The 565915-nt window shown below is 39.9% G+C and overlaps 60 protein-coding genes, 18 long non-coding RNA genes and 6 other non-coding genes across 134 annotated transcripts in view; 47 read left to right on the top strand and 37 right to left on the bottom strand.

Moving 5' to 3' along the window:
• The window catches only part of LOC135348063 (serine/threonine-protein kinase WNK1-like), a 16160-nt gene extending 8729 nt beyond the window's left edge, over positions 1-7431 (bottom strand). The window contains exons 1-4 of the mRNA XM_064546206.1: positions 5705-7431; positions 5400-5610; positions 3752-3886; positions 3438-3614 (exon numbers count right to left, since the gene is read on the bottom strand). Of these exons, the coding sequence (XP_064402276.1) occupies positions 3438-3614; positions 3752-3886; positions 5400-5610; positions 5705-6585 (1404 nt within the window). The 5' untranslated portion in view covers positions 6586-7431. The remainder of the gene's footprint in view (positions 1-3437; positions 3615-3751; positions 3887-5399; positions 5611-5704) is intronic.
• The window catches only part of LOC135348066 (histone acetyltransferase KAT2B-like), a 62335-nt gene extending 19761 nt beyond the window's left edge, over positions 1-42574 (bottom strand). The window contains exon 1 of the mRNA XM_064546213.1: positions 42565-42574. The gene's annotated coding sequence lies outside the window, so the exon portion shown is untranslated. The remainder of the gene's footprint in view (positions 1-42564) is intronic.
• Positions 9570-10561, top strand: LOC135348088 (uncharacterized). Its single transcript, XR_010398654.1, has 2 exons — positions 9570-9727; positions 9908-10561. It is a non-coding gene; the product is annotated as an uncharacterized LOC135348088 (long non-coding RNA).
• LOC135348061 (uncharacterized) lies at positions 12779-25696 on the bottom strand. Its single transcript, XM_064546205.1, has 14 exons — positions 25681-25696; positions 25472-25595; positions 23064-24798; positions 22257-22467; positions 20279-20410; positions 19916-20092; positions 17335-18322; positions 17196-17232; positions 16891-16961; positions 15523-15627; positions 14556-14741; positions 14277-14335; positions 13555-13650; positions 12779-13397 (listed from the first exon to the last, which is right to left on the bottom strand). The coding sequence occupies exons 3-14, from the start codon at positions 23942-23944 to the stop codon at positions 12972-12974; spliced, it is 3369 nt and encodes a 1122-aa protein (XP_064402275.1). The 5' UTR covers positions 23945-24798; positions 25472-25595; positions 25681-25696; the 3' UTR covers positions 12779-12971.
• LOC135348077 (galactosylgalactosylxylosylprotein 3-beta-glucuronosyltransferase sqv-8-like) lies at positions 25716-28623 on the bottom strand. 2 transcript variants are annotated; one of them, XM_064546237.1, is made up of 6 exons: positions 28322-28623; positions 26921-27378; positions 26700-26821; positions 26450-26642; positions 26134-26252; positions 25716-25734 (listed from the first exon to the last, which is right to left on the bottom strand). In XM_064546237.1, exons 1-5 carry the CDS (start codon positions 28458-28460, stop codon positions 26172-26174), a joined length of 993 nt encoding a protein of 330 aa, XP_064402307.1. In that variant the 5' UTR covers positions 28461-28623; the 3' UTR covers positions 25716-25734; positions 26134-26171. The 2 variants fall into 2 exon arrangements, with proteins under 2 accessions (XP_064402307.1, XP_064402306.1); XM_064546236.1 differs by lacking the exon at positions 25716-25734 and having other exon boundaries at positions 25912-26252.
• LOC135348073 (galactosylgalactosylxylosylprotein 3-beta-glucuronosyltransferase 2-like) lies at positions 28761-31710 on the top strand. Of its 2 annotated transcripts, XM_064546225.1 has the most exons (5): positions 28762-29272; positions 29990-30453; positions 30523-30644; positions 31201-31393; positions 31525-31710. In XM_064546225.1, the coding sequence occupies exons 1-5, from the start codon at positions 29044-29046 to the stop codon at positions 31606-31608; spliced, it is 1092 nt and encodes a 363-aa protein (XP_064402295.1). In that variant the 5' UTR covers positions 28762-29043; the 3' UTR covers positions 31609-31710. The 2 variants fall into 2 exon arrangements, with proteins under 2 accessions (XP_064402296.1, XP_064402295.1); XM_064546226.1 differs by lacking the exon at positions 31201-31393 and having other exon boundaries at positions 28761-29272.
• Positions 31598-34647, bottom strand: LOC135348067 (CWF19-like protein 2). The gene is made up of 2 exons (XM_064546214.1): positions 34088-34647; positions 31598-33553 (listed from the first exon to the last, which is right to left on the bottom strand). Exons 1-2 carry the CDS (start codon positions 34580-34582, stop codon positions 31688-31690), a joined length of 2361 nt encoding a protein of 786 aa, XP_064402284.1. The 5' UTR covers positions 34583-34647; the 3' UTR covers positions 31598-31687.
• LOC135348076 (N-acetylglucosamine-1-phosphotransferase subunit gamma-like) lies at positions 34688-38755 on the top strand. Its single transcript, XM_064546235.1, has 12 exons — positions 34688-34852; positions 35422-35503; positions 35558-35604; positions 35752-35806; positions 36053-36136; positions 36602-36695; positions 36869-36983; positions 37400-37482; positions 37616-37706; positions 37795-37844; positions 38002-38161; positions 38564-38755. Exons 1-12 carry the CDS (start codon positions 34774-34776, stop codon positions 38629-38631), a joined length of 1008 nt encoding a protein of 335 aa, XP_064402305.1. The 5' UTR covers positions 34688-34773; the 3' UTR covers positions 38632-38755.
• LOC135348065 (calpain-7-like) lies at positions 39096-54425 on the top strand. 2 transcript variants are annotated; one of them, XM_064546211.1, is made up of 23 exons: positions 39096-39415; positions 39528-39574; positions 39959-40075; positions 41351-41558; positions 41713-41896; positions 42151-42373; positions 42843-42928; positions 43552-43645; positions 43879-43989; positions 44219-44254; positions 44381-44483; positions 44744-44853; positions 44949-44999; positions 45263-45356; positions 45467-45566; positions 45865-45908; positions 46104-46195; positions 46398-46473; positions 46741-46880; positions 52173-52235; positions 52410-52510; positions 53130-53207; positions 54235-54425. In XM_064546211.1, exons 1-23 carry the CDS (start codon positions 39166-39168, stop codon positions 54389-54391), a joined length of 2565 nt encoding a protein of 854 aa, XP_064402281.1. In that variant the 5' UTR covers positions 39096-39165; the 3' UTR covers positions 54392-54425. The 2 variants fall into 2 exon arrangements, with proteins under 2 accessions (XP_064402281.1, XP_064402282.1); XM_064546212.1 differs by lacking the exon at positions 39959-40075.
• On the bottom strand, positions 48006-51731 carry LOC135348069 (uncharacterized). The gene is made up of 9 exons (XM_064546219.1): positions 51434-51731; positions 51004-51357; positions 50250-50820; positions 50006-50152; positions 49710-49844; positions 49455-49550; positions 49146-49256; positions 48672-48791; positions 48006-48335 (listed from the first exon to the last, which is right to left on the bottom strand). The coding sequence occupies exons 1-9, from the start codon at positions 51506-51508 to the stop codon at positions 48118-48120; spliced, it is 1827 nt and encodes a 608-aa protein (XP_064402289.1). The 5' UTR covers positions 51509-51731; the 3' UTR covers positions 48006-48117.
• A 152-nt stretch (positions 54426-54577) lies between the features above and the next one.
• On the top strand, positions 54578-67979 carry LOC135348059 (uncharacterized). The gene is made up of 2 exons (XM_064546203.1): positions 54578-54735; positions 63641-67979. Exon 2 carries the CDS (start codon positions 63658-63660, stop codon positions 67756-67758), a length of 4101 nt encoding a protein of 1366 aa, XP_064402273.1. The 5' UTR covers positions 54578-54735; positions 63641-63657; the 3' UTR covers positions 67759-67979.
• A 287-nt stretch (positions 67980-68266) lies between these two features.
• LOC135348060 (uncharacterized) lies at positions 68267-73111 on the top strand. The gene has a single exon (XM_064546204.1). It carries the CDS (start codon positions 68873-68875, stop codon positions 72605-72607), a length of 3735 nt encoding a protein of 1244 aa, XP_064402274.1. The 5' UTR covers positions 68267-68872; the 3' UTR covers positions 72608-73111.
• Positions 73112-73236: 125 nt separating this feature from the next.
• Positions 73237-82250, bottom strand: LOC135348064 (centlein-like). Of its 4 annotated transcripts, XR_010398646.1 has the most exons (26): positions 82114-82250; positions 81765-81853; positions 81169-81253; positions 81067-81110; positions 80890-80983; positions 80694-80757; positions 80430-80557; positions 80288-80382; positions 79840-79987; positions 79434-79549; positions 78914-79048; positions 78316-78416; positions 78100-78173; positions 77843-77910; positions 77062-77668; positions 76630-76761; positions 76327-76464; positions 75908-76005; positions 75584-75692; positions 75425-75484; positions 75004-75099; positions 74660-74833; positions 74267-74449; positions 73741-73812; positions 73598-73675; positions 73237-73400 (listed from the first exon to the last, which is right to left on the bottom strand). XR_010398646.1 is itself a non-coding variant. In XM_064546207.1 (25 exons), exons 1-25 carry the CDS (start codon positions 82183-82185, stop codon positions 73350-73352), a joined length of 3033 nt encoding a protein of 1010 aa, XP_064402277.1. In that variant the 5' UTR covers positions 82186-82250; the 3' UTR covers positions 73237-73349. The 4 variants fall into 4 exon arrangements, 3 of the variants coding, with proteins under 3 accessions (XP_064402277.1, XP_064402278.1, XP_064402279.1); XM_064546207.1 differs by lacking the exon at positions 73598-73675; XM_064546208.1 differs by lacking the exon at positions 73598-73675 and having other exon boundaries at positions 78914-79045.
• A 139-nt stretch (positions 82251-82389) lies between these two features.
• On the top strand, positions 82390-98799 carry LOC135348083 (uncharacterized). Of its 4 annotated transcripts, XR_010398652.1 has the most exons (9): positions 82390-82532; positions 88479-88677; positions 88843-88977; positions 90611-90694; positions 90969-91158; positions 92525-92682; positions 93217-93309; positions 97174-97962; positions 98380-98799. XR_010398652.1 is itself a non-coding variant. In XM_064546250.1 (8 exons), exons 5-8 carry the CDS (start codon positions 91004-91006, stop codon positions 98598-98600), a joined length of 627 nt encoding a protein of 208 aa, XP_064402320.1. In that variant the 5' UTR covers positions 82390-82532; positions 88479-88677; positions 88843-88977; positions 90611-90694; positions 90969-91003; the 3' UTR covers positions 98601-98799. The 4 variants fall into 4 exon arrangements, 2 of the variants coding, with proteins under 2 accessions (XP_064402320.1, XP_064402321.1); XR_010398653.1 differs by lacking the exons at positions 97174-97962; positions 98380-98799 and adding an exon at positions 94679-95884; XM_064546250.1 differs by lacking the exon at positions 97174-97962.
• Positions 96983-101288, bottom strand: LOC135348090 (uncharacterized). Its single transcript, XR_010398657.1, has 4 exons — positions 101149-101288; positions 97588-99069; positions 97185-97531; positions 96983-97119 (listed from the first exon to the last, which is right to left on the bottom strand). It is a non-coding gene; the product is annotated as an uncharacterized LOC135348090 (long non-coding RNA).
• On the top strand, positions 101192-134775 carry LOC135348078 (uncharacterized). 10 transcript variants are annotated; one of them, XR_010398649.1, is made up of 9 exons: positions 101382-101585; positions 104811-105009; positions 105184-105323; positions 126665-126748; positions 127023-127212; positions 128579-128736; positions 129271-129363; positions 133140-133947; positions 134355-134775. XR_010398649.1 is itself a non-coding variant. In XM_064546239.1 (9 exons), exons 3-9 carry the CDS (start codon positions 104966-104968, stop codon positions 134573-134575), a joined length of 930 nt encoding a protein of 309 aa, XP_064402309.1. In that variant the 5' UTR covers positions 101592-102026; positions 102081-102189; positions 104811-104965; the 3' UTR covers positions 134576-134775. The 10 variants fall into 10 exon arrangements, 7 of the variants coding, with proteins under 7 accessions (XP_064402308.1, XP_064402313.1, XP_064402314.1 ...); XM_064546239.1 differs by lacking the exons at positions 101382-101585; positions 133140-133947 and adding exons at positions 101592-102026; positions 102081-102189; XM_064546238.1 differs by lacking the exon at positions 133140-133947 and having other exon boundaries at positions 101192-101585.
• LOC135348086 (MORN repeat-containing protein 2-like) lies at positions 108401-167383 on the bottom strand. Of its 3 annotated transcripts, none has more exons than XM_064546258.1 (7): positions 167244-167365; positions 111070-111108; positions 110937-110987; positions 109922-110041; positions 109733-109767; positions 109455-109543; positions 108401-108661 (listed from the first exon to the last, which is right to left on the bottom strand). In XM_064546258.1, the coding sequence occupies exons 1-7, from the start codon at positions 167248-167250 to the stop codon at positions 108562-108564; spliced, it is 441 nt and encodes a 146-aa protein (XP_064402328.1). In that variant the 5' UTR covers positions 167251-167365; the 3' UTR covers positions 108401-108561. The 3 variants fall into 3 exon arrangements, with proteins under 3 accessions (XP_064402328.1, XP_064402326.1, XP_064402327.1); XM_064546256.1 differs by having other exon boundaries at positions 108412-108661; positions 109677-109767; XM_064546257.1 differs by lacking the exons at positions 108401-108661; positions 109455-109543; positions 109733-109767; ... (1 more) ...; positions 110937-110987; positions 111070-111108 and adding exons at positions 163402-163619; positions 164386-164474; positions 164664-164698; ... (1 more) ...; positions 165321-165371; positions 165452-165490 and having other exon boundaries at positions 167244-167383.
• On the bottom strand, positions 111115-118583 carry LOC135348070 (centlein-like). Of its 3 annotated transcripts, none has more exons than XM_064546220.1 (15): positions 118161-118582; positions 117812-117900; positions 117214-117298; positions 117112-117155; positions 116525-116618; positions 116329-116392; positions 116065-116192; positions 115923-116017; positions 115478-115625; positions 115078-115193; positions 114562-114696; positions 113948-114048; positions 113720-113793; positions 113461-113528; positions 111115-113286 (listed from the first exon to the last, which is right to left on the bottom strand). In XM_064546220.1, exons 1-15 carry the CDS (start codon positions 118230-118232, stop codon positions 113016-113018), a joined length of 1584 nt encoding a protein of 527 aa, XP_064402290.1. In that variant the 5' UTR covers positions 118233-118582; the 3' UTR covers positions 111115-113015. The 3 variants fall into 3 exon arrangements, 2 of the variants coding, with proteins under 2 accessions (XP_064402290.1, XP_064402291.1); XM_064546221.1 differs by having other exon boundaries at positions 116065-116189; XR_010398647.1 differs by lacking the exons at positions 111115-113286; positions 113461-113528 and having other exon boundaries at positions 113948-114082; positions 118161-118583.
• On the bottom strand, positions 132876-137267 carry LOC135348089 (uncharacterized). Of its 2 annotated transcripts, XR_010398656.1 has the most exons (5): positions 137127-137267; positions 133554-135045; positions 133268-133497; positions 133151-133213; positions 132876-133085 (listed from the first exon to the last, which is right to left on the bottom strand). It is a non-coding gene; the product is annotated as an uncharacterized LOC135348089 (long non-coding RNA). The 2 variants fall into 2 exon arrangements; XR_010398655.1 differs by having other exon boundaries at positions 133151-133497.
• LOC135348075 (uncharacterized) lies at positions 137142-152994 on the top strand. 7 transcript variants are annotated; one of them, XM_064546229.1, is made up of 15 exons: positions 137554-137988; positions 138043-138151; positions 140773-140971; positions 141146-141285; positions 141863-141946; positions 142117-142315; positions 142538-142692; positions 142991-143086; positions 146340-146532; positions 146719-146845; positions 147891-147974; positions 148198-148393; positions 149830-149987; positions 151080-151166; positions 152549-152994. In XM_064546229.1, exons 3-10 carry the CDS (start codon positions 140928-140930, stop codon positions 146786-146788), a joined length of 981 nt encoding a protein of 326 aa, XP_064402299.1. In that variant the 5' UTR covers positions 137554-137988; positions 138043-138151; positions 140773-140927; the 3' UTR covers positions 146789-146845; positions 147891-147974; positions 148198-148393; positions 149830-149987; positions 151080-151166; positions 152549-152994. The 7 variants fall into 7 exon arrangements, with proteins under 7 accessions (XP_064402300.1, XP_064402298.1, XP_064402302.1 ...); XM_064546230.1 differs by lacking the exons at positions 137554-137988; positions 138043-138151 and adding an exon at positions 137142-137547 and having other exon boundaries at positions 142132-142315; XM_064546228.1 differs by lacking the exons at positions 137554-137988; positions 138043-138151 and adding an exon at positions 137144-137547.
• Positions 153034-154116, bottom strand: LOC135348087 (centlein-like). The gene is made up of 3 exons (XM_064546259.1): positions 153832-154116; positions 153500-153588; positions 153034-153297 (listed from the first exon to the last, which is right to left on the bottom strand). The coding sequence occupies exons 1-3, from the start codon at positions 153910-153912 to the stop codon at positions 153198-153200; spliced, it is 270 nt and encodes an 89-aa protein (XP_064402329.1). The 5' UTR covers positions 153913-154116; the 3' UTR covers positions 153034-153197.
• Positions 154266-163203, top strand: LOC135348072 (uncharacterized). Its single transcript, XM_064546224.1, has 8 exons — positions 154266-154400; positions 158615-158798; positions 158968-159110; positions 159632-159721; positions 159875-160070; positions 161348-161502; positions 161928-162011; positions 162829-163203. The coding sequence occupies exons 1-8, from the start codon at positions 154325-154327 to the stop codon at positions 163032-163034; spliced, it is 1134 nt and encodes a 377-aa protein (XP_064402294.1). The 5' UTR covers positions 154266-154324; the 3' UTR covers positions 163035-163203.
• Positions 167384-168491, top strand: LOC135348081 (indole-3-glycerol phosphate synthase-like). Its single transcript, XM_064546248.1, has one exon. The coding sequence runs from the start codon at positions 167428-167430 to the stop codon at positions 168178-168180; it is 753 nt and encodes a 250-aa protein (XP_064402318.1). The 5' UTR covers positions 167384-167427; the 3' UTR covers positions 168181-168491.
• On the bottom strand, positions 168439-175578 carry LOC135348068 (lanosterol synthase-like). 3 transcript variants are annotated; one of them, XM_064546215.1, is made up of 24 exons: positions 175440-175578; positions 175062-175257; positions 174535-174673; positions 174078-174186; positions 173393-173611; positions 173225-173282; positions 172893-172970; positions 172612-172720; positions 172259-172377; positions 172009-172106; positions 171884-171911; positions 171771-171827; positions 171507-171578; positions 171375-171425; positions 171075-171172; positions 170582-170633; positions 170204-170406; positions 169907-169972; positions 169774-169854; positions 169509-169593; positions 169039-169124; positions 168903-168939; positions 168748-168789; positions 168439-168654 (listed from the first exon to the last, which is right to left on the bottom strand). In XM_064546215.1, exons 2-24 carry the CDS (start codon positions 175248-175250, stop codon positions 168526-168528), a joined length of 2205 nt encoding a protein of 734 aa, XP_064402285.1. In that variant the 5' UTR covers positions 175251-175257; positions 175440-175578; the 3' UTR covers positions 168439-168525. The 3 variants fall into 3 exon arrangements, with proteins under 3 accessions (XP_064402285.1, XP_064402286.1, XP_064402287.1); XM_064546216.1 differs by having other exon boundaries at positions 175350-175488; XM_064546217.1 differs by lacking the exon at positions 175440-175578 and adding an exon at positions 174736-174807 and having other exon boundaries at positions 175062-175078.
• On the top strand, positions 175557-180636 carry LOC135348071 (lanosterol 14-alpha demethylase-like). 2 transcript variants are annotated; one of them, XM_064546222.1, is made up of 14 exons: positions 175557-175708; positions 176697-176849; positions 177037-177135; positions 177346-177522; positions 177652-177778; positions 178020-178076; positions 178273-178390; positions 178626-178751; positions 178974-179103; positions 179316-179381; positions 179569-179664; positions 179901-180010; positions 180122-180177; positions 180240-180636. In XM_064546222.1, the coding sequence occupies exons 1-14, from the start codon at positions 175706-175708 to the stop codon at positions 180416-180418; spliced, it is 1497 nt and encodes a 498-aa protein (XP_064402292.1). In that variant the 5' UTR covers positions 175557-175705; the 3' UTR covers positions 180419-180636. The 2 variants fall into 2 exon arrangements, with proteins under 2 accessions (XP_064402292.1, XP_064402293.1); XM_064546223.1 differs by having other exon boundaries at positions 175599-175697.
• A 794-nt stretch (positions 180637-181430) lies between these two features.
• On the top strand, positions 181431-182546 carry LOC135348231 (quinone oxidoreductase 2-like). The gene has a single exon (XM_064546434.1). It carries the CDS (start codon positions 181559-181561, stop codon positions 182444-182446), a length of 888 nt encoding a protein of 295 aa, XP_064402504.1. The 5' UTR covers positions 181431-181558; the 3' UTR covers positions 182447-182546.
• Positions 182547-188903: 6357 nt separating this feature from the next.
• On the bottom strand, positions 188904-194447 carry LOC135348085 (uncharacterized). Of its 2 annotated transcripts, none has more exons than XM_064546254.1 (7): positions 194269-194447; positions 191992-192080; positions 191723-191864; positions 191057-191168; positions 190218-190286; positions 189348-189394; positions 188904-189148 (listed from the first exon to the last, which is right to left on the bottom strand). In XM_064546254.1, exons 1-7 carry the CDS (start codon positions 194327-194329, stop codon positions 189096-189098), a joined length of 573 nt encoding a protein of 190 aa, XP_064402324.1. In that variant the 5' UTR covers positions 194330-194447; the 3' UTR covers positions 188904-189095. The 2 variants fall into 2 exon arrangements, with proteins under 2 accessions (XP_064402324.1, XP_064402325.1); XM_064546255.1 differs by having other exon boundaries at positions 188904-189162; positions 189350-189394.
• A 49-nt stretch (positions 194448-194496) lies between these two features.
• Positions 194497-199790, top strand: LOC135348080 (proteasome activator complex subunit 3-like). 2 transcript variants are annotated; one of them, XM_064546246.1, is made up of 12 exons: positions 194497-194660; positions 195706-195738; positions 195821-195883; positions 196022-196114; positions 196792-196852; positions 197375-197421; positions 197589-197654; positions 197764-197832; positions 198114-198181; positions 198331-198385; positions 199257-199343; positions 199623-199790. In XM_064546246.1, exons 1-12 carry the CDS (start codon positions 194616-194618, stop codon positions 199701-199703), a joined length of 768 nt encoding a protein of 255 aa, XP_064402316.1. In that variant the 5' UTR covers positions 194497-194615; the 3' UTR covers positions 199704-199790. The 2 variants fall into 2 exon arrangements, with proteins under 2 accessions (XP_064402316.1, XP_064402317.1); XM_064546247.1 differs by lacking the exon at positions 195706-195738 and having other exon boundaries at positions 194499-194660.
• Positions 199779-206196, bottom strand: LOC135348084 (proteasome subunit beta type-3-like). Its single transcript, XM_064546253.1, has 6 exons — positions 206055-206196; positions 205448-205632; positions 203155-203262; positions 201800-201977; positions 201157-201251; positions 199779-199929 (listed from the first exon to the last, which is right to left on the bottom strand). The coding sequence occupies exons 1-6, from the start codon at positions 206055-206057 to the stop codon at positions 199881-199883; spliced, it is 618 nt and encodes a 205-aa protein (XP_064402323.1). The 5' UTR covers positions 206058-206196; the 3' UTR covers positions 199779-199880.
• Positions 206197-206269: 73 nt separating this feature from the next.
• Positions 206270-218732, top strand: LOC135348056 (rho GTPase-activating protein 12-like). Of its 2 annotated transcripts, none has more exons than XM_064546199.1 (16): positions 206270-206410; positions 206606-207607; positions 211340-211519; positions 212593-212769; positions 213237-213335; positions 213581-213688; positions 214041-214093; positions 215019-215196; positions 215452-215550; positions 215795-215915; positions 216429-216494; positions 216688-216768; positions 217001-217177; positions 217488-217628; positions 217843-217948; positions 218459-218732. In XM_064546199.1, the coding sequence occupies exons 2-16, from the start codon at positions 206666-206668 to the stop codon at positions 218631-218633; spliced, it is 2703 nt and encodes a 900-aa protein (XP_064402269.1). In that variant the 5' UTR covers positions 206270-206410; positions 206606-206665; the 3' UTR covers positions 218634-218732. The 2 variants fall into 2 exon arrangements, with proteins under 2 accessions (XP_064402269.1, XP_064402267.1); XM_064546197.1 differs by having other exon boundaries at positions 206270-206425.
• Positions 218733-219760: 1028 nt separating this feature from the next.
• Positions 219761-224370, top strand: LOC135348058 (protein SPMIP7-like). The gene is made up of 9 exons (XM_064546202.1): positions 219761-219842; positions 219908-220473; positions 220666-220843; positions 221168-221306; positions 221918-221991; positions 222047-222082; positions 222703-222804; positions 222859-222966; positions 224118-224370. The coding sequence occupies exons 2-9, from the start codon at positions 219918-219920 to the stop codon at positions 224227-224229; spliced, it is 1305 nt and encodes a 434-aa protein (XP_064402272.1). The 5' UTR covers positions 219761-219842; positions 219908-219917; the 3' UTR covers positions 224230-224370.
• Positions 224371-224763: 393 nt separating this feature from the next.
• LOC135348057 (E3 ubiquitin-protein ligase Zswim2-like) lies at positions 224764-229300 on the top strand. Of its 2 annotated transcripts, none has more exons than XM_064546201.1 (8): positions 224764-225051; positions 225890-226460; positions 226640-226735; positions 226966-227208; positions 227321-227613; positions 227739-227885; positions 228001-228361; positions 229178-229300. In XM_064546201.1, the coding sequence occupies exons 1-8, from the start codon at positions 224825-224827 to the stop codon at positions 229277-229279; spliced, it is 2040 nt and encodes a 679-aa protein (XP_064402271.1). In that variant the 5' UTR covers positions 224764-224824; the 3' UTR covers positions 229280-229300. The 2 variants fall into 2 exon arrangements, with proteins under 2 accessions (XP_064402271.1, XP_064402270.1); XM_064546200.1 differs by having other exon boundaries at positions 226628-226735.
• Positions 229301-233165: 3865 nt separating this feature from the next.
• Positions 233166-234500, bottom strand: LOC135348054 (uncharacterized). Its single transcript, XM_064546196.1, has one exon. It carries the CDS (start codon positions 234154-234156, stop codon positions 233242-233244), a length of 915 nt encoding a protein of 304 aa, XP_064402266.1. The 5' UTR covers positions 234157-234500; the 3' UTR covers positions 233166-233241.
• A 397-nt stretch (positions 234501-234897) lies between these two features.
• On the bottom strand, positions 234898-240256 carry LOC135348053 (solute carrier family 15 member 4-like). Its single transcript, XM_064546195.1, has 4 exons — positions 239475-240256; positions 239055-239123; positions 237249-238773; positions 234898-236927 (listed from the first exon to the last, which is right to left on the bottom strand). Exons 3-4 carry the CDS (start codon positions 237342-237344, stop codon positions 235785-235787), a joined length of 1239 nt encoding a protein of 412 aa, XP_064402265.1. The 5' UTR covers positions 237345-238773; positions 239055-239123; positions 239475-240256; the 3' UTR covers positions 234898-235784.
• A 142-nt stretch (positions 240257-240398) lies between these two features.
• On the bottom strand, positions 240399-246491 carry LOC135348051 (uncharacterized). Its single transcript, XM_064546189.1, has 5 exons — positions 246329-246491; positions 244423-244620; positions 244176-244334; positions 243783-244058; positions 240399-243605 (listed from the first exon to the last, which is right to left on the bottom strand). Exons 1-5 carry the CDS (start codon positions 246489-246491, stop codon positions 241558-241560), a joined length of 2844 nt encoding a protein of 947 aa, XP_064402259.1. The 3' UTR covers positions 240399-241557.
• Positions 246492-246759: 268 nt separating this feature from the next.
• LOC135348055 (uncharacterized) lies at positions 246760-247266 on the top strand. The gene is made up of 3 exons (XR_010398645.1): positions 246760-246902; positions 247066-247177; positions 247237-247266. It is a non-coding gene; the product is annotated as an uncharacterized LOC135348055 (long non-coding RNA).
• A 1863-nt stretch (positions 247267-249129) lies between these two features.
• On the top strand, positions 249130-255804 carry LOC135348052 (solute carrier family 15 member 4-like). 4 transcript variants are annotated; one of them, XM_064546193.1, is made up of 3 exons: positions 249130-249492; positions 249862-249955; positions 250735-255804. In XM_064546193.1, exon 3 carries the CDS (start codon positions 254148-254150, stop codon positions 255738-255740), a length of 1593 nt encoding a protein of 530 aa, XP_064402263.1. In that variant the 5' UTR covers positions 249130-249492; positions 249862-249955; positions 250735-254147; the 3' UTR covers positions 255741-255804. The 4 variants fall into 3 exon arrangements, with proteins under 4 accessions (XP_064402263.1, XP_064402261.1, XP_064402264.1 ...); XM_064546191.1 differs by having other exon boundaries at positions 249862-255804; XM_064546192.1 differs by having other exon boundaries at positions 249130-249955.
• A 12448-nt stretch (positions 255805-268252) lies between these two features.
• On the bottom strand, positions 268253-271993 carry LOC135348050 (uncharacterized). The gene has a single exon (XM_064546188.1). It carries the CDS (start codon positions 271991-271993, stop codon positions 268253-268255), a length of 3741 nt encoding a protein of 1246 aa, XP_064402258.1.
• Positions 271994-272843: 850 nt separating this feature from the next.
• LOC135348049 (uncharacterized) lies at positions 272844-277180 on the top strand. Its single transcript, XM_064546187.1, has one exon. It carries the CDS (start codon positions 273103-273105, stop codon positions 277036-277038), a length of 3936 nt encoding a protein of 1311 aa, XP_064402257.1. The 5' UTR covers positions 272844-273102; the 3' UTR covers positions 277039-277180.
• Positions 277181-280011: 2831 nt separating this feature from the next.
• Positions 280012-283687, bottom strand: LOC135348047 (sorcin-like). Its single transcript, XM_064546186.1, has 4 exons — positions 283479-283687; positions 281859-282041; positions 280446-280638; positions 280012-280323 (listed from the first exon to the last, which is right to left on the bottom strand). The coding sequence occupies exons 1-4, from the start codon at positions 283548-283550 to the stop codon at positions 280238-280240; spliced, it is 534 nt and encodes a 177-aa protein (XP_064402256.1). The 5' UTR covers positions 283551-283687; the 3' UTR covers positions 280012-280237.
• Positions 283648-285826, top strand: LOC135348046 (zinc chaperone YciC-like). Its single transcript, XM_064546185.1, has 2 exons — positions 283648-283785; positions 284234-285826. The coding sequence occupies exon 2, from the start codon at positions 284248-284250 to the stop codon at positions 285766-285768; it is 1521 nt and encodes a 506-aa protein (XP_064402255.1). The 5' UTR covers positions 283648-283785; positions 284234-284247; the 3' UTR covers positions 285769-285826.
• A 40-nt stretch (positions 285827-285866) lies between these two features.
• On the top strand, positions 285867-308998 carry LOC135348045 (tyrosine-protein phosphatase non-receptor type 4-like). The gene is made up of 25 exons (XM_064546184.1): positions 285867-286160; positions 287922-288023; positions 289654-289696; positions 292039-292162; positions 292684-292736; positions 294123-294294; positions 294498-294623; positions 295883-296044; positions 296282-296428; positions 296525-296565; positions 296932-297055; positions 297231-297360; positions 297531-297581; positions 297913-297999; positions 298205-298261; positions 298435-298562; positions 298931-299093; positions 299305-299395; positions 299848-299993; positions 300490-300681; positions 306973-307027; positions 307676-307769; positions 307885-308020; positions 308490-308535; positions 308773-308998. The coding sequence occupies exons 1-25, from the start codon at positions 286008-286010 to the stop codon at positions 308850-308852; spliced, it is 2703 nt and encodes a 900-aa protein (XP_064402254.1). The 5' UTR covers positions 285867-286007; the 3' UTR covers positions 308853-308998.
• Positions 308999-309545: 547 nt separating this feature from the next.
• LOC135348031 (ras-like GTP-binding protein rhoA) lies at positions 309546-310451 on the bottom strand. The gene has a single exon (XM_064546181.1). The coding sequence runs from the start codon at positions 310374-310376 to the stop codon at positions 309771-309773; it is 606 nt and encodes a 201-aa protein (XP_064402251.1). The 5' UTR covers positions 310377-310451; the 3' UTR covers positions 309546-309770.
• A 174-nt stretch (positions 310452-310625) lies between these two features.
• Positions 310626-328614, top strand: LOC135348028 (uncharacterized). Its single transcript, XM_064546177.1, has 16 exons — positions 310626-310842; positions 312394-312498; positions 313292-313334; positions 313648-313720; positions 314183-314280; positions 319642-319715; positions 319899-319945; positions 320714-320951; positions 321048-321139; positions 321494-321528; positions 322199-322842; positions 323011-323306; positions 323480-324377; positions 324641-324724; positions 324943-326397; positions 327827-328614. Exons 1-16 carry the CDS (start codon positions 310741-310743, stop codon positions 328550-328552), a joined length of 5010 nt encoding a protein of 1669 aa, XP_064402247.1. The 5' UTR covers positions 310626-310740; the 3' UTR covers positions 328553-328614.
• Positions 328615-337292: 8678 nt separating this feature from the next.
• Positions 337293-342094, top strand: LOC135348030 (uncharacterized). 2 transcript variants are annotated; one of them, XM_064546180.1, is made up of 8 exons: positions 337293-338235; positions 338314-340318; positions 340381-340437; positions 340489-340548; positions 340757-340789; positions 340845-340898; positions 341029-341079; positions 341826-342094. In XM_064546180.1, exons 2-8 carry the CDS (start codon positions 338335-338337, stop codon positions 341990-341992), a joined length of 2406 nt encoding a protein of 801 aa, XP_064402250.1. In that variant the 5' UTR covers positions 337293-338235; positions 338314-338334; the 3' UTR covers positions 341993-342094. The 2 variants fall into 2 exon arrangements, 1 of the variants encoding a protein (XP_064402250.1); XR_010398628.1 differs by lacking the exon at positions 341826-342094 and adding an exon at positions 341230-341286 and having other exon boundaries at positions 337294-338235; positions 341029-341170.
• Positions 341709-342198, bottom strand: LOC135348032 (uncharacterized). Its single transcript, XR_010398629.1, has 2 exons — positions 342058-342198; positions 341709-341947 (listed from the first exon to the last, which is right to left on the bottom strand). It is a non-coding gene; the product is annotated as an uncharacterized LOC135348032 (long non-coding RNA).
• Positions 342199-343569: 1371 nt separating this feature from the next.
• Positions 343570-349018, top strand: LOC135348029 (uncharacterized). Its single transcript, XM_064546179.1, has 6 exons — positions 343570-344079; positions 344248-344543; positions 344736-345633; positions 345896-345979; positions 346198-347652; positions 348192-349018. Exons 1-6 carry the CDS (start codon positions 343717-343719, stop codon positions 348912-348914), a joined length of 3819 nt encoding a protein of 1272 aa, XP_064402249.1. The 5' UTR covers positions 343570-343716; the 3' UTR covers positions 348915-349018.
• A 3307-nt stretch (positions 349019-352325) lies between these two features.
• On the top strand, positions 352326-353327 carry LOC135348106 (uncharacterized). The gene is made up of 3 exons (XR_010398664.1): positions 352326-352635; positions 352872-352942; positions 352994-353327. It is a non-coding gene; the product is annotated as an uncharacterized LOC135348106 (long non-coding RNA).
• A 1174-nt stretch (positions 353328-354501) lies between these two features.
• Positions 354502-358677, top strand: LOC135348107 (uncharacterized). Its single transcript, XR_010398665.1, has 2 exons — positions 354502-354575; positions 358074-358677. It is a non-coding gene; the product is annotated as an uncharacterized LOC135348107 (long non-coding RNA).
• LOC135348105 (uncharacterized) lies at positions 355084-356653 on the bottom strand. The gene is made up of 12 exons (XR_010398663.1): positions 356390-356653; positions 356156-356208; positions 356049-356106; positions 355956-355989; positions 355855-355905; positions 355718-355801; positions 355651-355667; positions 355558-355599; positions 355460-355505; positions 355347-355411; positions 355254-355298; positions 355084-355193 (listed from the first exon to the last, which is right to left on the bottom strand). It is a non-coding gene; the product is annotated as an uncharacterized LOC135348105 (long non-coding RNA).
• A 10497-nt stretch (positions 358678-369174) lies between the features above and the next one.
• LOC135347659 (uncharacterized) lies at positions 369175-407570 on the bottom strand. Its single transcript, XR_010398504.1, has 3 exons — positions 407468-407570; positions 407382-407421; positions 369175-369687 (listed from the first exon to the last, which is right to left on the bottom strand). It is a non-coding gene; the product is annotated as an uncharacterized LOC135347659 (long non-coding RNA).
• On the top strand, positions 370405-372808 carry LOC135347661 (uncharacterized). Its single transcript, XR_010398506.1, has 4 exons — positions 370405-370678; positions 370879-370977; positions 371183-371281; positions 372175-372808. It is a non-coding gene; the product is annotated as an uncharacterized LOC135347661 (long non-coding RNA).
• On the bottom strand, positions 372954-394498 carry LOC135347669 (uncharacterized). Its single transcript, XR_010398514.1, has 2 exons — positions 392090-394498; positions 372954-373276 (listed from the first exon to the last, which is right to left on the bottom strand). It is a non-coding gene; the product is annotated as an uncharacterized LOC135347669 (long non-coding RNA).
• On the bottom strand, positions 373513-379531 carry LOC135347583 (uncharacterized). The gene has a single exon (XM_064545612.1). The coding sequence runs from the start codon at positions 379115-379117 to the stop codon at positions 375179-375181; it is 3939 nt and encodes a 1312-aa protein (XP_064401682.1). The 5' UTR covers positions 379118-379531; the 3' UTR covers positions 373513-375178.
• On the top strand, positions 382384-383742 carry LOC135347656 (uncharacterized). Of its 4 annotated transcripts, none has more exons than XR_010398500.1 (4): positions 382384-382525; positions 382787-383189; positions 383300-383434; positions 383602-383742. It is a non-coding gene; the product is annotated as an uncharacterized LOC135347656 (long non-coding RNA). The 4 variants fall into 4 exon arrangements; XR_010398499.1 differs by having other exon boundaries at positions 382386-382525; positions 382603-383189; XR_010398497.1 differs by having other exon boundaries at positions 382390-382531.
• LOC135347600 (uncharacterized) lies at positions 383026-385419 on the bottom strand. The gene is made up of 7 exons (XM_064545632.1): positions 384532-385419; positions 384184-384479; positions 383907-384131; positions 383605-383850; positions 383474-383550; positions 383220-383416; positions 383026-383167 (listed from the first exon to the last, which is right to left on the bottom strand). Exons 1-7 carry the CDS (start codon positions 385417-385419, stop codon positions 383114-383116), a joined length of 1983 nt encoding a protein of 660 aa, XP_064401702.1. The 3' UTR covers positions 383026-383113.
• Positions 386883-389749, top strand: LOC135347605 (uncharacterized). The gene is made up of 14 exons (XM_064545639.1): positions 386883-387297; positions 387347-387489; positions 387546-387652; positions 387716-387819; positions 387874-387986; positions 388045-388118; positions 388172-388281; positions 388332-388430; positions 388477-388569; positions 388624-388724; positions 388776-388928; positions 388979-389098; positions 389232-389389; positions 389445-389749. The coding sequence occupies exons 1-14, from the start codon at positions 387054-387056 to the stop codon at positions 389566-389568; spliced, it is 1743 nt and encodes a 580-aa protein (XP_064401709.1). The 5' UTR covers positions 386883-387053; the 3' UTR covers positions 389569-389749.
• LOC135347644 (uncharacterized) lies at positions 389553-390669 on the bottom strand. Its single transcript, XM_064545683.1, has 5 exons — positions 390533-390669; positions 390323-390482; positions 389972-390270; positions 389871-389920; positions 389553-389756 (listed from the first exon to the last, which is right to left on the bottom strand). Exons 1-5 carry the CDS (start codon positions 390575-390577, stop codon positions 389678-389680), a joined length of 633 nt encoding a protein of 210 aa, XP_064401753.1. The 5' UTR covers positions 390578-390669; the 3' UTR covers positions 389553-389677.
• LOC135347624 (protein starmaker-like) lies at positions 397217-401084 on the bottom strand. The gene is made up of 3 exons (XM_064545661.1): positions 400899-401084; positions 400735-400803; positions 397217-400660 (listed from the first exon to the last, which is right to left on the bottom strand). The coding sequence occupies exon 3, from the start codon at positions 399675-399677 to the stop codon at positions 398376-398378; it is 1302 nt and encodes a 433-aa protein (XP_064401731.1). The 5' UTR covers positions 399678-400660; positions 400735-400803; positions 400899-401084; the 3' UTR covers positions 397217-398375.
• LOC135347663 (uncharacterized) lies at positions 401378-403819 on the top strand. The gene is made up of 4 exons (XR_010398507.1): positions 401378-401472; positions 402230-402387; positions 402556-402699; positions 403737-403819. It is a non-coding gene; the product is annotated as an uncharacterized LOC135347663 (long non-coding RNA).
• LOC135347658 (uncharacterized) lies at positions 404154-416837 on the top strand. Its single transcript, XR_010398503.1, has 15 exons — positions 404154-405183; positions 405307-405392; positions 407492-407564; positions 407991-408145; positions 408336-408402; positions 408694-408806; positions 408987-409118; positions 409197-409258; positions 409727-409785; positions 409979-410010; positions 410406-410538; positions 411684-411772; positions 411989-413854; positions 414239-415084; positions 416131-416837. It is a non-coding gene; the product is annotated as an uncharacterized LOC135347658 (long non-coding RNA).
• On the bottom strand, positions 405347-407375 carry LOC135347649 (uncharacterized). 2 transcript variants are annotated; one of them, XR_010398494.1, is made up of 5 exons: positions 406884-407375; positions 406657-406802; positions 406346-406469; positions 406176-406292; positions 405347-405961 (listed from the first exon to the last, which is right to left on the bottom strand). XR_010398494.1 is itself a non-coding variant. In XM_064545687.1 (3 exons), exons 1-3 carry the CDS (start codon positions 406497-406499, stop codon positions 405858-405860), a joined length of 375 nt encoding a protein of 124 aa, XP_064401757.1. In that variant the 5' UTR covers positions 406500-406504; the 3' UTR covers positions 405347-405857. The 2 variants fall into 2 exon arrangements, 1 of the variants encoding a protein (XP_064401757.1); XM_064545687.1 differs by lacking the exons at positions 406657-406802; positions 406884-407375 and having other exon boundaries at positions 406346-406504.
• On the bottom strand, positions 414137-415020 carry LOC135347670 (uncharacterized). The gene is made up of 2 exons (XR_010398515.1): positions 414891-415020; positions 414137-414388 (listed from the first exon to the last, which is right to left on the bottom strand). It is a non-coding gene; the product is annotated as an uncharacterized LOC135347670 (long non-coding RNA).
• On the bottom strand, positions 416835-420866 carry LOC135347664 (uncharacterized). The gene is made up of 3 exons (XR_010398508.1): positions 420477-420866; positions 417536-419682; positions 416835-417194 (listed from the first exon to the last, which is right to left on the bottom strand). It is a non-coding gene; the product is annotated as an uncharacterized LOC135347664 (long non-coding RNA).
• A 1594-nt stretch (positions 420867-422460) lies between these two features.
• LOC135347651 (large ribosomal subunit protein eL43-like) lies at positions 422461-426358 on the bottom strand. The gene is made up of 4 exons (XM_064545689.1): positions 426220-426358; positions 425987-426115; positions 423694-423776; positions 422461-422611 (listed from the first exon to the last, which is right to left on the bottom strand). The coding sequence occupies exons 1-4, from the start codon at positions 426220-426222 to the stop codon at positions 422548-422550; spliced, it is 279 nt and encodes a 92-aa protein (XP_064401759.1). The 5' UTR covers positions 426223-426358; the 3' UTR covers positions 422461-422547.
• On the top strand, positions 426346-429914 carry LOC135347618 (uncharacterized). Its single transcript, XM_064545655.1, has 3 exons — positions 426346-426521; positions 428096-428150; positions 428724-429914. Exons 1-3 carry the CDS (start codon positions 426346-426348, stop codon positions 429894-429896), a joined length of 1404 nt encoding a protein of 467 aa, XP_064401725.1. The 3' UTR covers positions 429897-429914.
• On the bottom strand, positions 427702-437848 carry LOC135347590 (NLR family CARD domain-containing protein 3-like). Its single transcript, XM_064545620.1, has 2 exons — positions 437309-437848; positions 427702-436311 (listed from the first exon to the last, which is right to left on the bottom strand). Exons 1-2 carry the CDS (start codon positions 437619-437621, stop codon positions 433754-433756), a joined length of 2871 nt encoding a protein of 956 aa, XP_064401690.1. The 5' UTR covers positions 437622-437848; the 3' UTR covers positions 427702-433753.
• A 2140-nt stretch (positions 437849-439988) lies between these two features.
• LOC135348247 (U2 spliceosomal RNA) lies at positions 439989-440165 on the top strand. The gene has a single exon (XR_010398702.1). It is a non-coding gene; the product is annotated as a U2 spliceosomal RNA (small nuclear RNA).
• A 1535-nt stretch (positions 440166-441700) lies between these two features.
• Positions 441701-444155, bottom strand: LOC135347620 (NACHT, LRR and PYD domains-containing protein 6-like). Its single transcript, XM_064545657.1, has one exon. The coding sequence runs from the start codon at positions 444128-444130 to the stop codon at positions 442733-442735; it is 1398 nt and encodes a 465-aa protein (XP_064401727.1). The 5' UTR covers positions 444131-444155; the 3' UTR covers positions 441701-442732.
• Positions 444156-444748: 593 nt separating this feature from the next.
• On the bottom strand, positions 444749-450159 carry LOC135347643 (uncharacterized). Its single transcript, XM_064545682.1, has 3 exons — positions 449803-450159; positions 448423-448704; positions 444749-447022 (listed from the first exon to the last, which is right to left on the bottom strand). Exons 1-3 carry the CDS (start codon positions 449960-449962, stop codon positions 446823-446825), a joined length of 642 nt encoding a protein of 213 aa, XP_064401752.1. The 5' UTR covers positions 449963-450159; the 3' UTR covers positions 444749-446822.
• A 2653-nt stretch (positions 450160-452812) lies between these two features.
• LOC135348245 (U2 spliceosomal RNA) lies at positions 452813-453000 on the top strand. Its single transcript, XR_010398700.1, has one exon. It is a non-coding gene; the product is annotated as a U2 spliceosomal RNA (small nuclear RNA).
• Positions 453001-453223: 223 nt separating this feature from the next.
• On the top strand, positions 453224-479829 carry LOC135347650 (uncharacterized). Its single transcript, XM_064545688.1, has 10 exons — positions 453224-453258; positions 453498-453603; positions 454311-454411; positions 454549-454608; positions 463099-463189; positions 468991-469046; positions 469794-469888; positions 474057-474210; positions 479044-479113; positions 479422-479829. Exons 5-10 carry the CDS (start codon positions 463183-463185, stop codon positions 479544-479546), a joined length of 507 nt encoding a protein of 168 aa, XP_064401758.1. The 5' UTR covers positions 453224-453258; positions 453498-453603; positions 454311-454411; positions 454549-454608; positions 463099-463182; the 3' UTR covers positions 479547-479829.
• Positions 479830-482162: 2333 nt separating this feature from the next.
• LOC135347629 (cytoplasmic 60S subunit biogenesis factor ZNF622-like) lies at positions 482163-483562 on the bottom strand. Its single transcript, XM_064545665.1, has one exon. The coding sequence runs from the start codon at positions 483378-483380 to the stop codon at positions 482268-482270; it is 1113 nt and encodes a 370-aa protein (XP_064401735.1). The 5' UTR covers positions 483381-483562; the 3' UTR covers positions 482163-482267.
• A 37-nt stretch (positions 483563-483599) lies between these two features.
• Positions 483600-491296, top strand: LOC135347595 (pre-rRNA 2'-O-ribose RNA methyltransferase FTSJ3-like). The gene is made up of 9 exons (XM_064545626.1): positions 483600-483997; positions 485382-485552; positions 485743-485979; positions 486192-486568; positions 487478-487656; positions 487841-488014; positions 488564-488787; positions 489648-489846; positions 490589-491296. Exons 1-9 carry the CDS (start codon positions 483698-483700, stop codon positions 491221-491223), a joined length of 2496 nt encoding a protein of 831 aa, XP_064401696.1. The 5' UTR covers positions 483600-483697; the 3' UTR covers positions 491224-491296.
• Trnag-gcc (transfer RNA glycine (anticodon GCC)) lies at positions 484615-484685 on the top strand. Its single transcript has one exon. It is a non-coding gene; the product is annotated as a tRNA-Gly (tRNA).
• Positions 485256-485326, top strand: Trnag-gcc (transfer RNA glycine (anticodon GCC)). The gene has a single exon. It is a non-coding gene; the product is annotated as a tRNA-Gly (tRNA).
• Trnag-gcc (transfer RNA glycine (anticodon GCC)) lies at positions 486682-486752 on the top strand. Its single transcript has one exon. It is a non-coding gene; the product is annotated as a tRNA-Gly (tRNA).
• Positions 488144-488293, top strand: LOC135348239 (small nucleolar RNA SNORD15). The gene has a single exon (XR_010398694.1). It is a non-coding gene; the product is annotated as a small nucleolar RNA SNORD15 (small nucleolar RNA).
• Positions 491297-491343: 47 nt separating the features above from the next.
• On the top strand, positions 491344-505557 carry LOC135347602 (probable sodium-coupled neutral amino acid transporter 6). 4 transcript variants are annotated; one of them, XM_064545634.1, is made up of 12 exons: positions 491356-491492; positions 491660-491713; positions 491829-491898; positions 491999-492195; positions 493287-493412; positions 493549-493623; positions 494131-494291; positions 494624-494924; positions 495038-495180; positions 495431-495686; positions 495882-495959; positions 496609-497004. In XM_064545634.1, exons 1-12 carry the CDS (start codon positions 491463-491465, stop codon positions 496942-496944), a joined length of 1827 nt encoding a protein of 608 aa, XP_064401704.1. In that variant the 5' UTR covers positions 491356-491462; the 3' UTR covers positions 496945-497004. The 4 variants fall into 4 exon arrangements, with proteins under 4 accessions (XP_064401706.1, XP_064401704.1, XP_064401707.1 ...); XM_064545637.1 differs by lacking the exon at positions 496609-497004 and adding an exon at positions 505217-505557 and having other exon boundaries at positions 491357-491492; XM_064545635.1 differs by having other exon boundaries at positions 491420-491492; positions 491597-491713.
• A 5538-nt stretch (positions 505558-511095) lies between these two features.
• Positions 511096-512841, top strand: LOC135347604 (uncharacterized). Its single transcript, XM_064545638.1, has one exon. The coding sequence runs from the start codon at positions 511096-511098 to the stop codon at positions 512839-512841; it is 1746 nt and encodes a 581-aa protein (XP_064401708.1).
• Positions 512842-517482: 4641 nt separating this feature from the next.
• LOC135347648 (uncharacterized) lies at positions 517483-531539 on the top strand. 4 transcript variants are annotated; one of them, XR_010398491.1, is made up of 6 exons: positions 517483-520938; positions 521042-521184; positions 521435-521776; positions 521876-521953; positions 526025-526079; positions 531216-531539. XR_010398491.1 is itself a non-coding variant. In XM_064545686.1 (6 exons), the coding sequence occupies exons 2-6, from the start codon at positions 521129-521131 to the stop codon at positions 531227-531229; spliced, it is 459 nt and encodes a 152-aa protein (XP_064401756.1). In that variant the 5' UTR covers positions 517483-520938; positions 521042-521128; the 3' UTR covers positions 531230-531539. The 4 variants fall into 4 exon arrangements, 1 of the variants encoding a protein (XP_064401756.1); XM_064545686.1 differs by having other exon boundaries at positions 521435-521690; XR_010398492.1 differs by lacking the exons at positions 526025-526079; positions 531216-531539 and adding an exon at positions 522204-522590.
• Positions 531540-534032: 2493 nt separating this feature from the next.
• On the top strand, positions 534033-542692 carry LOC135347660 (uncharacterized). The gene is made up of 5 exons (XR_010398505.1): positions 534033-540969; positions 541073-541215; positions 541466-541722; positions 541908-541985; positions 542630-542692. It is a non-coding gene; the product is annotated as an uncharacterized LOC135347660 (long non-coding RNA).
• Positions 542693-546459: 3767 nt separating this feature from the next.
• LOC135347667 (uncharacterized) lies at positions 546460-552190 on the top strand. Its single transcript, XR_010398511.1, has 3 exons — positions 546460-546679; positions 546737-550253; positions 550405-552190. It is a non-coding gene; the product is annotated as an uncharacterized LOC135347667 (long non-coding RNA).
• Positions 552191-558319: 6129 nt separating this feature from the next.
• LOC135347585 (uncharacterized) lies at positions 558320-562745 on the top strand. Its single transcript, XM_064545613.1, has one exon. It carries the CDS (start codon positions 558491-558493, stop codon positions 562319-562321), a length of 3831 nt encoding a protein of 1276 aa, XP_064401683.1. The 5' UTR covers positions 558320-558490; the 3' UTR covers positions 562322-562745.
• Positions 562746-565915: the final 3170 nt, after the last annotated feature.

Below are 565915 nucleotides of genomic sequence, written 5' to 3'. Positions count from 1 at the left end.
TCTTCTCTATGCCAGCCTAGCAGTTAGAATGTCTCTTAAAGCAGCTCCTGTACACCGTATAGCGGGTAAGTTCCGCGGGGTAAAAAATTCGTTCAACTCAAGAAACGGTGGTTTTCGTGAGTAAAAATTTTGTTTAGTCTCGTTGCCTGCACTGCATTCCTACATTCCGGTAAGCCACGCCTACGTTAAAACTTCGTGGAGGTCAGCTTGCCCACAAAAATTACCCCGCTATACAGTATACTTTCCTCAACCAAGTAAAATTGCCTCATATCCTTCTGCAAGCACACGGCAGAATTTCGAATAACTATGTAGTCAGACTACACTCTAGACTAGAAACCACTGCCATTCACTCTGCATGGGCTCTGGGGACTGGCAAGCTGCCGTGTTGAGAATTGCCCCGTTGGAATGCAATTAGAACAAATGTGTAATGAGTCAGTGATATTGATTCAGCCTCGAGAACAGACCGCCGTGCAGTGATGTACTCGAGGCCGATAATATTTTGTGCAGTAATAGTTAGCGCGTGGGCGGTGGCACATAAGTATTTGTGACGTTTGCATTCTTGTAGGAGCGTGACATTCTTGCAGTGGCGGATCCAGGAAAAATGAAAGGGGGGTTCCAAACTACGAGCGCGCAGCGCGAAATTTTTTGGGGTTATGCCCACTTCCGGTCACACATGACTAGGGAAAATCCCGTACTCAGCCAGGGGAAATCCCATAATAGACTTGCGTAGAGCTAGCTAGCTAGTAGCCTCGATCTCAGGCCGATCCGTCTCCAATTGAACGCTAGGTCGCCTCCTCGGCCTGGTATTGATTGTATCTGGGCGTGACCGGAAACTGGTAAGTATCAAGAGGAATGCTATGTACTGTAAAATCTTCAGTTCATCACAGTTGGCTAAAAATACAGTGATATAATGATATAATGACACTAGAAATTAATACTCTGTAGAGTGCACAGCAGTACTGCGTCCATAATAAATGCAGATGTTTAGAAGCGAAGATCTCGAACAAGAGCTTCCAGAAAGATACTGCGTTGGATATGCCTGTTAAGCCTTCAGGTGGCATAACAAAGATTGTGTGTTCACAGTGCATCAAGAGACAGTAGAATCCTGACATCACTGGTCAGGATAGCAACCACAAGTGTTGAAAGAGCCATTCCACGTCAGTAGTTTTAGTGCAGGAGTTCTATAAGATCGGCCCCTTGGGAAGGACACGAGTGGCACTGGGGCATCCTCTTTCAATGAGTTCGCACCCATCAGCTAGGAGGAGTACGACAGGGGTTGGAGGGGAAGGTTCCATTTTGCTCCTGTATACAAATTAGTATGAACTTAAATTCACCATTCCACTATACATTTTGTAACTCACAGTTATGGTCCACACAAAACTAGCCTCGATCCCTATGGTCCACACAAAACTAGCCTCGATCCCAGGCCGCACTTCCTTGAAGGCCGGTGAAGGAGGCTAACACAACACCAGTGCCAGTGCCGTAATGTCATATCTTGATCCAGATACCAAGGATTGGGCTATAGGCTATAGTGTACAATTTCCAATTATGAAAGGGTATTATTGATTTATATCGCTCACCTTGACAATACATCCCAGGCCCAGCCACTTGTGCACACCCCGAGCATAGCATACAAAAGATCGATGGCCAGAGTCTGAGGATAGACTCTACCAAGTGTATCTGGCAATCAATGGTCTAATCAAGCGCTTGTATTTATAAATTGTGTAGTCGATCAATCAAAGGTAGCCAACTGATAGCAGAAACTTGAGAACCTAGGTATGTTCTTTCACAAGAGTGATGCTCCTTCTTCCTTTGCACAAGACAGCTCCTCACACTCTAGCTAAGCCTATATCTATGACAAACTAAACTTGCAAAGAATATACCTATGACACAGAGTTCTTTGTGATAAATAGCTAGCTGGTAGCTGTAGTAAAGCCACAATAGCTAGACTGAAAGGGTGATCCGTGGCACCCTCGACTCTATGTTTTCATTCATCACTTTGATGACATTTTGTTTCATGCAAGACATTTCAAACACCATTACTGTATTTTCACTGCATATATGATTGAGGTGCCAATTTATGAGCTATATTTTCCCTTGTAGTTTCCCTTGTAGCCCTGAGGTGCCAATTTATGACAGGTAAACCCCCACTAGACTACATGGCAAAAGTGTACTAGTAGTAGGTATGTAGACCGATGTATGCATGGGAAAGTTATAAGAGTGCATGCCATGTAGGAGGCGCTAGAGAATGTGCTATATAAAAAAAATGCATAGACTTTTAGGCTATACATTGTAATTGATACAAGTGGGGTAAGGACCATGGACTTAAAATTGTTATCTTAGTGGATGTACGTAACTAGAGTAGAGATCATGGTGCAATCGTGCATGTATGTAATGCAGAGAAAATCAGCATAGAAGGCTAGCTATAATGACTATATAGACTTAACCCTCGCACGTACTACATACCCCATGTACTAAGAAAATCATAGGAGGCCATATTGATGACTATGAATTTAACCCTTTTACCCTGACACTATACACATCTTGCTAAGAAATGTGGGTGAGCAGAAATCTGCCCGTGAATTGGGCGAGATAGCAGAGATTGATATTTTAGCCGAGAATCAATCAGCAGGTAAACATTGCCTGAGAATATGCACTAAGTGTAATCTTAGAAAACAATATTTTCAGGGGAAGCATGCATCCCCTTAGATAGCTGCATGTGTACACAATACAGTTAATTTGTCAGTTAAAGCATTGCCTGAGAATAAATCAAGTGCGATCCCAAAAAGCTTAGAAAAAAATTTCCTGGGGGAGAATGCCCTAGATAGTAGTTGGGCGCGTGGCCCGAACATCTGTTAGGACGGGAGGCCGGGTTTCAAGCTGATGTCAAGATTTGTCTTTGCTGCAACTATAGTTGCAGCCCAATCAGATCACGTACAGTATTTCTAATGTGGTCGGTGTCATGTCCCGTTGCGCAGTCGCTCAGAATAATTCATAGTTGCATGTTATCATCGTGTTACATAATCAGCAAGACAAATCCTGACATTAGCTTGAAACCCGATCTCCTGCCGTGTACACAATAGAGTTAATAGGTATTGCTTGATCAACCTGAGAATGCACCAGGTGCTGCATATAATCTCAGACAACATAAAAACACTAATTTCCTGGAAGAGCATGATTCCTCTAGGTGGCCGTGTGCAGCTCACCCCCCTTTGTTTCGAAATACATTTACATACCCCTTTTCTCACAATTTCTAGATAAAATCCTGGCATATAATTATACTGAAAAGATGTACACCGCTTAGAACACCCTAAATTAAGGTCCACGAGAAGCATGGTTGAGTGACTGCTCCAATTGAGGTGCATAGTAACAGTTGCCATCCGGCCCATTATTGGATACAGGTATACTCACATTCAATATAGTTATAATACACTCACAGAAGTAACAGTAGATAGCCTCAATGGAGAAGATGGAAGATGGCTGCCGATTAACTTTGACCGAGGACTAACAGAATCAAAGGTGACAAGGAATGAATATCTTGATGTATCTTCGCTTTCAGACTTTGATACGGAGGTCACTGTCTGAAGATGTATTTCCCCAACAGTTTTAGAAGGCTGCATGATCGAGATAGATTGTATAGTTAGTCATGTGCACAGCAAGTATAATTATTTGAGCAAATCACACGGTAATGAATACGTGGTCTGAAGAATCCGACCCAGATATTAATAATCATTCCTGCATAATTACTAACCCTGTTTGACTTGTAGTACTTGAGACGTTCATTTTGGATCTTGAAAACATATTGTTTCCATTCCTCCTTTGACTGCTTAAATGCCCCAAATCCACCTTTTTTTCGATAGACATCAAGAACTCCAGGCTCACCATTCTGTTAATTTAAATAGCAGTGCACATACGTAAAATGACAGTAGGCACAGATATAATTATATTAGCACCAAAAATCATATTTGAATGCTACTATAGCATCACAGATAATAAATATGTCTATTTTAACAAAAATAATTCACCCTACCAATTCGAGTGCTTATTCACGATCATTATACAGATTGTTGCGTCTTTGAAAGAATTCACAGTATTGCATAGTGAAGCCAAGCACATCAAAGCTGGGAGTATAACTCACCACAGTCTATAATATTTGCACTGTGGTCTAGCCCCACGCAACAAGCATCATTACTCTTGCAATATGCCAGATATTACCTTGGTAATAATTAGAGGTCTCGCCTACGTCCTAGCTCGAACCACTAATTACTAATGAGAAAATTTGGCGGCACGTTTGCACTCCAATAATTATGGATAACTCGGAACGCATTTACCAGGAACATATAATCTGTACTGGAGTGTCTAATTTTATAAACAGTAGAGTCAGACTTCGTGAGACCTTTAGGAATTAAGTATGAGAGACTAGAGTAGACTACTGCTGTAATAATATATCTACTAGTCAAGTGGGTCTGTTCTGAACTCAGGAAAAAAACTGAGTTAAATTTATATCTAGATCCGCCCAGCTAGTGATTGCCCACATTCATTTTCACTTGTCTACCGTCACACGACTTAGCAAGGCAGGCTCTCCTTTTTCTTTGTCTCTTCCTTCTTTCTTTCTTTCTTTCTTCCTCCAATTTGTCCCATAAATTATTTTATCTTTTATTGAACTGTTGTGACAAAGAACAGAAAAATGGAGAGGCTGCAAAGGAGGCTAGCATAGTGTGCAGTGGCCTCGTTCCCAGACCGAATTTTCTATTGCATAGGTATAGTGGACATTTATAGTAAACGTTGTCAATGAATATTAAATTAATTTCAGAGAAAGAGTTATGTACCTACATGTATATGGTAACATTGTAGTGTTCGTGGCTTACTAGGACCTCATGAAAAGAAGAGGAAATTGTATTCTGTCTCAGGATCTCACACACGTGGGATTGAATGCACATGCGTGGAAAAAGGAATGTATCAGCAACTAGGTTAAAGTTCGCAATGGCAGCTGCACTTGGTTGCAGCTCTTTTCTGGCTTTTGTAGCTAACAAAAAGCTAGTGCTTTAGTGCAATGCTAACTCATAAGTTGAATACAAACTTTGTGCAGAACAGATGATGCTATAAAAGATTGATTCTGAGAGACTGCAACAGCCTTCACTGTGAGTCAAATTAGCCATAACTCGAGAACAAAGCTTTGTTTTGCAAATTCACGAATCAAAATCCAAGATAACGTGGCTAAAAATCTATAGAAGCTGTTAGTTTTCGTCGCATTGCAACCGTTGAGCAGTTACGGCTGGAATACACACACATGCAGTCAGCTTTACCGTATCCCACATGCAGCTATGTCTCGGGGCATAAAAACGGCCTGGAACCGAGGCTAGTCTGCAGTAACAGGTAACATGCTGAAATTAACTTACCCGCAAAGCATGTGCACGCCCAGTGAATTCCGTGGTGTACTGTGAGCTTGCTCGAGCAAGAGAATTGCCAGGTAAATGCCTTGATAGCTCACCCGCACCCTGGGCTAGCTCAACGAGATCAAGCTTGCAAGCTCCATCCAGTGTTGAATAAGGATCTTCTACAGAACAAGCTTGGTCTTCCAAGATATTCAAAACTTCTTTGGTAGTAGGTCTGTATAGAGATGACAGTCCATTTAATATAGGTCACATGTACAGTTATGCACTGTACATCACTATACACTTCCATAATTATGGGACATGTATACCTTTTGTTAGGAAGGTTGTGAAGGCAGCCGGTGACCATTTTACAAAAAGGATGGTCCTCTCTGGCAAGATCCTTTTGATTGTAAAGTTTCCTAAGGTACACTTCACGACGTTTGACTTCACTGTTGCCTTCAACTTTCTCAGTAATTATATCAGTGTAAGTGGCTGGAAGGATTTCATCTGGAAAAACTTCAATGGCTACATATAGAGACAGGTGCCCAAATGAGAAAATATCGAGAGATGAATCATACACAGGCTTAGCTCCCGAGGCTTCTGGTGGCATATACAAGGCAGTTCCAGGCATTTTGCTCAGAGTATTCATCAACTGTTTGGAGTCGGTCATAAGCGCATTGCCCAAATCTGCTATCTTTGCCTGGAGTGACGATTTGTTCAAGAGAACGTTTCGAGATGTAAGGTCTCGGTGAATGATAACTGGATCACGAGTGTGCAAAAAAAGAAGCCCACGAGTGATATCCAGTAAGATTCGATATTTCAATGATAGGGGAATATGACCTTGTCGTGCCTGAAGGAAGTAATCCAGACTCATATCCATTAACTCCATCACAAGAACAGGATGGTCAGTGTCATCGAGAAAGCAAATCCCATTAAACTGGACAATATTTGGATGCTTAACTGCAGCCATCAAGCGGCATTCATCAGAAAACTTCTTGATTATGCTCTTAACACCGAGAACATCAATTCCGAGGAGAATATCATGGATCTGTTTCCCAGCATATCTTGTACCAGCCATCTCTAGCTCTATTACTTTTCCAAATGCACCTTTTCCAAGTACCCTACGAGTTGAAACTATTTCCTTTAGATCGTGCATCTCAAGGTCAGGATTCTCTAGGTACATCGCCTTTACGCTTGCTGTTCCTGCCATTTTGTATTTGTGACTCTTGTCAGTGCCCCGATATAAATAACAATGCCTCCGGAGTTAAGTTTTTTATAGTGGTAATTTTTGGCAAATACAGTACGCATGCGCATAACAACATAAGGAAACAAAAAACAGATGCAGCATGCATCATGCTAGCCTCGACTCCAGCCCCTTGAATAGTGCGCCTTTCTCAGCGGCCTGGAATCGAGGCTAGCATCATGCTAGCCTCGAGACCAGGCCGATTAAAATACCGTAATTTTTGTGGGGCAAAATATTCGTGGTTTTCGTGGTTGGAGGTCTGACCACGAATATTTTACCCACGAATGAAGCGACCTTGCCTACCTTTACCTGCAGTGCAAGCTCCAACCACGAAAATATTACCCACGAAATGTCTCAATATTGCTGAACCACGAATATTTTGTCCCCCGAAAATTACCGCGGTATATACCTTACTTATTTTAATCGGCGTAGTCTCGAGGCTAGCATCATGCCAGCTAAGTCCCGAAAATCAAACCCGAAAACTTTCATTCCGCAAGTTTATACCCTCGATAAGTTTCCACCATTTTTTATAATTATATGCGTCCATTTTCTGGACTGCCCAGCCCCCTTTTATACTGCGCATGCTCGTTTAAAACAGCTAATAGCCATTTGTGAAATTGGACACACCCTTTAATTATTCCTGTGGATGTATTGCGCATGCGCGCTCATTCCCCATGTGTGAGAGAAAATAATATCCCAGATCCAGATCTCGAGATCCTCCTGGCAGAATCATCTTTGTCTTGAGGGCCTGGTAAGCCACAAAACACTACCACACAACAATATAGATAACAATATGCATGTACACAGGTCTTTTCTTCTTAGATATTATATACACTGAACTACACTAACAGATCCTGGAAGAATAAATTTTCTTCTTTCTTGACTGGTAAGCCACATAATACAATAAATAACAACAATAGATGCATGTAAATAAGTCTTTTTTTCTCAGTGACTTTATTATAGATAAGCTAACTTTAATATGAAATTCATTATAGATAACACTCTATATAATACTTTAGAGCGAAAGCAAAAACATGGCGAGAGGCATTAGCACAGCGCCAGCTAACCTCGATTCCAAGCCGCTGAGAAAGGCGGCCTGGTATACACTGTTTATGCATGCGCCAGAATTACCCAGAATCTTTTTTTTTAATATTAACAACACCTTTATGGTGGAAGCAAGTAAATAATAATAAATAATAAAATAATAAAACAAAGAACAGTGTATGTAAAATAGTGTGTACATGCATGAGGTGAACAGTTAGTTTGTTAGTTTTTACAAGCTGGCCTCTGCTATAACCAGGTCCACAGGTGACATCTTATAGCGTGGCCTCTTGATGAACGAGCGCCACGTATGCATTGACTGGCGGACCTGAGCAGGCTGAAAGAGAGGGAGCATCTCAGCCAGTGCAGGGTGGTGCTGTAGGGTTGGTCCCATTTATCTGCTAGCAGGGAGGCCAGTCGTTTGTAGAAGTTTGTAGCTTGTTTTGAAAGGCCGCCAGTCGCAGACATCACAATGGGGACGAAAGTAGCATGCTCCACTTCTCTCACCCTTTGTCCGTATGCACGGATCTTTTCCCTCTCGTGCTTCCTGAAGCATTGGTCTAGGGTTGTGTTGCGATTTGAGGGAGCAAAAGGGTTGAAGACTCTGACGTCCATCAGGGTTCTCTCCCGTCTGCCTCCCCAGAGACCACTGGCAGCAACATCAAGCCTAGCACCTATGGTGGTATTTGCGCTTCTCCCGGACATGGTCTCTGTGGTGATCTCAGCTCCTGAAGCTCTGGTTCAATTTGCACATCATTGCATACTTCAGTTAAGAGTCTCGCTGTTAAATCTCTTATTTACGATTACCCAGAATTGCAGTATATTTATCAGTATTCTTATTCCGCATTAGTTTGTAAAACATTGATATCCGTTTCATTTATAATGATGTCATTGAAAAAAGAAATCTAGTTCAAGTTGTGTAATAGCTGCTACCTTCTCTTCTGCTCTCGCGTACGCGTTATCCTGTGTTGGAAAACCAGGTCTAGTCTTGAAAGACAAGCAGCTGGAGGCGTTGAAGTGTTTGTACGCTAGTGTTTATGTCGGTACCGTACCGACCGGCTATGGCAAGTCCCAGAGCAAGTCCATCTGCTTTCCAGACACTCCCTTTCTTGATTGATGTGAAGCTTGACAGGACCAGTGCACCTCTCTCTGAAAGAAGTGTTGTGATGGTGATTTCTCCTTTTGTTTCTCTGAGTGAAGCCATCTTCAAAGTGTTGGTGTGTCTGTTCGACGTTCAGTGCCATTCTCTCTGGAAGGAAGTATTGTTGTGACATTTGCCGAAAATTGGTCACAGAGTAAGTACGTGGTATCTGATCCGAGAACTGTGTGGCCTGAATGTGTTTACAATCCGAGGGACTTGTTGCTTGAGTGTGTATCCGGACTTGTTGCTTGAGTGTGTATTAATGGATAGTGCTTTCAATGGTAAATCTATTGTGTAAATCAATAAATAGTCCTCACATTATGTTATGTCACAGCCACTGTACTTATCCACATTTATTTTTTACCCACAGGTTTAACTAATTTCTTATGAGATTAACTTGTCGCCTGAGTGTGTATCCGATCTGAGCCTCAAGTTAATGAATAAATCTACAGAGCTAATGTTTTACTTAGCTGTCTCTGTCTACAGTATATACAGAGAGGTAGCCTCTCCTTTTTCTTTTTTCTGTTCTTTATCACAATAAGATAAAATACTGTTTTAACGTTCAATGAGATAAAATACGGTAAATAATTAATTAATTAATTGTCCACCCACGCGCCAACAGTAAATACCAGGCCCACTATTCAAGGGGCTGGAGTCGAGGCTATTCAGAGGCGGATCTAGACATTAGAAAAGGGTGGTTCCTAAAAGCAATTGGTAAAAGGATAACGAGCCTGAAGGGTGAGAGTTAAGCCGCGCGCAGCGCGAAAAATTGACCACGCCCACTTCCGGTGTAACCTCCGCCCATTTCCTGTCACCTGAGTGCTAGGCCAAGGGGCTAGGGAGGTCTATTATAGTACCATAGTAGATGTAACATTATGTCTAGATAGCTATGGCTCCAGTGCAGTGATAGTAAGATCAAGAAGTTAAGTAAGTGTGTGAGTGAGTAAATGAGTAATTTTTATACAAGAGCTTAGAGTATTTAATAATTGATTGTAAAAAACACATATTATAAAGACATTCAATCATCAGGTAGCATAAAAGGGAGTTTCATTCTCCTTGGGTGTAGCTGGCTGTATGATACTACTAGTTTTTTTATATTTTCTGCAGACAAAAGCTGGTTGCATCGGTGGTACCCAGTCTTGCAATGAACCGTTGCCGTCTTTGTCCAATATCGAAATGGAGTCAAAACAAATCTACCAAGCGTTTGACCACCAACCTGATATGGTGAGAAAAGTACACAGGCACGACAATACACTCCATCAGAACATTGACTGTAATGCATCCACGGGTATGATCTCAGCCATTCTGGTTTGAACCGACGGAAATTGCTTGAAGGACATGGTCTGGTGCGTGGATAGCTCTCTGGATCAGTATTGGGATTGGTAGTCAAGATTCGATACTTGTGATCTCTTGTTAAACTCTTAATATCTACCCCTGAGTTAAGGAGTTTCCCAATGTCGCAATCATCACTTGAGGTAGCACCACCTAAGCCACACCGGATAATGCAGTCACCCTCCTCCATATCAAGTTCACTGTCTGAATCTTCAGTGTCACTGGGGACGTCAGTAGGGGGAGACGAGTCAGCAGGGCTGACAATAGCATCCTGTGACTCCTGTGACTCTGAACCTACAATTGAAGTTGTTTTTATTTATAAGTTTTGTTGTTTATTTATCATAATTTATATGATTTGGATTTTTATTTATGTGAAACCGTACCTGCTTTACTCTTTTTGAAGAATGTTGAAATTGGCACTTGACTTGGTCTCTTCCTGTTACTCATTGTTGTATAATAAGTTGAACATAATTACCACAATCAAAGCTGCATGACCACTGGACACACATGCATGGATGTGGGTTTATCTCCATCTTGTATCCAATTAATTACTGCTTACTATGCAGTTTTTGCAACGCGATCAGTTGAGAAAGAGTAAAGAAGCTGCCACTGCTTTTAGCTAAGTTCTGTTCCTTCTAGAGTGGACTACATGCAGGTATTGACATTACTACATAAGTAGAATAGGTAAAACATGACTGTAAATGACTGTAGATTGCTAAAAATCAATTTTAATATTTTGAGCAAAAGGGGGGTTCCTTTGCTCCCTTGGATCTCCCCCTGGATCCGCCTCTGCTATTCAAGGGGCTGGAGTCGAGGCTAAGCGCCAGCTTGAACACTAGTTAATTATAGCTATAGTGTTGTAGTGCAGAGCTAACTAGACAAAAATAGAGTAGCAACCTTCCAAATGCGGACAGGAAGAAGCTAAGATCAAGCTTCAAAAACAAGGCTAGATGAACATCTCATAGCTAAGTACTAGGATCAAGCTGGGGAAGAGTAAGAGTTATAGTCGGGCGCCGCCGCCCTCTACCGTTGCCCGGAAGGAGGTCGGGAATCAAGCCTATCCACAGTTTTGTTCTGTTGTTGGAAATCCAACAATTCCACCAGCTCCAATCAGATTGCAGTATCTCAAGGGGATTGATCACACCCACTCAACTGTACCACGTGTGAATTTTGCGATTGACTGAGAGGCGAGGCCAACACCCACTTTAATAAATGATATTCATCGCTATTGGTTAGCACCCACATAGAATGAATGATATTCATGATACTATTGCGTAACAGGCTAGAACAAAACTGTGGATAGGCTTGATTCCAGACCTCCTTCAAGGAGCTCAGGTATATTAAGGACTGGGACCTTCAATTATTGCTGAATCAGCTAAAACGCAGCCACGCCCACGATTTTTAATATGTTTTGTGTGTAAAAATTTTGTGCAGCTACTTATCTTTTTTAGTTCTAAAAACGGTGTTCTAAACCTTCCTTTTAGCTCTTAATTCTTAGTGTAGTAGGTAGTTCAAAGGCTTAAGCAGACATATCCGCTGGGAGAGAGCATCATGTTCTATTTAGAGTAAGTTATTAGCCTATAAAAATAAAAATGTCACTTATTGTCAGATGTAAGACTAAGTTTTGTGCAAAATCTCACCTTTGGCCAAAGAAGTGGCTCTCTCCCAGCAGATATGTCTGCTTAAGCCTTTGAACTACCTACTACACTAAGAATTAAGAGCTAAAAGGAAGGTTTAGAACACCGTTTTTAGAACTAAAAAAGATCAGTAGCTGCACAAAATTTTTACACACAAAACATATTAAAAATCGTGGGCGTGGCTGCGTTTTAGCTGATTCAGCAATAATTGAAGGTCCCAGTCCTTAATATACCTGAGAGGGCGGCGGCGCTCGACTATAAGAGTTACTGCATTCTTGAGATACACAACATAGCCTACCTCTAGAGTGGCTGTCAGAGCTAAAGAAGCCAGCATAGCTAAGGCAGTTTTGCACATTTTAATTTCCCCAGCTAGAAACATAATCATGACAACCTACTCTATCTTTTAAGGGCCTAACCAAGTACTCTTACCTCGTGTAAGCCCACCGCATTTGTTGCTAAAGATAATTATTGGAGAATAGTTCCAGCAGCCAAGTAGACTGGCGGTGACAGCCGCCCGAGCGCGTGTAACGAGGGGCTGTCGCCGCCAGTCTAGCAGCCAAGTACCTTGGACACGTGACTTCACTTGCAATGAATAACATTAATAAACATTATGAATCTCATTAACACTACATCATCTACATTAAAATAATGTTGACAATGAATAAAATTAATGTTATCAGTGCCTGACCCAGGCCTTAAGTATGTACCCGGTATAAGAAAGTGCCTCAATCAGAAATCAGTGCACACAAAACTATAATAATTATGATCCATCTTTTATTAATTAATATAATTATACCCACACCACAAGCATGCTGATCCAGCTGAAAGTTCCAAAACCGCCTCCTGTGAAGATCATCGATGAACAGATGAGTCTCACGATCAGTGGTCATGATTAAGCGATATCTTGTATAGATTGATCGAAGCTATACCACCACCGTCATATGGAATAATCGATGAGGGATGATAAAGCAGAATTTGTACACACAATTAACAAAGTCAAATGTTATAGCAAAGTCAAATGTATGGTATTAATTAACACAATAATTAGTGAACAGACTTATTATAGCTAGCTAGCTAGACTGTACAGTCATGCATAATGTCCTGGGTATATATGATAATTGACAGTCAATTAAGATTCTACTATACAGTACATGTATATAGATCTATATGCAGTAATGCTGGGTTCTTTTCAGCTAACAAGCCTATTGGAATGTTACAAGATGTTGAAGAACAGTGGAGATAAGTAAAAAACTTGGTCGCTTAGCAGCCTCTTTTTGCCAGCATGATCTCATGATTCTTTTGACTTCATCAGGATACTCACAAGGAACAACTAATCTCAACCCTGTTGTCACTCTTGCAGCACATTCAAGATTAGTGACAACCTTTGCGTACGGCACTTCCGATGGGTGAATTAGCTCCCACAGCAACACACCGTAACTCCACACATCTGTGGCTGTAGAAAATTCTCTACGAAGCAAACTCTCTGGAGCCATCCATCGAACTGGCACAGGTCCTAGCTGTTTCGACACATAAATGGAATCATCCTTCGGAATTTCTCTAAGAAGGCCAAAATCTGAAATTTTACATGTCTCATTCGATCCGACAATGATGTTCCTTGCGGCAATGTCCTATAATGTCATGAATAATTATAATGTTTAATACTAGAAATAATTATATTATACATTAAACTCTAGCCTATATCTTTAATTATTATATAGACAACAGCGCAATTAAGCTGAATCAAAATAATAATGCTGTCACATGCACTCTATAAATGACGCTTACCCTGTGTACTAAACCAATCTTTGCGATGTAGTCCATTCCAGTCGCTACATCTAGCATGTACTTCACCAGTGTTGACACAGGACAGTTGGGGTTTTTCTGGCAATAAAAATTGTGTACACAAGATCATCTACATTGACAAGTGCAATACTTGTCTAGCGTAGGATGTTACCATAAATGCACTAGCTTTAAAACCAAATGTCGAGCCCCATGCAGGCCATTATAATAATTATATAACTTTGACAAACTTTGCATTTAAATAGTTTACTCGCTTACTACATGCAATCATAGTTTTTGTGCAATTATCATGCAACATTGCTTATATAGAATCAATCTCAGAGCATGCCACAAAAAAATTTCTCTGAGGGAGGATCCCCATGCAGACCCTCTTCCCAAAATCTTGGCTAGGCCACTGACAACAGTGTAATAAAAGTCATATAGTCCCTTTCATGTTCTTGCTTTACTACACGGTCATGTATCCTCGAGGCATTATATTTTGGTAAGGGTCGTTGTGGTATATAAAACACGAGAATCCTCAGGGCTATTCCCTCAGGCTTGTGCCTGTATATTGCAACACTTGGTCTCTTGATATATAAATGCTCAAAATTTTCAATTGTATCCACCAACCAGAGACCTGGCCATTATATTATACCGTGTTTAACGGCTATGCATGCAAAATACTGTATAATTATATACATTGTATGTATAATTACTGCGAGTATTACCTTCAGAAAACTCTTCAGGTCACCATTTTCTAGATACTCTAAAATGATCCAAGGGGAATCTGTGCACAAAGAACGTGTGATCCATCATCGTCAGTTGCTGTCTTAAAACGTATTGCGAATATACATAACATTGATTTTGGTAGGCAAATCAGCTTAACAGATATAATCATCATTTTTAGGAACTACGAAAAGCAACTGTATTAACAGCTAGGATGCGGACTATCCACTATTCATATACTATATCAACTATCAATAATTATAACCCCTATCATTATATACCTTGTTGCACAATACCATACAGCTTGATGATATTTGGGTGGACAAATTGTGACATGATCCCCATTTCTTTCAGAAAATCATCATGAGCCTTTTGATCTGTGTACTTCTTGATTGTCTTCACAGCCACAATCAGATTTTGACCAGTTCCTCTTGTGTACTCGGCTTTGTACACTTTACCATAGTGACCTGTTATCAGAATTGTTGCGCAGTGGATGAAGTATTATTTAGAACACACCAAGCCAAAATTAAGCTGTGTGCCAATCTAGTGCACCATATTAAAACACGTAATTTTGGCTAGGTGTGTTCTAATGGTAAATGCTGTCACGTGATCTCTAGCCTTGCGTACAGCCTATATACTATTTGTACAGCTTGACATGTTAAAGTACCTGGGTATATTATTACATCTGGCTTGGAAAGTACCGAGGAACTGAGACTGAGAGGCTATAGGCTACTATGGTAGTCTCCATAGGTGCCAATTAACTTCCCCAGCATCCATTAATGTTTCATATAATGTTATTGCTATTTTAGATAAGCCGATTGGCTGGAGAAGATCATGTGATCAGCATTATAACTATACCTAGATCAGAGGAGGAGGTACGATATCCGCGAGTTGGGAAGTGTTTGAGGCCCACATGCATTCGTTATTTTATCCAGGTCAAAGTTTAATTGCGTGTTACCTGCCAAACACAAGCACTGCGTATAGCTTCCAAGAGTCTGATTCGTGCACAGTTTGATCTAGCTATAGGTTATAGCTATTAGCTTAATCAACCCCTCAGAATCTTCAGGAGGGATGCCTAGATGCCATGAGTATCACTTCGTTTGATGTTCTATTGAACTATTACCTGGATATAATAAGGAATGTGGGGCTCAAGACTCACGGATGTCGTACCTCCTTTGTACCTAGATGGTATACGTAGGGCTTATTATAAGAAAACAGAGTATATAAGTTACATACATACAAACTAACCTTTGCCAATCTGTATCAAGTTTTGGATTTTTGACCTAGGAATGAACAGTTGTTTTTGCTGCAATACTTGAAGAGACTCATCTTCTTGCAACAATGTTGTGGTTGCTGCATGGGCATAAAAGAGCCTAAGTTGGTTCGCTAATTTTAAATCAGATGCACACTTTGGCCAAGCCAACTTAATTACATGTTTCATGGGTATCTTTCCGCATGTGAAAATCTAAAAACACGCCCACCATTATAAGGCTTATTTAATTGTTACCACAACTTACTGAGTGTAACAATTTCTCCAGGAGGCAGAAACTATATCTATAACGAGTCGTGCAAGCTGCGCTGTGCTAATGCCTCTAGCTCACTATATTTTGCTTTTGCTTAGAAGAAATACACATAAAACATATAAGAAACACTAAGAAACAGGGCTGACTCACAGGAAGAGTGTTATAGAAGATCAGAGGTAATTAGTTTGCTTTGTATGTTATTATATGAACCATGCACACAGTCATAATTATTATAAGAGAAGTTTAATGGAAACAGAAGTCTATCGGATAGCGTGATGATTGATCACATGCATGAAGCTAGCTTTGCAGCTCTTTTTCTGACTCTTGTAGCTAACAAACAGCTAGCGCTTTAGTGCATGGCTAAACTCATATATGCAAACAGATGATGCTATGAAATATTCTGAAGAGACTGCAACAGCCTTCACTGTGAGTCAAACTAGCCATGCATAACTCGAGAAAGAAGCTTTAGTTTACAAATCCACAAATCAAAACCCAAGAGAACGTGGCTAGAAGCCTATAGAAGCTGTTAGTAGAATGGCATCTAGCAATGCAACGTCTCTGCGTAAATGTAGATTGTAGAAGTGCAAGTGCAGATGAGGATAAGCACTCGTTTCTCATGCTTGATCTGACGACTGTCTTGATTCTTTCCAGGCTACTATTTCAGTGAAATAATACCAGTCTACATTGATTGACTTATGACCTCTTGATTGAACTATAAATTTACTGCCTTACTGCCATGTGAATGGGCATGTTCTGAATTACTCATGCAACTCAATGAAATCATTAATTTAAAACTATTTCATAGTGCTAATACCGTATATATTTTCGTGTAGGATTGCTAACGAAATCCGTGAATATTCAAGTTGTAAAAAAGACGGCCTATAATTATTATTTGGCACATGCAGGCTTTCAATATACTGGTAGTCAATTCAAAATACGTACGCCCTTTTTCAAACAATAATTTTATTATAGCTTGTAAAAGCAGACAGAACGTCATTGACAGGGTCTAAATTAGTCAATTCGTTCAAACAGCTTATATTTGCTATATTAAGTTTTCCCGTTAATACAGTATATTGATCGGATACGAGCTCACCTTTTGCCCATTCTGGTCTAGGCTCATACTCAGGGTCGTCAGAATCTGCATCATCTGAATCCACCATCAACCTAGTTATCAATGTTGTATCAATCTTGCATGTATAATGCTTGGGTGACAGACTATAACAATTATCTGACTGATAAACAGTAGAGTCTGCTGGAAGACCGCATTTGTATCTCAGTGGAGATTGTAGTGCTAACTAAACAGAACCATTATGTATACCATCACTGTGGCTATAATTATGAAAGAACAACTTTACCTAATTACTCTGCGTTATAATTAATAATATGCGTTTCACTCACATTTTCATTTCCATGTATTGGTTGGGAAGTTCAGAATCTGTCGAACAAATTGTAATTATGAGAGGATTTGTTGTATACGCCATACGTCAATTGTAGTATGATTACTATAGCAGGAAGTATTCATGCATGGTTTGTTTACCTTGTGCGTCAGCTTCTAAATGAGGAGGGTGTTGTGATACTTTCAATTTACGGGGCTTTGGAACTGGGGGCTTTGGCCGTTCTGAAGTATTCTCAGTTGCACTACTTTTTTCAACTTCATCGTAAATGTTTTCATAACCAGAAGATGGTGGCAGATTTTCAGTCACAGTTTGTGGCTGGAAGGATGACAATGAAGCTAGATCCACAGGTGTGCTTTGACTCTTTTCAAAAATTTTTCCGAGTGTCTCATACATGTCAGCGAGAGTTTGTAATTGGTCAGCACCAAACTGAACTGGTTCCAAACTAGAAGAAAGATTCTCTTCAGACAGTACACTAGAACCTGGTTTAGGTGAACGAGGTGGCGGGGGAAGATTACGCTGAAATGGCATTGTCGGAAAAACCTGACAGCCTGGAATCGGAATTTGAGCATAACTTGAGCGTTGAGCTGGAAGTGGTGGTGCAAGAACGCTGATGCATTGTTGTGGTGGAAGAGGAACTCGAGTGTCTAGTTGAGCCAGAAGAGGTGAAGAAGAAATGTGACTACCAAGTTGGGTAGGTTGTGGTGTTGCAATAGGCTGAACGAAAAATGGTGGAATATCCTCATATAAAAAATCATCATCGGAATGCAAAGAAACAGGAACATCATCATAAAGAGAGTAATCAGTTTCATTGCCTATGCTTGGATCATCTTGGACGTTCTGTTTTGGACAAGAAGGCTGCTGGCAAGTGGTTTCCATTTCACGATGATCAGCTACCTCAACACACTCATACCCGTCTTCTTCTGAAACAGCGGTTTGCTTTGGCAGTACATCCTGAATAGCATCTTCAGCTAGAGCCGTACTACTGGACTCATAAATGTCAACCTGTTCATATCCGGAAGAATCCACTCCGTCAGATGAACCGTTGCAAATCTTTTGTTGCTGATCCGTACTGATATATGTAGAAACACATCCTGGTTGAATAGCTTCCATCCAATTGAAACGCTCCACCTATTGTATGAACACAGATACTAATTAATTTTGTGAGAGATGACTTGGGTATTGGATTAAAAGAAAACATGCAAATAATAATTATCGTGTAAGCCACCGATTCTGGTATTTTGGTTTTTTTCTCAAGGACAGCGGTACAAAACATGCATCTAAGCTACAGTATATGTACCTAGAGACTAGTAATTAAGGCTCTATTCCAGTCCGAACTCACGGCCAACAAAAAGCTTCTTTGGCTGAGTGACAATAATAATGTGAATAGCCAGGAAGGACACTTTGCACAGAGAGGGGACACTTTACTCTAGAGTATTGTAAAGCCGCCCTCAGCTTGAGGGCGGCTTTACAATACTTCGGAGGCTCAGGAATATCATAAACTGTTGGTAGGTCACTATTTAGTTGCCATCTAGTTAGCCTGATAGCTATAGCAAGCGCTGTAATACAGTAGACTCTCGTAATCCGGTCACCCTTGGGACAGTGCAGCTTGGCTGGAATAGCGAGGTGGCTGTATTTCAGAAAATAGCCGCGGCTAAATAAAATCCTTGTTGTGTGGAGGCTATATCCATGCTAGCCTCCTTCACTGGCCTCCCCTGAAGAGAAGGCCTGCTACTGACTGCTTGCACATGCGCAACAATATTGGATATTTGTTCCCGTAAAATTTCCTATAATAATTTATACTGAATTTATCACAAAAATATCCTGACAAAGTATTGAAAATCATACACAGAGCTATTTAGCTAGCTAGCTAGCTATGGAGACAGAGCTATAGTTTTGTTGTACAGCTATGTACAGCTATTTTCTTTCTGATAGAGTCAGTAGCAGTATAGTACGTATAGTAGACTTTCACCAAAGTTAGTATTAGATGGGCGTGGCCTGTCCATTAGCATGCTGTAAACGCAGTGCTATGGCATCCAGGTGAGTAGACTCAGATGTCACACACAAACAAACCAATGCGCCACGGGTTGATTCCAAACAGCTTATTTTCTGGTGGAGCATGCCCTTAGAAAGCCGTGTACAAACTAACATGCATTTAAAGTATTGCCTGAACAACCTGAGAATGCATGCGCATAAAACACTAAATTTCCTGGTGGAGAATGCCCCAGATCTCCCCAAGTATGTGGCTGTGTGCATACAGCCCCCTCATCCCCCCCCCCCGTTTTCGAAATAAACCGGGCGACGACCCAACTTCTAATTTTCCCCTATTCTCAAAATGTGATGTAATTATTTGTATCACAAACATTGATTATAGGCATTATATTGAGCACCCTAAATTAGGCAGGGTTTCATCTAGTGGGGGGGGGGGGGGAGCAGGGGTGAACCTTCCCCCCCCAAAATGTTGTAGAATATAATGACATCATCACATTAGTATGTGCAATAATTATGTAACTAGATCTACAAGCATGTAATGGAGGCGTGGTCAACAAATGTAGGAGTGGCCAACCATTTTTCCAAACCTTCCCCCCCAAACTTTTAATCCTAGATGAAATCCTGTTAGGGTTTTAGGGTTACTTCAGGTGACCGTGTTGTAACAAATTTGTGTTGTTGCCATCCAGCAGCCGTTATGATACATGTGTTCATTATTATAATTATTATACTCACAGCAGTAACAGTAGATAGCTGCAATGGAGAAGATGGAAGGTGACTGCCGATTAACTTGGACCGAGTACTGCCAGAATCAAAAGTGACAAGGAATGAATATCTCGAAGCATCTTTGCTTTCAGACTTTGATACGGAGGTCACTGTCTGAAGATGTATTTCCCCAGCAGTTTTAGAAGGCTGCATCATGCACCGGGGAATAAATAGTATTTTTAATCATGTGCACAGCATGCATGCATGTACAGTATACCAATTATTAATTGGGAGTCAATTGCACGGTACTTACAACATAATCAATAAATATGCGATCTGAAGAATCCGACTCAGATATTATAAGTATTTATAAGTGAGTGAATAATTACTAACCCTGTTTGACTTGTAGTACTTGAGACGTTCATTTTGGATCTTGAAAACATATTGTTTCCATTCCATTGACTGCCCAAACGTCCCAAATCTACCTTTCTTTTGATAGACATCAAGAACTCCAGGCTCACCATTCTGTTGATTAAAAAAGAACAGGATTATAGCAGTGCATGTATATGTAAAATGACAGGTCAAGTACGTACAATGACGTGCAGACCAATCACATTGAATCAAGGACGAAACACATTTACAGTTACATATACTAGACCACACTGCGTAATCCAAGTAGTATACTGGCAAGTAACACATTAAATACTAAACCGGCAGTGTGCTAGCTGTGCAAAAAGAAAATGGTGCAAATAACAATTTTCGTAAGTTTGTAAATGGAAGCATGTACGTGTCTAGCCTCAATCCCAGGCCGCACTTCCTTAAAAAACCTTTGCGAATGAGCCAAATAAGCAGAAAATTTGACCCTTTGTGATCTAACTATTGGGTTCTGGCAAGAATCGTGTGTATTTACTAGCTGGGTTTTAAAAGTTCGATGCTCGCAAAACATTCTAGTAATACGGTATAATATAGTAGCTTTATGTATGTTATGTACACTGTAGGTTTGACACATCCACCGAAGCATCAGCACCCGTGGTGCTTTTATCTATTCAGGTCGAGAGTCATATTTCCTACAAACATATGCAAATATAATTATGGGAATATCAGGACGCAATGGGTGGTCAGGGATACATAAATAGAATTATAGGCTACGTGGGATATTCTATCTGGAATCAGTAAATGAGAAACATTGCAGGATAAAAGAATACATGGTCACTGGCAGACTTGCAGGCCATTTCTTCTTAATATTCAAGACAAGATGAATAAAGAAATTCACTCTACCAAACACAGGTTGAGTGCTTATTCATGACCAGATGTGTCTAAATACACATTGTTGCGTGTTTGAGCATCAAAGAAATCGATATCACAGCGCCGTATATTTCGATGCACAGTTATAGGACTACGCAAAAAATCAGTACAATGAAAGCACCGCAGGTGCTGATGCCTCGGTGGAGATGCCAAAGCTATATACATAACAAAAAGTTAAATAGCTTTTATACACATGATAAACATTTTAATTTTGCTGCATGCAAACTCAAAGAGTGGGTAATGATTGACCATGATTGTTGTTAAAAACGATCAATACCAAACAAGTCTAAAATTAATGGCATCAGCATGAGCCTTGCAGCTCTCTTCTCACTCTTGCAGCTACCAATAGCTAGCGTTCTAGTGCAGAGCTAAGTACTAAGTAGAAGCAATACTCGGTAAACAAGTTTGGCTACGTGCTCTTCTGAAAAGGCTGCAATGGCATTCCAAGTAAGCAAAACTAGGCATAACTCGAGAACGAAGCATTGATTTGCAAATCCATGAATTATTATCCAAAAAAACATGACTAGAAGCCTATAGAAACTCTTACTTGCACTTCATTGATCCTTGAGCAGCTGTAGCAGTCTACACACACACACACACCCACACACACACACACACACACACACACACACACACACACACACACACACACACACACACTCAAACACGCTACCGTATACCCCGCTTGCGCATGCGCACCGAGGCATAATTATTATGGCAGTTTTGGGTGCTTATGTCCGCGAACAACTAATTACTACTGAGCCGTAATCATCATATATCTGGCATGTTAGCACTCCAGTTCATGCAATAACTAATACTTGTATGTGTGACTATCTGTATGAGGCAGTGTTTATAGGCTCCATTGATTAGCAGCACCCAGGAGCCTGGCATGCGATGACAAGAGACAATCTCAAATAGCATACCAGTATATGTGGCCAGCCCATGCATGCATAGTGTGCAGTATGAGTAACTGGTAACTATCATGCAATGGAACCTCCATTAACGACCACGTTCCCCACCGTTTTATGGAGATTCCACTATAGTATCATTGCTAAAATTAACTTACCCGCAAAGCATGTGCACGCCCAGAGAATTCCATGGTGTACTGTGAGCTTGATTGAGCAAGAGAATTGCCAGGTAAATGCCTTGATAGCTCACCCGCACCCTGGGCTAGCTCGATGAGATCAAGCTTGCAAGCACCATCCAGTGATGAATAAGGATCTTCTAGAGAACCAGCTTCATCTTCCAAGATACACAAAATTTCTTTGGCAGTAGGTCTGTATAGAAATGATAGTGCAGGTCACAGATATGGCTTAATATTGTACATTAATTGAAAGTAATAGATAATAACAAGAGTTCATGCACTCCTGATAATAATTATAGCTTTGCACTGTATACCGTATAGCGCGAAATTTTCGAGGCACTTATATTTCGTGGATTAGCCTCTAAAAGCTATTTCGTTGCACAATGTTCGCGGAATGACTGCTTACCGGAAGCCACGCCTTTAAATCTATGCATGTTATAGCAGGTAATTCAATTTTCGTGGACTTAATTTTCGTGTAGGATTCTAACCCACGAAATCCGCGAAAATTAAGCCCCTCGAAAATTTCGCGCTATACGGTATATATAATATACATAATTACACCATGCACTTCTATAACACGCAGGGTTCTATCCAGGGGAAAGATTCTCCCCTAAATAGCTTCACCCTTCCCTATATAGTCTTAAATTTAAAACACTTTCAAAGCATTCAAATTGCATTCTGAGAAGCTAGAAGAAAGGATTCCCAGGGAGGACCCCCCGGACCTCCCTATACTTGTACTTCATCTTCCCCCCCAACCATTAATCCTAGATAGAACCCTGGCATGCATACCTTTTGTTAGGAAGGTTGTGAAGGCAGCCTGTGACCATTTTGCAAAAAGGATGGTCTTCTCCGGCAAGATCTTTTCGATTATAAAGTATGTTAAGGTACTCTTCACGGCGTTTTACTTCACTGTTGCCTTCAACTTTCTCAGTAAACGTATCAGTGTAAGTGGCTGGAAGGAGGTCATCTGGAAAAACTTCAGTGGCTACATATAGAGACAGGTGCCCAAATGAGAAAATATCGAGAGATGAATCGTACATAGGCTTAGTACCCGAGGCTTCTGGTGGCATGTACAAGGCAGTTCCAGGCATTTTGCTCAGAGTATTCATCAACTGTTTGGAGTCGGTCATAAGCGCATTGCCCAAATCTGCTATCTTTGCCTGGAGTGATGCTTTGTTCAAGAGAACGTTTCGAGATGTAAGGTCTCGGTGAATGATAACTGGATCACGAGTGTGCAGAAAAAGGAGTCCACGAGTGATATCTAGTAAGATTCTATATTTCAAAGATAGGGGAATATGACCTTGTCGTGCTTCAAGGAAGTGATCCAGACTCATATCCATTAACTCCATCACAAGAACAGGATGGTCGGTGTCATTGAGAAAGCAAATCCCATTAAACTGGACAACATTTGGATGTTTAACTGCAGCCATCAAGCGGCATTCATCAGAAAACTTTTTGATTATACTCTTAACACCAAGAACATCAATTCCGAGGAGAATATCATGAATCTGTTTCCCAGCATATCTTGTACCCGCCATCTCTAGTTCCATTACTTTTCCAAATGCACCTTTTCCAAGCATCCTACCAGTTGAGACTATTTCATTCAGATCGTGCACCTGAAGGTCAGGATTCTCTAGGTACATCGCCTTTACACTTGCTGATCCTGCCATTTTGTATTTCACTATTTGTGACTTTTGTCAGTGTCTCGAGTGTAAATAACAATGCCTCCAGAGTATAGTGTTTGCGATAAACAGTAAGTAAGATCTACATGTATAAACAATCTGTTGCAAATGCAGTACGCATGCGCATAACAACATGAACGGAAGCTGGAAACGGAAGCTGGAAACGGAAAAGGATCCGGAAACAGAAGTACGTAACAATGACCATGAATTAAGTGAACTGAGACATACTGATGTCACATAAACTTTTATATACTGCCCCAAATTCAGCCTACCGTATATATTATAGCAGGTTATTTTCGTACGGTGGACATTTTCAGTCGTATTTTTCGTATCAGTTAGTGTTCAATGTCACTATCCTGAGCTGTATGTATGTAGATCTAGTTCGTACGCACATTTTTGTTTACCGATGAAACTTACCTGCTATACGGTATTATGCTTGTTGAAGCCCATTATAACCCACATTGACGTCGATCATCAATAATCTTTTTTCACAGTAATTTATAACCATATAGCGGGTTATTTTCGTTGGTGCAAATTTTTGGCTAATTTTCATACAGCTCAGGATGAATCTATTGCGGTAGATTTATTTTCGTATGATGCTCTTCATTACAAATCTACGAAAATTTCCACCTTACGAAAATAATTTGCTATACGGGTTTACTTACTGAAGATTCAACATGACGTTCTAAATGTAAAGGAGGAAACATTCAGAAGCAGCAGAGGAATGCACCAAACTGGCCAAAGTTGCAATTGCAATCATCATAGAAGTAGATGAGAGCATCTTCTGGCTTCAGACTAGTCTTTTTGACAACGCAATAGAGCACAGCTTCAGGGGAGACAAACTATAAAATTAATACGGGAAAACTAGTGAACAAACTAGTTTTACGGTATAATTTTACAAAGGTTTACTAACAGGTAGAACACATTTCCCACATTCTGCGGCACACAGTTGCGCATGTGCACTATCACCTCATGTGAATGACGTTATAACGAATTGGAGTTGCTGATATGCTCTTCGCAGATTTCTTGTTTCCACACTTTTTGGTGTTTCCCCCCGGCAACTTTTTACATCACACATTTTTTGACTTGTATCGGTAATGCATAGGTTCATATAAGTATAGAGGAGTGGTGCATGTGTACAGCTTGGATCTTACTGCTAGCACTTGACAGATACCGTATATAGCACAACCTTTTTGTGAGATGCTTCTCGTTTTTCGAGGGCAGAGCAGTTGAAAATTATTTCACATGCAAAATTAAGCTTCTGGTGAGTGCAGTTTCCTGGAAGATAACCTTAACTGGAAACAAAAGCAGGGATTTTGCACATTTTGTTTCCGCATGCTTCCTCATAATTATATGCGTCCTTCTACAAAATACTAATTTACTCTGTAAAAGTTGCTGTAAATAGCTCGTGTAATTATGTTCTAAATTAGATCTAAAGAGCTATATAATTATGGCAGTTTCAATCAGGGTATTAAATTTGATAGGAGCACTAGCTTTGCAATATAATTATAGCACCTCAGTGGGAATCACAAAATTGAAAAAGACATCCTTCCTTCTGACAGGAGCTGAGAGCTGAGAGGCCGTTATATGAGAGCGAGGTTTTCTTATACAAGATGGGCATGGCCTGGCCACAAGAGTGCTGCAAGGATAAATTTCAAGCCTATCAAACATTCATTCTGCTGCAGAAAATCATGCAGCACCAATCAGATTGCAGAGTCCCTTACATAATGTACGTTTTGGATTTCCAGCTCCAATTATGGCTTTATGATCAGAGCATTCTGCAGTTAGAGGCGTGGCAACAGAACGAATGCTATATAGCAAAATGTATCTGTCTGTAATTGTTTCTGGTTCCTAACCACACCCAATAGTTCTGCAGTGGATTCTCGTTAATCTGGCCATAACTAAGATTATAGGTGGTTTAAGCATAATTATTGGTTCTCGTATCTGTATATAAATTACAATAGAGCCCTGAAGTCATAAATAATTAATTAACAATGTTTTCACATTATTTTTAAGTCCAGTAGAAAAACCAGGAGGATACTGGCCACTAGGGATGGGTACTAGATGTTATTGTAATACAATTCTTGCATATAAATATATCTTTAATTATGGTATATAATACTATACAAGTTGAAGTTTCGGTACTGTGCAATTTTATGCATCAGGTGCATGATTACCTCAGGAAGACTGGGCCATAGTTCTACGTATGCATAGACTACTTTGTTATGAGGTCGTGTTTCCAAATGTTTGTTTCATTCTTCAAGTCTATCTTTGTCTTTATGTGCCACACAAAAGCCTGAAATGAACCAAAAGCTGTTAATTTAGAATCTATTGGAGAAGTAAACATATCGAATGCTTTTACGTACATTACCATATAAATTCATTTCACAATGACAAACCATTATTCGTAATAGTTATATTGTAATGCATGTAACTTTGAATATAAATATACAATTATGACTGTAGCGGTACAGTTAGGATATTTACATGTACCTGTCTTCGAGACCCTTTACATTCCACTCTGGGGTCATCTCTTCCACTGGAGAAATTTTCTAGAAATCTTGTCTCTTGCCACCCCCCCTCCGCCTTCACACGGGAGTGAGGGTTGTAACCAAACAGAGCTTCACGGTACTCCAGTAACAGCTGAACATTGACAGCAAAGCCACCCATGTCAATGGGGAACTTCCTAACATGTCATTAACAGAACTGAGCATAGATCAGCAATGAAGAATACTATGATCACCTTTCTGGAGCAAATAAAACATGCCATTCCACAATCTGGTTGTCGATACAAATTGGCCCTTCGAAGTGCAGAAATCCAGCATATGCAACAGGCCACAATCCAATGAACTTTACACTACGAATCTATATATTAATGAAAGGTATACATTTTGTTGTATACGTGACATACAATTACTAAACAAAATTTTTTATGATTCTCCTGAAGTTAATTTGCATACCTACCTCATCAAACAAACTCAGAGCATACTTGTTATCATCATCCATGAAGTAAAATGATCCATTACATTTACCGAAACTATGACAATTTTCTCGAATCCAAATGAGGCCAGCATTCCTCTGTGCAACACCTCTACCAGCAGGACTAGTCCATTCACCGATATTCCTAGCTATCAAGTGCACAGTCTGAGCAGTACAACGACGGAGCAAATCAGAAATAGTGTCACTCTTAAGGTATCCATCTTCAATGACGATCCACACAAGGTTTGGCACAAGCTGGAGTGTTTGACACAAGCTAGTTATGTCTACAACTTGAGTGCTCCTCTTATAGGTTGGTGTTATAGTGAATATCCAAGGAATGTTGCTGTGCATCACAGCTTGAGTCATAGTATCAACAGATGAGGATGTGCTTGAGCTATCGTTCAAATAATTTTCACAATCTACACTCAGTGTCTGAGTGACTCCTATGATATTCACGTGGGTTATGATTATAGATTATAGATGAGTGGTGTTAATTTAGCATCATAGATTAAAGAGGAGAGGGATTGGAAATGGAAGCTAGTACATGTAGCGTCACGTAACATTTTATTGAATTTGCACCATGGCACCAGAGAGCTTTTGATTGTTACTGCAAGATATTCAGAGCCCCCGTTATCATGCCCCGGCCTTAATGGTGAGCATCATTTGAAAATACATTTTTGACTTTTGTGAAGATAGCTAGACTAATAAGAGGTACAAAAAACGTTCTTTTGTCACGATGAGATTTGTATCTACCTAGAGTGCTACCTAGAGTGCTTCTAATAATTGTACTGCATGTGCAACTCACGGTGTACTGTGTCCCATATAATTTTTATGGTCTCAAGTTTCAGTTGGAAGTGCGTGGTTTTTGGCGCTGAGCTCTGACCACGAATAGTTTACCCGCGAATAAAGGGACCTTGCCTACCGTTACCTGCAGTGCAAGAAGCAACTAATCCACAAAGTGACTAAAATTAATATTGCTCAACCCGATGTTTTGCTCCCCTGAAAATTACCCACATAGCCTCAATTAAACCCAGGCGTAACGCAGATATAATTTGAGGTAACTTCCGTTTCCAATCCCTCTCCTCCCTAATCTATGCTGGCATAAACACTAAATAACTAAATACAATACCGTAAAACCTCGATTTAAAGCGACACTTTTAAATAATTACATTTTGCAAAAGTAGAGTTTTAATGTACACAAAAAAATGGTGCTATATGGGCGAAATGTCCAAGTGTCGCTTATTTAGAGGGTCGCCTTAAATAGAGGTTTTACGATAACCCAAAGTTATAGAGTGGCAATACAAAAGGTGTATACATACATGTATGCCAGAGGTCGGTAACATTATTAATTATCATCATAGGCCACCTGCTAAAATATGAACGTACTTATAATTTCTTGGTTAGCTTGAACATGTCTGACAGATGAGTCCTCATACGACATTAAGTAGACATAGACAAGACTAAACACTGAAATAATGAAGATGCACACGATAAGGATGTTGGTGAGACGTCCAGTTGATGACATCTTATCATGTCACAGGTCAAGCTGTGTCGCAACACAGAGCTAGAGGAGGTCATGCACAACCTGTTTTAATGGTGCAACTGCTCACCCACCAACTGCTAGCTAGCTTGGTGCCGCTTAAAAACGAATATAATAGCAAACTATCATAATTTATTATCATATCAGGTGATGGTCGTAAAATTAAAAATTCCAAAAATAATTTGGTGATTTTTTATTTTACGACCCTCACCATTAATTCTAACAAAATTCTTCGATGGGGATTTTAGGCCATGCAAAGTCAATTTGTAGTTTCTCAGGCTATTATTCCTAAATAGCAAGCGGATTGAGGCATTTGATAAATATTAATGATAATGATATTCATAGAATTTTAATTGAAACCACACCCCTAACTTCCTCAATAAGCGGAAGTGCATAATTTTTACTTATTAATTTTAGTCATAATTATATTCATGACCAAAAAACCATACAAATTTATCCTTTTCTTTTCTTTTAGTGCCTTTAATTTGAGGTCACGTGATATTTAACTTTCTTGTAAAGCAGTCAATTTCCAAGCGGGAGGGCCTGAGAAACTACAAATTGACTTTGCATGGCCTTAAGATACGCTTTTCTTTGTCAACGGCACCGATGGTTTTACTTAGGAGGATGCATAATTCTACTCTTAGTGACTGTTGCAGTTGTAGGGCTAATCATTGCTGAAAAATCGTTTCAAGTAGAAAGTTTAGGCCCAATTAGTCTAAGTGGGCCTAAAGTGACAGAAAATTCACTCCAACAGGTGAACAATCTGGCACCAAATATTCAAGTAAAGGCATCCAAGAGTGAGTTGTTCCTGAGATTAGTTGATTATCAAACCTCTCTAAACACTGTGAGTGAGTTGTTCCTGAGATTAGTTGATTATCAAACCTCTCTAAACACTGTGAGTTAAAAGTCCATAGCCACACGTACAGTACACGTTTCAAGTTCCAGTTGTTTGTGTTGCTGAGCCATGCAGTGAATATGTACGTTGATGGTTATAATAATTTATAGTGTTTGACTAGCTGGGAACATGTTTTGTGGTAACTCCGTCTGTCCAATTTCTCCAATGAGCGCCAAATAAATTGGTGGCACTTTAATAATGCGGCCTGGAATCAAGGCTATGGTGGTCCCATTACAGCCTTATTGTGGAACACTCCACGTTTTAACGCTAAGTGCCAAACTACAATGTAAAATGACTGGGTGTGCCTCTGGAAAATTTTTGTTGGTCTGTACTATTAAGAATACTCATGAACTATGTACCGGCTGTATAGCGGGAAATTTTCGTATTCGCGTTTAATTCTAGAAAACCACACCCACCAATAGCTTTGCATGTGAAATACTGGTGCCTGGGAGTTTATCCTGGTTTTAATTCCTCGGAAAACCGACATTTCCCCCCACAAACAAATCCCTTATACGGTACCCGAAATCCTGCTTGATCATGGAGTTCTTTTTTCCTTGATAAAATGTGCGGCTTGAGCCCGAGTATGGAACATTTGTTGATATATTGATTTTTTTCTCAGAATGTGTTTACAATCAGAAAACGCCTACACCTCCTATAAAAGCATTAAAAGTTGTTGTGAAGAATGAACCACCTCCAACAATTTTTGCAATTACTCATACCAGAAAGAGACTTACCCAGTTACTAGATCTGACGAGTTTGTGTCAATCACTAATGAATGTTGAAAACATGGAATGGATCGTTGTTGAAAATACGTTCAAGAAGACTGCTCTTGTCAGTGATTTATTGAACTCTTGTAAAGTCAACTCTGTCCACCTTTTATCTACCAAGTATAGCATGCTTACAAAGACAAATGGCACTGACACCAACATTCCTTCTGAGAAAATTGGTTTGCAACGTGGTGCTAAAGAAAAGAATACGGGCTTGGAGTGGATAAGGAAGTGGTGTCAGAAACCTGAGAACTGCAGCGGACTCGTGTATTTTCTTGATGATGAGAGCAAGTATGATCTGAGGTTGTTTAAGGAGGTAATAAATTAAACCACAACTTGTGTCCTTAAAGTAGTGTTTCAACGTTACTCTTCATACTGTTTACAGATGCGGAAGATACAACATGTTGGTGTGTGGCCTGTTGGTTTTGCTGGACAATCAAAGTTTCAAGGGCCTGTCTGTAAAAATGGGTCTAGTGTTGAATGGCACACCCTTCATGCAACTACAATGTAAGTACTACTATATACACTATAAATTATGGAATGCTAACTTAATTACTAACGGGCTGTCTTTCTGCTGTTTTATCCATTAAGTACACTAGCTGTACGTTAAGTAACAAGCGCAAAAGTTACTATGAGCAGTGTTGTAGAACTTGCAAAATGTGGAAATAAGTGAAAGAGGGCCAGAAAACAGCTAGTGCACAAAAATCAAGCAATTCGGTATTAATACTTTTATAGTCAGTTCGTGGTCTTCTCCACCTGTCTTTTCAGCCTATCTTCAAATGACAAGAAACGTACGTACTACATCTAAAGTCTATTTGTGTGAGGTTGATCCTCATAATGTTGTCATAATTATAGGTAGTTAGATTTTTAAAAAGAATAAATTTTTCTGCTCCTTTGGCTCATTTGCAAAGATTTTTTCATCCGCAAAATATTCTAGTAATACTGTGTGGTCAAATTGTAAGAAAGCTATAATTGAAATTCTTTCATCCAACAATTCCCCGTATAGATGGTACATAATACTTAATTTTGTCAGATGCTAACCACCTTTTGTATGCTTTTGCAGACCTTTTCCGATCAGCAGCCTTGGTTTTGCTGTGAATTTGCACTGTCTGATTGACCACCCTAAAGTTCTATATGGTTATGCTCCCAGTTCACGTATCAAATCTTTAGCTGGCTTCGAAGAGTCTGATTTTTTAAGTAACTTCTTAACAGACTGTCTGGATCCTAGACTGGAGTGCCGAGGATCAGATAAAGAGGTTAATACAAGTTTTCCCGCATGCTATGCATCTTTATACCGGCCCACTTGTGTCAGTCAGTATAATATTTTGTGTGAATTTGTAGTGATATAATTATATGCCATATATATATTTTTTATAATTACATGCAGGTATATGTTTGGCAAGTGAAGTCGCAGATTCACCCATTTCTTCGCAAGCATAAGTATCGCTGGAAATACAAACTGAGAACTTGAACAATTATTTTGTTGACACGAATCGTTACATTTTATTTTTTTACAGTTATATAGTGTTTATAGTATACATAAAATTTAATCAGTTCTTCTTGAGCTTTTGTGTCCAGTCATACGGTTTCCACCATTCAGATAGTTTCAAAACCTTTCTCTTCTGAGTTTCAAAGGAGTCGAGTGGTGGCTTCAACCATAGCCGAGGTTCCAGATCCATCATTCCCCCTATCACCTCCTTGGCAAAGTAAGAGGGAAAGCTGTCTTGATCTTCAATGATGTGTGCAAACCCACCGTCAAGACCAAACTCCACAAAGAAGTATGGTAGACCAATAGGCAAAGAGCCCCGAATACCTTTTCGTTTTGTGTCTATGAGTTTCTTGTTTATCGACCATTCTTCGTCGCTTTCCATGATGGCCTTCTTGAAATACATAGGGGCCAGATCACCTTGCTCTCTCGGTAAAGGGATACACTCTAGATATGCATGGGTCCTCTTATTAGCACTCATATAGCTCTCAGTGAACACAACATCACAGCCATGCCCATTAAACATACGAGTGAGACCCTTTTGAAACACCTTGATCTCATCCCACACATTTTCATCGAGCAGTATCATTGATGTGTGGTGCTCCATTGGGATCAACAGGCAGTGACCATCGATCAGGGATTGTGTGGCGGGAACAGCAAGATAGACACTGATGCCTACTGCAACCAAGAGGCTTTTGCTGAAGTTGTCGTTTCCAAAGCACAGCTTACAATTATCCATAGTCTCTGCTATCTTTTTGCTCTGAGTCATTGCTCGCATGAAATCCTTGCCTTCATTTTGTCTGGGGTCATACGAAACAGCCACTTTGGAAGCATGCTTTTCGTCGATTGTGTCATCTTTGTTAGAAGATGAAACAAATTTGGATGCCATGCCTGCAATGGCCAATTGAGTGTCCCTTGTTGATATTTTTCTTTCTTGTTCCATTAGTTCTCGTATGCTGTAACTATCACCGTCATCAGCGTACTTTTTACTTTTGCTTTTTTTGGCTGGAGGTGCACTGTATCTTTGTATTCTCTCACTGCTTGGCATATCCAGTGGTCTCACTCTGCCAAATCTGTCAGTAGACACCAGTGGAATGGCTCTCACTTGAGATTCAGGCTGATCCTCTTGTTTCTTGGTTGACGATTTTCGATTTTGTTGATATTTTTTCAGCTCGTGCAGCCTTTCCAACTTCTTTTTCAAGGTTTCGACTTTCGCCAAATCACCTAGCATTTCAGCTTTTATGACTTTAGCACCAAGGGTATTCAGTTCAGCGTCAATATCTTCCGGTTTTCTGTCAATAGTGTCTTGGACAGTTTTCTCTGCAGTCGTTTTCGGACTGCTTGGTTCACCTCTGGCGCCTTGGTTCAACATGGGAAGTTGGGTATCATCTCTCTGTGGTGTAGTTTGCTTGTGCCAGTTGGTTGATTTATAAGAGTCTTTTCTCTCTGCAACATTTGATGAATGATCTGGCTGATTTTCACCTGGAAGAAGAAATCCTTGGTAATTTGAGGGACTGTGACTCTCTGGTGTATGTATTCGTTTACTGGGATCACGGGAAAAGTGTCGATCTCTTTTCGGCAGCAAGTGTTTACTGGTTCGTGGTGGCTCAGCATACAGATATTCATGCTTCCTTGAGCTTCGAGCTTTGTCAGGATTTTTGGGATCGATCCCAGCAGCACGCAGCAGCGAGTACAGCTTGTCTAGGGAACCCCATCTAACAATAGCTATTTCTTCCAGTTCTTTTCCTTCGCTCTCCGCTTGCTCTAACGCTCTCTTGTACGCTCTCAACATCCAGCTACGTCCACCATCTCCAGTTCGTCGAGATTGCTTGTCCTCCTGTTTCTTCTCCGGTAGTCCAGTGCCCCCATCCTGCCAGTATGGGTTTATCTCACGGGGGTGCTGACCAGGGTTATCAAGAGAGACCTTTACCTGCATGAAAATTAAGCACGAGCATACTGTCTGTACACCTTACAGCTATATAATGTGTGTATTCGTAAAGAGAGTACGACTTCTGTACAAGTGAGAACCAATGATTATAGTAGCTATACACAAAATGGGTAGGAACTCTTGGTAGGATCAACAAAGTGTTACTTCTAATAGTATTACCGTATATCTTCTAATTTATCGGACACTTCTAATTACCCCGGACACTCTTGGGCAATTTTCATTGTTCTAATACAACGGACACTCCAGTGCCAGACAATACTCTGAAAAGTTGACTAGACGGCAAGTAAGACTTAGAGTGCTGCAGTTGAGTAGCTAGTTTTAGATAGCTAGTGCAACTATTCAATCGCACACTGTTCTAGCTAGCTCGTATGCAGCTGCTTGTTTGTTATAATTATTCCGGACACTTCGCATGCTCTATAAAAATCTGTTCCAGACAATTTCCAAAATATTTATTTTTTGCTGTCCGATAAATTAGAAGATATACGGTATGGCGAAAATAAGCTGGAGAGCACTTACTGCCTCATTTGATTTCTGCTCTTTCACTTGAGATGATTTTCTCAGGTCCTCGATTGCAAGTAAGCTTTTGTGAGATGATTCCATTGGTGCTGTCATCCAGGTCTCTCGCTGAAGGGTTCCATCCTTGCCAGCCTTGTTAGTTTTTAGGGTAGGATCCGATTGACTATCTGAATCCCGACCTTTCTCGACCCAAACATCACCCTCTGACTCTGATGAACTGGCATGATGATCCATGTGTTTCGAATGTTTCTTCTTTTTATTGTCTTTCTTGTGTTTCTTCCTTGTGTGTGAAGTGGTGTCATCACTGAATCTGCTCATCAAACCAGGAGCCATCCATTCATCCTCACCCGTCTGTTCACGAAGTTCTTTTCTTCTCGTCCTTTGCTCGTGGTCAGTTTTGGCTTGCTTCAAGATATCACTACGAGCAATTTTTTTCTCTTGCTTCTTCAATGCTTTAGCAGCACTAATATCTCGAGCTGATACAAAGCTAGCCATGAGATGAACAGGAGGGTTTTTTAATTGTAAAACGAGAATGTAGGTGAGCACTACTTAGAGACTAGAAACCACGCCTTTCTAACTAACAAAGGCGTGGTCTTTGTATGTGCTGGCTCTGCAGTGTCTGATTTATATTGTGGGTGGTGCTGACTAGACTGTACTGTGCTGTGTTGTGTTGGTGGTTATCTGGTATGGTAGGAGACAAACCCTATTGTCTGAATGTGATGTTGCAGATACCGAAAGCTGTTCTTTGCTGTTTTGCAATATCAAGTACGTACGTGACGATGTAAAGTACCGTAAGACCTCGATTTAAGGCGATCCTCCAAATATGCGACACCCAGGAGCTTCAGCAATTTTCTGGCCTCTAAAAGTAGTGACAGCTGCATTGACAATTAATTAATGTCGCGTTCTAAATAGAGGTAAATGTAGCCACTCCCTAGCCTCGATTGTAGCCCACTGGAAAATCAGTGTTTTAAGCGGCCTGAAATCGAGGCAAATAGACTCTGTAAAGTTACCTCCAATTAGATGCGACCCTCTAAATATGCGACACCAGGACTGCAATATAATTTGTCAACCTCCAAAAGTAGCGAACCTAATTATTAAAAAGTGTCGCTTTAAATCGAGGTATTACAGTAATACTTATAGTTCTCTTCTTCTCTATTTCTAGTAGTCTCACACCAGCCCTGATTTACGCTAGGTTGGGGAAAAAGTCATTTTTGAATCGGGGCTGGGCTACTATTTAGTAGTTTGGACAGGCCCTTCATAGATATAATTATGTACTATTTTAATAATTGCCATGAAGTGTTTGCTGCACACAATTTTTTTCGTATAACATGTAGGTATAATTGCAGCTGGCAGCGAAAATGTTAAGATCAAAATTGTGGAGCCACCCTCGTCTACTCATTTCCAGTCATTTTCTAAGTATGGATTATAAAATGTACATTATGTGTCTGAGTAACTCATTCTCGCTTGCAGCTCAGCTAAAAAGCTATCTTTAAGAATAGATCCAGCTCCACTTTCAGGTGAGTGAAGGTCTCACTATCCCAAGAAAATGGAATGGTTTACATAATTCATTGATTCTCTAGTTCATAGTTGTTCACTTTCCCCCACTCACCCCCCCCTCATCACCAGACTTGTACACACACACACACACACATACACACACTTAGGCCCTGATCACTTTCAGAAGCTAAATGGAGAGTGTTTCAAGGGAAAAGAGAAAGGGTACGTATAGGTAATCCGTATGAAGGTACAGAGATTTTGACCCATGAATCAAAATTTGATCACGATTCATTTATACAATGTCATGTACTTTTGCTACGAAATTCACATTAATTTGCAAACATGCATTAATGTATTTGGCCTAGCTACCGCGGCCGTATATATAGCGAGTAATTTCCAGGGGGCAAGTGGGTTCTCCAACATTTAGTTCAATCTGTGGTAGATCAATATGAATGCTTATAACTTCAGGTACGAATACACTGTGTGTCCATTTCAAAATGTCACTCAAAAGGAAGAGCGATCCAGCTGGAACAGCTTTCATGGTGTTTTGGGGTAAGACATAACAATAAAACAAAACAATGTCAAATGCTTGTTTAGAAAAAGTTTCCTGTCTATATATAATTTTATAGTGTCTTTTTCCTAATCATAGCGCCCAAAATTTTTCACAGTTAGCGCACAAATAATAATATTGGAGTGGACTTAGCGTTAGAATATAAGCCGTTTCACGAATTTAGAATAGATTAATTGTACGTACATGCATGTACATGTATATAGCCTCGATTCAGGCCTCGCTGTAATTTCTTTTCTAATAACCTAAGCACCAGAAAAATAATTGTGTACTTGCCGCTCAATTAGAGCAAAATTATTGGACTAGTCCCTTCTAGTAGGGTGGGCACTGTAATTAAAAATAGACCGGTATAGTTACATATAAAAATTATAATTTATATTATACATAATTATGTAATTATTATTGTGTACACGTATCTCACACTCTTGATATTTCCCCCATCTACTCAGAGTGTGGCATGAGTGGATTATTGAGAACGACACACTGATAGGAATGCATTTCACCGTGGGAGAAAGGTGTGGCCTTTCAGACAGAGAATCTAAGGTGAGTTCAAACAAATCACATTTCGATGGATATATACATGTAGTTTAGACATACACTGTGTTACAGCTTACAACCACATGTTACATAATGTTTAATCATGTGCAATGTACACTAAACGACGAAGGAGGCACTTTGTTCAGTTACTGTCCTCCTGCCATGTAATTACTTTGTAGGTAATGCTGAACTGCAGTACTCGTACTAAGCTACACAGCATGTCAGAGCCGAGTACCTGTGTGTACACCATTTGGATGGACACACCACTGGCTTGTCTTAGGGGAGCCATGCAAGGTACATTGTATATCTCTCTTTCTCTCTCTCACTCTCCCTCTTTCTCTCCCTCCCCCTCCCCTCTCCCCTCTCCCTCCCTCCCCCTCTTCTTCCCTCTCCCTCCCTCTCTCCCCTCCCTCTCCCTCCGTCTTTCTCCCTCTCCCTCCCTCTCTCCCCTCCCTCTCCCTCCGTCTTTCTCCCTCTCCCTCTTTCCATAATAGATGATGTATGCAGCAAAGTAGTTTTCTGTAGTCGTTATAATGATTTTTAAATTATAGAAACTCAATGACATCCACAAATGCGAACTGTGTGAATTTCTGTGATTCAGGAAAGCCTTTAACAGACTGTACACATACAGTCACTGTGTCACCAGAAGTAACCCTACGCATGACAAACTGCACTCACTATCTGTAGTACTTCCATGTGCATGTACGTAGTTTATCATTTCCTGACCGATGATCAACTTAAGGCTTGGAACACTTTTGACGACGAATACATACGGGAGGAGATTACATTTCAAGTAAGTGTGTTATGCTCTCAGAAGTGTCATAAAGTGTCAGTATAGCAGTGCAACAATAATTATGTTGTTGTTGTTCAATTTCAGACCATGCAGTCATGGTCTATATGATTCATGTGTGAAATGCCCATTATAGGGTCTCACTAAGCAAAGGAAAAAGATTTTAATGGAGGCAGGCTTACTGAGACCACATACTAAGCCTTCAGAGGAGAAGGCTACGACCAACGGTAAGAGTACCAGTACATGCAAATTTTAATGCGTAATTATGTAGAAAAAGCTTAGGATGTAAATGCATTTGAACATACTCTTCTCCAGACAATGCTCTACAACCAAAGGCTGTATCTTCTGACGCCAGCTGTGACAAGGTAAGATTACAAGCATAACTAGCATTTAGGGAGGGACAATCATATTTTTGTCGTGTGTTCATATGCTATACCAGCCACAACCCAGGGGCTAAGAAAATATGCACACTATAATTTATTTTTTGCAAGTTGATGGTCTCCCTCATTATCTTTCCTTCAGGAGAAAGAGAAGCTACAAATTGAGTTGAATATGATTCAAAGCAAAGTTAACTTACTAGTTAAAGGCTATCCTGCTATTGCAACCATACTAGGATTCGTATCGAGCAATGAAACTCAAGCTGGAAATGACCATACCCCCCAGACCGAGTATCCTACCCATGGTAACCTACAACTCAATCAACACATCTGTTTTACACGCGTAATGCATGTAGTAATGTATAATAATTATTATGGTACTCATGCAGATACACTAACACTTAAACAGTATATAATACTGTCAGTCTACATGTAGCTAGCTTGGGCCTTGATGCCGTGCGTTCATGCTTTGCACCAGTGTAAAAACATGATGAATGTGTGTTGTCTCAGCACAAAAGCAATAAGTAGTGCAATATTAAATAATTATGGATCTGTGTTACGTATCTCAATAATTTTCACCCGAGTATGATGTTACATGTACTGCGCATGGTAGTCGCACGGCAGTGTTAATATTCATATTGTACTTTAATTGTTACATAGTCATGGATGCCTAATTACTAAATGATAGATATTTTGCTCACTCACAGAAATGAACTCGACTGTACCTACTTCAATGAATATCTCAACACAGGCAGAAACTACAAAATTACTCTAGGTAGGCAGCTAGTGTATCTGACTGCATTAAATATGATTGCTATATCTTCATCATCAGACTATATTAATTTTTGTTGGTAAAAATATACATGTATGGGACAATGGTTAAAGTTAAAGTAAAAATGTTACATGTACATAAGGCATTTTTATGCCTCGGTTGATTGTGGTTGGAGGTACTGAAATAACCGAGAATGCAATAAAAGTCGTCCCGGAAACAGCCTTTGACTACCCAGCCAGAGGCCAATTAAATTTCTACGCGCTAACTCCTCTCACCCAGTAACTATGGGAACAAGGACGTATTGTGAATCCACTATCGATAGTAAATAAATTATCAAACGCAATCGCCTGAAGATCAACTACAAACACTCCCTTGTAGAACATGTAGAACTTGACCTTAGCTGATATTCTAGTTGTTGCGGTCGAGTGGGCAGTACCTTACATTTTGTACAACCCCTTCTGCATTTCCTGTCAACAGTAAATGTTTGCTGACTCATCAGTCAGTAAGAAAAATAGAAGTTGAGTCCTAGATCCTGAGATGGAGCCTCCCTCTCCTTACGCTGAGCAGCGCTATAAAGATGGACTGGAGTGTGCAAGGAGAGCCACTCAGTTTGATCAAGCTGGACAATACAGTGCAGCCTTCTCCTTCTACAGTGAGGCAGTAGAGGCTTTGAACCAGGCTTGTGCCATTGCTCCAATGTTCAATCCTGTAAAGCCTAGAGTGCTTGAGTACGCTAAGAGAGCTCAGCAATTGTCTGTGTACCTTAATACTCCAACACGTACACAAGGTGAATAAATTATATTAGTATTGTAGCTACATTTTATAGCTAGCTGTCAAGACTAGATTCTTCTATCATGTGTCTTTTATTCATTTTCCACTCTTTATGATTATACATACAGTTGCACCATCAGCGCATGTAGCAAACCCACACATCGAAAGGAATAAGGTGATTGTTAGATAGCAGTCAAAGATAAAGATGGGACACGGTTACCGATACCGAGGCCCCCTTCTAATTTTGCGCCACTTGGACGTTCATAATTATAATAATTTTTAATTTAAGCGGCGCCTTATTTCAAGGAAGTAGAGTAACTTGCTTGTGATTGCAGAATACAACAGTGTTCATAAGTTAGAAAAGGGGTGAATTTCATGCACGTATACATAATCATGTACTGTTGAACAATAATTATGTGAAGTTACATGTGTATCATTATGTGAAGTTACTAATTACGTGCTTGTGTGTAGTAGAGTATCAACTGTGACCTAAAAGGAATTTGTTCTGGCGGGGGATTTACTGTATTAAATCTATGTATGCTGTTGTATCTTCCATCAGAGAGATATGCATCAGGTGGAATACCTGCTGGAAGTGGCCATGAGGGACGAGAAAAAGGGCTTTGTCAAGAAAGCAATTGACATGTACACTTGTGCAGTAGAGCTCGCCTTGAAAGTGGTGTGTATACACGTAAATGTTGTAACTATCGTCAGGAGTTGAACTCCTGCTATCGTATAGTGGATAATTTTCGTGCAGTAAAAAAAATTCATTAAACTTGACCAGCGATGATTTTTGTTAGTGAAAAATTCATGTATTGCATGTTGACCTCAACCTGTCCGCGAAAATTACCCACTATACGGTATTGTACATGTAGCTGTCTGTGATACATGTACTAAGTATGTCCTATATATATAGTGTATTTATTAACTCGAGTTGCATGTGGCCTAGAGTTATAGTAGCGCTTGTCTGTCTACCGTACGGGTAGAAAATTTCGAGGGTGTAAATTTTCGTGCAATTCAATATTCTGTCTAATTTGGAAAATTTCGCGGGTAGTAAATTTCGTGGAGTTAGGGTGTGTCACTATCTCGCATGCGTAAACAAAGCCTTTCGCGGGTTTTAATTTTCGTGTTCTGCAGCCACCCACGAAAAACGCGAAATTAAAAACACCTCGAAATTTTCTACCCGTACGGTATCCTATCTGAGTCTGCTCACAATTGCACACGTCAAATTTAATAGACACGTACACTATAGAGTCAGTGAATACTTAGTTTCTTTGCTGATTTTATTGTGATCTGCAGTATGCTGTTCCCAAAGCGTTGCTCTAGCTGTGGAGGGTCATATCAAGAAACTAAATACAAATTCTAGTCTATTGGCTGCTAGCTGCTGCCTGTGAGAGAAGAGGAGAGGGGCTGTTACACACACACAGCATACAAACACAAGTGCTCTCTTTTAGTAACTGCTTCTTCACTTCTTTCCTATATTATGGTTACTACCTCGCATGTAATGCTATACAACGTTTGGTACAAAAAGTCATATAAGTAACTTTTTGCCCCCTAAAGGAGGAATGTTGTTGTGACCCTATTTTAGATTTCTGAGTTGCTGTAGTTTCATCGCTTTCATTCTTAACACCTCGCAAAGTGAAATTTGTTGGTCTTCCCAATCCAATCTGACTTTTTGTTTTTGTAGCAAAGCTTCACATAAACTCAATGTTAGCAAGAGTAGATACTTTTGCTGTTAGTTTATCATCACCTACACCTAGGATTTAGCACTAAATGCTTTCAGTTTTAACTCAATTACACCTTGACCAGCATGTCTGTGTTTCCTACAATCCCAATCCCAGTATGTATTCGGAAACACTGACATAAAGAATCACGACCATACAATGTGTTTGTAAATGCTATCGCTGCTGTTTATGTTTGTGGCTACTGGAAAACACTCTTGACAAATCTGCAGCAAAAGACACTAACGAATGATGAAGACAGACAGAATATCAAGACACTTACAATGAATGCCCTTGAGCAAATAGAGCACTTGAAAACACTTCCACCACCTTCGAAAACCGTTGACATTGATGACCTGGTTAGTCAGTTGGAGAATCTGGCTCCTCCCACAAAAACTCTAGGGCATAGCACCCCTGGATCGAGCAGAAGCTTACCACGAGGTGATCTATAGATTAACCATGTAGTGTGTATAATTATGTTTTGTTGGTGTGCAATGTTACGGCATGCTGTATATATAATCGATTTACCATCGAGTTTCATGTGTATATGATTACCACGAGTTCACAGTCATTAGATCACTCTGTATCATTGTAGGTCCTCTGACTAGTTTTCTGGATGCTGACACTGACCTTACCACACCCCCAAAGTTCGACGCATTCAGTAGTCGCACCTCACCAACCCCGCCCAGTCGACACCCACCTTCTCACGCCACCCTCAGGCACGGGGGAAAACCTGGTAAGGGGTCCAAGTTCACTGAGAAGGAGATCAAAGTGCTCAGGTACAGAAAATCAATTACAGTGCTAGATCGACTAGCGTATTAAGTGTGTTTGTCACACATCAGCGACTAGATATTTTGTCAAAACTTTCGTTACTTAGTAATTAAATGTTACATTGTATAAGTACCAGTAATTTTAATAACCTACTAACTCTCTCTTTGAAAACATGTATGTGCATATAGTATTTGTATAGAGCTAAATTGTGATTGTCTAGCTATTTCAATTCACTCGCCAACACCCACATACCCCATTTTAGAGCGACCTCCAGTATCAATGGTGTGACCTACTTTCCCTTGAGTGACATGGACCTAACTGACCTAAGGCGTATAACTCCATTGCCTCAAGATTTTGAGGACCCCTGTGGCCTAATACGACTGTCAGATAAGCAGAGATCCAGACTCAAGGCCTGGGTGAGGCCCTACGAGATATGTGACAACCCCATGATGGTGCACCTCATCTCAAGCTTCGCTATCAAACAGGTCTTACAGTGTAGCTACATGTACGTGTGCACAGTACATGTGTGCCCGGTCAATCTACCAGTTTAACAAAGTATACCAGTGTACATGTACATGTGAATAACGTAAGGGTCTCTCACACTTGCTTGTTTCCAAGCATTTTGGTGCTTTCCCCGGAAAATAATTGCATTGTGTAAATGTGTCGTTCAGGAATCTCTATCTTCTACTACATACATGTATCAATATTTTTCGCTTATACAGTGTACTTAACGTGTTTCAAGGTATATTCACCTGTTGTACTGGCATTATACATGTAGTTCCGATTCAATACACCCCCATTTAATGTTTGTATGTCTGCATGCTGATTGCCTTAATTACAACATGTGATGTATATTGCTTTCGTTTAGCTACATGTTCATAAGTATGTCATCTTTACATCACTGTTCGTGCATGTATTATTGCTCCCATGCACTTCCCTTACTTTCCTGCCCAGACTCTAATAGCAGACTGCTCCTTTGTTGCCTCCCTCACTGTCAGTGCTGACTATGAAAGGAAGTTCAAGACACGGCTCGTCACAAGGTACTAGGCCTGTGCCAAATATTGCCAAATATTCCGGAATAATTTTTTGAATATTAAATAGGCAGTCATTAATTTTGAATAATAGGCACTGTGAAAACAGGTTAATTATATTCATTGAGTTGCACATGCGCAGTAGCTCAGAATACGCCCACATTTTACATGATTTTACATGGCAGTAAACCTCAATTTTTATGATGTTAGTCCAATCAATGTTGAGACCACATTTTTTTTGTGCTAAAGTTTGTTATTTCACTGCTGAAATTGACTTAAACCCATTTTTTTGTGCTATATATTTTATAGGTGTTTTATTTCGCTGCGATGTATGTTAAATAATTTGAATAATAGGTGACATCAATTTAGGTGATGAAGTTGAATAATAGGCTGATCAAGTGTGAATAAATAATTTGAATAATAGGTGAAAAAATTTGAATATTTGGAATAGGCCTACCAGGTACATGTACAGTGTACATCCATAATGTATAATGTTTATAGCATCCAAATCCATACAAAATAATAATTCGTTTTACATTGTGCTACGCGTACATCAATTTTATGTACACTGTACATGTAAATAATGCTTTCCATGCTTTTTAACGACATTTCTGCATACATGTATATCCCAGGCTCATCCATCCTCAAAACAGAAATGGTGAACCCATCATGAACCCCAACGGAAAGTACCTGGTATCATTCAACCTTAACGGCTGCAGAAGAAAGGTTAGTAGACACAGCACCACTTTTCAATTAAAGTCCCCTTGTTACGTACATAAAAGTCAGCCTTATAAGTTATACGTGCTACTTAAAATTGTTTTATGTATAATATTCATATATACATGCAGTGCTTGCGTATCAGTGTGTCTAATGATAGAGTAGTAGTATGAAAAACAGTGTACCGTCAATATGATTGCATGTGTTTGTACGCATCAGTCAACCGTTCCCCGTTTGTGCAGGTAGAGATAGACGATCGTCTACCCATCAGTAACAGTGGTGAGCTGCTATGCTCCTACTCCAACAACAGTGACGAGTTCTGGGTCAGCCTCATTGAAAAGGCCTATATGAAGGTACAGATGCTCATCCACTGTAGCACTGAAGTATTAACATCGATAATGACCTCGAAAAAATTAACCTACATGTATACCAATTTATGACATCACGATCCTTGCCTGGTCGGAAAAGTTAGCAATTTTTTCGGCTGATTTGGCTCAATCGCATTTAAGGTTATTCAATTTCAAAACGTTTTCGTTTTCTGTGTTGTTGTGCCGCTTTTAAATTCCTTCCTCTCTATCCCAGGTGATGGGAGGCTATGACTTTCCTGGATCCAGCTCAGTAAGTATTCTTGCATCCATATCACTGTGCATGTTCCTCTGCTTGACTTGAGCAACATCTTATCTGGTATTAGTATCTACAGCACTGTAACTTTGCAATAACATTAACACTCTCCATCATTCACAGAACATTGATCTGCATGCTCTGACTGGGTGGATCCCAGAGAGGGCTGGGCTCAAGGAGACTAACAATGAATTGTTTGACAAAATGGAGCAGTCACTCAGGAAAGGTACGCAAATGATTATGATCAACTCTGAACTAGCTAGATTACATACAAGATTGGCTAGTTTCGTAATGTAGCACCAGCCTATAAATTACAATAATCGGACAACCTTATTACAATCTAGCTGCATTCAACTCGGTATACATGATTTCAGCTTTGTCCTAACTCAGTACGTACATACAAAAGCACACGCTTGTATAATTGAAAGCCTAATCAATTCTTGCAGCTAGGGAATTAAAATATCATGCATATACTCTTCTCTATAGGCAATGCATTGCTGACAGTGGCCACAGGGGAACTATCTGAAGCTCAAGCTGAGAGGGCGGGGCTTGTCGCCACTCATGCTTACGCAATCCTCAATGTCGTGCAATACAAAGTAAGTTTATTGCTATCCTTAAGTGCCTAATATTTATTTTCTTTGCTACCTACCTGTCCATGCATTTAGTGTTTTGAAATTACCATTCTATTCAGGGGCTAAAGCTGCTTCAGTTGAAGAACCCCTGGAGTCACAAAAGATGGAAGGTATACTCACTAGCCTCTATATGCACATGTACATGTATGTAAAGATAAAATGTTGAGCATGCAGTATACAGTGTACATGTATCACTGTAGGTGGTATTTTTCTTAGCTGTGATTTACATATATACGTGTGCAACGGCGCAAATTATTTTGTACATGTACATGTACTTGTCATTTGTATTTATGACAAAAAGGATTTTCTCATACTGTTTGTACATTGTTCTTGCAAGTGTCTGCCAATGATGCTGTGGATGTACACTATGCAGGGTAACTACTCTGAGCATGACCAGACGCACTGGACTCCTGAGCTGAGGAGAGCACTCAAGTTTGACCAGACACAAGCCTTGGAGGTCGATAATGGTAAGATAATTATGATGACTTATAATACTAGACTCGTACATAGTTCGTATATAATTACATGTGTACGTATATCCCATAGCAATTATGTTAATTATGTTAACCCCATGTAGGTGTGTTTTGGATCGACTGGGCCTCACTCTGCAAGTTCTTTGATGTGGCCTACCTCAATTGGAAGCCAGAGCTGTTTGCTCATAAGTCCACCATACATGAGTGAGTGTAACCAGTTCTTGTCTGGTTCACGGGAGCTAGCATTGCTTTTACAATCTCCCATCAGTACGGTTATTTGTTGGTGTTTCATTAGAAAAGATGCTACAATTTACATAACGACTCTTGAGATTTCGTTTCAACATATTGTCCCCAAACTGAACGTACATGTACGTGTACTCAGAAATAGTAAACTATTGATAAAGAACAGCCAATAACAATCCATAATTTATATTTCGTCCTTTAGTATTATATATACCACTTTTGACCAAAATCATATTTATTCTTCTACTTTGTTTGACAGTGTTTGGAAGCCGAATGCAGCAGAGAAGGACTGGTATGACATCAGTAAGTAGGCGTGTTTGTACATGTGTGTAGTACCTAATAACCAGGCAGCTAATTGGTTCCTGCTTGTGAAGTTGAATCACCTTGAAAGAAGCCTGCATGTTGACGCTTATGGCCATTGGATACACGTGTATAGTTATACATGACAATTATGCTAAAATACATGTATATAAGATTTGTATCGCTGCTTATGTACAGGCAACAATCCACAGTACACCCTGAGGGTGAACAATGGTGGTGAGGGTGTGGCCACAGTCTGGGTACTGCTCTCCAGACACATCACTGCCAAGGTTTGTACTCTTGTACACTGTACTGTAGTTTAGTACAATTGCATACGTGCCTAGGCTACATGAATGTCATGTAAGTTAATTATTACGTCCTGTATGCATCCTAGCTCATTTGCTGCGTTTACACTGAATCTCGGTATATTAGTGTTTCCAGTGGTACACTGTATAGGTCTGGTATTAGCTGACTGCTTTTATTTCTGTGCAGAATGACTTTGCCCACAATGAGAAGTTCATCACACTGCACATTGCAAAGAGTGACGGGAAGAGGATATTCTATCCTGGTACGTACATGTACGCAGTCATGTATGTGAATGTGTCATCCTAATTTCCCCGTCTCTGTGTTATTGCAATATTCTCTTGCTGGTTTAATATCAGTCCTCACAATTTGTGTACATGTATATATACAAGTATATTAACATGTACACCTGCATGTTAAACTAGTAAATGTCCCATGCAAGTAGAGTGATTATTTTAGTACATGAACATAATTATATGTAGTCGGTTTGTATCCAGACATTGTGTAGGCACATTTTGCTGTTAACTCATAGAAAAATTCCATGTGACGGGAATAAAGATCAACACGCCACACTATCTGGCCAAACTGGAGAATGTTCCACGAGGCGCCTCTTCCTACACTGTCATTGTGTCGCAGCTGGAGAGCCTCAGCACTATCTACTACACTCTCAGAGTGAGTATTATATGGTACCCCATGCTTAAATACCGATCTCATATGCATGTATACTTGTAGTCTATGCATTTTCCAAGTAATTGTCTATAGGATATATTAAACAAATCTTTCAGTTTGTGATCATGTTAAAACCATAATTATAATTATCTCATAAGAGGGCACTCGCATCTACACATTGCCTGCATGTATAAATAATTGGCACAGAGTGTGTAAAGGCAGTAATTCTAATTTGGTTTTGTGGGCAAACATTCATATAGCTTAATGTAATTTAGCTACGATTCCTGGCTCATTATCTAGCATGCTATAAAACATGACTCGCTTAACTTGATTGTCATATCCATAAAACCTGTGTAGTGTCATATGTTTTGACAGCAAACATGCATAATTATGTTTGTAGTAGGCCATTGATGTCAAAGCAAACTAATCAATAAATTGTTCATGATTGATTATTATGCACATAGACAGTGTATGAAGCTAATGTGCCGCCTTTGTGTACTATTGCATAGTACGTACCCTGAAGAGGGAATGTGGAAAATATATATCGTAGAAACCAATTATTATCGTATGCACCGATGTGGTCAATAGCAGAGCTCTATGCACTCATCTATGCATGGTCATTTTTGAGCCGATCCAGCACCCAACCGAATGTCACTGTGACGATCAATGGCTCCACTGCTAAGCTAGCTAAGTTAGCAGCTTGGAAAGCGAGCGACTGCAGGAGCGATAGGCAAGCAAGCAGTCTTAAACATTCACAAAATTGACCAGGAAACTGGAACAAATCCACCTCATTGAAGTCGAATTTTCTCAGGTTGATGACACAGGTAACAGAGTCCTTCCAGATTGATACACCATGCAGCTATAATTATACCGTATAGCGGGTATATATCGAGAGTATAAATGTTCGCTGATTAAACATGTACCGCGAACATTTTATACCCACGAATTTAATATCGCACGCATGCTGCAAAAGTGCTGCTCTTCCGAAAAATTAAATATAATCGAGTACGCGCTAACAATCAAGTTTCTACAGTAGATGTACATGCATGTACCAATTTATCGGTAGTCACCTGTACACATGTATCTATGTGGTTACATTAGAAACATTGCCATGTATCTCTTGTCTCCGATATAATTATATTTATTATGTACAAACCCTACTGTGCAAAGCTTGGAAATGTTGTAATTTTGTGGTTAAGCGCAATAATTATACTCCTATGACAATGACAATAATTATTATTTATATGAGGCACTCATTGTCCTGAAGTGTTGATAAGTAGGTACCAGTAGCACCCACAAAAGAGAAGGTCTTATCATCGTTATCTGTGATGTCCTCTGATGATCGGTAGAGGGGATTTTGAAACTCCCGCTCCATCTCACAATCGTCCCCACCATGATTTGTTGTATGAAGGATGGGCTCAGCATATATCTGATCATCACTGCCACTCAAATCAGTCTCTGTATGTGCAAAGAAGTACATTGATTCGAACAAAACTCTTTACTACCCCATGAAACAGACATACCTAACTTCACGTCTCAGTTAGGACAAGAGTTTAGTGTTTACTATATATAACAGCCCCTTCATGCCATTACGCACATGGTATCATAATTGTGATATCGTACCCCAAGGCGTTTAATGTTTGCAATTTTCGCGAATTGACCTCTAACCTTAAAAATTATGCCCGCGAGTCACAATTATACGATATAAACGTGTACCATAATAATGACTTAGTTATTTATTTATGATTCAAGAGATTCATGCATTAAGATCAGGTGAAGTGTGCATGTACTTACGTGATAAAAGAGTGATTCCAGTGGTGATGGAAATATTTGACCTGCTTGTGTAGCTGTTTCTAGCTGGGAGTTGACCACCATCTGGTGCCCCATGGACTGTGTTGTCCCGTCCATTAGTATCTGATCAATAAAATAATTATGGCTGACATACAGTCTATATATTCAGTTGAATTTCATGTAGTACCGTATTACTATAATATTTTGCGTAATGAGCCAAATCAGCTTCAATCAAACTATTGCTTTCTAGCAGGGATCGTATGTCATTATAACCAGTACCAGCATAGGTTTTGCGAAGTAATCAACACTCGCAAAATTTGCTATGTTTGATGCTCGCAAAACATTCGATATACAGCATAGGCCCACATATAGTTATACCTATGTATTAGTGATGCTATGTGAAATGGTTTTAGTAAACTCGAATTATCCAAAACAGGCACTAAATCACATGACTTCCATGTGTCTCAGGGCGCATACCTGATTGTATGCTGATTCCAGTGGCAATCGAAGTGTTTGATCGGCTTGCATAGCTGTTCCTAGCAGGGAGGTGGGGTGCCCCATAGACTGGGTTGTCCCGTCCATTGTTATCTAAATCAGATAAACATATTAACTACTGTAGCTGCCGGTATGGCGAGTCTTTAATGATACATGTATATGTACATGCATGCATGTATGCTCAATCAGTCATGTTGCTAGTGAAGTGACCATGCCAGTATAAGTAGAACCTTAAACAGAACGTCTCCTACTCTGCTCTGCTCTACTGACTACCCATAAACCAAGGCTTACATGATCGTAGACTGATGGCAGTACAGATGGAACTGTTGGTGTAACTTCTGCGCTGGTCAGTCCAAGGTGCTCCATGCATGGGCATGTCCCTTGTATCTATATACATGAGCATGTGCCAGCAGACTTAGTATAGAGATAAAAAATTATAATATTACTATTATACATACAATTATGTCTCCAAAATCAAATAGCTATCTTTATTATACCATGATTTTTTCCCTTCAAATGCCACGTGAACTATAGAGGCGTACTTACATGACTGTAGGCTGACTCCTGTGTGTGTAGAATTACTGAGGCTATTGGTGGAACTAGCTCGGACATAGCGCTGTGGAGTCATGGGTGTTGTATGCACTGTGTTGTCTTGTCCGTACGCATGGTAGTCATCTAGATCTGTATCAATTACTGATTCACATATCAAAATAACCACAACTTTGCTATAATTATTACAAATATAGGCGTATACGTTAACGTACACAAAGGGCATGTACCTAACGTACACACTTACTTTTTACTTTCTACATTCAGGCTAGAAATAAGCTCTTTGCTCTTACTTGAAGGTGTTATTTCCTTTTTGTCTTTCTGTCGCTTAAGCAAATATGCCACTGCAGCAGCAGAGATAAAAATTAGAATAATAAACATCACACCGCCAATGATTCCTCCTGCTAGCTCTGGTACAAACAGGTCTCCTACAAGCAATTCTGAGTGGGAACGAAGTCTTTAGTCAAAATTAATGTGTAATCTACCTAGGAGAATAAATAAGTTGTACTGTATCACTACTAGCTGCTGAGAGTTTACCTGGTGTTGTGATTTGTGAAGCACACAACTGTCCTGTATACCCTGGGTTGCAGAAACAACTGAATGTGTCAAGCCCATCCACACACTCTCCCCTACCGGTGCAGTTGACTCCTACACATTCATCAATTTCAGTTTCACAAAGTTGACCGGTGTACCCAGAATCACAGACACAAACATATGAACTTGTTTCTTCGTGACACTTCCCTCTGTTGGTACAGTTGACGCCAAAGCAGTATTCTACGTTCTCACAATACTGTCCCGAGTAGCCTCCTCTGCATTGGCACCGAAAATTGTCCTCTTCGTTGATGCATACTCCATTGTTTTGACACAGTACACTCTGGGCTGCACATTCGTCATAGTTCTGGCAGGAGTCCCCATAGAAGAACTGCTGGCAGAGTATCCTGTAGCTTAAAAGTATTCTTGCTAGGTTAAATCTCCCAGAGTAGCGTAACATACTGCTATCTGGTGACCCAGCCACTAGTGATGGTGAAATGTCAACAGCAAATGTGTCTATGAGGTCATCGCCATTATCTTGGTCATAGTCAATTGCTTGGATGTATAGTTGAACTCCCTGCAAGAGCATGTCCATAATTATAGAATTTGCTCACTGTTTGCTGTTAGCTTGCTTTACTTATACACTTCACAAAAACCACCCACCACCCACTCGGACCCAACTCAGATTTTTTTGTTAGTTAGTGTAGTCATTACATAGATCTAACATACATGTACCCACCAGCTGCACATGCACACACACCTGCCATAGACGCTCCACTCCTTGTAGATTGAGTGGGTTTTCCAAGCCCAGCACACTCGAACTTGAAAAATCAGTGTCCCTATTATAGTCCTCTTCTTCTGGAGTCTCGCTAGTTATTTCCCCTCCTAGGGTGCAGCCCAGTGTCTCGGGTGGAGTGGCATAGTCTCGCAGACAATATCTAAAGTAGTTGTCACATCTTTTCGATTCACTGCATACACCTGTTACGTCAAATCCGTCACAACAGCCAAATGGTCCTTGTAGTGGATTGGCTAGACTACACTCTGCACATCTGTTCAAAGGATTCTCGTATGAGTTGACTCTCAGCTGAACCAAGTATGACCCATGAGCACATACCTATACAAGCATACTTATTAGACTATTATTTACACGTGTACTATATACTATATGAGAATACTGTGTGTGTACTCACTGAGAGAAATGCAAGGAGTATCGTCAGCCTTGTATGATTCATTTTGTTAGTCTTGCATTCACAACGTATATACATGTAGCAGCATTCTGTGAGTTCTGCTGTGCCTTTTATACCCCATGTTTAGTAGCGGTCTAATTCTCTTGGCAGCTTTAATGTGTGTTTGTGCTGCTATGACTGTTAATTCAAGGATTAACATGGCTTCTCTCCTTTTGGGATGTTTCTGTGTTTGTGTATTGTAGCACTGTTTACATACAATACTGTTGAGTAAAAATTGGTTCGTATACACAAACGATTTAACATTTGCTAATCACCTTCTCATACTGAGCTGTCACATGTTATAATATCTTTAGGTTTCAGTAGTAATTGTCCTATTGTTCCTTCTTACAATTGACTCATCTTTACCTCAACCCCCCCCCCACACACACACACACACACACACACACACACACACACACACACACACACACACACAGTGTTACTTTATGGAGTACGTCACTGTAGTAAATGACGACTTCATGTGTACTTATACTTTAATGGTGTTTTGTAAACCTTCGGCCCTTGACCATAATTACACCTATATTCATTAATTACCATATAATTATGTACTCTTACGCATGTACATGTAAAAAAGTTGTTCTCCTATTCCCTTTTCAATACAGTACGTGTATTAAAATGGGAATAATGGGAATAATGGAATAATTAAAACATCGTGTGATTGTGAGATCTTTTGTTTTTGCAGGTGTACTCAACATGTGACTTCACTGTCTCACCAGTCTCGATACCCTATGAATTTCATCAACAGGTACAAATGTACATGGTATACCTACATGTACATGTATACTAGATTACTGTCCATTAATGCAGAATATACATACGCATATCTTCTGGCTACAATACGTAAGAGTAACTTAATTTACGAAAGTTACTGTAACATTACTCTGTTTGCTGTGTCGATTACACTCTCATTCACTCCCAGATAAGCGGACAGTGGTTTAGTGGTCAGAGTGCTTCACCACAGTTTAGAATTACCACCACCTCTTACACTTCAAGAGTAATGATCAAACTACGTGCTCCAAAGTAAGTCAACGATATACCTTTTGCATGCGTACTTTGTAGTCACATACAGAATGGTTGGCCAGCTAGCTTTGTAATCGAGATTTCATTGTACAAGCTTGCTCCAGGAGCCTCCAAACTTATTTGTTTTACGTACAGTATTAGTTTTTGTTAGAATTGCTCAGGGTCGGATCTACAGGGTAGCAAAAGGTGCTCAAGCACCTCCCTGAGCTTGGAGAATTTAATTTTCTCTCATTCATTGGCTGATTGACCCCTGAGCTTGGAGAATTTAATTATCTATGGTGTGTCTCACTCATTGGCTGATTGAAGTCCCTCTTGGATTCTGAGTAGCTGTAGACCTACCTAATACAGTTAGTCTTTTTAAAGCGTGCTACAAGCTTGACTAGCACTGTAGCTGCAGTGTAGTGCCGACTCAGCGAAGTATTTACTTGCAAACCACACCTACTATTGCACACGTGCAATTACACACCGGAAATGATGCAGAAGTGGACATGGTCGCATTGTTTTTGGCATACGCTTGTGCTCCCATTTCGCTTCTGCATCTACCTACTAGTTTTTCTGTAGATCCGCCCCTATTGCGAATACAATAATTTAATTTGACAGTAATAATGTATTTTAACAGGGAGCTGTACGGCCGTTTGGAGCTGTCTTGTGAAGCGCAAGATGCGAAGTTCAGTCCAATAGACACAGGATCATTCAGGTTAGACATTGCATTAAGCCAAGAAAATATAAAATAGTAGGTTACATCAGGTACTCCTGGTTACATCCAGAGGAGGTCCAACATGCGTGTACGAATCACTACAAGTACAGTGCATTGATGTCATTGCTATCACATGATAACTTCCAGGCCAATGCACCAGCAGCACTTGTAGTGAGTTCTTGCACACATATCGGACCTCCTCTGGGTTACTGTGCAGTATGGCAGTTCATAGATAGAGTAGAAGAGGGATTGGAAACGGAAGTGATTCACGTGATGTTTTACAATGAAGTCTACGTAGTGGCTCTGGGACCATCCGTGTATCTCCTCATAACTCCCGCAAAAGCCCGGGAAACTTATTGTGTCCAAAGCATACATCTCAGAGCTACCCCCATTACTGAATCACATGCCCCCTGATAGTAGGTATCAATTGGAAACAAAGAAAATATAATCTCGATTGTCGTGAAGTAGCTAGAGGTACACATAACTAAATAGTGTCCTGTGTCTCAAATGGGCTCAAGTATTAGAGAAAGTTGATATTTAGCAGCAGAACTGCTCGTGGACTTCTTACAGAGAGCAGAACAATTCTCATGAATTATTCATGTTTAGCCCTCGTGTTAAAAAGTAAGCCTCGATTAAAACCGCGGAGATACACGGATGGTACTTCGAGGGTACTTCCGTTTCCAATCCCCTTCTACTCTATCTATGGGCAGTTATAGAAGTGCACTAAAACAGCTGGTAGGACACAAAGAGTGAACACATTCCTGGTTAGATCTAGTAACCATAGTAGTACACAGACAACACCCATTTACTGTGTGCAGAACAATGCCTTATTGTGGTATTGAGAGTATACTCTATTAATTATGATTGTTGTTATTGTGACAATCTGTACAAATAGTGTGGTGAGTAAAATCAGGAGATTTTCAAGTGCTCCTTGCATGGTAAAGTGAATCTTCAGATAATGCAAGCTATTCTATTTTCTGTTATTGTCATTAATTTTGATTACATAATTACACCCTCTTTTCCACAGGTTTGGGCTCAGTGTTCTCGAGGCTCAAGGACTACCAAAAGCATTATACAGTCTCTTGTGTATTAGCTACAGTGGAAACAAACTCCCACCTTCTAAACCCGTACCCTTCATCGTCGATGTATTTTGTGATAATGTTTTCAGCTTAAATGCTGCTTAATAATTATTCTTTATTACAGTGTTATTAACAATGAGCGTGCTTTACCGAGGGCAATAAACTGTTAAGCTATTAAAAATAGAAAAGGGTATTGTGAAACAGTACCAATTATGTGGCAGCTAACGAGTACCTCTTTAATACTAATTAAAGAGTGTCCTTGCAGACTGGTATAAGCAAGAGTTCATAGCTTGCGCATGCGCAAGGGTACGCTCTAGTATAAATGCAGTGAGTCCAGTCCCAACAATCAGTGGTAGATCCACACGTACATGTAGACGGTGGACTGGACGGCCAGCATGTGCAGTGTTGGAGCTGAGCAATAAATATCTATTGCTGAAAGTTGACAGAAGGTGAGGTCGAGTTTCATTAGGTGTTTTCATTCATCTACTGCGTATAAGGTTCTAACTACTATGCAATGCTGCTTTTGCAGTTGCATTGGTACATGCATAACATGATAAGACTAAGAGCACCAAAGTGCTTGTTGTAGGCCGGCTTGTATATATAGCTATGTTCCGTGAGTACCGTATAAAGACCTCGATTTAAAGCGGCACTTTTTAATAATTACGAAACCAGAGGTCGCTTCTTTTAGAGGTTAAAAAATTATATTGATTGAAGTCCTGCATGGTGTCGCATGTTCAGAGGGTTAGAGGTATAACTCTATATTTTTTATACAGAATCCTCTTGCCGCCTCGATTTCAGGCCGCTTAATTAAAAACACTGATTTTCCAGTGGGCTACAATCGAGGTTAGGGAGTGGCTACATTCACCTCTGATCTATTTAGAACACGACATTAAAAAATAATTGTCAATGCAGCTGTCGCTATTTTTAGAGGTCAGAAAATTGCCAGGGTGTCGCATATTTGGAGGGTCGCCTTAAATCTAAATTGAGGTATTACGGTACCGTAAAACCTCGATTTAAGGCGACACTTTTAAATACGTTTTGCAAAAGTAAGAGTTTTAATGTACACAAAAAAATTAATTTATATGGTGCTATAATTATGGGCGAAATGTCCAAGTGTCGCATATTTAGAGGGTCGCCAGAGGTTTTACGGTAGTCTAATTGTAAATACACTTTGAAGAATCAAGAATTGGATATAGATCATACTACATGTATAAGTCTCGTTCCTGGCCCAACTTTCTCCATTGTAATGTTGAAAAGAAGCAGGCCTTGTACTATAGCTGCTTGTGGGATTTTTGTGATATACCGGTACCACATGCACCTACGAGGAGGATACGCACCCATATATTCTCCGCTACCGTGGTTACTCCGAGGGGTATATAACCACGGTAGCGGATTGCATGAAATGAGCCTAGTATGATCACGATCATTCAAGCTCTCTGGGATAGTTAAGGCCCAGGTCTGGCTGTAAATACCAAAATTTAACACTATGTTCATATATATTATACTGCTGTATTATTTGCAATATACAGTGTAAGCTTATACATGCTGCATCAAAATGATCCAAAATGAAGCTCAATGTTTTCTTTTTCCTAATTAAATTATGCTAATTAGCCCCAAAAATGGTGATGACGTCATGGCACTTTGAACTACAAATGCGGTCATGAAGATCAAGGCTAGATGAACATATCATTGCTAGGTACTAGTATATCCAGCGGGGAAGAGTAGGAGTTACTGTATTCTTGAGATACACATAGCTAAGGCAGTTTTACACATATTGACTTCCCCCGCTGGAAATAATTATAATCATGACAATCTACTCTATCTTTTGAGGGCCTAAACAACTATAGTCTTACTTTGTGCAAGTCTACCGTATTTGTTGCTAAAGATTCTGTACAATAGTTCCAGCAGCTAGCTAGCTAGAACCGTAATTGATGTAATCAATTATAGCGCCACCATAATTTAAGCGCCACGTCAGCATCAGCATAATTTTTTAGGTCCTAAAAAAGCGCCAACCGTTGTTGGAATTATTTTTTCTGGCGCTTATAAAAAGGCTTATTTGAGACATCAAGACAATCATCCTGCATCTTTGACTTCCTTCACTTCTAAACAGTTGTCTAACCCATAGCTACAGTCAATGAATATTGTTCACAAGTCATTCAGCTCTCAACGGTGCAGCTAGCAAGTGAAACTGAGCTAGACCACGCCCATTTTCTCTACAAATTCTATACTAGCTGTTGAATATAAGCGCCACCATAATTTAGGCGCCAGCTTGGGTTGAACGTAATTTCGTGTGCTCTAAAGATGCGCCACTTAGAAGTGGATAATTTTTTCTGGCGCTGTAATTACATCAATTACGGTAGTCTACCTTGACACGTGACATCAATTGCAATGATTATGAATCTCATTAACACTACATAATCTTATATAATCTACATTCCATGGAACCATGGAACCTGTCGGGATACGCCACTTATATATCTGACCATAGATAAACGAAAGAAAGGGATAGGCAACGCCCAGCACTTCCGTTGAATGAGGCGAGTTGCTAAAAAGGGGCGTGTAATGAGCAAAAAGGGGTGTGTGCACTCAAAATGTCAGTAAAGATATGTAGTATTATAGCAAACTGTGCTCTTGAGGAGACACCAGGTACACTTAGACATAGGCAAGAGTTCATTAGGAAGAGTACGCAACTCCAATAGACTGTGCATAAAAAGTATTCCTCCATTCCTACGTCACAGATACTGCATGGCTGTTGTAACCGCAACAAGTAGGAAAGGCAATGAATAAAATTACTAACTATATGTTATTCATTGCCTTTCCTACTGGCAGTTGTACATTAGTGATAATTATCACAATCATCACTATGTTATTCATTGCAAATTTGATTTCACAGTTTATACAACAGCATGTGGTTATAGGCGGGTTGTGTGCCGAGGGTTGAAGCATAGATAGTAGAGGTAGGGGATTGGAAACACAGGCAATTAGCACTATTTCACACGGACCGTCCTTGCTACAACCTCAATTATAGCCGCGACCATGGATGCAACTTGAAGTGCTGAGCTTGCAATAAACTTTTTGTGCACTAATGGCAGTTTATGCTAAACTAAAAGCTTAAAGCAAGCTTATGATCATGCATAGACAACAATGAACAATCAATATAAGGTATAAGCATGGTCTAAACATAATTATACATGAATTATCAATGTTCTTTCAGTGATTTCTCAGTCCAAGTTCTTGCCACACATCGACACTGTGGTGACAAAATCAGAGCATGAATAGTGATTTTCAAAATCTAATGCATTGGAAGCAATAATATGGACATTGATCTTTAATATTGCCGAGTCTCGAATATAAACTCAGCTTAGTTATGGAGATGCTACCCCGCAAAGATGGCTAGTGGAAATCAACAAATCGGTCAATAACTCAAGAAGTATTATATCCCCACTTCCAATATACAGCTGAAGCAATAAAATAACATCATGTACTACTACTGTAACCATTCATTTACAATAGATGCAATTCATATGTCAGTTCTTACCCCACAAATAAAAAGAAGAAGCTAAGTGTTGTAAAATCTTCAAATTTTGTGTGCTACCAAGAGTGAACATGACTTCTAGCTAGTAATAATGTTTCATTTTGTATCTAGCCATGCCTCAAGACAAATTTTAGGGCTATTCATACATTTACTTACCTAGTATCCTCTCATTTGCTTCTTTTCAAAAGCTTCTCTTGACCTCAAAACCAGTAAAATCACACCTCAAGATGTCATAGGTTGCAACGCGCACGGTCCCAGATGCCTTACATTGCAAGCATAAGCTCACGTGATCCCGTTTCCAATCCCCTTCCTCTACTATCTATGGTTGAAGAAACGCCTACTATGGTTTTAAGTGGAGTTGCGTACTCTTCCTAATGAACTCTTGACATAGGCTATTAATCTTTTAGAGCTACTATATTATGCAAAGTGATGAGAAAGTGAGCTCCAAAGGGGGTGTCATGCAGTACACTCTACAAACCATAACAGGTCTGTTCCCAAGTCCTTCAAATGCCATCTCTTCGATCACACAATACAGATAAAGATACTTGTGTTCCACTTTCTAATACCTAAACTGTGTCTTAGAGCACTTCAAACTAGATGACCATGTACAGTAAGAGCAGGAGAGGTACGCAAACTTTCTGGACTTCGGACAAACGTTTCATGGTGCTGCTACTACTTCACTGCATTGAGAGCTGGAAAATATGCTTTGTTCCATGCAGTTATAAACACACTTTAATTTTGTGAAACGTACATGTTATAAAATTATTTCATATTGGAGATAGAGGTATACATAAACTGACAAATTGGTGTTTTTTCACACAAATCAAGCTGAATAAAAGAAAGCTCGGCACTAACATAGCAGCTGTAGCTATCAGTAGTGCTGGGTGTATGTGTGCATGATGCCTGATTGCTTTGAATTTCTCTTTTAGGCCCCCCACGAGAAAAATAAGCAGATATAGGGATCACTGTGTACTTTCTTGAGCGCAACTCGCCTCCAACCAGAGGGTGTGATGTCACACACTGCATTTACCTAGTATCACGTGGGGCGTTGCCTATCCCTTTCTTTCGTTTATCTATGATCTGACTTAAACCACGTACGTGACCGCAGCTAGGCCTTGACAAATTATGCTCTTTTTTTGCCTATTACTATTCAAAAAGTCAGCCTCCTATTATTCCAGTTTGGTTATTTACCCATTATTTTTTTCTTTACGAAACTCTATCGGGTTACTACTGTTAATTTAGTTGTGGCTGACGAGGGTCTGAAGGAAGCTTATTGTGTCAGATCCCCCGGGAGTTAAGATGCTTGATGGTTGGTAAACTTTTCAGAGTCATGCCTCATGTGTTGAAGCAGTCAAACACATGCAGTGTTTGCATGGATTCTTCTGCGTCTCTATGGCCGAGATGTAGCTACAAACATGCTTGTAGCTCTGAAATCTTTGATGTACTCAATATCCAGATGCCTGAATTTTTGAAGCTGCCATTATACTGTTCGGTACTACAGCTGTACGGCTACATGGGTAAGAATTTGGAACGGCACCTTTAAAATGTGGGCTATTGACTTGAGTGGGTTAGAGGGCCCAGGATTACTAGTTGGCACGAGATTCATTACATACCATAGTAGCCTCGATCCCAGGTCGAGTTTTCGCTTTTATAACGGTTAGGCGAACATGTAAATAGGCCTGGTACTGGTTGTCTGCTGCGTTAAATTTTCATTGTGTTTGTGGTCGGTAAAAATATTCAATAACCGAAATTTGTACACAGAAAATGCACAGAGTGAGTACACAAAAGATGCACATAGAGAGCTGCTTCACAAGGGCCTGTGGAGTTGCCAGTTGTGCTGCAGCATGATTACAATGACCCAGGGCAACTTCAGGATGATTGAATGCCTTCAAATTACGTTTCAAAAAGATTTAGCAGGCTGCTAGACTTCTCTGATTCTAGGCCCCAACTCGTAACTCAGGTAAATTTTGCTTGAGAAAACGTAGATTCTCTTGATGCCTCTGAGCTACCCAGTAACGCTTGAATGAGCAGGTTATACTCCAGTCCTGTGAGTATAGGACAAGAAACCAAAGACGGTTAAACCCTTACCTCAAACTGTCCAGTCTCGTCCGTTAGTATAGCCAAGAGGAGCACTATTGGGATAGCTGGATATTAGCCATTGCTCTTGTACAAGAAGTAGACATTCTAAATACGTGTAGATCTATACATATTAAGTTTCTCGTATTAAACAGGTTATAGTGTCATTGTCGACAGTTAATGATGGCAGCACCAAGTTCTCTAGCTTACACTCTTCACTTGATCCACCATATTAATGGTGAAACTATATAGTCTACCTAGATCTTGCCAAACATGAACAAGACTTGATAGCATAGGGCCCACACAAAAATATCTGACCTTAACAAGCTTAACAAAGCTTTATACCTCTTCCCTTGTTGTTCAGTCTTCAGAATAATGTTTTCTAGTCTTCAGGGAAGAGAGAAGCTTCAGCTAAGAGCCATTCCAATCGATTCCAATAATGATAAAACGGGAACTGACTTCTAGTTACACGATAGTACACGAATATAAGTGTCACGAAAGTGAACGAGAATATCCATTCGTCAGAATCTGACAAACGACTGACACATGCGCAGACAACTAGTACCAGGCCTAATAAAAGCGAAAACTTGGCCTGGGGTCGAGGCTAATACCATAGTAGTTTAACAGGTTGATCAGTTCAGTGGCGGTTATCACGATAGAACGCAGTAACATACATCCTAGCTCTAAGCTATTATTTTCACCTCGATGAAATTTGAGTGTAACGTACCCTATTATCAAACACCTTCGGAGGACATTTCAGGCCATTATACAGAAGCAGCCTTTGTGTTGAGGGGTTGCTTTTGTACTAACGATGACTTTTTTCATTATTAAAATACCGTTGTTGGTTCTGGGCTGATGTGATTGAAAGTGAATGTTTCCATTGATCCAGGTTGTACTACTGCATGTAAGTGCATGAAATAGTCCACTATAGCTCGTCAATGTTTGAAGCATTCTGTTGAATGGCAAGCCAGGCTGGTAATAAATGTCAGTGGACAAATTAAATGCCACAGATACCATAAAATGTACGTCTTATTTTCGAGGGGAGCAAACGTTTGTCAAAGGCATAGTCAGTAGTCTGTGAGATAAGCAGAATTCAATCACAGAAAGTAGTATATCTATAACAAGCAGTCTAAAAAGAGTTATCAGAAAAGGTTGGTTTATGGCTTACCAGGACCTCAACAAAGATTCTGCCAGGATCTTGGGGTTCAAAATGGACTGTCTTACACTGGTATTAAGTATTAGATCTAGTAATAAGGGGTGTGTCTGCAAGTTCAATATAATGACTACTTTAATATAGCTTCTTTAGCAGCTCGATCCTTCTGACTTTCAAAAAGCTAGCGCTTTAGTTGCAAGGCTAACTCATAAGTTGAATAGAAAGTTTGTGCAAACAGATGATGCTACGAAAGATTCTGAAGAGACTGCAACAGCCTTCAATGCGAGTCAAACTAGCCATAACTCGAGAAAGAAGCTTTAGTTTGCTAATCCACGAATCAAAATCCAAGAGAATATGGCTAGAAGCCTATAGAAGCTGTTAGTTTTCGTCGCATTGTAATCGTTAAGCAGTTACAGATAGAACAGACACACACACAGTCAGCTTTACCGTATCCCTCGTGCGGCTACGCCTCAAGGCATAATAACATTATATAGAACATAACGTAACATTATCATACTCTTCTATTTTTCAGCGAAAGCAAAACATGGTGAGAGGCATTATAGCACAGTGCAGCTTGCAGCAGACTAGTTATAGAAGTAGATCGATCTACATGCATGCACAGCTAAGATAAACATCCAGATTAATTAGTGGCGTAGCCAGGATTTTGGGACGGGCAGGGCTCAAATTGGTTGAGCATTAGGCGCTGGATTTCATCTAAAACAAAGGGTCATCACTTTTCCTCAGCAGTAAGCATGCACATCGATCAGATGGCCCTCCTCACATTTCAAGTAAACTGCGGGGTAACACAGATTGCGGTACCACGAAGTAGCCTCATTTCCAATCCCTCTTCACAGCATCATAAGTTTCTAAACATAAATTATGATAGCACTAGAGTCAGAAAAACATCTGCAAAAGCTGTACACCAGAGGAGGATCGTCAAGGTCAATCATAAAGCTCTATGATTAATACCTTTTGACCCTGACAATCCTCCTCTGGTTGTATACCGCATGCCAGAAGCAGCAACCATTGTGAACTTTAACCTTAATTGGAATCTCCCCCTAATTATATAGCCATCAAGCACTTTTGACCAAAGCAAAATCATGCCTCGAGGCATTCATGGACATGCAAGAAGACATTAATGGCAAGCTCAAATTTTGCTAATGCAAGCTCTAAATAGCTACATGCAATGCATGCATCACTTTCTCCATGTATCTCTTGATTACAAGGCATTATAGTATACTTTTTGTATACATATGTAGCTCTGTCTGTTTTTGCTAAATCGTCGTGCTAAATTGTTGGAAATTTTATGCTGTCTGCAGTGGCGTAGGCAGAGGGAGGATAACGGGGCTAAAGCCCCCCCCGAAAGTATACTTTCTGTATACATATGTAGCCCTGTCTGTTTTTCTAAGTCGTCGTGCTAAAACAAAATTTCATGCTGTCTGCAGAGGGGGGCTGACGGGGCTAGAGCCCCCCCCCCCCTGTGCTCCATCAACTCCAACTTACAATAACATGTAGTGTGATCTATTCTTATTCCTTTATGGGACTGACCACTTCATATTTGCTTCCTCCGGCTCTGTCAAGGCTGTGTTCTACACAAAGAATAAATAATTGTAGTCGCAAGACTAGAACCCGTAGAGTAGTGTCTGTGAAGGCGAGCAGCGTTGTCAGCTAGAGGTGGTGCTGTATAGTTGGTTATAGAAGACCAGTTAAAAAACCCCAAAACCAAAACTGTGTCTTGTGTCTTGGGTGAGATCAAGGGGGGCCTTTTTTCTGCCAGCCAATCTAAAGTAATTATTACCAATCCATGTCAATAAGAGAAAGTGTTATGAAAGCTAACAGTATGGCTATTAAAAGTATAAAATCAAGACAAAAACAGCTGTAAGAGGCAGCTTCCCTCGAAATGTCCTCGAATAACAGCATGAGGCACTGCATATAATTAACAGAATGGTCGTCTCTATGTTTGAGTAGCTGCATGGGTTAATATTATCGCCTCCACTAATTAAGATCAAAACGCAAATTACAGTACGTGATCTGCTGTCGTTTCTTCCTTTCCTTTCTAGCCATAGTATAGATCTAGCTCAAAAAAAGCGTTTGCAAATCTATGAATCCATATCCATAAAAATGTTGCTAGAAGCTGTTAGTTTGCAACCGTTGAGCAGTTACAACTGGAATACACAGACAGACACACAGTCAGATGTACCGTATTCCTCGTGCAGCTACTTACTCGGAAGACTGCTTAATTAATATTAATCTTTCACTGTTTTTCTTTACATCGTCTTAACGTTATTCAGCCAGTTCGATTACGAGGCATAGTATTCTTTGGTTTAGTTTCTGCATAGCTCTGTCTGTTTTTGCTAGGTTGTTTGAAGTGTCATGTTGTCTGAAATTCCATAACCCCTACCGACTTATAAATTATTGTGACGGATTCACATTCGCTTGTTTCCACGCTTTTGTGCTTCTTGACCAATCCCAGCAGTGTAAATTGTAACAACAATTATTATTGCCAATAAAAACAATAATTTTATAGTATACGTATCCATGTATTGTTCTATTATTGTACGTATGATGACACACCCTATTCTACTTGTAGCTTGAACCCCTGTCACTATGAAGAGACTTAACCAGTGGATAAAGCCTCTGGTGCTCCTTTTATGTGTATGCTGTACAGCTGCAATTCAAGCCGTGTTTCATATCAAGCCAGAAAACAGCACCTCAACATGCCCTGAACCATGCCTGACTCTGAATGAATTTGCTAAAACCGATACATCATCATTCGAATCTGTTTCTCTTGTGTTTCTACCTGGAGAGCACGCTTTGACTTCCTCATTAGTAGTGGAAAACAAGATCAACAATAGTCTTGAAGCACCTTCTAATGTTATCATTCAATGCTATTCTAGGGGTAGCCTCCATTTTCTCAATTTGATCAATTTGAAGCTCAAATACATCTCTTTTCAAGCCTGCTCAAGTCAATATATTTCTGGGATTACCCTCATGAATGTTACTTCAGCTTCACTGCATGGACTAAATATTTCTGGTAGTTTAGGAGGTGCCATGCTCGTAACAACCAGTTCTGTTCACTTTGTGGACACCATCTTTTCAACAAATCAAGGTTATGAAACGTACAGCATTCTGAAAGCTTCATTCTCTGAGCTATTTTTCTCTAGTGACTGTGTTTTCGAAGGTAATTCAGGATCACTTGGCGGATTCTATGCTATAAAAAGCAATTTAACCTTTTATGGAAATACAAATTTCACAGGAAACTTTGGTAATGAAGGTAATTTCTTAGGAGAAAGTGCATTGACGATCACGGAGTCTACAATGTACAACTTTGGCAACATCAAATTTTTATACAATCTGAATCCCCAGCCACTAGCAATTAATTCCAGTGTTCTAATTTCTAATGGATCTTTTGAGCTTATCGGCAACGAAGCTGGTCCTCCACTGCATGTTCCTGGACTGCCTGATGTTATCCAACTGGAAGTTACAATTTTCATCACAAATTCTGTAGTCTCCTTCACTTCATTAATATTTGCTCGAAATCAAGGCTCTGCCTACTTCTTTAACTCTCCATTTACAGTCACCGAACAATTGTTCGCTTATGATAACTTGCTCATTCAAAATTATTCACATTCTACATTTACTATGCAGGGTAGTAGTGTGAATTGGACTGGTTTAGTAATGTTCTATAATAATCAAGCAAAGGACGCACCCAATGCTACTGTTGGAATTCAGTCAGTCTATCAAACTATTACTATTAATGGTGATGTCAGCTTTGTGAACAATCATGCCGATTATAGTGCTGGGTTTTTCATGGGAAGTACAGTCCTCATGCTGAATGGCACTCTATCCATAAAGAACAACTCCGCTTTAGTAGCAGCTGCTGGATTAACTTTGCTAGCGAGCAGTATGCGTGTTAATGGACTAGTACACATTTCTGGGAACTCTGCATCGTCAGATCAGTCTGCTGTACTCGTCTCTCAACATAGCACAATTAATGTGTTGGGAGCATTCGAATTTCTGGACAACGAAGCATTAAATCGAGCATTTTGTATTTTAATTGCATCCAGTAGCTGCACTTTTAACGGGACAACTACCATGGCGGGTAGTGTTGGCCATCGGCCACCGCATTACTTGAAAAATTCTAATGTTACTTTTGCCGGGTACACTAGAATAACCGACAACATCGTTAGTAACGATTATGGAGCTGGCCTTGGAATGTCCCAAAGCACTTTGACGCTGATGGACAACTATCTGTTTGAGAACAATCAGGCACCTGATGATGATGGTGGAGCAATCTATTCGATCGACAGCACTATCATTTTTGCTGGAAATGGAAACTTTACTAGGAACACAGCAAAACATGGTGGTGCTCTTCATTTATTCTACAGATCAAAACTTATAATAACACCCAATTCTTTAACTGTATTCAATAAAAACATTGCATTGACTGGTTCATCAATCCATGTTGAGGAAGTTATTAGTTTTATCAACTGCACGAACGATATTAGGTTACGAAATGTTTATGCAGAACCACCAACGTGTTTCTTTGATATTGAACTCACTGACACTGTGGCACTGAAGTTTGGTGATAATGAAGCTCAAGACGGAGGTCCAGCATTGTATGGAGGAATGCTCAATAGGTGTACTCCTATAACACAACATAACCAAAGTGTTTTGAAAACATTTGAAAACATATCCGACTTTGGTGATTCAGAAATATATTCCGCTGCATCTTCTGATCCATATCGGCTGTGCTTCTGTAATAAAGATGGAAACCCTGTTTGTGACGTCCAAACACTAAACTTGACAAGTAGGAGGGGAGAAGAATTTTCTGTGAGTGTTTCCGTTCGTAATGAGCTTGACGTTGGTGTAGTTGCACTAGTCAGAAGCTATCTAGTGTCAGGTTTCAACAATACAAACAAGGTACTTGGAAACGAAGGAATTCTCCAGAAAGTGAATTACAGTTGTACAAAATTGAAGTTTAGAGTTTCATCTCCTAACAACGCAGAGCAGCTAACCATGTATGCAGAGGGACCTTGTCGAGATGTGGGGAATACATCAAAGAGTATCATGGTTCAGTTTTCGGAGTGTCCCATTGGATTCGTTTTTGATGTTAATACTTGTGCATGTGATTCGCATTTGCGGCCGTACACATCCAGTTGCAACATTGATACTGGTGGAATAGAAAGATCAACAAATTTTTGGGTTGGACTTAGATACAATGATAGTGGAAATTTCACAGGGTTGAAGTTTTTTCCTAATTGTCCATTTGATTACTGTTTGTTTCCTTCTGCTCCTGTCATTATGACATCACCAGACACACAATGTAATTATAATCGGTCTGGAATTTTGTGTGGGTCATGTGGAACGGACAAAAGTCTTCTTTTAGGTAGCTCAATTTGTTCCGAGTGCTCAGATTACTACCTCTTCCTGTTGATCCCTTTCGCACTAATGGGAATTCTGCTTGTTACTTGTCTGTTTCTTCTCAATCTAACTGTTCAAACTGGTGCAATACATGGACTGATATTCTATGCGAATATCGTGGCTGTAAACAAAGCTGTCATGGTACCATCTGGTACTTTTAAAGGATTGTCCATTTTTTTGGCATGGCTAAATCTTGATTTTGGAATCGAAATATGTTTCTTCAATGGTATGAATCAGTATGCGAAGACCTGGCTACAGTTTGTATTTCCTGGGTATCTCCTTTTTCTAGTTCTTTTGATCATCGTTGTTTGTAAACTTTCAATTCCAGCATCTGAAAAGTTGGCAAAACTTGGTGACCCTGTCTTTGTGCTGGCTACTGTAATCTTGCTGTCCTACACAAAAATTGTACGCACTATTCTAGCAGGTCTTTCATTTGCCAGCATTGAATTGTCTAATGACTTGCAATCTGCTATGGTTTGGCTTTTTGATGGCAACTTGGTTTATGCTCAAGGAAACCATGCCATTCTATTGGCTTTTTCTCTTGCAGTTCTGATTGTTTTCGTTTTTCCGTACACCACAATGCTTACATTTGCACAGTTTGTGACAGAGTCCTGCTGTATTTCTCGAAGATCGCTCTACAAAACCTGTTATGAATTATTCAAACGATACCACACACCTTACAAGCCAAATCATCGATATTGGCCGGGGTTGTTTTTGATAATACGTATTATTATTCTGGTAACCTTTGCAGTGAATTTTCTTGGAAACCCGAGTACAAATCTGTTAGCTATTTCAACAGTCTGTATCTGTACAGGATCTTATACTTGGATTGTCGGAGGTGTTTACGAACTGAAGCTCTTGAAAAATGCGAGTGAGGAAAAACGATACGTTAATTTTATTAACAACTGGCTTTTGGACACACTAGAATCACTTTTTTTACTGAATCTGGGGATATTTACTGCTGCCACTTACCATATTCGGGCTACTACCAACAGTGTTGAAGATCAAGCAATCTTAGCGGATATCTCACTGGCTTTCACGTTTGTGTTGTTTCTACTGATAGTCGGCATACTTATGTACCTTCGTTTTGTTGAGTACAGTCAATATCGCAAGAATCTTGCAAATGGCGACGACGAAAATGAAGAAGAAACTAGGCGTTTGCTCGATGTTTCGGCAAATTACGGTGCGGCAAAGCCAAATCCAACTGTTCAAGTGATTCCTCCACCTAGGGAGAAATTTGCCGATTTCAGCCAGCTAAGGGAGCCGCTGTTGGACAATCAGTAGCTTTGATGAAATGAACATGTAGAATAGTGCTGAAAAAATATGTAGCCTGTAGGACATTGCTTGTAGAATATTAATTGCTTAATTATTGTGTGAATGCCTGTTTGAGCTAGCTGGTTCTAATTGCCGTATCCTTGTAGTTTATAGAATGCTGAATGATTTGTGACCATAATGTCAAGAATGTGTAATTAATAATCACTGTTTGTATGAACGTATATACAAAACGTTGGGCCAACCTGTTCATGCATGGCTATATGGTCATGCTTTGTATTGAAGTGATGTGTTTCGATTCAATATGTAAAATATTTATTGATTGTTATCCGGGTGCACACACTCTTATAGGCTATCAATCAACACTGCTGTTCATACTCTAATGGTATAATTATATATAATCTACGTCATCATCCCCTAACATAATTAATTTTAATGACCCAGTTCCATTAGATGGCCTGGCTAAAAATATACCTTGGTTGTTTTCAGTACACTTACTTAATTAGGGTTGCTCACGACATGTTCATTAGCCAACCTTTAATAGTTCCAATCATTGAACAGATAAAAATAACAACACCTGTTTGCAAAATGCCTTGATGCAGAATACATTACAATTTAGTCTCACGATACCAGACGGTTCTCATTAGCAATCTCTCTCTCACACACTATGAGACCAACTGGTGTCACGAGGGTAGGTATATATGGAGTGTAGAGCCGGAATATATTTGCCACGGCACCTGCACAAGCTCAGTGATTCATCAAGACTTACTGGCAATCGTGATCTCAAGCAACTTTCACCACTCTATACAAAACATATAATCATAATAATATAATTATACAGATTAGCTAATTCCGGCAAGTGTCGCTCAAGTGCATTAAAAGCACTTCCAGTGCGACATGCATGCAAGAATTATATATTCTGATTACATGTACCCTATAGGCTATAGTAAGGTACAATCCGTCTCAAAACTACAATCAAAAGCATCCACAATTTCAAGCAATGTACAATGTACACAATGAAAGTAAATGCTAGTTCTAAAAGTAACCAACAACAGTGCGACAAATATTAATAAGCGTTTACGTTCACGCATAATTATAGACAAAAGCAGTATCAAAGAGTATTACAATGGAAACTTGTTACCTGAGTCTGCTGTCTCTACTAGTATGTGCAGTTTGTCAAGGGGTGGCAGAAAAAAGGGACAAGCAAATTTGTGTTGTTACGGACAAAAACTCAACAAATCCATCGTGTCACACCTTGAGATACTACATGAGAAACAGCTCATTTTTCTTCACAAGTAACTCTACATTCCTATTTGAGCCAGGTGAACACTTAACCAATTTCAACTCTTCGCTAGTGATTCAGAATGTTTCAGGACTTGTGCTTAGAGGACAGAATGCTACTATACAGTGCAACAAATACCAAAACTACTTCAAGTTTAACAATGTTTCAGAGCTCTCTATTCATGGGCTAAAATTCTGTGAATGTGGTCAGAAATCCACAAACTGGACAATTGGCTATTCAACTCTCATGGTTTCAAACAGCACAAATTTGAACATATCTGAGGTAACTATTTCTAAATCAGAATATCAAGGAATACTGGTTAGTAATGTGCTTGGTTTGACTTCAATAGTAAATTCATGCATCGTAGAGAGCCGCACGAATCGGTACAAAAAGCTCGACAAATACCCAGCAAATGCCATATATTACAGTAATTGTGGCAACAACAACTCGTCATTGATTGTTTTAGATACTACACTCGAGCTAAACGAGAATTCTAAAACTGGCAAGCATGATAGGATAAATCATCAAGCAATTGACTATCCATTTGCAGCAGGTTTGACGGTAGTGATTAAGTGTTCGAATGTAGCTGTCATTTTGGACAATATAACTGCTGACGGGAACATTGGAGGGGATGGTGGTAATCTTGCCATTGTGTTTCACACATCCGAGTTATTCATATCGCATCACGTTGTAATAAATAACTCTCATATATCCAACGGTACAGGTATTGAAGGTGGTGGTCTCTTTGTGTCCATTGTTGAACCACAGGTTCAGCGAAATGAAACTCCGATTTTGGAAAACAATCATACCATTCTCTCAATCATAAACACAGAGTTTACAAACAATACTGCTTTGTATCTGGGTGGTGCAGTTGGGATACGTCAGAAAGGGTCCAATACGTCAATATTCACTGGTAACATTAGAATAGAGAATTGCAATTTTACAAGCAACTCTCTAAAAAAAGGAGGATACGGTGGTACAGCTATTAACTATTTGAACTTCATCGTCACTCAAGTTGATCAGCACATTAGTCCACAATTTAGGGCATTTGTAACTAACTGTACTTTTCGTTGGAATCACGTCCAAAAAAACTCGAGAATGTCAGCTGGAAGTTCAGTGATATTTGTGAAGACAAACCCATATTTTAGACTACAAGATGTTGTGATCGATTCTAATTTTGCATCAGCCATTCTTGGTTTGCAAAGCAACATTGTTTTAGGAGGAAATGTTACTCTAACCAATAACAGAGCTCAGAGCGGAGGGGGAATACTTCTTTGCCAGAATGCTGTCTTGTACTTGGAAGATGGCGTGAATGTACTGATTTCTGGCAACCATGCTCATTATGCTGGTGGGGGGATTGCAGTTGAATCTATCTGTTTGGAATCAAAACCTATATGTTTCTTTCAATTTGTTTCACCTGAGCCGAGACAATATACTGATATAAAGATTTATTTGCATGATAATCAAGCACATCATGCTGGAGACAATCTATACGGTGGATCTGTGGAATATTGCTATTTGATAGAAAGCTCAACTCACGGCCTCCTAGCTAATCACAGTTTGCCTGTGTTTCAAGAAATCTTCGAAATATACCCTGAAGGGGCTGGTTTGCCTTATGTGACCTCTCCACCTGATCATGTGTGCATTTGCATCGATAATGTTCCTGACTGTAACAGAACTGAATACATTTTCCCCGAGCCGGTTTACCCTGGTCAACCGTTCAATTTGACAGTCATTCTTGCTGGTCAGTTGGATGGATCTATTCCAGGTATTATTTCAGCAAACCTGGAGAATTTTAACCGAAAGAAAGTTTCCCTTCTAAGAGACTACCAAGTTCAAAAACTAAACAGCTCCAATTGCACCACAGTGAAGTATGAGATTTACTCGAGCGAAACTGAAACTAATGTTACCTTGAGACTTGTTGCAGCACAGCAAGGAGACATCAGTGTAACTGAATATTTACGTCAATATAGAGAGCTTAAGGTAAAGGTACTGATTTCGAAGTGCCCGAAAGGTTTTAACCTTTCAGAAGGAGAAAATGGCTTCACTTGTAGTTGCGAAAAATTGTTCACGCAAGCTAAAATACACTGCTATATAAAACACCAGACACTCGAGGTCCCTCGAAACACTTGGATAGGTTACTTCAATGATTCTAGTACATTTGTTCCCCAGGAAACATATGTAGTAGTCAATTACTGTCCACAAGAATTTTGTAAACAAAAAACCATGAATATTACCACAACACTAATTGACTTTGACCAGCGGGATCAATGCCAGGAAAACCGACAGGGAATTATGTGTGGAGAATGCTCAGAAAATTATAGTGTAAATTTAGGAGGAAGTCACTGTAAGCGATGCTCAAATCATTGGTTGTGGACAATTCTTCTCTATGGTCTAAGTGGCATTTTTCTTGTTTTCCTACTCATGCTAGTTGATGTCACAGTGGCAGACGGAACGATAAATGGGCTCATCTTTTACGCAAATATTATTCAAGCGAATTATGAAGATATATTTACCTCACAAGTTAGCAAGTATTCGTTTACAAAACCTTTGAAAGTGTTCGTTGGCTGGCTCAGTTTTGCAAATGGTGTGGAGAAATGCTTTTTCAATGGAATGACCGAGTATCACAAAGCCTGGATCCAGTTTGCTTTTCCAGCCTATATTTGGATAATACTGGGTGCTATTACACTATTAAGCAGACGATATGCCATTGCAGTGCGGATAATTGGAAAGAATACAGTGAAAGTGTTTGCTACTCTTATTTTGCTTTCATATTCTAATTTAATCCTTGCCATCATGGATGGAATTGATAGCACGCTTATTGATGCGTCTAACAATAAGCAGTACCAAGTCTGGTCGAAAAATGGCAATATCCAGTTCCTCCACGGAATACACATACCTCTGTTTGTGTTCTGTGTATGTCTATTAATTGTCTGTGTGCCATTCACGCTATCGCTTTTGTTCATACAGATTCTCGAACGATACTCTCATCTGCGAATATTTTGGTTTGTCCGTAAGTTGAAACCTCTGTTTGATGCTTATACAGGACCATATGTCGACAATGCCCGATTTTGGACTGGATTTTTACTGCTGATTCGAATAGGTATCTTTTTTGCAGCAAAACGCAGAGGAAAACTACACGATGACGCAAACTTGACCATTACCATAGCTCTACTATTTGTTGTCCTTTGTACATCATTCTTGCTTCGTAATGGTATCTACAAGAGAGGGATGGTTCAAATCCTTGAAGCATCATTATTACTCAACCTTTCCTTCGTCTTTATTGTATCTGAATACCTACATGTCCATCAGAAGAAAAAGGCTGTTATTATCCCAATTCTCATAGGAATCGCATTTGCAACTTTTTTTCTCGTTGTCATATATCACATATTGAAAAAGATTTATTCGATATCTTGTGTTCAGATATGTCTGGGCACACTAAAGGAAAGAGTGACAAGACAATGGCCATATGAACGTCTAATCGGGTCACAGAAAAACTCATCTGCCACAACCTTCACACCCACAATTAATGAATTTACTGAAGATCGTGAGCCGTTGCTAGCAAAAGCTAACAAGTAGTTTATTTACGTGTACACTGTATGTCTAACCCACTTTCAGTTTATATACCTCTTTTGCTTACGTTAATTATCCATCCATTTCCCATTTGACATTTATTTTTATTATCAGAACACAATCAGTTTCAGTTTTACATGAATTCACTGCCATAATATATAATAATTTATGGTCTTTAGATCTAGGTGTCAGAATGGCTTTAGGCTTCTTACAAAATTGGGCATTCACAAAATCAGCTATCACTGGGCAGATAATTATGACTCTAGATCTGATAATACTACACTGTCACTTCTTTCTGTCCTCAAAGCACTAACAATAATTATCATCCCCTATGGACTGTAACACTAACAGAGTCGCGATATTTGTATATTAACTTTGTCTAGATTTATCTTTATGTATACGCATACTGCATATTTTTTCAATTGCTGTTTTTCAGGGCTGCACTTTGTCGATATTGACTATAATTATTGATAGTCGTAACAGTAGTTATTATGGAAACACTCACGCTCATCTCATAATGTTTGTTTTTTACACATACGAACCATATAGGCTGCGTTATTCATTTTTCATGCAAGTTGAAACCATAAAACACTTTGTTGATAGCATCATAATTATGCATAATTTGTGTTTAACGGTTAACCAATGAAAACGTTGTTTTTTATACATACAAAACACACACGTACTTTGCCTGAAACATCGTAATATAATTTGTTGATGATACATGATTATGAACATATTCAGTTTCAAATTAACAAAGCTTTGTCATTATCTGTGAAGTTAGTTCTCTCGTAAATGGAGGCTACATGGAGATAAGGTGAAACGTATGCATTAGAAAGCTATAATTATAATTAAAACAACAATTTATTGTGCTACTGTATATACGTACAGCCCTTTGGTATTTATAACCCTGAATTGTGGCCGGGTCTCTATAAATAGCTTCTGAAGTCATACTAATTTTTAGTAGCAACAGTTTTGATAAGCAAAATAATATCTAACCACAAAAAGGTTGGTGGTGTTGGTGGGGCAGTGAGTGCATCGATCGAACCTACTGTAGTCCGTTTCCTAACGTTCATACTATCATGGGATTGTAAAGATTTACATTGTAAGTGGTCCATGCACATGTCTATAATTACACATACCTTAAAATCAGCAGTTGCTTGTAAGATACTCAAAAAAAGGGAAGTTTTCCCGTTTCCATCCAAGTTGGGTTTCTATAATTATGTATGTATAATTATATCGATCAAGACATGCACCCACGCACACATGCAGTCAAATCGTGGCTGTACACTGTATAGCGGGTACTTTTCAAGGGCTAATATTTTCCTGGATTTCAACCAAGCCACAACATTTTAAACCGTGAACATGCATGTTCAATACATAAAAAACTGGCTAAATATTAAAATTATGCGAAATATTGACCCTCAAAAATTACCTGTCATGTGATAAAAAAAATATATTTTTGTGACGTACAGTGATGCAAGTTAATGCTTTTAAATATTTTACGCAGAGGCTGCACTGTTGTAACGCTTGCTTACACATGTATGACAATGCAAAGGTATTCATAATTATTACGATAGTTTGTAGTATAGACTATAAACTTATTGGAAGAGTGTTTTGACAGATCATTGCACAATTAGCACATTGTACTTTTATAATTATATGTACCTGGCTGTGAGTATGCAGCGTGTCACAGAACAGGTCATCAATGTCCTCATCAGACAGCCTGAGGGCAGCCTGGGCTATTTGTCTGACACGAGCTGAGGGACCACTACCTAACATTGGTACATGCAGTTCAGATGCGGCCTCTTTCTGTTTTGAATACTTGGCTTCAAGTTCATCAGCCAGCATCTGGGAAGGAAGAGTGAGTGCTTCTTGGAACAGCTTTAAATGAATGTGCGTACAAATCATATTCTCCTACATACATACATGTACAACACTACAAAAGGAACTTGGAACGAAGCTACATTGACTTTTGTTTATAAGAACCATGTACATGTACAAATGTGTATAATTATTATTTGTACAAATTTTTTAACATAGATTTAAAAACACACTTACCTGGATAGCCAGCTTGAATTCATTAACAACTTCCTTGGTCGCTTGGAGTTCACACTTCACTGTCACCACCTTCTCCCTAGCAACGTCAAGATCACGTTGAGCAGAGCGAAGGCATTCATTGGCAGCTTTGAGCTTCCTCTCTCCTTGGTCTCTGCTAGTAACCATCTGCTGAATCTGTGAAGTGCATGAAGCCAGTTAACGAACGAATCATAATTATGCTATTCATCATTATTGCATGTATTCCAAGATGGATATACCCTTTTAGAAGCCTGGTCTCGATATCATTACAGCTCTGAATATATAGAGAAACCCAAGCCACAATAACAGTACAATACGTGTCTTACACTTCCATCCAGTTCCTCTTGACACCTCTCGAGCAATGATACCAGCTTGTCCTTGTCCAACGCTTGTTGGGAGAGTTGAGCTCGTAACAGCTGCATCTGTAAATCAACATTGTATGCCTTCATTAAATGTACTCTAGAAGCAAACTGTCCCTTCACAACGTACGCCATTAGTGTAGCAGTACATTGTACATGTAGAACTTTTTATGCAATGTCTGTATCGCATGAGGCGTTTATGTATATACATGTGTTAATGCCTAGCAAACCGTGGGTGATTATTATGGACGATTAATTAAGCCCCATTTACACGAGAAACCTATAATTATATTCGTATTCGTGTAAACGGGCCTGATCCAGACTCGACCCACATTAGGTTTCGTGTAAAAGGGGCTTTGAGTTACTTTCACCATTAGTATAAACACACCTTTTGCTTGTCTTGTGAAACCAGTTTGGTTACTTTGTCTAACTCTTGAGTAAGACTTCCCTATGTAACAAAAAGCAATTCATGTATGACTATTAAGATGTAATGCTAGAACGAGCAATACAGTCAATGCACCACAAACAACATGGCAATTATCCTCACTATTTTATCTTCTTTGGCAGTATTGCTGCTTTGAGCCAGTTTCAGTTTCCTCTGGTGGTCTTCAATTAGCTGCCTCTTTTGCCTCAAGTCTCTGTCTGTCTTCTCCTGACTGTGAGAGAGAGATGAGTAACTGCTGTAATGTATCCATGTACGTCACGTGTATCATGACAACTTCATCCATATTGCAAAAAATATGATATATGACTTCGTACATGTATGTCAATTGTCCCCATAGGGATTCATGTCAATTGAAGGGAAGCTGCATGGGCACATTATAACCTTAGTTCTACACATGTAAGACCAAAAGTCTATGTTTTAACCTACGTTTTCTTGGCCTGTGCAATGGCATAGTCCTTTGATTGAAGGGCTTGTTGTAGAAACTGTGAGGAGCTTCTCAACTCAGAATGCTTATCCTGCAGTTCCTAAGAAAAATATATGTACGTATTTGACATTCGCATATAAAGTAAAAGAATACGTGCACACTCCTGATGTATCTCAGTAGGCCAGGTTCTACAAAATTCATGTACTATGTGTACAGCTGTACATGTTGTACATGTATTTTCATCACACTCTTTAAGGTCACACACAAGTAGTAGTCCAATGAATTAAGCGTATAGCTAAGGGATTTATACTGTAAATAGAATTCTTAGGCTAACAAAAATAAGCCAAGCCCCACACCACACCTACATGCGTGTAGCAAAATTAATAGCAGAATACTCTAGACGGAGTGTTAAATTCTGTACCTTCTTTTCTTTTTCAAGGCTTTTTATGTGCCCCTCTACTTGCCCCATAGACATTGTGCTTGATGATTCCAGGAGCCTCACTTTATCTTCAAGCTTCTTAATACTCAGTTTCCCTTCATTTCTCTCACTTTCAGCAACCTATACATTGTAAAAGATTTACTTATCAATAATTATGATTGTAGAATCTCAATACGTATAATCATGCGTGCGCCATGATTCTTGTACATGTATTCTATGTTATGAAAATGACGTTTTCACAGGGAAATGAAATCAACACTAGACAATGGTGTTAAGAGTATGAACCTTAAGGGAGACCCTGTATCCTTGAATTTTCTGTCCCATCTCCCGGATCTCTTCTTTGCACCTCTCTCTCATACTGGTCTGTTCTCTCAGTGACTGAATTAGGGACGTCCTAGCCAGGCTCTCATCAGCCAGCTAGAATAATTACAGCAATTTTATAACGTTAATTTTGTATAGTATAGCCATGCATGCACATACAGCCGACAACAATCGAACAGTTGTACGAAAGTGATCGTATTTCAAGTTATTTGCATTTCAGCACTGGTTCAGTAGAATGTCAAATGGATGGTACTCAACAATTACAAAACTCAACATTTAAACAAAACACCAGTTCGTATTGAGTCAGACATTACAATTAATTTATGGAAATAGATTGTTGATTTCTTCATAATAATGCTCTGTACATACATTTACATACGAATACGTAGATAATACCTTATTCAGGACACTCTGCAGTCTTTGCTCTAGCCTCTTAACCTTGCTCTGCGCAGCACATTTGTGAGGACCCAGATCTCTTGTCTGAGTGGAGGAAGTCTGCACATCACGACACACACCCCTCCTCTCTTTTTGTGTCCTGCCACTGGCAGTTTGGTGAGGTGTAGTAACTGTCAACACGTATGGTGTTGTGCTATTTGTTGATCTCTCGGAGTCCTTCGCAATCCACTGAGGCTGCTTGTGCTGCTGTGGCAATGTGTCACCGTCTGAATGGGATCTTTGATGATGGGAACTTAGTTTCTTTTGGTGCATGGGTCTAGATCGAGTCGGTGAAGAAGTGTTTAACAGGGGCTTAGATTGAGAATGGGAGGGTTGTATAACTTTTGACTGTGGTGTGGGGAATGAAAGCTTAGTTTTTGAAGAAGGTTGGTATTTGGTAGGTGACTGATTGCAGTCAGTTGAGGGGGAGTGTAGAGCTGCTTCAGTCATAGTAGCTTTGCACAATCCTTTGATGTTCTTCCGTGAGAGCTCGTGTTGCATTTGTATAATGGTGGATTCTAAAGCAATCCTCTCCTGATAGAACACAGCACACTGCTTCTCCAGAACACTAGTGACAGGAGAAAAAGCAAAACTGATATAGAATACATGTACAGTGTACGTACATGAACAAGTAGCCCTTTCATTGCTGTATACAAGTGTAAGAGCAGTTGGCATTTATTAGGTGTACAATGAAGACAGCTATGTAGGCTATTATATGCACATGCACATGTACGTCGCATACATGTTTTTTGTTAAAAGCTGCTTCTTTTCTGTTTCCAGGCAATCCACACAGTGCTGTAGCTCATCAACCTATACAAGTATAAGTAGCAGCATTTCATACGCAATGATTATAAAAATGATGGTGGGTGCATAAAAATATGTATGCACCCACATGACCTGATGGTCTATGTACACAAAACAGTAATTATTAGCAAGCAGGTGATAAGCTGTATATACACTAGTACGTGTACATGTACGTACAATGTACTACATACGTACCTGTTGTTCTTGAAGAGTGAAACTCTCAACAGAGCCTTCAAGCATTGCAATTGCTGCAACCTTCCTCTCAAGATCTACATGTACATGTACAGTCAATCATAAAATTATTTATTTGCACATAAAACTATACATGTACGTAGCACATTCTTCAAATTCAAAAGCACACTATGTGATATAATTATTGTACGTACTGTACATGTATACTTATCACATCACCATCTTTCTCGTGTTGCAGACAGGCTCTCAACTCAAAGATGGTGGTCTGGTTCCGGGAGCATTTTGTCAGTAAAACGTCTCTCTCCTCCTCAAGCAGAACTCTTATATGCAGTGAAGTGAAAGTTACCCTCCTTATAAATAACAACTTTTCAAGTTACAATGGGAACTTTTAGTGAATGTTAGTATCAGAAGGAACATAATAATTATAATTATTACGATGTTTCAATATAATGTACATGTCTCTACAAAGGTGGCTACAACTTTAATCTTTAATCACAGCGGCTCCGCCAAAACTACATAATTATACCAAGGGCGTATGAAGAGAAGAGGGCATGCAACTCACAATGTATACTGTGTATGCGTCATATTATTGATGAGTCAGCAGGATATGCTACATGTATATTTAGCCATGATTTAGCCACCGCCCACTAGGGAATAAAGAGTATAAAGTGCACTGCAATACTATTTTTAGACATAAACCCCCGCCCATTTGTAATAGGATAGATTGTAGTTGCATGCCCTCTTCTCTTCATGCGCCCTTGATTATACATTGTACCATTTAATGACACAGTATGGCATTAAACTCTCAAACACTCACAGGTCATGTTCCATTTGCTGACAGAGCGACTTGTACTGTGTTAACTCATTCCATACTAGTCGACTGTCTTCATGCTTGAGAGCACTCTCAGAGTGTCTCCGTCTACGTTCAGTTCTACGCACATCTCTAGGACTGCTGGGGAGATATCAATAATTAAAGGTACAGATTGTTTGTTGAGTCAGGCCAGTTAATAAATGGCAGCCCAAAACTACATTAGTATATAATGCTTCGTACCATCAACACATTAATCGACAAAATTCACTAATTTTAGTCCCTCAAAAATTACCTTCCCACGATACATTTTTGCATACGTACATGTACAATGTACAATGTATGTGTAATGGTTCAGGTGTACATGTACACTTGATTTAAACTCACAGCTTATACGGACAGTAAATATATGTACACCTACATGTACATCTAACTCCTTCAAGGTGTAAATTTAGCGCATGAGCCTATAGATAGCCTTACAATATGTATTATAACATTGTCACGATGTACATGTATGTATAATACTTGCCTTTTGGTTTCATAGGTTTTAATCTGCTCCACAGCCAGGTTGTAGTTTGTCTTTAGCCACTTCATTCGCTCCAAACGTTTATCATGCGAGCAACGAAGGCACTGCAGCTCTTCCGCCTTTACATAGGGAGTGTGTGGGGGAGGGGGAGGAGTTGTCTTAATGAATCAACTTGTGAATCGGATAACATATTTGACACTGTGTAAAAAGTAGGAGCAAGGCAAATGCTATTTGGTAGATGTAAATATTTTCCCTTGGTGTGGCTCAAAGCACCGTACGTAGGCAGTTAATCCAACTCTGAAACACCAGAATTCTTCCATATACATGTACAGTGTCTGCTTACGTACAATGCATTGTCCATAATTAATGATCTAAACTCAAATGTAAGTACTAGCTAGCTAGCACTCACCTTTACTTTCAACTGAGACTTTGCCTCAAAGAGCTCAACCTCTGTTCTCTCAAGCATCACCACCACTTTGTCATCACACACCTCTGATTTCCTTTGGCTCTTCTCCTCCTCACGGTGAGTGCTCCTCAGTTTTTGAAGCTCCTTCTGGCTGCAGATGTACACAAGATTCTGTCCGACCAAAATTATACTCACAAAATGATTATTATGTCTGCATGTAGAGCATCGAATAGGGAGTCTAAAATTATACTGCACTCTCTGCAGTGTGTGCACATGTACATGTATAAGCACAAGCGACCCGAGGCCACCTCAATAATAATAATTATGAAGGACAGGATTGTTGCTCCACACTTGGAGGCTCTACCGTACAAGCCTGCTAATAACATAGAATACGTTAAGTTGTGTGTATATATCATACATGTAATGTACGTATGTAAAAACGTACTAGTACCTTAGTTTGAGCTTCTCCTTTTGCTCTCGATTAATATTATTTGTTTTAGAAAGTTCATTTTGCACATGCTTGTATCTGTTTTCATTCACAGACAACTGCACAATAATTATTAAAGCACTGCAAGCCAGTAACTCAAACTCACAGCAGAAGATAAAGTGGCCACCCTCTGCTCTGACTCAGCCAGCTCTGCCTCCACTGCTCTCACTCTCTTGGCCAGCATTGAGTCTTCTCCAGACAGTTTTTCCTCTGTGTTGTGCAAACAATCTGCTGCTGTATAAGGGTCAACTCTCAAAAGTTCAGTCACTCAGTAATCGATAATTATAACGAGCCGAAAAATATCACTATGAGCGGTTTCCTCACAGTAGTGTTGTACATGTACAATACAATAACTATTATAACGATGTACCGTCTTGTTCAGACTTCTCCAGAGTGGAACATTTCTTCCTCAGAGCGACATTTACTGCCATCATCTGTACACAACAATAATCATGGTAAAGGTGACATGTACATTAGTAAATTGTACAAAAACATGTACGTATCCCGTTCTACTGTAGTTGTGAATTATCAAGCACAACAAATCACATGACACGGAGTATCAACACCTCTCTATTGGACGCCAGTTGTTGTTGTACAGCTGCCTGCAGACTTTTAACTTCTTCTAGAGCTGAGACATACTTTGACTCAGCCGCTTGTAGTCTGTGGAATAATGGATGTAGCAAATACGATAATTATGTAGTTCGATGGCGTACTAAAAGTATGCAATGTACACATGTACTTACTGCGATGAGACATGAGTTTCCTTCTGAACACTGTCCTCTATACTCTGTTAGAACACCACAGACATCAGTACAGTACATGCATGTATATGTGTCAAGAAGCACCTTTCTCAGAGATGAAATTTCCTCATCCTTTCCTGACATTAACAGAACAATTTCTTTGCCTTCTTGTTCTCGCTTTAACTTTTCTCTGCAAAGAAAACAGTACGTACGTAGCTGCCAGCAAATTTAAGCTTGTCTTCATGGCATGCAGTACTATTTATACAACAACTGACAGAAAGAGATGTCTTTCACGTCCAACGAGGTTGAAATAAAGGTAAAAAAGTGTTGTAATTCATAAAACGTGCAGGCCAATTGGCCATTATAAATTTAAGAAGTCGCCCTTCAAATTTGGTTCGAGGGAGGTTGAAGTCCTTGTGTCGTGTATTTAGAGAGTTGAATCTAATTGAAGGTTGGTCGACGTTAATACTCTACTAGCCTCGATTCCAGGCTGCTTAATATTGTTTCAAATGGCCTAGAATCGAGGCTAGGTGGCTATATTTTAACCACTATTTACGATGGGACATAAAAAAAGTGGCAACGCAGTAGTCACTGCATTTAGAGATCAGAAAATTGTCTAGGGTACCTGTTGTTAAATACGGTGAGAGCTAGTATAATAATTATGCTTGTGAGTCATCTCATCAGGAATTACGTGCACGTACCTTGTGGTGACCATATCAACAGCTGCAGTCAGATCAGGAGACTCCTTTTGCAACTGTTTCCATAGCGACCACACGAATTCTTTGTCGGCCTGAATCAAGACAATTCAAATAAAGTGCATGCACGTATCGAATCAAAACGGTAGTACTGAGCAGTATCTTATATAAACTTCCAGAAGTTGGGTGAGAGACTAGACGTAAATGGATTCATTTTAAGATATCAACCGACAAAGCATGTCATGTTAAGCTTCGAATAGGTCATCTTCATCATGATTAGAGGGATTAGAGGGATATATAATGCTGACACACCCCCAATCAAACAACAGACATGCACACAACACTTTTGGTGAACCTTGCAGTGGGCCAACTCTTCACACAAGCGGTGGTGGTCTAATTTTAGTGCTTGCACATCTTCACAATCCATCCCAACCACTTGTACTGTACGGTTACGGGTATAGTACAGTCTGGTAATATAAGTGTACTCCTTGATCCTAGATTCACTGTTCACATCACTGCCATGCCATAGCTATAGATAGTGGAGGCCATGCCATCCTTGCCTTCTGCATCTATGAAGGGGCGTAGCGTTATTTTGAAGAAGGTGTGTTCTCCCTGCACTGGACATCAACAAAATTAAAAGCCGGTGAAACTGAAATTAACAGAACGCAGAACTAGAACATATCTATGACTAGAACATGACAAGTGTGAACATATTGGAGATCGTTGCAATCCTTCTTCTTCTCATAAACCACTCCAATACACTACTATGTAAAGGTCAGTTGTTTCTTTTACTTCTAGCTTCTTAGAATGCAAATTCAATCCCATTATATTAATATATATTTATTAAATTAATGATTTTTTTACTAGATGTCAGATGTATGGTACATGGTAGACCTTCTCTAGTTTTTTGAATTTAATGTGCAAACTAGATCTAGTTGTACCCAGGCCCAAACTAGTTGGGCGGATTTCAACCAACTGCGTAGGGTTGGGCACCACTCCAATCTGGGTTTTGTTCCAGAGGAGGTCGGACATCACTTGAACTTTCACTAATTATAACCTTTTAATGACATTCCAGGCCAAATTGCTTTTCGTTTTTGCTGACTCAGCAGTAGAACATGACTAGATCTAGGCGGATCTAGCTAGTATGGCTATTATGTGCTGATAGGGTTAGGTCCAGTAACCATCATAGACACCAAACACAACTAGCTGTCAACAGATTCAGCGACAAAAACCGTGCAGAAATATTGTCTCATAAATCAGTCGCCCTCTATAACATATACTTGTGATTAGGCCGCCCAACTTTTAGAGGGCGGCTAAAATAGAGACTAGCAGAAGTACAGTAGACGCTACTGCTAAGTCAGCAAAAACGAAAAGCAATTTGGCCTGGAATGTGATTAAAAGGTCATAATTAGTGAAAGTTCAAGTGATGTCCGACCTCGTCTGGTTTTGTTCCACTGGTATTTAGCTTTAGGGTGTGGCTAAGCATAAAATGAGTAATCCCAAGTGCTAGTGGGCGGTAACCTCAAAGCTCAGTTAGAATGCTGCTACAAGAGTCACTTTTGCATGCCACTAGCTCTAACCATAGATAGAGTAAAGAGGGATTGGAAACGGAAGTGATTCACGTGATGTTTTACAATGAAGTCTACGTAGTGGCTCTGGACCATCCGTGTATCTCCTCATAACTCCCACAAAAGCCCGGGAAACTTATTGTGCAAAGCATACATCTCAGAGCTACCCCCATTACTGAATCACATGCCCCCTGATAGTAGGTATCAATTGGAAACAAAGAAAATATAATCTCGATTGTCGTGAAGTAGCTAGAGGTACACAGAGCGCTTTTTCATGCTTGTGTTCCTATAGTACCTTTGATATAGCTAAGGCTTTGTAACTAAATAGTGTCCTGTGTCCCAAATGGCCTCAAGTATTAGAGAAAGTTGATGTTTAGCAGCAGAACTGCTCGTGGACTTTTTACAGAGAACAAAACAATTCTCATGAATTATTCATGTTTAGCCCTCGTGTTAAGATACACGGATGGTATTTCGAGGGTACTTCCGTTTCCAATCTCTCTTTACTCTATCTATGCTCTAACTGACCTAGTGTGTTCCTGGATCAAGCTGGCTTGTCTACTATTGTTGCATTTTGATTTGACTAAAGAGAATTACTAGTTACTGACTCGTTCATTAATGAGCCACGCCTTCAGCACTTGAACTCTGCAATCTGATTGGGCTGCAACATTTCTGCAGTGGAACAAAACCCAGATTGGAGTGGTGCCCAACCCCACGCAGTTGGTTGGACTCCGCCCAACTAGGCCCAAACCACTTGCAACGCTGGCTCTTGTAAAGTCACGAACAATTTAGCATACGTAACCAGCAAATGATTCATGGCGTTAGACTTTCATAAAAGGCATGCCCTAATTAATGCACGGTGTTCAAGTATTTGTTAACACCCTTCGCTTCATTTTCTAGAAACGCCCTTAGTTATACAATTTAATGCAGTTTTTGCAGTTTTATCTGCGGCCGTTATTCGAAAACAAGCCACTTGCAATTAATTACCGTATACATATGTAGCTGGTTATTTTCAAGGTTTTCGAGGATTGACCCAGAAACACAATGTACCTCAAAAATCGGTATACATCGGTATTACTGTAGGGGTGTGGTCATTTGAATCGGCTATCCTCGAAAACATTTTGTTTGGGCAATTCGCGAAAATTTAGTGCCTTGAAGATAACTCGCTATACGGTACTTGTCCGGACGTGATCGCTATGAATAGCACAGCTTCACTGCTCGAGTTCCAGTGCACTAATAGTACATAATAGTTCAATAATAGTGCTATTAATCACTCGTATTTAGATTTGATGGCTGCATGTACTATATAATTATGACTGTTGAGTGCAGCTATGAAATACAGAAGCCAAAAACCGAGAACTGTCAATTATGATCCTCAGGATTGGGACTCTACACTAGGTTAGCTGTAGCACATACATTGTAAGTGCAAGCTCGGACTAAACTCCTTTTTTGGGATATGCCTGTTAGGTAAAACAGAAAAACACTAAAAAAGAAATACCGTATCTACAGGTGTTTTGCATATTTAGTCACTGTAATAATACATATCCAGTGGCGTAGACAGAGGGGGGCTGACGGGGCTAGAGCCCCCCCCCCTTTTGTGCTCCATCAACTCCAACTCAGCTTGAATCTCCGTAATCTGTCAATCTATTCTGCACTGCACTGCACTGCATGCATAGTTACTAGAATTCAATGGCTTTAAAATGTGGGCAGGGCCATGTAATGCGCATGCTGACTGTTGAGGAAAGGTGATGACCTTTTTTTAGGTAAAATGTCATGTTATTCAGCACCTGCTCAACCGATTTGAGCCCTGCCCTTCCCAAAATCCTGGCTACGCCACTGATATCTACACCATTATCACACTAGCTGTTTGAAAGTACCACAGAGACTAACAGCACCAGTAACTTTTAAGAATGTTACATTTCCCTTTTAGTGTGAGGTCCGCCGGTTCACACTAAAAGAGAAGAGAGTAGCTTTACAGTTTTGTTACTGTACATCTCTGTAGTACTTTCAAACAATGTAATGGTGATTATAGACTGATTCAATAAAGTACAGTATCTGAGCAGTAATGCAAGATTTAGCTACTGTATTACTAGAATGTGAAAAACCTTTGCAAATGAGCCAAATCAGCAGAAAAGTTGACCCTTTGCGATCTAACTATTGTATTCTGGCAAGGATCGTGTGTATTTAATATGTTTTGCGGATTTTATTGTTGTGAATTGATCAACCCTCGCAAAGTTTGCATATGGTAATCTGCTCCTGGTGATACACCGGGATAGTACATATAAGTTATCAACCCGAGGCGCGTGGTCACTACGAGAGTAGTCATTGTGTTTGTTCGTTAATCCGAGGCCATGTCCCGGCCAGCGGGTTATAGTAGTCGTCTGGTCTGTCTGTCTGTCTGTTTATAATTTCTGAGCCTGCTCACATGGATGCCACAGCGCTGCGTTTACAGCATGGATAGCTTTCACACAACAAGTTCAATAGTGGCAGACTTTGAATTAAAGCTTCGTTGTCAAATAAAATTGAACTTGCACGTTGTCTGCATAGCTAGCTACACGCGGCCTTTATTCGGGGCAATTATCACAATTATGGTTTTGTTTTGGAAAGCTTTTTTTGCTGACTCTAGGACTCCAGGAGCCATACATGATACTTCTAAGACTCCAGACTTCTTTGCTGTGATCCTAGTCCACAGTGCATGTCTCATGTACCTCCAAAACTCTGTTCTCAAAATAATGTTCATGTTCTCAAATGCTTTGGCATGCCTCCAGTGTTTATTGGTCCTGAGTTGCTGTGCTAGACAGCTCAGTCATATACACTGCATTTATTATTTATTGTGTATTGTATATCACTCTTTATTACAAGACCCACAAAAACATATGTAACGTGAAAAATTGCTAGGATTGGCCAGAGGAAACACCAAAAGCGTAGAAACAAGAAAGCGGGTGAGAGCATAACTCCAATTTGTTCCCGAGCCTATCATACAAAAGAATAGCTCTAGAAACTAGCTGTGCAGTCAGTTTTCAGATGTGATCCTTCCCTGGTGAGATATAAACATAGGAGAAAATATGTGGAAAATGCATGCTAAAAGCTACAGCAGTAGATCTAGTGCCAATCCTATTGGCTTTAACAATAATTATCATGTCACCAGCCAAAGTTTGCACCTCTAGTTTGTTTGAGTCTGCTTTGGATATCATAGCACTGCGTTTACAGTATGAATATATAGCCTTCACATAATAATTAAGTTATTATGCCTCGAGGCGTAGCCGCACAAGGGATACGGTAAAGCTGACTGTGTGTAGACTCGCAAGCCGTCACTGTTGCAAGCGAACAGTAGACTGGTCAAACTCCGTGTAGAGACTCGTGTAAGGTTTGCCACGATATTTGTGGCAACTAACCGCATGCGGTTACCGCAAGATCGTTGATAGTGACGTATCACTAGAAAACTCTACGTAGCACAGCAGTATAGTGACGTCACGAAAACCGCAGCCACTTAGAATCTTATCTGATATGCTGACTGTGCAACATGAGTCTCTACACGGAGTTTGACCAGTCTACTGTTCGCCTGCAACAGTGACGGCTTGCGAGTCTAGACTGTGTGTGTGTGTGTCTGTGTGTGTATTCCAGCAACTGCTCAACGGTTGCAATGCGACGAAAACTAACAGCTTCTATAGGCTTCTAGCCACGTTCTCTTGGATTTTGATTCGTGGATTAGCAAACTAAAGCTTCTTTCTCGAGTTATGGCTAGTTTGACTCACATTGAAGGCTGTTGCAGTCTCTTCAGAATCTTTCATAGCATCATCTGTCTGCATAAACTTTCTATTCAACATATGAGTTAGCCTTGCACTAAAGCGCTAGCTTTTTGTTAGCTACAATACTCAGAAAATATCTGTTAAAACAGCTAGCTAGCTAGCAGTAGCCATTATTTTTGATCTCTTTGGACATACCCTTTAATTATTCCTGTGGATGTAATGCGCATGCGCGCTCATTCCCCATGTGAGAAATAATATCCAAGATCCAGATCTAGATCCTGGCAGAATCATCTTTGTCTTGAGGGCCTGGTAAGTCACAAAACACTATCATATAACAATATAGATAACAATATGCATGTACACAGATCTTTTCTTCTTAGATATTATATACACTGAACTGGATAATTTTCTTCTTTCTTGAGGTCCTGGTAAGCCACATAATACAATAAATAATAACAACAATAGATGCATATAAATAAGTCTTTTCTTCTCAGTGACTTTATATAGATAAGCTACCTTTAATATAAAATTCATTATAGAAACTAATATAACACTATAATACTTTTGAGCGAAAGCAAAAACATGGCGAGAGGCATTAGCACAGCGCCAGCTTGAACACTAGTTAGTTTAGTAGTGATAGATTTTGATGTTAAAGCTTTGTAAAACTAAGAAACTTGCATGAACTTGCACGTTGGATGGTAGATGGGCGTTGCTAGCTACACGCAGCCTTTATTTGAGGCACGTATTTACAGCTGAAGTCATCCTACTAAGGAATAATCAGAGGAACAATGATGGATAAGGTTACTAAGTCCTAACTCTTTTATTGCTTGTTACTTGCTGCTTAGCCAGCTTTCATGCGTACATTTATTGTAGATTGTCAACAGCCGAGGGTTATAGCACTAATCAGTGCTCTATAGTTATGTGTGGTACCCACCAGCAAATTGGATCTTGTTATAATATGCCATGTATGCCCATTATTAAACTTCATTTCCGTTATTTCTTTTTTAGTGTCTTTCTCTTTTTAATGGTGGCCTAACATGCGCCTCTCTGAAGTGTTATTTGTTAGCCTTGTTATCACATTACTACGGTACATTAGTGATGTACGTCATTCTACTACCAGCACATAGATACCTTATGGCCATAAATTGGATCTAAAAAATATAGAAGTTGTAGGTCCAAGCCTCATATATTTTGAGGGTTGCATCTATTTGGAGGCCAGGCCGCTTAAAGGTATGTATTTTCAAGCCTCTATTCTACAGGGTGGCTACGTTTTTACCTCAGTTTAGGATGCAACTATTTGAGACCGTGTAGTGCCCATACTAGTGGACTAGACGGTGCTGCATTTTGGTGGTGTACGTACCGGTATATTACATCTCAACACTGTACTACTGATGTTATTTTTGTAGAAAAAGCTACCCCATCAGTAGGGGACTTGTGCCTGGAGCAGAATAAAACTTTACAAGGGGACGTGCCTCTATTGCTGGTGTACTACACAGACAGCCTTGATCAGCCACCTAAATGGGGAACCATATGTGATGATCAGGTTGATGGAACAGCTCTTACCACCATGTGCCAACAACTTGGATATGATGATACGAAATATCGGTAATATTATTATGTTGTAATGAGAATTAAACTTTCAAACTTATAGCTTGATAGTGGGGGGAGGTATACACTTGTACGTATGGCTGTTTAATAATGTGAAGTGTTTTCAATTAAATTGTCACTTGTTTGTGCGGCAAATTATACATATTTTCCTATGCACTTTAGGTATATCTGGGGGTATAATGATGTTGATCCCTGGTTCTCTGAGGTGACTTGTGGCAGCCAAACAACTCAAAATATTCTGAGATGCCCCTTCATCCGAGCAAATAATCCCAACTGTTCTAAAATCTACTTACACTGGTAATAATTACACTGTGGTAATGATTGTTTCTTCATTGCACCAGGAGTGTATGAAGAGGAGTATCCAACTGTAGCAGTTGTAGTGTAAACCAAATTCCGGTATGAGTATGTCATACCACGCCAGTGTAGTGGTTAAAATGATATCAGCATACACGCACATGGTCTGTTGTGGTTTGTACCTCCAGCCAACATTTAATTTTATTCATGGCTAACAGTTTACACAACTACAAGTGTTAGTGACGGAATCAGTCTGGGATGTAGAATGGAATGTGCGTGTGAGTCGCATACTCCTCTTCATACACTCCTGATTGCACATAATATTATTATGTCAATTATTGAGTGAAAGAGCTCTAGGTCAACGTTAGTAAGGGTTGAGGAACACTATTACCTACATGTATACTGCATGTATAGTGGGTTATTTTCGAGGCACAAAATGTTTGAGGTTTTCGCGGATTTACCTCAAATCTAGTGCCTTCAAAATTTGGGAATTCCTTTTTACTTTTCGGTATTGAAAGACCTCTATCCTCAAAAATAAAATCTTTAGTTTGAGCTATCCGCGAAAATTTAGTGCCTCAAACTAAAGAAAGAAGAAAATTGATTCTTCTAGGATCTGTAGTTCAGTGTATAGAGATCAATTTCACAAATGGCTACTGCTAGCTAGCTGTTTTAACAGATATTTTCTGAGTATTGTAGCTAACAAAAAGCTAGCGCTTTAGTGCAAGGCTAACTCATATGTTGAATAGAAAGTTTGTGCGGACAGATGATGCTATGAAAGATTCTGAAGAGACTGCAACAGCCTTCAATGTGAGTCAAACTAGCCATAACTCGAGAAGGAAGCTTTAGTTTGCTAATCCACGAATCAAAATCCAAGAGAACGTGGCTAGAAGCCTATAGAAGCTGTTAGTTTTCGTCGCATTGCAACCGTTGAGCAGTTACTGCTGGAATACACACACACACAGTCAGTTTTACCGCAGAGGAGGTCGGACATCACTTGAAATTTCACTAATTATTATGACCTTTTAATGACATTCCAGGCCAAATTGCTTTGCTGACTCAGCAGTAACTGCTACTGCACTTCAGCTAGTTTCATATTTTAGCCGCCCTCTAAAAGTTGGGCGGCCTAATCACGAGTCTATGTTATATAGAGGGCGACTAATTTATGAGATAATGTTTTTGCACGCTTTCTGTCGCTGAATCTGTTGACAAATAGTTGTGTTTGGTGTCTGTGATGGTTACTGGACCGCCATTCTAGCTAGATCCAGTCGTGTTCTATTGCTGAGTCAGCAAAAACGAAAAGCAATTTGGCCTGGAATGTCATTAAAAGGTCATAATTAGTGAAAGTTCAAGTGATGTCCGACCTCCTCTGGCTTTATCGTATCCCTCGTGCGGCTACGCCTCGAGGCATAATAGTAATATACACAGGCCACTATTCGGGTCCTAGCCTTTACTAGCTCCTACATGTAACGTGTAGCATATTGTATGTGAATCTCTTCTGTATGGCTTTGTGAACTTCAAAGATTGGAATGTACGTGTATTACGGCTTGCCTATTCACAAATAATTATTGTGGGGAGGTGATAAAGTTATATCTGTGCCTGCATGCTTACTGTACGTGTACATTCATGCACATGTTAGGATCTGATGAAAGCTGGAACAAGGTGCCAAATGAAGGTTACATTGGACAAGTGCTGCTACTACATCCCAAGAATACTGCTCCAGGTATAAAGGGTTATGTAGTTATCCAAGCTAGGACTCCTCCCATTAACAACTTAATTGCCTCTTTTATGTCTGTCAAAAACCCAATGGCATATTCAACTAGCCTCGATTCCAGGTCGCTCTCAATTGACAAAGACGAGAGGGGCTGGGATCGAGGCTAATATTCAACCAGACTCTTCTTAGGGAACTGTTACAGTATCATACTTGAAAGGCCTGCAATAGTAAAATAATGACATATGGTTTTAACAACTTCACAGGACAGTTTTTCTCAATGTAGGTCATCAAGTTTCGTTTGGACTGGTGCTCATTTACATGTACCGTAATGGCTATAGTTCGTGGGGTATTATTACTCAGGACCCAACACAACCATTCACACTCAATGCTGCTAACTCAGTATGCAGGCAGATGGGGTACACTGAAGCTGACCATATCACCACTGCAAAGAATTCAAACTCTCACTATGATCCGTAAGTTGTCTGTTTGTGTTTAGTAGTATAGTACATGCATGAAGTGGTGTATAGTATAGTGTAACCATAGATAGAGTAGAGAGGGATTGGAAACGGAAGTGATTCACGTGATGTTTTACAATGAAGTCTACGTAGTGGCTCTGTACGTGACCATCCGTGTATCTCTTTATAACTCCCGCAAAAGCCCGGGAAACTTATTGTGTCCAATGCATACATCTCAGAGCTACCCCCATTACTGAATCACATGCCCCCTGATATAATATACAGTACTTTTCAAGTCGGTTGAAGTTGAATGTTGAAGTGAGTACTCACACCACTAAACCACAAAGCTGATACAACTGTAGGTGGCTGTCACAGCCTGTCAGTGTGATGATGCCCATGCATGATAATAATGTGTGGGTGTTCATCTAGATGCATATTCAAATGACTTGAGGTGCAGAGTGTTGCTACACTACTTAAGCAAACCAAGTAAGAGAATTAATGTACATTGGCAAAAGTACTGTAAAAGAATAGAGCATTTGTTCGGGAGAAGTGGAGATGTCGAGCCAAAGTAGCAAATTAAAGGCATGGTCCTCATCCTATGTTGAATCCGTAACAGTGCTACAGATACTCTTTGAAAATCTAAGCACTTACTTAGGAGAAGTTCAAGCAAAGATACACATACATTTGTACATAATTATGAAGCTTGTGGGTATCTGAAGATCATAATCATGATCAGCTTTGTTTTGTGGTTTAGTGGTGTGAGTACTCACTTCAACATTCAACTTTGAATGATTCAACCTACTTGAAAAGTACTGTAGTAGGTATCAATTGGAAACGAAGAAAATATAATCTCGATTGTCGTGAAGTAGCTAGAGGTACACAGAGCGTTTTTCATGCTTGTGTTCCTATAGAACCTATGATATAGCTAAGGCTGTGTAACTAAATAGAGTCCTGTGTCCCAAATGGCCTCGAGTATGAGATGAAAGTTGATGTTTAGCAGCAGAACTGCTCATGAACTTCTTACAGAGAGCAAAACAATTCTCATGAATTATTCATGTTAGCCCTCGTGTTAAAAAGTAAGCCTCGATTAAACCGCGGAGATACACGGATGGCAGTACTTCGAGGGTACTTCCGTTTCCAATCCCTCTCTATACTCTATCTATGGTGTAACTTAATTGGAGTAAGCAATGATCCACCTGTACAGTGCATGTTTAAATCTTCGATGTGTAGCCCAAGTTTTGGAGGAGCTAGCTGTTGTTGCTTAACTCCAATTAACACAGGACCAAACTATAATTACTTTCTGAAACATTAGTTACTAGTGATTTCCCCTCCCGTCTCTACTTATATGTATGCATGCACGTACATCTTGCACACACGTACACAGCACAAGTCTCCAACACAACGCTTGGCTTCGCAGCATCCACACGAGCGATTGTATGGTTACTTCTGAGCCTTGTTTCAGCTGTTGTTTCAGCTGGCCTACTACTCCCTTGTGTAGCGTAGATACTTGTTTGTTTGAGGACGGTATCGTTTTGAAATGCTGTAAGTTAGTTATCTTAATAGCCTCAATCAAAGTCATTGTTTGGGATTTGTTTTTCTGCGTTTCTGCCACAAAATTACTTTGCAAAATGGATTCAGCAAACCACAAGTACATGTAGACTACATGTTCCTATAGCTAACTTGGAGTAATTAATTAGGCTATATATACCCTGTGAAGCATCTGATCACTTGTATTTGGTGTTTGTTTATATTTCACTCATGCATGTATTTATATATCGTGATTGTTACAGTGCATGTACTTCAAGTGATTATTATGAAGGGTATTATTTTTTCATACTACCCGGTAATTCTGTATCATTGTTACCGTATAGCGGGTTATTTTCGTAGATTTCGTTGAAGAGCATATATCATACAAACACACTTCTACCGCAATAGATTCAACACAGTGATTCTGAGCTGTACGAAAATTAATAATACGATGGGTCGTTCGTACAAAAATGTTCACCAACGAAAACTACCCGCTATACGGTACCATTAATTTTACATTATTGCATTGCTCTGATACATGTACTACAGTGTTTGATAAAAGCAAAGAGGACTCGCCTATTTATTCGGAAGGAAACGAAGAGTTGTGTCAGATCACAGGTTATAGGCAACCTATCTGTACAGGTGAGCAATAGTGGACTGACAGAGATCCATTATTGTCATTTTTTCCCTGTTCAAAATCATGTAATTATTATGCCTCGGTGCCCATGCGCAAGCGATGTATATGGTTGTGTACGTCTGTCTGTGTAGACTGCTACAGCTGCTCAAGGATCAATAAAGTACAAGTAAGAGTTTTTATAAGCTTTTAGTCATGGATTAATTTACAAAATTAAGGTTACGGTCAACCGTTTGCTCATTAATTATTCATGAGCTAGATCTAGTGATCTTTTCCAGCTAGAATGAGCTGGAAGTCCAGCTGAAACGCAGTAGTCATTTCATGGCTCGAATAGACATTTTTACTATAAAGCTTAGGTACAGTCTACTGTAGCTTCACTATATGCAGGGCGTGTAGAAGAGATATTTTGAAAAAAGGCTACTGAAAGCTCACAAGAGGCTGTTTTCCTTGGCTCTGGCTGCCATTTTAAGTGGAGTTAGTCTACATATTATTATTTTGTGAGAGTTTGTTGGCCTGGAAAGAAAAAAACGCTTCTACACGCCCTCCAGAATGGTAAGAAGCATCATATAAGACCAAGAACACAGAGCTAGAAATGTTTTTGGAAGCTTAAAATGACTACTAGTTTTGTGTTGTTTCTAGTAACTTGATGATCGCTCAGAGCTTCCACTGAAAGATGTTTGAAGATTGATACTTGTCATACAGATTGATACAACGATATATTTATCATGTATGTGCTTCAAACTTCTCTCATGGCATTTATAGTTTCACAAAAATCATTATAAGAAAATCATGAATATTCATGAGCAAACTGTTTACCGTAACCTTAATAATGCTTGGTTCTCGAGTTTAATATGCCTAGTTACTTGGAATGCCATTGCAGCTTGCAGCTTTTTCAGAAAAGTGCGTAGAAAAACTTGTCCATGGAGTGTTGCTACTCTACTTAGTGTTAGCTGTACACTAGAACGCTAACTATTGGTAGCTGCAAGAGTGAGAAGAGAGCTACAATGCTTTAACTGCTAATGCTCTAGCTGCTGATGCAGCAGCCATTAATTTTAGACTTGGACTTTCTGGTATTTTAACAACAATCATATCGATCATATCCTACTTTTTGAGTTTCCTGCAATTAATGAAAAATGTTCATCATGATTATTGTGTGTTATGTGTAAGCTATAATTATAGCTAGTAGCTTCTTATGTTATGTAGCTTTGACACCTCCACCGAGGTATCAGCACCCGTGGTGTTTTCATTCCATATATACAGTAGCTATAACTCGAGGCATAATTATCATGATAATTATACACATGCAGTCATAATTGTGATTATTGGACTCTTTATAATAATAATAATAATGATATTATCCTATGGATACTAATGCAGGCACTCGTGCAGTTACTGGCACAGACTCGTGATAATCATCAGTATCCATGGGATAATGCATTTATTGCTTAGCAACCAAAATGCATTGAATCTGCACATGCGCTGCATGCGGTTGCTTTGTCAACCAGAAGGATGTGTAGCAACAAAATTGAGTTCTCCCAGTTGAAGACGAGTTTAAGAGAAAGAAAACGGCTAAAAGACAAAGAAATAAGACTCTAGAACACCAGGAGAGCTTGCAGAAGGCTACTAAAAGATTTTGTAGAGAACAGACAAGAAAAAAGACAAGAAAAACGTTGACAACCAGCAACCCGTTTTGAAAATGGATAGTTCTGAAGGATAAACAACATGTGCTTGCTTTCTATCATGCTCCAGTGTATCAGAAGAGGAAACATGGACCGCTATAGCAAAAGAAAAGTGACAACCGTTTTGAAGAAAAAACGACTTACAAAAGCCTGAACAAGCTTAAATGCATGGTGGTGCAGTACACTTCTACATGTGCAATATTCCGCTCAAAGCACTCATTCCCTAGCCTCTACACAGGCTCTCCTTTTTCTTTTCTCTGTTCCTGGCCTTATCACAATCATTCAATAAGATAAAATACTGTATTAATCGTTCAATGAGATAAAATACGATATTAATTGGAGGAATAAAGAAAGAAATAGACGTAGAGTTAGGAAAAAGGAGAGCCTGTATCGGGAAGTCGTGCGAAGGTACATGTAGAAGGGTAAAAATGAGCGTGGGCATGCAGTGCTGGAGATGTTGGACTGCCCACGTAGAGATCTATGACTAATAAAACCATAGATTAGAGGTGATCTATGATAAAACTTTGCTAGCAGCAAGCTGGACATGGACTTGGAACTGGAAGTTTGCCAGCACTAGCTAGCTATACCTTAGGCTTAGCTAGATCTACTAGACTACTAGTCTAGATTGTGTGTTTAGACAATCACCACCTTATGTTTCTTGTGTCTTTCTAAATGCTAGATCTAGTCATTATAATCATCTAGTAAGAAGCCACTAGATCTGGCCACGCTGGTTCCCTGATCTGACTTGCAGCACAGCTAGTCTCGAATACCAGCCGGTTCTCATTGTAAGTGTGGGCGGGAGAGAACCGTCTGGTGACTCTGGGCAGAACGTTCTGTCAGTCAGGAATGTAATCATCCTGGTATTCGAGACTAGCTTGGTGGTTGTCTCAGTACAGTCTGAATGCGTGGGAGAATACCTTACGTCACGATTGTGGGCTACATATCGCCCACGTTCATAAAAATCCTTGTGGATCACACGATTTCCCAAACCAGGCCTTACTTTTCTTAATTGTACGCACATTTCTTTCTTTGCTGCCTCATTTTGTCTTCTACCTCGATTTATATGGATGAACAATGACAACAGCAAGAAAAAGTAAGGCCTGGGAACGAGGCTACTCATTCCCAACACTGATGCCTGTTGTTAAATATGACTGCTAAACTGAACACTGACAACCTCATGACCCTCAGCCTCACTGCAAAAGAGCATCAGAGAGCATCAGAAAACATGAAAAGAGACTGATAAACATTGCATTGCATGATCACAAGTGTGTAAATTATTGTTTTTCTTGTTCTCTCACTGCTGAAAACGTTTCATATTCTAATTAAGAATCACTTCCTAGTGAATAACAAGTGTGCAATTATACTTCCGGATGCATGTGCGATATGGAAAAATATCTGCACACTTGATGATGAGTCGCTTCCTGTGCAATTTGAATGTAAAATGCTGATGTCAGCACTTATTAAAAAGCAATAATACGTATAAGTATAACCATAACTCTGTCTGTGCAGGTACCCCTACCCCAGGTACCCCAGGCACCCCAGGCACCCCAACCCCAAGCCCTCCTGATTATGAGGCGATCACAATTAGTGTCTTGGCTTTTGTCAGTGGAGCATTACTTTTGATCACAATTGTAGTGATACCATGCTGTTGCATAATTTACCGTAAATATAAAGTAGCACTTCGTGTAGTGGTAAATCCCGATCAGCAGCCATTAGTCCCTAATAACCTTAATTAGAATTAAACTATCACCACTTGTTTTTAATGTCATCTGTGTTAAAACTGAACTTATGGACTCATGGTATTCACCAATGACTTTTGTTGATTTTTTGCTGATTAGTACTGTACACATAATTATAGTCGGACTCTAAATTGGTAGTGATTTGTGCTGTTTTTCACATACATGCGTACCTAATAATAAGTTAATACGATGTCCAATGTCTATGCACCTTCACATCTCATTGATCAGCTGCAGTATAATTATAGCTATATAATTATATATGACCACCAACTAATTATAGAAATACGATTTGCCCTTAACAACTAGTGGCCTGGTTACGTACGTACTGCATGTTTGATCAGCATGCACACATCATTAAAATAATCATAAAAACATAACTACGTCCCTCGCTTTGTCCATCCTGTGATGCATAATTACAATTTTTCATGTACACTGGTACACTGGTATACTGCAGGTCAGACTCACCGGCACAATAAGCTCACTACCATTAAGATGAGAAGGGGAGCCTTGTCCCTCGCTTCGTCCATCCTGTGATGCATATACAAACTTCATGACAACAATTATTACGCTGGTACTGCATACCACCATAAGCTCACTCTCATTAAGAGTGGACAGTTTGGACTTGGAGCCTTGTCCCTCGCTTCGTCCGTCCTGTGATGCATAGATCTATATATAATTATGCAACTTTCAACTATAAATTATTACGCTGGTACTGCATCAGATTCACTCAACCATAAGCTCACTCTCGGCATTAAGAGTGGGCAGTTTGGAGCTGATTTTGGGAGAGCTTTGTCATCACTTTGCTGTTCAGCCTGTATACAAATTTTCATGACTTAATAATTATTATTATTATGCTGGTTAAACTCACCTTAATCTCTTTAGGAATCGTCTATAATCTGCACACAGAGCTGCTATGAGGAGGATTCTCATAGAGAGAGAGATGTAAATAGCAGCTGAGCCTGCAACCGCAGCCTCGATAATCGGCCTGGTCTCGAGGCTACTGCAACCTCAATAATAATCTACGGCGAAGTATACGAATTATTTATATACATTTACGGGTATCTCATTAACATTCCACAAGATTTCAGAGATTCCAAGAGATTTCAGAGATTCCAAGGGATTCCAGAGATTCCACAAGATTTCAAGATTCCAAGTGAGATTTCAAGATTTCAGTTGAGATTCCAAAAATTTTGTACGAGATTCCTGGCCGTTGCGGACCCCTCGATGACAACAGCAAGAAAAAGTAAGGCCTGGGAACGAGGCTATTCATTCCCAATACTGAAGCCTCTTGTTAATATGACTGCTAAACTGAACACTGACAACCTCATGACCCTCAGCCTCACTGCAAAATTTAGAGCATCAGAGAGCATCAGAAAACATGAAAAGAGACTGATAAACATTACATTGCATGATCACAAGTGTGTAAATTATTGTTTTTCTTGTTCTCTCACTGCTGAAAACGTTTCATTCCAATTAAGAATCACTTCCTAGTGAATAACAAGTGTGCAATTATACTTCTGGATGTATGCGATATGGAAAAATATCTGCACACTTGATAATGAGTCGCTTCCTGTGCAATTTGAATGTAAAACGCTGATGTCAGCACTTATTAAAAAGCAATAATACGTATCAGTATAACCATAACTCTCTGTCTGTGCAGGTACCCCTACCCCAGGCACCCCAGGCAGCCCAGGCACCCCAAGCCCTCCTGATTATGAGGCGATCACAATTGTCTTGGCTATTGTCAGTGGAGCATTACTTTTGATCACAATTGTAGTGATACTATGCTGTTACAAAATTTACCGTAAACATAAATTAGCACTTCGTGTAGAGGTAAATCCCGATCAGCAGCCGTTAGTCGCTAATAACCTTAATAATTAGAATTAAACTGTCACCACTTGTTTTTAATGTCATCTGTGTTAAACTGAACTTTTATGGACTCATGGTATTCACCAATGACTTTTGTTGATTTTGCTGATTAGTACTGTACACATTATAGTCGGACTCTAAATTGGTAGTGATTTGTGCTGTTTTTCACATACATGCATACGTAATAATAATTAATACGGTGTCCAATGTCTATGCACCTTCGCATCTCATTGATCAGCTGCAGTATAATTATAGCTATATAAATGACATACGATTTGCCCTTAACAACTAGTGGCCTGGTTACGTACGTACGTACTGCATGTTTGATCAGCACACATCATTAAAATAATCATAAAAACATAACTACGTGTCAAAATTGAACATGACAGTTTTAGATTTAGTTATAGTTTTAGAGTCCATAGAACGCTCTCCAATCCAGGTTCTCTCTGCACTGTCATTAAATTCACCATTGCCACTAATCCTACAAAAGGATAGCACATTATGGCTGAATTAATACAGAGTAACACACCCAAGTTTAAGCCTTTGAATCACACTTTTAGGATATATCACACCTATACGAGGAGGATATACAGGGTGCTTATCTCCGAGTAGGTGTGGTATATCTGACTTATACTACAGGTCGCAGCTCTATAAAAGGACCTCCAGAGTCCTAATAACACTCCAATGCACAAGCGAGACTATATATACTGGATATTGCAGCCATCAAAGAGCTATAGTTAACGTTACGGTAAACAGTTTGCCCCGGTTTTAATTTTCGCGTTACTGCTCTGCCCTCGAAAAACACAAAATTTCCCACTCTACAGTATTGCTGACTGTGCGAATACGAGTCTCTACACAGAGTTTGACAAGTCTACTGTTCGCCATGCAGCAGTGACGGCTTGCGAGTCTATATCGCAACAGATCTAGCTAGATCTACTAATTTACGACTGTCACTAAATACACAAACCTACGTGCCGATCATTACATTCATTGCAACAAAAGACATTAATTTAAATTAACGTCATATAAGCCAAGCAAAATTTAATGCTGAGCGAGGATTGCACCTTGTGTACCCAGAGGAGGAGCAATTAGATGTGATTGATGATGATTGGACAGAAAACTCAGTGTTTGTAGAGTCCTATGACTAATAAAACAACAAGCAGCAATTGCAAGATCACTTCTATGTAGCTAGCCTGTTAGTTCTCAGGTATAAGGTCACTGCATGCATTGAGCATCAACGTAGCTACACATATTTTGCTGACTTGACAATATTCGTAGCACGTGATTGTTATGTAATAGTAATTGCCCTACATGTCGAGTCAACAAATATATGTAGCTACGTTGATGTTCAATGCAGTGACCTTATACCTGAGAACTAACAGGCTATCTGTAGCTACATAGAAGTAGTCTTGCAATTGCTGCCTGTTGTTTTTATTAGCCATAGGACTCTACAAACGCTGAGTTTTCTGTATCTGAACGTATTTTGAACGTATTTGCTGACTCAGCAAAAATTGCCAATTAATTTCCAATTACTGCTCCTGCATGTCGTACCTCCTCTGATGTGTACATGTAGTGCGTACGTATGGCGTACGTTAAACCAGAGATACAAAAGAAAGGGGATTGGAAACGACCGCCCACGCCCTATGTAAAAGGACTGACATCCAGTGAAGCACTCCGTGTAATTATTGCGCTCGCAAATAATTACATGGAGGACTGCGCTACGGTTTTGTATCCCTGGTTTCTAGCTCTCCTATCCACTAGAGATCACTCAGGGCCTGGGAGATACTTGAGAGAAGTAAGCTTATACCACTGACAAGCTCTAAGTCCGTTGTCTTTACTCTGTTTCCAATTTTTTTGATTGAATTACTCTATGTCAACTTTTCTCTGTCCCTCCTGTGAAGTCAAAACAGCAAAGGACATTGTTTGACTTGGTTATTATGTATCTAAGTGCTACATAGAATGGCTTCATGCTATAAATAAGCTGTACTGTTCATAAACGTTTGCAGTATAGTCCTTCAAACTGCTTTAGTATACTTTTAGACACACCACGGGCCTGTCCCTCCTATGACTTCATAGTAAAGGCTATTTCTTCTTGCATAGCATTTATTTGTCTAGTAATAGTGGCTGCATGGCTTAGTCGACTTTTTAGAGCTAAATTCTCTTTACTTTTTAGAAAAATCAACATTAAAAATGATCAATTTCACTGTTTCTATGTACAGCACATTGTAGAGCAGTCAAGACAGGTAGTGAGCATGCTGACTATAAATATAATCCTTTGTAGTTTTAGCCATGCCCTATAACGCGGAATGCTTCACGCAAAAATTTCGTACAAATTTCGTTTCCAATCCCCTTTCTTTTGTATGTCTGGTTAACCCCTCTGATAACAAACGGCTGGTCTCGAGGCTGCCTAGCCTGAACTCGAACATCAATACCGTATATCTTCTAATTTATCGGACACTTCTAATTACCCGGACACTCTTTTGGGCAATTTTTGTTGTTCTAATACAACGGACACTCCAGTACTTTAATATTACATTTGTTCTAAATATCCGGACAATACCTTGAAAAGTTGAGTTACCATTCATAGACGTACTAGACGGCAAGTAAGACTTGGAGTGCTGCAGTTAGATAGCTTTGAGTAGCTAGTTTTAGATAGTTAGTGCAACTATTCAGTCGTACCTTGTTCTATTAAACTTAGCTAGCTCGCATGCAGCTGCTTGCTTGTTCTAATTATTCCGGACACTTCGCATGCTCTATAAAAATCTGTTCCAATTATACCCGGACAATTTCCAAAATAATTATTTTTTGCTGTCCGATAAATTAGAAGATATACGGTAGCCTCCTTCTCAAGGCCTAAACAATTAGCGGCCTGGAATCGAGGCTAGAACATCAACAAAGTCAGAGTGTCATTACAAATTGAACATGACGCGACGAGTGTATTGGAGATCATTACAATCTTTCTACTTCTCATAAACCACTCAAATACACTTTGTGAAGGTGAGTTGTTATTTTAACTTTTCAGAATGCAATATTTGGGGTGAGCGAAGCGAGTCCCTTCCGATCCTAGTAATGAACGTTGCTATTTTGTGTGTCGATGTGTACTAGTTGGGCGGAGTCCAACCAACGCTCAACTAGATGTGTACGTACGTGTACGTGTGTGTCTGTCTGTCTGTCTGTCGGGTTTCAAAAAAGCTTTCGACAAAGTTATGGTTTACTGAAATCCACTGCACGATCTTTGTTTTTTGTACTCGTGACCTTTTACCAACTTTCACGTGAAAGCTGCGCATGGCCACAAGAGCTAGCTACACTTGTACTCAGCAACGAAGACTAGACAAGACACACAGAGACTCTTGAGACCACAGGCAAGCCTACAGCAGGTCAGAGGAGCTCAGATGGGGACCTTCTGAGCCTGAGATCACACAGGCACGCCTGCAGGAGGTCACAGCAACTTATTTGCAAGGATAGGTCACAGATCACTACTTGTGTATACAGATAATTAATGAACCAAGCTAGCTCAACAGGACAGCACAGAGACCAGACACTACAGCAGGTCAGAGCAGCTCAGGTGGAGACTGTTGAGGTCACACAGGTACCCTCACAGGTCAGAGCAGCTTACTTCACAGTACATGATAATTATGTTGTCCAGCAAGAAACAGTATTGTGATAATAATCTCCTTCCCCCTAACCTTGCTCCTCCTGTTAGTTTGTACAGACACACCTTTCCCCATGCTGTGTAAAATGTTGGGCATATTGATACGTTTTATAGATACAATACGTTTGATCAGTCTAATCTATCTCATTGTTGGATGCAACTTCAGTGTTAGAGCAGTTCAGGAAAGCCTACCTTGTTAGATAAGGTGGAATCTATCATCCTGCATGCTGATTTCTGGGCTGGAGCTATCACCATAGTAAAGCAGGCAACAGCCTAAAAATATTTCGTCAGTGCAACTGCATGGGCAAGACTCATTTGCAATTACACACTGCGACTCAAACGCTTTCTTGGAAATCATATAACCCAGATACACAATTCGCGCACGCTCACCCCAAACATGCTGTGCATGCTCCTAGTTATAGTAAGATGGTAGATCCTAAACCTAGACGGGCGTCGCCGCCCTTGACCGTTGTACGGAAGGAGGACGGGACCCAAGCTTATCTACAGTTTTGTTTTCCACCGGCTCCAATCAGATTGCAGTATTTGATCACACCCACTTAACTTTACCACGTGCGAATTTTGCACACGCTGAGAGGCGTGGCCAACACAAGTGATATTCATCGCTATTGGCTAACACCTGCTTAAAAATAATAATGCTATTGCGTAACAGCCAGAACAAAACTATAGATAGGCTTGGTTCCCATCCTCCTTCAGGGAGTGCGGTGACGCCCGTCTAGGTAGATTCTTGGGTACCGGGTACGTTCTCACTAGTTTTGAATTTAATTTGCAGACTGGTGGGGAAAGCTTCCCCCTGCCCCCCCCCCCCCTGAAAACGAATCTAGCTATCAGTATCACATTTTTTACTCTAGCTACATTTGCAAAGCTGGCTCTTACTTGCTATTATTATAAAGGCCACACCACTTATGTTTCACAGATTTTCTGGGTCATACATGTATTTTTGCATAATGCCAAAAAATAAAAGTGACTTTTTGTGGTGTCTTAATTATGACTCTCATAACGATATTCATCAATTTATTGACCTGCCACCCTGGTCTGTTTTTGAGGATTAAAAGTCTTTGAAACATAGGATAAATTTGGTGTGGCCTAAGTCACGAACGCTCAATTTAGCGTGCTTAACCAGAAAATGATTTGTGGGCGTTAGACTTCCATATTCACTGCACAAGTTCCAGTGCACTAATAGTACGTACATCATACGCCCCATAATTATTGCAATATACACATCTACACCACTATCACACTATTTCACAGTAGTACCACAGAGACCAACAGCATCTGTAACAACCTGTATAGCTACATAGATTCACACTAAAAAATAAATATTTTCCTGGAGGTATTCTGCAGGTATGGTAGTGGTGTTATTTTACTACCAGAGTCTACATGCTATAAAACTTCGATTTAGGTGGTTAATTGAAGTCCAGGTCTCACCTATTTGCATCTAGTGGAGGCCTAGCCTCGATTCCAGGCCGCGAAGAGAAAGGCGGCCTGGTATACTTTTTTTTTTTTTTTTTTGAGCAACAACAGCCTTTATGGCCAAACGAGTGGGTGAAGTAAGTACAAACGAGTAGAGAGTTATACATGAAGCACAAGTTAGTAAATCTAAGTAACTTAACAAAAATAATAATATAAATTATGGGTAAAATTCGAGAAGAATAGTTAGTAGATCTAGGTATGCCCATCCTGCACAGGTATACTTTGTATGCGCATGCGCGAAATAATTGACAGCAATTTCATCATACAAATTGTAAAAAATGGATGAAATTACAAAAAGGAAGAATACGTATGACCATGTGGTTAGGTAAAATATTCATAACCACAATGGTAGCGTTCAGAGACACTAGAATAATTATGCTGCAGCAGTGTTGCTTCTTCTAGCTCTGTTTATCAAAAGAGGCAGTTCAAGAAGGCCTCGATCCCAGACATGCCAGCTAGAAAGAGTAGTGGACTCTTTAATACATCAGTAGATCCTGAGTGAATAACTTCCTGAGTGTCGAGTTAAAGCTTATTAAAAGCTTCCAGGAGTGATCATTAGCTTCTTTATCTTCAGCAATGACTTCTTGTCGAACATAAAGGCAAGATTTGGTAGCAGAAGACTTGCCTGGTTCATATTACCACAGCCTCATCAGGGGACCCACAGGAACACATCATGCCTTTCCTATATCATCTGTAGCCTTACAGTGTAGGGTGTCGTTAAGTAGAGACTTGGCTTGATACAATAAAGGGTGTAAGGATTCTATCATCTTTCTTCTATGTAGACTACAACTTCAGAATACAAAATAGTATACGGTTTATTTTACTGACAGTATCCACAAATACACGGATTACCCCCTTTTTGGGGTAATGTACGCGCATGCGCATACAATGTATACCAGGCCGCTTAGGTACGTATTTTCAAGCGGATTGGAATCGAGTCTACTGTACAGGGCGGCTACGTTTTGACCTTCATGCAGTTTAGTGTGCATCTATTATTTTGAGACCGTGTATATAATTATAGTGCTCCTACTAGTGTGTACGTACATCTCAGCACTGTACTACTGGTGTTATTTTTGCAGAAAAAGCGAACCCATCAATAGGGGACTTATGCCTAGACCGGAATAACAGTTTTCAAGGGACGCCTCTATTGCTGGTGTACTACATAGGCAACCTTCAGCCAGCTAAATGGGGGACCATATGTGATGATGAGGCTGATAAAGCAACTGTTACCACCATGTGCCAACAACTTGGATATGATGTGGAATATTCTAGTATAAAGTAAGATGATCATGTTGCAATGACTTTCTCATAATTATTTATTTTAAAGTTATATCCATTATACGGTGTATGTGTCACTGTGTGTGTAGTGGGGGGGGAGGGCATATAATTATTTATGGCTATTTAATGAAAAGTTGTCACTTGTTTGTGCAGAAATTTTCCTATGCACTTTAGGGTACACTGGGATAAGAATGGTATTGACCCCTGGTTCACCAAGGTGATGTGTGACAGCAAAAAAACAAATATTCTGAGATGCAACACCATCCCACCAAATCCAAATGAACTCGGCTGTTCTAAACTCTACTTACACTGTGGTAATGATTGTTTCAATGCACATGTACATGTATACTGGTACCAATTACTCAGTGAAAGAGCTCTAGCTCAACATAGTTATGCCAAAGGGCCGAGGAACACTATCATAGACAGTGGGTTATTTTGGCACAACATTTTTGCAGTTTTATCTCAAACCTCGAAAATCATTGTTTACTTCCAAAGACCTCTCTACTGTAAGTGCATGTAGTTATTTGAACCTCTATCCTCAAAAACAATATCTGTGAAATGTTTAGTTTTAGCAATTCGCAAAAATTTGGTGCCTCGAAAATAAATTACCCGCTATACGGTATATACCGTATAGCGGGTAATTTTCGTGGGGCAAAACATTTGTGGTTGAAGGTCTGGCCATGAATATTTACCCACGAATGAAGCGACCTTGCCTACCTTTACCTGCAGTGCAAGCAGCAACCAAGAAAGTATTATCCACGAAATATTGCTTACAATACTGAACTTCAAAGATTGATGTATGTGTATATGTGCCTTGAATGTATTGCGGGTAGGTAATAAAGTTATATCTGTGCCTGCATGCTTACTGACATTCATGCACATGTTAGGACCTGATGAAAGCTGGAACAAGGTGCCAAATGAAGGTTACATTGGACAAGTGTTACTACTACATCCCGAGAATACTGCTCCAGGTATAAGAGCTAGTTATTAACCAGTATGGTATCCAAACTAGGACTCCTCCCGTTAAATACTTACCTCTTATGTCTGTTAAAAATCGCATATTAATTTATGAACCCTTTTTGGGGAACAGTAACAAATTGAAAGGCGTACAACAATGACCTACATGTATGTGTTTACAGGACAGCTCGCTGCAGGTTATCAAGTTTCCTTTGGACTGGTACTCATATACATGCACGATACGTGGGGTGTTATTGCTCAGAACAAAACACAACCATTCACACGCAATGCTGCTGACTCAGTATGCAGGCAGATGGGGTACACTGAAGCAAACCCTAACCATATCACCACAGCAAAGAATTCAAACACTTCTTATCCTCAGTAAGTATTGTAGTGCGACTTAATTTGAGTGCGATAATCCATACCCTGTACAATGCATGTTGATGTGTAGCCCAAGTTTTGGAGGAGCTAGTTGTTGTTGCTCTTAACCCAATTAATACAGGGTCAAACCATAGCATTAATTGAAACATGCATTAATGATAATGTAGTGATTTCCCCTCATAACCACCCTACTTATACATGTACGTGTATGCACACCTTGCACACACACACAGCGCAAATCTCTACCACAATGCTTGGCTTACCAGCAACAACACGAGAGATTGTATAGACTCTTCTGAGCCTTGTTTCAGCTGTTGTTTCACCAAGCCTACTCACCAGTGTAGCGTAGATACTTGTTTGTTTGAGGAAGGTATCGTTTTGCAATGCTGTAAGTTAATTATCTTAATAGCCTCAATCAGAGACATTGTTTAGGATTTGTTTTGTGCTGTGTTTCTACCACAAGTACAAATACATGTTCAGACATGCATGTACGTAAAGCTAACTTGGGCTGACCATGTAATATTGAGTACTTGTATATACCGTTACAATCATGACATACATGCTTGAGTATAAAAACAAACACAAAATTAATACGAGTGATTATTATGAAGGCTGCTCGGTAAGCTAATTAATTGTCATGCTAGCTATAATACCCAGTAGTTCACATCTAACCATTTTCTATACAAATAATTTTATATTGCTCTGATATACTACAGTTTTTGATCTAAACAAGGAGGATATGAAATATTATTCAAAAGGAGACAAAGAGTTGTGTCAGATCTCAGATTATCGGAAACCTAACAGTTGTGCAGGTGAGCTGACAGATCAATATTGTATCAGTATTGTATCAGTAGTCATTCACTCCATACAACAATGGTCATATGTAAATAATTATTTGCACGAAGCAAAGTGATGACTTTGTACATAATAATAATTATATGTCACTCTTATGTATACATGTTCAATGTACACATACCGGTACATGTACACATGTAGCTGCTCTCTGTGCATAATTAGTAGTATGGCTAAGAGTGCAATATGGGATTAATAGCACGAGTAACAAGGCGTGGCCGAGTGCTATTAACCTTGCCAGTGCTTATTATGAGTGCTATTAATCCCTTATTGCATGAGTAGCCATGCTATTGATTGTTAATCGTTTGTGATGCAGGACATTTTTAGCTGCAGTTTCAGTAAAAAATTAGCCGCGGCCGTTATTCGAACGTTCGGTCGTCAAGGCAGTAATAATATTGCACATCGTTAATGACGATGTGCAATTACTGCCTTGACGACGTGCAATTACTGATACGTGATTAATCACTGTACGAATCACAGTGAATAATAGGACAACATGCGATTATGCATGTAACACTATTATTATGAATAAGGTTCGTAACGTAATGATCATGACCATCATTAACATACATAATAAATTATAATAATTATTGTGATTATAGTGGACTGACTGCTTATGATAAGGTAACCGTAATTATAACACTCTGTTTGTGCAGGCCCTCCTTATGAGTCGATCACATTTTCCTTGGTTGGTGTCAGTAGTGTACTATTACTGATCATCATAACTGCGATACTCGTGGTGTTGGTGTACTGTTGTTGCTATAAACGTCGTCGTCCAATGGGAAATCCTGAACAGCAGCCATTACTCCCTAATAACCTTGACCAACGTCAAAACTGAACTGACACTTACTTGTTTTCATGTCATTTGTGTTTATATAATTATACCTATACGCATGCATAATCTAGTTAGTTTTCTTTTATATATGGACTCATGTACGAGCATAATCATGACTTTTGTATATAATTTTGATCTGTATCAAATTTAATTTTGCTGGGTTAAACTCAAGGACTATACTGTTCTCAACAAAATCATCACCATTATTACCAGTCGGACTATAATGTATCTGTGCATGGTAAGAGAATTTGTGCTGTTTTCACATGCATGCATCCTCATAATTCTGTACGGTGTGACTGTCCATGTATATAATTATACCCTTCGCATCTTATTCGGTATTATACTAGCCATGCATGACCATGCAGCAACTTGGGTATATAGAAATATGATTTGCCCATATTTTATAAACAGTGGCCTGGTTTACTGCAGAGCATGTTTGCTAAGATCTGCAATAAGCACACACCATTAAAATCATTAATAATTGTAATCAACAGTTACGTGACAAAGTTAATTTACTGACATAATTATTATGACAGCTTTAAATTTAGTAGAGTCTTAGAGTCCATAGAACACTCTCCAATCCAGGTTCTCCCTGCACTGTCCTTAAATTCACCATTGCCACTAATTCTACAAAATGATATATAGCATCATAATTATGGCTGAATTAATACAGAGGAACAACACTCCAAATTGGATATACCACACCTATACGAGGAGGATATACAGGGTGCTTATCTTCCGAGTAGGTGTGGTATATCTGACTTATACCACGTTACCGCAGCTCTATAAAAGGACCTCTCCTACTGGCTAGCAACACTCAATGCACGGTGCATACCGCAAAAAGAATGAGACTAGCCGGATTTTGCAACCGTCAAAAAGCTAATTAAGCAACACAACTTCTTCTACAGATGCTCTAGGTCCAAGCATTGTGTTTGACGTCCCTCGCCGCAGTTGCAAGTTCTTCTCGTCAGACTGTAGCCACCTTGTTGTAGAGCAGCTTCCGTGGTTCTGCCGTCGCTTTAGAGTCTTAGTACCGTCAAGCATGGCTCATTTCTGTTTACTTACTTTTCTTGGACAATTAATGAAAAAACTAGAAAAACACCTCGAAGTCTGTGCATGCCCTGGGGCTGTATGTTATCTTGCAGCTGTTGACCAATGAAATAAATTAGGTGGTGACGTACGTACATGTAAGTATGATAGATTTTGTTGACGGGTTATTAATTTTGTGCACACTCCAATTGCTCTTGGGATGGACTGGCCTTTGCACTTTATATGCTGGGGGTTCGTTGCAACATGTACAGACGATTTTTTTATACAACACTTTTCGTGGCATGTTATTAATTATTATAGCTTGCATAGGTGCATAGCAGATACTTTAAAATTAATACCGTCCACTGCGACTATGAGTCTATGACTGTACCTGTTGCTGGTGAATTGTCCAGTGAACATAGATCCATCCGGCCACTGAAATACACCACTGCCATGGTACTCATTCTCAATAAATGTGCCCTATAGTTGTACGTGTGTGTGTGTAAATCAGCGTACACTAACAGTTAATCAAATCAGTATCAGTATCAGTATGCCAGAATCTCATAGGAACCACAGATGTTGTTATTAATTTATCATGAATGCATTTCGTTACAAATTTCCTGCACTGCGCAGTGTCTTCCTGTAGCTACAGTGAGTAGTATTGTACACCTTGTATGTGCAGTCATTGGGATGAATCAGCTCACCTGAAGAAACAGAGAGAATGACCAGAGACGACAGCACTAATTGATACTTTATCAGTAATCATAATTATCTTGAGCAAGTATCATATAAGCATCATGTTAGTACACATAACATGTAGACCGTTGCACTTTCATGCACTTCAATATCGTATTGTACCAGTTCCATTCATTTTGTCTTTGCTCCAGGTTCCCTTGTACACTAGTCCACTGGCAAAGCTGTGTGTACCCTCACCATTCCTTTCGATCACACCATTGCCATAGTCAACATACTCTCCAACTGGGGAAATGAAGTGTATATGAGGTACTCATCCTCTAGTCTATATACTTGTAGCAGTACGTCACAAGGTATAACAACGGAAAAGCCGAAATTTCATGCTAAAGATAGTGCTGGTTGACATAGAAACTCGAAAAAGCTACCAACGTACATAATTATGCAGTTGGAACAGCATGAACCTACGTAGTACTAGAAACTAATTATTTCGATTGAATGACTGATATATGTATGCTCTTAGAGTTAGATTCCCATTCATCAAGTGATTGTGATTCTACATTTCAACACATCCCATAGCCACGAGACCAGGCCGATTAAAATACGGCCTGGTCTCTATTGCATGGGTGATAGTGCACATGCGCGAACTGAGTTACCCAGAATCGGGTAACTCGTATACTTTATAGTAAACCTTTGTAAAATTATACCGTAAACTAGTTTGTTACTAGTTTCTTTCCGTATTAATTTTAACAAATACTTGTCTCCTGTGAAATTGTGGCTTATGCTCTCTATTGCGTTGTCGAGAAGGCTTGCTAGCTAGCTGTGGCCCTCTATGGTGTTGTCGAGAAGGCTTGCACACTAGTCTAAAGCCAGAAGAAGCTCTCATTTGTACAGAAACCAAGTTCAAAACATCACACGACCATCCAACCATTATAGAGGTAGATGAGAGCCTCTTCTGGTTTCAGACTAGTGTGCAAGCCTTCTCGACAATACCATAGAGGGCCACAGCTAGCTAGCTAGGCTACATACAAAGCTTCATATACCTAGTAGATAGTACATGGGCGCGTATGGACCACGCCTATGATTAATTACACATGCAATAAAAAAGATTATATTCCAGGCCGAATTTAATCGGCCTGGATTCGAGGCTACACGTCCCACAACAATTACATCATCCTTTTACCGTATTTTTCACCATCAGGGAATATATAACTGTCCGTCAGCTTCTTAGTGCCTGCATGTACACAGTCATGTAATTGTGTAATTGTTAGCAACTAGCGTTACCGTACACAATGACGGCACACAAATGACCTCACCTCCAGCTTTCGATTCACGCTGCTTAGCCCGAGACTTTCCTATTAACAAGATACGGTAAAAATGTATATAATTATAATATGTATAATTATACCGTAATGATATTTAAGAAAATACTTAGGTCAACTGTTTTATAGTCCAATCAGTGTAGCTTTTTGGTCATGGTTGCTATATCAACTATAATGACATACGGAAATTTTTGTGAGGTGCAAAATTTAGCGTTTTTCGAGGGCAGACAGCGCGAAAATTAAAACTGGGATTAAACTCCCACGCACTCGTATTTCACATGGAAACCTATTGGTGGGTGTGGTTCCTGGCATTGAAACGCGAATATTAGAACCCCCCACGAACATTTCTGCTATAATTATGGTACATAGTAGAATGCATGAAGTACTATACATTCAATAAGTATATAGTCTGCTCAGATCTGCTATACAATGTGTTCGAGGCTCCCGGTCCTCCCGTGGTCGCGCCATCAAGACCATCCCACCAATGGATTTGACTTATGCTTTTTGTATAATTTTTGTTTTTGTTTTTCTTGTAAGTAATCTTGCTCTTCAGCTTCAAAAAAGTCTAAAACTAGATGGTCTGCTATTCCGCATGCTATGCAAATTGATTGTAAGCATAATTATTATAAATTATATTGTGTGCCGCTTTAAGACCCACTTCCTTGGAAGTTGCAAGCTGAGTATTAAGAATGAGCTAGACTACACAGATCTAATCTACAATGATCACTGGTATTCAAGCAAGAAAAGGGGGTGCACATTTTCGCTATTTGGCTATTTGGATCCAGAGCCCTCAGCAAACATTTTCGTGGGTTCTAATATTCGCGGTTCAATGCCAGGAAACCACACCCACCAATAGCTTTGCATGTGAAATACCAGTGCGCAGGAGTTTATCTCGGTTTTAATTTTCGCGTTACTGCTCTGCCCTTGAAAACGTGAAAATTTCCCGCTATATGGATTACTGTACTTATTCAATTTAAAGCGACCCTCCAAATATGCGACACCCTCGATCTTTCCCAATTTTCTGACCTCTAAAAGTAGCGACTGCGACGTTCACAATTATTTTTTTATGTCGCATCCTAAATAGAGGTCAAACCTCAGCCTCGATTTCTAGGCCGCAAAAAACAATGTAATTTAAGCGGCCTATAATCGAGTAACCTCCAGTTTATAGATGTGACCCTCTAAATATGCGACACCAGGACTTCAACATAATTTTTCAACCTCCAAAAGAAACGACATCTGGCTTTGTAAAAGTGTCGCTTTAAATCGAATAAGTGCGGTACTGTGCAAACACAAGTCTCTACACGGAGTTTGACAAGTCTACTGTTCGCCGTGCAACAGTGAAGGCTTGCTAGTCTATACCGCAACAGATCTAGCTAGATATACTAATTTACGACTCCATAGCATACGCACCTGGCATAATAGCTGTCTGTAGGAAAATCATAGATACTATAAATTACATATAGTATCTATGGGAAAATGGACAATTTTCTTGAGAATTGTTTCTAAAAAGAAAGAAGAAATAAAGGGGATATGTGTACCATACCAAGAGAGAACTAACTCAAATTCTTTCTTGAAAGCTCTCCAAAAACCAGGACTATCTGTGATCGGTGAGATCAAGAGAAAGTCACCCTCTAAAGGAGATATTAACGTCAATCTGAATGCTCTCTCACTTGCCAAGGAATATGAATCTGGAGGTGCAGCAGCTATTTCTGTTCTTACTGATGAAGAAGGATTTGGAGGAACTATTGAAGACCTTGTAACTGTTAAGAAAGGAATAGAAATTCCAGTTCTTCAGGAGGAGTTTATTAGGCCACTGTTAGTTGCATACTTGTTTCAGATGAGAATACTAGCTCGACCCCGATGAGGGAGGGAGTCCTTCATTACCCATTATCCCATTATTTGATGACTTCATATCCACTGACGAAAATACATAATATAAATTACCGTAAACAGGGGCTTAGATTGAGAATGGGAGGGTTGTATAACTTTTGACTGTGTGTGGGGAATGAAAGCTTAGTTTTTGAAGAAGGTTGGTATTTGGTAGGTGACTGATTGCAGTCAATTGAGGGGGAGTGTAGAGCTGCTTCAGTCATAGTAGCTTTGCACAATCCTTTGATGTTCTTCCGTGAGAGCTCGTGTTGCATTTGTATAATGGTGGATTCTAGAGCAATCCTCTCCTGATAGAACACAGCACACTGCTTCTCCAGAACACTAGTGACAGGAAAAAAAGCAAAACTGATATAGAATACATGTACAGTGTACGTACATGAACAAGTAGCCCTTTCATTGCTGTATACAAGTGTAAGAGCAGTTGGCATTTATTAGGTGTACAATGAAGACAGCTATGTAGGCTATTATATGCACATGCACATGTACGTCGCATACATGTTTTTTGTTAAAAGCTGCTTCTTTTCTGTTTCCAGGCAATCCACACAGTGCTGTAGCTCATCAACCTATACAAGTATAAGTAGCAGCATTTCATACGCAATGATTATAAAAATGATGGGGTGGGTGCATAAAAATATGTATGCACCCACATGACCTGATGGTCTATGTACACAAAACAGTAATTATTAGCAAGCAGGTGATAAGCTGTATATACACTAGTACGTGTACATGTACGTACAATGTACTACATACGTACCTGTTGTTCTTGAAGAGTGAAACTCTCAACAGAGCCTTCAAGCATTGCAATTGCTGCAACCTTCCTCTCAAGATCTACATGTACAGTCAATCATGAAATTATTTATTTGCACATAAAACTATACATGTACGTAGCACATTCAAATTCAAAAGCACACACATGTACAGTATGTGATATAATTATTGTACGTACTGTACATGTACTGTACATGTATATTTATCACATCACCATCTTTCTCGTGTTGCAGACAGGCTCTCAAGTCAAAGATGGTGGTCTGGTTCCGGGAGCATTTTGTCAGTAAAACGTCTCTCTCCTCCTTAAGCAGAACTCTTATATGCATGCAGTGAAGTGAAAGTTACCTTCCTATAAATGACAACTTTTCAAGTTACAATAGGAACTTTTAGTAAATGTTAGTATCAGAAGGAACATATAATTATTACGATGTTTCAATATACATGTACATGTCTCTACAAAGGTGGCTACAACTTTAATCTTTAATCAAAGCGGCTCCGCCAAAACTACATAATTATACCAAGGGTGTATGAAGAGAAGAGGGCATGCAACTCACAATGTATACTGTGTATGCGTCGTATTATTGATGAGTCAGCAGGATATGCTATATTTAGACATGATTTAGCCACCGCCCACTAGGGAATAAAGAGTATAAAGTGCACTGCAATACTATTTTTAGACATAACCCCCGCCCATTTGTACATAAACCGCCACCCATTTGTAATAGGATAGATTGTAGTTGCATGCATGCCCTCTTCTCTTCATACGCCCTTGATTATACATTGTACCATTTAATGACACAGTGTGGCATTAAACTCTCAAGCACTCACAGGTCATGTTCCATTTGCTGACAGAGCGACTTGTACTGTGTTAACTCATTCCATACTAGTCGACTGTCTTTATGCTTGAGAGCACTCTCAGAGTGTCTCCGTCTACGTCCAGTTCTACGCACATCTCTAGGACCACTGGGGAGATCTCAATAATTAAAGATACAGATTGTTTGTTGAGTCAGGCCAGTTAATAAATGGCAGCCCAAAATTAGTATATAATGCTTCGTACCATCAACACATTAATCGACAAAATTCACTAATTTTAGTCCCTCAAAAATTACCTTCCCACGGTACATTTTTCCATATGTACATGTACAATGTATGTGTAATGGTTCAGGTGTACACTTGATTTAAACTCACAGCTTATACAGACAGTAAATACACCTACATGTATATCTAACTCCCTCAAGGTGTAAATTTAGCTCATGAGCCTATAGATAGCCTTACAATACGTAAAACTTTACATTAAAAAAAATTATATCATTGTCACGATGTACATGTATGTATAATACTTGCCTTTTGGTTTCATAGGTTTTAATCTGCTCCACGGCCAGGTTGTAGTTTGTCTTTAGCCACTTCATTCGCTCCAAACGTTTATCATGGGAGCAACGAAGGCACTGCAGCTCTTCCGCCTTTACATAGGGAGTGTGTGTGTGGGGGAGGGAAGGAGTTGTCTTCATGAATCAACTTGTGAATCAGATAACACATTTGACACTGTGTAAAAAATAGGAGCAAGGCAAATGCTATTTGGTAGATGTAAATATTTTCCCTTGGTGTGGCCCAAAGCACCGTACGTAGGCAGTCAATCCAACTCTGAATTCTTCCATATACATGTACAGTGTCTGCTTACGTACAATGCATTGTCCATAATTAATGATCTAAACTCAAATGTAAGTACTAGCTAGCTAGCACTCACCTTTACTTTCAATTGAGACTTTGTCTCAAAGAGCTCAACCTCTGTTCTCTCAAGCATCATCACCACTTTGTCATCACGCACCTCTGATTTCCTTTGGCTCTTCTCCTCCTCACAGTGAGTGCTCCTCAGTTTTTGAAGCTCCTTCTGGCTGCAGATGTACACAAGATTCTGTCCGACCAAAATTATACTCACAAAATAATTATTATGTCTGTAGAGCATCGAATAGGGAGTCTAAAATTATACAGTGGTCTAGATACACTCTCTGCAGTGTGTACATGTACACGGCCCGAGGCCACCTCAATAATAATTATGAAGGACAGGATTGTTGCTCCACACTTGGAGGCTCTACCGTACAAACCTGCTAATAACATGGAATACGTTAAGTTGTGTGTATATATCATACATGTAATGTACGTACAATGTGTATGTAAAAACGTATTAGTACCTTAGTTTGAGCTTCTCCTTTTGCTCTCGATTAATATTATTTGTTTTAGAAAGTTCATTTTGCACATGCTTGTATCTGTTTTCATTCACAGACAACTGCACAATAATTATTAAAGCACTGCAAGCCAGTAACTCAAACTCACAGCAGAAGATAAAGTGGCCACCCTCTGCTCTGACTCAGCCAGCTCTGCCTCCACTGCTCTCACTCTCTTGGCCAGCATTGAGTCTTCTCCAGACAGTTTTTCCTCTGTGTTGTGCAAACAATCTGCTGCTGTATAAGGGTCAACTCTCAAAAGTTCAGTCACTCAGTAATCGATAATTATAACGAGCCGAAAAATATCACTATGAGCGGTTTCCTCACAGTAGTGTTGTACATGTACAATACAATAACTATTATAACGATGTACCGTCTTGTTCAGACTTCTCCAGAGTGGAACATTTCTTCCTCAGAGCGACATTTACTGCCATCATCTGTACACAACAATAATCATGGTGAAGGTGACATGTACATTAGTAAATTGTACAAACACATGTATGTATCCCGTTCTACTGTAGTTGTGAATTATGAAGCACATCAAATCACATGACACGGAGTATCAACACCTCTCTATTGGACGCCAGTTGTTGTTGTACAGCTGCCTGCAGACTTTTAACTTCTTCTAGAGCTGAGACATACTTTGACTCAGCCGCTTGTAGTCTGTGGAATAATGGATACGATATGTGACAGGCTCTGGGAAAACAGACCAATTGGAGCAGATATTGGCATTGAGCAATAGCCAGATTTATAGACTACAGTGTATAATCTCATAATTTTTTTTCTTGGATTATAGTTATCTATAGTCTTTCTACTACCTCTCTGCAAAATCTGATGCTCTGAATCCAATTCTTTCCACCAAAGCGCTTTGTCTAAGCAGCCACCATTACCTTACTTTTCCCAATTTAGCAATCTTTGAGTGGGCGTTTCTCAATACTGCTGTTTTACAACTTAGAGTTTCCAACGCGCATAACTCAGGCATGGAACGAGGTATGTGCAAACTAAACACATCAATGCGTAGGCAATTCTTTGCTCTATCATCTGGTATATAGATCGCAAAAATTATAGCTTGCGCCAATTGGTCTGTTTTCCCAGAGCCTGTCACATATATAGTTCGATGGCGTACTAAAAGTATGCAATGTACACATGTACTTACTGCGATGAGACATGAGTTTCCTTCTGAACACTGTCCTCTATACTCTGTTAGAACACCACAGACATCAGTACAGTACATGCATGTATATGTGTCAAGAAGCACCTTTCTCAGAGATGAAATTTCCTCATCCTTTCCTGACATTAACAGAACAATTTCTTTGCCTTCTTGTTCTCGCTTTAACTTTTCTCTGCAAAGAAAACAGTACGTACGTAGCTGCCAGCAAATTTAAGCTTGTCTTCATGGCATGCAGTACTATTTATACAACAACTGACAGAAAGAGATGTCTTTCACGTCCAACGAGGTTGAAATAAAGGTAAAAAAGTGTTGTAATTCATAAAACGTGCAGGCCAATTGGCCATTATAAATTTAAGAAGTCGCCCTTCAAATTTGGTTCGAGGGAGGTTGAAGTCCTTGTGTCGTGTATTTAGAGAGTTGAATCTAATTGAAGGTTGGTCGACGTTAATACTCTACTAGCCTCGATTCCAGGCTGCTTAATATTGTTTCAAATGGCCTAGAATCGAGGCTAGGTGGCTATATTTTAACCACTATTTACGATGGGACATAAAAAAAAAGTGGCAACGCAGTAGTCACTGCATTTAGAGATCAGAAAATTGTCTAGGGTACCTGTTGTTAAATACGGTGAGAGCTAGTATAATAATTATGCTTGTGAGTCATCTCATCAGGAATTACGTGCACGTACCTTGTGGTGACCATATCAACAGCTGCAGTCAGATCAGGAGACTTCTTTTGCAACTGTTTCCATAGCGACCACACGAATTCTTTGTCGGCCTGAATCAAGACAATTCAAATAAAGTGCATGCACGTATCGAATCAAAACGGTAGTACTGAGCAGTATCTTATATAAACTTCCAGAAGTTGGGTGAGAGACTAGACGTAAATGGATTCATTTTAAGATATCAACCGACAAAGCATGTCATGTTAAGCTTCGAAGAGGTCATCTTCATCATGATTAGAGGGATTAGAGGGATATATAATGCTGACACACCCCCAATCAAACAACAGACATGCACACAACACTTTTGGTGAACCTTGCAGTGGGCCAACTCTTCACACAAGCGGTGGTGGTCTAATTTTAGTGCTTGCACATCTTCACAATCCATCCCAACCACTTGTACTGTACGGTTACGGGTATAGTACAGTCTGGTAATATAAGTGTACTCCTTGATCCTAGATTCACTGTTCACATCACTGCCATGCCATAGCTATAGATAGTGCTAGTGGAGGCCATGCCATCCTTGCCTTCTGCATCTATGAAGGGGTGTAGCGTTATTTTGAAGAAGGTGTGTTCTCCCTGCACTGGACATCAACAAAATTAAAAGCCGGTGAAACTGAAATTAACAGAACGCAGAACTAGAACATATCTATGACTAGAACATGACAAGTGTGCATGTGAACATATTGGAGATCGTTGCAATCCTTCTTCTTCTCATAAACCACTCCAATACACTACTATGTAAAGGTCAGTTGTTTCTTTTACTTCTAGCTTCTTAGAATGCAAATTCAATCCCATTATATTAATATATTTATTAAATGAATGATTTTTTTACTAGATGTCAGATGTATGGTACATGGTAGACCTTCTCTAGTTTTGAATTTAATGTGCAAACTAGATCTAGTTGTACCCAGGCCCAAACTAGTTGGGCGGATTTCAACCAACTGCGTAGGGTTGGGCACCACTCCAATCTGGGTTTTGTTCCAGAGGAGGTCGGACATCACTTGAACTTTCACTAATTATAACCTTTTAATGACATTCCAGGCCAAATTGCTTTTCGTTTTTGCTGACTCAGCAGTAGAACATGACTAGATATAGGCGGATCTAGCTAGTATGGCTATTATGTGCTGATAGGGTTAGGTCCAGTAACCATCATAGACACCAAACACAACTAGCTGTCAACAGATTCAGCGACAAAAACCGTGCAGAAATATTGTCTCATAAATCAGTCGCCCTCTATAACATATACTTGTGATTAGGCCGCCCAACTTTTAGAGGGCGGCTAAAATAGAGACTAGCAGAAGTACAGTAGACGCTACTGCTAAGTCAGCAAAAACGAAAAGCAATTTGGCCTGGAATGTGATTAAAAGGTCATAATTAGTGAAAGTTCAAGTGATGTCCGACCTCCTCTGGTTTTGTTCCACTGGTACTTAGCTTTAGGGTGTGGCTAAGCATGAAATGATTAATCCCAAGTGCTAGTGGGCGGTAACCTCAAAGCTCAGTTAGAATGCTGCTACAAGAGTCACTTTTGCATGCCACTAGCTCTAACCATAGATAGAGTAAAGAGGGATTGGAAACGGAAGTGATTCACGTGATGTTTTACAATGAAGTCTACGTAGTGGCTCTGGACCATCCGTGTATCTCCTCATAACTCCCACAAAAGCCCGGGAAACTTATTGTGCAAAGCATACATCTCAGAGCTACCCCCATTACTGAATCACATGCCCCCTGATAGTAGGTATCAATTGGAAACAAAGAAAATATAATCTCGATTGTCGTGAAGTAGCTAGAGGTACACAGAGCGCTTTTTCATGCTTGTGTTCCTATAGTACCTTTGATATAGCTAAGGCTTTGTAACTAAATAGTGTCCTGTGTCCCAAATGGCCTCAAGTATTAGAGAAAGTTGATGTTTAGCAGCAGAACTGCTCGTGGACTTTTTACAGAGAACAAAACAATTCTCATGAATTATTCATGTTTAGCCCTCGTGTTAAGATACACGGATGGTATTTCGAGCGTACTTCCGTTTCCAATCTCTCTTTACTCTATCTATGCTCTAACTGACCTGGTGTGTTCCTGGATCAAGCTGGCTTGTCTACTATTGTTGCATTTTGATTTGACTAAAGAGAATTACTAGTTACTGACTCGTTCATTAATGAGCCACGCCTTCAGCACTTGAACTCTGCAATCTGATTGGGCTGCAACATTTCTGCAGTGGAACAAAACCCAGATTGGAGTGGTGCCCAACCCCACGCAGTTGGTTGGACTCCGCCCAACTAGGCCCAAACCACTTGCAACGCTGGCTCTTGTAAAGTCACGAACAATTTAGCATGCGTAACCAGCAAATGATTCATGGCGTTAGACTTTCATAAAGGCATGCCCTAATTAATGCAGGGTGTTCAAGTATTTGTTAACACCCTTCGCTTCATTTTCTAGAAACGCCCTTAGTTATACAATTTAATGCAGTTTTTGCAGTTTTATCTGCGGCCGTTATTCGAAAACAAGCCACTTGCAATTAATTACCGTATACATATGTAGCTGGTTATTTTCAAGGTTTTCGAGGATTGACCCAGAAACACAATGTACCTCAAAAATCGGTATACATCGGTATTACTGTAGGGGTGTGGTCATTTGAACCGGCTATCCTCGAAAACATTTTGTTTGGGCAATTCGCGAAAATTTAGTGCCTTGAAGATAACTCGCTATACGGTACTTGTCCGGACGTGATCGCTATGAATAGCACAGCTTCACTGCTCGAGTTCCAGTGCACTAATAGTACATAATAGTTCAATAATAGTGCTATTAATCACTCGTATTTAGATTTGATGGCTGCATGTACTATATAATTATGACTGTTGAGTGCAGCTATGAAATACAGAAGCCAAAAACCGAGAACTGTCAATTATGATCCTCAGGATTGGGACTCTACACTAGGCTAGCTGTAGCACATACATTGTAAGTGCAAGCTCGGACTAAACTCCTTTTTTGGGATATGCCTGTTAGGTAAAACAGAAAAACACTAAAAAAGAAATACCGTATCTACAGGTGTTTTGCATATTTAGTCACTGTAATAATACATATCCAGTGGCGTAGACAGAGGGGGGCTGACGGGGCTAGAGCCCCCCCCCCTTTTGTGCTCCATCAACTCCAACTCAGCTTGAATCTCCGTAATCTGTCAATCTATTCTGCACTGCACTGCACTGCATGCATAGTTACTAGAATTCAATGGCTTTAAAATGTGGGCAGGGCCATGTAATGCGCATGCTGACTGTTGAGGAAAGGTGATGACCTTTTTTTAGGTAAAATGTCATGTTATTCAGCACCTGCTCAACCGATTTGAGCCCTGCCCTTCCCAAAATCCTGGCTACGCCACTGATATCTACACCATTATCACACTAGCTGTTTGAAAGTACCACAGAGACTAACAGCACCAGTAACTTTTAAGAATGTTACATTTCCCTTTTAGTGTGAGGTCCGCCGGTTCACACTAAAAGAGAAGAGAGTAGCTTTACAGTTTTGTTACTGTACATCTCTGTAGTACTTTCAAACAATGTAATGGTGATTATAGACTGATTCAATAAAGTACAGTATCTGAGCAGTAATGCAAGATTTAGCTACTGTATTACTAGAATGTGAAAAACCTTTGCAAATGAGCCAAATCAGCAGAAAAGTTGACCCTTTGCGATCTAACTATTGTATTCTGGCAAGGATCGTGTGTATTTAATATGTTTTGCGGATTTTATTGTTGTGAATTGATCAACCCTCGCAAAGTTTGCATATGGTAATCTGCTCCTGGTGATACACCGGGATAGTACATATAAGTTATCAACCCGAGGCGCGTGGTCACTACGAGAGTAGTCGTTGTGTTTGTTCGTTAATCCGAGGCCATGTCCCGGCCAGCGGGTTATAGTAGTCGTCTGGTCTGTCTGTCTGTCTGTTTATAATTTCTGAGCCTGCTCACATGGATGCCACAGCGCTGCGTTTACAGCATGGATAGCTTTCACACAACAAGTTCAATAGTGGCAGACTTTGAATTAAAGCTTCGTTGTCAAATAAAATTGAACTTGCACGTTGTCTGCATAGCTAGCTACACGCGGCCTTTATTCGGGGCAATTATCACAATTATGGTTTTGTTTTGGAAAGCTTTTTTTGCTGACTCTAGGACTCCAGGAGCCATACATGATACTTCTAAGACTCCAGACTTCTTTGCTGTGATCCTAGTCCACAGTGCATGTCTCATGTACCTCCAAAACTCTGTTCTCAAAATAATGTTCATGTTCTCAAATGCTTTGGCATGCCTCCAGTGTTTATTGGTCCTGAGTTGCTGTGCTAGACAGCTCAGTCATATACACTGCATTTATTATTTATTGTGTATTGTATATCACTCTTTATTACAAGACCCACAAAAACATATGTAACGTGAAAAATTGCTAGGATTGGCCAGAGGAAACACCAAAAGCGTAGAAACAAGAAAGCGGGTGAGAGCATAACTCCAATTTGTTCCCGAGCCTATCATACAAAAGAATAGCTCTAGAAACTAGCTGTGCAGTCAGTTTTCAGATGTGATCCTTCCCTGGTGAGATATAAACATAGGAGAAAATATGTGGAAAATGCATGCTAAAAGCTACAGCAGTAGATCTAGTGCCAATCCTATTGGCTTTAACAATAATTATCATGTCACCAGCCAAAGTTTGCACCTCTAGTTTGTTTGAGTCTGCTTTGGATATCATAGCACTGCGTTTACAGTATGAATATATAGCCTTCACATAATAATTAAGTTATTATGCCTCGAGGCGTAGCCGCACAAGGGATACGGTAAAGCTGACTGTGTGTAGACTCGCAAGCCGTCACTGTTGCAAGCGAACAGTAGACTGGTCAAACTCCGTGTAGAGACTCGTGTAAGGTTTGCCACGATATTTGTGGCAACTAACCGCATGCGGTTACCGCAAGATCGTTGATAGTGACGTATCACTAGAAAACTCTACGTAGCACAGCAGTATAGTGACGTCACGAAAACCGCAGCCACTTAGAATCTTATCTGATATGCTGACTGTGCAACATGAGTCTCTACACGGAGTTTGACCAGTCTACTGTTCGCCTGCAACAGTGACGGCTTGCGAGTCTAGACTGTGTGTGTGTGTGTCTGTGTGTGTATTCCAGCAACTGCTCAACGGTTGCAATGCGACGAAAACTAACAGCTTCTATAGGCTTCTAGCCACGTTCTCTTGGATTTTGATTCGTGGATTAGCAAACTAAAGCTTCTTTCTCGAGTTATGGCTAGTTTGACTCACATTGAAGGCTGTTGCAGTCTCTTCAGAATCTTTCATAGCATCATCTGTCTGCATAAACTTTCTATTCAACATATGAGTTAGCCTTGCACTAAAGCGCTAGCTTTTTGTTAGCTACAATACTCAGAAAATATCTGTTAAAACAGCTAGCTAGCTAGCAGTAGCCATTATTTTTGATCTCTTTGGACATACCCTTTAATTATTCCTGTGGATGTAATGCGCATGCGCGCTCATTCCCCATGTGAGAAATAATATCCAAGATCCAGATCTAGATCCTGGCAGAATCATCTTTGTCTTGAGGGCCTGGTAAGTCACAAAACACTATCATATAACAATATAGATAACAATATGCATGTACACAGATCTTTTCTTCTTAGATATTATATACACTGAACTGGATAATTTTCTTCTTTCTTGAGGTCCTGGTAAGCCACATAATACAATAAATAATAACAACAATAGATGCATATAAATAAGTCTTTTCTTCTCAGTGACTTTATATAGATAAGCTACCTTTAATATAAAATTCATTATAGAAACTAATATAACACTATAATACTTTTGAGCGAAAGCAAAAACATGGCGAGAGGCATTAGCACAGCGCCAGCTTGAACACTAGTTAGTTTAGTAGTGATAGATTTTGATGTTAAAGCTTTGTAAAACTAAGAAACTTGCATGAACTTGCACGTTGGATGGTAGATGGGCGTTGCTAGCTACACGCAGCCTTTATTTGAGGCACGTATTTACAGCTGAAGTCATCCTACTAAGGAATAATCAGAGGAACAATGATGGATAAGGTTACTAAGTCCTAACTCTTTTATTGCTTGTTACTTGCTGCTTAGCCAGCTTTCATGCGTACATTTATTGTAGATTGTCAACAGCCGAGGGTTATAGCACTAATCAGTGCTCTATAGTTATGTGTGGTACCCACCAGCAAATTGGATCTTGTTATAATATGCCATGTATGCCCATTATTAAACTTCATTTCCGTTATTTCTTTTTTAGTGTCTTTCTCTTTTTAATGGTGGCCTAACATGCGCCTCTCTGAAGTGTTATTTGTTAGCCTTGTTATCACATTACTACGGTACATTAGTGATGTACGTCATTCTACTACCAGCACATAGATACCTTATGGCCATAAATTGGATCTAAAAAATATAGAAGTTGTAGGTCCAAGCCTCATATATTTTGAGGGTTGCATCTATTTGGAGGCCAGGCCGCTTAAAGGTATGTATTTTCAAGCCTCTATTCTACAGGGTGGCTACGTTTTTACCTCAGTTTAGGATGCAACTATTTGAGACCGTGTAGTGCCCATACTAGTGGACTAGACGGTGCTGCATTTTGGTGGTGTACGTACCGGTATATTACATCTCAACACTGTACTACTGATGTTATTTTTGTAGAAAAAGCTACCCCATCAGTAGGGGACTTGTGCCTGGAGCAGAATAAAACTTTACAAGGGGACGTGCCTCTATTGCTGGTGTACTACACAGACAGCCTTGATCAGCCACCTAAATGGGGAACCATATGTGATGATCAGGTTGATGGAACAGCTCTTACCACCATGTGCCAACAACTTGGATATGATGATACGAAATATCGGTAATATTATTATGTTGTAATGAGAATTAAACTTTCAAACTTATAGCTTGATAGTGGGGGGAGGTATACACTTGTACGTATGGCTGTTTAATAATGTGAAGTGTTTTCAATTAAATTGTCACTTGTTTGTGCGGCAAATTATACATATTTTCCTATGCACTTTAGGTATATCTGGGGGTATAATGATGTTGATCCCTGGTTCTCTGAGGTGACTTGTGGCAGCCAAACAACTCAAAATATTCTGAGATGCCCCTTCATCCGAGCAAATAATCCCAACTGTTCTAAAATCTACTTACACTGGTAATAATTACACTGTGGTAATGATTGTTTCTTCATTGCACCAGGAGTGTATGAAGAGGAGTATCCAACTGTAGCAGTTGTAGTGTAAACCAAATTCCGGTATGAGTATGTCATACCACGCCAGTGTAGTGGTTAAAATGATATCAGCATACACGCACATGGTCTGTTGTGGTTTGTACCTCCAGCCAACATTTAATTTTATTCATGGCTAACAGTTTACACAACTACAAGTGTTAGTGACGGAATCAGTCTGGGATGTAGAATGGAATGTGCGTGTGAGTCGCATACTCCTCTTCATACACTCCTGATTGCACATAATATTATTATGTCAATTATTGAGTGAAAGAGCTCTAGGTCAACGTTAGTAAGGGTTGAGGAACACTATTACCTACATGTATACTGCATGTATAGTGGGTTATTTTCGAGGCACAAAATGTTTGAGGTTTTCGCGGATTTACCTCAAATCTAGTGCCTTCAAAATTTGGGAATTCCTTTTTACTTTTCGGTATTGAAAGACCTCTATCCTCAAAAATAAAATCTTTAGTTTGAGCTATCCGCGAAAATTTAGTGCCTCAAACTAAAGAAAGAAGAAAATTGATTCTTCTAGGATCTGTAGTTCAGTGTATAGAGATCAATTTCACAAATGGCTACTGCTAGCTAGCTGTTTTAACAGATATTTTCTGAGTATTGTAGCTAACAAAAAGCTAGCGCTTTAGTGCAAGGCTAACTCATATGTTGAATAGAAAGTTTGTGCGGACAGATGATGCTATGAAAGATTCTGAAGAGACTGCAACAGCCTTCAATGTGAGTCAAACTAGCCATAACTCGAGAAGGAAGCTTTAGTTTGCTAATCCACGAATCAAAATCCAAGAGAACGTGGCTAGAAGCCTATAGAAGCTGTTAGTTTTCGTCGCATTGCAACCGTTGAGCAGTTACTGCTGGAATACACACACACACAGTCAGTTTTACCGCAGAGGAGGTCGGACATCACTTGAAATTTCACTAATTATTATGACCTTTTAATGACATTCCAGGCCAAATTGCTTTGCTGACTCAGCAGTAACTGCTACTGCACTTCAGCTAGTTTCATATTTTAGCCGCCCTCTAAAAGTTGGGCGGCCTAATCACGAGTCTATGTTATATAGAGGGCGACTAATTTATGAGATAATGTTTTTGCACGCTTTCTGTCGCTGAATCTGTTGACAAATAGTTGTGTTTGGTGTCTGTGATGGTTACTGGACCGCCATTCTAGCTAGATCCAGTCGTGTTCTATTGCTGAGTCAGCAAAAACGAAAAGCAATTTGGCCTGGAATGTCATTAAAAGGTCATAATTAGTGAAAGTTCAAGTGATGTCCGACCTCCTCTGGCTTTATCGTATCCCTCGTGCGGCTACGCCTCGAGGCATAATAGTAATATACACAGGCCACTATTCGGGTCCTAGCCTTTACTAGCTCCTACATGTAACGTGTAGCATATTGTATGTGAATCTCTTCTGTATGGCTTTGTGAACTTCAAAGATTGGAATGTACGTGTATTACGGCTTGCCTATTCACAAATAATTATTGTGGGGAGGTGATAAAGTTATATCTGTGCCTGCATGCTTACTGTACGTGTACATTCATGCACATGTTAGGATCTGATGAAAGCTGGAACAAGGTGCCAAATGAAGGTTACATTGGACAAGTGCTGCTACTACATCCCAAGAATACTGCTCCAGGTATAAAGGGTTATGTAGTTATCCAAGCTAGGACTCCTCCCATTAACAACTTAATTGCCTCTTTTATGTCTGTCAAAAACCCAATGGCATATTCAACTAGCCTCGATTCCAGGTCGCTCTCAATTGACAAAGACGAGAGGGGCTGGGATCGAGGCTAATATTCAACCAGACTCTTCTTAGGGAACTGTTACAGTATCATACTTGAAAGGCCTGCAATAGTAAAATAATGACATATGGTTTTAACAACTTCACAGGACAGTTTTTCTCAATGTAGGTCATCAAGTTTCGTTTGGACTGGTGCTCATTTACATGTACCGTAATGGCTATAGTTCGTGGGGTATTATTACTCAGGACCCAACACAACCATTCACACTCAATGCTGCTAACTCAGTATGCAGGCAGATGGGGTACACTGAAGCTGACCATATCACCACTGCAAAGAATTCAAACTCTCACTATGATCCGTAAGTTGTCTGTTTGTGTTTAGTAGTATAGTACATGCATGAAGTGGTGTATAGTATAGTGTAACCATAGATAGAGTAGAGAGGGATTGGAAACGGAAGTGATTCACGTGATGTTTTACAATGAAGTCTACGTAGTGGCTCTGTACGTGACCATCCGTGTATCTCTTTATAACTCCCGCAAAAGCCCGGGAAACTTATTGTGTCCAATGCATACATCTCAGAGCTACCCCCATTACTGAATCACATGCCCCCTGATATAATATACAGTACTTTTCAAGTCGGTTGAAGTTGAATGTTGAAGTGAGTACTCACACCACTAAACCACAAAGCTGATACAACTGTAGGTGGCTGTCACAGCCTGTCAGTGTGATGATGCCCATGCATGATAATAATGTGTGGGTGTTCATCTAGATGCATATTCAAATGACTTGAGGTGCAGAGTGTTGCTACACTACTTAAGCAAACCAAGTAAGAGAATTAATGTACATTGGCAAAAGTACTGTAAAAGAATAGAGCATTTGTTCGGGAGAAGTGGAGATGTCGAGCCAAAGTAGCAAATTAAAGGCATGGTCCTCATCCTATGTTGAATCCGTAACAGTGCTACAGATACTCTTTGAAAATCTAAGCACTTACTTAGGAGAAGTTCAAGCAAAGATACACATACATTTGTACATAATTATGAAGCTTGTGGGTATCTGAAGATCATAATCATGATCAGCTTTGTTTTGTGGTTTAGTGGTGTGAGTACTCACTTCAACATTCAACTTTGAATGATTCAACCTACTTGAAAAGTACTGTAGTAGGTATCAATTGGAAACGAAGAAAATATAATCTCGATTGTCGTGAAGTAGCTAGAGGTACACAGAGCGTTTTTCATGCTTGTGTTCCTATAGAACCTATGATATAGCTAAGGCTGTGTAACTAAATAGAGTCCTGTGTCCCAAATGGCCTCGAGTATGAGATGAAAGTTGATGTTTAGCAGCAGAACTGCTCATGAACTTCTTACAGAGAGCAAAACAATTCTCATGAATTATTCATGTTAGCCCTCGTGTTAAAAAGTAAGCCTCGATTAAACCGCGGAGATACACGGATGGCAGTACTTCGAGGGTACTTCCGTTTCCAATCCCTCTCTATACTCTATCTATGGTGTAACTTAATTGGAGTAAGCAATGATCCACCTGTACAGTGCATGTTTAAATCTTCGATGTGTAGCCCAAGTTTTGGAGGAGCTAGCTGTTGTTGCTTAACTCCAATTAACACAGGACCAAACTATAATTACTTTCTGAAACATTAGTTACTAGTGATTTCCCCTCCCGTCTCTACTTATATGTATGCATGCACGTACATCTTGCACACACGTACACAGCACAAGTCTCCAACACAACGCTTGGCTTCGCAGCATCCACACGAGCGATTGTATGGTTACTTCTGAGCCTTGTTTCAGCTGTTGTTTCAGCTGGCCTACTACTCCCTTGTGTAGCGTAGATACTTGTTTGTTTGAGGACGGTATCGTTTTGAAATGCTGTAAGTTAGTTATCTTAATAGCCTCAATCAAAGTCATTGTTCGGGATTTGTTTTTCTGTGTTTCTGCCACAAAATTACTTTGCAAAATGGATTCAGCAAACCACAAGTACATGTAGACTACATGTTCCTATAGCTAACTTGGAGTAATTAATTAGGCTATATATACCCTGTGAAGCATCTGATCACTTGTATTTGGTGTTTGTTTATATTTCACTCATGCATGTATTTATATATCGTGATTGTTACAGTGCATGTACTTCAAGTGATTATTATGAAGGGTATTATTTTTTCATACTACCCGGTAATTCTGTATCATTGTTACCGTATAGCGGGTTATTTTCGTAGATTTCGTTGAAGAGCATATATCATACAAACACACTTCTACCGCAATAGATTCAACACAGTGATTCTGAGCTGTACGAAAATTAATAATACGATGGGTCGTTCGTACAAAAATGTTCACCAACGAAAACTACCCGCTATACGGTACCATTAATTTTACATTATTGCATTGCTCTGATACATGTACTACAGTGTTTGATAAAAGCAAAGAGGACTCGCCTATTTATTCGGAAGGAAACGAAGAGTTGTGTCAGATCACAGGTTATAGGCAACCTATCTGTACAGGTGAGCAATAGTGGACTGACAGAGATCCATATTGTCATTTTTTCCCTGTTCAAAATCATGTAATTATTATGCCTCGGTGCCCATGCGCAAGCGATGTATATGGTTGTGTACGTCTGTCTGTGTAGACTGCTACAGCTGCTCAAGGATCAATAAAGTACAAGTAAGAGTTTTTATAAGCTTTTAGTCATGGATTAATTTACAAAATTAAGGTTACGGTCAACCGTTTGCTCATTAATTATTCATGAGCTAGATCTAGTGATCTTTTCCAGCTAGAATGAGCTGGAAGTCCAGCTGAAACGCAGTAGTCATTTCATGGCTCGAATAGACATTTTTACTATAAAGCTTAGGTACAGTCTACTGTAGCTTCACTATATGCAGGGCGTGTAGAAGAGATATTTTGAAAAAAGGCTACTGAAAGCTCACAAGAGGCTGTTTTCCTTGGCTCTGGCTGCCATTTTAAGTGGAGTTAGTCTACATATTATTATTTTGTGAGAGTTTGTTGGCCTGGAAAGAAAAAAACGCTTCTACACGCCCTCCAGAATGGTAAGAAGCATCATATAAGACCAAGAACACAGAGCTAGAAATGTTTTTGGAAGCTTAAAATGACTACTAGTTTTGTGTTGTTTCTAGTAACTTGATGATCGCTCAGAGCTTCCACTGAAAGATGTTTGAAGATTGATACTTGTCATACAGATTGATACAACGATATATTTATCATGTATGTGCTTCAAACTTCTCTCATGGCATTTATAGTTTCACAAAAATCATTATAAGAAAATCATGAATATTCATGAGCAAACTGTTTACCGTAACCTTAATAATGCTTGGTTCTCGAGTTTAATATGCCTAGTTACTTGGAATGCCATTGCAGCTTGCAGCTTTTTCAGAAAAGTGCGTAGAAAAACTTGTCCATGGAGTGTTGCTACTCTACTTAGTGTTAGCTGTACACTAGAACGCTAATTAACTATTGGTAGCTGCAAGAGTGAGAAGAGAGCTACAATGCTTTAACTGCTAATGCTCTAGCTGCTGATGCAGCAGCCATTAATTTTAGACTTGGACTTTCTGGTATTTTAACAACAATCATATCGATCATATCCTACTTTTTGAGTTTCCTGCAATTAATGAAAAATGTTCATCATGATTATTGTGTGTTATGTGTAAGCTATAATTATAGCTAGTAGCTTCTTATGTTATGTAGCTTTGACACCTCCACCGAGGTATCAGCACCCGTGGTGTTTTCATTCCATATATACAGTAGCTATAACTCGAGGCATAATTATCATGATAATTATACACATGCAGTCATAATTGTGATTATTGGACTCTTTATAATAATAATAATAATGATATTATCCTATGGATACTAATGCAGGCACTCGTGCAGTTACTGGCACAGACTCGTGATAATCATCAGTATCCATGGGATAATGCATTTATTGCTTAGCAACCAAAATGCATTGAATCTGCACATGCGCTGCATGCGGTTGCTTTGTCAACCAGAAGGATGTGTAGCAACAAAATTGAGTTCTCCCAGTTGAAGACGAGTTTAAGAGAAAGAAAACGGCTAAAAGACAAAGAAATAAGACTCTAGAACACCAGGAGAGCTTGCAGAAGGCTACTAAAAGATTTTGTAGAGAACAGACAAGAAAAAAGACAAGAAAAACGTTGACAACCAGCAACCCGTTTTGAAAATGGATAGTTCTGAAGGATAAACAACATGTGCTTGCTTTCTATCATGCTCCAGTGTATCAGAAGAGGAAACATGGACCGCTATAGCAAAAGAAAAGTGACAACCGTTTTGAAGAAAAAACGACTTACAAAAGCCTGAACAGGCTTAAATGCATGGTGGTGCAGTACACTTCTACATGTGCAATATTCCGCTCAAAGCACTCATTCCCTAGCCTCTACACAGGCTCTCCTTTTTCTTTTCTCTGTTCCTGGCCTTATCACAATCATTCAATAAGATAAAATACTGTATTAATCGTTCAATGAGATAAAATACGGTATTAATTGGAGGAATAAAGAAAGAAATAGACGTAGAGTTAGGAAAAAGGAGAGCCTGTATCGGGAAGTCGTGCAAAGGTACATGTAGAAGGGTAAAAATGAGCGTGGGCATGCAGTGCTGGAGATGTTGGACTGCCCACGTAGAGATCTATGACTAATAAAACCATAGATTAGAGGTGATCTATGATAAAACTTTGCTAGCAGCAAGCTGGACATGGACTTGGAACTGGAAGTTTGCCAGCACTAGCTAGCTATACCTTAGGCTTAGCTAGATCTACTAGACTACTAGTCTAGATTGTGTGTTTAGACAATCACCACCTTATGTTTCTTGTGTCTTTCTAAATGCTAGATCTAGTCATTATATCATCTAGTAAGAAGCCACTAGATCTGGCCACGCTGGTTCCCTGATCTGACTTGCAGCACAGCTAGTCTCGAATACCAGCCGGTTCTCATTGTAAGTGTGGGCGGGAGAGAACCGTCTGGTGACTCTGGGCAGAACGTTCTGTCAGTCAGGAATGTAATCATCCTGGTATTCGAGACTAGCTTGGTGGTTGTCTCAGTACAGTCTGAATGCGTGGGAGAATACCTTACGTCACGATTGTGGGCTACATATCGCCCACGTTCATAAAAATCCTTGTGGATCACGCGATTTCCCAAACCAGGCCTTACTTTTCTTAATTGTACGCACATTTCTTTCTTTGCTGCCTCATTTTGTCTTCTACCTCGATTTATATGGATGAACAATGACAACAGCAAGAAAAAGTAAGGCCTGGGAACGAGGCTACTCATTCCCAACACTGATGCCTGTTGTTAAATATGACTGCTAAACTGAACACTGACAACCTCATGACCCTCAGCCTCACTGCAAAAGAGCATCAGAGAGCATCAGAACACATGAAAAGAGACTGATAAACATTGCATTGCATGATCACAAGTGTGTAAATTATTGTTTTTCTTGTTCTCTCACTGCTGAAAACGTTTCATATTCTAATTAAGAATCACTTCCTAGTGAATAACAAGTGTGCAATTATACTTCCGGATGCATGTGCGATATGGAAAAATATCTGCACACTTGATGATGAGTCGCTTCCTGTGCAATTTGAATGTAAAATGCTGATGTCAGCACTTATTAAAAAGCAATAATACGTATAAGTATAACCATAACTCTGTCTGTGCAGGTACCCCTACCCCAGGTACCCCAGGCACCCCAACCCCAAGCCCTCCTGATTATGAGGCGATCACAATTAGTGTCTTGGCTTTTGTCAGTGGAGCATTACTTTTGATCACAATTGTAGTGATACCATGCTGTTGCATAATTTACCGTAAATATAAAGTAGCACTTCGTGTAGTGGTAAATCCCGATCAGCAGCCATTAGTCCCTAATAACCTTAATTAGAATTAAACTATCACCACTTGTTTTTAATGTCATCTGTGTTAAAACTGAACTTATGGACTCATGGTATTCACCAATGACTTTTGTTGATTTTTTGCTGATTAGTACTGTACACATAATTATAGTCGGACTCTAAATTGGTAGTGATTTGTGCTGTTTTTCACATACATGCGTACCTAATAATAAGTTAATACGATGTCCAATGTCTATGCACCTTCACATCTCATTGATCGGCCTGGTTACGTACGTACTGCATGTTTGATCAGCATGCACACATCATTAAAATAATCATAAAAACATAACTACGTCCCTCGCTTTGTCCATCCTGTGATGCATAATTACAATTTTTCATGTACACTGGTACACTGGTATACTGCAGGTCAGACTCACCGGCACAATAAGCTCACTACCATTAAGATGAGAAGGGGAGCCTTGTCCCTCGCTTCGTCCATCCTGTGATGCATATACAAACTTCATGACAACAATTATTACGCTGGTACTGCATACCACCATAAGCTCACTCTCATTAAGAGTGGACAGTTTGGACTTGGAGCCTTGTCCCTCGCTTCGTCCGTCCTGTGATGCATAGATCTATATATAATTATGCAACTTTCAACTATAAATTATTACGCTGGTACTGCATCAGATTCACTCAACCATAAGCTCACTCTCGGCATTAAGAGTGGGCAGTTTGGAGCTGATTTTGGGAGAGCTTTGTCATCACTTTGCTGTTCAGCCTGTATACAAATTTTCATGACTTAATAATAATTATTATTATGCTGGTTAAACTCACCTTAATCTCTTTAGGAATCGTCTATAATCTGCACACAGAGCTGCTATGAGGAGGATTCTCATAGAGAGAGAGATGTAAATAGCAGCTGAGCCTGCAACCGCAGCCTCGATAATCGGCCTGGTCTCGAGGCTACTGCAACCTCAATAATAATCTACGGCGAAGTATACGAATTATTTATATACATTTACGGGTATCTCATTAACATTCCACAAGATTTCAGAGATTCCAAGAGATTTCAGAGATTCCAAGGGATTCCAGAGATTCCACAAGATTCCAAAGATTCCACAAGATTTCAAGATTCCAAGTGAGATTTCAAGATTTCAGTTGAGATTCCAAAAATTTTATACGAGATTCCTGGCCGTTGCGGACCCCTCGATGACAACAGCAAGAAAAAGTAAGGCCTGGGAACGAGGCTATTCATTCCCAATACTGATGCCTCTTGTTAATATGACTGCTAAACTGAACACTGACAACCTCATGACCCTCAGCCTCACTGCAAAATTTAGAGCATCAGAAAACATGAAAAGAGACTGATAAACATTGCATTGCATGATCACAAGTGTGTAAATTATTGTTTTTCTTGTTCTCTCACTGCTGAAAACGTTTCATTCCAATTAAGAATCACTTCCTAGTGAATAACAAGTGTGCAATTATACTTCTGGATGTATGCGATATGGAAAAATATCTGCACACTTGATAATGAGTCGCTTCCTGTGCAATTTGAATGTAAAACGCTGATGTCAGCACTTATTAAAAAGCAATAATACGTATCAGTATAACCATAACTCTCTGTCTGTGCAGGTACCCCTACCCCAGGCACCCCAGGCAGCCCAGGCACCCCAAGCCCTCCTGATTATGAGGCGATCACAATTGTCTTGGCTATTGTCAGTGGAGCATTACTTTTGATCACAATTGTAGTGATACTATGCTGTTACAAAATTTACCGTAAACATAAATTAGCACTTCGTGTAGAGGTAAATCCCGATCAGCAGCCGTTAGTCGCTAATAACCTTAATAATTAGAATTAAACTGTCACCACTTGTTTTTAATGTCATCTGTGTTAAAACTGAACTTTTATGGACTCATGGTATTCACCAATGACTTTTGTTGATTTTGCTGATTAGTACTGTACACATTATAGTCGGACTCTAAATTGGTAGTGATTTGTGCTGTTTTTCACATACATGCATACGTAATAATAATTAATACGGTGTCCAATGTCTATGCACCTTCGCATCTCATTGATCAGCTGCAGTATAATTATAGCTATATAAATGACATACGATTTGCCCTTAACAACTAGTGGCCTGGTTACATACGTACGTACTGCATGTTTGATCAGCACACATCATTAAAATAATCATAAAAACATAACTACGTGTCAAAATTGAACATGACAGTTTTAGATTTAGTTATAGTTTTAGAGTCCATAGAACGCTCTCCAATCCAGGTTCTCCCTGCACTGTCATTAAATTCACCATTGCCACTAATCCTACAAAAGGATAGCACATTATGGCTGAATTAATACAGAGTAACACACCCAAGTTTAAGCCTTTGAATCACACTTTTAGGATATATCACACCTATACGAGGAGGATATACAGGGTGCTTATCTCCGAGTAGGTGTGGTATATCTGACTTATACTACAGGTCGCAGCTCTATAAAAGGACCTCCAGAGTCCTAATAACACTCCAATGCACAAGCGAGACTATATATACTGGATATTGCAGCCATCAAAGAGCTATAGTTAACGTTACGGTAAACAGTTTGCCCCGGTTTTAATTTTCGCGTTACTGCTCTGCCCTCGAAAAACACAAAATTTCCCACTCTACAGTATTGCTGACTGTGCGAATACGAGTCTCTACACAGAGTTTGACAAGTCTACTGTTCGCCATGCAGCAGTGACGGCTTGCGAGTCTATATCGCAACAGATCTAGCTAGATCTACTAATTTACGACTGTCACTAAATACACAAACCTACGTGCCGATCATTACATTCATTGCAACAAAAGACATTAATTTAAATTAACGTCATATAAGCCAAGCAAAATTTAATGCTGAGCGAGGATTGCACCTTGTGTACCCAGAGGAGGTACGACATGCAGGAGCAATTAGATGTGATTGATGATGATTGGACAGAAAACTCAGTGTTTGTAGAGTCCTATGACTAATAAAACAACAAGCAGCAATTGCAAGATCACTTCTATGTAGCTAGCCTGTTAGTTCTCAGGTACAAGGTCACTGCATGCATTGAGCATCAACGTAGCTACACATATTTTGCTGACTTGACAATATTCGTAGCACGTGATTGTTATGTAATAGTAATTGCCCTACATGTCGAGTCAACAAATATATGTAGCTACGTTGATGTTCAATGCAGTGACCTTATACCTGAGAACTAACAGGCTATCTGTAGCTACATAGAAGTAGTCTTGCAATTGCTGCCTGTTGTTTTTATTAGCCATAGGACTCTACAAACGCTGAGTTTTCTGTATCTGAACGTATTTTGAACGTATTTGCTGACTCAGCAAAAATTGCCAATTAATTTCCAATTACTGCTCCTGCATGTCGTACCTCCTCTGATGTGTACATGTAGTGCGTACGTTAAACCAGAGATACAAAAGAAAGGGGATTGGAAACGACCGCCCACGCCCTATGTAAAAGGACTGACATCCGGTGAAGCACTCCGTGTAATTATTGCGCTCGCAAATAATTACATGGAGGACTGCGCTACGGTTTTGTATCCCTGGTTTCTAGCTCTCCTATCCACTAGAGATCACTCAGGGCCTGGGAGATACTTGAGAGAAGTAAGCTTATACCACTGACAAGCTCTAAGTCCGTTGTCTTTACTCTGTTTCCAATTTTTTTGATTGAATTACTCTATGTCAACTTTTCTCTGTCCCTCCTGTGAAGTCAAAACAGCAAAGGACATTGTTTGACTTGGTTATTATGTATCTAAGTGCTACATAGAATGGCTTCATGCTATAAATAAGCTGTACTGTTCATAAACGTTTGCAGTATAGTCCTTCAAACTGCTTTAGTATACTTTTAGACACACCACGGGCCTGTCCCTCCTACGACTTCATAGTAAAGGCTATTTCTTCTTGCATAGCATTTATTTGTCTAGTAATAGTGGCTGCATGGCTTAGTCGACTTTTTAGAGCTAAATTCTCTTTACTTTTTAGAAAAATCAACATTAAAAATGATCAATTTCACTGTTTCTATGTACAGCACATTGTAGAGCAGTCAAGACAGGTAGTGAGCATGCTGACTATAAATATAATCCTTTGTAGTTTTAGCCATGCCCTATAACGCGGAATGCTTCACGCAAAAATTTCGTAAAAATTTCGTTTCCAATCCCCTTTCTTTTGTATGTCTGGTTAACCCCTCTGATAACAAACGGCTGGTCTCGAGGCTGCCTAGCCTGAACTCGAACATCAATACCGTATATCTTCTAATTTATCGGACACTTCTAATTACCCGGACACTCTTTTGGGCAATTTTTGTTGTTCTAATACAACGGACACTCCAGTACTTTAATATTACATTTGTTCTAAATATCCGGACAATACCTTGAAAAGTTGAGTTACCATTCATAGACGGCAAGTAAGACTTGGAGTGCTGCAGTTAGATAGCTTTGAGTAGCTTTGAGTAGCTAGTTTTAGATAGTTAGTGCAAATATTCAGTCGTACCTTGTTCTATTAAACTTAGCTAGCTCGCATGCAGCTGCTTGCTTGTTCTAATTATTCCGGACACTTCGCATTCCAATTATACCCGGACAATTTCCAAAATAATTATTTTTTGCTGTCCGATAAATTAGAAGATATACGGTAGCCTCCTTCTCAAGGCCTAAACAATTAGCGGCCTGGAATCGAGGCTAGAACATCAACAAAGTCAGAGTGTCATTACAAATTGAACATGACGCGACGAGTGTATTGGAGATCATTACAATCTTTCTACTTCTCATAAACCACTCAAATACACTTTGTGAAGGTGAGTTGTTATTTTAACTTTTCAGAATGCAATATTTGGGGTGAGCGAAGCGAGTCCCTTCCGATCCTAGTAATGAACGTTGCTATTTTGTGTGTCGATGTGTACTAGTTGGGCGGAGTCCAACCAACGCTCAACTAGATGTGTACGTACGTGTACGTGTGTGTCTGTCTGTCTGTCTGTCGGGTTTCAAAAAAGCTTTCGACAAAGTTATGGTTTACTGAAATCCACTGCACGATCTTTGTTTTTTGTACTCGTGACCTTTTACCAACTTTCACGTGAAAGCTGCGCATGGCCACAAGAGCTAGCTACACTTGTACTCAGCAACGAAGACTAGACAAGACACACAGAGACTCTTGAGACCACAGGCAAGCCTACAGCAGGTCAGAGGAGCTCAGATGGGGACCTTCTGAGCCTGAGATCACACAGGCACGCCTGCAGGAGGTCACAGCAACTTATTTGCAAGGATAGGTCACAGATCACTACTTGTGTATACAGATAATTAATGAACCAAGCTAGCTCAACAGGACAGCACAGAGACCAGACACTACAGCAGGTCAGAGCAGCTCAGGTGGAGACTGTTGAGGTCACACAGGTACCCTCACAGGTCAGAGCAGCTTACTTCACAGTACATGATAATTATGTTGTCCAGCAAGAAACAGTATTGTGATAATAATCTCCTTCCCCCTAACCTTGCTCCTCCTGTTAGTTTGTACAGACACACCTTTCCCCATGCTGTGTAAAATGTTGGGCATATTGATACGTTTTATAGATACAATACGTTTGATCAGTCTAATCTATCTCATTGTTGGATGCAACTTCAGTGTTAGAGCAGTTCAGGAAAGCCTACCTTGTTAGATAAGGTGGAATCTATCATCCTGCATGCTGATTTCTGGGCTGGAGCTATCACCATAGTAAAGCAGGCAACAGCCTAAAAATATTTCGTCAGTGCAACTGCATGGGCAAGACTCATTTGCAATTACACACTGCGACTCAAACGCTTTCTTGGAAATCATATAACCCAGATACACAATTCGCGCACGCTCACCCCAAACATGCTGTGCATGCTCCTAGTTATAGTAAGATGGTAGATCCTAAACCTAGACGGGCGTCGCCGCCCTTGACCGTTGTACGGAAGGAGGACGGGACCCAAGCTTATCTACAGTTTTGTTTTCCACCGGCTCCAATCAGATTGCAGTATTTGATCACACCCACTTAACTTTACCACGTGCGAATTTTGCACACGCTGAGAGGCGTGGCCAACACAAGTGATATTCATCGCTATTGGCTAACACCTGCTTAAAAATAATAATGCTATTGCGTAACAGCCAGAACAAAACTATAGATAGGCTTGGTTCCCATCCTCCTTCAGGGAGTGCGGTGACGCCCGTCTAGGTAGATTCTTGGGTACCGGGTACGTTCTCACTAGTTTTGAATTTAATTTGCAGACTGGTGGGGAAAGCTTCCCCCTGCCCCCCCCCCCCCCTGAAAACGAATCTAGCTATCAGTATCACATTTTTTACTCTAGCTACATTTGCAAAGCTGGCTCTTACTTGCTATTATTATAAAGGCCACACCACTTATGTTTCACAGATTTTCTGGGTCATACATGTATTTTTGCATAATGCCAAAAAATAAAAGTGACTTTTTGTGGTGTCTTAATTATGACTCTCATAACGATATTCATCAATTTATTGACCTGCCACCCTGGTCTGTTTTTGAGGATTAAAAGTCTTTGAAACATAGGATAAATTTGGTGTGGCCTAAGTCACGAACGCTCAATTTAGCGTGCTTAACCAGAAAATGATTTGTGGGCGTTAGACTTCCATATTCACTGCACAAGTTCCAGTGCACTAATAGTACGTACATCATACGCCCCATAATTATTGCAATATACACATCTACACCACTATCACACTATTTCACAGTAGTACCACAGAGACCAACAGCATCTGTAACAACCTGTATAGCTACATAGATTCACACTAAAAAATAAATGTTTTCCTGGAGGTATTCTGCAGGTATGGTAGTGGTGTTATTTTACTACCAGAGTCTACATGCTATAAAACTTCGATTTAGGTGGTTAATTGAAGTCCAGGTCTCACCTATTTGCATCTAGTGGAGGCCTAGCCTCGATTCCAGGCCGCGAAGAGAAAGGCGGCCTGGTATACTTTTTTTTTTTTTTTTTGAGCAACAACAGCCTTTATGGCCAAACGAGTGGGTGAAGTAAGTACAAACGAGTAGAGAGTTATACATGAAGCACAAGTTAGTAAATCTAAGTAACTTAACAAAAATAATAATATAAATTATGGGTAAAATTCGAGAAGAATAGTTAGTAGATCTAGGTATGCCCATCCTGCACAGGTATACTTTGTATGCGCATGCGCGAAATAATTGACAGCAATTTCATCATACAAATTGTAAAAAATGGATGAAATTACAAAAAGGAAGAATACGTATGACCATGTGGTTAGGTAAAATATTCATAACCACAATGGTAGCGTTCAGAGACACTAGAATAATTATGCTGCAGCAGTGTTGCTTCTTCTAGCTCTGTTTATCAAAAGAGGCAGTTCAAGAAGGCCTCGATCCCAGACATGCCAGCTAGAAAGAGTAGTGGACTCTTTAATACATCAGTAGATCCTGAGTGAATAACTTCCTGAGTGTCGAGTTAAAGCTTATTAAAAGCTTCCAGGAGTGATCATTAGCTTCTTTATCTTCAGCAATGACTTCTTGTCGAACATAAAGGCAAGATTTGGTAGCAGAAGACTTGCCTGGTTCATATTACCACAGCCTCATCAGGGGACCCACAGGAACACATCATGCCTTTCCTATATCATCTGTAGCCCTACAGTGTAGGGTGTCGTTAAGTAGAGACTTGGCTTGATACAATAAAGGGTGTAAGGATTCTATCATCTTTCTTCTATGTAGACTACAACTTCAGAATACAAAATAGTATACGGTTTATTTTACTGACAGTATCCACAAATACACGGATTACCCCCTTTTTGGGGTAATGTACGCGCATGCGCATACAATGTATACCAGGCCGCTTAGGTACGTATTTTCAAGCGGATTGGAATCGAGTCTACTGTACAGGGTGGCTACGTTTTGACCTTCATGCAGTTTAGTGTGCATCTATTATTTTGAGACCGTGTATATAATTATAGTGCTCCTACTAGTGTGTACGTACATCTCAGCACTGTACTACTGGTGTTATTTTTGCAGAAAAAGCGAACCCATCAATAGGGGACTTATGCCTAGACCGGAATAACAGTTTGCAAGGGACGCCTCTATTGCTGGTGTACTACATAGGCAACCTTCAGCCAGCTAAATGGGGGACCATATGTGATGATGAGGCTGATAAAGCAACTGTTACCACCATGTGCCAACAACTTGGATATGATGTGGAATATTCTAGTATAAAGTAAGATGATCATGTTGCAATGACTTTCTCATAATTATTTATTTTAAAGTTATATCCATTATACGGTGTATGTGTCACTGTGTGTGTAGTGGGGGGGGAGGGCATATAATTATTTATGGCTATTTAATGAAAAGTTGTCACTTGTTTGTGCAGAAATTTTCCTATGCACTTTAGGGTACACTGGGATAAGAATGGTATTGACCCCTGGTTCACCAAGGTGATGTGTGACAGCAAAAAAACAAATATTCTGAGATGCAACACCAACCCACCAAATCCAAATGAACTCGGCTGTTCTAAACTCTACTTACACTGTGGTAATGATTGTTTCAATGCACATGTACATGTATACTGGTACCAATTACTCAGTGAAAGAGCTCTAGCTCAACATAGTTATGCCAAAGGGCCGAGGAACACTATCATAGACAGTGGGTTATTTTGGCACAACATTTTTGCAGTTTTATCTCGAACCTCGAAAATCATTGTTTACTTCCAAAAGACCTCTCTACTGTAAGTGCATGTAGTTATTTGAACCTCTATCCTCAAAAACAATATCTGTGAAATGTTTAGTGTGAGCAATTCGCAAAAATTTGGTGCCTCGAAAATAAATTACATACCGTATAGCGGGTAATTTTTGTGGGGCAAAACATTCGTGGTTGAAGGTCTGGCCACGAATATTTACCCACGAATGAAGCGACCTTGCCTATCTTTACCTGCAGTGCAAGCAGCAACCAAGAAAGTATTATCCACGAAATGACTAAATATTGCTTACAATACTGAACTTCAAAGATTGAAATTTACAATGTACGTGTATATGTGCCTTGAATGTATTGCGGGTAGGTAATAAAGTTATATCTGTGCCTGCATGCTTACTGACATTCATCCACATGTTAGGACCTGATGAAAGCTGGAACAAGGTGCCAAATGAAGGTTACATTGGACAAGTGTTACTACTACATCCCGAGAATACTGCTCCAGGTATAAGAGCTAGTTATATAACCAGTATGGTATCCAAACTAGGACTCCTCCCATTAAATACTTACCTCTTATGTCTGTCAAAAATCGCATATTAATTTATGAACCCTTTTTGGGGAACAGTAACAAACTTGAAAGGCGTACAACAATGACCTACATGTATGTGTTTACAGGACAGCTCGCTGCAGGTTATCAAGTTTCCTTTGGACTGGTACTCATATACATGCACGATACGTGGGGTGTTATTGCTCAGAACAAAACACAACCATTCACACGCAATGCTGCTGACTCAGTATGTAGGCAGATGGGGTACACTGAAGCAAACCCTAACCATATCACCACTGCAAAGAATTCGAACACTTCTTATCCTCAGTAAGTATTGTAGTACTACTTAATTTGAGTGCGATAATCCATACCCTGTACAATGCATGTTGATGTGTAGCCCAAGTTTTGGAGGAGCTAGTTGTTGTTGCTTAACACAGGGTCAAACCATAGCGTTAATTGAAACATGCATTAATGATAATGTAGTGATTTCCCCTCCCAACCACCCTACTTATACATGTACGTGTATGCACACCTTGCACACACACACAGCGCAAATCTCTACCACAATGCTTGGCTTACCAGCAACAACACGAGAGATTGTATAGACTCTTCTGAGCCTTGTTTCAGCTGTTGTTTCACCAAGCCTACTCACCAGTGTAGCGTAAATACTTGCTTGTTTGAGGACGGTATTGTTTTGCAATGCTGTAAGTTAATTATCTTAATAGCCTCAATCAGAGACATTATTTAGGATTTGTTTTGTGCTGTTTCTACCACAAGTACATATACATGTTCACACATGCACGTACCTAAAGCTAACATAGGCCGACCGCACAATCATGACATACATACATGAGTATAAAAACAAACACCAAATTAATACGAGTGATTATTATGAAGGCTGCTCACAGGGTAAGCTAATTAATTGTCATTCTACCCGGTAATTCAATCTGTATCTAACTATTTTCTATACAACTAATTTTATATTGCTCTGATATACTACAGTTTTTGATCTAAACAAGGAGGATTTGGGTCATTATTCGGAAGGAGACAAAGAGTTGTGTCAGATCTCAGATTATAGGAAACCTAACAGTTGTGCAGGTGAGCTAACAGAGATCAAGTTATGATAACGTACATCATTACACATGTATTGACCTTATACAGTATCACTCCATACAACAATGGTCATACGTAAATAAATATTCGTACAAAGCAAAAATAATGATGACTTTGTACATAATAATCTTGTATACATGTTCGATGTACACATATCCCGGTACATGTACACATGTAGCTCTTTGGGCATAATTATACATGTATGTATGAGTAAGGTTCGTAACGTATTTATCATGACATACATAATAAGTCATAATAATGATTGTGAATTAGTAGACTGCTTATGAAAACCATAACACTCTGTCTGTGCAGGTACCCTAGGCCCTCCTTATAAGTGGATCACATATAGCTTGACTGGTATACTATTACTGGTCATCATAATCGTGATAGGCGTAGTTTTGGTGTGCTGTTGTTGTTATTATTGCCGTAAACGATGTCGTCCTGAGGGAAATCCTGATGAACGGCAACAATTACACAACCATGACGAACGTCAGAACTGAACTGACACTACATATATATACTTGTTTTAATGTCATCTGTGTTTGTACCCATGCATACTTAGTTTTCTTATGGTCTTGTGTACGTTTGGACTTGTGTACATTCATCAACATAAATCACGACTTTTATATATACAGCAGTTGCATTGACGTCATCGCATTATGTCCTAAAAAATTTTTGAGGACAACCTCCCGAAAATTTACATGGCGGCTGCACAGAACTCTCAGATTAGCTTTGCTCTCTTAGCAGAGAAAGCGAGTTAATAGCTATAGACATCAAGGGACCCCTACCTGAACTGCTGCAGAGGCTCTAATTAAAATTATGTGTCTATGTCTGCCTTTGTATTGGTCAGCAGCTAGATGGGCGTGGCCCGTCTCCAAAAAGGGAGACGGGTTGCAGCCCTATCTAGCATTCGTTCTTGCTGCAGAAAAACATGCAGCACCAATCAGATTGCAGACTGCCTACATTACGTAAGCAGTTTGCATTCAGGAACAACAGAAGGTTGACACCTGGGTAGAAGAACTGAAAAGCCTCTCTTCAATAGCCACCACCCAACCTCACAGTGCTTTCGCTGCTTTCACACATGGTTTCACTAGTAAATGGACATATTTGGCTCGAACCACTCCAGGCATTGCTAACCTCCTTAAGCCACTAGAAGAAACAATAAGGACAGTCTTTTTGCCAAAATTGACTGGACAGAATGCCTTTGGTGATCTGGAAAGACAGATAATGGCACTCCCAGCCCGCCATGGGGGACTTGGTATAGCAAACCCGTGTGAAACAAGCCCTGGTCAGTTCACGATGAGCATGTCAATCTCAGCACCACTAGTCAGCCTGATACTTGACCAATCCGATATATACGAATCTACAATGAAGCAAGAGCAAGCCAGACTGAGGAACAATGCCAAAAAATTCCGCCGACAGATGGAAGCCAGGACAGCAAGTGAGCTAAATGAAGAACTACCAAACAATTTGAAAAAAATGGTTGGAATATGCTCAGAGAAAGGTACCTCAAGCTGGATAACAGCGCTGCCTATTGCAGAGCATGGTTTCATGCTACACAAGGGAGCCTTCAGAGATGCTCTTTGCCTCAGGTACGGCTGGTGGCCTCAGAACCTACCCTCTCACTGTGTCTGTGGACTTCACTTCACAGTAGAGCATGCACTCAGCTGCTCTAGGGGAGGATTTCCAACAATAAGACATAATGAAATACGCAACATCACAGCAAATCTTATGAGCGAAGTATGTCCAGATGTGGGTATTGAACCAACCTTACAGCCTGTGACGGAAGAGCAGTTCCAACTTAGGACAACCAACCGCGAGGATGGGGCTCGCCTTGATGTTGTGGCCCAGAGCTTCTGGAGCAACGATAGACAGAGTGCATTTTTTGATGTCAGGGTCTTCAACCCGTACGCACCTACCTATCGCCGCTCCACCATGGCCCAGAGCTACAGAAGAAACGAGATGGAGAAGAAGAGAGCTTATGAACAGCGTGTAAGAGAAGTCGAACATGGATCGTTTACGCCTTTGGTTTTCTCTGCTGCTGGAGGTATGGGTCCGGCTGCAGATATTGTCTACAAGAAACTAGCTTCAATGCTGGCAGAGAAACAGGACAAAACATACAGCACAACTCTGAATTGGATGAGGTGTAGGCTAAATTTCTCCCTCATAAAATCAGAGATTATGTGCATCAGAGGCTCTAGGAAGTCATTCACCACCACCACACCATGGAAGGCCTTAGACACTGGCACTATTGACCTAGCAACTCAAGAAGGCCGGGTGCTATCGGTCTGAAACATGTGTTTTCACCCAGGAACTTTATAAAATTATGTCACATGTTTTTGTTGTTTTTTCTTGGTTTGTTTTTTTGTTTTGTCTTTTGTCTTTTGTCTTCTCACTTGCAATAAGTATTATTAACAATAATTATCATGTCCTCTAGTTTGTTTGAGTCTGCTTTGGATATCATAGCACTGCGTTTACAGCATGAATATATAGCCTTCACATAATAAAACTAAGAAACTTGCATGAACTTGCACATTGGATGGTAGATGGGCGTTGCTAGCTACACGCAGCCTTTATTCGAGGCACGTATTTACAGCTGAAGTCATCCCCTACCAAGGATCAAGGAATAATCAGAGGAACAATGATGGAATAAGGTCACTAAGTCCTAACTCTTTTATTGCTTGTTACTTGCTGCTCAGCCAGTTTTCATACCTACATTTATTGTAGATTGTCAACAGCCGAGGGTTATAGCACTAATCAGTGCTCTAGTTATGTGTGGTACCCCCACCAGCAAATTGGATCTTGTTATAATATGCCATGCCCATTATTAAACTTCATTTCCGGTATTTCTTTTTTAGTGTCTTTCTCTTTTTAATGGTGGCCTAACATGCGCCTCTCTGAAGTGTTATTTTTTAGCCCTGTTATCACCTTACTACGACAGTAGTGATGTACGTCATTCTACTACCAGCACATAGATACCTCATGGCCATAAAATAGATCTAAAAAATATAGGAGTTCGTTTTAGGTCCAAGTCTCATATATTTTGAGGGTTGGAGGCTTAAGGTATGTATTTTCAAACTTCTATTCTACAGGGTGGCTACGTTTTTACCTCAGTTTAGGATGCAACTATTTGAGACCGTGTATAGTGCCCCTAGTGGACTAGACGGTGCTGCATTTTGGTGGTGTACGTACCGGTATATTACATCTCAGCACTGTACTACTGGTGTTATTTTTGCAGGAGAAGTGAACCCATCATTAGGGGACTTATGCCTAGACCGGGATAAAAGTTTGCAAGGGGTGCCTCTATTGCTGGTGTACTCCAGAGGCCCTGATCTGCGAGCTAAATGGGGGACCATATGTGATGATCAGGTTGATCGAACAACTCTTACCACCATGTGCCAACAACTTGGATATGATAATGGGAAATATCAGTAAGATTATCATGTTGTAATGAGAATTAAACTTTTAAACTTTCTCATAATAATGTTATTAGCCATATGTACAGTGTATACCCCCCCCCCCCCCCCCCCCCACTATCTAATTTCATGTACGTGAAGTGTTTTCAAGTTGTTACTTGTTTGTGTGGCAAATTATACATATTTTCCTATGCACTTTAGGGAAGTCTGGGGGTATAGTGATGTTGATCCCTGGTTCTCCGAGGTGACTTGTGGCAGCCAAATAACCTGAGATGCCCCTTCGTCCAACCAAATAATCGCAACTGTTCTAAAATCTACTTAGACTGTGGTAATGATTGTTTCTTCATTGCACATGTGTACTAGCTGTACTGTGAAAGAGCTCTAGGTCAACATTAGTTAGATCATGTAAGCTAGGGCTGAGGAACACGTACTATATAACCTACATGTATACTGCATGTATAGCGGGTTATTTTCGAAGCACAAAATGTTCGAGGTTTTCGCGGATTCACCTCAAATCGCGAAAATTTTGTACCTTGAAAATTTGGGAATTCCTTTTTACTTTTCGGTATTGAAAGACTTCTATCCTCGAAAATAAAATCTTTAGTTGAGCTATCCGCGCTCAAACTTTACGAATAAATATTATTTCGATCGCCATATGTAATATCAAGAGTTTATTAGGAAGAGTACGCAACTCCAATGACTATATAGACACAGGAGGCATTCTGTCTGACCTACGTCACAAATACTCACTATTGTAACCATAGCCACTTCAGGTACAAGGCGTTTGTATATCGAAATTTAAGTTAGCCATTGCCTACTGGCATAGTTTTAAAATGACAAAGGTCAAGTACTACCGACCTCCTCTAGATCTGTGAGGTGGAATCATGTGACAGTTTAATTGCATTCTTGCAAATCTGATTGCATGGAGATGTTAAGTTTTGACATCTGAACCAAGAAAAGTGACTCGACCCTCTCCCTGGCACATGTGCAAGGGAGTGGTCTGGGGCCAGACTAGAAACCATCAATGATAATCATTACTAATTGTCATTGCAAATTTCCTAATCACAGTTTATACAACAGCATGTGGTTGTGACGTAGGTTGGACAGAATGCCTACTACGGTTTTAAGTGGAGTTGCATACTCCTCCTAATGAACTCTTGGTAATAATAATCTACACAGGCCACTATTCAAGTCCTAGCTCCTACGTGTAACGTGTAGCATATTGTATGTTAATCTCTTCTGTATGACTTTGTGAACTTTAAAGATTGGAATGTACGTGTATCTATACAGCTTGCGTATTCACAAATAATTATTGTGTGCAGGTGATAAACTTATATCTGTGCCTGCATGCTTACTGTATGTGTACATGTTAGGACCTGATGACAGCTGGAACAAGGTGCCAAATGAAGGTTACATTGGACAAGTGTTACTCTTACATCCCGAGAATACTGCTCCAGGTATGAAGGTTATGTAAACATTCAAAAGTATGGTATCCAAGCTAGGACTCCTCCCGTTAACAACTTAATTTCCACTTTTATGTCTGTCAAAAACCCAATCGCATATTCAACCAGACTCTTTTTGGGGATCTGTTATGACAGTAACAGTATCAAACTTGAAAGGCCTGCAATAGTAATGACGTATGTGTTTGAACGACTTTACAGGACAGTTTTCTCAATGCAGGTCATCAAGTTTCGTTTGGACTAGTGCTCATATACATGCACCTCAATGGCTATAATTCGTGGGGTGTTATTACTCAGGACAAAACACAACCATTCACACGCAATGCTGCTGACTCAGTATGCAGGCAGATGGGGTACACTGAAGCTGACCCTAAAAATATCACCACTGCAAAGAATTCCAACTCTCACTACGATCCGTAAGTTGTCTGTTTGTGTTTACATGTATGAAGTGGTATAGTTGGGGCGAGCCCTGAAGCGAGTCCCATAGTTTCGAGTACTGTAAAGAAAAGCTCAGCGACTGGATATCCGCCTGTCGCTTGAAGCTTTTTAGCATGACGATCGCTCCATTTGCACGCTTTTTAGCGTGACAATCTGTTTGTCTCGTAGTTCAAAGCTTTTTAGCGTGACGATCACTGCAAGACATTAATTTTATTTCTACTCGAACTCACTGGATGAAACTGATACAGCTAGCTAGCTCAACAACTAAGGCAGTAAGGCAATGGCGTTGGGATATCAAACACACCATCTGCTGGCAAGACTAAGGGAAGTTTGACAACAAAAAGGAGCTAATGAGACAAAAGCTCAGCTCGTCTGTCGTCTGTCTGAAGAGGAAGAGAGAACAGTTAGAGAGACCTTTACGAAACAGTAAGACAACAACTGCCATTCCCTACGCCATATCAAAGACACCATCTGCTGGCAAGGCTAAGGGAAGTTTAACAACAAGTAGGAGCTATGAGACAGAAGCTCGTCTGTCGTCAAAAGGTTAGAATTGTAGAGAAAAAGAGAATTGCAGTTAGAGATATCTTTAGGAAACGAAGGAAACAGCAACTCACTACTACTTCTTTGTCTTCGCTAAGACTAGGCTCGCTCCACACAATGCTTCCAGCATCCCCTAGTATAGTGATACCTCGGTGTACATGCGCAAGCGAGGTATACGGTAGTGTGTCTGTCGGTCTGTCTGTCTGTGTAGACTGCTACAGCTGCTCAAGGATCAATGAACAGTAAGTAAGAGTTTCTATAGGCTTCTAGTAACGTTTTCTTGGATTTTAATTCGTGGATTTGCAAAATAATGCTCCGTTCTCGAGTTATGCCTATTTTTGCTTACTTGGAATGCCATTTCAGCCTTTTCAGAAGAGTGCATAGCCAAATTTGTCTATGCAGTGTTGCTACTCTACTTAGTAGTTAGCTTTGCACTAGAACGCTAGCTATTGGTAGCTGCGAGAGTGAGAAGAGCTAGAGCTGCAAGGCTCTGCTGATGCAGCCATTCATTTTAGACTTGAAGTTTTGGCATCGATCGTTTTTAACAAATCATGGTCGATTATTACCCACTCGTTAAGAATCTACGATTTTGCATGCAGCACACTTTATAAAAATGTTCAATGATAATAAAAGCTATTGCTATATTAGCTTGTAGCTTTGACACCTCCACCCGCGGTGCTTTCATTGGAGTAAGCAATGATCCACCTGTACAGTGCATGTTTAAATCTTCGATGTGTAAGCCCAAGTTTTGGAGGAGCTAGCTGTTGTTGCTTAACTCCAATTGTAATTCCTACTTCTGAAACATTAGTTACTAGTGATTTCCCCTCCCGTCTCTACTTATATATGTATGCACGTACACCTTGCACACACACAGCACAAGTCTCCAACACAACGCTTGGCTTAGCAGCATCAACACGAGAGATTGTATGGACTCTTCTGAGCCTTGTTTCAGCTGTTGTTTCACCAAGCCTACTACTCCCTTGTGTAGCGTAGATACTTGTTTGTTTGAGGACGGTATCGTTTTGAAATGCTGTAAGTTAGTTATCTTAATAGCCTCAATCAAAGTCATTGTTCGGGATTTGTTTTTCTGTGTTTTTGCCACAAAATTACTTTGTAAAATGGATTTAGCAAACCACAAGTACATGTACATGTTCCTATACCCTGTGTAGCCTCCTTCACCGGCCTTCATAGAAAAGAAGGCCTGCTATCGACTGCTTTGCGCATGCGCAAAACTGTTGGATATTTTTCCCCGTAAAATTTCCTATAATACTGAATTCATCAGAGAAAATATCCTAAAAGTCATACACAGAGCTATATAGCTAGCTAGCTAGCTAGAGACAGAGCTGTGTAGGTTATTTGTTGTACAGCTATTTTCTTCTGATAGAACAGTAGCAGTAGTATAGTAGACTTTCACCAAAGTTAGTGTTAATGGGCGTGGCCTGTCCATATATAGGCTCTTGTCAGCTTTCACTCCGTTCAGACGATCGTCATCCACACTGTTGCAGGCTGTGAGTCTTTTGTTAACATAGCAGGCTAAGGGTAGCTATCAGAGAATGCTATCCGATGGGCTAGAAACCTTCAATCAAACTATCCACCTCCGTTCGTTGTAATGTCATTATTTTACTGAGCATATACGATGTTATCCAAAGCCCCCAGATATCGGGGGGATATTAGCGCATGCGCAAGCAGTCGATACCAGGCCCACTTCCCTGAGTGAAGTGCGGCCTGGGATCGAGGCTATACGCTATGAAGCATCCTTCATAATAATCACTTGTGTATTTGGTGTTTGTTTATTTTACTCATGTACATGTATATGTCGTGATTGTTACAGTACATGTACTTCAAGTGATTATTATGAAGGGTATTTTTTCATACTACCCGTTGGTAATTTTGTATCATTGTTACCGTATAGCGGGTTATTTTCGTAGATTTCGTTGAAGAGCATCAATACAATAATTAAACTACGAAATTATTTCTACCGCAATAGATTCAACGCAGTGATCCTGAGCTGTACAAAAATTAATAATACGATGGGTCGTTTGTACGAAAATTTGCACCTACGAAAATTACCCGCTATACAGTACCATTTACTAATTTTGCATTGCTCTGATACATGTACTACAGTGTTTGATAAAAACAAAAAGGACTTGCCTGAAGGAAACAATGAGTCGTGTCGGATCTCAGATTATACGAAACCTATCAGTTGTACAGGTGAGCAATAGTGGACTGACAGAGATCCATATTGAATCGAAAGTTATTTTGCCCTCTTCAAAATCACATATGCCTTGGTGCGCATGCGCAAGCGAGGTATACAGTTGTGTGTGTGTGTGTGTTTACATCTGTCTGTGCAAACTGCTACAGCTGCTCAAGGATCAATAAAGTACAAGTAAGAGTTTTTAGTCATGGATTTTATATTGTGGAATTTACAAAATAATGCTTGCATGGTTCTCGAGTTTAATATGCCTAGGAATGCCATTGCAGCCTTTTCAGAAAAGTGTGTAGAAAAACGTGTCCATGGAGTTGTTGCTACTCTACATGTACTTATTAGTTAGCTATGCACTAGAACGCTATCTATTGGTAGCTGCAAGAGTGAGAAGAGAACTGCAAGGCTCTGCTGATGCAGCCATTTATTTTAGACTTGAACTTTTGGCATCAATCGTTTTTAACAACAATCATGTCGATCATTTCCCTAGCCTCGAAGAGAAAGGTTGCCTGGTATACCTTGTATGCGCATGCGCGAAAAAATTGACAGCAATTTCATCATACAAATTGTAAAAAACAGACAAAGTTGAAGAATACGTACGACTATGTGGTTAGTGGTAAAAGCTTATTAAAAGCTTTCAGGAGTGATCATTAGCTTCTTTATCTTCAGCAATGACTTCTTGTCGAATATAAAGGCAAGATTTGGTAGCAGAAGACTTGCCTGGTCCATATTACCACAGCCTCATCAGGGGACCCACAGGAACACATCATGCCTTTCCTATGACATCTGTAGCCTTACAGTGTAGGGTGTCGTTAAGTAGAGACTTGGCTTGATACAATAAAGGGCGTAAAAACTCAGTCATCTTTGCACAATACTTTTATGTAGCGGACTACAACTTCAGAATACAAAATAGTATACTGTTTATTTTACTGACAGTATTCACAAACCTTTTTTGGGGTAATATACGCGTATGCGCATACAAGGTATACAAGGCCGCCTTTCTCTTCGCGGCCTGGAATCGAGGCTATCATTTCCCATGCAAAAATGTTTATCATGATAGTTATAAATTAATGTGTGTCATAATTATGTGTAAGCTAATTATAGCTAGTAGCTTTTATGTTATGTAGCTTTGACACCTCCACCGAGGCATCAGCACCTGCGGTGCTTTCATTCAGTAAGCTATAACTCGAGAACAAAGCAATTGTTATTCAAGAAAACGTTACTATAGAAGCTCTTACTTGCACTTCATTGATCAGAGCAGTTGTAGCAGCCTAGACACACACGCATCACACACACACTATCGTATTACCTCGCTTGCGCATGCGCAAACCGAGGGTCAAATTGTGATTATTGGAATACCTATTATAACCATAACACTCTGTCTGTTCAGGTACCCCTACCCCAGGCACCCCAGGCACTCCAGGCCCTCCTAATTATGAGGCGACCATAATTTCCTTGGCTAGTGTCAGTGCAGTATTACTTTTGATCATAATAGTGATACTAGGAGTGTGCTGTTATTGCCGTAAAAAATTTATACCTGCTGTAGCGGTAAATCCCGATCAGCAGCCATTAGTCCAGGCTAATAACCATGACGAACATCAGAACTAACTGATACCACTTGTTTTAATGTAACCTAAAACGAACTTTTATGGACTCGTACGTGGTATTTACAACATGATTATGACTTTTGTACAGTTGGTGTTGAACTAAAATCATTGCCATTAGTAACTGTATAGCCATGCAGTCGGACTCTAAATAAATATTGGTAGTGATTTGTGCTGTTTTTCACATGCATGCATACTCTCAGGAGTATACACTATAATAATAATAAATTAATACGGTGTCCAATGTCCATGCACCCTACGTCTCATTCGGCATGAAATATAATTATAGCTATGATCACCAACTTGAAATACCATTTGCCCTAACAACTAGTGGCTTGGTTTACTGCAGGTTTGATCTGCAATAAGCACACACCATTAAAATCATAAAATTAATCCAACACATAACTACATGTCAAAAGTTTATATGATTGACAATTATGACAGTTTTAGATTTAGTAGAGTCTTAGAGTCCATAGAACACTCTCCAATCCAGGTTCTCCCTACACTGTCCTTAAATTCACCATTGACACTAATCCTACAAAAGGATAGCATATATTTTAACCACCATTTACGATGTGACATAAAAAAAAAAGTGGCAACGCAGTATATAGTCACTGCATTTAGAGATCAGAAAATTGTCTAGGTCTAGGGTCTACCTGTTGTTAAATAGTTTACAGTGAGAGCTAGTATAATAATTATGCTTGTGAGTCATCTCATCAGGAATTACGTGTACGTACCTTGTGGTGACCATATCAACAGCTGCAGTCATATCAGGAGACTCCTTTTGCAACTGTTTCCATAGCGACCACACGAATTCTTTGTCAGCCTGAATCAAGACAATTCAAATAAAGTGCATGCATGTATCGAATCAAAACGGGAGCACTGAGCAGTATATCTATATAAACTTCCAGAAGTTGGGAGACGTAAATGGATTCATTTTAAGATATCAACCGACAAAGCTAAGATTCGAAGAGGACATCCTCATCATGATTAGAGGGATTAGAGGGATATATAATGCTGACACACCCTCAAAAAAACGACAGACGTGCACACAACACTTTTGGTGAACCTTGCAGTGAGCCAACTCTTCACACAAGCGGTGGTGGTCTAATTTTAGTGCTTGCACATCATATTCCCCTGAACAATCCATGAATTACCCAACCACTTGTACACGGTTACGGTAGTCTGATCAGAGATAAAGTAAGGAAATTACTGATAAGTGTACTTGACTCCTAGATTCACGGTTCACATCACTGCCTAGCCTCGATTCCAGGCCGCTCTTGCTCGAAGTAATAATTAGGTCTTGTGAAGGAGGCTAATCACTGCCTAGCCTCCTTCCCAGGCTGATCCGTCTCCACTCTTCGAGGAAGTGCGGCCTGGGATCGAGGCTACTCTTCGAGGAAGTGCGGCCTGGTATCGAGGCTACTCTTCGAGGAAGTGCGGCCTGGAATCGAGGCTAATTGAATTACTGCCATAATTGCCTTCTGTATTCAATGAAGGGGCGTGGCCTTATTTTGAAGAAGGTGTGGACATCAACAAAATTAAAAGCTGGTGAAAACAAAATGACAAGTGTGAACATATTGGAGATCGTTGCAATCCTTCTTCTTCTCATAAACCACTCCAATCCACTATGTAAAGGTCAGTTGTTTCTTTACTTCTAGTTTTTAGAATGCAATTTTAATCCCATTAATTAATATTAATTAATTAATGTATTACATGTCGATGTCGCGTCGATGCATAGTACTATGCAGGGACGTTTCTAGAAATTGAAGCAGGGGGTGCTCAAGAGTAGAGAAAAAAAATGGGGCCGCGCGCTATTTACACCCCCACATTTATTGCGGCGCGTCTTTTACATGCATAGCGTGATAATAAGAGTATCAAGACATAATTATGAGTCAGTTATCTTGTAGGATCTCCATGCACTATTCTCGTACCCCTAGCAAACTGGTCAATCACTGCAATGGGGATGTCCAGTCAGTCTAGTGTTAGTCATTGCTTCTCAGTATCTCTCAGTACGTGGAGCAAGAGGTGACTGGGAGAGTGCAGAGGATCTTGTATCTTGATCAACTATTATGCATTACATAACAACATTGGAATGGCAATGCTGATTGCGCACATACGTACCTCTGGAGCTGCACAGTTAGCTAGCTAGCTACTGAGTGATAGGATTATTAACCCGAGGCGCGTGGGCGGCCACGGGTTATAGTAGTCTGTCTGTTTGTCTGTTTGTTTGTTTGTTTGTTTGTAACGAGTATATCTACTCACCTGGATGCCATAGCACTGCGTTTGCAGCATAGGTAGTCTTCACACAACAATATCTTGGTTTAAATAGTGGCAGATTTTGATGTTAAAGCTTCTTTGTCGAGTAAAAGCGAGCAAAAGCTAAGAAGCTTAAACTTGCCACGTGGCCTTGAGTCAAGGTACGGGATCACTTCAGCTGAAAATACGTAGTCAAGGCTTGATTATGTATTTTCAGCTGAAGTGATCCCGTACCAGGAACAATTGTCAAGAAAGTAGAATTGTGACTGGTTGTTGACTGACTCTGGATCCTATACGTACTCCAGCCTGGAAGGAGCCATACTTCTCTTAGTCTAGAAGACTCCAGGCTTCTTTGCTGTGATCCCAGTCCATAGTGCATGTCTCATGCATGTACGTTGTTAGTTTAGTTTTATTGCTCTTGAGTTGCTGTGCTCTGCTATTCATACATGCTACATGCACTGCATTATCACTTTTCTGGTTTCTTTATTATCAACCGAGGGTTTGCACTTTAGTGCTCTAGGTTTCATGGTTGTCTGGGAGGACAGGGGGGTGCTCAAGCCCCCAAAGCCCCCCATTGTACACGCCACTGCTATGCATCGACATCTAATACATTCAAGACAATTGTTATTTGTTAATATCCTTCGCTTCATTTTCTAGAAACGCCCCTAGTTATGCAATTTAATGCAGTTTTTGCTGCGGCTGTTATTCGAAAACAAGCCACTTGCAACGTATACATGTAGCTGGTTATTTTCGAGGGTTTCGAGGATTGACCCAGAAACAATTTAATTATGCATGCAATTTACTGCAGTTTTGCTGCAGTTTTTCTGCGGCCATTATTCGAAAACAAGCCACTTGCAATTAATTACCGTATAGCTGGTTATTTTCGAGGTTGACGCAGAAACACAAAAAATTGGTTTACATCGGTATCACTATAGAGGTGTGGTCATTTGAACCGGCTATCCTTGAAAATGTTTTGTTTGGGCAATCTGCGAAAATTTAGTGTCTCGAAAATAACCCACTATACGGTACTTGTCCAGATGTGATCGCTATTAATAGCACACCTTCACTGCTCGAGTTCCAGTGCACTAATAGTACATAATACAATAGTATAATCAATAATAGTGCTATTAATCACTCGTATTTAGATTTGATGGCTGCATGTACTATATAATTATGACTGTTGAGTGCAGCTATGAAATACAGAAGCCAAAAACCGAGAACTATCAATTATATGATCCTCAGGATTTGGACTCTACACTAGGTTAGCTGTAGCACATACATTGTAAGCGCAAGCTGCAAGCTCGTACTGAATTTCTTTTTTGGGATGTGCCTGTTGGCCACTAAAAGAAAAACACTAAAAGAGAAATACCGGAAATCTACAGGTGTTTTGCATATTCAGACACAGTAATATATACATCTACACCACTATCACACTGTTACAGTAGTACCACAGAGACCAACAGCATCAGTAACCCAATCTGTACTGCTACATTTTTCTTTACTGTGAATCTACCAACGTACCTCACACTAAAAAATAATTATATGTTACACTAGAGGTGTTCAGCATGTTCAGCACTGTTACGTGTTATACATGTACACATCTACACACTATTTGAAAGTACCACACAGACCAGCAGTACCAGTAACTCCTGAGGAATGCTACGTTTCTCTTTTAGTGTGAGGTCCGCAGGTTCACACTAAAAGAGAAACGTAGCTTTACAGATTATTACTGTCTCTGTAGTACTTTCAAACAATGTAATAATGTATAGACCATGCATGTCATAAAACAATAATGCAACCTCTAGCCATAATAATAATTATGCCTCGGTGCGCATGCGCAAGCGAGGTATACGGTTGTGTGTCTGTGTAGACTGCTACAGCTGCTCAAGGATGAATCAAGTGCAAGTAAGAGTTTCTATAGGCTTCTAGTCATGTTTACTTGGATTTTAATTCGTGGATTTGCAAAATAATACCTCGTTCTCGAGTTATGCCTAGTTTTGCTTACTTGGAATGCCATTGCAGCCTTTTCAGAAGAGCACGTAGCCAAACTTGTTTACCTACTCTACTTACATGTAGTAGTTAGCTCTGCACTAGAACGCTAGCTATTGGTAGCTGCAAGAGTGAGAAGAGAGCTGCAAGGCTCTGCAGACGGCAGCCATTATAAATTTTAGACTGGAACTTTTGGCATCTATCGTTTTTAACAACAATCATAGTCGATCATTACCCACTCTTTGAGTTTGCATGCATGATCGATTGGGACTGAATAAAAGCTGTTTTATGTTATGTAGCTTTGGCATCTCCACCGAGGCATCAGTACCTGCGGTGCTTTCATTATTATAGCCTTATTACAGTACGTTCAACATTGAATGTTCATCTAGCTCATTGCATGATTGATCTATATACATAGTTATTTAATGTTTAGCCCTGTAATCATCATAAGAGTCTACATGCCATAAAACTTCGATTTAGGTAGTTATTATACCCGATGCCATGCAGTGGCCAGCAGGTATAGTAGTCATTTGGACTTGTTTGTCTGTTTGTAATTTGTGAGTCTGCTTACCTGGATGCCATAATAATATAACACGTACTGCGTGGGATAGCCTTAATTCACACAACAAGTTATTAGTTTTAACAATGGAAATGTTGATGTTAAAGAGCTTTAACTGTCAAACAAAACGAGCAAAAGCTAAGAAGCTTGAATTTGCAAGTTGGCAGCTAGCTAACTACATGCGGCCTTTATTCGAGGTACTATACATATTTACAGCTGAAGTGATCTCGTACCAGGAACAATGGAATTGGGTCACTACAATAGACAGCTAGAATTGTGACTGGTTTGTTGTCTAGAGTCAGCTAACTAACAGAGCTGTTAGCTGATTCTGGGGTCTATACTCCAGGAGCCATACTTCTCTAAGACTCCAGTCCACAGTACTATATATGTACCACTAAAACTCTATTCTCAAATGTTTCAGTATGCGTTTAGTTTTGTTGCTCCTGTGAGTTGCTGTGCTAGACAGCTCAGTCATACATCATTACACACTGCATTATAATTATCACTCTGGTTTCTTTATAATCATGTCACCAGCCGAGGGTTTGCACTTTAGTGCTCTAGTTGAAGTGCAGGTCTCGCTTATTTGGAGAGTTGCATCTATTAGGAGGCCAGGCCGTTTAGGCACGTATTTCAAGCAGCCTGGAATCGAGCCTACTGTACAGGGTGACTACGTTTTAACCTCATGCAATTTTGGATGCAACTACCGTACAGCGGCAAATTTTCGTGAGGTGCAAAATTTCGCGTTTTTCGAGGGCGGACAGAAGACGCGAAAATTAAAACTGGAATAAACTCCCACGCACCGGTATTTCACATGCAAAGCTATTATAGTAGGTGTGGTTTCCTGACATCGAAACGGGAATATTAGAACCCACAAAAAATTCTGCTGAGAGCTCTGGAGCCAAATGGCGAAAATTTCCCGCTATACGATATTTGAGAACGTGCATATATAGTGCCCTACTGGTGGGCCAGACGGCCTGCATTTTGGTGTGGCCTTGGTGTACGTACATTACATCTCAGCACTGTACTACTGGTGTTATTTTTGCAGATAAAGCGAACCCATCATTAGGGGACTTGTGCCTAGAGCAGGGTTCAAAAGGGATAGTGCAGGTGTACTACGCAGACAACTTTAATTCAGTTGGATGGGGAACCATGTGTGATGATTTGGTTGATCAATCAGCCCTTGACACCATGTGCAAACAACTTGGATACGATACATCACCGGCTAGTATGTAAGTAAGGTAATCATGTTGCAGCTCCTAATGTTTATATACTACAGCTTGATCTTGAAGCTGGATCCTATAGACAGTATGCGTGTATAGTGGTGTATGGCTGTTGAAAAGTGTTGAAGTTGTCACTGGTTTGTAAAAAATTATACGTATTATTTCCTTCGCACTTTAGGGGAGAGCATTATAATGATATCAACCCCTGGTTTACCCAAGTGATGTGTCATAACAAAACTACTCAAAATATTCTGAGATGCGGCTTCATCTCACCAGATCCAATTAAGGATCTCAACTGTTCTAAAATCTACTTACAGTGTGGTAAGTTTTCTTCAATGAACATGTACATGTACTCAAACTGGTACAAACCAAGTGAGACAGTTACAATTAATGTACATGTATGTACATACATCTACATGTATGTAGTTAGATCCTGAGGAACACTATAATTATTAATCCTAGATACCGAATATATATATATATAATATCACTTCTTTAAGAGTGGCCATGCAGCGTGTCATACAGGATTTTGAAGTTGAGGGGGGAATAAGAAAAGTAACTAAAGGTCAATTGTTATTTCAATACCCTGTTAGTATGTAAAATTGCCAGCTATGGACACTCAGAATCCCCCTTTCCCCCTGATGACACCCTGGTGGCTATTAAGAGGGGTTCCTATGTGTATTGTACATGTATGTGAATGTTTTTGTACGACTTACTGATTTTCAAAGATTGGATGTACAATGTACGTGTATATATGTGGCTTGTATGTTCACAAATCAGCAGGTGATAGGTTATATATCTGTGCCTGCATGCTTACTGTACGTATACATAATTATACATAGAACTAGAAAATGATGACAGCTGGAACAAGGTGCCAAATGAAGGTTATATTGGACAAGTGTTACTCCTACATCCAGAGAATACTGCTCCAGGTATAAAGGTTATGTAACACATTCAAAAGTATGGTATCCAAGCTAGGACTCCTCCCGTTAACAACTTGCCTATTTTATGCCTCATCGCATATTCATCCATTGTACCCTTTTTTGTTATTGAACGACTTTATATAACGGTCTTTTTCACTGCAGGTTATCAAGTTTCGTTTGGACTGGTGCTCATATACATGCAAGTTAATGGTGATGAATCGTGGGGTGTTATTACTCAGGACCAAACAAAACCATTCACACGCAATGCTGCTGACTCAGTATGCAGACAGATGGGATACACTGAAGCTGACCCTAAAAATATCACCACTGTAAAGAATTCGAATACTCATTATAGTCTGTAAGTTGTCTGTTTGAGTGTGTAGTAAGTGAAGTGGTATAATTATGTTTAAATTGTTGATGTGTGTATATAGTGCAAGTTTTGGAGGAACTAGCACTGTTGTGTCACTGTAGATGCATGTGCAGCATTTTTTACAGTGCTTATAGGCAACGCAAACTATCAGGCCCGCCCGATTCGATTTTGACCCCACTTTTCTCCTTTTTGCAAAGGATTGGCTGCCAAATAAATTTTTAACGACCTTTGCCATTTTTTTATGCACGTTTTTTGACCTTTTTTATGCATGCAATTAATTAGGATTCATTTTCGCATTTGGCCAAGTTCAAACGCTGTTATAACAGGAAACGAAATTAATGGAGGTTGCAGTGGCAGATCCACAAGGGTCATGTGCCCCCCTTTTCTGGCTCACGAAGTGGGTGTGGCTTAGCAGCAATCAATTATTGCAGCATGCAGAATAGCGGACGATCTCTAGTTCTAGACTTTTGAAGCTGAAGAGCAAGATTTCATCCATTTCTGCTATCTCTTGCTACTATATGTATGTCATACTGTCATCAATCAATCCGTGATCAGAAAAGTTACACTGATTGGGCTTTAAAAAAACTGTTGACTTTTTTTAGAACTGCCCCCCCTTTTCAAAATTCCTGGATCCGCCCCTGGGTTGGACTGGACACTCACTGGTAAAATTAAAAGTTACACTGTAATTGATGATCACGTGTTGACAATCAGTAAATAATTTGTAAGAGTTATTCCCTTAATCTTGTGATAAAATAACCCCTTCATGCGCTGCTGCAACTTTTAGCTACTGCGCACCCACAGAAAAATCGTGCATACAGTCTCTAAAGGGGGTGACCTCATACAAATCGTTATTTGGTCATGTCCAACTGACCTCTGGCCATTAAAAAGTAGGAGCACCGTACTGTAGAGCAAAATTAATGTATAGATCAGCTATGTCATCATCTAAGTATATGCTCTTTGTATGCGTTAAATTCTTCTGGTTTTGACACTGACGTAATGACAATTAACATTTCATTGTGGAATGACCTCTACACTAAAGTGCTCAGACGGACATTCTAAGTGCGGTTTTGTTCCCAGAATTAAAAGGTGGCCTGCTAGCTAGAAAAGTGTTTAGTTAAAGTAGGTTCAAGGTTCAAATATTTCCAGTATGCTATAAATAAAGAAGACAATCATTATAATTTTTTGATTTGTGTCCAACCTCCTCTACTTCAGAAATATAACTAATCTAGCATGATTTTCCATACATGCACACCTTGCACACACAGCACAAATGTGCAAGAAACTGCTTGGCTTACCAGCACCAATGCGAGAGATTGTGTAGACTCTTCTGAGCCTTGTTTCAGCTGTTGTTTCACCAGGCCTACTCAACCGTGTAGCAGAGATACTTGTAAATATGAAGACAGTCTCGTTTTGCAATGCTGTAAGTTAATAGGTAACCTCGATCAAAGTCATTATGTTCAGGATTTGTTTTGTGCTGTATTTCTACCACAATTCTTTGCAAATGGCTTTAGCAAACAAGTACGTGTACATGCATGTATACCGAGCTATGGCTGACCGTGGATAGTACATAGCAAACAAATACGTACATGCATGTTACCGAGCTAAGGCTGACTATGTAAGAAGTGTGTACTATACTGTACAATCACGACATACATGTATGAGTATTACTTGAATGCTTCTTTAAATTATGAACTGCCACAGAGCTTCCGATGATTAAAAAATACAAATAGTACGAAGGCTGCTACAGGAGGGTAAGGTAGCCAAGCTACCCGGTAATTTTGTATGATTATTACCATTTGGTAATTTCTATACAACCCTTCATTTTGAATTGCTCTTATACTACAGTGTTTGATCTACACAAAAATAATTCAGAAGGAACCGAAGAGTCGTGTCAGATCTCGGATTACAGGAAACCTAACAGTTGTACAGGTGAGCAACAGTGGACTGACAGAGATCAATATTGAATGTTGAATCAGAAGTTATTTATTTTGTACAACAATGGTCATACATATATAATATGACTTTGTACGTATAATTATGATACTCTTCAGTGTACAATATAATAGTTAGACACTGTTTAGGAAGTTTCTACATGATTTAGAAGCCCAAAGGGCGGGAAAGGGCTGGTTGTAGTATCCCGAACGCAGTGAGGGTTCTACTAGCCCTGAGGACTTCTAAATCATGTGGAAACTTCCTAAACAGTGTCTAAGCATTTTAGATCATAGCAACCATGAGTATTTAGCCAATCAGATTTGAATGTTCTTATCTAATCTTTGCTACATGATTTTCTAAGTGAAGTACATGATTTTCTATTGAAGTACATGATCTTCTATTGAAGTACATGATTTTCTAAATTGGATAGAACATTTCCTCTAACCAATCAGATTGCAGTATTTATGACAAACATGATCTAAGTACATATAGCTACTCTTTTGTGTATAATCGTATGATGTGCTATTAGTGACTGGAGTGTACAGCAATTAATCCCGTATCACATCCAGTCATGGACATTGTGCGATTACCTGTCAAGTAATTGCACGCTGTCAATGACGACGTATTGTTTTTGAATAACACCGCGGCTGATAAAACTGCAGAGAACTTCATCACACGATTAGAAATCAATAGAGTAACGTGATATTTATCATGACCGTGCATCATTAATTATTTTACATGTACGGTGTATATTTATACAGTGATTATTGGAATCCTTATAATTATAACCATAACTCTCCGCATGTCTGTGCAGATACCCCAGGCACCACAGGCCCTCCTTATGAGTCGATCACATTTTCCTTGGTTGGTGTCAGTAGTGTACTATTACTGATCATCGTAATCGCGATACTCGTAGTGTTGGTGTACTGTTGTTGTCGACGTTGTTGTCGACGTCATCCAAGGGGAAATCCTGAACAGCAGCGATTACTCCCTAATAATCTTGACGAACGTCAGAACTGACCTAACATGTCACTACTTGTTTTAATGTCATCTGTGTTTATATAATAATTATTATACCCTTGCATAATTATAGTTTAGTTTAATTTTATTTTATGGACTCTGGTGCGTATTCATCGATCAACATGATCATGACTTTTGTATTTCAATAACATTATATTATGCTAGCTGGGGTGAGGTTACCGTACTTATTGAGCCAGTCGGACTACCATACTTATTTGAACGAAGCATGATTTAAGGCGACACTTAAAAATAATTACGAAACCAACGGTCGTTACTTTAAAAATTATGTTGAAGTCCTGGTGTCGCATATTTAGAGGGTTGCATCTAATTTGGAGGTTACTCTATATCCTCGTTATATACAGGCCACTTAAATATAATTATATAGACAGGTACAAAATATGTACGGTATCAGTGGAGTAGGTGACACACCAAAAATAATAATTTTAATTACCTGTTAAAGGTTTACATGATTGTACATAAATCAATTATGACAGTTTTAGATTTAGTAGAGTCTTAGAGTCCATAGAACACTCTCCAATCCAGGTTCTCCCTGCACTGTCCTTAAATTCACCATTGCCACTAATCCTACAAAAGGATAGCACATTATGGCTGAATTAATACAGAGTAACACACCAAATTTTAAGCCTTTAAAACGAACTTTTAGGATATACCACACCTATACGAGGAGGATATACAGGGTGCTTATCTCCGAGTAGGTGTGGTATATCTGACTTATACCATGTGACCGCAGCTCTATAAAAGGACCTCTCCTAGCAACACTCAATGCACGATGCATACCGCAAAAAAACGACTAGCCGGATTTTGTAGCCGTCAAAAAGCTAATTAAGCAACACAACTTCTTCTACAGATGCTCTAGGTCCAAGCATTGTGTTTGACGTCCCTTGCTGCAGTTGCAAGCTCTTCTCGTCAGAATGTATCTAAACCACCCATTGGCCTATGGAGGCCTTAGCCACCTTGTTATAGAGCAGCTTCCGTGGTTCTGCCGTCGCTTTAGAGTCTTAGTACCGTCAAGCATGGCTCATTTCTGTTTACTTACTTTTCTTGGGCAATTAATGATGAAAACACCTTGAAATCTGTGCATGCCCTGGGGCTGTATGTTATCCTACAGCTGTTAACCAATTAGGTGGTGACGTACGTACATGTAAGTATGATAGATTTTGTTGACGGGTTATTAATTTTGTGCACACCCCAATTGTTCTTGGGCATGGCCTTTGCACTTTATATGCTGGGGGTTCGTTGCAACATGTACAGATGATTTGTTATACAACACTTTTCATGGAATGTTATTAGCTTGCATAGGTGCACAGCAGAGATTATCGTCCCACTGTACCTGTTGCTGGTGAATTGTCCAGTGAACATAGATCCATCTGGCCACTGAAATACACCACTGCCATGGTACTCATTCTCAACAAATGTGCCCTATATAGTTGTATAAATCAGCGTACACTAACAGTCAAATCAGTATCAGTATGCCAGAATCTCATAGGAACCACAGATGTTGTTATTAATTTAATGGGTTGATCATGCGGGAGTGCATTTCGTTACAAATTTCCTGCACTGTGCAGTGTCTAGATCTTCCTTGTAGCTACAGTGAGTAGTATTGTACACCTTGTATGTGCAGTCATTGGGATGAATCAGCTCACCTGAAGAAACAGAGAGAATGACTAGTTGAAACAGAGACGACAGCATTAATTGATACTTTGTTAGTAATCATATAAAATTATCTTGAGCAAGTATCATAAGCATCATGTTAGTACACATAACATGTACACCGTTGCACTTTCATGCACTTCAATCAGTAATATTGTATTGTACCAGTTCCATTCATTTTGTCTTTGCTCCAGGTTCCCTTGTACACTAGTCCACTGGAAAAGCTGTGTGTACCCTCACCGTTCCTCTCAATCACACCATTGCCGTAGTCAACATACTCTCCAACTGGGGAAATGAAGTGTATAGGAGGTACTCATCCTCTAGTCTATATACTTGTAGCAGTCACAAGGTATAACAACGGAAAAGCCAGAGTAGTTTCATGCTAAAGATAGTGCTGGTTGACCTATTGATTGTAGAAACTCGAAAAAGCTATATACCAACGTACATAAGTATGCAGTTGGAACAGCATGAACCTACGTAGTACTAGAGACTATATTATTTCGATTGAATGACTGATACATGTATGCTCTTAGAGTTAGATTCCTATTCACCAAGTGATTGCATGTGATTCTGCATTTCAACACACATCCCACAACAATTACATCATCCTCTTACCGTATTTTTCACCATCAGGGAATATATAACTGTCCGTCAGCTTCTTAGTGCCTGCACGTACAGTCATGTAATTGTGTAATTGTTAGCAACTAGCGTTACCATACACAATGACGGCACACAAATGACCTCACCTCCAGCTTTTGATTCATGCTGCTTGGCCTGAGACTTTCCTGTTAACAAGATACGGTAAAAATGTATAATTATAATAATTATGTATGTATATACCATAATTATATGATTAATTTATGAAGTGTTAGGGACAGAAACATTTTTACTAAAAAAAGGTCAACAAAGCCCAATCAGTGTAGCTTTCTGGTCATGGTTGCTATATCAACTAGTGTTCAAGCTGGCGCTGTGCTAATGCCTCTCGCCATGTTTTTGCTTTCGCTCAAAAGTATTAGAGTGTTATCTATAATGAATTTTATATTAAAGTTAGCTTATCTATATAAAGTCACTGAGAAGAAAAGACTTATTTACATGCATCTATTGTAAGTTATTATTTTTTGTATTATGTGGCTTACCAGGACATCAAGAAAGAAGAAAATTGATTCTTCCAGGATCTGTAGTTCAGTGTATATAATATCTAAGAAGAAAAGACCTGTGTACATGCATATTGTTATCTATATTGTTATATGGTAGTGTTTTGTGGCTTACCAGGCCCTCAAGACAAAGATGATTCTGCCAGGAGGATCTGGATCTGGATCTTGGATATTATTTTCTCACACATGGGGAATGAGCGCGCATGCGCATTACATCCACAGGAATAATTAAAGGGTGTGTCCAAAGAGATCAATTTTACAAATGGCTACTGTACTGCTAGCTAGCTGTTTTAACAGATATTTTCTGAGTATTGTAGCTAACAAAAAGCTAGCGCTTTAGTGCAAGGCTAACTCATATGTTGAATAGAAAGTTTGTGCGGACAGATGATGCTATGAAAGATTCTGAAGAGACTGCAACAGCCTTCAATGTGAGTCAAACTAGCCATAACTCGAGAAAGAAGCTTTAGTTTGCTAATCCACGAATCAAAATCCAAGAGAACGTGGCTAGAAGCCTATAGAAGCTGTTAGTTTTCGTCGCATTGTAACCGTTGAGCAGTTATAGCTGGAATACACACACACACACACAGACAGACACACACACAGTCAGCTTTACCGTATCCCTCGTGCGGCTACGCCTCGAGGCATAACTATAATGACATACGGGAAATTTTTGTGAGGTGCAAAATTTAGCGTTTTTCGAGGGCAGACAGTTAGCGCGAAAATTAAAATTAAACTCCCACGCACTCGCATTTCACATGGAAACCTACTGGTGGGTGTGGTTCCTGGCATTGAAATGCGAACATTTCTGCTATAAAAAGTATGGTACATAGTAGAATGCATGAAGTCATCTTGCTCTTCAGCTTCAAAAAAGTCAACAACTAGATGGTCTGCTATTCCGCATGCTATGTAAATTGATTGTAAGCATAATTTTTATATATCCTGTGATGTGTGCCGCTTTAAACCATACTTCCTTGGAAGTTGCAAGCTGAGTATTAAGATGAGCTAGACTACACAGATCTAATCTACAATGATCACTGGTATTCTAGCAAGAAAAGGGGGTGAACATTTTCGCTATTTGGATCCAGAGCCCTCAGCAAACATTTTCGTGGGTTCTAATATTTGTGGTTCAATGCCAGGAAACCACACCAACTAATAGCTTTGCATGTGAAAATACCAGTGCGCGGGAGTTTATCCCGGTTTTAATTTTCGCGTTACTGCTCTGCCCTTGAAAACGCAAAAATTTCCTGCTATAAATTATGGTATGCTGATTACTGTGCAAACACGAGTCTCTACACGGAGTTTGACAAGTCTACTGTTTGCCGCGCAACAGTGACGGCTTGCGAGTCTATATCGCTACTAATTTACGACTCCATAGCATACGTACCTGGCATAATAGCTGTCTGTAGATCTACTGTACTGTGTGACTGACACTGCTCTGTTCCAAAGTACGTAGGTACGTGTCGTAAGAAAGCTGGCCTGTGGTACGGTACGGTGTCTATGACAACACACCCTAGGCCCTACCTCTTTTTTAGAGTAGGTGACCTTTACCAATAATTTTTCGATGGAAAATGGACAATTTTCTTGAGAAGATCATTTCTAGAAAGAAAGAAGAAATAAAGGGGATATGTGTGCCATACCAAGAGAAAACTAACTCAAATTCTTTCTTGAAAGCTCTCCAAAAACCAGGACTATCTGTGATCGGTGAGATCAAGAGAAAGTCACCCTCTAAAGGAGATATCAACGTCAATCTGAATGCTCTCTCACTTGCCAAGGAATATGAATCTGGAGGTGCAGCAGCTATTTCTGTTCTCACTGATGAAGAAGGATTTGGAGGAACTATTGAAGACCTTGTAACTATTAAAAAAGGAGTAGAAATTCCAGTTCTTCAGAAAGAGTTTATTATCGATCCAGTACAGATTTCACAAGCTGTAGCCATTGGAGCAGATGCAGTATTGCTTATTGTACGAGTACTCGGGGACAGATTGAAGGAATTTATAGAATTGTGTTACAAGCAAGGAATGGATGCACTAGTCGAGGTGCATAACCAACAAGAAATTGAATTGGCCATGACTGCTGGAGCAAAGATAATTGGTATCAACAATCGTGACTTAAAAAGTTTTAAAGTGGATTTAGCAACTTCGGAACAATCAGTTAACAGCATCCCTCGTGAGTGTGTGCGAGTGGCGGAGTCAGGTGTGAGGAGTGTGGCAGATGCTCGACGGATGTATGAGGCGGGGTTTGATGCAGTGCTAGTAGGAGAGGCTCTAGTCACAAGTGCTGACCCGAGGATTATGATCAGAGAAATGATCGGTGATACTTGATATTCTTTCTATACCTACCTACCTGTTGCAGTTTACATTCTTATTTCACTAGCTTTTTCATCTTCAATTATTGTGTCTATCAATTATAATGCTATGAATATATAATTATGGTACAGACATAATAATTGTACGTACATGTGTATATATAAGCTATTTATTACACATAGCCGAGAATTCATGCACAGTAACATAATTTTTCAACAACTTTTTTTGTGCCCACTGCGCGCTTTTTCACTACTGTATATACTGTAATAAAAGTCATGTGTAGTATAATATACAATAATATGCAGTTAAAACATTGGATGAAAATACAGGTTACCAATAAATGGCACACTATAGAAAGAGTTATATTTCACTGCAGTCAATGTCCGGATAGAGACGTGAAAAGCGTCCCAGGGTCCAGATGGGAAACACATTTCGGTAGCTGGTGTACGTTATGGCACATGTCTTGTTGAACACACCTTTCACTCCTTCCTGATAGAAGGGGCATAGAGTATGAGAGATACAAACAAAATTATTATAATAGTTGATAGATCCAATATATTTGTGTGCCGAGTATAAACGTACCTGTTTCCAGTCCCCATTAGAGAGCTGTCGGCTCATTACCACCTATTATTATAGAGAGGGTTTGACACACACAAAAGTATGTACCATCATGCGTGTTACACATCTTAGCTGAACTAATACTAAAGCAGTACAAGCTTTTATTCCATTCCACTAACCTTGATGCCTTTGGCTATGACACTGGGGTCAGGATATCTGAAAAGATGTACCAGAGTCATAATAATAGTTATAGTGAACAAGCACTCTCACAGAAGTCTAATTTTTAAAAACTGTATGAGTGTTGAGCCTACTTACCTGACAGCCATGAGTCCAAGTAGAGCCCAGCAGGTGTTGACTACCTCAGAGGACTCTGTCTCCACATACACCCGCTGCTCACATGACTGGGAAAATTAGTGCAATGATGTTTCTTCGCCCAGATAGTTCTCTATAGTTACACTATTAGACTCAGAATGCTACATGATTGTTCATCTGGGGGCCATCCCCACAAATAATGGTGGCCATCCCCACAAATAATGGTGGCCATTACTTTAAATTTAGGGAAGATAATTTATATTGACATGTATGTAACAACGTTTCAGGAATCCTATACATACGTATGTACGTAAACTGTACATTATAATAAGTGTGATAATTATAAATATTACTGTGTGCATGGAGCCTTAATCTCTCTTAGGCGACCCGGCACGGAAAGTGCTAATTAAATCACTCTTTAGATCAGATTCACAGTTAACTCAGTTAAAAGTGACATTTAACCATCAACTCACACTGAAGTCCTCTCCCCAGCCTCCATCACTTTTCTGCTTGGACAAAAGAAAGTCACAAGCTTTCTTCACTTCATCTCCAGCAGTCCTACAAAATGATAGTACATACTTTATAAAAATGTGACGGCATAGAGTACGAAATACCCAGGGCGTAGCATGGTCAATACATGTGGTAACAATAATTATGTAATACATGCATGTACATACCCCCACACATACGCCAGATCTACCACATCCAGATCTCCTACCAAACTGATGACACACTCACCCCAAATCATATCTCCTTCCCATGCAAGCAAGTGCTTCCAGTCCGAACCATGTACCGTAGGTGAAGCAAACCCCCCAGCATCTGCAGAGCGTGCATGTAGTACACATGTATGCATTTTGTGCAATAAACTTACCCCTCCCATGAGCCGTCTGGTTTCTGAATGCTGAGAACATAGCGCAGCCCTCTCCTTAGGCACAAACTGTATTGAAATGCATGTAAGGCACAAATACAGAGTATGTATGTAATTACGATTATTTTGTACAAATTATAGGCATCAAAAATAGTACAAAACTTATTATCTGTAATAATTGCTGCAGTATATGAACGAAAAAGCGGCCTAAGTAACAAGTTGACGTATTATGGACAGAACGGTATTGAGTAGTCCCAGCAAAAAAGAAGTAGTTTTGGAGAACAATAAAATTAGACCCACTCAATCTCCTGTGTCCTGTGAGTTGGAAACTGGTCTGAGAAGTGTTTAAGAGCTTGCACGACAGCTGACGTGCACTCCACATATGTGTAGTCCACCATGATGTCCCCAAACACCTCTGCAGGGTTGAGTAACTCCACCACTGCCCCTGCTCGTTTAGTCTCGTATGAGGAGTAGCCACCATTGCTGTTCTGCATGCTCAGCAACTATATACATATTGAAAATGAGTCCAATTAACGGTACAGTTATGTGCCATAATGTACATGTACCAAAAGTGATCTTTATAGGCAAAGATAATAATTATTTGAAAACAGTAAAGAAAAAATGTGAGTATATATGACTGTGCATGTACTTTGAAGCAGTTGGGACAAATGCACTCACCACATTGACACAATCAAAGAGTCTATCATCTTCTATAGAATCTCCCAGGTAGCTGAATGAGATGACAGGTCGTACAGTATAAGACACACAGAGTATGCGTAAATAATTAAAAGCTTGTCAATGAAGAGAAAAATTATAGCGTACAAAAATACGTACTATGTGCTACATGTGCCTTGGTAGTAATCATGGCATTGCCTGAGCATCATCAATATTTAAGAGCTGACTGCCTAAATAATAGAAATGCAATCTTCAAACCTCCGTGTAATGAGTGGATAGAAAGGGGGAGAGAGTGGGGGATCGTGGGGAATAAAGGTGAAAGAGTGCTTGATAGTGGGGGGGGGAGGTAGTAGAAAAGAAAGGAATGTCTGCAACTATTGTAAGATAATTATTCCGCTACTATAATTATGCCAAAATCAAATTTTCAGTAAAGACTATGCAAAATAGTGACTCGATTCATCACAATTAGCTGCTGATAATCTTAAATAAGACTAACCTGCACTTCTCCTGCAGTAGCATGACTGACTTGAGACCTTCGGCTGTGCAGTCGGACACATGCCAGCCACACTCAACTGTACTGAATGGAAATGCCCCCTGTATACAAGCAAAGTATGCATGATCTCGTGTGTGTGTATCTTGTCAGGCATACCTACAGTAGCGCCAGCTAGTAAACACCTAGCATGCATATTAAGTTATACGTACATGCATACTTAATATAGGATTGAAAAGACATAATGTCTTGCAGGTGTACGCTGATTTGATTCTTAACGCCATCTATGCATGCCCATAAACTCACTTTGTTCATGTGCCTGTAGTATTTCTTGTAGTCGGGAGGGTTGTCGGGAATCTGCATACCAATAATTATATTGAATGTACGTTATGGAAATAGCACCAAGTTATATGTAGGCAGAAATCTGTAGTACCATACCTGAGTGCCTTTAAGGAACCGAAACACTGCCTTCATATTCTCAGAGAAGTCATCATCCTCATACGCACTTGCCTGGAACACAGTTATTCAAGCTGATGCAACAAGTACATGTATAATATATACCCGATATGTAGATTACATTTGCCTAAGACAAACAATAATGCGTCTATTTCTTGTGCTAGCCTCCTACACAGCCTTTTTCTTCAACCAATAAGGATCCAAAGTGGGCGTGGGGACGAGTTGTGTATAATAGAAAAAACTTACTTCAATAAATGCTTGAGTTGCGAACGCACTGTCCCATAGTTGAGATCCATTTGTTCCCTATGGGTGGGGTTAATTATATATACCTACACAGCTGATACTGCACAAGTACGTACCTGCATTTTCATGCCATCCAATCCAATCCTGCAGAAAAGAGCAATGATAAGCGCTGGCACTATAACTGTACATGCTGGTCAGGTGTATATAATTACGTACATGTATCTCTTTACGATTGGCTCACCATAGGTAGTCAGGTACTCTGCTGGCATGCTCCTTGAACCTGGCCGAGTCAGGACCGTCAGCATGCCATCGCACTAGCATCTGAATCACTTTGGAGATCTGCATTAATTTAAGTGGCCACACACTAAATGATATTGAAAGTTTAGTGTTACAGTAATCGAATGATGGCAGAATTCATTTCCGACCTTAGATAATAAGCTGAACGGATAGATTCTTGTATTATTCTATATATACAGGTTGCATGAACTCACTGGCCCAATGCTGATGCAATTGGTAAACTGGTCGTCTCCTTTGATCTGCTTCAGACATTCACTGGTTGCCCACGACCGTAGGTAGCCAATGGAAAACCGTTCGTAAAGGTTGGCCACACCTAGAGAAAGCATGTGGAGAGGAAGCTGAAGTAAAAACCATACTACCAAACACTAGGTAGGCTACTACATGTTTCAATACCACGTGCATGCATCTAAAAACTAGTGCATACGTGATCGAGCACAAACTTGTTTTTATGGTTGTAAAGTGAATACAGTGTATATAATTATAAACTCGTGAAGTGAATGGTCCATGTAACTAGAACATCACAGTTGTCGGATTCAACCATGCTCACCCAGAGTGAAGTCTAGAGTTTTGCTATGGGGAGAGAAGATGTCGCCTGGGGCAATGTTGCCCCTCTGGGCAGGCCAGTTAATGCTGTCGTACGGAGTAGTGTACAGCTCCTGCAAAACAAGTATCAGTTGCATGCATGTAGTGATCAGCAAGTTAAGTTAGTAGCTTATACTGACACAAAGGTACGTACGGACTGGTACAGGTACAATCAATTTTGTTTAGAATTCACGAGGATCGCCTATCAATAAATGACTGGACGCTCCAGAAGATGGATATACCCACCTCTCTCAGCTCCTGTATTAATCTGGTGGGCTCAGCTCTTATCCTGTGAGCATAGCAGTAGCCCATGGGCAGGTACACCTGGAAAGCCAAGAATACAGTCGCATAATTAATGTCTTAATCCCCTAATGTCTACTACAAGAGCACACCAGTAAATAAGGTAAAGTAAGCCTTATATGGGTATGGTAAATACACCTTCTTCTTGAAGGGTATTGTTCAGTATATACATGCATGCATGATGTTACGTACAATTATAGTGGTGTGCATAATTATAAGTACATGTATGTATACATTATGTATGTAGCGCGCTGTCGGATACAAACAAATACCATTACCTGGCGACAGTGACACCACCAGTTCGAAGGGTGGATGGGAATAAAAGTGGGCAGTAACCTGTAATTATTAGAGAACAATATTAAGTTGGTTGTCAAAGAATAATTTAACTTGCAAGTACGTACGTATACCTACAGCATAATAATTATAGAGAATTATAGTCTACTCACCAGAGCTCTGGTAGAAGAGAATTGACACCGTCCCAGTGGTAGACGTTAAGAACAGAGAGCCAGAATTTCCCCCAGGAGGGAATACTCACAGCACCACCCAGTGTGTGGAGGAGGGAGCGAGCCCTGACTACATCCGGGTCATCTCTACTCACTCCCAAAAGTCGCAGAGTGACGTAGTTCAAAACAGTACCAAACACAGTAGATTTGCCACAAATGTGTCTGTTGGTGGACGAACGTAATTATAATAATTATCATTGAGAATTGGAACTTGACATTACTATACTCTCCACCACTCTCATATATAATCCCCCACACTCTCTCCCATCATCCCCCATCATCCCCCACCATCCCCCCTTTTCCCTCGTGCACTATCGCTCACTATTCACCACTATCTCCACCATTCTTACTCAAAAGCATGTACGTACAATAGCGGCCACATTTCCCTGACATTTTCCTGATATTACACTATTTTTTAGTTCAGTACCTTTCCTTATTAAAATCTGCCTGGGAATATACATGTGCTGCAGACAGCTGAACAATAGCATGATGGCCATGCATGTAATTACAGAAAACAGGCTTCTTTCTGGCAAAGTAAATCACACTGTCATGACATGTACATGTACAAGTCTATATGTACGTAATTAAGATGCATCAAAATTAATGTGTAAATAGTGCAGACACTCACAGCCCCCATCCTCCGTCTTCCCTCTGCACGTTCCTTAGATAGCGGACCATCTCTGATCGCTGGGCCTCACTGAAAGGTGTGTCAGTCATGTGACATACTATCACCAACCCTGTAGTCGTGAGACAGGGAAAAACAGCAATTCGCATGTGGACATCAAAACTATAATATTATTATATCAAGCAACACTAAAAAAAAAAGGTCAATTAACAGCTCAATATGTCAGTAACTTTTCCAGTATCGCAATACCCATATAATCGGAAAACTTGAAGGAGTGTTATACTTTGCGAATAAAGTATTTAAACAAAATTAATAGGCGTTTCTTAATTTGGCGTCGGAGCCTATAACTATGTCAATGACGTTCCACTGCCACTTAGCTTTAGTATTGGCATTGGCGGTGCCAAATTTTCCCGTTATACGGTACTTTACGTAACACTGACAGTTCTCTTGCCAGGCTCACCTGCCATCAGAAACAGTGGTCCACCATAGTCTCCCGTCCAGTGACCATCCTCTGCTTGGAGCTTGGAGTAAAACAACATCCCATTCTTTGCTGCCTCCTTGGGTGTACAGGCTTTGGGCAGCATAGGTGCCAGCATGGACTACGTAGATATATATATGCATATAATGAGCAAAGATTTCACACAGCATTCCAATAGTACACCTTGGACTTAGGGTAGTAGAAAAATTGAAAGCCAAGTAACGATTTTATCAGCCGTGATTAATACCTGCAGTGCTGCTTAATGTGGGAGGTGAGTGGATAAATTTTTATTATGAGTCCAAATGCGTCAAACAGTAATTGATAACTTTTTATCCTGTGAGTGAAAGATGTTTTAATATGAAGCCAATAATTATCATCAGAGGATAACCTCTACTTCAATACTCCACATTTAATACACATCTGCACATCTGCACATCCCCTGTTCCCTCTCCCAATGGAACAGTTCCCTCCAGTGCATCTTATCCTAGTATTTATACACAGCTACTCACAGTGTCTAGTCCAAGTGCATGTTTCTCGATGAAGTTCGCCTCCCTCTTGAACACGCCTTCTTCATCATAGACCCATGTTTGTCTCCCTCTCACACTGCTCAATCTCCACTTGGTCAGGTCTGTGGTCGGACCCACAGGGCGAACGAGGCTGGTCACATGACCATTCACCGTTGGCATATGTCTAGACATCTGACGTCTGCAGAATCAGGCAGTAGTCATTATATACAGTGATTTTCACAAGAGGAATCTGCTATAAAGTCAGCATAGACTCCTAGTAAAAACACTCACAATTAGCAAGCAAACCACTTGACCACAACAAAGCCAAAATAGATCTACACGTGTCTAACTGCTATTCTAACTGTGTATAGATCAATGTACCTGCTTGCTGGCACGCATAGGCACGAGCATTACACGAACCACTGGCCACCAGATCATCTATAGGGCCACCAACATGACCAAGGTGGTCTGCAACTGGCATCCCTCAGGTGATGGAAGTCGGATGACCTCAAGAATGACCTAGCCCCTCCCCCCTTTTGTTTAATTGCAAGCCTGAAAAAACTGGTCAGCCCATAGATATAATTATAGAGTAAAGATCTATGATCAGCCAGAAGTAGAAGAGCTGTTTTTCTGTACAAGGTGCATTTATGGTGAGTTAGCGTACACACAATCTTTAAAGATGGGGGTGTGTGCTCATCTTAGCTGTGCAAGTTGTGTGCATGTGGTACATGGTAGCTTGACAAAGCAAATTACGTGGTTCTCAGGCACTAGGCGCGGCCCGCCTGTTTTACACCCCTTGCTCTTTTTTTTATTGCGATGGGCTGTAAAAATTGTCAAACAAAACCACTTGCATTTACGACTTTGACCTTTTTTTTCTTTTTTTCATGACCTTTTTTACAGCAAATTTGTGACCTTTTTCAATGCTGAATGCCTATCAAACAAAACAAAGCGTATTTATTCCCAGCATCAAAATTAATTGACAAAATTACTTCGTCTTCTAACACTGAATGTTTTAATACCAGAGATCGATAGATTGAAATTTGGCCGAATAATTTGTGGTTCATGACTATTAATTCGTGGCACACATTGAAAATTAAGTATTGTTTTAATATAAAATTATTACAGTGGAACCTCCTTTAATGACCATGTATATGCTATGTATAACGTAACGGGCCACGAAATCAGGTCCCAGATTATACACATAGAATTCGAAGTAAAGGAACGTCTCAGGAATGGCCACCTCTCTACTATACGTACATCGAGCAGCTTTCTAGCTAGTCCACAAATCAACTTTAGCAATTGAGATAACCTATCAGAACGGACAGCCACACTCTGAATCAGTAAAAAATATTGCTGAGATATAGGTCTACGACACAATGTAGCTTGTCCCTACTACATGTACAGCCTGTACCGTATACATTGTGTAGCTACATTGTAGAAATAATTATACGTGAGCATCAAATTATGCGTTTGGCCAGGCTTCAAAAACATGCGATATGTATGTGATAATTTTTTTCCGCGATTTCAATGAGATTGTACAGGCCTTGACTAAACGCCGATTGTGCGATACCGTGACAGCTAGTATCACTGCTCGCATAAAATTTCTAGCACTGCGGTATACCATGTTAATATTCCCAGGTAGCGATGAGTGTATTTAGCAGTGTGCTGGAAGTGGTGTCGGCGGTGGCAGTGGTGCACTCCACCACAGTTGCTGTGATGGTGGTGGTCAGCATGCTCTTCCTTTACCGACGACTCGTAGGTGGGGGAATACCCACTCCTAAACAGGGAGAGGTGAGCTCAATGTGCAATTTTTGGGAAAAGTATGTGTCCTTAGCAAATCTGCTGATACCCATTATACCATTAAAAATAGTCAGTATTCAGACTTTATATGTCAATCCAAGGGAGTAAAGTCTAAAAATAAGTCTAAAAAAAACTGATTTAAGTCAGCCCTCCCCAAAACAATGTTGCATCTCTGCAGAAGTACCCTCCCCACATATCCTCGTGCCTTCCATTCCTGGGTCACGCTGTCGAGTTCGGCAAGAACCCCATCGAGTTTCTGCTCAGTGCAAGAGAGAAGGTGTGTGCCAAAATTAATAACTGAATAACTAAAGCTACATACTGCTTATTAAAATTAGGCATGCAAGAATTCATAGATAGAGCAGGAAGGGGATTGGAAACTTCGTAGCTTTAATTATAATAATCACAAATTACCAGTGGTAACATTGGTTGTGATTTGTACCAATTCTCTTGCCCCTCACCTTTGAACTACTCACACACACACACACAGTACGGCAATGTGTTCAGCTTTACAATGGTGGGAAAGACATTCACTTACCTGATTGGTTCCGACAGCTCCGCCCTGCTCTTTAACTCCAAAGACCAGGACCTCAATGCAGCTGAAGTGTATGGCAAGCTGGTCACACCCGTGTTTGGCAAGGGTGTGGCTTACGATGTGTCCAATGATGTGAGTTGAATTATACGTGGGTTTGTATTTTGCTCATAGCTTGGCATTAATTACTGACCAGTGCTATCAGTAACATTATTATTGCTTATAGTATCGGTACCACCTTCTCACATACCGATCGATGAACAGGTGTTCCTAGAGCAAAAGAAGATGCTCAAGACTGGTCTCTCAGTGGCTCACTTCCGACGCTACGTCCCACTCATTGAGAAGGAGACCATTGACTACTTCGAGAGATGGGGTGACAGCGGGGTGAAAGGTGAGTGGCACTATAATTATTGTGCTTGTGTACCTCTGTACATTACACATTTGCACAGTAAATTAAGTGGTGAATAGAGAACAGAAAACTTTCTTGAGGTGCACGATTGTACAGTCATGACTTGTGTAGTTCCTGCCACATAGCTGGGATACCCTATTGTAAATATGACAACCGTACATGTACGTATACTTATATAGATCTACATGTAGTTACATGTACTTTGTACTACACACCACTGTAGACCTCTTCCAAGCATTATCAGAGCTAATTATCCTGACTGCCAGCCGCTGTCTCCATGGTGAGTTGCCATGCAGTTTATTTCTGTGAGCACAAAATCATGACATAATCTTTCCTCTATCACTCTGGTCCTCCCCCCCCCCCCCCCCCCCATTACATTGTAGTTTTAAAAGCTATCGTTCCTCCTTTTGATAATTTTTAGGTTCGTGTTTGTGTTTGTGTTCGTGTTCGAGTTCGCCACTTATTTCTCTCTCCAGGCCGTGAGATAAGGGAGTGTTTGGATGAACATGTTGCCCAGCTGTATTCTGATTTGGACGGAGGGTTTAGTCACCTGGCCTGGCTACTCCCAGGATGGCTGCCACTGCCGTCATTCAGGTGAGACTAGGCATCGATCCTAGCAAAAGTATTATCAGTTTGAATATCAGTTTGACGCAAATATTAGTACGGGATTTAGATCATGCTTTACCTTTAGTGTCCAATTCTATACTCGTTTAAATTTTCAAGCCCACAACAAATTAAATAAACTCACTATTAGATCATTAAATGATAAATGAAGCGTAACAACAGAAATAGTAGTGTGCGATTGCTATACGCTTGATACTGTTTGCAGGAAACGAGACCATGCTCGGCTGGAGATGTATAAGATATTTGGTGATGTAATCCAAAGGCGTCGTGAGAGCTCACAGGGGGACCATGAGGATGACGTGCTCGATACTCTTCTGCACACTACTTACAAGTAAGCTGTCTATATACTAATTACCTGTCAATGAGAGCACATGCTATGACGTACTCACGCTTTACTACGTAGCCTATGAAGCTGTTGATTTTTGTAGTTTCCTACTGGTCTTGTAACAAATGTCGGTATGGTCACCAATTTGACATATAAACCTGCCACTGTCATTATAATTTATAGATTGGTAAACGCTGTTGATGCACTAGCTTATTTCCCCACACACAGAGATGGCCGCACTCTTAAGGATCATGAGATAATAGGCATGTTGATAGGGTTTCTGTTGGCAGGACAACACACCTCCTCCACCACCAGTGCATGGGTAGGCTTCTATCTTGCCAGACACAAGCAGCTGCAGGTGAACAGTTCTCTACGTACGATTTGTCTAGGGATTTCAATTTATTGTGTCCCGTAGCTAACTTACGTTTTGGCATGCATTCAACGGTATCAAAATGGTATAATTATACGCTTCTCTCTTTTAAGTTGTTCTCCTTGTAATAATTATTCTGCCCTATTTCGTGCTCTTGAATATTGTTACGTACGTATTTTGAGTGTTTTACTTTCACACAGAATGCTGCCTACCAGGAGCAGTTGAAGGTCTGTGGTGAGGATTTGCCTCCATTGAATTATGACGAGGTTAGATCTACTCACAAATTTTTTTTAGCTATCTTGCATAATTATATTAGTGTGCAGATACACTAGTTTTAGTTAGATACCAACTGTTAGGCCACAATGTTTGCATGTGACATACGGACGTCCAGCTTCTTATGTCCCAAACATTCCCAGTTAATAGACCTGTACACTAATCATGTTTTATTAACAGGTTGAGGAACTTGCCTTCCTGGAGCGTTGCTTGAAGGAGACCCTGAGGCTTCGCCCACCTATCATGACCATGATGAGGATGGTGAAGTCCACTCAGGTACATATGTAACATGAGATCGATTGTACGTTTTTTTTTTAGTTGAAATTCCTGTACTATTATATTGCATTAATTTCATGTACCTGTTACTGCTGAAGCCACAGCCACATAGTACAGGAATTTTAAGTTTGTAGCACGCCCATGACAAAATCCATGCAAATCTGGCTCTTATTGTGTTGCCAAGTGTTGGTGATTGATCACCAATGACGATATTGCTGCTTGTCGTAACTGTACAGACTATTGGCAAGTTTACGATACCTCCTGGTCACCAAGTGTGTGTCTCACCAACTGTCAACCAGAGCCTCATGGAGGTCTGGACCAACCCGCAAGATTTTAATCCTGACCGGTAGGTTGTACCTTGTACGCTATTGCAAATGTGTACCTCTACCAGTCATGATAAATTACTGTATGGATTGTATATAATAATACTAAAGAAATAACGGAAATGTTTTCTTAGATTTTTAGAACAGACTTCATCTGATGAAAAGTTCTCCTTTGTTCCATTTGGAGCAGGTACGTCCCTGTAAACATAACAGGTAGCTTATCCTATGGCTCATATTACACTCACCTAACAGGTCGACATCGCTGTGTGGGAGAGAGTTTTGCGCTCATTCAGATCAAAACCATCTGGTCTGTTCTCCTGCGCAAGTACGAGTTTGATTTGGTGGATGGTCACTTTCCACCAGTCAACTACACCACTATGATACACACCCCCACCAAGCCTCTCATTCGATACAGGAGAAGGGGCATGTGAAACAAGGACTTATTGTAATGCCACAACTGTTTAGCTGTTTGGTTTTATTGCATGTGTGAGCTTGAGCTTATACATTATATTTATATTGTACGTAACACGATGGCTATGTGGACTGACAGTACATGGTATGGTTCATTTTGGAATATTTATATGGTCTTAAATTGATTGTAATTATTAACATTAATCATGCGTGTAGTAACTGACATGCATAATAATTATATTATACCCCAGTACCCCATACATGCACATGGTATTCTTCTGAAGTGTCAATGCATGGGCATCTTTAAATAGCGCTAAATTTTTGAGGCATTTATATTTCGTGGAATGGCCTCTAAAAGCATTTCGTTGTATAATGTTCGTGGAATAACTGCTACCGGAAGCCACGCCTTTAATTTTTGCACATTATAGCGGATAACAATTTTTGTGGACTTAATTTTTCGTGTAGGATTGGTAACCCACGAAATCAGCGAAAATTAAGCCCCTCGAAAATTTCACGCTAATGTTATACGATATTACATAATTATTACAGGCAGGTTGGTCAGTATACGAGTGGTTGGTCAGTATACGAGTGCATGCAATATTATAATTATAATATAATTATTGTAGGTTATACACGAAATGGTGCATGGATAATTGGCATCATTCTAGGGCTATAATTATAGTGTGAACCAGGAGTGCATGTAGACTCGCTGGCCAGTCCCATCATCACTTCTTGAGGCCAATCCTCAAGAAGTGATGATGGGACTGGCCAGCGAGTCTAGAGTGCATGCACTCCTGTGTGAACAGATAGCGGAGAGTCATGTGGCCATTATTAATTAATGTAGCTTGCATGAGCTAGTGACGATGGGATGTAGTTTACACTGTGCTTTGGTTTACACTGTGGGAATAATAGGCAATAGGTAAACTTCTCGCATTTATTCCAGTTGTAAAGACTACAAGTCTTGTGGCGCTTGTGCGTGTATAAATTAGCTAGTGCAGTCATAGCCTCGAATCCAGGCCGATTAAAAAACGTCCTGGAATCATAGTAGCCTCGATCCCAGGCAGGCCTTGTGAAGGAGGCTAAGTCATTAGCTTTTCAGTTGAGTCCTCTATATATCTATATCTAGCTCTTACTAGCTACCAGCGCAGCATATCTAAAGAATGTCTATAAAGCCTGTCGTTTTTGTGATTGGAGCTTCAGGATCTGTGGGTGCTGCTACGATTAAGAACTTAACGGAAAATTATGCTCACAAGGTTGAAATTCGAGCTGGAGTGCGGAACCCTGACTCAGAAAAAGCTGGAAAGTTGAAGTCTCTTTCAAATGTGACTGTAGTACAGGCTACCATGGGGGCAAGCAACCTAGTTAGCATTTTTCAAGGAGTAAGCACTCTTTACATCGTTACACCTACTGCAAAAAATAGAGTAGAACTGACTACCTCAACTGCTCTGTCGGCAAAGGAAGCAGGTGTCAAACATGTCGCAGTAGTGTCTACCCTAACAGCCAAGCTACCAGACACTTCATTTGGTAGCCAGTATACTAAAATTGAACGCCACATCTCAGAGCTGGGTTTAGTGTATACGGTTCTTCGGCTCCCAATGTTTATGGATGGATACGCGCATTATAAACAATCTGTGAAACACGGAGTCCTTACCCGGGTAATTGATCTGGATACACCCTGCCATGCCACTACTGTTGCTGATATCGGAAAAGCTTCAGCTGCTATTCTGGCTAATCCTGAATTATACCAGAACAAAACGATCGCTATTTTGGGCGATCGAAATACCTCAAATGAGTTCATAAGTATCCTATCAGAAGTTCTTCAAAAAGAAATTAAGTATGAACGAATTCCTTTTGAGGATGAGTTGAAGAAGATGAAATCGGTTGGAGTGCCAGAATGGATAGCCGAGGGTCTAACAGAGGTCGCAATGAAGATGGAATCTACAACTGTGTATTCAGAAGGTGATCTTGGCAAATTCAAACAAATAACTGGTGACGACCCGACCACACTAAGAAAATGGATTGAGGACAATTTACATGTATTTAATTAGCAACACATTTGGTTTCACATGGTAGTCTAGTCTAGTCTATATGACGTACCATTATTTCTATACGCGATAATTGTTAAACTATATATTGTCTTTAGTGGTATACATTGATTTTAATAATACGAGTAATGCGTTTGGCATGCACATGAATCAAGCCACAACAGCCCATGTGGTGAAGCTATCAGATTACACGAGAAGCATAGTTGAGTATCGTATATATATAGCGCGAACTTTTCGAGGGGCTTAATTTGGGTTAGCAATCCTATATAGAGGCCATTCCACGAAATATACTCTATGGTTTACAATTGTTCATCAGTTCTTTAATCTTTATAGCCTCCTTCGGATTGAGTTCTCTATCAGGTACTCATGGTTCTCCTAGGATCGAGGCTAGTTATTATGGTGAGCCTTTTGTTTCAAAATGGCGATACAAAATACCATGTGTTGGTGTCCCAAACTGGAAGGATAAATCGACTCGATGTGTTTTATCAACTCAATATCTAGTGACTTCATCTGGTAGGGATCGACTAGATGTGTTTTGGTAGGGATCAACTCGATGTGTTTTATCAACTCGACTTCTTCTGCCAGGATCGACTCCATCGATCAGGATTAGCCTCGATTCCAGGCCCCTGGGATTTTCTACGCAGAACGAAGGCTCAGACAAGACACAGAGACTCGGCACTCCTACAGTAGCTCAGGTGGAGACCTTCCAGGCACGCCTGCAGGAGGTCACAGCAGCTTACTTGCTATGTTTCAAGGCATGTCACGATAATCAGCTAATTAGAGCTAAAGGTTAATTGTGTCCTCCCTCCTCTGGAGTCGATCCCTATCAGATGAAGTCGATAATCGAGTTGATAAAACACATCGAGTCGATCCCTAACAGATGAAATCGATAAAATAAAATCAAGTCGATTTATCCTTCCGGTTTGGGGCACCAACACATGGTATATTGTAATTGTATCGCCATTTTGAAACAAAAGGCTCACTATAAGTTCTATGCTAGCCTCGAGACCAGGCCGGTATTTTAATCGGCCTGGATTCGAGGCTAGTTCTATGCCTGATATGTAGGGCTCAGAGGACGCCAGGGTCAATAGGGTCACGTTTAATGAAGGAATAAACATTCTTGTTCTGGGTTCTTGACCTTTGCTGCATATATTATAAAGAGGATCAAGCTATTGGTGGTGTATAAACTCAGGGGCGCGAGGGTAAACTCAGTTTTACATGTAAAGCATAGGGCCACATGGTGTTTTAATTAGTGACCTTTTGACCCTGGCATTCTTCCTCTGTGTAGGCCTGAGACTAATAGATGCGGTGGAGCATTGAGCATTATGCCAGCCTAATGGGCAAAAATATTAGCACATTAGGCAATTTTTACCAAATTTTGGTAGAAAGTATGATTTCGCACTATAATGCTAATACTGAGTATATAGGTATGGAAGGTGCTAGTAGTACTACTAGATCAGTTAACTCGCCAGTATAGTTCCTTAGAAGATTATTTAGAAGCGTCTGTAATGTTGTAGTATAATTCTCGTTGGTGATTTTTATTGAGTAAGGTTTAAGAATTAGGTACAATGCATGAGACTAGGCAAAATTTTGAGCATAATTGGGCAAGGCTTACTGATATGCCAGTATAAACCACGGCATGTAAACCATTCGTGGCTTGCGCAAAGTAATTAACAATTTATTTTTATTGGGGCGAGTCCCTTAAAAAAAGCCCCGTTTACACGATACCTAATCTGGGTCAGATTTTTGGTAGTGGGCTGCATTTGCGCAAACATTGGCTGATAGGAAGCTACAGGCTTACTCTAGAAACACCCCCCCCCCCGAACATGTACAACACCTCAGAATTAGCCCTTTGTGTTTACTCAAGCTAAACCGCTTCTGACACAATCTGAACCACCTCCAAAGGTGGGTTGGCTAATCCGGATTAGAACCCGGATAAGGGCCGTTTACACGAACACGGTTAGGTTTAATCTGGATTTCAACCCGGATTAAAGGCCTTGTGTAAATGGGGCTTATAACCGATAGCTACAGTCAATGAATGTTGTTCACAAGCATCTAGCAAGTGAAACTGAGTTAGACCACGCCCATTTTCTCTATCAGACTAGCTGTAGAATATAAGCGCCAGCTGGGCTGAATGCAATTTTTTGTGTTCTAAAAGATGCACCACTCAGAAGTGGAATTAATTTTTCTGGCGCTGTAATTACATCAATTACGGTATACATGTGTACAATTTCATGTAACATGACTAATGTAGCATTTAAATTGTTATGCTAGATCTGATTCCAATTCGTATAGATTCAAACGTTGCGAAAAAAAATGACCATCTTCATCAAACTCAATCATAATTTGCTGTATTTTTGTGTCGTTGACCAACCAGTTAGCAACCCATTTCATAGGAGAATTGGTACCCAGTGCCTTTGGGCAACTGATGGAAATGCCATCTGGATAATGAAATGAAGTATTACCTTCCCAACCCCATTTGAATTGAGATTGCTCAGGATCGGAAACCTTTTGAGGTGAGCTCTCCGGCTCCGTTGTGGTGTATGTTTCTTTCCAGTTGCCTCTAAAATCTCGCTCAGGAACTTGCTTGGTTTCTGTAGACCACTGTTGACTCGGAAAGCCTGTCAAATCTTCTCGAATGGTTGCTGTTCGCACTAGATCACCATTATTGTAAACAACGATTGCACTGAGTCGCAAACGTTCGTTTACAAATAATATCTCAGCGCAAGTCACCTCTAAATCAGGTGAGACTTTGACTGATTGGAACACACTGACAGCATGACCAGTTTCGAACACCCAGAAAACACTACCATCGTGAAAATTACCTTGGATTCCATCAGGTGCATTAGCATCGTATCTTGAGGGCCACGTTTTCTCCACAATATTGTCCGAAGAATAGAAGTACCGATTTGTTTGAAGCATCTCGGTCTGCTCGGGATTTGTCTTGAAATTCCTATGGCTCCTGTACGACTCTGTTACCTCTCCTTGAGGTGAGTACTTTGTCCAGAGCCCATGCCAATCTTTGCAGTGATAGGACAACATTCGTTTCCAGTTCTGCTCAGCCATCGACATCATCATGTACTTATAAAAAGTTACGGTGGCCGCGCCCAGAGAGTTCACGATTGACCTTCGCTAGTGGACAGAGTACGATTGACCTTCGCACGCTAGTAGAGAGAGTTGTGACCTTCGCTTCGCTAGTAGGGAGTTGACTTTCGCTAGTGGACAGTACACACATACCTAATACGATCATAGATACTATAAATTTATAGTATCTGTGGTACGATCATAGATTGAATCCGACTAGAACTCGGACTAGAAAAACATTTGCAATGTGAAAAATTGCTAGGATTGGCCAGTGGAGCCACCAAAAAGCGTGGAAACAAGAAATCAGACGAGAGCATAACTCTAATCCGTTACAACGTCATTCATATGCATGTACCGGTAGTTGTCCATGTTTTCCCGGCCAATCCATGCAATTTTTACTGGTGGGTGCATTATGACCGATCTATATATATACTTATATATAATATAATTATCCATTTTGGAATGTGTGGGCATAATTATTAGTAAAACCAGTATAATGAAAGCACCGCGGGTGCTGATGCCTCGGTGGAGGTGCCAAAGCTACATAACATAAAACTACTAATAGCTAGCTTTTATACACACATTGATTATGATGAATTTTGCTGCATGCAATCAACCGAATAGTAGGTAATGATCAACCATGATTGTAAAAACGATCGATGCAAAAAGTCAAGTCTAAAAACGATCGATGCAAAAATTCAAGTCTAAAATTAATGGCTGCAAGGCCTTGCTGACGCACGGCCTTGCAGCTCTCTGCTCACTCTTGCAGCTACAAATAGCTAGCGTTCTAGTGCAGAGCTAACAACTAAGTAGAGTAGTAACACTCAGTGAACAAGTTTTGCTACGGACTTTTCTGAAAAGGCTGCAATGGCATTCCAAGTAAGCAAAACTAGGCATAACTCGAGAACGAAGCATTAATTTGCAAATCCACGATTTAAAATAAAAGTAAACATGACTAGAAGCCTATAGAAATTCTTACTTGCACTTGATTCATCCTTGAGCAGCTGTAGCGGTCTACACACACACACACTGTCACACAGACACACAAACATACTACCGTATACCTCGCTTGTGCATGCGCACCGAGGCATAATCGTATGATTTGTGATGAATTGATGTTCCTAATACATGCAGTGTTGAGCACAGGTATACACATGCACAGTCCATCCGACATGCAGTACTGGTAATTTGAGCACAGACAGTATAGTATATAAAAAAGCAAAAAGTGTGTATCTAATACTGAGAAGAAAAGACTTGTGTACATGTATCTATTGTTATCTAGTCTCATTTGTTTTGTGGCTTACATGCAGGTACGTATACCAGGACCCCAAGAAAAAGAAGTTGATTCATGCTGTTTAACGCCAGTTAAACCATAGATAGTAGAGGCCATTTTTAAGGCAATCAGTATACCCCTTTCTTGTGAAACAATCAAAGCACATTGCAAATTATTTACCTCTTCTATAACACTCTAAATACTTTTGAGTGAAAACAAAAACATGGCGAGAGGCATTGGCAAGCGTGCGCTTGCAACACTCGTTTCATACAGTTCTAAAAATCGGTTAATGTTTACAGTCTATCTTAAAACAGTCGATCTTTTATATAAACAGCAGTCGGAGTAAATGTTATAAAAAGAGTCGACCTTTTATACGAATACGATTTAATTTCATTAATGGTAAACTGGAGAGTGTAGCCTGTAGGGCTAGGGAGGGGTTGGGCTGCACAGAGCAGGCTGGAACCAATTGACCTTAATTAGTTTACTCATTGGGTTTCTCCAGCCTGCTTTATGCAGCACCCTCGACTCCGGCTACCTCCGTTTACCCCAAATCATATTAGTAAAGATCGACTTACCACAAAACACTTAATACTCTATAATCGCACCATCCATCTCCGAATATTTTCTATTTGAACGCTAGGTCGATAACATTGGGCTGCATGGTGCGAGACTAGATATATCTGGAGGAGGGAGCTTTAGTCTGAACTTTTTTGCACACCTGGAATGGCAGAGCAGAACTGGAAGAGACTGGTTTATTATCACTGCAAAGATTGGCATGGGCTATGGACAAAGTATTCACCTCAAGGAGAAGTAACAGAGTCTTACAGGAGCCAAAGGAATTTCAAGACGACAAATTCCGAGCAGACTGAGATGTTTCAAACAAATCGGTACTTCTATTCTGAAGACAATATTGTGGAGAAAACATGGACCTCAAGATACGATGCTAGTTCACCTTATGGAATCCAAGGCAGGGATAGGGTTTTCAAGGTCTTCGAAACTGGTCATGCTGTGTACCAATCAACCAAAGCTTTCCCCGATATAGAGATGCCTTGTGCTGAAATTTTTTTTATTCACGAAAATTTGCGACTTGCTGCCATCATTGTTTACAATAGCAGTGATTTAGTGCGAATGTCAATCATTCGAGAAGATTCGACAGGCTTTCCGAGTCAACAGTGGTCTACTGAAACCAAGCAAGTTCTTAAGCGAGATTTTAGAGGCAACTGGAAAGAAACATACACCACAACGGAGCCGGAGAGCTCGCATCAAAAGGCTTCCGCGCCTGAGCAATCTCAATTCAAATGGGGTTGGGAAGGTAATACTTCATTTTATTATCCTGATGGCATTTCCATCAGTTGCCCAAAAACACTGGGTACCAATTCTCCTGTTAAATGGGTTGTTAACTGGTTGGTGAACGATACAAAAATGCAGCAAGTAATGGTTGAGTTTGATAAAGATGGTCACGGTGTTTCACGACGTCTGGATCTATACGAATTGATCTAGCATGACAATTTAGATACTGTTATATAAGTTATGTCATTGTTATCAGGAGTGCATGAATACATGCTATTGTTGTATTATTATTACTGACTGATCGAAGTATAAAACGAGTGTCACAACTATTTCAACATTTTATATACCGTATAGCGCGAACTTTTCGAGGCACACTTATATTTCATGGATTGGCCTCTAAAAGCCATTTCGTTGCACAATGTTCGCGGAATGACTGCTTACCGGAAGCCACGCCTTTAAATATTTGCATAATAGCAGGTAGCAGGTAATTCTAATTAAAGAACAATTTTCGTAGACTTAATTTTCGTGTAGAATTCTTAACCCACAAAATCAGCGAAAATTAAGCCCCTCGAAAATTTCGTGCTATAAAAATTATGGTATACGTTATTTTATGGGTATTACGGTATACATGTAAGTGTAGGTTACTTTCTAACAGTAACAGTTGTTCTTGGTGACAGTAGGTCAAACCATTAAGAACAGCTATAAAACTCAAGGTGTTTCTTTGATGACCTATGATGCTTAATAGCTATTGACGATTGTGTGTGTGTCAGCAGAAAATTATTCATAACAACATTGTACATTGAAGTATGCAAGTTCACATAATTGAATGGGTTTTTTTTAACACAGCTTGAACAACTACATGTACTGGTACGGTTAGAGACAAAGCTAGCCAGTCATAATAATAAATTATGCTAAAGTTAGAAAACACATGGAACGTATGGAATAAGCTTGTATAGCAAGCTAATGAAGTAAGCTACTGTACTTGTATATAAAAACACACGCAGTTTAAGAATCAAGTCGCTTGTAATGGCCATCTTGAGAATTGTCAGTGTCCAGGCCTCATGGTAGATCAGTAATGGAACATGGACGAGAGAGAAAGTGACGATTCCAGTAACAAGGCATTGTGGTGAGAAATATAGCATGCCACATAAATAATTATTATAAGGGATATACATAATTATACACCCAGGAAAAAACATGCCAATTAAGATTATACCAAACCTTATCAGTGAGATAACAACACCATACTACACTCACCATATTTACGACGAATCTCGTCAGTTTTGGCTTTTCTCTCTTGCCGCCTGAGAGCAAGAAACACAATATTTCAACACAAGTTTGTTGGTTCTTACATGTACATATTACTGTACAGGTAGCAGCTACATGATATAAAATAGGACTTAACATTACATGCTTGAATGGTGGCATTGTTCAGATTGATTTCAGGCATTCACTTGTGACTACATGTAAAACACTACACACGTACATGGTTTAAACACTAAGCCAGCCATGTAAAAACATGTATTGATTTGTATGCCTCGGTGCACATGCGCAAGCGAGGTATACGGTAGTGTGTTTGTGTGTGTGTCTGTGTAAACAGTCTGTCCGTCCGTGTGCGTAGACTGCTACAGCTGCTCAAGGATCAATGGAGTTCAACTAAGAGTTTCTATAGGCTTCTAGACATGTTTTCTCGAAAATAATGCTTCGTTCTCGAGTTATGCCATTGCAGCCTTTTCAGAAGAGCACGTAGAAAACTTGTCCTTAAGAGTGTTGCTACCATACTTATAGTTAGCTCTGCACTACAACGCTAGCATTGGTAGCTGCAACAGTGAAGAAAGAGCCGCAAGGCTGATGCAGCCATTAATTTTAGACTTGAACTTTTGGCATCGATTGTTTCTAACAAAAATCATAGTTGACGATTACCCACTCCTTGAGTTTCTCTGCAGCACAATTAATGCAAAAATGTTCATCATGATATAATGATGTGCTTTATGTTATGTAGCTATGTTATATAGCTTTGACACCTCCACTGAGGCATCAGCACCTGTGGTGCTATTCAGCTTTCAAGATCAGGAATTAACTACTACATGTTACAATTATACATGTACATGTAGCTACATTGTGTACCTATCAGTAGCTCTATTCCTGATTCCCTCCTTCTCTTCCACGTAACGGTGGTCCTCAATCATCCTAGCCCTATAGTAAAACATGTTTTTCATACACATTGTCTAGCCTTGATTCCAGGCCGCACTGAAGATGGGCCTGGTATCGACTGTTTGCGCATGCGCTACCTATTCCCCAGAAACTGGATAACATCATATAATGCTCAGTAAAACAATGACGTCACAACAAACGGAAGTGGATTGAAGAAAGTAGATAGAAGTTCGATTGTGAAGGTTTCTAGCCTATCTGATAGCATTTCTAATAGCTAGCCTTAGCCTGCTACGTTAACAAAAGACTCACAGCCTGCAACAGTGTGGATGACAATAGCCTATATGGACAGGCCACGCCCATCTGCTACTAACCTTGTGTAGACTCTATCAGAAAGAAATAGCTGCTGCAACCAAACGTACAGCTCTGTCTCTAGCTAGCTAGCTATATAGCTCTGTGTATGACTTTAATATTTGTATTCTTTGTCTGTATACTTATTCAGGACATTTTTCTGGTAAATTTCTGTTTAATGGGAAACTTTACGGGGAAATTGTCCAATAATTTTGCACATGCACTAGCAGTCAGTAGCAGGCCTCCTTGTTGAGGCCTTGTGAAGGAGGCTAACACATTGTCATGCTGCAAAGCTGTATGAAGATGTACATGCACGTACGTACATTACTAAGCTCCAAAAAATAAGAGAATAAATTATTTAGTAACTATGATCAGTCTAGTGTACACAAGTACTCTACTCTACATGCTCACTGGATATGACCACTGTACCCACGCAGGTTTCATGTACATGTACATGTACATACCTCTTTCTCCTCTGAGCACACCAAATGCAGCAACAACAGCAGACGCAAGTGATCATGACCACAATCAGCAAAAGCATTAGACCAATCAATACTGCAATGATCAGGGCAGTCACTGCAACACAAAAGGGAAAACGTAATGTTTAACTTGTGAGGTTCAGTAGCACAAAATTGGAAATACAGTACGATGGACCGTATATCTTCTAATTTATCAGACACTTTTAATTACCCCGGACACTATTATGCGCAATTTTCGTTGTTCTAATACAACGGACACTCCAGTGCTTTAATATTACATTTGTTCTAAATATCAGGACACTACCTTGAAAAGTTGATTTACATTCATAGACGGCAAGTAAGACTTAGAGTGCTACAGTTAGATAGCTTTGAGTAGCTAGTTTTAGATAGCTAGTGCAACTATTTAGTCGCACACTTTTCTATTAAACTTAGCTAGCTCGCATGCAGCTGCTAATTATTCCGGACACTTCGCATGCTCTATAAAAATCTGTTCCATTTATACCCGGACAATTTCCAAAATAATTATTTTTTGCTGTCCGATAAAATTAATTAGAAGATATACGGTATTGAATTTTTACATGCATGAGACTAGTTTATGAAGGCACCATGACAGACTGTATGTAGAATCCAAAAGTTTCATTTACTACTCACATGCGCAAGTGCCAACATTGTACTCCAGATTGGGACAGGGGAGGCCATTAAAGGGGAACACAGTGTTCTCAGTGAAGGGCTGACACTGCTGATTGGCTGCACAGTAAAAGCAGACAGTCTCGAGAGCCGGGTTGGTGGGACTCTATGGATGATGATAGTAGATGAAGATAAACTACACACAGTGAAGCTGTTTGATATCACACGTCATACACAACAGTGCTACAGTAGAACTTCGATTATCCGGATTATTACATGTACTTGCAACTCACAGGTTGTCTAGCACTGATACAACGTTCGCAATCAGAACCGTTGTTTCGTCCACAAAAGGTGACAGGATCAATAGACGGCATAACAGTTGCTGTAAGATAAATCATCGGTACAGTAACGCATGCAAACACACCAAATGCACATACAACTTGTACATGTAAGCTTGTACACAGGCCTTGAATGAAGGAAAGGAGGCCTGCTACTGACTGTTTGCGTATGCGCAAATTATTGGATATTTTCCCTCACAAACTACAGAAAAATATCCTGAATGAATATACAGACATAATTATACCCCTATTTTCTTTTTGATAGAGTCTATACATGTACATTTTGTAGACTTTCCCCAAGGTTTTGTATTATGTGGGTGTGGCCTGTCCATATAGGCCAGTTTCACTCCAGAGGAGGTTGGACGCGCGTCATTTACCGTCAGGTTTTATCACGTGCGCTCATAAGAATCTAATTAAAATGGCGGATTAGGCACCATTAGGCACCTCGATGCTCCACTGTTTTGTAGACTGTACAGAGACACTGCAAGTAGCCAGAAGTGGTCTAGGAGCATTCCCACCGCCCTCTCACCTTCCCTACACTGCTGAAAAGATTCCAAGATGGATCTAGACTAGTATTTAGATTTTTTGGACACTTTTCCAATTTTTGTTTAACAGGATTATGATCTATATGAGCAGAGGAGGTCAGAGCACCATTGATCTGTTTCTCTTTAGCGTTCTCTAGCTCCTACTTGCACTGATAAGCTTTTACATTCTTACCTTTGACCTCAAAGGAATTCTATAAAGGTTTATAATTATCACATGACTGAAGGCATCATGATGATGCGTGTCCAACCTCCTCTGGTTTCACTCCATCCAGATGATTGTCATCTACATTGTTAAGTGGCTGAATGCAATCAGATGAGCTAGATTTCAATCGAATTTCTATCTACAGTAGAACCTCGATTATCCGGCCCTCGATTATCCGGAACCTCGATTATCCGGCTTGGCAGTTTTCTTTTTAATCAGATTACATAATTCAGAAAATGGGCGTGTCCCTCAAATGCGCATGCGCGTTGCAGCTGTTACCATGGAGACATGCCTGCTTTTCTTTTGTGCATGCACAGACAACATGTGGCACTGCTGTTCATCAATAAAGTGGGTGGATCAAGGCGTGGTTTATCTATTCGATTATCCGGCAAATTCACTTATCCGGCCTGCTTCTGGAACGAAGGTGTCCGGATAATCGAGGTTCTACTGTACTTCCTTCCATCCACGATCCACTTTCGTTTGTTGTGACGTCATTGTTTTACTGAACATAATCATGCGTTGTTATCCTGCGTGCGTTAACCAGTATCTGGCTAATGATTAGCGCATGAGCAACCAGGCCCATCTCTGAGAGGAAGTGGGCGTGGGGTTGACGCTGATAAGCTTGTCGCTCAACAGTGACAGCTGTCACGTCAATAAACAGTACATTGTTGAGACCCACACAAAATAATGGCCAACAATAACAGCTTCTTTATGTGTCAATAGCAAAGCAATTAACACCAATAACGTCAGCCAAATACACAAATTCCTTTACAAGACAGTTGGTAGCTATAGACACCCTACCTTCATTGCCTATTCAAAAGGGCACGCTCAATGGTCATACAAGTAGACAATTAAGGTAACAGGATAGAGTGTGACTGGTTTGTGTGGGAGGGTGGGAAATATTATCCCTTGATCTTAGTAATTACAATAATTATATTATATTATACTGCACACCAGAGGAAGTACGACAACATCACGTGTGTGGACAATGGAATAACAATAGTGGATCATTTCTGGGTCATAAATTGCACAAGAGGCATACAAGGACTTAAGTACCATAAGAGTGACTATGATTGGTTTAGCTAGTCCTATTACGAAGAGCCTTAACCCAACAAAAAAGATAAACAAAAGGGATCGAGTTTCCATTAACATTTACAGTGATTACGCTATCTCCATGATACTTAACCACGCCCTTCATACCTTTAAACGTACACCGTAACTACTTGTTTGTTTCAACCAAAATGATTTTAGTGCATAGGCGTATAGGTGTGTAGCTACATCAAACTGTGCCTAAAGTGGCATGTACGTACATGACTGTAGTTACCACCAGAAACATGAACATGTACATATACACTACTATCCACTTTACAATGCATAATTATTGTAGGGAGTATGTACTTCGACAGTATACACATCGCCACAGTAGAGACAAATCATTATTTTAATTAAAGAGAACTCGTAGCTAGTTTTATTATAGTGACTCACTGCTCTGAGCAAACGCTCCCACAGCTAAGCAAGCGAGTACAGCGATCTTGACACACCACATTTTGTCAGCCGAGAGTCTAGTCTAGTCCACACTGTCTACGTCTAGGGCACCGCGGTAAGGTGACGGTTGTCTTATGAACTAACTTCACAGGATCAAGTTGGAAAGAAACAAACTTCAATGACATCATAGATATAGGGCATGTGACTGCTCACACCCAGATATGCGCATCAAATGGGAAATTGGTCACCCACGTGTGCATGATAACAATACAAATTCTATAAACTCTGTGTATGCTTCTACCGAGTAGTAAACAGAGCTGAGAGATTGTTACTTCACCGTGTCTACCATGGAGTATTATGAAGTATTTCACAACATTGAGGAGAATGAAGAGGTAACTTTTGTCTTTTGTAGTGTACCCTATACTGATATAATTACAGTGCCAGAAAAAATTAATTCCACTTCTAAGTGGTGCATCTTTTAGAACCCCCAAAATGGTGTACAGCCCAGCTAGCGCCTAAATTATAGTGGTGCATATAGAGTATAGACATTTTAGAGAAAATGAGCGTGGTCTAGCTCAGTTTCTTGCTAGCTGAGCTGCATCGTTGAGAGCTACCGTCTTTCTCTTCTAATTACAGTGCCACTCTATAAATAGAAGCGCCAAGTGCCAAGTTCACGAAATAATTATTTTACTCCAATTGAGCGCCAAGGCTGAATTATTTTTACTGGCGCTTAAGTAATAGTTATAACGCGGCCTTTAATAGAGGCTCTACATGTACATAAAAACTTATCTATTATAGCGTCGTGGAAACAGCTACTAGTACTCTACACAGTGGTGTAGGAGCAGGGGGGGGGGCAGCCCAGGCAAATGCCTGACCAATATTTCTAGCTTGTCTTTATAGATGTAGTCTACCAGTAGTCTCTTGTCTACGTTTAGCTAAATTCTATGATTCTGCTTTTATAGTAGCTACTACAAAAACTGGCACTATTTAGAATCTGATGACATCACAATCTATGATTGAGTTCAAAGTTCATAGTAATAACAAGGGCGTCTTCGCCCCCTTTTTTGCCTGACCAATGCAAAATTGCTTTCTACGCCTCTGCTACATTCTATTGCTAAGCACCAAACTGGTTTTATTTGTGCGCCACTGGAAAATCATAATTTATTTTTAGTGGCGCTGTAATTAGAAGAAAGACAAGATTCGTGAACAACATTCAGTGACTATGGGCTAGACAACTATTCAGACGTGTGAAGGAAATCAAAGATATAGCCAGAAAAAAATAATTACAGCAACGGTAAGCGCTTTTTTTAGACCCTCAACAATTAATACTGATGTTGACGTGGCGCTTAAAATTATGGTGGTGCTGTAATTATACATCAATTACGGGAAATTTTTATCGTGTGTCACTGACTTGTACTATACTATGTGAACACACAGATAAAAAAGTACAAGCAAGATCTTACCAAACAGGTAGATTTTGTGTTATTTCTGAACTCTCATGGACTGGTTTTAAATCAAGCCATCGTAATGTTCTGCTGCGTTCATTTTTCAGGTAGAGAAGCTTGTAGTTGAAGTCTTTCCTAGACAGATGGTGGAACTCGGCCAGCTCTTAGAGGTTCGGTTTGCTCATTAGAATTATTTGTTTCTCTGTGCACTGCATGTACATGCAAGGCAGATGTTAGGGAGATCTTATAAATAGATGTCATCATGTACATGCATGCACCATTATAATTGGTTCTCTATTTCCCATTAGACTGAGAGGTTCAATGTGACTGATCTGTCAGTCTTCCATTCTGATCTGAGAATACCCTCACCTGCTGACATCAACGGATCACCACCAGATAATGTGAGTACCCTGTGCATAATGTACGAATAGTACGAGGAAGTTCTTCCTAACAATAATGAAAGCTAGTGCTTTGGTGGAAAGCTGCCCATAATCATAAAGCTACATGTAAGCACATAATAATGCAATACAAGAATGTTGCAAAATAGTGGGAAATGGTCGACCATGATCGTTACCAAAAGTTTAAAGTCCATAATTATTGGCCTGCTGCGCAGGATCTCCTGAAACAGTGCAGCTTGATCTCCTCCCTTATTCTTGCAGCTACCTATAGCTAGCGTTCTAGTGCAGCTAACTTCTAAGTAAAATAGCTAAAATTTGCTATGCTCAAATCTAAAAGACTGCAATCGCCTTAAAAGTGAGCAAAACTAACCATAACTTAAGATGAAGCTTTATTATTTACGAGTCAAAAATCCAAAAGAAAACGTGGCTAGAAGCCTATAAAAGCTGTCACCTGCACCTACATTAGTTTACCTGTCGCGCAGATAGAGCAGGCTATACAAACACACTACCGTATATCTTGCTTGCGCTCTAAAGATTATAAATAACAATCATCATTCATGCACGTACTATCTGTTATTTCGTTGCTTTCTCTCTCACAGGATATTATTTATCTACTCATCCTTTTGCAAAATACATTGCTAGTAATCTTAATGTAGTTTGGTCATGTGTATGTTGTGCAGCCGCCAGCGAAAAGAAAACGAACAGTCTCAGACACCTTGAATGATACTGCAACACCAGTAGGTAAGTTTAAACAGGGTGTCACACAGGATTTTGAAGTAGAGGGGGGAAGTAAAGGCACACGCAGGGGTAGAATGGCTAGTGTTGAAAACAAAGAAGTTTAGATCCAGAAATTTTGAAAGGGAGGGTCTAAAAGTCATACATAAAATAATGTCAACTGTTTTTTTTTTAGAGACCCTGACAATTATTGCCGGCCCAGAGAATTTCCTGTAAAAATGTGTTAATTAAGTGGTCTTGGGTGTATTCTGGTGAATTTTGAGGTTTTCTAGGCATTCTCTCATACGACTAGTACCTGAATGCTAATTTTAGGGGGGGGGGGGTTGTAGCCAGAGGGAAGATATCCCCCTTTCCCCCTGTATGACACCCTGAGTTATGCTATACAGTATAATATATACACGTGTCACTATGTAGTCTAATGCATGGTGGTACATATAAATGTATTGCATTTCTTGTTAAATGTTTATAGTAATCAAACTGCACGCCTTCATATTCAATGTTTTTGTTTATTTTGTGTCTCATTCTCAGGAACCAAGCAAGCACCTCTATTCAAAGGGTATGTCCCTTCCAATCCAGTGAGTTCTAATATAGATTTCCCATAAATTTGCATTTTCTGGAAACTGATTAAAAACTGCATAATTATCCTTCTGCTTCACATCACCAGTTTGTGTATACACAACTTTGTTCTATCATAGTAGTACCGTTTCGTACTTGAAATAGTATTGTCAGAATTTTTATGTAGAAACTTGTGGAGATTGTCGACTGCCTGAAGCCGAAAATTATTGATACGATGAACAGATGCAACACAGTGAGTGTTGAATCCCCATGCACATGTTAGATGCATGACTGCATGTGCAAATGCATTAAATTTTGTTGAGATTCTTGCTGTACATGTAGCTGTTTATTTTCACATTCAGATTAAAGTATGGATTCAATTGAGAATACCTAAAATCGAGGATGGCAACAACTTTGGTGTTAGTATTCAGGTTAGCACAGCACCACCACAATCCAGAACGTGTGTTCAATAGCAATTGTTTGAACTCCGGTAATTGAGTCCATTTACATGTAGATTAAACTTATAAGAGATGACTGCACGGGACTACTAAAAGCCAATACACAACTAAGTTAGCATCTATCGTGAAGAAGGAGGAGTGATGGCTCATCTTTGTACTCTATACACTGTATTTGCTTTTCTAAATGTCGCTGCTATATACGTCCCTATAAAACAATTATGCATTATACATAATTATCTATACTATTCTTGCAGGAGGACATCCTTGCTGAAGTTAGTAAGGCAGAAGCAGATTCAGCCAAGTTCATGGAACAGATTTCTAGGTAAAGCCACATTGTCTTGAAAAGTATGTTTACTTGTATATACACTAGCTAGCATTATAGCATATTTTTTATTTACTGTTAACAGTACGCTCTGCACATTGATACATGCAATCCCATGCATGCATTTGCTCATTGTATATGCATTTCAGATACTTCAGTGTTAGAGCAAAACTTGTCTCAAAAGCTGCCAAGTACCCACATTTGGTGAGTCACTAAAAAAACTAAAAGTGCTGTTGTATTGAGAGGAATAAGAGTACTGCATAATAATTATATTATGTTTTTCTGTTGAATGTTGACAAACATACATTGCTCGATTAAATGAAACAAAACAAAACTTACGCTTTTACCGTATTCTGTAAGATGTGAGAAAAATTAATGGATATACAGTAGACTCTCGCTATTCCGGCTCTCTGAAGTACGGCCACCTCGATATACCGGCCATTTGGTTTGGCACGGAATGCTACCTCTATGTTTACTGCACAAAACTCACCCTGAAGTACGGCCACTCGCTATTCCGTTTACCGGCCAGTGCTGGCTGTCCCAAATAACGTTTTCAATGTAATTTTATATGTGTATTACGGCCGGATATGATGTTTTGGGTGTGGTTTAGTAAATAAAATTGGATTACACTTAAATAGAGAGCACACTTAAATAGAGAGCAGAATGATTCATTATCTTTCATTATCCTCGAGACAAGAACTGCAAATCAGTGATTAGATTCGAGGTAAGGTCGTTTTTAAGCCGCGGCTAATTATCTGAAGTACGGCCACCTCGCTATTCCGGCCAAGCTGCATGGTCCCAAGGGTGGCCGGATTAACGAGAGTCTACTGTACATGTAGCATATAATCGATGGCTATTTGCCACCAGCCAGCAGGAGAGACGAATTAGCAAGCTACCAGGCTCAACAGGTGGCTGGCAGCCAGCAGCTTTCAACCTAAAACAGTGGCCAAATTATATACACATAAGCTCTGTAATTATTTGCATGCCCTCAATTAATGTTTAAGTATTATCTCTACTGTACACATATTTTTCTTGTGTACTTCTAATTTGTACGTGCATGTGGTTGCTACTGTAGGATGACTATCGTCGAGGGATCAATGAGTACGACGAGAAAGTGTTCCTAAGTTTCAAGATAATGTTGATGGAATTGAGGAACATTTATGTAAGTTATAATTCTCTCTGCATTACCATACAAGATCGTCGTACTTAATTGTATGCAGGCAATCTTAGCTGCATGCTATTAATTATCTACAAAGCTTCATGCATATACACTGATCTGTGTATAATTTTAGGTATATATATATGTACTGGCATGGGAACACATGTACGTGTAAGGTCAGCAATAATCATTTATACTATCAGGAGCAGATGAGGGAAATAAAATATAATTATGTTGCTATTATATATAATTATTATACTAGCCGCCCTTAAATTGGTACAGGCTATTCTCTATGATGTCATAATCAAGAACTTTGAAAAGATCAAGCAGCCACGCAGCTCCCACGCCAACTCTCTCTACTGAGGCATGAAACTGTTCCTTAGATTGCACTATAAGTCTTAGTTTTCGCATGACATCATTATTGCTTAATGCATCAGCTATCATTGAAAAGCTAATTATACAGAGGGAATGGTATAATAATATTATAGAATAACAGAATGGTACATGTATGAATACTAAGTTAGTGCACAGACGATGATTTCAGTCCATTCTAGCTTTCAGATCCCTTGTTGTTACTTTGTCTTTCTCTCTGTGTGTCAAACAAGAATGCACGTGTACGCACGCTATATATTAACAATCATGCTTTTACGTTACATAATTATACGCACATAATAATTATATATAGTGGAATGTCAAAAAGGAGTATCACAATTACAGTTATAAACACTTATCTTACTTTACAGTCTTGTATATTTATTTACATGTACGATTGACCTGTGAATACTCAATGCGTTGAAATGCAGATTGTACCATATAGCGTGAAATTTTCGAGACCTTATATTGCGTGGAATTGCCTCTAATTGCATAATGTTTGTGGATTGACTGCTTACCAGAGGCCATGCCTTTAATTTCTACACGTTATAGCAAAAGAACAATTTTCTAACCTACGAAAACAGCGAAAATTAAGCCCTCGAAAATTTCGGGGTATATGGTATGTTTGTAACATTCCAGCATTGACTATTAGTCACAAATGTGCACAGTACTTTGCAGCTTCAACACAATGCTAGTCTCGATTCCAGGTAGGCCTGTACCAAATATTCCGCGATCTTTTTTAGAATTTGAATAGGTACTGTGAAAATAGCTATAGTTTAATGAGTTGCACATACGTAGTAAGCTCAGAACACGCCCACGTTCACATGGCAGAAAATCCAATGTTGAAAATTATCTTTTGTGCTAAGGTGTGTTATTTCGCTGCTGAAATTGACTTAATTTTTTGGGTGCTACAGTAGACTCTCGCTATTCCGGCTCCCTGAAGTACGGCCACTCGCTATTCCGTTTACCGGCCAGTGCTGGCTGTCCCAAACAAGGTTTTCAATGTAATTTTATACGTAATTACGGCCGGATATGACGTTTTGGGTGTGGTTTAGCAAAAATAGAGAACAGAATGATTCATTATCCTACATATCCTCGAGACAAGAACCGCAAAAGTAGTCATTAGATTCAAGGTAAGGTCGTTTTTAAGCCGCGGCTAATTCCTGAGCTACAGCCACCTTGCTATTTCGGCCAAGCTGCATGGTCCCAAGGGTGACCGGATTAACGAGAGTCTACTGTATATTATTTATGTAAGCTTTACTTCGCTGCTGTGTACATAGTAATTTATGATTACTAGGTGTCATCAATTTGAATAACAGACTGATGAAGTGAGAATAAATAATAGGTGAAAAAATTTGAACATTTGGCACAGACCACAAGAGCTGGAAGGCTCAGAAACATACATACATGTAGACTGCTTGCACGTACTTCATGTACAACTCACATAATATGGACAACTGCCCCCCATCCACTTAGTGCGTCCCTGTCTACTGCATTGAGGAGAGACTGGGAGATGGTCTCAAACAAGTCATCAGGCTCCTGGTAGATGGAGAAAGCTTATACGTAACATGTACGAAAAACATGTATACATACGTGTATATATAACACGTACAGCATACAATTGGAAAATGCGTACACAGTACATGTGGTATTTCAATGCCACACAGACAGAATGGTGCTCAAAAATTCAATTTTTGAAGTACATGCATGTATAGGGCTTTCGGGAGCAATGTTTGACTTGCCAGTATCTTTAGTTTGAATCAACCAATTTTAAAACTAGAAGATGCATTATATACATGTGCACCTATTAGGTTATAATACTTAAATCAAAGGATGCTGACTATAATTATAATAGCCAAAATCTATTGTGATAAAAAAAACTATTACATGGATAGGAGTGCCACAAGCAGTTTATTGGTTCGTAAATAAAAGCAATATTTTGAATTTTTGTATGGAGGGTGGGCTCAGGTCTCAAAAGGTCCCATTATATTGGCACTGCATAGATCTCAGAGCTCAAAAGGCTATTGGTATTGAAGCGAGTCGCAAGAGATAAAACGTTAATTGCAACTAACTGGCAGGGTACTCACCAGGTCTGGGTTCCACAGTGACTCACACATACCATACAGCTGCTCAGTGCACGTCCCTCCCACCACAAAGTCTTTGGTCTCCATGGGACAACCAATCAGATCCATTGTAGCTATGTACGGCTCGTTTGTGAGAGGGTCCAGACCAGCCACTATTGGCTCCACAAAGTAAGGCCCAAACCTGTATAGAGAAAATGTGCAAAAGTACATGTACAGTTATTAAATGCGCTCATAATAGTTTAGCTGTACATGTATGCAATGCAGGGTTTCATTCATACAGAGGGGTGGGAGCCCTGGGATTTCCCCCTGGAAACATGAAAAATTAATGGTGTCATACCAAATTGTACAAATGGTACAGTTCAAAAGTTCAGACAGCTAGGAGATTATAATTATATATCAGATACACAAAATGCATATATTTTTATGATATCCTTTAAAATTTTACCTTACAACATAAGCAGTGCATGTACATAGTGGGACCATAGGCTCTGTACACACACTAGAGGTCAATTTTAGTAGCTGCTTAAATTTTTTTTCAGGCGAGGTGAAGGCAGTAAGAACTATACTAACAGTTTTAAGCACAAAAACCTCCAAATTGCACCTTAGACAATCGTTCTGCCAAATTTTATCCGGGGCCCCCCCCGGACCCCCAAATTTTCAACGGTCGTCATTTCCCCCCTGGCTAAAAATCCTGTATTAAAAACCAACCAAAAATGAAAGCACCGCAGGTGCTGATGCCTCGGTGGAGATGCCAAAGCTACATAACATAAAGCTATTAGTAACTGCAAAGAGTGGGTAATGATCGACCATGATTATTGTTAAAAACGATCGATGCCAAAAGTTCAAGTCTAAAATTAATGGCTGCCATCTGCAGAGCCTTGCAGCTCTTTTCTCACTCTTGCAGCTACCAATAGCTAGCGTTCTAGTGCAGAGCTAACTACTAAGTAGAGTAGTAACACTCGGTAAGCAAGTTTGGCTACGTGCTCTTCTGAAAAGGCTGCAATGGCATTCCAAGTAAGCAAAACTAGGCATAACTCGAGAACGAAGCATTATTTGCAAATCCACGAATTAAAATCCAAGAAAACATGACTAGAAGCTTATAGAAACTCTTACTTGCACTTGATTCATCCTTGAGCAGCTGTAGCAGTCTACACACACAGACAGACAGACAGACAGACACACACACACACATACTACCGTATACCTCGCTTGCGCATGCGCACCGAGGCATAACTATTAGGTGCGTGCACAGAGTATAGTTGGTCTCGCCTGACAATTACATGTAGAACTCTATGAACGCTCGGAATAAATCCACCAGTACAACATGAACATAAAAGCCTACATTGTACAAAACTAACCGTCTGGTATAAAGTGTGTTGGAGACCATGTGCATGAAGGTCCTTGGTTTCATCTGACGATTCTCCCTCAACTGGTACATGTTCAGGCTGAACTTCAATTTGTTTGCCCTGAGAAAAACATGGTAGCAAAAGTATACATCAATGTTGGGAAAGTACAAATTGTGTACATGCACAACACATAAATAATAATGGGTACTAGTCAAAACTGATGGAGTTGAGGTACATGTACATGTATTACTAAACAAACTAGAGCACTAAAGTGCAAACCCTCGGCTGGTGACATGATTAAAAAGAAACCAGAAATATAATGCAGTGAATATAGTGATGTTGTTATCATGTATGACTTGCACAGCAACTCAGGAGCAATAAAACTAAACCAGACTGGAGGCATGCTGAAACATTTGAGAACAGGTAGTGGTACTATAGATATATGCACTGTGGATTAGGATCACAGTAAAGAAGCCTGGAGTCTCAGAGAAGTATGGCTCCAGGTTCTGCATGGAGTAGGATCCCAGTCAGCAGCAGGCGCTATAATTCAAGCTTCTACTTTAGTGACCCTGTTCCATTGTTCCTGGTATATACAGCTTTCTACTTTAGTGACCCTGTTCCATCGTTTTTGGTTCTGAAAAGTATATACAGATTTCAAATGCGAGATTCTTTCGATGCCAAATTATGAAAACACCTGTAAGTCGCAAACGAAAGACTTGCAAGAGAGAGAGCTTGATTATATGACTATACTATTGTATAGTCATATAATCATGCTCTCTCTCTTGCACAAACGATTGTCTCTCTCTCGATTGTCTCTCTCTTGCAAGTTCTCCTTGGATTGAAGAGAAGGCCTGCTACTGACTGCTTGCGCATGCGCAAATTATTCCCGTAAAATTTCCCATAAAACAGAATTTTTAATATTCATGATATCAGTGTACATGCACGTACACAGAGCTATACAGCTACATGTAGCTAGCTAGAGACACTAATCTAGCAGCAATTCACTCTGCAGCTTTTCTTTCTTGCTAGTGTCAGCTTTCACTCTGTTCAAATAATGGGTCCTCCACACTATGAGTCTTTTGTTAGCATAGCTAAGGCCAGGCAGCTATCAACATGCTATCAGATAGGGCTAGAAACATTCAATACCGTATAGCGGGTAATTTTCGTGGGGTAAAATATTCGTTATTTTCGTGAGCAAGCTGACCTCCACGAAATGTTAACGTAGGCGTGGCTTATCGGAACGTAGGAATGCCGTGCAGCCACGAGACTAAACGAAATTTTTTACTCACAAAAACCACCTTTTCTCGAGTTGAACGAATTTTTTACCCCACGAAACTTACCCGCTATATGGTAGAACAACTGTACGTACAATGGAGTGAGTAGTCTCAATCCCAGGCCGCACTACATGATGTTTGGCTTATTAGGTGACTCATACGACACAACAATTAATCATGTTCAGAGACTTGATGACACTCGATCGAACTACATCGGTAACAGTTGCAGTGAGGCAAACATAATAGGGACACCAAACGGAACAGGCTAGTTTTGATGTCTCCTTCATTGGCGAGGTACTTCTTGGTAACCCCTGAGTTACAACTAAGAATAGCAGCAGAAACACCACGACTCTGGAGACAGGAGACCTGACCAACCATCAAGACACAAGGTGGGACACCACTACTCAGCTTCAGGAATCCTATCACGTTTGCGGTTAATAAAACCGGTAGAAGCTTGTAACAAAGTCAAAGGACTGTACGGAACCACACACATTTCCTTGACCCTCTGTCTGTCTCCATTGCTATTATCGAACTGACAACGATAATCATAAGGGAATAGTTCCTTACTGTTATGCATACGTGTACTTCGCCATAACACGTCATTATCTGATAACAGAAAAATGGCCCTTTGGGATCGCGTTCTGGCAAGGATCGTGGGTAATAGATTACCCAGAAGACGTTGGACACGACGATCACATGCACCACTTTTTGAGATGCATGCGCTAACCTCACCCCAGTATCTGGGGGCTTTGGATAACAACGTTTATGGTCAGTAAAAACAAGGACATGTACATTTTGTAGTAACTGATTTAATAAAGGCATCACTCTAAACATAGCCCCAGAACTGACAGTCTAGGCTCTAACTCGTCAAAATGTGTCTCGAAGCTGTTGATCTTTGTAATTTGAATGTGGCCACCACTCTAAAATAAAGCGCCATATAAAGCTCATAATTTGTTCACCAAAGAACTTTTTTTTTTTGGAGCCTTTATACAAAATAATTACACAGTGCCTGTGGTGGCATTCTCACTTACACTGTCTGTACATCAGTAGCCAGGCCTGGCAGCCCAACAAATAGTTTGTCGTTCATCTGAAAGATCTTCTTGAAGTTGAAGGACACAGTTTGAGCTTGTACACCGAGCCTCTTGTCCGCTGCTATGGCAACGCAATCCTTTCCTATCATGGCCACTATGGCCGCCCCATTGTACTCCATGATAGACTGCAAGGGGTGTACAATAATAATCATGGTATAGAGCCCCAAAAATAATTTTTCATTTTCCAGTGACACAGCTTGAAAAAACTATAATTCCTGTTTGTTGAGGGTAAAGTAATAGATAAGCTGTTCCACGAGGAATACAAAATGTACGTTTAGCCTTGATTTCAGGCCGTGGTAATACTTGGTGTTGACTGAAGCACTTCTGTAACAGGGTGCAGGCGGCACTGTATAAAGACAGTAGACCTTTCTTCTTATTAGACGGAGAAAAACTATTTATTGTGTACTTCGAGTTGCATGCTTTTAATGTCTTCCATTCAATTTTCTAATAAATCTATGCATGCAGGGATGAATGACACTATAACAAAGAACTGGTAACTCCTGGTAACTCTTTTTTATGCATACCAAAAATACTTCTACACACTTACCATTATGGAATTTTCTTAGGCTACAAAATGTGCCACTAATGAGCTGAAAACCTGTTCAGATGCTTGCTCTGGCTGCACTGTATGTACTGGTGGCTGAAAATGTACAGTTGCAAATTTCTCTATACACGCAGCATGCTTTTCGTTCAATTAGATCTACATGTAGGGGCCTAAGAACAATTAATAGAAACTCCGCCCCCATAATTGCCAAATTCGTTTTGCAAGAGCAGGATCGGAAGAGCAAACCAAGAGCAAACACTTGGCATTAAGTTTAGCCACCTAGTTTGCTAGGCGGTGTATAACGTAACTGCTTGTATATCTCTACAGTCTCCAGAGCTGTCTCTTGTGTCATTAAAGCAGTAAGCAACGTAAAGGTGCTATTCAAACTGTTCACTTTAAAATTTATAATTAATTTTATTATGTTGTTCAGTTTTCTAGCTACATTGTAGCTAGGTAATTAGTTTAGTCCAGTTCTCTTTACCAGCTACATTTGGCTGAGGGTACCAATTACCTGTGTATATTAAAACATCATGTAAATGTGTATTCTTCTACAGAGCTAGAGTACTAGATTGAGTGCATTCAAACCCGGTGTAGTGCAGTATTAAACTTCAAGAATGGCAGTCCGGGCCATGTACAACTACACATACGAGTATGAGGGCTGTAAAATATCCTTCAAGAAAGACGAGGAGTTCCAGCTGTTGGCAAAATCCAATAAAGATTGGTGGCAAGTAAGACGATGGAGCGGTGAGGGGTGTGCTCAAGACATCTACGTGCCTGCCGTTTACGTCAAAGAGGTCAAGAGTGAACCTAAGAAGAGGGAGAATCTCTATCAAAACATTTCAGATGTCCGTAAACAAATTACGCACCTTTCCACTCAGGAAAAGTCCAATGGTGATCTGGGAAGTAAAAGTACGGCTCCCACAGTTTTACCCAAGGTTGTTGCCAATAATCCATCTGAGCCTGTTATATCCCCCTCGCATAAAAGACCACCTCTGGTTGCTAAGAGATCATTCGATAAGTTTTCGGAAGAAAGACCTAACCACGTAGATTTGAGTAAAACTGCACCTTTGTCTGTTCTCGAACGATTGAGTCGTCAATCCTCATACAGAAAGGCAGCAGAAATACCTCCAGCACCATCTACTAGCTCTAAACCGAGAAGTAAAAGCACAGCTAATGATCTAAATTCACCTAAAGATTTGCCTTCACCACAAGAAAGCGGCCCTGTCTTTAAAATCCCTCCTCCCACAAAACCGAAAGGTCAAAAACCCGTCCGAGAACGCCCTCAATCAATGGTTGTGACAAGTCCTACAAACGAATCGCCACCTGAGCTAGCAGAGCCTCAAGTGAGAGTGAATGCTGTTGCTTCTGCGTTAGAAGCTGCCTTTGCTGCTCGACAATTGAGCAAAGAGTCGGATGGTGTATTGCGTAGTTCTTCAGGACCCAGGCATCGTCCTGTGCATACGGAGACGAGCAAACCGGCAGACATCCCAGCTAAATCTCTCAATCTACACAAGACGCCATCACCAAAGTCTGAGGTGTCCAATCTATCTTCCATGGTGAGTGTTTTTGTTTATATGGGTGTGAGTTACAAGTGTCTGTGTATTCAACTTAATGGCTTCTGTTATTGCTATTGAGCCTATACTGTGTATTGTTGTTTATGCTGAAGTTTGTTTTTAGTGCTGAAAATGGTACAATTATGTAGATATCTTTGGTAATTTATTTTTTAGCCAGTCATGCATAGAATTCAACCGACGTACTCCTGGTATTAATTGATACAAATAGCTGCATATTGCCAGGTATGCTCTACATCAAGATGATAATAGCATTGCTAGCTAGTGCGATTATGTACGTGGATGCCTATACAGTGCGTACACTCATCACCGAGCAGAATACACAAACCTTAATTACCAGTATATTGTTTTCTGCAGCTGTTGTAACGTTACAATAATGCCCATAAAGGGCCTAGTTTACCAAGTGGGCAGTATTGTCTGGGTGGGCAGCACATTGTGCCTCTAGATATGTATACGTATGTGTATTGTCAATTTAGATTGGGTTGTACTTTCAATCACAATTCTTTTGTAGGAACCATGTTTTGTACTGCGAACACAGATTGTGTATCTGTAGCTACAGTGCTTTTTATGTTGGATGTAAGACAATTAAATGTGTATTAAACCTGTCTGTATGGGCCAACAGCAAAATAGTAGTCTCAATAGAAAGTTTGTCTCTGTAGGGAGGTCAAATCAATAGGATTGTTGAAGCAAGTAGTGAGTGGTCTCAAAACAAAGGTTGTCTTTTGTATGCAAGTGGTCATAATTCTGTAGCAGGTTTCACTCTACTGATTCCGTCAAGGTTCGCTTTCCACTTATGTTGTTGATTTATCTTTTACCAGCTGTCACAATAAAATGTTATTTTTGTTGGCCTTTCAGTTCCAGTGTTCCAGTAATGGCTCGGCCATAGTCTTAAGGTTGAGCTACATTTTGTACATACATGTACACTGTACACTATACAATAATATATGTAGCACGCTTACAGTTGGTTGCCAGAGTGCTTTCCTACTACATTTGTATACTGTAAGTAACTTAAGTAATGGCTGAACATGTGCATTGATTATTATAATTATAGACATTCTGTCTAGTGTATTTTCCCCTATTTTTACCTAAAAATACTTACACAATTTTTTCTTTTCTGTATAATTTGTATGTAATTATAATGTACGTACAATACAATTAGTTACTTGTAGTGTGTTGTACAGGGTATGTGTTGTGGTATTTGGCTGTTCATTGTACACGTCACAAGTTCCCTTTCAAACAGCTTGTAGTATTAGTTCTTTGGTTGTGCTCAATATGGTCCTCACTGTAATGTGATATCCTTATTAAATGTCAGGCTATACTAGCTGACTGTGGAGGCGGAAATTCAACATGTTGTCTTATTTTCAGTTGCCAAAACACAGTTCTCATTCTTAGTAAACACCATGCATATATAATCATTAATATGTAAGTGGGGATATTCTTTACATTATATTTCTACATCTCTACTTAAAAATGTGCTGATATATTTTGCGTACGTACAGTGTAGGACCACTTGTGCTGTTGTAATAATTATCACTCGATCTACACCTACAATGACATGTACATGTAGCTTGACCTCCCCCAAGGATCCAATTTACATGTGCGATAGAATTCCCTGCATTGTTGCCAAAAGTCTGTATACCTTTAACCAGAATGTAATTGTAAGCAGTGGGCAGGTTGCTGTTGATACACCTTATATTTCACGTTGAGCCAGGTTTTTGAATGTATATTCTCATGTGCAAAATACTAGTGCGTAGTGCAATTACTTGTGCTGTATGTACATGTACATGCTTGTGTAATTGTAGGTACATGTACATGTACTGTACCTCAACATTTAGAGGTTGCCAATAATTTTTTTAGCATTTGCGTATGTGTGAATATGGTAGATGCATAATAGTTACGCTACAGTATGCAATTCTCTGTGTATTAATTTCCTCTGGAGAGTTGTTGTTGTGGCTGTCAACTAATATGTGCAATGGATAACAGTGAGATCTCCTGTGTGGGGACCTTGAGGCTCTGTAATGGCCACAAGTGGGTGTACTGGTTTAACCCACAATGCCATTCCACTTTATTCATTACCTGGAACACCTACGATGTACTGCACTGTGATTTATATTCATGCCTAATTAAAATGTATTGGATTTTCGAGTACATTTAAGTGACTGTTTGTTTGTACTGGGATGGTTGAACTCGACTACAGGTTTATTGTGACAATTATTACTTGTACACAAAATGTACACTAAATGTCTGTCAGTGTGTGGTATGTCCCTTGCTCATATTAGTTATCTATAGCCTTATAGCCATCTATGTGGGAGCCATACATGTACATGTAGTAACAATGGCTGGTAGCCAGCACCAGTCATGATGAACCAATTAGAGCAACTGCCCGTACTTCCTGGCACTGATATACATGTACATCACCTACCCTTGATTATTACTAATACACCATTGATATCACAAACACCCTACATCTGTGTATCCCCCACACCATAAACTGTTGCTTTATAGTCTGTTTTCACACATGGTATTCATCCCCAGGTATTTAGTGGTCAAGCACTTTAGGCACTTTAGGCAGTGCATACATGTACATGTACATGTACATCATTTGCATCAATGTGCTTTATTGATAATTAATTTTGTTGTCTGTGTGTGCTCACTGCTCAGACACGTACCTGTAGTGTGTGTATGTGTGTGTTTGTTTGTGTGCATGTGTTTATGTGTGTGTTTGCTTGCATGTATGATACTGCTTCTTAGGAATCATTATTTTCTTTGAACCAAAGTGTGATAAGTCATTTGTTGGCCATGTTCTGAAGCTGTTGAACCACTTGCAGTTGATTCTTGGTGTGTACATGTAACCTTTACATGTACAAACACCCTACATACTGTGTATCCCCCACACCATAAACTGTTGTTTTATAGTCTGTTTTCACACATGGTATTCATCCCCAGGTATTTAGTGGTCAAGCACTTTAGGCACTTTAGGCAGTGCATACATGTACATGTACATCAATGCATTAATTTTGTCGTCTGTGTGTGCTCACTGCTCAGACACGTACCAAGTTGATCCTGTAGTGTGTGTATGTGTGTGTTTGTTTGTGTGCATGTGTTTATGTGTATGTTAATTTGCTTGCATGTATGATACTGCTTCTTAGGAATCATTATTTTCTTTGAACCAAAGTGTGATAAGTCATTTGTTGGCCATGTTCTGAAGCTGTTGAACCACTTGCAGTTGATTCTTGGTGTGTACATGTAACCTTTACATGTACAGTGTATGCCTGACTTGTAAGTGTATGCCTGACTTGTAAGTGCTGTAGGATTAGGTTTAAGAGTTGCTGTTGGCAATTCGTTAAATGTTCGGCCCAAACTACAGTAGGTTACTGTGAAGAAGTTGCTTATGTGCAAACAGTATGACATTGTACAGTTTGCATTAAAGAGTTTGTAGTGTGCACACGAGGCTTCCTTGTTTATTTAGCCTCTACCAGTTTCTAAATGCTACTTCACTGTGTATTGCAGCTGTGAAGTTGAGGTTAGTCAAAGAAGTCTGTGTGTTGTCTTCACTTTCAGCTGTTCTTAATTGGTTGCCCGTGTAATCACCCATACAGTAACCGAACGTTCTTTGCCGCGATAAACTTGCACAGTACATGTACACTGTACCTAGTGAACAGTTTCCCATACCCCCCCCCCCCACACACACACACACACACACACACACACTCACAGTCTAACGGAACGGAGGAGCGCTCCTCACCGGTGTCACCCTCCCTGCCACCTGATTGGACGGAGCACAAGACGAGCAGTAGCCACCTCTACTATTACAATACCTCCACGGGTCAGTCTTCATGGACACGCCCATCTGAGACTGCTGACAGCACAGCAGAGAATACCAAATCACAGTTGGAGGTATGTACACACTGTCATTATCTCACAAGCATAATAAGTAATGTGTACAAGTTCACTGTATCTGTTTATTATTAATTATGTATACACATGATTGAACCGAGCCTTATGTAAACTGATATGTAAACAGAATCAGACCTCATTATTCATTTATGCATAATGAAATAATAATGATAATACTGTAGTGCTAGATACAAACTATACGAGTGCCTACCATATCGCATAATGTTTGTATCGCACAATGGCCTTTTTTGAGACCTGTACAATCTCCATTAGAACTGCAGCGTTAAATCGAGGAAATAAGATTAATTGCATAAATAATAATGTTTTCGTGGCCTTATAATGACCAAAAACACAATATTTTATGCTCGCATATAATAATGACGAGCAGTGCTGCCTTGTATTGCCAACTATTCATCAACTCCCGAGTAGTCGTGTTGTATTCACAATACTTCCTGTGTTTTATCTAGTGAACCCATACAACCACATTCCTTAGCCAGTGTGTTTATCCACCATCAGAACCGGCTTAGTTTTCAGTTTATTGTGTCTACAACACAGGCTCTGTTGGGCAACAACACCTGTATTACAATATATAGCTGTGTAACTTGACTACCAATTCAGTGGAATTGTTGGTACCATTAACTGCATGATACCAGGCCTTGTCATCCCACATGATGCAAGTACATTCTACCGGTATGTTAGAATGTGTAGGAAAGCAATGCGGAAATATTGGGGATGGGTATATTTTGTAGCAGCCATAAAATTATAGTTACTTAATTATTATAATTGTACACTGTTACAGTATTATAAAGGCTTCTTGTCTGCTGCTCATTGGGAAACTCAGAGCAGAAGTACCACTCTTACCTACATGTACTCCTCCTTTCTTGCACTGAAGTATGACAATCCAGTGTATGCATTAATTGGATGGTAATCAAATTCATGCATATTTGTATTGAGAACAGACTTACTGTAATAGTCCGTACAAGGTTCTACGAGTTTGTAATCCAAATCTGTCTTACCTCAATGCTAGTACAATTATGTGTATATAACCACCCCCCTCTCCCTACACTCTACAGAAGCGTCCTCCTCGTGGGTGGACTCGTCAAATCAACCCGATTACAAGTACACCCATTTACACCAACTCCCGGACTGGTGAGAGGTGGTCAGTAGCCAGCGATGGAGCAGGCAACTTCTATTACTACAATATGACTAACCCCTCCCTCACTGTGGGGGAGCTGCCTGCTGTGGCAGAGGTAGGCTAGGGTACACATGACTACGTACCTGTACCTGTACATGCACTGTGCAGTACTAGACTAAGGTACTGCATGTGTTACACGTAGTTTGTTTATGGGAAGCAAATCTGGGCTAGCATGGTGAATGAATTAGTGACACTGCTTCTCTTATATATATTGTACGTGTACATTTGCATACCAGTACACTGTCAGTGTTTCACACAGGATTTTTAGCTTGGAGGGGGAAACGTTTAATTCAGGGGGGTCTGGGGGTTGTTTGCCGGAAAAAATTTTACAGTGTAGGTGCAATTTGGGTTTTTTGTGTGTTTCGGACCATACGATACTTTTTTTAATGACGTAGAAAATCCTACTTTTTGATAACATCATCAGACTTATAGGGGGGATACCAGGGTACCCTCCTCTCTAGATTGTATATTGTATAATGATGCGTTTCTACTGGAGTATTGTATGTACCTGCTCATTTCCAGGCTCCTGTCACTGAAAGTGCTCATGCCACACCCACTAGAGCCCCTTTCCCTCAGGAAAACATTTACGACACCCTAGCCCCTATCGCCGGGGAACCAGAGGTGAGTTTTACAATCATGCATCCTGTTGGCGTACGTGCAATCAGAGTTTATAAAACTGATGCTGTGGAAAGGTTCAAACCCTAGAAATGGGTACAATGTGTACTATTGGGTAATTTCTGTGGACTTTGAAGCATACACCTGTACATCAGGAGTGCATGAATACATGTACATGTATAGTAATAATTATAACAACACATACTGTATAGTATGATCCTCTAGTATGATCCTCTTCCCTAACTACACAGAATCAACCTCGTGCCCCTGTGGAAGAGATCAAGCCGATGCCTCCAGCTCCTGTTTTCCCAGTAGCCTCTCATCTCGGAGTGTTTGCCAACTCTCTCTCAGGCTCAATGGTGAGCATGCATGCATTAGTGTCGAGATACAACAATGTACAGTACGTAGCTGCAAGTGGATACATACCCTACGGGTAGAAAATTTCGAGGTGTTTTTAATTTCGCGTTTTTCGTGGGTGGCTGCAGAACACGAAAATTAAAACCCGCAAAGGCTTTGTTTACGCATGCGAGATAGTGACACACCCTAACTCCACGAAATTTACTACCCACGAAATTTTCCAAATAAGACAGAATATTGAATTGCACGAAAATTTACACCCTCGAAATTTTCTACCCGTACGGTACACGTCTATCCTTGTAAAAAGTTGTAGCAAATTCACAAATTCAATGATTTTGTACTCTTGTTTTACAGAACAAGCATGGCTATGTACACAGAAAGAAGGTGCATGACTCACAGGGAAAAAAGTGAGCAAATTACATCATACATGTAGATAGAAGAACGAAACCTTTCTTTCTTCTATCTATGATTTCATCATGTGTGTGGACTTGCTGTACCTGTAGCTTGTATGCCTAGGTGTACGGATGCGCAAGCGAGGTGTATATTTTAGTGTGCCTGTCTGTCGGTATGTGTAGACTGTTACAGCTGCTTGATAAATGAAATGCAAGTAAGAGTTTTTATAGGCTTTAAGTCACGTTTTCTTGGATTGCAATTGTGGTGGATTTACAAATATGGCTAGTTTTGCTTACATGTACTTTGAAGGCTGTTGCAGACTCTTCAGACTCTTGCGTAGCAAAATCTGATATTATAACGTAGCTATTCTACTTAGTAGTTAGCTCTGCACTAGAACTCGCTTAAGAGTGAGAAAAGAGCTGCAAAGCCATTAGTTTGTAGCCATTAATAATTATGGACTTTGAACTTTCAGGATCCTTTTTAGCCATGGTTGATCCCATTCTCTGCAGGTGTAGTGTATATAACTGTTTAATAGTGTACATGTACATGTGTGTATTGATAGTACTGCAGTAGCTTCATTGCCATAAACCTTTGGCGACTCCACCGAGGTATCAGCAACCTGCACCCAGGGTTTATTTCAGTGCTGGTTAGCGGGTAATTTCCACCTGCTTGGAGCAAGTAAATTTCCTACCTGCACCTTGTCGATCACCCGCTTGATATTGCAAAATCCTGAAACCTGGCGACGATGCTTTCATTTTCTAGTATGCAAGTATTGCTCCTACATGTGTCATGTGTGTGCAGCATGCTATACTGTTACAGTTGTTGTACGTACATGTACATGTACATGTAGTAGTAATCATTGTTTACAGTGCAGATTGAGGAACAGTAATTATAATCTTTTTTACTGTACACCACTAAGTTTTGCTGATTCTCACACAGGTGTAAGAGCAATTGGCAGAAGTTGTACGTGATGCTACAGAGCCCTGAGTTGTTGTTCTATTCTGACCACAAGTCCAGGGAGTTATCAGGAGCAAAACCCTTGTCCACATTCTCCCTCCTTCATGCTACCATCCGCCCCTGCGCCAAGGAAAAAGACAAGAAAAAGAATGCCTTTCAGGTACTTTCACACTAGCTGGGTCGAGGTGTTATTCTTATCCAGATCTACATGTATATTATAAGTCTGCATGTGCAGTAGCTTGAGCGAGCATTGTGTGTACAGCACATCCGTGCACATACTGTCTTTACGTGTACATGTAGGTGCGTGTTTCATGCTGCTATTCGTGGAAAGTAATTGCTCTGTTCTCTTCTCTGAACGTTGTCTTAACAGTCGTTATACATGCCCCACACCCCGTACTTATATATACACATGTAGGTGAGCTCACCGTTTGGAGAGCAGTTCTTGCTACAAGCCGACTCTATGCCCATCATGAACAACTGGTACACTACCATCCAAGCCACCATAGACAGTACTGTAAGTACCTGTGTGCTTGTATACTTTACAGATTTGTGTTTTTTAACTGTGAGCACTAGACCCAGGGGCCCTTTTAGTGCAGTGTACATTACATCAACATCTGCCACTGTATTTAATTTATATCGGAAGAGCTTCATTTTGTGTATAAAAGATGTTCACACTAAGGGTAATCTTTGATCAGCTTAGAATTGCATTTATACTGTGCTATATTCTAACTATCTGTTGGTCACTCACCACCCCTCAGAATCAGGAGTACAAAGATCATCCTGAGCGGTTCAAGGACTCCCTGCCAGAGGACGACGGGGAGCACTCTCCCAAACTCAAGAAGGGCAGAAGAGCTTTAGGCAGGTCCACCAGTAATGCAGGTGGGTATATACGTAGAGTGTCTGTATGTACCGTATAGTGTGTACAGATATTTCAAGGGTATAAAATTAATGTTCACGGTTTTCGCTGATCAAGCATGTACTACGAAAATTTATACTCACGAATTTAATATTGCATGCTGCAGAAAGGCTGCTATGCTGCAGAAAGGCTGCTATTCCGCAAACGTTAAATCCGTTTCTAACGGTCATTCTGCGAAGTTTATACCATCAAAATATACCTGCTAATGCGGTATATATACATGTAATCTGTACACTTTATGTGTAATGTACATGTACATGTATGTACACATTCAGCTAGTATACATGTATTTGGTCAAATTGTGTTTCAGACTTGATCTGGCCCTTATTCGAGACCAGGTCACATTGCTTACGTATACATGTACATGTACGGACTGTGGTTTTAGTTGTACACAACAATTAGGGATTCAGTATCACTACTTTACCTTCACTTCCTGGTACACAACTCCTTTAAGAGCACACGTACACCATTTGCAGAAGAGCTTGTTGATGATGAGAATGACCCAATGTTCATGGATGATATTACCCCAGAAGACAAATCAGGTACAGAGTACAGTCATGTACATGTGTATGTGATGAGCACTGTAGATGTACAAGTCATGTATATTGCGTATGCCATGGTAATATTGTGTGCTTCATTTTTTATTACCTATAGTGTGCATGAACCATGCACTGTACTGCTTGTGAGTCACACGTTAAAAGGATGTGCTTGACTTGGCTTCTCATTTCTGTGTAGTTCGTGTGCGCACGCGGCTAAAGAAACTGATGGCCAAGAGGCCACATGCTGAACAGCTCAGAAAGAAAGGAATTCTCGAGGGTAAGCAAACCACTCAGATGGTAGCCGAGTACATTTAAACTAAGCCAGGGCAGTGATGAATATCCTACATGTACCTACCCCCTTGTTGAGTGGTATAATTAATTGCCCTTTGTTTTAGTACACACATACTCGTACATGTGTATGATCGACTAGTTATTAGACAGACACTCCGTAATCTGAAACTGTGTATCGTAGTTTTCCAGAATAATTTAAATACTAATTTAAACCACAGACCCAGTGTTTGGATGTGAGCTGGAGACGCTGTGTGAGCGAGAGGGGAGCAATGTCCCACGGTTCCTGGTCCGGTTCATGGAGCACATTGAAAAGGAGGGCCTTGATGTTGTCGGTATATACAGACTCTCCGGGAACGCTGCCTCGGTCACCAAACTCAGATACCAAGTCGATCAAGGTATGGTCATGAGTTTATATAATAGTGTTAGCAAGTACAAGTACGCACATGTATTAATAAGTATGATCAGTATCTGCAACAAGCCTGTACTCGAAACATGTACATGGACAGTGCATTCGTCGGTCTCAACTTATTGTTTGTCAGTGTGTATGAATGTTACTGTCAAATATATGAAATTGTACGTACATGTACAATGCTCACAAGTATGTTCTATCCAAAAGATTATGATAGTGATGTGCGTTTATTAGAATTAAGTACACGTACCACTGTAGTAATTATGCTAAACACTGTCACTGTGGCCCCTCACCAGGAGAGGACAATCTCATCCACCTGGACGATCAGGAGTGGGCTGACATAAACATTGTGACCGGGTGTCTCAAACTCTATCTCAGAGAGTTGCCTGATCCTATCATTCCCTTCAGAATGTTCAGGAGCTTCATAGACTCTGCAAGTACGTTTAGTGTATTATGTGCTTCCATTGTGAGCGTATAATGTGCACCACAGTTTATGGTTTACTGTTATTATTTTGACCAATATTATGAACCCTTGTAGTTTAAGCCACCCTTTGAACATTTTCGGTTGCACTGCCACTCTGTGACATGTATATACATGTAGGGCTGCATGTAAGCAATTTTACTTCATTCTCACAACTTGTCTTTATCCAGGAGCATCGTCTCAAGCAGAGCGAGTACAGAATATTGTAGCAAGAGTGATGGACTTACCAAAACCCAACTACTGCACACTAAAGGCACTGATACAACACTTTAAAAAGTAGGGGCAGTTGTTTTGGTACATGATTGTAACCAAGACATATAATTTTAACATGTATCTGCAGAGCCACTTACTGCTATACATGTACATGTAGTTCATAAAACTTACCGTACGTTGTGAACCTACATGTACATGTACACTGTATTTCAATTTCCTTGTTGTATTTTCCCCTAGCCTTACATTGTACACGTAGTTTCATTCTCACAAAATAATAGTGTGATGCGTATACCGTAGGGCTAAGTCCATTCCACCTGTAGCTGCTTTGTAGCATGCAATTAGGGTGGGCGTAATCTCCAATAATTATGTGTATTCAGTATACCAAGTTTGTATATTGGAATACTGAATGTATAGTTTTCAGATTTAGAGTTCAATGGATACGGACAAAATAATATTATTGGGTACATGTAATAATGTGTAGGGTGAATATCCAGGAAACCAAACCAGTGTTTACGTTCTACTTGCGTACTATGTAGATTGTACTGTCAGTAACTGATCATTCTCTCTTCACAGAGTGGTGGAGCATGGACATGTCAACAAGATGCAGGCTTCCAATGTAGCCATAGTATTCGGACCGACATTAATGAGAGCAGAAATGGACTCAATGGAAATGGCCATACTAATGCCAGTACAGAATGGAATTGTTGAGATAATGATTAACAATTATGAGTCTGTTTTTCGGAAGTAAACTATGTACAGTTTGTGTCAGTAGTTTATTGCAGCGCTTGTGTTTGTATGAATGTTTAATGTTTACTATGTTACATGTAGTGCTCTCATCTTCAAGAAATGTGTGTTGATATTAGGCCCTGGCAAATTATGCCAGCATAATTTGGGGCATAATAGGTTAAGCCATTATGCTGGCATAATTGAGGCATAATAGGTTAAAATTGTGAATTTGGTCAGTTTCGTGCAAATCCAATGGTTCCTAGTCTCGCGAGCAGACGTGGGAGGGAGGGAACGTCTGGTAACTATTGCAGCAATTCCGTGGACCCCTGCCAGAATGTTGGCAGTGCCAATCAGATTTGTCCACGTCATAGTGGGTGGTAACACCCCGTATATTTTCCTATTATAGCATAAAATGAACGTGAAAAGAAGGATTATTGACTCTAGCAAAGGTTAATTTTAGTGTTGAACCATACCTGGCTGCGAAGGAGCTCGATTACAAGGAGCTCAGACCAAGCAAGAGCTAGCTAGCTGCGAATGAAAATATTTGTCTACATGTGAATTTGGTTAATTAACAAATATCTTGCACGTGACTACATTCCTCAGTGCCATGGAATTGCTGCAATAGTTACAAGTCTGCTCGCGAGACTAAATGGTTCCCTGCTGCTGCTGAACGTGTTTTTTTCTAAAAGCCTTCTTTACATCTATGTTGAATCCTCAGTTTTGTTACAAATGTACAATACAACAAGAGTTTGGTTACGAAGTAGACCTACGTATACTGCTTAAACATCACCATCACTATAAATTGTTACTGCAATATGTGAAAGGCCTAGGATTGGCCAGAAAAAGCACAAAAACAAACAGTACATGTGAACATAGATACGGTATCTATGATGTGAATGACGTTGTATAACAGATTGGAGTTAATGCACTCGCCGAATTTCGCGCTTTTCCTGGCAATTCTAGCAACGTTCACATTGCAAATGTTTTGCAGTTCGATAGTACATTCTTTTGACAAGCATGCATAGTATAGGCTGAATTTGAGGCAGTACTCAAAAGCATAGTACTGTAATTATAGGCAGAAAAAGAGCATACCAGGGCCTATTGGCCTATTGCGCATGCTCACAATGTTTCTCTCTACTTCGAGGGCGTTCTGGTGTTGCTTAGCTACGTATAGTTGCCGCTAGCTGCCCGCCATGTTGCCTAGTAGCTCTCTTTGCATTGTTTGATAGAGGTAAGCTCCACGATGTATATAAGTATTTATAGCTATGGATTAAAATCTACACTGTGTTCATAAAGGTTGGGAACAATGGTTGACGCTGCACCACGACCACGTCCAACCTTTGAGACTTTCCTTCAATCTGACTCAACAAAAGATGGCCTATCGTACTCTGAGCACCAGAGGTTACTGAGGTCTAAGAATATTGCACTGCTTCAAGAACAAAAGGAGAGATCTCACGAACTAGGCTACAAGAAACCGAACAGTTCGCTCATGCTGTCAGGACCAGTCAGTCGAAAGATTTTCCAATTGAAAACTAAAGACCCGGCAACTTTAAAAACCAGTCAAACAAAACAAAATAATTTAAACCTGGATGCAAGAAGCAAAACAAAGTTATCACCAGGGAATCAATTACCAAAGGTTGATGGTTTAGATAAGTCGTGTGTCCAGTTTGCTCAGGAGGACGAATCCAATACCCAGTCTGAGCGACTACCTCGGATCAAAACCAGAGTGCGAATGGTTAAGTCTGCAACTGCTCGCGACCACCAACTTTCATCTCCCAGTCATGTGACAAGCTGTTCACATGAACGCCCGAAAACAGTAGGCGGTTTGAGGGACTTAGTGGTATATGCTGATCAGGCAAAAGGTAAAAATTCCTCAGTGTACATACATGTATATAGAGTCTAAGTATAAAAATGAACATGCTAGCCATGGCTAAAGGTAGCCTCGAATCCACGCCGATTAAAATACGTGGCGTGGATTCGAGGCTAGACTGAAGGCTGAAGTCAATCACTGCACTAGGACAAGAATGATTGCACAACATGACCCTTTATTGTAGGAAAAAGTCAGGGTGTGCAAACTGAGATTGAACCTCCTGTGACACGCAGCAGCACCCCTCTTCCCCATAAACGAGCCTACACTGAAAGCACAGCTCAAGTTGTAGACCTTGAGGATGCTGAACAGAGCGAGAGAGATGCACTAGTAAGAGCTTACACTTGGAGGACATCGTCTCAGAGGTAACACTAATAGACACATCCTTAATTATTAACATGCTAAGGAGTGCTTACAGGCTGTAAATTGTACCTACAGTGAATAATTAGGCTATCCAATAAACTAAAGTGACTATTCACAGTCGTATGGAATGTTCATTGTACAATAATGACCCTCCCACCATCCCATGAATACAAAATAATGAATACAGTGGACCCTCCAGCAGCTCCAAAAATTGAGGCATAATTATCCTAGCCTCGATTGTAGAAAGTTGGTTTTCTATGTTTGGTTTTCTAATAAGAGGATTAATTAGGATTAATTTTCATGATTAAATTTCTCATTACATGCAGAGCTGCAGATGAGATTGGCTGGAATGAGCGAGTACCCCCCTCTGTACCTCCTGCGGTGTCCACTATAGAGCAGTTTCCCGATCCAGTCTCCATGAAGCTCACTTTCAGACGTTATCACAGTGAACCAGCTGAATGGCAGGTACGGTTCATATGCAAGGGAATGTAGCATTCGTATGTTTCTGTGCACAATGAAGGCAACTATACTCTATACGTTGTGCATTAACGATACCGTACTCTACTGAGATTACGCCACCCTAATTGTATGCTACAAAAGCAGCTACAGGTGGGATGGGCTTAATTTCGAAAACAGCAGTTTTGCCTTGAAATTTAGCCAAGAAACTATTCTTTTCTGTATGCGTCTGACAGCCTGCCAGCTCTTGAAATACAATGATATACAACATAATTATATGCATGGGTAAAATAGCTTATCTCTTGTACTTATAAATAGGACTAGCTATAATTATCTATTGCTATATTCAGAGCTAACCAGCTAACCAGCGTACACAATAATCTGCTACCAGTAAACCTTTTCTTGACAGCTTGCTCACTGACAAATGCATCACTTCCTAGTGGGCGTATTCTTGAGGCAAATTAGCCTATGTAGGAACTTTCACTCAAAAGTGGGGGTAGGCGTAATTTCGGACGTGGGCATAACTCGGTAGAGTACGGTACATGTAAATTCCATTTTAACATCTGTGTACCCTTGAAGCAACTGTGACAACTTGTATTGTATAATTATGCTGTTCACAGAATTTTGGAGCTGAATGGGACTTTGTCCAGTCTCGTCGTGGCAAATTTATCAATGGTCCTCAGGGCATAAACTAGTGAGTATAGTATGTTGCATGGCTACTGTACATTCAACTTTTGCCACAATCATAGCTGCAGCCGCAAAACACAGCAAATACCAGGATACTAGTAAGTGATTCACAACAGTAACTTCTAATGTATATATCACGTACGTATTATTATGCTTCAGTGCGCATGCACAAACAAGCGAGTACGGTAGTATGTTTGTGTGTCTGTCTGTGTAGACTGGTACAGCTGCAAGGATCAATGAAGTGCAAGTAAGAGCTTCTATAGGCTTCTAGTCATGTTTTCTTGGGATTTTAATTTGTGGATTTGCAAAATAATGCTGGGTTCTTGAGTTTTGCTTACTTGGAATGCCATTGCAGCCTTTTCAGTAGACTAAGAGTGCGTAACAAAACTTGTCCATGAAGTGTTGCTATTCCTTAGTTACTTTTTTGTAGCTGCAATACCCTACTGATGCACATTAATTTTGACTTTTGCAATTGGCATCCTTTTTATCAACAATCATTCCCACTCTTTGAGTTTCCCTGTGATTCTGCCTGCATGCAGCAAAATCAATGCAAAAATGTTCTCATGATATCGTATTAGCAATAGCTACATGTAGCAGCTTTATGTTGTGTAGCTTTGACACATCCAACGAGACATCAGCACCATCGTGGTGTTATTATAAGAACCTGCAGCAGCGTTATTGCATCATTGTATACATATACATGTATGTTTGTATTCAGTGGGCACATTCCTGATAACTGGATGACAGACATGCCAGATTCAAATAGTAAGCCGACTTTCCTTATCAGATCTCTCAAACCAAGGGCAACTAACACGTCCAGGTGAGCTGTTAGCATACGAGTCCTTGAAGTATGCATGCACACACACACACACAGATTGGCAAATATTCCTGGTTACACTGGATGTGTTCACTGGACAGCTGTGGCCCATGCACACAGCAATATGCCTTTACCTGAACCCACAACCTCCGCTAGGACACACAGGTATGCCTTTAGCTACATATCATTGAACTACCTACGTGAGCGTGGAAACATTTTAATTGTGTAGGCGTCAACCAGGCATGACCACGCTTACCGTATATCATCGGACAGCAAAATAATTATTTTGGAACAAATTTTTGTAGAGCATGCAAAGTGTCCGGAATAATTAGAGAACAAGCATGCAGATGCATGCGAGCTAGTTAAGTTTAATAGAACAGTGTGCGACTGCACTAGCTAATCTTCAAAGCTATCTAACTTGCAGCACTCTTAATCTATGTTTCTATCTATGTAAAGCAACTTAGCTTTCCAGCGTTGGTCCAAAATGCTTTTACACTAGTCCAAAGCCATGCAGTGGCGGATCCAGAGGAGGGTTCATGGGGTCCCTTGACCCCCCCTTTTGAAGTTAACTTTAGAAGGCTTAATGACACCAGCTAGCTATTTATCAGTTTTTGTAGCTATTGCAATTTGATTCAATGATTGTACCTATTGTTTTGATGTATCAACTGCCAAAGGAGTGTTCAGGTTAGCCTAGGCTAGCTAGTTGACTGTTCGTGGCAGCTAGCTAGCCTACGCAAGTCTATTATGGGACTTACCCTGGCTGAGTATGGTATTTTCCCTAGTCACGTGTGACCGGAAGTGGGCGTAACCCCCAAAAATTCGCGCTGTCGCGACTTTCACTACTCACGCTATGCGCTAGTTTGGAACCCCCCCTTTCATTTTTCCTGGATCCGCCACTGCCATGAAGAGGCTCTCATCTGCTTCTATAATGGTTGTATGGTCGGGATGTCTGAGCCTGGTTCTGTACAGGCTATGGCAAGTCTATGGCTTCCAACTGCTACTTGCGAAGACATCCCGGCTGTACAACCATCGTAGAGGAAAATGAGAGCCTTTTCTGGTTTCAGACTAGTATATATGTAAATCTTTTAGACCTAAAGCCACAGCTTCATGGGACTCAGTCATGGAGATTAGTATTACAGAACATAATTCTTAGTAAACGGACTAGTTTACGAAGGTTTTACGTTTTGTGACCACAATAAATATGGAGCAAGGACAAAATTTCGCTAGTTAGCGTCTAAGTACATGTACCCCCTTACATGCTTTTCTAAATGTCATTTGTAATATAACCATTAATTTTCTCTCAACACTAATTGCAGGGAGATTCAACTTGAGGAGGAAAAGTCACCCTTTGCAAGGAATAGCATACTCTCCAAAATGGTTAAGACTGTGTCACCATACAACCCATACAATAAAATTGACTATTCCTAACACTACTACATGTACATGTACAATTATCGTAGACACATCTCTGATCTTTTAATCCATTTATCAGGAGTGCATGCACTCCTGACATTATCTGTAGCTCTGATTATTTCACTCTCACTAATATATAAATAGTAATGAAAAGCAGCGAATTTCATTTTGGTCCTATGATTATCTGCACATAAAGTGCATGTATTGGACACATCAGATCTTATAGGCTACATGTGCATGCATGTCATACGTGTAGCTCTGGTAAGACTTCCCTACGATTTCTGTATAATAATTATATAAGTAATGCATATGAACGCATGCTGCATGTGGTCCGAGGTGGCCGGGGGAATTTCCATTGTTATGCGTAAGCTTTTTAAAAATCACAAACGAAAATAATTATAGAATTCTAGCGACAGATCCAGGTGCATTCCCTTGATCCTGATTTAGCAACTATAAAAAAGTCATAGATCCTTCATTGTGCAGAGTTCCACGCTGAAATAAAAGATCTAGCGTGGGTGTGTCAAGGGAAAGCCCCTGTTTAGATCTACTAATAGTTGCCGTGGGGACGAGGATATAATTATCACAACGACACAACAGATCATTAATAATTATGTTGCGAAGTGTTTCATGGAGACGGCTCTGCCCAGACCTCATATCTACAAGAATAGATGAGGCTTTGGCAGCCCGTTACTACATTCTCCATCAAATTGGACCCACAGGAATTGTCCTCAAGGGAGAGCAAAGTAGTAAGAAGATCAAAGTGTTTCTTGGAGATCCAAACATGTGCTCTTGCTCAGAGTTCAAGAAGAATCATGAACTTTGTCATCACATACTTTGGTTAGTATTATTACACTAGAGCCTTACCGTAGTTGATGTAATTACAGCGCCACCACGCATACCGTATTACTTTAAATGATTATAATTATGATTATTATGCCTCGGGTCGGTGCACATGCCGCCATGCGCAGCAAGGTATACGGTATATAGGTAGTGTGTGTCTGTGTAGATAGCTACAGCTGCTCAACGATTGTCTATAGGCTTCTAGTCACTGTGGATTGCAATGCGTGGATTTACAAAACAATGCTTCGTTCTAGTTTGTTTACTTGGAATGCCATTATCAGAACAGTGCGTAGCAAAAGTTGTCCATAGAGTGTTGCTACTCTACTTAGTAGTTAGCTCTGCACTAGAACACTAGCTAGGGTAGCTGCAAGAGTGAGAAGCCATTAATTTTTTGGGGAGCCTTTTTAGCTACGATAATGGTCAATCGTGTTCCAGTTTTTCAGTTTTTGTACCACTGTAATATCGTATAGCTTTGGTGCCTCCACCGAGGTATCAGCACCCGCGATTCTTTCATTAATTTTGGCTTGCACGCTATAATAATAATAATTATAAAAATTATGTCATTATTACTAGAATGTTTTGCGAGCATCAAACATAATAATTATGCGAACTTTGCGAGGTTGATTAATTTGCACGCAAAGCCTACTAGTACATATATACACACGATCCTTGCCAGAACGCAGTAGTTATCGCAAAGGATCATGTGTTTTTCACCAGCAAATCATATAACAAAATTTGATAATTCACCCATAAATTATAGTATAAATAGTCTTGCAAAATACTTGTTGGGGTCTAAATATACACCACTTTGCACATTAATTTTCTTGGTATTTAGGGTTATGCTGAAGAAGTTTCGTGTGCCTCGCACCAATCCTCTAATCTGGCAGCAAGCACTCATCGAGAGGGAGATCAATGAGATCATACTCGGCTACCTTCGTAGACAACCAGCCGACCAATCAAAATCTTCAATTCAGTCACATGACCACACGAAAATGGTGACACAGCGTCAGATCGAACCTGGAGATGTGTGTCCAATATGCCAGGACAACCTCCTGGATTCAACACAGTCTATTGTCTATTGTCAATTTGGTTGTGGACAAAACATCCACACAAAATGTATGAAGATAATGGCAGACAATCAACGGTCTGTGTCAGGGGAGAGGATTTTACGGTGTCCGTTATGTCGAGAGGAGTTTGGACCAATACAGCCTGTTACATCAAAATCTGCTAAGAGGTTGCTGGTGGAGAAAACATCGCTCCATTTAGGAGTGACGTGTTCTCATTGTTGTGTGTGTCCAGTCCCTGGAAAGTGCTACCGATGTGTGACATGTATTAGCTACCATCTATGTCATGACTGCTTCTCAAGCAATCAAGTGCATCTTCTGCACTCGTTCCAGATGAGAAAGGTGGGTAGTTGCTGACTTTCAGAAAGTGGGTGTACTTTCCTATAGCGTGATATTACCTGAGAAGGCAATACTAATTGTTGTACATGTATATAGTTGTCCACAGGCAATGGAAGTAGTGTACGTAGTAACTATAATACTAGGTATTATAGTGTTACTATAGTCATCAGTCCCCCTCCCAGCACTCCGACCAGCCATGGAGACCGGCCACTCGCTTCACCAATCACCCTCCTGCTGAACCCTCAGCACTCCCCTCACAACTATTATCTTCTCTACAGGTACATGTACAGCAAAGGCTACACAAAAGCGTATTTACACAATACAATAAGAGTATGTACATGTTTGTAAGAAGATTACCTCATTAGCCCTCGGCGCATATACATACATGTGTATAGGCGGCCGTAGTTACATGTAGGTTTACTGTTATAACCGTCTGTGTGTTCAGGGCGTGAATAAGCTCAACATAAGTTAAGCATCTGCTTTAGCAACATTTTTTCTCTCCTCTCAGAGCCGCTCCCTAACTGAAAACGATTACGAGGTCCTCCTCCAGTTGGACCTCCCCTCAGCCAATCACGCTACTTCTCCAAGTGGTCGCAGGAGTATTGGTGTTTCGGATAGAGTAGTAAACTCTCTCCATGTGGAGCCATTGGATGGAGACCACCCCCTGATTGTGGGCAGGACCAACTGTCAGATTTGTGCTAGGGACTACAGCAGAGGGGACTGGATCAGAAAACTACCTTGCAAACACCAGGTATAGTTATACATACAATAATGCCTTATTATAATTATCAGGGCCGTAGATACTGTACATTTGTTGTAATGTCTCAATTTGGTGTACTTGAAATAAATTATGTCCTTGTCAGTTTCACCGTGAGTGTCTGCAAGAGTGGTTGCGTACAAACTCTGTGTGTCCTATCGATGGCAAGTCAGTGTACACTCGGCCCCCTCGTAATAGGAGGCTGTCCCATCAGACTAGACAGTCCACACAAGGGCACGAAATGATTCCTCTCACTAGGGCGATGGTTAGGGGACCAGCGACAGTAGGTCAGAGGTTAAAATGTGGACTCAAGGGTCACTCGGTGGACAAGAAAGAAGATGTAGCTTTCACTGTATCAGGTCAGGGGATCAGTGGAGGGAGGAGAGTACATACATTGAGGTGAGGGTGGTAGTATCGTGAATGCATGACTATAAATATTATTCACAGTAGCATTTTTGATTTTCAATATAACTCACAAATAAGGTATGTACCAAACATAATACTATATACCCTATCCCCTGTAGGAAGCCTCAGAGGCCAGTACAGGACTGTGAAACTGGCTCCTCTTTTCAGGGGCGTAGCTCTTCCAGTGAGGATACCACCCTCCCTCACATCTCCAATAATATTGCCGTGACCAGACAACTCAAGAAGCAAAAGATACTATTAACCAGGTAGGACATGACGACGTTATCGCAAGTTTTGAATGGCGATTTATTTTGTGTATTCAACAATAATATAATTGTAATGACCCAGAAGTTCTAAATCTAAATCCAGTTTGTCTTACAGGTCCAAACGATCATCAGGTGTGTCTATTTCATCGGTGGATGGCCCCTCGACCCTGGAGCCAAGAACCGCACTACTATCACCTGTGATCAGTGGATGCACTCTGAAAGGATCTAGCACTCGAGTTGATTGCATGATGTCACAATACCCAGCTGAGCGAAGAGGGAGCTCGCAAGAGTACATGCGTGTCAATCAGAGTCCTCTGCATTTGAGTCAAGAGAAGAGTGGGGTTGAAGAACGTAGGACTGTGTCGCTGCCCTCACTGGGCGGGGCACATATGAGAATAAACGGTGGAATGGGAGGGGGTACAATTGTCAAGGGCTCTCTGGCACACCATAAGAGAAACAAAGCTTCCTCAATACAAGTGAGGGGTTGTATGTGGGTAATCAGTGCCTCGTCCTCTGCTCCTAATTACTGCTACATGTACAGTAGGTATATAGCTTTTCTCTCAAGAGAAGACTGCCCTGCATAGGCTATGTTTTTTAAGTACTGAACTCGTCTGAACTCGTGATGGCTGCTATTTTGGTGTTGTCCGTGGACTCAGTTTTACAGCATCCTTATAATTTAACCAAACTACTCGATACTCTACAGCCTCAAGCAATGACAAGCACGCATTTCTAATTCTAATGTGACTATACGGTACTGGAGTATCAAGATGTACATACATTGTATAAATTAGCTTTAGTTCCATGGTGAAAATCGAAGGTGTGATTATTAAAACAAACGTTTTGAATCCACAGACTAAGAACGATGGTCAGCAGACCTATATACATGTATGTTAGTGACCTCTGGTCAATTGGTCCAGTTGTACTGCACTCTAAGAGTCTGTACGTGGATGGATGCACACTTTTCACCACAAATCAGTTGCATATACACATGTACATGCAGTAATTTGTATGTGCATGTACAACTTCACCATGCAAATGACGTTATTTGACAACACAATTTGGTATTACGTACCTTCATGCAGCACGTACTCAGCAGTATGTGCCAAATCTCCCATGCCAATGCACTAACTCCTCCAGAGTCAGTAGATTACCCCCATATAGGGGTGATGGTTCTGTAATCGATATACAATGTAGGAGCCCATTATGGTACATGTAGCACTGCATGTCAAAATCATACACTGTCACACACAGATATTATTTATTATTCTCTCTCTCTCCCACACACTGTACAGGTCCTAGAAACAAGCCTTCAAGTGGCAGGCTTCAAACAGTATCAGCAGGACATTTACCCTAATCGTAAACAATGTATAGATGCATTCACTTCACTACAATAATAATAGTCCCACAAAACATTGTCAATGTGAAAATTGCTAAGATTGGCTAAAGCAAGCGAGGGATAGCCACACGTCATGTCATTCACAAATCTATTATGTACTGCCCCTCCAGCTGATCCAAGGCTAAATGTGGGGTCCTATAGGTGGACTTTTACTATTGATCCAAATAAGGCACCGCTTTTTACATCTGCGAGACTATGGTCACCGTAGCTAAGTGTATAAAATTAATAATTATAGGATACTATAATTATGGGTGAAGCCTTAATTATTTCGAAGAAGCTAGTACTGTAATTTTTTTTTATAGACTGAGAAGGCATGCATGTATGGGCATTGTGATGTTAAGTTAGTCTACTTGCTATTATACTGACATAGTAAAAAGCAAATAATCTCACTGCATGCGCAATAATATTAGATCTAGTTGGTGAAGTGCCCTGCATTTCCACTGACTGCCTGCCATCAGGTGCTACGACTATAATTATATACGTTGATGCATCAACATAATAGTTAGACACTGTTTAGTACATGAAAGCCCAAAGGGCTGGTTGTAGTATCCCGAACGTAGTGAGTATAAACAGTGTCTAGGCATTTTAGATCATAGCAACCATGAGTATCTATAGCCAATCAGATTTGAATGTTCTTATCTAATCTTTGCTATACATGATATTCTAAGTGAAGTACGTGATTTTCTAAGTAAATACTAGCCTCATTCCCAGCCTCGTTGTTTCTAGCTAGGCCGCCAACGTATTTTTCAACTTCAAAAAAATCGGCCTGGGACCGAGGCTAAGCAAGTACATGATTTTCTATCCAACTTAGAACACTTCCTTTAGCCAATCAGATTGCAGTATTTATGGCAAACATGATCTATAAATACAAATAAATTACAGCATGCATGAGCTTGTTATCATAATTATTGTTGCGTTCCTTATTGAGTATTATACACATACATTTGTCTTAACGTAACAATGCCCCAAAAGTACCTAATGTTGTTCTTGTGTAGATCTTAGCATTTTCATTGTTTGTGGGGTCATCTTCAATTTAATAAGGCCATTCAATTAATATTGCCCTAGCATTTGGTACGCTACACTCATTACGGATAAACCATTATAGTCTGCAGAACTGTAACAGCTATAATTATACTTGTCGAAATGAGCTGTAAATACAGAGTGAGAAAGTTCTACTCAAAGGGAGCCTACCTTGTGCTAGCTTGGACACTGCTTGTGAGTGCTACAACTAATACTATCCTTAACTTAATCAAGGAAGTTCGTATAGATTATCCTGATTGGCTTGTCACAATACCACTTTCGTTTTTTCTACCGATAATATTATGTCTTGGATTTTTAGCCAATTCCAAGCTTCAAGATCATGCAATATCAAGGATTGGAATTATCACTTTATTTTTTGCAACAATGGTTGTCAGCATATACGTCATAGTCCTTGGTCCTGGTCTAGGATATGGCTTTGGTTTTGGAAAGTACAGGCTCATCAATGAATTTGCGTTCTGTACATTGTTGTTTGTGTTTCTGGTGGCCCTCACATGTTTTATCTGCATACTACAGCTTGGTTTGGACCAGATGCCTGATGCTTCATCTTCTAGTATCACCAGTTTCATTTTTTGGTTTGTGTTTGGTATAGGTGCTGGTAGATGGATTGGGGAGTTTTTGTATTTTACCTTGAAGGACAACTGTTTCGGGTTAGTTGCTGATTCAACAAGTATTACCCAGCTTTATAGTCTGTTTCCAACTGTATTTGCAAGTCTTATTATTGTTCTTGAACTTCTTTTCGCTAAAAGCTGTTTGATTATCGAACCTAACCCACCAAAATCTTTCAAAAACATTTACCAAGTTCTCAAGTTTGCTGCCAAGCACAAGGCTCCCCTCAATCGCAGTGCTCTCACATACTGGGAGGAAGACATACCTTCAAGAATGGACCTGGGAAAGTCGAGATACGGTGGACCATTCACTACAGAACAAGTTGAAGACGTAAAATCTATTTTACAATTGTTGGTCATGAGCTTACCCTTGTGGTTAATCTCCTTTTCACTTTCTTTTAGTCCTACAATTTTAAATCATAACACCCCGCTAAATTTTTCTAATCTCACCAACTGTGAATCTGATGTGCTTTTCTTTTTCACATACAGTAATCATTGGTGGTCTATGATCGGTATCCTGGTTAATGAGTTCCTTTTCTACCCGTTACTAAGAGACAAACTTCCAAGTATTCTAAAGAGAATCGGAGTTGCTTCCTTCCTCTCTATAGCTTTGAGTACAGGTTTTATTATTCTAGAATCGATGGAGACTCTTCACAGAAACGAGGTAATTGAATTGGTAAAAAGCGTTTTATCCTTTGTATCAAAAGGTTTGCTGTCAAATATTTTTCTTTGTGCAATACTGGAGTTAGTTTGTGCTCAGGCCCCATACAATATGCGAAGATTATTTACCGCATATATTCTAATTAATTACACAACCGCTACACTTGCTGGAATTTATGGAAGCGGTGCAATTCACTCAAAAGATAATGAAATAGTACTAGTCATATTTGGAATTAAGGCTGCTGTGAGTTTGTTTGGATTCATTCTGTACTGTGTCCTGGCTTGCTGGTACAAGAGGAGAGTTAGAGACGAGGAATACAATGCACAAACTGTCGTGGAGGAGGTCTATGATCGATATCTAACACCACCTTGACTAATAATTATATACCGGTAGATCAGCAGAGTGAGAATTAAGACAATACATGTACTTACGTACACTGCATGTTATATCTTAATTTGCAGGGAAAGACTCAAATTTACGTTTTTTGAAGTCTTTCTTGCATGTACATGTATATGTATGCATGTGTTTAATGACTATACATGTGGACGTTTTGGACTTGTAGAATCTACAAGTCCAAAACGTCCACATGTATAGCCATTTCAAAATTTCACTATTACCGCACTTCACTGTATTTTGTAGTCAGTTTCTCGAGAAACAGTACAACCACCACCTCCTGGTTCTAATCAACTCTACAACCCAGGTTAAAAGCGTTTTAGCATGACGTTGTGATGGATTGACGTACGGCTCTCCCGCATTCTTGTTTTCCAGTTGTCCACACGTCTTGGTGCTTCCGGCCAATCTTAGCAATGTTTCAAACGGCAACTGTGTTTTTTGGAAGATAAATGTATCATCGCTCAATTAGTATATATGATGTGCACACGCCAAGGAATCCTATTTTGTGTGAAGATCATGGTCTAATCTGTATATATATGAGAGACACTATAGATAGTTCCGCTCCTTATAAGTGCATGGTCAAGGGGCATGTGTTATATTATTATAGGAGGCTAGAGGAGACGCTATATAATTATTAGACCAGTCTGTAACAAATGTATATTCATTTTACTCCTATAGAATAGGAGTGATGGGCCACCTCATAGGTAGCTGTATCACACCAAACTTCTTGTCCAATGCCTCACAGAGACCTAGCACTCACAAGGATTAAGACTATTATAAGTCCTGGCCTGCTGCACTTGTGAGGAGGAGGGCAGGCGGACTGGTCCGTCTGGGTTATAGGTGGTTGGATTAAGAGATACGTACATACAGCCTTGATTGGTATCAACCTATAATTATTTGTATTAAAAGCTACGTAGCAGATACTGTTAACTTTATATAGCATGCACTATGAAGGTATATGATTTAGGATAGATACAGTTAACAAACAAAGCTGAAGTATGAACACCATTAGACAGCATCACATGACGCATACACATTCTTCTAAAAGGGTGGAACTAAGGGTGATGATGGTAATTATGACACAATAATTATGTACGATGAACTTGCACTCAGTTACGTACATTTTATAGTACCTGATCTATACCACCATATTATTGTAGTTGTTTATTACTACAACTCTGATATAATTATTGGAACTAATTTGACAAATGTAATTATGGGGTGAATTTTCATGTACTGAAAACTGAAAATAAACACAATCTAAGTAATATAAAAATGGTTCATCATAAATGATGAGACTGCATCACATAAAGAATGTGTTAAGGTCCACAAAAAGTGTTTCAGACTTTCACACTGTTTCATATAGAGATAGGGATCGTCTGGGTGATTTACCACACATCTGTAAAAATACTCAAGAAAATCGCCGGGGTTTTCTCCGAACAATTCTTGGAAATAACATTTTTGCGGATTTTGAAATAGATTGCAATCGATCTTCGAAAAGTAGTCTGAGCTTTTCTTTGTTACAACACAGTGAATTCCATAATACAGATGCAAAATAGTTGATAGACCTTCAACTGAGGAAAGAGTGAGATCAGTCCCTTTTGGATGTTGGTCTTTTGAATACAAATACGATGCTTTGATTGGAATCATAGAACTAGAAAGGCTGAATGCAGTACCAGTAGATTCAAAGATTTCCTTGAACGTCTCATCAATGCCATTGGCTCCATCAAAAACGGGGACAATCTCATCACATTTGGCCAAGAGATATCGCTTGTAGCTATCGAAACTGTCTCTCCAAAGGTCTGGGTCAGGTAGGAGGTAAGAGCTCATTTCAAAGGCTGCCTTTTTATCATCTTTGGAGGAATGGTGTAGTAGAGAGTGTGCCACAACTTCTTGAAGATGGGGAGTTAGTTTGTTAGTTTGTTTGGATGTTGATGAAGCCAGAAGCTCATTAAACACAATTTCTACAGATTCTTTCAGTAGATCTTTGATGAATATCTCCCACTTTTCCATCAATTGATGGAAATAAGGCCAAAGATTTCGTGAAGCTACTTCTTTAGAAGTTGTCTTTGGTCCTTTCTTAAATAAGAGAGCTAGCTGTTTTTTAGAGGCATCCAATTCGTTGATAAAATTTGCTAGACAAATGAATTGGCTAGAAGCTTCTTTTTTTGCCATTACAACTAGTATAATAAACCACCTTGTCTTGAAGATAAAATATGTTCGACTGGTGTGCTTTCTTAAATACGATCTTACTGCAGCTTGGTCTCCGAGAGCACCTTGAATTCGTTTATACAAACAGCTAGCTCGGCAAAACCAAAGAAATTCATAGTTTTCACTTGAAAGCGTCACATGAAAGAGATATTCATGCACTTTAAATTCCTAGTAAAGTACTTCACAAGTGCATGGGTATTTCCTTACACTGTCTCGTGTCAATTAATTAATAAGGCCATATACTCACATAAAACATGACTATAGTTACCACAGCAAAGTTAATGAGCATTGTAAAACCCAATGATTAAGCTGCGTAGAAAAAGATCAGTGACTTTGCTGCACATTGCATAATCGTACAGGTAGCTTTGTTCACCTTGGCTCCATATAGTGACGTTTGTCGATATGTTAAATATTATTTATCGTGCTTATACATGATTGTACACTTTCTTTGTGCACAACTTATAATGGACTTGTGTCAGGGGTCTGGTTAGCCTCGATCCCAGGCTGCACTTACTCGAAGAGTGGGCTTGGTATCGACTGCTTGCGCATGCGCTAATATCCCCCCGGTCTCTCGGGGCTTTGGATAACATCGTATATGCTTGGTAAAACAATGACATCACAATGAACGGAAGTGGATTGAAGGAAGTAGATGGGCGTGGCCAGACAGTCCCTGACGGGAGGTCGGGTTGCAAGCCTATCTGGGATTTGTTCTAGCGCCACTAGTGGAACCCTATCAGATTGCAGCATTTTCACGTGCTTGGTTACACTTCTGTTTGCATCTAGTTGCGAAACTGCATGCAGTATGCTGTGGTTTATCCACGTCATCATGTCAGTTAACACCCACTTGAGAAAAACATAGCAGTGTTACATAATGCAGCAGAACAAATCCCAGATAAGCTTCCAACCCAACTTCCCGTCAGGGACGGTCGAGCCACGCCCAACTAACAAGAGCCTATATGGACAGGCCACGCCCATCTAACACTAACTTTGGTGAAAGTCTACTATACTACTGCTACTGACTCTATCAGAAAGGAAAAAGCTGCACAACAACCCTACAGCTTTGTCTGTAGCTAGCTATATAGCTCTGTGTATGACTTTTTGGATATTTTCTCTGATAAATAAAATTCAGTATTATAGGAAATTGTACGGGAAAAAATATCCAATAATTTTGCGCATGCGCAAGCAGTTGATAGCAGGCCTTCTTTTCTCTTAAAGGCTGATGAAGGAGGTTATGGGTTGGTGTATAGTCTGAAATGGACCAACTACCGGTATATTATAATAATTGGATTTTGATGGAGCCAGTACATGCACTGTGTAGTATAGTGTGCCATAATGCTATTATATACCACACCACAGTCACCATCACTCACTGCCTTAATTTCTATACCCCTCAATTTCTGTAGCTAACGTTTCAAACAAAGTTCAATGATTTTGGTATTGCGTTAGCCTATAGAAAACTTCTTACGGGATATTGATGAATGTTTACAACAACAGTATGCGACACAATAACTATAATTTTTGGTTCATTGTGTACTAGATTATATTATGCATGCTGAATTCTTATGACTAATGTATTATTATAGTCTGCCCACTCAATTACTAATGCTTGGATTTAGATACCGATCATAGACCTCCTCCACAACTCTCTGTGCATTGTAGTCCTCGTCTCTAACTCTTCTCTTGTAACAGCGAGCCAGGACACAGTAAAGGATGAATCCAAACAGACTCAAAATGGCCTTGATTCCAAACACAATCAGTACCATTTTATTATTTTGTTGGGAAATGGTAACACCTCCAAAATAGCCAGCAAGTGTGGAAGTCAGATAATCCAGAAGCATATACGCAGTAAATAATCTCCGCATGTTGTATGGGGCCTGAGCACAAACTAACTCCAGTATTGCACAAAGAAAAATATTTGACAGCAGACCTTTTGATACAAATGATATTACACTTTTTACCAATTCGATTGCCTCGTAACTACGAAAAACCTCAAATGATTCTTGAATAATAAAACACATACTCAAAACTAGAGAAAGGAAGGAACCAGCACCAATTTTCTTTAGAATGCTTGGAAGCCTATCTCTCAAAAGTGGGTAAAAAAAAAACTCATTAACCAGGATACCGATCATAGACCACCAATGATCACTGTACGTGAAAGAGAAAAGCATATCAGATGTGCAGTTGGTGAGATTAGGAAACTTTATATCGTGATGTTGTAATGAAATGCCATGAAATGTAGGATTAAAAGCATATGCAAACAAGATTAACCACAAGGGTATGCCCATAGCCAACAATCGTAAAATTGATTTTACATCTTCCACTTGCTCGGTAGTGAATGGTCCACCGTATCTCAACTTTCCCAGGTCCATTCTTGAAGGTATGTCTTCTTCCCAGTATGTGAGAGCACTGCGATTGAGGGGAGCCTTGTGCTTAGCTGCAAACTTGAGAACTTGGTAAATGGTTGTAAAAGATTTTGGTGGGTTAGGCTCAATTATCAACCAGCTCTTAGCGAAAAGAAGGTCAAGAATAAGAATAAGACTTACAAATACAGCAGGACACAGACTATAAAGCTGGATAATACTTACTGGATCAGCAACCAATCCAAAACAGTTGTCCTTCAATACAAAATACAAAAACTCCCCAGTCCATCTACCGACACTTATACTAAACACAAACCAAGCGATAAAACTAGTAATGCTAGAAGATGAAGCATCAGGCATCTGATCCAAACCAAGCTGTAGTATGCAGATAAAACATATAAATGCAACCAGACACACACACAATATTATACAGAATGCGACTTCATTGATGAGCCTGTACTTTTCGAAGTAGTCTCCTAGGATTATGATGTATATGCTGACAACCATTGTTGTAAAAAATAGGGTAATAATTCCTATCCTCGATATTACGTGATCTTGAAGCTTGGAATTGGCGAAAAATCCAAGACATAATATTATCGGCAGAAAAATCAAAAGTGGTATTACAACTAGCCACCCAGGATAATCAATATTAACTTCCTTGATTAAGTTAAGGCTAGCATTAGCTGTAGCACTCACAAGCAGTGTCCAAGCTAGAACAAGGTAGGCTCCCTTTGAGTAGAACGTTCTGATTCTGTATTTACAACTACTCATTTCGACACTATAGCTGTGCATATTATGGCATATATGTATGTTGACTAGTGGTTTAACCTATGCATGCAATTAGTGGACTGCCTGGTATTAGGTACCATGCATTAGGACAAAGTGTATTATTAAAGTGAAAATAGAAACTCAGTGACGATCTGCAAACAATGAAAATGCTGTATTTATTATCATAGAATCTGAACTACCATTACGTATGGACAACTATGTAAGATACACACGTATTGAAAATGTTCTCAAGAAGTAACACAAACACTACTAGCCATTATTATAGTGATGTGCAAAACAAAGCACTTCACTTCACCCTAGCCTTGTCCCCATGCCGAGTTGTCTCTAAAATAACGCTTTGAGCCGTCAACTATATTTTGGTGAAAAATTGGCCTGGGAATGAGGCTAACTCCACCCTATAGATATACATGCCACTGCAATATCAGTACATCGGTTTGGCTAACTTAACATCACAAATCTCGTGCAATGGCTCTGATATGTATTATGTTACAAAAATGCGATAGTGGTACACAACATGATGGCTAATGTTCAGTTTCTGTAGTCACTCACACTTGTTGCCATTGAAAATAGTATGACATTGTATACGTTTCAGTACCAAGTACATGATTATAACATCTATAATAATAGACATAACTGAACTCAGAACACATTGATTTGTCTCTATTCTAGATCATGAAGTGTTACAATCATCTCGACTTCGTCACCACTCTGTGTGCATTGTAGCCCTCGTCTCTAACTCTCCTCTTGTACCAGCGAGCCATGATACAAACGTTTTATTCTTATTTTATTTTTCGGGTATGGAGTCTACTCGCGTAATAACCAGCAGATGTAGCGGTAATTATAATTATGCAGCAAATAATCTTTGCATGTTATACAAACAAACTCCGATGAGAACAAAGCACTCATGCTCTCGAACACGAACAAAAGAGATATCCATGCATGCACTGCTTATAGTGTGCATTTTCTTACACTGTTTTGTGTCAATCAAAGTTTTAAACTATAACCACAGGCACTCACATGCATTATGTTAATTATTATAAACATTGTACATTGTAATTTATGGAAGACCTAACAAATTAATGAAAGTTCGGTGACTTTGCTGCGCATTGTATACCATATAGCGCATGGGGTAAAAATTCTTTTAACTCGAAATCGACAATTTTCGTGAGTAGAAATTTTGTTTGATTCATTGTCTGTATATACATTTTCATAGGGAAAATTTTCATGGAGGTCAGTTTGCCCACGAAAATAACGAATATTTTACCACAAGAAAATTACCCGCTATATACGGTATACAGATAGTCTACTCCATTGCAGTATCTCAGTCCGAACTGAGTGTGGGACACTAGTCTGAAGTTCTTGTCCAGTGCAGTGGTCTGTGTGTCTTGATAGGGTGGGCGTCCCCGACAACAGGACACCCTCAAAGCACTCTCTATGAGTGTGGGGTAAGGGCGGAAGTATATTGAACAAGCCAAATACTATACTTGCACAGTAGTGTACTGTGTACCATATGTGTGTATGGGTACATGCATTATAATATGTATGTGCATTCACAAAGCCCTAAAATTACTGGATGCTAGAAAAGTTGTTAACATATTCAGTGGATGTAGAGTAGAGATATGAATTTACTTTGAACCATGCATCAAATGTACGTAGTTGGAAGCCCCTTTGAGTAATCATAGCTTCATAAACAATACACTTTCTGTTGCATACCATGCATGTACTAGAATCGCTGCTTTGGAGTGAGTAGTGCAATACTTCTTGAGAAAAATGGGACTTGTCCTGCACAACAAGACACACCATGATTACACCAATTCTAGAAGTTTACTTGTCAAGAGCGATTCAACTTTAGTGAAGAGTATTACGTGACTCCAATTCAAAACTTCATTTATGGAGCTTAAATATTATATATTTTAAGCTCAATAATGAAGTTTTGGCATATCTAGAATTCGAAGCCACATGCATACGTTTATGAATACCGCTTCAAGTACAATGAGGAGTATTTATATACACATTGGACTGAGCTATAAGGCAATACGATGTTAACTAGTATAATATGGCTCCAAGTACTGGGGTACTGCATAAGTGTATAATTATACTTAAAATTGCTCTAAAACACAATCAATGACTTACTGTAGGAGTTATCTTCAATAAAGTCATGATCGTACTTCACGTTAACCTATAAAGCCGTAATTGTCCTTGACAACATACAAATACACGAGCCTTCTTGTCTCTCAGCTCAGAGTCAGATGGGCGCTTCATAGAGGGAGGGTGGTCAGGTGGTAGTGATGGTGACAGCTTGTGACTCGTTGCTATATACTGCCGATTTGATGGAAGCACATGCACAGTTTCAGATGAGATCTAACGTTGTCAAAGGAACTTGTAGACGCCATCTTTGACATAATAGTATACATATATAGTGTAAGCGTGTGCATGTCTTTTTGCAGGAGAAAGTCCACCAATGTGGGGTTGGTGGTTGGACCAAGCCATTTTCTTTCTGCAACCGTAGTTGATTATAGCCAGAAAAGCCAGAGTATACTCTGGCTTTCAGAACTCAAATGTTCGTTCAATCTGAGCTGGCGCTTAAATCATGCAAGGTTGCACTTATATGCACACTAATGTCTCTTAGTACAGTCAGGTGGATCTACGATTCTATCTCTGTCTTTACAGCTGCATCTAGACAGTTATATACAGTACATGCAGCTGCTTAAAGTGCATACACATATATATGTTAAGGCATGCATATTTAAAAGCGCCAAAAGTTGAACCGTTGCCGTTAGCCTCGAATCAATTTAATCGGCGTGGATTCGAGGCTACATTGCTGTTGGAACTTTTTTGTGTTTAGTCTAAGTTGGCACTTAAATTACTACGGCTTGAGCTCTTCGTCTGTTTGCCTCCATTATCAGTAGCAGCTTAGCAGACATTCATCTACTGCCATGCAGGACACAGGCACACTATGCACCTTTTTAGAGGGGGATACTTTATTCTACTCCTAACATGAACATAGTCATTGCACTTTATACCTTCGCACTTAGTAGATTCCCTATAGCCTAATACTGAAACACACGCTATAAATTCAGCTATAAATTTCTGACATGAACATAGTCAATACACTTTATAGCACTTTCCTTTGCATTTAATGGAACATGTAATTCTCTAATTGTTGTATTGAGTTTTAGAGCTTCAATAATCGGAGACCAGTCGGAAATATCCACCATTAGGTGGAAAAAATGAAGCGTCTTATTTACTTTCAACATATCAACAACAGCTTTAGTGTCTTCCGATAGAAGCGGTTTTTCCGTGTTTATATGTGCAAACACCAATACCAAACTTATGAGACTCACATTCTTACTTAATGCACGTGCGATAGGTGGTAAGAAACGTTGGTGTGGTTCCACACGTAGTTTTGGAAAATGCAGGTACTCGAGATACTTATTATTTTCAAGTGTATTGCAAATAGCCATAATTGTATCAGTGTTGACAATTATGTGAGTATTAATATCCGTAAACTTCGTTACAATCACAAATTTCTTTAGCGTCAGACTGCACACTGTATCTTCGTTGCAAAAATCGAGATGAAACAGCTGGCATCACCTCATCTAGTATGCCTCTTCCAATCGTTTGCAGCCAATAGTTATGCATAATATCATCCCAACGACAAACCTCAAGCTCTATTTCCTCTAAAGTAATATTTTGCTGCAGCATGTCACAAAACTCCTCCACTGTGTCATCTGATGTAAACTCCACATTACAAGATAATTCTCTAACTGAGGAGCTTTCTCCGAGTGCCTTGATACCATTAAACTGAATATTGAAAATGTCAAGTTTTTGGAGCGTTTTATGTTTACATAGATCTAGCCCATATGCAAGTGATGTGATGTCTTGAGGAGGACTGGAGTTCACATGAATTGTTAGCTTTTCCAACAAAGGACACGTAGAGAGGGAATGAAAGACCGAGAGTCTTAAGGCACTGCTGCATGTTGGAATATAATCAGTAAATAATCCGAAATACTCCAAGAATTCAGAAAAATGAACAATAAACTTATTTGCCTGTTCTGTAAAATCAACTGTAAATATTGGACCAAATTTCGCAGGGAATAATTGACAACGATTTAGTTCTTTAAATCTTCTTATGTTCAATCTGAACAGTAGATATTGTGCATTGCTATCAGCTGATTCTGAATTATCATGAAGATTTGATTCATCATCGCTATCATCAATACATGCAGCCAATGTTTATGGTAACTTCCAAATATTCCAAAGAAGAACAGAATTCCGTAATTCTATCATATAAAATGCTAGGTATCTCTGAGTCATTAATAGGACAATATAATGTCTTCACAGTTTTTGCATATCTCAATACTTCTAATGAATCCGGCGATATTGTTGATGGGATAGTAACTGTGTCAGCATTCACTATGAATTTAGATAGTTTGCTTGCCAACGGCATGTGTTCGCCATCATACACTTGTAGGACTCCTTGGCTTGCAGCTGGAATATAGTTGATTATTTCATACAAACTATCAGGAAATGGGCATAAATCCCACAGTATATCGAAAACTTTGACTTGTGAAGTGCATTTAGAATTGTATCTCTTGAGTCCAGATAGTAAATGACGCTGATTTTGCTCACTCTTAACAACTATGAATGCCTCGCTATAGTGGGAAGTAGTATCAATTTCAAAATGTAACATAAATTTTCCTATTGCTATGCAATAGCCTAAAGCAAGGAAATACAAGGAATCCGAATGTGACTGCATTAGTTTGATAGGGAGTACAACATTATCGAAAGAGGAAATTAGTTGTTCATTCTGACTTTCATAAAGCCAGAGTATGTGTTTTCTATTGAGGTGAACCTCCATTTCGTCAGGTAATTCGTCTGATGATATTAGACTAACCTGTGGCATAGGTAAAACACATTTTGTCCAGGGATCAGAAAATCGTGTGAGACCAGCTAAAAATAAAGTGATCATACTGTATTTTTCGGATTGTGTCTCAATGAAAAGTAGCTGTTTCTGTTGGGGGTATGTTCTCTGTATATGGAGTGCAGCCAAGAACTCTTGCAGCGTTAGATGAATAAAGTTGAATGAAGGAGATGTAGTTGTTGTGATGGATCGATACAATGGGTGAACACTATCCATAAAACCAAGCGTAGTACTGCCTTCAGGGATGTCATCTTTATAGAAAATAAGCTGATGTTCGTTTAATACTATTCCTTTGTGTGCAATTTGGCAGAGGTGAAGGAAATGAGGTTGAAGGGATTGAGGTAACTCATGAAGCTCACCATTCCACTCCTCTTGCACTGGATGGTCAGTGAGGTATCGCTTTAGCAAAACACGCGAGTATGAAGTATAAAGTTCTGTTGTTGTGTTTGGAAAAACATTGTGTTTTCTGTAATGGCATTCAATATACACTTGAACAACAATATGAGCATATAGAGGATTGTACATGGAACTGTTAATGTGTGGGTTGGCAGCAATATATGCTCGCAATCCATCTGGTGCTCCATCTTTAATTGCCTGATCAATGTACTCTTGTATCTGTATCTCTGTAAAACCAAGGACCACAACTGTTCGATCAATTCGACAGCTACATTTTTTAAGTGAATCCAAAGCCCATGGTCTGCTGGTTATGACAACAGTGCTAGCTGGAAGAAGCTTTCCATGTATGAGTCTCATGATAATACAATCTTTAGCTTCTCTAAAGGCTTGTGGAAATTCATCAAGACCCTCAAGAATAAACAGCAATCCTTTACCTTGTGAGATAAGTAATTCTTCCCAAACTTTCTGGGACGTAGCTTCATCTCCACATTCAAATAGGTCAACCAAGTTATTAGCTTCATGAGTACACTTATCGCGAAGTCGCAGTAATACAACGAGAGAGTAGTCTCTCCAAATGTCCCCTAGACTCCACCGTCTGCATAGTTCCCATGACAAGGTGGTCTTACCGACTCCTGGAGCTCCTTTGATGATAACTAGTTTGGGAAATGAGTCAGCAAATTTACATGCAATTTGTTCAAAACAAACTGTGCCTTTACCTACACAATCAATTTTCCCGTGCACCTCATGTGTTTGAATTATGGATCGAGTTGCTCGATCAAGATCATCGACAATCTTCAGGTTTATAAATTGTTTCACACAGCTAAGAGGCCAGCGCTCATCAGCAGGAAGCTGTCTTACGTTATAAGTGCTAATAAGGAATGTTTTGTATGCTTCAATCACACAAACTTTTGGCCTCTTTGATGGCCCAGGCCAAATATTGTCATCTGAGAAGTTAATAATAGTAAATAAATGATGTCCTTACTCTACACATTCGGTCTTAGTCTGTGTACATGTGTATAGGTAGTAGACCTCTTACCATTAGAGAGCTATATACACTGTAAGTACTAATCTGATGGTAACTGAGGTTATAGGCTCGCATCTTGCACTATATTACTACATACCTGAACATTTCTCCTCTATAGCCTCAGCGACATCATTTCGTTCAACTGTTGGTGCTCTGAGACTCTGACATATTTCAGAATAGGTGAGAGGGCCAGTCTTCAAGCGAGCAGCTATCATTTCACGTAGACAATCCTTATTCCGATGATAGTCATCTTTTATATTGCTGAGGGTGCCATGACCTAATCCCAGGGCAAGTCCCAGGTCAAACCAGTTTCCAGCGGCTAGTATCAATTTCTCATAAACAGACTGCAAATCGCTGAGAATCAAACTTGAACCTACAGTATAGTACAATGGCATACAAACAGTGGTTTATAATGCATGCATTTACTCTATAAAACAGTCCACGAGCAGTTTGCATAATAATTATAATACATAAGGAGATACCCACTTACTAAACATTGGTCCAGGGTTTGCTTCAACATTTCCTGACTGTAACAGTAAGCGGAACATCAGTAACAGTACACACAGACTGAGAGTGGGGGGCAACATCAGTCGATTAGTGCTCTGAACTCTCACTTGGAACTTGGTCGGCTTTTCTTGAGTATCAAAAACTAGAAATAAGACTGATGTTTATAACTGTCGTGACAACAAATATGTATTTGATTACCTGAAGATAATAATAAATATGTATTTGATTACCTGAGCATGTGTAAAATTGAATATTCCTTTGTTTCTGAGGGTTCCATCTCACCAAGCAGGCAGTGATGAGTGAGTAACAGGCGATAAACACAGCTGACAGAATGAGAACGGCCAGGGCACTCCCCTTCCATCCCAGCTCACAAGGAAACACTCCGGTCCAACTCAAGTCAACCGCAGGGTAATCAGGACGTGGGGGAGCTGTGTAAAGTTAATGGAAGTATTAGCACAACTAAAATTATGTGCTATGAGATAATTCCGTGAATACCAGTACCAAGCAATATATATATACACTAACGGCTATTTTAGTAAAGCTGCAATTTTAATGTGCTTGTCACACTAATTGCAAAAAAAAATTTGACCAAAAAGGCAAGACAATGTTTCTAAAGAGACTTCTGTGGTCTACTAAAGTCTATTTGTGTTGAGTTCGACCTTCATAAAGTTGTCATACTTCACTGAAATTCGAAGTTTCATATACCAGGGTGTCATACAGGATTTTGAAGTAGAGGGGGGAAATGAGAAAAGTAACCAGAAAATGTTGCTAAATGAAAGCACCGCGGGTGCTGATGCCTCGGTGGAGATGCCAAAGCTACATAACATAAAGCTACTAATAGCTTTTATACACATGACGAACAATTAATTTTGCTGCGCATGCAAACTCAAGGAGTGGGTAATGATCGACCATGATTGTTGTTAAAAACGATCGATGCCAAAAGTTCAAGTCTAAAATTAATGGCTGCATTAGCAGAGCCTTGCAGCTCTCTTCTCACTCTTGCAGCTACCAATAGCTAGCGTTCTAGTGCAGAGCTAACTACTAAGTAGAGTAGCAATACTCGGTAAACAAGTTTGGCTACGTGCTCTTCTGAAAAAGCTGCAATGGCATTCCAAGTAAGCAAAACTAGAGAACGAAGCATTATTTTGCAAATCCACGAATTAAAATCCAAGAAAACATGACTAGAAGCCTATAGAAACTCTTACTTGCACTTGATTCATCCATGAGCAGCTGTAGCAGTCTACACACACACACACACACACACACACACACACACACACACACACACACACACACACACACACACACACACACACACTACCGTATACCTCGCTTGCACATGCGCACCGAGGCACAACTGTTATTTCAATACCCAGCTTAGCCTCCTTCACTGGGATCGAGGCTATACCCAGCTATGGACACTCAGTCATAATTGAAAGGGGGGGGGGGATATGATATCCCCCTTTCCCCTGTATGACACCTTTTTTTTTTTTTTTTGCTCTCCCATCTCGGGGGCTAAGAAGAATTACATGTACAAAAAATAATAATAACGAGGAACCATACAGGCAAATAAGTTATGTGTAGTTAGGTAGTTCATGGGTGTGGTGGGACCAGGAACTCGCTTGTCACTAGGTCTATAGGGGGCTGTCTGTATACCATTGGATTCCTTGTTAAAAAGCGCTTCTATCTATATGCTGCAGAGCTGATAAGCTCCAACCAGCTAAAAGTTAGCATTTTCCATGTAGAAGTCCCTGGTATAGACTGTCAACCACATAAAGCATAAATGAAGCCATAATTGACTACATAACTTCCGGGGCCGAACTCAATGCACATAGACTTTATATCTACATCACATGGCCAATTTGACCTCGGACCTTGATCACTAATTGTTTTGAAATTTGCATTCTGCAAAAATTTATACCGTAATCGTTCTAATTATAGAACCAATTATTTTTCTAGAAACACAATATACAAAAAAATTTTGTACATGTAGTATAATTATGGGCGTTACAAAAGAGGGCGTCCTAACCGAGGCTGGTTCTATAATTAGAACGCTTACGGTATAGACTCTTGAAACATATAATTTTGGTGTTGCCTTCAATAATGCATAGTTATTGTCGAGTGTGCTTAACTCACAGGAAAAAACTTGGCATGGTTTTATACTTGAAAAAAGTACGTATCCAATGGTGACCATAATGAGATAGAATCGGTAGAGGACAGGAGTGACCAACACAGAGGCGAAGCAGGCTCTGAGCTGCCAACTAGGCTTACGGAAAACCAGGGGATTCGGGAATATCATCTTCTGGGTCTTTGTAATTGTAGGGTGGTCTGATTTTTGGAGATGATCTTCAATGCTGTTGATGATTTCAAAATCCACTGCTGCATCTACTCTTCAGCCTTCACTCTTCAGCCTTCAAGAATAGTACAAGTTTGCAAATCTATTTCAGCCCAACAAGTCTAGAATCCAGAATCTAGATAGAGTCTGAAAACTAGGTTATACCGAAAACTAGACATTGGCCTCCCTCTAGCCTCCATTCCAGGCCGCACTGCCTTGTATTAAATTGTGAAGCTTGAACTGTGAAGGCATAGATCTATATAGAGAAAGCTCTGAAGGAGGCTAGCCTCCCTCCTCGACCTCAGAGTGCTCCCTCTCCCTCCTGATCCTGTCCAATCAATGCAAGGGCTAGGGGTCTCTGCAGAAGACATGAAGGTGTTTTAGTAACTAGTGTTTAAATTAAAGGATATTAGTCACAAGATTCAATGAATATTTTACTAGCCAGTTGACCTAAATTTGCAATTAATCCAGGCTACACTTTAAACTTAGTTGTCCGGCATTTGAATACGGATTGATTGTCTTAACCCCCCTCCCTCAGAGTTATGATTTTTGGAGCCGCCTGCATGCCTTAACAAGTATATCGGCGGATATAGGCTAATGGTGGAAGGACTAGTAAAGTGCCAATAATTATATAACTGCAAACTGCTCAGGTCAGTCATTATAACTACAATTGCGAAAGTTCATTTTTAGCTGTCCCAATAAATTATAGGCCTACCCTTGAATCTGTGTCCTCCTATAAAATATGTGACCACAAACTGTGCGAGAGATTACATTAACGATAAATGCACTCTGCACAATAATTATTGTAGTTAACTTGTGGTAAATCTAATGTACGTATAGAAGTAATTAGTACAGTATAGCGGAAATTTTCGTAAGGTGCAAATTTCGAGATTTAAACTGGGAGAAACTTCCACGCACGGTGTTTCGCATGCAAAGCTCTTGGTGGGTGTGGTTTCCTGTCATTTAACCGTGAATACTACAACCGCGATCATTTCTTCTGAGGGCTCTAGCTGGAGACAAATAGCGAACATTTGCACCCACGAACATTTTCCACTATACGGTATACTATTTCGTTGTTCTCGTTAATTGATCATCGATTGTTTTTTGTTTGAGCACAGTACCACAGTACCACACATGTTGCATTGTTCTACTTGACTACATGTACATTATTCTGTTCCATGCAATGTATCATAATTTTGTCTGTAACATAGTTATAATGTGCATAGCGTTGCAGCAATAAAAAATCCCATTGTATAGAGGCAGAGGCTAAGCTACTATAGAGTAAATTACCAAAGATCAGCGACCACGTATAATCGCGATCACTGTTACCAGCCTTAAGGACACCTATGGACTCTTTTCCTATCAGAACTCAGCTAACTAACTACCTGCTTATACAAAATTATAACCCTATTTTTTGTGGCAATGCTTTCCAGTATCCTAGTCCTAGGCTAGAATATCGCTTTGAAAAGTACATGCAGGCTCATCAATGATCGAAGTCGCATTCTTTGTATTGTAGTGTGTGTGTTTGGTGGCAATGTCTTGTTTTATCTGCAGTTAGGCCTGGATCAGATGCATCATCTGAATTATGTTTCATATTCTGGTTTTATCGTTTGGTTTGTGTTCAGTGTAAGTCCTATATTATAGATTGGTTCGTGGATTTTGTTTTAAAGGGATATATATTAATTGTTTTGGTATAATATTATAGTTGCTGAGTCAATAGTGAGATCTACTCAGCTGTGTTTAGCTTTATTGCAACTCTTTTTCTTTTTCTCGACCTCCTTTTTGTCAAAGCTGGTTGTGATTGTCAAGCCGAACCCACCAAAGTCGTTTTCAAGTTTACAGCCAAGCACAGGGCTTCACTCATGATTAATCGTAGTGCTCTAGCTCACATACCGAGAAATTAAACGCACCTTCAAGAATAGACCTGGGAAAGTCGAGATACGTTGGACTGTTCCACTATGGAGCAAGTTGAAGATGTTACGTGCGTAGATCAAATCTACAACCGTTGGTTGCTCAACAAACTTCCTTGTTGTTATGAATTAATGTTTGCACCTGATTCTTACATTTCATGGCACATCACTACATCATTGTAACTTCCTACTGCACAAGAGTGCATGGTATATATTTTGAGCACTAGTATTATTGTATTAACCCAAGGTGCGCCCCTGCACCACAGGTTATAGTAGACTTGGCGTCATAGTCTCTTATAGACACACTACAGGTGTATCTATAGTCAATAGCCCACTTATATTCAGTCTTGGATATAGCTACCAGATTACTAGCTGACAGTTCTACGTATGTACGAGTCTTGAGTTCCTAAAAATAAATAGTGAAATTACATGTGTACCATATACGTTAATTCATAACGGTTCACCTCACTAGCAAGGGCCGTAAGAATAGTGGGGGGGGGCACAAAATAGAAATGTAGGTGAAGCCCATGGGTGAGGTGGTGGGTCCGGGAGGAGATATTCCTCCTTGCTGGAGGCGCATTTTATGTTCTCAGAGATAACAAAATGTAAACAAGTGAAAGATACATAATTGAAATAATCTGCACGTGTATAAATGCATATTACAGTATTAAAAACAGGGGGGGGGGGGGCAAACTTTAGGCTACACTTGTACTGTATACGTTCATAATCTCGAATGTTGTTATCGTATTACTAGAATATTTGAGGGTGAACGAATGAGATATACGAAATTTAGCTGAGACAAAAATGGCAATTTGAAAGTCGTTAGTTTTGCTTTTCACATTGCATATACTATATCCATGTACATATGCAGGTGCAATAATAAGCTTAGCTAGCATTTTGAAACAATATCTGTTTATTTTACAACACAGTCACCTCTACAACGTCACTGCTGCATTAGTATAGTTTGTTGAAAATACGAAAGAAACAATATAATTATCGAATTAATAGAATGGATCCATCTATCGGAGGTCAACCAGCACCAAAGAGAAGAAGATGTAAGTGCAAGTACAAAATTAGGTGGTTTTACTCAAAAGGAGCTTTTCTTGTACTAATTTGGGTTTTTCTGAGTAGCTTATCATTGTCATCTTTTACTACTCTTCAAGCACTACAGCGCAATAAACGCTTATCTGATTGGCTCCTTGCAGTACCTATTTCAGTTGTTGTTGCATTAATAGTGCTTTTAGGATGGCTCGCAAACACAAAAGCTAAACTTGGTGTTTACAAAGTTGCCAAATTTGGATTTGTATTGTTGTTTCTAGCAGCATTTATTACCAGCGTTGCTACGTTATTCCTTGAGTATGATTTTATGAAAAATCAGTACATCAACAACATCTTTATTTGTTCGATTAAAATTTTGTATATAGTAGGAGCTGTAGCTGCAGCCATTTCAACGCTACAGCTTGGTTTGGATCAGATGCCTGATGCTTCATCTTCAAGTGTCACAAGTTTTGTTGCCTGGTTAGTTTTTAACTTTTTCTTTAGTGGATGGATTATTGAAACTTTTTTGAACAGCTACTTTAAGTGCTTAATGAACGATAATGGTCAGTATCCTGCTAATACTGTTCAGCTTTGGAGCTTGTTTCCAGTTTCATGCATGAGTATTGTTATTGTCACAGATTTTCTCTTCGCTAAAAAGTGGCTAATTATTGAGCCAAAGTCATCCCATACACTAAAAGTTGCATATCAAGTTCTCAAGTTTGCAGCCAAGCACAAGGCTCCCCTCAATCGCAGTGCTCTCACATACTGGGAGGAAGACATACCTTCAAGAATGGACCTGGGAAAGTCGAGATATGGTGGACCTTTCACTACAGAGCAAGTTGAAGATGTGAAGACAGTTCTACGCCTACTTGTTATTAGTCTGCCATTGTGGGTGCTCTCACTTAGTGTTTCATATGGCCCCGTCCCTTACATAGTGCCCTTAACAACTGAAATATTCCCCAATTGGACCTCTTGCAGCAGTTATAATTTTTTTGCATTTACATACAAGAGTGAATGGTGTGCATTGATTACTGCTGTACTGAATGAGTTTGTCATTTATCCACTATTAAAAGATAAGTTGCCTAGTATTCTGAAAAGGATTGGTATGGTTGCCATCATCAGTTTCGTTCTAAGTGTGATTTTCCTGATTTTGACGCTAGTTCATCACTTCTTCAACAATGAAAACCTTACCTTGTGGGTAGTAAGTGTTTCATTTTATGCATCAAGAGGGGTACTATACTACCTTCTATTTTGTGCAGTTCTGGAGTTAGTTTGTGCTCAGGCTCCATATAACATGAAAGGATTTTTCACTGGCTACTTCATGGGCTTTATTATCACATCATTTGCCATAGGAACCTCTTTCACTGACCATCCTCCTCATATATATTGCTCTGATTGTAAAAACATTAACTTGATTTTATTCGGAGTGAAAAGTTGTATGAGCCTGTTTGGATTCGTCCTGTACTGCCTCCTGGCTCGCTGGTACACGAAGAGAGTTAGAGACGAGGAATACAATGCACAAACTGTTGTGGAGGAGGTCTATGATAGATATCTTAATCCAAGCATTACTAATTAAAATTAATGATAACTACGTTTTCATGGTGCGCATGACAAGGAAAATTGAAATGACTTGAAACTTGTACTTATAATTATGTTTATATACTATAACTATAGCTATAATTATGAATATAATTATACTGTTTATATACTAGTTGCATGGTTGCTATATTTAGCTCTCAATTGTTTCCTGTATGTCACACGTCAAGGAGGCCATGCATTTTCACCCTCTTATTATATATATAGCTGTCATTTATATTTCCTTGTGTTTTGTCACCACTATTAATGCATGCATGTCTCTAATAATAAACACATCTTTAGCTGGACGCATTAGATACTCCAGCCAACATATTCTCACGTGCTGTACACTGGGTTTCGAATGCGAGATCTTTCAAATAAAAGGTTTCTGTATAATTATTTAGATCACGAACAAAAACGAAAAAGCATTACAACGAAAAGTAATGTGACTTCCTCCTTGGTAACTGACTAATCTGAACTGAGCTGCCACTTGCCTCGAAGCAGCAATATTATTGATCACGCGTTTCAGACAGGAAGTCACGTTACTTTCCGAATACATCTGATGCACAAGTATGCGATGCTCTCTCTCTTTTATTATGGACTCTTGATAATTATTGTGCATTCCCCCTGAGTAGCCTTGGTTTTCACCTGATCCATGCCAAAGTGAGCTGCATTGTTTTTTTGCAGCGATGAGGTCGGCTAATCGTTTTTATATACTTATGCCTCCAGTTGGCAAAACCAGTGATGTGAACGATGCCATTTCCACTTGCCTCACTCTTTCACCCTACTCTTTTTTCAGTTGTTCATGTTTTCGGTAGGGCTGAGATATTGGAGCTTTGCGATTGGATGGAATACTAAAAATGCACTTTGCTGCCCTTCCCCAAAATCCTCTTGTTCGAATGTCTGCCCTGGTATCATCCTGCATGTCTGTTTGCTGGTTGTGGAAGGGTTTATCCTGTTAATGGTGCAGTACTGGCTCTTTCTCTACATCGTGGCATACTTTGCTCAGTGTATGGATGAGTCGACAGGCCACAAACACTGTTAGCTATCAGGATGGACGTTGCTGGTGCATATAGGCCAGAGCTGCCAGGCTATTGCAGAGATCGTTTAAAGCATATAGGCGACGCCAGGCGTACGCATCCACACCAGATGGACCAGCTGCTCCTTGGGTTGTGGAGTGCCGCATATCTAATACTTTGGCCTGTTATCAGTTTGAAGATAATGTTATTGTGACAGTGTTCCGATTCTGGCGGAGTTGGAATTTAGTGCTGTGGCTGGGCTTCTTTTCCTTTACTTCGAGCAGTTTTTTTCTGATGTTTTGTCCCACGTTTGTTCACTCCAACCTGTACGAGGTCATCCATTTCTAGTAGTGCTGCATTGACATTGCCCTTGAGCATTAGGTTGCTGAATATTCAAGTACATATACACATATGTCACCCCTTTAGTGATAGTCGTCTTTCCAGGTTTGCTACGTGTTCTTTATAGCTTTGCTTCGGGCAGTGGATTTTGTAATAGTACAGGACTGTGCAAGCTTTGAGAGCGATGTAGTTATAACATCAAAGTGAGATCAACCCAGCTGTATATAGTCTGTGTTTAGCTGTATTTGTCTTTTTTGCGACCTCCTTTTTGCTCAAGCTGGTTGTGATTGTCAAGCCTAACCCACAAAAGTCGTTTAAAACCATCTACAATGTTGAGTCAAGGGCTTCACCCCTCCCCCCAAGAATGGACGTGGGAAAGTCGAGATACATACAATGTATATATACGCAGGAGCAGATTAGGAGATCGAGCGTTTTACTACGTGGATTCTGTATCGTCTAGCTATGTACAAATCACCATGTATAAATTATGCCAAACCGCTAAGTGCTGCTAACATTATTCATTGTAACGTATAGCGTGTATATTTCGAGGGTATAAATGTTCATGATTTTCGCTGAAGTGGTGAATTGAATTAGAATTGCTTTCTTTGAGTATGTACTAGTTTTATTAACCCGTGAGGCACACTGCTGCGCTATGAGTTATAGTGGACTTGGCGTCATAGTTTTTAGTGTTATATACCAGATTACTGGCAGTTCTGCGTACGTACGTACAAGTCACGAGTGTCTTAAAAATGGTAATCTGGGTAGGGAAGGAGTATGTATGAAATTACATATGTACAGACCGTATACCCCTGAATTGTTCATCTATAAATTATAACTATGATCACTAACATTATAGTAACAAGTAGTTGCATGCCCTCTTTTCTTTTATACGCCCTTGAGTGCCCAGAAACAAATTGTTTGAGCCATGGTATAGGCAACATGCACTTGTACTGTACGTTAAATTAACTCCTCGAATGATATTGCTTTTGTGTTTCTGTGTTGGTTGCTGAGAGATAGTATTATAGACTGAGTATGTATTAGTTATTGCTCAGCATGCATGAGTGCAACATAATGCCCGAGGGCCGCATCCAGTGCAATATATGGCATGTTGCACGAGGACGCCTGCAATAATTAACTTGTTGCCCAATGACGTCAAACTTTTCTGATTGGTTAAGTTTTTTCTCTGTAAATTCTAATAAAGACACAATTATGTTTTTAGTGTATTCATGAATTCCATAGTAAATTCTTAGGTTTGGTTCCCACAACTAATGGAAAGGTAGTAGCCTATAAAACGGACCAAATGAGTTACTGGGTGGGAGGATGGGGCATAAGTCCCAAAAGTAAATGTCTTTCTCAACATCTACTGCATTTACACACAGTGCAAGTGCATATAATCCCAGTGCATTATGCCATGATATAATGTGGTAGTGATGCAACATGCCATATACAGAGCACTGGATTGCTTTGATCTGCCCACTCACTGCATGGGCAACAAGTATGTATAATTATTATACACTGATGGAAATTTGTTTGTTTTGCTTTTCACATTACTTATGTGCCCATGTACATGCATAATAAATGCAGGTGCATAATACTAGCTAGCATTTTGAAACAATATCTGTTTATTTTACAACACGGTAACCTCTACAACATCACGAGTGTATTAGTATAGTCTGTTGAAAATACAAAAGAAACAGTAAATCCAATATATCACAGAAGAATATAAAGTCATCAATAGAATGGATCCATCTATCGGAGGACAACCAGGACCAAAGAGAAGAAGATGTAAGTGCAAATACAAAATTAGATGGTTTTACTCAAAAGGAGCTTTTCTTGTTCTAGTTTGGGTTTTGTTGAGTACCTTGTCATTGTCATCTTTTGTGACACTCCAAGCAATACGGCACAACAAATTGAATCATTCTTTCGAATGGCTCTTTGCAATACTTGTTTCAGTTGCTGCTGCGACAATACTGCTTTTAGGATGGCTAGCGAACACAAAAGCTAAACTTGGTGTTTACAAAGTTGCCAAATTTGGATTTGTATTGTTGTTTCTAGCAACATTTATTACCAGCGTTGCTACATTATTCCTTGAGTATGATTTTACGAAAAATCAGTACATCACTAACATCTTTATTTGTTCGATTCAAGTTTTGTATATAGTAGGAGCTGGAGCTTCAATCGTTTCAACGCTACATCTTGGTTTGGATCAGATGCCTGATGCTTCATCTTCAAGTATCACAAGTTTTGTTGCCTGGTTAGTTTTTAACTTTTCTGTTAGTAAATGGATTATTGAAATTCTGTTTAACAACTACTTGAAGTGCTTAATGAACGATAATGGTCAGTATCCTGCTAATACAATTCAGCTTTGGAGTTTGTTCCCAGTTTCATGCATGAGTATTGTTATTGTCACAGATTTTCTCTTTGCTAAAAAGTGGCTGATTATTCTGCCAAAGTCATCCCATACACTAAGAATTGCATATCAAGTTCTCAAGTTTGCAGCCAAGCACAAGGCTCCCCTCAATCGCAGTGCTCTCACATACTGGGAGGAAGACATACCTTCAAGAATGGACCTGGGAAAGTTGAGATATGGTGGACCATTCACTACAGAGCAAGTTGAAGATGTAAAGACAGTTCTACGCCTACTTGTTATTAGTCTGCCACTGTGGGTGCTCTCACTTAGTGTTTCATATGGCCCCGTCTCTTACAAAGTGCCCTTAATAACTGAAGTGTTCCCCAATTCGACCTCTTGCAGCAGTTATAAACTTTTTGCATTTACATACAAGAGTGAATGGTGGGCATTGATTACTGCTGTACTGAATGAGTTTGTCATTTATCCACTATTAAAAGATAAGTTGCCTAGTATTCTGAAAAGGATTGGTATGGTTGCCATCATCAGTTTCGTTCTAAGTGTGATTTTCCTGATTTTGACGCTAGTTCATCACTTCTTTAACAATGAAAAACCCTTGTGGGTAGTAAGTGTTTCGTTTTATGCATCAAGAGGGGTACTATACTACCTTCTTTTTTGTGCAGTTCTGGAGTTAGTTTGTGCTCAGGCTCCATATAACATGAAAGGATTTTTCACTGGCTATTTCACAGGCCTTATTATCACATCATTTGGCTTAGGATCCTCTTCCACTGGCCATCCTTCTCATATATATTGCTCTGATTGTATTTTATTCGGAGTAAAAAGTTGCGTGAGCCTGTTTGGATTCGTCCTGTACTGCCTCCTGGCTCACTGGTACAAGAAGAGAGTTAGAGATGAGGAATACAATGCACAAACTGTTGTGGAGGAGGTCTATGATAGATATCTTAATCCAAGCATTACTAATTAAAATTAATGATAACTATGTTTTCATGGTGCGCATGACAAGGAAAATTGAAATGACTTGAAACTTGTACTTATAATTATGTTTATATACTATAACTATAGCTATAATTATGAATATAATTATACTGTTTATATACTAGTTGCATGGTTACTATATTTAGCTATCAATTGTTTCCTGTATGTCACACGTCAAGGAGGCCATGCATTTTCACCCTTATATATAATATTATTATATAGATGTCATTTATATTTCCTTGTGTTTTGTCACCACTATTAATGCATGCATGTCTCTAATAATAAACACATCTTTAGCTGGACGCATCAGATACTCCAGCCAACATATTCTCACGTGCTGTACACTGGGTTTCGAATGCGAGATCTTTCAATAAAATGTATAATATTATTATTTAGATCACGAACAAAAACGAAAAAGCATTACAACGAAAAGTAATGTGACTTCCTCCTTGGTAACTGACTAATCTGAACGGCCTGGAGCTGCCACTTGCCTCGAGGCAGCAATATTATTGATCACGCGTTTCAGAGAGGAAGTCACGTTACATCTGATGCACAAGTTGCGTGTTCTCTCTCTTTTATTATGGACTCTTGATAGTTATTGTGCATTCCCTGCATGTCTGAGTAGCCTTGGTTTTCACCTGATCCATGCCAAAGTGAGCTGCATTGTGAATTATTTTTTGCAGCGATGAGGTTGGCTAATCGTTTTTATATATTTATGCCTTCAGTTGTTGCAAAACCAGTGACGTGAACGATGCCATTTCCACTTGCCTCACTCACTCACCCTACTATCTTTTCAGTTGTTCATGTTTTCGGTATAGGGCTGGGATATTGAAGCTTTGCGATTGGATGGAATATCAAAAATGCACTTTGCTGCCTTCCCCAAAACTTTCTTGTTCGAATTTCTGCCCTGGTATCATCCTGCATGTCTGTTTGCTGGTTGTGGAAGGGTTTATCCTGTTAATGGTGCAGTACTGGCTCTTTCTCTACATCGTGGCATACTTTGCTCAGTGTAAGAATGAGTCGACAGGCCACAAACATTGTTAGCTAATCAGGGTGGACATTGCTGGTGCGTGTAGGCGACAGCTGTCAGGCTATTGCAGAGATCATTTGAAACATTATGAGCATATAGGCGACGCCAGGCGTATACGCATCCACACCAGATGGACCAGCTGCTCCTTGGGTGTGGAGTGCCGCATATCTAATACTTTGGCCTGTTGTCAGTTCGAAGATAAGTAACAGTGTTCCGATTCTGGCGGAGCTGGAATTTAGTGCTGTGGCTGGGCTTCTTTTCCATTTAGCTTCAAGCAGTTTCGAGCAGTCTGATGCTTTGTCCCACGTTTGTTCACTCCAACCTGTACGAGGTCATCCATTTCTATTAGTGCTGTATTGACATTGCTCTGGAGCATTAGGTTGCTGAATATTCAAGTAGTTTTCTCCATTGCATGCTGTCCATTTTGTTCGCGGCGAGATGAATTTGAATACATTTTCCTTCTTTTATGGTGATGTCACCCCTTTAGCGATAGTCGTCTTTCCAGGTGTGCTACGTGTTCTTTAGCTTTGCTTGGGCAGTGGCTTTTGTAATAGTACAGGACTGTGCAAGCTTTGAGAGCAATGTAAGCCACTAGTCATCAAAGTGAGATCAACCCAGCTGTATATTATAGTCTGTGTTTAGCTGTATTTGTCTTTTTTGCGATCTCCTTTTTGCTCAAGCTGGTTGTGATTGTCAAACCTAACCCACAAAAGTCGTTTAAAACCTACAATGTTGAGTCAAGGGCTTCACCCCTCCCCCCAAGAATGGACGTGGGAAAGTCGAGATACATATATATACGCAGAAGCAGATTAGGAGATCGAGCGTTTTACTATGTGGATTCTGTATCGTCTAGCTATGTACAAATCACCATGTATAATTTATGTCAAACCGCTAAGTGCTGCTAACATTATTCATTGTAACGTATAGCGTGTATATTTCGAGGGTATAAATGTTTATGATTTTTGCTGATTAAGCATGTACTGCGAACATTTATATACACACGAATTAAATATCGCATGCATGCATGCATGCTGCAGAAAGGCGCTATTTCGCGAAAACCTTTCTAACAGTCAGTTTGCGAAAGTTTATACCCTCGAAATATACCCGCTATACGGTACTTCATATTATTAGATCAAACACGTTATCAACTACACATAATATTATATGTACAGAGTATTTAGCACATTATAAACAAGGAAATGTGAGACGATACTGAATAAGCAATACTATGCATAGTAAGACGCTCCATCCCCTCATCTGCTCCTGATAAACGTAAAATCAAATCTACAGCTATTGGTTATAAGCCTTAATTACTTGTGGTTAATGTTTTGCATTTAACATCATACATTTCATGGAACATCTTTCTATTTCACCTATAATTGTTGGTCAATGATTGGACATATCCTGGTTTTTGATATACCCGTTACTAGACTTCTATAGAATTGGTATTGCTATACCTTTGAGTATGTACTAGTTTTATTAACCTGCGAGGCACACTGCTGCGCTATACTGGTTATATAGTAGACTTGGCGTCATAGTTTTAGTGTATCTATTCCTAATAGTTCCTATGTGTATTTTCAACAGCCCATAGGATATATACCAGATTACTGGCAGTTCTGCGTACGTACGTACAAGTCACGAGTGTCTTAAAAATGGTAATCTGGGTAGGGAAGGAGTATGTATGAAATTACATATGTACAGACCGTATACCCCTGATTTGTTCATCTATGAATTATAATTATGATCACTAGCATTATAGTACCAAGTAGTTTCATGCCCTCTTTTCTTTTATACGCCCTTGAGTGCCCAGGAACAAATTGTTTGAGCCATGGTATAGGCAACATGCACTTGTACTGTACGTTAAAATTAACTCCTCGAATGGTGTTGCTTTTGTGCATGTTTCTGTGTTGGTTGCTGAGAGATATACATAATATTATAAGTATTATAGACTGAGTGCAACATAATGCCCGAGGGCCGCATCCAGTGCAATATAATATGGCATGTTGCATGAGGACGCCTGCAATAACTAACTTGTTGCCCAATGACGTCAAACTCTTAAGTTTTTTCCCTGTAATAAAGACATAGTGTATTCATGAATTCCATAGTAAATTCTTAGGTTTGGTTCCCATAACTAATGAAAAGGTAGTATACTATAAAACGGACCAAATGAGTTACTGGGTGAGAGGACGGGGCATAAGTCCCAAAAGTAGATTTCTTTCTCAAAATCTACTGCATTTACACACAGTGCAAGTGCATATAATCCCAGTGCATTATGCTATGATATAATGTGGTAGCAAGGGCGTATGAAGAGAAGAGGGCATGCAACTCACAATGTATACTGTGCATGTATGCGTCATAATTATTATTGATGAGTCAGCAGGATATGCTATATTTAGCCATGATTTAGCCACCGCCCACTAGGGAATAAAGAGTATAAAGTCACGTACAATACATTCTTTACTTTCTATTTTTAGACATAAACCCCCACCCATTTGTAATAGGATAGATTGTAGTTGCATGCCCTCTTCTCTTCATACGCCCTTGGTGGTAGTGATGCAACATGCCATATACAGAGCACTGGATTGCTTTGATCTGCCCACTCACTGCATGGGCAACAAGTATGTATAATTATTATACACTGATGGAAATTTGTTTGTTTTGCTTTTCACATTACTTATGTGCCCATGTACATGCATAATAAATGCAGGTGCATAATGCTAGCTAGCATTTTGAAACAATATCTGTTTATTTTACAACACGGTAACCTCTACAACGTCACGAGTGTATTAGTATAGTCTGTTGAAAATACAAAAGAAACAGTAAATCCAATGTATCACAGAAGTCAGAATATAAAGTCATTAATTGAATGGATCCATATATCGGAGGACAACCAGCACCAAAAAGAAGAAGATGTAAGTGCAAATACAAAATTAGATGGTTTTACTCAAAAGGAGCTTTTCTTGTTCTAGTTTGGGTTTTGTTGAGTAGCTTGTCATTGTCATCTTTTATGACACTCCAAGCAATATGGCACAACAAATTGAAAGGTTCTTTCGAATGGCTCCTTGCAATACTTGTTTCAGTTGCTGCTGCGACAATACTGCTTTTAGGATGGCTAGCGAACACAAATGCTAAACTTGGTGTTTACAAAGCTGCCAAATTTGGATTTGTATTGTTGTTTCTAGCAACATTTATTACCAGCGTTGCTACATTATTCCTTGAGTATGATTTTACGAAAAATCAGTACATCACTAACATCTTTATTTGTTCGATTCAAGTTTTGTATCTAGTAGGAGCTGGAGCTTCAACCTTTTCAATGCTACAGCTTGGTTTGGATCAGATGCCTGATGCTTCATCTTCAAGTATCACAAGTTTTGTTGCCTGGTTAGTTTTTAACTTTTCTGTTAGTAAATGGATTATTGAAACTCTGTTGAACAGCTACTTAAAGTGCTTAATGAACGATAATGGTCAGTATCCTGCTAATACAATTCAGTTTTGGAGTTTGTTCCCAGTTTCATGCATGAGTATTGTTATTGTCACAGATTTTCTCTTCGCTAAAAAGTAGCTAATTATTGAGCCAAATTCATCCCATACACTAAGAGTTGCATATCAAGTTCTCAAATTTGCTGCCAAGCACAAAGCTCCCCTCAATCGCAGTGCTCTCACATACTGGGAGGAAGACGTACCTTCAAGAATGGACCTGGGAAAGTCGAGATATGGTGGACCATTCACTACAGAGCAAGTTGAAGATGTGAAGACAGTTCTACGTCTATTTGTTATTAGTCTGCCACTGTGGGTGCTTTCACTTAGTGTTTCATATGGCCCCATCAATTACATAGTGCCCGAAATATTCCCCAATTTGACCTCTTGCAGCAGTTATAATTTTTTTGCATTTACGTACAAGAGTGAATGGTGTGCATTGATTACTGCTGTACTGAATGAGTTCGTCACTTATCCACTATTAAAAGATAAGTTGCCTAGTATTCTGAAAAGGATTGGTATGGTTGCCATCATCTCTGAACTTGAGCCATTTCGCAGCCATGGCAGAAGTAGAATGAGGACGTTTCCTTTGATGTTCGTTCTAAGTGTGATTTTCCTGATTTTGACGCTAGTTCATCACTTCTTTAACAATGAAAACCTTACCTTGTGGGTAGTAAGTGTTTTGTTTTATGCATCAAGAGGGGTACTATACTACCTTCTATTTTGTGCAATTCTGGAGTTAGTTTGTGCTCAGGCTCCATATAACATGAAAGGATTTTTCACTGGCTACTTCATGGGCTTTATTATCATATCATTTAGCTTAGCTTCCACTGGCCATCCTTCTCATATATATTGCTCTGATTGTATTTTATTTGGAGTAAAAAATTGTGTGAGCCTGTTTGGATTCGTCCTGTACTGCCTCCTGGCTCGCTGGTACAAGAAGAGAGTTAGAGACGAGGAATACAATGCACAAACTGTTGTGGAGGAGGTATATGATAGATATCTTAATCCAATCATTACTAATTAAATGATAACTTATGTTTGCATGGCAAGGAAAATTGAAAGCACATGAAACTTGTACTTATCTGTTTACTAGTTGATTACTATGATTGAATGTACAGTCATAATTAGTTCCTGTATTGCACACGCCATACATGGAGGCCATGCACGCGCTAGCTCTTGTATTTGTATATAGCTCTTTTTATATCCTTGTGTTCTGTCACCATTACTAGTGTTGTTATAATTATAATGAACAATAAACTTGTCAACTCTCTTTAGCTGCCTAATTTTTTTTAGAGGCATTGGATACTCTAGCCAACATAATCCTCACATGTTGTATACTGGATCGAAATTCTTTTGAATTCAAGGTTTCTTGGTTATTTTTGAGGTTTTCGAGGATTGACCTTGAAAATCGGTTTACTTCCAGTTGAAAGACCTCTCTACTATAGAGGTGTGGTCATATGAACCTCGAATCTATCCTTGAAAATAAAATCCACGAAATGTTTTAGTTTGAGTAATCTGCAAAAATGTACCGCCTCGAAAATAACCCACTATATGGTAGCCTCTACAATGGGGATTTTCTATTGCTGTAACGCTATAATATATGCACATGTAGGACAGTGATACATTGGAACAGAATGATGTACATGGATAGTAAGTAGCAAGTTATATAGAACAACATTTGTGGCACATGTGCATGCAATCTCTCAACATCAATGAATTAAGGAGAACAACGTACAACAACAAGCTCATGCTCTCCATAACGATACATTGTACTGATTATATAGTTTTTGTAATCTGTTATATAGACACACTACATGTATATCAGTCTATAGTCCTTCCTACTTCAGTCTTCAATAGCTACAGAATGCTGAACGGGCAGTTCTACGTAACTACATGAATAACCCACGTAACTCAACTCCTATTCAAAGTACCATTGTTGGACAACAATGGTACTTTAAATAGGAGTGTGAGACGTTTCACTTTGGTCTAGGAAATTACATATGTATACCGGTGCATGTATACACTACTAAATTATTCACCTCGACTAGTAACTATAACACCCCGTGTAGTAATGAATTATTTTTAGCCGATAGGCAACACTTATATAATTAGTTACTACAATTTTGTGTTTCTGTGTTTATAGAAGCTGAGACAGTATTAATACTGGTGGTGATCCGAGTGAAGTAGAGTGAAGTAAATATGTATGCTAATTAATTTTCATGGTTGATAATACCAAGGTCCTATACAAGAAGAGAGGGCATGCAACTGCACTATCAAGCTATCAAAGTTCAAACTGGGTGGAGGAATGTGTGCATTTGCATGAAGTACTAAAAATAGAAATTTCTATTTTTAGCATTTCATGCGCATTCATCCGCCCACGTTTGAACTCTGCTCATTTTTGCTGTTGCATCAACTTGCATGCCCTCTCTTTTATATACCCCCTTGATAATACATAACACATTAATGTAACACTGCAGCTGCAGCAACCTAATAAGTGATCAGGATATTAGCTTGAGCATTGTGTATAGTTTGCTTGTGTTGTTGACTATCTTGACAAAATGCCTCAAATTGATGTTGTTCTAATGTAATTGTATGAGTGCTTTTTAATTATTTACCGAGTCTATCTTTACATCAATACCATTTACGGTACCCTGAATTATATAGACCGTTCCCTATATAACCATCTTAGTTTGTCAAATAGCCCATTGCATAGGCTAGTGCATTGTATAGATAAAATTTAAAATGAGTTGTGAATACAGAGTGAGAAAGTTCTACTCAAAGGGAGCCTGCCTTGTGCTAGCTTGGATGTTGCTTGTGTCTGGTGCAGCTACTACTTTTGTTGACATAATCAATGCAACAAAATTCAACTACCCTGTTTGGCTACTTGCAATACCATTTTCGTTATTTCTTCTGATAACATTGTGTCTCGGATTGTTAGCCAATTCCAAGCTGCAAGGTTACACAATAGTAAGGTTCGGAATTGTCACACTATTTCTTGTAGCAATTGTTTCCAGCACGTACGTCTTAACCATAGGTCCTGGTATAGGATACGGCTTTGGTTTTGGGAAGTACAGGCTCATCAATGAAGTCGTATACTGTATATTGTTCTGTTTGTGTGTGGTGGCACTAACATGTTTCACCTGCACACTACAGCTTGGTTTGGATCAGATGCCTGACGCTTCATCTTCTAGTATCACAAGCTTTATCGCTTGGGCTGTATTTAGTTTAAATACTGGTAGATGGATTGGGGGTTTATTGTATTATGTTTTGATGGACAATTGTTTCGGGTTAGTTGCTGATCCAATTAGTATTACCCAGCTTTATAGTCTGTTTCCAGCTTTGTTTGTAAGTGTTATTCTTGTTCTCGACCTCATTTTCACTAAAAACTGGTTGATTATCGAACCTAACCCACCCCAACCATTTAAAACAATCTACCAAGTTCTCAAGTTTGCTGCCAAGCACAAAGCTCCCCTCAATCGCAGTGCTCTCACATACTGGGAGGAAGACATACCTTCAAGAATGGACCTGGGAAAGTCGAGATACGGTGGACCATTCACTACTGAGCAAGTGGAAGATGTGAAATCAATTCTACAATTATCGGCATTGAGCCTTCCCTTCCCTTGTGGTTAATCTCGTTTACACTTGCATTTAGCCCTACAATTTTAACATTCACTTTGAATAATTTCACCAACTGTGAATCTGACATGTTTTTCTGTTTCACGTACAGTACAATACAGTAAGCGGTGCAATTCCCCAACAAAACATTACAGTCGTACTGATTATGTTTGGAGCTAAGGCCGCTATGAGTTTGTTTGGATTTATCTTGTACTGTATCCTGGCTCGCTGGTACAAGAGGAGAGTTAGAGATGAGGACTACAATGTACACAGAGTGGTAGAGGAGGTCTATGATCGATATCTAACACATTGTCATCCACCTTGACTAAGTTGGGAAGCGCATGTGAACACGACTAGACAGAATCAATATAATTGTCTAATTTTTGTGCAGGATTAGTTCAGATAAATTTAATTATAGAGTGTGTCAAAAGTGTGCTTACATGAAACTGAAATGTACCAGTCACACAAGCTTAAGCATTGGCCATCATGCTGTATACACATGCAGTTCTTACATAACATTTTTTGGACTGTTATCATAGTCATCTTGGTATGCATGCATGGGCTGTGATGTTAAGTCTACATCTACTATAATTTAGTATAGCCTGGATTCCAGGCCAATTTATTAGTAAACCCAAACTTTGTACTCAAAAGAAGTACAACATCCGCGAGGCACAGGAAGTGTTAATGTCATAAGAAGTGCAACTCCAGGCATCTCTCTTACAGAAAGCTGATGACAATCCTAGATCAGACTCTTGACAGCTAATGTAGTATACTAAGCTATGTGTTTGGTAGGTGACGCAATTGAACTTTGACCCTGGTGCATACAACACTTCTTGCGTCTCGCGGATGTCGTACCTTCTCTGCTTTGTACTGATTAACTGCAGTGACGTGTAGATTCAGCTAGAAAAAATGGGAGAAGTGATACATACGTACATGTAAGATGCCGTAGAAATGGCACAAGTTTGTGTTTGAGACCATGTATTTTCAATAATTATGTCCACAAATTAATGTTGTTCTTAATACGCCAATAGTAGATCATCGAAGCATTTTCATTGTTTGCAAAGTCTGTCTTCACTTTCCTAATACACAAAATAATGTTGTCCTAATGCATAGTGCCCTAATACGTACCTATAAGACTCATGCTAAACCACTATAGTCTATAATATTGCACAGCTATAATGTCGAAATGAGCTGTAAGTACAGAGTGAGAAAGTTCTACTCAAAGGGAGCCTACCTTGTGCTAGCTTGGACACTGCTTGTGAGTGCTACAGCTAATGCTATTCTTAACACAATCAGGGCAGTTCGTACCGACTATCCAGAGTGGATAGTCATAATACCACTGTCAATTTTTCTGCCAATAACTTTGTTCCTCGGATTTTTAGCCAATTCCAAGCTTCAAGATTACATAATAGCAAGGATCGGAATTATCACCCTGTTTCTTTTAACAGTTGTTTTCTGTGTATACATCCTAATCCTAGGCCCTGGGCTAATATATCATGGAAAGTACAGGCTCGTCAATGAAATGGTGTTCTGTTTATTGTGGTGTGTGTGTTTGGTGGCAATGTCGTGTTTTTTCTGCATACTACAGCTTGGTTTGGATCAGATGCCTGATGCATCATCTTCTAGTATCACTAGTTTTATTGCTTGGGCTGTGTTCAGTATAAGAGCTGGTGCCTGGATTGGAGACTTTGGCAACATTGTCTTGAAGGACAACTGTTTGGGGCTAATTGATGATGAAATAAGTAGTACCCAGCTTTATAGTCTATGTCCAGCTTTGTTCGCAAGTATTATTCTTGTTCTCGACCTCCTTTTCGCTAAAAACTGGTTGATTATTGAACCTAACCCACCCCAACCATTTAAAACCGTTTACCAAGTTCTTAAATTTGCAGCCAAGCACAAGGCTCCCCTAAATCGCAGTGCTCTCACATACTGGGAGGAAGACATACCTTCAAGAATGGACCTGGGAAAGTTGAGATACGGTGGACCATTCACTACTGAGCAAGTGGAAGATGTAAAATCAATTCTACGGTTATTGGCTATGAGCATACCCTTGTGGTTAATCTTGTTTGCACATGCTTTTAGTCCTAACATATCGGTGAATCCTCGCACTTTTTTTGATCTCACCAACTGCACATCTGATATGCTTTTCTCTTTCACGTACAGTGATCATTGGTGGTCTATGATCGGTATCCTGATTAATGAGTTTCTTATTTACCCCCTTCTAAGAGATAGGTTTCCAAGTATTCTAAAGAGAATCGGTATTGCCTCTTTCCTTTCTTTAGTTTTGAGTATTGTATATATTATTTTAGAATCGTTCGAGGTCTTTCACAGTTATGAGGCCATTGATTTAACAAAAAGCATTTTATCATTTGTGTCGAGTGGTTTGCTGACAAATGTTTTTATTTGTACATTTCTGGAGTTTGTTTGTGCTCAGGCACCATACAACATGCGAAGATTATTTGCTGCTTATAAGGGTTTAACTTATGTTACCTCTACATATGCCGGAATTTATGTAAGTGGTGCGATTCCCACAACAAACAATAAAATGGTACTGATCGTGTTTGTAATCAAGGCCGTTTTGAGTCTGCTTGGATTCATTCTGTACTGTGTCATGGCTCGCTGGTACAAGAGGAGAGTTAGAGACGAGGACTACAATGCACACAGAGTGGTGGAGGAGGTCTATGATCGATATCTAACAACTCGTAGTCAATAGAGTAGCAAACTGATTACTTGATGAATCAAATGCATGTCCTATATATAATAGTAGTACAAATGACACACCACAGTACAGGTGTATCTATAGTTCCTAAGTATTGTCAGTCGCCTATAGTTCAGTCCTGGATAGCTAACAATTAAGTTAGTGAACTGGCAATTCTGCGTAAGAGTTTTGAATCTCCCTGAATGCTAATTTGGATTGGGGAGTCAGTTAGAAAAAAGTTCACTGGTGGTCACTGAACTTCACCACACCAGCAATATAGGAATGAATTTATGATCGCATGCATGGTGGCAACACTTGTACAGGTCTACTGCATGTATACTTTTAATATTCATAAAAGTATAAACTCGATTGCTAGATATAATAATTATAATTAAAGTGCAAAAAACAGCATGTGCACTTGTGGGTTGGTATTATTATAGTCTTTGCATGCTCCAACTAGTTCTAGAACAGATATGTAAACTCTGTCTTGTGGGTGAGATCCAGAGGGGGGATTTTTGCTGTTTTCGACCCAACCCTATACTAAGGATAATTGTATGTACTTTATTGAATGTTTGCTCTTAAACTGCATATGACCACTTTACAGCATATATAGATGTATGGGGGTGGGCAATAGATGAATTAGGTGAATGTAAGGATTGTGTAGCTCTTGTGGAGGTTTGATTGTTCTGTTTAACCATTGTAGATATAGACTTGTAAGCGTATAATTATACAGCTTAATTTGTGTACTAATAGTAGTATATATAATAATTATGGTAATTATAGTTAAGCTGATGACAGTAATAATATATAAGCTCAGTGACATACCGTACCTCTTGGATAGCGTCACACACAGCATCACTAAAATAGTAATTAACTCACTGGTGATGCTCTCCTCAACTAATAATAATTATAGTGGCAATGCATGCTTTGTCTTCTATTGCATAAATCTGAGCATGCTGGTAGACTAATAGAATAAAGAAGGCTAAAGTCATTACTATAATTATAGTCTGCAGAACATTATTACAGATAGATCTAGCTATAGCTATTGTGAATTTATTGTTTTTAGCAACCTAATTCTGTGCATGTCTGATGCTTATGATGCGCATCTGTATAGTTGTTTTGTACACAAACTGCTTATTTGGGATCTGAGTGTCTATATAAGCCTTTATATCGCAGATCACCTTATAATTCTTTAGGTGTGGTCCTTAAGAGGGGGTCCACTGTGCACATCAATTTCTGGATATTGCTGCATTTCTATATGTACAGCAGTAATACAGTAAGTGTAATGTGTATACAATTGTGCATTTGTAGAAAAACAAGATCGGCTTAGAACACCCTCGATCCCACCACGAGGTATAATAATTATTATGTAATATAATAATAATTGTATGATCATGCACTTTCTTGAGCCAGTATACGGAAGTAGCCTTTGTTAAGGGATTATTTGCACGTTACGTTAATTCATCACTTCTTTTGCCAGTATGGAGTTTTGTGTGGTGAACCTCTTTGGTTATTTCCCCGGTGGAGGCTGAGAATTCACCTTGCAGGCGAGTATGTTAGCATTATAAACTAAATAACGTTTCAATTTGTATAGAATGTGAAATATACTGTAAATTGTACGTTCGAACAAAACAACTGAGAAAGGAGAACTCAGGCACTAGCTAGCTAGCTGTACTTGTTATTCAGTATTAGTGTTTGCTAGCAGCGGTTCACGATCTTCGGTAAATCGAGCAACAGGGGGCATATATGTTGCGGTACATGAACTGCCAAGTGATTCATCAATCCTTTCATACTGCCATCGTGTTGTTACCTTTTCCTTCAATGCGTTCAGACATCTCTCAAAACACGAGAAAGAGTAAAGCTTCTTCACTATGTGATAGATAATAACAAAAACGAACGTTACAAATGCGATTCCTATGAGGATTGGGATAAGAACAGCCGTTTTATTGTGATTGACATGTATGTATTCAGAGAAAGAAAACACCATGGATAAGTTGAGAAGTAATGATGCTTCGAGAAATTGGATTGCCCGTCTCTTGTAAATACCACTACGGAGCAAGAAAGCTGTGCAAAGGACAACGAACAGTAGAACAATAGTGATGGTAAAGTTTTCACCATCGTGTAGTCTACCTCTGCAAATTGCTGCAAAAAATATAGATATTCGAACCAGGAGTAAGAAGCCAGTCCAAAACCGAGCATTGTCATCATATGGTCCTGTATAAGCATCAAATAGAGGCTTCAGTTTACGGACAAACCAAAATATTCGCAGATGAGAGTATCGTTCGAGAATCTGTATGAACAAAAGCGATAGTGTGAATGGCACACAGACAATTAATAGACATACACAGAACACAAACAGAGGTATGTGTATTCCGTGGAGGAACTGGATATTGCCATTTTTCGACCAGACTCGGTACTGTTTGTTGTTAGATGCATCAATAAGCGTACTATCAATTCCATCAATGATTGCAAGAATTAGTTTAGAATATGAAAGTAAAATAAGAGTAGCAAACACTTTCACGGTATTCTTCCCGATTATTCGCACTACAATGGCATATCGTCTGCTTAATAGTATAATAGCACCCATTATTATCCAAATATAGGCTGGAAAAGCAAACTGGATCCAGGCTTTGTGATACTCGGTCATACCATTGAAAAAGCATTTCTCCACACCATTTGCAAAACTGAGCCATCCAACGAAAACTTTTAAAGGATTTGCCAACCAATACTCACTCACTTGTGAGGTAAATACATCTTCATAATTCGCCTGAATAGCGTTTGCGTAAAAGATGAGCCCATTTATCGTTCCGTCTGCCACTGTGATATCAAGAAACATGAGTAGGAAAATAATAATAATGCCAAGTAGACCGTAGAAGGGAATCGTCCACAGCCAATCATTTGAGCATCGCTTACATTGACTTCCTCCAAAAGTTGCACTATAATTTGCCAAGCATTCTCCACACATAATTCCCTGTCTGTTTTCCTGGCATTGATCCCGCTGGTCAAAGTCAACTAGTGTTGTGGTAATATTCAAGGTTTTTTGTTTACAAAATTCTTGTGGACAGTAATTGACTACTACATATGTTTCCTGGGGTACAAATGTGCTAGAATCATTGAAGTAACCTATCCAAGTGTTTCGAGGGACCCAGATTGTCTGGTGTTTTATGTAGCAGTGTATATTAGCTTGCGTGAATATTGTTTCGCAACTACAAGTGAAGCCATTTTCTCCTTCTGAAAGATTGAAACCTTTCGGGCACTTTGAAATTGGTACCTTTACTTTAAGCTCTCTATATTGACGTAAATATTCAGTCACACTAGTGTCTCCTTGCTGTGCTGCAACAAGTCCCAAGGTAACATTAGTTTCAGTTTCGCTCGAGTAGATCTCATACTTCACTGTGGTGCAATTGGACTTTTTCACATTTTGAACTTGGTAGTGATTTAGAAGAGATATATTCTGATCTTCTTGAACATTTTCCAACTGTGCTGAAATAATGCCTGGAACAGATCCATCCAATTGACCAGCAAGAATCACTGTCAAATTGAATGGTTGACCAGGGTAAACCAACTTGGGGGAAATGTATTCAGTTATGTTACAGTCAGGAACATTTTCGATGCAAATGCACACATGATCAGGTGGGGAGGTCACATAAGGCAAACCAGCCCCTGCAGAGTATATTTTGAAGATTTCTTGAAACACAGGCAAACTGTGATTAGCTAGGAGGTCGTGGGTTGAGCTTTCTATCAAATAGCAGTATTCCACAGATCCACCGTATAGATTGTCTCCAGCATGATGTGCTTGATTATCATGTACATAAATCTTTATATCAGTATATTGTCTCGGCTCAGGTGAAACAAATTGAAAGAAACATATAGGTTCCGACTCCAAACAAATTGATTCAACTGCAATCCCCCCACCAGCATGATTAGCATTATTGCCAGAAATCAGTACATTCACCCCATCTTCCAAGTACAAGACAGCATTCTGGCAAAGAAGTATTCCCCCTCCGCTCTGAGCGCTGTTATTGGTTAGAGTAACATTTCCTCCTAAAACAATGTTGCTTTGCAAACCAAGAATGGCTGATGCAAAATTAGAATCGATCAAAATATCTTGTAGTCTAAAATGTGAGGTTGTCTTCACAAATATCACTGAACTTCCAGCTGACATTCTCGAGTTTTTTTTAACGTAATTCTGATGAAAGGTACAGTTAGTTACAAATGCCCTAAATTGTGGACTGATGTGCTGATCAACTTGAGTGACGATGAAGTTCAAATAGTTTATAGCTATACCTCCGTGCCCTTTCTCTTTTAGAGAATTGCCTGTAAATTTGCAATTAGTTATTCTAACATTTCCAGTGAAATTTGATGTGTTGGACCCTTTCTGACGTATCCCAACTGCACCACCCAGATACAAAGCAGTATTGTTTGTAAACTCTGTGTTTATGATTGAGAGAATGGTATGATTGTTTTCCAAAATCTGACTGTTGTTTCGTTGAGCCCGTGGTTCAACAATGGACACAAAGAGACCACCACCTTCAATAGCTGTACCGTTGGATATATGAGAGTTATTTATCACAACGTGATGCGATCTGAATAACTCGGGTGTGTGAAATACAATGGCAAGATTACCACCATCCCCTCCAATGTTCCCGTCAGCAGTTATATTGTCCAAACTGACAGCTACATTCGAACACTTAATCACTACCGTCAAGCCTGCTGCAAATGGATATTCAATGGCTTGATGTATCCTATTATGCTTGCTAGGGGATAAATTTTCATTTTTTTCAAGCACAGTATCTAAAACAATCAATGACGAGTTGTTGTTGCCACAATTACTGTAATATATGGCATTTGCTGGGTGTTTGTCGAGCTTGTTGTACCGATTTGTGCGGCTCTCTACGATACATGAATGTACTATTGAAGTCAAACCAAGTACATTACTGACCAGTATTCCTTGGTATTCTGATTTACAAATTGTTACATCAGATATGTTTAAATTTGTGCTGTTTAAAACCCCGAGAGTTGAATAGCCGTTTGTTCCGTTTGTTGATTTCTGACCACATTTACAGAATTTTAATCCATGAATGAAGAGGTCTGAAACATTGTTAAACTTGAAGTAGTTCTGGTATTTGTTGCACTGTATAGTAGCATTCTGTCCTCTAAGCACAAGTCCTGAAACATTCTGAATCACCAGCGAAGAGTTGAAATTGGTTAAGTGTTCACCTGGTTCAAAGATAAATGTAGAGTTGCTCCTGAAGAAAAATGAGCTTTTTCTCATGTAGTATCTCAAGGTGTGACACGATGAATTCGTTGAGTCTTCATCCGTAGTAACACAAAAAACTGTTTGCTTGTCTTTTCTTTCTGTCACTCCATGTGCACATACTAGTAGAGACAGTAGTATACTCAGGTAACAAATTTCCATTGTACAAAGCCTTTAAAGATGTATCACTTTGGTAACAAATTACAATGAAAGTAGTTCCCATGCATCTAGCTGTAATAATTTCCCCGAATCATATGTTTTGTTTTCATTGTTTAGTATTACTTATAGGTTGTTATTTTTAACAGTTATCTATACATGTTTACGCTATGGAATTAGTTTCGATTGAATGGTAAAAGCTCAATCTTTAGATCTAGCTATAGCCAGGAATCCATGAATAATACCATAATTATAGAGTGAATTTACATACCAGTGGAACTTCCTCTGAAGTACAGGTGAACGATTAAACAAGCGTGAATCTCTGTGCTGATTTAGATCACGTTTGCCATAAATACTGCAATTAGATTGGTTAGAGGAAGCGTTCTCTCCAATTTAGAAAATCATGTACTTACTTAGACAATCATGTAGCAAAGACCATTCAAATCTGATTGGCTATAGAGACTCATGATTGCTTATAATGATCTAAAATGCTAGATACTGTTTAGGAAGTTTCCACGTGATTTAGAAGCCCTCAGGGCTAGTAGAACCCTTAATACGTTCAGAATACTACAACCAGCCCTTCCTAAGTGTCTAACTATTATGTAGAGAGAAGAAAAGCAGGGGCTAGAGCCTAGATCTAACATGTCATGTCATGTCGCAACAGACAGACCAACCACCGTTACATCATGTTTACGAGCGACAATCATGTAGACAATACTACTTAGACAATCATGTAGCAAAGATTAGATAAGAACATTCAAATCTGCGGATATAGGCTATAGAGAGAGACTCATGATCATGGTTGCTATGATCTAAAAATGCTTAGACACTGTTTAGGAAGTTTTCCACGTGATTTAGAGGGCTTCTAAATCATGTAGAAACTTCATAAACAGTGTCTAACTATTATAATTATATTTCTTATGTTGCAGCTATGTTGCAGCTATGGCACATAATTATCAGGTGTTATTGTTCACAAAATCAAACGTTTTTACAAAACTTTTTGTCTTATTTCTCCCAAATCCTGCATTGTGTAAACACCACTGTTTGGGAAATTAATATTTTTGCTGTATAATAATTAGACTCTCACAGTCCTGTACCAGTACGTTTATGATCCAATGGCTGACTGCAAGATGAATTTACGGTATCTCAGTTTGCTACTACTACTAGTAGCAGCTAACCAGTTAGCGAACTCAATGCTTACTGATGACAGAAGTCACTGCATTGGAGATTCTAGTAGTGCATCAAATTGTAGTAATCAATGCACCATCGGTTTCAAAGCTGTTGTAGAACGCCTTGTAAGTAATTCTACCATTCGCTTTTGCTCGGGTGTAATTCAAATCTCTACACTCATTTCCTTCAAGAATCTAACAAACATTACCCTTCTTGGACAACCTGAAAGTGTGCTGAGATGCAATGATTCGAATGCAGGACTTGAATTTGTACGTGTCAATGGGTTGACAATCGAAAACCTTCAAATCGAGCAATGTAGTGCTGAACATGACAGCACTACGTATACTCACAATGAAACGTCCTCAAACCATTTTGAAACTACTCGGCTTAGCAGTGCATTGTATGCTGTTAACTGTAGTAACCTCCATATGGACAATGTTCACATTACGAATAGTTCTGGAGTGGGACTTGTGTTGTATGATGTCAGTGGAAGTGTCAAAGTAATTAATTCGATTTTTGACTATAACACAAATAATATCATCCAACATGACAAGATATTTCGAGGTGGTGGAATTTATATGGAGCTAACCGTATGTACCCCCGGTATCTATTGCACTGACTTCGATAACAAAACAGGGAATACACGAGCACAGGGAAATGACTATACTTTTGTAAATTGTACATTTGAAAAGAACACTGCTTTCTTTTGGGGCCCAAAGTTTATTCAATACACAAAAGAAAGGAAGAGATTGGATCACCAGGGTCTCGGAAGAGGGGGTGGTCTCTCTATTCAACTTAATGGAGAGTCACAATTTAATACAATCATTGTACGCAACTCTACGTTCAGGCAAAACAAGGCAAACTGGGGTGCCGGTGTATACATAGTAGTTCAAGACTATAGCAGCCACAACACTATTCTCTTGGAAGATCTGACTGTGGAAGAAAATGTGTGTCCTGATTATGGTGGTGGTGGCATCGATTTAGGCTTCAATATTGCTGAGGTACTTAACAATACTGTGAACTTCGACAACTGTATGTTTGTGAGTAATCAGGCTACCTATGGTGGCGGTGTGAGAGTGTATTCTAGTCGAAGATCACATTCTGATTTGCAAAACAATATTCACTTTCAGGATTGTAAGTGGATCAGTAACAAAGCACGATTTGGTTCAGCTATTGATATTGCTCCACATGTATGGGAAGTTTTGTCAAGTGGATTTTTACCCATTCCAACATTTCATAATTGTGAATTCAGATCAAACTCTGCTGGTCCAGTTGAATTTTTCCCAGGGAACGGCTACACCGAGTACGTTAATGGTAGAGGTGCAATGATGCTTACTAAGTTCAATGTGACGTTTAGTGGTTCAATCGTGTTTAGGGATAATTCAGGAACAGCAATATACCTCTCTTCCAGTACAATTGTTACAAGACCACAAAGTGTATGCGATTTTACTGGTAACAGTGGATTCCAAGGTGGAGCGATTTCGTTTGTGGGATTTTCAGCTTTGATTGTGATGGAGCACAATACATTTCACTTCACCAAAAACAACGCTACAAGAAGGGGTGGTGCCTTGTATGCTTACAATATTGACAAGCATAACTTTGTGTCCTCCAGAAGCTGTTTTATTCAGTACCATGGCAACATAGATTCTGAACGTGAAAAGAATGTAACATTTACGTTTACCGATAACTTTGCTGGCTATCTTGTTAGAAACCATTCCGAATGCTATGCATCTGGACATGCAATTTTTTCCCCCTCTCTTTTTACTTGTATTCATGCTTGCATTTCCATTTCGTTAAACTGTGACAGTACTTGTATAAATCATCGTGATCAAAGGAACACCTTCAAGTGTGTTGGAGAATTTATTTTCAAGGGTCCTGATATCAAATGTCAAGTGTCTACTTCTGGAGGAAAATTTTTATTAGGAGAATCACGTCATATTGATCAGAAGTTCTTTAAATTTTATCCTGGACGAGAAATTGAACTACCAATATCTGTTCAAAATGATTTCGGCCAAAAAATAAATGCTGTGTACTATGCCACAATTGAAAATCGAAACAAATCAAATATTCGAATCAACCAACCTTACACGTACATATCAAACAGAAAAATGCGACTACATGGAGAACCTGGAAGTAAAGGTGTGCTAAGGCTGCAGAAGCTAGGCTATCGTGAGATTATGCTGGACATGAATGTCAAACTGCTGGAGTGTCCCCCAGGGTATGTTTTTGACGATGTTGATACTGATATTGATGGTAAAGCCAATGATAAATGTGTGTGCAGCTCTTATGTTGCTAGAGCAGCCTTTGAACCAATTAAGGAGTGCAAAAGGTCTAGTTTCCGTGCTCTTTTACAAAAAGGATACTGGTTTGGATTTCATAATGAAACATTTGAATACGGTTATTGTCCAAGTGGTTATTGTTCCAACACGTTTAATCAGACACTTTTGCTACCTAGCTCCAAGGAACATTTGAGCCAGGTCGTATGTGGTAACTATCGAACAGGCAGGTTATGTGGGGAGTGTACTTCGAATTTCTCTGTTCTTTATCATGGAACAAGTTATCACTGTGGTAGCAATGAATCATGTGACTATGGGTGGTTTTTGTACATAATTTCTGAACTTTTACCGCTGACGATTCTGTTTGTTCTAGCAACTCTCTTCAATGTGAGTTTTACGTCCGGTGCCATCAATGGTTTCATATGGTTTGCACAAGTAATCCATTCATTTCCTGTCACTGGCAAATCATTTGTCATATTCCCAGACCCAGTGTTCTACTTGTACACAATATCAAGAATGATCTACAATATGTTCAACTTTGATTTCTTTAGTCATAATAAGCTTTCATTTTGCCTGTGGGCAGGAGCTACAACCATGGATTTGTTAGTTTTCAAGTTTGTGACTGTTGTGTATGTAATCATTCTGGTGTGTCTCACAGTTGCTCTAACCAAGTACTGCAACATCCTACAGAAGTATCAGTGCTTTCGCCACTCAACGTTCAGGTCGTATATTATCCACGGTTTGTCCTCTGTACTCGTGATTGTGTTCTCTCAATGTATCAGTGTGAGCTGTCAGATTCTTGAAATCGGCAATGTAATGGGTAAAGGAAACATGTTTCACGGTTACGCTGTGTTTCGTCAAGGGAATTTAAAACCATTCTCTGGAGGTCATATCAAATATGCAGTCGTTGCAGTTCTGTGCATGGTTATCATGACTGTTCCTACATTGTTACTCCTAATTTATCCGCTCTGTTTTAAAGTGTTGAATATCCTTCGATGTAGTGACACAAATCCGGTTGCTAAAGTGTTCTTTCATGTACCATATGCAAAACTGAAGCCTTTCTTGGATTCTTTTCAGAGCTGCTTTAAGGACCATTGCAGGGTTTTTGCTGGCATGTATTTTCTTTACAGAGTTCTGATAATTTTAACAATTATTTTTCCTAGGCTGACCCAGCGTTATATGATGTTAGATGTCTTTTTGACAACCTTCCTCCTTTTTCATGCCATTGCGCAGCCTTATCGTGAGCATTGGCACAATATTCTTGATGGTCTGCTTTTCTTTAACCTGATAGTGGTTAACAAGATCTCGTGGTTCAACTATGATTACATTAATCCCACTACTGGTACGAGTGATGACAGCACAATTCCCTTCACAAGTACACTCTTGGTTATAGTCATGAATATTCCTCTATTTTACATAATCACATACATCATCGTGAACCTCGTTAGAAAAATAAAGAAGAGACGCACTGTTGGTATTCTTGATCCAATTGGGTTGAGTGGTGAGAACAACATGTACGATTTTGAGCTCACCAATAGAGAGGAGGATTCGGACTCGGACGAAAATAGTATGGAGTATCGCCCATTTGGTAAAGATCACAAATAAGTTAATCGTTTGCTCCTGCTGCCTGACTATACTAATTAGCTTTAAAATTATATTAGCTACTTATATAATTAAGCGATTTGTTTTGTCAATATTTTTGTACATTTCCCCCATGCATGCAATTGTTGATTTCTTTGTCAGTGAAGACAGTATAGTAACTCATCCAGAGGGGGTTCGGGATCATAGCTCATCTGGATTTGCGTAAATTTTGCTCCCTATATAGTCGGTACTAACTAGGGTTGGCCACTTGTTTTGGCACTTGTGCAAACTGCCAGGAAAATTTCACTAATAACCTTCGCATAATTGGAAAAGCGCTTCAATTCGAGTATAAAAAGCCTGCAGTTGAACATGCGCTTAAAATAAAAATACGCTTATAGTCGAGTAAGCGCTAATAATCCGGCCGGTAGGTGTCTAAAGAAAATTGGCATTGATCAAAGGTGGGGGATTAGATCATGTGATTGGTCTATCCCCGGTAAGGGGGAGGGGCATTAGTTAAACAAGTGCATAATTATGTCTAACTCTCGTGTCAGTTGTATGCTGCGTTTATGTCAACTTCTTAATTTTGTCTATAGTTATTACACGCTGGGAGTGCCACAAGGAGGTCACTACTTTGTTTCCTTGCAAGACAACAGGAATGCATGAATACACTCTTCATACGTTATACCACTCCTGAAACCACATCTACCTTAGAGTGTGTGTCCCTATAAAACCAAAGATTTTTGTTTTGGCTGGAGGGTGGGATCAGTCTCAAAAGCTAGCCTAAGGTCATTTTGCCCCATGCATGCAGTGTAATATGCCATATTATATTGGCCCTCAATACCGTATAGCTGGTTATTTTCGTATGGTGGACATTAATTTTCGTTAAAGAGCATACGAAAATTAAAACTACGAAATTATTCTACCGCAATAGATTCAATGTCTTGATTTAAAATAAATGGGTACTTCATACAAAAATTACCCGCCGCTATACGGTTGTGGCACAGCAATCCTCCCCTTTGATCTGAGAGGTCAAAAGGCAACAAGTCAATCGGTTGGGAATAATAATCATGAGAATAATCCGGTGTCATAAAATTTTGGGCCCCCCCATGTTTTAGGCCCCCCCGGGCCTAGAATTTTAAAATTTTGGGCCCCCCGGGCCTAGAATATTAACAGTTTAGGCCCCCCAGGGGGTCCAATCTGTTAAAATTCTAGGCCTCCCACTGTGAGATTAGGCCCCCCTCTTTTCTGCACGATAGAACCATAGATAAACGAACAGAAATCTTTATCTATGATAGAACAAAGTCAAAGAATTATGGTAAGGTTAGCTCTATTAGTTACAAAGCATCAAAGACTGCATGCATGCAAAGACTCTGTATCAAAGTAGCAAAATTGTTTGCATTATTATTCTATGGAATTCAAAGTGAAGGAAGATTTACCTTTCAGGTTACTCATGCTTATACCTATAAGAGTTAAATGCTTTGATGCAGCTCTGCAATGTTGGATCTGCCTGTAAGACAATCGATGTTGGTCATAGCTATCGCCATATTTGCAACATTGTGCTTACTTTCTCAGCCAAATTTCAGGACAAAACATGGCGGCGTTATCCCCAAGCGGCTGGCCGCCAAAGGAGGCAAAATTTTGTGAATTCACAATAATTATAAAGAATAAAGCACACAATTTTCAGTGCAAAGACAACAATTCATATCTTCCTCCATGTTTTCCTACATAGAAGATGTAAATTGTTGTGGGGATGCTCCAATAGCATCACTGGCTCAGCTCTCGACAAGTAATGTGGAATCATAGATATAGAAGTCAAGAGAGAAACTGTTGTATCTATGGTGGAATCACAGTACATGTACATGTAATAAGAGTGCAAGCAAGTGAGCCCTGCCCACTTATTAGCTGTATCATAGTACAAGGGCACTTCTCTCATATGCCCTTGCTATATAAACTAAGTTTCTTGTGTAAAGCTGTTTTTGTTCATTGTTTGAAGATTCTAGCATGCAGTAGTTTCAGGCTTGATAAGCCTTTTGGAGCTTAGTAACCCAGCTCAGAAGCAGCAACCTTCAAAAATCCGGGATATCTGAGGTGAATAACAGTTTCCTTTCGGGACAAGGGTAATCTTGGACAGTCTCCTGACCAATTCGGGACAGTTGGCACCTATGTGCTTCGTGCTGCATGAGGTCATAGAATGACGTGGTGCAGTGTGATGGCTGTGAGACCAGTGGTACTACTGTACATGCATGAAATGTGTGTGTGTGAGGAGAGCTGCATTCAGTAACTGGCACTGCATGCATAGACTGTGAAGACCATAGAAGACTGTATTGGTGTATTTTGAGAATGCACTGTCACATAATGTTACCGCTATTGTGCTGTTAATGGGGGGGCCTAAAATTTTAAGAGGGGGCCTAAAATGTTAAAATTCTAGGCCCGGGGGGCCCAATCTCATAGGGGGGCCTAAAATTTTATGACACCGGTCTAGGCACATTTTCAAGATTTAAGACTAGTTATTAGGGCCTACTGCACAGCTGATTTCCACTGTCATTCTTGTGTTATAGGCGGCTGAGAGTTGCTAAGGTACAATTATCCCTGTTCCATTGCTTTTTATGGTGTGCGTAGTTTACAACAATATTCCTTAGGGGGCAATGAATCCACGAGTCTCTCAAAACCGACTTTCTGACGTTGGTAGGATTTCCCCTATGTGATTGAATATACAAAAATAATTATTGTTTGCATGCCTGTTGCATGTAAGTAAATCTATAGAAAGCGTCTGTATAGTGCCGGTTCATATGTTGCTTGTCGTCAAACGTGTTCATGACAAGCAAGCATGTGTGTTGTTTGTTTATAGGGACTTCATTGTCAATGATAGGTCTATAAAAACTCTTACTTACACTTCGTTTGATCTTGAGTGCAGCTGTAGTAGTCTCCATACACAGACAGACACAAAACACACTTCCGTATACCTCACTGCGCATGCATGCGCACACCGAAGCATACTTTACTTAATAAGAACACATCCAGACAACTGAACCATGACAATGTATACATAATTATAATTCACTACACTAACTATCCGGGCCATAATTATAACGATGTATAGGGAAAGGCAATCACAAAATAGTGTCTACGTGTAATGCATGGGTCAGAAAACAATTGCTTCATGCTACTACTATACTAAAAGTACGTATACTACAAGGTTCTCAATAAAAAGTAAGAACTTGGGCTAGGCACTCATCACCACCTGGATGAAGTCATCGTACGCGAAAGTGGCAGTACCATTCCTCTGTGTGTCACGAGCCTGAAACTGAGCTGAAGAGGACAAAATAGTGTTCATTACACATTAGTATGGAATGAGCGATGTGTGGTTAATCAGTGACGTAATACCCCATTTTGAAATGTAACTGACTGTACACGTACACACCCACACTTACTAGTAGCCAATCTCAGCTTGACACAGAGGCCCACAAACTGGTCGAACCCAATTTTAGAGTTAGTGGAGAAGCGACGTACGACGCCCGCCAATGCTTGTGGAGAAAGTCTGTAGCCAAATGTTGTAAGGGCTTGCTGCAGCTCGTGAGGCTCCACTGTGCCAGAACGATCACGATCAAAGGTCATGAATGTCGTCTGAAAAAAAAGAGGACAAATGCTCACATTTTAGTGCTAAACCTTTGGCTGAATAGCATGTAAGGGATGTTGTAATAGCATGCCGCCTACGCGCCTCGGGCCTGTTATTATTCATCACTATATGATTTCTTTGGTCTAGGAAACCACTATGAATCAACTTCCTCCTAGAGGATGTGTGGGGCTGTTTAGTAAAGCGAACTGTGGACAGTGAATCACAGTTCTAGGAAATACATGTACATTGATTTGGGTGGAGTGTGCTTCGTATTATTACTACACAAGCACCACACATAATTATATGCGAACTTAGCGAGTGGTAATGGCTTCACAAATAAGATCGCAAGACCTACAAGTACATGTATGCCGGTACTTGTAATAACATCACGATCCTTGCTAGATTGCGAATTTCTACCGATTTTGTTTTGCTTTTATTCACAAGCTATGTACTAAATACACACATGATATCGATGTACATGTATCTATATTTGCTGCATGCAGGGTATTCCTACCTCCTTTTGAAGTGAACTGTGCGTGGGGACCAGGGAAACTCAAAGAGTGCATGGGAAATAATCGACGATGATTGTTGCTAAAAAGGATGCCAAAAGTGTAAAGTCTAAAATTAATGGCTATATACTGCATCAGCAGAGCCTTGCAGCTCTCTTCTCACTCTTGTAGCTACCAATAACTAGCGTTCTAGTGCAGAGCTAATTACTAATAGAGTAGCAACACTCCATGGGCAAGTTTGCTACGCATTGTAGCAAACCTAGCTATAACTCGAGAACAAAGTATTATTTTGCAAACCCACAAATTGAAGAAGTGACTAGAAGCCTATAGAAACACTTACTTGCATGTCATTGATCCTTGAGCAGCTGTACACACAGACACACTGCCATATACCGTATAGTGCGAAATTTTCGAGGCTCGTGGATTGGCCTCTAAAAGCATTTCGTTCGCGGAATGGTTGCTTACCGGAAGCCACGCCTTTAAATCTTTGCACGTTACAACAGATAATTAAAAAACAATTTTCGTGGACTTAATTTCCGTGTAAGATTGCTAACCCACGAAATCTGCGAAAATTAAGCCCCTCAAAAATGTTGCAGCGCACCCAAGGCACAATAATTACGTCTCAACAGTACAGTAAGATACTAATCAAATGTTATAGCTTCTGATCATAGACAGCTGTCTTAAGATAAAAGTATAATTATATTTATGCCAACAGTCACCTTCCACTGATTCAGGACACCCCAGAGCTCCTTAAACTCTGTGAATCCCATTTGTCCAGAAAAATCACGATCGAGCATGTTGATCATAATCACACAGGTCTCTTTGCTGAATGGCTGGTAACTGCCCGATATTCCAGACTGTGTTAAACAGCGCTGGAGCTCATCAGCATCAATCTGCCCATCCTGTTAAACAATAGATAAAAGTGAATGAAAGGCGTAAGAAGCCGACCTTAGCTCTACAGCCTCGTCACCAGGCAGATTTTTCTCTATTTTTAATGCCAGGTTGATTTATAGGCCTGGTAAAGAGCTAGTATGATTATAGATAAAAAGAGAGGGATTGGCAAAACAGAACGGTTTTCAAGTAATGTTTCAACGTGAGTGGCTCTGGGACCATCAGTGTTTTGCTTTAAATTGTTGTGTCCAATGCATACATTCCCCGCAACAATCAGTTATGCTCCCTGGTGATGAGTACCACTTGGAAATATACTCTTGATTGTCTAAAGGTGGACAGAGCACTTTTTCACACTTAAGAGATGTTTGTGTACATAATTATAATACCTAAGCCTGTGTAACTACATGTAAGTAAGGCCATATATACATAATTGTATAGCTAACATATTCTTTCTTTACCCCATCCAGTAAGTAGTAATACGTAAGTAAGGTTACATGTACATGTACAAGTAAGGCTACATGGGGTATAGCCACATGGCCTCAAACATGAGGTGAAAGCGAATGTTCAGTAGCAGAACTATTCATAAACATTTTACAGATAGCAAAACAATTATTCATGTTTAGCTTTCTATATTAGCTCGATTAAAACCGCGGGGATACACGGATGGTACCACGTTGCCAATCTTTTGTCTTAGTATCTAAATATTAAAAATTCCACAAGCACCCGTACCCGAGTGCTTCAGATGATCTTGCAGGATAGAAGCACAGAGATGAATGAGTGCATTTCCTGTCAATGAATAAAATTCCATCAAAAAGGGGAGGATCTCCAGAAGAGGTGGAAGTTACAATGGCTGCATGGAGTGTACAGCTTTGCAGTTTTCTCGCTCTTGTAGTAATAGCTAACGCTTTATAGTGCAAGGCTATCTCATACGTTAATAGACTTGTGTGCAAACAGATGATGCTACGAACGATTCTAAAGAGATTACAACAGCCTCACTGTATTAAGTAAAACTAGCCATAACTCGAGAAAAAAGCTTTAGTTTGCAAACCCACGAATCCAAATCCAAGAGAACGTGGCTAGAAGCCTATAGAAGCTGTTAGCTTTCGTCACATTGCAATCGTTGAGCAGTTACAGTGGAATACACACACACACGCACACAGTCAGCTTTACTGTATTCCTTACGCTTTGAGGCATAAAAACCATATAAGGTCTGGTCGGTCAGCTAGCTAGGACTTGCTACCTTCGTTTAAAAGGTTTCAAAACTATACAACATCGCTCTCCATAATTATTATATTAAAGTCAGGACTTCTAAGTACAAATGTGGTCACATTTAAGAGTCAACACTGTGTGATGTGATGCAGTGGTAATACACCCCTAGTTAGCCCTTGCAGATAGATGTGCATGTCTACATGTAAACTGAGCTACTACATACATGTACTTCAACTTACAGCTCCAGCAACGTGGGAAAAAAATGGCCACAATGGGTCTTGAGTCGGTTGACCTGGTGGTGGGTATGCCATGGCTCTGATCTCTTGTTCAGTCTTGTAATCTTATTGAATTAACTACCTTCTTGCTGTTCTTATTCTGTTTTCTGACACATCGACAGGGCTAGGGTTGCAGATCAGTTACTTCCGACTATGCTTCCGGTCTGTCAGTCAGTCCCATGAGAATAAAATTATTAGCTTACAAGACAAACGATCATTATCTGCAGAGGATTCGACAAGCTAGCTAAGCAGCAAAAGAAAATTTTTTCAGGTGTGTTTGACCTCTGTTCAGTGTGTTTTACAGCATGTTTACAGGCCATTTTCTGCTTGTAACTAGATCGATCTTTATTGGCATCTACATAATAATCTACTTTTTAGGTGGAGTTAAATCACCAACTTTTTTACTTTTAAATAACTAAAGTTTGCCACAGACATAATAGAAGTGATCGAAACGTGTATTACGCTCTCTTCTTAATATGAATAGTATTTGGAGGCTACTGTATAAGCTCTTTTTGATTGCGTGTCTTTAGAGGGCCAACTTCTAATTGGAGGTAAAAAAACAGCTTTTCCAACCTCCTAATAACGGCTATATACCTTTACCAGCGTTAATGTGACGCCTTAAAAAGAGCTTATACGGTACTATACTTACTACGATCTCTTTTTGTTTGTGATAATATTCTATATAACTCTTCACTTTCAACATCCTTATCATTCTGTAGATTATCTACCATAAATGGACAACATCTGTAACTTGTACGCCCACAGAGAGGCTGCTGCTTGGGCCCCAAAGAAGAAAAACCTCCCTGTAACATTAGTGACTGGCTTCCTAGGTGCAGGAAAGACAACTCTCCTTAACTACGTTCTCTCAAACAAGCATAATCTAAAGGTTGCGGCTGCTGTGAATGACTTTGCATCACTCAATGTAGACGGTCAGATAGTACGAGGCAACAAACAGCACAATTCCGTCGTAGAGCTGACCAACGGCTGCCTATGTTGTTCTATATCCTCAGAGTTTCAATCCGCAGTGTGGAATCTTCTCCAAGATGTTGACATCGGCAAAGTTGATTACCTTTTAATTGAAACAAGTGGTGTTACCGACCCTCAAGCCACTATTGCTACGCTCGAGCAAGATTACGGCAAGATGTATCGAATTCGATTGGACTGCGTCGTGACAGTTGTGGATACTGATGCTCTTGTGTCAAGAATCGAAGCTAAAGAGCCGAATATTTTGCAGTCCGCAGCAGCAGATAGTCAGTTACAGTGTGCAGATATCGTCTTACTCAATAAAAGGGATGTCATCTCTCCTTCGCAGTTTGAGCTTGCTGAGGAATTCATTCGAAATCATGTCCCTGGGGCCCGAATCCATGCTTGTGTAAAGTGCTCTGTTCCCCTGAATTACATAATGGAAGTAGACGAAGTGGCTAAAGTGGAGACTGTGGTATCTCATGAAGCATCCAGTGCTGCCTACACGATTGGCATCGGTGGGATGATGAACAAAGTGCGACAAGACCGTCTCAAGGAGTCAAACAAGGATAAAGACATCAAAAACCATATTGCAGAAGATGAATTTAGCTCGTTGGTGTTTGAGAGTTCAAAACCTTTTTCTCTCGGATTGTTTCAAGTTTTCCTCGGCTCTAAATTCCCCAAAGGCATCACTCGAATGAAGGGTACTCTCTGGTTTGATGAGAATCGATCTTGCCTGTATAGTTTTCACATGAGTGGTCGACAACGCTACGAGATTGTTCCTTGTACGAGTGTTAGCAAGAGCCTTAGTGGAACGTTCTCTGTTCAGCTGGTGATCATTGGCCGTGGCATTGACACGGCTGCTATTCAGAGGCAACTCGATTCTTACCTAGAACCATTAGCAATTCCATACAATGACCCCCTCAGTGCCGAGTCTACAAAGAAGCTGATCTTGTCTGATCCTCGATTTGAGCTTATTGAATTGAAATCTCGCTGTGTTGATTTCCGTGTGACAGGTGTTGTGGAATACGGAGTGTCTGTTGAGGAGGCTGCTACCATACATGGCATCAACTTTAATCGTATGAACTCAGAGTTGGTTCGGCAGGTTAACGGTTCCAGTGGACATGTCTCCCTACTTCCTGTACTGCTTCCCTCAGGCACTCAAGTCTGTCGATTTGGCCTGGATCAGGATGCCGATTTTAGCGAGGCCTGGGAACTTGTATGTAGTGTGGCCAAGAGACTTGTAGATCAATTTTACAAAGCTGTTGGATATTGCAAGTGTGGAATGTAATGCAAACATTATTTTGTTTTGTACAGTAAGAAATGATCATCAATATTGTAGGTGCTAATTATTTCACTAGCTTGAATGGCTTCTTCTATAATAATAAAAGCAAATACCACAGCAACCATTTATTCAGCCTAAAGTTTTAACAATTTACAAGTACAAGGCCAAGACTAAAACAGTACACACAAAGATACTTCAATTATTATACTGAGTACTAAAAGTTTGTTAGCTAGCTGGTTCTAGTCATGCCTTTTCTGAAGCGTAGCAGTAGCCTGAACAGGCAGAACACATACCAAGTGTCTAGGAGAGCTGAGCCAGACAATGCTGAGCGACCTAAAGGAATGATCCGATGCCATGTCAAGCTACTGGATGACACAGACTTTATCTGTGATGTGGATGTAAGTGCTAGCTAGCTGCAGTATATAAACTAGATGTAGATTTAGTTAGCTTGCAATGTTGGTAATGCCCAGGTTTACTGTGTGTAGATGTAGAGTGGTGGATGGCTAAGACTCTGTAGATGGTAGAAGAGTGGTGGATGGCTATTAAAGACTCTGTCTTTTCTGGTATATAGATATATAGCTGTAGTTCAGAACCACTAAAAACACCATGTGGCATTGTAATAGATGTGGCATTGTAATAGCTTGCACATGTACCTCAGTCCAAACATGCTATAAAATGTAGCTGTGAACAGTTCTCCACGGCCCGGATATTCATCGTATTAATCACAGTGCCACTCAACGATAAATCGTATTGTATGCAGCTAGTCTTACAAAATTCTGAATGTACAGAAAAAGTAATGTGTAAATGGCCTAGGATGCAGTGGCATTGGCAAAGTTATTAACACGTGGTTCTTCAGTTAATTATTGGTGGTAATTGACTGCAGTTGTTTAGCTCGTTACGGTACATAATTTCTACAAGCACTTGATAACTGAGCTGAACAGTTACCACCGGATGTTGCCTGATATCTATCTACCTCTGTTATACGGGTACTTTACTAGTCAATAGTGATAGGTTAACTACCAGTAATAGTATATTATGCGATATTCGTGGAGGCAAATGTGTTCTTGTTTTTCGCCATTGAATAGCTCTTGTTTATGTCCTATTGACAGAGAGAAGTGTTTTCCCTAAAGCACCTTGTGTGTGCACTGTGAACACACCATTGACCATTTTTGATGAAACTGTCACTTAGGTGATGTAGGTTAGGAAGTTGCCTCAGGCAAAAGGATGTCCTGTAGAAGCACTCATTGTAGTACTCCAAGCGGAATTTATCTTAGCCTGCTGTAGCTACATAATTAATTGTAGGCAAATCTGCAAGGGATAGTGATTTATGAGTTTTCGCTCCATATTTGTCCTATCTAATGTGTTGTTCAAGGGTGGAGTTCTTTGTTGTTTGCAAGGTGAAGCCGCCTGTACATTAGCTTAGTTGTCGGCATGTGACTATGTATTCTGCTATGTGTCCATCAGCTTCAATTAACTATAGTAAAAGCTCTAACTGCTGCTTAAAACTACACCATCGTCCATTTTAGGCTGGGATAACTAGCTTTTGCCAAGTGAACTTGTAGCTCTGCTCCAACCCATTGCCATGTAGCAGTTGCATGGATACCACTTTGGTTATCAATTTACCATTGTCTTCACTCAGTGAAAATTCTTAATGCATTGACATCTGCCCTTTGAACTTTCCTTTGATGTTCTATCAGTGTACATCTTGTACTTTATCTGCAATCTAATGTGCCTAGGTGCTCATTGTAGGCGCCTCTTGCATAGATGGCATTGGATGTAATCCTTCAGCTTGGTCAACTGATAGTGTCAGAAATTCTCATTTCCCCTAATTTCCCATACCATACATTATATATCATCCGGACCACATTAATACAAGTTTCACCAATTAACAAGTTGTCATTAATGTCTTCCTTTTGTGAATCCCAACAAAGAGTCCTTACAAAACGACTCTTACAAAATAGTGGGGCCTCCGAGTAAAGAACACACTGTCATTTGGAAGAGTGACATTGCTGTAAAAGCCATCCATATTAGATTGTGCCATGAAAACAGTATCCAAATTTTGTTTCATTAATTTCCTACATTGTAATTGTAGGAGTCTTCTTGTGTAGTACAGTGTATCCTAGGATTTGTAAATAAGTATAATGTTTTGTTACATACAGAAACAGAGTCATGGAGATGTTCTGCTGGATGAGGTCTTCAAACACCTCGATCTAGCGGAGAGGGACTACTTCGGTGTGGCCTACAAAGACTCAGATGTCATGGTAAGTGTGTGCATACGCGTTTTGTCTGCCATTTAAGATTGTAATAATTATATCGTCTCATTTCAATTGTCTCAAACTATCCGGTGTCCTGAATATGCATACATGTATATAGCACCGAAGCTGAAAGCCTCTGTCATAATGGTAGTAGTCAACATTATTGATTAATGGTACCTAGCTTGTGTGTGTTTACACAGTAGCCAGCTTTCAGTTCTAGTAGTGTCTTTGAAAAAAAAATTTAAATTCAAAATCAGTGCTGATCGAGGTCGTTTGAGAGCCCCTTAATTGCTATTCTTTCAGTTTTTTTGTTGTTTTGGCTTTTGGCACTGAAAACAATATTAATAGTGGGTTTTAAATTTACCTTCAACCCTGGGTTGCATTATGGTTGTGGAATTATGTAGATCATCCTCCACACACTTAGAAATCAATATCTAAGTAGTTCTTGTTAACTGATAATTTCCCATATTGAATTTCTTCCTAAAATTTCTTCTTAAAAGTGATTAAAAGTAAATATGAAACGACCCTATTACAGGAAACTGCTGAATTGTCAAATAACAAAGGCAGAGATCGTGCGCACATGCACGTACATGTCGGTATTATATTCAATTGTGTGTGTGCAGAACACAAGCATGCATGATGATCTAAGTATGACCTTTACAGTATGACCTTTACACGTGCGGAATAGATTATATGTACAAAATATTTGCCTTCATTGCTAATCAGAATTTTTACCTGTGCATTGTATCTAGGCAACAGAAACGAACGTGTTAGTGTATTTGGCATGTCATTCGTCAAATTTAGTCTCCATGTAGATCAATTGATAAGTGTTAATATACACTTATCAATTATACACACTAACCGGCTTGGAACCTACAATGTATGTTTCAGTGGTACGTATTACACTGGCTACCTAGGTGAATTATTGAGTGCTTGCATGTGCAATGGCGTTGTGACTGTGTAAAACCTGTTTCAGCAATAAGCAAACTGTTTCTGTGCCGATTATTGGCACTAACAAGTATTAATTGTTGTACATTAGGCTCTTAATTATTAACATGTTACATGTAGAATAGTTATGTCTTTCTTTTGACTGAATTAAGTGCTTAATTACGCAAAGTGTACGTATTATTTTATGTTCCTCTGTTTTATGTATGTGCCACATGTCCAATGGCACAACAGTGCTCACAGCTGAGCCAATCAGCCGCCCACCTGTGTGTGTGTGTTGCTAGACAACTGTTCAATGAGCCATAGCCTCTACCTGTTGCATAAGGTAGACCATACAAAAGACATAGTTTATCCCCGCTATGCTCACTAGGTCTAGGAGACCATCATGATATGGAAACCACAAAAATGATACATGTACATGTATGCGGACAAGCTTCATTGTACATAATTATTGTGATTCCGTTTGTTGTGGTTAAATTTGAAGCTCTGTTCAGATTACACACATTCCAATACCCCTTGCCACCCTAATAACAAGTACACAACACTTCCTTGATTATGTTGCAATGTGTTCACCCATCTCTCTCTGTGCAGTCAGCTTCTAAGAATGTGTTTACTAATACCTATAGATTGGCTTTAGCAACAACAATACTCCTATCTTGTGTTGATTCATTATAGATCTATAATTCTACAGAAATGGGTAGACCCAGCAAAGCTCCTGAAGAAGCAGTTCAAGGGTAAGTTTGAACATGTACATGTAGTTTCTTGTGCAGTACATGTAACGTACTTCATACATTGCAGGTACATACCCTTTTTTAAATCACTTACTCTCATGGTAGTCATGATAGTCATGTGTATGTAGTTCATTGTATAGGCATTATTTACGAAACCATGGTTATGAAAACCACAATCTCTTCCAGTACTGTATGTTTGCACAACTTGGTTAGCACACTTGTGGCTTTGTAAGTGCATGTGACTCGATCCTGTTTCCCTAGTAATAGGAATATTAGCGCAGCAAAGTCCCTGTTAGTACTTAGCAACAGTGACTCGATCATGTCCTTTATGTGAAATGCCCCTTTGTGCCTTTGTGCTCTTATGGCCTTGTAGCTGGTAGATCAAGCTCCTGTTTTTACGTCTGGGTATGACAAAACGTTTGTATTGGTTACGTACCATACAGGTGTACCTCCTAGGGAAGGGCCCCTGTTGTAGGGTGCACTTATAGTGCCTTAGGTTCCCGGGCAATTAAACACAGCTAGGTCTCCTTGGTTACCTCTCTTCGCTAGGGGAAGGGGCCCTTTGTAAGAATGTGTAGGGTAAACGAGAGCATAAATCAAAGACTTGTCTTGGCACTAGCTGATAACTGCAGCCACATCATTCATGTACACAGTGCTTCATTAACTTAAGTGGCAATTTTGAAGGGCTTCAATTATTAATGGCATGTCATTTTGATCATGCTTGAATGAAATCTCAGTTTGATTTAAGTCCACCAAGAGTACGGTCCTAACGTGCTCTTTGTGGGAGCACAGTGTGTGTCTGTACTAGTGTTTACTAAATTAATGGCCTCTAATCGGGTGTTAGCATTCCTTAGTGGCCTGGAGTCATGGCTGTGTGTGTGTGTGTGGGTGTGGGTGTGTGTGTGTGTGTGTGTGTGTGTGTGTGGGTGTGTGTGTACAGAGGAGGTACGACAGGCACGGTGTAGCTCGGACTACATATTCTGAAATCGTCTGTTGTGATTGCCACTTGTAGAAGATTGTAGATTCTTTTGTAGCTAAAATCCAAGGTATCAGCAGGTATTTTGTGATCTACGGTAGTAGTTCCTCAAGATTACAATGTCTACATGCCTAAAAAAAGTACCGTTATCAGTATAATTATGGAACTGACAGTCCATTCAAATTTGCTTTTTTATATATGTACATGCTACTGAAATAGTATCTCAGAATGTATTACCTGACACTGTTGTATCTATCTGCGTGATGATATGTATGGCTTTCAAATGACATCAAAGGAACCCTAAACTAATTATATTAGCCTGGTGTTGTCAAGAGCCACATGTAACACATACAACTGTATGCCCCAGTGCATGGTCCCAGTGTTCAATATTGTCGTCACCATATTTACCACATCGTCTCTATGCCAGGTTGTTGATGGATGGGCTGAGCCCGCCTCTTGTTAATAGCTGGGATGGGAATAATGTTTTGTGTTTACTGTGCTTGTCCCTTCCTATACCCACCAGGAAGCACACACACACACAACAAAGTCAATGCATTGCATGCGATGCCTTAACTAACAGGTACTGCCTAAGAGTCTCTTTCAGAAATGCATGACCCAATTACATGCACTGGTTCCATAATGGTAAGTAAATTAATTGCATGAAGGAGTCAGCTTTTGTTGTTAGCTACTCTGGCATTGTACATGCATAAAAAATTGCCTGAAATTCACTACAATTGTATGGATCACATGTTGCCTCTTGAAGCTGAAAGGCTTATAGCCAATAATTGCCCTGCTTAAGGGTATCCTTCTTGGAACCCGGGAGTTGTGTGCCAAAAACAGGGAGATTATGAGTGGGGTGGCACAGTGGTAGCCATGTTGGGTTTGTCTGTGAACTGTTTGTTGCTACTGTCTGATCATTTGTTGAGGATAAATGTTCAGAGCTATATACCTGTATAGGCCTGTATGAGGGGGAGGGGGGGGGGCGTTGTGTCCGTATTTGTATGTAAATTGTCTTGGCTACCTTATCATTTGAAGCCCATCATTTTTAGCTCCGTATACAGTTGAAAGTGAACAAAGTTTTTGCTAATAGCTATGATCAGCTGCTATATAATCAATAAGTTCATATCATATCGACATGCGTGCACGAATCACTACAAGCTCCATGCATTGGTCCTGCAAATTTCATTTCCAATCATGTGATAACGTCCAGGCCAATTCCCTGAACTTGTAGTGATTTGTGTTTTAATACATGTCAGACCTTCTCTGACAGTTCCTTTTCACATGACAGCCTTAATTATCACATGTCCCCAACCACCAATCCATCCCCACTCACCCTAACCCCCCTCCCCCCCCCCCCACACACACACAGGTGTCCACACAATGTTGGTTGAGTTCCGTGTGAAGTTCTACATGCCTGACCCGGGCAGTCTCCACGAGGAGGTCACTCGATACCAGTTTTACCTTCAGGTCAAGAAAGATCTCTACACTACAAGGTATGGCGCTTGTTCCTGTCCGCGAATATACATGTACATATGTTTTCGGAGGTATAGATCTATTATAGCTTTTAGAAGCCAGGTGTGCTCTGTTGTAGTATCCAAAATGTCTAACCTCTGCTACATGTATAGTGGGTCCATGCAGTATAGGTCTAGAGCTTTATACATGTGGGTCACCGACAGATCTATAGTGGGTCCATGCAGTATAGGTCTAGAGCTTTATACATGTGGGACCGACAGATCTGCGTGACTGTGCTGAATGCCTGGTTTTTAATTTAATAAAGCTCTCCTTAAATACCACTAGACCACAGACCAGCTGTGCATGAACACTTTGAGTCATTGCAACTGATAATTTTCCAACCCCCCTTCGCCACACGCACACACACACACGCACACACACACACTCCCACACACATACACACACACACACACACACACACACACACACACACTCCCACACAACACACACACACACACACACACACACACACACACACACACACACACACACACACACACAGACTTCCCTGCTCGTTTGAGAGTGCCTGCCTACTGGGCTCCTACATTATGCAAGGTAAAGAAACTGTTCTGTACACTCAAAATTGTATCTTGAACTCCAAATACCTTAAGCTTGTGTTAGTATAGTTATATCAATACCATAATGCTGGCTATAGGGACTAGCTGACATTGAAATTGTACCTGTATCAAAGCTTGCAAGGCAATAATAATTATAGTTAAAGATCAACCTGGCATCAACTATCATAATTATTCAAGACACCCATGCAGAGCCTGTTTGGATGTGCCTGAGTTTATTTTCAGTATGCATTGGTGACCAGTATTTTTTGAACAAATATTTCCGTGTATTACACATTTGGGATTAGTGTAAGCTGTTATTGTAAACTGCCAAGCTGTTATTCAATCAACAGCTACCCACTTGTGTTGACTAGAGTGTGTTTGAACTGGCGCTGTTGTTGTGGTAACGTATGTGGCTTTGTTTTCATAATTATGCACAGATACCCGGTAGTTTTCTTTAAAGGTGTCTGCATGCGCTTCAGATGCTAGCAAGTCAGTTTTCAAGGGCTGTAATGTGATCTTAACAAACAGAACATAGTTCTTTTATATATAGTAATTATGACCACAATAGAAGCAAGCACTGGGCAAGTGGCCTTTAGTGTGTATGTGTAGAATGGTGTAGGTAACCTGTTATTACTTACATTTTCAGTGAAGTATGCTAGCAAGTCAGTTTTCAAGAGTGACTTAACAAGCGGAACATAGTTCCTAATTGACCACAATAGAAGCAAGCATTTTACAACTGAATAGGCAAGAGGCCTTAGTGCCTTGAGTGCGCCTTTAGTGCCTTGAGTGCCTTGAGTGCCTTGAGTGCCTTGAGTGCCTTGAGTGTAGTTGTGCAGGTAACCCAGGAGTGATCTTAACAAGCGGAACATAGTCCCTAATTGTGACTATAACATACAATGAATAGGCCTTTAGTGTGTATGTGTAGAATGGTGTAGGTAACCTGTTCTGGTCACTTTAGCATGACATTTGCCCGAACACAACTGTAAGTCTTAATTGTGCCAAGTAGGCTGCATGTATAGTGTTACCATAAACGTGTAGCTAGCTGCTTGTTTTGTGTATCAAAGCTCATTATGAGTGGCATTAGACTCAATATGAAGTTATAAACATAAAGTGTTATGTGATGGTCAGCATACATCAATTTAATTTATGCCTGTGTGGTCGCTTTGATTTCCAAATTATCTGCACACTTGTTACTGTTATGTTTTGCCATGTGCTGAATGTTTGTTGTCAGGCTGGATACGTAGGAATGCTTAGAGCTGTTTATAAGCCTCTCAGTAACTAGATACTCCCTAGCTGTCATACGTACATTGATTGAGTCACTGTTTAAAAAGGCTTCGAAACTTAGCACATGCATACACATCCAACCCCCCCCCCCCACACACAGCTCAACTGGGTGACTACGACCCAGATAAACATGCTCCTGGCTACGTTGCTGACTTCCACCTGATACCGAAACAGACTCACGACATGGACGACAGGATTTCACAGCTTCACCAATCACTAGCGGGCAAGACTAGTGCTGAGTCAGAGTTCATGTTCTTATCCTACTCCAAAAGGTATTAAATACATCGTATCTGCATGAGTACAGTATTGAACGTTTGTAGCCTCATGCTCTCTAACAATGTGTGTGTAAGATCAGTGTATACAATAACAAGTATATTAATATTACTGTTTCATTTTGATGATGTTTTTGTGTATCCTAACTCGATCTACGCCCATCACACAGTACTTAACTTCTTCATTATTTCCCTTCATGCAGCCTTGATTTCTATGGTGTTGAGTTGTTCCCTGCCAAGGACCATCACGGAGTAGACTTGGGCCTGGGTATCACTGGTAATGGACTCTCTGTCTTTAAGAGCAGGATTCTCATCACCACCTTCTCTTGGTAAGTCGCCATACTTCATGAACTATAGACCTTCTTGGAGCAAATACATGTACATATAAACCCCTGCTCTGATACAACAACCCTATGTTGTTTTAATAATTGTGTATTGTTATTAATTTGTAAAAGCAGGCTTGCAGAGAGTTGTTGCGTTAATATAACTTTATAGCTCAAAGAACGTGGATCAAGGTATATATATCCCTTTCCACAGTTGTATACGATCATAAATCCCGACAAAAGTGAATGAATGAGCGCTGACGTTTCTGGAGTATTGACACACATACCCTCCCCCTCCTGATAATGTATAGTTATGCACAGAAGGCTTTTGTTGTTGTTTCCTAGGAATGTTGCATGCACGTGTTGTTGTTGGTGCTTGGGAATGGAATGTATATGCTAATTATTATTGTTACGTTGTCTTAGCACTTCGTTCGTACATGCATGCAACAATTCAGTGTAAGAGCGAACTATCTGCGTACTTGTACAGTGGTACCAGTAACTGTCAGGTTGCAGGCAGGAAATGTTAATTTTGTGTGGTTTACATTACCCAACACTTACTCAACACACGAGTACTCCAGGCTTGTGGACAATTACATGCGTAGCTGTTGTTGCACGCATATTCTCATTGCTGTACAGTATGGGTTTTGTTCTCTAGCTATTAATAGCAAGTCATCATCTCACGGCCGGCCTTCATATTTTTACGATCGTAAATTAAATACTCAAAAATGGCTCGCTCTATCGATAATGCATTATGGTATTGTGAAATTTTATGTAGTTGTGCATGCAAAGTGAGAAACTTTAATTAGGATGCAATGACTGGTTTTGGGGGAATGTATGCTATGCTTTTAATGTTTGCAGCTTCACTTTGTTCATGGCGAGTAATGGTTTCTTTCTGAGAAGTGTTGAGCGAATTACATGTACCTACTATAGCAAGCATGCAAATTGGTCAGGTTGTTAGGTGTCATTTTATCTGGGTTACGTTACCAAACACTTGCATGCTCACTTTACACCGTAAGGTTTCTTTTTGAGTTAGCTGCTACATGCACATGTATGTGGTTGTATTACTTGCTTTATTGTGTTAATTGTGACAAACAAGAGTATCACCAAAAGTATCCGAGCCTGTATTATAATGCATATAATTATACAATAACAATAACATGCACATACAATTATTATGTCTATAAGCTAGAGGTTTTTGACTGCAATACTTGTGTACCCCATTACAAGACTTAGAATTGAAGTACATATTTATAATCTTTGCATAGGTTACATGTGCAGAAGATCACATACAAGAGGAAAAGGTTCTACATTGAGTTACGGTCTGAGAATGGGAGCCGCCAGCCCAACACAGTGGGGTTTCACATGGACAGTTATGACGGCTGCAAACAATTGTGGAAAAGCTGCATTGAGTACAATGCTTTTTTCAGGTGAGCTAGGCTGTGCATTGTTACTGTGTTAACAGGCTCATGCATGCATGGTAGAGTCGTCACTCATACATTGGGTTTAATTTACAAGTACCCTTTTTTAGGTAAAGGTCATTGTCATAAGATATGCAAACTATGATATTGTAAAGCGTTTGCATGCTGTACATGTACATGTATGTAGCCCAGATATCTCATATCAATGGACGATACTTATCTCTTTGTCCCCCCCCTCCCACACAGAGTATCTGATGTGCGTGCCCCGCCCCCTGCCCGCACATACAGTTTCCTACGTCGTCCCACATTCTTGAGGGAGCGGATGGAGCCACACCCACTGAACGAACTACGGGAAACTGCTCTGGAGCGATCTAAGAGCCTCAGGGTGTTCAGGTTGGTATAGCCATCCATGTTCATAGCCACACTCATCACTTTGATTCTTGCATCATCATGCTTTAGCTAACATACACACTTTTATTTTTATCACAGGCAACGGGATAGATTATCAAAGAAGTCACCTCAACCAGCAGGTGAGCCTCTAATAATCATTGCACTACAGTGCACGTATTTATGCACTTTCATTTTACCAGCTGCTTTAGTATCCTAAACAAAACACCCACCCTTCTTTTCGCGCAATAGTTTTTCCGCTATGTATATATAATATTATACGTGGAAACATGGACTAGTAGAATTAGTGGGGTGCATTTTAGGAGGTAGTGTATGAATGTGGCCATGCACCAAATTTGAGGTATTATTTTCAGCTTTCCCTTTACATGACACTCGTGAGACTCGCACAGATCTTGTATACTCAGGCATGCAATAGTAGTAGTAGTACGTACACAATGGCATACTTTCCTTGTCACTTGCTCCATGCGCTCGATCTCACGTATGTACAGAGTTTGAAGATGTCCAAAGCAGTAGTGTGAGAAGAGCCCAGAGTCTGGGTCGTGGTGAGACACGTCGGCCTGTGGTGGTCAGGAGAACACAGATGTCCCCTTCCGATGACGAGGACTATGAGGAGTGAGTGCATTGTATTCTAACTATAATCCTGAATAGGTCTGTGAAAGTATTTGGATTGGTCAAATAAATCTGTTGTACACAATGTTAAAATTAATTCACTGGCGGTTCCGAAATAAGTAAATCAACGTAAATGGTACTCACTCTCACCCCCTTCCCCCTCACACACACCATGCAGTATTGGCTTTCCTGGAGTGGCTATTTCTAACGACCTCAGTGGCCAGTTCTCTCTTGTACCAGAACCTAATACACGCATCTCCCCAAACTTCACCTCCAATTACAGACGTATGAGCAACAACGACAACGCGGTGAGCTTTTGATCTATATAATAATAATTCTAGTATCCAATATCAGAGGAGGTATGACATCCGCGTATCATCCGCGTTTCCTTTGACACGCGGATGTCGTACCTCCTCTGATCCAATATATATATATTTATGTCATGTGAAAGTCATGTGATATCTTGCATGATCCACAGCCAACAGAATACTACGACGAGCAAGTGGCAGCTGAAGAGGAGGCTGGACAGGTGAGTCTCTATACGTTTGAGTCCGTTATTGCGATAAGTCTCCCATCTTGAGCAGTTGCTAGTAAATCCTCTTTCCCTCATTCAATGTACACACTTGATTGAGTTTTCTAAACTAAGTGATCTTTACCTATTTTTTAGAAGTGCTCTATTTTTCTTTAGTAATGCGACGACAATAGTTCTTGGTATAGCTAGGATCGGCCATCATTCTTGTACGTTATTTTAACCTAAAAGACAGCTGGTAATATTTAGGTAGAGGCTCCAGTTATGTAGTTGTTGGCTCAATTTATACATCTATTTTGCAATAATAATTGACTAACTGATACTTGTGTAGGTGTGCATGGATGACTTGATGTCAGAGGGTCTGCTACTCATCAGGATGTTGGCTGACTCAGTGGGCAGATACGGGTTCATCTTCAGAGTGAGTTGCATGCACTGGGCACTGATAGACCTGCTGTACACTAATAGGTACTGTACATGTATATAATAGCTTTCCAGTTTGGTGATCTTAACCGAACATAGATGTATAAACACACTTGATTGAGTTTTCTAAACTAAATGATCTTTACCTACTATTTAGAAATACTCTATTGTTCTTTATTAATGCGATGATCTTTACCACGCAGGGTGGTGTTGATGAAAATGGTCCCGTTATGGTCACCAAGGTTACAGAGGGATCAGCAGTAAGTCAATAGATTAATAAGTGTACGTTTGAGCTCCCAATTAAAGTCAAAACAATAATAATATTATGTCCTTGAGGCCTAATGTATTGCAAACTGTATATGCTCGAATACCGTAATACGTAGTGCAGTGTGTCATGCACCTATTCCAAATCCCACCCCCTCCCCCTCCACAGTCGTCCCTATGTAACCCGCCACTAGAGGAGGGTGACCAGATCCTGTACATCAACGGCAAGACAGTGACAGAGCAGACCCACGATCGTCTCATTACTATGATAGCGACTAGTAGGGAACAGAGTTCAAGGTGGGCATTAGAATAGCCTAGGGTACATATTATACTGTCGGCTAAGTTTAATTCTATAAATGGGTTATTCCAGTATAGAGATGTTGTTAGCGTTCACCCTTGGGTGGGCAAAATGACAGAGGCTGAAAATAATTATTATAGCTAGCATAGTAATTATGTTGAATGGAAATTATTGGGCGTACGTAGACTTAGTTGTAGGTAGGGTTAAAACAGGTTTCACTGCATCTCTTCTGGGGATTGAATGTGTCAATATTATGACTGTTGTACGTGTTCCAGGAAACCATGTACATGTATCTGTTGTTTGTTGACTGCAAACTGTGTACCAGTTGTGTATTAATTATCACTCATATGTCCTCCTGTACTTATAGGGAGTTGGTCCTAATTGTGAAGCCTCGTAACCTGAACAGAATCAATCCGGCCCCGGCCAGTCTCTCTGAGTCGAAGCTCGATGACCCTGGATACATGCTCAGGGAGTCTCTGACAATACTCAAGGAGAGTCTGGTCAACGGAAGGTCACTGCTACACTATGATGTGAGGATGTGTGTGGTGTGGGGGCGGGGTGGGTTGGGTTGTGTCTAGACGCATGCGGAGGGAAATTCTCATTATTTATGGACTCAATTCTAAACTTGGTTGTGTGTCCTGGTTAAAAACGTTGTCCATATTTGAGTCCACATTTAGAGTATATTCCACTGTACTCCATTCTTGTTGTGTGGTAAGCACTAAATGTTTGTATCACCTGTAGAGACTGTATCGAAGAAAACCTGGAATGGCGGCCATAGCTAGCAAGCTACCTCACAACCTCAGCAAGAACAGATACAGAGACATCTCGGCCTGTGAGTGCTTGGTATCAGCCGGGTGTGTATATAGAGAGTGGGCCGTTCACCCAAACAGGCCAGATTACGTACATGTAACTAAACTGGAACTGTACATCTTTTTTTGTACATGTAAAAATTAATTCTGATATCGTACGTACATGGCAAGTGCATCCAATACAGTAATTAGTCCTCTATACCTACATGTAGATTCACACCTGCTGCACATAACACCTGCATGCCGTTATTGTATGTCCTCTCTGAGCATTAAATTGCTTTTAGGTTGGTTGGTTGGCAGAAGTTAAAAGTTGAAGTGCAGCAGTCAACCATGACGACTAATTGTAAAACATGTTTGTACACTGTGTGTGAATGAGATGGTCATGGATGGCTGCAATTCACTTCTGCCAACCAACCTGAAATCCTCTGTATGAGTAGCACACACTTTCAATGCTCTACTCTCTCTCTTCATTCAGATGATGAGACTCGAGTGCAGTTGAACGAGGGACCTGACTACGTTAATGCCAACAAGGTAGACCTGGAGATCTACACCACTGGACAGATCAACCACTACATAGCGGCTCAGGGCCCCATGCAACACACGTGCAAGGACTTCTGGCAGGTGAGTATATATTGTACTAATTGGTGGCGAGCATGGTAAACTGCATGGTGGGTGTTCTATTGTATGAGATGCACAGTGGTATTTATTTCATGGCATACCATGTTCCCCAGACCTTTACTCCCTAATTGTCTGGCATAACAAGCTCAAGTTACTGGCATCTATAATTTGTCTATTTTCGTGGGTATAGAGTAATTGTAGCAAAGAGGTTCATTTATCAGGATCGTGGAACAGAATGCGAGTGTTTTATCCACCTACACACGTTTAAGGATTTTTTTAATTTATTTTTTGCATTGTGTAAAGGGAGTCTAATTGGTAATTAGTAATTTTAAAATTGATATCCACTGCCCCTGTACATGTACGTGCATGTGTAGATACAATTCTGTAAATACATTTTTAAAAACTCACATTCTACAGTTCTATGGGGGTGCCCCAGTGTAGTTTTCCTACCCCACACCTCACACACCTCACACTCATCACAACACCTCACACACACCAGATGGTCTGGGAGCAGCACTCTACGCTGGTGGTGATGCTGACTGGCATTGTGGAGGAGGGTAAAGTGAGGTGCTGTAAGTATTGGCCAGACCTGGGCTGCAAACAGGAATACGGGAAATACGGTGTGACGAATCTGTCGGAACAGACCGATAGGGTGATTGTCACGAGACAGCTCAAGCTCAAGAATAGAATGGTGAGAGTCTTTTATGGAGATACATGTTGACACAAAAAATTCAACTCTGCCCGAAATCCCCTCCTCCCCCCTCTAGAGAGAACCTCTTGTCTTGTAGGGGTGTATTTGAGTGTTGTATGTGTTGTGCACATAACGTGGTTACAGCAGCAAAAGGAAGACCATGCTGCAATGATCTGCCTTGTGTAAGATACATGTGGTAACCATTGAGTGGGGGTAGAATGTCTGGTATGGCAGTATCTGCATGCCAACCGTAGGTATAATTATTTCCGGTGCATGGGAAATGCTGGCTCAAGCTCAAGCCACGTCTTGGAGGCCCTACCCTGTTGCTATAATTGGGCCCTGGTTGATCGGTATGCACTCATCTTGATACTATTGATTCGTGAAACCTGCTTAAAGGGAGTCACAGGTGTCCTGTAAAAAGCTTAGGGGACATCTTTATTGGACTAGCTTGCTGATAGGGTACATGCATGGCCAAAATAGAGATATTACACTAGCTGCATTACACTGCACATACTGCAGCCATCTCAGCCCTTGATGTACACACATTCATAGGGCGGGTATGCACGCTTCAATGCACAAGGTTAATTGTGGATTGTCTGAAGCATGCATTCTAGTTCACAGCCCCTTCCATAAAGAAGCTGCTAACTCCACACAGTGTAGCCAAGCGTATCTGTTCATTTTCATAGGTATTTGACCTCATTACAGTCTATCGACCTAAGCATGTGTGAGCGTTCCTATGTGCATTGTATTCTAAGTGTTTAGAGTGTTTCTAAGTGAAAACCCAATCGACTGTAAACCAACTATTTGCATACTGTCTGTTAACTGTCTACGTTTAGTGTACTTGCAATCCCCCAAGCTTGCCGCATAAATAAAGTGTGTATGCATCATGCTACAAGAGATCAAATGATTACCTATTGTCTTGTGTGAATGTTGCTATAGGGGAATTATTTCAAGCATGGAATAGGGTGAGAGTGTCAACTAGAGCTTGCCCTGCGAAGTTGATTCATTGATCGTGAATACAATTATTTGCTGACAGTTGCCCTTTCCTTCATTGCTTTCCATGCCCACAAATAAACATGTTAACTGCTTATGATGCAATCTTCAAAGTAATAGTTGTGGGCGTTTAACTGTATACATCTTTTTGAGCAACAGTCCAAGGTCCATCATTCCCGTAATTATGTAAATATTCAATGTTTAGCCGTCTATTGCGAGACATACACTGAGGATCTGGTGCTTTCATTACTAGAGCTGTTAGCTGGACAACACATCGGCTTTTCCATAATTATAGTAAATTCTCTGTGATGTATTTCTTATTGTTATCTACATGCATGTAGTCGATGAAAATGTTCCTTGAATTACAACATGTACTAAACTGAGTTGATATTGTGCTATATAGATCCACTGTTGTCATGACCCTAGCTGTGGTTGAAGAGTTGCTAAGGCCATTAAGCTGGTCCTGTCATATTTTTCACGTCCCCATTAATTGCTATAGGCTGTGTAAAGAACCTTATATAAACGCTCATGGATTGGGAATTAAGTTCCATGAGCCTGTGTCAGCTAGGTCTTAAGCTATGTATACAGATTTTTTAGTCCTTTGTTTAGCTGTAACCAATTTAAACCATCACACAACAGTTTAACAAACTGTGCAGAGTGATTGTGTGTGCAACCAAAGGCGTATCGACGCCCCAAAGGCTCGCCCTTGGTGCAATATTGACATGTGGCACATTGGAAAGGTCAATGTGCCATCATGTAGCTCTCAGGATGACCTTTCCAATGTGCCATCATGTAGCTCTCAGGATGACCTTTCCAATGTGCCATCATGTAGCTTTCAGGATGACCTTTCTAATATGCCATGTAGCTCTCAGGATGACCTTTCCAATGTGCCATCATGTAGCTTTCAGGATGACCTTTCTAATATGCCATGTAGCTCTCAGGATGACCTTTCCAATGTGCCATCATGTAGCTTTCAAGATGACCTTTCTAATGTGCCATGTAGCTCTCAGGATGACCTTTCCAATGTGCCGTAGCTTGTAGATGAGTGCGAGAATGCTTGTCATGTGATTATATATCCCTTGCACATTTTCTTAAGTGTTTGTTCCCCTTAATTATCCAATGAATATACATTATGTCTTTCCTAGACGGAAGGTGACCATGGCAGCATTTATAATGATAGTTATATCCTTTGAAGATGAAGTACACGCTTAATTTGTATCTGTACATAATGATACTAGTGTATAGTTAACCTACCATCACCGTGGCAATCCTTCATGATATTCACTGCTTCCAAAGTTGGGATATCTATTTATAGGAGCGGTATTTTCTCTTGCATGCAGTCAGCATCTAAGTAGCCCTGAATTTTAGTTCTTTGATGTACATACAGTGAATGTATTTGTCAGTTCGCTTGTTTATTTATCCATAATAGTGAATGTAATTGCATTTGTTTATTTATTTGTTTATCCATCAAATATCCCATGATTTGGTTCCAAACGCTGACATGCCTGCATGCATGAGATGAAATGGTACCTTAGATTACTAATACATGAGATTGCACTTGCACTGTACATGTACAAAATGACTCTACATGTAACACTGTACATGCAATACTTGATGTTTCCATGCAATGTAATATTTTTGTTGTACATGTTTATGAATGAGCGATGATTGATACCGCTGTGCATAGAAAACTATTCCTATCCTTGCGGCAATGCAATACCAGACTTTCATCATTATAGATTGGCTCTTATTGCTTATCATGTGACCTGCAGCCAATGACATTCATCAAATACAGTCATGTGACTGCACTTTAAATGTCTATTATTGTTTTATTACATGCATTTGTAGGTGCGTCATAGATTCATTCCATTCATTTTAGTAATTCAATATCAGACTTTCATCATTATTTCGCTGACACACATGTTGTACGTGGTTTGTATTTCTAGCTCTTCCCCTGGTTACATGCATGTCTCCTTGTGTACGAATGCATATCGGCACGCCCAAATAGCGTCTCTGAATTTAGTTGCTGTGTCTTTATTAAGTGTTAACCAATAAGGTGCGCATGCACAGGGGGTTTAAACACGTGTACATGTATAGCGCTCCTTCACATGCCTTGCTGAATTTCCTCAAGTAACACCTCATTAGAACTATGAATATCATTAATGGTAATCAGCACCCACCCGATTGATATCTGCACTCACATGATTGCGTGTACAGATTGCAGAAACCTAAGCCTATAATTACAGTCTAAAGTACAGTCATAATATTATGTTCTCAGCCATGATTAGTAATCGATCTAGATTTATTTTTAACATTTTTAGTACCGCATGCTGTAGAAGTTGCCACATGCCCTTGGGCTGCAAGTATCACACACACTTTCTAGTTTTACAATACATTACATCGTAACTGTACCCTCAGCAATGTCAACACCTAGCGTGTTTTAGGGATTGCTTAACACCTAGCGGCTAAGCCTGCGTTCTATTGATTGGTTCGTAACTCAGACTGTATTCATGCACTAGCTCACGAGTACAGTATAGTATGCTTTTATTACACTATTTGCATTGTGTTGGTCTCAGTATGTTGAGTTTGGGTTAGAAGGAGCCGATGAACTTGTTGAAAATCACATGTTGAGTTTAACCTTCATATTCTATTTCCTGTTCTTTTAGAATGTCGTTGGGCCACCGAAGATTCGTATTTACAAATCTAGCTTATTTTGTGTAAATTGAACAATGTAGAATATGTGGCTGCATGCATAGCTCAGTAGAGCATTTACCCCGTTCGTTGATCTTCATTGCGTAGCGGCAAAACGGATACGATAAATTTTTACCATAACGACCTTAACATTATGTGGAATGATCGTGAATGTATAAAAAACAGTGTTTTTTGTCGCCTTTGAAGATCGTTTACAAGTTTCAACTATAAGTACCCTATTATTTTTTCAACCACTGTCTCATTAGCATGCAGTTAAAGCAATCCATAAAAGTATCTAACAGCTCATTTTTGTGCCCATGCACAGTAGCATAGCCAGAGGGGGGCAGAGGGTGCTCCAGCACCCCCCTCTGGCATCAGACTCTGCTCCACAAGTTCCTTTTACTAACTAGTTGATATACTGAAGAGCTCGATCACCTCAAAACTCCACCTCCAACTAGCTAGCTCCACCTCCAAATATTCAGTGCATCCAGTGCACATGCGCAAAGCCAGACCAAGGTCCCCCACAGAGTTGCAGAGCAGCTATCACCATCATCATCATGTCACTCTTTGAGTATTTTCAGTTGAGCCCAGTTCACAGAGCAGCACTGCAATTGCAAGTGGTTTGCCACCCTGTTCTGCTAATTCACAAGCAGAACCTGGTTAGCAGCTGATTTAATTGTCACAACTCAAAACAATGCCGTACAGGACATCTTCAGATGAAGATGTGGCTAACCACCAGGCCTCAAAGCAGCAGTACCCTCATTTCTTTAGCCAGATTGCGTTAGAATCAATCTCAGAGCATGTAACAACCAAAATTTTCTGGGGGAGTGCCCCCAGACCCCCCCCCCCGTTGGGGCGTGTTTCACACCGCCAATGCACTCTGCGCACTGGTAATTCCGACGATTCATTCATCCAGCACCCCCCTCTCTCAAATCCTGGCTACGCCCCTGATGCATGCACACACACGAACACACCAATCACTCACTCTTCCCCTGCTGCATGCGCACGAGATAATAATGATGTGCTAATTAGCCTGTCTTAATTGGATTAGCCTTCATTATGTTTGCATCATTGCATTAGGTGGACTCCAAAAATAGCAACACAGCTAAGGGACTGGTATTCTTAGCCTGTCTGTCTAGCTTGCCACTTGAGACCACTAGTCTGCTCTCTTCAATGGTATCTGTGTGGCCACAGGCAATTAGTGGCACACCACAACCTGCATGTGGTTTGCTCAGATGTCCCTAGGGAGTTCGTGGTATTGTATACTGGTTTGCACCTGACACTCATGCATGGCCAATAAAACTGATCTAGCAAAAAAAAACCTGAAATAGAATTTTAACTATAAGCACATGCACCAGCTAGTTTAACTGGCAGCGAGCTTGCATGACGTACATTGTATGCTTAAGCACATGTTCAACCCCCATAATTAATCACCTTTTACTATAAAAAGTTAACCTGAGTTTGGGTCAGGTTTCCTTTATAGAAATGTACTGTCAAATTCATAGTACATGCATCACATACACGTTTCCTTGTTCGTTAACATGTTCAACCCCCATAATTAATCACCTTTTACTAAAGTTAATCTGAGTTTGGGTAAGGTTTCCTTTATAGAAATGTACTGCATTTTTTCAAATTCATAGTACATGCACACATACACGTTTCCTTGTTCGCTATAATCGTATTACATCGGTGTTAGGTGTTAAGTAATGTGCATCGTAATTTCTGTTACATAATCATTCTCATGGTAAGCGTGGATCATAACTATACGGATCAGTGCTCGATAACACTTTCTCTATAATGATATACCCGAAGGCATAGATTCATCCAGCTATGTAACAGTACTACATGTACTTCTACTATAGCTACAGTACTAACATGTTACTCTTTCTGTGATTATAGTGACTGTTTAATGTACAGTTTGAAAGTTCTACGGACTGAATTGTTAAAACATGACTTGTGCATTTCAAATAAACTTAATTAACTACTGGATGGAATCTCTACTCGTTGCATAGACTCTTGCATTTGACATGCCAGCAGATAACATTTTACTCTAAACACATGTTACTAGCTTTAGCCTCTAAACGGCCCAGCTGTATAAGAAACCATGGTAGTTGTAACCTCAGACACACTTCACCTGCATCAATTATTAGCTGGTATGTTTGGTGCCTTTTCATGGCTTGTGGCTCATGTATTAGCTAAAATGTGCTGCATTTTTTCAAATTCATAGTACATGCACACATACACGTTTCCTTGTTCACTATAATCGTATTATGTTAAGTGTTAAGTAATATTCATCGTATTTTCTGTTACATAACCATCCTCGCGGTGAGCGTGTAGTAATAGGATCAGTGCTCAATACTACACTTCCTCTATAATGTTTACCGTATAGCGGGTAATTTTCGTAAAAAATGCGTTCAACTCGAACACGGTGATTTTTGTGAGTAAAAATTTCATTTAACTTCATTGCCTGCTAGCTACATGTATTAACAACACCGGTTTTACAACATGTTACTCTTTCTGTAATGACAGTGTAATGTATTATAGAGTTTGTGAATTCTTGAATGCTGTAATTACTAACTGTTCACCACCTACCCTCTTCACACACAGAGTGGCGAGGAACGTAATGTGGTTCACATGCAGTACATCGACTGGCCAGACCATGGTGAGTATAATTATGTGTAACAACACTACTGCACTACTACATGTAACTGTACATGCGCAATGGGTTGGTTTATATATAGAACACTAGGCATAAGCAGGTGTGTAATTGTATCCAGCACAATGAGTGGTTAATACACAGAACACGAGACATAAACAGGTGTAATTGCATCGGTAACCCCAGACAAAGGGAAATTTAAGGTGCTTTGGAGAAAGATTGTGCTGTAAAGTTTCTGTAACTATGCCAGTTGTACAGTTACAGTTGTACCCTTATATGGAAGTAAGGCTACAAGCCCTGGCTGTGGTTGCGTTGCTTGCACACAGAACCCAACCATCAATCGAATTGTGGTCCACCGAGACTGTTAGTGGCTGAATATTAATTAAATATTGGTGATGAGTACTTGAATTAAGGTCAGCTATCTTGCTCATCTGACCACAGACAACCTGTGTGTGGGTGAGCTTAATTGCCTGAGGCAAACAACCGCTCTCAAGCGTTTATCATAAATTATAGTCCCATCACTGGATTATCCAACTGATGTATCTACGACAGAGTCAATGGCGGCGTGTCCCTTAAATGTGCCTGCGCAAAAATAGTTGTTACCATGACATTGTATACAATATACTGTATATCATAGTTGGTGCTCACATGCAGGTATCCCGGGTAGCAAGTTGGACTTCCTGAGGTTTGTTCAGAGCATGCGGACACTGAGGGGACAAGTGAAGGGACCAGTGGTTGTCCATTGCAGGTCAGTGTGTTTTCTATTAGCCAAGACACCGGCAGCTATATATATGTGTACCACTTGCTCTTCATCCACACGCAGTTTTTTTTGTCTGTTTCAAATATTGTAAACCCATTTGCAGTGCTGGAATTGGTCGTACTGGTGTGTTTATTCTCATGGAGACAGCCCTGTGCAAGATAGAAGTGTTGGAGCCCATATACCCTCTAGACGTAGTGCGGATCATGAGAGATCAACGAGGGATGCTTGTACAAACTCCTGTAAGGAAAATGGCCGTAAATATCACTATTTTAGCTATGTTATAAGTTAGAACATGGGCATGAGGTATCTATGTGTTATAGTGTCCCAAAGCTCAAGGGCTTTAGCTTGAGGGATGAGGGACACTATAACCATAGATACCGAATCATTAATTTTTTACCATGCAATCTTAGTGGATCCATGAGGTGGAATACCTTCTTTTCCTCACTTTGAGTTAATCATGCAATGGGTGCTTTCGCACGTGTGTCTGTAAATGTACATAAACTTATAAAGTGTGGTTGTTCAAGTGTGTTCGGAAATGCTATCAATGAGAGCATTATAATTATGCTTAGAATGGTGGGTATTTTATAACGGGCACTTCTTGTGAAAGAATGCTGCTTACTGTTTTCTGAATCAGCCTAATTAATAGTACTTCCAGTACAACACCTCTAATAATTATTTCTCTGATTAAATTGCACTCTACTTTCTCAGATCCAGTTCCAATTTGTCTGTGAGAGCATAGTCAAGGCATACGAAGGTAAGCTCCATTGCATGGTTTTACTTTGTTGTAAAAACTTGTCTTATAAAGTAATAAAATGCATGTGAAACCAAAATATTTAATAGTCACCCTGTTATTATAACCCGCTTCATGTATGCTATCAAATCAGGCTCAAGGTGATCATGCTACTTCTAAATGTAAACACTGTAATTTATGACTATAATAATAATTATTATTATGTATCTGTGTATAAATTATGTGTTTCTTTTTACGTAGATGACTACGTTGAAATTGAGATCCCTTCCTCGAGAGAAAAGAAGAACTCCACTCACCGCTCTCCTATGAGCTACACATAGTGAGGACTAACGGACAGTAACTCAAATCAATTTTTGTGTGCCACATTTTATACCCTTTTTCATCTGTCATTTTTTCGAAATTAACACTCATAATTATTATTATCTATTGTCAAAATTCAGTGAGTTTTTTTGTATTGTCAAGCATGCATTAATAATATTGAATAATATCGTGCAATAAAATTTAATGCATGCAATTAACGTACTCTATTATAAAAGAGTTATAGTTATACAATTGTCTACTACACATGCAAAATCCCTCATACCGTATAGCGCGAAATTTGCGAGGGGCTTAATTTTCACTGATTTCGTGGATTAATTAGCAATCCTACACGAAATATGATATAACGTGCAAAGTAAAGGCGTGGCTTCTGGTAAGCAGACATTTCCATGCACGAACATTGTGCAACGAAATGCTTTTAGAGGCCATCCCGGCCCACGAAATATAAGTGCCTCGAAAATTTTGCGCTATACGGTAGATATGTCATTAGTATAAATCCCTTAATTCCTAAAGTTATAACCAGTTTTAGCATTTGAAACAAACACATATGTGTAACTTAATCTTGAATTGACCATCATTAAATTATCCAACACGTACTAACATAATCATGCATGATAAATTATACCTGTGATAACTAGGTATGCCAGTTCATAATTTTGCCCATTTTGTTTTCTGCTTTACAATGTTACATTGACTGTATTAATTGATTGTTAATATCTTATAGTGAACACATTGCTTACGAAAATCTTACTTATACATGTACAGGTAAAACATAAACATAATAAGTATAAATTAAGTTTGGGATTGGATTCTCTTTTGCCTCGGCAGGCCGTATATAGTTCTGTAGCGGCAAGGCTTCTCTCTCGATCTTATAAGAAGGCGAGCTCGCGCTGCAGTTCAGCTGACAGTTTGACCCGAGTTTAGAAGTGAATCGAGAGTCGTCGTTTGAGCTGCTTAGATCGTTTCTTGATAGATGTAAGAATGCTTTTCTTTTTCTTGCCAGAAGACTCAACAACAAACTTGAATAGATTTTCGACTCCATCTTCAGAGATGGGCTCAGCTGCTGAGCACTCAAGGAAGGCCATAGCACCAGTACTGCTCACAATTCTCAGCAGCTCCTCTTCAGTTTGCATGCAACAGTTTCTTCCACAGCAGCAATTATTTTCGCACATAATAGCACGTTTGCAGCCAGCAATGAAGACTGGAACTTGTGGGCAATACTCTCGCAATTCAGGGATCCATTTCTTTTCTACACTAGTGAGTGTCTCCTCATCAGTGAGATCAAAGCAAACAATCACAGCATCACACTCTTTGTAAGCCAGCTTTCGTAGCTGTGTGTTCTCATGGCAGCCAGATGTGTCCATAATGGTGATTTGGCAACGTCCTTTGTTAGTGGGGAGCTCAGCTTGGAAGTTCTCGAAGCTTGTAGGCTGGTAGAAATCATTGAAGATGTTTTCAGACATTTTCATTGCCAATGCGGTCTTGCCACATCCAGCATCTCCAATCAGTACAATTCGTCGGTCCATTTCAATACTGTTTGTATGAGTTTTTTATTCTTTACTATTCAAAGCTTGCTGAAGTTTTTTTTGTTCAGCTTGGCGACTGCAGGCTTTTTATAACCGGACACCAGACATGTGGGAGAATTTGTTGACCACAAACATTGATTTTCTTGGAATAATGGTAGGGAAAGTCCAGAGCATGTGTGCGTCAACGTGATCATGAATATAATTATTGGTAATTGGCATCTTCGGAATGTAGGGTAGCATCTGTGTAAACACACCAAGAAAGGGGTGGATTGAGTTCGAGTCGAGGGCACTCCTTTTAGCTGGATTTGCACGTGAGAGCTGGAGACTGTGTGCAATAGTACTGTAAAAGATTGCCTCGACTGTGATGTCAGCTACCTGGAAAGCTAAAAAGGGGCCCACTGCCCCAGGGGCTCAGTCCTGTACTGTCAGATTGTTGGATGGTTCAGACATTTTGCTGGATATCACAGTAAGTTCAGGCCTTATACTGCATGAACTAGTTCACACACAGGCACAGAACTGTTATAAAGTGATTATGCGCAGATCTAGACATACGTGCCACGCCATAAAACGATGCAGAAATGCTGTTCGTTGGTTGCACTCACATACTACTAGTTGTTTACTACAGTCACTAGCCTGAGGATTTTGGTGTACACAACACATCTTTAAAGAAACCATAGCTGAAGGAAGCTGTGGGGACTCTGAGATATGAGCTTACGTGCGACCTGTGTAGTACAAAACTAGCTCTCTCGGCACCTTTGAATTTTGTACACTCCATTAAGCACTGAAGTAGCGTTGTTTGTATTACTGAGGACATGTGCGATATTATGGAAACCATTCCAATTAGTGCTTGCGTGGACTATTCTTGTACGTATGGCTATGCTGACGTGCACTTCTACCTCTACTTGTCCTCACAAAAATTACAGGACGAAGTATTTGACTTGTAGCGGTACAACAACAACTTATTCCAATCAAGAGTTCCTCCGATCAATTATTGTAAGATCTGTAATAATTTTTGACGCTACATTGTACTCGTTCACCAGGACCAATTGTGGTTTTGAAACATAGTATGCAATTTTCCCCTAGTGATGGTATAACAGCTGCCATAGAAACTGAACCATCGTCTTCAATATGTTACCATGTAAGCACACTCGGAATTTGTGGGTAGTCACTCGATATTTACATATTCTGGTAGCTGATTAGGTGTCAACATTGGTGATCACAGATGGGGTGGCAATAGCTAGAATATCTGTGCGTTAAAATGTCTAGTGTAAATAGCTGACTGTGAACTACGTAAGTGGTAAATGCTGTACCAGTCAGTGACCCAAAAATGCGATTTCTTCCTTATCCCCACAAAACACTGGAACTCACCTGGGAATAGAATAAAAGGCATGCCTGACGTTCGCATACCAAAACCTAGCTATGTTGGAGACAATGACTAAAATCTGCATTCTCTATTCATTGTGCTCCTAAACTCCCGCATGCTTTAATTTCATTTCTAAGGACTAACTATAACTGAGTCTTTAGATCATAAAAGTGTGAGCTTGGCTGGCCTCAGCACAGTCTCCCACACACATGTAACGCTGCCATGCCTACTTGTTAAGCCCCATTTAAATTATTATATTATAATAGCTGTACATGGTGTTGTTTGTTGTAGTTTGTTGGGCCCATTTAAACAGCACACCAGCCAGTACTTGTTTACACCAGCCAGTACTTGTTTACACAAACTGCAGTGCTAACTCTATTTCAGTGTTTTGTGATGCTTCTCCGTTCTACCAACTACGCACTGCTTGTATTAAATGTTTATATCTCACACAGTGTACTAACATAGTACTTTAGCCTGGCTAGCTATACTACGTAATACGACTTTACGTGCATCTAGTGTCACATTAAACATTAAACATGATATGAACTCGTTAATTTTTGAGACTGTTGCCAGCTGTTTAGTTAGTGCATTCATTAGTGTGAATACATACACCCACCCACGCACACCCACCCACACACACACACACACGCACAGAAAAAGGCTGATGGACAAGCACTCTTTGAGCAGATCATACGAAGGCTGGAAATCACTCAGAAAGAATATTTCGGTTTAGAATTTGAAGATGACCACAAAATTCCGGTAAGAAATATTTTAATTTGTCCACCCCACCTGCCAATTAGTTGGGATATCCTACTGGCGCATCTTCTAATTCGTTCGCTACTTGAGCAATTTGATTTTAGATTTCATTCCGCACCATGCATGTACCCATAATCAAGGCTTAGGGTTTTCAGCATAATTTTGATCTGGGCGATTAATTGTTGGGTCCATATACAAGTGCACAGTCTGTTTGTGGATTGACACAAATAAACTTAGCTTCAACTGACTGACAGAATGAATACATATGTAGCTGTGTAGTGCTACGAATTGTTTTACAACAAATGGCATGGCAGCTTAGTAATAATATTAATTGTCTCTCAGCCTTCTTCGTATTACATACGTACACACAGTCCGAATTTGGGAACAGTAAATAATGCTAGGAATCGCAAACATGCGAGTAATACAAGAACGCTATGAATTACCAGTACATACGCGCATGTACAATATGTGACTGTTCTCCGTGAGTATATTTACATATAATTATGTATAGCGTCACACGCACTGCAAATACGTGGCCATTAAAAGTGTGTATAATTCGTTATAATTTTTTAATTGCCTCATCATAAGGGTCAATGTACAAGTAAAACCATTTACTTGTGATAGCATCAACCTACGCATGGGGACAAGTACGTATATCATAACCACTTTTCAACGAGTAAATAATTAGAGCCGTCTTCAAGGCACAAGGTGATGTTGATGCATGTGTGTGACCTTCTTCAAGAGCATGTTTTTACAAACAATACTAATCAACATGACCTGTTTTTCACCCCTCCAGCAATGGCTGGACCTTACCAAGCCATTAAAGAAGCAGATCAAACGTGAGTTGTTGGGTCTGGCTGTTGTAAATGCGTAACAGTTGCACTTTTATAATTATACACAAATCATCCCTAGACATATGTACTGTGAGAATAGTGTAGTTTTGTATGGCATTCGTAGGACTCTTTAAGGTGGTCTGCTTGTACTTTTATTGTGTTTCCATAACAGCCATTGCACCAATTAGACATATTGCCCTGCCAACTGCCACCAGTAACTGCATTCAATTATTGTGGGTCCAATTACGTAGTATCCAGAGTTATGAACTTATGAGTAACTCAATTAAGTGTATCCTTGTTCCTTAACTCCTTGTTGCAGGCACTCCATATAGGGTAACTTTCAAGGTGAGGTACTACCCTCTGGATCCCATGGTCTCTAGGCCCAGCAGCAGGTATGTACATCAATGTAGCTATATCTGATATGTGTAAAAGAGTGAATTACATAAGTGCTACACCCTCGACCATAATAATGTACGTATGTACGTAATAATAGGGCCTGGCTTCTATCTTCCACGTAGTCACTTAATTAGCACTACGATCATTCAAGTTCACTTTATACTTTATACCAAACTGCAAGTGATTTAACACAAGCGCATCTACAGTTAGCACCTGACTAGCAAGCCAGTGACAAGAAATACCTGCATGTTGATTTAAACTGTAGCACTTAACTAACACCCTGTTACAACTAAGAGTGTAAATGTATCAAATCCTACTTCACTAATCAAAGTTTGTTAGCCAAACTACGTGCAAGCTCTTCTGTTGACTTAACTGGCATAACATACATGTAACTATAACAACGTGCCCTGCGAGTAGCGCTTCTTTGTCTAAACAACCCATCTTCTCTTTCCATCCAGGACTCACTTTTACCAGCAGGTGAGGAGGGACATTATTGATGGAGTATTGAGGTGCCCGAACCAACTTGCCCCTAGTCTACTCTCATACGTTCTACAAGGTGAGCGACACAATGTTTAATCACAAGGACTATTCTCGACACTAATTTGTGTAAGATAAGCAATTTCTAAAAGGTGATTGGTATTGTATTTGCTTACAACTTATAGGTTACATCATTTAGGTACAAACACTGTTGTTCTTGTGATGTATGGTGACCTGATTGAGTTTCCCATGTTGTAATTTTTTAGAATGGCAACTAGCTTGTACTGGAAGCGTACACGAGCATTGTTTAGTTTAACTGTACATGGTGTTATAGCCAGCCACACACACACAGTCGGTCACACTTCATTATCTATGCCAGCTGGTCACAACTTTCATTCTGACGTTTGTTGGGAATGCATTTATTTAGAGGATGTTTACACAATTAATTGGCTGAGTGTAATGTGTGGGACTTGTACTCACATACGTACGTTTGTAGGCCCTTAGCTAGAGGGGACATTTCTGGTGACTAATACAGTATTACCATCAAATTTGCTTCATTGGGAGACTATAATTATATATAAGTCAATATCTTACATCACATGCGTATTGTATACCTCCAAAAATGTTGTCTGGGTATTAATTCCCTCCCCTGCACCTTATACAGATGTGTACGTGTAATATATAGCTATGGTCTATTGCATTGCTTATTCCTTTATATAGTAGCTATATTTATGCTTTGGATTGCAAGCTAGCGTCTTGTATTGTGTATACTCCAATTATAATTCTGGATGGAGATTGACTCGATTAGCTATAATACAAATTTGAGGTCCTAATTTAGTAATGTATACATTCAGGCACTTTAATATATAGGTGCGTATTGTTTCATTTGTAAAAGGTATGTCGGATCAGTTACTTAGAGGAGATGTAGCTGCGTTGGTGCACTGCTACCTATTAACTAAGTGATGTGAAGTGTTTGTCTAGCTAGTGCAAACGTTGGCGTTCAGAAATATCTAGCTGTGTACAAGGCCGTACGTAGTGCATTTTGTTTGTGTAACAGCTATTTACATGTACACATGTCTGCATCGTAGCGAAGACATAATGTGTGTGCATGCATGGCTATATAGAATTTGGACTGGTCTAGTGCTTTGGGAACAGCACTGAAAACCGTCCAGGCGTGTACTTACAATTAAGCACCTAGCTGTAACTCGATCAATTGTGATTTGTGAATGTGAATTATTTGTAGGTCATGCATGCATGCAGCTGAAGTTGCCTAGCTGCGCGTGTGGGATGTACCTTTGTCTCATGCACGACTTTGTACCTTTGAAATTATGCCACCTGCTGAGGTTGTAAATAATTATGTAGTCACTGCATTTCGACACCTAATTGTCAAAAATCAACCAGGAAGTAAGTACTAATGTTCGGCCATGTACGTGCCTGCACACATTATGATGCGCTGTGACCGTGTTACACCCTAGGATATGGAAGTTAGTGTCTGCCAGAACACCCACTGCATTCATTTAGCATCACATCCTCCCTAGCTTTTACTAGGAATCAAAGGCAGTCATTTTTCGATAATTATGTTTCTTTTCTTGGAAAGCAAGTGATGGCATGAAACAAACGGGGGAATATTTTGTGGGTATAATAATGCAGTGTTCAACAATTATACCGTATATCTTCTAATTTATCGGACAGCAAAAAATAATTACTTTGGAAACTGTCCGGGTATAATTGGAACAGATTTTTATAGAGTATGCGAAGTGTTCGGAATAATTAGAACAAGCAAGCAGCTGCGTGCGAGCTAGCTAAGTTTAACAGAACAGTGTGCGACTGAATAGTTGCACTAGCTATCTAAAACTAGCTACTCAAAGCTATCTAACTGCAGCACTCTAAGTCTTACTTGACGTCTATGAATGTAACTCAAGTTTTCAAGGGTATCGTCCGGATATTTATAATATTAAAGCACTGGAGTGTCCGTTGTATTAGAACAACAAAATTGCCCAAAAGAGTGTCCGGGGTAATTAGAAGTGTCCGATAAATTAGAAGATATACGCGGTAGTTGCAAACACTAAAATCCCCCTGTGAAAGACAGCAGCTTATAATAGGGAATCAGCCATCCCTCTCTACTTCGTGTGTGCTAATCCTTTTTGGGACGTTGTTTACTGAATGAGGAGAGACGCCAGCAAATCTATAATATCTGACAGTGTATACACTAGAGTATGTACGGCACTAGCTAGTGAATCAGAGTGCCAGTCGGTAAAGGTATAATATACGACTCGTAATACTGCACTATTAAATTGAGGCAATGGGTACAGATGCAAACAGAGCACTCTTTACTCTTTACATGCATCCTTCAAAGAGATAAACCCTTTATGAGGTAACACTATGGAAGTGAACTATAGGCTTTAATATCCTGTTGTCGTGGTTACAGGATAATTATGATGTGCACCCACCAAAGTTGACTTCCACTGATGTCTTTTATTCTTGCTCTTAGCCCAAGCTGGAAGCTTAGTTGTGTTGTGGTTGGATGAACGTGACATAAGGTGTTCCAAAGTGCATTAGCAGGTAATAGAATTGTAACAGCTAGCATTACATAATTTACGTAACAGTCATGCATGTAGCCTTACTGGCTGACGTGTTATAAACACATGCATAGTCGACTATGCTTTGTTGTTACCCCAAGATAATTTATAATCATACATCTCTGCAACAGCTGCTTTGGGTGCTTAGGACATCGGTATTCATATGTATCTTAATAAGTTAGCCTTCCAAATGGAGCCACAAAAATGTCAAGGTCAATCTATGCCCACTAAATCGGAACGTATAAGGCCAAGTCGCAGGTGAATTCTCTTAAACCTAGCCTACCCATCTCAACCTGCTGCGTCAGTGTAATTTTTTAGGCAGCATATAAGTTTATTCATAAGGGTCCATTTAACATTTTTACTGCATTCCATTCAGAAATTCTCTGAGTTCTCCATAGCAACTGTCTAGCTATGGCAACAGTGCTCTTGTATACAAGTATGGTAACTCATGCAGTGACATAGTTATAGTCATGCATAGAGATATGTTGCAGAAATGTATGTACAAAGGCATTAAATTAAGAACCAATGCATATAATTATAATAATTATACCAAACCGGCTCCACTCATAGCTAACTAGTATCTTAGGCGCACTGTATAGTTATGTACTGGCGTGCTTTCAATTTTGTGTGCATTGTGATCACTTGCCAGCACTTTTAATTACGCCAGTACAGATTTGTAAGTGCTGTTTGGTAGTAACCCTGCATGGTCCAGTGTCCTGTTTACATGCTTATGATCTCATTTATTTGTCTCGTGCAAATACAACGTGCTCCTAAACTCAGCATAATTATTATGGCCTAATGTTTACACGCTACTCTTATGATCTCAGTACAGTGGCTCTTGTGTTTTCCTTGTTTCCTTGTATGGCATGTCTTCAGCTACCAACCGTGCATGGTTTGGGGCATAGAGAGTTCTGTAAACAGGTGCTTTTGTTGCTGTGAGCTTTTGAATGTGTGCATACAAATCACATTTCATGCATTTGGTATTCTAATGATCATTGGTTATAGTTGAGAGAGTGGTATCTAGGCAACAGCCCCTGTTGGGAATTACACTGACTCTTTGATGTTCCTTGCCTAATTATGGAAGTTCATTTTTGTGTTATATACTGCTGGATTACACAACAGGTGCCAGTGTATATCCATGGGAACCCAGTAAACATGATAATGACTAATTTGGTAACATGACCGTGCTGATATCTATCAGTTAACATGTGATTATAAGCATCAGGTCTCCTAAATCCATTCATCTACGAAGTAACATTCTCTTTTGGTGTACACGAGTTGTGATTAAGTATTGCAGCTGTTTTATTGTATTAATAGGACAACCTGAATCCCCCTTTACAGCCATACTAGTTGAGTGGATAGACAGACATCTGTCCCAATTATGAGTCACAACCTATGAACACAGATACCATCTAAACGGTCATTTTTCTTGTAGTTAACTTTATTCAAACAGGTGGTTTCAGCACTTAGCATGAATAGGGTTTGTAAAGTACGTCAAACTATCTGTCCTGAAGCCTGCGAGTGCCTACATACAATAGCTGCATTATGCTAGCTTGTGTGGATTCTGGCTATTGCTATTGGAATAGGCCACTAATTCAATTCAGGGTTAATGAATAAGCTGTTGCAGTAATTGCATGAATTGTCCTTTTGTTCAAAAGTTCACTTACTTCATAAAATGTATATAACTCTTGCATTCCATTTGAGTTAATATAACAATTGATGTCAACCAAAATTATAGCACACAATGATTACACAGATGTCATTGCAATGTCATGTATTATAGAATTTTATATACTGTACTCAATAGTAAGAGCTGATCTGCTGAGAATAGCATACTGCAGTCGTAGAGACTTTTAGTACATATATACATACATGACTGCTTAATTGTAGGCGATCATATATTTAAGAGAGAGGTTTTACTGTAGTAATATTATTTTCGCATACGTGTACACTATTATAACTTTAGTCATGTGAACAGATGAACCCTGCACCTTGTTGTTATACCAAGCCTTGAAATTTTACACTGCATTGCATAATTATATACTCTAGCTATATACAGTAGACAATAACATTGTGTAAAAAGCAGGATCATTTAACTGATCACGCCTGAAACAGATGCATTGGTAACCTTATAGTAGTTGATGTATACCCAAACATATAGGAAGCAACACAGCCAGTAGTGGGCGAGTGAGCATTTGTGTATGCATTTTTATGGCAAGTTTTTGGGTGCATTCTCAGATCATCCTATTTCATCTAGATAGGGTAACAAAACAAAAGCGTCTAATCCAATTTCTACATATGTGGCGCACATAGATTATAAAAAATTATACCTACGCAAACAATACAGATTGATGTACGTGTATAAAAAGCAGATCATTTAACTCACGCCTGAAACAGATACATTGGTAACCTTATAGTAGTTGATGTATACCCAAACATAGGAAGGAACACAGCCAGTAGTGTGTATGCATTTTATGGGCTAGTTTTTGTGTGCATTCTCAGATCATCCTATTTCATCTAGATAGGGTAACAAAACAAAAGCAGCGTCGTCTAATCCAATTTCACCTGAATCTACATAATTATGTGGCGCATATAAATTATATACCTACGCAAACAATGCGTGTAGCTATTTTCCTTATTAGCTTAAATTTGGAGTGGGTGTATAGAGGTACGTACGTATGTGCTGTTTTAGATACCAATTCAAACATAGAAGCTATCCCCAAGACAATGCAAGGGTAAAGTGTCTGCATTGTACCGGCCTAGACCATGTATGTACAGTGTACAGTCATGCATGTGTGTTGCTAGCTGTTGTGTATTATGACATACAACTATTAATGTGCCACACCCACTCGCACGCACAGCGGACCTGGGAGACTATGAGAGCATGGACGCTGACATTGAGTACATGTGTGACGAGAAACTGGTCTCTAATGAGGTGAAAGCATGTTACATTTCAGCCCATTGCATATAATTATAACTTAGTCTACGGTACGGCTGTACACGTGCACAGTGAGTAGTGAATGTTGTTGTGAGCTACGTAGGCTGAATTCAATGGATATAATTATGATCATTGTATTGAATTTGGGGAGTCACAATCTTGTTTTATACATCATAATAGGACATCACGCTGCAAGAGGAGATTTCACATTCTCACAAGTTGCTCAGGTGAGCGAGCATCTTACAATGTACAGGTGCTCTAATCCGCTGTATTGTTGTATTGTCCATTAATTCTGTGTGAATAGACCGCCCCACACCACCTCCCCACCTCTGAGCATTGTCCTTAATAATTAACCCATTAAACACAATAGCAATTAGCAGGATGCATGTACGTAACGTAATTTTGTGTCTGTGTGGCCATTTATTTTCACTCCTTCTATTGATGACACTAAATACTGCTCTCACACTCAATTACTGTAGTGCGCTATTGACAGCAATCCTTTTACGTATTTGCATCAATTACATAATAGTTAGACACTGTTTTGGAGGTGTCTATGGCCATAGACACTGACAAAACAGTGTCTAACTCATTTAGATACTAGTGCGCATGCACAAACCGCTTGACTACAATACAATTACTTGACAACGGAATACTAGGTATACTAAGTAAATTTGCAGGTATACTAAGTCCCATAGTATACCTGCTCTGAGGCACTTTTCCCATGTACTTCCCATGTACTTCCCATGTAGATCTTATCAACTAGTGTCTAACACTATGTTATATGCACAGCTAATGACACTCTGTAATTGCTTTACTGTGCTACAATCAATACACATATACGTGCTGAATTGAATTGCAAAAGATATCCCATCATAGATATGTTACAAGTATACTGTTTGTGTAATATTATGCTGTTCACTTTGAGTACGTTTATATATGACTACATAAGTACAACCCCTTCCTTTTGGTCAATTAATCGTTCGTACCACCTTCAGAGGTACGAATCCGCAGCAGTCTGTGAGTGGGTTTCTCCGCAAGGCTCGTGATATGGACAACTATGGTACAGCCTTCCACGATGTTAAGTACAAGGATGGACATTGTAGGGTAGGGATTTCCCCTAATGGACTGTCCCTTTACCAGCGCAGTCGGCGGCTAGAGTATTACGATTGGATGAAAATGGTCGAGGTCTCCTTCAAAGGCAAGAAACTAACGGTCATCGTCAAAGATGAAAAGGTAATTACATGTCCCTATGCTGAAATTGGTGCATGCTTTAGGCAAAGTGTTACAGACTAAGACAGAATTAATTACTGTGGATTTGTCTCGACACAGGACCTTGAGAAATTGCTTGTTTTGGAGAAGGACTCAAGCAAGGCTACCAAGGAACTGTGGAACATCTGTGTGGTGAATGCAGGATTCTACAGGTCAGAAAATCATTTAACCACGTACATGCACTTAACCTACCCACTCTATATCAATTTTACGAGCCAAGTTAGCAGACATTTTGACAATTTGTGATGAAAGATTCTGATGCCATGCTAAATTATAGGTTTTTTTTTGCGATCTTAGTTTTGCAAAGCCATTAGCACTCGCAAAGTTCGCAAGATACGGTATGCATGTATACTTATTGGGTGCATACTGTTTTTCATTGTTGGTTAATCTGACATGAATTGTATAATGCAGTACTCTGTATAGGTGTTTATGCAACAGTGAGGAACGTTAAAATTTGATCTCTCTGTTGGCATGTGACCTTTAATTGCATGTGTTTCATTCTACAGCACTCCTAACCACAGAGGCAAAGAAGAGCCTGAAGGTGTGTTTTATGGACAAGTGATTAATACACTTACACCTTCAGCCCATTAGCCATACTGTCCAACTTCAAACATTAAGCGCAAGACACATGTACAGATGATAGAACTCTCATATATCAGATAGCTGCTAATTACAAACAGTGCATAACTTTGAGGTTCAATCGTTAGTCAGATATCCCACTAATTGCTAACACTTTGTAAGTATGCAATAACGTCACGGTACCAAGGAAGCTTTGAGCATCTATAGGAGATGACGTGTTGCTTAACTACCGTTTTGGAGCTAGCCTATAGTCTCTATTTTTGCAGTAGCGCACCGTTATTACTCGAGATTTGGGACACTATAACATAGATACCTCATGCCCATGTTCTAACTATAACGTAGCGCACCGACTGTTGCTTATAGAGCTCCTTTTTATGGACTATCTTCCGGTCATGTGCAAGGCATGTAGGCTTAATCAAAAATAGATTCGTAAAAGACCTCTGAATGTCTAACAGATCTCTATGAACCTCTTTCAGTGACCAATAAGATTGCACCATTTGTGACAGACAAGCATAACACGTGTCGCGATTGTTTTATAACTGTCATAGTAATTTAGTATTAAAATAATGGATACTAAGGCTTGCATAACAAATGGCTCATACCCTTTACCTGTTGACCCCTCCCCACTTTAGCTTCTGATCTACGCAGCCCTGTGGCAATACCTCCCAACGTGGACATGTTTGGATATCCCATAGATTCCCTTGACGAATCACACGGGGCCAAATTGAAGAAATCTCGAAGCCTACCCCGAAAGTTACCCAGTGACGATCCAGTTCTGATAGCTGCTATGTCTCATCGAGGCTTGGCAAAACAACCAGACCATTCCGAAGATACAGACAGTCCAGATCTGCGAAAGGAGCCTCAAACTGTTGACAACATGCAGCTTTTCCTGCCTGACATGCCCCACATTTTGAATCAAGATGATGCAACCTCAGTCCCCCATAGGCTGGCTACTAGCCATGAGCATACACGAGGAATTCCCAATCACTATGAAGATAAATCTCCACATGCCCTGCAACAAGACAGTTTGGGTAGTAGGTCACATGAACCACAACAAGACGAGAATTCTAGGAGAGAGGGGTTAAAGTCCGGGTCTAGTTCTCGTCTCTCAAAGTCGAGTCGTAGTAGCAACTTTTCTCAGGATGATGATATGGATGGCTCACTTTTGGACTTGGCAGACGAACTGGGGGATGAGAAGGAGGAGCTTGTGAGTATGGCGCCCGAGGGGAGGGAGACAGACAGAGGGATCGTGGAGGAACCGTACCCCACGAGCAGTGTAAGTTACTTGCTTGTTATAATACGTAAGGTGACACCTCATGCATGTATTTAAATTGTACACATACGAAAAATTGCACGACTAAATGATTAGTGCTATAGTATATTAAAGGCGCATAAACATTAAAATACGTACAGTAATGTCTGATGAGTGGTACATGTACTACAGCTCCAGAAATCACCTGCTGTGCTGAACTCACAAACCTTACCGAGATCGTTCCACTCTCCCGAGCACACTCCCCCAATAATGGATCACCATCACCACCGCTCCCCATACAAGGATGACCACACACACTCACCCAAGCATAAGCCCGGGGTTTCCCTGTACAAGGCGGAAGAGGCCCCTAGGCACGGTCCTACCGAGCAACATAAGATTGGGTCATCTCAAACGACTGGCCGAGAGCACAAAAAGAAGAAGGATGGGAAAAAACTTGTGAGACAGTGGGTGCAGGAGCAACGGCTCAGGTAGATAATAATGTTATATGTATCTGCTCATAAAAATAGGTTGTAGTTCTTACAACTAAAAATTGTGACTGTTATTTGTTTTGTTAGCTTGTGTTAGGAAAAGGATCACCATGCTGAGCCTCGATTGTATTTTGCGTTTGTACGCACATGTAACACTCTAGTTTTTTCTGCAGGTCATTCCAACCATCACATAGCTCACAGGACAGCACCAGTAGCAGCAGTATAGGAGGCAACCTCGAACACTTTCAACCCTCCCCCGAACTACGAGTTTTGCACGCTACACCACCCTCTCCACTCACTTCACAAGGCCCTTCACAACCATCACAGTTGATGCAAGGTCCACCTAAACCACCACGAAATTACTACCCAGAAAGTTCGGAACTATATGATCACATCTCATCACACTCAAAGACACTACCCTCACCAAAGAAAGACAGGAGAGCTCCCAATACCTCTCCGAATAGAAACAATGCTTTTCAAAAACCCGAGAGTCCATTACTGCAGTACAAGTCAAGCGAGGCAATTTACCCCACTCAAAGTAGAGAATCTAATATTGTAACCTCCAATTACAAGCAATCTGATATTACCACTGATCCTATCCGTGAAGTTGATGACCTTTTAAATGAACTTACCGCTAACAACGAACACTTTGTTCATCCAAGACACACTTCAGGTTCCAAACTGGAGCACCCATCTCATGGCGATGAACCTAACTCTGAGTTGGAGCGATTCCGTAGAGCAAGCGATAGTAAAGTTGAACAAGCAAGGCATAATCGCCGAGCATCTGAAAGAAAACTTCTCAACTCCCAGAAAGCTGTCAACCAATTGTTGTCCGAGAACCGAGAAAGTGACATTGGTGTGTTTAGTCATGACATCGAGCCTCGAAGAAAACACGTTCAAATTGCTGAGCATGAATCTCAAGTCATTAATGACAATTCCCCTTCACTTGTTGATAACTGGTTTGATAAGAATGTTGAGTCTCCAGAGCCGCAATTACAGGAGGGCACAGAGGAGAACTTGTCGGGGTGGACTGACACACCTCGAGTGACCTCACCCACCGACTTCAAAACTGTAAGTGATGTTTATTTATTTCATCTTAATAACTTGAGTTTCAGGCTAGAGCATTAAGTTCTGTCAAACAGTGTGTTTACGTACGACGTACGTGTATATTTAATTTTGTGGTTTATGTGGTTTTAAAAATAAAAATTATTGATTAGAGCATCTAATCCCCAGCAAAGAAACCTCATTGTGTAGTAAATCTGACCAGGAGACTGATATAGTCCGTAATTGTAATGAAACTCCGTACTGTACCAACCTCCCCCCCCATCCCCCAGATAATGGATGAAGTAAGGGAGAGTGAAATGGTACCCCGACCCCCGGCCCACCTTGTAGCACTCTCACAGGATATGGAGGCAGAGGTACATTTGAGGCATACATAGAAGTTTTTGTTGTACTGTATGATGGACTAGAATGACAGTACGACAGTAAAAATGGCAGTACGACAGTAAAATAGTGGATTTAACAGTATTATTGTTTAAGTCTGCACGAGTGTAAAGGAAATGACCTGTGCCATATATTTGTAATTGCCTCATGTTAATCATAGAATACTGGGCATGATGCAATTCCTCTCCTGCAGTGGTCTGATCTGAGGAGTCCTTCTCCCTCTGGCTTCACCTCCCCGCGTCTACTCCCCCCATCTAGTGTCTCCTCCTACAGCTCTCCATTTCATGCCAGTGTGGAACATTTACAGAAGATTGATCTCAATGTGACGGATAAAACTGAGATGAACAATTTCCGGCCGTCTAGTGCTACGGCAACACTGCCTCCGGTGATAGCAAGTTTCCTCTCCAGGGTGCGACAGTCGTCTACAGAACCAGCTGACAGTTCGGACGGAGCTATTTCACCTCCTCTGGATGAAACAAGTGAAAGAAAAGCCAGTGTAAATCAGGCATCAACTTTGAAACAACAAAGCAACTCTACTGAAGGTAGACAAAATTCTCGACCCTTGTCTCCACTAGTAGCCGTACCCCCTACTTACGATTCACCCAGGCTTGTTCGCATGCAAATGTCACCCACCATCAAAGTCAGTCCGCATACGTTTAATGAAGAGGAATCCTCAAAGAATAACACTCTGAAGAGCACTGATATCACACACAGGCAATGGATAGATGATGATAATCACCTAGAAACGAAAAAGTCGATTAAAACTCCATCGTTTGTCAGTTCTGCTAACGCGCACCCTTCAACCAATGGAACTGCCAGTACAAACTATTACAGTTCCGATGCTTCAGTTACCATAACTACCAGTAGCTCCGATGCAGTTGTGTACGACACACCAAAAGCAGCTCACAAGCAGTACCAAACAAGCCTTGTGTACCCTGAGGTCGTTACTCGAGAGCCAAATAAACGATCTTCATTTATAGAAAATGATAAATCGACAGGCCTTTTGAAATACGCGCAAAGAAATGCGGATCCACTTCAAGAACAGAAACAGTTTGCACACACTTGGAACACAAACTATTTTGATGAACCAGAGACAAAGCAAGTTGGCTACTCCAGTTCACAGCAGCGACGTTCAACGGAACCTACCGTATTCCTGGGCTCCACTCCCACTGCGTACCGCCCCCCTCCCAGTCCGAGCACTCCGTTAACCCCTATGTCACAGCACACCCACAGTGATCTGGCCCCAAATACATTTACCTATCCAACTAGAGTTAACCTGCCTCCTTCACAGAATCACGAGGTCATAAAATCAACACGGTTTCAACAACCACCTCCATTTACCAGCTCTGGTACTACACAGGGGCAAAATACACGGCCTGAAACTGGGCAACTGAAGAGCTATAACCAAGCGAATCCACGGTCTCGAAACTACAGGCCTCCATCGCAGGGGGGACATGTAGGAGGTGATGTTCGTAGGACACAGACGTTTAGTACCGGTCGAGATTCAGGATGGTCCAATCGCTATCCACATGAAGAGCAACGTCCGACAATATCACCAATAAGTGACGACTCGCTGCCAAACTCTCCCACTTATTTCATCACTAATAATCCTAATGATGACAGGGACACACCCTCTCCTGCTACACAGGTACGTGTGTAATGATAATAAAACGTGTATATCAAACAGTAATTATGCATAGCGTCAAGAGTGCTCTAGCCTCGAATCCAGGCCGATTAAAATACGGCCTAGCATGTGTAATTAATCATAGGCGTGGTCCATACACGCCCACGTACTATCTACTATGTACATGTATATGAAGCTTTATAGCCTAGCTAGCTAGCTGTGGCCCTCTATGGTGTTGTTGAGAAGGCTTGCACACTAGTCTGAAGCCAGAAGAAGCTCTCATTTGTACAGAAACCAAGTTCAAAACATCTAGCCAGCAAGTCTTCTCGACAACGCAATAGAGAGCATAAGCCACAACTTCACAGGAGACAAGTATTTGTTAAAATTAATACGGAAAGAAACTAGTAAACAAACTAGTTTACGGTATAAGGTTTACTAAAGTATAACGAGTCACCCAGATTCTGGGTGACTCAATTCGCCCATGTGCACTATCACCCATGCAATAGAGACCAGGCCGTATTTTAATCGGTCTGGTCTCGAGGTTAGGAGTGCTCCTGATACAGTGTTTATGGTGCTGTGACTAAATCTAGTGCCGTATATCTTCTAATTTATCGGACACTTCTAATTACCCCGGACACTCCTTCGGGCAATTTTCGTTGTTCTAATACAACGGACACTCCAGTACTTTAATATTACTAAAATTAATATCCAGACAATACCTTGAAAAGTTGAGTTATCATTCATAGACGGCAAGTAAGACTTACAGTACTGCAGTTAGATAGCTTTGATTAGCTAGTTTTAGATAGCTAGTGCAACTCTTCAGTCGTACCCTGTTCTATTAAACTTAGCTAGCTCGCATGCAGCTGCTTGCTTGTTCTAATTATTCCGGACACTTCGCATGCTCTATAAAAATCTGTTCCAATTATACCCGGACAATTTCCAAAATAATTATTTTTTGCTGTCCGATAAATTAGAAGATAATTATACGGTATACGTATCTATTTCCTAATGCTTTAGCTGCTTTTAGAAATGGACTATGAACCTGTTCCCCTTAATCTGCCAGAGTCTATTCTACATTTCATTGACGATTACTTTATTTTAATACCACTGTGCTCCTCATGCAAGTCTTGTATGCATGGTTAAAATTCCCCCTTACTGCCATGAAATTTGAGACACCTACTGTAAGTCTACTACAACCAGTCTGTGTTACGTAATTTGCAGGCTGTCACCTTATTGTTTGTTATTGTTACATAGTTTCAACCTGCTATATACCATGCAGGACTATATACATGTTTGTTTCGTGTACATCACTGAATAGTGTTTAAGTTAATGTTTCCCATGCATGCATGAACAGTATCTCTTGAGTTTAACCTCAGTTAGACACACTCACACCTGGGCTATTATTCTATCAGATGTACCACTGTTACTGTTTTTCTATTCTGTTTATCTGTAGGCCCAAAACGCATCATTTCAAGAACATCTCAAGGAACTGGAGGTGAAAGGGAGTCGTAAATTGCGAGTGCTTGATTGGATGAAACAGTCATCAACTAATTCACAAACAAAACGCAGTCAAGAAAAGGCACCGCCTATGAAAAAAGACACAAACATGACTGTTCCTACAAAGCCGTACCAGAAACAAGCTCCTGTGTATGCTTCCATTGATGACCTTGATGAAAATGCTCACACACAAGAACCAAGATCTAGTTCTAGGCCTGGATCAGGCAGACCGACAGGAGTACAGAGAAGTGGTTCCATACCTGTGTCCGGAAATAGACAGCCCGATTCAACGAGACAGAGAGAGATTGAAACACAGCGAGAGTTTGAGCGTCAACGAATTAAACTCAGTTCCCATTCTGCTACTGGATACGATATGGAACAAAGACACAGAGGAAGTGTGCCTTCTCGGCCGTACTCAAGACAGGCAGCTGATCAAAGGCGTGTTGAGATGGAGCGACGAGCAACTGTTGCTGATACAAGGCCGGCCTCCCAAGTACAGAGAAGAGCAAACACTTTTTCTTACCCCAATTCTCAATTTCAACCTCCAGTGGCTCAAGGAGGAGGCGGTGATCCACGAAGTACAAACCGAGCCACTCCCACTTCAAGCACAGGTCCCACGAACAATCCAGGTTACCCAACAACTAAGTATTCAGGCAAAGACTATTATGTTATTGATGTTTAGCATTGTTGCAGAATTTTCCCACTACTTGTACAGTACATGTACGTGTTATACTTGCTTTTCTACATTTGTTATATAAGGAGCATCAAAGCTAATAAGATTTTGAGCATGCATGCATGCAGTCATTTTACGATAATTGTTGCGATGCTATGGCAATTATATGTACGTATTATTGTCGGTGGAGTTGAGTTTGACTATCCAAGTATAATTATTATATTCACAAAATACACACAAACATAATTATTGTTCATTAGTGACATTACACAAATGAGGTAAAACAAATGAAAGCAAGCAACAACTATTCAAGATCAATTTATATACCGTCACTCAGGTATATATATTTGTTTTGTATTATGAGCACAATAATACTGATATCAGTAATATAAAATAAGACTGTTTTGTTGGTCATTATTAGAGTGAATAAAAAGCTGAATAAAAATTTGAATAAAATATTGTGCACAGTAACTTATCAAATTACAAATAAAAATAAAATATGCCACACAGACAGGAAGTAAAAGCATGATTGCAAAACATAACATAATAAGTATTGTAATAAGTTTACATAGTTCAATCCGAACCTGATTGTTTGATAGCAGAGATAGATATACAAAACTATTTTTGAAGTAAATAATGAAGTAAATAATGTAGCCAAACAAAAGGGGTAGCATGTTAATAAGTATGTATATGGCGTAAAAAATTGTGGGATAGGTAATTAATATAGAGACAGCAAAACAGGCAATCATAAGCGGAATAGTCAAATTAAAAATACAAGAAATACCACCAATTTTAGAGATTAAATCTTCACTACTGCGGGTGATGGGTTTAGCAAGCATACTATAGATTATATGGATTAATAGTGTCTCGACTGTGGGAACTGCCATACTGATAATTACAAGAAACATACCATGTTCCTCGACAATCGAAGCTGTGTTGTTACACATGTCTGACATTGTGTTGTTGATGAAGGAAGTAGGTAGGTGAGTACATTGCCATTCCTCAACATAATATGAAATACTGATGCAGGTGTTGTACCCAAACCCAGACAACAATTGACCCCACACATAAAAGTTGACTGTCCACGGAAAGTAGAACACAATTGCAGATAGTATTAATAGCAGCAAAACCGGACCAAAACTATCAAATTTCCCCTTATACACTATTAGCACCAAACATATTATAAACAGTAAAACAGTTTTTGTGGGAGTTAGAAAAGTCTGTATCCATTCTAATTTAGTTAATAACTTACAAGTATAGCTGGAAGCACCATTGGAGCAATTGTAGAGTTGAAAACATATCGGGTGAGAAAAGAAAAAGTTCGAAATGTAGGAAAAATAGCTATTACATCCATTATGTTCTTCAAGAACCGAAAATGATTTCGAGAAAATGCTCGTGCACACCTCTTTGGAGGAATAAGCACAAAGACTGTCAAATATTGAGGAATTGCTGTATAAGTAGTATGCTTTTAGCATAACCTCATAATCGTACGTGTCAGGTATCCTTTTCTCATGGATTAGAAAGCCTAGGGCTATTGCGGAATATAACGTAAGGTTCTCTTTATCAATGTCTGTATATAGGAGTATTGGTACAAATTGATTCATATTGTGAGATTCCAAATCATTTAATAGGTAATTGTCTTTATCGCTTGCGTTTGGATCAGCATACATGTATCTCTGCTTCAGTGCAATTATCAAATAGTCAGAATAGAAACTGAGAAACGATGAATTGAAAGCTTTTATATCAGACTGGATAACGTGCACAGATTGAAGGTAACCTTGAATAACAGTGTGGATAGAAAATCTTTGTAACTCTTCGATTGAAAACTCCTCCAAAAACGACAAACGTGTGACATTTTCAATACACAACGGGTTTTTTACAATTTCAGATAAGACACTGTTTGCCATCTCTTCACTCACAGACCCTGGAAATAGGCTCAGAATACGAGCACATTTCCTACTCTGACGGTCCATGTAATTTTTGAAAGCAATGTCAATCACTCTGTGCAACTGATCCTCTTCTCTTGTAGACTTAGATAATGTTAATGTTACATTTCGCTTCAGGTTTGCTAATAACCACTGAAGACCCTTTCCTTTGCAAAGAAGCTTTGCAACAACCTTTAGTGCCAGAGGGCAACCGCCAACAACAGTGTGAAGCTCATTGGCTTGTGCAGTAGTTAAGTTTTGAACGTAATGCATTAGCATAGCCTGAGAATCCGTTGGTGAAAGTGCTTCCAGATGAATTGAGTAAAAACCATCCTCTATGAAAGACAACTGTTCTTGAGATACAACTACCACATTAAATATCTGGACATTCATTGATAGAAATGTTTGAAGCATATCTACAAACAGCTTTCGATCATTACTGTGCAGGATTGGGTCACAGTTATCAAATATCAGTACAGTTCTTTTTTTCTGCCATGCAATCCATGTACAAAAATTGTCGTCATATACACCTTGACCACTATTTTCTAGAGACTCAGTGTCAGCTACAGCATGTGTATCTGAATATCTGTTACTTTCTTGTTTTTGTGAAGTGCTGATTGTACAGAGATAAAATGACTTCCTAAAAGTCGCTGTATCTATGTATCGAATGTTTGGAATGACATCAGAATGATGCAGTAATTCATGACCCAATTGATTTGCCAGTCTGGATTTTCCAAAAGCAGGTGGACCATTGATATTGATAATGCGAATAGAATTTGAGATAATAAGTTCTTTAAGTTCTTTTAGTTCTTTGGCTCGACCAAAAAAGGGGCTATTTATAGTGGGTACATTTTGCTGAGAAAGAGCATCGTACAACTCTAATCTACCTTCTTGACTTTTCGACATACTAGAGTACATGTACACACAAGCTCCTCCAATGAAAGCTGCTGCAAGCAAAACAGCTAGGACAATCACAACTGGTCGACCTGTAAAACAATAATTAGTGTTATATATAATTATATAAGTTGTTCAGTACAAAAGCTCAGAGGAGGTTGTTCACAATTGATAATTAATCTTCTTGTAACCTCAAATTCCTGAATCTACAGCAAATGCACGAAACCATAAAAGGAACCCCAACCCAACAAGTCAGCACTTTATCTTTATCTCATTTTTGCATTTTTTAGCGTTTTATCTTTCTTGTATTACGTCTCCTGTTAATGAATCGTAAAACTATTGTTGCTACACCTGCTACATTAAGATTTAAGACAAGAGTCAAAGAAACAAGGAAAGTGCAGCAACAACTGGAAGTTTGTGACTAATCACAAGATTCTGGCTCATTGATTCGAGTATGACTATGCTATTCACTTTCTAGTCATAATGAGTATTTTGTTAGCATCATTAGTACTAGTATATAAAAGGCTACGGTCGTTTGTGGCTTAGCTAGGACAGCTACTTTTCTCTGCAAATTTCCGTATATCTTTTCTCTGTCTCCGTGGACACACATTCCTCAGTAAAACATTTTGCTATGTGAACAACCTCCTCAGACAAATGCTAGAATGGGTCAGAGGAGGAAGGACACGTGTCATAAGTCACATGGCAATAGAATGTGTGGCATAAAATGTTTTACGTTAGGCTTTTGACCTTTAACCTGTCCTTACATTTCAGTGTGTAGCTATGGTGCCTGTGGTAGATCTACTGCTGTGCTCTTTAACAAGCTCACATCACTTTCTAGTAATCTCGAATATTGTAAACTGGTATGAAAGACGGCAACTAACCTGAGTTAACCCCCCTAGACTGCTCTCCATAGTAGCCTACCGTATAGCGGGTAATTCTCGGGGGACAAAATATTCGTGGTTCAGCAATATTGAGACATTTCGTGGGTAATATTTTCGTGGTTGCTACTTGCACTGCAGGTAAAGGTAGGCAAGGTCGCTTCATTCGTGGGTAAAATATTCGTGGTCAGGCATCAGGCCTTCAACCACGAAAGCCACGAATATTTTGCCCCACGAAAATTACCCACTATACGTACGTACAGGGAAAACCACTAAGGTTTGATGGTGAATTTCAAGCTATTGAGCCGGGATCCTACTGGGATCGCTGATCCAAAAGTTAGTACCATCCTTTCACTACATGATAGAGATTTAGATCGTTTTCAGCTTTTTGGCTTAGCTAGCGAAGCTATTTTTCTCCTTGTATATTATTCTATCCATGCGCGCACATTTTTGTACAATAATTATAGAAAATGTTGCATTAATGGAAGCTAAGGCCGGCATCACTTAGAGCAAATGTTGTGGCACATTCCTACCATGATATGTGACCAACGTCCTCTGATTATGATGTACCGTATATGCTTGATCAGAGGCCGCTCTCAAATAGTAGTCTTCTTTGGCAAGCAAAATGAAACATTAACTTTAGTAGCCGCTCAAATAGTAGCCTCAGTGAACTTTGACTCTAGCATTTCTGCACGTGGCAGCCAAAACATTTACATTTATTAATACTAGCAGCGAGCTACATGTACGTAGGTACTCTAGGTGCAGGTAGCAGCTTGTTAGTGCTTTGCGAAGACTTTCTCATGGCAGAGTTCGAGTTTATGCATCACTTTTGATGACAAACTAAGGTTAATTGAATTAGCTGGAGCTAATAAACGCCGCTCTTGAACAATGGCCTCTCTCAAATTGTAGCCTCTTCTGCCAGCAAAATAAACATTTAGTAGCCGCGGCTCCTGATCAAGCATATACGGTAGTTACTATTTCAACACCCAGATTTGTGCTAAAGAGCAAAGAAGTCTTCACTATATAATTATGCAGACTACCAATTAATGATAATTATTAACCCTCAAGCTCAAGTCATCCCCATAACTCACGTTTCTCTTGTATATGAAGTGGCTTGTTAATTTTCTGTTTGCACTCTTCTTGCTTGCGGTTCTTCAGTGCTTTTTTGAATTTGTTGACTGCTGGACGTGTCCACATGCCAGCTTTTTCTAGAGCACTAGTGAAAGAAAAAACAATATCTGAATTGATTTTAATTTGGCTTGCCACAGTGTTACATATTCGAGACGCCTTTTCACCACTATCATGAGCCTCATTACTAACGTAGTCTACCACTGCTTGTGGTAGTAATTCAAGAGGAATCAATTGATCACAGACGTCTTCTGGTGAGATCTTGACCACCAGTTTAAAATCATTGTAACAATCTATGAAAGCTTTGTACTTTGCTGCCTCGGACATAATGCTTGACATGACAGTGCCAAGATATACACTAACAAGTTATCTACCACAAATAACATCATATTAACAATGACATCACCGACATCATAACAATGACATCACTGAAGTATCTACATGTACATGCATTAAAACAGGAAACAGACACATGATAAAAATTAATGTGCACGTATGGCGCGCCGTGTGTTTCAATAACAATGTCTGCATGTACATAGGCGTATCCTGGTGTGAATATACCGAGATAGCATGCACGTGCAATGATTGCCTTATGCAGTGATCATGTCTGCACATGCAACCATTAGTCTCTGTGTGTGCAGTGATCATGTCTGTACATGCAACCATTAGTCTGTGCACATGCAGTGATCATGTCTGCACATGCAACCATTAGTCTGTGCACATGCAGTGATCATGTCTGCACATGCAACCATTAATCTCTGCACATGCAGTGATCATGTCTGCATATGCAACCATTAGTCTCTGCGTGTGCAGTGATCATGTCTGTATACATGCAGTGATCATGTCTGCACATGCAACCATTAGTCTGTGTACATGCAGTGATCATGTCTGCACATGCAACCATTAGTCTTTGCGTGTGCAGTGATCATGTGATTTAAGCTGTTAGCCCTAAGACTTCGTCTGGAACTCTTATAGTCAAGAAGGAAGCTTATCTCCGTTGAAGGACCAGCCATCACGCCATCAAACGTTAAACATTCACAACATGTAGCCACGAGGGCAAAATTCTACTGCGCATATGCCCGCCGCAAAATCAGCTAAGAAAAAAGACATAATTATAATTATTATCACTGCAGACACTAATGGTTAAGGTTGCATGAGCTGAGACTAATGGTTGCATGTGCAGACATGATCACTGCATGTGCAGAGATTAATGGTTGCATGTGCAGACATGATCACTGCATGTGCACAGACTAATGGTTGCATGTGCAGACATGATCACTGCATGTACAGACATGATCACTGCATGTGCACAGACTAATGGTTGCATGTGCAGACATGATCACTGCATAAGGCGATCATTGCACGTGCATGCTATCTCGGTATATTCACACCAGGACACGCCTATGTACATGCAGACATTGTTATTGAAACACACGGCGCGCCATATGCACGTGCAAATAATGGGTGAATCTGTGCAAAAAATTATATTCATATACCGTATTACTAGAATATTTTGCGAGCATCAAACATATGCGAACTTTGCGAGAGTTGATCAATTCGCAACAGACAAAACCTACTAGTAAATACACACGATCCTTGCCAGAATGCAATAGCTAGATCGCAAAAGGTCAAATTTTCTGCTGATTTGGCTCATTCGCAAAGGTTTTTCATCCACAAAATATTCTAGTTATAAGGTAAACTGACTGTGAGAAATTAAAATTGACACGCAGTTGATTGCTGTGTTATACTGTTGCATTGAAACTATAGTTGGGCGTGGCCCGACCGTAAAGAAGAGAGGTCAGGTTTAGACCTTGGCAGATTCATATGTTAGCAGGCACTCTTGAGCATTGAGCACATTTTCAGACTTAAACGAGAAAACAATGTAACTCAAAACTATATCAGTTTGTTTTCTTAATTGAATTTTCTTCAATACAGCTAACTAACTATATACCGTATAGCGCGAAATTTTCGAGGGGCTTAATTTTCGCGAATTTCGTGGGTTAGAATCCTACACGAAAATTAAGTCCACGAAAATTGAATTACCTGCTATAACATGCATAGATTTAAAGGCATGGCTTCCGGTAAGCAGTCATTCCGCGAACATTGTGCAACGAAATAGCTTTTAGAGGCTAATCCACGAAATATAAGTGCCTCGAAAATTTCGCGCTATACGGTATTAGACTCGCCAGCCAGCCCTTCCTTCCTCGGGGTAAGGGACTGTAGCCTCGAGACCAGCCGTTCGTTATCTGAAAGAACGCCTGGTCAAGTTCCAATGTAGCACTCGTCCAGCGGTCCAGGAATTTCTTGGACCGGTAATTGCCCGCACAAGGTCCGCCCAAGGTGTATTACCCATGAATATCATTATGATGCTATAAAACGCTGACTCAGCTGGACAAGTTGCACATTAGAACTTGACCAGGCGTTCTTTCAGATAACGAACGGCTGGTCTCGAGGCTAAAGGGACTGCAGTGGATTGCCTATCTGAGAGTTGTGACGGTGGAATTTTAATGAGTTGCATGACATCATGTATGACATCATCATGTGGTTTGTAATGTCTGATATGCGTGGGTTGCAAATAGCTACACAATTACAAATAAGCTCCCCTTGCTTAGTTTGTGGCAGAGAAACCAAGAAACATTGAGAACTGGTGGTAGAAGGCTACTGTCAAGCCCTTTCCATCCCCACATACTTTCAGACTGGAAAGATTTTCTCCAACATAAGACAAGTGGTGCAAATCACTAAAGTCACTGGAGGATTTGTCTCAATTGCAGCTTGATTGATAAGCTCTGCTTGGTTGCTTAATCTTGCACTAGCACAGTCTTGCCCATCCTGTTATTATCATGCATTCTACCACAAAGAAATTAACTAAGCAATACTGTGGGCGTAAGAATGTCACATGACATTGATACTGCACTCTGATTGGTCATTACCAGATTCACACAACTCTCAGATTAGCCTCGATTCCAGGCCGATCGGCCTTGAATCGAGGCTACTCTCAGATAGGCAATCCACCAGTCCCTTACCCCGAGGAAGGGCTGGCTGGCGAGTCTAACTATATATAGCTATTAAGTAATACAATTATCGAAAAAGTAAACTTGCATTTGGTTTTACGTGTACGTCGCTTAATCCTGTATTGCATGATTTTATATAACTGTAGCACAGACACTCCTAGTGTGTGTTATGCATTCACTTTTACTCATAGAGAAGCAAGGGCTTGTAATAATTATAAGGTGTCATTCTTGCAAATGATTAACCACGCATTCGATGCCCTATATTAATGGTACTTAGTATAGGTTGTCTTTTACACGACCATTGTGTGAAAAAGATTCACACTGTTTGGTGTTTGTAGATTATGTTCACTGGTTGCGATTAATATTAGCACTATTTTTCAATAAATAGAGCCGAGTGACTGAATAGGGACAATTTATCTTAAAGCTTAAGGGGACCGCAGACACTACAACACGGGTACACTAAACTTGTAGTGATACCGTACGGGTAGAAAATTTCGAGGTGTTTTTAATTTCGCGTTTTTCGTGGGTGGCTGCAGAACACGAAAATTAAAACCCATGGAAGGCTTTGTATACGCATGCGAAATAGTGCCACACCCTAACTCCACGAAATTTACTACCTGTGAAATTTTCCAAATAAGACAGACTATTGAATTGCACGAAAATGTACACCCTCAAAATTTTCCACCCGTACGGTACATACTTCTATAGTTGTACGAGTGCATGAACAAAATTTGTGTTGCTTAAAATGAACTTGCTTTGTTCCAGTTCCAATTTATGTGATCTGCATCTGATTGAGGCACCAACCTTACTTGTAGTCTGGGGGCCAGACCTAATAACTCGGGGAAGAGAGCTATAGGATTAGGCATAGATACACGAAAGAAAGGGATAGGCAACACCCAGCACTTCCGTTGGATGAGGCGAGTTGCTAAAAAGGGGCGTGTAATGAGCAAAAAGTGGTGTGTGCACTCAAAATGTCAGTATAATAGTTTGTAGTATTATAGCAAACTGTGCTCTTGAGGAGACACCAGATACACTTAGACATAGGCTATTAATCTTTTAGAGCTACTATATGCAAAGTGATGAGAAAGTGAGCTCCAAAGGGGGTGTCAGTACACTCTACAATTCATAACACGTCTGTTCCCAAGTCCTTCAAATGCCATCTCTTCGATCACACAATACAGATGAAGATACTTGTGTTCCACTTTCTAATACCTAAACTGTGTCTTAGAGCACTTCAACTAGATTACCATGTACAGTAAGAGCAGGAGAGGTACGCAAACTTTCTGGACTTCGGACAAACGTTTCATGGTGCTGCTACTAGAGTAAGTAATCAAACCTCGGACTATACCTATATTCGGACGCGTTTTCCATGGACTCAAAGCAGCTATCCAGATTTTAGCCACATCTACAAGTCACTGGTGCTTGGTACTACCTAGCAGCCAACTCTCAGCCTGTTCCTCACAACGACGCACTGGTCACGAGCTCTCAAAAACGAGTCCGAAATAATCAAAATACGGACGAAGGTACCGTTATCCGGACACTACTTTAGACTGCGTAGCTTGAGATATTTCTAGTTTCTGTGCCTCCTGTACTTCTTCTTAGCTAGATCTACCATCATGCAAAAAATCAGCAGTGGCAGCTGCACAACAAACTCCAGAAACCAGACTGAAAATAGCAGCCCCACCCACTAATTTAGGATCTCGGACGCATGTGCAATGCATATATAGGCAGATCTACACGTGTTAATGAGCTAGTCTATGCGAGAGTCTATGAGCTATTAGCCAAAAGTCTAAAAGAAAAACTCTCTACCTGAAGGACAAAATCAAAGGAGGGGCAGAGAATCGGTGGATTTGTTTGTAAGTGCCACACTAGATCTGCATACAGTAGACTATAACTAGAGTGTCTTTATGTGATGATTTTTTGTGTGTATACAGATTGTTAGTAATTAACTAGGTATGGCTGAAGGCTATATTTTAAGAAGTAAGCTTGCATCACGTCCATCAACACCAGCAGTGTTTGACAGTAGATTTACTCACCAACGACCGCTGTACAAGTCATGGGTGGATGACAGTATGAAAAAAGCTATGGAAGCAGTTGTCAAGAATGGAGCAAGTGTTAGAGAGGCAGCAGTTTGCTTTGGTGTGCCCAAGTCAACTTTGGGGGATCGAATCAGTGGCAGAGTTCAACACGGTGATGTCAGTGGCCCCCTAAAATACCTCTCAACTGCGGAAGAAAATGACTTAGCCAAATTCTTGATAAAATGTGCTGGTATTGGATATCCTAAGACAAGATTAGAAGTTATATCTCTTGTCCAAACGATTATTGATTATAAAGGGATTCACTCAACTGTTACGGCTGGTTGGTGGCAGAGATTTATCAAGCGAAATGCGAACATCACTTTAAGGGCCCCTTCTCCACTATCAAATGCTCGAGCATATGCAACAGATCCTGATATCATGAACAGGTACTTTGATCTACTTGAGGAGACTTTGTTACGGTATGAACTGAAAGATAAGCCGTGCTGCATATTTAACATGGATGAAACTGGCCTCCCCATGGATCCTAAGGCTTCTAAAAGCGTTTACAGAAAAGGAGAAAAAAATCCTTTAGCACGCTCTAGTGGTAATAAATCCCAGACGACAGTAGTAGCCTGTGTGAGTGCTGCAGGCTATTGTATGCCACCTTTGGTGATCTTGAATCGGAAGAGTGTTCCGAGCTGCTATAAGGAAGGAGAAGTTCCTGGGACCAAATATGGCCTGTCACCAAAAGGATGGATTGACCGTGACTTGTTTCACCAGTGGTTTGCTTTTCATTTTCTTCGATATGCTCCTCAAGAACGTCCCTTATTGCTGCTTCTTGATGGCCACTCCAGCCACTTTTGCCCGGAAACAGTTCATCTAGCTGATGAACATGATATAGTTGTATTTGTTCTCCCTCCAAACTCTACCCACCTATTGCAGCCTTTGGATAAGGGGACATTTTCCCCTTTAAAGACTTATTGGAAACAGGAGTGTCACGAATTTATGAGCAAAAATCCAGGCGAAGTAGTGTCCTGTTTTACCTTTTCCAAAATTTTGGGAAGATCATGGGAAAGATGTATGAGATTATCCAATGTGCAAGCGGGATTTAAAGTAACCGGTGTGTACCCATTTGATCGTGAAGCAGCTTTCAAGCAAATTAATATGCCTTCTGGTGTTGCCAAAAGTTTTTCTCTGCCGTATCAACCCATGTTTAGTCTTGCGCCCAGGAAAAAGAAAGCTGCAGCTATACATGTAGATCTAGTACGTTATTCAGAAGATGATGATATCAGCTCTGAAGAATCGTTCAGTGACGTACGAGCAGTACATACACCTGTAGGTGGCAGTTTTGATTATGAGAGTGCAGCACGAGAACCTGGTTTTGGTGAACATGCCAAGATGCCACCCTATACGTCTACTGGTGATACGGATGACAACAGTTCCAGTGACACTGATCGTGTGACACCTTTAATTTACTGCAGCCAAACCAAAAAAATGCTGAAAACACCCATCCCACCTCCAAGAAAAGTTGATCCTTTGAAAGTAAAATCTTGTGGTAAAATTCTCACTAGCAGCGAATGTATGGCTATTATGGATAAAAAAAAAGAAGAGAAAGATGAAAAGGAAAGGCTTAAGGCTGAGAGAAAGCGTTTGCAGGCTGAGAGGAAGCAATTGAAGGCTGAAAACAAGCGTTTGCTGGCTGAAAAACGAGCTTCGAAGCTATTAGCCAAGAAATCGGGAAAGAGTGTTTCCACAAAAGTGTCTAAAGCTCAGCATTCCTTATGTGTTGAAAACCCACCTGAACCGGTTTTTACTGCTAAAGAACTTGAACTTTTTACCACCAGGTTTGAAAATGGTTTTGACCTCACGCATGATGACCGATATAACTTATGGTTAAAAGAAAATGGATCTCCCCAGAATGGTGTGTATATAGTGTTTGGTATACTGCAGAATGTGGTATAATCATGTTTCTATTGTATTTAGCCAGGCAAAAGCGAGTTACGAAGCGTACTTTCAAAGTGAGAGAAAGCATTGGTCAAGGTGGTTACTTCTGCTATTTAATATTGACATAGCTAATATCCATAATTGCAGATTGGAGTGATGCTGATGAGTTGTGCCACGTGACGGGGATAGATTCAAGTGGCGTATCTGGTGTGTTGATTATTGATTTAGCTATAATTATACAGCTACATAATTATGTTATATATACTTGGATAGCACTTGAATTGAATAGCCTGCAACATGTCCGCTTAACACGTCATAACTTTCGCTCAATTTGGCGATGCATGAGGCTATTTCTATTGAGCATAATTATAGTACTGCAGTCGACTATACTCGTGATTAATACATTTTCTAACAGATGAAGAGCCAGTCAAGTCCAAGGTACTGTCTGGTAAGTAGGTTTATTTTATAATTATATGCGACCAATTCGGATGATGTGCCTTTAGTTGCAGAGCAAAGAAGGAACGCTGGAGTGAGGGCAACTAGAGCTAACCCATCTGGTGAGTGAGTAAATTTAATTATCCCCCTTCATATTAGGACCCACCCCCAAAGCAAATCTACCCCCCTGAAACAATTTAAGACTCTTAAAGGTAGCTCTGAACTCCGTCATATTCACATGTATATTATTAGGAAGCAGTGTTGGATTGAGAGCTACTAAATCTACTAGAGCTAACCCGTCAGGTTAGTGGCATATGTTGTACACGTCTATTTTTAGAGCCCGTAAACAGTGTTGGAGTGAGAGCTACTAAATCTACTAGAGCTAACCCGCCAGGTTAGTGGTTCATGGTACCATAATTATGTTGTCGCATTCACATACACGTCTATTTTTAGAGCCCGTAAACAGTGTTGGAGTGAGAGCTACTAAATCTACTAGAGCTAACCCGTCAGGTTAGTGGTTCATGGTACCATAATTATGTTGTCGCATTCACATACACGTCTATTTTAGAGCCCGTAAACAGTGTTGGAGTGAGAGCTACTAAATCTACTAGAGCTAACCCGTCAGGTTAGTGGTTCATGGTACCATAATTATGTTGTCGCATTCACATACACGTCTATTTTTAGAGCCCGTAAACAGTGTTGGAGTGAGAGCTACTAAATCTACTAGAGCTAACCCGTCAGGTTAGTGGTTCATGGTACCATCTGTTGTCGCATTCACATACATGTGTATTTTTTGGCCCAGGAAGCAATGTTGGAGTGAGAGCTATTAAATCTACTAGAGCTAACCCGTCAGGTTAGTGGTTTAATAGTACCGTATTGAAATTGGTAAAGAGCCCACCCATGTGTGCTGTACATTTCTGGTTCATATATAGTCAAGTTCCTAAATGACAATGTCACTATATATGCATGTTACTCGTCTCAATTAACGTCATGTACAAACGCAATAAAAAGAAATAGTGGTTAGGGAGTTCCATGTATTTACCCTGTAGTGCTCGAGGACGATTCTTTTTGTTCTGCTACTGATTGCTCTGTACAAAAGAGCGGGATAGAGTTCCCTGTGTGGATCAGTTGTGATGTGTGCTCCAGGTGGTATCATCTTTACTGTATAGGACTGAAGAAAACCAAGAAACAGTTTACTTGTGTACAATGTATATAATGAACAGTAAGCTTGTGTAGATCTATATTCAATGTGTATAGTTGTGATTAAATACAGTATACTACCTTTCTGGGCTCTGGTAGAGATCGATTTTCTTTTAACCATTAAGTGAACTCTGTGTCCGAGATCCTAAATTAGTGGGTGGGGCTGCTATTTTCAGTCTGGTTTCTGGAGTTTGTTGTGCAGCTGCCACTGCTGATTTTTTGCATGATGGTAGATCTAGCTAAGAAGAAGTACAGGAGGCACAGAAACTAGAAATATCTCAAGCTACGCAGTCTAAAGTAGTGTCCGGATAACGGTACCTTCGTCCGTATTTTGATTATTTCGGACTCGTTTTTGAGAGCTCGTGACCAGTGCGTCGTTGTGAGGAACAGGCTGAGAGTTGGCTGCTAGGTAGTACCATAGATTGAAGAGAGAGGGATAGGAAACGGAGTGGTGCACGTGATGATTTTACATTGAATCTGCAGTGGAGCCTCGAAAATTATCCGCGCTACGCCCTATGAACGAGGCTATTAAGCACACTTTTGCCGGGTAACTCCCAAAGCTGTGTTTCCTCGAGACATAATCTCTTTCAGCAACTTAAAACACGCCTAGTCCATGAGCCACGTGTAGTACTTGCTAATGACTGACCACACCCAGTAAAAAGAGACTTTCCAATAAAGTTATATGTTCCCAAGGCTGTTTTAGAGCTATTGGAACATGTAACGTGTAAGCGTGCTGGTTATGACTACTACAATAGGTATAGACCTTGAAATATAAGTGAGTTGCACGGACTAAGCACAGTTACTTGTAGTTTATTATGCACTGAGTGTAGAAATAGATATTGTTGTGATGGCCTCGATTAAACCGCACCGTAGCGCGGATGTTACTCGAGATACAAACCGTTTCCTATCCCTCTAACTCTTCAATCTATGGTAGTACCAAGCACCAGTGACTTGTAGATGTGGCTAAAATCTGGATAGCTGCTTTGAGTCCATGGAAAACGCGTCCGAATATAGGTATAGTCCGAGGTTTGATTACTTACTCTACTTCACTGCATTGAGAGCTGGAAAATATGCTTTGTTCCATGCAGTTATAAACACATTTTAATTCTGTGAAACGTACTCTATAGAAGATGACGTGTTGCTTAACTACTGTTTTGGAGCTAGCCTATAGTCTCTATTTTTGCAGTAGCGCACCGCACCGTTGTATTCGACTGTTCTATCTTCCGGGCTTAATCCTTCGTAAAAGACCTCTGAATGTCTAACAAATCTCTTATGAACCTCTTTCAGTGACCAATAGGATTGCACCATTTGTGACAAGCATAATTATTCTAAACATGTGTCGCGATTGTTTTGAATAACTGTCATAGTAATTTCAAGGTTCTAGTATTAGATACTAAGGCTTGCATAACAAATGGCTCATACCCTTTACCAGTTTACCCCTCCCCTCTTTAGCTCCTGATCTACGCAGCCCTATGGTAATACCTCCCACTGTGGACATGTTTGGATATCCCATAGATTCCCTTGACAAATCACACGGGGCCAAATTGAAGAAATCTCGAAGCCTACCTCGAAAGTTACCCAGTGACGATCCAGTTCTGATAGCTGCCATGTCTCATCGAGGCTTGGCAAAACAACCAGACCATTACGAAGATACAGACAGTCCAGATCTGCGAAAGGAGCCTCAAACTGTTGACAACATGCAGCTTTTCCTGCCTGACATGCCCCACATTTTGAATCAAGATGATGCAACCTCAGTCCCCCATAGGCTGGCTACTAGCCATGAGCATACACGAGGAATTCCCAATCACTATGAAGATAAATCTCCACATGCCCTGCAACAAGACAGTTTGGGTAGTAGGTACTAGGTCACATGAACCACAACAAGACGGGAATTCTTGGAGAGAGGGGTTAAAGTCCGGGTCTAGTTCTCGTCTCTCAAAGTCGAGTCGTAGTAGCAACTTTTCTCAGGATGATGATATGGATGGCTCACTTTTGGACTTGGCAGATGAACTGGGGGATGAGAAGGAGGAGCTTGTGAGTATGGCGCCCAAGGGGAGGGAGACAGACAGAGGGATCGTGGAGGAACCGTACCCCACGAGCAGTGTAAGTTACTTGCTTGTTATAATACGTAAGGTGACACCTCATGCATGTATTTAAATTGTACACATACGAAAAATTGCACGACTAAATGATTAGTGCTATAATATATTAAAGGCGCATAAACATTAAAATACGTACAGTAATGTCTGATGAGTGGTACATGTACTACAGCTCCAGAAATCACCTGCTGTGCTGAACTCACAAACCTTACCGAGATCGTTCCACTCTCCCGAGCACACTCCCCCAATAATTGATCGCCATCACCACCGCTCCCCATACAAGGATGACCACACACACTCACCCAAGCATAAGCCCGGGGTTTCCCCGTACAAGGAGGAAGAGGCCCCTAGGCACAGTCCTACCGAGCAACATAAGATTGGGTCATCTCAAACGACCGGCCGAGAGCACAAGAAGAAGAAGGATGGGAAAAAACTTGTGAGACAGTGGGTGCAGGAGCAACGGCTCAGGTAGATAATAATGTTACATTTATCTGCTCATAAAAATAGGTTGTAGTTCCTGACAACTAAAAATTGACTAAATAGTGACTATTATTTGTTTTGTAGGCTAGTGATAGGAAAAGTATCACCAGACATACTGCATGAGCCTTGATTGTATTTAGCGTTTGTACGCACATGTAACACTCTCATTTTTTCTGGCAGGTCATTCCAACCATCACATAGCTCACAGGACAGCACCAGTAGCAGCAGTATAGGAGGCAACCTCGAACACTTTCAACCCTCCCCTGAACTACGAGTTTTGCACGCTACACCACCCTCTCCACTCACTTCACAAGGCCCTTCACAACCATCACAGTTGATGCAAGGTCCACCTAAACCACCACGAAATTACTACCCAGACAGTTCGGAACTATATGATCACATCTCATCACACTCAAAGACACTACCCTCACCAAAGAAAGACAGGAAAGCTCCCAATACCTCCCCGAATAGAAACAATGCTTTTCAAAAACCTGAGAGTCCATTACTACAGTACAAGTCAAGCGAGGCAATTTACCCCACTCAAAGTAGAGAATCTAATATTGTAACCTCCAATTACAAGCAATCTGATATTACCACTGATCCTATCCGTGAAGTTGATGACCTTTTAAATGAACTTACCGCTAACAACGAACACTTTGTTCATCCAAGACACACTTCAGGTTCCAAACTGGAGCACCCATCTCATGGCGATGAACCTAACTCTGAGTTGGAGCGATTCCGTAGAGCAAGCGATAGTAAAGTAGAACAAGCAAGGCATAATCGCCGAGCATCTGAAAGAAAACTTCTCAACTCCCAGAAAGCTGTCAACCAATTGTTGTCCGAGAACCGAGAAAGTGACATTGGTGTGTTTAGTCATGACATCGAGCCTCGAAGAAAACACGTTCAAATTGCTGAGCATGAATCTCAAGTCATTAATGACAATTCCCCTTCACTTGTTGATAACTGGTTTGATAAGAATGTTGAGTCTCCAGAGCCGCAAGTACAGGAGGGCACAGAGGAGAACTTGTCGGGGTGGACTGACACACCTCGAGTGACCTCACCCACCGACTTCAAAACTGTAAGTGATGTTTATTTATTTCATCTTCATAACTTGAGTTTCAGGCTAGAGCATTAAGTTCTGTCAAACAGTGTGTTTACGTACGACGTACATGTATATTTAATTTTGTGGTTTATGTGGTTTTAAAAATAAAATATTATTGATTAGAGCATCTAATCTCCAGCAAAAAAACCTCATTGTGTAGTAAATCTGACCAGGAGACTGATATAGTCCGTAATTGTAATGAAACTCCGTACTGTACCAACCTTCCCCCCTCCCCCAGATAATGGATGAAGTAAGGGAGAGTGAAATGGTACCCCGACCCCCGGCCCACCTTGTAGCACTCTCACAGGATATGGAGGCAGAGGTACATTTGAGGCATACATAGAAGTTTTTGTTGTACTGTATGATGGACTAGAATGACAGTACGACAGTAAAAATGGCAGTACGACAGTAAAATAGTGGATTTAACAGTATTATTGTTTAAGTCTGCACGAGTGTAAAGGAAATGACCTGTGCCATATATTTGTAATTGCCTCATGTTAATCATAGAATACTGGGCATGATGCAATTCCTCTCCTGCAGTGGTCTGATCTGAGGAGTCCTTCTCCCTCTGGCTTCACCTCCCCGCGTCTACTCCCCCCATCTAGTGTCTCCTCCTACAGCTCTCCATTTCATGCCAGTGTGGAACATTTACAGAAGATTGATCTCAATGTGACGGGTAAAACTGAGATGAACAATTTCCGGCCTTCTAGCGCTACGGCAACACTGCCTCCGGTGATAGCAAGTTTTCTCTCCAGGGTGCGACAGTCGTCTACAGAACCAGCTGACAGTTCGGATGGAGCTATTTCACCTCCTCTGGATGAAACAAGTGAAAGAAAAGCCAGTGTAAATCAGGCATCAACTCTGAAACAACAAAGTAACTCTACTGAAGGTAGACAAAATTCTCGACCCTTGTCTCCACTAGTAGCCGTACCCCCTACTTACGATTCACCCAGGCTTGTTCGCATGCAAATGTCACCCACCATCAAAGTCAGTCCGCATACGTTTAATGAAGAGGAATCCTCAAAGAATAACACTCTGAAGAGCGCTGATATCACACACAGGCAATGGATAGATGATGATAATCACCTAGAAATGAAAAAGTCGATTAAAACTCCATCGTTTGTCAGTTCTGCTAACGCGCACCCTTCAACCATTGGAACTGCCAGTACAAACTATTATAGTTCCGATGCTTCAGTTACCATAACTACCAGTAGCTCCGATGCAGTTGTGTACGACACACCAAAAGCAGCTCACAAGCAGTACCAAACAAGCCTTGTGTACCCTGAGGTCGTTACTCGAGAGCCAAATAAACGATCTTCATTTATAGAAAATGATAAATCGACAGGCCTTTTGAAATACGCGCAAAGAAATGCGGATCCACTTCAAGAACAGAAACAGTTTGCACACACTTGGAACACAAACTATTTTGATGAACCAGAGACAAAGCAAGTTGGCTACTCCAGTTCACAGCAGCGACGTTCAACAGAACCTACCGTATCCCTGGGCTCCACTCCCACTGCGTACCGCCCCCCTCCCAGTCCGAGCACTCCGCTAACCCCTATGTCACAGCACACCCACAGTGATCTGGCCCCAAATACATTTACCTATCCAACTAGAGTTAACCTGCCTCCTTCACAGAATCATGAGGTCATAAAATCAACACGATTTCAACAGCCACCTCCATTTACCAACTCTGGTACTACACAGGGGCAAAATACACGGCCTGAAACTGGGCAACTGAAGAGCTATAACCAAGCGAATCCACGGTCTCGAAACTACAGGCCCCCATCGCAGGGGGGACATGTAGGAGGTGATGTTCGTAGGACACAGACGTTTAGTACTGGCCGAGATTCAGGATGGTCCAATCGCTATCCACATGAAGAGCAACGTCCAACAATATCACCAATAAGTGACGACTCGCTGCCAAACTCTCCCACTTATTTCATCACTAACAATCCTAATGATGATAGGGACACACCCTCTCCTGCTACACAGGTACGTGTGTAATGATAATAAAACGTGTATATAAAACAAATGTAGCGTTTATGGTTGTGTAACTAGATCTAGTATATCTATTTCCTAATGCTTTTAGAAATGGACTATGAACCTGTTCCCCTTAATCTGCCAGCGTCTATTCCACATTTGATCCCTTTATACCCATTCTCTATGTACTGTTGCTCATTGTTTCACGATTACCTTATTTTAATACCTCATGCAAGTCTTGTATGCCTGGTTAAAATTCCCCTTACTGCCATGAAATTTGAGACACCTGCTGTAAGTACTGCATCTACTACAACCAGTCTGTGTTACGTAATTGGCAGGCTGTCACCTTATTGTTATTGTTACATAGTTTCAACCTGCTATATACCAGGTGTACATCACTGAAGTTAAAGTTTCCCATGCATGCATGAACAGTACATCAGTCTCTTGAGTTTAACCTCTCAGTTTACACTGCAGTTAGACACACTCACACCTGGGCTATTATTCTATCAGATGTACCACTGTTACTGTTTTTCTATTCTGTTTATCTGTAGGCCCAAAACGCATCATTTCAAGAACATCTCAAGGAACTGGAGGTGAAAGGGAGTCGTAAATTGCGAGTGCTTGATTGGATGAAACAGTCATCAACTAATTCACAAACAAAACGCAATCAAGAAAAGGCGCCTATGAAAAAAGACACAAACATGACTGTTCCTACAAAGCCGTACCAGAAACAAGCTCCTGTGTATGCTTCCATTGATGATCTTGATGAAAATGCTCACACACAAGAACCAAGATCTAGTTCTAGGCCTGGATCAGGCAGACCGACAGGAGTACAGAGAAGTGGTTCCATACCTGTGTCCGGAAATAGACAGCCCGATTCAACGAGACAGAGAGAGATCGAAACACAGCGAGAGTTTGAGCGTCAACGAATTAAACTCAGTTCCCATTCTGCTACTGGATACGATATGGAACAAAGACACAGAGGAAGTGTGCCTTCTCGGCCATACTCAAGACAGGCAACTGATCAAAGGCGTGTTGAGATGGAGCGACGAGCAACTGTTGCTGATACAAGGCCGGCCACCCAAGTACAGAGAAGAGCAAACACTTTTTCTTACCCCAATTCTCAATTTCAACCTCCAGTGGCTCAAGGAGGAGGCGGTGATCCACGAAGTACGAACCGAGCCACTCCCACTTCAAGCACAGGTCCCACGAACAATCCAGGTTACCCAACAACTAAGTATTCAGGCAAAGACTATTATGTTATTGATGTTTAGCATTGTTGCAGAATTTTCCCACTACTTGTACAGTACATGTACATGTTATACTTGCTTTTCTACATTTGTTTGTATAAGGAGCATCAAAGCTAATAAGATTTTGAGCATGCATGCAATCATTTTACGATAATTGTTGCAATGCTATGGCAATGAAAGCACCGCGGGTGCTGATGCCTCGGTGGAGGTGCCATAACATAAAACTAGTTTATACACATTGATCATGATGAACAGTGAACATCTTTTATTTTGCTGTATGCGAATAGTGGGTAATGATCAACCATGAGTGTTGTTAAAAACGATCAATGCCAAAAGTTCAAGTCTAAAATTATTAATGGCTGCAAGTCAGAGCCTTGCAGCTCTCTGCTCACTCTTGCAGCTACCAATAGCTAGCGTTCTAGTGCAGAGCTAACTACTAAGTAGAGTAGTAACACTCGGTGAACAAGTTTTGCTACGGACTCTTCTGAAAAGGCTGCAATGGCATTCCAAGTAAGCAAAACTAGGCATAACTCGAGAACGAAGCATTATTTTGCAAATCCACGAATTAAAATCCAAGTAAACATGACTAGAAGCCTATAGAAACTCTTACTTGCACTTGATTCATCCTTGAGCAGCTGTAGCGGTCTACACAGACGGGTTTGTCTAAGTTCACCGTGTTTGATGCACTTCCTTTATGAGACCCCACCCCTCCATTAGCTAGCTACTCTGCATAATATCTGAGACCGAGCTGCTTGCATGGCCGGGCAGTGGGCAAAGGGATTATAGCACAAGCACAAGGCCTAGGGGAATTAAATCTACTATGACTTGAGGGATAGGTTGAAGACCTTAATTGATAGTCTCCTATCAAAGGCCATGCACTGTTAGACTTGGTACAAGTATATTATTATATTCAAAAGCTTCTAGTAAGTGCAATTAATGCAGCAAGAAAATATGAGCACTATACATCAAACAGAACATTTGAAAGGGGGTGAGGGGAGTTAGTTTTTGAGTGCACAATTCCACAGATACAGATGACAGTCGCCCACTGACTCTTCTGGAATCGTGGACGGATGGAACGGAATAACACTGTTATGCATTGCTGAAACTCGGCAGTTGAATTGTCAGTTTGGTCATAATACTACAAGGTCATAATACTACAAAAAGAAAAATTAAACACGAATATTAGTCAATGGTAGTAGGAAATAGGGTATACGCATACGCATACATGCTATGCACACATTACATCAAAAAATACAACTTCGAGTATATACAAAGTTGAGCGGTAACTAAAGTGTACGATTCGCGACAAGAAAATGTTTGATGGAAACTGACAGTGTGTAACAACGTGTACCCTCTATTTTGTTTCACTACCAACAGAAGAATGCCACACTGGTCATCCTATACAGGGGTAAGAGAATAGATAAACGACGGGTAGCTGCAGAATTAGTGAGTAAAGAATCACAGAATCACAAAAGTTCGAAGAACGACATTTTAAAGACATTATAATGAAAAATCTATGTAGAGAATGCCTTCCAGACCCCAATGACAGAGTTTTACTATCGACAATGACCTATAAAGAATCATATTTAATATTTACTTGGCTGAAAGAGCCCTTCAATTTATCCATACAGGCTTGAAGCTGGGTACGGGTACCGGGTAGCAATGCTACCCGCTTAGTACACTTGTACACTACATTGCTACCCGCTTAGTACACTTGTACACTACTTGTACACTATAATAGGCTCTTTATCTGGCTACTCAGTACTTTAAGTCAGTCAGTGACACCACACTCTCTGCTAGCCTAAGACTACCTGCTATCAATACATTACTAGTCCTACCCTCACAAAAGTGAGCAAGGTCCTCCAGCTAGGCGTAAGAATCGCCAATCATAAACATTGACTGCTTTTTAAAAACACCGACCTTTATGACTTTTATAACAACAAATCCTTGGCAACTAGCTAAACTGCAGCCACTGTTAGGTAGCCTCGAGACCAGCCGTTCGTTATCTGAAAGAACATAACGAATGGCTGGTCTCGAGGCTACTGTTAGGCTGTGTCGACTCCTTTTTAAAACATCGACCTTTATGACGTCGACTCTGTTATAACGTCGACTCCATTTCATAACGTCGACTCCATATCATAACTCTTTCCTTGGCAATCTGTTGTAGAAATTACAACAATGGGTAAGGAATCGTTATGATGAATTAGATGAAGTTGTATGTGAGCTCCTCCCTGACAAACAAACTGTAGTCTAGGTAACCGCCTTATCAGTCAAGTAGGCTAAAAATCTGTGTCCTTTGATGTAAGCTTTGATGTCTCTTTGTGCATATGTAGTTAAAAAAAAAAAAAAAAAAAAAAAAACCTTTGACTAGCTAGGAAGAGTAGCAGCAGTAGTAGTAGCAGTGCAAGCAGGACTAGACTAGATTAAAAAGTTGGTGGAAAGAATAACTGACCGTTTGGACGTCACCTGGCTGCCAGACTTTCATCTGGACTCTTCCCCCTGAGTAGCTGGCCTTTCTCTAAGCCACAAAACTGAGCAAGAAGCTGACGAAGCAGCTAGACAGAGACATGTACCTAGCCTTGAGAATTGGGAGGCGTGGCTCAACTAGTTAGCCCAGCCCAGAGGAATTGTTACCGTGGGTACTGAACAACCGTAGAAGTAGGGCTACCCCTGGCTTTACTGAATTAACTAGCTGTGTCTGCTGTCTAGTTGGACCAGATTTAGCTAGATAATGGGGTAGAGAATAGTTGAGCGGTGCTGTGTGTAGCTTGAACTGTACTGGCTGGCAAGAATCTAGTAAGCACCCTATGCACTGATAACTCGTCAGAATGGAGGGTATGTTCTAGGGATCTGGACAGCTGTACATCCAAAGGAGCCAGGGAGTGCCAATCATCTTCTCCCAGTCTCTGACCCGCTAAACAAAAGGAGCTAGAACTGGGAGTCCCAGCTAGAATTGCTAGCCGGATCTAGACTAATAGAATGACATGGAGGCGTGGTGAGGCCGGATCCACACTAATTGATCGACCTAAAGACGCTCCTGTTCCAGATTTCACGAATGGCAAGGAAAGGGATAACATCGACTCTTTTTATAACGTCGACTCCGTTTCATAACGTCAACTCCATTTCGACTCTTTTTATAACGTCGACTCCGTTTCATAACGTCGACTCCATTTCGACTCTTTTTATAACGTCGACTCCGTTTCATAATACAAACGGCAAAACATCGACCTTTATGACGTCGACTCTTGGTAAACATCGACTACTTTATAAAACATCGACCTTTATGACGTCGACTCTGTTATAAGGTCGACCTTTATGACGTCGACTCCATTTCATAACATCGACTGTTTTTGGATTTTGACACAAACGGCACCCCATACATTAGCACGGTAGTGCTAATAGTAGGGTTGGGTCGAAAACAGCAAAAAGGCCCCCTCTGGATCTCACCCTAGCCTCGATCCCAGGCCGAGTTTTCGCTTTTATAACGGTTAGGCGAACAACTGGGCCTGGTACTAGTTGTCTGCGCATGCGTCAGTCGTTCGTCAGATTCTGACGAATGGATATTCTCGTTCACTTTCGTGACATTTATATTCGTGTACTATCGTGTACTAGAAGTCAGTTCCCGTTTTATCATTATTGGAATCGATTGGAATGGCTCTTAGCTGAAGCTTCTCTCTTCTCTGAAGCTTATTCTGAAGACTGAACAACAAGGGAAGAGGTATAAAGCTTTGTCAAGCTTGTTAAGGTCAGATATTTTTGTGTGGGCCCTATGGCCGGCTAGGCTATGCTATCAAGTCTTGTTCATGTTTGGCAAGAATGTAGGTAGACTATAGTTTCATCATTAATATGGTGGATCAAGTGAAGAGTGTGAGCTAGAGAACTTGGTGCTGCCATCATCAGCTCGTCGACAATGACACTATAACCGAGAAATTTAATATGTATAGATCTACACGTATTTAAAATGTCTACTTCTCTGTACAGGAGCAAAATATCCAGCTATCCCAACAGTGCTCCTCTTGGCTATACTAACGGACGAGACTGGACAGTTTGAGGTAAGGGTTTAACCGTCTTTGGTTTCTTTTAATATTGTCCTATACTCACAGACACAGGACTGGAGTATGACCTGCTCATTCGAGCGTTGCTGGGTAGCTCAGAGACATCAAGAGAATCTACGTTTTCTCAAGTAATGAGTTACGAGTTGGGGCCTAGAATCAGAGAAGTCCAGCAGCCTGCTAAATCTTTTTGAAACGTAATTTGAAGGCATTCAATCATCCTGAAGTTGCCCTGGGTCACTGTAATTGTGCTGCAGCACAACTGGCAACTCCCCAGGCCTTTGTGAAGCAGCTCCCTATGTGCATCTTTTGTGTACTCACTCTGTGCATTTTCTGTGTACAAATTTCTATTATTGATTTATTAAATATTTTTGCCGACCACAAATATACAATGAAAATTTGACGCATGCGCAGACAACTAGTACCAGGCCCAGTTGTTCGCCTAACAGTTATAAAAGCGAAAACTCGGCCTGGGATCGAGGCTAGTATCCATACGTCATGGACTGGCACAATGATTTGCTTTTGGGACTCATGATCCTTACCGACTTCCACGTCGATGTTAATAAAATATTGAATACAGACATACCTACATCTTGATGAAGTGTCGAACAAGGAACGGGTATGATCGTGTCACAGTGAATGCCAAAGTATTGATGGTTTCACCTAAGCCTTAGGCTAAGGCCCAGATATCAGATGGGCTCTGGAAACAAGATGTTTATATCGCAGATTCCACGACATCAACTAAGCTAATTCTTTTTGAGAACAAGATTGATTCGCTTGTAAAAGGTGAAACATACAAATTTGAAAACATTCTTGTCAATGAGTTCCAGCACGAAAAATATCTTCAAGTACCTCGCAACGGGTCAACAGTGACAAAAATTGAGGAACTGCCAAATGTTGTGGCCCATGATGATGTCCCAGACACTTTCCCAACTGTACCATCAGCTGAAATTGTAGGTGTTTTATCACTCGACTCGTATATCTCATGTCTCAACTGCAAAAGTAAGATCACCATCTCAACTGACACTACAGGCAAATGCAACAAATGCTCATTGATTCAAAGTCTTCGTCACTCCACAAAGCAATTGAGAGCTAAAGTTATCATAAGCACACCAGGTGGAAACTATCTTACATTGGACGTATTTGGCCAAAATGTAGCAGCAATTGCTGAAATAGATGAAGCCGAAGTCACTGCTGACAACCTAATCTCTGCACAGCCCTTCTCATGTTCTTATAATGGTACTGTCATGAACTCAGTTACGCGACCTTGATAACTACCAGTGCGAATGTAAAATGCTTCTACTATACATATACATATACTAAATTAATAACCTTGAATTTAAATACAACATATTTCTTTTAATTCGTAAAACAAGCATGTTTTCTTACGCTCGCCCCACAATGTTCAACATTCTCCTAGTAGTAAAAATGTCTATTCTTGCCATGAAATGACTACTGCGTTTCAGCTGGACTTCCAGCTCATTCTAGCTGGAAAAGATCACTAGATCTAGCTCATGAATAATTAATGAGCAAACGGTTGACCGTAACCTTAATTTCAATTTTATTTTGAATTTACACTTTTGACCTCAGCCCAAAACAATTTCTGGAGAAAGGCTAACGATCCAAGAGATTAGTAAGTGCAAGTGTATTGCTACCATTTTTATGATTATCTATGGCACCACTAAAAACTTGAATTAGTTGACATTGATTTTTTGAGTTGCGGACCCTAATAGACTGTCTATTATTAGATATTATTTACTGATTCAGTCCGTATCCATGGTGATGTCCAGTAATTATATTTTAGAAAATGCTTGTCACAAATGGTGCAATCTGATTGGTTACTTGGAGGTCCTTTATTTCTCATAGAGACCTCTCAGTCATTCAGAGGTCTTCTATGGAGGTCCATTATATGTTCACTACACAGCCAAAAATCCACGGGGCGTGTCAGGTCCGTTACATGTCCGTTACATGTCCGTTACAGGACGTTTACCACATCCTGATACGGACCGTTGGGTAGACACTACTAAACAGGCCGTTCACATACAGCCTGTAAACAGCCCGTACAAACGGCCTGTATTCAGCCTGTATCATACTGTTCTCATGCACAATTTAATAAGCTAGTATCATGCTTCAAAAGGTCACAATTAAGAAGACAAGAACAAGATATATATATATATTAATTTCTGTTCAGCTACATTATGTCTCTCATTATTCATTATCATGTCCGTGTCTTCACATCCCCACGGTGGCACTGCAGATAAAAACAACCAGTTGAACCGTACGTTAACGCCACATAAGTATACTAACTTACTGTATTTATAATTATTCGTCTTGTTTTTGTGCACAAAGATAGACTCTGAAGAGAAGAGGCTGGGAATTATACAAAAAATACACCACTGCTTACCGGCGTACTATGAAGTCAGTGAACAGCTTGAAGGGCCGTTCTTCATCTCCGAGATAGCTCACCAGCTGTACACTAATAATACTTATTCACATAGATTAAACTAAGTTGCTTACCAGGCAATTGTTGCATTCTCTTTATCATTCGTCTAAAAACTTCAATCTATGAGGCATATAATGCATCACCACAACACATACAAAATAATGGCACTTACCTAACACATCCAGACTCCAACTCGGCATGCCAATAAAGAAATCTATTAAATAACATGTGTAACGAGTGCTAAAGATGAAAACAATAAACAAACCTTGAGTTTTTCAACATCTGGAAATTAGAAGATTAAAAGAAGAACACACCACTGTGAATAATCTTACCGGCGTACTATGAAGTCAGTCAACAGCTTACAGTGTGCTGTACACATTACAAGGGCTCTTTTTCATCTCGAAGATATCTCGCAACTGTACACCAATACGCTATTCACACAGATTACATAGTTGCTGAATTTTCTTACCAGGAAACTGTTGCTTTTTCTTTAGTTCATTCTTCTGACAACATCTAGTGTCTACAGAAGCAATAACGTATCACAAAACACAATAGAACAGTGGCACTTACGTAATTAGTCCAGACTTCAACTCGGCAGCATTATCTAAAGTCAATTTGATCGCGTGTTTAATATGTGAATGCTAGTGAAAGAGAATAACAAACCTGGGAGCATTCTTCAACACCTCTTTATCAAAAAAGTGAAAAAACTTCAGATGGGAGCCTACGATGAGGAGGATTATTTCAAAAAGGAAGCAAAACGAAACGTTTACCTTGTAAAATTGGCCAGTGTTCCAGCTTCAAAAGTCCATAACAACGTGCAAACCTGAATTTATAAACATACAGTAGAGGTGAAATTTACAGACCTTTGTTGCCAACTACACTAGAGGTCAAATTCACTACAGATTTGAAATAGCTGTGGAACTAGAGGAACACAAACTGCTATGAGAAAGTTCAATAAAAATAATATAACTGTTTAATATAATAACATGCTGCTACAGCTTCACCTTTTTCTGTTCACAGGTAGACTAATAGTGTATAGTCCTCTTCAAGTTGTCTTTTTGGACCAGCTCCTCTTGTGACAAGCAGCAGGATTTTTTCTCAGAGCTCTGTCTGTCTCATTCTCTTTTTGTAGTCAGGTGACGTCATCCTGCCCCAAGCTAGCGCATGCGCATAAGCTACAGCTGCAACAGCCTGTATACAGGACGTGGGTGCTACGCCCTAATACAGGCCCGTATCCACGGGCTGTAAACAGGACGTGGGTGGGCTACATCCTGTATACAGGCCGTTCACGGGGCCGTAACGGCCCGTTTTCAACTAATGGCCTGAAACGGACCCGTGGATTTTTGGCTGTGTACATGCATTTAACATTTTTTACACAATTATACATGGAATGCTTAGCAACATCTATTTTGTACATGCACAAGTACACCGAAATCATAGTAACCATGATGCAGTGCATCATTAAAAACTAATTTTTAAAAGTCTTTGTGTTCTGCAGTGCCGCTTTGTAGCTTTTATCTCACTCTTGCAGCTACCAATAGCTAGTGCTCTAGTGCAGAGCTAACTACTAAGTAGAATAACAACTTTCTATTAATCGTTTTTGCTATGCAAGAGACGGAAACTGCCTTCAATGTGAGTTTTTTTTATGTAGACTAGCCAGAGCAAAGCTTTAATGTTGCTTGAGGTTTGTAGAAACAGAGTCTTCTTTGTGTTAATAATAGCTTAGCTTGCTTAGCACTATTCTAAATCAGTTATAGGCCTCGTCCAACGGTCACTATGGAGTTTTGAGACCCTTAGGCCCTTAGTAGCACCTTCGCTACGCTCGAGATGCTACAGCCTCGGGCCTTCGGTTCTCAAAACCCCATAGAGACCTTGGACTCAGCCTATAACCTATATATATAATTACTTCCCCCAGGCACTATTCTTATAATCTACTTCCTCAGCAGATTTGAATTGATATGATGCATCTTGACAAAATTTGGTACATTGCACACAATAAAATTCAAGTGTAAGCTGAACTGAACTAGCTGAAGCCTGTAGTCAAATTCTTGCTCTGTGCTTTCTCAGTAGTCAAGGCTGTGGCTCAGAAGTAGAGGATTACAAGTAGACTCTGGTGTTGTTGACAATAACAGACTAGTTCAGAGCTACAGTACAGTAACAGCTACAGTACAGGTAGCTAGCTAGCTAGCTACATGTACAAACCTCGCAGCTGCATTTAGTGGTGGGCGGGTCTGGTCAAAGTTTATGCATGGCTTCCAGCTAGCTGAACCTATAGCTAGCTCATGTAGCTCCACAGTAGTACTGCTAGTTCTATGCCTGTAACTGTTCTAACTGCATAATTCTGAGGCTGTGAGAGCAAGTTTGACTGTCTCCACTGATGTTCAAATGACTGTTTTGCTGTTTTTGCAGTAAATAAATCAGTTGTTGACTGGTTGCCTAGTAATTATGGTTTATAAACAACCTCAGCCTCGGGCTGCGCCCTCGGCATTGGTTGTTTATAAGCCATAATTACTAGTCAACCAGTCAATAACTATAACATAATTATACTCTTGTTGAAGCTGAATGCACAAACTTGAGTTTTGTGTGTGTCTGCATTGTGAACGTGAGTAAATGGACAAGTTTTTCAAACCTATACGATAAAAAGTGAGGGCCTTCATTATACCTTTACAGTTTGATTTCCTACTGCAGGTTTGGAAAATGTCCATAGTAAACATTCTCAAAGCACGTTTCTTCAGCACTTCAATTTTATCGTGTGCTTTAGCTTTGATCGGCTCTATATGCGATGCCATTGTACGTGAACAGAGCATTGTAATTGTCAAGGCTCTGTCATTTCTGTCTCGTTTCATTCTGGTTTTATTGTCGATTGTCTGTATAGTGACTTTTCTGGCTCTTTTGGTGACTGAAAGTTTCATTTCTCTGCGCAATTTGTATCATAGAATCTGGCCTGTAACTCCTCCAGACAGCATTTGTATTGTGTGTCTCACCAATCCAAAGGAATTTTTGAGCAAACCTTGTAACCATTTTTCTCTGTGTGAGGAATGTATTCGACTCTTGGATGAATGCCCCATTTGCAGGTCCATAATAGAACATAAAGAAAGAATTTATACAAATTGAACTGATTTTTAGTGTCATGCTAGAATGTAATTACGCCTTTATTACAATGTGGGTGTACTGTTTGCCATGGGTAGATTCACTGAATAGAAAAATTAATTTGCTAGTAAAACTTTTATTTTTATCAATTAACCCTTTTGTGCTTTTTCTTGACAATGACTGCATGTACAGCATGTATTAATTAACGCAATGTACGATGGTCCTGATGTAACAGACTAGCCTCTCTAGCCTGTTAGTGAGGGAACTATCCGTGGATCTTTAAACAGTGTTTCAATTGATATGACTTTTTAAGCAACAACAATACAGACTAGAGCACTAAAGTGCAAACCCTCGGCTGGTGACATGATAATAAAGAAACCAGAAGAGTGATAATGCAGTGCATGTAGCATGTATGACTAGCATGCGCTAGCACAGCAACTCAAGAGCAATAAAACTAAACTAACAACGTACATGCATGAGACATGCACTATGGACTGGGATCACAGCAAAGAAGCCTGGAGTCTTAGACTAAGAGAAGTATGGCTCCTTCCAGGCTGGAGTACGTATAGGATCCAGAGTCAGTCAACAACCAGTCACAATTCTACTTTCTTTTTTGATCCCAGTCAGCAGCAGGAGCTATAATTTAAGCTTCTACTTTAGTGACCCTGTTCCATTGTTCCTGGTATAATATAGCTTTCTACTTTAGTGACCCTGTTCCATTGTTCTTGGTACAGGATCACTTCAGTTATAAGTAACGCATGTGCAAGTTCTGTTCAAGCTACATTTTGCTCGCTTTTATTAGACAAAGAAGCTTTAACACCGAAAGCTGCCACTATCACAAAAGTACTAACTTGTTGTGTGGAGGCTACTCATGCTGTAAACGCAGTGCTAGAACATCCAGGTAAGCAGACCTAGTCACAAGCTTATTTAAGCTTCTTAGCTTTTGCTCGACAAAGAAGCTTTAACATCAAAATCTGCCACTATTTAAACCAAGATATTGTTATGTGAAGGCTACCTATGCTGCAAACGCAGCGCTATAGCATCCAGGTGAGTAGATATACTCGTGACAAACAGACAAACAAACAAACTAGAGCACTAAAGTGCAAACCCTCGGCTGGTGACATGATAATAAAGAAACCAAAAGAGTGATAATGCAGTGCATGTAGCATGTATGACTAGCACAGCAACTCAAGAGCAATAAAACTAAACCAGACTTGGAGGCATGCTGAAACATTGAGTGGTACATGTTACATTAGACATGCACTGTGGACAGGGATGACAGCAAAGAAGCCTGGAGCTTAGACTTAAAGAGGTATGGCTCCTGCCAGGCTGGAGTATAGGATCCAGAGTCAGCCAACAACCAGTCACAATTTTAGCTCTCTACTATAATTATATTTGGTAAGGATCACTTCAGCTGCAACTACGTAATCAAGGCCACCTGTAGCTAGCTAGCTGCCAACGTGCAAGTTCAAGCTTCTTAGCTTTTGCTCGACAATGAAGCTTTAACATCAAAATCTGCCACTATTTAAATCAAGATATTGTTGTGTGAAGGCTATCTATGCTGTAAACGCAGCGCTGTGGCATCCAGGTGAGTAGATATACCTGTGACAAACAAACAAACAAACAAACTAGAGCACTAAAGTGCAAACCCTCGGCTGGTGACATGATTAAAAAGAAACCAGAAATATAATGCAGTGCATATAGTGATGTTGTTATCATGTATGACTTGCACAGCAACTCAGGAGCAATAAAACTAAACCAGACTGGAGGCATGCTGAAACATTTGAGAACAGGTAGTGGTACTATAGATATATGCACTGTGGATTAGGATCACAGTAAAGAATCCTGGAGTCTCAGAGAAGTATGGCTCCAGGTTCTGCATGGAGTAGGATCCCAGTCAGTAGCAGGAGCTATAATTCAAGCTTCTACTTTAGTGACCCTGTTCCATTGTTCCTGGTATATACAGCTTTCTACTTTAGTGACCCTGTTCCATCGTTCTTGGTACAGGATCACTTCAGTTATAAGTAATGCATGTGCAAGTTCTCTACATTTTGCTCGCTTTTATTAGACAAAGGAGCTTTAACACCGAAAGCTGCCACTATCAAAAGTACTAACTTGTTGTGTGGAGGCTACTCATGCTGTAAACGCAGTGCTAGAACATCCAGGTAAGCAGACCTAGTCACAAGCTTCTTAGCTTTTGCTCGACAAAGAAGCTTTAATATCAATATCTGCCACTATTTAAATCAAGATATTGTTGTGTGAAGGCTATCCATGCTGTAAACGCAGTGCTGTGACATCCAGGTGAGTAGAAAAGCCAATCACAAACAAACAAACAAACAAACAAACAAACCAACAGACTACTATACCCGTGGCCGCCCAGGCGCCTCAGGTAACAAACTAGAGCACTAAAGTGCAAACCCTCGGCTGGTGACATGATTAAAAAGAAACCAGAAATATAATGCAGTGCATATAGTGATGTTGTTATCATGTATGACTTGCACAGCAACTCAGGAGCAATAAAACTAAACCAGACTGGAGGCATGCTGAAACATTTGAGAACAGGTAGTGGTACTATAGATATATGCACTGTGGATTAGGATCACAGTAAAGAATCCTGGAGTCTCAGAGAAGTATGGCTCCAGGTTCTGCATGGAGTAGGATCCCAGTCAGTAGCAGGAGCTATAATTCAAGCTTCTACTTTAGTGACCCTGTTCCATTGTTCCTGGTATATACAGCTTTCTACTTTAGTGACCCTGTTCCATCGTTCTTGGTACAGGATCACTTCAGTTATAAGTAATGCATGTGCAAGTTCTCTACATTTTGCTCGCTTTTATTAGACAAAGGAGCTTTAACACCGAAAGCTGCCACTATCAAAAGTACTAACTTGTTGTGTGGAGGCTACTCATGCTGTAAACGCAGTGCTAGAACATCCAGGTAAGCAGACCTAGTCACAAGCTTCTTAGCTTTTGCTCGACAAAGAAGCTTTAATATCAATATCTGCCACTATTTAAATCAAGATATTGTTGTGTGAAGGCTATCCATGCTGTAAACGCAGTGCTGTGACATCCAGGTGAGTAGAAAAGCCAATCACAAACAAACAAACAAACAAACAAACCAACAGACTACTATACCCGTGGCCGCCCAGGCGCCTCGGGTAACAAACTAGAGCACTAAAGTGCAAACCCTCGGCTGGTGACATGATTAAAAAGAAACCAGAAATATAATGCAGTGCATATAGTGATGTTGTTATCATGTATGACTTGCACAGCAACTCAGGAGCAATGAAACTAAACCAGACTGGAGGCATGCTGAAACATTTGAGAACATAATTATAGTGGTACTATAGATATATGCACTGTGGATTAGGATCACAGTAAAGAAGCCTGGAGTCTCAGAGAAGTATGGCTCCAGGTTCTGCATGGAGTAGGATCCCAGTCAGCAGCAGGAGCTATAATTCAAGCTTCTACTTTAGTGACCCTGTTCCATTGTTCCTGGTATATACAGCTTTCTACTTTGGTGACCCTGTTCCATCGTTCTTGGTACAGGATCACTTGAGTTATAAGTAACGCATGTGCAAGTTCTGTTCAAGCTACATTTTGCTCGCTTTTATTAGACAAAGAAGCTTTAACACCGAAAGCTGCCACTATCAAAAGTACTAACTTGTTGTGTGGAGGCTACTCATGCTGTAAACGCAGTGCTAGAACATCCAGGTAAGCAGACCTAGTCACAAGCTTATTCAAGCTTCTTAGCTTTTGCTCGACAAAGAAGCTTTAACATCAAAATCTGCCACAATTCAAACCAAGATATTGTTGTGTGAAGCCTATCTATGCTGTAAACGCAGTGCTATGGCATCCAGGTGAGTAGATATACTTGTTTAATACAAACAAACAAACAAACAGACAAACTAGAGCACTAAAGTGCAAACCCTCAGCTGGTGACATGATTATAAAGAAACCAGAAGACTGATATAATGCAGTGCATATAGTGATGTTGTTATAATCATCATGCATGACTTGCACAGCAACTCAGGAGCAATAAAACTAAACCAGACTGGAGGCATGCTGAAACATTTGAGAACAGGTAGTGGTACTATAGATATATGCACTGTGGATTAGGATCACAGTAAAGAAGCCTGGAGTCTCAGAGAAGTATGGCTCCAGGTTCTGCATGGAGTAGGATCCCAGTCAGCAGCAGGAGCTATAATTCAAGCTTCTACTTTAGTGACCCTGTTCCATCGTTTTTTTGGTACAGGATCACTTCAGTTATAAGTAACGCATGTGCAAGTTCTGTTCAAGCTACATTTTGCTCGCTTTTATTAGACAAAGGAGCTTTAACACTCACTATCAAAAGTACTAACTTGTTGTGTGGAGGCTACTCATGCTGTAAACGCAGTGCTAGAGCATCCAGGTAAGCAGACCTAGTCACAAGCTTATTCAAGCTTCTTAGCTTTTGCTCGACAAAGAAGCTTTAACAGCAAAATCTGCCACTATTTAAATCAAGATATTGTTGTGTGAAGGCTATCCATGCTGTAAACGCAGTGCTGTGGCATCCAGGCAAGTAGATATACCTGTGACAAACAAACAAACAAACAAACTAGAGCACTGAAGTGCAAACCCTCGGCTGGTGACATGATTATAAAGAAACCAGAAGACTGATATAATGCAGTGCATATATTATAGTGATGTTGTTATAATGTTATCATCATCATGCACTGGCATGACTTGCACAGCAACTCAGGACTAAACCAGACTGGAGGCATGCTGAAACATTTGAGAACAGGTAGTGGAACTATAGATACAATTATGCACTGTGGATTAGGATCACAGTAAAGAATCCTGGAGTCTCAGAAAAGTATGGCTCCAGGTTCTGCATGGAGTAGGATCCCAGTCAGCAGCAGGAGCTATAATTCAAGCTTCTACTTTAGTGACCCTGTTCCATTGTTCCTGGTATATACAGCTTTCTACTTTAGTGACCCTGTTCCATCGTTCTTGGTACAGGATCACTTCAGCTATAAGTAACGCATGTGCAAGTTCTGTTCAAGCTACATTTTGCTCGCTTTTATTAGACAAAGGAGCTTTAACACCGAAAGCTGTCACTATCAAAAGTACTAACTTGTTGTGTGGAGGCTACTCATGCTGTAAACGCAGTGGTAGAACATCCAGGTAAGCAGACCTAGTCACAAGGTTCTTAGCTTTTGCTCGACAAAGAAGCTTTAACATCAAAATCTGACACTATTTAAATCAAGATATTGTTGTGTGAAGGCTATCCATTCTGTAAACGCAGTGCTGTGACATCCAGGTGAGTAGAAAAGCCCATCACAAACAAACAAACAAACTAGAGCACTAAAGTGCAAACCCTCGGCTGGTGACGTGATAATAAAGAAACCAGAAGAGTGATAATGCAGTGCATGTAGCATGTATGACTAGCATGCGCTAGCACAGCAACTCAAGAGCAATAAAACTAAACTAACAACGTACATGCATGAGACATGCACTATGGACTGGGATCACAGCAAAGAAGCCTGGAGTCTTAGACTAAGAGAAGTATGGCTCCTTCCAGGCTGGAGTACGTATAGGATCCAGAGTCAGTCAACAACCAGTCACAATTCTACTTTCTTGACAATTGTTCCTGGTACGGGATCACTTCAGCTGAAAATACATAATCAAGCCTTGACTACGTATTTTCAGCTGAAGTGATCCCGTACCTTGACTCAAGGCCACGTGGCAAGTTTAAGCTTCTTAGCTTTTGCTCGCTTTTACTCGACAAAGAAGCTTTAACATCAAAATCTGCCACTATTTACACCAAGATATTGTTGTGTGAAGACTATCTATGCTGTAAATGCAGTGTTATCGCATCCAGGTGAGTAGATATACTCGTTACAAACAAACAAACTAGAGCACTAAAGTGCAAACCCTAGGCTGATGACATGATTGTAAGAAACTAGTATGTATGTCTAGGACAGCAACTCAGGAGCAATAAAACTATAGAGTGAACTGGAGTCATGAGGCTACATGAGATGTACTGTGGAGTAGGATCACAGCAAAGAAGCCAGGAGTGTTAGAGAAGTATGGCTTATTGGTGCTGGATTCAGAGTCAAGCAAAGAGCTAACAAACGAGACACAATTGTAGCTTTCTACCTTAGTGACCCTTTTCCATTGTTCCTGGTAAGGAATCACTGCAACTGTAAATACGTAGTTTATATCGAATAAAGGCCGAGTGTAGTTAGGTAGCAAGTTCAAGCTTTAACATCAACAAATAACTTGTTGTATGAAGGATACAAAAATCATGTGGACATGTGATGATGAACTGAATGTACGTGATGGTTTAATGCTGGGTAGTTTAGTTAGAGTAGTATAGTGGAAATAATGCATGATGAATGTTCAATACTGAAAAATACAATAAAGTATAAAAGTAAGTGTAAAAACGTAAGTGTAAAAACAAAATATTATTGACTGCTGTATTTTGGTGAAATACAAAAACACAAAATGGAGGAGGCATTAGTTGAAGGTGAGGATAGCGAGACCTGAATAAATATTCAATTTGGAAAACGGGTGGTTGGCCACAGTTAAAGTTGGGCAAGATGCCAAGATGTTGGTTTTTCCAAGCATTGGGAATAAATGTTTCCTGTGTCACTGATGAGGCACCATTACAATTAGAGTTCATGTAGTTCGTTATCGTTTTCTTGTGAGTGATGTACAGATAATTATAATTTGCCAAAAAGCAAGTTAAAGACAATGAATGAAATTGAGGTCTTCATGTGTGTGACCAATTTAGGTAGTTTGATCATCTTTACTTCATTTGCGGTGTCACTGAGTCATGTATATTTTGTAATTCTTGTGTGTGATGTACTGTAACAGTTGTAAAATGCGAATTGTGTTTCTACATGTGTAGACCAAGTAGTTTGTCGGTGTTCATCAATTTTCTTGGGAACTGCAAGTCAGTGTGTGTGTAAAGATGACAGTATATATTATAACTCATTAATTAATTACGAGAAATATTCAGTAAGGGAGCATGGGCAACTGGTACTGTACATGCATTGTACACTGCTTTGCATTTTTTTAATGCTATACACACACTGCATGGAGACTCACCATGCATGATTGGATTTAACTCACTGCAGCGGTAGATATTCTTAGCCTTCAACAGGAACCAGGAACAGTTAAAAATAAGCACTTTGAGTCATTTGAATCATTGGAATCATTAGAGTCATAGCAAAATGGATCACTTGCAAGTGATTGGCCAAGCCACAGTACAACAGTACAATAAGAATGCTTAAATGAATGTTTAACCCTATCGCAGTCATGGTTGAAACCAGGCAGAGATAATCTAGCAAGAGGCTGTATAAAATGCACTGGTTTCAGTGTTACTCATAGCCTCAGAATTAGTGTCAGACATTATGTACAACGGTTTTTGGTTTTCACCCGGTGCTAGGCACACTATCTCTGCAATGCTTCAGGGTTTTCAATGGACATCATACTAGCTGTAGGACCACCTGTAATCTGTCTGGTATGCTCATCACCTTCATCAAATGTTTTATCATCAATTTCAAATTCAGGAGATACAGTATCATCATCACAACTAGTGGTATCAACATTCTTGTCAAGAGTACTGGTAGATATACTCTGTGCACTACGAGATGAACCTGCAGATGACTCTAAGCGATAGCAGGTTCATTTAGCTTAGGTACCACATCAAGGCCTACAAAGTGCCATTACATGATGAGTCCAATGTTAACCTCAAATAAAGTAGAGCCATTTTGATAGTATGTAAAGAAAAGAGATAAATGAGAATATCTAATAAGTAAATGATGTCTAGCTGTGGCAAAGTTAAGAACAGTTGGTAGGGTGTGGAGTAGTTACATCACAAATACCTCAGGCTTAACTGTAAGAATATTACATCTGTGTTCATTAGCAGCATACACATTGATGGTAACAGAGAAGATGTCAGCTATTGCATAGGTTATCCCAGGCACCGTGTCTAAGCCTTTCAAGATTTAGTCCACCTGCCTATAGTAACTGCAAATCAGGATCAGTCATACTATCAATGCATGTATCTTCAACACTGGGAACCTCAGTATCATTGTCATATGGGTTACTAGAGGGCTGAGATCCAGCTAAAAAGCTGCTGAACCGGTCACTACGGTTTTCTATGTAAGAGGCTACCACCTGTCTTAGTTCAGGGGCACTGGCACTGCACACAGTGTTGGCATTTAGCTGGTAAGCTACTGCCCAAAATAAGCAATCTCCATATCCTGGCACATTATGAACAGTCAAATTACAGCTAGAGGTAAAAGTATCCAAACATCTAGTAGCAGCCATTACACAAGGAGTAGCAAACTTCAAAGGAACTAACCCAGACAAATCACTACCTTGGTGGGAATTGTGGGCTTTCAAATTTGCTGAGGCAGCTACTCTATCTCCAGGCAAGGAGGAACTAACACCCTTCAAAGATATTTTATATGAGACATTACTAGCAACACCTTTTTCAGAAACAGGTTTACCCAGTTTTGGATGTTGTTTATTACCAGAAAGGTCATCAGCACAATCAACAAACAAATCTATGTCCATTTATTCTGTGTTTTCCAACCATTCAGTAGCTAGCATAATGGGGGTGGTTTGCTTTAAGCCAGTTTAGGGAACTAAAAATTTTCTCAGGAGTAATGTACTGGTACATATGGCTTTGTATTCTAATATTCTTTTGTTGGACAAGCTGACTTTGATCAGGTAACCTAGGTAATGTTTGAACAACACTGTCTAACTTCAAAGGAACATTTACAGCAGGACCATGGATACACCTTTGTTTAACAGATGGAAGGGCAACCATTTTCATAAATGCTACTCTGAGACATAGAAATCTTGTCTCTAGTTTGTTCAAACAGGCAAGCTCAGGGGGTACAGAAGCTAATGACAAATTGTTTGCTAGGGATTGTATAGGCATGCATCCTCTAGACAGCTATTTTATATGAGACATTAGTAGCAACACCTTTTTCAGAAACAGCAGTTTTGGATGTTGTTTATTACCAGAAAGGTCATCAGCACAATCAACAAACAAATCTATGTCCATTTATTCTGTGTTTCCAACCATTCAGTATTGCTAGCATAATGGGGGTGGTTTGCTTTAAGCCAGTTTATTGGAAGGGCAACCATTTTCATAAATGCTACTCTGAGACATAGCAATCTTGTCTCTAGTTTGTTTAAACAGGCAAGCTCATACAGAAGCTAATGACACATTTTTTGCTAGGGATTGTATAGGCATGCATCCTCTAGACAGCTGACGATGACAAGTAATGCATATCCAATACTTACCCTTAAAACTAGCATACAGAGTATCATTACCTAAAACTGTATTTAACAAGGACTTTTTTACCTTGGTGTACACTTACTAGTGGCAAGCAATATAAAGCCAAGCAAAGTCAATTTGTAGTCTAAAATAGCAAGCGGATTGAGGCAATGATAATGATATTCATAGAATTTTAATTGAAAACACACCCCTAACTTCCTCAATAAGCGGAAGTGCATAATTTTTACCTATTAATTTTAGTCATAATTATATTCATGATAAAAAACCATACAAATTTATCCTTTTCTTTTCTTTTAGTGCCTTTAATTTAAGGTCACGTGATATTTAACTTTTTTGTAAAGCTGTCAATTTCCAAGCTGGAGGGCCTGAGAAACTACAAATTGACTTTGCATGGCCTAACAGATTGTCTATACGTTAAGCAATGACACGATACGCAGACGAAGTCAGGGCCCTGCTTCGTTTTATCAATGAAAGAGTTAATGTGTATAGACACATTGGAGTGTCTACAAGCTGTGCGTTCACATTGAAGCTTTATACGCTTACGACTTGTCTCGGGTGATTCTAAGCTTCGGTTTTTGTTAGCATGGTGACACTCTAGTTTTAGTCGTTTTTCAGCGTTGCTTGATGTTTCTAAAGCCTTTCTAAAGCTCTATATACAGTTGTAGATGCTGCATTGCGCTTTCTACGTAACCTTGATTCTACAGTAACAGTAAGGGTAGAGATGTCAGACCGGAAGTAGTGCGTGGGCGTATTTTCTTACAGTAATTCAATGGTAAAAAACGGGACCAGAAAGTGAGTGAACAAGAAGGGGCTTTCCGCAAGCCCTGGAAGAGTCTAGCAAACAACAGTTGTTCCCAGGGGTAAAAAATAGCGTAGAATTTGATTTTTATAACAGTTTTTTATGATTTTAGCATTTGATGCTTGTTTTGTGTGTGATTTTTTCTCAAAGGTGATCATCATTTTGGCAACCAAACATGAAAATGAACAAAAACACAAGTGAGCATGTCTTTCATCTCTAACTCTCTCCAGATTATGCAAAAAGTTGCTACAATAAGCTTTTATTTCTTGCGGAATCACATATTGCATGGATAGATGGGTGGAGCTGAGAATAGAAATGCAGTAAAATCAAGCCAAGTGTACCAATAGCTGTATTTATTTCTTAGAAGTTCTTAGAAGTTACTGAAAGTAATTATTGAAGCAATCTGAAAGCCTCTGTTGAAAAGAAACAAGAAAGATTGGAGAGAATTCCAGGGACAACAATGTAATCTACCAAAACTATTAAATTGCAAGAACTGATTCAATTTGCACACAAAAAAGACAAGAGTAATCTACTGTATTAATTAGAAGCTGTCAACAGAGTTGTATCATAGATTTATAGTTGTATGGCCTTAAATCTACATCACACTAAAAACGAATTATTTAGACCAAATGAAATTGACAGAAAAATTGCTTATAAAGATCAAGAAACAGATACAAGCGTAAGGTGGACATTGATGAGAGTTCTGAAACATGATACAATATACTGTATGAAAGAAAAGATAGCATGGTTACTTTAAATCCAAAAGAACTCTCTGAAGCAGGAGACATCATACTATTATAGGGACATCATAAAGATATACATTACAGAAACATTATAAACTTCATAATAGATATCAAATGGTTACAATGTCAACTCCTGAGTCCTGAGTGTCCATTTCATACTTTTTTAAAAGAGAATAGACCAAGCGGTTCAGCAGATATGCTAACTTTAAGATCATTTCCGGTATTAACAACAAATTTCATAAGTCCCGCCCAAGTACATTAAAATGCGGTAAATTTTTGTACGAATTTTTCCCTGACTAGTGTTCTTCAAAACTCTGTATCTCTGCATTTGCTTGACCAAATCCAGTGCAGTAAAGTTTTTCTGGTTTGCCTAGAGTGTTCAAAAGAGATAGTAATACATAGGAGTTAGAAATAGCAAAAATGAAAATCGGTCTGACATCGCTAGTAAGGGACTTACTATTTCGCAGAATATGGCCACACCCGGTGGGCATTTGAGTGTCCTGATATGGACCTCACCCACACATTGGGGACAAGGTTTTGAAAAGGGCATCTTGATCCAGTCAGTCGTTCCTTCAGGCCTAGCTTCAAGTCTTCAGTAATGATAAAACCACGTGGTTATGGCCGTAGTGCAGAGGAGGTTGGCCCTGTCATGTGACGTTTTGCTCACGTTACCATAGATACCGAGCAACTGTAAAAAAGTTATGGCTACATGTACATAATACTTTGCTAAGCTTATAACATCTGACTAGCTGTGTCTGTTGTCTGGTTGGACCAAGACTATAGGGTAGAATAAGCGGTGCTGTATGTAGCTTGCACTGTACTGGCTGGCAAGAATCTGGTAAACACTACACTGTACCTGGTACCCGCCAGAATAGATGGGGATCGGGTTGATTAATGAAAGTTTTATATTCAAAGTAGCCAGAGAGATAAGTAAATGTCGCCTTCAGTCTCCAATGACCGTGCAACACCTAGAAGTTTACATAGAAAATCCTTGTCCATTTCTGTGCCAGCTCAGCAAAAAAGTGGTGCTTCTCTTCTTACACGTGATCCTATCCAACCTTCTCCGGTTGTGCGCATGTGTAATGATCATACAGTACAGCAAAGAAGCGTTCGAAGAAAGTGCACGCCGTTGTGGTTTAGCTCTGCGCAGCGCGGCTAGACTGTTATAAAAGCAGAACTCATTGAGCTAAACTTCATTATTTTGGATTGTTTTAACTGTCTGGGAAGATCGGAGACTGCAGCTACTGATACAGGCTATATAGATCTAGATACAGTGCAAGTGAGTGGAAGGATCGAAGAGTTTTAACTGGAAGATCGGCGACTGACTGTGGCTACTGATACAGTCTATAGACACAGTACAAGTGAGTGGACGTGTATAGCATTTTATTGAGTGTACAACTGAATGCAGGTTTTAAACTTTCATTGTAGCAGCTTCATATTGAGGATTTGACAAGTTCTTTAGTGCAAGTGAATGAAAATTGCATTTTTTATGTGCTCTGAATGTAGTTTGTAGCATCATAATAATGATTTCGTAATTAATAAAAATGTTGTTCAACTGCAGCTACTGATACAGTGCAAGTGAGTGGACGGATCGAAGAGTTTTAACTGGAAGATCGGCGACTGACTGCGGCTACTGATACAGTCTATAGACACAGTACAAGTGAGTGGACGTGTATAACATTTTATTTGAGTGTACAACTGAATGCAGGTTTTAAACTTTCATTGCATGTAGCAGCTTCATATTGAGGATTTGACAAGTTCTTTAGTGCAAGTGAATGAAAATTGCATTTTTTATGTGCTCTGAATGTAGTTTGTAGCATCATAATAATGATTTCGTAATTAATAAAAATGTTGTTCAACTGCAGCTACTGATACAGTGCAAGTGAGTGGACGGATCGAAGAGTTTTAACTGGAAGATCGGCGACTGACTGCGGCTACTGATACAGCCTATAGACACAGTACAAGTGAGTGGACGTGTATAACATTTTATTTGAGTGTACAACCAAGGGCGTATACAGAGAAGAGAGCATGCAACTCGCCCAATTCTCAAAATCATCCGACTTCCTATTGAGCTATTTTTAGAACTGCCCACAAAACGCCCACGCGTAATCTTTGACCGCACAAGCCTGAGAACTAGTTTTACTCTGCTGCAATCGAGCTAGCTAGCTAGCACAGATATAAAAAAGACTTTGATTTACCTTGTGACAAGGTAAATCAAAGTCTTTTTTATATCTGTGCTAGCTAGCTAGCTCGATTGCAGCAGAGTAAAACTAGTTCTCAGCAGCAGTATGGCTCGTACTAGCAGTGTCAAAGGCAAACCATCCAACAGTTGCAACTCCAAGAAGATGAAACCTAGGTACAATAAACCTGTCTTCCTGAGTCTCTGGTACTTCTTAACAATGCGCCCAGCACTTAACTTCCCGCTCGAAGGGGTTGTCTTGGACTAGGACTGGTCATGACACGTCTCTAAAATAATACTCTACTGTTAGCTAGCTAGCTAGCAAAGGCTAGGCAGCTCTGATGTACACGCCCATAATTATAACTCCGTAAACAACACCGCCCACTTGTTCACGTCCGTATAATGGATTCTATTTTTAGCATATCCGGTCTCTGATACGAAATCGGATGAGTACATAGGGTACATAGTGAGTTGCATGCCCTCTTCTCTGTATACGCCCTTGGTACAACTGAATGCAGGTTTTAAACTTTCATTGTAGCAGCTTCATATTGAGGATTTGACAAGTTTTTAGTGCAAGTAAATGAAAATTGCATTTTTTTATATGCTCTGAATGTAGTTTGTGTAGCATCATAATAATGATTTCGTAATAATTATAATAAAAATGTTGTTCAACTGCAGATCAACCAACATTAGCATGGCAAAAAAAAGACCACGGGAAGTTACTGACTTCGATGACATTGGTAATGATCCAATCCCAAGTGCAACTATTCGATGTGTATTAACTTCCTTATCACCAATCAAGAAAGGCCGAAAGAGCAAATATTTTGATGGAAATGCAAGTGATGGTAAGCAGACATGTCGATTGTTATCATTTTCGGAAAGACAGCTGGATATTTTGAAGAAGTTCAAGGGTGCCAAAGAGACTGTGGAGATCAGGGACTGTCAGGTAAAGAGAGCAATGAGGGGAGACAGAATGGAAATTGTATTGAAGTCCAGCAGTGAAATTGCACACAGCTCAAAACAACTCGACACTACAAACATTGACTTTGATGATGGTGTTGTCCCAGAAATATTAATTGCAGCATTAGAAGATAGATGTGTTTTCGATGTAGTGACGATCCGTGTAAAGGTCCATCAAGTTTGCCAAAGAGAGTTTTTTGACGGTGGTTACATCAAGCAAGATGTCAGCGTTTCAGATGGCAGTGGTGTTGGACGGGTCACAGTGTGGGGAGATTTCGTTGGAACAGTGTTTGTAGGAGAGTGCTATTTGTTTTCCGGATTTATGGTTAAAGAATTTAGTGGCAACAAATATCTGAGTATGCGTAAAAACGGATCAACGATTGAGAAGGTGGATGACATTGGGCAAGTAATGAAGTTGGATACAGACAATATCACTACAGGTGGACAGATAATGAATGCTACTGTTGTTTGTGTGATGGAGTTCCTATCGAAGAAGGGTGCAATGGTTACGTTGAGCCTGGTCCTGGTAGCCCGCCAATCCATGGACGCTGTTTAAGTTGTGAAGTTGCTCAGAGGTATGACAATTGCAGTAGTTCTCTGTTAGCAAGGCTCATTTTCAAGGTCGATGATGGAGAGAATGTTACCTTGACTGCAAATGCTTTCATACTGCGAAAGTTGGTCGGAGCGGCTGACAATGATGCTGTAGATGAGTTGTCTTTGCTGAGTGTTGCAAAACTAGCATCCGTTTCATTTAATGGTCAAGACACAATTACAGATTTTTCTTTCGATTTGCCTGGAACTGAGCATGATCATCCCGAGACTGCAGTGTAAATAGAAACAGAAACAGTGACATTAACATTGGAATATTATTGAGAACTGTAGATCTATGTATGTTTAATATAATTATTATTACCCAGTAGAGGTGCCTCTACTATTGGAATTTTTTTGAATGGTATGTTCTAAGCAAAGAATCAAGAATGATACACGTAATTGTAGCTTTCTACTCTGACCCCTTTCATTGTTCCTGGTGGTACAGGATCAGTAATTACTGAATAATTATGATGATGTAATGGTAGAAATGGATAACGAGAAATCAGAGGAGGCAAGACATCCGCGTGTCATTCCTTAGGTCAAAGTTCAGGAATGTGTGTTAACACATGACATCCGCGTGTCATTCCTTAGGTCAAAGTTCAGGAATGTGTGTTAACACATGACACGCAGATGTCAACCTCCTTTGACGAGAAATAGTAGAACAAAAGTAAGTGTAAAAATAATGATTATGATGATGTAATGGTAGTTTAAAAATGAAAATAATAAGTATTACAAAAGTAAGTGTAAAAATAATGATTATGATGATGTAATGGTAGTTTAATAAATAAGAGAAATAGTATAACAAAAGTAAGTGTAAAAAAAGGACGTATAAATAGATCCTGAAAATAGTTGTAACAATAAATAAATAAGAGAAATAGTATAACAAAAGTAAGTGTAAAAAAAGGATGTATAAATAGATTCTGAAAATAGTTGTAACAATAAATAAATAAAAGCGAAATTGACTGCGAGAGCTCTGCTAATTGCCATTAATTTTAGACTTGAATTTTTGGCATCGATCGTTTTTAACAACAATCATGGTCGATATACCCACTCTTTGTGCACGTATAAACATGGCTTCAGGCCGAAAGTGACTGACCATGTGGCTTTTGGAAGGCTGTCAAAATTAAAGTGCCAAATTCAAGTAGGGAGCATTGCTCGAAGGTAGAAACAGGATAGCGACATCTATTTTTGCTGTATCACTCTTATATAATCATAGTTCATAGTTTTATCGATTTTCTTGCGTATGATGTATGTTTGTTATCTGCCACAATCTGTGCGTCGAAGACAGCCATTAGATTGAGGTCTCTATGCAAGAATAGTTCGTTCATTAATTTTCTTCAATTTTTGAGTGTCGCAGAGCCATTTTATCATAGTTATAATTCTTGCGTACAATGTACAGTTGTAGTATGTCGAGACAGCCATTAGAAGTCGTTACATTAGCCAGTGTTCATCAATTTTCTTGGGACTACAAATGGCCCTTAGTGTGTGTATATATAAGACAAAGATATGAAGGATGTTTGTATAGTATAGCATTATACACAAAAAACAAAAACTATATCTGTAGAATTGAATTATGACACTGTACACTAGCAATAGTAGATCTACTCTTGACACTAGTTATGGTAAAGATGATATAATTACAAATGTATACACTCACCATGGTTGGATTTAACTCACTGCAGCGGTAGACATTCTTAGTCTTCAACAGGAACCAGGAACAGTTAATTGAACACTTAGTAAACTTTGAGTCATTTGAGTCATTTGAGTCATAGGAGTCATTTGAGTCATAGGAGTCATAGGAGTCATTTGAGTCATAGGAGTCATTTGAGTCATAGAGTAACAGCAAAACGGATTGGCCAAGCCAGAAAAAAGTATACAAGCGTACAAAGAATGCTTATGGCAGTTACGGTTGAAACCAGGCAGAGATAATCTAGCTGAAGAGGCTGTATAAAATGCACTGGTTTCAACCAATTAGCAAATTTGTCTCAGACAAGGTATAGCATAGAACATGGTCAGAGCGTGGACATACACAAGAATAATTATAGGTGTCTCAAACTCGTATTATTCAGAAATATTCAGTAATGTAAGTAAGTTGAGCTATATAGCCTCAAATACTCACTAAGTGTACAGGTCACGTAGTTAGACTGATAGATTCGAGGGGAATGGAGCAGAGAACTGCATCGTGATCCGAGTAGTACACATCAGTAACCTTTGTATGAACACGCTCTGGTGCTAGGCTATTGCAATATACATGGTCTATAAGAGTACCGTTGTCTGTAGTGGGAGTGTGCACTAGCTGAGAATAACCATGACGAAGCATTAATACTTCTAATTGTGAATTAGTGTTAGTTAGAATGTCCACATTAAAGTCACCTAGGACAATAGATACATTAAAGCTTTTTAGATGCTGCAACAGGGGATACATGTAGCCTAATAAATCATTCATTGATACACTTGGAGATCGGTACACAAGAGTTAAATGAATGGTTTGTCCATTAGGTAGTTGAAGCAGAGCACATAGCATTTCTATTGCAACACCAGCATAAGAGTTCAGTATTTCTATATTTTCAGGCAAACTAATCAAAACCCCACCTTTTCTATCACCAGAAACACTATCGAGTCTTAAACATTGATGGTTTGTATGTATTAATGGACTGGCTATTCCGGACTGCAACCATGTTTCAGTAAAACAGTGAATTGCAGCTGAAGTAAATAATTTATCACATTCAATGTCTGGTACTTTAGCTAGCAGCGATCTCACATTGAGTAATGTAATTGTGATGTAATCTTCAGGACATGTGTCAACGGACAAAGGGCTGAGTACCCTATCATTTAATCTAGACATTTCAGTCTTGACGTCATCACTCGCTTTAATAACCTTCTCATTAAAGTTCAATATATGCAAACCTTCAAGCTTTTTAACACGACTGAATGCTACATAGGCTTGACCAGAGCTAAAGCGGCTACCTTTCATGTCTACCACAATTTCATCGAGTGTTAAACCTTGTACCTTATGTATAGTAGTAGCCCAAGCTAGAGTCAATGGGAACTGTAACCGAGTAATTTCAGAGCCTCGTTTACCTTTAGCCTTAAAAACAGCTTCGTGTTTTACTAGTGGAACAGCAGTTGGGAACGTTTGCAAAAATTGACTACCTTGTCTGGCCTTAGCTCCAACATTAGGGTGATCAAAATTTACAAGAATGTGTGTAACCTTACCAGCAGCCATCACTATATCGACTATTTCACCTCTAGCACCATTAACTAGCCCATCTGCTACGTCAACATTGGTTGTTAGCATAACTCTGGCACCAATTGCAATTTTCAAAACGCCGTGTAGGCCACCAGTTTCTGATCTCTTGTCAGACAGGGTTGACAGGTTAATGTGGCTAGTTTGACCAGCTCTAGAATCGCGAGACTTTATTGAATATTGCTGACTTTCTGGAACCAAGGCATTCAACATGGTCATGTTACGCTCATCAACGTCAGCATTGAGTCTATACACATGTAGAGCATGGTTTGGGTAATTGGGCATCTGAGGAGTAATTTCCCTGGACTTTAGCACAGCGACGTCATTGTCATTGTGTGTAGCCGTTCTAATCCTACACAAAAGTTCACAAAATACGGAGTCACCCTTTTGCCTCATAATCTCATCTAGCTCAATCATTTGAAATTCATCTAACCACAATGAACCAGAGTTGTATAGTTTAGCATAACTATCGTTGACGACACTAAAAACAGGTGTTTGGCAGACGGGGGGTAATTGAAAAAGATCTCCTACTGCTAATGTACTGACACCACCAAAGGTATTCCTATCCGGCATGACAGCTTTGATTTGCTCTAGTCTCTTGTGCACTTCTAGCAACATGTTGGAACCAACCATGCTTATTTCATCAATGATCAGTAGTGCTAACTTGGACAATTTGCTTCGTAGGGAGTTTAAACGATCGTGATTGAGAGGCTGAAAACCACCGTATCTACTGGTACCTAGTACAAGAGCAGAATGTAACGTCATACCACCTATAATAAATGCTGCTGCACCAGTGGGGGCTGTAAGCAAAACCGTAACATCATCAGGTTCTATTGTGCCAGACAACCTAAGCAATTTAACAGTATCAGAATGTATTAGTTTGATAACATGGGTCTTTCCTACACCCCCAGGGCCACTCACAAACACACGGTATGGCTCAATGGGTTTACCATGCTTTAATGCTATCACAGCTTTCTTGCACCAATTACGGTGAAACATGACGATTTGTTTTTGCTTGCTGTTAAGACCTCTTAAAAGCTTTCTGTATTCATCAGGTGGAATTTCCCCATGATTAGCTACGCCTTCATAGCGCACATGTAAGCTACTAGAGGTAGTGGACGTAAACAATGCACTATTGTCCCTAACGTCTTGCTCAGACAAATCTGTTAGAGTTTCAGGACCTTCAGCTTCATGTTGGGCTCTGTCAGCTTCAGTACCCGGTGCTACTTGATCCCAAGCATGCTGTGGGGGGCCATCCTCATCAATTTCAATGTTTTCTACGTCAGACAGTGTGTACTTTTTCTCATTAGCTATCACAGACAATTGGACATTACGGAAATGCTCTTCAAAGGTTGAATAGCCACCTAACAAATCTGTTTCTTCACTGTACCATGGGAAATAAAGCATCAATTTGGCTCTATACCAGTTACTGGGGTCTTTCTCCTTATTGTACTTTGTGAACCTTATGATTGCTTCCCGATTACGTTTATTCATTTTACCGAATCCACCTGTGAGTGTAATTTTACGTGCTGTATTCTCAGTACTGTTGGCATCAGATGGAAGTACATCAGTGTCACCAGTATCGTCGTCAACGACTTTATATTCGGTACTATAATTAGCAGCAAAATCAGCTAGAGATATATTTGCAAGCTCAATTGGTCTGTGTTGATACCTCTCTACTAGGTTCTTACAAAATACGTTAGGGTCATCATCATCAAGGTTCTCGATTGCAGAAGAAGGCTTTAATACACCGATTCTGTCTTTTTGGGGATTGGTATCAACAAAAAATACAGTCCTGCTCATCCTTTTCATGGGGAGTGGTAGTATTCTATAAACTGCTTCTTGGGCACTGACTTCCCTGTGTGTAAGAAACGCTGAACCTACTTTTTTTAATTGGGTCTTAAGGTCTTCGGTTCTAGTCTCGTTTGCTACACGCTTCAAGAGTTCACCCATGGCTCTATCTGTTTTCATTATGTACGAAGCTATATACATCACACAAGCATAGCCATTGAGGACATACTGTATATCCATGTTAGCTTGCCAAGCTCGTAGTACATGCGGATTGTAATTGTTAACGTTGCATTCATTTGGTTTACGCTTAAGCACAATAACAAAACCATTTGCAGACACTGCTAATGCTTCCTTGTATTCAGACTGAGTTACGTTAGCTTTAGATAGCACATCGTCAATTGTGAAGTCGTCACAATCGCCTTCTGTTAGTACTTTACGCACACTTTTCAAAGTTTCTACATAATCAGTTCGATCTTCGTGCTTCTCCTCTGCTATCAAAGTTTCATCACTAGGAGGGTGTGGGAAATTAAAGCGACAGGTTTGGTTTCTCTTGCAATATGAGGAATGCCTATGCTGCTGTAGCTGCAACACCAAGTCTCTTAGTTTACCACTATCAGGTATGGACACAGAAACATACTGATCAATGAAGTCACACACTTCAGACATAGGGGCTTCTTCAAATTTTGGGGCATCTTTTACCCAAAGCACACAGTGTGCGTGAGGAGAACCTCTAGCTTGAAACTCGATCCTAACTGCATAGTCTACAATTTCACCGAGAGGCTTAGCTGGGGACTTTAAAAATTCATTAAAGAATGTGTTTAAACGGTATTGAAAGTGCCTAGCTGCAGTAACTGGGTTACGCCTAATCCATTTTGACTTTTCATCAAATGAAAGGGCAGCTACCTCATCATCCGTGTAATTTTGACCATACTGTCGGGCTATGGTTTGAATAATATCGGGCCACTTCATATCTGCTGCTGTTAATGTAAAAAACCACGTAGGTGTACCTAGCTGCCGAATCATAGCTAACATTTCAAAAAAGGTTTTCTGGTAATATGGGGGAGATCCTCGTGTTTTTCATGAAACGATACGCTTTATCTCTACGTAGACATTGGCTCACGAACGAGTCATCTCTAGCTTGACTAGCAGTGAGGCTACCAGGCTTTTGTCTAAAAATGAAATGATTACAGTCACCTTGTATTTTTTTGGCTTCTACTATGTACTGGGCAGTAAACAAGTAGTCAGTATCACTGGCAAACCTACCGTCGACATTTAACAGTCTTTGGTTAAAGTATTTTTGATAAGTCAACTTTTTAGGTCTGTCGGCACTAAAACACCCAGTCCCATATGGAAACTTGTCAGGATTACTCATAGCCTCAAAATTAGTGTCAGACATTATGTACAATGGTTTTTGGTTTTCACCCGGTGCTAGGCAGACAATCTCAACAAACGCTTCAGGGTTTTCAATGGACATCAGCATACTAGCTGTAGGACCACCTGTGATTTGTCTGGTATGCTCATCTCCCTCATCGAATGTTTTATCATCAATTTCAAATTCAGGAGATACAGTATCATCATCACAACTAGTAGTATCAACAGTATCGCACCGCTGTTTCACAACAATGAAAATTCACCACTTAGTTTATCAGGATGTAGTACATGATCATGACCGATAATACATTCTCCAAAACCACAAGCCTAGAGGAAGTGGGTGCTGGTTTTAAAGCATCCCATTGTGGAGGGGGGCTTAGGGGGGCTTCTAACTATGTGAAAAATGTGCATGTGCAGGAAGTATAGAGCATGTGCTTTCTATTGACGGTAGCTACGTATGAATCAAGCTATCGCAGTTCTTGTTGTACTTGCTTGTCTGGTACATGTTTTTGAACAACAAATGTAGTGTCTCCAGCAAAAACGCTCTCCTGTCAAATGAGATGGGATCACTAACGGTGTTTGCCTCCAACTTTTAATTGCTTCCGGAAGTGGGGGCGTAGCTTCATTGCATACTCTACTAACCGTAGTAGCTAAATGACCTTTGACCTCGGTGCGTACTGCCGGGATATTCGCTCACACACGGCATTCTGAGATCTTTGATAATCCATCCATCCATCCACTCTATCAGTATGTCTATCTTGAGCATGTCAACAGTGGTGGGAGGTGGTATTATCAGTTATCTTAGGGGTAAAGGACTGCTTGCAACTACCTGCGACTGTACAAGGTAGGTATAATTATTATAATTATTAATAATAAGCATTATAAGGAGGCCACTCCAAGTGATACTCTGGTTTCTGGTCCTGAAGTTTTTCTAATTGCAAGCGGGCGGGCTGCTTTTCTCATTATGTCATTATCAATTTCACCTTATGAATCTCATTATTTTTCAAATGAATATCATTATCACACTATTTTGTACCACATGGACCATTCTGCGCATGCGCAGTAGAAATAATGAGATAGAAATCCAATAATGAGATAGAAATCCAAGAATAAAATCTGATGCGGGCGGTGGACCAGAAACCAGAGTATCACTTGGAGTGGCCTAATAAAGGAAAAATAGGTGTGATCAAAATAATAAACAAAAATAGGTGTGCTATTCCAATGATCGAACGGCGAAGGTCTTCAGCAGGGTCGGATGGCGTCTGTTGGTCCTGCACATCAGACACCTCAGTTTCTTCTCTAAGAGTAGGATTACTCTCCAACAGTGGTTGGTAGCCATTTTGTGGTGGTCCAGAGAATACCCTGTGACAGACATGGCAATGGAGGCTGAGGTGAGACCATCCACGGGGTGTGATATATACCAATGGCTCAGGGAGGTATGCTCAGCAAAGCTAATCGCAACTGTTATCCGTCTTGGAGGAGCTGGTGTTATTGTTCAGATCGATGAAAGTCTGTTCCGACACAAACCTAAGGTAAAATTGTGCTCACAATAATATTGTAAACACTTAAACACAATAGGGTGGACGGGGTAGGCGACCCAGGAGTGACTTGTGGGTGTTTGGGTTGGCTGACACGTCAACAACCCCTGCCACTGGCTTTGTCCAGTTAGTGGCAGATAGAAGAGCAGTCACACTCTTGCCTATAATACAGGCACATGTACAACCAGGCACAGTGATACATTCCGACTGTTGGGCCGCTTACAATAATGTAGCATCGTTGCCAAATGTTGCATCCCATGGCACCGTCAACCACAGTATTGAGTTTGTGAACAGCGTCACAGGGGTACACACACAAAACATTGAGAGCTATTGGAATAGAATTAAGATCAAGCTGAAGAGGATGCGGGGGGTGACAGAACAACAGTTGCCATCATACCTTGACGAGTTCATGTGGAGAGAGCGACTGTCAACCCCTCAATCGAAACAAGCTGCATTTACCCAAGTAATGGCTGACATCGCCACACAGTATCCAGTCTAAGCCAAAATCATATATCTGTCCATCCATCAATCATGATTGTATTATTCACTCGATTAACTCTTCATTGTTTTCATCCATCCAGGAACATCAGTATCATATCACTTTCCCTTGTTTTCACATCCAGAAACACCACTTTTCTTATTATCAGTATCAACCATCCCAGTTTCCTTTTGGATCAGTTTATCCATCCAGTATCATCTGTTTTCTTCAGCCAGTATCTTTCAGCCAGTATCATTAATTTTTCCTACAAATAAGGGCAGGTCAAAGGTCATTTAGCTACTACGGTTAGTAAAGTATGCAATGAAGCTACGCCCCCGCTTCGGAAGCAATTAAAAGTTGGAGGCGAACACCGTTAGTGATCCGAAATTGGACACTTTTTTAAAAGTGTGTTTTGTTCATTTGAAATTGGCATTTGTAGGCATGTGATTTCTTGAAGATAAAAGATACAAAACAATTATATCTTGCTCTTTTTTTGCCTCTTCACAGGTGGAGGTCTGCACATTATATTTGATGGCGCTATATGAACGAAGTGATGCCTCATCATACAGCGAAGTCTCTCGACACCATTAGGTATGTTCCGATATGACGCCTTTAAGTTATTAAAGTACGCATGGATGGACTCTGCCCCTTGCTCTCCCATCAGCCCTAGTCCCACCTTCCACTCGTACAGCCACTCTACAACGTGTTTCTCTAGTATGTGCATCTTCGGGATTACTGATGCGTGAGGAAATTGCTCCCGATAGTATGTCATGAACGTTGGGATGTGCATATCTGTGGATGAAAGTACAAGAGATCTATATAATTATTGTCTCTACAATTAATCAAACTTACCTAGGCAAGCAATTTCCTCGTCAGTAATTGCACACTTGTTGTAGATATTGTGGCATTGACTAAACAGACCCATCACGACAGAAAACTTTCTTTTGATTTTCTCGGCTCTCTGTATAATTGTATGGTCATAGCAACCTGCTGCCCGTACAACCGCGATGCACAGTCGCTCTATGTTGTCAGCCTGTGGAGAGCAAAGTCCAAGTAAGGGTTAGTCATTAATTGTACAAACCTGGAGAGTTAGGTCAACATGGTTTCCAACAAATGTCCCTCCATAATAGGACTGCCTTCTGACGTTAAAATTGTCGAGGGCTGCATCGAGGGCTTTAATAAATGGGCCATCCTCTTTCTTGAACCCTTTCGATATGGTGGCGTTCAGTTTAGCCAACTCAGTATCCTAAATCATTTGTATGATTATAATGTCTTAGTGTACCTATTAGCACATACCAGTTTGTTTGCTCGCAGGGCTTTCTCCTCGAGCTCGGAGCGGAGGGCTTGCAGTCGTGGGTCATCCTCCTCCTCACCTTCCTCACCCTCACCTAGCACAACCAGTAGAGCCACCAGATCGTTGAGTTCATCAACTTCTTCGTTTGCCCTACAAAATAATGTATTTTAAATCTCTCTATATTTTCCATGTAATTTGTGGTACATGTACTAACCTGTTCAGCTCATCCTTGAGGGTCCTGGCTCTGGCAAAGTCGTCCACATAGTGGGAGTAAGATGGGCCACCCCTCTCTCGACTGTCTTGTTCTCCTCTGACTTCCATGTCCAGCTGGTGGCACTCATCTTCCATCAATGGAGAACAGGCGATAGAAAATCCCTAAACTGCAGTCCTGGGGGGCAAACCTGCATCCAATTAATGAATAAGGTGGGTGTGTGTAAACAGGTGTTAATTTACTTGATTCAGAGGGATTTTCTTGAAAAACGGTTCCCTGACACAGTTGTTGTAGTGTTTGGCATGAGCAAGTTTCCCTCCAGCTGCAACAAAGCTGCGGTGGTCTTGCAGGATGCTGTCAGTGCTTCTGGTTGGAACATTGGCGGGTGGATCACGCAGCTGCTCTGATTTGATCACACACCATAAGCAGCAATGTCGGCCTATTCATATGATACAAGGTACGTGTGTACGTGTATATAATAATTATACATGCTTACCTGAAGCACCTGACAACCCAAATGCTGCACATAAGAACTCATAGTCTCCACTAAAGAACACCCTGATCGTCTTTCCCCTGTACAAATATTTTTAAAGTTGACTATTATTTTATGTTTTAATCATGTAGTACCTCCATGTCTTGTTGTGAAGACTGTCCACCTCATGTTCGTACCTCTGCAAAGCAATCTTGAGGTTGGTGACATTGTCTGGAGCTTCAAACACGCAGAAGGCACAAGTGTTGACTGGGGAATTGGGGTGATCAATGTTGCAAATTTGGAAGGTCATCTTAAAGCTCCCTCCTCCCTTATCCCCACCAAGCTTCACCCATATCTCGTCGGCGGGTATCTTCCCTCCATGCCAGGTCAGTCGGTGCACTCTAAATAAAATACACCATTATAAATTGTCTAAGTGTATTATACAGAAGTAATATACCCTCTCTCATCATCGTCATTGAAGTCCAGCATGTTTTCAATCTTCTCCCAGAGATTCGGAGTGGAGCACATTGGAACATTTCGAATGTCAACTGTGTGCCTGCCATCCTTGAGTGGGAAGGTGAAGGGAACAAGCTGACTCTTAAGATTGTCCACCCCTGCGAGAATATCAGCTTCAGCCCTCATCTTCTTCTCGGAAGCAATCTTCACGTTTGGTCCTAACATGCTAAGATGGAATTGTTTGGTTAAAAAAGTAAAGTCTTCCTGGATTTATTTACCGTTTCATAAGTCGTAACTTGTTCATTGGTATATTAAGGACCGATTGAATCCCCAGGCTTTCTGTCACCGAGAATTTCACCTGGAAACACCCTGTAGTGGTCTTGAGCTGCTCGATAAGCTTCTCCCGCTCTTCCTGCCCAGTCGTCCTGACCTCATTACACATCTGTATCGCCTCCTCACCACCGCTCACCCTCTTTCGTACCGTTAGCAACTCAGAACTGCGGCGTCTCAGGGTGGTTTGACTGGCACTTCCACTGGCCACTCTAGGTGAGCTCACTTGCACCAAGGTTAGAGGCTGTGAAATTATATAATTGTATAATTATTAAGAATAATAATATTGTTCTCACCTGTCCTCCTGTCTTCACTTCTAGAGTGTGGGAGTTGTGCATGCTACGCTTAATCAGCTTGGATTTCAGCTTCTCCTCAAGTGGTGTCAAGATCACGTCTTCCGGTATGCTCAATAGGTCAGTTGCATTGAGAGGTGCAGACTTAAAGTGTGTGGTCCCACACATGCTGTCAACATGAGCCTTGTGATTTCTCAGATGACCACGTTTTGCACACATACTGCATGTGACCTCCATGTTTCCTAACGCCCTCAGAGTGATCTCAGACGGAGGGTGTATGGTGGTGAAGTCATCGAGGTGCTCTGAGTGGCAGCAGGGACACGACAGGCTTTGAGATACTCTTAAGCGCTCGCACAAACAACCCGCACAGACCAGACTACCACAAGCCAGCTCGATCGGCTTATCTACAATGTGTAAACAAAGAGGGCATTCGAAAATATCGTGTGGGGCTATTACTGTTGCTTGCTGACAGAAGGTGGGAGGAGCGATCGTGTGAACGTACTGGATGCATGACCGGAAGGAGCCTTTTGCTGGCCTGCCAGGTGCATAAAGTTGTTTTCTTGGCCTCCCACCAATACTGTGAGTACTACAACTAGAACAAACTAGGCAGTTGTCCTCGCTGTGAGCAGACCACGATGCAATCACCTTTCTGGGGTTGTATTGTCTTCCGTCCATAGCTTTCTTTGCTGTGTTGTACATAATATTGTTACACTGCTTGCAGTAGGACTGTGGATGAGTTGTTTCCACATCTTCACTGATGTCTATGCCGAACACCTTTAGGATATCGACCTTTCTCTCTGAGCAAGAGTACGCTCGGCCTTTTTTATTTTTATAATGAGAACCACACACTCGGCAGTGCTTGGCGAGTGCACCTAGGTGCTCTTGATTCATTCCTAAACATTATATAAATGACTTAATGTTATTATTCATTGTTATATTGTTTCTACACTATTATTTGTGTACGTATGTATTGTATTCTAATCAAATTTGCATCAAGTTTCGGACCTAATATCTTGTTGTAAAAAATGTGTCCAATTACCTGTTGCAGTCAAACTAGTAGTGTAACACTTCCTCTTCCTGTTGCTGCAGAGTACACTTCATGGAAAAACTCCAGCTGATCAGTGATCACTTATGAACACATCCACTTACAACCTTGTAGTTGTACATTAATTAAGTGCAGTGTAGTTTCCATGTGCGCACGCGCAGCCTATTGGCTGTTGCTATGCGCATTTGGTGTCATTCAGTAGATGACAAGATGCACATGACAGTCACTCTGCTTGCATGTGATTTAAATGAATAACTGAGCAGTTGCCATGGGTATGAATATTGCACAAGACAGGAAATTTACAGATAGAAAACCACACCCACTTTTCCAATATTTCATTGAATTGCAGTATGTTCTAATTACAAACTAAGTGGCAGTCTTGAAACAGCGGTGATCGGTAGATATACCCTGTGTAGTTGCAGATGACCCTAAGCTGATAGTAGGCTCATTAAGCTCAGGTACTTCATCAAGGCCTACAAAGTGCCATTGTAATATAAGTCCAATATTAACCTCAAATAAAGTAGACCCATTTTGAGGCTTAACTGTAAGAACGTTACATCTTTGTTCATTCGCAGCATACACATTGATTGTTACAGAAAAGATGTCAGCTATTGCTGCTATACATAGGTTATCTCCCCAGGCACCGTGTCTAAGCCTTTCAAGATATCTAGTCCACCTGGCTAGTAACTGCAAATCAGGATCAGTCATACTATCAATGAAAGAATCTTCAATAGTGGGAGCCTCTGTATCATTGTCATACGGGTTACTAGAGGGTTGAGATCCAGCTAAAAAGCTGCTGAAATGGTCACTATGGTTTTCCATGTAAGAGGCTACCATCTGTCTCAGTTCAGGGGCACTAGTACTGCACACAGTCTTTGTATTTAGCTGGTAAGCTACTGCCCAAAATAAGCAATTGCCATCTCCTGGCACATTATGAATAGTCAAATTACAGCCAGAGGCAAACTGCTCTAAACATTTAGAAGCAACTGTTAGGCAGGGAGTAGCAAACTTCAAAGGAACTAACCCAGACAAATTACTATCACTGTGGAATGCTGAGGCCACTCTATCTTCAGGTAAGGAGGTGCTAACACCCTTTAAAGAGGTTTCATCTGGGATAGTAGTACTAACAACACTGGCTTTGACCAGTTTTTCAAGTTTATTGTCACCTGCAGCAACAGAATCACTAACAGTATTTTTCATTAAGCCATCAAATAAATCAAGGTCTAACTCTTTAGAGTTTTTGGACCATTCAGCATTAATCTTAAACGAGAAGCGTGGGTATAAAAGGGGCGGGGCCCGGCCAAAAAAATGTCGCACGCAAAATTTATAAGGGATAAAATGGCTACTCTTTGCGCTCAGGCTGTATCCCAGATTCACTGCCTTTAGCAATGCTTTTATGAGCGTAAAAGGGGCGTATTGAACGCTTGACATCCGCTTAGACACGTGGTCTTTTAGTCAGTAAACAGTAAGCTAGTTTGCGATGGCTACTTCAAGGAAACGGGTGCGCTACACAATGGACGTTCACTTCGTTGATGAAGAGGAGAAGCAAGCGTTTCTTGGTCGCCTAAAGCACGTCCGTGAGCTGCTAAAGCCTCCTGGAAGCCCTCTGCTTGACAACTTTAGCCTGTTGAGCACACTCTGTGCTTCTGTTGAAGGTGACCCAGATCACTCACACCCTCCCCCTACCCCTGTCACTGCAATCAGGAGCTTTATGAGCAACAATGGTAAGCAATACAAGCATCATAAGTAAATGCTCTATGAAGCATCGTGCAGGTATGTACAAAAACGATACTTCCGATGGGCAACAACTCTTTGCCACGGAGTATCATTGTTTCACTGACCTAGTGAAAGGGCTTGCCACGCCCTGTCCGTGTGGGGTAACTAGAAGTCCCTGGGAAGTCCAGTCAATAGTACAGGTGTGTGTTGAAAGTTGACTGTCAGTTTTATAAATTACACGTGTGTTTTTTTGTAGAAAGGACATGTGGTACGAGCTCTTTTTTGCTGCCGACGCTGTAAGGTGCAGAAGAGAAAGTGGTCTAGCTCCCGTGTATTTGGAGGACATTATTTGGTGAACCAGAAGTAAGCTTATGGATACCACACCATAGTTATGTGTTTACTGCATCTCTGGTATATTTTATATAGGGTTGTTCATGGGTTTACTTGTGCTGGAATTCTACCCTCCCAATACACCCACTTTAGTCAGTTCTGTGGTTTAGGGACTGTTGGTCAAAGTTACATCCGACAAGGTTAGCTCACTCCAACTATACCCAGAGTGTAAGTAAATTCATATGTTTCCTCAGTGTACGGAAAGCTAGGTTACCGTGACATTGTACAAAGGGCAGCAAACGTGAGCATGATGTCGGCTGTTTTTGATGTGAAGGCCCTTCCTGAGTATACCACCAACAAAGGAGAGGTGTGTTTGTGTACCGTATTACTAGTAATAAATAATTTTATTATTGTTTTAAACTTAGTGGGTAATCACTGATGCCCGGCACGACTCAACAGCCAACGCATACCACACAACTGTGCCTTGCCTGTCTGGAAGGTGGGAAGTTAGTGTGTCTCTGTCGGTTTTGTATTTATTTTGTATATTTTCAGCAACAAGAAGATACTCGGCATATCAACTCTCTCTCGGGCCGAACACTCCACTGCACAGACCAGAGAACTTGCGTGTACCAAGCTTGTTATCCCTCAAGTGCAAAGCAGAGGTTTATCCCCATAATAAATGAATGCACATAATAATTATTGCCAAATCTAGGTATTGAAGTCATCGAGGTAGCTCATGATATGCAGGTGCAGGTCGCAAAGTACGTGTCAGACGAGTTGGGACTCATCAATTCCTACGACACTTGGCATGGTAAGAAAATGTGTGGTATGTTGTATCATTTTCACACACATTTTAGGAACGAAGAATGTGTCGAAGGAAATAAAGAAAGTAACACAGGGCCTAGTTCGTGATAGAGGGAAGGTTTGGTTTCCTGAATTATCAGATAAACGTAAGAATCTACTAATTAAACTTTCATGTACACTAGTAAGGTGTGCATTAATAGGAAGAAGTATAAAGATCCACCTGTATTGGGCAATGAAAAATTGCGGAGGGTCTGCTGAGAAACTGAAGGAGATAATAATGAATATCCCTAATCACTACCAGGTTAGTTATTATTGTTGCGTGTTTATTAGTAATACATTGATGTTTTTGTAGAGAATCCACACAAATTGCCACCCTTCCTCTACTTGCCACATGGACGACTACGAACCCAGTAGGGACAAGCTTGTTAGCAGAAAGGCTATAGAAGCTCTCATAAAGCAGCTCCATACGACGTACATTTACCGCTATGCTAAAGATTTCTGTTCGGTAAGGATTAAACATGTGTTGTTTGTATAACATACCCGTATATTGTATAGTGTCGTGATACCTACTGGGTTGAGTCGTTCAACCATCAACTCCTCACCTACCTACCCAAGCGCATTCACTTTTCGACTGAGACGTTCATAATGCGAATGAATTTGGCTGTCTTGGATTGGGTACGTACATGGAGTATTATTATGTGTACACTATGTGGGGGGAGAGATTCTCGTACACTAATTTGTAGTAGTATTTAGAGCTTACATTTACTTTAAATTTCAGTCTATACTATCGATAATTGCTTTATTCTAGAATGAGAACGTCAATCGCTCTTACACCAGTATGAGCAAAGTGAGTGACCTTCGACGACCAGATCGCCGCACAGCAATGAAAGCCTTAGTGAAGAAAGGTTTTAAATTTGTTGCTTTGCTATGGGCAATGTATGTTGAACAAAACAAAGCTGACATGAGGTATGATTACAATGTGTACGTACATGTAAGGGCATTTGACATGTAACTTTCGTAGAGAATTGATCGAAGAAGATGACGTAGTAGAGGAGCAGAATGATGACGTGACCTTAGAAGACGGAGTGATGCCACCAGAATATTCTGACGAGTCAGAGGCTGAGGACGATGACATGGACGACTAACAATTAATGATGACATGGCCGACTAACAATTAATGATGACATGGCCGACTAACAATTAATGAGTTTTATTTACTACGTAATTGGTGTGTACAGGATAATTATAAGGCAGTCACTCTCTAGAGGTGGACTCGGTTTCCATACCAGCCTCTTCTGGCAAATACTCATCAGTTTCTGCCTCAAATGTTGATCTGTAATAGTAATAAGGAATTAGTATTTGCTTTGCTCTTGTTAGCCCCCCTATGCTAAATTCCTAGTCTCTTAGCATAGTAGGCACACTATTCCATTTGATATCAAGGCCTTACCTGTAGTCACGGTATATGCCATTGTGGCTGGGGTACCTCCTCCTAATCTCCTACACAAGAGAAACAGTACATGTACATACCTGTAAAATTTTATCACTTACTAAAACTACACATTTCGGGATTATTTCCCTCTTGTCATGTATCACTGTCCTCGTCTCCTTCCTAGCCAAATACTCATCATCTACCCACACTCTCAGTGTATTCAGCAACCTCCAGAACTTTCTGTACAGTTGATGTCTTTTCTCATCGTTGGCAGGATGGGGGCCACAAGATCCTCTTAGAAAGTCTGGAGGAAGCTGAATCACACACGGTGAACACAGGCAGTGTATGCAGTGATCAATGCCACGGAGAACTGGAGTTGCTGGGTTGTGCTGGTAACCACGAACATGGTGCGGGTATTCTAATAAAAAAATTTGACTTGTGTGTTTATTTCTACTTTTATGTACATGTACCTTCTTGTGGTTCTGAGTCGTCGCTATGAGTGTCTAGTGCTAGTGTTGCATTCAACGTCAGCTGTACTGTTCGATTGCCGCTTGGTTGGTTGTTCCGGAGAAAGTCGTTGAACCTGTCCACCCAATCACTTGGAACTGCTTCCCCACTCATTAGTATTAGCTAAAGTATGGATTTGTATGACTTTTTACATTGTTCTATTGTGTTCTTACTGTTATATCTCTATTTCCATCGCTGTTGGAGCTGCCAGAAGCCATTGTACCACAAAAAAAACCATATGGGTCTTGAAAAAACTTAGAAGTGTTGCTGCCATGTGTTCAGGCCTTCTAAGGCTACTTCTGGGCATGTGCAGTAAAATAAGTGTGTTTGTGTACTGTACGTGTGTGTGCATAGAGTCAGAGAGCAGCCAGAGTTTGAATTAGCCGCCATTTGCAGCAGCATTCACTTCCGGCCGGGCCCTGCCCCTTTTATACCGTGGGCGTAGCGCTCTAGCAACGAGTGCGTAAACGCGCAGTTCATAGATTGCGTATCAATTTTATGCGCAAGCTTCTCGTTTAATGCTAGCATAATTGGGGTGGTTTGCTTTAAGCCAGTCTAGGGCACTGAAAATCTTTTCTGGAGTAATGTATTCATACATATAATGGCCTTTGTATTCTAATTTTCTTTTGAATTTTAATGGGACAAGCTGACTTTGATCAGGTAACCTAGGCAATGTTTGAACAACACTGTCTAACCTTATTGGAACGTTTACAGCGGGACCATGGATACACCTTTGTTTACCAGATGGAAGGGCAACCATTTTCATAAATGCTATTCTTAGGCAGAGTAATCTGGTTTCTAGTTTGTTCAAACAGGCAAGCTCAGGGGGTACAGAAGCTAATGACAAATTGTTTGCTACAGACTGTATAGGCATGCATCCTTTAGACAGGGCACCATCACAAGTTCTACATATGAAATACTTTCCGTTAAAACTAGCATACAAATTATCATTCCCTACTACTGTATTTAACATGGGCGTTTTTGCTTTAGTGTACTTACTTTTAGTGAAGGATACTACTGATTGTCTATACATTAGTCGATTGCAAGAGACACATACATAATTTGGTCCTTCCTTCGTTTTATTAATAAATGATTCTATAGCGTTATCTATAGAAACATTAGAGCGTCTAGAAGCTGTGCGCTCACACTCAAGCTTTACACGTCTGCGAGTTGTCTCAGGCGATTCTAAGGCACGATTTTTTAAGCACGCTCGTTGTCCAGCTTTCTACGCTTTTGAGTTGTCTCAGGTGATTCTACACTTCGATTTTTGATAACACGCTCATGCTCAAGCTTCCTACGCTTTTGAGATTTTTCAGGTGATTCTACACTTCGATTTTCGATGACACGCTCATGCTCAAGCTTCCTACGCTTACTAGTTGTCTCAGGTGATTCTACACTTCGATTTTTGACAACACGCTCATGCTCAAGCTTCCTACGCTTACTAGTTGTCTCAGGTGATTCTACACTTCGATTTTCGACAACACGCTCATGCTCAAGCTTCCTACGCTTACTAGTTGTCTCAGGTGATTCTACACTTCGATTTTTGATAACACGCTCATGCTCAAGCTTCCTACGCTTACTAGTTGTTTCAGGTGATTCTTCACGTCGCTTTTTGTTAGCACGCTCACACTCGTACTGTAGTCGTTGTTGAACTTTGCTTGGTGTTTCTAAAGCTCTACGTACCATCATAGATGCTGTATTGCTTTTTCTACGTACAGTAAGGGACTTACTATTCCGCAGAACATGGTCGCAATTTGGACACCTCAGTGTCCTGATGTGGACCTCATCCCCACATTGGGGACAAGGTTTAGAGAAGGGCATATTGATATCTTCGGTCCAAGAAGTCTAGTCTGATCTGTCCTTGTAATTCAGGCTTTCACAGGTCTTCAATAATGATTAAAACCACGTGGATGGGCTTGGTTATGCTCATAGTGCGCATGACAAAACTATCAATTGTTCCTGGTACGGGATCACTTCAGCTGAAAATACGTAATCAAGCCTTGACTACGTATTTTCAGCTGAAGTGATCCCGTACCTTGACTCAAGGCCACGTGGCAAGTTTAAGCTTCTTAGCTTTTGCTCGCTTTTACTCGACAAAGAAGCTTTAACATCAAAATCTGCCACTATTTAAACCAAGATATTGTTGTGTGAAGACTATCTATGCTGTAAATGCAGTGCTATGGCATCCAGGTGAGTAGATATACTCGTTACAAACAAACAAACAAACAAACTAGAGCACTAAAGTGCAAACCCTCGGCTGGTGACATGATAATAAAGAAACCAGAAGAGTGATTAATGCAGTGCATGTATGACTAGCACAGCAACTCAAGAGCAATAAAACTAAACCAGACTGTAGGGATGCTGAAACATTGAGTATGTCACATGAGACATGCACTGTGGACTGGGATCACAGCAAAGAAGCCTGGAGTCTTAGACTAAGAGAAGTATGGCTCCTTCCAGGCTAGAGTATAGGATCCAGAGTCAGTCAACAACCAGTCACAATTCTACTTTCTTGGCCCTTATTCATGTTACGGGATCACTTCAGCTGCAAATACCTAGTCAGCAGAGGCAGTAATTCTAGCTTTCTACTTTAGTGACCCTGTTCCATTGTTTCTGGTACAGGATCACGTCAGCTGTAAGTAACCCATGTGGAAAAAATCACATATGTAACATAGGGTATCTCGAATAAAGGCCGCGTGTAGTTAGCAGCTGCCAACGGGCAAGTTTAGCTTTTGCTCGCTTTTATTCGACAAAGAAACTTTAACATCAAAATCTGCCACTATTTAAATCAAGATATTGTTGTGTGAAGGCTATCTATGCTGCAAACGCAGCGCTATGGCATCCAGGTGAGTAGAAAACCCCATCACAAACAAACAAACAAACAAACTAGAGCACTAAAGTGCAAACCCTCGGCTGGTGACATGATTATAAAGAAACCAGAAATATAATGCAGTGCATATAGTGATGTTGTTATCATGTATGACTTGCACAGCAACTCAGAACATTTGAGAACAGGTAGTGGTACTATAGATATATGCACTGTGGATTAGGATCACAGTAAAGAAGCCTGGAGTCTCAGAGAAGTATGGCTCCAGGTTCTGCATGGAGTAGGATCCCAGTCAGCAGCAGGAGCTATATTCAAGCTTCTACTAGTGACCCTCTTCCATTGTTCCTGGTATATACAGCTTTCTACTGTAGTGACCCTGTTCCATCGTTCTTGGTACAGGATCACTTCAGTTATAAGTAACGCATGTGCAAGTTCTGTTCAAGCTACATTTTGCTCGCTTTTATTAGACAAAGAAGCTTTAACACCGAAAGCTGCCACTATCAAAAGTACTAACTTGTTGTGTGGAGGCTACTCATGCTGTAAACGCAGTGCTAGAACATCCAGGTAAGCAGACCTAGTCACAAGCTTATTCAAGCTTCTTAGCTTTTGCTCGACAAAGAAGCTTTAACATCAAAATCTGCCACTATTTAAACCAAGATATTGTTATGTGAAGGCTACCTATGCTGCAAACGCAGCGCTATGGCATCCAGGTGAGTAGATATACTAGTGACAAACAGACAAACAAACAAACAAACAAACAAACCAACAGACTACTATACCCGTGGCCGCCCACGCGCGCCTCGGGTAACAAACCAACAGACTACTATACCCGCTGGCCGCGGCACGGCCTCGGGTAACAAACAGACAAACAGACAGACTACTATAACCCGTGGCCGCCCACGCGCCTCGGGTTAACAAAGAAACAAACAGACAAACAGACAGACTACTATAACCCGTGGCCGCCCACGCGCCTCGGGTTAACAAACAAACCAACAGACTACTATACCCGTGGCCGCCCACGCGCCTCGGGTAACAAACAGACCAACGTACCACACATACTCTTCAGGTCATTATAATATGGAAGAGTAGGTACCCTCAAAAGAATTATTTGTGTACCTAAACTGATAAGAGTACCCCCAAGTGATAAAAAGTGTACCCCTGAATGTTTATTTTCTATACCAGTTTACAAAAAGAGTACCCCCTAGATACAAATACGTATATACTCTAATTTTGGCACTAATATTGCGCCATAAATCTGAATCTACTCACCAAGGAGAGCACAAATGCGTTGTTCCTGAACTCCTAACTCTTCTTCTTACTGACGATCTTTACAAATATGCAGGTAAAGGTGGCCATCTAAATTGTGCAGCTAGCGGCGGATTGTTCCTTTATAGTGGCCGCGGTCAGTGGATTTAAAGCCGCAGCGCTAGTGCTTTAAATAGAAATTAATTCAAACTACTGACACCATGGTGGTACCAAGACACAAGCAGTAAGCTAGCTAGCTATATGGCTTATGGTAAGTGAGATGATTATATGTGAACTAGACAAATAAATTTATTATAATTATGCATGTGCTGTATAACTGTTCTAGTTGTTGCAGCTGATATATAAAGTCCTTTTGTTTGTCTTCCACTGTACAGGTGGAAAAAAATTATTGAGAAAGTTTGCAATTTGAAGAGAACTGTATATCTATCCATTAAGCTTACTCACGTATTATAATTAATTGCAGGAGGGCCTTGAGCAGAGCGTTTCAGATTTAGAGCCTGAAAATAATTTGGTACTTTTGGGCTGGCTCAAGGCTGGTTATTGAAGCTTCTGTCCCCTTCCAGGCCTATCCACTTGTAGGGGGGGAAGTTGTGTACAGTACATTAGGCCACTCCAAATGAGACTGTAGTTTCCCGTCAGAGACTCTAGTAAATTATAAGCGGATGTATCATAATGACTATCAATGAGGTAGCTAAAGCAAGAAGCGCGAGTTGGACGGGAAACTACAGTCTCATTTGGAGTGGCCTTAGCTATGAGCCTGTGTGTGTGTGTGGGGGGGGGGGTACAGTTGTGAAACTGTACTGATGTTTATCACTGCTATCAGAGCTATATCCTCCTCCCCCCCAGCTCCTGGTGACGACTGACGGCTAGCCACAGGGATCACTCGATTATGCAGGAGACGATATTGGCCAGATTTACAAACCCGGGGTTAGTGAAGCCCTCCTTGACAGCTACATTGTACATGTACATGTAGGTACATGTCCACCTACATGTACATGTTGCTCTTTAGGAAATCAAATCCTTTACAAAAAATAATTATTGTCCGTATTATTATTCTCCCGCGGTGCCTAGATTTCCAAACTGCAAAACCTCGAGTATATCTGAGTAGGTAGAAATAATTCTGCCCCCTATTATGCTTTTGAGCACTGCCCCAAATTCAGCCTATTATGTAGTCGGGCGTCGCCTCCCTCTGAAAGGGAGGTCGGGAATCAAGCCTGTCCACAGTTTTGTTCTGGCCTGTTACGCAATAGCATCATGAATATTATCAAGAGTTTATGATAGAGAGAGAGTATCGAACGTAGGCATACTGTACATCAGATGTATGCGGAGAGTAATGTGACTTCCTGTATCTGTCACAAGCTTGGAATTTGCACACTGACCAATCCAAGTGTGGGTGATGTCATCTATCAAGAAAGTAGATTACATCACCCACACTTGGATGGGTTGATAGATTACATCACCCACGCTTGGATTGGTCAGTGTGCAAATTCCAAGCTTGTGACAGATACAGGAAGTCACGTTACTCACAGTATGCCTACGTTCGATACTCTCTCTCTATCATAAACTCTTGATATTATTCATTCTAGCCGTGGGTGTTGCTCGTGTGCAAAATTTACACGTGGTAAAATTAAGTGTGTGATCAATCCACTTGAAATACTGCAATCTCAGAACAAAACTGTACATAGGCTTGGTTCCTGTCCTCCTTCCGTGTAACGGTGAGGGCGGCGACGCCCGTCTAGCCCATTATGTCCCACATTGAAGTCATAAATGCGCTCCCTGCTATGTCATTGTGGTCACTCAGTCCCCTGGGATTTACATGGTGTTTATACACGTTCCTCTAACAGACTGCTTGTTATAGATACTACTACTTTCTGTGCTAATTTTGTCTTACTATTCTCACAGACTATGCCTTTAGTATGCCTCGAGGCGTAGCCGCAGGAGGGATACGGTAAAGCGTAAAGTTAGCTCGAGTTATGGCTAGTTTGACTCACATTGAAGGCTGTTGCAGTCTCTTTAGAATTTTTCGTAGCATCATCTGTTCGCACAAACTTTCTATTCAACTTATAAGTTAGCCTTGCACTAAAGCGTTACGTCAGAAAAGAGCTGTAAAGCAGCTAGCTCTGGCTGTTTAGTAGCCATTACTTGGATCTCCTGCAAACACGCCCCTTATTCCTGTAGATGTAATGCGAATGCGCGCTAATCACCACGTGTCTTCTTTCTTGCTTCCTGGTAAGCCACAAATGCAATGATACCATATACAAGTCTGACAGTCATAGATAGATCACTTCTTCTCACTTTTTTTAACAGACTGCATGCTGAAAATGGGTATACCGAAAAATGTCAATATTGTTCGTTCCTCCTTGACAAATGCGAATATAATTATCATCATCAGAAGCCCATAAAGAGAAGGACTACGGGGATCACGTTTCGTAAGTAGTTATGACCGCATTTCCAGAGTCACTAAGTGGCCTACACGTGTTATTGGCCTACACGTGTTATACGCAATGCAGGGATGCGGTACAAGGAAGTGCGGTTTCACCGGCAATTACGAAACGCGATCCCCGAGTATACGTTGAAGTTAGCCGCTTCTTCTCTTTATGGGGCTCCTGTTATTATTACCCATGTACAATGTCTACTTTATGCAAGAGACTACTTTTGCAAATCATGGCGAGAGGTATTAGCAAAGCGCCAGCTTGCAGCATTAGTTGTATTATGTTGGAAAAAAAGCTTTCAAGATTGTTAGGTCACACTCGATATACTGGCCAGTGTGTGTGTACATGTACATGTAGTTGATATTCTTATATAACGCACACGTCATCCGGATGCTGGCCGCGGTTTAATGTACACCACCACTATCTCTGGGAGCACTTTCAACCACTTAATATATAACATTACAGTTACAACGTGTACGTAGAATAATGGAAAAAACAACAGCAATTAGTTTCTACAAAATGTACAGGTCCAGGGAACTACAACTTGTGTGGTTTCCCTGCAACAGTGCTTGTGGAACCAGGCTTTACAGTTTTTGCACTTCACCATCGATTTTTTATCTTTGGGTTCTCGACATAAACAAGCAATTTCAACCTGCTTTGAAAATTTAACCTTGTTTCGGCACCTACGAATTCCTGTGCTAAATGTGGTAAGCTTGCAGTCTTCAAGGCACCTGGCAAGATGAGATCGAATAGAAACTGTGTTGCCAAATTTCTGGATACATGGATCTCTATGGCAGCAGAGTTCGAAAGCGATAGCAATCGCAAGCACGCCACAGTCTGACCCATTTGACTGCCTCTGAACATCCATCATATTGATGGATAGTGTGGGCGTTGAACAGGAGACAAGGCTACATACAACCCGTACGGTGATATTCGAAGGTCTAGCAAACATCGTGTCATACACATTCACTGTACCTTCGTCACAGCCCACATTCGATACAACACACCAGTGACTGTTACCAACAATGATAATTTGCACAAAGATCTGATCCTTGTGACAATCGAAGGCCTGACGCTGTGCAAGCGTAGGTGGTTGCAATCCCTTCATCAAAGGAGAGTGCTGTAGCATTAATAGCTGAGCAGCAGTGATGACCCTGTCATTGAGCCAACCACAAGAAGATACTACCTCTTCCTTTTCTGCGATGGTTAATTTGTATAAACAGTTCTCCATCCATACTTTTTCACTTGTAGCAGCTGTGGTAGGGCCATCATCTTCGGAAATGTCTACAACGACAGGTTTGGGAATGACACACTTGCACTTAGCAAGGCAGGCAGCTTCAAGGGCGGCAGCAGCCAAAGAGATATTTGGAGAAGCGCGCCAATTCCCTAGTGAAAGGCTGTGGTTACTGTCACTCAAAGAAATTGTCAACACTTCTGGGGAATAGCTTGCGTTAAGAATACCACCGCCACAATACAACCGAAAAAGATTGCCTACTTTTTTTTAGCAATCCGACAGAGAAGGTGCTGCTCTCCAAAACGGCTGCTGTGAAGATAAACGTACATGCCAACTTCTAGCCTGTCCGTCTTGTCTACGTTGATTTGTGGTTCGGGTTGTGCTGCATTGGTTCGATCGTTGATGTGTGGTTCGCTGATGTGTTTGTGAGCACTGACATGCTCGTCTGGGATCTCATGGTCACTGTCTACGTCAGTCATTGGTACATGTGCATCACCATCAGGAGTGACAACATCATGCTCGTCTGGGACACCGTCGTAACACTCTATGTCTGAGTCATCACCATCAGGCTCATCTGGGACACCGTCGTAACACTCTACGTCTGAGTCGTTTATTTTGGTATGTGCATCACCATCAGGAGTGACAACGTTATGCTCGTCTGGGACATCGTCGTAGTGTATTCTGGCATATGCATCACCGAAAGTGCGCGACAGGTTGAGCCTTTTGTTGTAAGGGCGGGTGGGATTCTTTTCCCTGTGATAGTTTTTGGGGTTCATGGGACAGTATCGTTTGTGAGCTTTTCCATTAGCACCGCAAATGCACCCACTGAGGATGTCATCTTCAAACGTGTCCATATCAAACTCCTCACTTGCGTAGTCTGAGTTGTTACTGCTGTCCTGTCCATCCTTGTGAGCGTCTTGGTCTTTGCTCTGTTTCTTGGCTCTTGGCTTTTTGTTCTTAGGGCTGTGAGCGTCTTGGTCTTTGCTCTGTTTCTTGGCTCTTGGCTTTTTGTTCTTAGGGCTGTGAGCATCTTGGTCTTTGCTCTGTTTCTTGGCTCTTGGCTTTTGGCTGTGAGCGTCTTGGTCTTTGCTCTGTTTCTTGGCTCTTGGCTTTTTGTTCTTAGGGCTGGACGCAGTCTTGGTTGCTTTTTTTCCGTATGTGTCACGTCCATGTTGGTCTGTCCAGACAATGCGTTGCTGTCGATCTATCACTCTTAGCTTCTTCAGCTGCACTCGTCGTTTTTTGGTCTTTTCTGTTTTGACTCCGTCAAGTACTTTCTTCCTCTGTTGATTTTGCTTGGACAACACCTCTTGTACACCTTTGTACAATGGTAGATTCATTTTTTTGTAGAGCTCGGTTTTCCAGTGATAGTCAGCCCCCTGTTGTTGATACTCGTGTGTCATGTTGGCTTGCAATAGGCCGAGGTTGGTTGAGACAATGTAATGGAGCCTCTCTAAGAATACGTGCTTTTGTCTAAATCGTATCAGAACACTGTGTGAACTCTCGAGCCAATTGGAGTGGCCACGCTTCAGGATGGGGTGGACTAGCTTGTCGGCCATTTTTGTTCTCGTCAGGCACTCAATTTTGTATGCTAGTAGGTGAAAGGGGCAACGTAATGCCTCTTTTGTACGATACAGTTTCCCTTCACACTCGTGGTGATTTTTATCGGCACACTTGCCGCAGTTACATAGTGTAAGGGGGTGAAAGTCACACTGTCGAGCAACCACGCCGTCAGATTCGAACTCGCATTCTTTACAGGTGGTTAGATAGTGTTTTTCACATGTTTGTTCTTCCTCCCATTGGTGCTCATCCTGTACGTGGTGTGTTAGATGACTGAGTCATCTTGAGAAGTCAACGGCAGACTCGCAGGTCGACAGTATGGTGGAGAAGCTATTTCTCGAACGCTGGCAGAACACGTCTGTCAGACATCCGCATCCTGCCTTACAATTTTTGGATTTGCAGTGACACTCGACATTAACAACTTCTGGAAAAAAATGTTTCTCCCTGTCTCGTAGTGCGGCAGTGAACTTCTTTTGCTTGCCTCGAACCATCAGTAGCTTGAGGTGAGACTTTGCAGCATGACCTCCGCACAACATGATTTTGGCACCGGGAAACACTTTTAAGACACGTTTGCTAGAAGAAGAGTCGCCATCTTGCCAGTGGACTTCAATGTTCAAACCCTCTGTGCGTGCCACATTCATCAATTGTGTTGCACTGTACCCTTCAGCTGACTTAGATGTGCCAGCGGTTCTTTGATGATGCCTTTTTGGCACAGATGTATAAAATATAGCAGTGCTCCGTTGAAGTAGTTTCGTACGGTGAATGTGGAATTTTTGCTAAAGAAACCACGCGTGTGGTCATTATAATATGGAAGAGTAGGTACCACAATATACAAATAGTGTTAAACTTCTGTGCAGAATTGCAATCCTACAAAGATGCACATGAGTTTCGTACTGTGATTGCTTACCTGTTTCAGGTAAGATTCCTCCTCTGGAGTGAGGCTGTGGTTAGGACTCTGCGACAGGTCAAAGGCACTCTCCTCCTGTGAAGGTGAGCGAGTCATTGCAATTATTATGGGTGTATATTTGGTATTTGCTAGCATATAAAAATTCTCACCTGTATCTCTCGCATCTTTGGAGTAGAGGCCGAGTCGTACTCTGGCAGCCTGGCCTGTTCTTCAAGTTTCTAATTAATAATAATTATCGGAAAGTGTACATTACGTATACTTGTTGTGACAAAATAATGTGTTCACATGCCACTCTATTTTACAGGGTACAAACCTCTTCATCCATGCTGATTGCACTGTGAAATCTTGCTTTGCACTGAAATCTTGCTCTCTGATACAACTTGGTGAGATGTGAATAGCTTCCTGTTCTGTGTAACCTTTATAGCTGAGCTCTGTGGTTTCTGTGGTTAGTATGACCACCAGCCCCTTACTATTACATCATGCTTCATCATGTCCAGCACCCTTACTATTTTTATCATACATCATGCTTCATCATGTCCAGCACATACATTGTGGTTCTAAATTATTGCTCAATTTCTATTCAAGATCTATCTTGTTCTACCAGGACTTAGCATAACCCTGTAATGTGTGGTTAGCTATTTTTAGGTTGTGATACCACTTTGCTTCATCACTTCCTACATGTATGTACATGAATGTACTGTACATAGCCCCCCCCCTCCCTACACACACAACAGGCTTTATACCTAATGTACTGTACATATTGAACTGTGTTGCTAAATATCCCCCCCCCCCAGCTGAGGGCACCCGGCTTAGACACGACTGACGGCTAGCCACAGGGATCACTTGATTATGCAGGAGACGATATTGGGACCACCCCTACGTGCAAGGTGTGCATACTGTACACAACTTCCCCCCCCCCCCACACACAGGCTCTGTGATTAGTCATAATGAAGGCTAATGAAGGTATTTATCCCTATTTAATTAAAGTAGAGCCTCACACCTATTTAGTAGCATTTTTGAGAGCATGTTCAATTCCTAAACTAATAATATTGATGCAGTAGCTCTCAGAATTACCTTTCCAATGAAAGCACCGTAGGTGCTGATGCCTCGGTGGAGGTGCCAAAGCTACATAACATAAAGCAAACATTGATCATGATTATTAGTGGGTAATGATCGATGGTGATTGTGTTGTTAAAAAAGATCAATGCCAAAAGTTTAAGTCTAAAATTAATGGCTGCAAGTCAGCGAGCCTTGCAGCTCTTTTCTCACTCTTGCAGCTACCAATAGCTAGCGTTCTAGTGCAGAGCTAACTACTAAGTAGAGTAGCAACACTCAGTGAACAGGTTTTGCTACGAACTCTTCTGAAAAGGCTGCAATGGCACTCGAAGTGAGCAAAACTAGCCATAACTCGAGAATGAAGCTTTATTTTATAAATCCACGAATTAAAATCCAAGAAAACATGATTAGAAGCCTATAGAAACTCTTATTTGCACTTCATTGATCCTTTAGCGGCTGTAGCAGTCTACACACACAGACACACTACCGTATAGCTCGCTTGCGCATGTGCACTGGGGCATAATGATGTGCTCAGATACAAGTGTGATTGGTTTCTCTGACAATGTGTCCTCCTCCCCTATTGTACAGATTGAGGAGCGTCTCATCAAGTCTCCACCTGTCCATTACTGCGTGGACAGTGCTTGTGTGGGGTCTCGTCAGAAGGGAGCGGGGTCGACACCTCTATGGACACCACACCCTCTAACGCCCCCACCACTATCAAACTAGGGGGCACTCCACAACTTGAGGTACACACCTCCTACACATTTATAGCATTTTATATTTTTTGTGAGTGTGGATCAGCTATTACTATATAACCTACCCCCACAGACTGTTCGGAACGAACAGTCTGTGGGGGGTAGGTTACAAGCTCTTACCTCAATTTCAGCCCCTTTCCCCATTGGTAACCCACCCAGCCACACCCAATACCCTCGTGAAACCCCTCCCCCTTTTCAAGTAATGGTCAGAGTGTGCAGGGGATCCCTCCTTGATGTTTTCGGCAGTCACAAAGTACTCTCGGATCTGCAGGACTACACCTACCTATATCAGGACATGACGAGGTTGGTACCCAACTGTAGCGTACACCCTCGGCTACCCGCCAAATAACGTTTCGGGGTGCTCAAAACTTGTAAGTGCCGAAACAAGGCAAGGGCCCGGTTAAAGAAATCCATACACGTTTGGGCGAGGGGGGCGCGCCAAAACACGGGCGAAAACTTGCGCTTTAGGGCATGCCTCGATTTTGGCAACTTTATGTTTCCGATAGCCGCAGTGCACGGCACCCATTAATGAGTCGATGGCAGGTTAAGTATTAGAATATTTTGCTGGTGAAAAACCTTTGCGATGTGCATGGCATTTCTTCTAAAATTATGGATCAGCACGAGGATCCCGGCTCAATAGCTTGAAATTCACCAAACCTAGTGGTTTTACTGTACATAGGCTACTATGGAGAGCAGTCTTGTGTTAGTTATAGTTGCTGTCTCCATTAACAGCTTACAATATTCGAGTTCACTTGAGCTTGCTAGAGAGCACAACAGTAGATCTACACAGGCACTGTATTCGTAGATTTCATTGAAAAGGTAATTCTGAGAGCTACTGCATCAATATTATTAGTTTAGGAATTGAACATGCTCTCAAAAATGCTACTAAATAATAGCTGGTATTTCCATAATTCAAAAACATGTACCTGTACATGAAACAATTTTATACATGGCTTATGGCATAATAAGGCAATCTATATTCATGTTAGGTAGACCACAACATTCCAATTAGACACATGCATGCAGCCACAGCCTGTTGGACCATAACTACATGTACACTTAGTCCATTTGCCTATTGCCATGACCACTTTCCAATCAAAATTAAATTACACTGGATTCAAGTAATTATTTATTAGTTCTAGAAACCGCTAATAGTGTGACCAAAGTACACTTACTGAGTGCGCGTGCGCGTGCAGTCCACTGATGAGTCCCGGCACAATAAACATTAGGGACGAAAAGGTCTTGTATTCGACCTTCTGGGCTATACCAATGATGGATGATCGACTTGATCGATCGTCCGTTACTGTAAGTGTATGGGTTTTTGTCGCACTTTTCTGCAGCTCAAGCACACCTGTCCAGCAACATTTTCTCCATACAACGCCTTCTCATGGATCTGACCAATGAGGTTGCGTAACACCAGGTGGAGGTACATGTAGCAAGAGTATGGCCGCCCAGATTGAGAATGACGGCGTGGCAGGATATCAATACTGGAGACTGCTGCCAGGTAACTCCACTGCAGATAGTGTGAACTGCATGCTGTTACTGTTCCACCTCACTTGTATTAGAGCTTTAGCTAGCAAGCCAAGAAAACACTGGCTCTCTCCTTAGCTGTTTATGTGTTTATGTGCGTGCTACGTCAGTGCTGCACGTGTTTTTTTGTTTTTGTAATTATAATGTTTTCCTGTCCTTACACAGAAAAAAGTGATTGACTCCTTCGGAAAGTTCAGGTCAGCTTTACTACATGTGTACGTACCTGACTTAGCACCTATTGGGGTGTAAATAAGAGATTGAGTTACTATTGGGCATACAGGACATGTAATGGGTAAAAAAAGTACCTATTGAGCGTATATATACATGCACGTACTAGTGATTATCAAAGCCAAAACTTTGTTCCCCGAAGGTGTCCGTTTTATGTAGACCACTTAAACTTTGTGCAATGCTGACATGTAATGTCTAAACAACCTCTGCCACCTCTCTTTTTTGAGAGGCTTCAGTAGTTACGTATCTACCTCCCTAAAAATCTCTCTAAATGCTGAGAAATTATCGGTGTTTTCTTCTGGTTCACAGACTGAGTTCATTGTAGACAGTGAGGAGTGTGCACAGGGCCAGAGACACGGGAGCAAGCCTGGCATCTCTCTCCAGTTTGATGGCCACTGGGACCCATCGCCAGCATCAGCTCTTACCGGACAGCTGGGAAAACGTACGTGCTTTATTTTAAAAGAATGCCAGCCTGTTTTGAATACATTTTGTTATGGGCAGTCAAAGATAGTTGCAAATGCCTCTGTAACATTATTCTATGTACATCTAGTCCGTCAATTGGACACTATTGGGTACGTACATGTATCCACTTTTTCAGTGGTGCTCCCTTTCTTGCACTGGGCGTAAGCACACAAACAGAGTGCTTATACACTACACTTATACAAGTATGTATTTCCTACTAAGTCAGTAGAGCTACTTTTTAGCTTATTCTGTCTGATCATGTGTATCATTATTATTGTGGGGGGGGGTATTATTGCGTATTATTGCGTATCATGTGCGTTTTCTTGAACTTTGACCTCGACTGCCAAGTACGAGTACGAGTGGCAACCCAGAGTAAGGAAGTTACAAATCTGCATTATACCCTACACCTACAAGACATGAGTCAAATACATACATGTATGTATAGCATCATACCAATCGGCCTGATACAAAAGAAAAAGCATGTACCATGACCGTCGGTTCTTGCACGTCCCTCCAAATAAGCTGAAAGTAAACTCGAAGCAGCCACCCTCCCAACCAGCTCAACAGGTGAGTATAGCGGGCTTAGAAGCAAGAAGTGTATTGCATGCAGTGTTACAATGTATAATTAGTTCCTGGTAGTGTTTTGAGTGTGTGTTAGAAAGTACTCTGATTCTCCATCTGACCATACAGGTAGAGTTCATGGGGAGCAGTGATATGAGAATGAAGCAGCTAAGGATGATATCAAAGAATAGGAACATAAAGCGAATGACCTCGTGGTAAGTGTTTCAGATTTCCTCTAACAGCTAGTGTACAAGTTCCATGTGTATTTAACCTACCACCTATTATCCAGGCTATAATTATACGTACTTTAGTTACCTAATTAGGTAGGGTCTTTAGGAGGAAATTCCCTTACAAATATCCCCCACTATAGCAACCTGAATTCTAGCAATAAATTGTTGAGAGGATAAGTAGTACACCACATCTTTGCAAATGCTGCCACGCCCTTTCTCGAGAGGCACCCAAAAACAGTATACACACGAACTACGGATGCTTTCCCAACATTAGAACTCCTCATGCATATGAGCATAGACTCTGACACTCAGTAACATGCTTTAAAATACTTTATGTGGTTGTGTACTTAACAGTGACCCTGTACACAATGCAAGAAAACAACAATGTGAGCAAGTACATGCATGTACATGCATATATACAATGTACAATATGGGAGCTCAGGTATAAGGTTATTTACGCCGCTTCTTAGCAGCAGGCACTTGAGACGTCTCAGTGGCTGAGGCCGAGGCCTTACGGTTGGAGGTGGGGGTGCGGCAAACTGAAAGGGTTGTTGCTGGAAGGAAATACAATTGGTTTGAAGTACGCCAAGTTTTTGTTTTTGCGTTGAGCAGTTACAGAGCTGGAATACACACACACACACGGACACAGTCAGCTTTATGCCGTAGTCCTCGTGCGGTCGAGACATAATTATGTCAATGTTCGTAGACATTAAAGCTACCACTCAAGTAATCTCCTATACGTACATATATTTGTTGTATAGCACTCACCAATTGGTGGTTGAGGTTGAGGGCTCTCCTCCTCATAGTTGTAATCATAGTCCTCCACACTCTCTTGAGCCTCACTGGGGCCATACAACACTGTACTGGTTTCACTCTCCTCTGAAACTAGGACAAACCATATAGTTCACCAAAAACCTACTGGAGCATAGAAGAGTTACCTTCTCGTTCATCATTGGCTGCCTCCTCCGGCCCGTTTCCTATGAGGTAGTAACAAGTGATATTGGCCAACGTCACCTGCACTCCGTCCGTCAGCTCATAATAGATGTTAGGCTTGAGGGCCACCTGGGAGGTGGGAGGGAGTGACATGCACATCACTACAATTACACCTCAGTGTAAGTTACATTTTTGTCTTGTCGCTCAATAATCATTTAACGAGCGGTCAAACATTAGATTAGCTTACTGAGTTCTCTGCTATAATAATCTAACTGTCTTACATGCATGTACATGTATGTATGATTTGCAATACCACCTTTCGCCTGAACGTCTTATTCCGACTTCCAAGATCCTTTATAAAGTGTGAACCCTTTTCCACAAGTATCTGTGCATGTTTCCGGGAGAGGGACCCATTGGAGAGTGTCACATCACAATCCTCCCCACGTCCTACCAAGTTATCCCCTGTTGTACATATAATTATGTGTGTATAGAAAATCGGGGACACACGCACACACATGCACAGAGTATGTACAATCGACTCACCCTCTTTGAGGAAATAGTCGAAATATACCGGGGGTGTATATTCTACGTTTTGGGAGATACTCTTGTCCTGGGAGAGCACTCGCAAAAGGCTCGCTGATTGGGTGCTCAAAGTCTAATTACGCTCTGCCGTTAGTCTTTCTGGTTGACATTATCAGAAGGTATCAGAGTGAGCAGACTCAGAATATATACAGACAGACAGACCGGACTATAACTTGTGGCCCGCCTACGCGCCTCGGGTTAATAACAATCATCGTTTACCATATTTGAACTCAATGTAGGGGCATATGTCAGTAATATCTTTGTATCTTGTGATGGTATATGCACATAAAATACTACTGTTCATGTTTGGCTATATAAATACAGAAAAATAGGAGATGGTATCTGGGCGTGTCTATAGCGATAGTATTGTAAAACATGCCGTAAATGCCTATTACAATATTCAACCTACCGTTCCATTAGTAATCGAACTGTGATTGCAAATACACTTTAATAATTTACCTGTTTCAGGCAAGATTCCTCCTGGGCTGTGGTTAGAACTCTGCGACAGGTCATTAATTAACCTCTATTATACAGGGTTTACAAACCTGATTTGGCTCTTGTTCCTGCAGGAATACGCTGGACGGCTCGCTTGTTGGGTTGTGAGAGGAATCTTCCATGCTGGTTGCACTGTTGCTCAACTTGGTGAGAGCTTGTGAATAGCTTTCTGTTTGTGTAGCCTTTTATATTGTCAGCTTTGTGGGTTTTTTAGCTGAGCTCAGTGGTAAGTGTGGTTAGCTGAATGAGCACAGAGGAAAACCCTTACTATTTTTAGGTTGTATAATTATAGCCATTATGTCACACTCATACACCTAGCTCCTACAATTTAAGGTATTAGAGTGATGGCAAGGGTGGTGGTGTCTGGGGGGTATTTGTTGACATATACTGTACAGTTAATAACCCCTAGTACATGTATATAATTAATCCTTGTGCTTCATTTGTGTGTATTAGGGTTAGGACTGGCAAGGAGGATCCATGCGCTTTTAGAGCTACTGAATGCATTTGTTAGTTTTGACATACAACTATCACACACACACACACACACACACACACACCACCCTCCTTACACAGGTCCAACCCGCTCCTGTCTCACACTCTCATCATTCATGGGGATTACCCCGCCCACCTACCATTTGGGGCTGTGCCTCTGTTGGCTACTAGTAAGTAAGCCAGGCTGTTGTTACAACGACTCTAACAGTGTGTACAACAAGAATTTTTGCGGACAAGTGAGTTAGAGTAAACACCAAAATAGATTACATCATACATTGTATGTGATTCAAAATTTTAATTTGTCGTTCCCTTTCAATGCATCTATATTGACTGAATTAATCATCTAATGCTACAGCTAGTGACCCCCCTCTAGGTTAGTGTGAAACTGTGACATTGTTCACGATGTACATTGTATTCTGTTTACAGTAACCTCTGTAACACTTGGGTCAGACGATGGTGTAACTGCCCCAAGAAAGGGTATGATGTGCACAAGGTGTGTGTGTGTGTGTGTGTGTGTGTGTGTGTGTGTGTGTGTGTGTGTGTGTGTGTGGGTGTGTGGGTGTGTGGGTGTGTGTGTGTGTGTGTGAGATTGTCGAGTTAGTCGAGTTAGTCGGCACTTTGTGGATCTGCCCAATTCATAGCTTTGTGGGGGGTCACACCGACCATTCCCTGACTAGAGACCATGCAACTGATCATAAATCAGGTCCATGTCTATTAATGTCGTGTTTACCTTGTGGCTCGCACACTTTTTTCATGCAACCTCCTCGATGTGTTTGGTATCCAGGAAGAACTGTCATTTAGAGCGTCTGGACGACCAACGAGGGAGCTGGCCGATCATCTCAGTAAGATCGGATCGTAGCGAAGGAACTCGTGACCAGCTACAAAAGGGGTTAACTTGTAATAATTATAGATTGTATAATCAGTCACGTCTCTTATTGTCTAGTGAATCTGTACCGTCTGTTTTGGCTCAGTTGCACTCTACCAAATACTCACTCTAGTAGACGATGTGTTTACTGGTTGTCTGATTTGTTGATAGGGCATAACTACGCAGTTACATGTGCTGTGTATTGTCTGCAGGTGATGAGGATGACTATAAAAACTGGCCCCGTAGCATCGACCTGTCGCCTTCCGTTCTACAGCTAAGTGGGGAGCAAGCCCAGCATACATCCAGTTTGAAGGCCACTGGGGACCCTATCACCAGCCATTTCTGTAAGCTGTAAACATTAATTTGGCTATCAATGATAGTTGCCAACTGACACTTCTTGTGACACACACTTGGTCTAACAGGTTGAGTGATTGGGAGCAGAGCAACGATATCGAAACAGAAATAGAAAGTGAATGACCTCGCGGTAAGTGTTTCACACCGTATAGCGGGTTACTTTTCGAGGCACTAACATTTTGCGGATTGCTCAAACTAAACATTAATATTAGATAACGTATTTCTATGGGGTGCCAATTGTGTCCAAATATTGTGGTATTTAGTGAGGGTATTTAGCAAATGTTTGACGGCCAAACGACTGAGAGTATTTAGCAACAACTGAGGGTATTTAGTAAATGACTGAGGGGATTTAGTAAACGACTGAGGGTATTTTCTTCAGCGAGTCAAGGTCAATACTAGGCGTTTGTCCGTAATGTATACATTAGGGTGGATCACACTATCCTATAATGCCTGAGCGAAACAAACGTCTGGCACCCAGGTCCCAATACCGTATAGCAGGTTATTTTTGTATGGTGGAAATTTTTGTGTAGAAGCAACATCCGAAAATTACGACTAACTAACACTATGATCAAACCTATATAGACATGTACCCCTACAGACTGAGAGTTACGCCCTGAAGGAAGACGTAAAGCTGGACTTACTGGAGACTGCTGCCAGGTAACTCCACTGCAGATAGTGTGAACTGCATGATGTTACTGTTCCACCTCACTTGTATTAGAGCTTTAGCTAGCAAGCCAAGAAAACACTGGCTCTCTCCTTAGCTGTTCGTGTATTGTTTATGTGCGTGCTACGTCAGTGCTGCACGTTTTTTTGGTTTTGGTAATTCTAATGTTCTCCTGTCCTTACACAGAAAAAAGTGGTTGACTCCTTCGGAAAGTTCAGGTCAGCTTTACTACATGTGTACGTACCTGACTTAGCACCTATTGGGGTGTAAATAAGAGATTGAGTTACTATTGGGCATACAGGACATGTAATGGGTAAAAAGTGCCTATTGAGCGTATATACATGTACATGTATACATGCACGTACGCGTAGTGGTAAAGGGTTAGTAGTTATATGAAAGTGACTAGATGATAGTGATTATCAAAGGCCACCTCTGTAGCCAAAACTTTGTTCCCCGAAGGTGTTCGTTATGTAGACCACTCAAACTTTGTGCAATGCTGACATGTAACGTCTAAACAACCTCTGCCACCTCTCTTTTTGAGAGGCTTCAGTAGTTACGTATCTACCTCCCTCTAAATGCTGAGAAATTATCGGTGTTTTCTTCTGGTTCACAGACTGAGTTTATTGTAGACAGTGAGGAGTGTGCACAGGGCCAGAGACACGGGAGCAAGCCTAGCATCTTTCTCCAGTTTGATGGCCACTGGGACCCATCGCCAGCATCAGCTCTTACCGGACAGCTGGGCAAACGTACGTGCTTTATTTTAAAGGAATGCCAGCCTTTTTTGGAATACATTTTGTTATGGGCAGTCAAAGATAGTTACGAATGCCTCTGTAACATTATTCTATGTACATGCACTAGCCCGTCAATTGGACACCATTGCGTACGTACATGTACATGCTTTTCTTTTGTATCAGGCCGATTTGTATGATGCTAAATGTACATGTATGTATTTGCTCTTGTAGGTGTAGGCAAGAGTGTATTACCAAGAGTATGCAACTGCCTCTGGAGATGAGATTAGGCATTGGGCCTCTGCTGCGTCACTACAATGTGTAATTGTGTAAACTGTGAAAACCGATAAGGCAACGCATCAGAGTCAGTGCACGTGCATAGCATTTTGGCAGTTGGCTGTGGAGCATGCTGCTCTACACCCTTAATTAGCGGTTACCACAGTTTACACAAGTACACATTGTAGTGACGTAGCAGAGGCCCAATGTCATCTCCAGTGGCAGTTGTATACCGTGCTCTACCGAGATTACGCCCACATCCGAAATTACGCCCACCCCCACTTTTGAGTGGAAGTTCCTGCATAGGCTATTTTGCCTCGAGAATACGCCCACCAGGAAGTGATACATTTGTCAGTGAGTAGTTGCAGTTTATTGTGTAAGCTGGTTAGCTCTGAATATAGCTTGATATATACCTAGATTACTCCTATTTGCAACTATAAGAGACCGAGACAAGAACAATCTTTTCTACATCTCTGTTGAAGAGCATCGAGGTGCCTAATGGTGCCTAATCGGTCAGATTTTCTGCATGACCAATCAAAATCAAAGAAGTCACACTGGATCATACTTGCAAGTATTATTAGCTAGGAATCTCTAATATAGTGCGAGCAAAGTAGATTTTATTACTGAGTGCGTGTGCAGTCCACTGATGAGTCCCGGCACAATAAACATTAGGGACTAGACCTTCTGGGCTATACCAATGATGGATGATCGACATGATCAATCTCCGTTCTGTAAGTGTATGGCTTTTTGTCACAGCCTTTTCTGCAGCTCAAGCACACCTGTCCAGTAAATGTTTCTCCATAGCAACGCCTTCTCATGGATCTGACCAATAGGTTTTTGTTTCTCACATACATTTCACTTGATCCATTTGCCTATTCGTTCTGCAGGTGATGTACAGTTTGGATTCATTGAGAATGACGCTATTTTGATGTGAGGAACTGAACTGGCAGTATTTAAACAGTTACAGTCAAGAGATGTGAGTCGTCGTGGTGATGTGTATTCTGATCTAAATAGCAGCTGTTGTATATGCCCCCCGCTCCATTAGACTATAACTTTCACTTTCAGTATTAACACACACAAACGGACTACCGTATACCTCGCTTGCGCATGCACACGGAGAGCATAATTATTCTCGGCCACAGCAATTATGTCTGCATGCAGTCACATGGTATTCCTCTGATCTGTTGCCTAGGACCATCGAGAGGCCTCTCTTCCAATCGAACGCTACCAAGGTCACACACAGGAGGTGTGCAGACTCAGATGGTCACCTGACGGTCAGCTCTTAGCCTCAGGTGGAGATGACAACTATGATGTTTTCAGAGTACGAAGCTTGCATGTACGTGTACGTGTACTTTAGATTGAGTCATCCAATGCAAATGTTCCTACACAAAGATGCCTCTCAATCAGGCAAATAAGCAAATAAGCAAATAAGCAAATAAAGCCTCTCTATAGAAAACCCGTTTTCAGGTGCACCTGCACAGCATGTATATCTCCCACTCACTTTTAGTCGCATCATTTATAATAGGGTCACAGGCCAATGTTACGAGCTGTTGTATACGCTTGCCCTCCCCCCTGTGCTCAATTAGACACTAATGTACTTTTTGTTAAACCATAGATACAGGAAGAGAGGGATTGGCAACAAAAGCGCCTCGAATAGCCATCCGTGTTTCCCTGCGGTTTAATTGAGGCCGCCTACTTTCAACGTTGGGAAAAATGGCCAGACACAAAATAAGAGACAAACGATTGTTTTACTGTCAGTATAAGAATTTTGCTGCTTAACTTTCAGTTCAATGCAGTGCTTTAGGCCATATGCTACACAGTACACTACTTAGTTAGGCAGCTCTAGCTATATTATAGTAGCAGGAGGTACATAGTGTCGCATGTACCTCTAGCTACTTCACAACAATTGAAATTATGTTTTTGTCATCTCTAAATGATGCCTACAAGCAAGGGGCATCGAATAGAAGTGTTTTGGGGGCTTGGAAAGGTTGCCATAAAGGTTGTTCTACCGCGTTGGGGAGGGAAACACGGATGGCTTGTCAAGCTCTGTATTGATTTCATGTAATTTTATATGTGGCTTATGGGCGCACGTGATCCGTTGCCAATCCCTCTCTTCCTGTATATATGGTTAAACAAGCTGTTGCATACGCTGTGCCCCCCCCCCGTGTTCCATTAGACTATTATAATAACGTACTTTTTGTATGTTATACATGTATACGCTGTGCCCCCCCCCCCGTGTTTCGTTAGACTTTTTATGTGTTGTATACGCTCTGCCCCCCCTGTGTTCCATTATAGTGTTATAATAATGTATGATCGACTCTTTATCAGAGATAGGACCTTTGTCTCACATAGTGTTTATTGTCTAGTGGGTCTTTACCGGCTGTTTTGGCTCATTATGACTGTTACTTATCCATTCTAAAGTCTTTACCCACTAATCGAGGCACGCGTGTCGTATACCTCCTCTGCTCTTGAACTGTGACATACATTCGAGAATAATGGTATAACAAGTGCAAAAAACATTTTTAGGAGAGTAGGGTTGGAAGAGCATGTGCTCTTGAACTGTGACATACATTCGAGAATAATAGGATAACAAGTGCAAAAAACAAAAATGGGGAAGAGTTATTGGACAGAGTTCAGATAACAATAGAGATCACAGAAAGACGCACAAACATGAGTGAAATAAGCTTCATCACAGGCAGATAATTATACAATGTGACTTATATGCAGGAAGCGGCTTGTTTGCCAAGGTGGTTTGAACACCAATACTCGCTGGGGAAGTCTGCACTTTATTGTGTCCACATCATCATGCTACATGTAGGTGGTTCCACCCAATTTCATAGCTCCGTGGAGGGTCACAGCGATCCCTACTCAACTGGTAGTCAGTGACCGCCTACGACGTTAGTATTTAGCTTTTTTTCACAGCAATATTTTCTTTTTTGCAGCTCTAGTGAATTTCTCTATAGCAACACTTTCATGGATCTAATTACCAACCAGGAATTTGGCTGCCGATTCACTCACATTGAGAACGACAGAGATCAAGAGACAAGACTCGATCAGAGTAAGTCAACGTGTTATACGGTACCCTCTTCGATGTGGGTCATTTGTTTCTCACGTTTAATTCTTAAGTTTCACCCCAAAAGCACTCTATGTGTAACTATACACGACAATGTATAGTTACGTCCCAAAGTTAGCTACTTGCTTGCACTATAATCATCAAGGTGAGGTGTATTGGCCTACAGTATTGCCCAGCAGTGACAGTTATTGTAGCCTTTAAGGAATGGATGCATGTAAAGTACTTAGTATACGTACAATTAATTCTTAATTCGAACCGTTGCCAATATCATAAACAGCATTAGTCATTAATCTTTGTATGTACACATGTACATTATTATTGTCTTTGTGACATGCAGCCTATAAGCACATGTGTCATATACACACACAGCACATACACCACTCCAGGTATGGCAAAGACCAACTCGTTCTTTTGGGACGATTGTACATATTGCTAGGTTGTACAAAGACGTTATCTCCTCCGCAGTGGGAGCCTAGGGTTTGGGATCACCAAGCACCTCCAGTGACTGTCAGCAGATTGCTGTAAAAGGTGAGGGTTACAAAGTAATGTGTTAAACCAGCATGTATGTAAATTTATAATGCAATACTAGCCATGTACGTGCATTTTATCTCCACAGTTAATAAATTATCCCTGACTCTGTCATAATCCATGTACACGCATGTACCTAAAGTGTCTGTTTCGTTATATACGTGTGTCCATTACAAATGGTTGTGATCCTCCAACTGTGTGTGTACCTCTAACTCTAAACCATTGGATATCACCATCCCCTCATGTCCTTCTACCCACGCATTTCTGTGTCTTACATGGGGAGGTATGAGTTAGCTAGCCAGGCCAAGAAACCTGGTTCAGAGCTAGCCTCTTTATATACATGTCGTCGTGTGTGCTAACAGTAGTACTGATAATTTGCTTTTAGTGTTATGTATTGCATCTCTTGTCCTTGCAGAGAACAATTAGCTTGTGAAAGCGTGACCCTATATACCCATTGGAGATGAAGCCAATTTATTGTGTAGGGGGTATTTACCGTATTTTTTTGTCTCAGTGTGTTGTGATTCGTGTCCCAACGACAGTGCTGGCTGCTTGACAGAAGTGATTGACCAATGGATGAAGGGTTGGTCTGGACGACCAACATGGAGTGAGCTGGCCAATCTCGTCTCAGTAACATAGGAGAGGAGCAAGTACATGTAGCAAAGGAACGTGTGACCAGCTACGAGTCTGGTGAGTATACAGTGATAATAGTTGTGTTAGGTTGTACAATCAATCCTTTATCAGAGCTACGTAGGACTCGTGTGTCGCTTAATGTTTATTGTCTAGTGGGTCTTTACCGTCTGTTTTGGCTCAGTGTGACTGCTGCTTTTACCCAAGTGCTCTAAAGTATTACCAAATGTACCCACTCTGAGTAGAGAGGATGTGTTTATTGGTTGACTGATGCTTCCATTTACAGCCCCTTTGTATACTTTATTTCTTCTTGAGGTGGAGAATGGTATGGCAAAAGCTTGTCAATTGCTGTACCATCAGGAAGCAGCAGATAGCTAGATTGTTTGTTGCTGAAGCTACTACATGTTTGGCCCGAGGGTTGTTGATAGATTTCAATTCACTGGAGATGTGTCGCTGCTTATTTAAAGCCAGCCCAAGGGAGCACTGTCTAGATGATCTCACAATGAATTGAAATTATTTGTGAAAACCCAATTGCTTCAGAAGTTCAGATTACTGGTAGATCTAAAGTGCTGCCACATTATGCTGTCTACTTAAACGCCTAGGATTCACTCAAAAAAGGCTAAACACGTCAATACATGCTCTAAAAATAGATGTAGGTCTTGCACAACCAATCATTCATTTACAATTTGAACTATGAGCATCCAGCTCTGACCATTACTATATGTACACATACCTGAGGTCAATTAGTGGTAGTTTCTTTTTAAATTGATATTTCAAGTGTACTTGAAAAGCTTTGCAGGTTATACTGCAAAAGCACTGCAACCACAATGTAGTAAATACAGTTGGCTTCTGTTATAATGTCAGCAAGCCAACAAAATAATTTCATAATTATAGCTATTGCCAGTGGCTGCCTCTATGCCCCAAGTCATAGCTGTTGCCTGCAATTCATATAGGTAAAGTTTCACAAAATGAAAAGCAGCAGTAGCAGCATTAGTCCTTGATTCATTGTCTGTGTGAATTAATCTTGCCTTATTGTGGCATGAGTTGAGCAGGCCACAGATTCATTGTCTGTCCACAAGGTGGCTCATTAGCTTATCTATTGACAGCCTCAAGGTCAATACGAGCGAACTTATTTCAACATACGAGTATTCAATCCTCACAACAACAATTCAACAGACAATCGACCTTAGCCAGCACTATAACGGGAAATTGAACATTTTCCATTCACACCACTTGTTATGTCTGCCACTGGACGTTGACCACGGAAGACACAACCTTTTACAGAAGGCTAGCCGTGCCTTGCTGACAAATGGGAGCACTCGTACTCATCTACTATGGCATGGCTCTGTTGCCGATTGACTTTCTCACTGCTACGTTCTCCCATATAGTGTATTCGTGGTGCTCGCTCCAATTATCGTCATTAAACTGTATACTATAGCTTTACCTTTATTTTATTTTTTCTGTATATATTTTAAAGGGGACACTCCCCCCCACAAAAAAACAAAAACAACAACAACTAAGTATTCAGGCAAAGACTACATTTTGTATTATGTTATTGATGTTTAGCATTGATACATAGCAGTATTTGGTCCCACTACAACTTGTGTTTCTCATTAATTTTACTTTTCTAATAGTACGTTGAGTATATCAAAGCTAATCTAAACTTTGAGCATGCAGTATGCAGTACTACTAGGAGTGTGCCCTGGTACTACGTGGTACAATGTTATGCATATGTACATTGTTTGCAGAGTGAGTTTGACACCTAACAATGTACGTACTGAGAAAAATTAATACAGCCAGGATCGAGAAAACAAATTTGTATAAAAATTATAACAAAATCATAGCTGCTACATGTAGCTACATTTTACAAAAAGTTTATACTTAGTGACATTACACACATGGTGTATAATTATTATATACACATGAAGATTTAAAGCAGGCGTATATACGAGTCTGTAAGTAAATCTACAGTCACTCAGTATTATAAGAGTGATAATTAATGCATGTGCAATTATGATTGTGTTTATAAAGAATGGACAAGACCACCATTACTAGAGTAATTAATAAATTGTGCACAGTAATACATCATAACATAACAAAGTGCTGCAAAGAGTGAGCTCACGAATACGGGTTTCATACACAATCCCAGGGATATTCGTTCGGTCCGGTTCTGATTGACGTTTAATAGTGGATATATAAAAGCATTCTTGTGGTGGTAAATAATGTAGCCAAATACATAAAATGAAATGGGCAGCAATTCAATAAGTATGTATATGGTGTAAAAAATCGCAGGGGAAAAGGTCATAAATCTGGAGACAGCAGAACAGCCAAGCATCAAAATACCGATATCAAAAACAAAAGAACCAATTAGGAAACCAACTATTATGCCTTGGAGAAATTTAGAATTAACATCTTGGTAGTTTATAATACCATAAATGAAGAGGATTATTGAGAAAACAAGTATTTTCAGGAATAGGGGAATTGCCATACTAATAATTACAAGTGACATACCATGTTCCTCGACAATTGCAGTTGTGTTGTTGCACATGTCTGACATTGTGTTGTTGATGAAGGAAGTAGGTAGATGAGTACATTGCCATTCCTCGACATAATCTGAAATACTGATGCAGATGTCATACCAAAACTCAGCATACAATTGATAGTACGAATCTGTACGGTCTGGAAAGTACAACAGTATATTTAATGCAACGCAAAAAAATATACATGTTTCTGCAATCAGCAAAACTGTAAAAAAATCCCGCAATATCATAGATATTCCATATACACTAGTGCCACTACAAGTAATATAGCAAAAACATTAATCACGAGAGTCCATTTAGACAAAAACTCCATAATCCACTTGTATGCATGTAGTTGACATCTTACAATAAGTGTTTGAAAGTATCACACCCCTCATAGGGACTTTTCTGTTTGGTTCACAATTTCTTGTAACACAGTGTATTGATAATCGAAGGGATTTAGTTTGGAGCAATTATAGAGTTGAGAACATATCGGGTGAGCAAAGAATAGATTTGAAATGAAGGAAAAATAGCTATTACATTCATTCTGTATTACAAGAAGCGAAAATGATTTCCATAGGATGCTCGTGCATACGTCTTTGGAGGAGAGAGCACAAAGACTGTCAAATATTGAAGAGCTGCTGTGTAAGTTATGTGCTTTTAGGAAGACGTCATGAGTATAGGCCTCAGGAATCCTTTTCTCATAGATTAGAAAGCCTAGCGCTATTGCAGAATACAATGTAAGCTCTTCATCAATGTCTGTTGATAGGAGCATTGGTACAAATTCATTCATATTGTGAGATTCCAAATCATTTAATAAGTAACTGTCTTCATTGCTTATGTTTCGATGAACATACATGTAACTCTGCTTCATGGCATTTGTTAAATAATCAGAATAGAAACTGAGAAAAGATGAATTGAAAGCTTTTATATCAGACTGGATAAGATGCACAGATTTCAGGTAACCTTGAATAACAGTGTGGATAGAAAATCTTCGTAATTCTTCGATTGAAAACTCTTCCAAAAACGACAAACGTATGACATCTTCAATACACGACGGGTCTACAATTTCAGATAAGACACTGTTGGTCATCTCTTCACTCACAGACCCTGGAAAGAGACTCAGAACACGAGCACATTTTCTACTCAGAGGGTCCATGTACTTTTTGTAAGCAATGTCTATTACTTTGTGCAACTGATCCTCTTCTCTTGTAGACTTTTTAGATAATGTAAATGTTACGTTTTGCTTCAGCTTTGCTAACAACGACTTCAGACTATTTCTTTCACAAAGAAGCTTTGCAACAACTTTTAGTGCCAGAGGGCAACCGCCAACAACAGCGTAAAGGTCATTAGCTTGTGCAGTAGTCAGGTTTTGTATGTAATGCATTAGCATAGCCTGAGAATCCATTGGTGAAAGTGCTTCTAGATGAATTGAGTAAAAACCATCATCTAAGAAAAACAACTGTTCTTGAGATACAACTACCACATTAAATATCTGGACATTCATTGATAGAAATGTTTGAAGCATATCTACAAACAGCTTTCGATCATTACTGTGCAGGATTGGGTCACAGTTATCAAATATCAATACAGTTCTTTTTTTCTGCCATGTAATCAACGTACATAAATTGTCGTCATATACACTTTGACCACTACTTTCTGGAGACTCAGTGTCAGATATATCATGTGTGCCAGAATATCTATTACGTTCTTGTTTTTGTGAAGTGCTGGTTGAACAGAGATACCACGACTTTCTAGAAGTCACTGTATCTATATATCGAATGTTTGGAATGACACCAGAATAATGCAGTAATTCATGACCCAACTGATTTGCTAGTCTGGATTTTTCAAAAGCAGGTGGACCATTGATATTAATAATACGGACCGCGTTTGAGATAATAAGTTCTTTTACTTCTTTTAGTTCTTTGGCTCGACCAAAAAAGGGGCTATTAATAGTAGGTACATTTTGCTGAGGAAAAACTTCGTAGAACTCTATTTTACTCTCATTTCGTTCTTGATTTTTTGGTACGCTAACAGCAGTGGCGATATCCTCTCCAGAATACATGTACACACAAGCTCCTCCACTGAAAGCTGCTGCAACACCTAGCAAAACAGCTAGGACAATCACAACTGGTCGACCTGTAATAATAAGTTATATAGGTTGTTCAGTACAAAAGCAGTAGCTCGCACAATTAACAACGCCATGAAATGTCTGACTCCCTAAACTCAACACATTACCAATCCATGGTAATCGGAGGAGGTTGGTCACGATCGTTTAATTAATCTTTGTTACTGAGCGCCTTAGCGCGAGGCAACTAACTGCATTGTATCTCATAAAACCTTTGATGTATGTATGTCACGCTCAGGAATGTCACGCTTCGGTAATGCGGCATTGGGTGTGGCTACATTCGGTTACCTCCAAACTGATCTACTATTGGTATAATTACTAACTGGAAGAGGCTGTAGCTATATAAGAGCATCACATGAACAAAGCCAACAACGACACTAACTCTTGGAAAGAGATAGCACAGCTTTTGAGAGACTGATTCTAACCAACAATGTATAATTATGTATTTGCTATTTCATACAAATCTCATTCTCCAGCAAGTCTATTCTCCTTCTTTCTCCTGAAATTATACTTAAATACAACTCTAGATCTGTGCGAGGCTAATCATGCGTGTGCATATATAATAGTAACCTACATTGGACCAATTCCTACAGTAAATGCACAAAGGTTGTTACCGTTCCAGCACCCAGTTTTTGCAAAAAAATCTTCACTGTTGTCAAGGAGGTGGTGATTGTTGATGGCAGCTCGATGTGGTAATGGACTTGCGATGGTTGAGGACACTAAAGCAAGTAGAGAAAAGACTCATAGTACATATACAGACTATATGTACACGATTATTAACCTTCATATCATCCCCACAACTCACAGTTTTCTTGTATGTGCTGTGGCTTGGTAATTTTCTGTTTGGACTCAATGCACTCTTCTTGTTTGCGGTTCTCCAGTGCTTTTTGGAAATTTTCGACTGCATAACGTGTCCACCTACCAGCTTTTTCTAGAGAATTAATAAATAAATGAACAGCCTCTGAATTGATTTGGATTTGGCTCGACAGAGTGTTACATATTCGAGACGCCTTTTCATCATCATCATGAACGTTATTACTAACGTATTTTATCACTGCTGGTGGTAGTAATTCAAGAGGAATCAATTGATTACAGACGTCGTTTGGTGCCTGCTCTACAAGCTGTATAAAATCATCGTAACAATCCATGAAAGCTTTGTACTCAGCTGGCTTAGACATTATACTAAAGTGATTTACCACAAATGACATCATTACAATGACATTACTGCATTAATTATCTTAGTGTTTTCACTTTCTAATTATACAGGAAACAGACACATGATGTTCACCTGCAAATGATGGATGAATTAATTAACTCTGCGCAAATTTTATGTTCATAATTATTAAACTGACTGTGAGAAATCATAAAAAAGGTCTCACAATGCAGTTGAGTTGCTACGACTCGTCGAGTCCATGTCCATATCACAGCAGAAAAAATTGTGAGACTATGTACATGCATAATGGTGCTATAATTATGCCGAAATTTTGATTTTCGTATAGAGTGGTGCTGTAATTACATCAAGTACAGTACTGTTGATTCTGTTGAATTGTGCGTAGCCCAACTGCAAAAAGAGAGAGGTTAGGTTTGGACTTAGAAGACTACCTACAGCTACCTTATTACTAGTTCGTTTGTTTGCTGGTGAAAAACCTTTGCGAATCAGCAAAAAATTGACCCTTTGCAATCTAACTACAGTGGAACCCCTCTGTAACGGACACCTTTGGGGAACAATGTTTTGGCCTTTATACAGAGGTGGCATTTGTTGAGAGGTTGTTTTGTACACAAACTGTTCATTTGGGACCTGCATGGCCGTTATTCGGAGGTGCAGGTTGCGAACAGAGGTATTGCGTTCTGGCAAGGATTTTGTATTTACTAAGTAATAATTTAGGTTTTGCGATTCTATTGTTGCAAATTGATCAACCCTCCCAAAGTTCGTTGTGTTAATTTGATGCTTGCAAAACATTCTAGTAATACGGTAGCTGTTATAAGTACAATTATCGAAAAGACGATGTAACTATACTGAAACTTGGTTCTACATGTACGTCGCTTAATCCTGTATTATAACTGCAACACAGACACCAATCACGTTTACATGCAATTCATGGTGAAATGCAATAGGGCTTTGTAATAAGGTGTTATTCTCGCAAATGATTAACCACTAGGAGTTGGTAGATTATGCTAGCATAATTTTGAGCATAATAGGTACATTTTTATAACAATGACAATAATAGGCAGGTTTTACAGAAATACAGGTCAGTATATTATATGAGTCATAATTATAGTATAAACATTTGGAAGTACTATAGTGTATGGTTAATTATAATTATCTCCTGGGTATTCTATATATATAATTATTGTGCATGCAGGATTGGGGTCTATATATATAAATTATGTCGTGCTTTGGAGGAATATTAGTAATAGGCTGTTTAATTATGATAAAAGAATAGCATAATCCGGGCATAATCTACGATGACCGATGTGTTATAGGTTGTCTTTTTACATGACTGTGTGAAAAAGATTTACGCTGTTCGTGTTTGTAGATTTATTGTTGTTCTAATTAGCACTATCATTTATAGGAAACGCAGACACTACGACACTGGTACACCAACTTGATACATGCTTCTAGTGCACGGACAAAAACGTTTGTGGCTTAAAATGAACTTGCTTTGTTCCAATTCCCAATTTATGTGATCTGTGTCTTTCTGATGGAGACAGCAAGTTTCTGTACAAACTGGGGCTTTGTTTCGAAACAGCCGCTTAAAAATTGTTTTAGCAGCTTTGCTTTGTCCTGCCATAATAATAATAATTATGACCATTTTCACAAGGAAAAAACAATGAGCCAGTCTCAGAATGGTACATAGAACATTTTAGCTAAAAAGTTAGATCTCTGCCAATTCTCTCAATCTTCTGACGGCGCTCCTGACTGTGGAAGCAGCTGTAGTGCTGTGTGTATATTGATAAAACAGTAAGTACAAGGTATACACATTAACAATGGAATAACTAAAGCAATACCGTATAGCGGGTGATTTTCGTGGAGTATATTAACTAGAACAGCGGTGATTTCGTGAGTAAAATTTCGTTCGCTTCATTTCAATTGCATGCGTTCTGGTAAACCATGCCTACATTTTTGAGAGGCCAGCTAGTCCACGAAAATAATAAATTTTTTACACCATGAAAATTACTTACTTTACTATACCATTCCAATAGGTATACAATGTGCGTGTAGAGAAGTTTGGTTGGCTATACTAGAATAGTACATTTGTATGTGATATCTAATCTTGACGCGAGGTATACATACACCCATAGGCACTAAAACAAAACGAACAAAATACCATAATTATTAGCTTAATAAAAGGCGCGGCTTTCATTTTGCTGGCAAATGAGGCGAGAGGCGTTCACTACAGCGTTGCACTAAAAGTTTTTTTCGCTTTCACAAACTTGAGGAGAAAGTCTTTCAAAAGCACTAACAAGCTGCTACAGTAGATACCAGTATCAATATGGCTGAGATGATAGGCTCGCATAGGGCCCAGAGGAGCTAGGAATGCCAGGGTCAATAGGTTCACGTTAATGAAAGATTAAACATTCTTGTTTTGGGTTCTTGACCTTTGCTGCATATAGCAGCTTAGCGCTTCTGTTGTTTATTTGCCTGCTTGGAAAACTTACTATACCCAATGCAGCAGCCAGTATATCAAAATCTATACCCATGCCACAGAAGGCTAATTTTCCATGCTGTGGTTTAGAAGAATGCAGGTCAAAGGTTGCAATATAATATAAACACAGGGGCGCAAGGGTTAAACTAAGTTTTACATGTAAACCATAAGTATGGCCACGTGATGACCTTTTGACCCTTGAATTTCTTCTCTAAATAGGGTCAAAGTTTCATGAGGCTACTATTTGAGACGGCCTTTATACAAGAGCAGCCTCTGATCAAGGCATGTAGACTAAACTTGCAGTAAACAAGTGAAAAGGTCTAAGACAACGAGTTCAGAACATTAGCCTACGATATTCAGCAGCACGAAACACACCTTGGGACCCAAGCCCCTCCGGCTATGGTCTTCTTGCACTTGTTGCAATTCCAGATACCAACACACGTCCTTTTCATTGAGTTCTGCAATAACAGATAGAGTTGTTATAAACACACAAACACGTGCAAAGATGTAGACGAGGAGAAATATCATACATTTATGACGTCATACATTTTTCAGATTTCTAGGGGACGGGGGGAATTCCAGGGCGCCCCCCCCTTTGTATGAAACCCTGACACTGGTATGCAGATTGTCTACAGGAAAAAGTTGATCACTAAGAAATAAGACATTGACTACATTGAGCGCTGTGTATGTTATCAGCAGCAGGTCACAAGCTAAAAATTGTTTTATTTCAATTTTCACTGATCTCGATTAATACCTCTAAAATAAAATAACCAGCTATATATATATATACGCTAAATAAAATTTTTTATTTGTTCGTTCAATCCACGTGCATGTATCATGACAGGGTTCTTGTTAAAAGGGCATTGAGGGGCGTGGCGCCCTACTTCAATTATTGGGCGCCCTCCTAACGCCCCCTTATATTGACCACATGTAGCTATAGCTAATGCTAAAACACTTCTAGTACAGTGCAACAACCAAAAAGAGAGTAGAACTTTTGTTTTTTTACATTTTTGTGTATATCTTCTAAACTAAATGTGATTGGATCAATTTGAGTACAGGTACTGAAAGTTCAACTATTGGCGCTTCCAGTGGACCACCACCTGTTACATCATATGACATCATCATTCCAAAATGGCTGCTAGAATATGTGTACATTGGAAAATATGTTAGGCATGGAACTATCTTATATATAATTTATGTTGATCTGAAATTTGTTGTGCAAGTACTTCATTACCTTGCACATCTTTTGAGCTCCAGCGGAAGTGCATGCTATTAGTAGGTTCTGAGATACACAAAATTTTGTAGATTTTTAGTAGCAAATGTGTTAGGCATTGATTTTTTGAGTTTATGCTAGTTAAGGTCTGATTTTTGAGGAGCATGTACTACAATAGTATACTTTTCATTTGTACTAACTTACAGGAGCTAGGCCAGTCTCTTCTTAGCTAGAGTGGCTCTTCTTGTCCAAAATGGTGATTTTCTTGGTTTATGTTGCGTAGTAGTGTAAATTGTCACGCCCCTGTGACACATTATGACAAATCAGCTGGGTGTAGTTGCCAGGTAGACATCACATGAGCTTGGATGTAGCAAATAATGACAAGATGATTTGTGATGTCACAAATCAATGAATATCATTGCCTACGTCAGCAAAAACGGGCAAAGAGCAGCAAAATCACCATTTTTGACAAGAAGGGCCGCTCTAGCAAAGAAGAGACTGGTCTAGCTCCTGTAATTTAGTACAGATGAAAAGTATACTATTGTAGTACATGCTCCTCAAAAATCAGACCTTAACTAGCATAAACTCAAAAATCAATGCCTAACACATTTGCTACTAAAAATTGCATGAACCGCAAACATTTATTTATAACCGCGAATTTAATATTTCATGCATGCATGCTGCAAAAAAGGCGCTATTCCACGAAAATTAAATCCGCGAAAACTTTTCTAAAGGCACATCCGCGAAAATTTATACCCTCGAAATATACCCGCTATACGGTATATGCTGTAGAGCTGGTAAGCTCCAACCAGCTAAAAGTTAGCATTTTCCATGTAGAAGTCCCAGGTATAACTTCTGGGGTAGAACTCAATGCAAATAGACTTTAAACATACTGCTACTGAAGTAAGTCTGATGTGAAGATACAGTGTTGAGGACTTGAGGTACAGATCTAGGTATTTCTCTCAGTCGATTATGGAAAAGCCAAAACGAACAGTAACGAGTATTAAGCTTGGATCTACACAGTGTGAAAGCACCACTGTTGAGAGCCTGATATTCATCATAGATCTTGTCAGTACATACAGAACTCTATTTCAGATGTTATCTGCCGCTGTTCTTCAGAAAACGTGACAGACTTTGAGTAGCTATAGGTATCCATTCACAATAGGACGATTTAATACACAAGAGCTTTATCATGCAACTGGAATTTGAGTAATTTTAACGGTCAAAGTTTGGAATATTTCTGCATTTAATTGTTTTGCAACCCTTTGACACACCCCAACATATTGAATAGGATAAACACGCGTAGCGACCCAGCGTATCCTAAGTAAAAGTAGCACCAGGCGGCGTCCATACATTTACACAGGTTTGGCAATACAAACACATTCATGTACCTATTCGTTCAGAGGACATTTATTTTCCTACCAATGTTACATTACACTGTACCGTAGAACCCACCTTTCCACAAAAGTAGCAGGAGTATTTAGAATGCTGGCTGATTTCAATCTTCTTTACCATCTTCCTGAGAGAGGCACCATAACGTGTACCATACTTGCCAACTACTCCGACCTTCTTGGTTCTCTTTGCCTGGAAGGGGTGTCAACATCAAAATGAGCATCTCATCAATCAGCGCTTCTCTTAAGAGAGCTCTTTGCATTCTGATAGAAGCGATTGAACAAGATGTAACTTACCATGCTGTCTTGTACTGAACTGTGTGAGACCACGTTGGAAAAGAAAGAGAGGTCAAAGATCAAAGTTCTTCAATTTTAGGTGGACCCCACGCCTATCCTAATTCTTGCTGAGGTCAGCAGAAAATAATGAAGAAGAAAGTAAAAAGTCTACAAGCTCAAGCACATGAAGAAGCACGTGAAGTAAATGCTGGTGATGAAATTTCATGCAGTTGGAAAAGCATTTTAGGATCATCACTGCTAGTGCTGTTGCTCGCAGGATGCTCAAGCTGGCTTCTAATGAGAAAGACTCAATTACCTGCAAGGTATCCATGATTTCTTTCATCTATCCGACTAGAAAAACATTTGCAATGTGAAAAATTGCTAGGATTGGCCAGGGGAACCACAAAAAAGCGTGGGAACAAGAAATCAGACGAGAGCATAACTCCAATCCGTTACAACGTCAATCACATGTATACTGGTAGTTTTCCCATGTTTTCCCAGCCAATATGCCACGCAATTTTTACTGGTGGAGTGATGACGAATCCCTATATATATTTATTATACATCCATTTTAGAATGTGGGGCACATAATTATGATGATTTGTGATGAATTGATGTTCCTAATATATGCAGTGTTGAGCACAGGTACACACAGTCCATCCATGCGTAGTAACATGCACAGACCGTACTGGTGACTGCATGGAATGATGTGGTGGATGGAAGCTGATAGGTGGATCTGGAACACAGTCTATTATTTAATATACTATGTATTGTACATGTTCATGACGTTGTAACGGATTGGAGTTATGCTCTCGTCTGATTTCTTGTTCCCACGCTTTTTTGTGGTTCCCCTGGCCAATCCTAGCAATTTTTCACATTGCAAATGTTTTTCTAGTCGGATTCCCTTTCTTTTTCAGTACAGTTTACGTATCATGACATGCATAAGTGGAACGTCAAGAGGCAGTACAAGAAGAGAAGACAGGACTAATCAGATATCTTCTCGAATATCTCTGGACTAATAATTATAGTATAATGAGTAATAATTTATTGCTTGATAATTAGACCCTATGTTGAATTTGCGAATCAGTATTAAATGACAGCCATTTTAAGAGCATGATATCTAGCCAGTGCATATAGCATGCCTGTCAGAGAAAGGGAGCTAGAGCTGAACAGTGTGAAGAAAAGGAACACCTCAGGCTCTGGAAAAGCACTGCTGCACTGATTTTAGGCGCACGGTTTATTAGCCACGCCTATCTATTATTATTGGCCACAACGCAATTGCTGAGTCATTAAAGATGGCGGAATTGTCTAGGTAAGAGAAATAGAGACTGAGAGGTCATCTGCCTCGTGGAAGCAATCGCAAATCTGAAGAAGCGCTTTGTAATCCAGGTTGTAGTCGTTTGGAAACCCTGTGCAGAATGTCCTGGAGATGGCTGTACTTGGAGTAAATGCTGGGCAAGAAACTTACTTACTTACTTACTTACTCACTTACTTACTTAGTCAGTCAGACAAAGAGCGGTGAAACGTTGAAATAGTGCAATTTTTAAAATGAAAATATTCATTCATTAAAATGTTTATGGATTATGAAATGAGAGATACAAAGAGAGAAAAGGCTAAATAAACTATCTGTTCAGCCAGTTTCTTGATGTGGCCTTTCCCTGCAGAGATAGAACAGTTTGAACATGAGTCAAAATAATTGAAATATTGCTAAACACGGGCAAACCCACTGCCAATCCTATGTAAAACCTACTGGTTTTACTAATCAGCTACATGTACGTATGTCGATCAGTTTATCTAGATCTAGCTATTGTTCTCATAAGAGCCTAGCTATATGTACATGTATTAATTTTATTACACAATCATAGATATTCGTATGATACAAAAATAATTTATTCAGATACAAAGAAGCTGTATGGAGCAGTACATCCGATAGAGATTATATGACGAAGTGGGTGAGTGAAGTAGGCCTAGATTTAATAGCAATAGAATGAAATGAAACGTGTACAAAGGTGTTCATGGCAACGCATCATCATTTTCATCCCAACTTAGGTTGTAAATGGTACAAGCTTTGCCTTGTAGATCAACGGAACTCTTGTTATTGTACACGCCTTATTTATCTCCACTTGGATTATCCTTGTCTCCGTTGCTCTGTTATGCATTAAAACAAACTGTGATGATACAACTGTGATGATCGATAAACTTATTGATTCCTTGCTGCCTTCCTGCTTTACATATTGACTCACGGACAATCCTAACAACATTTTAACTTCATTGCTTGTGAATTGACTGCTGACCTCACTTTGCCATGAGTGGTACTGTATGATGTATTTTGATGACTGTTCTAAAATACACTGTACATAATACACTGTACATGATGGTATTGTACATAATACACTGTACATGATGGTATTGCATAGGTACATCTAAGTTAAATTTCTTACAGGAACCTCTTTCATGCATACTCCGCATTATGAACTGTATCTATCTGACTGCATGAGTATGATATTTTGCATCCTTCTTTATAGCTGGTGGGACAAGGCACTCCTGTAGTTCTCCGAAATACACCGTTTGATAAATGGGCATCGGCATTTTGGACACCTGAGATTTTAGCGAAAGAATCAAATGTTGTGCAAGTTTTAAGCAAAAAAGGAACTAATAATGTATTTCGGTACTTTGCCAATGACCAACCATTGTCCCAGGTCAATAAGTTTGTTGTTTCGAAACCATTTATCGAAGTAATTTATCCTAGAGAGCGGTTTTTCAGCTTGTTGAATCAGCAATTCAATGGACATTATTACTACTCAAGTGGAGGAGTGGAATTACTTGGAATTGAAACACTGTATTCAAGAAAGGAGATTGAGCTATTGACTTTTTGGACCACTAGCAAGCAAGAACTTGGACAAGTAAACTTTTGGTTTGGCATGGAGAATGTAACAGCTTACACACACTACGATACATCGCATAACCTTCATTCCATATCATACGGCAAGAAGAGATTTGTTTTGTTTCCACCGGAGGCTTATTTGGAGTTGAAACTGTATCCATGTTTGCATCAATTCTACAGACAGACGTACATGTCAGTTAGTGATGTTTTGACTGCAGATACGATACAAAAGCTTAATGGAATTGATATTACTTTGTATCCGGGTGAAGTACTCTATATACCTTCGTACTGGTTCCATTGTGTAATTACAATGGAGACAACATTGTCAGTGAATGTTTGGAGCCAGAGTGAAGCTTACAATACAATGGAGAATATCTACTCTTTGCCACTTCCATTTGAGGAGTCCTGGGGTCGAGAAACTCTCATGAAGACGTTGGACTATTTCTGGAAAAAACTCGCTACTGAGCTGTTCCATACCGAGTATAAGACTCTAATGAAACAAGTTGCACTTGAGAGATACAAACCTCTTCTGAAGTTATTCACTAAAAAAGAAAAACTTTATCTGTTTTCTGAAGTGAGAAGCTACTGCAGATATACAAACGTTCATTTGAGCGGTGTTGTATCCAAAGAGAGTTTTCAGCACATCGATCAACATATCGACACTTTGAAAAACCTATTCCTGGCAATTCCAGTTCAATCGATTCGGGAAATTAACTTTGGAAACTATGTTGAACATACTGCATTTAGAATACTTAGCTCTAGATCTGGTGATGTTTTATTACTGCCTTTCTATTTTCAACATTGTTACAGTTAAATATGTGTTTTGTTTCAATCAACTGATGGATAGCAGGAGAATTGTGCCTAATCCTACATGTAGCTAAATCTGATGCAACAATCATAGCCAAATAACAATCCCCTCCCTGGCCAAAATTATAGATACACAAGACAGATATAGCTAGCTGTCAGTGTCATGGCTATATAGCTGTCTTTAACATTGGAACAGAGACTGGACAAGCAGAGGTATACAAACTGAGCTGGCTAGATGGTTTAGCTCAATAGCTAGCTATAGCTGCTAGTTAATTCAATTTAGCATAACTATTGTGGCAACTACGTCTATATAGTAAGTTGATTGCATGTGGATTCTGCAGGTGGTATATTGGCGAGGTGACCAGGAGGTTGCAGCGTCCCTACTCTCTTCCAGTGGACAGCCTCACTTGTTTGTGGTCTTCGCTCAACCACATTCTCAGCGCAAGGTATTTTACAAGTATACTTTATGAGATAGTGCTTCTTGTTGCGAGCGATTGAGACATCTGTACGATATATCTGAGAACAACAAATCGGCTTGCTCAAAACGTAGAGTTTGGGTCGACCACCATTATATGCACTCACCTTCTCTCCTAATGAGACAATAGTGTGCCCAAATAATTATTATGTGCGTACACCATCCTATTGCATATGTATGTCCATATTAAACAGTTGATATAATCCAAATGACAACTCCCCTCATTACCACATTTCCACTGGAGGATTTGAGGATGGAGTCATTGAGCACCTGGCCATTTGTTATGAGCTAGGGAGTTTTGCATCACTGGACAGGTGACACAGGTTGAAAGACAATAGAACAGACTCTTTGACAACAGTTTGCTCTTAGAAATTAGTCCTTTTGTTTTGTAGTGTCTGTCCATGAGCATTGTGTACGAGCTTCAATGTCACATGGACCTGATGTGGACTATATAATTAGTTGCGTTTCACTAGTGCAGTGCGAATTGTTACTTTAATTGTTACCAAGGGCGTATGAAGAGAAGAGGGCATGCAACTCACAATGTATATACTGCGGCATGCAACTCACAATGTATACTGCGTATGCGTCATATTATTGATGAGTCAGCAGGATATACTATATTTAGCAAACCGCCCACTAGGGAGTAGAGTAAAAGTGGTCTCAGGAAATGCGGCCTGGGATCGAGGCAAGGCTATAAAGTACATTCTTTACTATTTTTAGACATAAGCCCCTGCCCATTTATAATACGATAGATTGTAGTTGCATGCCCTCTTCTCTTCATACGCCCTTGTTGTTACTCAAAGTCTGCTGTTTAGATTGTCAACCAATGTGATGATGCATGCATTCGTATGTATATATAACGATGTATTTATATAGGTACAAGTTCTTTGATAAGTAATGGACACTTTGCTTGTCCTTTGGTGGGTTAGTTTAAAAACACAACTATGCTGATGGTGCCATATAGTATAGTTACACATGCGTGCTGACTGCTGAGGCTGTACAATGACAAATTTGTGAGCCCGACATAGCCCCCTACCGGACATAACCAAACTGAAAACCGCAGTCAAAGATATGAGCTCTTTGATTTTGCTAACAGAATGCTTTAATGTGGTTTCCCTATACCCCCACAGCTCAGAGTGGGCGTATCTCCCTCACTGACAAACGAGGTATAGATGATATCCTAACAATAGTGGGAGGAGACATGCTTCGTACATGGACAAGCATATAGCTGTCACCCTAAGAATGTTTGCTTGGGCTGCTGCTATACTAGGAGAGTCACCCGCTCAATTATGCAATTCTCAACACTAGTAAACGGACTAGTTTTTATACTGTTAGTAGTACGATTACCCATGCAGATTCTGGGTAATTGTGATGCGCAATACTTATGCAATGAACACCAGGCCTTTTTCTACCTATATATATAGCGTTCGAGGCTATATCGGACAGTGATGTCCTAAGGGGTCCCGAGCCACATGGATTGTACCACTTGGATCGTTTCCATTAAAATTTTGATACTGTCACCCAATACGAGAGTCGAACAAAGCATTACCTTGCATCAGATGCACTCTGAGCATCTGGAGCCGCCACTTACCTCGAGGCAGCAATTATGTTATTGCCAAATTGTCATTTGATTATGCGTTTCAGACAGGAAGTCACGTTACTTTCCGAATACATCTGATGCATAGTATGCATGCGTTCGATACTCTCTCTTATACTCTTGTAGATAACCACGAGTTAGCAATGTTAGCTCAATTTATAACTCAGGCTATAAAAATAAAAAAATTATGAACGAAACGAAATAACTGCCCTGCTGCCAATGTTTCTATATTTATTCTAGAGTGTACTCTTAAGGCCATTAAGTGCATGCATAGCAGACACGTTAGACCAAAGCCTCTGTCCTTTAATTTATTCTGAGTGTCCTTTTATCATTAAATATAGTTTACATTTACAGACTGATGTTCGTTCATGTTCAGAGTATTGAATTGTTGCAATATGTAGTCTAGTATAGAGAAATCTGTTGGCTATATATCTATTGAGTTCGTAAACCGAACAGCGTGCATGCGGCAGTTATTGCATAATCTGACAGCAGGCATTACAGAAAAAATTGACAGGGGAAAAAGTCATGCACATTTCAGAAAAATGGGGGGCAAGCCGAATATCCGTGTGCCTGAGCACACGGCCATCTAGGGATGCTCCCCCAGGAAATTTTTGTTTTTAGATCATGTTTGCCATAAATACTGCAATTTGATTGGCTAAAGGAAGTGTTCTATCCAACTTAGAAAATCATGTACTTATTTAGAAAATCATGTACTTACTTAAAAAATCATGTACTTCACTTAGAAAATCATATAGGAAAGATTAGATTAAATCTGATTGGCTAAATACTCATGGTTGCTATGATCTAAAATGCTTAGACACTGTTTAGGAAGTTTCCACATGATTTAGAAGTCCTCAGAGCTAGTAGAACCCTCACTACGTTCGGGATACTACAACCAGCCCTTTTGGCTTCTAAATCATGTAGAAACTTCCTAAACAGTGTCTAACTATTATTTAGACTGTCTGATATTGCATTCTTAGGAACTGAGATATCGGGTTTTTATGAAGTACAAAATTAATTGCAAAACATAGTTTTGTATAAAAATGCGAGTGGCAACGATTAATTTGATGAAGTTTCAAGTTGCCTATAGGTGCTAAAACAATTGCTTTAATAGTCAGCTTAGATAGATAAAATAGCTGTGTCTATTCCTGTGGGTACTACAAAGCTTTCTCATATGACAAAATATGGCAGCCTGAGCGACACAGCCGACACGGCACACCTAACTTTATTAAAGAAATCGCCCCCTTAATTTACTTACATATAGTGAATTAGAGGATATTGTGGACATATGAAACAGAAAGAGTAGAACTTCTTCCTGTGATTTACATTGTAATATTGATAAGACAAGATCTTTGTTTGGTTAGTGTGTCACAAGTGTGTTACGGCTTAAATCCCAGGGGGGGGCGAATCTGGAGCTAGGGGGAGCGAGCGCCCCCGCCCCCCCCTGTGTGATGCCCTGAATAGTATGCACAAAACAGAGACTGTGAATACTAAGTACAACAAAGACAGTGAGCAGAGGCTCCCATACACAAAGGGCTTTAAGGCGGGTATTCGAGACTGACTAAAAAAAGTGTTAACTAGTAAGAACCCATGCATGTAAACATTACAACACAGGAAACGTAAAGTACAGAAAATGACTGATTATTAATACTAGCTTAGTATTTTTTAGTTATGCAAATTGGAGGATTCCAAATTCAGGTCCTCCATACAAAACAGGAAAATTAATCCAGTGATGATAAAAGTGGGAGATAAACTATACAAAATCAATATTAATGGGAGTGCTCACTAGAAATTATGCATAAGGCCATATGTCTAATGATGTAAACTTGTATGCTATTGTATTCGTTGTTGAAATTGTATTATCGATGAATTCTATACGACCACTCTTTCGTATATCAACCATCAAGATTGATCCATACTCAATCGGCTCACATTCTGCAGGGAGGCTAAGTGTTGCAAGAGTCTTGTTGTCATCTTGTAGTGCACTAATCAGTCTTAGAGCTCCCACATGACCCATTTGTTTGTTGTGTGAAAGGCAAAGTATTTTTAATGAAGTGTTCACAGTAAGCATTGAAGCCAGGGCAGCAGCTCCGTTCATATTGATGCGATTATAGCGAAGATCCAATCCAAGGAGGGTTCGATTCAACTCCAGTCCATTGGATAGTAATTCAGCTCCTTCACCATGGATTGAGCAATACTTCATTCCTAATGTTTTCAAAGATGAATTAGTAGAAAGAGCTACTGACAGCATTTCTAATACTTCTATTGAGAGATTGTTCAAAGAAATATCCAAATGGGTAAGAACCTTTGAAAATGCAACAGTACTAATCAGTAAACGAAAGGACTCGTATTCAATGCTGTTTTGCATAAGAGCTACTGTAAGCTCAGGTGAGCCAGAGCGAGAAGTCATGTATTTGCATAATCCTACCATATCAAAAGAGGAGATTACAGTGCTTTCGATTCCAATGTGAACAAGTTTTGGGTGAGAAGTGATTAGACTTTCGAACATCAATGTTAATGATGCATGTACACGTTTGCTCACAAAGCAAAATTGTTTCAAGTTTGTTAACTGGCCGTCATTTAAGATGTCTACAACAGAACCAACAGGTTCACAATCTCTAACGTCTAATTCATACAAGACTGAAAAGAGACGCTTGGGAAGAGAAAAGAATAATTGAAGGTTACGTGCAGAGGCATCCCTAATTGCCAGTCCCATTATGTTCCCCTTACAAGACTCATCGACATTGAAGAATAGTGTTGATAAGTTGCGCAGACTGATTATTAGATACCAATTGCAATCGCTGGAGCAAAGGCAATATGATAATGCATGTAGGTCAAGTGATGTACTTGTCAAGGCAGGAGAATGTTTCACGGTCATATTTCCTAAGAACTTGCATACATCCTTAGGGGATTGTGTTTCATACAACAAGTGCAAATGAAATGTGGACAAATCTTGATATTCTGAATCTGGTGGCGTAAAATAATGTAGAACACTGCTGTTCAATCCAACCAGAAATGTGATAAGCATTGAAAATTGTGGATCTTTGCTATGAACTTCCAAAAACAGCTCTTGCACTTGGGACGGCTGTTTAGAGAGATGGTAAGCTGCTAGGAACTCCTGGATGGTGAAATGCAGAAAGCTGTGGGATACAGTGGTACTAGTGTTTATTGAGAGTTCAGTTGAGGACTGCATGAGACCCAGGAAATCAAAACACTCGTACAAGGCTGCCTCTGAATCGGTGAATGTGACTTGAACAGTCAACTTGGTAAAACTCATAAAAGCTAGTAGGCAAAGCTGATGGAAATGTGTTTGTACTGGTTCCGGTAAGCTTGAAAGACAGATAATCTTGAGAGCACAAAACTCAGGAATTGACTTGATATAGCGAATCAAGAGACCTTCAACAAGAGCTGTGTAGAGCTGGGTCAAAGTGCTAGGAATAGCTTGCTGAGAACGACGAAATTGTTTGTAAATCTGAACTACAAAGGCGGCATTCAGGGGAATGTGCATGATAGACTCCAGCTGAGGGTGAAAGCGGAGGTACTCTAAGAACTCAGTCTTTTCCTCCCCAGCGAAAGCATGTGAAACGTACCTCAAGATGTCTTCTCTTGTGAAGCCCAAGATTTCCACCTGTCGAGAAATCTGATCCCCGCATTTTTCTTCCAGTATCTGCACAGCCCAGGGTCTACTGGTTACTATGATGGTAACTTCTGGAAGAGATTCACCTTGAAGCAAGTTAGAAAGAGGCATGCCATCAGCTAAACAAGAAGCAGGAAGTTCGTCTATTCCTTCCATCAGGATAAGAATGCCCTTTCCACCGTTAGAAACTGCTTGCATTGCTACTTTCTTAGAAAAACCGGCATCTTCTGAAAAGAAGAGATTGCCAAGTTTGGTTGCTTTTCTCACTCTTGTATCACGCATGCGCAACAAAACAACCAGGTCATACTGCTGATAGATTTTTCCTTTGGCCCATTTTCTACAAAACTTCCAAGCAAAAGTCGACTTGCCTATTCCTGGGACCCCTTGAATGATTACGGCTTTGGGAAGTGAGCCGTCTTTTTCAGTTAAAAGGTCTTCCATTGAAATGGGATTCATGCTATTGTTCTGCATATACTCATCAATCGACTCGGATCTATTTAGCTTGCACAATGCTGAATGTGAATTTTGCTCTTCAATTTCAATAGTAGCTAGCTTGATGATCTTTTTACAGGGAGCAGGAGGCCATTTTCCTTTGACAGGGAGCTTTGATCGAAGGTACACCTTTTTCAGGTAGTCGGCATATTTTTTGATAGCTGTTCTTGGTGAGGCCGTCAGCATAGTTAGGGAGTGTTGAGAGTTAGTAGGATTGTTACCTGTACAGTTTTTAGATAGTAAAGAAGCTTGTAATTGCATACGAACATTAATTTAATTATTAGGGTATTATGAGCACACAATTGAATTCACACGCTTATGACTTATTGCACACAAAAAAGGCAAAAAATACCCCAGGATGGTACACACACTCTTGCCATATATAGTGAATCATAACAATGTCATGGTTTGCGGTTACCTGGGGTATTTCCACCTTATGATCAACAAGTATTTCAACTACAATGCACATAGCACATCTTTGACTCCAATAATCGTACTATTATTGCACTGGAATCAGTGAAGCAGTGCAATTAATAGCGTATCACATCCGGACCAGTAATTGCACGTCGTCAAGCAAGTAAATGGGATCGTTTTAAAATAACAGCGCAGCTAAAAATGCTATTTAAAACTGAATCATAACGATCAGCAATCTAGTATGGTTATTTGTACAAGGTAAACAACACTCGGTTTTGCCTCGTGAAATCAGAGGCCTAGCTATTGCTGGTTACTAATCGAATTCACATTAATAATTTATCACACATGCTTACACAAAGGTACGCCCCACACATTCTTATCTGAACATCAGCAGTACATGAATAAATTCTCGCAATTGTACAAATCAATGCACATCTCGTTAAGATCTAGAGGCTATGCCCTTTTTGCCCTTGGAATTAAAGGGACTGGTAAGCTACTTATCAAAGTGTGTGAAGAATCTCGCGCAACCACAAGAATGTAGACGTCACAAGGACTTACGTACAACCGTCCACGCGCTTATTATGACTGCATGAAATATCATCAGCCTCGAGTGAAACACATCTTTGCATGGCGACGTGTATCGAGGCAAAAAATTTATCACCCACGCATTAAGCATATTATAGTTTGTGAATTACTCTAATTGCATTACAGTCGAGTCCCTTTCCAATGGGCATGGCCTCCCTAGATCTAAATCTAGTGCACAAACACTTTGCTTAGGCAGTATTAAAATGCCTATTCACTTACCAATAGACGATGCAATGACACTGGCGAATTCAGCATACACCAGCTCCTCTCTGAAGACGTCCAAGGCACTCTCAAACTTATCCGGATGTACGTCTAGGTGATCCATCACAGCTAACATCAACTTAGACACCCTGAGAACTCTCGAGGTGGACACATTTCCAACCATTTCCATTGTTTCCCGAGAAATTATCTGTCGACTGAAGAATTGAGCTCCTAACACAGGCAGGTCTGCTTCTTGGATGGATTTCACCAGTTTGTCATAGTGCTCACGGAAAGCCTTGGCTGCTGAGGTCTTGAAGTCCTGAGTAGCCATATTTAATACTATGTATATAAAGTGATGTGGTCTAGATCTCAAATTATTATCTATGAATCATCTAGCTGACTATGATTTGCAATAGATCTGCTGAATGAAATGTGCTGCCTGTAGATCTATTGTAAGAGACTACTAACAAGGTTTAGCTTTGTATCTACCAGTCTAATTTTATGCTCAGTATAGACAACTGTTCCTGTCTTTTTGACCACAGAGCTCTTGCAAATGCATGTGAGGCGGAATTCCCTCTAGCTTACACACCCACTGACCACAATCATGCAATCATGCAGGAGTGCAGTACACAAACTACACCGACTGGCTATAGATGATCTCTGGTCCATTAATTTTTGTTCCCTGTCATCTTGCATGATCTTGTCTTGATAATTATTGCCTGAATTCATTACACTTATTACAGTCAGTAAAATCGGTTTAATAACACACAGGATTGGCAATTATTTCACGTATTAAACTCTTGTTCAAACTGTCTATACGTTATACCTTAATTACAGTGCCACCATATTATTTTAAGCGCCAACTCAAGTAGTTAAGTGCAATTCCTGTGACTCATCTTGCTGGTATTAAATTCTGGCTCAAGTTATGAAATTAATGTTGTTCATAATTATAGCTTATTCATTGCACTTTCCAATTATCAGCGAGTACAACATTACTCTCATTAGCAGAAATAGCAGATACCTGCGAAAATAATTATGTCACCTTAATTAATTATTTTTCTGGCACTTATAATACCAACGACGTCAGCTTTACTTTTCCATTCTTTTTGGCCTATAAATATTATTATGCACATGCATTGGATGCAGCTGTACTGTATAACTGCCAAATTGTAAAACCAAACCAAACCGTAAATCCACCTGTGTACTAAGAAACAACGCTAGAACTAGCTGTAGCGCAAAATAAGCGCCACCGTAATTTAAGCACCAGCTCAGCAATTTTTATAGTTCTAAAAATATGCCACTGCAAAGTGAAACTTTTTTCTGGCTCTGTAATTACATCAACTATGGTATATCTCTGCAGGGAAAGGCCTGATCTATAAACTTATAAACTTTGACCCCAAGTCATTTGCACCCCAGACAATGCATGCAGTCGGTGATAGGAAAATTGGCTGAGGGAATTGGATTACTAGACAAAAAGCTGCATGTATTTTTAAGTAGTGACTAGAAACTTTTGTCCCAGGCCACGGGGTTAAAGGCACTGTAGAGTGTATGTAGACTGTAGGGGGGGGGGGGGGAGAATGGATAGTTATGTAACATTTATTTCAAAATGGCCATTTGCAGATGTAGTCAGTGAGCTGTTCAAGTGATTATCCTGGAGCTTACCTAAGGGTCATTGCTTCTACACTCCCCCTCCCCTCCCACCTGCACGCACACACACACGTGTATTGGATGATACAGACTCCGAAAGAGTTGCTGAAAAGTGCCAGAATCAGCTCAATCCCTATCAGAGATTGTCACCAAGACCCCGGACTGTTCAAGCTATAAGGCTACAGGTGCATAATTATATATAGATGAGGTTGTGTCTTCGTTGTATTACATGTATATAGTCGTTTGAGGAGGTTTGTAAAGTTAGCTATAGAGTTTTGGGATTTCAAAACGACTGCTCATCTAGTTTAGGCTACAGGTTTTTGAGATTGTGTTGGTTACTTTGTGTAGCACAAGTCATTAATTTGAGTAGTGGAATTTTGGAAGGGGTCACCCTTAAATAATACTGTAACACCACTGAGATGTAACACCACTGAGACTCCTAACTCGATAAAAGCGCCGTAACCTATATACCTTCCCTCTTTCACACACACACACACACATGCTCACAGGCTGCATGTGACTTGCTGATACCAAGAGTGCATGAATACGAACGCTCTTCTATCTCATCAAGAAGCTATACTCACAGATGCAGGGAAACACACAAGAAATTTCCAAGGTGGCTCAAACCTTCACCGAAAATACTGTAGCTGTACCGCAGAGGTGGTCCGACAACTGTGCACCTGGTATTAATTTTTCTGAATCAGCATTTACTGTTACTGAGAGTAATGATACTAAAACTAGTCCTCAATACCGAGGACTAGGAGGAGTGCAGCACGTACTTCTTCTATGATTCAGCAACAATTAATGTTAGCGCACGGTTGTCGGAACCCCTATACCGTATACTGAGATTACGCCTATGTCCGAAAATATGTTGAATGTTACCGCTGGATTTAGTTTTAGCTTTATCCTGCGCAAAACGTGATGTAGACAGATTGTTAACATTCCTTGTGACGGCCCTTGAAGCCGTTAAATTTCTCACCTCACAATGCAACCACCACAAAAGCTGTATCATAGCTAAGAGTATAAGAAGGGTTCTACCAGACATTGCAGTATCGCTTCTGGCCTTTTGGCTAAGATTAACTGTTCTTCGAAGTGTAAAAGCTTCGACGGGGCTATTGCCCCACGCCTTTACTTTAATTGTTGACTATTGGGACATGGTCTGAAGCTTGCTTCACCTGTCTCATGGGTTGCCATGGTATTGCACTACTGCCAAGGTGGCCCTCCCCTCTGGGGAAATATCAATAAAAACAAAGTTAGTATGCCTTTCAGTGGCGTAGCCAGGATTTTGGGAAGGGCAGGGCTCAAATCAGTTGAAGGGCCAAAGCAGGCGCTGAGTAATTTGGAATTTTACCTAAAAAAAGGTCATCTTTTCCTCAGCAGTCAGCATGCGCATTAGATGGCCCTGCCCACATTTCATTAAATGACATCATTGTAGTAACTCGCATGCTACAGTGCAGAATAGATTGACAAATCAGGAGTTGGTGAAGCACAAAAGGGGGGGGGGGCTCTTTGACAATAGTTTGTTCTCTTAGAAATTAGACGTTAAATCCTTTTGTTTTGTAGTGTCTGTATGAGCATTGTGTATATGGAGCTTTAATATAATGTCATATGTGGTCCTTATATCCTTTCTCAGTTGCGTTTAACTAGTGTGAATTCATTAATTTTGTTACTTTAACTCTTAAAATGTCCAATTTCAAAACTAAGTGATGATGCATTCGTACGTAGCTCTCAGAATGACTTTCCAAACGATGCGTTTAGATACAAGTTCTTTGAACGCTTTGCGGAAAAAATTTGTCCTTTGGTGGGTTGACCAATAATTAAAAATTTAGTTACATTCCTACGAAGGTAATTTTAGTAATCGTTCGTAGCTAATAGCAATGTAATTGGTTTGCAAGCAACAGTTGGAAGCACCTACTGATAGGACAGAAGCACAAAGGCCTGGTACAGAACCAGCTCAGAATCCCGACCATTCAACGTCTTAGAGGTAGATGAAGGCCTCTTCTGGCTTCATACAGTTATTAGTGTGCAAGCCTTCGTGACCAACGAGCATATAAAGCCATAGCTAAGCTTCTTCACCCAAAGAAAGAGAGGGGGATTCCCTAGATTTTACAGCACGAATAAGCGCATGCACACTATCACTACCGTGGAGCAAAATGACATTGCAGTAGTTCTCACCTCCCCATAGCGGTGTGTATCTTAATTTGCTATGCCCTCGGCTCGGTTTATCCTCATGCTTTCCATCCTTGCTATTTGTGTTACCAGATCGAGGTCGTAAGTAACTGAGAATTTGAATAAAGGTGGCTACATATATAGAGAGCCACATTTGAACGTAATTCTAAAATGTCTGACTATAGAGATATAAGATAATTGTGTTGATCGAGAATTGCATGACTTTCTTACTTTATAGAGAATCCGGGGTGATAAGTTAGCAATGTTAGCTCAATTCTAGCTGTAACTTAGATTAGCTGAAGCTGACAACGTCAGGCTATACGAATGAAACGAAATAACTACCCTGCTGCCAAGGTTTCTAGAGTGTACTCTCAAGGTCATGCATAGCGGACAAAGCCTCTGAACTTTAATTTATTCTGAGAATGTCCTTTTATCATTCAATACAGAACTATTGATGTTTGTTCATGTTCAGTGTATTAAATGATGCGTGTATGAGAAATCTGTTGGCTGCACGACTTATATAGCATGCATGTCTTGGCTATTTTAGCCATGCAAATAGAAGGATTCCTCATGTGTTCAAGACCTGTGAGAACATTATTTTTGACCCAAATGGGCCCTCCATAATTTATATACAAAATAGGAAATATAATCGATTACATGCACGAGGATTTTAAACATGATGATAAAAGTGGAATAGAGTGTTCACTATAGATAAGGCCATATGTCTAATGATGTAAAATTGTGTGCTATTGTGTTCGATGTTGAACTTGTATTATCGATAAATTTTATACGACCACTATTTCGTATCATCCATTAAGATTGATCCATATTCAATTGGCTCACATTCTGCAGGGAGGCTAAGTGTTTCAAGAGTCTTGTTGTCATCTTGCAGTGCACTGATCAGTCTTAGAGCTCCCACATGACCAATTTGTTTATTGTGTGAAAGGCGAAGAATTTTTAGTGAAGTGTTCACAGTAAGCATTGAAGCCAGGGCAGCCGCTCCATTCATATTTATGTGATTACGGCTAAGATCCAATCCGAGGAGGCTTTGATTCAACTCCAGTCCATTGGATAGTAATTCAGCTCCTTCACCATGGATTGAACAATCATACACTCCTAATGTTTTCAAAGATAAATTAGCAGAAAGAGCAACTGACAGCATTTCTAATATTTCTATTGAGAGATTGTTTAAAGAAATATCCAAATGGGTAAGAACCTTTGAAAATGCAACAGTACTAATCAGTAAACGAAAGGACTCGTATTTAATACTGTTTTGCATAAGAGCTACTGTAAGCTCAGGTGAGCCAGAGCGAGAAGTCATGTATTTGCATAATCCTACCATATCAGAAGAGGAGATTACAGTGCTTTCGATTCCAATGTGAACAAGTTTTGGGTGAGAAGTGATTAGACTTTCAAACATCAATGTTAATGATGCATGTACACGTTTGCTCACAAAGCAAAATTGTTTCAAGTTCGTTAACTGGCCGTCATTTAAGATGTCTACAACAGAACCAACAGGTTCACAATCTCTAACTTCTAATTCATACAAGTTTGAAAAGAGACGCTTGGGAAGAGAAAAGAATAATTGAAGGTTACGTGCAGAGGCATCTCTAATTACCAGGCCCATTATGTGCCCCTCACAAAAATCATCGACATTGAACATAGTGTTGATAAGTTTCGCAGACTGATTATTAGATACCAATTGCAATCGCTGGAGCAAAGACAATATGATAATGCATGTAGGTCAAGTGATGTACTTGTTAGGGTAGGACAATGCCTCACGGTCTTACTTCCTAAGAACTTGCATACATCCTTAGGTGATTGTGTTTCATACAACAAGTGCAAGTGAAATGTGGACAAATCTTGACACTCTGAATCTGTATATGGTAGCGTAAAATAATGCAGAACGCTGCTGTTCAATCCAACCAGAAATGTGATAAGCATTGAAAATTGTGGATCTTTGCTGTGAACTTCCAAAAACAGCTCTTGCACTTGGGACGGCTGTTTAGAGAGATGGTAAGCTGCTAGGAACTCCTGGATGGTGAAATGCAGAAAGCTGTGGGATACAGTGGTACTAGTGTTTATTGAGAGTTCAGTTGAGGACTGCATGAGACCCAGGAAATCAAAACACTCGTACAAGGCTGCCTCTGAATCGGTGAAAGTGACTTGAAAAGTCAACTTGGTAAAACTCATGAAAGCTAGTAAGCAAAGCTGATGGAAATATGTTTGTATTGGTTCTGGTAAGCTTGAAAGACAGATAAATTTGAGAGCACAAAACTCAGGAATTGACTTGGTATAGCGGAGCAAGAGACCCTCAACAAGAGCTGTGTAGAGCTGGGTCAAAGTGCTAGGAATAGCTTGCTGAGAACGACGAAATTGTTTGTAGATCTGAACAACAAAGGCGGCATTCAGTGGGATGTGCATGATGGACTCCAGCTGAGGGTGGGAGCGGAGGTACTCTAAGAACTCTGTCTTTTCCTCCCCAGTAAAAGCATGCGAAACGTACCTCAAGATGTCTTCTCTTGTGAAGCCCAAGATTTCCACCTGTCGAGAAATCTGATCCCCACACTCTTCCTCAAGTGTCTGCACAGCCCAGGGTCTACTGGTTACTATGATGGTAACTTCTGGAAGAGATTCACCTTGAAGCAAGTTAGAAAGAGGCATGCCATCAGCTAAACAAGAAGCAGGAAGTTCGTCTATTCCTTCCATCAGGATAAGAATGCCCTTTCCACCGTTAGAAACTGCTTGCATTGCTACTTTCTTAAAAAAACAGGCATCTTCTGAAAAGAAGAGATTGCCAAGTTTGGTTGCTTTTCTCACTCTTGTATCACGCATGCGCAACAAAACAACCAGGTCATACTGCTGATAGATTTTTCCTTTGGCCCATTTTCTACAAAACTTCCAAGCAAAAGTCGACTTGCCTATTCCTTGGACCCCTTGAATGATTACGGCTTTGGGAAGTGAGCCGTCTTTTTCAGTTAAAAGGTCTTCCATTGAAATGGGATTCATGCTATTGTTCTGCATATACTCAATCAATCGACTCTATAACTTATTTCCTTGGATTAAACGCCGCGATTTCAATGGGTTGTACAGGCCTCAAATTAATTGTGCTATACCAAAGTATGCGGTTTAATAGCCACTCGCATTTATATTATAGTATCACACATTAACAATACGATTTTACTGTCAAAACTGAAACTCAATCTTGCTTGCATAGTAAAATGACAGTTTTATAAGATAACATTTCTGACGGTATTATAAAACTGCATAGTAAAAATCATAATAATTATACACAAGTGATGAATGTTTTTGGCTGCATGGTATGTGTCCACCACAACAATGTACGTCATTATTACTCTGTATAAAAACTATACAAAAGGCCATTTATGGCAAATGATATAAAATTATGTGCCATTGTGTTTGATACTGAACTTGTTTTCTCGAAGAATTCTATGCGACCACTTTTTCGTATATCAACCATCAAGATTGATTCATACTCAATCGGCTCACATTCTGCAGGAAGGCTAAGTGTTTCAAGAGTCTTGTTGTTATGTTGTATTACACTGATCAGTCTTAGAGCTCCACCATGATCGATCTGTTCGTTGTGCGAAAGATAAAGCATTTTTAATGAAGTGTTCACAGTAAGCATTGAAGCCAGGGCAGCAGCTCCATTCGTATTGATATGATTTTTGCGAAGATCCAATCCAAGGAGGGTTCGATTCTCCTCCAGCCCATTGGATAGTAATTCAGCTCCTTCACTATCAATTGAGCAGTTGATCATTCCTAATGTTTTCAAGCAAGAATTAGCAGAAAGAGCAACAGAAAGCATTTCTAATACTTTAACGGAGATATAGTTATAAGAAATATCTAGATGGGTCAGAATCTTTGAAAGTGCAACAGTTCTAATCAGCAAATTAACAGACTCATTTTCAATTCTGTTTTGTAAGAGCCAATGTAAGCTCAGGTGAGCCAGAGCGAGAACTTATGTATTTGCATAATTCTACCATATCAGAGGATGAGATAACAGTTGTTACGATTCCTACGTGAATAAGGTTGGGGTAAGAAGCAAACAGACTTTCAATAACTGAGCTTATATCACAAGATAGATGTAAATACTTACTCACAAAAGAAATTTGCTTCAAGTTTGCTAACTGGCAGTCACTTAAGATGTTTCCAACTACAGAGCCAACAGGTAATTCACATGGCATAATCACAAGTCTATATAAATCTGAAAAGAGACGCTTGGGAAGAGAAAAGAATAATTGAATGTTACGCACAGAGGCATCTATAATTGTCAGTCCCCATATGTGCCCCTTGTATGACTCATCGGTATTGCAAAAGAGTGATGAGAAGCTTTGCAAATTAATTTTTAGATACCAACGACAATCACTGTAGCGAAGACAATACGATAATGCATGTAAGTCAAGAGATGTACTTGTTAGGGCAGGATAATATTTCACAATCTTATTTCCTAAGAACTTGCATACATCCTTGGGGGATTGTGTTTCATACAACAAGTGCAAATGAAATGTGGACAAATCTTGAATTTCTGACCTCGGTAGTTTAAAGCAATGCAGAACTTTACTGTTCAATCCAACCAGAAATGTGATCAGCATTGAAAATTGAGGGTCTTTGCTGTGAACTTCTAAAAACAACTCCTGCACTTGGGACGGCTCTTTTGAGAGATGGTAAGCTGCTAGGAACTCCTGGATGGTGAAATGGAGGAAGCTGTGGGATACAGTGGTACTAGTGTTTATGGTGAGTTCAGTTGAGGACTGCATGAGACCCAGGAAATCAAAACACTCGTACAAAGCTGCCTCTAAATCGGTGAATGTCACTTAAACAGTCAGCTTGGTGAAGCTCATAAAAGCTAGTAGGCAAAGCTGATGGAAATGTGTTTGTAGTGGTTCTGGTAAGCTTGAAAGACAGATAGCCTTGAGAGCACAAAACTCAGGAATTAACTTGATATAGCGGAGCAAGAGACCCTCAACAAGAGCTGTGTAGAGATGGGTCAAGGTGCTAGGAATAGCTTGCCGAGAACGATGGAATTGCTTGTAGATCAAAACAACAAAGGCGGCATTCAGGGGGATGTGCATGATGGATTGCAGCTGAGGATGAGAGCAGAGGTACTCTAAGAACTCAGTCTTTTCCTCCTCAGTGAAAGCATGTGAAACGTATCTCAATATGTCTTCTTTTGTGAAGCCCAAGATATCCACCTGTCGAGAAATCTGATCCCCACACTTTTCCTCAAGTGTCTGCACAGCCCAGGGTCTACTGGTTACTATGATGGTAACTTTGGGAAAGGATTCACCTTGAAGTAAGTTCGAAAGAGGCATGCCATCAGCTAAACAAGAAGCAGGAAGCTCGTCTATTCCTTCCATCAAAAGTAAGATGCCTTTTCCATTGCTAGACAATTGCCTTTGCTACTTCATTTGAAAAGTCAGGATCTTCTGAGAAGAAGAGATGGCTAAGTTTGGTTGCTTCTCTCACTCTTGTATTACGCATACGCAACAAAATAACCAGGTCATACTGCTGCTAGATCTTTCCTTTGGTCCACTTTCTACAAAATTTCCATGCAAAAGTCGACTTGCCTATTCCTGGGACCCCTTGAACGATCATGGTTTTTGTCAGTGAGCCGTCTTTTTCATTTAAAAGCTCTTTCATTGAAATAGGATTCATGCTTTTGTTTTGCATATATTCATCAATCGACTCTGATCTATTTAGCTTGATGGGAGTGATCCTCTTCAATTTCAATAGTAGCTAGCTTGATGATCTTCTTACAGGGAGCAGGAGGCCATTTTCCTTTGACAGGGAGCTTTGATCGAAGGTACACATCTCTGAGATATTCTGCATACTTTCCAACGGTTGTTTTTGGAGCAGGTGTGACCAGGACCAAAGAGGGTTGAGATTCATTGCCTGCATGTTGTTAGTATATATTATTATAGTGAGATATTAGGATAGCTTTTATAGTGTTAAGTGCATGCCATGGTGGTTAATTTTATAGATAGAGAGTCATGTGGCCATTATTTATAAATTGATGTCAGAGGAGGTTAGTCACAAAGCCAAAAAGTTAATAATGACGTCGGCTTTATGAAATACTTGAACCTTCAACCTATTTTCTGGGAACAAGAGTATACTTATAGATGATGACATAGCTGAGCGATACATTCGCTCTACAATAAGGTAGCTCCTACTTTATAAAGGTCAGAGGCCAGTTTGACATGACAGAAAAACGACCTTTGTGTGAGGTCACCCCTAAGGGACTGCACAATTTCTCTGGAGGGGCGCAGTAGCTAAAAGTGAACTAATTTGCAGCAGCAGTAACATGAAGGTACTATTTTATCACAAGAACCAGGGCGCGACAAGCAGTCACACTTGCAAATTTACTGCACAAAACATAAGCTCACGTGATGAATTTATTAGTGACCGTTTGACTCTGTCCAACCTCCTCTGGTTTGATGTTACTTGTGCGATAACATGCATGGGGTCTATGTTGTGCTTATGTTGTGCTTTGGAGGAATAATGCGGGAATAATAGGCGATTTAATAAAAACAATAGGCTGGACATATACGTAGCTGAGCTCTACATTCGCTCTACAGTACGGTAGCTCCTACTTTCCACAGTTCAGAGGTCAGTTTGACATGACAAGACGCCGACCTTTGTGTGAGGTCACTCCTTTTAGAGACTGCACGATTTTTCTGGAGGGGCGCAGTATATAGCTAAAAGTGAAACCAATTGGTAGCAGCAGTAACATGAAGGGCTATTTTATCACAAGAATCAGGGCGCGACAAGCAGTCACACTTGCAAATTTACTGCACACAACATAAGCTCATGTGATGAATTCATTAGTGAGCTTTTGACCCTGTCGAACCTCCTCTGGATATGCAGCTTTGCAGCTCTTTCCTGAGTCTTGTAGCTAACAAACAGCTAGCGCTTTAGAGCATGGTTAACTCATAAGTTGAATAGAAAGTTTGTGCGAACAGATGATGCTATGAAAGAGACTGCAACAGCCTTCACTGTTAGGCTTTAGTTTGCAAATCCACGAATCAAAATCCAATGGCTAGAAGCCTATAGAAGCTGTTAGTTTTCGTCGCATTGCAACCGTTGAGCAGTTACAGTACAGACAGACACACACATGCACACACACACACACAGTCAGTTTTACCTTACCGTATCCCTCGTGCGGCTACACCTCAAGGCATAATTATGCTTTACCACATAATTAGTTACTATAAGGAAGCTGCCGTAGCTAAATGATCAAAGTGGCTAGATCAATATAAAGGATAATATATAATTATGCCATACATGTAACTTACTGACATACTTGACACAAGCCTTGTGAATTTCTCGAATTGCCTCTCTGTCTTTGTCCTCTTTAGCAATTTCTACTAATCGAGCGTAAGTAGCTGTCGATTTTGATGGATTGTCTAAATCAATATTTTTGCTCTTCCATTTTAACAGAGCAGTGTAACACTTGCCTTGGGAACTGTAGACGTTTCTTGGATCATTATCGATTTCGTCTATGTCAGCACTACTCAGGCCCAGCAACAAGCAAAGAGCTTCATTTGAGCACTCATGGTTCAACTGAGCTGCAGTCTCTGCACACCAAGAAAAAAGAGTACAATATACAAATCTACTCAAGATTTTAAAACAAAAATGAGGGGCATACATATTCTTTTCAGTCTCTTTACACAATTCTCCTAGCCAAATAAAAACGAAGGGGCCAACTTCCCCAGCCAAATTTCAGGGACAAAACACGAGGGCGTTATCCCCTGAGCGGAGGAAGCGAATTCACAATAATTCAAGCACATAATTATGACTCTGACTTTCAGTGCGAAGATAACAATTCACATCTCTTCCATGTTTTCTTACATATGAATTGTAGTGGGGATACCCCAGTAGCATCACTGCTCAGCTCTCAATGTGGCTTACTCACTGCGCATGCTCATAATAATGATGTGCTGTCACTATTAACAGTGGTGTTTCGTTGTTGTTTTTTAAGCAAGTGATCCCAGCCCACTTATTGAACTGATCAAGCTAGCTAGCTATAGCTATAAGTTCTCTGCATGTGTAAAGCTGTTTCTCATTGTTTCAAGATTCTATTTCCAGGCTTAGCATATTGGAGCTTAGTAATCACCAGCAACCTTGAAAATCCGGGATATCTGAGGTGAATAGCAGTTTCTTTTCGGGACAAGGGACAGGGGTAATCTGGGGCCAATTCAGGACAATGAGTCTAGCCTGTATACTCTCTGCCTTGTTGCAAGAAGAATGAATATGAGCAAAATTTATGCGGGAGCGGGGCCGAGCCGATCAGATGTACATAATTAAATACCAGTTGGACAGTGTTGAGTTGAATTTAGGGACGAGTAGTGATCAGGACATTATAGCATTCACTGGCTTCTTATAGGCATATATATATAGCTATGATTATATGATACTTGTCACGAACCATGCATAGTCAATTGAGCACATCTGACCTTAGTGCCACACATGCACACACAAAGGTCAGGAAAAGGTTCCATTGCTTTATAATTACACAGCAGTAAACCTTTAGGACACTGTAACCTGACCTTTGTGTGCGCATGTCTGCATGGCAACTGATAAGTAGTATGTATTGTGTTGCCAGTAGTAAAACCACTCCAAGGGATGTGTACTAATACACTAATTAAAAAATGTGATTATTCTGATCGACTTACCAAAACACAATGCAATCATGCTAGCAACTTCAGCATACACCAGCTTTTCTCTGAAGACGTCCAAGGCACTCTCAAACTTGTCCGGATGTACGTCCAAGTGAGTTATTACAGCTAGCATCAACTTGGACACCCTGACAGCTCTCGTGCATGGTAGACACATTTCCAACCATTCTCATTGTTTCCCTGGAAATTATATGTCGACTGTAAATCTGTGACCCCAACACAGGCAGGTCTGATTCTTGGATGGAGTCTACCAGTTTGTCATTGTGCTCACGGAAAGCCTTGGCTGCTGAAGTCTTAAAGTCTGTAGCCTAGCCATGCATTGTAGTCAGTGATGATTTTCACCTTTTGACCCTGACGATCCTATCCTAGTGAGTTGATCGTGAAGAATCTGACATCTGCTGACATCGACAGTAGGTTCAAGTCTGAAGTGAAGCATATATATATACCAGTTATTTGGCTCTATAAGACCACAGCGGCACAGGAATATAGAGGTACTGCAGAGTGAGTGTGTGTGAGAGAATGACTGACTATTTGGATATCGTAACATCGATTTCAACAGCCGGCCATATCATATCCATGCATGTACCTAGATGATAGTCTCATGAATTAGCCGCCCTTCCTATGGGAGAGTCCTCCCCACATAGGAAGGGCGGCTGATTCATGAGACTAGTAGATACAGATGTCGTCTCAATGACCATAATAGAGGAGGGAGTTGGAAACGCAGGCAATTTATAGCACTATTAATTTCACACAAGAGACAGTCCTTGCTACAACCTCAATTATAGCCGCGACCATGGATGCAGCTTGAGCTTACAATAAACATTTTATGCACTAAGCAGTTTATGCTAAACTAACAAACTTAATGATTATACATATAATTATAAAAACAATCAGTAAAAGGTATAAGCATTGTCTAAACATAATTATGCATGAATTATCAATGGTCTTCCAGTGATTTCTCAGTCCAAGTTCTTGCCACATCAACACTACGGTTACAAAATCAGAGCATGAATGCAAAATGCAATGGATTGGAAGCAATAATATGGACATTGATCTTTAATAATTTATTGCCACGTCTCGAATAGCTTAGTTATGGAGAAACTACCCCGCAAAAATGGCTAATGTAAATCAACAAAATTTACTCGGCCAATGACTCAAGAAGTATATGATCTCCCCATGCACTTCCAATATACAGTTGAAGCAATAATTATACCATAATGTAGATCTACTACTGTGGTCATTCATATACAATAGATGGTCAGTTTTTACCCCACAAATAAAAAGAGAGAAAGCTAATTGTTGTAAATCTTCAAATTTTGTGTTCTACAAAGAGTGCATGAACATGACTTCTAGCTAACTAGTAATAATAATTCATTTTGTACCTAGCCACACCTAAAGACGAATTATAAGGCTATTCATACATTTACTTACCCTCATTTACTTCTTTTCAAAACCTTCTCTTGACCTCAAAATCACACTTCAAGGTGTCTATTGGTTGAGTCTGACATGCGGACTGTCCAGAGGCCTTACGTTGCAAGCATAAGTTCACGTGATCCCGTTTCCAATCCCCTTCCTCTATTATCTATGTCTAGACTCGCTTAGATGTTGTCAGTGTAGTCTTTGGTGTAGTAGTCTCGCACCCATGTTATTGAGGCTTGTAGTTAAAGTGTGTTGAGGAACGTTGATTTCAACAGGACTGCATGCTCAACTAGTTATAGGCTACAGGTTTGAGATTGCGTTCGTTGCTTTGTGTATACGATTACTTGAGTAGTGGAATTTTGGAGGCTCGTTAAGTTATAGACTGGGTCCCCCTTAAATAGCACTGTCTAGCACCACTCATAATCAGGAGACTCCAGAAGCTGTAACCTATACCTCTCCCTCTTCACACAGGCTGCATGCAACCTGCTGATGCGAATGCTCTATATCTTGTTAAGAGGCTGATGTAGGGAGGCACACCAAGGTAGCTCAAACCTTCTCCGAAATTGAATACTAAGCAATGGTAAAACCATCAATCCATATTATCACCAATTTCAGCCGTTTTTGTAATTATAGCTTAATCCCACTGACTAGTGAAGCTTATTTCCACTTGATTTTGAATAGCTACAAAGCAGCTACAGGTGAGATGGGCTTAAATTCAAAATTAACCTCACCCTCTCGAATTACACCCACTCATTAAGAAACTAAATAATTATTTTCTGTCCGAGTTTGAGGCCTGCCAGTGCTTGAAATATACAATGAATACAACAATAATTAATGCATGGGTAAAGTAGCTAGGTACAAAGAAAAGTAAAGAAGTAAAAAGTTTGCATCAAAAGGTTTTTAATTCCTTGTCACTGTCAGAGTCTTCAACAGAGATTCAGAGAAGATTGTCCTTGTCTCTTATACTGACCTGCAAATAGGAGCAATAATAATTGGATGTAGCTATATCTAGCTATCTTCAGAGCGTATATACAAGAACTGAACTGCTAAACCATTTCTTTGACAACTGCTCCACAAGATTGCATCACTTCTTGGTGAGCGTATTCTGAAGCATATAGGAACTTTCACTCAAAAGCGGGAGTGGGCGTAATCTTGGTAGAGCATGGTACTTAATCTCCGTGACTGAGTTCCATGAAGCTGTGGCTTATGCCATCTATTACATTGGTCTAGAAGGCTTGCACACTAGTCTGAAGCCAAAAGAGACTCTCATCTACCTCTGTTGTCTTTGCAAACAGCAGTTTAGAACCACTGTAGACTTGCCATAGGCTGTACGGAACCAGATTGTGAAGAGCAAATGCACACTGCATGCAATAGATACCAGGCTCCTGAAAATTTGGCCTGGAACTGAGGTTAGCTTTAGCTTTAGCAATTTTTATGCGCAAAACTTGATGTTGGACAGATTGCTAACATTCCTAACATTCTTGTGACGGAATGTACTTTCGAAGCCGTTAAATTTCTCACCTCACAACCACCACAAAAGCTGTATCATAGCTAAGAGTATAAAAAGGGTTCTACCAGACATTGCAGTATCGCTTCTGGCCTTTTGGCTAAGATCAAGTAGAAATAACTGTTCTTCGAAGTGTAAAAGCTTCGACGGGGCTATTGCCCCACGCTTTTACTTCAATTTTTGACCACTGGGACATGGTCTGAAGCTTGCTTCACCTGTCCCACCGGTTGCCATGGTATTGCACTACTGCCAACGGTGGCCCTCCCCTCTGGGGAAATATCAATAAAAACAAAAATCAATACACTTTTTTTGTCTATTATCACGGTATATTCAAACTTAGCCATGAACAAAAACTTGCTTAAAAAATGCTCTTGTTTTCTCATCTGTTGTCGCTTTCTTTCACACTTGATAAACTTAACTTTATATGCGTTACGTTGTATGGACGTAGCTGGAGTGGGGGTGTGGCTGGAACGAGCATGTAAGAAAGTGATGTCTTGGGGCAAGAAGATGTTGCTACAGGGACTCGAGTTAGTACAAAAGCACTACAAATTTGCGTATACATGTATCTAAGCGTTTTCATAAGCTGTAATACTTTTGATGCCAATTAGATTTCAACATATGATTCTGATTCTGGTGCAGTAGCCCTTCAATTACTATTGACATGGTATAATTGTTGATAGGCTATATATCTTTTTGTACCTAAATCCATCATTTTCTAATGGTCTGTGTATTTATTTTCTCTCCCTCCCTTCTGAACCCGACCCAGGTGGGTGTGTCCCTACAAGTGTTTTACAATTTGGGGCAGCTGTCTCCTTTGCAACATGAGAGCCAGACTGCATTAGACCTGACCATTCTCACTCAAGGGCTGGAGGGTGAGGAATGTGTGGGGTGTGGGATGTGAGGGTATTGCAACACGAGAGCCAGACTGCATTAGACCTGACAATTCACACTCGAGGGCTGGAGGGTGAGGGGGTGTGTAGGGTGTGAGGGTGTTGCAACATGAGAGCCAGACTGCATTAGACCTGACAATTCTCACTCGAGGGCTGGAGGGTGAGGGGGTGTGTGGGGTGTGAGGGTGTTGCAACACGAGAACCAGACTGCATTAGACCTGACAATTCTCACTCGAGGGCTGGAGGGTGAGGAGGTGTGTGGGGTGTGAGGGTGTTGCAACACGAGAACCAGACTGCATTAGACCTGACAATTCTCACTCGAGGACTATAGTGTAAGGGGGTGGATGTGTGAGGGTGCATTATAGTGAAGCCGTCGGGTGTGTGTGTAAGTACTATTATATAGTTGCAACGTATAATTAAGCATACATAATAATTATTGTTCATAAAGCATTTTATTTTACAGGATATACGTACATGTATCAGTAAAATTTGTTATTTAACACACATGACAGACATCTAGGGTTTTTTGAAAGGTGCTTTATTGTTGTACATGTTTTCTTGGATAGTTACAATGCATAATTATTATACCTAATATTCAACAAACTTGGGCGTGCTAACACGTACCTGTGTTATTTTGCCACCCCTGTATGTCTAAGCTATCTATGGCCCTGAAATATGCTATATTATAGGTATAGTGGTCCCTAGCCCTCGGCAGTGCGGTCACTTTGAAGGCTTCCCTCTGGATGAGGCTGTTGAAACTTATGAACAAGATCATCAAGATATACAAACGGTGGGTGTGCTTTGGCTTGGATAGTTTTTTAGCGATATTATTCTTCTGCTAATTTTCTAATCTGTTCAGTATCAGCCTATTGGTGATAGACTCCAATGTCTACTATAGATCTGTTCTGTGTACGTGCATACATACAGCTGCTCGTGGTAGTACTACTTAAAGACAGACCCTCTTCTTTCCTGGACACCATTAGCCAGGTACATATACATCGTATACATGTCAGAGTTTCAATCTAAAATATTACTGGCAAATGTAATTACTACAAATACTTGAACAATACTTGAACAATACTTGTACAGTGTTCAATCAATTCAATAATATTGATCAACACAAACATGCATAGCACATGATTTTGTGGGATAATGATCATTTATTTTCGTGCGAAAGCTGACCTCCCATGAATATGTTCCCCACAAAAACCTAGGCGTGGTTTACCAGAACGCATGCAATGCAGTGCAGGCAATGAAGTCAAACGAAATGTTTACTCACGAAAATGTTCGCATTTTTAGTAAACGAAATTTTTACCTCACGAAAATTACCCGCTATGCGGTACGCTAGTACCTCAATTGTATGGCCTTCGATTATCCGGTTGAACAGATTTCTCTATGACAGAGTCAGAGTTCAACATAACTTTCTACCGTATACATGTATGTTCTAATTTATCGGACATCAAAAAATAATTATTTTGGAAATTGTCCGGGTATAATTGGAACAGATTTTTATAGAGCATGCGAAGTGTCCGGAATTAAAACAAGCAAGCAGCTGCATAGAACAGCTAGTGTGCGACTGAATAGTTGCACTAGCTATCTAAAACTAGCTACTCAAAGCTATCTAACTGCAGCACTCAAGTTTTACTTGCCGTCTATGAATGTAACTCAACTTTTCAAGGTATTGTCCGGATATTTAGTAATATTAAAGCACTGGAGTGTCCGTTGTATTAGAAAAACAAAAATTGCCCAGAAGAGTGTCCCGATAAATTAAAAGATATACGGTATGTTGACTAATTATACCATGGGTGTGGTTTGTTACGTTACAGTGAGGTAAATAATAGAGGCACCTCTTATATCAACCAACATCCCAACTCAATAGAAGCACATAGAAACCAGCCCTCTGAAGTTGGACACCCTTGATAAACAAGTCCTTATATAATATGAAAGCACCGTGGGTGCTGATGCCTCGGTGGAGGTGCCAAAGCTACATAACATAAAACTACTATCGTAATTGATGTAATTATAGCGCCACGTCAGCATCAGCATAATTTTTTAGGTCCTAAAAAAGCGCCAATCGTTGTTGGAATTATTTTTTTCTAGCGCTTATAAAAAGGCTTGTTTGAGACATCAAGACAATCATCCTGCATCTTTGACTTCCCTCACTTCTAAACAGTTGTCTAACCCATAGCTACAGTCAATGAACGTTGTTCACAAGTCATTCAGCTCTCAACGGTGCACAGCTAGCAAGTGAAACTGAGCTAGACCACGCCCATTTTCTCTACAAATTCTATACTAGCTGTTGAACATAAGCGCCACCATAATTTAGGCGCCAGCTTGGGCTGATCGCAATTTTTGTGCTCTAAAGATGCGCCACTCAGAAGTGGAATTAATTTTTTCTGGTGCTGTAATTACATCAATTACGGTAATAGCTAGCTTTTATACACACATTGATTATAATTATCATGATGAACATCTTTAATTTTGCTGTATGCAATCAACCAAATAGTGGGTAATGATGATCAACCATGATTGTTGCTAAAAACGATCGATGCCAAAAGTTTAGAGTAGTAACACTCGGTGAACAAGTTTTGCTACGGACTCTTCTGAAAAGGCTGCAATGACATTCCAAGTAAGTAAAACTAGGCATAACTTGAGAACGAAGTGCAAATCCACGAATTAAAATCCAAGTAAACATGACTAGAAGCCTATAGAAACTCTTACTTGTACTTGATTCATCCTTGAGCAGCTGTAGCGGTCTACACACACACACACACACACACACACACACACACACACACACACACACACACACACACACACACAAACACACTACCGTATACCTCGCTCGCATGCGTACCGAGGCATAATAAGTGTCTAAATTTAGAGGCTGTATACTCATACTTAGTGAGATGTACATAATTATATCGGTAATTGTCAAATCAGGTAGGGATGGCCAAATTCAATAATCTCACCCAAAATTAATAATCGGTAACGTGTGATCAATAATGCCATGCAGCATGATCGTCATAATCGCCAAGTATACTTCAATTGAAATACACCCACTATATGTGATATAAATTTTTTATGGTAATTTTCTGTGTGTAATCATGTGTGTACTAGACGGTATGTTACCGTCTGGATGTGGTATATACAACGTATAAGGAGGTTTGTTTTTGCAATACATTCATCAGGGGAGCTTTTATGCAAGATGTTTTAATAACTTTTTTGTTGCACATGCACATATTCACCATTCTTTTCTATATGTGAACAGTTAGTCATTGTTTGAGCTTGTAATAAACATCGATGGAATGTACAAAACTGAAACCCACTCTCATTGTTTAGCAACATGACTCGTAACCATTTAGGGAAGTAGTGAATAACCACTATTACTGATTAAGTAAGCATGAGCCACTCAGGCAGGCAGCATTTAGTGTATTTAGATAAAGATTGTACAAGTGTGTCTGTATCTGTGCGTAAGTTGTCTGAAATTGTTGCCAATAGATATTGCTCTCAGCCGTAGTACCAAATACAGTATAGTTTTTGGCAGCCATCTATGCATGCACACGTCTGTATAATTACATGCATGCAGACTCTGTTATGAGAATAACTAACTCTACGAATGGAGGCAGCCCTCTGGTATCAAGGAATGGCTGCAAGTGCAAGTACAGAGTGAGGTGGTTCTATTCCAAGGGAGCCTTTCTTGTTCTGGTTTGGGTCGTACTGTTGACTATATCTTGTATTTCAGTGTCCCATGTATACCGTAAACGACCTGATGTCAATTTTGTAATTTCACAATGGCTACTTCCTATCCCAATTGTGTTTGGTTTGTTCGGAGCTGTTTTCTCGGGATGGCTAGCCGACGCAAAGCTGGGGAACTACAGAGTGATGAAATACAGTTTTGTACTGTTGTTCCTCACAAGTTTGCTTTCTAGTGCCTTCACCCTAGTTCCTGGCATTGCACAATACGTGTATGTTGTGAGTGTCTTGTATTGCATAGGTGGGAGTCTCTCTATTGTAGCTGTGGTAGCATGTTTGGTTACCTCACTACAGCTAGGCCTGGATCAGATGCCTGATGCTTCATCTTCCAATATCACTTGTTTTATTGCCTGGTTTGTATTCAGTATCTATGCTGGTGTTTGGATACCTACTGTTTCCAATTTGCCCATTAGATCCGATACTTTGTGTAGCAGTCAATTATCGCACTGGGTTGTCCAACTGTACAGTTTGCTGCCACCTTTGTGTATGAGTGCTGTTCTTATTCTTGACTTCCTCCTAGCTAAGAAGTGGCTTATAATTGAACCAAAGTCACCTCAGTCCCTCAAAACCATCTATCAAGTTCTTAAGTTTGCAGCCAAGCACAAGGCTCCCCTCAATCGCAGTGCTCTCACATACTGGGAGGAAGACGTACCTTCAAGAATGGACCTGGGAAAGTCGAGATATGGTGGACCATTCACTACAGAGCAAGTTGAAGATGTGAAGACCATCTTGCGTTTGTTACCCCTCTGCTCAACGCTGTGGCTTCTTGGATGCTCACTTACACTCTTCCATCCACTATATGAAACGTTGTCTCTCCCCAATTCGAATTGTTATGTTTCAGAGCTTCTGGCCTTATTCACGTACAACTCTTGGTGGTGTGGTATGGTTTGGACTGTCTTTTATGAATTTGTTCTATACCCTGTGATTTGTAACAGGCTTCCTAGCATTTTTAGAAAAATTGGAATCATTTCTTTTTTCATCACGGCTCTCAGTATTGTGTTCCTAATTCTGGAACTAGTCCACTACTATCACAGTGATTTAGTGGCAGTCGAGTATGTCATTGACATTATACATTCAGTTTTTCAGGGTTTCCTCGCAATGTTGCTGGCTAGTAACATGCTAGAGTTAGTTTGTGCTCAGGCTCCATACAACATGAGAGGATTATTTGGTGGATTTATGGCACTTGTGTTGTTTTCACCTGAAATTATTAGCGATTCTTTTCTAGGGAACATCGCATTAACAATATTATATGGGATTAAAGCCGCTGTTAGTTTGCTTGGATTAATCTTGTACTGCCTCCTGGCTCGCTGGTACAAGAGGAGAGTTAGAGACGAGGACTACAATGCACAAACTGTCGTGGAGGAAATCTATGATCGGTACTTGTCAGCTGAGCGCTAACAAAATGTATAAGCTCCGTTATAAATACGTCTAACTCATTTTTCTGTAAATATCAAATTTGTCGATCATGCATGTTTAGAACAATAGTGTTTGTTTTATATGTTCGCATGTTAACCATTCATCGATTTTGTAAACAGTGTTTGCACACACAATTAGTCAATCATTCCTCCACAGTATATACATGCAATTTTTCATTGGACACCATTCCTTTGAGTATCTTTTAACAATTGATACATGTCATGTGCATGAATACTGAAACTACATGCACTCTAAGTCTTAACTGCAACATGATTCATATAACCGTTTGGGAGAAATCTGTTCAAGTTATCCTGTATACCGAATACTTCTAGGTGAAAAACCTTTACAAATGAACCAAATCAGTAGAAAATTTGACCCTTTACGATCGGCAAGGATCGTGTGTATTTATACTAGTAATAATTTAGATTTTGCAATTTTATTGTTGTGAATTGATCAACCCTTGTAAAATTCACATAATTATGTTTGATGCTCGCAAAATATCCTAGTAGTACACGTTGACTGATTATACCATGGGTGTGATTTGTTACGTGGAACCCTCAATAGCAGAGGCATGCATGCATGCACCTCTAATAATCCGAGCACTCAACCAAAGTCTCAACTCAACAGAAGCACATACAGAAACCAGCCCTCTGAAATTAGGACATGCACCCTTGATAAACAAGTCCTTATATAATATAAGTGTATAAATTTAATACTGTGTGAGACATACATTGTACCGTATAGCAGCTGGTATATTTGCCGATTCAGGTGAGGATGGCCAAATTAAATAGTCTCCAAAGACTTCTGGTAATGCATGATCAATAATGCCATGCAGCATATTGTTAAATTATAATAATCACCAATTATACTTCAAATGCCTCTTGCCAGGGGGGTTAATTAAGGGGAATTCCCCTTAATTTGGGCTCAAAACCCCTCTCGTGACCCATGACTAATTAGTTAGGGGTCGCGGGATGGGGTCACCCCCCTCCCCTCAGGGAACGCCTTTGCCAAATCTCTACACAATGGCCATGTCTTAACTTGGCTGCTGTGGCTTATTTTACAGGTAAGTTGTTAATGGTTAATTAGGTGGTTGGTGTTGAGAAAATACGAAGGCGTTAAATGTAGTTTAATGCAATTAAACGTAGTTAACGCCAAGTATGAGCCGCGGGTAAGTCGAGTGTTGAGCATGCGCGTGGTGGACCACGTGGTAGTATCAGTCGCATGTGTCAGAAAAGAAGGCAAACTGATCAATACACCTGCTATACGGTATAATAATATTCTATGTTCATTTTCCATCTATATGTCATGTATGTACTAGCAGAACGTTATACTGTATGCATGGATGTGGTATAGGAGGTTTGTTTTGACAATAAATTATCTTTTATGCAAGATGTATACCAATTGTTTACACATGCATGCACATATTCATCATTTTTTGCAAACAGTTTGTCAATTTTGAGCTTGCATTCTGATAATTCATCTTCCAATATCACTAGTATTGCCTGGTTTATATTGTTGTGTTTGTCTTAGGCTAACTCTCAATACACTAAGACACTTTAGCTTGAGTTCAGTGAATAACAAACATGAGGTCTTGTTGCAACACAACGCATGCGTAATGCATGTAAAGCAATATCTAATAATGCAGCTAATAAGAACATACATGCATCATATATTCAGTACCCACTCTGGATCATTGTACGTGAGTCAAATTTATAGTAATTTTATAGCCTGTGTCAGAGTTATAGTTAATAAGGTAGTTCCACACGATTTACTCGAAAACGAACAAAATTATGCTTTTCATCCGTGCATACATACTTTGCTACAACTTGGTCTTGTGGAAGAATTTGAGATTCCCCGTACCCACCGTATGTGAAACAGTCACATCTCCTCTCAACTGGACCCTCTTTGAAGTTGACCATTTTTACTTGAGTCCATTGTTTTATCGTTTGGCTGTATATATCTATGGTGATTCTTCCTGTGAATGGCCATTGAAGCACATCATCAAATTCCCCCCTCATTATGTGAACAAACAATGACAAGTGTGTATTCACTCCACCCTGGAATCCGTTTGGGTATATTTCTAAGCACATTTTGTAGCCTTTAGGATGAGAATAGAAGGGTGGGCTCATTATTGCACTGTTGTCCTCCTTGCATTGCTGATAGTTAATTCCGGTGAAGTAGAAAGGAGGTACTGGTGGCAGTGGTCGAGCTTCTATTTGCTGTTTCAATGATGTGTTCTCAGCTTTGAGTGTGAAAACTTCTTCTTTGAGTGTTGTAAATTCAGCTTCAAACTTATTCTTGATTTATCTATTCTCGATAGCTAGCATCTCTAATCTCCTAGCAAGAAAAGCCACCTGCACTTCGATCGGTCGTTTAACACAATCTTCAGCCTCATGAGAAGGAACCACTTGTCGCTCAACATTCCCTCGCACTTGTATTTGCACTCAACCATGACAAAGCCACATCCCCTAGAGTTAGCTTGGGGGGTTGAGATGGCGGTCCACTTGTCCTAGCTCCCCTTGCCAGTCACAGCCCTGGGCCTTTCTGGGACAATACACCCTCAGGGCATTCACCTCTCGGGCCACACCCTTGTGGAGAAACGTTGTGAAGTTCGGAGAATTGCAGAGAGGACAAGGCTTTCTGTTGTCAGTTATTCGCTCAATGCAAGGCTCACAAAAGTGGTTACCACAGCAACTGATGACCACTGGGTCTCGTAGGGTCAAAAGGCATATCGAACACTCCAAAGATTTGGAGGGCTGATCTACAAAATCATAATCGTAACCTCCACTGACTGTAGTCATTTCTCTAGCCAGCTGTAGAAACAAGCATTGGTTAATTGCATGGTATATAGCTATAAGTATCAGTTGTATTAGCAACGTGACAAAGACCACACGGAACACAAGCTTACCTGAGTAACCTGCATGTTTGTCTTAATTGCAGCCATTTTTTCAAACTAAGACTAACTAGTTCATGACATGTACAGTATAATGTCCTTCAACCTCAACAATAACCAATTGTTATATTACCCCCACTTGCTCAGATCGATGGCTCCGTCTGTGGTGATGTAGGAGTTTGGTAACCATTGGCCAGTCTCCACTCTAGAACCAATATCACCATGATACGATTCACTCCCGACGGAAACAAAGTGTATGAATCAGTTTCGTTCATTTGCATTTGTGTGTGTACACTATAACAATGTCATTATTGAACACCTAGGAAAATGTAGTAAAGCTGCCTTCTTTAAATATTCGAGAAATTGACATTAAACACTTTTGGGTGCATGCATATACTTGTGCACAGTACTATTGTAGCTAAACCAATTAGTACTAGTAATTGGATTCATACAGTACATGTCTACATTATTTTCACCCACAGAGTTATGGAGTGACTGACAACAGTGGAAGCTGTCGCTATGACAAGGGATACACATGCACAGCTGCCCACAAGCCGCCCTACCACTCTCTCTACTCTGGTATGAAGCACCTCAGTGTCTTTCTGTTTCTTGGCTCCTCTATGCAGTTTCATAGCAACCTGTATATATACATGGAGACGGCAGCGACATGCAACACAGGTGAAAGATGGATACCCTTGTCTCTATATCACACTCCCTCCATAATCTGATATGCCAGTCAGTCTCTCTGTGAAGGGGTTGCTAATTAATCTCTGTGCATGCATGCATGTACAAGATACTTCTTATAGTTCTACATCTATACAGTACACAGTGCCACTACAGTATAAATGTACCTATAAATGAGTATACAGGTGGCTCAGTACAGCTGTGTTAGACCATTTTGTGTATTCCTCATCATCCAGACACGTTTTCCTGCGGGTTTACCGACAATGTGGTGACAGATGGGGAGAGGTGCTCATATTCAACTTGAGGCAAACGTTAGACATGTACGTGTACTGTTACAACAATGTATTTAGTGTATGCACTGCACCTGTTGGATTGTGTTTACAAGCTAGTTTGACTACCAGATGTTGTGGTAAATGAATTTAATATGCATGACTGTGCTTTCATTGTATATGCATAGTGAAACCTAATTCCTATTGCCATTGTCTACAATCAGCCCATCTGCTGGCTTGCATGCTTAACTTGAGCATAAAATATCCATTTCATAAATAAAGCATACATTGTGTAGCTCTCTGAGAGCCAACTGCATCACATGGTATTCTTAATTCTTATATCAGTATTATGTAGCTTGAATCTGTGCTGTTGTTATTTAGCTCAATGTATTTGTATACGCTCCTTTGTACGCTCCCTGTCCAGTCTACGCCAAATATCTCACTCTATCATCACTATAGTATTGTGGGGGGTATCCAGAGCTCTGTCATGGAGGTGGGCACTACACTCGAAGGAAATGGTGGAGAGTATGCACTCTGAGAAGTATGCAGGGTGGGTGGTCACACTTCGATGCACGTGATAATGTCTATAAAAATTAAGCATTGTAATTTGGCTGGTCCACATTCTCCAGATACAAGCATAACATTGTTATGCCTTGAGGCGTAGCCACATGAGGGATACAGTAAAGCTGACTGTGTGTGTCTGTGTGTCTGTTCCAGCTGTATAACTGCTCAACGGTTGCAATGAGACGAAAACTAACAGCTTCTATAGGCTTCTAGCCACGTTCTTTTGGATTTATTTCGTGGATTAGCAAACGAAAGCTTCTTTCTCGAATTATGACTAGTTTGACTCACATTGAAGGCTGTTGCAGTGTCTTCAGAATTTTTGTAGCAACATTTGTTTGCACAAAGTTTCTATTCAACTTATGAGTTACCCTTGCACTAAAGCGTTAGCTTTTTATTACCTACAAGAGCCAGAAAAGAGCTGCTAAAGCAGCTAGCTATATAGCCATTAATAACTTTGTGACTTGACTTGCAGACACACCCCTTATTACTGTGGATATAATACGCATGTGCGCTCATCCCACGTGTGAGACAATCCAGATCCTGGCAGAATCAATTTTCAAAAGTCACAGAACACTACAATGATACCATATACAATAGATGCATGTACACAAGTCCTTTCTCAGTTATATTAGTAAAACCAGTAGGTTTTACTGCATGTCACTATACGCATGAATCGACTGTATATCTGTGCTCAACACTGCATGTATTATATAGGAACATCAATTCATCACAAATCATAATGATTATATGCATGATTATATGCCTGCAAATTCTAAAATGGATGTATAAGGGATTGGTCATCACCCCACCAGTAAAAATTGCGTGGATTGCATGGCCGGGAAAACATGGAAAAGTAGTTCTACCAGTACATGTGAATGAAGTTGTAACGGATTGGAGTTATGCTCTCGTCTGATTTCTTGTTTCCACACGTTTTGGTGGTTTCCCCGGCCAATCCTAGTAATTTTTCACATAGCATTCTACTCGGATAGATAGATAGACTTCACAATCATTTTCAAAGTCTAATGCAATTTTAATGTAAAATTCATTATAGAGAAAAGCTTATTCTCCCTACTAACACTCTAATACTTTTGAGCGAAAGCATAACCATGGCGAGAGGCATTAGCACGCAGTGCATGCGCAGTTTGCAACACTCGTATGAAACAATTAGCTAATTAAGGTCACTAATTGGATTTCTCCAAACTTCTCTTACAGAGTACTTCAAGCCTAGTTTTTAGTGCCTGTAAGCATAAAACTTTATTTTGTAGGGGGAGGGTCAAATTTTATTTTTGCCAATTTTGCTCAGAAGCAGAGATACAAGTACAAATCAGTGCTCTTGTAATACCATGAGCGGCCTTTTATCGAAGTCAACGCACAGCTGGCCCCGACTTGTATTATATGAGTCTAGTTAGAGCTAGTCTCTGGAAGAATCATTGACATGAGCTCAATAATTTTTATTTAGCTGATGATTTAATGTGCATGTGAGTGCTGAGTCAGCAACTAGAGTGTCAATATTTACTGAGTCAGCATATGGAAACCTTCCTGTTATTATCCCCTTTCCGAAAAGGAGCACTTTCAACAGAAAAACCAGTGGTGGCTATCTCAAGAACCGTTCACTTTTAGCCAAAAATTCTTGCAATATAGCAGATAGTTTAACATTTCATTGACTTTTATGACAAATGAACAGAAAGTGTAGCATAGAATAGCACAGAGGATTGAAAAATGATGATTTCACAATGACAAAATGCTGTTGGGCGGGGCTAAATTAATGGGTACCCCGGATGTGATGTCACAGGCCCCGCAATTAGTGCTTATTAAATTCCTTGCTGCTTTAGCTAATTACACACCTAATTGCTTCTACACTTACTACTATGCTTACACACAGAGGAGGTACGACAGGCGCGGTGTAGCTCAAGTAATTAGCCTTGATTACTCTCCAGCAAAAACATACGACGTGGGCAGGGGCGTGGGCGGATAATTATTGCTCAATCAAAGGCTAATTGCCTGAGCTGCACCGCGCCTGTCGTACCTCCTCTGGCTTACACAACAAGCATTTGATCTTTGTCAGTTGTGGTCATGGTCTTGTAGTTTACATAACTTTCCCGCCCACACCCTCTTAACTAAAGTGCTAATGTATGGCTTGGAGTGGCCTGAATACATTCTAATTTCAGCAGAAAGTACAATATAGAGCTCCAGAAGATGTCCACATTGAACAAAGAAGACGCTTGGGAAGCATTTAAACAGGTGCTTACACCTCAAAGGCAGAGCATTTCCACTCATGCTGGACTGAAAGTACCATATTTTGTGACCCCTGAGAGCATTGCCGAGGCAGCTAATCTTCCTCCTGACCCCAGTGACGTGTGGATAGTTACCTACCCCAAGGCTGGAACAACATGGACACAAAACATTGTGAAACTAATCAGGAGAAAAGGAGAAAAAGATGGCGTTCAATTACTGCAAAGTGTTCCATGGGCCGAAGCAAACAGCGATCAAAACATTGACTTGTTCAGAGTCAACCTCTCCACTTTACCGAAACCTCGTACCTTCAAGAGTCACTTGCCCTACGACTTACTGCCTTGTGGAAAACCAAGCACCACTCCTTGCAAGTACATCTATGTTGCTCGCAACCCAAAGGATGCTGTGGTCTCCTTTTTCTTCCACTACATTCGGATATCAGTTAGGAAGGATGCTATCTTGGATTGGGATATCTTTTTCCGAAACTACATCTATGGCAATGTGGAATTTGGAAATTTCTTTGATCATGTTTTGAGCTGGTGGCCTCACAGAAACGAGGATAATGTTCTCTTCCTCATGTTTGAAGATATGAAAAAGGATCCACGAGCAGCCATCACTCGTATTGCAACGTTCATTGGTGCTGGCATTTCCGATGAGGTGATTGATAAAGTTGTTGCTGAGACATGTTTTGATTCGATGAAGAAAGATGAAACTGCCAATTATTCAGCCATAGATTTTTTAGTTAAGCCTGGTTCGACTACATTCATGAGGAAGGGGGAGGTGGGTGACTGGAGGAACCACTTGAAACCCGAGCAATCTGCTGAGATTGACCAACTCTGTGAAGAGAAGCTCAAGGACACCGGACTAGTTTTTGACTTTGGAGAATAATACCTTTATATTGTAAAAGCAGAACTGATAATAAAATGAAAGCACCGCGGGTGCTGATGCCTCGGTGGAGGTGCCAAAGCTACATAACATAATAGCTAGCTTTTCTACACACAATCATCATGATGATAATTTTGCTGCATGACTCATTCATGCAATCGCGGAAACTCAAATAGTGGGTAATGATCGACCATGCCAAACGTTCAAGTCTAAAATTAATCTGGCTGCAAGTCAGCAGAGCCTTGCAGCTCTCTTCTCACTCTTGCAGCTACCAATAGCTAGCGTTCTAGTGCAGAGCTAACTACTAAATAGAGTAGCAACACTCGGTGAACAAGTTTGGCTACTGACTCTTCTGAAAAGGCTGCAATGGCATTCCAAGTAGGCATAACTCGAGAACAAAGCTTTATTTTGCCAGAGATACAGGGTTTTGCAGAATCTTTGCAATATCCCCAAAAAGCGTTTTGCGTTGAGCGTTCCTTATAAGGTTATCTGTGGTCAACCATAAAGTTGTAGATCTTAGTCAGCATGTCAACAATGCACTAACAGTTGATGGATCAACTTGAAGATTCTCAACAACACTTTGATAAGACAGTCCAAGCAGCTCTGTCTGATGCACTATTCTTCATCTTATATCCCAAATACAGCTTTTTTCACAAGAAAAAGCCATTTTGTTTTTGAATTTTGCTTCCTAAGCAGACTTGGCATTTCACCACAATGTGTGTTTATGACACCACAATGTGTGAAGATTAGATATCCATATAAGGAACGCTCTACACCCTCTATTTCAAAGATTCTGCAAAACCCTCTAAAGGAGGAAAGAATGTGACTATCCGTGTGCGCTACGTCATCGACTTTTTTCATCTTTTGTAGCCTCCATCTATAGCTAAAAGTAAAAAAAAAACATGCTTAAGGAAATCAAAATCAAGAATTTATGCAGCCTAGTTGATCAACAGAGACACAACAAAACAAGATATGTAGGTAAACATCATAGGCTTACACTTAAAAGGGGCACAAACTAATATAACACTTTCTCGTCTTTTACAGCCTCCATTTTAGCTGGTTTATATAAACATACAAAAGAAATTATAACCAAGGAAATGTATGCAGGCCAGTTCGTCAACATAGACACAAGGGTCTGTAGGCAAAACATCATATGGCTACGGCAGTGCTGCTTAAAAGGGGGCACAGACCAATAATAACTAGTTTTCAAGCTCTAGAGCACCACAGTGAATTATTCCATGCTTGGACTTCACTTTAATAAAGCACAGGACACATGTAGCCGTACTATATGCATTTCTAAAGTCTCATGAGACTAATAACTATTACTTCATTTCACGGGCGTTGTGCCGGGAAATAATGCGCATCAAGGATGGTTGAGAGGAAATCAATTTGAAATGATCACGTGAGTTACTCCCGTTGCCAATCCCTCTATTACTCTATCTCTGATTTTGCAAATCCACAAATAGCAAGCCAAGAAAACATGACTAGAAGCCTATAGAAATTCTTACTTGTACTTCATTGATCCTTGAGCAGCTGAAATAGTCTACACACACACACACACACAAACACACTACCGTATACCTCGCTTGCGCATGCGCACCGAGGCATAATGAAAGCACCGCGGATGCTGATGCCTCGGTGGAGATGCCAAAGCTATAATTATAACCAAGAGTTCCTAATGAACTCTTGTTATAACATAAAGCTACTAATAGTACCATTAATAATGAACATTTTTGCATAATTATGCATCGGTGCGCGTGCGCATGCGCAAGCGAGGTATACGGTAGTGTGTTTGGAGTGACTGTGTGTCTGTGTGTGTAGACTGCTACAGCTGCTCAAGGATCAATGAAGTGCAAGTAAGAGTTTCTATAGGCTTCTAGTCATGTTTTCTTGGATTTTACTTCGTGGATTTGCAAAATAATGCTTCGTTCTCGAGTTATGCCTAGTTTTGCTTTATACTTAGAATGCCATTGCAGCCTTTTCAGAAGAGCACGTAGCCAAACTTGTTTACCGAGTGTTGCTACTCTATTTAGTAGTTAGCTCTGCACTAGAACGCTAGCTATTGGTAGCTGCAAGCATCGCTGCAAGAGTGAGAAGAGAGCTGCAAGGCTCTGCTGACGGCAGTCATTAATTTTAGACTTGAACTTCGGCATCAATCGTTTTTAACAACAATCATGGTCGATCATTACCCACTCTTTGAGTTTGCATGCAGCAAATTGAAAAATATCCGGCCAAGCTGCTGTCCCAACGGTCAGGTGGCTGGATTAACAAGAGTCTATTGTATATGGTATAATCATACTTTTTTCGTCTTGTATTTTTCCATTTGTGTCATGGATGTGGTATAGGAGATTTGTTTTGACAATAAATTATTAAAGGGAGCTTTTATGCAAGATGTACCAATAACTTTTGTTAGCACGTGCACATACTCACCATTCTTCGCCATGCAGACTATGCAAACAGTTTACCAATACTTCTTGTCAGGTGCTTTTTGAGCTTGTATCTCTAAATGGTTACGAGTCATGTTGCTATTAACAGTGATTGAGAGTAGGTTTCAGTTTTCGTACATTCTCCATCAATTGTTAGGGAAAGTGGTTGATGTTCCACTATGTCACTGATTGTACTAGCATTCATTTTTCAATCACTATAATTATAGTTTCATTGCCTGCATAGGAGGAAGACGTACCTTGATATCAAGAATGGTCGTGCAATGGGAAAGTCGAGATACGGTAGACCACTAACTACATGCAGAGCAAGTTGAAGATGTGTTTTACCCCTCTGCTTAACGTTATCGTGGTTACTAGCTAGGGTGCTTACTTACACTCTTCCATCCACTCTAATTAGGAAACGTTGTATCTCCCCGATCTGAATTAAGATTAAAACAGCGCCGTTTACGGCTATAGTCCTGTATTGGTAGTTCAATAATGATATGCTATGTCTGTTTGTGTTTAATAAGGGTTTCATACAGGATTTTTAGCTGAGAGGGGGAAACGTTTTTTTAGAGGAATGATTATCTGAGGAACAATTCGGGTTTTTTTGTGTGCTTCAAACATTTAATAAATTAGTTACGACATCATATTTGTATCCACCAACGTATAATTATTATGAATAGCCGAGTGACAGTCTAAAATAACCTTGCATGCCTTCGTCATTTATTAACAGTAAGTGTCATTCTGGTGAAATTTCTCTCTATAGAATTTCTCAGATTGAATCTATAGCATAAATCAATAGACCAAGCCAATTTTTCCTTTGCCACTCCCCTCCCCCCCCCCACTGCGGACCTTCCATTTGTGGTCTAGTTACCACTCACTAATCCTGAGCATGCAAAACCGTGTGTGTTAATAACTGCAAAGTGCTTATGAATAGAGTGTATATATAGGTCTGAAAGATTTGTGGTGCTTCAAATCCACTGCATGTTACCAGTACGAACGTATACACGTATATACCTTTCATAATACTGTTCAAACTATATCCAGGTTAGCTTATACACAACTGTGTTAAATGTTTCATCCTCGTGCTCTGAAATGGACCAGCTATCGAACATGGGCGATACATTGGAACTATACACCAGGTACTATAAGTGTGTCATAACGTTTTGTATCATACCACATACAGTTACCCATTAATTTTAATCACTACTTTACTGCTCACTGGAATCTTTTATTAGTACCATTATTTTGTTCAAAACAATTGCAATGATTATAATCGCGTTTATATAGCAGACTATGGAATAATGGATAGCAACAACAGCATGTGAGATGATGACGAGGAGTATCCAACTACAATTAAGTGCTAGTAGGCCAAGAAGTAGAACGGAATGTGCGTGGGAGTTGGATACTCCTCTTTATGAAATCTAAGTAAATTACATTAAAAGTAAATTACATACAATTTAGTTAGTAATACTTGGATTTAGATATCGATCATAGACCTCCTCCACCACTCTGTGTGCATCGTAGTCCTCGTCTCTAACTCTCCTCTTGTACCAGCAAGCCAGGAGGCAGTACAGGACGAATCCAAGCAGACTCATAGCGGCCTTGATTCCAAACATGATTAGTGCCATTTTATTATTATTATCCATTGGAATTGCACCACTTACATAAATGCCAGCAAATGTAGAGGATGTAACATTAAAACTCGCACAAGCAGCAAATAATCTTCGCATGTTGTATGGGGCCTGAGCACAAACTAACTCCAGCATTGCACTAAAACAAAAATTTGCCAGCAAACCTTTTATTATAAAAGATAAAACAGTTATTACCTCATTTCTGTGAAGAACCTCGAATGATTGCATAATAACGAATACAATACTCAAAACCAGAGAAAGGAAGGAAGCAATACCGATTCTCTTTAGAATACTTGGAAGTTTATTTCTGAAAAGTGGGTAGATTAAGAATTCATTAACCAGGGTACCAATCATAGACCACCAATAATTACTGTACGTGAAGGAGAAAAGCATGTCAGATGTGCAGTTGGAGAGATTAGGGTTTAATGGAATGTTATAAATTGTGGGACTAAAAGCAAGCGCAAACGAGATTAACCACAAGGGTAGGCTTATAGCAAACAATCGTAGAATTGATTTCACATCTTCAACTTGTTCTGTAGTAAATGGTCCACCGTATCTCGACTTTCCCAGGTCCATTCTTGAAGGTATGTCTTCCTCCCAGTATGTGAGAGCACTGCGATTGAGGGGAGCCTTGTGCTTGACAGCAAACTTGAGAACTTGGTAGATAGTTATAAAAGATTTCGGTGGGTTAGGCTCGATAATCAGCCAACGTTTAGCGAAAAGGAGGTCGAGAACAAGAATTAGGCTTGCAAATGAAGCAGCACACAGACTATAAATCTGGGTACCTATTGAATCTACAACTAACCCGAAACAGTTGTCCTTCAATATCATATAATGTCCTAACTCTCCAACCCAGCTACCAGCACTTATACTGAACACAAACCAAGCGATAAAACTAGCGATACTAGAAGATGAAGCATCAGGCATCTGATCCAAACCAAGATGTAGTGTGCAGACAAAACACGTCATTGCCACCAAAAACACAAAAAGTAGTATACAGTATACGACTTCATTGATGAGCCTGTACTTTCCAAAACCATATCCTAATCCACGACCTAGGATTAGGACGTATATGCTGGAAACCATTGTTACAAGAAACATGGTGATAATTCCTATCCTCACTATCGTGTAATCTTGAAGCTTGTAATTGGCTAAAAATCCAAGACATAGTATTATTGGGACGAAAAATGCCAGTGTTGTTGTGACTAGCCATTTAGGGTAGTCTGTAAAAAGTGTCTCGATTATGCCATATACAGCGGTAGCTGCAACACTCACAAGCAGTGTCCAAGCTAGCACAAGGTAGGCTCCCTTTGAGTAGAACTTTCTCACTCTATATTTACAGCTCATTTCGACAATAATTATGTATAGCTGTAGACCTATAGTGGTATATAACTAATAGTAACTGTTATAATTATGAGTCTTTGTAAGAGACTGTCTGGTATAAGGTATGTATACCCATGCATTAGCACAAGCGTATATGTGTATTAATAAAGTGAAAATAGACTTTGTAAACAACTTAACGAAAATGCTGAATCTGCTCTGTACTATAATAATTACGTAAGAACAACATTTGTCACTTTGATATAATTATAGTGAAAATGTTCTCAATAAAGAAACACAAACACTGCATGCTTGCACAAACATCATTTTTGTGTTATAGCCATGGCGTTTTAGTATACCAGCACATGCATGCATTATAAATTTAATATACTTTTTTTTTTTATAATAATTCTGCAAAATGCATGGATACACTAGTAGCATATTACGCTAACCTAATGTGTGCCCTGTATATATTACTTACAATAGCGAGTACAAATTAAAAATAAAGACTAATATTTAATATACTAATGCAAGTGACAGAGTACATTTCTCTTAAATGACAAAATCGATGTATATACTTTCCTGCAGCTCCAGTGGTAATTCATTCCACACTTCTGTTGAGCCTGACTGCTGGTGACTCCCTGCACGAGAGGGAATATAAATGTACAGAAACACTGTTAGCTATAGACGGCTTGTACCTGTTTCAGTACTGCATGCACACAAGAGCACAGATTCTCAGCCATTATTGCGGTATCTAGTGTATCTGTGTTACTATAAATGATGTTACATAAAAGCCAATGATGCATACTCCGCTATAATTAATTCTTAAATACCTGGGGGGGGTAGATTACTTACCCACTCAAAGTTTGAGTTTCCATTTTTAATAGTGCATGTGTGTATATATTGCAATGGCCACTTCTATACGTTATAGTTAAACAATGGCCTCGAGTGGTATATTTGATTTACACGCGAGAGTAATCTGATAAACCACGAGGCGCAGCCGAGTTGGTTTATCTGATTACTCGAGCGTGTAAAGCAAATATACCACGAGAGGCCATAGTTTAACTGGCTTGTACTATGTTTAGAACTGTACTACTATGTTTAGCTACTTCCTGTCATGCTTCTTCAATGAATATGCTTATAACTACTGTTTGACGTCACTGTTGCTATAGCTATGCAATGAATTTGCTATCTTTTTAAAAAGCGCGATGGCTGATTCAAGCAAGCGTCTATGATTCAAGCAAGCAATTGTGAAGGCTGTGTTTCTGCATCTTTATAGAAGGCACTTCAAGAAAGTACACTGGTGCTACTTGTCTACAAAGAGTGCAAATGTACCCGAAAATATCATTCCACAAGCCTACTGTACTGGCCCAGTGCAGTGCAGTCTCTTTAGTCTGAGAAACACTTGGCAGTCTGGACCCTTCTTACTGCTCCTGGTCCCATGCAGCAATGCAATAAGCAGGTTGTGACAACCAATGTTGAAAGTTGAAAAAAAGCAACACAAACAAACCAGTATCGTTCGGTTCACGGAGTTCTTCCAAATTTGCCTCCTTTTTGGAACTATTCATCGCTCGAACTTGGCTCTTTTTATGTTGACTAAAACATTAGTAGACCCTTTTTTGTATTGAATTCTCTCTAGCTCTAATATTGATTGAATTGAGTAGATCTAGTGTGTCATTGTTTTAATTGAAACAGTGTGTCAAAAAACCCAATTTTGTTGCAAAGGTGGGATACTGTATTCAGTTCTAGCTGTACATGTAGTTTGACCACAAGCCATGGTATATGGCTGTTATACACTAGGGTATAACAGCCATATACCATGGCTGTGGTCAGACAGGTTGTATAAGTAGTATAAACTACAACTGAAGCCTTTGATCTTTGGTGCAACCATAGTACAATAACTAAATGGCCAACAGGAACATTTTTTACTCTGGTATAATCATAGTGTATTTTGTTGTGTAGGATCAGTCTCACTTTCTCAATAACTATCGAACTGCTCGCTCCAAACCAGCCATTCCAGTGAATGTAGACAGTGTATGGTGTGTTGATTATGCTGGGTTGCCAAGAAGCTATGATTAATTAGAAGGATTCCAAGTATGTAGATTTGATGGCTCAGAGTAAATTCATTATCTCTACTGAATATTGTGACGTTAAAAACCTTTCTCCCGAAAAAGTTTCAGCCATTCTAAGGCTTGATGGGATGGCATGTACACACACACACACATGCACATGCACACATATACTACATGAACACACATAATTATATGATATTTTGCTAGTCTAGTTAATGCATGTATACATACAACTGTACTCATAACCCAAGTATGATATTTACCTCCCCCCCTCCCACACCCAGAGTGCAGAGTGCTCGGAGTCCTGTTGTCAGGGACACCCGCCCTCTCCCGACCCTTCGAACTGTATACACACATGCAGATCACTGCAGTGGACAAAAACTTCAGACTATAGTGTCCCACACACAGTTCGAACTGAGGTACTGCAATGGAGCCAAGGTAAATCAGGAGTAATGAAAACCACCGTGGCCTCTATTGATCGTTGAAGATCTGCTGTTAGGGCTAATTGTGGCTGACATTGTTTGGTCTTGTAGCTGCTATGTCATTACCATGTGTGCATGTGTGCATGAATATCGCTACGCTTGTTGAAGCTTGTGCAATACCATAATTATCATGACTGCATATGCATGCCATCGTGGAAACTATGAATTCATTTGCTTTTGCCTGTAGCTGCATGGTTATATAATTATATAAAAAACCTGACTAGCTATACATTGCTGTGTTCTAGGTGCATAGTTGTATAGAAAAAGTACCCAAGTTGGACGTTATTATTATTGTCGTGATGAGGCAATCTGTATTAGTATAATTATGGCAACAAAAAGATTCGATGCCTCTAAAGAACAGCTAACCCTCTTCTTTAATGATGGACCAAAGATATTTTCCAGAGAAGAAGTTTCAAAAATTCTTTGGCCTCATTTTAATCATTTGATGGAAAGGTGGGAATATTTATCAAAGGTCTACTGAAAGAATCTGTAGAAATTGTGTTTAAGGAGCTTCTGGCTTCCTTAACATCCAAAGAAACTAACAAACTAACTCCCCATCTTCAAGAATTTGTGGCACACTCTCTACTACACCACTCCTCCAAAGATGATAAAAATGCAGCCTTTGAAATGAGCTCTTACCTCCTACCTGACCCAGACCTTTGGAGAGATAGTTGATAGCTACAAGCGATATATCGTGATCAGGTTGTCCCCGTTTTTGATGGAGCCAATGGCATTGATGAGACGTTTAAGGAAATCTTTGAATCTACTGGTACTGCACTCAGCTTTTATAGCACTGTGATTCCAATCAAAGCATCGTATTTGTATCGAAAAGATGGCCATTCAGAAGTGACCTTAATCAGTCCGAGTACACCATTGAAATAATTATACTACAACCCATAATAATAGAGTCATTTCAGTGGTGCTTCGAACATGTCAGAACAGCAACAGAAATACGGAAGCTGCTCTCTAACAAGATGGCTAAGCCTCCATGGGTCCATGCATGGGCGTGATCTAAAAGAGCTTGCAACTCCAGTAAGGGACGTTGAGAATGGCCAGCGCTTGGACCCAGGAGACTCTTGAGTATCTGTAGGAGTTGACATATTGCTGTTGGTGCATATACATGTTATACCTTATTACGTAATATTTACTACAATTTAAACCATAATTTGCTGCAGTCAAGTTGTACTTTTGGACTCTAGCATTTAGCCTCACTATTGTTAAACATTTCCTCTCTTTGTTCATGTGAGCCCCACCCAGGGCCTCTATCACTGTACTTTGTGCTCCTGCAGCCATTTTGTACTCACTTTGCTCTCTATAATTATAAGAATTGTTGGCACAGCAATAGTGAAGTCAATTTGCATAAATGCTTGCTATAGCTTAGCTACAGTATTTCAATTGCATATAGGGGAATAGAACCTGTTTCTATTTAGATCTAGCCTGTCTAGTATCACTTAGCTAACTATTTGTCTATACCGAGAAAGGGCTCAAACAACTATATAGCGATACTATAGAAGAGAAGCATCAGGCATTTGATCCAAACCAAGCTGTAGTGTGCAGACAAAACACGTCATTGCCACCAAAAACACACGAAGTATTATACAGTATACGACTTCATTGATGAGCCTGCATGTACTTTCCAAAACCATATCCTAATCCACGACCTAAGATTAAGATGTATATACTGGAAACCATTGTTACAAAAAACATGGTGACAATTCCTATCCTCACTATCGTCTAATCTTGAAGCTTGTAATTGGCTAAAAATCCGAGACATATATGGTATATATTCTGGAAACAAAAGTTCAAACTGTAGTCTGCGAGTGGCATACATTAGAGGGCGGCCAATACTTTGGATCCCCCGAAATCCCCATATAAACTCTATTGCTTTAGATCTGTGGCAGTGAAAGCATGATCTTTGCACACTAGTATATATCTTGTGCAGGAGAATACAATTAACAGAGATTATGAACAGAAACTCTATCATGGAGGGATAATACATCAATGCCTCTATCCATGCACACAGTGAACCATTTTCCGGGTAGGAATAGATGAGAACCAATACGATGTGTATAGACAACATTAGTAATGGTGACAGCTACGGTCATGTAGATGAAGAGCCTTAATAGAAAGTTGTTCTTTTTCTTGCAAACGAACACTAACTCTGCTACTATAGTCCAACTATACTCAGAGCTATAGGCAGATCACTCCGGGGATTCCAAGTGCTAGTGCTGCTTGCCTAGTGACTTCAGTAGATGCATGATTGCAATCATTTTTAGGGATCCACATCTTGGCTTTATATAAAGATCTTGGCTTGGCAGAATGCTATTATGGTCTTTATTAAAATCACAATGCCATCCAGTATTATTACATGTGACATGCTGCTATAATAATATAGACCTTAAAACTATGTACTACATTTACGTATATAGCAGCTTGCATGCATCATTGCATGGTTCCTATAGTAATATACAATGGCTGCATTTTCATTTCACAATACGACTTATAGAGTTCTTAGGGTACACAAATTACACGACGTACTAATAATTATTGAGTAGTTATTATTAAATTCCACATACGTAGCATGGATTTATACTCATCAGCTTATTGAGTAAAGCACTTGCATGCACTCACAAACATTGTTAGTGTCAGTTAATTCAGCAGCAGAGCAGTTGCTTCCGTGGGACCTCTCCTACTATTCTTATGGCTACTGCTAATAAATTCATCTTTACTCAGAATGTCGAGGACACGATCGGCAGTGTTGCTAGGGAGACTGATCCTGATTGAGGGGGGGTGGGTGTGTTGGTCCGTGCGGGGGTTGGTAATCTGGTTAGATCTTTGGGGGTAGAGGTAGACGATGCAAACATAGATGATGAACGATAGCGGAATAGTAGCTCGATTTATCGGATAGAGGGCATATGTTATTATCGTTATGACTGAAATTTGGTCCCCTTCAATTATGTTTAATATTTCGATGACAATTCGTATTATACAATAACTTGATAGGAAACCTAGCAACAGTCCCATTTCCTTCAAGATGGTTTTCATACGAGCTCTCAGAAAGTGTTTCCTTAGCAACCAACACAACCATACCGATAGCGTACAGATGCATAGTATACTCAGCGGTATCTCTATAGCCACTGGGATCCACTCTGTAGCTATCTTAAATAATAATTGGGAGTTGACTCTACTATTGCAACCATTACCACGTATGTGGCATTCGCCAGGATTTGGATACCCTGCAATCCCCAGTAGAATACCGACAATAATGAATGGGATGAGAAAATGCACTACCACGAATATAACCTCGATTGCTTTAGATCCGTGACAGTGATAACACGGCCTCCGTACACTAGTGTAGACTTTGTACAGTAGAACACAGTTAACAGAAATTATGAACAAAAACTCAACCATTGTGGGGTACGCTACTAATGCCTGTATCCATGCACACAGCTTCCCATTTTCTGGATTGAAATCGATGAACCAATACAATGTGTAAACAACATGAGTAACAGTGACAGACAAGGTCATGTAGATGTAGAGCCTCAGTAGAAAGTTGTTCTTCTCCTTGCAAACAAACATTAGCTCTGCTATTAGTCCAGCTATACTCAAAGTTAGGCAGATCACTCCTGGGATTCCAACTGCAAGCGCTACCTGCCTAGTGACTTCATTATTTGTCTCAATGTTGCACTCATGAGCAGTTTGGGAGGACGACATCTTGGCTTGGCTTTGTAACTTGACAGAGAATGGTTTTAAGCACAATGCCAGTGTTTCATGTGACCGCTATAATCACATAGAAGTGAAAGCTCTGGACTATACGTCTACGTATATAGCAACTTGGTTGTAGTAGTTAACAATAGTTGCCATATATAGTTATATTAATTATGACACACTGTTTCCATCCACACACATAATTATACAGGATGGGAGGAAAAATGCCAGTGTTGTTGTGACTAGCCATTTAGGGTAGTCTGTAAAAAGTGTCTCGATTATGCCATAGATAGCAGTAGCTGCAACACTCACAAGCAGTGTCCAAGCTAGCACAAGGTAGGCTCCCTTTGAGTAGAACTTTCTCACTCTATAAAAATTATTTACAGCTCATTTCGACAATAATTATGTATAGCTGTAGACCTATAGTGGTATATAACTAATAGTAACTGTTATAATTATGAGTCTTTGTAAGAGACTGTCTGGTATAAGGTATGTATACCCATGCATTAGCACAAGCGTATGTGTATTAATAAAGTGAAAATAGACTCTGTAAACAACTTAACGAAAATGCTGAATCTGCTCTGTACTATAATAATTACGTAAGAATAACATTTTTCACTTTGATATAATTATAGTGAAAATGTTCTCAATAAAAAAACACAAATACTGCTTGCACAAACATCATTTTTGTGTTATAGCCATGGCGTTTTAGTATACCAGCACATGCATGCATTATAAATTTAATATAAATCTGTTGAGCCTGACTGCTGGTGACTCCCTGCACGAGAGGGAATATAAATGTACAGAAACACTGTTAGCTATATAGACGGCTTGTACCATTATTGCGGTATCTAGTGTATCTGTGTTACTATAAATTAAAGCCAATGATGCATATTCCGCTATAATTAAATACCTGGGGGGGGGCGGGGGGGGGGGTAGATTACTTAAATTTGAGTCCATTTTTAATAGTGTGTATTATAATTATTTGCAATGGCCACTTCTATACTAACTAAATGGAGATTAAATCCCAACAGGAAAATTGTTTACTCTGGTATAATCATAGTGTGTTTTTGTTGTGTAGGATGAGTCCCATGCACTTTCTCAAGAACTATCGCACTGCTCACTCCAAAGCAGCCATTCCAGTCATCAAGGTATATGTAGACAGTGTATAGTGTGTTGATTATGCTGGGTTGCCAAGAAGCTATGATTAATTAGAAGGATTCCAAGTATGTAGATTTGATGGCTCAAAGTAAATTCATTAGCTCTACTGAATATTAAAAACCTTTCTCCGAAAAAGTTTCAGCCATTCTAAGGCTTGATGGGATGGCATGTACATGCACATGCACACATATACTGAACACACGTATATGATATTTTGCTAGTCTAGTTAATGCATGTATACATACAACTGTACTCATAACCCAAGTATGATATTTCCCCCCCCCCCTCCCACACCCAGAGTGCTCGGAGGGCTGTCCTGTTGTCAGGGACACCCGCCCTCTCCCGACCCATCGAGCTGTACACACAGATCACTGCAGTAGACAAAACTTCAGACTATGGTGTCCCGCACTCAGTTCGGACTGAGGTACTGCAATGGAGCCAAGGTGAATCAGAAAACCACCGTGGCCTCTATCGATCGTTGAAGATCTGCTGTTAGGGCTAATTGTGGCTGACATTGTTTGGTCTTGTAGCTGCTATGTCATTACCATGTGTGCATGTGTGCATGAATATCGCTACGCTTGTTGAAGCTTGTGCAATACCATAATTATCATGACTGCATATGCATGCCATCGTGGAAACTATGAATTCATTTGCTTTTGCCTGTAGCTGCATGGTTATATAATTATATAAAAAACCTGACTAGCTATACATTGCTGTGTTCTAGGTGCATGATTGTAGAAAAAGCACCCAAGTTGGACGTTATATTGTCGTGATGAGGCAATCTGTATAAGTATAATTATGGCAACAAAAGATCTAGAAACTTCACACAAATTCACTTGTCTAGTGAATTTTGTCAACAAATTCGATGCCTCTAAAGAACAGCTAACCCTCTTCTTTAATGATGGACCGAAGATATTTTCCAGAGAAGAAGTTTCAAAAATTCTTTGGCCTCACTTTAATCATTTGATGGAAAGGTGGGAGATATTTATCAAAGGTCTACTGAAAGAATCTGTAGAAATTGTGTTTAAGGAGCTTCTGGCTTCCTCAACATCCAAAGAAACTAACAAACTAACTCCCCATCTTCAAGAATTTGTGGCACACTCTCTACTACACCACTCCTCCAAAGATGATAAAAAGGCAGCCTTTGAAATGAGCTCTTACCTCCTACCTGACCCATACCTTTGGAGAGACAATTTTGATAGCTACAAGCGATATCTCTTGGCAAAATGTGATCAGGTTGTCCCCGTTTTTGATGGAGCCAATGGCATTGATGAGATGTTTAAGGAAATCTTTGAATCTACTGGTACTGCACTCAGCTTTTCTAGCACTGTGATTCCAATCAAAGCATCGTATCTGTATCGAAAAGATGGCCATTCAGAAGTGACCGATCTCATTCTCTCCTCAGTTAAAAGTCTATCAACTGTTTTGCATCTGTATTATGGAATACACTGTATTGTAACAAAGAAAAGCCCTGACTACTTTTCAAACGTCGATTGCAAACTATTTCAAAACCCACAAAAAGTTCATTTCAAAGAATTGCTAGGACAAATCCCGGGAGATTATCTGGAATACTTTTACAAATGTGTGGCAGTGCATCCGGACAATCCATATCTCTATTTTGAGCAGTGTGAGAATCTGAATCTCTTTTTGTGGAGCTTAACACATTCTTTATGTGATTCAGTCTCGACATTTATGAGGGACCATTTTGTAGCTTAGCTTGTGAGTTTTCAATGTATATATTTACACTGCTTGTCACCTTGTGTTTTCAATTTTGAATAATAATTATTGATAATAAAATTATTATTATTTCCTGCTGGGGTTTAATCAGTCCGAGTACACCATTGAAATAATTATACTACAACCCATAATAATAGAGTCATTTCAGTGGTGCTACGAACATGTCAGAACTGCAACAGAAATACGGAAGCTGCTCTCTAACAAGATGGCTAAGCCTCCATGGGTCCATGCATGGGCGTGATTAGTTATCTAAAAGAGCTTGCAACTCCAGTAAGGGACGTTGAATGGCCAGCGCTTGGACCCAGGAGGCTCTTGAGTATCTGTAGGAGTTGACATAATTATTGCTCAACTAGCTCTTTGACGACTGCAAACTCCGGTGTAGTCTTGCTCTTTTTGCAGTCTGTATCGTGGATTGCTATATAGTAGGGGGAGGTCCTTTTATAGTGCTGTGGTCATGTGGTATACCACTGACACCTACTCGGAGGATATACACCTCATATATCCTCCGCTACCATGGTTACATACCCCTCGGCTACGCCTCGAGGTAACCACGATAACGGAGGATATGTGCTTCTTTAGGCCTATACTTATCATGTACACTTCTGATGCAACACAAAAGATTCTGATAGACTGTTTCAGAGATTTGGTATCAAAAATCTGAAATGGACCGATTGAACTTTGATGATAACGTTGGAACTAGATCTAGATATACACCAGGTATATTAGACTAAGTGTGTCATAACTTTACCACAGTCACTCATTTAATCACTACTTTATTTATTACTGCTTCACTAAAAATCACTATTCAATTTCTGTAATCAACGCTTCAAAATTAATATTTGAGGATTGATCTACTTACAACAGCGCTAGCAGCATGTGAGAGATGATGACTTGTATTATTAAACACATTGATATATAACTCTACAGGTAACTATGTATGCTGTTTGTGTTATTATCTATAATAAAGCTATTACTATCGTGTTCAAGCTTAAATTAGTTGGTGATACTTGGATTTAGATATTGATCATAGACCTCCTCCAAAAATAGAACCGTGTTTCTTTGATACCAAACAACACCATGCTTTTGCACTATCATGCATATTGTCCCGTATTGAGAAACGGTGTTTACATGCATGTACATACAGTACGTATATTAGCCTCGACTATACGTGCCGCAGCCAAGTTTGTATTAGTTTATAATTATCTCCCTTCATAATTGAATCGAGTCTAACAATTAACACAATTTATGTATTAGTTATGTGTTGTTTCAAAGTTACGCCTACCGCCCTGAGTGAAAGTTCGCTAATTTGCCTCATAAACACTTCAGAACATCATTTACAAAGGCAATTCAAACCCAGTACACTAAAATGTGAAGAATTTTAGTGCAAAATTATAATACACAGTACGCTTAAAATACAACTTGAGGTCTCAAATGAGGTTGCATTTTGTTGGCTTTCACTTTAAGTCTCATGTCACTGGCTTGTTTCATCTTGAGCGCCCACTTCACATCTCTTTGCTTCTTCAGAACTCCTTCTCCCCCGTCCTCCTTCCAACCCAGAGCACGATACTGTGTCATCAAGCGGCCAACCAGAGTAGCCTTTCGCTGTTCAAATGTTGGCAAATGCTGCTTGAAAGTGTGCTTCAACGATCGATGTCCAACCTTTGCTCCAGAGGGGAGAACTAGCTCAAGATCGTCAGAGATTTTCAGTGAATTATCAGGAACAATAGTATCACATGTAGCCGAAGTCTCGCCCTCTTTTTGCTCAGGATAGCTTGGGGTGTAGTCAAAATACTCAGCATATTCAAGGGCTGAATCTCCTTCGAAAAAAATTCTGCAATGGCACTTGTCCACCATGTGCTGTTGCACAGATTCCACCGAGTGAAAAGCCTTCCCCTTCGTATTGCACCAGAGGCACATAAGCCCTAAACCAACTTTCTCACACAGGTATTCAATAAGTCCTTTGATGTTGACGAGGAAGTGGAGATCAGGAACAAAAAAGCCATGCTTGACACTCATGTGTTTAAGGCTCGATTCAAGGTCTTTACTCGTGTTAGGGCAGAAGAGGCATTCAGTAATTTCCAAAGGCTCAGGTTCATCGTCAGAGTCTTCTTCATCAATCTTTTCAGCATCAACAGTTTCAAAATGGTTGCTGGAATTCACTGCATTCAATTTATCGGCAATTTTCTCGATGTCGTCTTCTTTCAAGTCGTTTTCTTTAGAATGTATTCGAGTAGCATTTTCCTTGTGTTTTCTTGATCGTAGATGACTTGTGTATGCATTCTCAGACGAAAAATGTTTTTTGCAAGCTTGACACACTTGGTGTTTCGCTTCTTCTTTAGCGGGTGCTTGTTGGCTTAGCACACGATCTTGAAAGTTCTCTGCTGTCACTGGTGGCAGTTCTGCCACTTTGCGCTTGAGATTGTAGCGATGCCAGTCAGTTTTGTAGTGGGCCCTCTGGATGTCAGGTTCAGCAAAAGAAACTCGACATGTTATGCAGGTGTAAGTGCTTAAACTTGACATGACAGGGTCACTGGTCACTGGTCAACTTTCTCTATGTCCGGTTTTGGTCCTTCGAAGTTCAGTATCAGGGACTAGGGTAGTGTCAGAGGTACGTAGTACAGTGTCTTGAAAAGTTACTTTTCAGTGGTGCAATCACTAAATTATCACACGAGGGTACAGCTCAGCAAAACACTAACCTCAAATTCAAGCCGCAGCAAAGCACGAGGTTAATAGACATGTGACTGATGAGCCCCACCCCCTAGCCACGTGGAGTCAAATGCTTCTTTGTCAAAAATTTATCTTTTACTAGCTAAAGTAGAGAAAAACAGTGGAGGACAATGGGGAGGAAGGGTAAGATTGGCAAGAGCCGTAAGGACAAGTTCTACCATCTCGCCAGAGAGACAGGATACAGAGCTAGATCTGCCTTCAAACTGATACAACTCAACAGAAAATACAATTTCCTTCAGAAAAGCAGAGTTTTAGTGGACCTGTGTGCTGCACCAGGCGGTTGGCTACAAGTGGCTGCTAAGTTCATGCCTATGTCCAGTTTGATCATTGGTATTGATCTGGTCCCGATAAAGAGCATCCCTAACGTCATTACTTTGCAAGAAGACATCACCTTACCCAGATGCAAGCAGGTGAGTCTATGTGTAGTCTTATCATATTATGGGGAACAGCTCGATTTTTGAGCACTGCATTGAGGTTTGAGTATCTTCTAGACTGGAAACCACGCCCATTTCTGTTGAAAAGAAATGGGCGTGGGCAGGTGACTATCAACGATTCATGTATGTTGCGCGCAAAAATGGTTCAGGGTGGTCACGGTAGCTACAGCATTTGTGCATACCAGCAAGACAGTGACGTCACTATAACTACATTCCTTTAATTGGGATGAGTCGTTAATTTGTGGTGCAGATGATACCAGGAGCCCTATGCTACACTGTCTAGCAACACATGGACTTTGCACCACTATTTTAGTCACGTGACAAAATCTTGCTCAGTCAGCAATAAATTTCGAAGCCACGGTGTAGAAGATGATGGAAACTAATGATGGAAACTAATGATTATAATTTTGTTTGGTCGAATAATGATGACATCGCATGCATAAATTTAATATAAACACTTTCAATGGCCAATCCTAGAATAGCACCAACATGTTTGCAGTGTTCTAATGTTTATCGTTATGTCTGGTAATGTAGCCGACGCAACTGTCGCTTCTGCGTATGAGTAATGACTGCAGCCAGTCATGTTTGTGTTAGCACTGATGGTTCAGTGGTAGAATTCTCGCCTGCCACGCGGGAGGCCCGGGTTCGATTCCCGGTCAGTGCACTTTGCTTTTTATTTAGTGGGTAATTTTCGTTGTGGTGAAAATGTTCGTATGAACTGAACTGCCCATTTATATTTACCTTTTAAATTAATTTGGCATGCATGGGAAAACCTGGAAATCTTTGACAAAGAGAATTTTGAAATAAGTCGAGCCAGTTGCAGCTAGCCCTCTGTTTGTAGATACTGACCGTCTACTCTTAGCTATTACTCGTCCGTATGAACTTTTACAACAGATATCTATTTATAGCTACAAATAGATGCCAGAAAGCTTTCTTCAAGTATTAATTTACTGCTCTTATATAAAATTGACGCAAAAAAATAGTATATATATATATGTACTTGCAGTGTTGATGTCCTCTCAGGGTGGCATACAACATTTTGGAGTGGGGGGGGGGGGGGGGGAGGGATAGTTGTCGCCCCCTACTGCTTGTACTAAGATCCAGCGGATGAGCCATGTCAATCCCGAAAACCGTGAACATTTACACCCTCGAAATATACACGTTATACGGTACCCAAAATCCACTGTTGTAGTATTTTTGTCATAGTAAGTACCAATACTTATTGAGTATCTGAGCACTGATGGTTCAGTGGTAGAATTCTCGCCTGCCACGCGGGAGGCCCGGGTTCGATTCCCGGTCAGTGCAGTTTTATTTTTGTTCTTCGGTGTGTATGCGTGCTCACATCCATGTCCTCCATTAGCAACTTCAACGTGAGCTGAAGACTTGGAAGATTGACTGCTTACTCAATGATGGAGCTCCAAATGTGGGGTCGGCATGGGTACAGGATGCATTCTCACAAGCCGAGCTAACACTATCAGCTGTAAAACTGGCCACAGAATTTTTGAGGGAAGGAGGCTGGTTCATCACCAAGGTAACATACGTGTAGAAGCATAAGTATTTTTGTTTTATGCCTCGCCATGTGGATTTGGTATATTGATTACACATGTACGTGTATAGATATAACAATTATGCTCTTTTAGCAACTACTACGGTAGCTAATTATGTTAGTCGATGTGCCATTTCAGTGTTTGCGTGACTAAAGTACATGTACCATCACCTAGGTGTTCAGGTCTAAAGACTACCAGCCTTTAATATGGGTGTTGGAGCAGCTGTTTAAGAAAGTAAACGCCACCAAACCTCAAGCCTCCCGTATAGAGTCTGCTGAGATCTTCGTTGTGTGTCAGGGCTTCCTGGCCCCTAGCAAGGTCGACCCTAAACTACTGGACCCACGGTTTGTCTTCAAAGAGGTGGATGGTGGGGAGGAAGTCGAACAGAAGATAAGCCTCACAAAGATTCAGGTGATTTCATCAATATGTGCTTCTCATTATCGCACCTTCGATATCGTAAATTATGCGTTTTGTGTCCGTACCCATCAACCATGACATAAGAATTTAATGCCACCGCTCACATCCAAGCATTATCATTTATCTATTTTGCTTTCAATTCAGCTGAATTGTACTTTTCAGAAGTGTTATGTTATTAACTGCCTTCATTTTTGCTCCTACTACAGAAACCTGCCAAGGCAGAGGGTTACCCTGACGATGCTCGCATACTTTACAAGACCACTTCTGTTGCAGATTTCATCACTGGAGAAAGCTATATCAAAATTCTTGGATCAACAAATAAACTAGTGTTCGATAAAATGTCCGATGTGTTCTCCAAGCACCCTCTCACCACGGATGAAATCCGTGCCAGTTGCGACGATATTAAACTGCTTGGCCCTCGTGACTTTAAACAGCTGGTGAAATGGCGGGACAAGCTGAGACAGTTTCTGGAAGACGTGGGTAGTGATGACGAGGATGGTGTGGGTGATGGTGTGGAGGGGGTGGATAAGACGGAGGAGCAAATCAAGAAGCTAGAGAGCGAAGAAGCAGCTGAAGTTAAGAGGTGAGAGAGCTGTAAATTAGTATGCATATGGGAATATGCTGTAAGTAGAAATACAATTTTGTAGTCACCAATTGCATGGATGTGCATGGAGGTACATCATCCACATATATGAAGCACTGATGGTTCAGTGGTAGAATTCTCGCCTGCCACGCGGGAGGCCCGGGTTCGATTCCCGGTCAGTGCACCTATGTTTTTGATATTTTCCTTAGACTATATACCTTAAGGTCACTATTATAAACGGGTATTAAATTTAGCGTTTTTAGCGAGAACGACCCAAACCGCTAATATAAGTACTCGCATACTTTTATTTAACCAAAGAAATTTTTAAAAATTCGTTTAAATGGAAGTAGTCTATTAGCTATCATTATAGGTCTAGTACAACAAATATAATACATGTATATGTACGTACAGTATAGTACTAGTTTAGTAGTGTATTCTTGAAGATGTTGAAGTTGACTTTCGTCTTTCAGTGATTAAACCACTCCATGCCCAATGGTTAGTTAACTTGTATAACTTCTTTTCAACTGAGAAAGGAAGAAAAGTCATATATAATGGATGGATGAAGGCTGGCATATCAGGACTATTGGATGGAACAACTGTTTTACCACCAGAGGACCCTTTTGAATGCATTGTTTGTGACACTAGCTAATTCATTCAATTCAATTGTGTGTGATAATTATTCCTATCGCTAATTAAAAAATTTGGAAACTGAATTATGAAATAGCTAAAATTAGTACCTGCCAAATTGGTAGGTCTCCAAACCGCCAAATTTAGTACCCGTTTAAAATAGTGTCCTTAAGGTAATTGATTTTTCTCCTGTAGCATCTGTCACACCTAATCAATCACTCACTGTGGTCGAGTGTACTTCCCTTTACAATGTTCTAAATGTGTGCATTCCACTCCCCACAGGGAAAGACGTCGTCTCCGGCAGCAACATAAGAAGTTGAAGGAACGATTAGTGAAGAATCGTTCAGCCAATGACGAGGCAGGAGAGATTGTTCGCCAGGAGCACCTGTTTCGACTGAGGGACATCAAAAGCCAGGCACAGCTAGAGGAAGTGGACAGGGGAGAGATGGCAGAATTGGAGGGTAAGAGGTGCATGGGAAATGCTTTGGGTTGACATTTTGTTAAGCGTGCATAGTCCTATTTTTCTGGCAACATTCGGTACTAGTTTCAGTCAGTCTTAATTGAAATCTTTCCAGAATTGTCAGCAGACTTTAAACAATCTCTAACGTTGTTTCGAAGTATTTTTTTTTGTATTTTTCCGCACAGAATCAGCTGATGAAGAGAGTGAATATGGAGGTGAAGATAATCAGAGTGACGACGAATTCTCAGACCAAGAGAATGGTGACCACAATGACAGTGTCCAAGGTGACAGTGATGATGAGGGGAGTGAGTCTGAGAGAGAATCTGAGGAGGAACCGATATTGCGTGGTGCCAGTCCAGGTTTGTGTGCATAACCATCTATGGGTTTTATCCCAGGGAGATTTTAAAGTGGGGATGAAAGTTATTGCTACTTATTGTAATGTACTGTATTTACTTGGTTAGTTGAAGGTTGGCCTAATATAAAGTTGCTTTCAGTGATGATACGATGACGAGACAGACTGTCACTTCATGACCTTTGGGCCTTGTCTCCACCCTGCCATGTTTTATGGTCGGTGTGTTAACTGGTTCTTTGCAAGGTCCATGTGTACTTGGTGACACTGAGGCATTTGTCTGAGAAAGCAACACATCTGGCTGTACTATACATTGTACTTTCTATACCGGAACGTAAATATACTGTTGTCACCTGACTACAGTGTACGGTTACCACATGCCTACTCTCCGTATGAAATTCATCATAATATTCATTATACGCAATTTTATTGAGCGAATTTGCCAGACTATAAAATGTACGGGATTTGGTTAGTTATTTTGAGTTACAAATTGTAATAGAAATTGCGTCCTCTAGAGATAAATCGTATGTACATGTAAATAATTGTTCACACCCCACAGACAATCCACTAGTGGTCTCTCTGGAGGATGCAGACACAACTCGCTCCAAGCGCACGAACCGGTGGTTCAACAAGACTGAGTTCGCTGGCCTTAGTAACGAAGGAGACGAGGATATAGAGTTACAGCAGATGGTGGAAAACTATAAGAATATAGGCGGGCTGGAAGGAGACACAATGAAAGGCAAAAAGAATGATAAAAAGAAAAAAGCCAAGGCTAAAGATGAGGTATAATTATTGTAGTGGCGTAATACTACATGTACATGTGCTTGTACATGTACCAGAGGAGGTCCGACATGCGTGCACGAATCACTGCAAGTGCTAGTGTATTTGGCCTGGACGTTATCACGTGACATCAATGCACTGAACTTGTAGTAATTCGTGCATGCAACAGTGTAGAACAGGTAATAGTGTTTGGCTGTGATAAAAAGAAATCTTGCGTCCACTGTTGAGACTTTGCTAAACTTACAGCACATCTACAGTAATATTACGTATGTTAGAAATTCAATATGACTTAATACATGTACAGTACCCAGCAATAAAAAGTTCCCGTTCCGTTTCTTAAAACGCACATATAAACCGTAGCATTAAACCAGATGTAGAACGGCCACTTCCTCATTATAAATCAAAACGGTTACGTCATCAGGAAAAATTAAATTTATGATATTGTATGATTTGTACAATGAGCTAGCTAGCTATTATAAAGTACGCAGACAGTCAGACATACTGATACCACACTGGAGAAGCTAGAGACGACGGTCTTCAAAAACAGTCATTCCAGGTCACAGATGTCTTCAAAAACAGTCATTCCATGTCACAGATGGCTTGCATGGAGGGCAACTTAGTCTTGGGGCTGATGCGAGCTATGAGGATTAAAGCGCTACACAATCAGCTATACTGTAGTACACAAGCTACACTGTACACACGATCACAAGTTAACGAATCTGCTTACTCAGAAATTTATCTGCACATGCTTATTACAATGCGTTCATTGTGCATTTAAAACGGGAACAGTGCATTTACGCAAACAGAACGGGAACTTTTTTGTCGATGGTACGGTGGTAAGTGCATTACATAATGTTATACAGGTCGTAGATGATGACGGGGAAAAAGCAGCCTGTGACGATGAAGGTCAAGCAGAGCCTCAATTAGATAATGAGGATGCCCCTAGCAATCTTAACGGCTCCGACTTTAGTTCTGACGACGACTCCTCTGCTGATGACGATGATGATGATGACCTCCATATCTCACAGGCCAGGCAGGCATATGCTGAGAAAAAACTCAATGGTTAGTCAATGTTTTCTTGTGCCTCAGGGTGTAGCTGCTAGAAGTAGTTAAAGCTGCTTATAATTATGATTTTGATTGTGTGTGTCTGCCTGTCTGTGTATTCCAGCTGTAAAACTGCTCAATGCGATACATCTATTTAAGAGCTAGGCTTTAGTCTTTTTCCTTGGAGTTTGATTTTTAGATTTGCAGAGGACAACCTTATTTCTCGGTCTTTTGCTTACATTAATAGCTGTTGCAGTCTCTCATGCGTAGTAAATATATTCATGTCATTTAGCTTCGTCCTTCTAGAATATTAGTCATGACACTTCTTAATCAATGTTAATACTGGGCATACAGAGGAGGTTGGACGCGTGTGATAATCGAGGTACATAGAAAACTGTGTGGCCTTGATTTTTCGACTTCAGCCCCTGAGTCAGCACTTAATCTTATTCTTACGTGTTTATGTTCTGAAGAGGCATTTCTTGCTAGTTATAGTACCATCATTAGAAACCAGGGAAGGTCCGACAGGCGTGGTGCAGCTCAAGCAATTAGCAAAAACAGACGATGTGGGCGGTTAATTATTGCTCAAATTGTTAGATCTGCACCGCGCCTGTCATACCTCCTCTGATTAGAAACCAACTAATTATGGACTTTGAACTTTCATCCTTTAGCAATTGTCAAGATCGATCATTTCCCACTTTTTTCTACCATTCCCTGCATAATTGAATTTTTATGTTGTGTGTATTAATTTTGTCCTCTGAAGGTGACACAGCTGAAAAGGAGAGCAGTTCTCTAGAGGTGGTGCCCGTCTCATTGGGAATCAAGAGGAAGTTGGACCCTGAGGGGCTTGCCCTGGGGGCAGTAATGATCCAGTCTAAGAAAAAACGAGAGGAGCTTATCGACAGTGCTTACAATCGATGGACAAGCAACGATGAAACCTTACCTGACTGGTTCCTTGCAGAAGAATCAAAATATTGCATTAAACAGATTCCCATCTCGAAAGAAATGGTTACCCAGTATCGCAATAAACTAAAAGACATCAACAGCCGTCCGATTAAGAAAATTGCTGAAGCCAAGGGTAGGAAAAAGAAGCGTGCACTTCGCAAGATGGAGAAAGTACGCAAGAAGGTTGAAGTGATTACGGATGCCCCTGATGTCAGCTCACAGGAAAAGGCACAGCAGTTGAAGCAGATGTACAAGAAAGCTGGTGTGGGAGATAAGAAGAAGGAAGTTAAGTATGTAGTGACTAAGAAGAGATCCGCCGCCAAACGTATGCCTCGTCCAGCCGGTGTCAAAGGTCACTACAAGGTAGTCGACCCCAGGATGAAGAAAGACAATAAGAGCAAGAAAAAGAATTCGCAAAATTCTCGAGGGAAAGGCAACAAAAGAAAACATTGACATTGAACTTATACTGGACTTGCATTACACTTATTGTGGTGTGTGTGAATGTCATTCTTATTATACCTCTGAATTATGGCACCCAATGATTAAGCCCATATATCTATGATTAAGCCTAGCGCCTAGAGGGAGTGTACAATAGAGCTAGCTAATTAACACCATCAAAGGATTACAAAGCCATTTTAGCTGGCCACACCCTCCTCAAAGACAAAGGGTTTCTGGTTTCTGGCCAGGGATCGATGGAAGCTGGACTAAGTGACGTGATAGAGGTAAGTTGTTACTATTGATCAAGCTGGTTGTTGTAGCCTATGGTTGGTCATGAAATTTGTTATAGTAACACTTAACAAAAATAATGAGCAGACTGACTCTCTAGATAATCTACAAAGTCAACACAACTGATTATTGCATAACCAACCGAACATGCAATAATGTATAGATGAGCACTGTGCCAGTGGACATAGATCAAATGAACACAGGCAGTGCTGACCAGGTGAATAGACCACACTCGTTAAATCCTAGTCTCGTCTGTGAAGGAGGCTAGTTAAATCCTTGTAACTCATATTTTAATGAATATAAAGGCGTTTACTCTCTACACCGCTCACTAGGTAGTTACCAGTGACTGTACAACTGATGAAGAAGACGTTAAGCCTTCAGCCAACAATGTGGACCCTTCGGGTGATTTAATTTATTCTGCGTGTTGTTTACTTACGTACTAAATGAATCAGTGGTATTAACACCTCTTTAATAAAAAAATATCTTCTCCTGTACCCTGCAGATAATCCTGAAGTAGAAGCAAGCATTAGTGATAGTGGTAAGAAGTTAAGCAGATGGCAGTTTGCAACTCAAGGTACTGTACTGTCGTCCATTTTCATCCTCGTCAAAACATGTGTGGGGGCGGGGACACTCTCTCTGCCATTTGCATTTGCACAAGGTGGACTGATCTTCTCCAGTGTTGTCTTCTTTATTGTTATGGTGAGTTGACGCCATCTATGTATGATACATGTTGCTCAAGGTGTGTAGCCAGGATTTGGGGGAAAGGGGTGCTACCATAGATTTTTGGTTGACCGGAAGTCACACCTCTTATTAGTGACGTTATAATTAACTTATCTGCCTAATTGGCGTAGCCCAATCTTCTACATGTATTGTATTTTGGCTACAAAAGAGAACTATAGTTTATAGATTTAAGCCAGAATAGATCACAGTTTAGACTGAATCGTTTTGCTTGCCTACTAACTAGCTATCTGCATGGAAGAGAAGGGGTGCTCAGCTAGATAATAATCAGCTACATTTCTTTATGCCTCGAGGTGTAGCCACACAAGGAATACGGTAAAGAAAGCTCTGCTGAATGTGTGTGTGTTCCAGCTGTAACCGCTCAACGATTGTAATGCAGCATCTTCTATAGGCTTCTAGCCACGTTTTCTTGGATTAGATTCGTAGATTTGCAAACTTTATCTAGTTTTGCTTTCAATGAAGGCTGTCGTAGAATTGTTCCTGTTCACATCTATTCAACATAATTATGAGTTTATTAACTTAGCCTTACACTAAAACGATAGCTATTTTTTTAGCTACAAGAGCCAGAAAATAGAGCTGCAAAGCTATACTGCCGGAAGCAGCCACTGTAAACTCTGACCTCTTCAGATCCATCCCTTTTTTAATTATTTATATTGACAGGAAATGCATACTACTTGTAAAACTTCTAGATCTACTATCAATATTCTTCCATCAAGCTCCTCTTCGACACCGTGGACCGAAGCAAAACATGCCTCAAGGCATTAAGCACTAAGTGCTTGTAGGATTGTTATTCAGTCAGGAGTACTGTTTAATATGTCATAAGCATTCTTTCGCTGCAATGAAGTGTGCTCTAGTGTCACATCGTATCAACTTCTAGAAGCCTGCATATAGTTACAGAGGCTTATAATTATAACCGTCCTACTTTAGTCGGACCTGCATGCATGGCCGGCAGGGCCTTATCATGCACACAGTGTATATAGATTATAGCTGTTCTAAACTGCATTTACGTAAGTATCATTATGGTGTCATAACTCATGTGATTGTACCTGTAGCTGATTGCGATCCATGTTGGCACAATGATTTTTGCCTGTGGGAGATACACAAATGAATTGTACCCAGACAAAAAAGTGGACGCTTATGCTGATTTGGCAGAAGTGGCGTTTGGGAAACTTGGAAAGGTAAAAATATCGTTATACGTTTAATTTTATAATTATAGTTCATGCGTAGTCCATCTTATAACACTGGCTGCAGATTGTGGATTTTCTTTTTTAGCTATCGAAAGCCCATGTTGAAGTATGATTGCATTATTTGCAGATTGCTGTGCTGCTGACGATCGCCGTTAGTCAATTCTTGTTTCTCATAGCACTTATGATCTTGGCTCGAGATCAGGTTTGTTCTCTTTATGAATCCACTTATCAGAGTGATACCATGGAGTCTAAGAATAGTTAATTGTAGTATTATCAATTAACTAAGTATAAAGTAGGCAATTACAACAATCTTTACCCACTGCTGAGTCCCTCGTGTTTTGAAAGTACTGATTTTTGTTGCCTAAATTCTTAACTCATTTGGAGGGGCGGGGGGGGATTCGCCATAAGTGTGGGTCAAATTCAGAGAAAAGCTGTATATTCAATTGGATTGTATATACGCCAGTAATAAGATAAGTATTGGTTATACATGTGTATTTAATAGCCACAAATGCCATATATTGGCTCAGTAGTAACGTAGGCCCAAAGGCGAAAAAGGTATCAGCCGTGGTAGTAATAAGTAGTTGAAGGCCTGTGTATATAGACTTTATTTATATGGCACTCATCGCTATGAAATAACTGATACAAGACTGAAGGGGTCACATAATTATTCTATTGGCTCATCATAATCGATTTTTTGCGCCCCATTCAGCTCCAAGATATTGTCTCATTTGGTCTATTAGTGACTGGTTATGTTCCTGAATGTTCCCCACTGACCAACTGCACTGTGCTGATGTGCATAGCCTTTCTGCCCATCTTTCCAGTAACCCTATTTCGTAACCTAACAGCCTTACAGTTCATCACCTACTTCAGGTATGTAATATTGTATATAAACATTGCCGGATACTCAGCCGAACCGAAGCTCATTGAAAGTAGTCACTGATATCAGTAAACTCGAATAGCGCTAGCAGAACACTTTTCGTACACTTCATTTAGAGGGTTCACTGTGTACTCTGGGTTGATCGTGAATGGAAGAGCAAACAGTATAAATAATATATGCGCTGCACATATCGAATGGGATTAAGTATCACCTATTTCCATTCGATATCTGCAGCGTATATATTTTTTTGAAAGCCTTAATTTTGTGTGTTGCATGTGCATGCATATTTCACCACTTCCCCCCACACTAACACATACGTACACAGTATCTTCTGCGTCATCTTTGTTGTAATAGCGATGACAGTCGACACTACCTTATACTGGACGACCAACACCAATGTCAGCATCTCTGATCAAACCATTCAACTGTTTCCCGTCAGCTTCCCTGGGTCCATAACTGCCATCTCTTATTGCAGTTTGTCCTTTGTCTGTCAGTTCAACATTGTACGACTTCAGAAGGAGTTAAGAGGTCGACCTACAAAACTGAGGCTGTATGCAATCAACATTGGCTATGCTGTGATTGCGTATACAATCTTCAATATTGCGGTTTTTGCAGGATATTTTAGGGTGAGCGTTAGTGACAATTTTGTACCTGAGGACCAATATATTTATTTGTGGTATCGTATTGATAGAATTTGTGTCATTGGACGTATTACTTCATTCACCCCACACGCATGCAGTTTTTTGAAGACTTGAAGGAAAATGTAATACTAAACTACTCGAGGCGTAACTACCTGTTGATAGCTGCTCGTGTGGCCCTGCTTTTCATGCTAATCACCAGTTACCCTGTGGGACTGCACCCGGGCAGAGACGCTACAAACAGGTGATATTCTTGGCCTGGATTCATACAGCATATGAATTTAGATTGCTCTGCACGTAGCTCATGTTTGAGAACAGTTAGAATTAAATCCATCCTAATTAAATACAGTTCGAGAATGCATGCAATACTACAGTTATTTGCTGTGGCTAAGTACTGCATGCCATGGTAGACCCTATAAGTGAACCATCCATCCACCCCTTCTCCCTGTGTACTTATTTGCCTATCTGTGCACATGCACCACACACTCTCTCAGTGTGTTCCTACTGGTACACGACCTTATTTCAAGTAAATTCTGCAAGAAAAAGAAGTCGACGAAGAATGGCCAAAATACTAATTTGAGAGCAAATGGAGAATCTGAAAATGTTAATACCATCGAAACTGATATGCAATCGCCCAAACCTGACAGCGTAAGTGATAAGGACGAATTGCAGTCTCCTTCAGAATGCAGTGGGAGCACTGGCAAGGAAGATTCAAGATCAGCTGGTGAATCTAAACATGGCAATCATAAGGTTTGTGCTTATTATCTATAAAGGCCTGACACCATCAACTATTAACTCTCTTTTGACCTGAAATGAGAAGAAATGGCCTAATTAGTGTAAGTCAAGTGTATAGTGGCTAGAAAAATTCATCTTAATTGTTAATGGTGCAATGTGGCATAAATCTGCTTATAATAATAATTATTATACTTGATCATACAATCACAGGTTCCGACAGTAATCTGGTTCTGTGAGACCTACATGTTTTTTGCACTCTCGTTCATACCGGCCAGCTTCATCTTGAACGTAAGTTTGTCTTACAGTAGTGATTTAGACCAGCAGCCATTACATTTGAGGAGCTACACCACACTATACATGCAATTATTATTGCACTGCATAATAAAATAGTTATTACGCTAGCTGCATGTGTTCATTGAATGTATTTCTAAAGAGGTATAAGCAAATGTCCTTGTATCACGGCCTGTGTGTAATATCAGGAGTGTATGAATGCTCCTCCATGGTAATAATTACAGTATAGATTCTCGTTAATCCAGTCACCCTTGGGACAGTGCAGTTTGGCCGGAATAGCTGCATTTCATAAAATAGCCGCGTCTAAAATAGCGGTCATGCCTCGAATCTAATGAATAAGTTTGCGGATATGTCTCGAAGATATTTGGATCATTATGCTCTCTGTTTAGTGTAATCCAATTTTCATCTAACCACACCCAAAACGTCATATCCGGCCGTAAAAAATAAAAAACCGGTAAAAACCATTTCGGAGTGGCCGCATTTCAGGGTGAGTTTTGTGCAATAACGATCTAGCTAGCATCCGTGTCGAAGGAAACGACCAGCTAGTATATCGAGGTAACCGTACTTCAGAGAGCCGGATTAGCGAGAGTCCACTGTATATACAAAACATGCATGCTCACATTAATCCTTTATACTGTGAATGCAGGTTGGAATCGTATGGAACTTTGTCAGCTCTATAGGAGGAGTGCTTATCCTCTACATCTACCCTGCGGCAATTTACCTCAAGCTACGATATGCTCGATACAAAAAACGTGGTCAAGATAACAACATAAGCATTCGATCGCAGTACACTACCAAGGCAGCTGTAGAAGAAGTCATAGCGTGGTGTATCCTGCTGATTGGTATTGTACTACTCTTCCTCACTAATTATCAAGCTCTCTACACTGTTATAGAGACTGGCAACGATAGCGGTGGATTGTGTTTTCAGCTGGAGTGTAGGACTGTTGAACTATGGAACCAAACTTACTTTGACCTTTCATGACTATAGCTTAACTGTGCTTTGTGTACAATGTGCATAAAGACTAATAATATTATTTATGTATTTTAAAATACGATTGTTCAACGATCCAGCGACTTTACTGGTTAGATTTACCAACTTCAGTTCATTCAATGGATGGAATAGCATGGGGCACAGGTATAATGATATCTTTCCGAGTATAGATGTGCCGGTAATGCATTATAGGTACTCTATAGTGTGTTTATATAATTATGCTCCTTGTATACAATAATAATGAATTACGAGAATGGCTTTAGAGAGTTTGTTTACGTTATTATTTATTAATCGAACTATTATATGTGCGAGAACACTGACTCATAAGAGCTATAACTATAATATTGGCAGTTTTAAATCGGCGTCTAATAGCTAAATTTCCACATTTTCCCGTTATACGGTAACTTTTTCTTCAAACATGTTATAGAACACCTCATAATTAGCCGAGTTCTGTCTTCATTAATTTTAGCATTGACTATAATTATAGACGTCTATAGCTAAGCGCGGAGTCAACTTGCAAGATTGATGAGTTCAAGGATATACAGTAGACTCTCCTTAATCCGGCCCTTGGAAATAGCGAGGTGGCCACATTTCAGAAACAGCCGCGGCTAAAAAAATGACCTTACCTCGAATCTAATGACTAATTTTGCGGTTCTGTCTCGAGGATAATTCAGCCAAATCACACCCAAAACGTCATATCTGGCTGTAATAAACGTACATTGAAAACCTAGTTTGGGCAGCCAGTATATGGCCAGTATATGGAATATCGAGTGGCTCAGGGCGAGTTTTGTGCAGTAAACATCTAGCTAGCAATCTGTGCCAAACCAAATGGCCGGCCGTATATCGAGGTGGCCGTACTTCAGAGCCGGAATATAGCGAGAGTCTACTGTATAACATTAACAGCGATTTATAGACAATGTAATCTAACATGCGCCCAAACAAAAAGGAAGGTATGACCTTATCGGCTCTGCTTCACTTAATATTCATAAACCATAACTGAAATTTGTGATGTAACTGTATTGAACATTACACAATTATTATGGTGTTGTGTATATTTAGCTAGAGTCTATATTTAGGACTCTTATACTTGTGTATCTGCATGGTGTTGACTATTATTCGTTACTGGACAAGTTATCTCTTACTATTAAGCACTAGCTAACAATACAAAACAACAATCACACATTAAACTAAGTGCACACACATACACAAATCAACTTCAAAATGTACATTATACACACGTACCTACTACAATACGTATATACTACACAATCTTATTCGGCATGTCCAGAATGCTGAGCTGACAAGTATCGATCATATACTTCCTCCACAACAGTTTGTGCATTGTAGTCCTCGTCTCTAACTCTCCTCTTGTACCAGCGTGCCAGGAGGCAGTACAGGATGAATCCAAGGAGACTGATGCCCGCTCTAACCCCATATATTGTCATTTTTATGTTTGATGGGAAATAATAGCCAACAAAAAAGGATAAAACCAACACCAACACCATACACCCACAAAACAATCCTCTCATGTTGTATGGAGCTTGAGCACAAACCAACTCCAGCATGGTACTAGCAAGCAGTATTGTAAGAAAACCTTTAGAAACTGAATGTATAATATCAATGACAGAATCCACCGCCACTAAATCACTGTGATAGTAGAGGACTAGTTCCAGAATTAGAAACACAATACTGAGAGTTGTTGTGAGGAGAGAAATGATTCCGATTCTCCTAATAATGCTGGGAAGACTGTTTTGTATCACTGGGTAAATCACAAACTCATATAAGACTGTCCAAACCATACCACACCACCGAGAGTTGTATGTGAACAAGGACAAGAAGTCTGGAAGTACACGAGGTCCAGCCTGTTGGAGCGACTGTCACAAAACTTTGGGGATGGAAGATTGCAAGTGAGCCCCCTAGTAGCCATAGCGTTAAGCAGAGAGGAAATAAACGTAAGATTGTTTTTACATCTTCAACTTGCTCTGTAGTGAATGGTCCACCGTACCTCGACTTTCCCAGGTCCATTCTTGAAGGTATATTTTCCTCCCAGTATGTGAGAGCACTGCGATTGATGGGAGCTTTGTGTTTGGCTGCAAATTTGAGAACTCGGTAGATGGTTTTGAGAGACTGAGGAGATTTTGGTTCAATTAGTAACCACTTTTTTACAAATATTAAGTCTGAAACTAGGACAATAGTCATACAAAGAGGTGGAACTATGCTGTATAGCTGGATAAACCAAATAGCTGTATTTGAACAGAATTTTATCAACAAATTTGGAAAAGAGCTGATCCAAACACCAGTGTAGATACTGAATACAAACCAAGCAATAAAACTTGTGATACTAGAAGATGAAGCATCAGGCATCTGATCCAAACCAAGCTGTAATGAAGTAACCAAGCATGCTACTACAGCTACTACAAAAATACTCTCACCTATACAATACAAGACACTCACAACATATTTGTAATTCATGATACCAGGGACTAGGGTGAATGCACTAAAACACGAGCTTATGAACAACAATAGTACAAAACTTGATTTCATCACGTTGTAGTTCCCCAGCTTAGCGTCTGCTAGCCATCCCGAGAAAACAGCTCCCAACAAACCAAACACAAATGGGATAGCAGGTAGCCACTTTGGTAAGATAAAGTCATTTTTTAGCTCTACGTACGCTTTAACTGTATTTATTACAGAGATGTATGCTATGGTCACCAGCATAATCCAGACCAAAATGAGAGCGGCTCCCTTAGAATAGAAGCACCTCCCTCTGCACTTGCTTGTTATTGATTTGGCTCCCATCATAAGATTTGTATACTAGTATAACAATTAATACTAGATCTAATAGCAAACGTTTTCTTATTGTAGTCACACTCTCTCTATCTCTATAATTATTACAAACGCTATCAGTTTCAGTAACGTTGTCTGTACAACTACAGAGTGTGGTTTTACTATACAATGAAACAAGTAACAGGATTACACACCAATGTATACTGTGTCATATAATTATATACACATGCAGAAACAACATTATCATAATGCCATAAATACTGAAACCTCCATTTTTATAATGCCCTATAATAATTATTAGGGGAGTTACTACTTGTTGGCAGGATCAAATGCGTCGTCACAGAGGCCGGTTCAGGTAACAATAAGCAAACAATATTCACAAAGAGACACACATGCTATTTATACAAAACCAAAACACAAAAGAAGTTTTTTACTAAGGTCATGAACTATAATAACCAGAATAATTATAGTGACAGTTCACTATTAACAATAAATCATACTTTTCTAAGCTATGCATAAAATATATATACATGCAGTTGTAGTCATCTAGTACAAATGTTATATAATGTCCTTTCCACATAATTGTGTTATAGTTCTCCCATGCATGCATGCACTACTTTATAGTACTTATAGGCCGTGGCAGATCATTGTAGTAAATTGCAATCCACACACACTAGAAAGTTAATCTGCCGTATATAATAATTATAATTATAGTGAAACTAATGCTGAGCAGACATGTAGCGATCGTAGACTTCCTCCACGACCGTTTGTGTACAGTAGTCCTTGTCTCTAACTCTTCTCTTATACCAGCGAGCCAGGACACAGTACAAGATGAATCCAAACAGACTTACACCTAGCCTCACTCCAAATAAGTGCAGTCTAATAGTAGAAGGGAACTGGCTAAAGTACTCACCCATAAAGGTTGATAGCATAGAAATGAAAACTATATAACCAGCAAATAATCCTCTCATGTTGTAGGGAGCTTGGGCACAAACAAACTCCAACATTGCACAAAGAAGAAGCCGTAGCAGCCAACCTCTTGAAAATGAGTATAAAAGAGTTACAACAGAGTCGTTTGTGTTATCATCGATGATTGAAAAATGATGAACAAGCTCTAAAATCAGGAAAACGATACTGAAAATCGTATTCGTTAGAGAGACAAAACCGATTCTTTTTATAATGCTGGGAACTTTATCTCTTAACATGGGGTACAAAACAAACTCATGTATGTGAGTATCAACTGCAACACACCACCATGAGTTGTACGTAAAGAGACCCACTACATATGAATTACAATATGTCCATTTCAAAGGGTTGATAGTTAGTGAAATGTGAGGATGCATAGCAAGAGAAAAACTGATGACCCATATGGAGAAGCTGGTGACTAACACCCTTAAAATAGTCTTCACATCTTCAACTTGCTCTGTAGTGAATGGTCCACCATACTTCGACTTTCCCAGGTCCATTCTTGAAGGTATGTCTTCTTCCCAGTATGTGAGAGCACTGCGATTTAGGGGAGCCTTGTGCTTGGCAGCAAACTTGAGAACTTTATAGATGGTTTTGAGAGATTGAGGTGTCTTCGGCTCAAATATCAGCCATTTCTTAGCAAAGATGAAATCAATTAGAAGTGCAGAGCCAATGGATGCAGCCGGTATCAAAGTATGTATCTGGATATTGTCGTGTAATAAGCATGTAGAAGATAAAGCATCATTTAACCAGCTACCAAAACTTAAGGAAAATACAAACCAGGCAATAAAACTGGTGATATTAGAAGAGGAAGCATCAGGCATCTGATCCAGACCTAACTGTAGTGAAGTAATGATGCTGGCCACTACTCCTACTAGGAACAAACTACTGAGTATGCAGTACAGCACTGCAAAGACATACTTGTTTTGAACAGAGATAGGAACTAGGGTACAAGTACTGAAGCCTACTAATGCGAAGAACTGAAAAATAAAACCACATTTCATCACCTTATAGTTCCCAATTTTAGCATCAGCTAGCCAACCGGATAAAACAGCTCCAAACAACCCAAACACAACAGGAAATACTACAAGCCAGCTTGGATATCCAGAATCAGATGAAATTTTAATTGCTGAGGAGAGTGCTAACCCCTTCAGTATTGTCCACAGTAGGACAAGAAAAGTTCCCTTTGAATAGAAGCATCTCACTCTGTACTTGCACTTACATTTTGATAGTCGCACTGAGCTGCATTCCTCCGACATTTTTAGGCTATAGTTTTCGTTGACTGGAGTTTACAATATCAAACTGTCAAATTGTGTGATGTTGCATGCATGTGGAAAACCTTTATTTGACACACTCACTACATGTGTAAGGCATTCTCATGGTGTTAATTTATCAACAAAAACTATTCTTGTTTCAATTTCGTATGATCAAAAGGACTCGACTGAGCTATATTGTTTTGGACTGGGAATGTTTGCCAAACATTGAACTCCTATTTCAATACTGATAACTGTGTTATCATTTACACAACACACAATGTCTTTTAATTTCATGACCATCCTTACAGTGATAGGCCTATAAGTAAGTTTTTTTTTGATAAGCTTTCCCTGGTTGTACAAGCATCCTCATGATATTCTGCAATCAGTTTCCAAGATTGAGTCTTGGCCATCGGCACTTCCTCAGATTTGCGATCGCTTATCGGTTTGCCTCGAATTAATCATCCGCTCAAAAAGACAGCGGCCAGTACTCGAAAAACAAATTGTGACTACAAACAGAACTACCTCAGCTATTCTGTCTTCCAAGTTATTCTTCCTAGATTCTCATCTGTTGCATCTATAATTACATGCATATACTACATTATATAAACAGACAAAACTGTAGACTCGCAAGCCACCTTTTCGGGAAAAAAAGAGTGGCTTGCGAGTCTAACAAAACTGTAGCCATGCACATATTCTCTCTTAATTCCTTCGAGAAAACAAGACAACACTATAAAATTATAAACTTACGGAGACATTGCAATACACGAAGACACCCACTATACCATCTCCATTCGACGATCTGACCAAAAAAAGCATGGGAACAAGCCCCACAAAAACATTAAAAGAGTTGCTATAGGATTGGCTGGAGGAAGCACCAAAAATCCTGGAAATCTGGCGAAAGCAATCCGTTACAATGTCATGACCTCCTCCCATGCAGGCCGAGTTGTCTCTAAAAATACATCAAAATTGACATTAAAACTAGGAAATGTATACAATTAGGAAATCTACAGACTATACTTCCATCTAGTGTGTTTGCCTGTACTACACTACTGTATTAGAAAATGAGCACACAACTCACTTGATATATAGCTTGCACAAAATGCACTGTCAAATCATTATCCCACAAATTATTGTCTCATGTACTGTTGTGTAATTATAGGGAATTGAACATTGCGCTATCTATACCAGCAATGTGAAAAATAGAATGGAAAAACTACCAGCAAAAACATTCTCGAAAATGTATACATGAATGACGACGTTGTTCTCGTCGGATTTCTTGTTTCCACGCTTTTTGGTGTTTCCCCCCGGCCAATCGTAGCAACTTTTCACATTGTATATGTTTTTGTGGGACTTGTTGTCAATACAATTATAGCCCAGTGAGTTCAGTATTAAGATAGCTATAATAATAACAGATTACTGAAATGGCAGTTTGATCTAACTCCATGCAGTGTTGTGTATATTGCTTGTGCCTAGCTATTGAGTGCATTATCATAGTCTATCTTGAGATAATTAATGTCATCTATGAATTGTTGCTTTAATGTTAATGTTAATGGTATATGAGTGCCGTTTAATTATTTAGATTAATTACGTGCACATAATATGTTATTCTAATCTATGGTACGGGACTACCCTGTATGCAGAGCATCTCCATTTATGTAGCATTGCATAGATGCAAAAGCTCCATCGTAGCTAGAGACTAAATCACTGCATACTGTATTAGACAAAAAGTCGAAATGAGTTGTAAATACAGAGTCAGAAAGTTTTACTCAAAGGGAGCCTACCTCGTTCTAGCTTGGATGCTGCTTGCGAGTGTTGCAGCTAGGACTTTCGTTTTCACAGTCAATGTAGTTAAAGTAATGTATCCTGTGTGGCTAGGTGCGATATCAATTTCGTTAGTTCTGCTGATAACATCGTGTCTCGGATTGTTAGCCCATTCCAAGCTTCAGGACTACACAATATCAAGAATCGGATTTATCCTCCTGTTTCTTGTAACAATGGTTTCCAGCATATACGTCCTAGTCCTCGGTCCTAGACTAGGATACGGCTTTGGTTTTGGAAAGTACAGGCTCATCAATGAAGTCGTATACTGTATGTTATTGTGTTTGGGTGTGGTGGCCCTCACATGTTTCATGTGTATACTACAGCTGGGCCTGGATCAGATGCCTGATGCATCATCTTCTAGTATCACTAGTTTTATCGCTTGGATTGTGTTCAGTATAAGTGCTGGTAGATGGATTGGGGAGTTTTTGGATTTTGTCTTGAAGGACAACTGTTTCGGGTTAGTTGTAGATTCAGTAAGTATTACCCAGCTATATAGTCTGTGTCCTCCTATATTTGCAAGTTTTATTCTTATTCTTGACTTTCTTTTCGCTAAAAGCTGGTTGATTATCGAGCCTAACCCACCAAAATCTTTTAAAACTATTTGTCAGATTGTCAAGTTTGCAGCCAAGCACAAGGCTCCCCTCAATCGCAGTGCTCTCACATACTGGGAGGAAGATATACCTTCAAGAATGGACCTGGGAAAGTTGAGATACGGTGGACCATTCACTACAGAACAAGTTGAAGACGTTAAATCAATTTTACGATTGTTGGCTATGAGTCTACCAATATGGTTAATCTCTTTTGCGCTTGCTTTTAATCCTACAACTATAAAAATTCAATTGAATAATTTCACCAACTGCGAATCTGACATGTTTTTCCATTTCACGTACAGTGATCAGTGGTGGTCTATGATCAGTACCCTGATTAATGAGTTCCTTATTTACCCACTTCTAAGAGATAGACTTCCAAGTATTCTAAAAAGAATCGGTAGTATTTCCTTCCTTTCTTTAATGTTGAGTATAGTACTCATTTTGATACAATTATTTGAGGTTCTTCACAAAAACGAAGCAATAAGTATTTTATCGTTTGTGTCGAGCGGTTTGCTGTCAAATTTTTTTCTCTGTGCACTTATGGAGTTAGTTTGTGCTCAGGCCCCATACAACATGCGGAGATTATTTGCTGTTTTTATGAGTGTAACTTATGTTACCTCTACATATGCTGGTATTTTTATAAGTGGTGCAATTGCCTCAGAAAAAAATGAAATGGCACTGATTGTGATTGGAATCAAGGCCGCTATGAGTCTGCTTGGATTCATTCTGTACTGTGTCCTGGCTCGCTGGTACAAAAGGAGAGTTAGAGATGAGGACTACAATGCACACAGAGTGGTGGAGGAGGTCTATGATCGATATCTAACACCTCGTAATCCACCTTAGGAGTGAGAAGATGACTGAAGGCAAAGATAAAGAAGGTTCTATAAACAACTACCATTTCTTGTAAAATATCGTGACATTTATGATTTGTAACAAAATACGTGATAGCATGCATGCAGTCCTATAAGTATCCATCTAGTTTCTATGCACTATAGTAAGAGCTTTCTTTTGCGGATAGTAAGATTGTACATAAAAGTGATTAGTATTGGCAGCATTCTTTGGTTATTAAATAAACAACATGGAAATAACCATGGCAATGTTGTTATCATCCTGATCCTTTTCACGTATATAAAAAAGGTACACAATGAAACCATTTCACAATGACAATTATGCAATAATGCACTCTCTCTCTCATTTTAATGGCCCTTATTTGTGAAACAGTCCTAACCAACCTGAGAAGCAAATGTACTAATTATAACTACAGTGGAACCTCCGAATAACGGACAAGTTGGTGCAAGAGGTTTTGTCTGCTATATATTCGGAGGTGTCTTTTATTGGGAGGGTCTGCTATTTAAAGAGTCCGTTATAAAAGGTTCCACTGTATATATATATATATAAGATACTTTATTTACTGATTCAGTCCGTATCCTAGGTGATGTCCAGTAATTATATTATATAATTACTTCCCCCAGGCACTATTCTTATAATCTACTTCCTCAGCAGATTTGAATTGATATGATGCATCTTGACAAAATTTGGTACATTGCACGCAATAAAATTCAAAAATGTTGTGTAAGCTTGACAGTATTGAACTGAACTAGCTGAAGCCTGTAATCAAATTCTTGCTCTGTGCTTTCTCAGTAGTCAAGGCTGTGGCTCAGAAGTAGACAATTACAAGTAGACTGTGGTGTTGTTGACAATAACAGACTAGTTCAGAGCTACAGTACAGGTAGCTAGCTAGCTAGCTACGTAAGCTACATGTACAAACCTCACAGCTGCATTTAGTGGTGGGCGGGTCTGGTCAAAGTTTATGCATGGCTTCCAGCTAGCTGAACCTAGCTAGCTCATGTAGCTCCACAGTAGTACTGCTAGTTCTATGCCTGTAACTGTTCTAACTGCATAATTCTGAGGCTGTGAGAGCAAGTTTGACTGTCTCCACTGATGCTCAAATGACTGTTTTGCTGTTTTTGCAGTAAATAAATCAGTTGTTGACTGGTTGCCTAGTAATTATGGTTTATAAACAACCTCAGCCTCGGGCTGCGCCCTCGGCATTGGTTGTTTATAAGCCATAATTACTAGTCAACCAGTCAATAACTATAACATATAGAGCATTGTACTATGGTTGCACCAAAGATCAAAGGCTTCAGTTGTAGTTTATACTACTTATACAACCTGTCTGACCACAGCCATGGTATATGGCAGTTATACCCTAGTGTATAACTGCCATATACCATGGCTGTGGTCAAACTACATGTACAGCTAGAACTGAATACAGTATCCCACCTTTGCAACAAAATTGACACACTGTTTCAATTAAAACAATGACACACTACTCAATTCAATCAATATTAGCACTAGTGTTCAAGCTGGCGCTGTGCTAATGCCTCTCGCCATGATTTGCTTTCGCTCAAAAGTATAGAAGAGAAAGTATAGAAGAGGAAAAAGTGTATAAAATAATCTGTCTAAAACTAACTTGCAATTGTATAATTATGGTATCATTGTTGTGTTTTGTGGCTGCTTATACCAGGACCTCAAGGATCTAGGAAGCAACAAAGAAGAAGATTTTGTTTTCAATTAATTATAAGCGGAAGTGCATAATTATTTCATAAAGTTAGCTTATCTATATAAAGTCACTGAGAAGAAAAGACTTATTACATGCATCTATTGTTGTATTATGTGGCTTTAATACCAGGACCTCAAGAAAGAAGAAAATTGGATCTGTAGTTCATGCAGTGTATAATTATAATATTTAAGAAGAAAAGACTTGTGTACATACATATTGTTATCTATAGTAGTGTTTTGTGGCTTACCAGGCCCTCAAGAAAAATATGATTCTGGATCTGGGGAATGAGCGCGCATGCGCATTACATCCATAGGAATAATTAAAGGGTGTGTCCAAAGAGATCAATTTCACAAATGGCTACTGCTAGCTAGCTGTTTTAACAGGTATTTTCTGAGTCTTGTAGCTAACAAAAAGCTAGCGCTTTAGTGCAAGGCTAACTCATATGTTGAATAGAAAGTTTGTGCGGACAGATGATGCTATGAAAGATTCTGAAGAGACTGCAACAGCCTTCAATGTGAGTCAAACTAGCCATAACTCTAGAAAGAAGCTTTAGTTTGCTAATCCACGAATCAAAATCCAAGAGAACGTGGCTAGAAGCCTATAGAAGCTGTTAGTTTTCGTCGTATTGCAACCGTTGAGCAGTTACAGCTGGAACAGACACACAGACACACACACACACAGACACACACAGTCAGCTTTACCGTATCCCTCGTGCGGCTACGCCTCGAGGCATAAATATTAGAGTTAGAGAGAATTCAATACAAAACAGACTACTATACTAATGATTTTAGTCAACATAAAAAGAGCCAAGTTCGAGCGATAAATAGTTCCAAAAAGGAGGCAAATTTGGAAGAACTCTGTGATCGTGAATCGAACGATACTGGTTTGTTTGTGTTGCTTTTTTTCAACTTTCAACATTGGTTGTCACAACCTGCTTATTACATTGCTGCATGGGACCAGGAGCAGTAAGAAGGGTCCAGACTGCCAAGTGTTTCTCAGACTAAAGAGACTGCACTGCACTGGGCCAGTACAGTAGGCTTGTGGAATGATATTTTGGGGTACATTTGCACTCTTTGTAGACAAGTAGCACCAGTGTACTTTCTTGAAGTGCCTTCTATAAAGATGCAGAAACACAGCCTTCACAATTGCTTGCTTGAATCATAGACGCTTGCTTGAATCAGCCATCGCTTTTTAAAAAAATAGCAAATTCATTGCATAGTTATAGCAACAGTGACGTCAAACAGTAGTTATAAGCATATTCATTGAAGAAGCATGACAGGAAGTAGCTAAACATAGTAGTACAGTTCTAAACATAGTACAAGCCAGTTAAACTATGGCCTCTCGTGGTATATTTGCTTTACACGCTCGAGTAATCAGATAAACCAACTCGGCTGCGCCTCGTGGTTTATCAGATTACTCTCGCGTGTAAATCAAATATACCACTCGAGGCCATTGTTTAACTATAACTAATGCTGCACTATATATATAGAGAGAGGCAAGTTACTATACGTACAGCCATGTAATGTATCACTGTATTCTCATGGTGTTATTGTAAATTCAATTTTGTATAGAGCTCTTATAGTATTTTTGCTCCACTGGAGTTTACTGACTCGAAATGTTTGCCATAATTATTCATAACTGTAAAATAATCAACTACCTTCCAGACCTATGCTATTGACAGGTTTAACAATAAAAAGTGCATTCCAAAACACAAAACAACGAGTTTTTAAGCTAACCAAGACTTACTACACTCGCAGACTCTCAGGACTCTCAGTGCTAGACTTGGAAGACTCTCAAGGTGTGATTTTACAGTACCGTAATGTGCATGGAAACTTTTCAACAAACACTTAATAATAAAATCAGGACACACTAATTCATGCTTGTAGAACGGTCATTCATATTCTCTTTCACTACATGAGAGTATCAAGTCAATATATATACACGTATAAGATTTAGTTAATTCTGAGTTGACAAGTATCGATCGTAGACCTCTTCCACAACCGTTTGTGCATTGTAGTCTTCATCTCTAACTCTTCTCTTGTACCAGCGAGCAAGGAGGCAGTACAGCATGAATCCGAATATACTGAGGCCTGCTCTAACCCCATATAATGTTAAGTTGAGGTTTGATGGAAAGTAGTTGGCAATAATATAAGATGAGAACAACACAAATACCATACACCCACCAAAAAATCCTCTCATGTTGTATGGAGCTTGAGCACAAATCAACTCCAGTATGGTACTACAAAGAGGCATTGTGAGCAAACCTCTAGAAACTGAATGCAATATGTCGATGACGAAACTGACTGCCACTAAATCACTGTGATAGTAGTAAACTAGTTCCAGAATTAGAAACACAATACTGAGAGTTGTTATGACGAGAGAAATGATTCCGATTCTCCTAATAATGCTGGGAAGACTGTTTTGTATCACTGGGTAAACCACAAACTCGTAAAAGAAAGTCCAAATTATACCACACCACATTGAGTTGTATGTGAACAAGGACAGAAGTCTGGAAGTACATGTGGTCCAGCCTGTTGGAGCGACTGTCACAAAACTTTGGGGATGGAAGATTGCAAGTGAGCCCCCTAGTAGCCATAGCGTTAAGCAGAGAGGAAATAAACGTAAGATAGTTTTTACATCTTCAACTTGCTCTGTAGTGAATGGTCCACCGTACCTCGACTTTCCCAGGTCCATTCTTGAGGGCACATCTTCCTCCCAGTATGTGAAAGCACTGCGATTTAGGGGAGCCTTGTGCTTGGCTGCAAATTTAAGAACTTGGTATATGGTTTTGACGAGCTGAGGTGACTTTGGCTCAATTATCAACAATTTTTGGGCAAAGACGAAGTCTGAAACCAGGACACCAGTCATACAAAAAGGTGGAACTAAACTGTATAGCTGGGTAACATAAGTTGCTGTATTTGAACAATATTTTATTGCCCAAAATGGAAAAGTGCTAATCCAATTACCAGTGTAGACACTGAATACAAACCAGGCAATAAAACTGGTAATGCTAGAAGATGAAGCATCGGGCATCTGATCCAGGCCTAGCTGTAGTGAAGTAACCAAGCCTGCTACTACAGCTACTATAAAGAGACTACCACCTATGCAATAGAAAACACTTTCAATGTACAAATTGAAGTGTACAATACTAGAAACTAGGGTATAGGCACTCCCGCACAAACTTGTGAAGAATAGCAACACAAAGCTGTATTTCATCACTCTGTAGTTTCCCAGCTTTGCGTCAGCCAACCATCCCGAGAAAACAGCTCCCAACGAGCCAAATATGGCTGGGATAGCATTTACCCACTTTGGAATGATTGGGTCATCATCTTGTAGAGTGGCTCTGTAGGTACTAAGTACATGTTCCACAGACGAACATGTTATGGTACACAGCATAATCCATACCAAAACGAGGAATGCTCCCTTTGAATAGAAACACCTCACTCTGTACTTGCACTTGCATCTTGATACAGATGTAATTCTTTTGGCTCTCATCATGAACTTTAAGAGACTGTGGTGATATATCGCATATTGAGTTGTCAAAGTACTCTCCCCTTGTTCAAAAACACGATCAGTTTCCGCAGTATTTATGTCAGTACAAAATTATGGTTTCAAAGTTTATAATATTACAGTATATACAGCTACTTGTGGTTTCAGTTTGTACAATGACGCTAACAGTAGGCGTGTGTATAGCTTTGTACTATGGTTGCACCAAAGATCAAAGGCATCAGTTGTACTGGTACAAATACTACCGTATAGTGGATATATTTCGAGGGTAAATGTTCATGATCAAGCATCTACCGCGAACATTTAATTACTATCGCATACATGCATGCAAACTGCTATTCAACGAAATTAAATCCGCGAAAACCTTTCTACCAGTCATTCCGTGAAAGTTTATACCTTTGAAACAAGTGTAACAGACTAGACTCTCTCTAGCTTGTTTGTGAGGGAACTATACACTCCATTGATAGTGAGTGAAGAAGTACCCTTAGATACTTTAGCAGTGTTTCAACTCTGATTTGACTTTTCAAGCAACAAGAAACACGAGTAATTCTAGTCCCACTTTCAATCGGCCCCACCAACAATAAATAATAAACCGATTCGCTTGCAAGACGCCAGCAATGCGTTTAACAACTTTAATAGAGCCAATGGCCTAATGAACATTCAAACTCTTTGCCCCCCCTTCTCCACCGCTCTAATTAACATCTACAGAGAAAGCACAGATCTCTTTTTAGGAGCCAACACCCTGCTGTCCCAAGAGGGCACCACACAAGGAGATCCTTTAGCAATGCCCTTTTATGCTCTAGCAACAAAACCCCTGATCGACAGATTGTCCACAGACACACCCGACCTAAAACAGATCTGGTATGCTGATGATGCCACTGCTGCAGGCAAAATTTCAGACCTGAAGAAATGGTGGGACAACTTGACAAAACTTGGTCCATCTTTTGGTTACTTTGTTAACCCCAAGAAAACGTGGCTAGTCACTAAAGATGGCTCCCTCTCCACAGCCTCTCAGATATTTGGGGATTCCGAGGTCAACATCACCACGGAAGGAAGACCAGTGCTTGGTTCCCCAATTGGCAAACAGGAGTTCATATCTGATTTTGTAACAGGAAAAGTAACACACTGGATAGCGGAAATTGAAAAACTGTCGGAAATAGCAGACAGCCAACCGCACGCAGCCTATGGTGCTATCACTCATGGCCTTGCAAGTAAATGGGCCTACCTCTCAAGAACTACCCCAGATATTGACCAACTACTGCTTCCCCTTGAGAACTCCATTCGAACCACCTTGCTCCCAAAACTTACAGGCAGAGACGCACCCAATGATCTCGAGAGGAGTCTATTTGCCCTCCCCGCTCGCCTAGGAGGTTTAAATATAGGAAACCCGGCGTCGTTGGCAGTCGAACAATACACATCATCACAACAGGTGACAAAACCTCTCGTTGACTTAATAGCTTCGCAAAACAAAAATTACCCCTATGAAGTCCTCGTACACCAAATCAACACAAAGAACAAAATAAAAGAAACAAGAAGAAGTACAGGACTGCAGGTGGCTAATGAGATACAAGAGTTTCTCACACCACCAATGCAATTAGCAACAGACCTTGCAAGAGAAAAAGGTGCCTCCAGCTGGCTCACTGCTTTACCGCTAGAAGAGCACGGATTCGCACTCCACAAAACAGCATTCCGTGATGCCATTGCCCTTCGGTATGGCTGGCCCCCATCGCAGATCCCCACAAACTGTGTGTGTGGCCATTCTTTTTCAGTGCAACATGCCCTCTCGTGCCCTAGAGGAGGATTCCCCTCAATTAGACACAACGAGCTGAGAGACATCACAGCATCGCTTTTAAAAGAAACTTGCCATGGAGTGGCCACTGAACCGTCTCTACAACCCATCACAAGCGAAACATTCAACAGAACCACCGCAAATCGACAGAACGGTGCCCGTCTTGATGTAGTGGCTAATGGTTTTTGGGGAAGTTCTTTCGAGAGAGCGTTCTTTGACGTTAGGGTTTTTAACCCATTTGCTCCCTCGAACAGACACTCCTCTCTAACCGCATCTTATCGCCACCATGAGAACCTGAAAAAGAGGCACTATGAACAACGTATAAGAGAAGTGGAGCACTCCTCTTTTACCCCCCTGGTCTTCGCTACCACAGGTGGCCTTGGCCCAGCAGCTGGAGCCTTCTACAAACGCCTGGCCAGCATGCTCTCAGACAAATGGAAGCAACCATACAGCACCACCATTGGCTGGCTAAGATGTAGAATATCTTTCTCTCTACTCAGATCCTCCATCATGTGTCTGAGAGGCGCCAGATCTTCGAAGTCATCCTTCAACGGCCATCTAGCTGCTTCCGTGGACCTCACCATTGCGGACTCCAACCTCTCTGTCTAAACTCTGAATAATAATAATATTATAGCTTCACATTACCCTGTCATATCTATATTTAAGCCTCAGTCACTCATTCATTACATGTTTATTATCATAAAAAAAAAAAAATAAAAAAATTCGCTTGTGTAATCCAATTTTATTTACTAAACCACACCCAAAACATCATATCCGGCCGTAATACACACATAAAATTACATTGAAAACGTTATTTGGGACAGCCAGCACTGGCCGGTAAACGGAATAGCGAGTGGCCGTACTTCAGGGTGAGTTTTGTGCAGTAAACATAGAGGTAGCATTCCGTGCCAAACCAAATGGCCGGTATATCGAGGTGGCCGTACTTCAGAGAGCCGGAATAGCGAGAGTCTACTGTATGTATATATAATTGTATACATCACTTCCTCATGCAAGCTCCTACTCATAATTAAGTCATTCATTGTCGGTGAAGACGATTAAATTCTTTTTACTGTGCTGCTACGTAGCTGATTGTAGTAAATAACAAAAATCATGTGGTAAATGAAAAACCTTTAAGCAATATTCTAAACTGATGTAATACAATACAATAAAAAAATTATGCAGCACATCTCACTGATAAAACAATGTAATAGTTGATACCTCACATATACACTGCATGTATACGTACTGCTATAATACATGATGAGTAACATTGATGTGCTTAGTATAACTATTGCATGAGGTGGAGGCTGCAGTCAATGCATTTGCTATAATTATAACTCTATAATAACAACCCCCTTCCCCAGAAAATATCACTCACTACTAAGCTGACAAGTAACGATCATAGATTTCCTCCACAACCGTTTGTGTATTATAGTCCTCGTCTCTAACTCTCCTCTTGTACCAGCGAGCCAGGAGGCAGTACAGGATGAATCCAAGCAGACTGATGCCTACTCTAATCCCATACATTGTAAGTGTGAGATTCAACGGAAGATTATAACTGATAATAAATGATGAAAACAACACAAGAATCGTACACCCTCCAAACAATCCTCTTATGGAGGTTGAGCACAAACAAACTCCAGCATGTACTAAAAAGCAGCATTGTGAACAAACCTTTAGAAACTGAATGCAATATGTCAATGATGAAACAGACTGCCATTAAATCACTGTGATAGTAGTGTACTACTTCCAGAATTAGGAACACAATACTGAGAGCCATTATGAAGAAAGAGATTATTCCAAGTCTTCTAAGGATGCTGAGAAGTCTATTTTGTATTACTGGGTAGATTACAAACTCATATAAGACAGTCCAAACCACACCACACCACCAAGAGTTGTAAGTGAATAAGGCCAGAAACATGGATGAATATAGGGTCCAATTAGGAAGATAAACCGTAACAGAAGTTGATGGATGAAAGAATGCAAGTGAGCACCCTAGTAACCATAGTGTTAAGCAGAGGGGCAACAAACGTAAGATGGTCTTTACATCTTCAACTTGCTCTGTAGTGAATGGTCCACCATACTTAGACTTTCCCATTTTCCAAGTTCATTCTTGAAGGTACATCTTCCTCCCAGTATGTGAGAGCACTGCGATTTAGGGGAGCCTTGTGCTTGGCTGCAAACTTGAGAACTTGGTAGATGGTTTTGAGGGACTGAGGTGACTTATCAACAATTTTTTGGCAAAAATGAAGTCTGAAACTAAGACACCAGTCATACAAAAAGGTGGAACTAAACTGTATAGCTGGAAAATCAAAATTGACAATGTTTTGTTTGAATAAAAGTGTATTGATAAAGTACTGATCCAAATACCAGCAAATATACTGAATATAAACCAGGAAATAAAGCTGGTGATACTAGAAGATGAAGCATCAGGCATCTGGTCCAAACCGAGTTGTAGTAAAGTAACCAAGCATGCCACTGTAGATACTACAAACGTACGTACCTACACCGATACAAAATAAGAAACTTTTAACGTATATGTACGGCATATTACCAGGGACTATGGTGCAGGCACTACAACACAAACTTGTGAAAAACAAAAGCACAAAACTGCATTTCAGAACTCTGTAGTTCCCAAGCTTAGCGTCGGCTAGCCATCCCGAGAAAACAGCTCCGAACATACCAAATATGGCTGGGATAGCATTTACCCACTTAGGAATGTTCAAGCCATCATTTTGTAGAATTGCGGTGTACGTAATATTGAGTACATGTCCCACAGAGAAACATGTTATGGTCAACAGCATAATCCATACCAAAACAAGAAATGCTCCCTTTGAATAGAACCACCCCACTCTGTACTTGCACTTGCATCTTGATACAAATGTGGCTTTCATCGTGAGATTAGATTGTAGAAAACTTCAAGATGCAAATTAAGGTACTGTATAACTTATGATTGGATTATTATGAACATAATGTAGACAAACTAGAAGTCTTCCATGTTAGTCCAAAACGCAATCAGTTTCAATTTACAACTACATTGTGGCTTCAGTATAAAACAACAAACAATAATGTTTGTATAGATACATACACATACAGCATAATAAACAGTGTGGGCATATAGTGTCATTGCTAGATCGATAAGTACACAGATCGAAACAACCATGCAAGAGCATAAAATCAACAGTGTGGGCATATAGTGTCATTGCTAGATCGATAAGTACACAGAGCAAAACAACCATGCAAGAGCATAATCAACAGTGTGGGCATATAGTGTCATTGCTAGATCGATAAGTACACAGATCAAAACAACCATGCAAGAGCATAATCAACAGTGTGGGCATATAGTGTCATTGCTATCGATAAGTACACAGATCAAAATCAACCATGCAAGAGCTATTATTATAATATTATTAGTAAAACCAGTAGGTTTTACATAGGATTGGCAGTGGGTTTGCCTGTGTTTAGCAATATTTCAATTATTTTGACTCATGTTCAAACTGTTCTATCTCTGCAGGGAAAGGCCACATCAAGAAACTGGCTGAACAGATAGTTTATTTAGCCTTTTCTCTCTTTGTATCTCTCATTTCATAATCCATAAACATTTTAATGAATGAATATTTTCATTTTAAAAATTGCACTATTTCGACGTTTCACCGCTCTTTGTCTGACTGACTAAGTAAGTAAGTAAGTGAGTAAGTAAGTAAGTAAGTAAGTAAGTTTCTTGCCCAGCATTTACTCCAAGTACAGCCATCTCCAGGACATTCTGCACAGGGTTTCCAAACGACTACAACCTGGATTACAAAGCGCTTCTTCAGATTTGCGATTGCTTCCACGAGACAGATGACCTCTCAGTCTCTATTTCTCTTACCTAGACAATTCCGCCATCTTTAATGACTCAGCAATTATTGTGTTGTGGCCAATAATAATAGATAGGCGTGGCTAATAAACCGTGCGCCTAAAATCAGTGCAGCAGTGCTTTTCCAGAGCCTGAGGTGTTCCTTTTCTTCACACTGTTCGATCAGCTCTAGCTCCCTTTCTCTGACAGGCATGCTATATGCACTGGCTAGATATCATGCTCTTAAAATGGCTGTCATTTAATACTGATTCGCAAATTCAACATAATTATCAAGCAATAAATTATTACTCATTATACTATAATTATTAGTCCAGAGATATTCGAGAAGATATCTGATTAGTCCTGTCTTCTCTTCTTGTACTACCTCTTGACGTTCCACTTATGCATGTCATGATACGTAAACTGTACTGAAAAAGAAAGGGAATCCGACTAGAAAAACATTTGCAATGTGAAAAATTGCTAGGATTGGCCAGGGGAACCACAAAAAAGCGTGGGAACAAGAAATCAGACGAGAGCATAACTCCAATCCGTTACAACGTCATGAACATGTACAATACATAGTATATTAAATAATAGACTGTGTTCCAGATCCACCTATCAGCTTCCATCCACCACATCATTCCATGCAGTCACCAGTACGGTCCGTGCATGTTACTACGCATGGATGGACTGTGTGTACCTGTGCTCAACACTGCATGTATTAGGAACATCAATTCATCACAAATCATCATGATTATGTGCCCCACATTCTAAAATGGATGTATAATAAATATATATAGGGATTGGTCATCACTCCACCAGTAAAAATTGCGTGGCATATTGGCTGGGAAAACATGGGAAAACTACCAGTATACATGTGATTGACGTTGTAACGGATTGGAGTTATGCTCTCGTCTGATTTCTTGTTCCCACGCTTTTTTGTGGTTCCCCTGGCCAATCCTAGCAATTTTTCACATTGCAAATGTTTTTCTAGTCGGATTATAATATTGTCAACGGCGTATTCCACACCAGCTCAGGACAGGAAGGCTTCGACAGCATTATTACATGCATATAGCACTATACCTGGTGTTATAATAATTATTATGTTACCCTTGCTAGATCTAAGTTGTTTGTTCTCTGCAGCCAGAAGTAGGAAACAAATTTTATTTTTGATTTCAACAATATACACACCCAAACAACAGGCTGACAAAGAAAACTTTAAAAGGCATTAAGAAATAAGTTCTCTTGTTATATATATATAGAGTGAAGCTCAAGTTAACAACAATGGTTGTGACATTTCGTTATTTTTTGCTGTATATAGCCCTTATTCGAATACAACTACTATAATATCAGTTTGCTTTGGCTCTCTTTATGATAGTATAATGATTTTAACTTGATTACTAACAATTAATTTACCCCAAAACTTCAATCTACTCCTATATCTATAACAATAATAATTATTGGGTTTCAATATCATATAGCTGAGCAGTTCTAGACAGACTAAGTTTGTCTGTGAAGATGAGTAACCAGAGACACTTCATGCTGCTTTTAGCAACAGCTATCATCATCCTACACCACATCGCATTTGGACAAGATTCAAACTGTATTTGTTCTATAGAGACGAACGGTCATCAAAAAGAGTGTGATATTACTTTTGATACGGAGAAGATTGGAAATGACACAATAATTCGTTTCTGCTCAGGAGATATTGATATTTCCAAGCCAATTATTTTGAGCAATCTCACCAATATCACATTTGTTGGCAAGAATAACACTACATTAAGATGCAATGGGATCGAAGGCGGCCTAAAGTTTGTACACGTTACCAGCTTGACTATCAGAAGTTTGAAAATAGTTGGTTGTGGCTTGGTACATGACAGTACAACCGAGGACAAGTATATGAATAGCACGATTCAACTGAGCAGCGCATTGTACATTATTAACTGTACTGACCTTTTCGTTAATGGACTTTATGTCTTCAACAATTCTGGAGTTGGTCTTGTTATGTATGATGTCAGTGGAGTTGTTGAGATATTAAATTCTGTTTTCGAGCACAATTCACAGCAGAACACAAAAATTGTTTCCGAGGCGGTGGACTTTACATTGAATTCACTGTCTGCGCAACTGGTGTTTACTGCACAGATTTTAACAGCAAGCCTGAAAATATGAGAGCAAGGGGGAATCGTTATTTGCTGGCTAACTGCACATTTTCGGGGCTCAAAATACATGCAATACAAGAATAACTCACGGCTAAATCACCAAGGGCTGGGCAGAGGTGGTGGACTGTCAATACAGCTAAGTGGGAAATCTAACTTCAATACATTTACAATTCGTGACTGTACATTCAGAGCTAACGAAGCAAATTGGGGAGGTGGTCTCTACATAGTCATACAAGACTCTAGCAGTCACAACATCATTAAGCTACGATTCAAGATAATACGTGTAAACATTTTGGAGGTGGTGGTGTGGACATAGGCTACAATACTGCTTTAATATCCAACAATACAGTGCATTTTAATCACTGTACATTTGAAAGAAACTGGGCAGTTTATGGGGGAGGGATTCGAGTCTACTCAATTCGAAGAGAAAAATCTGATTTGCTCAATGTCTTGGAGTTTTATCATTGTAATTGGACACAAAATGAAGCTAAATACGGATCAGCAATTGATATTGCTCCACATGTATGGGAGATTTTATCTAAAGGATTCTTACCAGTACCAGTGTTTCATAACTGTGAATTCAGATCAAATACAGTGAGTTTGGATTCTCAGAACTATACAGGTTATGAAATGGAAGGGGTTCAATGATGCTTACAGATTTCAATGCAATATTTAGTGGTTTGATAATATTTGAAGGTAACTCAGGCTCTGCACTCTACCTTTCATCTAGTATCATTACAACAAGACCTGAGACCATATGCAAGTTTGTCGGAAATGACGGATTTGAAGGTGGTGCAATTGCATTTGTTGGATTATCAGCTTTGTTTGTGATGGAAAAAACTCATTTACTTTCAATAAAAACACTGCTTTGAGAAGGGGTGGAGCTATCTATGAGTACAACATTGACAAACACAACTTTGTATCATCGAGAAGTTGTTTTATTCAATATCATGGATCAGTTGACTCAAAAAATTCGAATGTAACATTTGAATTTAAAGACAATTACGCTGAGATTGCCGAGGGCAATCAAACTGAATGTTACGCTGCTGGCCATGACATCGTCTCTCCTTCATTACAAACGTGTATTACTGCATGCAATCATCCAACTGAGGGATTCAAACGTACGACTCATCACTATGCACATACATTCACCTGTGTTGGTACATTCATTTTCCATGCTGCCGATATCAAATGTCATCTATCAACTTCAGGAGGACAATTTCAAATAAACAAAACAATGTTTCTTGGTGACAACCAGTACTTTAAAGTATACCCTGGACGTAAAACTAATTTGCCAATATCAGTAATAAATGATTACTACCAAACAATAGATGCAGTATACTACGCAACACTAAGTCAAAATACATCAAGTGTCAAACTCGGTCAACCGTACACGTATATATCCAATAGAAAGGTGCAACTAAATGGGCAACCTGGAAGTGATAGTGTGCTAAGACTACAAAAATTAGGATATCGAGAATTGAGGCTTAACATCAATATATCTCTCTTGGAATGCCCACCAGGGTATTTTTTGGATGAATCTACCGAAAACTGCATTTGCAGTGCTTCAACTTTGGAAACGGCATTTCGACCCATACATCAGTGTGATTATAAACTATTTCAAGCACATTTGCAAAAAGGATACTGGTTTGGGTTCAATAACAACACACGTAATTTTGAATACGGATACTGTCCTGGTGGCTATTGTAATCACTTTGATCAAAACTCAGTCTTACCTAAAACTAAAGAGATGCTTGACAAGGAGGTCTGTGGCATTTATCGAACTGGAAGGCTCTGTGGTGAATGTCGAGAGAATTATTCCGTTCATTATCATGGGATGAATCACAACTGTCAAAAAAATGAATCGTGTGATTACGGATGGCTTCTTTACATTATATCTGAGCTTTTCCCACTAACTGTTTTATTTGTCTTGACAACTGTACTAAACATTAGTTTCACATCTGGCGCAGTCAATGGATTTATTTTCTTTTCACAAGTGATTGATTCTATACCTGTCACTGGAAATTCATTCATCATATTTCCAAATCCAGTGTATCATATATACACATGCAATAACCAGAATGATCTACAATGTGTTCAATTTAGATTTCTTCCTTCATGATAACCTTTCATTTTGCCTATGGAGAGGAGCCACAACAATGGATATGCTTATGTTCAAGTTTACAACTGTTGTTTATGTACTTCTTTTGGTAATCATAACTGTTGGCCTGATAAACTACTGTAATATTCTGCAGAAATGCAGTTGTTTTCGTTACTCTACTATTAAGTCGTCCATTATACACGGTTTATCAGCAGTGCTCGTGATTGTGTTTTCCCGATGCTTCAAAGTTTGTAGTCAAATCCTTAATATCACCCATGTATACGGCCAGGGTAATATCTTCTATCAAACTGTTGTATTTCTTCAAGGTAACTTGACGCCATTTTCAGGGGATCATCTGAAGTATGCTATTTTTGCAGTTCTGTGCATGCTCATCATGTTTATTCCAATGCTGCTTCTACTAATAATTTATATCCATTTTGTTTCAAACTGTTGTCCATTTGTAAATGTGTTGATACAAGTTCAACATTGTACGACTTCAGAAGGAGTTAAGAGGTCGACCTACAAAACTGAGGCTGTATGCCATCAACATTGGCTACGCTGTGATTGCGTATACAATCTTCAATATTGCGGTTTTTGCAGGATATTTTAGGGTAAGCGTTAGTGACAATTTTGTACCTGAGGACCAATATATTTATTTGTAGTATCGTATTGTGTCATTGGACGTATTACTTCATTCACCCCACACGCATGCAGTTTTTTGAAAACTTGAAGGAAAATGTAATATTAAACTACTCGAGGCGTAACTACCTGTTGATAGCTGCTCGTGTGGCCCTGCTTTTCATGCTAATCACCAGTTACCCTGTGGGACTGCACCCGGGCAGAGACGCTACAAACAGGTGATATTCTTGGCCTGGATTCATACAGCATATGAATTTAGATTGCTCTGCACGTAGCTCATGTTTGAGAACAGTTAGAATTCAATCCATCCTAATTAAATACAGTTCGAGAATGCATGCAATACTACAGTTATTTGCTGTGGCTAAGTACCGCATGCCATGGTAGACCCTATAAGTGAACCATCCATGCACCCCTTCTCCCTGTGTACTTATATGCCTATCCGTGCACATGCACCACACACTCTCTCAGTGTGTTCCTACTGGTACACGACCTTATTTCAAGTAAATTCTGCAAGAAAAAGAAGTCGACGAAGAATGGCCAAAATACTAATTTGAGAGCAAATGGAGAATCTGAAAATGTTAATACCGTCGAAACTGATATGCAATCGCCCAAACCTGACAGTGTAAGTGATAAGGACGAATTACAGTCTCTTTCAGAATGCAGTGGGAGCACTGGCAAGGAAGATTCAAGATCAGCTGGTGAATCTAAACATGGCAATCATAAGGTTTGTGCTTATTATCTATAAAGGCCTGACACCATCAACTATTAACTCTCTTTTGGCCTGAAATGAGAAGAAATGGCCTAATTAGTGTAAGTCAAGTGTATAGTGGCTAGAAAAATTCATCTTAATTGTTAATGGTGCAATTTGGCATAAAAATAATTATTATACTCGATCATGCACAATCACAGGTTCCGACAGTAATCTGGTTCTGTGAGACCTACATGTTTTTTGCACTCTCGTTCATACCAGCCAGCTTCATCTTGAACGTAAGTTTGTCTTACAGTAGTTATTTAGACCAACAGACATTACATTTGAGGAGCTATACCACACTATGCATGTAATTAAAATCAAACATCACTAGCTGCATTTGTTCATTGAATGTATTTCTAAAGAGGTAGCGTTATGAATGAAAATCTATAAGCAAATATCATTTTTATCACGGCCTGTGTGTAATATCAGGAGTGTATGAATGCTCCTCCATGGTAATAATTACAGTATAGATTCTCGTTAATCCAGTCACCCTTGGGACAGTGCAGTTTGGCCGGAATAGCTGCATTTCATAAAATAGCCGCGTCTAAAATAGCGGTCATGGCTCGAATCTAATGAATAAGTTTGCGGATATGTCTCGAAGATATTTGGATCATTATGCTCTCTGTTTAGTGTAATCCAATTTTCATCCAACCACACCCAAAACATCATATCCGGCCGTAAAAAATAAAATAACAGTAAAAACCATTTCGGAGTGGCCGCATTTCAGGGTGAGTTTTGTGCAATAACAATCTAGCTAGCATCCGTGTCGAAGGAAACGACCAGTATATCGAGATAACTGTACTTCAGAGAGCCGGATTAGCGAGAGTCCACTGTATATACAAAACATGCATGCTTACATTCCTTTATACTGTGAATGCAGGTTGGAATCGTATGGAACTTTGTCAGCTCTATAGGAGGAGTGCTTATCCTCTACATCTACCCTGCGGCAATTTACCTCAAGCTACGATATGCTCGATACAAAAAACGTGGTCAAGATAACAACATAAGCATTCGATCGCAGTACACTACCAAGGCAGCTGTAGAAGAAGTCATAGCATGGTGTATCCTGCTGATTGGTATTGTACTACTCTTCCTGACTAATTATCAAGCTCTCTATACTGTTATAGAGACTGGCAACGATAGCGGTGGACTGTGTTTTCAGCTGGAGTGTAGGACCGTTGAACAATGGAACCAAACTTACTTTGACCTTTCATGACTATAGATTAACTGTGCTTTGTGTACAATGTGCATAAAGACTAACAATAATTATTATTTATGTATTTTAAAGTACGATTGTTCAATGATCCAGCGACTTTACTGGTTATATTTACCAACTTCAGTTCATTCAATGGATGGAATAGCATGAGGCACAGGTATATAATGATATCTTTTCCGAGTATAGATGTGCCGGTAATGCATTATAGGTACTCTATAGTGTGTTTATATAATTATGCTCCTTATATACAATAATAATGAATTACGAGAATGGCTTTAGAGAGTTTGTTTACGTTATTATTTATTAATCGAACTATTATATGTGCGAGAACACTGACTCATAAGAGCTATAATAATATTGGCAGTTTTAAATCGGCGTCTAATAGCTAAATTTCCAAATTTTCCCGTTATACGGTAACTTTTTCTTCAAACATGTTATAGAACACCTCATAATTAGCCGAGTTCTGTCTTAGCATTGACTATAATTATAGACGTCTATAGCTAAGCGCGGAGTCAACTTGCAAGATTGATGAGTTCAAGGATATACAGTAGACTCTCGTTAATCCGGCCCTTGGAAATAGCGAGGTGGCCACATTTCAGAAAACAGCCGCGGCTAAAAAAATGACCTTACCTCGAATCTAATGACTAATTTTGCGGTTCTGTCTCGAGGATAATTCAGCCAAATCACACCCAAAACGTCATATCTGGCTGTAATAAACGTACATTGAAAACCTAGTTTGGGGCAGCCAGTAATGGCCAGTATACGGAATATCGAGTGGCTCAGGGCGAGTTTTGTGCAGTAAACATCTAGCTAGCAATCCGTGCCAAACCAAATGGCCGGTATATCGAGGTGGCCGTACTTCAGAGCCGGAATATAGCGAGAGTCTACTGTATAACATTAACAGCGATTTATAGACAATGTAATCTAACATGCACCAAACAAAAAGAAGGTATGACCTTATCGGCTCTGCTTCACTTAACATGCATTCGTAAACCATAACTAAAATTTGTGATGTAACTGTATTGAACATTACATAATTATTATGGTGTTGTGTATATTTAGCTAGAGTCTATATTTAGCACTCTTATACTCGTGTATCTGCATGGTGTTGACTATTATTCGTTACTGGACAAGTAATCTCTTACTATTAAGCACTAGCTAACAATACAAAACAACAATCACACATTAAACTAAGTGCACACACATACACAAACCAACTTCAAAATGTACATGTATACACACATACGTACTACAATACGTATATACTACACAATCTTATTCGGCATGTCCAGAATGCTGAGCTGACAAGTATCGATCATATACTTCCTCCACAACAGTTTGTGCATTGTAGTCCTCGTCTCTAACTCTCCTCTTGTACCAGCGTGCCAGGAGGCAGTACAGGATGAATCCAAGGAGACTGATGCCCGCTCTAACCCCATATATTGTCATTTTTATATTTGATGGGAAATAATAGCCAACAATAAAGGATAAAACCAACACCAACACCATACACCCACAAAACAATCCTCTCATGTTGTATGGAGCTTGAGCACAAACCAACTCCAGCATGGTACTAAAAAGCAGTATTTTGAGCAAACCTTTAGAAACTGAATGTATAATATCAATGACAGAATCGACTGCCACTAAATCACTGTGATAGTAGAGGACTAGTTCCAGAATTAGAAACACAATACTGAGAGTTGTTATGAGGAGAGAAATGATTCCGATTCTCCTAATAATGCTGGGAAGACTGTTTTGTATCACTGGGTAAATCACAAACTCATATAAGACTGTCCAAACCATACCACACCACCAAGAGTTGTATGTGAATAAGGACAGAAGTCTGGAAGTACACGAGGTCCAGCCTGTTGGAGCGACTGTCACAAAACTTGGGGGATGGAAGATTGCAAGTGAGCCCCCTAGTAGCCATAGCGTTAAGCAGAGAGGAAATAAATGTAAGATAGTTTTTACATCTTCAACTTGCTCTGTAGTGAATGGTCCACCATACCTCGACTTTCCCAAGTCCATTCTTGAAGGTATATTTTCCTCCCAGTATGTGAGAGCACTGCGATTGATGGGAGCTTTGTGTTTGGCTGCAAATTTGAGAACTCGGTAGATGGTTTTGAGAGACTGAGGAGATTTTGGTTCAATTAGTAACCACTTTTTTACAAATATTAAGTCTGAAACTAGGACAATAGTCATACAAAGAGGTGGAACTATGCTGTATAGCTGGATAAACCAAATAGCTGTATTTGAACAGAATTTTATCAACAAATTTGGAAAAGAGCTGATCCAAACACCAGTGTAGATACTGAATACAAACCAGGCAATAAAACTTGTGATACTAGAAGATGAAGCATCAGGCATCTGATCCAAACCAAGCTGTAATGAAGTAACCAAGCATGCTACTACAGCTACTAAAAAAATACTCTCACCTATACAATACAAGACACTCACAACATATTTGTAATTCATGATACCAGGGACTAGGGTGAATGCACTAAAACACGAGCTTATGAACAACAATAGTACAAAACTTGATTTCATCACGTTGTAGTTCCCCAGCTTAGCGTCTGCTAGCCATCCCGAGAAAACAGCTCCCAACAAACCAAACACAAGTGGGATAGCAGGTAGCCACTTTGGTAAGATAAAGTCATTTTTTAGCTCTACATACGCTTTAACTGTATTTATTCCAGAGATGTATGCTATGGTCACCAGCATAATCCAGACCAAAATGAGAGCGGCTCCCTTGGAATAGAAGCACCTCCTTCTGCACTTGCTTGTTATTGATTTGGCTCTCATCATAAGATTTGTATACTAGTATAACAATTAATACTAGATCTAATAGCAAACGTTTTCTTATTGTAGTCACACTCTCTCTATCTCTATAATTATTACAAACGCTATCAGTTTCATTAACGTTGTCTGTACAACTACAGAGTGTGGTTTTACTATACAATGAAACAAGTAACAGGATTACACACCAATGTATACTGTGTCACATAATTATATACACATGCAGAAACAACATTATCATAATGCCATAAATACTGAAACCTCCATTTTTATAATGCCCTATAATAATTATTAGGGGGAGTTACTACTTGTTGGCAGGATCAAATGCGTCGTCACAGAGGCCGGTTCAGGTAACAATAAGCAAACAATATTCACAAAGAGACACACATGCTATTTATACAAAACCAAAACACAAAAGAAGTTTTTTACTAAGGTCATGAACTATAATAACCAGAATAATTATAGTGACAGTTCACTATTAACAATAAATCATACTTTTCTAAGCTATGCATAAAATATATATACATGCAGTTGTAGTTATCTAGTACAAATGTTATATACTGTCCTTTCCACATAATTGTGTTATAGTTCTCCCATGCATGCATGCACTACTTTATAGTACTTATAGGCCGTGGCAGATCATTGTAGTAAATTGCAATCCACACACACTAGAAAGTTAATCTGCCATATATAATAATTATAATTATAGTGAAACTAATGCTGAGCAGACATGTAGCGATCGTAGACTTCCTCCACGACCGTTTGTGTACAGTAGTCCTCGTCTCTAACTCTTCTCTTATACCAGCGAGCCAGGACACAGTACAAGATGAGTCCAAACAGACTTACACCTAGCCTCACTCCAAATAAGTGCAGTCTAATAGTAGAAGGGAACTGGCTAAAGTACTCACCCATAAAGGTTGATAGCATAGAAATGAAAACTATATAACCAGCAAATAATCCTCTCATGTTGTAGGGAGCTTGGGCACAAACAAACTCCAACATTGCACAAAGAAGAAGCCGTAGCAGCCAACCTCTTGAAAATGAGTATAAAAGAGTTACAACAGAGTCGTTTGTGTTATCATCAATGATTGAAAAATTATGAACAAGCTCTAAAATCAGGAAAACGATACTGAAAATCGTATTCGTTAGAGAGACAAAACCGATTCTTTTTATAATGCTGGGAACTTTATCTCTTAACATGGGGTACAAAACAAACTCATGTATGTGAGTATCAACTGCAACACACCACCATGAGTTGTACGTAAAGAGACCCACTACATATGAATTACAATATGTCCATTTCAAAGGGTTGATAGTTAGTGAAATGTGAGGATGCATAGCAAGAGAAAAACTGATGACCCATATGGAGAAGCTGGTGACTAACACCCTTAAAATAGTCTTCACATCTTCAACTTGCTCTGTAGTGAATGGTCCACCATACTTCGACTTTCCCAGGTCCATTCTTGAAGGTATGTCTTCTTCCCAGTATGTGAGAGCACTGCGATTTAGGGGAGCCTTGTGCTTGGCAGCAAACTTGAGAACTTTATAGATGGTTTTGAGAGATTGAGGTGTCTTCGGCTCAAATATCAGCCATTTCTTAGCAAAGATGAAATCAATTAGAAGTGCAGAGCCAATGGATGCAGCCGGTATCAAAGTATGTATCTGGATATTGTCGTGTAATAAGCATGTAGAAGATAAAGCATCATTTAACCAGCTACCAAAACTTAAGGAAAATACAAACCAGGCAATAAAACTGGTGATATTAGAAGAGGAAGCATCAGGCATCTGATCCAGACCTAACTGTAGTGAAGTAATGATGCTGGCCACTACTCCTACTAGGAACAAACTACTGAGTATGCAGTACAGCACTGCAAAGACATACTTGTTTTGAACAGAGATAGGAACTAGGGTACAAGTACTGAAGCCTACTAATGCGAAGAACTGAAAAATAAAACCATATTTCATCACCTTATAGTTCCCAAATTTAGCATCAGCTAGCCAACCGGATAAAACAGCTCCAAACAACCCAAACACAACAGGAAATACTACGAGCCAGCTTGGATATCCAGAATCAGATAATTGTGAAGATGAAATTGCTGAGGAGAGTGCTAACCCCTTCAGTATTGTCCACAGTAGGACAAGAAAAGTTCCCTTTGAATAGAAGCATCTCACTCTGTACTTGCACTTACATTTTGATGGTCGTGCTGAGCTGCATTCCTCCGACATCTTTAGGCTATAGTTTTCGTTGACTGGAGTTTACAATATCAAACTGTCAAATTGTGTGATGTTGCATGCTTGTGGAAAACCTTTATTTGACACACTCACTACATGTGTAACTGGCATTCTCATGGTGTTAATTGTCAACAAAAACTACTCTTGTTTCAATTTCGTATGATAAAAATGACTCGACTGAGCTATATTGTTTTGGACTGAGAATGTTTGCCAAACATTGAACTCCTATTTCAATACTGATAACTGTGTTATCATTTACACAACACGCAATGTCTTTTAATTTCATGACCATCCTTACAGTGATAGGCCTATAAGTAAGTTTTTTTTTGATAAGCTTTCCCTGGTTGTACAAGCATCCTCATGATATTCTGCAATAGGTTTCCAAGATTGAGTCTTGGCCATCGGCACTTCCTCAGATTTGCGATCGCTTATCGGTTTGCCTCGAATTAATCATCCGCTCAAAAAGACAGCGGCCAGTACTCGAAAAACAAATTGTGACTACAAACAGAACTACCTCAGCTATTCTGTCTTCCAAGTTATTCTTCCTAGATTCTCATCTGTTGCATCTATAATTACATGCATATACTACATTATATAAACAGACAAAACTGTAGACTCGCAAGCCACCTTTTCGGGAAAAAAAGAGTGGCTTGCGAGTCTAACAAAACTGTAGCCATGCACATATTCTCTCTTAATTCCTTCGAGAAAACAAGACAACACTATAAAATTATAAACTTACGGAGACATTGCAATACACGAAGACACCCACTATACCATCTCCATTCGACGATCTGACCAAAAAAAGCATGGGAACAAGCCCCACAAAAACATTAAAAGAGTTGCTATAGGATTGGCTGGAGGAAGCACCAAAAATCCTGGAAATCTGGCGAAAGCAATCCGTTACAATGTCATGACCTCCTCCCATGCAGGCCGAGTTGTCTCTAAAATACATCAAAATTGACATTAAAACTAGGAAATGTATACAATTAGGAAATCTACAGACTATACTTCCATCTAGTGTGTTTGCCTGTACTACACTACTGTATTAGAAAATGAGCACACAACTCAATTCACTTGATATATAGCTTGCACAAAATGCACTGTCAAATCATTATCCCACAAATTATTATTGTCTCATGTACTGTATGTGTAATTATAGGGAATTGAACATCGCGCTATCTATACCAGCAATGTGAAAAATAGAATGGAAAAACTACCAGCAAAAACATTCTCGAAAATGTATACATGAATGACGACGTTGTTCTCGTCGGATTTCTTGTTTCCACGCTTTTTGGTGTTTCCCCCCGGCCAATCGTAGCAACTTTTCACATTGTATATGTTTTTGTGGGACTTGTTGTCAATACAATTATAGCCCAGTGAGTTCAGTATTAAGATAGCTATAATAATAACAGATTACTGAAATGGCAGTTTGATCTAACTCCATGCAGTGTTGTGTATATTGCTTGTGCCTAGCTATTGAGTGCATTATCATAGTCTATCTTGAGATAATTAATGTCATCTATGAATTGTTGCTTTAATGTTAATGTTAATGGTATATGAGTGCCGTTTAATTATTTAGATTAATTGCGTGCACATAATATGTTATTCTAATCTATGGTACGGGACTACCCTGTATGCAGAGCATCTCCATTTATGTAGCATTGCATAGATGCAAAAGCTCCATCGTAGCTAGAGACTAAATCACTGCATACTGTATTAGACAAAAAGTCGAAATGAGTTGTAAATACAGAGTCAGAAAGTTTTACTCAAAGGGAGCCTACCTCGTTCTAGCTTGGATGCTGCTTGCGAGTGTTGCAGCTAGGACTTTCGTTTTCACAGTCAATGTAGTTAAAGTAATGTATCCTGTGTGGCTAGGTGCGATATCAATTTCGTTAGTTCTGCTGATAACATCGTGTCTCGGATTGTTAGCCCATTCCAAGCTTCAGGACTACACAATATCAAGAATCGGATTTATCCTCCTGTTTCTTGTAACAATGGTTTCCAGCATATACGTCCTAGTCCTCGGTCCTAGACTAGGATACGGCTTTGGTTTTGGAAAGTACAGGCTCATCAATGAAGTCGTATACTGTATGTTATTGTGTTTGGGTGTGGTGGCCCTCACATGTTTCATGTGTATACTACAGCTGGGCCTGGATCAGATGCCTGATGCATCATCTTCTAGTATCACTAGTTTTATCGCTTGGATTGTGTTCAGTATAAGTGCTGGTAGATGGATTGGGGAGTTTTTGGATTTTGTCTTGAAGGACAACTGTTTCGGGTTAGTTGTAGATTCAGTAAGTATTACCCAGCTATATAGTCTGTGTCCTCCTATATTTGCAAGTTTTATTCTTATTCTTGACTTTCTTTTCGCTAAAAGCTGGTTGATTATCGAGCCTAACCCACCAAAATCTTTTAAAACTATTTGTCAGATTGTCAAGTTTGCAGCCAAGCACAAGGCTCCCCTCAATCGCAGTGCTCTCACATACTGGGAGGAAGATATACCTTCAAGAATGGACCTGGGAAAGTTGAGATACGGTGGACCATTCACTACAGAACAAGTTGAAGACGTTAAATCAATTTTACGATTGTTGGCTATGAGTCTACCAATATGGTTAATCTCTTTTGCGCTTGCTTTTAATCCTACAACTATAAAAATTCAATTGAATAATTTCACCAACTGCGAATCTGACATGTTTTTCCATTTCACGTACAGTGATCAGTGGTGGTCTATGATCAGTACCCTGATTAATGAGTTCCTTATTTACCCACTTCTAAGAGATAGACTTCCAAGTATTCTAAAAAGAATCGGTAGTATTTCCTTCCTTTCTTTAATGTTGAGTATAGTACTCATTTTGATACAATTATTTGAGGTTCTTCACAAAAACGAAGCAATAAGTATTTTATCGTTTGTGTCGAGCGGTTTGCTGTCAAATTTTTTTCTCTGTGCACTTATGGAGTTAGTTTGTGCTCAGGCCCCATACAACATGCGGAGATTATTTGCTGTTTTTATGAGTGTAACTTATGTTACCTCTACATATGCTGGTATTTTTATAAGTGGTGCAATTGCCTCAGAAAAAAATGAAATGGCACTGATTGTGATTGGAATCAAGGCCGCTATGAGTCTGCTTGGATTCATTCTGTACTGTGTCCTGGCTCGCTGGTACAAAAGGAGAGTTAGAGATGAGGACTACAATGCACACAGAGTGGTGGAGGAGGTCTATGATCGATATCTAACACCTCGTAATCCACCTTAGGAGTGAGAAGATGACTGAAGGCAAAGATAAAGAAGGTTCTATAAACAACTACCATTTCTTGTAAAATATCGTGACATTTATGATTTGTAACAAAATACGTGATAGCATGCATGCAGTCCTATAAGTATCCATCTAGTTTCTATGCACTATAGTAAGAGCTTTCTTTTGCGGATAGTAAGATTGTACATAAAAGTGATTAGTATTGGCAGCATTCTTTGGTTATTAAATAAGCAACATGGAAATAACCATGGCAATGTTGTTATCATCCTGATCCTTTTCACGTATATAAAAAAGGTACACAATGAAACCATTTCACAATGACAATTATGCAATAATGCACTCTCTCTCTCATTTTAATGGCCCTTATTTGTGAAACAGTCTTAACCAACCTGAGAAGCAAATGTACTAATTATAACTACAGTGGAACCTCCGAATAACGGACAAGTTGGTGCAAGAGGTTTTGTCTGCTATATATTCGGAGGTGTCTTTTATTGGGAGGGTCCGCTATTTAAAGAGTCCGTTATAAAAGGTTCCACTATATATATAATAATTATATAAGATACTATATAGAGCATAATGCTGCACTATATATATAGAGAGAGGCAAGTTACTACGTACAGTCATGTATCACTGTATAATTATTCTCATGGTGTTATTGTAAATTCAATTTCGTATAGAGCTCTTATAGTATTTTTGCTCCACTGGAGTTTACTGACTCGAAATGTTTGCCATAATTATTCATAACTGTAAAATAATCAACTACCTTCCAGACCTATGCTATTGACAGGTTTAACAATAAAAAGTGCATTCCAAAACACAAAACAACGAGTTTTTAAGCCAACCAAGACTTACAGACACGCATACTCTCAGGACTCTCAGTGCTAGACTTGGCAGACTCTCAAGGTGTGATTTTACAGTACCGTAATGTGCATGGAAACTTTTCAACAAACACTTAATAGTAAAATCAGGACACACTGATTCATGCTTGTAGAACGGTCATTCATATTCTCTTTCACTACATGAGAGTATCAAGTCAATATATATACACGTATCAGATGTAGCTAATTCTGAGTTGACAAGTATCGATCGTAGACCTCTTCCACAACCGTTTGTGCATTGTAGTCTTCATCTCTAACTCTTCTCTTGTACCAGCGAGCAAGGAGGCAGTACAGGATGAATCCGAATATACTGAGGCCTGCTCTAACCCCATATAATGTTAAGTTGAGGTTTGATGGAAAGTAGTAGGCAATAATAGAAGATGAGAACACCACAAATACCATACAACCACCAAAAAATCCTCTCATGTTGTATGGAGCTTGAGCACAAATCAACTCCAGCATGGTACTACAAAGCAGCATTGTGAGCAAACCTCTAGAAACTGAATGCAATATGTCGATGACGAAACTGACTGCCACTAAATCGCTGTGATAATAGTAAACTAGTTCCAGAATTAAGAACATAATACTGAGAGTCGTTATGACGAGAGAAATGATTCCGATTCTCCTAATAATGCTGGGAAGACTGTTTTGTATCACTGGGTAAACCACAAACTCGTAAAAGAAAGTCCAAATTATACCACACCACATTGAGTTGTATGTGAACAAGGACAGAAATCTGGAAGTACATGTGGTCCAGCCTGTTGTAGAAACTCTCACAAAACTTGGGGGATGGAAGATTGCAAGTGAGCCCCCTAGTAGCCATAGCGTTAAGCAGAGAGGAAATAAACGTAAGATAGTTTTTACATCTTCAACTTGCTCTGTAGTGAATGGTCCACCGTACCTCGACTTTCCCAGGTCCATTCTTGAGGGCACATCTTCCTCCCAGTATGTGAAAGCACTGCGATTTAGGGGAGCCTTGTGCTTGGCTGCAAATTTAAGAACTTGGTATATGGTTTTGACGAGCTGAGGTGACTTTGGCTCAATTATCAACAATTTTTGGGCAAAGACGAAGTCTGAAACCAGGACACCAGTCATACAAAAAGGTGGAACTAAACTGTATAGCTGGGTAACATAAGTTGCTGTATTTGAACAATATTTTATTGCCCAAAATGGAAAAGTGCTAATCCAATTACCAATGCAGACACTGAATACAAACCAGGCAATAAAACTGGTAATGCTAGAAGATGAAGCATCGGGCATCTGATCCAGGCCTAGCTGTAGTGAAGTAACCAAGCCTGCTACTTCAGCTACCATAACGAGACTCCCACCTATGCAATAGAAAACACTTTCAATGTACAAATTGAAGTGTACAATACTAGGAACTAGGGTATAGGCACTCTCGCACAAACTTGTGAAGAATAGCAACACAAAGCTGTATTTCATCACTCTGTAGTTTCCCAGCTTTGCGTCAGCCAACCATCCCGAGAAAACAGCTCCCAACGAGCCAAATATGGCTGGGATAGCATTTACCCACTTTGGAATGATTGGGTCATCATCTTGTAGAGTGGCTGTGTAGGTACTACTAAGTACATGTCCCACAGGCGAACATGTTATGGTAAACAGCATAATCCATACCAAAATGAGGAATGCTCCCTTTGAATAGAAACACCTCACTCTGTACTTGCACTTGCATCTTGATACAGATGTAGTTCTTTCGGCTCTCATCATGAGACTGTGGTGATATATCGCATATTGAGTTGTTAAAGTACTCTCCCCTTGTTCAAAAACACAATCAGTTTCCACAGTATTTATGTCAGTAAAAAATTATGGTTTCAAAGTTTATAATATTACAGCAAATACAGGTTTCAGTGTGTACAATGACGCTAAACAGTAGGCGTGTGTATAGCTTTGTACTATGGTTGCACCAATTAAAGATCAAAGGCATCAGTTGTAGTTTTATACTGGTAGAAATACTACCGTATAGCGGGTATATTTCGAGGGTATAAATGTTCGTGGTTTTCGCTGATCAAGAATCTACCGCGAACACTATCGCATACATGCATGCAAACAGTTATTCAATCCGCGAAAACCTTTCTACCGGTCATTCCGTGAAAGTTTATACCTTCGAAATATACCCGCTATACAGTATGTACTTGCAAGTGTAACAGATTAGACTCTCTCTAGCTTGTTTGTGAGGGAACTATACCCTCCATTGATAGTCAGTGAAGTACCCTTAGATCTATATACACTTTAAGTGTTTCAACTCTGATTTGACTTTTCAAGCAACAAGAGCACGAGTAATTCTAGTCCCACTTCAATCGGCCCCACCAACAGTAAATAATAAACTGATTTGCTTGCAAGTAATACACCACTGGATGCCATAATTTACAAATACATCATTTTATTATTATAATAGATCTGTACTCCTCTTTACAAAATTCCTGTGCTGTTTTACAGTATGTATAATTGTATACATCACTTCCTCATGCAAGCTCCTACTCATAATTAAGTCATTCATTGTGTCGGTGAAGACATTTATTGTGCTGCTACGTAGCTGATTATAGTACACTAATAAATCATGGTATTATACTTGTAGTAAATGAAAAACTTTTAAGCAATATTCTAGACTGACGTAATACAATACAATAATAAAAATTATACAGCATATCTAAACCTTTAAGCAATATTCTAGACTGACGTAATACCAATAATAAAAATTATGCAGCATATCTCACTGATAAAACAATGTAATGGTTGATACCTCACACATATAAACTGTGCCGGTACGTACTGCTATAATTATATGCAAGTATAACATTGATGTGCTTAGTATAACTATTGCATGAGGTGGAGGCTGCAGTCAATGCATTTGCTATAATTATGTATAACTCTATAATAACAATCCCCTTCCAGAAAATATCACTCACTACTGAGCTGACAAGTAACGATCATAGATTTTCTCCACAACCGTTTGTGTATTATAGTCCTCGTCTCTAACTCTCCTCTTGTACCAGCGAGCCAGGAGGCAGTACAGGATGAATCCAAGCAGACTGATGCCTACTCTAATCCCATAAATTGTAAGTGTGAGATTCAGCGGAAGATTATAACTGATAATAAATGATGAAAACAACACAAGAATCGTACACCCACCAAACAATCCTCTCATGTTGTATGGAGCTTGAGCACAAACAAACTCCAGCATGGTACTAAAAAGCAGCATTGTGAACAAACCTTTAGAAACTGAATGCAATATGTCAATGATGAAACAGACTGCCATTAAATCACTGTGATAGTAGTGTACTACTTCCAGAATTAGGAACACAATACTGAGAGCCGTTATGAAGAAAGAGATTATTCCAAGTCTTCTAAGGATGCTGAGAAGTCTATTTTGTATTACTGGGTAGATTACAAACTCATATAAGACAGTCCAAACCACACCACACCACCAAGAGTTGTAAGTGAATAAGGCCAGAAACATGGATGAATATAGGGTCCAATTAGGAAGATAAACCGTAACAGAAGTTGATGGATGAAAGAATGCAAGTGAGCACCCTAGTAACCATAGTGTTAAGCAGAGGGGCAACAAACGTAAGATGGTCTTTACATCTTCAACTTGCTCTGTAGTGAATGGTCCACCATACTTAGACTTTCCCATTTTCCAAGTTCATTCTTGAAGGTACATCTTCCTCCCAGTATGTGAGAGCACTGCGATTTAGGGGAGCCTTGTGCTTGGCTGCAAACTTGAGAACTTGGTAGATGGTTTTGAGGGACTGAGGTGACTTTGGCTCAATTATCAACCATTTTTTGGCAAAAATGAAGTCTGAAACTAAGACACCAGTCATACAAAAAGGTGGAACTAAACTGTATAGCTGGAAAATCAAAATTGACAATGTTTTGTTTGAATAAAAGTGTATTGATAAAGTACTGATCCAAATACCAGCAAATATACTGAATATAAACCAGGAAATAAAGCTGGTGATACTAGAAGATGAAGCATCAGGCATCTGGTCCAAACCGAGTTGTAGTAAAGTAACCAAGCATGCCACTGTAGATACTACAAACGTACGTACCTACACCGATACAAAATAAGAAACTTTTAACGTATATGTACGGCATATTACCAGGGACTATGGTGCAGGCACTACAACACAAACTTGTGAAAAACAAAAGCACAAAACTGCATTTCAGAACTCTGTAGTTCCCAAGCTTAGCGTCGGCTAGCCATCCCGAGAAAACAGCTCCGAACATACCAAATATGGCTGGGATAGCATTTACCCACTTAGGAATGTTCAAGCCATCATTTTGTAGAATTGCGGTGTACGTAATATTGAGTACATGTCCCACAGAGAAACATGTTATGGTCAACAGCATAATCCATACCAAAACAAGAAATGCTCCCTTTGAATAGAACCACCCCACTCTGTACTTGCACTTGCATCTTGATACAAATGTGGCTTTCATCGTGAGATTAGATTGTAGAAAACTTCAAGATGCAAATTAAGGTACTGTATAACTTATGATTGGATTATTATGAACATAATGTAGACAAACTAGAAGTCTTCCATGTTAGTCCAAAACGCAATCAGTTTCAATTTACAACTACATTGTGGCTTCAGTATAAAACAACAAACAATAATGTTTGTATAGATACATACACATACAGCATAATAAACAGTGTGGGCATATAGTGTCATTGCTAGATCGATAAGTACACAGATCGAAACAACCATGCAAGAGCATAAAATCAACAGTGTGGGCATATAGTGTCATTGCTAGATCGATAAGTACACAGAGCAAAACAACCATGCAAGAGCATAATCAACAGTGTGGGCATATAGTGTCATTGCTAGATCGATAAGTACACAGATCAAAACAACCATGCAAGAGCATAATCAACAGTGTGGGCATATAGTGTCATTGCTAGATCGATAAGTACACAGATCAAAATCAACCATGCAAGAGCTATTATTATAATTATTGTCAACGGGGTATTCCACACCAGCTCAGGACAGGAAGGCTTCGACAGCATTATTACATGCATATAGCACTATACCTGGTGTTATAATAATTATTATGTTACCCTTGCTAGATCTAAGTTGTTTGTTCTCTGCAGCCAGAAGTAGGAAACAAATTTTATTTTTGATTTCAACAATATACACACCCAAACAACAGGCTGACAAAGAAAACTTTAAAAGGCATTAAGAAATAAGTTCTCTTGTTATATATATATAGAGTGAAGCTCAAGTTAACAACAATGGTTGTGACATTTCGTTATTTTTTGCTGTATACAGCCCTTATTCGAATACAACTACTATAATATCAGTTTGCTTTGGCTCTCTTTATGATAGTATAATGATTTTAACTTGATTACTAACAATTAATTTACCCCAAAACTTCGATCTACTCCTATATCTATAACAATAATAATTATTGGGTTTCAATATCATATAGCTGAGCAGTTCTAGACAGACTAAGTTTGTCTGTGAAGATGAGTAACCAGAGACACTTCATGCTGCTTTTAGCAACAGCTATCATCATCCTACACCACATCGCATTTGGACAAGATTCAAACTGTATTTGTTCTATAGAGACGAACGGTCATCAAAAAGAGTGTGATATTACTTTTGATACGGAGAAGATTGGAAATGACACAATAATTCGTTTCTGCTCAGTAGATATTGATATTTCCAAGCCAATTATTTTGAGCAATCTCACCAATATCACATTTGTTGGCAAGAATAACACTAAATTAAGATGCAATGGGATCGAAGGCGGCCTAAAGTTTGTACACGTTACCAGCTTGACTATCAGAAGTCTGAAAATAGTTGGTTGTGGCTTGGTACATGACAGTACAACCGAGGACAAGTATATGAATAGCACGATTCAACTGAGCAGCGCATTGTACATTATTAACTGTACTGACCTTTTCGTTAATGGACTTTATGTCTTCAACAATTCTGGAGTTGGTCTTGTTATGTATGATGTCAGTGGAGTTGTTGAGATATTAAATTCTGTTTTCGAGCACAATTCACAGCAGAACACAAAAATTGACGATATTTTCTGAGGCGGTGGACTTTACATTGAATTCACTGTCTGCGCAACTGGTGTTTACTGCACAGATTTTAACAGCAAGCCTGAATATATGAGAGCAAGGGGGAATCGTTATTTGCTGGCCAACTGCACATTTGCCAACAACAAAGCTCAGTTCTGGGGCTCAAAATACATGCAATACAAGAATAACTCACGACTAAATCACCAAGGGCTGGGCAGAGGTGGTGGACTGTCAATACAGCTAAGTGGGAAATCTAACTTCAATACATTTACAATTCGTGACTGTACATTCAGAGCTAACGAAGCAAATTGGGGAGGTGGTCTCTACATAGTCATACAAGACTCTAGCAGTCACAACATCATTAAGCTATTAAATCTTACGATTCAAGATAATACGTGTAAACATTTTGGAGGTGGTGGTGTGGACATAGGCTACAATACTGCTTTAATATCCAACAATACAGTGCATTTTGATCACTGTACATTTGAAAGAAACTGGGCAGTTTATGGGGGAGGGATTCGAGTCTACTCAATTCGAAGAGAAAAATCTGATTTGCTCAATGTCTTGGAGTTTTATCATTGTAATTGGACACAAAATGAAGCTAAATACGGATCAGCAATTGATATTGCTCCACATGTATGGGAGATTTTATCTAAAGGATTCTTACCAGTACCAGTGTTTCATAACTGTGAATTCAGATCAAATACAGTGAGTTTGGATTCTCAGAACTATACAGGTTATGAAAATGGAAGGGGTTCAATGATGCTTACAGATTTCAATGCAATATTTAGTGGTTTGATAATATTTGAAGGTAACTCAGGCTCTGCACTCTACCTTTCATCCAGTATCATTACAACAAGACCTGAGACCATATGCAAGTTTGTCGGAAATGACGGATTTGAAGGTGGTGCAATTGCATTTGTTGGATTATCAGCTTTGTTTGTGATGGAAAAAAACTCATTTACTTTCAATAAAAACACTGCTTTGAGAAGGGGTGGAGCTATCTATGAGTACAACATTGACAAACACAACTTTGTATCATCGAGAAGTTGTTTTATTCAATATCATGGATCTGTTGACTCAAAAAATTCGAATGTAACATTTGAATTTAAAGACAATTACGCTGAGATTGCCGAGGGCAATCAAACTGAATGTTACGCTGCTGGCCATGACATCTTCTCTCCTTCATTACAAACGTGTATTACTGCATGCAATCATCCAACTGAGGGATTCGAACGTACAACTCATCACTATGCACATACATTCACCTGTGTCGGTACATTCATTTTCCATGGTGCCGATATCAAATGTCATCTATCAACTTCAGGAGGACAATTTCAAATAAACAAAACAATGTTTCTTGGTGACAACCAGTACTTTAAAGTATACCCTGGACGTAAAACTAATTTGCCAATATCAGTAATAAATGATTACTACCAAACAATAGATGCAGTATACTACGCAATACTAAGTCAAAATACATCAAGTGTCAAACTCGGTCAACCGTACACGTATATATCCAATAGAAAGGTACAACTAAATGGGCAACCTGGAAGTGATAGTGTGCTAAGACTACAAAAATTAGGATATCGCGAATTGAGGCTTAACATCAATATATCTCTCTTGGAATGCCCACCAGGGTATTTTTTGGATGAATCTACTGAAAGCTGCGTTTGCAGTGCTTCAACTTTGGAAACGGCATTTCGACCCATACACCAGTGTGATTATAAACTATTTCAAGCACATTTGCAAAAAGGATACTGGTTTGGGTTCAATAACAACACACGTAATTTTGAATACGGATACTGTCCTGGTGGCTATTGTAATCACTTTGATCAAAACTCAGTCTTACCTAAAACTAAAGAGATGCTTGACAAGGAGGTCTGTGGCATTTATCAAACTGGAAGGCTCTGTGGTGAATGTCGAGAGAATTATTCCGTTCATTATCATGGGATGAATCACAACTGTCAAAAAAATGAATCGTGTGATTACGGATGGCTTCTTTACATTATATCTGAGCTTTTCCCACTAACTGTTTTATTTGTCTTGACAACTGTACTAAACATTAGTTTCACATCTGGCGCAGTCAATGGATTTATTTTCTTTTCACAAGTGATTGATTCTATACCTGTCACTGGAAATTCATTCATCATATTTCCAAATCCAGTGTATCATATATACACAATAACCAGAATGATCTACAATGTGTTCAATTTAGATTTCTTCCTTCATGATAACCTTTCATTTTGCCTATGGAGAGGAGCCACAACAATGGATATGCTTATGTTCAAGTTTACAACTGTTGTTTATGTACTTCTTTTGGTAATCATAACTGTTGGCCTGATAAACTACTGTAATATTCTGCAGAAATGCAGTTGTTTTCGTTACTCTACTATTAAGTCGTCCATTATACACGGTTTATCAGCAGTGCTCGTGATTGTGTTTTCCCGATGCTTCAAAGTTTGTAGTCAAATCCTTAATATCACCCATGTATACGGCCAGGGTAATATCTTCTATCAAACTGTTGTATTTCTTCAAGGTAACTTGACGCCATTTTCAGGGGATCATCTGAAGTATGCTATTTTTGCAGTTCTGTGCATGCTCATCATGTTTATTCCAATGCTGCTTCTACTAATAATTTATATCCATTTTGTTTCAAACTGTTGTCCATTTGTAAATGTGTTGATACAAGTTCAACATTGTACGACTTCAGAAGGAGTTAAGAGGTCGACCTACAAAACTGAGGCTGTATGCCATCAACATTGGCTACGCTGTGATTGCGTATACAATCTTCAATATTGCGGTTTTTGCAGGATATTTTAGGGTAAGCGTTAGTGACAATTTTGTACCTGAGGACCAATATATTTATTTGTAGTATCGTATTGTGTCATTGGACGTATTACTTCATTCACCCCACACGCATGCAGTTTTTTGAAGACTTGAAGGAAAATGTAATATTAAACTACTCGAGGCGTAACTACCTGTTGATAGCTGCTCGTGTGGCCCTGCTTTTCATGCTAATCACCAATTACCCTGTGGGACTGCACCCGGGCAGAGACGCTACAAACAGGTGATATTCTTGGCCTGGATTCATACAGCATATGAATTTAGATTGCTCTGCACGTAGCTCATGTTTGAGAACAGTTAGAATTCAATCCATCCTAATTAAATACAGTTCGAGAATGCATGCAATACTACAGTTATTTGCTGTGGCTAAGTACCGCATGCCATGGTAGACCCTATAAGTGAACCATCCATGCACCCCTTCTCCCTGTGTACTTATATGCCTATCCGTGCACATGCACCACACACTCTCTCAGTGTGTTCCTACTGGTACACGACCTTATTTCAAGTAAATTCTGCAAGAAAAAGAAGTCGACGAAGAATGGTCAAAATACTAATTTGAGAGCAAATGGAGAATCTGAAAATGTTAATACCGTCGAAACTGATATGCAATCGCCCAAACCTGACAGTGTAAGTGATAAGGACGAATTACAGTCTCTTTCAGAATGCAGTGGGAGCACTGGCAAGGAAGATTCAAGAGTCAGCTGGTGAATCTAAACATGGCAATCATAAGGTTTGTGCTTATTATCTATAAAGGCCTGACACCATCAACTATTAACTCTCTTTTGGCCTGAAATGAGAAGAAATGGCCTAATTAGTGTAAGTCAAGTGTATAGTGGCTAGAAAAATTCATCTTAATTGTTAATGGTGCAATTTGGCATAATAATAATTATTATACTCGATCATGCACAATCACAGGTTCCGACAGTAATCTGGTTCTGTGAGACCTACATGTTTTTTGCACTCTCGTTCATACCAGCCAGCTTCATCTTGAACGTAAGTTTGTCTTACAGTAGTTATTTAGACCAACAGACATTACATTTGAGGAGCTATACCACACTATGCATGTAATTAAAATCAAACATCACTAGCTGCATTTGTTCATTGAATGTATTTCTAAAGAGGTAGCGTTATGAATGAAAATCTATAAGCAAATATCATTTTTATCACGGCCTGTGTGTAATATCAGGAGTGTATGAATGCTCCTCCATGGTAATAATTACAGTATAGATTCTTGTTAATCCAGTCACCCTTGGGACAGTGCAGTTTGGCCGGAATAGCTGCATTTCATAAAATAGCCGCGTCTAAAATAGCGGTCATGGCTCGAATCTAATGAATAAGTTTGCGGATATGTCTCGAAGATATTTGGATCATTATGCTCTCTGTTTAGTGTAATCCAATTTTCATCCAACCACACCCAAAACATCATATCCGGCCGTAAAAAATTAAATAACAGTAAAAACCATTTCGGAGTGGCCGCATTTCAGGGTGAGTTTTGTGCAATAAAAATCTAGCTAGCATCCGTGTCGAAGGAAACGATCAGTATATCGAGGTAACTGTACTTCAGAGAGCCGGATTAGCGAGAGTCCACTGTATATACAAAACATGCATGCTTACATTCCTTTATACTGTGAATGCAGGTTGGAATCGTATGGAACTTTGTCAGCTCTATAGGAGGAGTGCTTATCCTCTACATCTACCCTGCGGCAATTTACCTCAAGCTACGATATGCTCGATACAAAAAACGTGGTCAAGATAACAACATAAGCATTCGATCGCAGTACACTACCAAGGCAGCTGTAGAAGAAGTCATAGCATGGTGTATCCTGCTGATTGGTATTGTACTACTCTTCCTGACTAATTATCAAGCTCTCTATACTGTTATAGAGACTGGCAACGATAGCGGTGGACTGTGTTTTCAGCTGGAGTGTAGGACCGTTGAACAATGGAACCAAACTTACTTTGACCTTTCATGACTATAGCTTAACTGTGCTTTGTGTACAATGTGCATAAAGACTAACAATAATTATTATTTATGTATTTTAAAGTACGATTGTTCAATGATCCAGCGACTTTACTGGTTATATTTACCAACTTCAGTTCATTCAATGGATGGAATAGCATGAGGCACAGGTATATAATGATATCTTTTCCGAGTATAGATGTGCCGGTAATGCATTATATAGGTACTCTATAGTGTGTTTATATAATTATGCTCCTTATATACAATAATAATGAATTACGAGAATGGCTTTAGAGAGTTTGTTTACGTTATTATTTATTAATCGAACTATTATATGTGCGAGAACACTGACTCATAAGAGCTATAATAATATTGGCAGTTTTAAATCGGCGTCTAATAGCTAAATTTCCAAATTTTCCCGTTATACGGTAACTTTTTCTTCAAACATGTTATAGAACACCTCATAATTAGCCGAGTTCTGTCTTAGCATTGACTATAATTATAGACGTCTATAGCTAAGCGCGGAGTCAACTTGCAAGATTGATGAGTTCAAGGATATACAGTAGACTCTCGTTAATCCGGCCCTTGGAAATAGCGAGGTGGCCACATTTCAGAAAACAGCCGCGGCTAAAAAAATGACCTTACCTCGAATCTAATGACTAATTTTGCGGTTCTGTCTCGAGGATAATTCAGCCAAATCACACCCAAAACGTCATATCTGGCTGTAATAAACGTACATTGAAAACCTAGTTTGGGGCAGCCAGTAATGGCCAGTATACGGAATATCGAGTGGCTCAGGGCGAGTTTTGTGCAGTAAACATCTAGCTAGCAATCCGTGCCAAACCAAATGGCCGGTATATCGAGGTGGCCGTACTTCAGAGCCGGAATATAGCGAGAGTCTACTGTATAACATTAACAGCGATTTATAGACAATGTAATCTAACATGCACCAAACAAAAAGAAGGTATGACCTTATCGGCTCTGCTTCACTTAACATGCATTCGTAAACCATAACTAAAATTTGTGATGTAACTGTATTGAACATTACATAATTATTATGGTGTTGTGTATATTTAGCTAGAGTCTATATTTAGCACTCTTATACTCGTGTATCTGCATGGTGTTGACTATTATTCGTTACTGGACAAGTAATCTCTTACTATTAAGCACTAGCTAACAATACAAAACAACAATCACACATTAAACTAAGTGCACACACATACACAAACCAACTTCAAAATGTACATGTATACACACATACGTACTACAATACGTATATACTACACAATCTTATTCGGCATGTCCAGAATGCTGAGCTGACAAGTATCGATCATATACTTCCTCCACAACAGTTTGTGCATTGTAGTCCTCGTCTCTAACTCTCCTCTTGTACCAGCGTGCCAGGAGGCAGTACAGGATGAATCCAAGGAGACTGATGCCCGCTCTAACCCCATATATTGTCATTTTTATATTTGATGGGAAATAATAGCCAACAATAAAGGATAAAACCAACACCAACACCATACACCCACAAAACAATCCTCTCATGTTGTATGGAGCTTGAGCACAAACCAACTCCAGCATGGTACTAAAAAGCAGTATTTTGAGCAAACCTTTAGAAACTGAATGTATAATATCAATGACAGAATCGACTGCCACTAAATCACTGTGATAGTAGAGGACTAGTTCCAGAATTAGAAACACAATACTGAGAGTTGTTATGAGGAGAGAAATGATTCCGATTCTCCTAATAATGCTGGGAAGACTGTTTTGTATCACTGGGTAAATCACAAACTCATATAAGACTGTCCAAACCATACCACACCACCAAGAGTTGTATGTGAATAAGGACAGAAGTCTGGAAGTACACGAGGTCCAGCCTGTTGGAGCGACTGTCACAAAACTTGGGGGATGGAAGATTGCAAGTGAGCCCCCTAGTAGCCATAGCGTTAAGCAGAGAGGAAATAAATGTAAGATAGTTTTTACATCTTCAACTTGCTCTGTAGTGAATGGTCCACCATACCTCGACTTTCCCAAGTCCATTCTTGAAGGTATATTTTCCTCCCAGTATGTGAGAGCACTGCGATTGATGGGAGCTTTGTGTTTGGCTGCAAATTTGAGAACTCGGTAGATGGTTTTGAGAGACTGAGGAGATTTTGGTTCAATTAGTAACCACTTTTTTACAAATATTAAGTCTGAAACTAGGACAATAGTCATACAAAGAGGTGGAACTATGCTGTATAGCTGGATAAACCAAATAGCTGTATTTGAACAGAATTTTATCAACAAATTTGGAAAAGAGCTGATCCAAACACCAGTGTAGATACTGAATACAAACCAGGCAATAAAACTTGTGATACTAGAAGATGAAGCATCAGGCATCTGATCCAAACCAAGCTGTAATGAAGTAACCAAGCATGCTACTACAGCTACTAAAAAAATACTCTCACCTATACAATACAAGACACTCACAACATATTTGTAATTCATGATACCAGGGACTAGGGTGAATGCACTAAAACACGAGCTTATGAACAACAATAGTACAAAACTTGATTTCATCACGTTGTAGTTCCCCAGCTTAGCGTCTGCTAGCCATCCCGAGAAAACAGCTCCCAACAAACCAAACACAAGTGGGATAGCAGGTAGCCACTTTGGTAAGATAAAGTCATTTTTTAGCTCTACGTACGCTTTAACTGTATTTATTCCAGAGATGTATACTATGGTCACCAGCATAATCCAGACCAAAATAAGAGCGGCTCCCTTGGAATAGAAGCACCTCCCTCTGCACTTGCTTGTTATTGATTTGGCTCCCATCATAAGATTTGTATACTAGTATAACAATTAATACTAGATCTAATAGCAAACGTTTTCTTATTGTAGTCACACTCTCTCTATCTCTATAATTATTACAAACGCTATCAGTTTCAGTAACGTTGTCTGTACAACTACAGAGTGTGGTTTTACTATACAATGAAACAAGTAACAGGATTACACACCAATGTATACTGTGTCATATAATTATATACACATGCAGAAACAACATTATCATAATGCCATAAATACTGAAACCTCCATTTTTATAATGCCCTATAATAATTATTAGGGGGAGTTACTATTTGTTGGCAGGATCAAATGCGTCGTCACAGAGGCCAGTTCAGGTAACAATAAACAAACAATATTCACAAAGAGACACACATGCTATTTATACAAAACCAAAACACAAAAGAAGTTTTTTACTAAGGTCATAAACTATAATAACCAGAATAATTATAGTGACAGTTCACTATTAACAATAAATCATACTTTTCTAAGCTATGCATAAAATATATATACATGCAGTTGTAGTTATCTAGTACAAATGTTATATACTGTCCTTTCCACATAATTGTGTTATAGTTCTCCCATGCATGCATGCACTACTTTATAGTACTTATAGGCCGTGGCAGATCATTGTAGTAAATTGCAATCCACACACACTAGAAAGTTAATCTGCCGTATATAATAATTATAATTATAGTGAAACTAATGCTGAGCAGACATGTAGCGATCGTAGACTTCCTCCACGACCGTTTGTGTACAGTAGTCCTCGTCTCTAACTCTTCTCTTATACCAGCGAGCCAGGACACAGTACAAGATGAATCCAAACAGACTTACACCTAGCCTCACTCCAAATAAGTGCAGTCTAATAGTAGAAGGGAACTGGCTGAAGTACTCACCCATAAAGGTTGATAGCATAGAAATGAAAACTATATAACCAGCAAATAATCCTCTCATGTTGTAGGGAGCTTGGGCACAAACAAACTCCAACATTGCACAAAGAAGAAGCCGTAGCAGCCAACCTCTTGAAAATGAGTATAAAAGAGTTACAACAGAGTCGTTTGTGTTATCATCGATGATTGAAAAATTATGAACAAGCTCTAAAATCAGGAAAACGATACTGAAAATCGTATTCGTTAGAGAGACAAAACCGATTCTTTTTATAATGCTGGGAACTTTATCTCTTAACATGGGGTACAAAACAAACTCATGTATGTGAGTATCAACTGCAACACACCACCATGAGTTGTACGTAAAGAGACCCACTACATATGAATTACAATATGTCCATTTCAAAGGGTTGATAGTTAGTGAAATGTGAGGATGCATAGCAAGAGAAAAACTGATGACCCATATGGAGAAGCTGGTGACTAACACCCTTAAAATAGTCTTCACATCTTCAACTTGCTCTGTAGTGAATGGTCCACCATACTTCGACTTTCCCAGGTCCATTCTTGAAGGTATGTCTTCTTCCCAGTATGTGAGAGCACTGCGATTTAGGGGAGCCTTGTGCTTGGCAGCAAACTTGAGAACTTTATAGATGGTTTTGAGAGATTGAGGTGTCTTCGGCTCAAATATTAGCCATTTCTTAGCAAAGATGAAATCAATTAGAAGTGCAGAGCCAATGGATGCAGCCGGTATCAAAGTATGTATCTGGATATTGTCGTGTAATAAGCATGTAGAAGATAAAGCATCATTTAACCAGCTACCAAAACTTAAGGAAAATACAAACCAGGCAATAAAACTGGTGATATTAGAAGAGGAAGCATCAGGCATCTGATCCAGACCTAACTGTAGTGAAGTAATGATGCTGGCCACTACTCCTACTAGGAACAAACTACTGAGTATGCAGTACAGCACTGCAAAGACATACTTGTTTTGAACAGAGATAGGAACTAGGGTACAAGTACTGAAGCCTACTAATGCGAAGAACTGAAAAATAAAACCACATTTCATCACCTTATAGTTCCCAAATTTAGCATCAGCTAGCCAACCGGATAAAACAGCTCCAAACAACCCAAACACAACAGGAAATACTACGAGCCAGCTTGGATATCCAGAATCAGATAATTGTGAAGATGAAATTGCTGAGGAGAGTGCTAACCCCTTCAGTATTGTCCACAGTAGGACAAGAAAAGTTCCCTTTGAATAGAAGCATCTCACTCTGTACTTGCACTTACATTTTGATGGTCGTGCTGAGCTGCATTCCTCCGACATCTTTAGGCTATAGTTTTCGTTGACTGGAGTTTACAATATCAAACTGTCAAATTGTGTGATGTTGCATGCTTGTGGAAAACCTTTATTTGACACACTCACTACATGTGTAACTGGCATTCTCATGGTGTTAATTGTCAACAAAAACTACTCTTGTTTCAATTTCGTATGATAAAAATGACTCGACTGAGCTATATTGTTTTGGACTGAGAATGTTTGCCAAACATTGAACTCCTATTTCAATACTGATAACTGTGTTATCATTTACACAACACGCAATGTCTTTTAATTTCATGACCATCCTTACAGTGATAGGCCTATAAGTAAGTTTTTTTTTGATAAGCTTTCCCTGGTTGTACAAGCATCCTCATGATATTCTGCAATAGGTTTCCAAGATTGAGTCTTGGCCATCGGCACTTCCTCAGATTTGCGATCGCTTATCGGTTTGCCTCGAATTAATCATCCGCTCAAAAAGACAGCGGCCAGTACTCGAAAAACAAATTGTGACTACAAACAGAACTACCTCAGCTATTCTGTCTTCCAAGTTATTCTTCCTAGATTCTCATCTGTTGCATCTATAATTACATGCATATACTACATTATATAAACAGACAAAACTGTAGACTCGCAAGCCACCTTTTCGGGAAAAAAAGAGTGGCTTGCGAGTCTAACAAAACTGTAGCCATGCACATATTCTCTCTTAATTCCTTCGAGAAAACAAGACAACACTATAAAATTATAAACTTACGGAGACATTGCAATACACGAAGACACCCACTATACCATCTCCATTCGACGATCTGACCAAAAAAAGCATGGGAACAAGCCCCACAAAAACATTAAAAGAGTTGCTATAGGATTGGCTGGAGGAAGCACCAAAAACCCTGGAAATCTGGCGAAAGCAATCCGTTACAGCAGGCCGAGTTGTCTCTAAAATACATCAAAATTGACATTAAAACTAGGAAATGTATACAATTAGGAAATCTACAGACTATACTTCCATCTAGTGTGTTTGCCTGTACTACACTACTGTATTAGAAAATGAGCACACAACTCAATTCACTTGATATATAGCTTGCACAAAATGCACTGTCAAATCATTATCCCACAAATTATTATTGTCTCATGTACTGTATGTGTAATTATAGGGAATTGAACATCGCGCTATCTATACCAGCAATGTGAAAAATAGAATGGAAAAACTACCAGCAAAAACATTCTCGAAAATGTATACATGAATGACGACGTTGTTCTCGTCGGATTTCTTGTTTCCACGCTTTTTGGTGTTTCCCCCCGGCCAATCGTAGCAACTTTTCACATTGTATATGTTTTTGTGGGACTTGTTGTCAATACAATTATAGCCCAGTGAGTTCAGTATTAAGATAGCTATAATAATAACGGATTACTGAAATGGCAGTTTGATCTAACTCCATGCAGTGTTGTGTATATTGCTTGTGCCTAGCTATTGAGTGCATTATCATAGTCTATCTTGAGATAATTAATGTCATCTATGAATTGTTGCTTTAATGTTAATGTTAATGGTATATGAGTGCCGTTTAATTATTTAGATTAATTACGTGCACATAATATGTTATTCTAATCTATGGTACGGGACTACCCTGTATGCAGAGCATCTCCATTTATGTAGCATTGCATAGATGCAAAAGCTCCATCGTAGCTAGAGACTAAATCACTGCATACTGTATTAGACAAAAAGTCGAAATGAGTTGTAAATACAGAGTCAGAAAGTTTTACTCAAAGGGAGCCTACCTCGTTCTAGCTTGGATGCTGCTTGCGAGTGTTGCAGCTAGGACTTTCGTTTTCACAGTCAATGTAGTTAAAGTAATGTATCCTGTGTGGCTAGGTGCGATATCAATTTCGTTAGTTCTGCTGATAACATCGTGTCTTGGATTGTTAGCCCATTCCAAGCTTCAGGACTACACAATATCAAGAATCGGATTTATCCTCCTGTTTCTTGTAACAATGGTTTCCAGCATATACGTCCTAGTCCTCGGTCCTAGACTAGGATACGGCTTTGGTTTTGGAAAGTACAGGCTCATCAATGAAGTCGTATACTGTATGTTATTGTGTTTGGGTGTGGTGGCCCTCACATGTTTCATGTGTATACTACAGCTGGGCCTGGATCAGATGCCTGATGCATCATCTTCTAGTATCACTAGTTTTATCGCTTGGATTGTGTTCAGTATAAGTGCTGGTAGATGGATTGGGGAGTTTTTGGATTTTGTCTTGAAGGACAACTGTTTCGGGTTAGTTGTAGATTCAGTAAGTATTACCCAGCTATATAGTCTGTGTCCTCCTATATTTGCAAGTTTTATTCTTATTCTTGACTTTCTTTTCGCTAAAAGCTGGTTGATTATCGAGCCTAACCCACCAAAATCTTTTAAAACTATTTGTCAGATTGTCAAGTTTGCAGCCAAGCACAAGGCTCCCCTCAATCGCAGTGCTCTCACATACTGGGAGGAAGATATACCTTCAAGAATGGACCTGGGAAAGTTGAGATACGGTGGACCATTCACTACAGAACAAGTTGAAGACGTTAAATCAATTTTACGATTGTTGGCTATGAGTCTACCAATATGGTTAATCTCTTTTGCGCTTGCTTTTAATCCTACAACTATAAAAATTCAATTGAATAATTTCACCAACTGCGAATCTGACATGTTTTTCCATTTCACGTACAGTGATCAGTGGTGGTCTATGATCAGTACCCTGATTAATGAGTTCCTTATTTACCCACTTCTAAGAGATAGACTTCCAAGTATTCTAAAAAGAATCGGTAGTATTTCCTTCCTTTCTTTAATGTTGAGTATAGTACTCATTTTGATACAATTATTTGAGGTTCTTCACAAAAACGAAGCAATAAGTATTTTATCGTTTGTGTCGAGCGGTTTGCTGTCAAATTTTTTTCTCTGTGCACTTATGGAGTTAGTTTGTGCTCAGGCCCCATACAACATGCGGAGATTATTTGCTGTTTTTATGAGTGTAACTTATGTTACCTCTACATATGCTGGTATTTTTATAAGTGGTGCAATTGCCTCAGAAAAAAATGAAATGGCACTGATTGTGATTGGAATCAAGGCCGCTATGAGTCTGCTTGGATTCATTCTGTACTGTGTCCTGGCTCGCTGGTACAAAAGGAGAGTTAGAGATGAGGACTACAATGCACACAGAGTGGTGGAGGAGGTCTATGATCGATATCTAACACCTCGTAATCCACCTTAGGAGTGAGAAGATGACTGAAGGCAAAGATAAAGAAGGTTCTATAAACAACTACCATTTCTTGTAAAATATCGTGACATTTATGATTTGTAACAAAATACGTGATAGCATGCATGCAGTCCTATAAGTATCCATCTAGTTTCTATGCACTATAGTAAGAGCTTTCTTTTGCGGATAGTAAGATTGTACATAAAAGTGATTAGTATTGGCAGCATTCTTTGGTTATTAAATAAACAACATGGAAATAACCATGGCAATGTTGTTATCATCCTGATCCTTTTCACGTATATAAAAAAGGTACACAATGAAACCATTTCACAATGACAATTATGCAATAATGCACTCTCTCTCTCATTTTAATGGCCCTTATTTGTGAAACAGTCTTAACCAACCTGAGAAGCAAATGTACTAATTATAACTACAGTGGAACCTCCAAATAACGGACAAGTTGGTGCAAGAGGTTTTGTCTGCTATATATTCGGAGGTGTCTTTTATTGGGAGGGTCCGCTATTTAAAGAGTCCGTTATAAAAGGTTCCACTATATATATATATATATAAGATACTATATAGAGCATAATGCTGCACTATATATATAGAGAGAGGCAAGTTACTACGTACAGTCATGTATCACTGTATTCTCATGGTGTTATTGTAAATTTAATTTCGTATAGAGCTCTATAGTATTTTTGCTCCACTGGAGTTTACTGACTCGAAATGTTTGCCATAATTATTCATAACTGTAAAATAATCAAGACCTATGCTATTGACAGGTTTAACAATAAAAAGTGCATTCCAAAACACAAAACAACGAGTTTTTAAGCCAACCAAGACTTACAGACACGCATACTCTCAGGACTCTCAGTGCTAGACTTGGCAGACTCTCAAGGTGTGATTTTACAGTACCGTAATGTGCATGGAAACTTTTCAACAAACACTTAATAGTAAAATCAGGACACACCGATTCATGCTTGTACAGTAGAACGGTCATTCATATTCTCTTTCACTACATGAGAGTATCAAGTCAATATATATACACGTATAAGATGTAGCTAATTCTGAGTTGACAAGTATCGATCATATACTTCCTCCACAACAGTTTGTGCATTGTAGTCCTCGTCTCTAACTCTTCTCTTGTACCAGCGAGCAAGGAGGCAGTACAGGATGAATCCGAATATACTGAAGCCTGCTCTAACCCCATATAATGTTAAGTTGAGATTTGATGGAAAGTAGTAGGCAATAATACCAGATGATAACAACACAAATACCATACAACCACCAAAAAATCCTCTCATGTTGTATGGAGCTTGAGCACAAATCAACTCCAGTATGGTACTACAAAGCAGTATTGAGAGCAAACCTCTAGAAACTGAATGCAATATGTCGATGACGAAACTGACTGCCACTAAATCGCTGTGATAATAGTAAACTAGTTCCAGAATTAGGAACACAATACTGAGAGTCGTTATGACGAGAGAAATGATTCCGATTCTCCTAATAATGCTGGGAAGACTGTTTTGTATCACTGGGTAAACCACAAACTCGTAAAAGAAAGTCCAAATTATACCACACCACATTGAGTTGTATGTGAACAAGGACAGAAGTCTGGAAGTACATGTGGTCCAGCCTGTTGGAGCGACTCTCACAAAACTTGGGGGATGGAAGATTGCAAGTGAGCTCCCTAGTAGCCATAGCGTTAAGCAGAGAGGAAATAAACGTAAGATAGTTTTTACATCTTCAACTTGCTCTGTAGTGAAGGGTCCACCGTACCTCGACTTTCCTAGGTCCATTCTTGAGGGCACATCTTCCTCCCAGTATGTGAGAGCACTGCGATTTAGGGGAGCCTTGTGCTTGGCTGCAAATTTAAGAACTTGGTATATGGTTTTGATGAGCTGAGGTGACTTTGGCTCAATTATCAACAATTTTTGGGCAAAGACGAAGTCTGAAACCAGGACACCAGTCATACAAAAAGGTGGAACTAAACTGTATAGCTGGGTAACATAAGTTGCTGTATTTGAACAATATTTTATTGCCCAAAATGGAAAAGTGCTAATCCAATTACCAGTGCAGACACTGAATACAAACCAGGCAATAAAACTGGTAATGCTAGAAGATGAAGCATCGGGCATCTGATCCAGGCCTAGCTGTAGTGAAGTAACCAAGCCTGCTACTACAGCTACTATAACGAGACTCCCACCTATGCAATAGAAAACACTTTCAATGTACAAATTGAAGTGTACAATACTAGGAACTAGGGTATAGGCACTCCCGCACAAACTTGTGAAGAATAGCAACACAAAGCTGTATTTCATCACTCTGTAGTTTCCCAGCTTTGCGTCAGCCAACCATCCCGAGAAAACAGCTCCCAACGAGCCAAATATGGCTGGGATAGCAAATACCCACTTTGGAATGATTGGGTCATCATCTTGTAGAGTTGCTCTGTAGGTACTAAGTACATGTCCCAAAGACGAACATGTTATGGTAAACAGCATAATCCATACCAAAACGAGGAATGCTCCCTTCGAATAGAAACACCTCACTCTGTACTTGCACTTGCATCTTGATACAGATGTAATTCTGTTGGCTCTCATCATGAACTTTAAGAGACTGTGGTCATGATATATCGCATATTGAGTTGTCAAAGTACTCTCCCGTTGTTCAAAAACACGATCAGTTTTCGCAGTATTTATGTCAGTACAAAATTATGGTTTCAAAGTTTATAATATTACAGTATATACAGCTATACTTGTGGTTTCAGTTTGTACAATGACGCTAACAGTAGGCGTGTGTATAGCTTTGTACTATGGTTGCACCAAAGATCAAAGGCATCAGTTGTACTGGTACAAATACTACCGTTTAGTGGGTATATTTCGAGGGTATAAATGTTCATGATCAAGCATCTACCGCGAACATTTAATTACTATCGCATACATGCATGCAAACTGCTATTCAACGAAATTAAATCCGTGAAAACCTTTCTACCGGTCATTCCGCGAAAGTTTATACCTTTGAAACAAGTGTAACAGACTAGACTCTCTCTAGCTTGTTTGTGAGGGAACTATACACTCTATTGATAGTGAGTGAAGAAGTACCCTTAGATCTATATACACTTTAGCAGTGTTTCAACTCTAATTTGACTTTTCAAGCAACAAGAACACGAGTAATTCTAGTCCCACTTTCAATCGGCCCCACCAACAATAAATAATAAACCGATTCGTTTGCAAGTAATATACACCACTCGATGCCATAGTTTACAAAATACATCATTTTATAATATATCTGTACTCCTCTTTACAAAATTCCTGTGCTGTTTTACAGTATGTATATATAATTGTATACATCACTTCCAAATGCAAGCTCCTACTCATAATTAAGTCATTCGTTGTCGGTGAAGACGATTAATTGTGCTGCTACGTAGCTGATTATAGTACACTAATAAACCATGGTATTATACTTGTGGTAAATGAAAAACCTTTAAGCAATATTCTAGACTGACGTAATACATATAAAAATTATGCAGCATATCTCACTGATAAAACAATGTAATAGTTGATACCTCACACATATAAACTGTGCCGGTACGTACTGCTATATATGCAATTATTGCATGAGGTGGAGGCTGCAGTCAATGCATTTGCTATAATTATGTATAACTCTATAATAACAATCCCCTTCCAGAAAATATCACTCACTACTGAGCTGACAAGTAACGATCATAGATTTCCTCCACAACCGTTTGTGTATTATAGTCCTCGTCTCTAACTCTCCTCTTGTACCAGCGTGCCAGGAGGCAGTACAGGATGAATCCAAGCAGACTGATCCCTACTCTAATCCCATACATTGTAAGTGTGAGATTCAACGGAAGATTATAACTGATAATAAATGATGAAAACAACACAAGAATCGTACACCCTCCAAACAATCCTCTCATGTTGTATGGAGCTTGAGCACAAACAAACTCCAGCATGGTACTAAAAAGCAGTATTGTGAACAAACCTTTAGAAACTGAATGCAATATGTCAATGATGAAACAGACTGCCATTAAATCACTGTGATAGTAGTGTACTACTTCCAGAATTAGGAACACAATACTGAGAGCCGTTATGAAGAAAGAGATTATTCCAAGTCTTCTAAGGATGCTGAGAAGTCTATTTTGTATTACTGGGTAGATTACGAACTCATATAAGACAGTCCAAACCACACCACACCACCAAGAGTTGTAAGTGAATAAGGCCAGAAACATGGATGAATATAGGGTCCAATTAGGAAGATAAACCGTAACAGAAGTTGATGGATGAAAGAATGCAAGTGAGCACCCTAGTAACCATAGTGTTAAGCAGAGGGGCAACAAACGTAAGATGGTCTTTACATCTTCAACTTGCTCTGTAGTGAATGGTCCACCGTATCTCGACTTTCCCAAGTCCATTCTTGAAGGTACATCTTCCTCCCAGTATGTGAGAGCACTGCGATTTAGGGGAGCTTTGTGCTTGGCAGCAAACTTGAGAACATGGTAGATGGTTTTGAGGGACTGAGGTGACTTTGGCTCAATTATCAACAATTTTTTGGCAAAAATGAAGTCTGAAACTAAGACACAAGTCATACAAAAAGGTGGAACTAAACTGTATAGCTGGAAAATCCAAGTTGACAATGTTTTGTTTGAATAAAAGTGTATTGATAAAGTACTGATCCAAATACCAGCAAATATACTGAATATAAACCAGGAAATAAAGCTGGTGAAACTAGAAGATGAAGCATCAGGCATCTGGTCCAAACCGAGTTGTAGTAAAGTAACCAAGCATGCCACTGCAGATACTACAAACGTACCTACACCGATACAAAACAAGAAACTTTTAACGTATATGTAAGGCATAATACCAGGGACTATGGTGCAGGCACTACAACACAAACTTGTGAAAAACAAAAGCACAAAACTGCATTTCATAACTCTGTAGTTCCCAAGCTTAGCGTCGGCTAGCCATCCCGAGAAAACAGCTCCGAACATACCAAATATGGCTGGGATATCCCACAGAGAAACATGTTATGATCAACAGCATAATCCATACCAAAACAAGAAATGCTCCCTTTGAATAGAACCACCTCACTCTGTACTTGCACTTGCATCTTGATAAAAATGTGGCTTTCATCGTGAGATTAGATTGTAGAAAACTTCAAGATGCAAATTAAGGTACTATATAACTTATGATTGGATTATTATGAACGTAATGTAGACAAACTAGAAGTCTTCCATGTTAGTCCAAAACGCAATCAGTTTCAATTTACAACTACATTGTGGCTTCAGTATAAAACAACAACAACAATGTTTGTAGATATAAATTATACATACACATACAGCATAGTAAACAGTGTGGGCATATAGTGTCATTGCTAGATCGATAATTACACAGATCAAAACAACCATGCCAGAGCAATCAACAGTGTGGACATATAGTGTCATTGCTAGATCGATAAGTACACAGATCAAAACTAGTGTTCAAGCTGGCGCTGTGCTAATGCCTCTCGCCATGTTTTTGCTTTCGCTCAAAAGTATTAGAGTGTTATCTATAATGAATTTTATATTAAAGTTAGCTTATCTATATAAAGTCACTGAGAAGAAAAGACTTATTTACATGTTCTATTGTTGTTATTTATTGTATTATGTGGCTTACCAGGACCTCAAGAAAGAAGAAAATTGATTCTTCCAGGATCTGTAGTTCAGTGTATATAATATCTAAGAAGAAAAGACCTGTGTACATGCATATTGTTATCTATATTGTTATATGGTAGTGTTTTGTGGCTTGCCAGGCCCGCAAGACAAAGATGATTCTGCCAGGAGAATCTGGATCTGGATCTTGGATATCACACATGGGGAATGAGCGCGCATGCGCATTACATCCACAGGAATAATTAAAGGGTGTGTCCAAAGAGATCAAAATGGCTACTGCTAGCTAGCTGTTTTAACAGATATTTTCTGAGTATTGTAGCTAACAAAAAGCTAGCGCTTTAGTGCAAGGCTAACTCATATGTTGAATAGAAAGTTTGTGCGGACAGATGATGCTATGAAAGATTCTGAAGAGACTGCAACAGCCTTCAATGTGAGTCAAACTAGCCATAACTCGAGAAAGAAGCTTTAGTTTGCTAATCCACGAATCAAAATCCAAGAAAACGTGGCTAGAAGCCTATAGAAGCTGTTAGTTTTCGTCGCATTGCAACCGTTGAGCAGTTATAGCTGGAATACACACACACACACACAGACAGACAGACAGACAGACAGACAGACACACACACACACACACAGTCAGCTTTACCGTATCCCTCGTGCGGCTACGCCTCGAGGCATAACAACCATGCAAGAGCATAATCAACAGTGTGGGCATATAGTGTCATTGCTAGATCGATAAGTACACAGATCAAAACAACCATGCAAGAGCAATCAACAGTGTGGGCATATAGTGTCATTGCTAGATCGATAAGTACACAGATCAAAACAACCATGCAAGAGCATAATCAACAGTGTGGGCATATATATACGTAGTGTCATTGCTAGATCGATAAGTACACAGATAAAAAAAAACCATGCAAGAACATAATCAACAATGTGGGCATATAGTGTCATTGCTAGATCGATAAGTACACAGAGCAAAACAACCATGCAAGAGCATAATCAACAGTGTGGGCATATAGTGTCATTGCTAGATCGATAAGTACACAGATCAAAATCAACCATGCAAGAGCTATTATTATAATTATTGTCAACGGCGTATTCCACACCAGCTCAGGACAGGAAGGCTTCGAGTCCTTCGACAGCATTATTACATGCATATAGCACTATACCTGGTGTTATACCCTTGCTAGATCTAAGTTGTTAGTTCTCTGCAGCCAGAAGTAGAAAACAAATTTTATTTTTGATTTCAACAATATACACACCCAAACAACAGGCTGACAAAGAAAACTTCAGAAGGCATTAAGAAATAAGTTCTTTTGTTATTATATATATAGGGTGAAGCTCAAGTTAACAACAATGATTGTGACATTTCAGCTAGTTATTTTTTGCTGCATGACATGTATATAGCCCTTATTCGAATACGACTACTAGGTCTATCAGTTTGCTTTGGCTCTCTTTATGATTGATTAAGTAGTATAATGATGATTTTAACGTGATTACTAACAATTAATTTACCCCAAAACTTCTACTCCTATATCAATAATTATTGGGTTTCAATATCATAATAGTTGAGCAGTTCTAGACATACTAAGTTTGTCTGTGAAGATGAGTAACCAAAGACACTTCATGCTGCTTTTAGCAATAGCTATCATCATCCTACACCACATCGTATTTGGACAACATTCAAACTGTATTTGTTCTATAGAGACGAACGGTCATCAAAAAGAGTGTGATATTATTTTTGATACGGAGAAGATTGGAAATGACACAATAATTCGTTTCTGCTCAGGAGATATTGATATTTCCAAGCCAATTGTTTTGAGCAATCTCACCAATATCACATTTGTTGGCAAGAATAACACTACATTAAGGTGCAATGGGATCGAAGGTGGCCTAAAGTTTGTACACGTTACCGGCTTGACTATCAGAAGTTTAAAAATAGTTGGTTGTGGCTTGGTACATGACAGTACAACCGAGGACAAGTATATGAATAGCATGGTTCAACTGAGCAGCGCATTGTACATTATTAACTGTACTGACCTTTCTGTTAATGGACTTTATGTCTTCAACAATTCTGGAGTTGGTCTTGTTATGTATGACGTCAGTGGAGTTGTTGAGATATTAAATTCTGTTTTCGAGCACAATTCACAGCAGAACACAAAAATTGACGATATTTTCCGAGGCGGTGGACTTTACATTGAATTCACTGTCTGCGCAGCTGGTGTTTACTGCACAGATTTTAACAGCAAGCCTGAAAATATGAGAGCAAGGGGGAATCGTTATTTGCTGGCTAACTGCACATTTTCCAATAACAAAGCTCAGTTCTGGGGCTCAAAATACATGCAATACAAGAATAACTCACGACTAAATCACCAAGGGCTGGGCAGAGGTGGTGGACTGTCAATACAGCTAAGTGGGAAATCTAACTTCAATACATTTACAATTCGTGACTGTACATTCAGAGCTAACGAAGCAAATTGGGGAGGTGGTCTCTACATAGTCATACAAGACTCTAGCAGTCACAACATCATTAAGCTATTAAATCTTACGATTCAAGATAATACGTGTAAACATTTTGGAGGTGGTGGTGTGGACATAGGCTACAATACTGCTTTAATATCCAACAATACAGTGCATTTTGATCACTGTACATTTGAAAGAAACTGGGCAGTTTATGGGGGAGGGATTCGAGTCTACTCAATTCGAAGAGAAAAATCTGATTTGCTAAATGTCTTGGAGTTTTATCATTGTAATTGGACACAAAATGAAGCTAAATACGGATCAGCAATTGATATTGCTCCACATGTATGGGAGATTTTATCTAAAGGATTCTTACCAGTACCAGTGTTTCATAACTGTGAATTCAGATCAAATACAGTGAGTTTGGATTCTCAGAACTATACAGGTTATGAAAATGGAAGGGGTTCAATGATGCTTACAGATTTCAATGCAATATTTAGTGGTTTGATAATATTTGAAGGTAACTCAGGCTCTGCACTCTACCTTTCATCCAGTATCATTACAACAAGACCTGACACCATATGCGACTTTGTCGGAAATTACGGATTTGAAGGTGGTGCAATTGCATTTGTTGGATTATCAGCTTTGTTTGTGATGGAAAAAAACTCATTTACTTTCAATAAAAACACTGCTTTGAGAAGGGGTGGAGCTATCTATGAGTACAACATTGACAAACACAACTTTGTATCATCGAGAAGTTGTTTTATTCAATATCATGGATCTGTTGACTCAAAAAATTCGAATGTAACATTTGAATTTAAAGACAATTACGCTGAGATTGCCGAGGGCAATCAAACTGAATGTTACGCTGCTGGCCATGACATTTTCTCTCCTTCATTACAAACGTGTATTACTGCATGCAATCATCCAACTGAGGGATTCGAACGTACAACTCATCACTATGCACATACATTCACCTGTGTCGGTACATTCATTTTCCATGGTGCCGATATCAAATGTCATCTATCAACTTCAGGAGGACAATTTCAAATAAACAAAACGATGTTTCTTGGTGACAACCAGTACTTTCAAGTATACCCTGGACGTAAAACTAATTTGCCAATATCAGTAATAAATGATTACTACCAAACAATAGATGCAGTATACTACGCAACACTAAGTAAAAATACATCAAGTGTCAAACTCGGTCAACCGTACACGTATATATCCAATAGAAAGGTGCAACTAAATGGGCAACCTGGAAGTGATAGTGTGCTAAGACTACAAAAATTAGGATATCGCGAATTGAGGCTTAACATCAATATATCTCTCTTGGAATGCCCACCAGGGTATTTTTTGGATGAATCTACCGAAAACTGCGTTTGCAGTGCTTCAACTTTGGAAACGGCATTTCGACCCATACACCAGTGTGATTATAAACTTTTTCAAGCACATTTGCAAAAAGGATACTGGTTTGGGTTCAATAATAACACACGTAATTTTGAATATGGATACTGTCCTGGTGGCTATTGTAATCACTTTGATCAAAACTCAGTCTTACCTAAAACTAAAGAGATGCTTGACAAGGAGGTCTGTGGCATTTATCGAACTGGAAGGCTCTGTGGTGAATGTCGAGAGAATTATTCCGTTCATTATCATGGGATGAATCACAACTGTCAAAAAAATGAATCGTGTGATTACGGATGGCTTCTTTACATTATATCTGAGCTTTTCCCACTAACTGTTTTATTTGTCTTGACAACTGTACTAAACATTAGTTTCACATCTGGCGCAGTCAATGGATTTATTTTCTTTTCACAAGTGATTGATTCTATACCTGTCACTGGAAATTCATTCATCATATTTCCAAATCCAGTGTATCATACATACACCATAACCAGAATGATCTACAATGTGTTCAATTTAGATTTCTTCCTTCATGATAAGCTTTCATTTTGCCTATGGAGAGGAGCCACAACAATGGATATGCTTATGTTCAAGTTTACAACTGTTGTTTATGTACTTCTTTTGGTAATCATAACTGTTGGCCTGATAAACTACTGCAATATTCTGCAGAAATGCAGTTGTTTTCGTTACTCTACTATCAAGTCGTCCATTATACACGGTTTATCAGCAGTGCTCGTGATCGTGTTTTCCCGATGCTTCAAAGTTTGCAGTCAAATCCTTAACATCACCCATGTATACGGCCAGGGTAACATCTTCTATCAAACTGTTGTATTTCTTCAAGGTAACTTGACGCCATTTTCAGGGGATCATCTGAAGTATGCTATTTTTGCAGTTCTGTGCATGCTTATCATGTTTATTCCAATGCTGCTTCTACTAATATATCCATTTTGTTTCAAACTGTTGTCCATTTGTAAATGTGTTGATACAAATTCAATAGCTAAAATGTTTGTTCATGCACCGTACTCAAAACTGAAACCATTCTTGGATTCCTTTCAGAGCTGCTTTAAAGACAACTATCGAGTTTTCGCTGGTTTGTATTTCGTGTATCGAGTGCTAATTATCTGTACAACCCTTTTTCCAACATTGAGCCATCAATACTTAACACTGGACGTCTTACTTGTTTCGTTCCTACTCATCCACAGCATTGCACAGCCTTATCTCAAGCGATGGCACAATATTTTGGATTCACTGCTCCTTTTGTGTCTGATAATCATCAACCAAGTGACACGATTCAATTATGACAACAGTAAATTTCCTAATGGTGACGACTCCCAACTTCTTCCATATTCAACTACTTTGCTGGTTCTCATCATGAACTGTCCTATTGTGTACATGATAGCTTATATTCTTGTGAGACTTGTGTGCAAAGTGAGAGATGCTCTAAAGAAGACAAAACGACTTGATTTAGTTCAAGTCCAGGACTGGGATGACATGGAATTGTCAAACAGAGATCGAGATTCCGACTCAAATTCGGACGAAAATAGTGACTATCATGCATTTGGGAAATGAATCAGGAGCATACTGTATGGTATATCTATTCTCTATAATATTATTGGTACGTAAATCAGTTTACCTTATACATTGTGTATCTAGTGTGTGCATTATAGCTTGCAATTACGTAGTATATATACACCTCTTGATTGATCACACCATTATACTCATTACTTTGTTGTGACAAACACTAACACTTTTCATCATAAATAATTAAAATCGATAAAGTCACATTCTCTATACTTATTATTGGTGGACTTGAAGTCACGATTATAAGTTTCATGAACATACTGCAGCTTGGTTTGTGGAGTATAGTATACAATCATTAAAGGTCTTCACAGAAATGAGGCAATAAAAAGTGTTTTATTTTTTGTGTTGAACGGTTTGCTGTCAAAACATTTTTTTGTGCACTTACGGAGTTAGTTTGTGCTCAGGCCCCTTACAACATACGAATATTATTATGAGTTTAAGCAAAGGCCTATAAAAGAGAAAGGGCATGCAACAGCTAGCTAAAGTGGGCGGTGGAAAACTACATGCCTATTTAGATTTTGTGTACAGTATACATATAGTATATCCAGTCTGTGGCTTTAGTTTTTGCTCGCTAATAGTCAGTTGCATGCCCTCTTATCCTTAATTTATATACACCCTTGGTTTAAGTTATGTTACCTCTATACATAATTTTATGCTGTTGTTTTGACAGTGCATGGTGCAATTCCCTCAGAATTCTAAATATTGTGTTCGGAATCAAGGCTGCTATGAGTCTGCTTGGATTCATCCTCTACCTTGCTAGTACATGTACAAGAGGAGAGTTATAGAGATGTACAATGCACACTGAGATCGAGGTGCAAGAGGTCTATGATATCCATGGGTACTATAATTAAATAAGCATGCAGGCAGGCTATTGCACAGTGAAAGCTAACCTACACTGTATTTTACTTTTGATGCAGAGTAAACAACTAACGTCTCACATAATCATGTTGTAGTTTGTATATAAGCAACAAGCAGATAAACGTAATTATTCATTTGAAAACCAATATTTTATAAGCTTAACTCACTCAACCAAATAGCTCGGGCTGATCACAACCTCATCAGAGCCACCACCATGCAGTAGATCTTCAGCGCATCCTCCCCACACAAGAGGAGAGCATTACCAAAATCTTTGCTGTTGAATACAGAAATTGGGTAATACAGTGTGAAGCAGAAATAGTTAAAGTTGTGATTAAATGCATGGCCGGATGACTGTATGGGTATGGTATAGGGTACAATAACATTAATAGTATGACACACTGTCTATATAATTATAGTACCTGGTGCATCTGTATAGTGAAAGTTGGATACCTGGTCCATTTCAGAAACAATCCATCGGCCGGAGTCTTTTGATAAGTTTTGTGTTCCAGAAGTATGGAGTAGACTCTCGCTAATCTGGCTCTCTGAATCAATATACCGGCCATTTCATTTGGCACGGATTACTAGATAGATCAATACTGCACAAGACTCACCTTTAAATAATTATTAATCAGTTATTGAAATACTGTATAGCAGGAAATTTTCGCGATTTGGCTCGAGAGCCCTCAGCAGAAATTTTCGTGGGTTCTAATATTCGCATTTCAATGCCAGGAAACCACCCACCAATACTTTGCATGTGAAAATACCGGTGCGTGGTAGTTTATCCCGGTTTTAATTTTCGAGTTATACTGTTCTGCCCTCGAAAATCGCGAAATTTTGCACCCCACGAAAATTTCCTGCTACATGGTATATAAACTAGTCGTGCAAAGCCATACTCAAAAATAGGGTCTAGTCAATTCATCGCACAAAGCTGTGTTGACCGCACCACAAATAAAACACGTGATTTTGGCTAGGTGTGCTCTAAAGTATTTAGTGCTGTCACGTGATCTCTAGCCTCGTGTACGTATACAGCCTGCCATACATTGACCTGTTAAACCAGTTTTGTACCTGGCGAATCCATTTCATTCACCGTCTCAATTTGTTTGTATTGTTATTTTTCCTTACTTAAGCACATACTTCCTCTAAATGATAATTATACAAAAATGGCTTCCCAGGCTCTCTCGTGTATTACAAGAGATCCTGCCCAAAAATTTTATTCTCAATAAACCATTCAATCGGTAGTAGCGACGGGCGGTGTGTACAACACACTTAAAGTGTGCATCAACAACTTCAGGCACAATTAGAATTAAGTTAGTCACATGACTACTTTTATGATTGGCTAGAGATCACGTGGTCAGCACTAATTACAGCATATAAACAATAACATGCCTATAATTATAGCAACAGGTGTACAGAACAACGAATCTTCGTTAAAAGAGAGCGAAGCGAGGTATTAAAAGGGAGAAATTTGGCATACCAATTAGTTCAGTCATAATAATGTATTCTACCTCTTCTTATACTTTAATAGCTTGTGTAGAAACCTCAGATCCATACAAAAATATACACAGAACAAACGACATTCACATCTTTTGAATTTCCCTTCAGTGTCTGTCCATTTGCCCTAGAGCCTTATAGCCTTGATTGCAACACCCTTTATTATGCAAACTTTTCACAGTATTCATTGCTTTGTTGCAATATCCATTGACATATTTATAACAGGAGCCCATAAATAAGAGAAGGAGCGGCTAACTTCAACGTATACTCGGGGATCACGTTTCGTAATTGCCGATGAAACCGCACTTTCTTGTATGGAAGCGACTCTAAGTGCTTGCAAACCGCAGCCCTGTATTGTGTATAACATGCACGTGTAGGGATTCAATCATTATTTTGGTGACTCTGCATAAATGATATGGAAATGTGGTCATAGCCCTTATGAAACGTGATTCCCATAGTCAGCCACTCCTTCTTTTATTCATGGGCTCCTGATACTGAAATTTTTACAACACTATAATTTAGATACTAGTTGTAGAACATGTTACAGAACACCTCACATCCAGCTCTATTTCTAAAATAAATCTATAGTAGTTTGTTTGAATGTGAAAGGTATACTATACATGCACATGTACATATGTACAACACACATGCACTCTATTTTGCATGTTCCAGAAACAGAAACCTAACGCTGAGCTGACAAGTATCGATCATACACCTCTTCCACAACAGTTTGTGTACAGTAGTCCTCATCTCTAACTCTTTTCTTGTACCAGCGAGCCAAGGCACAGTATAGAATGAATCCAAACAGGCTGATGGCTACTCTAACCCCATACATTGTTAATTTTATGTTTGATGGGAAATAACGGCCAATAAAAACAGATGAAATCAACACCAACACCATACACCCTCCAAACAATCCTCTCATGTTATATGGAGCTTGAGCACAAACTAATTCCACCATAGTACTAGCAAGCAACATTGTGAGAAAACCTTTAGAAATTGAATGTAATATGTCAATGACAGAATCGACCGCCACTAAATCACTGTGATAGTAGAGGACTACTTCCAGAATTAGGAACACAATACTGAGAGTTGTTATGACGAGAGAAATGATTCCGATTCTCCTAATAATGCTGGGAAGACTGTTTTGTATCACTGGGTAAATCACAAACTCGTATAAGACAGTCCAAACCATACCACACCACCAAGAGTTGTATGTGAACATGGACAGAA

Source organism: Halichondria panicea, chromosome 14, assembly GCF_963675165.1.
Source record: "Halichondria panicea chromosome 14, odHalPani1.1, whole genome shotgun sequence".
Classification (NCBI taxonomy): domain Eukaryota; kingdom Metazoa; phylum Porifera; class Demospongiae; order Suberitida; family Halichondriidae; genus Halichondria; species Halichondria panicea.
This window is presented reverse-complemented; position numbering and strand designations above follow the sequence as displayed.

Bases quoted from the DNA above. Each gene is read 5' to 3' on its own strand.
- LOC135348061 (XM_064546205.1), bottom strand. From the start codon at position 23,944: ATGGCAGGATCAGCAAGTGTAAAGGCGATGTACCTAGAGAATCCTGAC. The intron at 13,651-14,276 runs GTAATACTCGCA...TTTTATTGCCAG, and splicing joins ACCTGAAGAGTTTTCTGAAG to AAAAACCCCAACTGTCCTGT. The intron at 13,398-13,554 runs GTAAGCGTCATT...ATGACATTATAG, and splicing joins AGATTGGTTTAGTACACAGG to GACATTGCCGCAAGGAACAT.
- LOC135348077 (XM_064546237.1), bottom strand. From the start codon at position 28,460: ATGTCATCAACTGGACGTCTCACCAACATCCTTATCGTGTGCATCTTC. The intron at 27,379-28,321 runs GTACGTTCATAT...TGAATATCATAG, and splicing joins AGCTAACCAAGAAATTATAA to GAGTCACTCAGACACTGAGT. The intron at 26,822-26,920 runs GTAGGTATGCAA...ATTAATATATAG, and splicing joins CTCTGAGTTTGTTTGATGAG to ATTCGTAGTGTAAAGTTCAT.
- LOC135348073 (XM_064546225.1), top strand. From the start codon at position 29,044: ATGGCCTTAAGATACGCTTTTCTTTGTCAACGGCACCGATGGTTTTAC. The intron at 30,454-30,522 runs GTAATAAATTAA...TACTGTTTACAG, and splicing joins ATCTGAGGTTGTTTAAGGAG to ATGCGGAAGATACAACATGT. The intron at 31,394-31,524 runs GTTAATACAAGT...AATTACATGCAG, and splicing joins GCCGAGGATCAGATAAAGAG to GTATATGTTTGGCAAGTGAA.
- LOC135348067 (XM_064546214.1), bottom strand. From the start codon at position 34,582: ATGGCTAGCTTTGTATCAGCTCGAGATATTAGTGCTGCTAAAGCATTG. The intron at 33,554-34,087 runs GTAAGTGCTCTC...ATTTTCATGCAG, and splicing joins AGCAGAAATCAAATGAGGCA to GTAAAGGTCTCTCTTGATAA.
- LOC135348076 (XM_064546235.1), top strand. From the start codon at position 34,774: ATGGTAGGAGACAAACCCTATTGTCTGAATGTGATGTTGCAGATACCG. The intron at 35,605-35,751 runs GTGAGTGAAGGT...ACACACACTTAG, and splicing joins AGATCCAGCTCCACTTTCAG to GCCCTGATCACTTTCAGAAG. The intron at 36,696-36,868 runs GTGAGTTCAAAC...ATTACTTTGTAG, and splicing joins TTTCAGACAGAGAATCTAAG to GTAATGCTGAACTGCAGTAC.
- LOC135348065 (XM_064546211.1), top strand. From the start codon at position 39,166: ATGGAGCCTCCCTCTCCTTACGCTGAGCAGCGCTATAAAGATGGACTG. The intron at 45,567-45,864 runs GTGAGTGTAACC...TTTGTTTGACAG, and splicing joins CATAAGTCCACCATACATGA to TGTTTGGAAGCCGAATGCAG. The intron at 46,196-46,397 runs GTTTGTACTCTT...ATTTCTGTGCAG, and splicing joins CCAGACACATCACTGCCAAG to AATGACTTTGCCCACAATGA.
- LOC135348069 (XM_064546219.1), bottom strand. From the start codon at position 51,508: ATGTATATACGTTGTGAATGCAAGACTAACAAAATGAATCATACAAGG. The intron at 49,551-49,709 runs GTAAGTACGCCT...TCATGTATATAG, and splicing joins AGGAGTCAGCCTACAGTCAT to ATACAAGGGACATGCCCATG. The intron at 48,792-49,145 runs GTATGCGCCCTG...TTTATTGATCAG, and splicing joins TGGAATCAGCATACAATCAG to ATACTAATGGACGGGACAAC.
- LOC135348059 (XM_064546203.1), top strand. From the start codon at position 63,658: ATGAAGAGACTTAACCAGTGGATAAAGCCTCTGGTGCTCCTTTTATGT.
- LOC135348060 (XM_064546204.1), top strand. From the start codon at position 68,873: ATGGAAACTTGTTACCTGAGTCTGCTGTCTCTACTAGTATGTGCAGTT.
- LOC135348064 (XM_064546207.1), bottom strand. From the start codon at position 82,185: ATGGATTGTGAAGATGTGCAAGCACTAAAATTAGACCACCACCGCTTG. The intron at 78,417-78,913 runs GTGAGTGTTTGA...ACTGCATATAAG, and splicing joins CAGCAAATGGAACATGACCT to AGTTCTGCTTGAGGAGGAGA. The intron at 75,693-75,907 runs GTAGGTTAAAAC...TCTCTCTCACAG, and splicing joins ATTGCACAGGCCAAGAAAAC to TCAGGAGAAGACAGACAGAG.
- LOC135348083 (XM_064546250.1), top strand. From the start codon at position 91,004: ATGTACCGTAATGGCTATAGTTCGTGGGGTATTATTACTCAGGACCCA. The intron at 91,159-92,524 runs GTAAGTTGTCTG...ACACGTACACAG, and splicing joins TCAAACTCTCACTATGATCC to CACAAGTCTCCAACACAACG. The intron at 92,683-93,216 runs GTAAGTTAGTTA...CATGTACTACAG, and splicing joins CGGTATCGTTTTGAAATGCT to TGTTTGATAAAAGCAAAGAG.
- LOC135348078 (XM_064546238.1), top strand. From the start codon at position 104,966: ATGTGCCAACAACTTGGATATGATGTGGAATATTCTAGTATAAA. The intron at 105,010-105,183 runs GTAAGATGATCA...TATGCACTTTAG, and splicing joins GTGGAATATTCTAGTATAAA to GGTACACTGGGATAAGAATG. The intron at 127,213-128,578 runs GTAAGTTGTCTG...ACACGTACACAG, and splicing joins TCAAACTCTCACTATGATCC to CACAAGTCTCCAACACAACG.
- LOC135348070 (XM_064546220.1), bottom strand. From the start codon at position 118,232: ATGGATTGTGAAGATGTGCAAGCACTAAAATTAGACCACCACCGCTTG. The intron at 115,194-115,477 runs GTGAGTGCTAGC...CCCTATGTAAAG, and splicing joins AGTCTCAATTGAAAGTAAAG to GCGGAAGAGCTGCAGTGCCT. The intron at 113,287-113,460 runs GTATGCGACGTA...TCCTGTCACTAG, and splicing joins CAGCTTTTAACAAAAAACAT to TGTTCTGGAGAAGCAGTGTG.
- LOC135348075 (XM_064546227.1), top strand. From the start codon at position 144,329: ATGGCACTCCCAGCCCGCCATGGGGGACTTGGTATAGCAAACCCGTGT.
- LOC135348087 (XM_064546259.1), bottom strand. From the start codon at position 153,912: ATGGATTGTTCAGGGGAATATGATGTGCAAGCACTAAAATTAGACCAC. The intron at 153,589-153,831 runs GTTCACCAAAAG...GTCTTGATTCAG, and splicing joins AAGAGTTGGCTCACTGCAAG to GCTGACAAAGAATTCGTGTG. The intron at 153,298-153,499 runs GTACGTACACGT...ATCCTTTTGTAG, and splicing joins GTTGATATGGTCACCACAAG to GATTAGTGTCAATGGTGAAT.
- LOC135348072 (XM_064546224.1), top strand. From the start codon at position 154,325: ATGACAAGTGTGAACATATTGGAGATCGTTGCAATCCTTCTTCTTCTC. The intron at 159,722-159,874 runs GTATAAAGGTTA...TTTTCACTGCAG, and splicing joins TCCAGAGAATACTGCTCCAG to GTTATCAAGTTTCGTTTGGA. The intron at 160,071-161,347 runs GTAAGTTGTCTG...TTGCACACACAG, and splicing joins TCGAATACTCATTATAGTCT to CACAAATGTGCAAGAAACTG.
- LOC135348086 (XM_064546256.1), bottom strand. The intron at 109,544-109,676 runs GTAACGAAATGC...GTACAACTATAG, and splicing joins CTGCGCAGTGCAGGAAATTT to GGCACATTTATTGAGAATGA. The intron at 108,662-109,454 runs GTACAGTCATAG...ATCATTTTGTAG, and splicing joins GGACAATTCACCAGCAACAG to AATTAGTGGCAATGGTGAAT.
- LOC135348081 (XM_064546248.1), top strand. From the start codon at position 167,428: ATGGACAATTTTCTTGAGAAGATCATTTCTAGAAAGAAAGAAGAAATA.
- LOC135348068 (XM_064546215.1), bottom strand. From the start codon at position 175,250: ATGTCTAGACATATGCCAACGGTGAATGGTCATGTGACCAGCCTCGTT. The intron at 174,187-174,534 runs GTGAGCCTGGCA...TCACGACTACAG, and splicing joins ACCACTGTTTCTGATGGCAG to GGTTGGTGATAGTATGTCAC. The intron at 173,612-174,077 runs GTGAGTGTCTGC...GTCCACCAACAG, and splicing joins GAAGACGGAGGATGGGGGCT to ACACATTTGTGGCAAATCTA.
- LOC135348071 (XM_064546222.1), top strand. The intron at 179,382-179,568 runs GTTAGATCTACT...TTTTATTAACAG, and splicing joins CTCCATTGAATTATGACGAG to GTTGAGGAACTTGCCTTCCT. The intron at 179,665-179,900 runs GTACATATGTAA...GTAACTGTACAG, and splicing joins GGATGGTGAAGTCCACTCAG to ACTATTGGCAAGTTTACGAT.
- LOC135348231 (XM_064546434.1), top strand. From the start codon at position 181,559: ATGTCTATAAAGCCTGTCGTTTTTGTGATTGGAGCTTCAGGATCTGTG.
- LOC135348085 (XM_064546254.1), bottom strand. From the start codon at position 194,329: ATGTGGTGTGTCAAGATCGCTGTACTCGCTTGCTTAGCTGTGGGAGCG. The intron at 192,081-194,268 runs GTGAGTCACTAT...TTTATCTTACAG, and splicing joins GGGAGCGTTTGCTCAGAGCA to CAACTGTTATGCCGTCTATT. The intron at 190,287-191,056 runs GTATGTACATGT...GTTTTACTATAG, and splicing joins TGTGCTCAGAGGAGAAAGAG to GGCTAGGATGATTGAGGACC.
- LOC135348080 (XM_064546246.1), top strand. From the start codon at position 194,616: ATGGAGTATTATGAAGTATTTCACAACATTGAGGAGAATGAAGAG. The intron at 194,661-195,705 runs GTAACTTTTGTC...GTGAACACACAG, and splicing joins ACATTGAGGAGAATGAAGAG to ATAAAAAAGTACAAGCAAGA. The intron at 197,655-197,763 runs GTGAGTGTTGAA...TTTCACATTCAG, and splicing joins CGATGAACAGATGCAACACA to ATTAAAGTATGGATTCAATT.
- LOC135348084 (XM_064546253.1), bottom strand. The intron at 203,263-205,447 runs GTAAGTGAGAAT...TGTTTTTCTCAG, and splicing joins GCTACTGATGTACAGACAGT to GGCAAACAAATTGAAGTTCA. The intron at 201,978-203,154 runs GTTAGTTTTGTA...TTCTCTATACAG, and splicing joins AACACACTTTATACCAGACG to GTTTGGGCCTTACTTTGTGG.
- LOC135348056 (XM_064546199.1), top strand. From the start codon at position 206,666: ATGGCAGTCCGGGCCATGTACAACTACACATACGAGTATGAGGGCTGT. The intron at 214,094-215,018 runs GTGAGCAAATTA...ATTCTCACACAG, and splicing joins CATGACTCACAGGGAAAAAA to GTGTAAGAGCAATTGGCAGA. The intron at 217,178-217,487 runs GTATGGTCATGA...GCCCCTCACCAG, and splicing joins CAGATACCAAGTCGATCAAG to GAGAGGACAATCTCATCCAC.
- LOC135348058 (XM_064546202.1), top strand. From the start codon at position 219,918: ATGGTTGACGCTGCACCACGACCACGTCCAACCTTTGAGACTTTCCTT. The intron at 221,307-221,917 runs GTACGGTTCATA...TGCTGTTCACAG, and splicing joins GTGAACCAGCTGAATGGCAG to AATTTTGGAGCTGAATGGGA. The intron at 221,992-222,046 runs GTGAGTATAGTA...CCACAATCATAG, and splicing joins GGTCCTCAGGGCATAAACTA to CTGCAGCCGCAAAACACAGC.
- LOC135348057 (XM_064546200.1), top strand. From the start codon at position 224,825: ATGTTGCGAAGTGTTTCATGGAGACGGCTCTGCCCAGACCTCATATCT. The intron at 226,461-226,627 runs GTGGGTAGTTGC...TATAGTCATCAG, and splicing joins ACTCGTTCCAGATGAGAAAG to TCCCCCTCCCAGCACTCCGA. The intron at 227,886-228,000 runs GTAGGACATGAC...TTTGTCTTACAG, and splicing joins CAAAAGATACTATTAACCAG to GTCCAAACGATCATCAGGTG.
- LOC135348054 (XM_064546196.1), bottom strand. From the start codon at position 234,156: ATGGCAAAAAAAGAAGCTTCTAGCCAATTCATTTGTCTAGCAAATTTT.
- LOC135348053 (XM_064546195.1), bottom strand. From the start codon at position 237,344: ATGCACAGCTATAGTGTCGAAATGAGTAGTTGTAAATACAGAATCAGA. The intron at 236,928-237,248 runs GTGAGTGCTACA...TGCATACTACAG, and splicing joins TTCTAGCTTGGACACTGCTT to CTTGGTTTGGATCAGATGCC.
- LOC135348051 (XM_064546189.1), bottom strand. From the start codon at position 246,491: ATGATATTCCCGAATCCCCTGGTTTTCCGTAAGCCTAGTTGGCAGCTC. The intron at 244,335-244,422 runs GTAATCAAATAC...TCTTATTTCTAG, and splicing joins TCAATTTTACACATGCTCAG to TTTTTGATACTCAAGAAAAG. The intron at 243,606-243,782 runs GTATGTAGTAAT...TTAACTTCTCAG, and splicing joins TATAGAGGAGAAATGTTCAG to ATGACAATATTTGGCCTGGG.
- LOC135348052 (XM_064546193.1), top strand. From the start codon at position 254,148: ATGGATCCATCTATCGGAGGACAACCAGGACCAAAGAGAAGAAGATGT.
- LOC135348050 (XM_064546188.1), bottom strand. From the start codon at position 271,993: ATGGAAATTTGTTACCTGAGTATACTACTGTCTCTACTAGTATGTGCA.
- LOC135348049 (XM_064546187.1), top strand. From the start codon at position 273,103: ATGGCTGACTGCAAGATGAATTTACGGTATCTCAGTTTGCTACTACTA.
- LOC135348047 (XM_064546186.1), bottom strand. From the start codon at position 283,550: ATGGCATACCCACCACCAGGTCAACCGACTCAAGACCCATTGTGGCCA. The intron at 282,042-283,478 runs GTAAGTTGAAGT...ATTGTTTAACAG, and splicing joins TTTCCCACGTTGCTGGAGCT to GATGGGCAGATTGATGCTGA. The intron at 280,639-281,858 runs GTGACTGTTGGC...CTTTTTTTTCAG, and splicing joins GTGTCCTGAATCAGTGGAAG to ACGACATTCATGACCTTTGA.
- LOC135348046 (XM_064546185.1), top strand. From the start codon at position 284,248: ATGGACAACATCTGTAACTTGTACGCCCACAGAGAGGCTGCTGCTTGG.
- LOC135348045 (XM_064546184.1), top strand. From the start codon at position 286,008: ATGCCTTTTCTGAAGCGTAGCAGTAGCCTGAACAGGCAGAACACATAC. The intron at 294,624-295,882 runs GTAAGTCGCCAT...ATCTTTGCATAG, and splicing joins CTCATCACCACCTTCTCTTG to GTTACATGTGCAGAAGATCA. The intron at 308,536-308,772 runs GTAAGCTCCATT...CTTTTTACGTAG, and splicing joins CATAGTCAAGGCATACGAAG to ATGACTACGTTGAAATTGAG.
- LOC135348031 (XM_064546181.1), bottom strand. From the start codon at position 310,376: ATGGACCGACGAATTGTACTGATTGGAGATGCTGGATGTGGCAAGACC.
- LOC135348028 (XM_064546177.1), top strand. From the start codon at position 310,741: ATGTCAGCTACCTGGAAAGCTAAAAAGGGGCCCACTGCCCCAGGGGCT. The intron at 324,378-324,640 runs GTAAGTGATGTT...CCCATCCCCCAG, and splicing joins CACCCACCGACTTCAAAACT to ATAATGGATGAAGTAAGGGA. The intron at 326,398-327,826 runs GTACGTGTGTAA...GTTTATCTGTAG, and splicing joins CACCCTCTCCTGCTACACAG to GCCCAAAACGCATCATTTCA.
- LOC135348030 (XM_064546180.1), top strand. From the start codon at position 338,335: ATGGCTGAAGGCTATATTTTAAGAAGTAAGCTTGCATCACGTCCATCA. The intron at 340,319-340,380 runs GTGTGTATATAG...TATTGTATTTAG, and splicing joins AAATGGATCTCCCCAGAATG to CCAGGCAAAAGCGAGTTACG. The intron at 340,438-340,488 runs GTGGTTACTTCT...CCATAATTGCAG, and splicing joins GAGAGAAAGCATTGGTCAAG to ATTGGAGTGATGCTGATGAG.
- LOC135348029 (XM_064546179.1), top strand. From the start codon at position 343,717: ATGATGCAACCTCAGTCCCCCATAGGCTGGCTACTAGCCATGAGCATA. The intron at 345,634-345,895 runs GTAAGTGATGTT...CCCCTCCCCCAG, and splicing joins CACCCACCGACTTCAAAACT to ATAATGGATGAAGTAAGGGA. The intron at 347,653-348,191 runs GTACGTGTGTAA...GTTTATCTGTAG, and splicing joins CACCCTCTCCTGCTACACAG to GCCCAAAACGCATCATTTCA.
- LOC135347583 (XM_064545612.1), bottom strand. From the start codon at position 379,117: ATGTTAGCTATGATTCGGCAGCTAGGTACACCTACGTGGTTTTTTACA.
- LOC135347600 (XM_064545632.1), bottom strand. From the start codon at position 385,419: ATGAATCAAGAGCACCTAGGTGCACTCGCCAAGCACTGCCGAGTGTGT. The intron at 383,851-383,906 runs GTATATTACTTC...TATTTTATTTAG, and splicing joins AATGACGATGATGAGAGAGG to AGTGCACCGACTGACCTGGC. The intron at 383,551-383,604 runs GTACTACATGAT...ATATTTGTACAG, and splicing joins CTTCACAACAAGACATGGAG to GGGAAAGACGATCAGGGTGT.
- LOC135347605 (XM_064545639.1), top strand. From the start codon at position 387,054: ATGGCTACTTCAAGGAAACGGGTGCGCTACACAATGGACGTTCACTTC. The intron at 388,570-388,623 runs GTAAGAATCTAC...GTGCATTAATAG, and splicing joins TCCTGAATTATCAGATAAAC to GAAGAAGTATAAAGATCCAC. The intron at 388,725-388,775 runs GTTAGTTATTAT...ATGTTTTTGTAG, and splicing joins ATATCCCTAATCACTACCAG to AGAATCCACACAAATTGCCA.
- LOC135347644 (XM_064545683.1), bottom strand. From the start codon at position 390,577: ATGGCTTCTGGCAGCTCCAACAGCGATGGAAATAGAGATATAACA. The intron at 390,483-390,532 runs GTAAGAACACAA...TCCATACTTTAG, and splicing joins ATGGAAATAGAGATATAACA to CTAATACTAATGAGTGGGGA. The intron at 389,757-389,870 runs GTAAGGCCTTGA...TTACTATTACAG, and splicing joins GGCATATACCGTGACTACAG to ATCAACATTTGAGGCAGAAA.
- LOC135347624 (XM_064545661.1), bottom strand. From the start codon at position 399,677: ATGGCCGACAAGCTAGTCCACCCCATCCTGAAGCGTGGCCACTCCAAT.
- LOC135347649 (XM_064545687.1), bottom strand. From the start codon at position 406,499: ATGTGCATGTCACTCCCTCCCACCTCCCAGGTGGCCCTCAAGCCTAAC. The intron at 406,293-406,345 runs GTAACTCTTCTA...GGTTTGTCCTAG, and splicing joins AGCCAATGATGAACGAGAAG to TTTCAGAGGAGAGTGAAACC. The intron at 405,962-406,175 runs GTGAGTGCTATA...ATTTCCTTCCAG, and splicing joins TCAACCTCAACCACCAATTG to CAACAACCCTTTCAGTTTGC.
- LOC135347651 (XM_064545689.1), bottom strand. The intron at 423,777-425,986 runs GTGGGTTCTACG...CTGTTATTGCAG, and splicing joins CCTGCTACTTTTGTGGAAAG to AACTCAATGAAAAGGACGTG. The intron at 422,612-423,693 runs GTGTGTTTCGTG...ATATACACACAG, and splicing joins GGAGGGGCTTGGGTCCCAAG to CACTACAGCTGCTTCCACAG.
- LOC135347618 (XM_064545655.1), top strand. From the start codon at position 426,346: ATGAAGAAGAAAGTAAAAAGTCTACAAGCTCAAGCACATGAAGAAGCA. The intron at 426,522-428,095 runs GTATCCATGATT...TAATTTATTCAG, and splicing joins AAGACTCAATTACCTGCAAG to ATACAAAGAAGCTGTATGGA. The intron at 428,151-428,723 runs GTGAGTGAAGTA...CCTTCTTTATAG, and splicing joins GAGATTATATGACGAAGTGG to CTGGTGGGACAAGGCACTCC.
- LOC135347590 (XM_064545620.1), bottom strand. From the start codon at position 437,621: ATGGCTACTCAGGACTTCAAGACCTCAGCAGCCAAGGCTTTCCGTGAG. The intron at 436,312-437,308 runs GTAAGTGAATAG...AAAACTGTACAG, and splicing joins TGTCATTGCATCGTCTATTG to GTAACAATCCTACTAACTCT.
- LOC135347620 (XM_064545657.1), bottom strand. From the start codon at position 444,130: ATGCAGAACAATAGCATGAATCCCATTTCAATGGAAGACCTTTTAACT.
- LOC135347643 (XM_064545682.1), bottom strand. From the start codon at position 449,962: ATGTGTCTACCATGCACGAGAGCTGTCAGGGTGTCCAAGTTGATGCTA. The intron at 448,705-449,802 runs GTAAGTCGATCA...CTTGGTGTGCAG, and splicing joins CATGATTGCATTGTGTTTTG to AGACTGCAGCTCAGTTGAAC. The intron at 447,023-448,422 runs GTAAGTTACATG...AACAACATGCAG, and splicing joins GGCTTGTGTCAAGTATGTCA to GCAATGAATCTCAACCCTCT.
- LOC135347650 (XM_064545688.1), top strand. The intron at 469,047-469,793 runs GTAGACCACTAA...AACTATATCCAG, and splicing joins AATGGGAAAGTCGAGATACG to GTTAGCTTATACACAACTGT. The intron at 479,114-479,421 runs GTATATGTAGAC...TCCCACACCCAG, and splicing joins CAGCCATTCCAGTCATCAAG to AGTGCTCGGAGGGCTGTCCT.
- LOC135347629 (XM_064545665.1), bottom strand. From the start codon at position 483,380: ATGTCAAGTTTAAGCACTTACACCTGCATAACATGTCGAGTTTCTTTT.
- LOC135347595 (XM_064545626.1), top strand. From the start codon at position 483,698: ATGGGGAGGAAGGGTAAGATTGGCAAGAGCCGTAAGGACAAGTTCTAC. The intron at 483,998-485,381 runs GTGAGTCTATGT...GTCCTCCATTAG, and splicing joins CCTTACCCAGATGCAAGCAG to CAACTTCAACGTGAGCTGAA. The intron at 487,657-487,840 runs GTAAGAGGTGCA...TTTTCCGCACAG, and splicing joins AGAGATGGCAGAATTGGAGG to AATCAGCTGATGAAGAGAGT.
- LOC135347602 (XM_064545634.1), top strand. From the start codon at position 491,463: ATGGAAGCTGGACTAAGTGACGTGATAGAG. The intron at 494,925-495,037 runs GTGAGCGTTAGT...ACACGCATGCAG, and splicing joins TTTTTGCAGGATATTTTAGG to TTTTTTGAAGACTTGAAGGA. The intron at 495,181-495,430 runs GTGATATTCTTG...ACACTCTCTCAG, and splicing joins GGCAGAGACGCTACAAACAG to TGTGTTCCTACTGGTACACG.
- LOC135347604 (XM_064545638.1), top strand. From the start codon at position 511,096: ATGAACATTCAAACTCTTTGCCCCCCCTTCTCCACCGCTCTAATTAAC.
- LOC135347648 (XM_064545686.1), top strand. From the start codon at position 521,129: ATGCTAATCACCAGTTACCCTGTGGGACTGCACCCGGGCAGAGACGCT. The intron at 521,185-521,434 runs GTGATATTCTTG...ACACTCTCTCAG, and splicing joins GGCAGAGACGCTACAAACAG to TGTGTTCCTACTGGTACACG. The intron at 521,954-526,024 runs GTAAGTTTGTCT...AATAATTATTAG, and splicing joins CAGCCAGCTTCATCTTGAAC to GGGGAGTTACTACTTGTTGG.
- LOC135347585 (XM_064545613.1), top strand. From the start codon at position 558,491: ATGAGTAACCAAAGACACTTCATGCTGCTTTTAGCAATAGCTATCATC.